Source organism: Elephas maximus, chromosome X (genome assembly GCF_024166365.1).
Source record: "Elephas maximus indicus isolate mEleMax1 chromosome X, mEleMax1 primary haplotype, whole genome shotgun sequence".
Classification (NCBI taxonomy): domain Eukaryota; kingdom Metazoa; phylum Chordata; class Mammalia; order Proboscidea; family Elephantidae; genus Elephas; species Elephas maximus.
Genome location: NC_064846.1, coordinates 160,642,836 through 161,087,617, shown reverse-complemented (window position 1 = coordinate 161,087,617; position 444,782 = coordinate 160,642,836). Strand labels below are relative to the sequence as shown.

Sequence of the window (444,782 nt, the reverse complement as noted above, 5' to 3'; positions counted from 1 at the left end):
AATGGGAAGAAGTTGCTTTGACACGTGTTAAATGTCAGAGAGGCCCCTGAGTCTCTTAAAATTCATTGTTAGAATTCCAGCCCTTTGGATTACTGCTTAAGTCACAATTGCTCCCGGAGGGAACACATTTCAGGGCATTAATCTGTCACCTTACTTTGTAATAAAGGTCACTCCCTGACAGCAAAGAAATTCCCCCAAACAGGCAAAATTTGCCGGGGAGAAAATCAAGTCCAATGCTCAGAGGTATAAGCCTGGGAGGGACCCCAAAGTCAGGTTTCTGCGCACAGGGCACCGGGCGGCGGGGGGGGGGGGGGGAACTCTGGAAGCGAAGGAAGCTGGGCTCCAAAGGTGAACTCCCATGGGCCTGCTAAGAGGCATTGGCCAGTGGAGGGGGTAGGGGCTGGATCCAGGTATCCTGAGGTAGATGCAGGAGGACATTCCTCAGCTTCCCTCGTGGACCGGTCTCATAGGACGGTCTTGCTTCATCAGCATCACAGAGTGTTCAAAAATGGGCGCGGGAGAATATACAAGGGGTTACACTGTAAAAGCCCCCAGCCTAGGTGTGTGAGCTACCGCAGTCTATATACTTGCCACTCAAATGTGGTCCTCGGAGCCGCAGCACTGGCGTTGCCTGAGAGCTTGTTAGAAATGCAGAGTCTCAGGCCCACCCCACACCTTTGAGACAGAATCCCCTCTCTGCACATTGCCTTCTTAACTGACTTAAAGCTTTGGAAAAGTTATCAGGTATATAAAACCACAGAAGTTTACCAGTGTTACAAAACAAAACAAAAAAACCCTAAGCAAAACCAAACTAGAATTAAACAAAAAACAAACCAAAGAAACAAATCATCTTTTCTCCCTTCAAGCATAGAAACTGCTCTTAGAGAAGGTACGGTGAAGTAACTTGAGGGTGCCTGCGGCCTTCAGGCACTAGATGGCAGTGTGGGACAGCCGTGAAGCTACTCTTTTCCTGTAGCTTGGTGGAAAAGGGGAAACAGGAAATCACACACGACAATCTTCTGCTTAATGGGGATCTATTTAAGATTACATCGCCCGGGTCAGAAGGTTAGGAAATCTTCTGGATGAGGAAAGAAAAAATTAGCTAATGGAGAAAAAGGCGAAAAAGAAAAAGAAGAGAAGGACTTTCCACTGGAATGGGAGGAAGAAGTTGCTCTGACACATGTTAAATGTCAGAGAGGCCCCTGAGAGAGTCTCTTAAAATTCATTGTTAGAATTCCAGCCCTTTGGATTACAGCTTAAATCACAATTGCTCCCGGGAGGGAACACATTTCAGGGCATTAATCTGTCACCTTACTTTGTAATAAAGGTCACTCTCTGACAGCAAAGAAATTCCCCCAAACAGGCAAAATTTGCCAGGGAGAAAATCAAGTCCAATGCTCAGGGGTATAAGCCTGGGAGGGACCCCAAAGTCAGGTTTCTGCGCACAGGGCACCAGGGGGAGGGGACTCTGGAAGGGAAGGAAGCTGGGCTCCAAAGGTGAACTCCCATGGGCCTGCTAAGAGGCATTTGCCAATGGAGGGAGCGGGAGCTGTATCCAGCTATCTTTGCTAATCAAAATAAACTACTGTCTGGTTTAAAGACGACTTCAGATATTTTTGGTTTAAGGGGTTCATCCAGCCTCCATGACTCCAGGAAGCCTGGATTCCATGAGAATTTGAAATTCTGTTCTACATTTTCCCCTTTTGATCAGGATTCTTCTGTAGATCTTTGCTGAAACCAAACAAGGAAAGATTAATATAAGGAATTATTAATTACAACAGGGGACTGGAGGAATCAGGGATTGGCTACAAGAAGTAAAGAGAATTCTGAAGAGTATAGGAATAGCAGATATGAGAAGCAGCCACCACCCTATGGCTGCAACAAACACCCAAGGAAGAGCCCTTTCCTGCTCTAGGGCTAAGATCCAGATCTTGTTGTGAGGGCAAGGTCATGTGTCACTAAAAGACAGAAGTTGCTGTGGTGTTGCGCCAGTGGAACTTACTGGAAATCTGTGTTCTGAAACTTCTGCAAACGTTCTTTCTAGGATCCCAAGCAATGCTGTTCACAGGGAGGTGTCTCACTGGAGACTGTAAAACCGCTTGAGGTGGCTGCCAGGGTAACTTGCTGGCCCCTGGTGCTGCTGGTTACCGCGGAGCCAGGTGCAGGAGAAGTTTCCAGTGCTGCAGGAACTACACACGGGAGAAGCTGCCAAACCAGCACACGAAAACCAGGAAACGAAACCCTTTCTTCTGCAATGTCTGTCTCCTACCCTCTATGACAATGCTTAACATCCTGCCAGCTGGCAAAGGAAAGATATTTAAAGGGCTCAGATTCATTTTCCCAGAGTTGACAATGAAGGGTGAATTTGGTGCCAAGCTAATGAGCACAAAAGATTCCTGATGTATTCATTGCTGGTGCTTCATCATTCCTTCTTGGTTCCCTTAGCCCTGACTACACCTCTACAGAGTCACTTCAGTAAACTCTCTTTGCTTAAATCCTTTGGGTGTCATACATTTTTTATTGAAACCCTGGCTGATACAACCGTTACAATGAATGACCAGTTAAAATGAATGAAGGTATCAATATGTATAGTTCTTGCAAACTTAACTTTAGGTGAAAAAAAGAAGTCTCACTGGAACGGGTTAGGTACAATATGCTATTTATGTAAAATATTAAACCACACAAGCAATTGTATACATTATTATGTATGGAAGCATACATATGTACTTAAAAGTACAAACATTCATGGGAATGAGGACAAGGGTTACCTCTGGAGACAAAGAGAAGGAATAGGTATATATATATATATACGAGTGGGGGGAGCAGGTGGGCTTTAACTGTTCTCTGTAATTTTTTTTTCTTTTTTAAGAGTTCTGAAACAGTTTGGGAAAAATTTTAGCATCTGTTAAATCTGGGTGTTGGTAGTGACATGGTTGTCTGTTATATTGTCTTTATTCTGTGTGTTTACAATATTTAAAAATTTAACAATGTTAACTACTCTGGAGATAGCCATTAAATTTAACCAAGCACTTGCTTGGCACAGAACGTACAAAGACATAGAGAAAACTAGCAATTCAACATGGCAGTACAAGAAATCTGGTGATGGCAGGAGGTAACTGATTCTCAAATGGGTAGTATTCAAAATAAACTCCCATACAGAAGTTCAGAAGAGGGAAGGAATACTGTGCTAGAAGATTTGTGGAAAGCCTCATGAACAGTTGGAACAGAATAGGGTCTTGAAGGCTGGCTGGGATTTGGATAGTGGCAGGAAGAGCGTTAGCACTACCAACAATGAAAATGTAATTTTGGAAGAGTGGTGGTTCCCAAGCACCAGGCACCCCAAAAGGTCATCAGAGTGTGTAGGTCTGCAGTCATGGTTTAGGATGGAGAGCTGGTGGGAGCAGGACTCTGTTAAACCCAAAGCTTCTTCCCACCTAGGTCATTTTGCTCATGTCTCCACCTGCCAGGCAAGGAGTAGCCTCCAAAAGGCCTCCCAGATTCCTTGAGGTGCCTGGATCTTACTTTGTAGAGCATGGGCAGTAGTCATAAAGCTTTTCTTAGCCAAACAGTGACACAATCCAAGCTGTGATTTAGGCAGATCCATTTGGCAACAGCACCCAGCATGGACTGAAGGGGAGAGAGAACTGGAGACAGGAGAAACTATTAGGAGGCCAAAGTCATCGTTAAGATGTGTGAAGGTAGTGGCCTGAACTAGAACCATAACCCCTGGAGTGAAAAGAACTGACATTGACAGAACTCAGTGACTGTTGCATCCAGAAGGCTAAGGAGAAATTAAAGAGGGCTCCAAGGTTTGGGAGAATAGTGGTGCCTTACAGACAACAGTGAGAGGCAGTGGAGGTTCAGTGGTAGAATTCTCACCTTCCGTGCAGGAGACTCAGGTTCAATTCCTGGCCAATGTACCTCATGTATACCCGCCACCCGTCTGTCAGTGGAGGCTTGTGTGTTGCTATGATGCTGAACCAGTTTTGGCAGAGCTTTCAGGATAAGACGGACTAGGAAGAAAGGCCAGGGATCTTCTGAAAATTAGCCAGTGAAAACACTATGGATCACAATGGTCTGGTCTGCAACCAATCATGGGGATGGGTTGTGCCTGGGGTTGCCATGAGTCAGAGGCCAACTCATCAACAACTAATAGCAGCAAGGACAATAAGCAGAGCTGGGAAGGGCAGGTAGCTTTGAGAAGATTAGAAGTTCATTTGTATAAAACTTGAGGCTAATGTGACATCTAAGTGGCTAGTCCATTAAACAGGAGATTTGAGACTGGTGGCTTGGGAGGGCAGGCCAGTCAGAGCTACAGATTCAGATCTGGGCACTTAGAAACCATGGGATTATGCATGATTTTAAAAGAAGTGATCAAGAGAGAAAAAGGTGTGCCAAAGGCCTTTTCTTAGAAAATAAGGAGTAAGAAGGTAGAAGAAATTTGAGAAAGAGGTAGAACTCCATCAAAGGGGGAAGCAGAACTTGGGAAGGGTACGGCCTCTAAGGCCAAACTGATCAGCAGAAGAGGAGAGCCAGGTTTCCATGGGCCTCTGGTGATTGCAAGCCCATCCAGCATCCTTTGGGTAGGGCAGCATCAAGTTCAGAGGTATTTCAAACGGTGACTAACTTTCAGCTCTGACCAGTTACAAATGCCTAGGACCTGGAGTCTTTGCCAATTTTTAATTCTCTCAGTTAGCTGTCATTTTCCCAGTTCCATCATTTCCCATCTATCTTGAAATAACCCAAATATTGAAGTGTGTCTTCCTCTGCAACCCAACAGCAAATTTCTTGCCCCTCTATTGGTCATTAAATAATTCTACCCAAAGATGATTCTGGAGTCACACGCCTGGGTATACATCCAGGCTCTATCAATTACTATCTGTGACCTTAAACCAGTGACTGGCCTTGCCGTGTTTGATTCAATTTCTATCCCAGGGCCCAGCACAGTGACTAATGCAATATTTACTGAGTTGGATCAGAATATTTATTGAGTTGCAAAACCTCTGGCTCCAAGTGTCACTCCTGCTTGGGCTCCATATTCTCATTCTGTCCACACCATGGTATTTTCAGCAGAAAGGCAGAGGATATTGACCATATGTTCAAGAAGTGGACTGGTAAAGAAAAGAGAGAAATGAATGGTAACTAGAGGAGGCAGTGAAAGGCTTTTCTGGGTAGTGAAGACCTGTGTGTAATTGAAGAGGAGAGGAAGGGACTGATGTAGCTCCAAGAGCTGGAAGGGTAAGGAATTCTCGTAGGGCTGGTAACTGTGAAGGGCCAGGGAAGATTTAAATCATGAGCACCAAAGGAAGGAGTTGGCCTTTTATTAATTTTTTTTTATTTGTTTGGAAGCAATAAATATCTTCTTAAATAGCAATTAACAGTAATTAGTAGAGAAAGCCATCATGCCAAACATATTATTACTTAAACTGATCCTTCACTGAATCACTGAAGTTTTCTTGCATGAACTGATAAAGGTATATGTGCTTGTATTGTACATGTATGCCTAAAAAAGAACTTAACAAATTTCTTCAACTCAAATGGTTCTATCTAGAAATTTTATTCGGGGGAAGCTTCTGAGGAGATAAATGAGTTACTGAAAGTCTTAGTTATCTAGTGCTGCTATAATAGAAATACCCCAAGTGGATGGCTTTAACAAAGAGAAATTTATTTTCTCATAGCCTAGTAGGTTACAAGTCCAAAGTCAGGATGTCAGCTCCAGGGGAAGGCTTTCTGTCTCTGTTGGCTCTGGAAAAAGGTTCTTGTCCTCAATCTTCCCATGGTCGAGGAGCTTGTCAGGCACAGGGATCCTGAGTCCAAAGGACACGCTCTGCTCCTGGTGCTGCTCTCTTGGTGGTGTGAGGTCCCCAACTCTCTGCTTCCTTTCCTTTTATCTCTTGAGAGATAAAAGGTGGTGCAGGCCACACCCCAGGGCAACTCCCTTTACCTTGGATCAGGGGGGTGACCTGTGTAAGGGTGGTGTTACAACCCCACCCTAATCTTCTTAAGGTAAAATTACAATCACAAAATGGAGAACAACCACACAATACTGGGAATCACAGCCTAACCAAGTTGACACATATTTTTGGAGGGGACACAATTCAATCCATGACACTGAACTTGCCTGAAATACAGTCTGGTTTATTCAGAAAAAATAATTGAAACTATAGAAATGTTATATGAATATTACAGTGAACTGCTGAATTCCTTTATGCCCTATGTGTTTTTTTAAATTTATTTTTGGTGGCAATATATACAACCAAACACATCCGTTCACAATTTCTACATGTGCAGTTCAATAATGTTGGTTACATACTTCACACTGTCTCACCATTCCATTAATTTAGACTCTCTGCCTCTTAAAGTTCTCATCCAGGCTTGAGATGAACTGTTGTCAGTTTGAACTCATATAGATAATTTCTTGTAAGAGTGTAATGCTCAAGGCAAACATTATTAATTGGGCTAAACTTTTTTTTTTATTGTTTAGTTTACCGATGGTTTCATGGGATAGTTTTAGTTCAAGTTTTAAAGACGGTTTCTAGGCCATAGATTAAGGGGTCCCCCCAGTCTCAACAGATCTACTAAGTCCGGTTTTCATATGCATTTGAATGCCCTGTGTGTCTTATGTGTTTCTATATATAGATATATATACACACATGCCAACAGATAAAAGTAACGTGCTATTACATATAACGTATATACACATTATACTTATTTATATATTTTTTTAACTGTCTGACTGTAAATTGTAGAAATCATAACCTCCCCTAAATACTTCAGTATGCCTCTCCTAAAAACAAGAACATTTCCCTATGTAGCCATAGCGTACTCATGAAATTCAGGAAATTTAATATTAATACAATGCTATTAGTATCTAATACATAGCCCATATCCAAATTTCATGTATTGTCTCAATACTATCCTTTATAACAACTCTTCCCCCCAATGCATAATCCAATCCCGGATCATAGATTGGATATAGTCGTCATGAGGGGTTTCCTTTAAAAAGAGGAGTAACACTTCTAATAACACAGTAAAGAAGAAAGAAAGGGATAGATGTAGAGAAAGAGAATCATGTTTGAGGACCTAACGTCAGTAAAGTCAAAGGGGAGGATAAGGGAGGTGGGTAGAATTGGAGGCTTGAAGCGAGAGGGAAGTTTCTTGGGAGAGGTCTTGGTGTCAGAGACAAAGAGATGAGTCAGAAAATTATTCAACAGCATTGAACATCAGTTGAAGTTGGACAACCTAAGCTCATTTTCTGAGACATCATTTCTCCTCTATAGCATCTTTTAGAAATGGTCAGTAGACCACACGAATAGAAAAAGATGGTTCGAAAGATTCAGCATGGAATTTTGGCCGTAGACTTGGCAGAAGGTTAAAAATGAGACATAGGTATTAACGAAAAATATACTGAAATGGTTAACTGGGTAGTCAAGGCATCATACATGGCCTGGGTAAACTGGTGGAGTTACAGAATTAGACAGTGAAAAGCTGGGTGGGGGTTTGAGAGAGAGAAGTTGAACCCAAACCAAAACCTAGTGCCGAGAGAAGTTGAGCAGATGAAAATAAGAAGCTGGCATTCCAAGTCTGGCACCTTGAGATAGTATGTGCCACATGATTAACTGTTCAGGTTTCATCTGGGCTGGTGTGTGGCTATGGTTGGTGTTGTTACAGGCCTGGAGCAGAGCCAGAATGGTGGAGACATGGTGGTTTTAGTTGATGTATTCACATGAATATTGGTTTCACAGTGCCTGCCTGTGCTGACTTCATAATAACATCAGCCAACACTTGTTGCTGTTGAGTCAGCTCTAATTCATGGTGCCTCCATGTACAACAGGAGGAAGTGTTGCCTGGTCCTGTGCCATCTCCATGACTGTTGACGTGCTTGGGTCCATTGTTGTGACTATTGTAAAATGCAACCAAAACATTCCTTAGAAAGCAAGGATGGAGAGGCTTCCATTTGCTTACTTAGGACATGTTGTCAGGCAGGAAAGGCCAATCTCTAGAAAAGGCCATCATGTTCTGTAAAGTAGAGGGTCAGCAAAAATAAGGGAAACCCTCAATGAGATGGAGCTAACATTTAATGGGTGGGTTACTATGTGCCAGTCACTGTTTTAAATCCTTCACATGTGTTAATCCATTTAATCCTCTCAATAACCCCACCAGATAAGTATGATTAGTGTCCCCATTTTGTAGATGAGTAAACTGAGACACAAAGCAGTTAGGTAACTTGCCCAAGGTCAGATAGCTGGCAAGTGGCTGTGCCAGAATTTGAACCAAAGCAGCCTGGTGCCAGAGTCTATGCTCTTAACCACTCTACTGCCTTTATGCAAATGGATACCTCAGATCAACCACGGCAATGGGCCTGAATCCTCCTTACTTGTACCTAAGCTGTTTTTCATACGAGTTTGGTCTCCCTCTGACTTATAAATCAAACCCACGAGACAATTTAGATCATGTCTCTGGCTTTTGGAACAAATGTCTGTATTTGGTCTTTCCAGTGGACCCTGTCTGGGCACAGTGCTATTAGATATGTGCACTGAGCACTGAGTCTTAGGGGGAACTGGCCCTCAAGTGTAAGCTTTTCTTTTTTTTTTGATGGAGAGGAGGCAGGAAGGTAGGGACATGAGGCACTAGAGGCCCAGTCATAGAGGCCAAAGTCAAAAGAGATCAGGAGGCAGGTTTGCTTGATTAGGATAGAGCAGGCCTCAGAGCTGGGAAAGGATGAGACATAAGGTCACACAGTGGAGCAGGCAAACAGCTCAAAGTCAATGAGATGGACAATTAGATGGATTTGGTCATGGGAAAAGTGGACTCGTGGTAGGGGCTTGCATGCCACAAATAATCTCTTCAGTCCTCACCTCCATGCAAGCTACCCCAAAAAATATAAATCTAAATAAATATAAAACCAGTTGCTGTCAAGCTGACTCATGATGACCTCACGTGTGTCAGAGTAGGATTGTGCTCCATAGGCTTTTCAAGGACTGATTTTTTTGGAAGTAGATTGCCAGGTCTTTCTTCCGAGGCACTTCTGGGTATTCTCAAACCTCCAACCTTTCAGTTAGCAGCCAAGCACATTAACCGTGTGTGCCACCAAACCCATATCAAACCAAACCTGTTGTGGGCGAGTCAATTCCAACTCATAGCGGCCCTATAGCAACCACCAGAGACTCCCAAATAAATATACAATCTAAATAAAAACGGTGTGTTGATATAAACACACAGACTTTTGGAGAGGTTCTCTAGGCCGGCTTGTGGCCTGGGTCCCTTCTATGAAAAGTTCTGGGACCATCTCTGTACTGAAGAGAAAGCTGGAGAACTGCAAGGAGCATGGCTGATTTCACACGATTACATTGGAAAGGAGAACGAGAGCTGCTAGCAGGAAGAAGAGAAGGTAAAGTAGGTGGGACGGTTGAGAAGGGAGAAAGTCACGTGGGTTAGGTGGCGTTGTAGGAAGGTTTTTTTTTTTGGTAAGTGGAGAGCTAGAGATTGATGAAGAATTTCAGGGCACTGACAGGAGAGCTATTGCAAGTGAAAGGAAAGGGAAAACCGGACTATAAGAAGCATTGTGGATCCTTTTGCACTCTTTTAGGGACTCCAAACAAACAAAACAAAACAAAAAACCAAACCTCTTGCCCTTGAGTCAGTTCTGACTTATGGGGACCTCAGAGTGTAACTACGCTTCATAGGGTTTTCAATGCAGGTAGTCCCTGATTTATGCACAACCTGTAGTTAGGAACCAATCCCTGTAAACCTATTCTACTAAGAATTCGAGGTACATACAATGATTCATAATAACAAACAGGTGCTCTTTTGCAACACACATCAAAGCATTATTATTATTACTATATTATTATGTTCAAGATGTTTCAGTGTATCTGGAAGTGTTTCTTTAATGCTTTTTATGCATAGAAAGGTACACTATATATATCCGTTGCCATGGAGTCATTCCAACTCATACAAAAAAAAAAAAAACCCAAACCCAGTGCCCTCAAGTCGATTCCAACTCAATTTTTTAATTCCGACTCATAGTGACCCTAAAACAGAGTAGAACTGCCCCATAGAGTTCTCAAGGAGCACCTGGTAGATTTGAACCGCCGACCTATTTTGGTTAGCAGCCACAGCTCTTACTCACTATGCCACCAGGGTTTCCCACTATAGATAGTATATACTGAAACAAATACTTGACTAACTGATGTTAGATACGAACCATCCCTAATTGTTTTGACGTACGTACAAGTTCATTTTAAAGACAGACTTAGGAGCGGAACTCGTTCTTAGTTCAGGGACTGTCTGTAATTATAATCTTGTGGAAGTAGATGATAGGATTTTCTTCCATGGCACTGCCGGGTGGACTCAAACTGCCGACTTTTCTGTTAGTAGCTAGCCCAAACCATTTGCACCACTTAGGGACCCCTTGGAAACCCTGGCTGCATAGTGGTTAAGGGCTCCGGCTGTTGATCAAAGGGTGAGCAGTTCAAATCCGCCAGGCACTCCTTGGAAAACTCTATGGGGCAGTTCTACTCTGTCCTATAGGGTCTTATGAGTTGAAATCGACTCTACAGCAACGGGTATAGGGATTCCTGTGAAGCTTAATTACTTTTGGAGGCTGGGCCATATTTCTTTGAATGACACTCAGTATGGAGACTGGATTAAGTAGATGCTGACTTTTATTTGAGTTACAAAAGAAACAAAATGTACAAAGCTGGGAAGAGGGTGAGAACACAGATATCTGAGTAATAGTTACCACTAAATTGGATGCCATCATCAGAACAACACGCAAAGGGAAAAAAGTGAAGAGATTAAACATTTAATATAAACAGACGATTTCTCAGGATGGTGTCAATTTGTCACCTTCGCTCCCCCAAATTGTTTAACTGTGACTAATTATTTTCCCCAGTCTGGCATTTCAAAAGAAATCTTTTGAAACTATTCACTCTGAAAGACAGAGGCAAAGAAATCATTTGGCTGATGAGTAAACATAGGCTTGGATGCATTCATTTCAGTGGTAGTCACTTTATGGTAATAAAACCTGATCTTTTTTTGACCTCCAGTTAATCTACACACATACACACAAACACACACACAAAAACCCAAACCTGTTGCCTCGAGTCAATTCCAACTCATAACGACACCATAGGGTTTCTGAGGAGCTGCTGGTTGACTTGAACTGTCCACCTTGTGGCTAGCGGCAGAGCTCTTAACCACTGTGCCACCAGGGCTCCAGTTAATCTAAGGTAGTTGCAATTTTGAGGGAAGCAAGATTTAGGGAGGTGAAGTTACTTGTCCAAAGTCACCCTGCTGGTGAGCCGCAGAGCTGTAGCAAAGCGGAGGGTATGCATGTGAAAGGAATATGGTACTGCAGGGAGGGGCCCACATGCAGGTTTCCCTCCTCATATCTTCCTGTGGGCTATAGAAATTTGCTACAACTTAACGAAGGAAGGAGGGAATTTTATGTACATTACCAGAAATTTATAATTTTGGAAAACCGTAAGAGTTTACTATAACCTCTGATTAATGCCTGGAGTATGTGTGTATATATATACACAGATCTACAGCATCTCTCTCTCCATATGTATGTAGAGTCATATACATACGTATATACACACACACATATATTTATAGAGAAGAGGAGCTTCAACTTACAAAGAGGTTTTGCTAAAAAATTTTCTCTCAGAAACAGGGTTATAGAGGTTGATGAAGGGCCCAGGTCAGGCTGAAAAGCAAATTTAACCAATGGCCCAGAAGTACAGTAGTATCATGGAGCCCAGCCACCATTTATGACAGCAGTGTTTTGTGGAAAAACGTGCTGCCATTCTGACTTGGAATGCCAGGGAGTCGTCTGTTCTAGGAGCCTTCCCCCACCAACTGCCCCTGCCGGGCAGGGCAGTGAAAGTGTCACTTACCTAGCTCTAAGGTACAGTTGGAGGCTCTGTGCCCAGGAACAGAGGTGGGCAATATGGTAAGTGGTCAGAGATGGGTGGGGCTGGGAGCAGAAGGGGACAGAGGTGAATTGTGATAGGTCCCCTTATGGTACCCGGGATGTTCCCCCAACCCCTTCCCGGTTCTTTAGCTGGGCCCTGGATGGCCTACCTGCTTCCCTTCCTACTACTACCAACCAATGCTTCCAATCACTTCCTTTCTTCCCTGGTCTGTTCTGGAGCAGCACATGGTCTCAACATTTATTCTCTATATTCCTATCCCTGAAGCAACCACTTCACATTTTAAACATTTAGCCTACTTTAGAAGAATTGTCAGACTTTTTCTTTCCTTGGGTTTGATCTTAAGAGCGGTAAGGGTTCCTTCTGGTGACAAGCTAGATAAAGCCAAGGGTAACTGGGTAGGCAGGTGGTTGAGAACTGGGGACGTTACTGTGCCCAGTATGTCTCTCCACGAGGAAGAAGATTTGAGGGCCACAGAAGGGCCACTAGTCCCCAAATGCCAGCACTAGATGAAATTGTAGGGACAGGTTAGGGAGGCTTTTCTGATTCCCCTAGAGTAGTGACACTTCAGATGTTATCTCAGCCTGAGTCACCTAGTGGCAATAGAGTTTTCTTGGTTAATGAAAAATTTGTCTGTATTGATATCTTGCAAATTATAAAGTGCCCTTCCACTCCTCACTTCCTCCTATAATGTTCCCCCTTTCTCTTCTGAATGTGAGATGAATTTTTAGTGAAAACAACAACAACAAAAGACTTGAGACTTGCTGCAGGCTGAGTCCCCAGGATGTTTATTAAACTGAGCCCGTGGGATCAACACCAGTGGAAGGGAGGGAAGCGGGACTGGGCAGAAGGAGAAGTATAGCTGCGGTGCAGACCCACCACAGCTTCCAGGAAGTTCTGAAGCTAGAATTTGCTAGAACTCTGCCTTTCAGAGTTGTCCTGGGTTGGGCCAAGATGGCCAGGCCTTCCTATCCTTGCATCCATCAGTCATTGGATACAGGCCACCTGGGCCAGGTGGCTCTCTGCAGCCAAGGCAACCACAACAGGCCAATAGCTGAAGGCTGCCTGCAACAGCACTCCCAGCAGCTGGGCCAAGCCCTTCAGTGAAGAGGAACCTGGGCAGTGCACCCAAGGATCTGCCACAATACTCAAAGTAACAATGTACTAGAAATATGAATTTACAGTGTAACAATAAAAAGCACACCTGCTTCCGTTGTTATTCCCCGGCTGCCCTGATTTGTTCAGCAGGGGGAGCAACAGACTGCAACCCAGGTGCCAACAGGCTCCTGTACCCGGTGCTGAGAACAGAGGCTGGGCTGAGATCCAGACCTTACTCCTCCCACCGTGGCAACCGCCAGCAAGCACGCCATGTCAGAAAAGGGAAACGAAACCTGCCTCTCTTTAGTACTGATTTCTAAGAGATGCATTCAATTACATATTTGTTCTGATTATAAAAGCAGTTTATGCTTACCGTAAAAAAATATGCATAGTACAAAAAAGATATAAAAGGGGAAAAATCACCCTCAAGTTCATCAACCAGAGGTAATCTTTTAATCAGTTGTAACACTTTAGCATTTTTTGAACATTTTAACATATTTTTTCCTAATCTGCTCTGATTGACACACACACACACACATATAGGAGCTCTGGTGGCACAGTGGTTAAAATGCTTGCCTGTTAGCTGAAAGGTCAGCTGTTCGAACCCACCAGCTGCTCTGTGGGAGAAAGATGTGGCTGTGTTCTTCTCTAAAGTTTCCAGCCTTGGAAACCCTATGGGGCAGTTCTACTCTGTTTTATAGAGTCGCTATGGGTTGGAATCAACTCAATGGTAACCGGTTTATATATATGTATACACACACACACACACACAATGAAACCTGTGAGAGCCAGAACTTGACGAGACTGCTTTGTTTTTCTGGGTCTCTCAAGTTTTACACCTTTGAGAGGGTGCAGTCTTACCACTTTTCTATTGCTTGTTTTAGTGGAAAATATTTGAGTTTTCCTTCTCTGACAGGTTTCTGCCTTAGGCAGGTCCCAGGTTTTACAGGTTTTATTGTATACACACACACACACACACACACACACACACGTATTTTTTCCCCCATAGTTCATGGTGAACTTCTGGGAGACAGCAGTGTGTTGTGATTAAAAACACGAACTTTGAAGGCAGACAGACCGGGTTTGAACTCTGTCTCTACCCTTATTCGTTGTGAAACTTTCATTCATTTATTCATTCAAAAAAGAATGATCTCTTAAGTGGCACTGGGAATATGAGGGTGAACAAAAAAGACAAAGCCTTTCCTTCATGAGCTTACCTTACCTGCTGGTGGAATCTTCACCTTTCTTAAAGTCCCACCTTCTCACCTATAAAGTGGAGATTGTACCTATTCCATAGGATTTCCGTGAGAATTACTACCTCATTGAATGAGGCAATGTATGTGAGATGCCTGCGCGTAGTACTTGCTCAGGAAATGGCAGCTGTTATCATCACATATGCTTTACTTGTTTGCACTGAGCATTATACTGTAATTTCTTCATTAGAAAAACCACCACCCTTTGATGGGGTCGCCATGGGGCTCCTGCCATTCTGGTGGGAGTACAGGCACTTGGCCTCCTGCAAGGAGGCTGCCACATGAGTTCCAGGAGCAGCAAGCACAGCAGCATGGGCTTCCTGGACTCAATGGACTCCAGCTGCCCTTTGTGTTCTGGTCCTAGGGGTGAAAGGGTTCCTGCAGTCAGTAGTCTCTGGGTACCCTCGCCTTTCCCCTTCTGCTTCTTCAGCAGTTCCAACCCTTTTGTAAGCATCCCTCCGTTATGTTCCCTCTGGAGAGAATATCTAGAATATCTAGAGTGGGTTCCCTTTTCCTGCCTGGCCCTGACGGAGACAGACATTGTTTCATTTTGGCTTCCCATTTTAAAGGAAACTCTAAGAAATAGATAACGATCAATTAGTTCTAAAAATAATTCAAAACTGGAAAAACAGGGCATAGGAGGAAAAGTTGCAGACGTTAATAAGGCAAAAGACTGAAGTTCATCAATAAAGAAAGGGTTTACCCATTGCCATCGAGTCAATTTCAACCCAAAGCAACCCTATAGGACAGAGTAGAGCTGCCCTCGTAGGGTTTCCAAGGCTGTAAATCTTCACAGAAGCAGACTGCCACATCCTTCTCCCAAGGAATGGCTGATAGGTTCGACTGGTGGGTTCAAACTGCTAACCTTTCAGTTAGCAGTTGAGCACTTAACCACTATGCCACCAGGGCTCCTCTTGCATCACTAAACCAAAACCAAACCCGAGGCCGTCCAGTCAATTTCGACTCATAGTGACCTATAGGACAGAGCACCTAATGCATAAGAGGTAAAAATCTGTTGGACAGTGTAGAACTGCCCCGTATGTTTTCCAAGGAGTGCCTGGTGGATTATGAACTGCTGACCTTTTGGTTAGCAGCCATAGCTCTTAACCACACACCACCAGGGTTTCCATTGTGCTACTAAAAAAAAAAAAAATTTTTTTTTTTTTTGTGCTACTAAAGGCTCCATAAATAAAGGGTATAGGCACCTGGAAAGTTGTTATAAGAATTTGACCAGTTTTTTAACACCACCACTGGGGGTGGGCTCCATAAATAAAGGGTTTAGGCACCTGGAAAGTTGTTATAAGAATTTGACCAGTTTTTTAACACCACCACTGGGGGTGGGGAGGGGGATGGGAGGGAGACAAAAGGAAATTTTTCAAAGCCAGGGAATCATAGATTATTTTTTAAGGAAAAGTTTCCTTATCATAAAGGCAGTGCCAACTTTATGTGTAAGTTTGTGGTTCTCAACTGAGATCGATTTTGTGCCCCCAGGAGACATTTGGCAAGGTCTGCCTTATCTGTAGATAGCTTTGGTGCCACAACTGGGAGGGCGCTACTAGGATCTAGTGAGTAAGGCCAGGGATGCTGCTAAATATTCCACAATGCATGGGAGAGCCCCGTACGATAAAGAATTATCCAGCCTTAAATGTCAATAGTGCTGAGGTTGAGAAGTCCTGGTATAGGCACTGCAAAATACTACTACCAGCTCCACAAAATGCCTCTCCAGTCTGATTCACTGACTTTTTTTTTTACAACAGCTTTATTGAGATACAATTCACACAGCATAAAAGTTGTCCTTGCAATTCAGTGGTTTTTGGTATATTTACCAAGTTGTGCCCTGATCATCACTATCTAATTCCAGAATATTTTTCATCACCCCGAAGAGAAGCCCTGTACCCATTGGCAGTCACACACCACTCTTTCCTCCCCCTCCCTCACGTCCTACACTGCCATCTACTGTCTTAAAGCAGGCACCCTCTAGTTACTTTACTATGTATTTTCTAAGAGCAGCTCATTTCTCAAAGGGAGCAAAGATCATTTGTTTCCATGGTTTGTTTTGTTTTGAAGCACTGATAAAATTCTGTGGTTCTATATACCTGAGTCCTGGTGGCACAGTGGTTAAGTGTTTGGCTGCTAACCAAAAGGTGGGCAGTTTGAATCTACCAGCTGCTCCCTGGGACCCTATGGGACAGTTCTGTTTTGTCCTATAGAGTCACTGTGAGTCACAATCGACTGGAGTGCAACGGGTATATACCTGAAAACTTTTCCAAAGCTTTAAGTCAGCCTAGAAGGCTATGTGCAGTGAGTGAATTCTGTCTCAGGGTCTGGGATGGGCCTGAGACTCTGCATTTCTAACAAGTTCTCAGGCGATGCCAGTGCTGCAGCTCTGAGGACCACATTTGAGAAGCAAGGATATAGACCCTGGTAGCTCACACATGTGGGCCAGGGACTTTTATAGTGTAACCCCTTGTATATTCTACTGCATACATTTTTTTAATTAACAATTTTATTGAGATAATATTCACAACCCATACAATTCATCTAGTATTTAAAGTGTACAACTCAATGGGTTTTAGTGTATTCACAGAGCTGTACAACCATCACCACAATCCATTTTTGAGCATTTTCATCACCCCCAAAAGAAATCCCATATGCATTAAGCAGCTGGGCGTCGTTCTTGGAAAGAGGTGTGTCCAGCTAGGTGTGCTTTCTATATAATTCCAACCTTTATCTATTTTGGAGAAGAGAATTACACACAGGTTAGGCATAGCCCTAAATATAAGAAATAAAACAAATGAGAAACAATATGTATACGTCTTCCCTGGGTCAGCTTTAAGTCCATTTTTGCAAGAGTCTATTGAGCAGCTGATGAGGTGGATTCAGGGACAATTCTTACTGACATGTGCAGAGTAATAAGTGGTCTCTATTTTGGATTACTTTGGCAATACAAGTTAATGTTTTATGTCGTGTGTGTGTGTGTTTGTATCTGGCCCTGGTCCTAGTTAAGTTGGAATACAGTACTGAGGCTGGCTAGCAGTGATTTGCTCGTGACTTTGTGTGAAATCTTGAGCTTGAAATCATAAAGCAGCATGTATGCCTCCATCAAAGTAGCACTTTCTCCAACATTTTTATTCTGAGAAATTTTAACATACTGAAGAGTTGAAAGAATTGCACAGCAAACTTCCATATGCCCACCACCCAGATTGTACAATTAACATTTTACTCATTTTCTTCATCGCATATCTATCCATCCTTCTACCCATGCATCTATCAGTCCATCTTGATTTTTTTATGCATATTGAAGTAACCTGCAGTCATCAGGACATGAAGTAGCATATTTTGAGTTCTATTTAAAAATATATAAAGTGTCCCTTGATTGTAAAAAGGCTGGCTAATGAGTAAAATAAGCATTGCATCTTTTTATCTTCTTAAGCATTTTGGAAGCCATATTGGATTTTTATCTGTAAAGCTGGTCAAGAATTTCTTTTAGAGGATGTGAAATCAAGACTCGAGGCAACTGTACAGGTAGATCAGGTTCACCCCACAGCTTCCATGCCTTTTCATATCAACCCATCTCCTCCAAATGATACCCATTGCTGTCAAGTCGATTCCAACTCATCGTGACCCCATGGGACAGAGTAGAAGTGTCCCATAGGGTTTCCAAGGCTGTAAATCTTTATGGAAGCAGACTGTCACATCTTTCTCCCATGGAGCTGCTGGTAGGTTCAAACCGCCGACTTTTTGGTTAGCAGCTGAGCACTTAACCACTGTACCACCAGGGCTCCTCCTCCTCCAAATGATACAGCCTCTATTTACCTGACCACTTTGTGCTCATTTTTCTTTTCGTCTTCTTTTTTTTAATGTATAGTATATTCTTCAAGTAATTGTCCGAAGCCTTAATTTCTCTCTATTGTGTATCAACACAGCACCAAATGATGTGGGAACTCGTTAATCTGTCCCTTAATTCGTTCGTTCATTCAGCAAATGCTTAGTCAGTGTCAAGCCCTGTGCTAGGCACTGGGAATACAAAAATGAATAAGACACAATCCTTTTCAAGGCAAAGCAGTTAACGCTGCACATTGATCAATATACCTAGTAAAACCCAGTGCCAGGTGACCAGATTGGATAATTGAGACCCACTGGAAGATTTTTTTCAACTTTTCCCATGACAGTAACTATTACTCTTGTTCAAACTCTGCTTTGCCTTATATTGTCTACATACTGAATAGAAGTATACACAAAAGACCAATGTTATGCTAATGACTAAATTATTATATTAGAAAATGAAAAGGAACAAGAATTGTTTTATGGATTTAAGAAGAAGCAAGATCAACAAGTTTTCCAATATGTGTTTTTTTTTTTAATATAACTGGCCCAGAATTCCAAGGCACCTTATAAAATGTTTGTAAAATTCCATTGAATCAAGCCTGATATTAAATCTAGAAAAGGAAAGACACAGCCATTTTATTATCTTTTAGTACTTATACTCTATGAGCTCATTTGTTTCCTTCACAAATTAAATGCTGTGTGTTTTTTATCTTTTTCTATTTTTAATTAAAATCTTGAGATAAGATGTAATATATACTATTACATCTCAGTCTACACATACTCACATATTCAAGGCAAGGGCATTTTTTAGGGTCATTTGAAACTGTCAAAGCCTTTTGAAGGGGAAATATTAGTAAGATACTTATCAAGTCACCTCACAAATGAAGTCGACAACGATACCTCAGTCTTATACCTTCATGCACATTGTTATTCTTTGATTCTCATAACAAGACACTAACTTTACTTTGATACCTTTGAAAGGCAGAGAAAAGTCTTCCTTGGAGAGCTGTTGTGGCAGTAAATGAGATAATTTGAGGAAAGTTTCTGGCACATAGTACCTTTACATAAATGAATTCCACTGCTGAGAGGGTATGGCTTAATGGTTAAGAATTAGACTTCCGTAGTCAATCTGCCTGGGTCTGACTCCTGGTTCCACTGTCTGCTAGCTGGGTAAGCTTGGGCAAGTTACTAAAACCTTATCTGTAAAATGGGGATAGATACACTTGTATTAGTTACCTACTGCTGTGGAACAAATAACCCCAAAACTTAGTGGCTTAAAACAATATGCATTTATTATCTCATCATCACAGTAGATCAAGAATCATGAGTGGCTTAGCTAGGTGGTTCTGGCTCAGGGTCTCTTGTGAGGTTGCAATCAGGATGTTGGCTGGGGCTACAGTCATCTAAAGGGGTGGAGAAGTTGCTTCCAAGACGGTGTGCTCACATGCTGTTGGCAGGAGGTCTCAGCTCATTACCACCTGGGTCTCTCCATAGGGCATCTTGAGTGACTTCATGAACATGTCAGCTGGCTTCCCCCACAGTGAGTGAACCAGGAGAGGGAGCAAGCAAGGAAGAAGCCACAATACCTTTTAATGACATAGTCTCAGAATTCACCACCATCCCTTCCGCCATATTTTATTTTTAGAAGTGAGTCACTATGTCTAGTTCACACTCAAGGGAAGGGAATTAAGCTTTACCTTTTGAAGGGAGGAGAATCAAAGAATTTTTGGGCATATTTAAAAACCTCTATATGATTATATTAGGAGGATTAATTGAAACAATCCATGCAAAATGCTCAGCACAATGCTTGGCACACAGTAAGCGCTCGATAAATGTTGATTATTTCCAAAGAAAGGTCAATAGGCTACTGCTCAGCTAAGGATATCTAGTTTCATCTGGAATAAGACATTAACACATGAAAAAAATAACCTATTGGTATTGAAAATTATGTAAAATTATGAATGTTCAGAAGAAGCAGGTATCTGAGATAACAAGTATTTCTGACATACTCCTCTGCTTTAAGTCTCTTGGATAATTTATTGTGTTGGAGAGGATGGTGAACTGAATGTTGGGGACTGCCTTTATGCCTAGAATGATCAGGTCAGGAGTGCACAGACTATTTAATTATGTAGGCCAGATGAAAAGATGCTAGAAGTACTCTCCTTTGTTTGCCCCAATTTACAGTTATTTTCCTGCTGCTATCTATAAAATTAGCTGGCTTGCTTCTTGCAAAGTTAAAGACAGTGCAGCTCCATTATCTTATTAGATATTCCCCTTGAAATAAAAAGCCCTTCTACATCAGTAAAAGCATCTATTAGCGCTGTTATCTTCCAGCTCCTTGGATACCACTGCTCTCACATGATCTGGACATACTAGACTAAGGTAGACCAGGAAATGTGAAGCCACCCTAGGGGACTGAAAATGGGGCAAGGTGGCTCTGGGGGGAGGCTAAGCTCCAGAAGGTTTACACGTCTCCAAGAAAATGCCTCATCAAATGTAGAGTTCATATTATTCTCTTCTATTTCTGCTCTTCTTAGAAGCAAGGATGGAGAGACTTCTCTCACGTACTTTGGACACACTATCAGGAGGGACCAATCCCTGGAGAAGGACATCTATGCTTGGTAGAGTAGAGGGCCAACGAAAAAGAGGAAGACCCTCAGCGAGATAGACTGACACAGTGGCTGCAACAATGAGCTCAAACATAGCAATTGTGGAGATGGCGCAGGACCGGGCAGTGTTTCATTTTGTTGTACATGGGTCGCTATGAGTCGGAACTGATGCCACGGCACCTAACAACAACACTCTTCCCTCTCACCCTGTGGCTGGAGAACATGCTCTAAAATGGCAATTCTGTAAAATATGGTTCCGCAAAATGGGCAGGGCGAATTAACCAGTAAGCAAGTACGTCCGGGCTTATTTGTGTTTACTTACTAATCTGTAGTGCACAATTTCACATAGGTGAATTTGGTGATGTGGTGAAACTGTGCACTACAGATTAGTAAACACAAGTAAACCTGGGCGTACCTTGCTTATTGGGTAATCTGTCCCTGTAAATGGGCATAAGAATATACTTTGCGGAGGGACACACTGCCGTTGTTGTTCCTATGTCCCCTGGGCACTCACCTGACTGACAGCCGCTTTTTGTGATCACCTGGGACTGTTAGGCAGAGGGAGTTTTCCTGGCTGTGGGAACACATTCAGCCTGCACATTGGGAGAGTTGAAAATGCTGGAGAGTTAATGCCTAGATGAACTTTCAACCTGGTGGGTAAGTAGCTCAGCTTCCTCGCCTTCTGGGAGGGGATAAATCTGCGCATGTTCTACACCATCTCCCAGAGTTCCCCCGTGTGGCTGAGCGCCAGTCGCCCGTCGCAATCACTGGCTTGATAACACACCTGTTATTGGCTTACTTCCTTTATCTCGCTTACCCTCTCATCTACTGGTGTTTCTTGGGATCAACTCTCAAATCAACTACGTATGCTCAAATTCTTGTCTCAGGGTCTGCTTTTGGGGAAACCCAAGCCAAGACATCCCTTATAGAGTTGATTTAAGGATTAAATGAGATGGTCCATGCAAAATGATTGGCATATTATTATCCCCATTTTACAGACAAGGAAACTGAGGCACAGAGAAGTTGAGCAATTAATCCAAGGACATAACTAGAGCTGGGATTTGAACCCTGGCAATCTGGCTCCCGAGTCTATGCTTTTAATCGCCAAGCTATACTACCTTGCCAACAAACCACTTTCACATGGCATTGTGTTCTGGAGTGGTTTTCTTTCTTGGGTCTTCTGAGGCCGACATTTCTGTTCTTTCCCACATTGTTTGCGGTTAAACTTGGTGTCTGGAGGACAGGGATAGAGGATTTAATAGTTAAAAAACCAGGCACTGGCCTAGCATTTCTAAAATGACATTTTCCCAAATGGTATGAACTTTAAATGAAAACACGTAAGATCTGACAGCCTGATTTAAGCTCTGAGCAGGGCCAAGGAATAACTAATGCTCACGTCTTCCTAGCAACACTACAAATTTACACATTGATTTGGTCTGCAAGCTTTTCTCCCGGATCCCGATTGCATTATGAAGTCTAGGTCCAGATGGGCATTTCATAAATGTTTTTTTGGCGAAGATTAGGTTCAGTTTTCTAGCCTTGTCCCCCATGTATCTGGGATAAAAATACATACATATACTAAAAAAAAAAAAAAAAAAACGATTTCTTGTTTATCTGAAATTCAGATTTCACTGGGCCTGCGTCTTGCATTTTATCTGGCAACCCTCAATGTATGTAAAATTCTTGGCACATAGTAGGCATTCATTCAGTGGTAAGTATTGGTGTTCTTTCCACATAAGAAAAGAGCTCAGTTAAATAGCAACATAGTACTTTTAGCTTTTACTAACCTTCTAGAGGAAACTCTGGTGGCATAGTGGCTGGCAGTTCAAATCTACCAGGTGCTCCTTGGAAACTCTGTGGGGCAGTTCTGCTCTGTCCTATAGGGTCACTTATGAATCGGAATCGACTCAATGGCAATGGGTTTGGGTTTTTTTTGGTTTAACCTTCCAGAAAATATGTGCTTTTGATCACTATAGGAATTAACTGAACTGGAGGTGGCTCCAAGAAACCCTCCACCACTACACAAAACCAGATCAGAGCAAATGCCAAGTGGAAGGTCGTATTTGTATATATGGACTGGCACATTATAAAGTATCTAATTTTACTACTTAAAAGTAAATAGGACCTGTATTAGTGGATATTCAGTTATTGGTTTTTCCTTAACTTGCTCTGAATCTTTAGAGATAAACCATTATTTATTTGATTCAAATGTAATGCTGCTGTAATTCCTGGGACAAAGGCACTGACATAAAAAAGACTGACATACAGGGGTGAAAATGGAGAGCATTGCTCCAGGAATTCTGGCTCCACGTGGGTAAAGCTTGAGGTCAAGGCACTGTTACTTTGCATCTGGAGGAGGCAGGAGAGGCTGCAAAACTCTCTGCTGTTGCCCCTGACTCCATTTTCCTTCCCTGCTAATTCACTGTTCCTACCTGTAAAATTTTCTAATATGCTCCCCGAAAAGCTGGAGAGAAAGCAGTCACCTTCATTTCCTCCTTTAAGATTCACCCTGTTATGAAAAAGAAAACCCTTACTGGCTTGGCACCAACTAGCCAAACCCAACATACTGTTACATATTGTTACCAGATTCAGGACAGGAATAGTTTCCGATGGATTTTATCCAAAATATCTATTTCCTATGACCGCACTGCATATTTCTAATTTGGTGGCTGCTATTTTTTATGACCTCATACACTGCCTGTTTTCTGTGCTTTTCCTAAAAACAAGAGGGAGAAAAATCCTTATTTTTTCCTCTTTTCATTTTTAAGTGGAAATTTTCAGGCAGCTTTACAGAGTGTTGCCCACGATGTCTTGTTTAAAATTATAATTAAAAAAATTTTTTTTCCAAAAAGTGGCATTGGAGATGTATCCCTTTCCATTTCATACCTCTTCATCCTGATTGGAAATCTGATCCGTTGTATTAAGATCTTTACATTTCTGCTGGTTGGGCGATGACTTCATTGCTTTCCTGCCAGCTGGGGAATCTTGTGTGGTGGTGCATTGAACCGAAGCAGAGCCGTAGGTCGCTGCTGCTGCTGAGGCTGCTACTGCCACAGCAGCCGTTTGCATGCACCCAGGTAAAAAACTGCAAGAATTCCTCAGGCTGCCAGGTCTTTGCTACTAACTCACCCAAGGAATCGCTGGCTGATGGATGAGTGTACCTGTGCGTGTGTGTGTGTACACGCGCAGCTGCAACAGTTGGGCAGCAGGAGCAATGGACTCCAATATCATTTTTATCAACGACAGCGATAAACCATCCTCCATCCTTTATTTAGGAAACCCTGGGTAGGTTATCCTTTATTTGCAAGCAGTGCCTCGGCTCCCGCCCCAAATGTACTCTCCCCCTCTTCCCCGATCCCCCCGCACGTGTCCCTCCAGAGGGAGGCCAGGATAGCTGCGCTGCAGGCAGGATTCCCCCTTTTCTCTGCAGTGACGGCGGATTCCGGGGCCCCCTCGCCCCCCCACCCACGCAGCCGCCCCTTTCCCAGTCACGATCTTCCCCCCGCCGCCCCTCCCCGTCAGCTCTGGGCTCGGGCCCCGCCTCGCCCAGCCTCCCCGCCCAGGTTGCTAGGGCCTGGCGGGGCAACCAAGCCTGGCACGCGAGGAGTGCCGCGCGCGTGTCCGCGCGCAGCCGAGAACGAACCCACAATCACAGGCTCCGGAGACCTGAGCACGCGCGGCGCGGGCAAGGCGCGCAAGCCCGAGTCCGAGGACGAGCGCTCTCTCCACATTGGCTCTTACCAGTAGTGGGCGGGCACGGAGGCGGGACCTGGCGGGGCCTGAGACACCTCTCCATTGGTCTGCACGGCTCGGTTGGGGCGGGGCAGTTAGCAAATTAGGCTGCGCGTTCGCACCCCCCCCGGAGGGCGGGGCCGAAGGTTTCGATTAGTTGTCGCTGCTGCTGGGGAAGGTAAAGCGGCGACGGCGGCCTCAGGAGCTGAGGGGTTCGCGGCTGGAGGTGGGGGACAGGGCTGGTAAGTAGTCTCGCCGCCACCCGTCCGCTAAGTCTCCTTGCCCTCGTACGGCCCCACGCCCACCCAGCTTCTCCCGAGGGAGGAGACCCATCCGATCCCCCGGACGGTCGCGAGAGGGGGCGGTGGCGGCGACGGCGGCGCCTGTTTCCCCAGGACGGGGCGACGCGGCGAGGACACCCCAGCCCGGAGCGGCTCCACCTCACCTCCCGTGCGCCGCGGGGAGGGCTCTTCCGCGGAGAGGGGCCGGGGCTAGATTTGGGTGTGGGGCGAGCGGAAGATGTGCGGACGGGCGGAGGTCTAGCCTGCGGCGTCCCCGCCCTGTCGCCCCCGCGGCGCGGGCTCCCCCGGGCTTGCGGCGAGGGAAGCCCCTTCCCACCGGCGCCGAGGAGGGACCCATGGGCCGGGGGCCCTGCCCAAGGTTCGTGGGCGCCCGGGTCCTGCAGGGGTCTGCGAGCCGCTGCTCCGGCCCCGCTGACCTTGGCTGCCCGCGCGGTGGGCGAGCGACCCTGCCGCTGGCCCCGCGGCTCCTCCAGCCTTCCCCGAACAAGTTTCACGCGTTGCTGTGAAGTTCACGACCGACTTAGTGGGGAGAAGCAGAAATTGGCCCCCTTTCAGATCTTGCTAGCCTTTGGACTTTCATAGAAATGAAATCCTGGGCTTTGGAACCACCTCCCAGAATAAACAGGTCCTTCTTGCATTGACACGTTTTGTGCCCACGTTGGGGGAGAAAATAACCTGAACATATTTCAGTGTACAGGCAGGTTGTCCTTGAGGGTTTTGTTTTTCGCTTCACTTGAGTGTTAAAGCACAGGTGCCTGGATAAGAAGAGCCTGACCTTAGTATCTCTGTCTACGGTGAGACTCGATGGATGCTGTCTTATTTAAATACTTGCAGATGAGTATGCTGTTAACACAATCTATTTTAATTAACTGAAATTTAAGCTGATTTTAGGAAGTATTGTTGACACAGAATAATTTCTTTCCGTGCATCTGAATGAGGTTTGTTTGAGCGTAATGGTTATGTAGGTAATGTAAAAGATTACACAAATTAATTTGAGAGCATTTGACTGAAGCGAGAGACATAAATATGTATAGAATAGGATTATCATTTTCGGTAGCATCTGCAGGAACATTTTCAGCTTGTTCCTTTCGTGCAGTAGGGTTACAAAAAAGGCACCTTTACCGAGACTATTCGGAATTATCAATTATGTGTCAATGACGTTTAGATGCAAATTTGTTTTTTAATTTAAGTGTTTGAAAATATTTTATTCATAAGATGTGAGAAACTATGCTTACTTGTCCCTGTGTCTTTAGTGTTGAAAGGGGGTGGTATAACCTTATTTAGCAACCCAATTAGGGTTCATTAATAATAACATTTTTTTAAAAGTGTGCCCCCTTTTGAGAATATGATAGTTGAGTACCTAGCAAACCTTTTTCATTTTGTTATTAAAGTACTATTTTAGATTTGAGCATTTTTGGCGTTGACACTGGAACAGAGTAAGGAAGCCTGCAGCAGTATTACCAGTTTGACACCACCAGTGGGTGTTTCTGTTGACAAATGCAGAGAAGAAAATGGAACATTTGGGAAGGAAATCTTTTTTTTTTTGGCGGGGGGGCGGGGGGGCGGGGGGGCGGGGGGGGGAATGAAGTGAGAGGGGAAGGAGCCAGAACAGAGATCTGGAGAACTAAAGCTTCCAGCACAGTCTATGCTGAGCAGTTCACAAGTACAAGAAAACCTAATTAGGAAGAAAAAAAATTCAGTTTGACTGTATTAAAGAATAGACCTCCAAAAGAGGCATACTAAATAAAGTTAAATAGTCTACTATTTAAGAGTAGTTGGAAAGTCCGCAATTAGAGAGGGTATCAGATTTTTCTGAATTGTCTTTGTCTTTTTAACATAATCAATGCAAAGATTAACTTGCCACATACATATATGTATTATATATATATATAGCTTAGTATTCCAACTTTCTTTAGCACATTTCCTAAGTCTACATCTTTAAAACAGATATCGATATATTAAAAAAAAAAATTAGAACTGTCATTCTCCGGAGAGCATTGCTTTTTTTCCATGCTGAATCTTGTAATTTGTGCATGATTTTGGGAGCTTGCGGTGGGATTTTCTTTTTTTACCTCTTTATCACAGGTTTCAGATTTTTCTTTTATGCAAGTTCCCTGGACTAAATCTGCCATTATTTTCCTTGTAATTTTCTTGGAGTTACTTAAATCAGAAGGTGGCATCTACAGTATTCCCTGGGGTTTTAAAAGGAAAGGCTTCCATGGAAAGAGATTGCAGGGCCACCTCACATAGATGAGTAACAGGAGGTCGACTGATTGCGAATCAGATGAATATTCTCCCACATATGTTGCATGGGGTTCAGGCAGCCTCCTGTAACGAGAACCAGATCTGGCACGGTATTTCTACTGTGAAGGTACAGTATTGTTACATTATAGGCTGAAATTCAGCAGTGGAAGAATTCCTTTAAGTGTGTTTCCGCCCCCCCCCAGCCTTGTTTCACCACTGTGTTCAAGAATCTATGTGAGGCTCTCTTTCAACAATAGTTGCATTGTTGGAAATGACAGTGGCTTCTGTTGCCGAAAGTTAACCTTTCATTATGATTTACGTTCTACTTTGCAATGGAAAAATTCAGCTTTGAGAAATTAGCTCTAGGAGATTTGTAAAGTCAGCAGAGAAAATAAGTTTTCTATAGCATATCTGTTTTTCTTCAGCATACCTGTTAAAATTTCACCTTTCCCCTTCCATTTTGAGAGCTTTGGTAGTTATCTCTTTTATTTCTTCTAGATATAAGGAGGTATGCTATATTAGTGATATGACTTTTTCATTTAATAAATTGATGTCTAATAACAAGAGGCACTTAAGAACAAGTGAATCCACGTGCATAGATCCAAAGTGTGAGGGGAAATCCTTTAGCTAACCCTCAACCTCGATACAAGAATAGCAAAGGTTGAAGTGTAAAGTTGACTTCTAAGTAGAAAAGGCTGTTTACTCAGAATTTGGTAATTTTTGATTCTAAAATTTTATTTTTTGGCAGGATCAATTAATTTGGCGACATTAAATTCATTGATAGAGGAGATAGAATCCCAAAGGTTCTTTATCATCAAATGATGGTGTCAGTTGGAGCAAATATTTCAACTTACGAAAATCATGCAGTTAAAAGACTACATGTAAAATTTCTGGTTGGGAGGCTTTTCCAGTTTGCTTTCTCAATCTTAACCTCAACATTAGAAATCTTTTATTGGTGATACACAATTTTTGTTTTTGGATTTTAATTTTTGATAGTTTTTAGAATGTTTCCTTTATGTACAGTGGTTCCTGAATGTCTGAATTACTCCAAGATCTGGCCTCATTTCTCATTGGAGTTTGTACATTTCTTATTACTGAGATATGAATTTTGGTCCAGTTTTCTCAGTGGGTAGGAAAACTGAGGGTGAGGACCTTCAGCCTGAAGAGCCTGATAACATTTAGACAGTTCAGATTTGGGAATTAACAGAAAATCATGGATCAGGTTAAAAAGGACCTACCAGGTCCATTCAGGTTTTTAAAATCAATTGTCAACACTTTGCATTAAACTCTTTCCTTAGAAGCATTTGTGTATGAGGTAGTTCTAATCCCGGTCAAATTTTGAGTTTCCTCTCTCTTTTGGGCAGTCTTTATAATAATTAAATTATAATATTCTCTTTATTGAGCCTTACTGAATGCCAGATACTGTGATAAATGGTTTATTTACATAAATATTTGTGTGTGTGTGTGTATTCTCACATCATCGCTATGAGGTAGGTATTTTTGAATTTCACGTATACACATGATTAAATGGGCTCAGAGAGATCAAATAATTTGTCCAGTTTACCCAGCTAGTATGCAGAGGCCAAATTTCAGTCCAAACCAGTCTGACCTGAACGAACCTGTGCTCTTCAGAACCATGCTTTCAGCTTCTCTTTAGGAACCTGATTTCCCCAAACATATTTTGAGCTTCTTGCCTTGGGGTGGTTCTGGAGGTATAAACAGGTCTCTTGGAGTTCACAGGGCTGCATTGGCAAGGCTGCCTTACCTTTAATCACGGGGGAGGCTGGACTCAAGTGTGGGCAGATGGAGGTTAAGGACTGCTGGATAGGACAGCAGGAAGTGTAGACTTTTCTAGGAGGGTCATTAGTTTTGCTTTTTCATAAATGAAGGTTGTACGTAATCATTTATGCCCAAAATGGATATCTGTTTCTAGTTAACCACTTGGTATTTCATGTTTCTGCATGTTCCATTAGAACTTTTGACTGACTTTGATTAAATTTGCTACACTAATAAGCGAGGATGGCGAAGCTACATCTCACATACTTTGGACATGTTACCAGGAGGGATCAGTCCCTGGAGAAGGACATCGTGCTTGGTAAAGGAGAGGGTCAGCGAAAAAGAGGAAGACCCTCAACGAGATGGATTGACACAGTGGCTATAACAATGGGCTCAAGCATAACGACAATTGTGAGAATGGTGCAGGACTGGGCAGTGTGTCGTTCTGTTGTACATAGGGTCACCATGAGTTGGAACTGACTCAGCGGCACCTACCAACAAAAATAAAGACTACGAAGATAGTCCTTGAATTCAGTTTTGTGCTTTAGATGCACTCTTGAAGTAAAATGGCAGCCATTGCAACTTTCAGATGGGTATCTCTGCTGTAATTATAATGACTAAAGTGGAATAAAATCTGGAGGTGAAGTCTACAGAGATATGTTATTGTCGTTTCTTAATATGTAGAGGTTGGACTCTGATAAAAATGTTTCTACTCCAAGAATGGAATTTTTTGCTACTTAAAGCCCCTTGGGATTATTATTGTTTTAAGCAAGACCTTTTTATCATTAAGATAGCTAAATAGTTGCCTAGCCCAAAGGAACAGTTAGGTTCACGTTAGGGAGGAAAAGGACGGTGTGTTAGAGTAGGACAGTTGCTCTACGCAGTTGGGTCTTAAACAGAGATTTTAGGTGATTTCTTTAAAGAGTACGGGTTTTCAGTATGCATTTTTAACAACTTTATTGAGGTGTAATTTACATACCATAAAACCCGCCCATTTTAAGCGTACCAGTTGATTTTTGGTCGTTTTGCCGTTGTGTAACCATCACTACTACCCATTTTCGAACATTTCCATCACCTTAAACTGATCCCTCCTGCCCATTTACAGTCAGCGTGCATTTTTTTACCTTATTATTTGCTTCTCCTTAGATCCCTTTGTCATTAGACACTGATGCATGAAATCACATAGATTTTAATCCTTATATCTTTCCAAAATGTATCTTCTTACACACATTATTGTTAGTACTTTTTGTATTTTCAGACATTTTTGTCCAAACATGCATAGCAAAACCAAAAACCAAACCCAGTGCTGTCGAGTCGATTCCAAATCATAGTGACCCTGTAGGACAGAGTAGAACTGCCCCATAGAGTTTCCAAGGAGCGCCTGGCGGATTCGAACTGCTGACCCTTTGGTTAGCAGCTATAGCACTTAACCACTACGCCGCCAGGGTTTCTAAACATGCATAGCACAATATAAAATTCAGGACTGCAAATGGTATAAATTACCTTATCCTTGAGGATTTGAGTTTGTTTTGGTGTTTTTAAACCAGCAAATAAAGTACAATGTTCTTAGTGATAGGTTGGAAACGCAGGAAAAAGAAATCAAAATAATAATATAATTATTGTGCAAAAAAAAAAAATACTTTAAGGTTTAAGACCATGGGTAAAATAATTGGTTTTCTTGTTGGAGCGCTAATCGCCCTTGAGAAATTCATGTCTGCTATGCATGCCATAGAGCATGCTTCATCAGTTCAGGTATTCAGACATTGTCCAGTTTCTGCTTTAGCCTGGATCGTCCTGAGATTTAGAAGCAAGTTAACATGCAGGGTACTGTAGCTGCTTTTCCCTGTCTGCATCATTTTCTTCCTGGTTGCCCTTTACGCTGAGCTGGGGAGTAAAGTCAACTTGGAAACTCAGAGGAGGTAGGGTTGTACAGCACAGGTCAACCTCCACCTCTCTCTGTGGTCTTCTACTTTGCTCAGGGTGCTGCTTGTACATAGATGGACACCGCTGGTAGGATAACTTACGAGCATTATTTCTTATTTTGGGGTATACATTTGGAATGGTTTGGTTGGAAGTAAAGTGTTTTGGGAACTGTATCTATCTTTCATTGCTTCTAGATGAACATTTTTCTATGGAAAGTGACCCTTACAAGTGCCAGGCAGGTAAATCAATAACTTTTCGTGTGCTAGATCGTGTCTGGATTTTTAATAACAAATACACAGCACTGGTCTGACATTAATAGTTTACTGTAAATTTACTCATAACTGGTTAGAAATAAGTTTATCTTAGTGTTTTTTCTTTGCTTTTAAACTGTGTAACAGCTTTGGCTGTATGATTCTGTTAGTTTGTAATCCTTCCTAAGAAAGATGTCTAATATCAAATAGTGACATAAGAAGTGCTTTCTGACAATGTAACTTTTTCTGCTGATGGGGAAAAAATGATTTTGATAGTAAGAACAACTTTGGTAATAGAGATTAACAAAACATGTGGGATGAATACATTATGCTTTTGTTTTTAAAAAGACTGCCTTAAGTTCTTTTAGTTAAGTTATAATTTTAGATAGACTCTCAACATAGTTTTTATATTATGCCTAAAGATGAGGTTCTTGGCAGTGTGATATGCTTTTATATTGGTCAAATTACGTACACGCACATGCACACACACACACACTCTCACATGAGGAAGATAATGGCAAATAAAAAAATGGTGATGAGTAATAATTCAAGAACGACTTACTGACTTGGATTTGCCCAGTTACACGGACATTGGTCAAGAGTAGAAACTAGTTTCCTGATGAATAGAATCCTTTGGAGCTTACAGAGCTGGTTCAGGTGTGACACATCCTAGAATTTATCCACACACCCAGACACACCCCCCCCACCCTCGTTTGACATCCTCTTGTGGGACTTTAATTGGTTATAATTATCGAAATTATTATTGGTAATGTTACCACTAAAATCTATGATTAGCAAAGCAGAAGAAAAGAAAAAGTTTAATTTTCATCATTAATTTTTAAAAAATAGTTGAGGTAGACGAAAGCTAATTTTGTGCAAATTGGTGCTTCTTAACTTTATCAGTTTTCTTTTTTTCCTAAAATAACCTGTTCCGCACCTTTAGGATCTGCCCTTCGTTCATTTAGCAAATATTTATTGAGTGTGTGTGTATACTGTGTACCAGACTGTGCCAGAGGCTGGATAGAGTGACAAGTAAAATGGAGGTAGTCCCTGCCCTCAGAGAGTTTACAGTCTCGAGATGGAGGCAGAGAGGTACAGGCTGTCCTTGGGGGAGGGCATAAGAGGGCCACCCCAAGGAAGTGATGTGTAAGCAGACACCTGAAGGATGAGAAGAAGATAGTCTAGTTGGGGCAGTAAGTTTTAAAGGTGGAAGCAACTATATGTGCACCTGCCCTGAGGCAAGGTGTGAGAGGGGGATGGCGGGGGAGAGAAAGAGAGAGAGAGAGGGTTTTGAAAAACTGAACCTTCTAAAGAACTGAAAGAAATCTTAAGTGGCTGGAAAATAGAGGAGCAGCAGGCGATGAAGCAGGAGAAGTAGGCAGGGGCCAGGCCATCTGCTGGCTTTTTGAACTTGTCCTGTCTCCTGGGAAGCCATTGAAGGTTTTCAGCAGGAGTGTGACATGAAATGCCACAAAAACAAGCGTTATAGCTCAATGGGGCTTTGATAATTTACCAGAAAGATTATAATCTCTGCAAAGTAAAATATTCTTCCCTCATCTCATTAAAATTTTTGCAGCCACTTCTTTGATTGTCATCCATGGTAGGTACCCTTTTTGTTGCTTTTGTAGAAATCATCTTTAATTTTCTAATGGCTCTTTTTTTTTTTTTTTTTGCAGTCCTTCACCATTCTGCTAATTTATATAGGAATGTCATTTGTATTTATAATTGAATTAAAAATGTTTTTCTTAACAATTTTAGCTCGATTCAATATTGAAACTTAACTCTTTGCGCTCCTTCCCCCCCCCCAGAATAACCACTGCATCACCTCCTTCTTTAGACATTTTCTTTGTAATCTACGTTTTGCTACAGCCTTTCATTGAGCTTACTTTTGACATAAGTTCTTGGGCTTTAGTGAACCATTCTACACCTGCTCTGTATTTCCCTATTGCCTTAATCATTTCTGTGTCTGCTGGTGGTAGCTTGAAGCATTTGCAGTGCAAGTCGACCCTCCGTATCTGCAGGTTCTGCATCTTCGGATTCAACCAACTGTGGATCAAAAATATTCAGGAAAAAAAAAAAGGTTCCAACTTCTACACTGCTGGTGGGAATGTCAAATGGTACAACCACTTGGGAAATCGATTTGGCGCTTCCTTAAAAAGCTAGAAATAGAGCTACCATACGATCCAGCAATCCCACTCCTTGGACTATATCCTGGAGAAATAAGAGCCTTTACACGAACAGATATATGCCCACCCATGGTTATTGCAGCACTGTTTACAATAGCAAAAAGATGGAAGCAACCAAGGTGCCCATCAACGGATGAATGGATAAATAAATTATGGTATATTCACGCAATGGAATACTACACATCGATAAAGAACAGTGAGGAATCTGTGAAACATTTCATAACATGGAGGAACCTGTAAGGCATTATGCTGAGCGAAATTAGTCAGAGGCAAAAGGACAAATATTGTATAAGACCACTATTATAAGAACTTGAGAAATAGTTTAAACTGAGAAGAAAACATTCTTTTGTGGTTACGAGATGGGGGAGGGAGGGAGGGTGGGAGAGGGGTATTCACTAATTAGATAGTAGATAAGAACTGCTTTAGGTGAAGGGAAAGACAACACACAGTACAGGGGAGGTCAGCACAATTGGACTAAACCAAAAGCAAAGAAGTTTCCTGAATAAACTGAATGCTTTGAAGGCCAGCGTAGCAGGGGCAGGGGTCTGGGGACCATGGTTTCAGGGGACATCTAAGTCAATTGGCATAATAAAATCTATTAAGAAAACATTCTGCATCCCACTTTGAAGAGTGGTGTCTGGGGTCTTAAACGCTAGCAAGCAGCCGTCTACGATGCATCAATTGGTCTCAACCCACCTGGATCAAAGGAGAATGAAGAACACCAAGGACACAAGTCAGTTACGAGCCCAAGAGACAGAAAGGGCCACCTGAACCAGAGACTACATCATCCTGAGACCAGAAGAACTAGATGGTGCCCAGCTACAACCGATGACTGCCCTGACAGGGAACACAACAGAGAACCCCTGAGGGAGCAGGAGAGCAGTGGGATGCAGACCCCAAATTCTCTTACGACCAGACTTAATGGTCTGACTGAGACTAGAAGGACCCCGGTGGTCATGGCCCCCAGACCCTCTGTTGGCCCAGGACAGGAACCATTCCCGAAGCCAACTCTTCAGACATGGATTGGACTGGACAATGGGTTGGAGAGGGATGCTGGTGAGGAGTGAGCTTCTTGGATCAGGTGGACACTTGAGACTATGTTGGCATCTCCTGCCTGGAGGGGAGATGAGAGGGTGGAGGGGGTTAGAAGCTGATGAAAAGGACATGAAAAGAGAGAGTGGAGGGAGAGAGCAGGCTGTCTCATTAGGGGGAGCGTAATTGGGAGTGTGTAGCAAGGTGTTCGTGGGTTTTTGTGTGAGAGACTGACTTGATTTGTAAACTTTCAGTTAAAGCACAATAAAAATTATTAAAAAAAAAAAAGTTTCCAAAAAGCAAAAGTTGAATTTGCCATGGGCTGAGCAGTACGCTGAATCCACGCGAATGAAGCGATATGTAGGCAGACCCTAATGTAGCCTCCCGCCATTTCACAGACCCTCAATCTCTCTCCAGCACTCTTTGTTTCAGCATCGTTCCCCTTGTGTCTTGTTCCTTCACTCCGTGTTGTGTGCACCCTTTGTTTGTGTAAAAAAATGGCTCCTGAAAAGCAATTGAGTGGTCAGAGCAATCCCTGAAAGGCTAAGTGAGAGGGGGTGGAGGAGAGCAGGAGGGAGCTTCAGGCTAGAAAGGGACAGCTGGCTAGCTGTATACAGCGCTACAGCCTCCAGAACTTCAGAGTGAGGAGAATTCACATCTGCTGATACCCAGGCAGCATCAACTTTCCCAGAAGAGCTCAAGAAACTCTTAGAAGAGAAAGGCTGCCTTCCAGAGAAAGTCATCAATTGTGATGAAACAACTATTTGCATACCGTTTACATTGTATTAGGTATTATAAGTAATCTAGAGATGATTTAAAGTATATGGAAAGATGTGCATAGGTTATGTGCAAATACTGCGCCATTTACATAAAGGACTTATGGATCTGTGGATTTGGGTATCCACGGGGGAGGAGGGGAGGCAGCGGGAGTGGGGTGTACTGGAACCAATCCCTTGTGGAAACCAAGGGATGACCCTGGTTTGTGTCATTACTTTCTCACTTTGTATGTGTCCCAGGGCATTTATTTTAAAAGGGTTGTGTCATTTCAGATTTTAATGTTTGAAACGAATGCTTTTGTGCTAGTGGTTTCTCTAGCATCCAGAGCTACTGCCCTATGTGCAGGACTGGTAAGGGAAGTCCATAATTGCCTGTCTTTGGCTGACCCGGTGATAGGGTAATGGTTTGGGTTATCTTAGAGGCTGTGTTATTCAAGCAAGTAGAAGGGTGTCTGCGTCATAGCAGGCAATGGAATACAAAGACAAACTGGGGTGTTCTGCCGTTATAGAGTGTATAACCAGCAGAAGAGGAAAAAAACAATTACGAAAGTACAGGGCGATACACACTTTCAGAGAGAAACACTGGGTGCTGTACTCTAGGCCTGAGGAGGTGCACTTGACACAGATCAGAAAGGACTGGAAAAGGAAATGATTTCTGAGTGTTTGTGAAGAGTGTTAATAGGACGCCAGGATGTCAGGTGGAGGGAACGGGGTGTTTCAGGCACAGGGCGTATTCAGAGGCATGGATAGAAGAATGGGCATATAAAGTTGGGAGAATTACGAGAAATGACTTGAATTTGTACATTGCATGCCTTGCTTTGATACTTTTACCCTAGCTACAGCTTAGCGTCTTTTTTTTTGTTTTAATTGGGATTTAAGTGGAAGTTTACAGTTCAAGTTAGTTTCTCATACAAAAATGTATACACACATTGTTATTTACCCCAGTTGCTCTCCGTGTAATATGACAGCACACTCCTTTCCACCCTGTATTTCCAGTGTCCATTCAACCAGCTTCTGTCCCTTTCTGCCTTCTCATCTCGCCTCTGGACAGGAGCTGCCCATTTAGTATCACGTATTTTTTATCTACTTAAGCTAAGAAGCACACTCTTCACAAGTATCATTTAATGTCTTATAGTCCAGTCTAATCTTTGTCTGAAGAGTTGGCTTCGGAAATGGTTTTAGTTTTGGGCTAACAGAGAGTCTGGGTGCCATGTCTCCCGGGTTCCTTCCAGTCTCAGTCAGACCATTAAGTCTGATCTTTTCACTAGAATTTGAGTTCTGCGTTCCACTTTTCTCCTGCTCTGTCTGGAGCTCTCTGTTCTATTCCCTGTCAGGGTGGTCATTGGTGGTAGCGGGGTACCATCTAGTTCTTCTGGTCTCAAGCTGATGGAGTCTCTGGTTTATGTGGCCTTTTCTGTCTCTTGGGCTCATATTTTCCTTGTGTCTTTGGTGGTGTTCATTCTCCATTGCTCCAGGTGTGTTGGGACCAATTGATGCATCTTAGATGGCCACTTGCTAGCTTTTAAGATCCCAGACACCACTCACCAAAGTGGGATGCAGAACATTTTCTTAATACACATTGTTATGCCAGTTGACCTAAATGTCCCTGAAACCATGGTCCCCAGGCCCCCCGCCCCTGCTACTTTGTCCCTTGAAGTACTTGGTTGTATTCAGGAAACTTCTGGTTTAGTCCAGTTTGTATACAGCCCAGGATCTTGGTTTTCTTTCTTTATGGCCATCTTTTGTTTTTTTTTTCTGTCCGTTTTAACCTTTACCTGAGAATAAATGAAGGAAATACTAAAGCCAGGAGGTTAAATAGGGGTAGAGATAGATAGGTAGATAGCTGCTGTTGAGTACAAGAGAATGAAACGTTGCCAGGTCCTGCGTCATCCTCCTGATTGCTGGCATGTTTGAGTTCATCGTTGCTGCTACTGTGCAGGTCCATCTCACCAAGGGCCTCCCTCACCCTCTCTGGCCCTCTACTTCACCAAACATGATGTTCTCCTCCAACAGTTGATCCCTCTTGATGACGTGTCCAAAGCAAGCAAGTTGGACAATGTTCCGTTGTGATCCATAAGGTTTTCATTGGCTAATTTTTAGAGATAGATCTGCAGGTCTTTCTTCCTAGTCTGTCTTAGTCTGGAAGCTCCACTGAAACCTGTCCACCCTGGGTGACCCTGCTAATATTTGGAATACTGGTTGCGTAGCTTTCAGCATCATAGCAACGTGCAAGCCACCACAGTGCTGCAAACTGACAGATGAGTGGTGGCTAAATAGTGGTGGGCCTTGGGAAAAGTGGGTAAGCAGATGGTATAGATTTGCTATTGTAAGCTCTGTGGTGTTGTCGTTAGTTGCTGTCAAGTCAGTTCCCACTTAGGGTGACCCCATGTGTAAGCTCTGTGGAGGCATGAAATATTGACTTTATACCCTTAGCACCTAGCACATTGCCTGGCATATAGGAAATGCCCAGTAACTAGTTCTCTTATTAAAACCCATTAAACCAAACCAAACCCATTGCTGTCGAGTCGATTCCGACTCATAGCAACCCTATAGGACAGAGTAGACCTGCCCCATATGGTTTCCAAGAAGTGCCTGGTGGATTCGAACTGCTGACCTTTTGGTTAGCAGCCATAGCTCTTAATCACTACGCTACAGGATTTCCTCTCTTATGAAAGGTACCCCTTTTTTCCTCCATCTCCTCATGTTGGTGCCTTCTTCCTTGTTCAGTGGCTTCTCTTCTGTATCAGGATCCTACTTCGTGGATCTTCTTTCCTGATTACTCTATAGACATAATTGTTTTGTTTAGTCACCTGTCTAGGACATAAACCAAAAAACAAACAAACAAAAAACACCAAATGTGTTGCCATCGACTCGATTCCAACTTACAGTGACCCTGTAGGACAGGGTAGAACTGCCCCATAGTGTTTGCAAGGAGCAGCTGGTGGATTTGAACTGCCGACCTTTAGGTTAGCAGCTGAGCTCTTAACCACTGCACCACCATGGCTGTGGCCTAGGACATAACTGCGTGATAATCGGATGCACATTTGTGTATGAGTAGGTGCTAGTGGCTCCCTGTAGGACTCCTGAAACTTGTCTACCAACATTTACATTATGGCAGATAAAGGGGAGACCAAAATTGACAACTTCAAGAGTGATACTTCTCTGAGTCTTTTCATGATTTATTGCATAAATTCATTGAAATGCTGTGTTCTATTCCATAATGAACTTGTGTGTTCATTATGACTGGTCAGTTTGTGTATTTGTGTGTATCTGCATTGTACATTACATTCAGCAGAATCAATATTCTGGGAAGATGTTGCTTATTTATCATGTGGCTTCATACACTTCCAGTTTACTGCATATGTCCCTCAGATTGGGAAGCTGGTTTTAAATGTGTTACCACATTGAGATAGAATATTTGCCTTAGGAAAAGTCTCTCTAGGGGTGGCAATGACTTTAACAAAGAATCCACTGGACAATTGTGGTTAGTTAGATTGAAGTTTTTTTAAGCATGCTGTAGCAGAGTAGACTTTGACCATTTTGGATTGCTCATTGTCTTAAATACCCTCTCTACATTTTGGTAATATCTCATATTTTGGGTCCCATTTTCCCAGCAAACTCATATCTCCAGGCTCTCTTGCAGCTAGGATACAGGTTTGTGACCAAGGTTTCAGCAGTCAGTTACACAGAGTGAAATTTGTATACAGAAGTGAGCATCATGAGGTGACAGTCATGTGTAGTTGAATGAGTGATGTGGTGATCATGGTGACAGAGAAGTTTGTTTTTTAAGGAGCGGCAATTGCAGAGCTTATGGAATTTAGTAACAAATATTGTAGATACTGAGTGATGATGAGCAGCAAATTTGGGGGTGGGAGGTAATTTATATTTATATTCTCTGATTATCTGCAATTTGTGGTTTGATGCCTTACGTTAATTTTGGAATTGATTAATTTTTCAGTCATTGTCTCTTCAAGTATTTCTTCTGGCCTGTTCTCTTTCTGTGATTCCAGTTACAGTACTAGTATGTTAGAACATTTGATGTTGTTCACAGCTCTTGAATGTCCTGTTTTTTTTTTTTTTTTTTTTCTTTTTAGCTCCCATTCTGTTTTCTCTTCATTTTTCAGTTGGGGTAATTTTCTTTAACCTATCTTAAAGCTCACTGATTCTTTCCTGAATTGAGTCTACTGATGAGCCCATTGAAGGCCTTCATCTCTCTTAACTGTATTTTTCATTCTTAGCACTTTTGTTTTGGTCTTTCTTATAGTTTCTCTCTGCTGAAATTACCCATCTCATTTTGCATGCTGTACTCCTTTTGGTTTAGAGCCCTTAACATATTACTTAGAGTTATTTTAAACTTCATTATAGATATTCCCAACATCTGTTTGATTCTGTATCTGGTCCTTAATGAGTGCTTGAGTGCTTTGTCTTTTGTGAGCATTGTTTCTTTCTTTGCCTTTTCTTATCCCTTGTAATTTTTTGTTGCAAGTCTGACTTGGTAAAGAGTAGAGATTAAGGTAAGTAATTCTTATGTCTGGAAATAGGTGCATCTTTCCTTCTGCCAGTCCTTTATTGCAGGGATTTGAGTTAATCTAGTTAGGAGTTGGGCTGAGTTGGAGTGGGAGTGGGAGTTAGTTTACAGGAACAATATCTGTTCCATTCTGAGTTTCTGGTCTTCCCTTTCAACTGTGCTCCTGTTCTTTGCCTGTCCCTCTCCCAGTATTCTGCTGTTACTTGTTTTGGAAATTTGTTAGCTTGGAGATGGTGAGTGGTTTCCATGGTGGTTCTGATTAAGCCTCATTTTTAGGCATGTGTCTATTTCCTGGGTCTTGCCCTTCCTCTGGCGGTTGTAGTGGGCTCCCTGTGTAATCCTGCCTCTCTCTACCAGAGTAGGGGGTCCAGCTTTCCCCAGCTACAGTTGTGTTTTCACTAGTGCCTTAAGGGTAGAAGTGCTTATTGTTTTATCTCCCACAGAATAAGGTTTTTCTTCCATAGTGGAGAGGGGAGAGAAAGATCTGGGTGGAGTTTCTGGCCCTGGTGACATAGCTGCTGTTCCTTTCACCCATGTTTGCATCACAATGGGCATTCCTCCAGGCTCTTTTCTTTTCGTGAGTGTCTGTGGGGTTGGTGGAAGAAGATCTTGCTGAAAGTTGGGGATTCCCCAGTTTCTGCGACCCCCCCCCAGTGTTTTTACACTGTTCTTTCAGCAAGCACATCCGGCTTTTCACCAGTTCGTCAACCTTTCTAACTGAATCCCCCTTATTGGTGTCCAGTGGCAGCCTACGTCAGGTGAGCTCATGGCTGTCTCCTCTCTCCCTGCGGGCACTGTTTCTCCTTAGATTTTTGAGCCAGTTGGTTGTACTGTGATTTGTTATTTGAAATTAGTCCAGTTCTTTTTTGTTGTAAGGGGAGCAGCTATGTTCCTTCCAGTTCTCTTATTCTGGGGTGGGAGCCAGAAGTTTGGTTACCCTTAAATTGTTAACATTCATGTTTAACTAATCCTAAACTTAATTATTATTCCAATCTTCCTGAATGAGAAAAAGATTTTAGACTGGTTTACCTCTAAACCCCCACCCCCTCTTCCATGTTAATGTTATCTATGCTTTAGTTTTGCCTTGTTTAAGCCACTTCTGTTGTTGTTGTTAGGTGCCCTGGGGTAGATTCTGATTCACAGCAACCCCATGTGACAGAGTTAGAAGTACCCCAGAGCATTTTCGGGTTTTTTGATCTTCACTGAGGAAACCCTGGTGGTACAATGGTTAAGTGCTACAGCTGCTAACCAAAGGGTTGGCAGTTCAAATCCGCCAGGTGCTCCTTGGAAACTCTATGGGGCAGTTCTACTCTGTCCTATAGGGTTGCTATGAGTTGGAATCGACTCGATGGTACTGGGTTTGGTTTTGGTTTTAATCTTCACTGAAGCAGATCACCAGGTCTTTGTTCCAAAAGCAGATCACCAGATTTTTCGAACAGCCAACCTTTCAGTTAGCAGCTGAGCACTTAACCGTTGCGCCACCAAGGCTCCTTTTAAGCTACCTTAAACCTATAAAAATCAATATTTTGTCATCAACACGTTTTTCAAATTTCTTTGCTCACCATTCCTCATTCATCCCATTTCTTCATTCTGGGTTCAGTTTCCTTCTTTAGAAAGAATGTTCTTTAGTAGTTCTTTCAGCAAGGGCCTGGTAATAGTAAACTTCCTTGGTCCTGGTATGTCAGGAGTGTATTTATTTCACTTTTTCTCTTGAGTAATTATTGAACTGGATACAGAATTTGTAGGTTGATGATGATTTTCCCTCAGCACTTTGATAATGCTATTCTCTTGTGTTTTGGCAAGTCTTGTTGTTAATGAGAAGTCTATAGTCAGCTCAGTTTTAATTTCTCTGTAGGTAATTATCTTTTCTCTTGGGCTACCTTTAAGATTTTTTTCATTGTTTTTGATGTTCTGCAGTTTCCTTGTCACATGTCTAGGTGTGGATTTGTTTTTATTTATTCTGCTTTTATTTGGTACACACAATCGATCTGCTCCAGAAGCCGGAAACCCAAAGGCTCCCATCAAAGACAAACGCAAAGCCACCCAAGGAGCATCCTACAACCCAGGCACAGGCAAACAATTTCCAAATTTTCAAATGTTGCAGACCACACAAAGAAACAAAAACTTGAAGGAAGGAAAGACCAATGGGAGATTTCTTTCCTCAAAAACTGTAGCTAATAAAACAAACATAACTGTATTTATTCAGGGTTGTATCCTTCCACCATACTTATTCAGTCTGTATGCTGAGCAAATAATCTGAGAAGCTGGACTCCGTGAAGAACAGGGCAGCAGGATTGGAGGAAGACTCTTTAGCAACCTGCAATATGCAGATGACACAACCTTGCTTGCTGAAACTGAAGAGGACTTGAAGCACTTTCTGATGAAGATCAAAGACCACAGCCTTCAGTATGGATTATACCTTAACATAAAGAAAACAAAAATCCTCATAACTGGACCAATAAGCAGCATCATGATAAATGGAGAAGAGATTGAAGTTGTCAAGGAATTCTACTTGGATCCACAGTCAATACCCATGGAGGCAGCAGTCAAGAAATCAAAGGTTGTATTACATTGGGCAAATCTGCTGCAAAAGACCTCTTTAAAGTGTTAAAAAGCAAAGATGTCACTTTAAAGACTAAGGTACACCCGACCCAAGTCATGGTGTTTTCAATCGCCTTGTATACATGCGAAAGCTGGACAACAAAGGAGAAGACTGAAGAGTAATTGACGCCTTTGAATTACGGTGTTGGTGAAGAATATTGGACGTACTGTGGACTGCCAAAAGAACGAACAAATCTGTCTTGGAAGAAGTATAGCCAGAATGCTCCTTAGAAGGGAGAATGGCGAGACTTTGTCCCACATACTTTGGACACGTTATCAGGAGGGCCCAGTCCCTGGAGAAGGACATCATGCTTGATAAAGTAAAGGGTCAGCAAAAAAGAGGAAGACCCTTGATGAGATGGATTGACAAGTGGCCGCAACAGTGGGCTGACGTATAACAATCATTAGTGTAATGCAGGACTGAGCAGTGTTTTGTTCTGTTGCATATAGGGTCGCTGTAAGTTGGAACTGACTGGACAGCACCTAATAACAATGTTTGAAATGTTAAAAAAAAAGACAAGAAAATGACATTATGAAAATTAAAAAGCAGATTTTAAAATCAAGACATAGTAAAATGTAAAAATATGGTCATTGTTTTAATGAAAACCCTCAATAAATGGATTAACCAATAGACTAGACACAGATAAAGAGAAAATTAGTGATTTGTAAGATAGATCTACCAAAAGAGGTAGATCTACCAAAAGAGGTAGAAATGAAAAATAAAATCTAAGCAACATGGAGGATACAAGGAAAAGACCAACATACATCTAAATAATGATTCCAGAAATGGAGAATGGAGGACAATCAATATTGTAAAAGGTAGTGGCTAAGATTTCTTTCCAGAGCTGAAGACACCATGAGTCCTCAGACTGGTTGTATATACCAAATAAAAGCAGAATAAATAAAAACAAGTCCACACCTAGACATATCACAAAGAAACTGCCAATCTCTGTTCAGTTGCCATTCCCTGTCAGTTGTTATAAACCCTAGCCACTCTTCTCAAACCTGCCACTAAATCACCACTCATAGTCAGCACATGACCTTGTCTCCAATCCACTGAGGACATCGAAGCCTTCTGGCTGATTTCCTTCAGCTTCTGACTTAGCAACAATTTATCAGTCCCTTTCCCCCGGAGCTGCTTTTTCCTCCTATCTCAGAGGATGAGATACTTCTGCTCCTGTTAGAGGCCAGTCCCTTCCCTGGGTCCTTCAGCTTCACTGCTGCTGCATTTGCAGTCTTTTTCCATTTGTGATTCCCTCTTTCTCCCCACCCTGTATCCCAGGGATTCTCAACCAAGCACAATTTTGACTCCCAGGAGAATTTGGCAACGTCTATTGACAGTTTTGGTTGTCACAACTGAAGTAGGTGCTACTGGCATCTATGGAGTAGAGGCCAGGAATGCTGCTAAAAAATAAAAAAAAGCATTCTATAATGCACAGTAAAGCTCTCCACAATAAAGAATTACCTGATTCAAAATGTCAGTAGTGCCAAGTTTGAGAAACCTTGTTTCGTCCTTAACCAGAAACCAAGCCCGTTGCCATGGAGTCGATTCCGGCTCATAAGTGACCCTACAGGACAGAGTAGACCTGCCCCATAGGGTTTCCAAGGAGTGGCTGGTGGATTTGAACTGCCAACAATTTGGTTAGGAACCAAGCTCTTAACCACTGCACCACCAGGGCTCCTTCAAAGTTCCTACTGATTGTTTAGCCACTTCTTACTGCTAAAACTGATTTGGGAAGGGGAAAGGGTGCCCTCACAGGGTGATTTACTCCACTTGGGAGAGCTGCTGCAGGGGCATTCCCATGATGGCAGATGGGGCTGAGGCTGCCTGACCAAGAAACAGAAGCCTAGCAGGTCTTCGTTTCTCCTTGATGATTTTTTTCTGATAATAAAAAGATCTTTTTTTTCCTTTCATGCTCTTGTTTACTATTCTCACCTGCTTCCTCTTCAAGGTAAACATCAGAATCAATTTGCCAAGTTGGGGGATTTTTTTTCCCAAGTGGGATTTTGACTGTAATTGTGTCAAACCAGTATATTTTAATTCTTCATTAAAACTGAATTTGAGAGACTGGAGAAACCCCGAGAGTATGGCCCCTGGACACCCTGTTAGCTCAGTACTGAAGTCACTCTTTCGGTTCACCCTCCAGCCAAAGATTAGACAGGCCCATAAAACAAAACGAGAGACTAAAGGGGCACATCAGCCCAGGGGGCAAGGACAAGAAGACAGGAGGGAACAGGACAGAGTAGAACTGCCACATAGGGTTTCTAAGGAGTGGCTAATGGATTCGAACTGCTGATCTTTTGGTTAGCAGCTGAGCTCTTAAATACTGCACCACCAGGGCTCCAAGCCTCACTTTTGACTCCTTTGTTTCTCTTCCTATTATCTTTTTCCTAAATTTTTCATCATACAAAACCTTCTCTGAACCCACAGGTCTACTCCTGTCCTACCTACCTAACCTTCTTCCTTTCTCACCTAAACTTTCTGAAAGAGTGGTCTATGCTTACTCTATCCATTTGTCATTCACTTCTTGAACTACTTAAAGTATCTAAACTATTGCTATCTGGTTTCCCACTCCCATTACTGCTTAAACTGTTTTTGCTAAGATTGCTTGTGACTTCTCATGTGCTAAACTAGTGGACTCATTTAGTCCCAATATTACTTGACATTTTTGTTGCACCTGACACTGTTAATCACTATCTCCATCCTTGTTCTCCATGTCCTCCTCTTACATTTCTTTCCCTGCATCCTCTGTGTGCTTTTCTTGATTCACTTGCTCTTTATGCACTGTTGTTACCTGGGTTTGACTTCTTGGCCAACTGTTATAGGTCATTGTCTCTGTAAATTATCCAGTTACAGTTCCACTTATATGCAGATGTTTTTCTAAATTTCTAAATTCTTCCCAGAGTATTCCCAGTGAGCTTCAGTTGCATTCTTAATAACCTGCTGGGAATCTACACCCGAATACCTCACAATTACCTTACACACAGAGTGTCTAATATGAAGTGCATCCATCATCCTTTTCCTCAACTTGTACCTTCTTCTTAATTAAAAAAAAAGTCTTTGTTAATGTTTCCACCATCCATCCAGGCATGCAAGGTGTAGATAGTTAGGTCTTGTCCAACTCAAATATATTATCTACAGTTGTCAGTATGGTTTAAAATGTGATTTCGATCATATCACAGACCTGCTTGAAAGGCTACAATGGTGTTCCCTTGCTAATAGGAGAAATAGAAGGTCAGGAGAAAGTCTGACTCCCTTATATGGCCCATCAGGCCCTCCTGGATAACGTTCTCTGCCTACCTACCTCTCCAGCCCCACATCCTGTCCCTGTCTGCCTCAAACTCTATGCTGCAGCATGTAGAGTTGCCAGAAATTTGTTTCTAAACTTGGTGTTTTTGCTATCTCCTTTGCCGGGAACGCGCTATTTTCCCATAGAGTGTGTGGGTCGCTTGCCTTCCAGTGGTGGGACTCCTCATTCCTCATGGAAGCTACAGTTAATTGGCACTTTGCTCTACTTTTCTGGCCTCAGCATTATTGACGACTCTTTTTTTAAAAATTTGAACTGTCACTTTAGAGAGCCAGGTCTGGGCCACTGTTGGCATTAGTTCTGCAGAAGAGAGTAGGGTAAGAGGCACTAGTAAAGGTCTTTCACAGCTCTTCAGTTATGTGGCTTATTACTGTCTGTTTTCTTTTCTCATCCCTTTTATTTATAATTTCATTATCATTCCAGAGTTCTGCTGGAAAAATTTATCCTTTTAGGGAGATCCTCTTATATGCTTACATGAAGTTGTGGGTTCTTCAGCTCTGTTGGGTTTTACCATACATTTTATCTTAACTTGTTTCATAGCTCCTTGAATTCCTTACAGGTATATCTGCTGGGAGCACCTCCTGGATTCCCATGGCTGCTCTGGGTTTATTTTCATATTTCTTATTGCTTATTTCAGTGGGTTTTAGTGTGGGAGGAAAGGTAAACAAGTGTGTTCGGTCAACCATTTTAAGGCAGAACCTCAGTGCCTCACGCCTCATGTGGTTTCTCCTTTGTCTCTATGGAAGACATCGTGGCAAAGTAAGTAAATTCCTGTGTACATTTTTGATTATTTTGTTAGCACAGTGGTCTTTATATCCCTCTTGAGAATCCCTGGGGGTTGACGATAGATGATACAGGTGGGAGCGTGCCACACTGTGGTGGGTATGAGGAAACATTGCTGATTTGCCTAAAAGAAAGGTTGCCAGTTAAATATTTTTATTATATTGGCCATTCTAGCTAAATGACTTCTCATTATTGTTTTTGGTTGGATTTTAAAATTTACTGTATGATTGAACATTTACAAATTAATTAATTGGCCATTTGTATTTTTCTTTTCATGTCAATAAAGGTTTTTTTAAATACCCTTATGTATGTAAGGTTTACTTGATTATTATTATTATTTTTTATTCTTTCTTTTTAACATGAAATTAGGAAATACTGCCAAATGTAAGATATATTGCTCATTGTTTTGGTGTTGGATTTATTATAGCCTGATTCTTGGAAAATGAAAAATCCAGTCCTGGTTTTGTGATTAACAATACATGAGGTCGGTGTGAAAGTGATGTAAGATAACATATGCGAAGTGCCCAAAGCAGTACTTGGCACGTAATAAACTCAAAACCAAACCTGTTCCCGTCGAGTTGATTCCAACTCATAGCAACCCTAAAGGACAGAGTAGAACTGCCCCATAAGGTTTCCAAGGAACAGCTGGTGGGTTCAAACTGCCGACCTTTTGGTTAGCAGCCATAGCTCTTAACCACTGTGCCACCAGGGCTCCTGACACACAATAAAAAAAAATTTTTTTTTTTAGGCAGCAGTAAATAGTGATTAAGAGCTCATCTGCTAGCCAAAAGGTCAGCAGTTCGAATCTACCAGCTGCTCCTTGGAAACCTTATGGGGCAGTTCTACTCTGACCTATAGGATCACTGTTGAGTTGGAATTGACTTCACGGCAATGGGTTTGGTTTTTGGTTCTTGTTTATTTTCCTCCTTTGTCAGATTATTCAAATAACCACGGTACTGCGTACCTGGGGTGGGGAGGGGGAGAACCAAGTGTATTGACTGAACCCGCGTTAAATGAAGGATGAAGGACAGTATGCCAAATACCTGGAGGGTTACAGAGATGTTTAAGGATGTTTCCTATCCAGGGATATACATTAGGCTCCTATGTGTATTTTTACATTTCCAGGCTATTTCTTTACTTGTTGTTCTGAAAACCTTTCAGTTTTTAAACTATTGTTATTTTGTTGGAGGATAGAGCACTTTTAAGGTTGGTATGCCACATTTAATCCCTATGTCTCCATGAGAGTCGTTATTAGCTGCATTTTACAGATAGGGGCCCTGAAGGGTGATCTACCCAGCTTCTGGCCGGGGGGAAATAGAATAGTGCATATATGGGGATGTGGAAGAATGCTAACCATTGTATTTCAAGCCTCAGGTGCTGAATAAATATTTGTTGAATGAATGAAAAACCTTGTATTAAATCAGTATGTTAAGCCCATACGTAAATCACATCTCTGTCTCTTTCTGTTTTACTCTCTCCCTTTTATATTTTATGCTGCTGAAATCTGGTTAAAATTAGCATTAAAATTCAGTGGTTGGTAGAGAAGACGCTGGAAGTCAGGAGAGAGATGCCCACATTGTTTTAGTCATAATGACTCAAAAATGGTGTGGGGGTGGTGTCTGACCTCCTCTAACTTCACAAGGGGGAAGGCGGATCAAGATCAACAGCCCAAGGTTGATTCCTGTGAGGCGGAGGCCAGACATGCCTCCTCTCTCCACTATCCTTACCAATTCTGACACCAGCCATCCCTCCCATGACACTCTACTTCTCTGCTGGGTTCAATGATTCATTGCAGTGGCCACACACAACTCGCAGACAATACTCACGATTGTGGGGTTTATTAGGGAAGTAACAAGTTACAGTTCAGGTTCAGGAACACTCAGGATATAGTTCTTCTACCAGGACAGCCTCTTCGCAGCTGTGCTCACAGGCAGGCCTCTTCTTGGCCCCCTGCCTCTGCCCAAAGGCACTCAGCTTTCTCGCTCCATGGAGTGGGAAGCTCACTACACAGTCTCTTCCTGCCGGTCTCTCCTGCCACTGCTTCTCGCTGTCTTCAAGATTATAGCTCGGCCCCTGTCTCCTGGGTCCAGGAGCTTGTCAGCGCAGGGATCCAAATGATGCACTCTCCACTCATGGCTGTTCTTCCTTGGTGGTGGTGGGATCCTTTTTCCTCCCTCTGGGGTGGCTCATTTCAAGCCTAGCAGGATGGCAAAAACTGACCAATTCCTTTGGTGGGCCACAATTACCCTGTCACACACACACACACACACACACACACACACACACACACACACACACACACACACACACACACACACACACACACACACACACACACACACACACACACACACACACACACACACACACACACACACACACACACACACACACACACACACACACACACACACACACACACACACACACACACACACACACACACACACACACACACACACACACACACCCATTGCCGTCAAGTTGATTTGGCTCATGGCGACCCTATAGGATGGAACCCTGTTCCATAGGGTTTCCAAGAAGCAGCTGGTGAATTCGACCTGCCAATCTTTTGGTTAGCAGCCTGAGCTCTTAGCCACTGTGCTGCCAGGGCCCCCTCATCACACAGTCCCGCCCAAAATTACTTGGGTGGGAGTTACAAGACTATGGCTGGAAAGGCCACACAAAAGTGATCCATCGCACTGTACTGAGAAAAGATTTTGAGAGGAGGTTGATGTGCGGATACTGATTGTATTTGCCAATTTGTTTTTTGCCCTGGTGCTGATTCTCTGTAAGACCACTATCTTAGTTATCTAGTGCTGCTAAAACACAAATACCACAAATGGATGGCTTTAACAAAGAGAAATTTATTCTCTCACAGTTTAGGAGGCTAGAAGTCCAAATTCAGGGCACCAGCTCTAGGGGAAGGCTCTATGTCTCTGTTAGTTCTGGGGGAAGGTCCTTGTCATCAATCTTACTGGTGTAGGAGCTTCTGTGTGCCGGGGCCCTGGGTCCAAAGGACATGTTCTGCTCCCAGAGCTTTTTTCTTGGAGTTTGAGGTCCTTCTTCTCTCTGGTCGATTCTCTTTTATATCTCAAAAGAGATTGACTCAAGTTGCAACATAATCCTGTAGATTGAGTCCTGCCTCATTAATGTAACTGTCTCTAATCCTGCCTCATTAACATCAGAGAGGTTAGGATTTATAACACATAGGGTAATTATATCAGATCACAAAATAGTGGACAACCACACAATATTGGGAATCATGCCTAGCCAAGTCGACACACATTTTCGGGGGGCACAATTTAATCCATATCAGCCACCTTCCTGGTTCCTCTAACAGCTGCGAGGGGCTTCCCAAGTTTGGGCCAGGGTAAATGGTCCAGTTTGTTGTACTCTAAGCTGGCTGTGCTGTTAATGGTCAGGTTTGCCATTTTAATCTCTAGTAAAGTGGAAAAAAAAAGAGCAATTATAATAAGGCTCAGAGACTTGAGGAGAAAACTTTAGATGGATGAACTAGCAAATATATAAAAATTTAATGGAATAAGTATTGATATCTCAGAGTTTTTTCTTTATTTAGCTTTTTGTAGTTAGTTGGCTTGGATATTGAAATAAGGGCCTCTAGTAAAAGCTCAGGTGGGGTTGCTTGTGAGACACCCATGGGCTTATCATGGAGAGTAGTGTTAACCCATTGCCTTTACTCCACACAGAGTGAACGCTCCATTTAGTCTTCCACTTGCTAAATTCACAGCTATTTAAAATTTAATGAATAGATACATCTGTTCCTCCTGTCTTTGGTTTTCCCAGTTTTTTTTTTATAACTCAGGATGTATTCAGTGAGGCTTACAAACAACCGTTGTCTTGTAAAATAATGTAATACTTAAAAATAAGCCTCTGGGGGGTTTAAAAAACCTTGGTTTGATTCTGGCCTTGATACTTCCTAAGCTGTGTGACCAGGGCCAAGGTATTTAATGACACTGGGACAGTTTTCTTATCTTTTAAAACAATGTTAGGAGAAAATGTGATAAAGTATGTAAAAAATACTTAGCACCAATATTTAAGTGTTCCAAGAAGGCTAGTTTTAAGCTCTGTGGTTTATCTTTTAACTAAGGATATAGCATCCTTAGTTAAAAGATAAACCACAGAGCTTAAAACTAAAAAAAAAAAAAATTTTTTTTTTTTTTTTTTATAGCATAGTGGTTAAGTTTTGGGATCCTGGAGCTGGACTGCCTGAGTTTGAATTTCAGTTCGGCCACTGGCTGTGTGACCTTGGGCATGTTACTTAATTTCTCTTATTCTCTTTGTCAGTAAAATGAATTTTCTGATCGTCCTACTACCATAAAGAGTTCTCTTGAGGGTTAAACTAATTAATATAAATAAAGCCCGAGGAACAATGCTTAGTACAAAGTGCTGTATGTATTAGTCATTATCATTTTATCACACATTTTAAAATCTGGTATGTCACCAGATTTTTTACTTGAAATATTTTGCTTTGCTGGAATTATTTTGCATTTCTTATGATTTTTAAACTCCTCGAGGGCAGGGTCTGGTCTGTTTTGTTCACTAACATATTCCTAACATCTAGTATAGTGACTGGCGTAGAGTACTTATTCAGGAAATATTTGTGGAACGAATGAATGAATGAATGTTCCATTTTCCTTGTATTGTGTTTGCCAGTATTCTAATTCAAGTAGTTTTTCATTATATCACTACAGGGTCGCCGTGGGTCAGAGCCGACTCAATGGCAGTGGGTGTTTTTTTTTTATGTCACTATAAATTTTATATGTATAGCTATAGATCTGTAACAACTTGTACTGTATTTTCATGAATAATGCCCATGTAAATAACTTGCACAAACATATAACGTGTCCAGCGTGCCTAGGAAAATAATGCACGAGGGGATTGCGTGGTTGGAAAAACACGTATAACATGCACGTTATTTGTGTAAAAACACGGTAGTAAATTCTCAGTGTTTACAGGCTAAAATCCAGGTTTCTTTGCTTTGTGTTCAAGACCCTATGGAATCTAAATTTACCCAGGTTTCCCTGTTTTTAGACTGTGCAATTTTGACGAGATATTCTTTTCTCGCTTTTATCTTAAGTGTGTGATCCACTGGGTTGTGAATTCACTGATGATCCAGCCAGTGAAATGATAAACACAAAAACACTTTGAAAATTATACAAACAAAAACCAAACCCAAACCCATTGCTGTCGAGTCGATTCCGACTCATAGCAACCCTATAGGACAGAGTAGAACTGCTCCATGGAGTTTCCGAGGAGCGCCTGGCGAATTTGAACTGTCTACCTTTTGGTTAGCAGCTGTACCACTTAACCACTACCCACTGCCATCGAGTCAATTCCGACTCATAGCGACTTAACCACTACACCACCAAAATTATACAGTATAATATTATTATCATTGCATTTATAGTAATCTTCAAGCACTTTTTACTGAACTTTTCTGGAATGTACCCTTTTCTTCAACTTAATGCCCACCCATTTTCCCAGACCTAGCATCTCCTGTGTAAAACATAACTTCCCCAGTCTGAAATGAGCACTCTTTTCTTTGAGCATTAATAGCCATTGTGAGCTGTATAGTTCCTTTGTTAATCATGAATCTGAATTGCCTCATCTTGCCTGTTGTCTTGATGTATTACTTAAGCCCCCGTCCCCCCAAAAAAACAAACCGATTGCCATCAAGTCCATTCTGACTCATAGTGATCTTGTAGGACAGACTAGAAGTGCCCCATAGAGTTTCCAAGGAGCGCCTGGTGTACTTAGTATCTTGAAATGTTTACCTCTTATGAAACCAGCAAACATTTATCGAATATCTACATTGTCCTAACCTCTGGACATAGAGTTTTCATGTATTAATTCCAGTTTTCACAATTGGATTATAAAATATTTTAGGGAAAAGGGTATGATGTACACTTACATATTTTATGAATGATTTATTCATACATATAGAATGTGGCAGTAGGTGATTTTTTTTTTTTTTTATAGAATGTGGCAGTAGGTGATTTGTTGATTATAATAAATGTTAAAATGGAGTTAGTGGAAACCATCATTTTTCTAGTGTTTGTCAGTGATACCTGGATTTTTGTTAAAAATGAACCACATTTCCTTTCTTCTTCAGTACCACCCCCCCCCCGCCCGATATGTTGACTTACTTCCTACTTGTTCCCTCCACCAAGGTAGAAATATTATCTGTCCTTACGTTGCTTAGCCTTGGATTTTCACAGATCCATTTGGAGCACTGTTTTACATCCATGTTGTCTTTGTAAGATCTATCTCTGCAGTGATTTATTGAGATCATTTTACTTTACTTTTTTAGTTTTTGAGCATCAAGATCAAAAGAAGAAAATACTAATGGAATATTCATTACCCGTAATGAATTTAGTTTTTTTTTAAAAAAAGGTTTGCGATTAGAACCAATAGCATCAAATGAGGTCATCTTGAAGAGGAAGTTAGCAGTCTTGGGGCTTTCCAAAGGAGGGGGTAACACAGAAATTCGAAGGAATGAGTTAGCCAGGATGTTTTCAGGGAGGCCCCCTTATTTGGTGGATGGGGATCAATAATTGGAAAAGTTAATTTTAAAAATTGATAAAGCTCTAATTAAATGAAAACGCACAGGCAACATCAATATTTTGCCATAAAGCATGTATTATTTGCCAGCAATTTGATGTAGGGCAAGGCCTTTTCTCTGAGTATGGATCAGCTGGCTGAATTCAGTGTCATCTTGCTTATATGAACCGTGCTCGTTATCCATCCTATCCATGCTGTAGGTCTAGTTTTAATTTCTTGAAAGTAGAGCAATAATTTAGACAGCTTTCAAAACCATCTAATGCAGAATCTTAGTTTTTTTTTTTTACAGTTTTCTCCTGCCTTTTAACATTGTCTAACTCATATCTAATTAATTTGACAGCCACATTTTTTTAAGTGACTCATCATCTTTATCAAATCTTGCCAAAGCATCCAATATAATTTTCACAGAAACAGCAACTTTCTTTCAATTGGTTTGCATACTATTTAATTGGAAGCCATGTGATGACTGTTACAAGAAGAGCTGACAAATAGTTTCTGGGAAGAAATGCAGCAGACTTTTGGATGCTAAGCATACAGTTCGGTTTGAGGGGGTGAGGTTAAAGTAAACAGTTACCTATTAGCCAAAGACATTTGTACTGTTGGCATCAGCCGGTTAGCTTTACAGAAGTAATGGGGAGTTGGTAATTGTTATGTCTAGGTCTGTTAAGAGAGATGCCGGAGGCCAATACTGCTTGAGTGCACAGTGCAAATGGACTTTTGTACTGTATTTTATATTTTTCAAAAATTCCACTTTCCATGAATAACATGATTTTTACAGTAAAACAGAGGTAACTGTCATGCCTGGAGAGACTCACTTTTCAAATAAGATGGTGGTGAAAACTTTTTCCCCAAGTAGTTACCCTCTTCTCCTCAGGTGTAGGTGGTTTCTACCTCTTTTGGGCTTGCAAAACACTTTGTGTATATACTTCTTGTATGAGTGCTTCCTCTGCGGAGCTTTTATACACAACGTCTAATCTACGGTTGGTGCCCAACAAATGCTTGCTGAGTGAAAGAGAGCTTCTGGCCACTTAAACATAATCTTGCTGAGACGTAGTTTTCATTGCTGTGTCATAGGAACATAACCTTCTCATTAGCTCTAAATTCAGTTCAGAAACGGTTGTTAGGGGCCATTGCTCTGACTCATAGCAACTGTACGTACAACAGAGTGAGACACTGCCCGGTCCTGCGCCATCCTCACAATCGTTACTATGTTTGAGCCCACTGTTACAGCCACTATGTCAGTCCATTTCCTTGAGGATCTTCCTCTTTTTTGATAACCCTCTACTTTACCAAGCCTGATGTCCTTCTCCAGGGACTGATCCTCCCTGATGACATGTCCAAAGTACGTAAGACAAAGTCTTGCCATCCTTGCTTCTAAGGAGCATTCTGGCTGTATTTCTTCCAAGACAGATTTGTTTATTGTTCTGACAGAGCATGGTATAGTCAATATTCTTTGCCAACACCGTAATTCAGAGGCACCAGTTCTCCTTCATTCTTCCTTATCCTTATACAGGTTCCTCATGAGCACGTGACTGTCCTGGAATTACCATTCTTGGCAACGTCATCCATAATGTGTTGTGATCCACAGTCGAATGCCTTACTCATTGTCCAGCTTACGCATGCATATGAGGCAATTGAAAATAACCATGGCTTGGGTCAGGTGCACTTTAGTTCTCAAAGTGACATCTTTGCTTTTTAACACTTGAAAGAGATCTTTTGCAGCAGATTTGCCCAATGCAGTGTGTCCTTTGATTTCTAAACTGCTGCTTCCATGGGCTTTGATTGTGGATCCAAGTAAGATGAAATCCTTGATAACATCAATCTTTTCTTCATTTATCATGATGTTGCTTATTGATCTGGTTGTGAGGATTTTTGTATTCTTTGTATTGAGGTATAATCCATACTGAAGGCTGTAGTCTTTGATCTTCATCAGTAAGTGGTTCAAGTCCTCTTCACTTTCAGCAAGCAGGGTTGTGTCGTCTGTGTAGTGCAGGTTGTTAACGAGTCTTCCTCCAATCCTGATGCTGCATTCTTCTTCATATAGTCCAGCTTCTCGGATTATTTGCTCAGCATACAGAGTGAATAAGTATGCTGAAAGGATACAACCCGGATGCATACCTTTCCTGATTTTAAAATATGCAGTATCCCCTTATTCTGTTCGAATGGCTGCCTTTTGGTCTGTCTGTGTACAGGTTCCTCGTGAGCACGTGAGTTTTCTGGAATTCCCATTCTTGGCAATGTTATTCATAATTTGTTATGATCCATACAGCGCAATGCCTTTGCATAGTCAATAAATTACAGGTAAATATCTTTCTGGTCTTCTCTGCTTTCAGCCAAGATCTGTCTGACACCAGCAATGATATCCCTCATTTCATGTCCTCTTCTGAATCTGGCTTGAATTTCTTGGAGTTCCCTGTTGATGTACTGCTGCAACTGCTTTTGAAAGATTTTCAGCAAAATGTTTCTTGCATGTGATATTAATGATATTGTTTGATGATTTTCATGTTCTATTGGATCATCTTTCTTTGGAATGGGCACAAATATGAATCTCTTCTAGTCGGTTGGCCAGGTAGCTGTCTTCCAAATTTCCTAGCATAGACGAGTGAACACTTCGAGTGCTGTACGCATGTATTGAAATATCTTAATTGGTGTTCTGTCAGTTCCTGGAGCCTTGTCACCAGTGCCTTCAGTGCAGCTTGGACTTCTTTCTTTAATACCATCCGTTCTTGATCATATGCTACCTCCTGAAATGGTTGGACATTGACCAGTTCTTTTTGATACAGTGACTCTGTGTATTTTTTCCAATTTCTTTTGATGCTTCTTGCATTGTTCAATATTTTGTCTGTAGAATCCTTCAATAATTATACTCAACTGAGTATGTAATATTCAATATGCCCAAGATATGGTGCTGTGTCTAGAAAGTACTGAGTGTAATAATACATAGTTTTTGTCTGTGGACATGTACATTAATAACTCACATTTAAAACAAACTAACCACTCAGATGGTTACAAATAGGACAGTGGGACTATATGTGAAGGAGAGATTAACTAGAGCTTGACGGAATCTGAGAGGTTTTGAGACCAGATCAGACTTCAAGTGGACCATGAATGGTAATGATAGTCCAGGCTTTTATGCAGATATTTACTGCTTTATGGCATTTGATCCTTTGGATTTCCTATAAACTCTCTTCCCTTGCTTTCTGCCACACACTCCTAGTTTTACTTCTTGCGTTCCTTAGCCTTCTTCCCCTGGAATATCTTTGTTTCCTTTAAGAATGTGCCTTGGCTATCTTCCCCCTTTTTCTGCCCTTGGCCTGTCATGCTTTATTCTTTTTTTTTTTTTTTTTTTGAATCTTTATTGAGCTTTAAGTGGAAGTTTACAAATCAAGTCAATCTCTCACACAAAAACTTATATACACCTTGCTACGTACTCCCAATTGCTTTCCCCCTAATGAGACAGCCCGCTCCCTCCCTCCACTCTCTCTTATCCATTTCACCAGCTTCTAACCCCCTCTACCCTCTTATTTCCCCTCCAGGCAGGAGATGCCGACATAGTCTCGTGTCTACCTGATCCAAGAAGCTCACTCCTCACCAGCATCCCTCTCCAACCCATTGTCCAGTCCAATCCATGTCTGAAGAGTTGGCTTTGGGAATGGTTCCTGTCCTGGGCCAGCAGAAGATCTGGGGGCCATGACCACCAGGGTCCTTCTTGTCTCAGTCAGACCATTAAGTCTGGTCTTTTTACAAGAATTTGGGGTCTGCATCCCACTGCTCTCCTGCTCCCTCAGGGGTTCTCTGTTGCGTTCCCTGTCAGGACGGCCGGGGTCTGCATCCCACTGCTCTCCTGCTCCCTCAGGGGTTCTCTGTTGCGTTCCCTGTCAGGACGGCCGGGCACCATCTAGCTCTTCTGGTCTCAGGCTGATGTAGTCTCTGGTTTATGTGGCTCTTTCTGTTTCTTGGGCTCATAGGTGTTCTTCATTCTCCTTTGATCCAGGTGGGTTGAGACCAATTGATGCATCGTAGATGGCTGCTTGCTAGCGTTTAAGACCCCAATCGCCTCTCTCCAAGGTGGGATGCAGAATGTTTTCTTAATAGATTTTATTATGCCAATTTACTTAGATGTCCCCTGAAATCATGGTCCCCAAAGCCCTGCCCCTGCTACACTGGCCTTCAAAGCATTCAGTTTATTCAGGAAACTTCTTTGCTTTTGGTTTAGTCCAGTTGTGCTGACCTCACCTGTATTGTATGTTATCTTTCCCGTCACCTATAGTAGTTCTTATCTACTTTCTAATTAGTGAATACCCCCTCCTACCCTCCCTCCCTCCCCTCTCTCGTAGCCATCAAAGAATATTTTATTCTCTGTTTAAACTGTTTCTTAAGTTCTTATAATAGTGGTCTTATACAATATTTGTCCTTTTGCAACTAATTTCACTCAGTGTAATGCCTTCCAGATTCTTCCATTGTATAAAATATTTCACAGATTCATCACTGTTCTTTATCGATGCGTAGTATTCCATTGTGTGAATATACCATAATTCATTCATCCGTTGATGAGCACCTTGGTTGCTTCCATCTTTTTGTTGTTGTAGATAGTGCTGCAGTGAACATGGGTGTGCATATATCTGTTCATGTAAAGGCTCTTATTTCTCTAGGATATATTCCAAGGAGTGGGATTGCTGGCTGGTATGGTAATTCTATTTCTAGCTTTTTAAGGAAGCGCCAAATCGATTCCCAAAGTGGTTGTACCATTTTACATTCCCACCAGCAATATATAAGTGTTCCGGTCTCTCCACAGCCTCTCCAATATTTATTGTTTTGTGTTTTTTGGATTAATGCCAGCCTTGTTGGAGTGAGATGAAATCTCATTGAGTTTTGATCTGCATTTCTCTAATGGCTAATGATCATGAACATTTCCTCATATATCTGTTAGCTACCTGAATGTCTTCTTTAGTGAAGTGTCTATTCATATCTTTTGCCCATTTTTTAATTGGGGTATTTGTCTTTTTGCAGTTAAGTTTTTGCAGTATCACGTAGATTTTAGAGATCAGTCACTCATCGGAAATGTCATAGCTAATAACTTTATCCCAGTCTGTAGGTAATCTTTTTACTCTTTTGGTGAAGTCTTTGGATGAGCATAGGTGTTTGATTTTTAGGAGCTCCCAGTTATCTAGTTTTTCTTCTGCATTGTTAGTAATGTTTTGTATACTGTTTATGCCATGTATTAGGGCTCCTGACATTGTCCCTATTTTTTCTTCCATGATCTTTATCGTTTTAGATTTTATATTTAGGTCTTTGATCCATTTTGAGTTAGTTTTTGTGCATGGAGTGAGGTACGGGTCTTGTTTCATTTTTTTTGCAGATGGATATCCAGTTATGCCAGCACCATTTGTTAAAAAGACTGTCTTTTCCCCATTTAACTGTTTTGGGGCCTTTGTCAAATATCAACTGCTCATATGTGGATGGATTTATATCTGGATTCTCAATTCTGTTCCATTGGTCTATGTATCTGTTGTTATACCAGTAACAGGCCGTTTTGACTGCTGTGGTGGTATAATAGGTTCTAAAAGCAGGTAGAATGAGGCCTCCCACTTTGTTCTTCTTTTTCAGTAATGCTTTGCTTATGCGGGGCCTCTTTCCCTTCCATGTGAAGTTGGTGATTTGTTTCTCCATCTCTTTAAAGAATGTCGTCGGGATTTGGATTGGAATTGCGTTAAATGTATAGATCGCTTTTGGTAGAATAGACATTTTTATAATGTTAAGTCTTCCTATCCATGAGCAAGGTATGTTTTTCCACTTATGTAGGCCTCTTTTGGTTTCTTGCAGAAGCGTATTGTAGTTTTCTTTGTATAAGTCTTTTACATCTCTGGTAAGATTTATTCTTAAGTATTTTATCTTCTTGGGGGCTGCTGTAAATGGTATTGATTTGGTGATTTCCTCTTTGTTGTTCTTTTTGTTGGTGTAGAGGAATCCAACTATGGTTTATTCTTTTAACCTTAACCCGAGCTTCTGGAAATTTGCTTTTCTTTTTTCTCTACACCCACAGTGTTTTATCAGTATTCCTCTTTGAGCAATTATCATTTTCTTGCAGTATAGTTATATATTTATAGCATTATATCCTTTGCTGGATTGTAACCTCTTGTTTTTCCTCAGTTCATTTTTTTTTCTAAATTTTATTTTGTTGTTATGGAGACTATACACAGCAAAACATACACCAGTTCAACAGTTCCTACAGGTACAATTTAGTGATGTTTATTACATTCTTTGCGTTGTGCAACCGTTCTCATCCTCCTTTTCTGGATTGTTCCTCCCTCATTAACATAAACTCACTGCCCACTACGGTTTCTGTCTAACCTTTGAAGTTGCTTTTGTCATCTTGATCCCATATAGATAGTTCTTAAAAAAGCACAATGCTCAAGGCAGACATTTTTTACTAGTTAAGCTAAACTATTGTTCAGTTTTTAGGAAGACTTCAGGGCATATTTTTTGTTTAAATTTTAAAGATTATCTCAGGTCAGCAGTTTCAGAGCTTCATCTAACTTTCATGGCTTCAGAAAGTCTGGAGTGCATGAGAATTTGAAATTCTGTTCTGCATTTTCCCCCTTTTTGATCAGGATTCTTCTATGGAATCTTTGATCAAAATATTCAGTAGTGGTAGCCAGGTACCATCCAGCTGTTCTGGTCTCATGGCAGAGGAGGGAGTTGTTCATGGAGGCAATTAGCCATGCATTCCATTTCCTCCTCCTATTCCTGGTTCTCCTTCTTCCTCTGTTTCTCCAGGTGAATAGAGACAAATTGTTGTGCCTTGGACGGTTATTTGCAAACTTTTACAACCCCAGATACTATGCAGTGAATTGGGAGGTAGACTGGAAGCACTAAACATGTTATTAGGCCAATTAACTGGGATACCCCATGAAACCATGACGCTAAACCTCCAAACCAAGGAACCAAATCCCATTAGGTATTTGGTTGTACATAAGCAGCCTCAGCATCTACTCTGGTTTTTTTTTTGGTCATTGTTGTAAATATATCTATCATACAACTTTTTTTGTTTTTAATTTTATTGTGCTTTTGGTGAAAGTTTATAGCTCAAGTTAATTCCTCATTCAAAAATTTATATGTGTATTGACATCCAGTTTTGCCAGCACCATTTGTTAAAAAGACTGTCTTTTCCTCTTTTAATGGACTTTGGGCCTTTGGCCAAGATCAGGTGACCACAGGTTGAAGGATTTACATCTGGGATCTCGATTGTGTTCCATTGGTCAATGTGTCTGTTATCATACCAGTACCAGGCTGTTTTGACTACCGTAGCTATACAGTAGCTTCTGAGGTCAGGTAGTGCGAGTCCCCCACTTTATTGTTTTTCTTCAGTAGTGCTTTACTTATCCAGGGCCTCTTTCCTTTCCAAATGAAGTTAATGATTAGTTTTTCCATGTCGTTAAAGTATGCTTTTGGTATTCAGATTGGGATTGCATTGTATTTGTGTAGATTGCTTTGGGTAGAATTGACATTTTCACAATGTCGAGTCTACTTATCTGTGAGCATGGTATGTTTTTCTATATACGCAGGTCTCTTGGTTTCTTGCAGTAGTGTTTTGTAGTTTTCTTTGTATAGGTCTTTTACATCCCTGGTTAAATTTATTCCTAAGTATTTTATATTTTTAGGGGCTATTATAAATGGTATTGTTTTCCTGATTTCCTTTTCATCGTTCTCTTTATGGGTGTATAGGAATCCAACTGATTTTTGTATGTTTATTTTATATCATGCTAACCTCCTGAATGTATGTAGTTCGAGTAGTTTTCTAGTGGAGTCCTTTGAGTTCTCTATGGATAGTATCATATTATCCGCAAATAGGGACAGTTTTACTTCTTCCTTACCAATTTGGATGCCCTTTGTTTCTTTTTCTTGCCTTATCGCTCTAGCTAGGACTTCTAGCACAATGTTAAATAGGAGTGGTGATAAAGGGCATCCTTGTCTTGTTCCTTTCTCAGGGGAAATGTTTTCAGCCTCTCTCCATCAAGGATGATGTTGGCTGTTGATTTTGTATAGATGCCCTTTATTGTGTTGAGGATTTTCCCTTCTATACCTATTTTATTGAGAGTTTTTGTCAAGAATGCTTGTTGCGCTTTATTGAATGCCTTTTCTGCATTGATTGAGATTATAACGTGATTCTTTTATTTATGTGATGGATTACGTTGATTGATTTTCTCATGTTGAACCATCCTTGCATGTTGTTGTTGTTAGGTGCCGTCGAGTTGGTTTCGACTCATAGCAACCCTATGCACAACAGAACAAAACACTGCCTGGTCCTGAGCCATCCTTATAATCGTTGCTATGCTTGAGCTCATTGTTGCAGCCACTGTGTCAATCCACCTCGTTGAGGGTCTTCCACTTTTCCGCTGACACTGTACTCTGCCAAACGTGATGCCCTTCTCCAGGGACTGATCCCTCCTGACAACATGTCCAAAGTGTGTAAGACGCAGTCTCCCCATCCTTGCCTTTAAGGAGCATTCTGGCTGTACTTCTTCCAAGACAGATTTGTTTGTTCTTTTGGCAGTCCATGGAATATTCTTCGCCAACACCACAATTCAAAGGCTTCAGTTCTTCTTCAGTCTTCCTTATTCATTGTCCAGCTTTCCCATGCATATGATGTTATTGAAAATACCATGGCTTGGGTCAGGCGCACCTTAGTCTTCAAGGTGAAGTCTTTGCTCTTCAACACTTTAAAGAGGTCCTTTGCAGCAGATTTACTCAATGCAACGCGTCTTTTGATTTCTTGACTGCTGCCTCCTGGGGAACTGGGAATGGGCTTCCATGGCTGTTGATTGTGGATCCAAGTAAAACGAAATCCTTGACAACCTCATTCTTTTCTCCGTTTATCGTGATGTTGCTCATTGGTCCAGTCGTGAGGATTTTTGTTTTCTTTATGTTGAGGTGCAATCCATACCGAAGGCTGTGGTCTTTGATCTTCATTAGTAAGTGCTTCAAGTCCTCTTCACTTTCAGCAAGCAAGGTTGTGTCATCTGCATAACGCAGGTTGTTAATGAGTCTTCCTTGTATACCTGGTATGAATTCCACTTGGTTGGCGTGTATTATTTTTTTATATGATGCAGAATTCTGTTGGCTAGAATTTTGTTGAGAATTTTTATATCTATGTTCATGAGAGATACTGGTCTGTAATTTTCTTTTTTTGTGGTGTCTTTGCCTGGTTTTGGTATCAGGGTTATCTAAGCTATGACTATTGGTCTCTTTCCTTCTGGAGCAAAGGAGAGTGAAGACAACCAAAGACTCAAGGATGCAATTACCCCAAAGGTCTAATGGAGCACAACTACCACAGCCTTCAGCAGACTGAAGTGCAGCACAACTAGATGGTGCCAAGCTACCACCACCAACTGCTCTGACAGGGATCATAATAGAGGGTCCTGGACTGAACTAGAGAAAAATGTAGAACAAAATTCTGACTCACAAAAAAAAGACCAGACTTATTGGTCTGACAGAGACTGTAGAAAGCCTGAGAGTATGGCTCCCGGACACCCTTTTACTCAGTACTGAATTCATTACTGAGATCCACCTTTCAGCCAAAGATTAGACAGACGCATAAGACAAAACAAGACTAAGTAGGTGCACCAGCTCAGGGGCAAGGACGAAAAGGCAGGAAGGGACAGGAAAGTTGGTAACGGGGAGCCCAAGTTTGAGAACGGGAGAATGTTGACATGTTGTGGGGTTGGCAGCCAATGTCACAAAATAATATGTGTATTAATTGTTTAATGAGAAACTAATTTGCTCTGTAAACCTTCATTTAAAGTACAGTAAAAAAATTTATACACATACTGTTTTGTGATATTGGTTGCAATCCCCACATTGTGACAGCACACTCCCGCATTCCACCTGAGGTTCCCTGTGTCCATTCATCCAGTTCCTGCCCCGTCTTGCCTTCTCATCTTGCTTTTGAGCAGGAGTTGCCCATATGATTTTGTATATTTGATTGAAGTAGGAAGCACCTTCGTCACGTGTATTATTGTTCGTTTTATAGGCCTGTCTAATCTTTGTTTGATCAGTAGGCTTTGGAGTGGTTTTAGTTCTGAATTAGTGTCCGAGGCCATAGTCTCGGGGATCTGACCAGTAGCACACAAGTTTTATCAATTGAACTTTTTATAGGTGTATGACTTATTCGCAGCAAATACAATGATCGGCTCTGCAACCCTATCCTTAAGTGATGTGATTTTTCTATCACTGTTAAACCCCCGTTTCCTCCTCTCTTCCACCCCTGGTAACCACTAATAAACTTTGATCTCTGTACATTAGCCTTCTCTTGTCTTTTTATGTAAGTGTGGTACTATATATGGCCTTTTACGATTGACTTATTTTGGGCTGCGTGTCTTAAAGCTCCATGCATACAGTAGCATGTATCAAGACTTCATTTCTGCTACTGGCTTAGTAGTATTCCATTGTATGTATATACCACATTTTGTTTATCATTCATCTGTTGATGGGCATTTAGATTGTTTCTACCTTTTGGCTATTGTGAATAGTGCTGAAATGAACATTGGTATACAAGTCTCTTTTTGAGTCTCTGCTTTGTAGTCTTGGGTGTACACCTAAGGGTGGAATTGCTGGGTCATATGATAGTTCTATTTTTAGTTGTTTGTGGAATTGCCACATTGTTTGCCACAACAGCTGTACCATTTTGCATTCACACCAGCAATGAATAAGGGTTCCAATTTTCCCACATCCTCACCAACATTTGTTATTTTCTGTTGTTTTCATCCTAGCGGGGGAGTGAAGTGATATTGCATTGTGTTTTTGATTTCCATATCTCTGATGGATAATGTCACTGAGTATCTTTTTATGTGTTTGGTGGCCGTTTGAATGTCCTCTTTGGTGATATATCTATTCAAATAGATTGTTGGCTGTGAGTACAGCGTGCACTCATGACTCCTGCATCCTAACACACAGCAGCCTCAGAGAGCAGTCCTCAGTGCCAACTGAATGTGGGCACAGACTAACCCCAGTTGACCTCCAGGGAGATTTGTCCTGTTGGTTTCAGAGGCCAGAACTATGGGGTGTTTAGGGAGGCGGGTAGAGTGCTGACTGTGGGAGCAGACTCCATTGCAGGGCTCTTCTGTAACCATTTACAGCAGACTTGCAGGTCATGGTGTCCAGGTGGGGGAGGGGCTGTCATGCTCCAAATGGACCTCCAGGGATGTTGGCCTTGTTGTTATCCGAGCCCTCCCTGTAGTATGTTGGCTGTGGGTATAGCTTCCACTAAAGATACCTGCTTCTTAGCACACAGTAGCCTCAGTCAGCAGTCCTCAGCACCAACCGAAAGGGGGGGAGGACAGACCTGAACTGACTCCGTGGGAGGTCTCTCCTAGTGGTTTCAGAGGCCTAAGCCATGGGAGGAAACCCTGGTGGCGTAGTGGTTAAGTGCTACAGCTGCTAACCAAGGGGTCGGCAGTTCAAATCCACCAGGCGCTCCTTGGAAACTGTATGAGGCAGTTCTACTCTGTCCTATAGGGTCACTATGAGTCGGAATCGACTCGACGGCACTGGGTTTGGTTTTTTTTTTTTGTTTGTTTAAGCCATGGGATGCATAGGGAGACCAGTAGAGTGTTTATTATGGGAGCTGACTCCACTGCACCCGGCCTTCTGTAGGAATTTGAAGTAGGTTTGCAGCCAACAGTGTCCAGGTAGGGGAGGTGCCAGCACACTCCAGATGGACCTCTGAGGAGGTCTGCCTTGTTGCTGTCAGACTACCCCCTGGAGTATGTTGGTTGTGGGTGTAGCCTCCACTAAAGATGCCTGCTTCTTATAAGGCACACAGCAGCCACAGTCAGCAGTCCTCAGCGCTGACTGAAAAAGGGAGCAGACAGTCTAGAACTGACTTCCTGGGAGGTCTGTCATGTTGGTTTCAGAGGCCTGAGCTATGGGGTGTGCAGGGAGGCAGGTAGAGTGGAGACTGTGAGAGCAGACTCTACTGCATGGGCCTTCTGTAGCAATTTGCAGTAGGCTTGCCGCTGACAGCATCTGGGTGGGAGAGGTGCTGACACACTCCAAATGAACCCCCTGGGAAGGTCTGCCTTGTTGATTTTAGGGCAGAAACTTGGTGTCCTGTCTCTTTGTGCAGGCAGGGGCTCTGCTGGTTAGGGGAGCAGGCTCTTTTTCTGGGGCCACTACCCCAGTTCACAGTAGCCAGTGGCCCATGTAGCTGGGGGAGGGTCAGGTGCGGTGGGAGAAGCGATTTTCCTACCACATGTAACTCCTTGTTTTGTTGATTCTTGCCTGTCTGCAATTTCCATCTGTTTCCCTCTGTTCCCAGATTCAGAGTCCCTCCAAACCAAGCACTGTTTCCTTGTATTTGTGGGGGAGGGTTGGAACAATGGTTTGTTTATGCTGCCATCTTCCCAGAATTCCTCCTGGAATGGACCTGGACTGTAACTTCTTGAAGGCAAGTTGTATCTTTGTACTTCCCATAGCCTTGTAAGTAGTAGGTGCCACATATCATTCTCTTGAATTTAGCTTCTTTCCCTAACCTCATCTCCGCTTCCTGACTTTCCTCTTTATGTTCATGAAACTATACTAGAGTTCTCCCTTTAATTCCACATTCAGGTCAGCAAGTTCTGCTGCTTCTGTCTTCCAAATGTTACTCGTAGCCACACCATTCTTTCCGTTCTCATTGTTGCATGCCAATTAAAATATATTATGTTCTAACCACTGTGTAGGTGGTGAGAATGCAAATATTACAGATCCAATATCGGTGGGGGAGAGAGACACCTGTATCAGCACTTTATTGGGCAAATGTTTATTGAACACCTCTGTTCTAGGCACTATTGTAGTCATGGGTGTGTTACAGAAGGAGTCCTTTTCTACAGGCTGCTCATCTTCAAGTGAAAGAGGCCTAGAAACATAGCTATTGGGTATCCTCAGTTCTAACTGCATTTTCCTCCCCATGTTTTAACATTACTGAAATCCAGGTGAACCTTAATCCTGGCATGTATATCTAACATAGTTTTGTATTTCCCTTTTAACAGCTATTAAATTGATGGTGCTTATAGCTTTTTTTATAGCTAGTAGAGGAAACCCTGGTGGCGTGGTGGTTAAGTGCTATGGCTGCTAACTAAAGGGTCGGCAGTTTGAATCCGCCAGGCGCTGCTTGGAAACTCTTTGGGGCAGTTCTACTCTGTCCCATAGGGTCGCTATGAGTTGGAATTGACTCGACGGCACTGGGTTTGGTTTTTGGTTTAATTTTTTTTTTTATAGCTAGTGGAACTATGGTATATATGGAGCCCTGGTGGTATACTGATTAAGAGCTTGGTTGCTAACCAAAAGGTCAGCAGTTCGAATCTGCCAGCTACTCCTTGGAAACCCTATGGAGCAGCTCTACTCTGTCCTGTAGGGTTGTTATGAATCAGAATTGATTCGATGGCAACGAGTTTTTTTTTTTTTTTGGCATGGTATATATATTAATGGCAAGTGTTGTGATAAAGATATTTCTAGAATTTCAGTGTTCAGCGCGGTAGCATCTAGCCACATGTAGCTGTTTAAATGGAAATTAAATTAATTATATATGAAATCAATTACATTTCAGTTTAAATTAATTAAAATTAAAGATTCAGTTTCTCAGTTTCACTAGCCACAATTCAAGTACCCAGTAGTCACATCTGGCGAGTAGCTACTGTATTGGACAGCGCAGATATGCAGCATTCCCATTACTACAGAACGTTCCATTGGCCGGCACTGGCCTAGAATGTTGGTCTACGGTTCAATCTGAAGAGTTGGAAAAGCTTTAGGCAGCTACTTTCTGGCGTTACTATTAGGCGTATTTCTTCCTTCAAGGAGGTCAGAGAATTTTCTTCTTTCTCTTTTCCTTCTGTCTTTCTTTGGTTTTACCCTCACTACCTGGAATGGTAGCAGTTACACAAAAAAAATAACTGGAGCTTTAGAGAATTTGGATAAAAGGGGGAAAGGCTATCCATTTCCCTAACAGGAGGTAGCTTAGCTGGCTTTATTCTGTGTATATCCCAGTGTCCTTATTAAACGGGGGTTTTAAAAATATTTTCATTACATTGAAAGTTTAAGAACCTTTTACCTCGGTTCTTGTCATTTATCGAGTGGGATTCAGCAGGTAAATGGCCCATTATGTCAGAAGGCTATGGTTTGGCAGGATGTACCCTAATGAAATTTTGCAAATTTCCAGATTCGATGTCCACTTTACTTATAATTTCTCAGGGAAAATATAATTGAACATGATTGAAATATTTATGTGAACCTTTCTCTTCTATTATTTCTCATTTGGCAAGTATGATTTGCAATAATTACAAGTGAAAGTTTCCTGAATCTTTGTCTTATTTCCATTTTATTGTATGGTAAACCACAATTTATCCATTCTCTTGTTAATGGGTATTTGGATTTCTTGTTTTGGCTAATATGAATAAAACTATTGTGAACATTTTTGTGCATGTTTTATTGGCCAGATGCTTTCACTTCTCTTAGGTATATACAGTGGCATAGTGGTTAAGTGCAATGGCTGCTAACCAAGAGGTCAGCAGTTCGAATCTGCCAGGCGCTCCTTGGAAACTCTATGGGGCAGTTCTACTCCGTCCTGTAGGGTCGCTATGAGTTGGAATCGACTCGACGGCAGTGGGTTTTTGGTATATACAGTGAAACCCGTGAGACCCAGAACTTGATGAGGCTGCCTTGTTTTTCTGGGTCTCACAGTTTTCTGCCTTTGACAGGGTACCACTTTTCTGTCACTTGTTTTAGTGAAGAATATTCGAGTTTTCCTTCTCTGACACATTTACACCTTACAGAGATTCTGGCTGTCGCAGGTTTTATTGTACTTAGGGAGGAGCCCTGATGGTGCATTGGTTAAGTACTCAGCTGCTAACTGAAAGGTCGGCGGCTCGAGCCGCCAGCTGCTCCACAGGAGAAGGATGTGGTAGTTTAATGGGGCTAGGAGAGACATATATAATACAAGACAAAATATAGTTGTCACTAGAATTGCAAATAAAGTGTTGTGAGGCTTCAGAATAGGGACACACCATATCACATCTTAGGGTGCAGAGAGGGGCAGGTACCCATGTAAGGCTTCATGGAGGAGGTACCTGAGGTAAATCTTTAAAGAATTTCAGTTGTGGTTGTTGTGTGTGCCATATGAAGGGACTTGCCTGATGGAGTCATGGAGCAGGAAAGAATAGTCTCTATCAAGTGATTCTCGCAGTGTGGTCCCCAGACCTGTAGCATCAGCATCACCTGGAAACTTGTTAGAAATGCAGATTCTTGAGTCCCACTGCAGACCTACTGAACAGAAACTTTGGGAGTTGATCCTAGAAATCTTGGTTTTAACCAGTCTTCCAGGAATTGTTAAGCACTGGACTACTAGCTGAAAGGGTGGCAGTTCAAACCCACTCAGAGGTTCCCTGAAGATAGGTGTGGCAATCTGCTTCTGAAAGGTCACAGTCTTGAAAACCCAATGGAGCAGTTCTACTCTGCACACTTGGGGTCTCTATGAGTTGGCATTGACAAAGTGGCAACCAGTAACAACAAACCAGGTGATTCTGATGCACTAAAATTTGAGAACTGCTGGTCTACACTTATTTGGCCAAAGAATGGTAAATTGCCTTTGGTCGGAGAGTAAGATTTTTGAAAGGGAGCATAGTACAGAGGTCTTGAGTACTAGAGTGGGAGTACGTAGCTGTTTGGGGAACCCTTTGAGTAAGGAAAGGACATCCTAGAAGCTTACTTGAGGAAGAGTAAGCTGACAGACTTTTGTGAGGTGAATTAAAACTAAAAGACATTGTAAGCAATGAGGTAAACTGGGGGGAGTTGAAAGGAGGAGACAGCTGCTGTGAAACAATACAGCTGGAATAGATATGCCTTGGCAGCCAGCTGGGTAGGTGTCCGGAAAGAGGCAACCGCCTAAGCACCAGCTGAGGTTTTGAACCTGAGTTTTGGGAGAGGATGGTGGTGTGCTTCAGAAGCAGGGCGGGCAGAAGGGGAAGATGCCACACTGTATGGGAAGTGGGATGGAGGAGGATAATAAAAAAATAATAAAGATAGCTTCTTCCCCCAGATAATACAAGAAATTCGGACACTACAGGAAAAGGGTGAAGAAGAAAGTAAAATCACCCCAAATCCTACTTTCTAGAGAGAAGCAGTACATTTTTCTGTTTTGAATTCCATTTTATAGTCATGGAACTATACAATTCTGAAAACAAAATTTCTTAGACAAATTGATCTTGAACATATGTCAGAGTTTCACATGTAAAGAGTGTATGCAGGTCACTGTGTGTTTGGAAATTGATGGATTTTATATTTGGGAAACAATATTTATACAGACAACTAATTGGTAAAGATTACAGTTTCATTTCACATGGTCATGAAAACATCCTGTCCATATCAATTGTTACAGAGGAAATCTGGGGCAAAACTTTCTGAGATGCCTGGTGTGTCAACTATCAGTCTAGGAGGAAAACCCTGACTATATCTAAGAACAAAATGGTGAAACATTTATGGTTTTAGTTAGAATAGCAAGGTTATTCTAGTGTCTTATAAGAACTGATTAATAACAGGTAAAAAAAATTTTTTTTTTTTTTTGTAAAATGGTCTCATAAGTAGGTCAATACCAAGTTCCCAAGTTGTCCTTTTAAAGAGGCAGCTAGCCACCAATGAATTTCTCAAGCAACAGCAAGGATGTAGAATACATTTTGCCCATTTCTTAGTTTTGGGGAAAAAAAATATTTTTCATTGACATAATATACCTTGTTCTATAGCGTGATTTTTTACTTATTATGGCCATTTTCCTTTATCAGTAAATACAGTTGGACAGCTTTACTGGTGGCGTGATTTTCCTTTACATTATGTGACGTAATTTATGTTATCTATTCTACATTGACTAATATTGAGGGTGTTTTTTATTGTTGATTATTATGAACAGTGCTATAATTTACAACCGGCTTTGCCCATTTGTCTGATGGTGTCCTTAGGATAAATCTCTAGATGTGGAATTTTTTAATCAAATGGTATTTAGGCATTTAAAATGTTGAAAACTATTGCCTAATTACCTTCCACCAAAAACCCACTGCCGTCAAGTCTATTCGGACACATAGTGACCCTATAGGACCGAGTAGAACTGCCCTACAGGGTTTCCTTCCAAGGAGCAGCTGGTTAATTCGAGCTGCCGACCTTTTGGCTAGCAGCCGAGCTCTTAACCACTGCGTCACCAGGGCTCCAATTACTCTCCAGAAAGCTTTATATTCCTGCCTACTGTGAATGTGAGCCCCATTTTCCCATACCTATGAGAGAATACTAGATATTTAATTGCTTTGATCATTGCCATTCTGATAGGTTAAAAATAATTTCTCATTTGTTTTTACTTTTTATTTGATTTCTAGTGAGGTTGAACAGCTTTTCATAGGTTTATTGGATATTTGTATTTCTTTTGTGAAAGGCCTGTTAATCTCTGTTCTTTGGTTGTTTTCCCCTTGGGTGTTTATATTATACTGATTTGTAAGATCCTAACATGTAAAGAATATATTTTTTTTAACGTGTAAAGAATATTCAACCTCTGTCTCATTAAGTCATTTTATGGATCAAAAAATAAATACTCATTGACTTTTAAATTGTTTTATAGTGAATTATAACAAACACTTAATAAGGTGCACAAAACATCAGTGAACAACTCAGTGAATTATCACAAAGCCAACACTTATGTAACTATGACCCAGGTAAATACATAGAACATTGCAAAACCCCAGAAGCCAGTGGTGTACCAAGGGATGGGGATGATAGGTGTGTTCTGCCCCAGGCTCAGACAATAACAGAGTGAATTTTCTGTAGAGAAAATCGGGAAAAATAATTGACTAAATTTGGTCTGCTTTTTATTATCACCATGTGTTGGCCATTTAAAAGATGTTAGAAATACTGTGTGTATAATATCTACGTCTTTTCGACTTTTCACTTTCTTTTTGTTGAATAGAAGTTGTTAATTTTAATATAGTCCAGTTTATCAGTCTTTTCCTTTATGGTTGGTGTTTGTTGTATCCATATCTTTCAGAAGCTTTATTGTTTTGACTTTTACATTTAGATCTATAATTCACCTGAAATTAATTTTTGTGTGTGGAGTTAGAGGTCAAGTTTAATTTTGTTTTCCACCCTGTGGGTATCCAAATGATTTAACACCATTTCTTGATAAGATTGAACTTCCCTTGCAGAGCTACAGCACCAGCTGTGTTATACAGCGAGCATCCATTTCATGTATGATCTATTGCTGGATTTTCTATTCTTTTAATTCGTCTGTTCGTCTAATATGCTGTCTTAATTAATGACTGCAGTTTATAAGAAGTTCTCATATCTGGAGAGAAGGTCCTTTTGTTCTTCCTCTTCAAGGATGTCTTGTTTCCTTGGCTTTTTGCATTTCTGTGTACATTTTCGAACCGGCATATAAATTTCCATGAAAAACTTATTAAAATTGATTGGAATTGTATTGAGTCTCTAGATCAGTTTGGATAGAATTGACATCTTTAAAATATTAAATCTCAAGAACATGGAATAGTCCTTCACTTACCAGGCCTCCTTTAGGAGCCCTGGTGGCGCAGTGGTTAAGCGCTTGGCTGCTAACTGAAAGGTTGGCAGTTTGAACCCACCAGCTGCACTGTACACGAAAGATGTGGCAGTCTGCTTCAGTAAAGATTTACAGCCTTGGAAACCGTATAGGGCAGCTCTACTCTGTCCTACGGGGTCTCTAGCAGTCGGAATTGACTTGACGGCAACGGGTTTGGTGGGTTTTTTTTGTTTGTTTGTTTATTAGGCCTCTTTTAGTTTTTCAAAACAGTTTTTAAAAATATCTTTCTATGTAGAAATTTTCCACTTTTTTGTTTTATTTCTAAGAATTTGATATTTTTGATGGTATTATAACTGGTATCATTAAACAATTTGTTTTCTAGTTGTATTGCTGGTGTACAGAAATGTAGTTAATTTTTGAGTATTAACCTTTTTGTCCCTCTGCTTTGATGAACTCATTATTTTTTTTAATAGTTTATTGGTAGATTATTTTGGATTTTCTATAATCTGTGTATAACCTGCAGATAATGATAGTTTTTGTTTGTTTCCAGTCCTAATATTTTTGTCCAGCTTCTTGTTCTCAGTGGAAGAGCTTGTCTGAATTACCTAGTCAGCATTATTAGAAGCAGAAACTCTTCTTAAGTGAAAACATAAAAACAGCATCCCATTCTCATTTCTGAATTATCTCTGAATTTAAACCCAAATCTTTGGGTGCCTCATCAATAGCCAAGAGGCCAAGTGAAAGGTAATAATGTCTTTTGACATTATGATAAATGTTCCATAAAACTTATGAAATATTTATTTTAAATGTTTGAAATTTTTGATGGTAAGAAATTTTAGAAGAAAACCAAAGACACAAGGAAAATATGAGCCCAAGAGACAGAAGGGGCCACATAAGCCAGAGACCCCATCAGCCTGAGACTGGAAGAACTAGATGGTGTCCAGCTACCACCAATGACTGCCATGACAGGGAATGCAACAGAGAAACCCTGATGGAGTAGGAGAAAAGTGGGATGCAGACCTCAAATTCACGTAAAAAGACCAGACTTAATGCTCTGACAGAGACTGGGGGGACCCCAGAAGACAAAGCCGCTGAACTCTCTGTTAGCCCAAAACAAAAACTATTCCCAAAGCCAACTCTTCAGACAAAGATTAGACTGGGTTATATGACATAAAATGATACTGGTGAGGAGTGTGCTTCTTAGCTCAAGTAGACACATGAAACTAGGTGGGCAGCTCTTGTCTGGAGGTGAGATGAGAAGGCAGAGGGGTACAGGAGCTGATTGAATGGATACAGGAGATACAGGGTAGAGAGAAGGAGTGTGCTGTCACATTGTAGGGAGAGCAACTAGGGTCACATAACAATGTGCATATAAGTTTTTGCATGAGAAACTGACTTGAATTATAAACTTTCACTTAAAGCACACACAAAAAATTTTAGCGTGTATCTTAAAGACTTCTATATGAAAGCTTATCAGTAGTTTAAAAAATTCCTCAAAGTAGTGGGGTCACTGATGAAGCCACAAGTTAACTCTGATGGACTAATTTGTATTAGTCATGATTCTTATAAGCCCCCTAAAGGAGGTAGGCCAGAGAGCTTTCCAGTTGTGCAGAGGGCATTTGCTTGTTCGGGTAATAGTGCGTGGTGCCAGTTGAGATGAGCTGTTGGAAGACCTCTTGAAACCGCATGGAGCAAGAAGTGGCATGAGTGTCAGTGTGGGCAAGTGTCAGGTAATGTTTTACAGGGGGAAATTCCAACTACAAGTAATTTGGTGGGTTGCAGCTGAGGGATCAGAGTATTGTGGTAGCTTTCCTCTGGCAGTGTCACATATAGTCCTGTGAGCTGCAAGAGTCTGTGGGCTGCTGTAGTCAAGAAAGTCAACAGATGCTGAGCAGTGTCAGGAAAGTGATTAGAACTTAAAACAGACAACCTCTGCAGTTCCCCTCCGTGGGGGAGTCTGTGCCATCCTGACTATGGCATTTCAACAATAACATAATGGAGCTGTAGAGATGGGCCGGCAAAAGGCAATTGTAATGAACAAGGGCTCTGTTGACCATTGCAGAAATTATGGAAGTGTGCAAGCAAAAGCTGCAGATGTAATTAGTGTTGTAGAATGAAAATAATTTTCTTCCTTTTTTTTTTGTCTTTCACAGCACTTTACACATGATAGGTATTCCATTAATGTCAATTGTATGTTGTTAGCACTCTAGAAAACTTTTAGAAACTATTGCAAGTGATAACTCAAATATGCCCAGATTTTTAAAAACATTAGTATCTAATGAAATAGCTTGCTTTTTTGAAAAATACCAACTTTAGAGGAAAATCTTTCTAATTTTGGAGCATTATATACTTGAATTCAATTTGTTGTTTTCCAGTTTGAAAGAATATAGTTATAGCTGTAATTATAATCAGCGAATGAGTGGGTTATGAACCGGATTTAAGTTAAGAAAAAAAAAAGATGTTGTGACCTTAAGTTAATTACTTCAGAATGTTCTGTATTCTTTTCAAAATGTCCTGGACAGCGTAAGTAAAATTTATCTTCAGAGTAAATGGTTTGGGGTTCTAAAGGAAGCCAAGGAGAGTAAAATGCTGCTTGTTTTTTTTCTCGGTGGTGTTTTACTGAATCGTTCTGCTGTTAGTTGTATGGTGCCTTTCTGGAGTAGGGAATTTATGCCAGGGGCTGAAGAATTCATTTTCTCCCAAAATATAAACCATTTTGTGGTTGAGATCCAGTGGAGGGTTGTTAGTAAGCACAAATGCTAGTTTTACAATTATAAAAAGCAGAATGTCTTTTCAATTGTGACATGTCACAATCATGAAAAAAATAGTTGATAATTTATAAAAGCTGTATGAAAATGCATGTTAGGTTGCTTAAGGTTGTTAAGTTCCAAATAGAACCTGGGGAATCTTTAGAAAAGGTGACTTTTTAAAAAATTTCTTTGAATCAGCCCTGTCGGTATCTAATTCTAGACTTCAGTGCTTAGTATATGTTCTTTTCTTTTTGGAGGAGGTATTTCCAATAACCACTTTATAATTTTTGCATATATTTTATGAGGATTCATGGGCATATTTCTCAGAAGATGACTTTTTAAAAATTACTAATTTTTAGTCCCTTTGTCTTTTTCCTTTTTTTGTCTTTTTCCTTTTTTTGTCTTTTTCCTTAGCAGATCTCCAAATGACAACTTGATTAAAACAGCACTTATGCAACTGAATTATTAACCCATTATTCTTGTTAATATAATTTAAATGCTATAATTTGGATTATTTGGTGTGTCATGTAGGGAAATTATTAAATAAAAAAGTAATGGAGCAGTCTTTGTTAGGAATTACCTTATGAAAAGAAAGCAAAGAACACTTCTCATATAAATAGATGAAGTGAACCTGGGTATCTTGAAGAATTAAGCTTAGGCTAAGAGCATGGCTGCTAACGAAAAGGTCAGCAGTTCAAATCCACCATCCGCTCCTTGGAAACTGTGGGCCGGTTCTACTTTGTCCTATAGGGTCGCTATGAGTCAGAATTGACTCAACGACAATGGTTTTTTTTGTTTTTTTTTTGGTTTAGTAACAGGATGGAGCCCTGGTGATGCAGTGGTTAAGCGTTTGGTTGCTAACCAAAAGGTCGGCGATTCAAACCCACTATCTGCTCTGTGGGAGAAAGATGTGGCAGTCTGTTTTCGTAAAGATTTATGTCCTTAGAAACCCTATGGGGCAGTTCTACTCTGTCCTATATACAGGGTTGCTATGAGTCGGAATCGACTCGAAGACAGTGAGTTTGATTTTGTTGGTTTAGGCTCTTTGCAATAGAGAGCCTCAAAATTTTGCCATCTAGGTTGATTCACTCAGCCAGCAAAATTAATTGGTCTGCCATTCTCAGACTCCCACTATAGCCTTTGTGTTCCACGTCTGCCTTGTGTCTTCTGCAGTGCAGGTATAACGTATGTGCCTGCTAGTTTTTGATTTTCTTTTTTTAATGGATGATCTGACAGGGTAAGGGAGGAAGGGCATGATAAAAGATAGAAAGTGCTGAAAATAGTTTTCATTTAACTCCCTGCTCCAGTCTGTAATGGGGGGTTCATTTGTCTCTTTCCCATTTAATGTTATCCTTTTTCCCTCTGTAGGGTTTGAGAAGCTCTTCTAATTTCTTTTAAGAACATTCACTGATGATGACTGAAATAGTCTGGAGAGTTAGATGTACCTTTTAGACATAGTCTTAGAATATTTGCTGTATTCTAAGTTGGCTCCCAACATCTGTTCACTTTAATAGAGTAATTGATTTTTTAGTGGACACTTGCCACCCAGGTAAAGGCGATATTTCTCAGTCTCCTTTGTAGCCAGGTGTCTGTACATGATTAAGTCTTGGCCAGTGGGATATGAATGGAAATGTTGTTGTACTCTAAAAGGAAAGGAATTTTGCCCTCCCTATCCCCCACTTTTTCCCCTTCTCTGTGGCTGAGATGTAGGCATAATGATGAGCGATGAAGTATAGACATCTTGGACTATGAGATGGAAAGCGCTGGAACACGTACCCATATGTTAACACGAGAGAGAAACTTCTCTTTTATTTAAGCCACTATTAATTTTCATTCTCATTGCTAGAGCAGCCAAACCAATTACTTAATACATATATTAATATAGTATGCTTCATATTATGATTAGGCAGTATCTTTAAAAAAATTTTTTTTATTGTGTTTTAGGTGAAAGTTTGCAGCTCAAGTTAATTTCTCATTCAAAAATTTATACACATATTGTTTTGTGACATTGGTTGCAATCCCCACAATGTGACAGCACATTCCCCCTTTCTACCCTGGGCTCTCTGTGTCCATTCGTCCTGTTCCTGCCCCTTCCTGCCTTCTTATCCTGCTTTTGGACAGAGCTGCCCATTTGGTCTCTTTTATCTGATTGAACTAAGAAGCATGTTTCTCACGTGTATTATTTTTTATTTTATAAAACCAAAAAAACCAAAGCTGTTGCCGTCGAGTCGATTCCAACACATAGCCACCCTATAGGACAGAGGAGAACTGCCCCATAGAGTTTCCAAGGAGTGCCTGGTGGATTCAAACTGCTGACCCTTTGGTTAGCAGCCGTAGCACTTAACCACTATGCCACCAGAGTTTCCTTTTTGTTTTATAAAACCTGTCTAATCTTTGTCTGAAGAGTGGGCTTTGGGAAAGGTTTCAGTTCTGGGTTAACAGAGCATCCAGGAGCCATAGTTTTGGGGGTTCCTCCAGTCTCTGTCAGACCATTAAGTCTGATCTTTTTACGTGACTTTGAATTCTGTTCTATGTTTTTCTCCTGCTTTTTCCAGGATTCTCTGTTTTGTTCCCTGTCAGGATGGTCATTGGTTGTAGCTGGGCACCATCTAGTTCTTCAGGTCTCAGGCTGGTGAAGTCTCTGGTTCACTGGGTCCTTTAGGCCAGTATTTTCCTTTGTCATTGGTTTTCCTCATTCTTCTTTGCTCTGGATGAGATGGGACCAATAGATGTATCTTAGATGACTGCTCATAAGCTTTTAAGACCTAAGACGCTACTCACCAAAGTGGGATGTAGAACATTTTCTTTATAAACTGTCTTATGCCAGTTGACCTAGATGTCTCCCAAAATATGGTCCCCAGGCGATAATTACGCAATACGTTAAGGAATAGAAACTTGCTTAATAAAAAATAAGTAAGATGAGGTTTTATTGTAAGAAGCCAGGATATTTCCTGGAATCAACTGCAGGAAATAGTTTCTTCTCTTGCCTCCAGTCTTTCAAGTATGCTCGCCTTCAAGTCATTTTCAAATTTCTCATTCATCAACTTGCAGGTTGTGTGTTACAGCTGTCACAAAATAGCAGCCTAAGCCCCTCAGTCCACAGGACCTTTGAAAGAGCTCTCTATAGTTAATTACTATCTTGGTCTCTGAGTTTGAGTTCCCATATCCCAGAGACAGAATGTGATAGGTCGAGCTTCTCAATGTCACATGATACGTAGGGCTGGCTTCTGGACTGTGGGTGGAATTTTTTTTTTAAGAAAGGCATATGGCTAGGGGAGAAATGATTAGCATCTTTTATATAGACAAAAGACTTAGACAATCTAGATTTTTTGAAATGTGCTTATTTTTTCCATTTACTCTTCAAGTGTTTCCTTAAATTTTGTAGTTGAAAAAGTGATGATTGAAATACTGCAAGAGTCCCCTTAGCATAGGCTAGGTCATAAGCCCTAAAATAAAATGCTGACATTGCTCAAGACAACGTACAATAATATCATGTAAATCCGTGAATCATAATATATACCATATAACTTGAAAAAGATTTTATATCTAAATTTTTTAAAAAGTTTTTCAAATTTCATTATATACCATGTAATTTGAAAAAATTAAAAAAAAATTCAGATTTCGTAATATACACCATGTAATTTGAGAGAAAATTTAAATTTAAAATAAAAAAAAAATTGTTTCTGGTATGTGGGAATTCACACTCAGAGACCAAGATAGTAATTAGCTATAAGAGAGATTCACAATCAATGCCCATGGAAGCGGCAGTCAAGAAATCACACTACGTATTGCATTGGGCAAATCTGCTACAAAGAAAGACCTCTTTATCGTATTAAAAAGTGAAGATGTCACTTTGAGGACTAAGGTGTGCCTGCCCCAAGCCATGGTATTTTCAGTTGCCTCATATGCATGCAAAAGCTGCACAATGAATAAGGAAGACCAAGAAGAATTGATGCCTTTGAATTATGGTGTCGGCAAAGAATATTGCTTATACCGTGGACTGCCAGAAGAACTAACAAGTCTGCCTTGGAAGAAGTACAGCCAGAGTGCTGATTAGAAGTAGGGATGGTGAGACTGCGTCTCACATACTTTGGACATGATATCAGGATGGACCAGTCCTTGGAGAAGGATATCATGCTTGGTAAAGTAGAAGGTCATTGAAAATAAGGAAGACCCTCAACAAGATGAATTGACACAATGGCTACAACAGTGGGCTCAAATATAGCAATGATTGGGAGGATGGTGCAGGACTGGGCAGTGTTCTGTTCTGTTGTACACAGGATTGCTATGAGTTGGAACCAACCTAACAGCACTTAACAACAGCAGTAAGAAAAATGTCATCGCTTTTTAAAATATATTTTATTCATTTTATTGTGCGTTAGGTGAAGGTTTACAGAGTAAATTAGTTTCCTATTCAATATTATACGTAAATTGTTCTGTGACATTGGCCGTAGTCCCCGAAATGCGTCAGCACTCTCCCCATTACCTCCCTGAGTTTTCCATTTCCAGTCTGGTTTTCCTGCCCCTTCCTACCTTTTCATCTGTGCTTTTGGGCAGATGTTGCCGTTTTGGTCTCATATAGATGATTGTTCTAGGGGGCACTTTGTTCACAGGTGTTAGTGTTTATTTTATTAGCCTGTCTGTTGTTCAGCTGAAAGGTGATCGCTGGGAGTGGCTTCACTTCCAAGTTAGAAGGGCGTCTGAGAACCATAGTCTTGGGAATTCCTACAGTCTCCTCAGACCAGTAAGTCTGGTCTTTTTTTATGAATTTGAATTTGGTTTTACATTTTTTTCTCACTCTAACCAGGACCTTCTCTTGTGATCCTGGTCAGAGCAGTTGGTAATGGTAGCTGGGCAACATCTAGTTCTTCTAATCTCAGGCTAGTGGAGGCTGTGATTCCTGTGGTCTTTTAGTTCTTTGGTCTAATTGCTTCCTTGAATCTTTGACTTTTTTCACTCTCCTTTGCTCCAGATGGAAAGAGACCAATAGTTGTATCTTAGATGGCTGCTTGCAAGCTTTTAAGACCCCAGATGCTACTCACCTAAGTAGGATATAGAACATTGTCTTTATGAACTATGTTACGCCAGTTGACTTAGATGTCCCTTGAGTCTATGGTCCTTAGCCTTCAAGCCCAGTAACTCAGTCCTGTGAGGTGTTTGGTCACGTTTAGGAAGTTGCCATGGCTGGGTCCCCTGTGTGCTCTGTTGTATATATGAATATACATACAGCACATACAAATATGTATGTAGGAATATCCATAGTCAAACCTATATATGCATGTTAGTATACTCCCATAGGCCCTCCCCAACCTGTTCCACATACATATCTATGTGTGTATCCATTCATAAATTATTGTTTCTTATTACTGTTATTGCAGGATTGTGTATGTTATAGTATTTACAGTCATTGAGTTTTATTCTTATGTACCTCTCAGTGTCTTCCCTTGCCTTGGTCATGTTGTGCTGATTTTCCCCTATTGTGTATTACATGTCCCTTTACCGGAGTTAACACGTGTCTACTATCTGTTGTTGTTGTTAAGTGCCATCGAGTTGGTCCCAACTCATAGTGACCCTAGAGGACAGAGTAGAACTGCCCCATAGGGTTTCCAAGGAGCGACTGGTGGATTTGAACTGCTGATCTTTTGGTTAGCATAGCAACCGAATTCTTAACCACTATGTCACCAGGCCTCCTGTCTACTATCTCAGCAGTGATTTTCCCTTCTTCCCCCTCCCACCCCTGGTAACCATCAGAATATGTTTCCGTGTGTAAAACTTCTTGACTTGTTGTAATAGTGGTCTCATACACTATTTGTTTTTGTGATTGACTTATTTCACTCAGCATATTGCCTTAGAGGTTCACCCATGTTGTGAGATGTTTTGCAGATTCATCATTATTTTTTATTGTTTTGTAGTATTCCATTGTGTATATGTATCACAGTTTGTTTAGCCATTCATCCATTGATGAACATTTAGGTCGTTTCCATCTTTTTGCTATTGTGAATAATGCTGCAGTGAACATGGGTGTGCATAGGTCTGTTTGTGTTACAGCTCTTATTTCTCTAGGATATATACCTGGGAGTGGGATTGCTGGATCGTGTGTTATTTCTATTTCTAGCTTTTATGGAAGCACATACCGTTTTCCATAGTGGTTGTACCATTTTAAATTCCTACCAGCAGCATATGGGTGTTCTGATCTCCCCGTACCCTTGCCAGCATTTGTTGTTTCCTGTTATTTTGATTGGTGCCATTATTGTGGGGTGGGATGGTATCTCATTGTAGTTTTGATTTGTATCTCTCTAACGGCTAATGATCATGACCCATTTATGTGTTAGCCGCCTGTTTTCTTTGGCGAAGTGTTTGTTCATGTCTAGTCTTAGTTATCTAGTGCTGCTATAACAGAAATACCAGAGGGGGATGGCTTTAACAAACAGTAACTTATTCTTTCACAGTTTAGGAGGCTGGAAGTCCAAATTCAGGGTGCCAGCTCCAAAGGAAGGCTTTCCCTCTCTTTTGGTTCTGGGGGAAAGTTCTTATCATCTGTCTTCCCCTGGTCTCAGGGTGTCTCAGTGCAGGAACCCTGCGTCCAAAGAATGCACTTCACTCTTGGCCCTTCTTTCTTGGTAAGATGAAGTTCCTTCTCTTCTCTGCTAGATTCTCTCTTTTATATCTCAAAAGAGATTGACTCAAGATAGAACCTAATACTGCAAATTGAGTCCTGCCTCATTAACATAACTGCCTCTAATTCTACCTCATTAACATCATACAGGTTAGGATTTACAACACATAGAATAACTACATCAGATCACAAATGGTGGATAACCCCACAACTTGGACAACTTGGCCTAGCCAAGTTGACACACATTTTTGGGTGACACAATTCAATCCTGACAATGTCCTTTGCCCATTTTTTAATTGGATTTTTTGTCTTTTTGTTGTTGAGGTGCTGAAATTTTCTATAAATTTTAGAGATTAGACCCTTGTCGAGTATGTCGTAGCCAAAAATTTTTTCCCAGTCTGTAGGTTCTCCTTTTACTCTTTCGGCTAAGTCTTTTGTTGAGCGTAAATGTTTAGTTTTTAGGAGATCTCATCCAAACATAACTAAAATTGCATAAACAGCAGAAGTTATGTTTGGAATTCTATTTATGCTGGTAAAATGTCATTTCTGTTATTTGACAAGACAGGAAGGGTGATGATATAAACCGAAAGATAATGAGTTAGTTTCCTTTTATGTTATTTATCTCCTTAGATAGTATGTCTTACTTCTGTTTGGTACATTAATCTGGAACAACTTGAATAAAGTTGACAGTGATGTATCCTTCCATACTAAATCCATTTCTGAATTTTGGAATGTTGCTTGGGCTTTGGCCCTGTGGATATAGAACATATATTGGCTGATATTTAGGAGTGTTTTTTGGATTGCATAGATAATATTCATTTTATGGAGTTTTGTAAAATTTTCTTTAAATGTGGATTAAGACTGAGTTTATATGAAAGATGCTTCTAGATGCTTTCATGCAAAAAGGAAAAATTAAACTAGCAGAGTACTGATTTCGTGCACCGCACCGTGCACATAATTGAGGACCGTACTAGAATATGTGAGGCAGATATTACTGTGAATTATAGACTTTAAAACAAAAGCTTTTGAGGCAGCCAGGACTGTTTGCTTAGTGATTGTGAAAGTGCCTGATGTTATTTGATGTTGCCTCACAGAAATTTTTTTTTTCTTTCACAGAAGAAAGTAGTATAAGATACCATGTTGTTAGGTACCATAGAGTCAGTTCTGACTCATAGGGACCCTGTGTACAGCAGAAGGAAACACTACCCAGTCCTGCTCCATCCTCACAGTCGTTGCTATGTTTGAGCCCGTTGTTGCAGCCACTGGGTCAGTCCATCTCGTTGAGGGTCTGCCTCTTTTTTGCTGACCCTCTACTTTGCCAAGCATGATATCCTCCTCCAGGGACTGGTCCCTCCTGATAACATGTCCAAAGTATGTGAGATGAAGTCTTGCCATCCTTGCTTCTAAGAAGCATTCTGGCTGTACTTCTGAGACAGACTTGTTCATTGCTCTATAGCAGCAGTCCATGGTGTTTTCAATATTCTTAGCCAACACCATAATTCAGATGTATCAATTGTAAATGCATCAATACTATATGAAAAGTAATGGTTTCGGGTAAAAGTTGGTTTTGTTTTTCTTTTCCTTTTTGCCCCCTGAGGAAATATACCATTGTATTTTAGTATCTTATTTGTCATTATTTGTCACTAGTGGTCCAGAAAAATCCAAGCTAGAGGTAGGATGTGTGAAACTAACCTTTTTACTTCTGACTGACCATATAGATGTTTTCTTTTAAATTCACTTCTTGCCAAGTTTAGTATCTAACATCTAATTTTATTTAAGTTTAAAAATTGTTCGTGCTGTTTTTTTTTTTAAAAACCTGGAGATTGGGACAGGGAAGGGATGGGATATGAAAAGTAGGCCATCAAAGGAACTTTGATTCTAATGAAATAAAATTTCTGCTGATTAAATTTATCATTTTTGTTCCCTTAATAGTATCAATCTAGATTTTATCCATTGTTAAGCCTTTCTACCAGTGATTAATCAATACTTCATGGTCTAGTATGGTAGCAGAAAGATTGTAAGGGTATCCCAGTAAAAAACATTTAGGGTATAATATGTGTTAATTATTTTCCTGTAAACTATCTCGTTTGCATCTCTACTGCCACTGCCTTAATTAAGGTCCATCTTTTACCAAGCCTTTTGCAATAATATCCTAATTGTTTTGCCAGTCTCCAAGTTTCTACCTCCTCCAAACAACCGCCCCCATCTCTAACAGTGCATTCTGATTGACAAGTTTTGTGGTGTCACTTCTGTCTTTAGAAACCTTCAATAATTTCTAACGCCTAAGAATTAAGGCATATATAACCAAAAACAACCAAACCTGTTGATGTCGAGTCGATTCCAACTCATAGCGACCCTAAGTGACAGAGTAGACCTGCCCCATAGGGTTTCCAAGGAGTGGCTGGTGGATTCAAACTGCCGACCTTTTGGTTAGCAGCCGTACCTCTTAACCACTACACCGCCAGGGTTTCCAAGGTATATATACGCCATAGTATAATACTCAAAGCCCTTTTACAGCACATTAATCAAATGGTTTACCTGACTTGACCAAGGTTACAGAGTTAGTAGCAGAGGAAGGTAAAAGTGGAAATGTGTTTTACCCCCACAGAAGAAATTTGGTATTGCGAAAATGGGATCCCTGCTCCTAGGGACCTTACTAGGTGGTAGAAGGGCAGTTCAGGCAAGATACAACAATAGGCTTAGGTATTGATTAGTCCAAAGTTAGCATTTGAATGAGCATAAGATAGTATATGAATTTTGGAGAACATGTTGACCAAACTTTTCCAAAGAAAAATAGTAAATATACTCATAAATGGAAACACAATTTTCCCATGATGTTTTCCTTGAGTTTTTATATGTTTTAACCTTTAGAGTTTTTAAATAACATTTTATGAAAGTGATAACTGGAAAAATAGCATCTCTTCAGGCCTCAATATTATGTGCATAGTTTGTAGAACATTTGAATCATGTAATATTTATAGTATAAGGTCCCTAGGTGCATAAGTTTGTGCTCAACTGCTAGTCTAAATAAAGGTTGGCACTTCAAACCTACCCATTGGTACCACAGAAGAAAAGCCCTGGTGATCTGCTTCCGTTAAGATTACAGCCAAGAAAACCCTATGGAGCAGTTCTGCTCTGTAACGCATTAGGCCGCCGTGAGGTGGAATAGACTCGATGGCAACTAACAACCACAACATTAATACTAATGCAAATTAGAATTGGTGATGATACTTTACTGCTCAAAATTTGAGTTGTTTTTCTTGCAAGGGATGATGTAAATAACCACGTTAATATTTCTGGTTATTCTTATTTTCCATTACCTGAATTTAAAAAAATTGAGAGAGCTATGTTTATTGACAGGAATGCGAGACTTAGTTTCTGTAATACATTCATAAAAGAAGTGACGTTACTATTCCTTAGCAACTTTTATAACTCAAAACCAGAAAATTTATATTCATTCAACAAAGCTTGAAGTCAGAGTTAAGCATTCATACTTGAGCAATGTGTAGGTCTCTTGAGTCTTTTCTTTGCAGTTCATCTCTTATTATCCTATTTTTATGCAAAAATATACTTATTCTACTTTTTTGCCAACCATGCCCTCCCTCCAGTTATTTTTGTAAGCATGCTATACCAATTTTGTTTACATGTTGCTGTAAGAATTAGCATATGAAAAGTTCTCAAGGGAGAGGTGGGGGAGGACATAGTTGGCAAACAATCTTAGAATGCATGCATAGGTGCTGCTATTTCTTGTGCTCATTTTCTTCTTCCTTTAGTTCAATTTTCATATATTTTAGGACTCTGTCATCAGGTGCATATATGTTTATAATTTTTATGTTTTCTCGATAGATTGATCCTTTTGTTACTATAAAAAGTCCCTCTTTATCTCTAGTAATAGCTTTTGTCTTAAAGTATATTTTGTCTGGTTTTAATATAGTCATTCCAGCTTTCATATGGTTACTATTTGCATGGTATGTCTTTATTTCTTTTGCTTTCAACCTATTTGTACATTTGAATCTTAACTATATCTCCTTTAGATAGCATGTAGATGGATCTTGTTTGTTTTGTTTTTAACCCAGCCTGACAATCTCTGCCTTTTGGGTGGGTTATTCAGTTTATTCACATTTAATAATATCATTGGTGTGGTTGCATTTACATCTGCCATTTTCCTTTTTGTTTTCTACATCTCATGTCTTTTTTGTTCCTGTTTCGCCTTTACTGTTCTGTTTTGTGTTTTTCTATTTTCTGGTGTAACACACTAATTCTTTTAATGATGTTTTTCACTATTTTGTTTTTGAATGAATTTCTTAGTGGTTGCTGTAGGGCTTATCGTATACGTACTTATCAGAATCTCCTTCAGATTTATGCTAACTTAATTCCAGTTAGGTATAGAAATATTACTCCTATATAACTTTATTCCCTCCCCATGTTTTTTGTGTTGTTTTTATTTTACATGTAACAATACATTGTTATAATTATTTATTTACATTTATGTCTTTTAAAGAAGCTGAGGAAATGAAGGAGAGTAAATACATATTTGTAGTTTTTTATATTAACCTTCTTATTTACCATTTCTGGTTCTCGTCATTTCTTCCTGTGGGTTTGAGTTACCATCTTGTGTCATTTCCTTACTCTGATACAGCTTTGCTCCCACCCACCTTCTCTGTACTTTACTGGCATTTTTTTTTTTTAATGTGGATTAACAGTACTGTCTAGTATCACTTCCTTTCAGCCTGGAAAGCTTCCTTTAGTATTTCTTGTAAGGTGGGTCTTCTAGCAACAGATTCTCTCAAGTTATTATTTATATGAGAATGTCTTTATTTTGACTTCATTTTTGAAACATAGTTTTGCTGGATATGAGATTATTGGTTGACAGTTTTTTCTTTCAACGCTTGGGATATGTCATCTCATTGTCTTCTGGCCTCCACTGTTTCTAATAAGAAGTGAGATATTTATTTTTATTTTGTTCTTTTTGTTAAGAATATACACAGCAAAACATGTACCACAGCGGGAGTTTCTGCATGTACCATTTAGTGATACTGATTACATTCTTCCAGTGGTACAACCATTCTCACCCTCCTTTTGTGAGTTGTTCCTCCATCATTAACATAAATTCATTGTCCCCTCAGGTTCCTATCTAATCTTTCAATTTACTGTTGTCAACTTGATCCCATATAGATAGTTCTTAAAACAGCATAATACTCAAGGCAGACATTTTTTATTAGTTAAGCCAAACTATTGTTTGGTTTTAAGAAGATTTTAGGGGATATTTTTGGTTTAAGGTTTAAATAAAGATTATCTCAGGGCAGTAGCTTCAGGGGTTCATCCAACCGTCATGGCTCCAGGAAGTCTGGAGTGCATGAGAATTTGAAATTCTGTTCTGCATTTTCCCCATTTTGATCAGGATTCTTCTATGCGATCTTTGACCAAAATGTTCAGTGGTAGTGGCTGGGCAACATCCAGTTCTCCTGGTCTTATGGCAGAGGAGGCAGTTGTTCATGGAGGCAGTTAGCCACACATTCCATATCTTCCTTCTATTCCTGATGTTCCTCCCTTCCTCTCTTGCTCCAGGCGAATGGAGACCAATTATTGTGCCTTCAATGGCCACTTGCAAGCTTTTCAGAGCCCAGGTACTATGCAGCAAAGTAGGAGGTAGTACAGAGGCATTAAACATGTTACTAGGCCAATTAAGTGGGATGTCCCATGTAACCAAGACCCTAAACCTCCAAACCAAGAAACCAGATCCCATAAGGAGTTTGTACACAAGCAGCCTCAGCATCTACTCTTTTTTTTCTGTCGTTGTTGTCAATATATTTATCACACAATGTTTGCCAATTCAACTTTTCACAGGTGTACACCTTATTGACCACAGTTACAATAATCAGTTGTGCAACCGTACACTTAATAAATGCAATATTTCCATCACTGTTATCACCCCCTTTCCCACTTCCTCCCAGTCGTGGTAACCACTAATAAACTTTGATCTCTATACATTTACCTTTCCTTGTCATTTTATATAAATGAGGTCATACAATATTTGTCCTTTTGTGATTGAACTATTTCACTCACCATAATACCTTCCAGCTCTATCCATATTGTAACATGTATCAAGACTTTATTTCTCCTACTGGCTGAGTGGTATGCCATTGTATGTATGTACCACATTTTGTTTATTCATTCATCTGTTGATGGGCAATTATGTTGTTTCCACCTTTTGGCTATTGTGAATAGTGCTGAAATGAACATTGATGTACATGTCTCTTTTTGAGTCTCTGCTTTCAGGGCTTTTTGGTGCATACCTAAGAGTGGAATTGCTGGGTCATATGGTAGCTCTGTTTTTAGTTTTTTGAGAAACCGCCACACTTTGTGTTTTTTTTTTTTTTTTACAATTTTTATTGTGCTTTAAGCGAAAGTTTACAAATCAAGTCAGTCTCTCACACAAAAACCTATACACACCTTGCTACACACTCCCAATTATTCTCCCCCTAATGAGACAGCCCGCTCTCTCCCTCCACTCTCTCTTTTCGTGTCCATTTTGCCAGCTTCCAACCCCCTCCACCCTCTCATCTCCCCTCCAGGCAGGAGATGCCAATATAGTCCCAAGTGTCCACCTGATCCAAGAAGCTCACATCTCACCAGCATCCTTCTCCAACCCACTGTCCAGTCCAATCCATGTCTGAAGAGTTGGCTTCGGGAATGGTTCCTGTCCTGGGCCAACAGAAGGTCTAGGGGCCATGACCACGGGGGTCCTTCCAGTCTCAGTCAGACCATTAAGTCTGGTCATATGAGAATTTGGGGTCTGCATCCCACTGCTCTCCTGCTCCCTGAGGGGTTCTCTGTTGTGTTCCCTGTCAGGGCAGTCATCGGTTGTAGCCGGGCACCATCTAGTTCTTCTGGTCTCAGGATGATGCAGTCTCTGGTTCACGTGGCCCTTTCTGTCTCTTGGGCTCGTAATCACCTTGTGTCCTTGGTGTTCTTCATTCTCCTTTGATCCAGGTGGGTGGAGACCAATTGACGCATCTTAGATGGCAGCTTGCTAGTGTTTAAAACCCCAGACGCCAAAGTGGGATGCAGAATGTTTTCTTAATAGATTTTATTATGCCGGTTGACTTAGATGTCCCCTGAAACCATGGTCCCTACTATGCTGGCCTTCAAAGCATTCAGTTTGTTCAGAAAACTTCTTTGCTTTTGGTTTAGTCCAATTGTGCTGACCTCCCCTGTATTGTGTGCTGTCTTTCCCTTCACCTAAAGTAGTTCCTATCTACTATCTAATTAGTGAATTCCCCTCTCCTACCCTCCCTCCCTCCGCACTCTCGTAACCACAAAAGAATGTTTTCTTCTCAGTTTAAATTTTTTTTTAAGTTCTTATAATAGTGGTCTTATAGAATATTTGTCCTTTTGCAACTAATTTCACTCAGCATAATGCCTTCCAGGTTCCTCCATGTTATGAAATGTTTCACAGATTCCTCACTGTTCATTATCCATGCATAGTATTCTATTGTGTGAATATACCATAATTTATCCATTCATCCGTTGATGGGCACCTTGGTTGCTTCCATCTTTTTGTTATTGTAAACAGTGCTGCAGTGAACATGGGTGTGCATATATCTGTTCGTGTAAAGGCTCTTATTTCTCTAGAATGTATTCCAAGGAGTGGGATTGCTGGATCGTATGGTAGCTCTATTTCTAGCTTTTTAAGGAAGCGCCAAATCGATTTCCCAAGTGGTTGTACCATTTGACATTCCCACCAGCAGTGTAGCAGTGTTCCAATCTCTCCACAGCCTCTCCAACATTTATTATTTTGTGTTTTTTGGATTAATGCTAGCCTTGTTGGAGTGAGGTGAAATCTCATTGTAGTTTTGATCTGCATTTCTCTAATGGCTAATGATCGTGAACATTTCCTCATATATCTGTTAGCTACCTGAATGTCTTCTTTAGTGAAGTGTCTATTCATATCTTTTGCCCATTTTTTATTGGGTCATTTGTCTTTTTGCAGTTGAGTTTTTGCAGTATCATGTAGATTTTAGAGATCAGGCGCTGATCAGAAATGTCATAGCTAAAAACTTTTTCCCAGTCTGTAGGTAGTCTTTTTACTCTTTTGGTGAAGTCTTTGGATGAGCATAGGTGTTTGATTTTTAGGAGTTCCCAGTTATCTAGTTTTTCTTCTGCATTGTTGATAATGTTTTGTATACTGTTCATGCCATGTATTAGGGCTCCTAACGTTGTCCCTATTTTTTCTTCCATGATCTTTATTGTTTTAGATTTGACATTTAGGTCTTTGATCCATTTTGAGTTAGTTTTTGTGCATGGTGGGAGGTATGGGCCTTGTTTCATTTTTTTGCGGATGGATATCCAGTTATGCTAGCACCATTTGTTAAAAAGACTGTCTTTTCCCCATTTAACTGTTTGGGGGCCTTTGTCAAATATTAACTGCTCATATGTGGATGGATTTATGTCTGGATTCTCAATTCTGTTCCATTGGTCCATGTATCTGTTGTTGTACCAGTACCAGGCTGTTTTGACTACTGTGGCGGTATAATAGGTTCTAAAATCAGGTAAAGTAAGGCTTCCCGCTTTTTTCTTCTTTTTCAGTAATGCCTTATTTATCCGGGGCCTCTTTCCCTTCCATATGAAGTTGGTGATTTGTTTCTCCATCTCATTAAAAAATGTCTTTGGGATTTGGATCGGAATTGCATTAAATGTATAGATCACTTTTGATAGAACAGACATTTTTATAATGTTAAGTCTTCCTATCCACGAGCAAGGTATGTTTTTCTACTTATGTAAGTCTCTTTTGGTTTCTTGCAGGAGTGTACTGTAGTTTTCTTTGTATAAGCCTTTTACATCTCTGGTAAGATTTATTCCTAAGTATTTTATCTTCTTGGGGGCTACTATAAGTGGCATTGATTTGGTAATTTCCTCTTTGATGTTCTTTTTGTTGGTGTAGAGGATTCCAACTGATTTTTGTATGTTTATCTTGTATCCCGATACTCTGCTGAACTCTTCTATTAGTTTCAGTAGTTTTCTGGAGGATTCCTTAGGGTTTTCTGTGTATAAGATCATGTCATCTGTAAATAGAGATACTTTGACTTCTTCCTTGCCAATCTGGATGCCCTTTATTTCTTTATCTAGCCTAATTGCTCTGGCTAGGACCTCCAACATAGTGTTGAATAAGAGCTGTGATAAAGGGCATCCTTGTCTGGTTCCCGATCTCAGTGGAAATGCTTTCAGGCTCTCACCATTTAGAGTGATGTTGGCTGTTGGCTGTGCATGAATGCCCTTTATTATGTTGAGAAATTTTCCTTCTATTCCTATTTTGCTGAGAGTTTTTATCATGAATGAGTGTTGAGCTTTGTCAAATGCCTTTTCTGCATCAATTGATAAAATCATGTGATTCTTGTCTTTTGTTTTATTTATGTGGTGGATTACATTAATTGTTTTTCTAATGTTGAACCATCCCTGCATACCTGGTATGAATCCCACTTGGTCATGGTGAATTATTTTTTTGATATGTTGTTGAATTGTATTTGCTAGAATTTTGTTGAGGATTTTTGCATCTACGTTCATGAGGGATATAGGTCTATAATTTTCTTATCTTGTGGTGTCTTTACCTGGTTTTGGTATCAGGGATATGGTGGCTTCATAGAATGAGTTTGGTAGTATTCCTTCCTTTTCTATGCTCTGAAATACCTTTAGTAGTAGTGGTGTTAACTCTTCTCTGAAAGTTTGGTAGAACTCTGCAGTGAAGCCATCTGGACCAGGGCTTTTTTTTGTTGGGAGTTTTTTGATTCCCTTTTCAATCTCTTCTTTTGTTATGGGTCTATTTAGTTGTTCTACCTCTGTTTGTGTTAGTTTGGGTAGGTAGTGTGTTTCTAGGAATTCATCCATTTCCTGTAGGTTTTCAAATTTGTTAGAGTACAGTTTCTCATAGTAATCTGATATGATTCTTTTAATTTCAGTTGGGTCTGTTGTAATATCGCCCCTCTCATTTCTTATTTGGGTTATTTGCTTCCTGTCCTGTTTTTCTTTTGTCAGTTTGGCCAGTGGTTCATCAATTTTGTTGATTTTTTTTTTAAAAAACCAGCTTTTGGTCTTGTTAATTCTTTCAGTTGTTTTTCTGTTTTCTATTTCATTTAGTTTAGCTACAATTTTTATTATTTGTTTTCTTCTGGTGCCTTGGGGTTTCTTTTGTTGCTCTCTTTCTGTTTGTTCAAGTTGCATGGATAATTCTTTGATATTGGCCCTTTCTTCCTTTTGGATGTGTGCATTTATTGATATAAATTGGCCTCTGAGCACCGCTTTTGCTGTGTCCCAAAGATTCTGATAGGAAGTGTTTTCATTCTCATTGGATTCTCTGAATTTCTTTATTGCATCCTTAATGTCTTGTATAATCCAGTCTTTTTGAGCAGGGTATTGTTCAGTTTCTAAGTGTTTGATTTCTTTTCCCTCCTTTTTCTGTTATTGATTTCCACTTTTCTGGCCTTATGGTCAGAGAACATGCTTTGTAACATTTCAATGTTTTGGATTCTGCTAAGGCTTGTTTTATGACCTAATCAGTGGTCTATTCTAGAGAATGGTTCATGTGCACTAGAAAAGAAGGTATGCTTGGTTGCTGTTGGGTGACTGTTCTCTATATGTTTATGAGGTCAAGTTGGTTGATTGTGACATTTAGATCTTCCATGTCTTTATTGAGCTTCTTTCTGGATGTCCGGTCCTTCACCGAAAGTGGCGTGTTGAAGTCTCCTACTATTATTGTGGAGCGGCCGATCTCACTTTTCAATGCTGATAGAGTTTGTTTTATGTATCTTGCAGCCCTGTGATTGGGTGCATAAATATTTAATATGATTATATCTTCTTGGTGTATTTCCCTTTAATCATTATATAGTGTCCCTCCTTGTCCTTTCTGATGGATTTAACTTTAAAGTCCATTTTGTCAGAAATTAATATTGCCACTCCTGCTCTTTTTTGATTGTTGTTTGCTTGATATATTTTTTTCCATCCTTTGAGTTTTAGGTTGTGTCTCTATGTCTAAAGTGTGCCTCTTGTAGGCAGCATATAGACGGATCTTGTTTTTTAATCCATTCTGCCACTCTCTGTCTCTTTATTGGTGCATTTAGTCCATTTACATTCTGGGTAATTATGGATAGGTATGAATTTAGTGCTATAATTTTGATGTCTTTTTTTGTGTGTTGTTGACAGTTTCTTTTCCCCACTTAATTTTATGTGCTGAGTAGATTTTCTTTATATATTGTCCTTTCCTTGTATTTGTTGTTGTTGATTTTGTTTCTGCTGAGTCTGTATTTTTCCCTTGTATTTTATTTTGATGATAGGATAGTTTGTCTCCTTTGTGGTTACCTTATTATTTACCCCTATTTTTCTAAATTTAAAACTAACTTTTATTTCTTTGTATCGCCGCATCTTCCTCTCCATATGGAAGTTGTATGATTACATTTCTTAGTCCCTCTATTATTTTAATGTTGTCTTCTTTTATATAATAACGTCGCTGTTGCCGTGTTTTGAGCTTTTTATTCTTTTTTTCAATAATCTTGCTTTGTGTTTTTGGATTTCCCTGTCTGGGTTGCCTTCTGGTTGCTCTGCCCAGTGTTCTAATCATCGTTTGATACCTGATATTATTGATTTTCTAACCAAAGAACTCCCTTTAGTATTTCTTGTAGTTTTGGTTTGGCTCTAAGAAATTTCCTAAACTTGTGTTTATCTGGAAATGTCTTAATTTTACCTTCATATTTAAGAGACGGTTTTGCTGGATATATGGTTCTTGGCAGGCAATTTCTTTCCTTCAGTTTTTTAAATATGTCATCCCATTGCCTTCTTGCCTGCATGGTTTCTGCCGAGTAGTCCGAGCTTATTCTTATGGCCTCTCCTTTGTAGGTGACTTTTTGTTTATCCCTCACTGCTCTTATGATTTTCTCTTTATCTTTGGTTTTGGCAAGTTTGATTATAATATGTCTCGGTGACATTCTTTTAACATCTACCTTATGTGGCATTCGATGAGCATCTTGGATAGATATCTTCTCATGTTTCACAATATCAGGGAAGTTTTCTGCCAACAAATCTTCAACAATTTTCTCTGTATTTTCTGTTATCCCACCCTGTTCTGGTACTGCAATCACTCGTAGGTTATTTCTCTTGATAGAGTCCCACATGATTCTTAAGGTTTCTTCATTTTTTTAAATTCTTTTATCTGATTTTTCTTCCATTTTTTTTATATTAGTGCCAAGTGATTTATCTTTGAGTTCCGAAATTCTAGCTTGTACTTGCTCAATTCTACTCCTCTGACTTTCTTTTGAGTTGTTTAATTCTGTAATTTTACTGTTAATCTTCTGAATTTCTGATTGTTGTCTGTCTGTGGATTTTTCCAGCTTATTAAACTTTTCATTATGTCCCTGAATAATATTTCTGATTTTCTTCAGTTGCTTTATCTGTGTGTTCCTTGGCTTGTTCTGTGTATTGCCACATTTCCTTCCTGATGTCTTGAAGGGTTCTGTATATTAAACTTTCGTATTCTGCATCTGGTAATTCCAGGAATGCACTTTCATCTAGAAGATCCTTGGATTCTTTGTTGTGAGAGCCTGTTGAGGTGTTCATGGTCTGTTTCTTTATGTGACTTGATATTGAGTATTGCCTCCGAGCCATGTATAAGTTATTGTATTAGTTTAAACTTGCTTACTGTGTCGTAGCTGCTTGCTTTGTTTTGTTTTGGCATACCCCTATGGGTTGCTTGAGTGAGCTAGCTTGATTATTTTCGCCTTTGGAGCTCTGGTGTCCTGTCCCCAGCTGGCTAGAGCTGTTATCATGTATATATGTCTAGGAGTCCATTCAGTTTTCTTGTATGAATTCAGCTCAGGTTTCCAGGTAGCTGATTGTCAAGTGTGTGGTATAGGTTCTGTCCTACAGTCTTAGAGGGGCAAGGGTGATTGGTGTATATAGCGGTATCTGATTGCAGCAGGGGGCACACTCTGAACAAGGCAGGGGGCTGAGAAATGACTTCTGAGTTTCTCTGAGGAAAACGTGTCCCTGTTCCCTAGAGCGTGGTGGTGGGTGGGTTCTACAGAGGGACATGGGCTCCCAAGGTTTCTGGTTGTAAGGACTGGGAGATGCCAGTTATCTGTGGACCCCGTTCGTGGGTGGCTGGCTGACCTGAGTGTAGCTACGAGTTCTTAGGTCCCTGATGTGGGTAGGCGAGGACCTTGTTTAATAGGCAAAGCAATGTCAAACGTGAAACACCCACCTGTCCACCGCACAGCTGAAATGGTTGGAGTTTGCCAACAAGGGCCTGTTCTCCCACAATAGGCCCACAGATGTCCATGCAGAAGGGAAAGCTGCCCAAGGTCCACCGACCGTTTATGCCTGGACAGGAGCCGCTTCTGTCCTGAGCTCCCCTGGTTAATGGAGCTAGGAAATTATCTTTTCTCCCCAGTTGGAAATTTTTTCCTTCTCCAAGGCCTGGAGGATGGCTCTAGGTGCTCAACAGGGCCTATCTCAGGCCAGGGATTCAGCCGCTGAAGCTGGCTTGGGGGTGGGGGGGCGCAGTATAGTATACGCAGGTACTTAGCTTTTGCTGAGAGCCCCATTCTCCTTAGGTTCCAGAGGTGTGAGTGGGCTGTGTGGCTGGCTGCTTCTCTCTGAGGAAACTGGCCGAACGGTAGTACCAGCCTGCCGCGGTGGCTCTGGGAATGGTGCCTGAGGTGTCCCCACAATTCAGGTCCTTTAGCTCCTCTCTACTTCTGAACGGTCTCTTCCTCCCACTGCCCCTCAGTTTGTTGTCTAAGCTTGCCTTTGATGCTCAGGGCTCCCAGCTTGTCACAAATATACTCCTTTCACTTGTTTTTTTGGGTCTTTGTTGTAAAGAGGGCTCGCCGGACGCGTCTGTCTAATCCGCCATCTTGGCTCCGCCTCCCGCCACACTGTTTTCTGCAATGGGTGTACCATTTTGCATTCCCACCAGCATCGGATAAGGGTTCCAATTTCCCTACATTCTCGGCAGGATTTTTTATTTTCTGTTTTTTTTTTTTCCTTAGCCATCCTAGTGGGAATGAAATAGTATATGATTGCGGTTTTAATTTGCATCTCTTTGATGGCTAATGATGCTGAGCATCTTTTTATATGTTTGGTGACCATTTGAATGTCTTCTTTAGTGAAATGTCTATTCATATCCTTTACCTATTTTATGAGTGGCTTATCTTTTTGTTGTTAAGTTGTGGAAGTTTTACGTATGTATTTTGTTCATTAGATTCTTGTTGGATATATGATTTCTGAAGATATTCTCCCAGTCAGTATCTTGTCTTTTCAGTTTTTTGGTAAAATTTTTTAATGAACAAAAGGTTTTAATTTTTATGAACTGCCATTTACTTATTTTGTCTTTTGCTGTTTGTGCTTTTGTTATTGCATTAGATAATCCGTTGTTGCAAGCTGAGGCTGACAGCATTGCCCCTGCTCGTTCTTGTAAGAATTTTATGGTTTTAGTTTTCACATTTAGGCCCTTAATCCATTTGGAATTTGTTTTTGTGTATGGTGTGAGACATGGATCTGTTTCATTTTTATGCATGTGGCAATCCTATTTTCCCAGCACCATTTGTTAAAGAGACTCTCCTTTCCCTATTGAATGGATTTAGCACCCTGGTCAAAAATCAGTTGACCTTAGATGTGTCGGTTTATTTCTGGACTCGTCCATTGTTATACCAGTAGCAGGTTGTTTTGATCACCGAAGCTGTATAGTATGTTTTAAAATCAGGAAGTATGAGTCCTTCTACTTTGTTCTTCTCTTTCGATATTGCTTTAGCTATTTGAGGCCTTTTGTCATTCCATAAAAAGTTGAGGACTGGTTTTTCTATTTATGTAAAGAAGGCTGTTGTAATTTTGATTGGGATTGCGTTGAATATATAGATTACTTTACGCAGTATTGACATTTTAACAATATTAAGTTTTCCAATCCATGAACATGGAACATCTTTCTGTTTATGTAAATCTTCTTCAGTCTCTTTCGAGGAGCTCTGGTGGTGCAGTGATTAAAGTGCTATGCTGCTAACTGAAGGCAGTCTGCTTCTGTAAAGATTTACAGCCTTGGAAATCCTATGGGGCAGTTATACTCTGTCCTATCGGGTCACTATGAGTTGAAATTGACTCTATGGCAGTGTCTTTCAGCAGTGTTTTATAATTTTCATTGTATAAGTCCTTCATGTCCCTAGTTAGATTTATTCCTAGGTATTTTATTCTCTTGGATGGTATTGTAAGTGGAATTGTTTCCCCAATTTCCCTTTCACGTTTCTCATTGCTGGTGTATAGAAACCCAACAGATTTTTGTTTGTTGACTGTGTACTGTGAGCTATTAATCTTACTGAGGGCTCTTTGCATGTGAACGAGTGTTTTTTTTTTCTTGGTGCTTTCAAGATTTTCTCTGTGTCTTTTAACATTTTGACTATGGTGTGTCTGGTTATGAATCTCTGCTTTTATACTACTCAGAATTTGTTGAGTTTCTCGAATGTATAGATCAATGTTTTTCATCAAATTTGGGAAATTTTCAGCCTTGGTTATTCAAACATTTTTTGTTTATTTTTCTTTTCTTCTGGTACCCCCATTTTGTATCTGTTGGGGCACTTAATGGTTTCTCATGTTTCTCTGAGGCTTTGTTCATTTTTCTTCATTCTTTTTTTTCCTCTCTATTCTTCAGATTGTATAATCTCTTATTCATCTGTCTTCAAATTTCACTGATTCTTTCTTCTGGCTTAATCTACTGTTCACTGTTGATCCCCTATAATGTTTTTTAATAAACTTCATAATTTAGAACAGGTTTAGGTTTACAGAAAAATTGTGAAGATAGTAGAGAGAGTTCTCTATACCGCACACCCAGTTTTTCCTGTTGTTAACAACATAAATGTTAGTATGGTACATTTGTTACAATTAGTAAACCAGTATTGATAGTGATTATTGATTACTGATATTGATTTGATTGTATTACCTTAAATCTCTATATTTTTCAGATTTCCTTAGTTTTTACCTAATAGCTTTTTCTGTTCCAGGATCCTATCCAGGATACCTCGTCACATTTAGTTGTTATGTCTCCTGAGGCCCCTCTTGGCTATTACAGACTCTTAGGCTTTACTTGCTTTTGATGAACTTGAGAGTTTTGAGGAGTCCTGGTCAGGTACTTTGTAGAATGTCTCAATTGGAATTTGATGTTTTTCTTGCAATTAGACTAGAATTATGTGTTTTGGGGAAGAAAACCACAGAAGCAAAGTGCCATTTTCATCACACCATATCAAGGGCCTGTACTATCAGCATGCTTTATCATCTTGCTGTTAACCTCAGCCACTCGGATAAAGTAGTGTTCATCAGGTTTCTCTACTGTACAAACCGAACCGAACCCGTTGCCGTTGAGTTGATTGCAACTTAGAGCGCTATAAAGGTGTGTTTTTTCTCCTTTTCCACACACGCTGTCTTCTTCGGAAGGAAGTCACTATGCAGAGCCACACTGAAGGAGTAGGTAGTTTTGTTCTGCCTCCTTTATGGTGGAGTGTGTACATAAGTTATTTGGAATTCTTCTGCATAGGCAATTTGTCTGTTCTCTCCCACTTATTTGTTCAGTCATTTATTTATATCATTATGGGCTCATGGATATTTATTTTTTACTCTGTGTTATAATCCAAATCCTGCTACTTAATTTTATTATGTTGCTTGCATTGTTCAAGCTTTGGCCACTGGGAGCTCTTTCAGTTGCCTCCTGTGCCAGTTTGACACACCTCTATTATTATTATTATTATTATTGCTTTTGTTTGTTTTTAGCACTTCCCTACTTTCTGGCACTACAAGATGCTCCAGGCTCATCTTGTACATTCCTTTCCCCAGTCCTAGACTCAACCGTTTCTCCAAGGAACTCTGGTTCCTTTTATTGGAGAATGATAATAGGAACGAAGATTTGGGTGCTAGGTGCATGCTAATGAATTTTTCATTTTGGTCGTTGTTCTTTTCTACTCCAGAATTTCCATTTGGTTCCATTTCCAGTATTCTTGGCCTGTCACAGCTGGGATAGAGCTTCTGCCCTATGAGTGTGGGCTGGATGGAGGAGGGAGCCGTAGCCTTCTCAGCCATACTTACCTGGAATAGAATTTCTGCAACATGTAGCTGGGCAGGGGATGAGGAATGCTGGTAACCTGCCCCTCCCAGGTGAGAAACTTTTGCCCTAGACTGAGAGCTGGAGTGAGAGGTACCCTGTCTTCTTGGCTACACCCATCTCGAGAAGAACTGGGTGGAGGAAGGGAGTGGGTTGTGGCTCAAATGCCACAGACTCACAATTCTCACTGAGGTTCAGTAGGTTTTCTTATTTTCTTGAGTAAACATTTCTGTATTTGGCGTATGCTCTTAGGACAGTTTCCAGAGACTGCATAAAGTTTTTTTTTAATAATTTTTTACAAGTTAAGATTGTTTTGCTGGCAAGAGGGTCTGTTTGTAGCTTCTCACACTGCTATTCTCTTTGGTTTAGTTTTGTTGGAATAAACTTGCTTATGGAAGCAGTGTTAGGAAAATGTATTTCGGATATTCTAAATACTTTTCTTTATTGCCTCTATCATGTTTTCTGGGTTCTTTGATAGTAATTAATTGATTACAGAACATTTCTTTAGAGTTTAGACTCTGTAGCTCACCTTTTCTTTCTGTATTTTGTCTTCTGAGCATGAAGCCCCATAGCTCAGACAAAATACTTTGAGTCTTCTAACCATACTTTCTGTGTGTATTTCAGTTCTGTGGTTCCTTCCATGATGCTTTTAGGGCTAAAGGTAATTGGAGTACATTTTCTTTTCCTCTGAAATTAAATGCTTTAAAAATATACCTCAGCAATTCTGCTTATAGATGCTGTTTGATCTGTCCGTTTTTTCTGTATAATTTTAGTTTTTGTCTTGGCACAACAAAAGATGTATTACTTTGTACAGTCAGTAGAAAGTCTCTTTACTTATATGTCTATAAATTTTCAAAATGGGCACAGCAGTGATGGTGCAGTGCAATTTCAGAAATGATTCTGGACTTAGCATAGTTCTGAATTGTTTAGACTAAAAAACTTTCCAGGGGTATTGTTTAACTTAACAAAATAACAGTGCTTTGCAAATAATTTAATTGTCATCAGAACTGGCAAGACTAAAATATTGCTTGCTTTAAAATGTTTTTTCCTTAATAAAAATATTGCTCTTAAAAATGCTAATGACATTTTATGAATCCATTATGCCTTTTGGGTCTTGACGTAAGTTACTTGTCTCATTCGGGGAATCTTTTTAAGTGCAGGCTCATAATTGAGATGATAAATTCCGCTTTCTAGAGGTATTAGCCTTTTTACTTGCATCATCTATTGGGTTATATTAATGTTATTGTTTAATTACTAATAATAGTTGCTTTTTATTATGTGTCTACCATGCACCAGAGGCTTTACTTATATAACCTCGTATCCTCACTATTAGCCTATAAGTAGGTAGTATCAGTCCGTTTTAGTGAATGAGAAAATAGGCTTAAAGAGCTTAAAAAACTTGCTCATGGTCACATAATTTGTGATGGTTGGCACCCAGATGTGCCAGTGTTTTCAGAAGAATAGAAGAGAGGGGGCCCAGGTAGAGGAAAGGTTTGTGCCAAAAAGCAGTACACTGGCACTGATCGTTCATCCACCTAATTGGTCTTGGGTTGTTGAAATAATGATTTTTCATCTTCTAAGAAGGATGAAGTGTGAATACTAAAGGAAAAGTAGCTCTAATTTTTTAAAATTATTAGCCTGAATAATTCAAGGTAGCTGATAATAGATAATATATAACTGTTCTTGAGTTTCTTTAACATATTGAATCCTGGTCTCTATAATTAAGTGAACTGAGAGTTATTCCTATGATACCACGTTGAGAAGCAAGTTCTGTGGTCACCAAGAAGCTATCTAGTTTTTCCACCTATTCTGTATTGTGAATGGAGAGAGGGTCTTTCAGTCAATCCGGAGCAGAGCTCCTCCTGAGAAGCAGATTAGGAGACCTGGATATGTGCTCTGTTTCCCCATTTGTATAATGAATGGATAGAGTTCATTCTAGCTTTCAGATTCTGTGATTCCCTGAACAAGAAGATGGTAGTTTGTATTTCAAAGGGCTTTACATGTCATTTGCATGAAATAAAAAAACAGAAATGATTTAGTTTGTATACAGGCATACCTTGGAGATATTGCGGGTTCGGCTCCAGAACACCACAATAAAGTGAGTCACATGACTTTTTTGGCTTCCCACTGCATATAAAAATTATGTTTACAGTATGCTGTAGACTATTCAGTGGGCAATAGCATTATGTCTAAAAAACAATGTATATACCTTATTTAAGAAATACTTTATTGCTAAAAAATGCTAACCATCAGCTGAGCTTTCAGTGAGTCATAATCTTTTTTGCTGATGGAGAGTCTTGCCTCAGTGTTGATGGCTGCTGACTGATCAGGGTGGTAGTTGCTGAAGGCTGGGCTGACTGTGGCAATTTCCTAAAATAAGACGACAGTGAAGTTTGCTGCATTGGTTGACTTTCCCTTTCACGAAAGATTTCTCTGTAGCATGCAGTGCTGTTTGATAGCATTTTGCCCACAGTAGAACTTCTTTCAAAATTGGAGTCAGTCCTCTCAGACCCTGCCACTGCTTTATCAACTAAGTTTATGTAATATTCTAAATCCTTTGTTGTCATTTCAACAATGTTCACAGTACCTTCACCAGAAGTAGATTCCATCTCAAGAAACCACTTTCTTTGCTCAGCCATAAGAAGCAACTCTTCATTATTTAAGTTTTATCATGAGATCGCAGCAATTCAGTCACATCTTCAGGCTCCACTTCTAATTCTAGTTCTCTTGCTGTTTCCACCACATCTGAAGTTACTTCCTCCTCTGAAGTCTTGAACCTGTTACCTGATTAGGGCCCGTGCCCTGGAGCAGTCGAGCCAATGAAACATACTCTAAGTCAGAAAGAGTGAGAAAGTTTATTAAGGAGATGTATACATCACCAGGGACCCAGCAGCAACACAGGCTGTCTCTGTGGAGTCCCAAAAGCAGTTTTACATTAGAGCTTATATAGTATCTTACAAGGGTTACAAGTGTCTTTGTCGTCCCCTGCCAGACATTTCTTTATTAGGCTAAAGATACACATATCAGATACCTGGGCTCCAACTTTCCTGTGGGGGTTAAATGCCACAGGTAGTCCAGACAGAACAAAAGGTTATTTCCATTAGTTTAAAACAAAGAACAAAGTCATTAACATTTGGTCAAAACAAAGGCATTAACAGAGTTATGTGAAGGAGGCAGGCAGAGGAAGAACAACTTATCGGTTTATCATGGCCTTAGTTACGTTAAGCTTTCAGTTGCCCATTTTAAAAATGGAGGAAACATGCTGGGGAGTATTGGGGTCACAAACCCCTCAAAATCATCCATGAGGGTTGGAATCAACTTCTTTCAAATGCCTGTTAATGTTGATATTTTGACCCCCCCCCAATGAATCACAAATGTCTTAATGGCATCTAGAATGGTGAACCCTTTCCAGAAGGTTTTCAACTTACTTTGCCCAGATCCATAAGAGGAGTCACTATCTATGGCAGCTGTAGCCTTACAAAGTGTATTTCTTAAATAATAAAAGTTGAAAGTCAAAATTACTTCTTGATCCGTGAGCTGCAGAATGGATGTTGCGTTAGCAGGCATGAAAACAACATTAATCTCCTTGTACGTCGCCATCAGAGCTCTTGGGTGACCAGGTGCACTGTCAATGTGCAGTAATATTTTGAAAGGAATCTGTTTTTCTGAGCAGTAGGTCTCAACAGTGGGCTTAAAATATTCAGTAAACCGTGTTGTAAACAGATGTGCTGTCACCCAGGCTTTGTTGTTCCATTTATAGAGCACAGGCAGAGTAGAGTTAGTATGATTTTTAAGGGCCCTAATATTTTCGGAACGGTAAATGAGCACTGGTTTCAACACAGAGTCACCAGCTGCATTAGCCGCTAACAAGAGAGCCAGCCTGTCCTTTGAAGCTTTGAAGCCAGGCATTGACTCCTCCTCTCCAGCTATGAAAGTCCTAGACGGCAGCTTCTTCCAGCAGAAGGCTGTTTGGTCTACACTGAACACCTGCTGTTTAGTGCAGCCCCTTCACCAATTCTCTCAGCTGGAGCTTCTGGATGACTCGCTGCAGCTTCTGCATCAGCACTTCCTGCCTCACCTTGCACGTTTATGTTACGGAGGCGGCTGCTTTCCTTAAGCCTCGTGAACCAACCTCTGCTGGCTTCAAACTTTTCTTCTGCAGCCTCCTCACCTCTCTCAGCCTTCACAGAATTGGAGAGAGTTTAGGGCTTTGGCTTAAGGGAATGTTGTGGCTGTTTGATCTTCTATCCAGACCACTAAAACTTTATCTATATCAGCAATAGGGCTGTTTCTCTTTCTTATCATTCCAGTGTTCACTGGAGCAGCACTTTTAATTTCCTTCCAGAACTTTTCCTCTGTATTCACCACTCGGCTGTTTGGTGCAAGAGGCCTAGCTTTCGGCCTGTCTCGGCTTTCGACATGCCTTCCTCACTAAGCTTAATCATTTCTAGTTTTTGATTTAAAGTGAGAGATGTGCGACTCTTCCTTTCACTTGTACATTTAGAGGCCATTGTAGGGTTAGTAATTGGCCAAATTTCAATATTGTTGTGTCTCAGGGAATAGGAAGGCCCAAGCAGAGGGAGAGAGATGGGGAACAGCTGGTCGGTGGAGCAGTCAGAACACACACAACATTTATCAATTAAGTTTCCCATCTTATATGGGTGCAATTCATGGTACCCCAAAACAGCTATAATAGTAACATCAAAGATCACTGATTACAGATCATCATAACAGGTATAATAATAATGAAAAAGTTCGAAATATTGGAAGACTTGCCAAAATGTGACACAGACATGAAGTGAGCACATGCTGTTGAAAAATGGTGCTGATAGACTTGCTTGATGCAGGGTTGCCACATACCTTCAACCTGTAAAAAACATAATGCCTGCAAAGCACAGTAAAGCAAAGCACAATCAAATGAGATATGCCTGTGGAACTATTAAGGAAAATGTACTGTGGTTGATCTAACTGCAGATAGTAATTGATGGTAATATTGTTTAAAATTATTCTCTGTTAGTTGCTGTTGTAAGTAAGCATAACCAAGCTACCAGCCAGTTCCCGTCGAATTGTATTCTGACTCATGGTGACCCCATGTGTGTCAGAGTTAGGACTGTATCCCGTAGGGTTTTCAATGGCTGGTTTTTTAGAAGTAGATCACCAGGCCTTTCTTCCAAGGCACCTCTGGGTCAACTCAAACTGCCAGCCTTTCAGGTAGCAGCTGAGTGTGTTAGCTGTTTATATACCACCCAGGTACTCATAAGTAAGCATGGTGTGGTTTTTGTTGGGTGCCATCAAGTTGACTGTAATACATAGCAACCCCCTGTGACCAAGCATAGTCAATTTTTAATTACTTAAGAATTGTCAGAGTGGTTTATCCCAAGCTCATTTTTTTTCCTTCGCTGTATCTTTCTTTTGGAAATGTAGATTGTTGGTAAATTCTCTCTCAGTTAACAGGCAGAAAGGAGTTGAAATACACCTTGATTTTTCTGAAAAATAATTCATTAAAAGATTTGATAGGAAGGATGACAAAATTGACTTAAAAAAAAAGAACAAAGCTTTGATAGTATCTGAGTTTTATTTCTTTTTCTTTTAGAAATTTAAAAAATACATTTTTTTGAGTACCTATTTTATATGCGTGGCTTAGACCCAGGATATAGTCTTTAGAAAATTGTGATGTGCCTACAGAAAACGATATAATGGATGTTAAATAAGTATATGATGAATATCATGTAAGTGCTGATTATAAGAATTTGTAGAATATTCTTTTTTTGAAATTTTATCAGGGCAATATATATTAATTAGCATTAAAAAACTCACAGCATTTATAGCAAATAACTTCTAACTGGGCTAAACAGAGAGGAAGTTATAATTTACTTGAGTTTTAAAATGATGACTTTTACTTCTTAGTTGGCAAAGACTGGGGCCAGTGGTGGGAACGTGAAAGGCATGTTCTGTGTGTTGATGAGTACATCCAGATGGTTTGTCGCCAAGGATTCTTATAGGGGAGAAGTGGGTGTTTGCCAAAGGTCGTAGTTAAATTCAAAGAAATGGACAATTGCCAAAGGTTATAGTTAATTTCAGAATAAGTAACATAACTGCCCTGAGTCTAATATTTTTTCATCTGCAAAGTAAAGTTAAATGGTACATTCCCAAATCTACTGAATAGACATTCAGTAGGTATTTGTTGAATGAAGTGAGTGAGTGAAAGAGATGTCTTTAGGTATTTTGCTTGAAACCATGGCTAAGGAATTTGAACTTTTTTTTTTGGTAGGCGGTGGAGAGTTAACGTTTTTTTAAAATAGTAAAGTGACATAATAACCTTAGTCTAAGAAGACTAAGTCATAGCCTCTTCTAAATAATGGTTGTGGGCTCTTAAATTTATTTCTTTATGTAGGACTTGGTGGATCCCCGTTTGGGTTATGAATTGTCAGGGTTCTTTAAAAAGTCAGTACAGGAGGTTAGTAACCTTTATAGAAATTTAATACTGCCATACCATTTTTACTTGTCTGTCAGTTTGTTGTACTGTGGCGGCTTACATATTGCTATTGATGCTGGAAGCTTTGCCACCGGTATTTCCAATATCAGTAGGGACACCCATGGTAGACAGGTTTCAGCAGAACTTCCAGACTAAGACAGACTAGGAAGAAGGACCTGGTGGTCTACTTCTGAAAAAAATTGGCCAGTGAAAACCTTATAAATAGCAGTGGAACATTGTCTGATATAGTGCCAGAAGATGAACCCCCCAGGTTGGAAGGCACTCAAACTAGGACTGGGAAAGAGCTGCTCTTCAAAGTAGGAAAAAAAAAAAACAACCTGTTGCTGTCGAGTTGGAAAGTAGAGTAGACCTTAATGACGTGGATGGAGTAAAGCTTTCGGGACCTTTATTTGCTGATGTAGCACGAGTCAAAGTGAGAAGAAACAGCTGCAAACATCCATTAATAATTGAAACATGGAATGTATGAAGTATGAATCTAGGAAAATTGGAAGCCATCAAAAATGAAATGGAATGCATAAAGATAGATATCCTAGATGTTAGTGAGCTAAAATGGACTGGTACTGGCCATTTTGTTCAGACAATCATGATCTACTATGCTGGGAATGACAAAATGAAAAGGAATGGCATCACGTTCATCGTCAGGAAGAACATTTCAAGATCTATCCTGAAGTACAACGCTGCTAATGGTAGGATAATATCCATACGCCTACAAGGAAGATCAATTAATATGACTCATATTCAGATTTACACACCAGCCACTAATGCTAAAGATAAAGAAGTTGAAGATTTTTACCAGCTTCTGAAAGTCTGAAATTGATCAAACATGCAATCAAGATGCATTGATAATTACTGGTGATTGGAACACAAAAATTGGAAACAAAGAAGGATTGGTAGCTGGAAAATATGGCCTTGATGATAGACACGACACCAGAGATCACATGATAGAATTTTGCAAGACCAATGACTTCTTCATTGCAGATACCTTCTTCAGCAACATAAATGGCAACTCTACACATGGACCTCTCTGTGTGGAATACAGAGGAATCAGATAGACTACATCTGTGGAAAGAGACAGTGGAGACGCTCCATATCATCAGTCAGAACAAGGCCAGGGGCCAACTGCGAAACACGTTAATTGCTTATATGCAAGTTCAAATTGAAGCTGGAGAAAATTAAAACAAGTCCACCAGAACCAAAGTATGAGCTTGAGTATATGCCACCTGCACTTAGAGACCATCTCAAGAATAGATTTGATGCATTGCACATTAATGATTGAAGACCAGACGAGTTGTGGGATGACATCAAGGACATCATACATGAAGAAAGCAAGAGGTCATTGAAAAGACAGGAAAGAAAGAAAAGACCAAGATGGATGTTAGAGGAGACTCTGAAACTTGCTCTTGAATGTTGAGCAGCTAAAGCAAGAGAAAGAATTGATAAAGTAAAAGGGCTGGACAGAATATTTCAAAGGGCAGCTTGAGAAGACCAAGTAAAGTATTATAATGAAATGCTCAAAGACCTGGAGTTAGAAAACCAAAGGGAAGAACGCACTTGGCATTTCTCAAGCTGAAAGAACTGAAGAAAAAATCAGGCCTCGAGCTGCAATATTGAAAGATTCTATGGGCAAAATATTGAACAATGCAGGAAGCATCTGAAGAAGATGGAATACACAGAGTCACTGTACCAAAAAGAATTGGTCACCGTTCAGCCATTTTAGGAGGTAGCTTATGATCAAGAACCGATGGTATTGAAGGAAGAAGTCCAAGCTGCACTGAAGGTATTGGTGAATAATGAGGCTTCAGGAATTGACAGAATACCAACTGAGATATTCCAACAAATGGGTGCTGTTTTGGCCATCTAGGGCTGCCATAACAGAAGTACCACAAGTGGATGACTTCAACAAAGAGAAACTTATTTTCTCACAATGTAGTAGGCTACAAATCCAAATTCAGGGCGTCAGTTCCAGGGAAGGCTTTCTCTGTCGGCTCGGGAGGAAGGGCTTTCTCATCAATCTTCCCCTGGACTAGGAGCTTCTCTGTGCAGGAACCGCGGGTCTAAAGGATGTGCTCTGCTTCTGGTGCTTCTTTCTTGGTGGTATGAGGTCCCTTACTCTCTGCTTGCTTCTCTTTCCTTTTATCTCTTAAGGTAAAAGGTGGTACAGGCCACACCCCAGGGAAACTCCCTTTACATTGGATCAGGGAGGTGACTTGAGTAAGAGTGGTGTTACAATCCCACCCTAATCCTCTTAACATAAAATTACAATCACAAAACAGAGGACAACCACGCAATACTGGGAATCATGGCCTAACCAAGTTGATACACATATTTTTTGGGCGGACATAATTCAATCCATGACAGGTACAATGCTGGAAGCACTTACTTGTCTATGCTAAGGAATTTGTAAGACAGCTACCTGGCCAACTGACTGGAAGAGATCCATACTTGTGCCCATTCCAAAGAAAGATGATCCAACAGAATGCGAAAATTATCGAACAGTATCATTAGGATCATTAATATCACACACAAATAAAATTATGCTGAGGATTATTCAAAAACCATCGGAGCAGTACATCAACAGGGAACTGCCAGAAATTCAGGCTGGATTCAGATGAGGACATGGAACGAGGGATATCACTGCTGATGTCAGATGGATCTTGGCTGAAAGTAGGGTATACTAGAAAGACATTTACCTGTGATTATTGACAGCTCAAAGGTATTCAACTGTGTGGGTGATAACAAATTATGGATAACATTGCCAAGAATGGGAATTCCAGAATGCTTAATTTTGCTTATGTGGAACCTGTGCATAGACCTATAGGCAATTTTTCAAACTGAACAAGGGGATACTGTGTGGTTTAAAATCAGGAAAGGTGTGCCTAAGAGTTGTAGCCTTTTACCATATTTATTCAATCTGTATGCTGAGCAAGTAATCCAAGAAGCTGGACTCTGTGAAGAAGAACACAGCATCAGGATTGGAGAAAGACTCATTAACAACCTGTGATATGAAGATGGCACAGCCTTGCTTGCTGAAATCAAATAGGGCTTGGAACACTTACTGATGAAGATCAAAGACTTCAGTAGGGATTTCACTTCCACATAAAGAAAACAATCCTCACAACTGGACCAGTAAGTAACATCTTGATAAATGGAGAAAAGATTGAAGTTGTCAAAGGTTTCATTTTACTTGAATCCACAATCAACACCCATGGAAGCAACAGTCAAGAAATCAAAGGACGTGTTGCATTGGGCAAATCTGCTGCAAAAGACCTCTTTAGAGTGTTGGAAAGCAAAGATGTCACTTTGAGTTCTAGGGTGCACCTGACCCGAGCCATGGTATTTTCAATCACTTCATATGCATGCAGAAGCTGGATATTGAATAAAGAAAACCAAAGAAGAACTGATGCTTCTGAATTATGGTGTTGGCAAAGAGTATTGAATATACCATGGACTGCCAGATAAATGAACAAATTTGTCTTGGAAGAAGTATAGCCAGAATGCTCCTTAGGAGCTAGGATGGTGAGACTCCGTCTTATATACTTTGGATACGTTTTCAGGAGGGGCCAGTCCCTGGAGAAGGACGTCATGCTTGGCAAAGTGGAGGGTCACCCTAAAAGAGGAAGACCGTCAATGAAATGGACTGACACAGTGGCTGCAACAATGGGCTCAAACATAGCAACGATTGTGAGCATGGCACAGGACAGGGCAATGTTTCATTCTGTTGTGCACAGAGTCGCTATGGGTTGGAACCAACTTGACGACACCTAACAACAACAATAACAATGTACTGTTTAAAAAAAATTTTTTTTTTACAGTACTGTCCATGAGGAATTGGAAAACAACACAAAACAAAAAACAAAACTGGACCTTCATTCAAAATAGTTTGAAAACTACTTCTTCAAATGATTCCAAAGTTTCTGGCTTTGGAAACATCAAAATGCTCTGATTATATAAATCAACCTCTTTCCAAGGCATTTTTTCCCCAAAGATTCTGTAAGGATGTGATTGTAATGCATTCATCTGACGAGTAATTTTTCATCATAGCACCTGAGAATACATGACAGGCAGTGTAACCCTTAGAGTAGGTCATATTCTTGATGAAGTTGGCTTACGTTGGAAATGAAGTAAGTTAAATCTGAGTTTCTCGTGTTCTGTATTTATATATGGCTTGTGCTCGTTACATGAAAAAAGAAGGCAGAAGAATTATTGATGCATTTGAACTGTGGTGTTGGCAAAGAATATTGAATATACCGTGGACTGCCTAAAGAACAAACAAATCAGTCTTAGAAGAAATACAACCAGAGTGTTCCTTAGAAGGGAGGATGGTGAGATTTTGACTTGCTTACTTTGGACAAGTTACCAGGAAAGGCCAATCACTGGAAAAGGACATTATGTTTGGTAAAGTAGAGGGCCAGAAGCGGGGGAAGCCCTCAGTGAAATGGATTGACACAATAACCACAACAATAGACTTAAACATAGCAACAATCATGAAGATGGCTCAGGACTGGGCAACATTTCATTCTGTTATACATAAGGTTGCCACGACTCGGAGTCTAGTTGACGGCAGCTATTGATGACATGTTCCTTACTGTTGACCCAAAGTTCAACTTTGTGTTTATTCAACTAACCATGAGATCTGTTTTTTTTTACAGCACAAAACTTCCCATAATAAATAACAAGTAAGACTTCATATTATTTATTTTTCATAAAAGACTTCATAGTTATTATTTATGTAATACATTTTCCATATGCTCTTTCTATATTCCTGGTTTCAGTTAGTAGTGCCCTGATACACCCAGTAACTAAGGCAGAACTTTTAGAATCATCAAGACTTCTCCATTTCTCATTCATCAACTATTTTAAATTGTCACTATGTCTTTTAAGTTGTTGTTGTTGATAGTTGCCATTGTATTGATTCCAACTCATGGCACCCCAATGTGTCAGAGTAGAACTGTGTTGCATAGGGTTTTCAAGACTGTTACCTTTTGGAAGCAGATCACCAGGCCTTTCTTGCGAGGTGCCTCTGGGTGAGTTTGAACTGCCAACCATTCGGCTAGTTATTGAGCACTTAACCTCTTGCACTACCCAGGGACTAGGTGTAATCCAAAATAGTCTTTTGAGTATACTTCCTAAATACCTCAAACCCATCCACCTTTCTCTATTCTCACTGCTTCTGCTTTAGTTGAGATTTTCATCATTTGGTGCCTAGCCTAGGAGGCCTGGTGTTACAGTGGTTAAAGCATTCAGCTGCTAACCAAAAGGTCAGCGGTTCCAACCCACTGGCCATTCTGCGGGAGGAAGATGTGGCAGTCTGCTTCCATAAAGATTTACAGCCTTGGAAGCCATATGGGGCAGTTCTGTTCTGTCCTGTAGGGTCACTAGGAGTTGGAATTGACTCAGTGGCAGCGGGTTTGGTTTGGTGCCCGGCCTCTTGACTAGTGTCTCAGCCCAACACTTCCCTCTACTACCTCTGCAGTGATTTGTCTGAAACATCCTGCTGATTAGTAGTCACCTAAAAAGCGGCTCTTAATTCTGCATTGTCTGCGGCAGTAGCTTTCACATTTCTTCTTGTAAAGCAGTAGTTTGTTTCTTCAAATATTAAAAAAAAAAAAAAAACAACCCAGTGCCATCGAGTCGATATAAGGGAGGCATAAATGTAAGGGAGCCCTGGTAGCTCGGTGGTTGAGCTCTGGTGGTGTAGTGGTTAAGAGCTATGGCTGCTAACCAAAAGGTCAGGAGTTTGAATCCACCAGCTGCTCCTTGGAAACCCTCTGGGCAGTTTGGGCAGTTCTACTGTGTTCTGTAGGGTCGCTATGAGTCGGAATCGACTCAGTGGCAGTGAGTTTTTTTGGTTTATTATGCATGAAATAGATAAAAAGAGCAACAACTCTGGCTGTGCGGTTGTACCAGGGTAAGGAAGGGTGTGGGAATGCTGCTTTTGCCTCTTCCTCCTTCAGAAAGCCCTGCGAGCCATGTAAGGCAAAGTTTGAAAACCACTAGCCTGTAGGCTACCCCACGCTCCTTAACATGGCTCACAAGTCCTTTTATGATTCACTCCCTGCCTGGTTTCTTGCCATTCCTGGACCTGTGCCCAGGGTTTCAGATAAGTTGAATTACTGCAGTTCCTCGAATACCTGTTCTAGCACCTGCATTTTTGCAGACTTGCCCTAGAATACCTTTTCCTGTTTTGTCTATCAGTGAAACTGTTCTCTTGTCAAGAGTGAATTCAGATGTCACCTCATCAAGGAAAGCTTCCCTTATTTTCCAAGTCAAAGTCAATCATTTCTCCTGCTTCTCTAGTATCTAAATCATGTGGGAAAGCAGGAAGAGTTTCCTCTGTCTTGACCTGTCAGATTCATTCAGCACTATTAGCTTCAGTTTACAGCCTGGTATGTGAAATATACATGCATTTAAAATGCCTGAACCAAACTTACAGCTACTTCTCTATCTTTTAACTTTCTGTCATTTTTTGCTTTATCATGAAAAAAAAAATCTCAGAGCTTGGGCTTAAATGGTGGTTAAACTCAGTGGCACATAGCTTTAACTTGATTATAAAATAATGAAATTAAATCTTTTCATCCTAGCTAAAATCCTTTGTATTTTCTAGTAATAACCTAACCCACTGCCGTCGAGTCGATCCCGACTCATAGCGACCCTATAGGACAGAGTAGACCTGCCCCATAGAGTTGCCACGGAGTGCCTGGTGGATTCAAACTGCCAACATTTTGGTTAGCAGCCATAGCACTTAACCACTTTGCCACCAGGGTTTCCTTTCTAGTAATAGTAGATGGCATTATAAGAGCACTGAAATTTCCTTTTGTGATCCATTTTAAAGGACTGAATGTGTGCTATGATTATCCTGTATTTAGATTTGTCTAAAATGTAGCATATTTATGATACATGATTGGTTTCTTTCAACCAGGGTACCTTACTGAAATGTTTTTGGGGGAATTTATCATTCAGATTTACTTTTAAATGCAGCCCCAAATACGTGTTTGTCGAATATTCTTTTTGAATGCATAAACTGAGTGAGTGAATTATCCACTCCCTTATTCTTTCTTTCTCTTTCCTCTCTTCCCCAGATTCCATTTAGCTACAACTTTTTCCGAATCTCTAAAACAAAACACAACTGAATATCTTAGGACATAAGAGTAAAAAAAGAGACCAGTGGATTTCCTTGTTTCTCTCTTGCTTTAAGTGTGTATAATTGACTGTAAATAAAAATTGTGGTTAGGCTAAAGATTGCATATAAGAGCAACAAGCATGCCATTATAGATACTCAATAAATGTTTGTTGAGCTTGAATAGAATAGATCTTACTTAGCCTTTCAGTGCTGTAAGTGATTACTGAGATTTTAGGTCTCCTCTTTTGCTTTACAGATGTATAAACTGAGGCTTAGAGAGAGAGAAAGAAAGAAAGAAATGAGCTTGTATAAACCACTACCTCCATTACTGTGAGACCAGAAGAAATGGATGGTGCCTGGCTTCCATTACTGAACGTTTTGATCAAGAACTCTATAGATGGATTCTGATCAAAAGGAGGAAAAGTGTGGAACAGAGCTTCAAACTTATGAGGAAACCAGACTTACTAGAACCATTGACACTGCGGGGGTGGGGGAGGCAAATGTTATGCCTAGAAATAATCTTCAAAACCTTGAACCAAGGGACTGATCAGCGGGTGGGAGAGAGATGCTGATGAAGAGTGAGCTAATTATATCAGGTGGACACTTGAGAGTGTGTTGGCAACTCTTGTCTGGAGGGGGGATGGGAGGATAGAGAGAGAGGGAAGCTGGCAAAGTTGTCACGAAACGAGAGACTGAAAGGGCTGACTCAAGAGGGGAAGAGCAAGTGGGAGTACGGAGTAAGATGTATGTAAACTTATATGTGACAGACTGATTGGATTTGTAAACGTTCACTTGAAGCTTAATAAAAGTTAATAAAAAAAAAAAAAACCTTGAACCAAAGCTATCCCATGAAACCATTGTTAAACTAAGTAACAGTTTAGCCCAATTAATAAAGAACGTTTGCCTTGAGCGTCAAATCAACAAACCCTATTGTTGCTGAGTTGATTCGGACTCGTAAAAAAAAAAAAGACTCATAGCGACCCTATATTTATATGGTCTTTTAAAGAATTATCTATGTGAGTGTAAACTGACAACAGTTAATCTAAAGCTCAGATGAGAACTTTACAGAGCAGAGAGCCTAAATTAATGGTGATGAAACAATGTGAGTAGAGAGAGAATGGTGACACAGTGTGAAGAAATAACCAATGTTACTGAACTGTTCATGTAGAAATTATGAATCAATGTATGTTTGGTTGTGCATATTGCCACCACAAATAAATAAAATACTTATTTTAAAAAAAGAAGTGACTTTGTAGATTTCAGATGAGGAAGAATTTTCTAATAATTAGGACTGTCAAAAATTGAAGTGAGCTGTTCCTTGAAGTACAAAGTTTCACATCACTTTGTTCAGGTTGAGTTTAGAGGAGATATATAGAGGATTAATACATTGCATTCAGGAGATGGACTAGGAAATTTATCATGCCCTTTCAGACTCTAATATTCTAGAAATTGGATCCTTAACTTTGTGTAACTTCTTTTGATATTAAGATGACAAAGGTAAGTGGTGTTTTTTTGCCAAGTGACCTTTAGAAAATAAATACTACTTGATTCTGTTATGAGACAGTAGAGAAAATGGGAATTCAGGTCATGGAAAGCAAGGAAAAAGCACCTCGTGAAAAGTAGACTGACTTTATGAAGTTATGAAACCTAAAAACTGAAATGAATTGCAACAAGACTTTGATATTATGTAATGTATTTGAAGAGACAGGTATAATAAAGTTACCATAAGTTAGGGCTTTTTCTATAATTAAGAAAATGACTAAAATTTTCCATCATTCGGAAATATGCGTTAGGACATTAGAATGTTAAATGTTCCACAGTATAAAATTACCAATGAAGAGTTACAGGATATTCAATAATATGATAGAATTGTAGGTTCATTTAAATTAGGGTTGTAGAACTCTTTTGTTCATTTGAAGACTTCAGACACTAAAGTAAAATGATCATTGAGATTTAAGTGGTCTTTTTAAGAGACCCGGCATTAGAAAAGTTGTATTCTATACTTTAGGAGCAAAGGCCTGTACTGCCGCTATCCCCCACATATCCCTATTGTCCTTTACCATGTCGTACTAGTGACTGAATTAGCTTCCTGGGCTTCCTTGACAGACCATCAGCAGCAATACAGACATTTTCATTTCATAATGGTAAGCTAAGAGTTCAATATTTTCAACTGAATTTATTAATACTGGAAATTCGGAAATTTGTGTCAGTGTGCTATGTATTGGGAGGATGCCTTCATTAATAGAATTTCATGAAACTCAAAACAAATGCTACATTTGTTGTTGGTACTACCATACTACTACCACTGTTTTAGCTAACACTTACGAGGCATGTACTATGTGCTAAGGACTGCCAAGTATTTAATGTGCCATAATTCATTTGATCCTCACAACAACCCTGTGAGACTTCTTTGCCTTCAAGTTGATTCTGACTCAAAATGACCCCTATAGGACAGAGTAGGACTGCCCCATAGGATTTCCAATGACCGGCTGGTGGATTCAAACTGCTGACCTTTTGGTTAGCAGCCGAGCTCTTAACCACCATGCTGCCAGGGCTCCCTATGAAGTAGGCACAATCGTATCACCATTTTACAAATGGAAACCAAAGCTTAGCCCAACATTAAGTTAGCACGTGGGAGAGCTGTAACTCAAGAGTGCCCTCAACCACATCTTGTTTCTGTTTCTTTTATTTTTTTAACTACAATCTCCTTGAGGGAAGAACCTATCTTTTCTTTTAACCTATTAAATTTTTATTATTTATTAGTCAGGTGCTCAAATCTCATTTGAACGTAATTGATTGCTTTCATCAATTAATGGCCTTAATGAAATTGCTTGTATTTTTGACTATTTGGTCAAAGTCATGCTACTTACCCCTCTAAAGTTAGCAGCACAGACAGTTGAGGAAGTGCAAGATCTTTAGCTTGATTTTCTGCAGTTCCTTCTATATTTTAAATAGGACACAAATATCTCTGTAAATAAAAATAACTTCCTCCCAACCCATCTGGAAAATATCCCAGACCTTTTCCCCATGCCTTGCAAAGTAGCTAGCTAGCATTAAGTTGCTGCTGTCTAGTCATTATTACTATTTGTTTTTTCTCCTTAACATAAATGACCCTCCCAGGAATAGCTTAATCGCCAGATGTTTGGCCAGCAGTGTTCCACTTATCCTGGTTTTGCTGTTTTTCTGAAACATTCTGAAAGGGACTCACTCCTTTCCTTCCCTTGTCCTAAGATGATTTTACTTAATTTCTCTCAAAACTTACCTTGGTAAGTGATTGGGAACCATACTGAAGAGGGGGAGGATAGACTATATGTATTTTATCTTGGTCCCTTATGCACTGACATTTATTGATTGAGGATTTTGTTTCTCATTTCAGTTTGAGAGGTTCCGAGGGTTCAGAATTGAAATTGTGAGACTTGAAAGCTAGAAGGGACCTATGAGATCATCCGACAGAGGAGCTTTCTTTTTTAACTGAGAAAATGAACGTTGTCAAGGTTGACCATAAATCTGATACTTTAGCTTGGTGAGAGAGACTGGGTTTCCAGAATCTCTGTTGTGATCTCCAGTCCACAACTAAAGGGACCCAGGGGTCTGGAAACTTGATAAGAAGGCCAATTTGCTGTTTAGCCTGGAAGAATTCTTTGTGAATTTTCCATGTTATTGGAGGTGTTTGAAGTTACGTGATGTCTTCGGGACCAATAATCTACACCATATACTTTTATACTTTTCAATTAATGGAGTTTTAAACTTTTTAAAAAAGCAATAAAGCCCCCGCTTTTTTCTCCCAAATATAATCTTACGTAGAACCACAGTGTACAAAACAAAGGTAATTGGTATTTAATTAGAATACAGTTTTAAGTTTAATTTTGATTATTGTAAAATCAGCAAGAACAAGGAAGAGTATGAAATTGAGGGGTTCTGGATGACAAGTGCAGTCTTAGACTGGCCTCAGCATCCGTGCAGTTTGAATCAGATATTTCTGAACTCCCTTGGTACCTTATCATAACGGTTGAAAAATCACTGCTTTGGGTAACAGAATATTATAGCTGGTATGGATCTTATCCTGGTTCAGCCTTCTCATTTTTTGGCAGAGACCTTGAAGCCTAGAAAGGTAGTGGTGTCCTCAAGATCACACACAGCCAGCTAATGACAGAGCTAGATTGTTAGCCAGCACCCCTTTCTCTTCACTGTTGTTGCATGATTACCGATCATATAGCGTACTGTTATATTGGTGTTTGTTTGCTTTTCTTAGCTAAATGGCAAACTGCTTTATTTCAGAGCTCACACTCAACCCTTCTTTAGCCCCAGGAGGGCCTCTATATTGATGGAACCCTCCATGGTAGATAGTAGATGGTGGATTACCAAAAACCAAACTCATTGCCATTGAGTCAATTCCAACCCATAGTGACCCTATAGGACAGGTAGAACTGCCCCCACAGAGTTTCCAAGGAGTACCTGGTGGATTCACACTGGCAGCCTTTTGGTTAGCAGCCATAGCACTTAACCACTACACCACCAGGGTTAGTACATGTGAATTAAGTGACTGAAAGATGCTATCTGTATACAGATAAACTCTGAGCTGGGCCAACTTGTTGGTAATTTGGGAGTAATTGATGAGTAAATGGAAACCCTGGTGGCATAGTGGTTAAGTGCTGTGGCTGCTAACCAAAGGGTGGGCAGTTCGAATCCACGAGGCGCTCTTTGGAAACTCTGTGGGGCAGTTCTACTCTGTCCTGTAGGGTCGCTATGAGTTGGAATCGACTCGATGGCACTAGGGCTAGGGTTAGGATGAGTAAATGTATTTTTAAAAATAAAGTTTAGGTAAACTGAACAGTAGAGAGTTACTGACTTTTAGGGTTTATGCTTAATCTGTTGCAGAGGATGTAATGGTAGGTGGACATTGTCCTTTTCTGTGGATAGTTTTCAGCTTACTGACAGGCAGAGGGCTGGACTGAAGAAACCTTGAGTAAAACTCACTGTAGATTTCTTGAGTTTTTGCAGATACAGGAACGATGAGAGCTGACCTATTATAGACAGTTGGAACTATGTGCTAGGATTATCCACTCCCCGGGCTTGCTTTGTTCTGTATTTGCAGTTACTGCTGTGAGACAGGCCCTTGGTCCCTGGTACCACAGTGAGAGAGCCTGGGAGGCCACAGTGGGGCGTACCTGGGAGGCCACAGTGGGGCGTACCTGGGAAGCCACAGTGGGGCGTACCTGGGAAGCCACAGTGGGGCGTACCTGGGAAGCCACAGTGGGGCGTACCTGGGAAGCCACAGTGGGGCGTACCTGGGAGGCCACAGTGGGGCGTACCTGGGAGGCCGGCTGCAGAAATTCTCCCTGCACGCTCTGGGTGTGCTCCCACCTCCCCACCGTCCCTGTCCTCTAACCTGAGACATTCCACTTCTCAAACTGGTTCAATTATCTTTTCTTTTCGAAAGGTAAAGCTGTTGGTCTGTGTAAAAATTTGCACGGTGATAACTAATACATTTTTTCTCATGTATTTATGAAAATTTCCAATACTCTGTTTTTCTTTATTATTGGTTAGTATGTGTTGGTAGAAAAGAAGTTAGAGTAAATATTTTGTCCATTTCTGCATTTGTTTCTACCTTCCAACATTTACTTAGACTCCTCTCCATTAGCAAAATTGGTGCTTGTATCAAAATGTGTGAGGTGAATCTTTTACAAGTTTCTCAGCAGGGGTCTTAGTTAATTCCTTCAAGGAGAGTTCTTAGTACAAGCTGATGACTTTTTTTTTAATTGCTCTCTAAAATGAACCAAAATAATGAATTTACTCCTAGTCATATACTAAAAAAAAAAAGAAAAAAGCAACAATTTAAAATAAGTTCTCTCATAATCATTTTTAAGCATTGAATGCAGATGAGAAGAAACCTTCCCGCCCCCCCCCCAAAATTAGCAAAATTTATGATCTGAAATAGAAGTGGGGAGCAGCAGATGTGAGAGAGATATTTTTTGTCATTCTTGAAAGGACCTTGTGCACAGTCTGCACAAATGGCAGAGCTCAGTCAGCAAAGGGACAGTGGAGGGGAGGCCATCCAGTAGTTTTCCAGCCTGTTTTAAAGATGTTCTGTCTTAGGAACATTCTGTATATATGGGGTGTGTGGCAATTTAGGGTTTGATATTTTGTTTCTCTTATTTTTTACAATATTAGAGCACTGTTTCTCAAAATGGGGACCATGGGTTTCTAGAGAAGATGGCAGTATCCTGTTTCTTTTGGGGAATTGGTGTTTGTTTGTTTTTATATGCAGATCATTTTAAATATTTTTCTGCCAGGACGGAACTGCTCTTTTGCAGTGCTAATTCGTAGAACTAGTTTCATAGAACGTAGTTGGTCAAGTATGAGTTTCATAATCTAATGTTGATCGTGGTTACTTTTTCAGTGGTCTGTTTTTTTCTTTTAGAGGGGTCTGTCCATAACTCAAATTTATGAAATGCTGTATTAGAGTATATTGTGTTCCCTAGCTTAAAATAATTGGGGAAAGATAGGGGATTCCTAGTTAGTTACAAATGACAGGATAAATAGAGGTTTTTTTGGACTGGGAAAGGTGATTTGTGTGTGTCATCTCAATATGTAAAGATCAATTGTGAAGGTTTCATTATATGTTGTTATATATGATATATGGGTTTTAGAAAATATTCCTTAATATGAAAAAGAATCAAGATAGTTTTTTTTTGCTCCCTGTTAAAAGGGAGAATTTATTCAGAAATTTAAAATGGGCTGAAGTTATAAAACCCCTAAATAGCTCTTACGTAATTATTCCTTTTTTGTAATCTTTTAATTTGCAATGCCGCTTTCCTAGTTGAGGCTGCCTTCATCTTTTCCCTGGTACTGGCCTAATGCCCACCCCCCCCCCCCGACTGCCCCGCTTCTGCCTGTAGGGATCTTGGTCTCTTCTGGAATTTTGGTATGTAGCACTCAACCACGGGTGTGTCTATCAGATGCGTGGCTTGTTTTATTAAAATTTAAATCGTATTTTGGTTTTTGAACAGGTAACAAGTTCATATGGTTCAAAATTGAAAAGATGCAAAAAAAGAGTATGCAAAGTCTTCTTGCCACCTAGGCACACAGTTCTCCGCTCTAGAGACAGCCAACAGTATCTTTTTGTGTGTGTGTGTATCTTTTCAGAGATCTTTTATACCTATTTAAACAAATACATACACACATTTATACACGCACACAATACTTTTCTGTCCTCTTTTTAATGATAGCATAACATATGTACTATTCTTGTCTTGCTTTTTTATTTTATAAAGTATATTGGAGATACTTCATATCCACGCACTGAGTTTTCTCATTTTCCTTTATGGTTATGTAAGATGCAACTGTATGAATGTACCATAATTTATTTAACCCAGGTCTCTACTGATGCATAATTAGGGCATTTCCATTCTTTTGCTTTTACAATGAAAATGTTTTGTGCATAACAGTGTATTTGTGTATGTGTATGTAAGGATAAATTCCTAGGAATGGAATTGCTATGTCACTGTTTTAGTTTTGAATGCTATTGTCAAATTGGCCTCCAAAAAAGTTGTATGAGCGAGCCTAATTTCCTCATGCTCTTATCAACGTGGTGTGTTATTTTTGGTCTTTGCTAATCTGAAAAAAATTGTATCTCAGTATAGTTGTAATCTTCAATTTTTATTTTACGTAAAGTTGAGTACCTTTTTGTATAAGAGCCGTTTGTGTTTGATTTTCTACGAACTTTCTGTTCTTATTACTCTGCCCAGTTTTGAAAATTGAGTCTCTGCCCCTCTTGTTGAACAGTAGGAGCGTTGTATGTATTAGGATTTTAGCTCTTTGTGAGATATGTTGCAGATTCCTTTCCTCAGTTTTATATCTGTTTTCCTTCTGCTTATGTGTTTTTGGCCTTTTTTGTTTTCATGGATATCTAAACTCAGATTTAGCAGGGCCCAAATGGAATCCTGGACTTCCTTTTTTCTTTCCCCTGACCTGCTTTTCTTCTAGTCTTCTTCACCTTAAGAAACACTGCCTCCTTCTACTCATAGCCCAAGTCAGAAACCAAGAAGTTGTCTTTGATTCCTCTTTCCCTCCCTCCTCATCTCTAACCCATCCCTAGTGATAGTGTTTTGCTTCAGACATGTCCTGCATCTCTCATTTATCTTCATATCTACCATTTTAGTCCATCTTACCATTGCCTTCACCTGGGCGGTGGCAATGGCTTCCTAGTTGTTCTTCCCTAAAACTCATTTCCCCTTCCAAGGATGGAACCATTCTCAATTCTGCAGCCTCTCTGATCTTTTCAATATGCAAATCTGATTGTCACACTATCCCCTGAACTCACCCATCCCCTTTTTTTGTTCAGAACCCTCCACTGGCTCCTTACGTCTCATGATAAAGATAAAACTGCTTAAAGTAGCTCAACCTCCTATCTCTCTAGCCTCGCTTTATACTAGGTTACACTCTGTGCACGCGCATGCGCGCGTGCACACACACGCACACCTCTTTTGGTTCTCTCCTGACTTGGAACTTTTGCATAAATCATGCTCTCCTAGAGCTTCCCTACTTCTCCATAAGTTTATGCCTAATTATCCTACAGATAGATCTTGGCTCACTCATTGCTTCCCCTGGAATAGCCAGCCCCATCAGATGAGGTGGCAAGCCCCTGTTACAAGCCTTTGGAGCACTGTATATCTCTTCTTCATAGTGCTTACATTTGCCAATTGTGTGATTTCTTTGATAAACTCCATGAGTTAGGGCTTCCTGCCTATTCCCTTTACCGATATATTGCCAGTGTCTTATCACAGTGCCTAGCATATAGTTGGCTCTCAAGACATATTTATTGAATAATTGTTTAATTATAAGTTCTCAGGTGTAGTGTTTACAGAATATACTTTTTTACCCATTCTCAAAAATGGGACTACATTTGCTCTCGGCCAGTCTTTGTTCTCATCTTTTCTTTGTCACTTTCCCAAGATTCTAACGTTCAGCAATCTTATCTCCAAAGTCTTAAAGTGTTTCAGGGATGAAATTTATCCAGGCCTGTTGTCTTGAATACATTTAGCTTAGAGGTGTTCTTCTACGGTCTTGGACTTCAGTTCCCTCTGTCCTTTTTAGTCTGAAGGTGGTTTTCTTTGGTGTAGAGTACATGAACTTACCCACATTTTATGACCTGCATCAGTCCAGCAAAATCTAGAGAGTTCTCAACTTCTATAAATTTATTTTAGATTCTGTTATTTAGAAGTTAGAGACCAGAACATATTACCCCATAGAAACTGTAAGTGATGTTTGTACTTTCATGAAGGTGCCTTCAAAACCTTTTTAACTGCTAACCAGTAACCAGTTGCTGATGAGCCAACCCCGACTCATGGAGACCCATGTGTGTCAGAGTAGAATTGTGCCCCATAGGGTTTTCAATGGCTGATTTTTTAGAAGTAGATCACCAGGCCTTTCTTCCAAGGTGTCTCTGGAAGGACTTGAAATAGTCAAATATCTGTTTAGTTTAATAATGGAAATTGAACTATGAAGAATGGATTGATAAATTACTCTCCACTATTGGAAGAATCAAGCAAAAAGAAGATTTAATTAATTTATGGGTCAGGTGGTCCCATATAAGAAGAATGCTAAGTAGGAGTGCATTACTTTCCTCACTTACGTTCAAATGGAGACTTCTCTACAAGAAGGTAATTAGGATGTTTCTCACAAGACGGTTTTTTCCAGAGAAGTTATTTCCTTGCATATATGGATCGTGAGTTTTAAGATGCTTTGAAGCCATTTGCACTCTCCTATTTAAAAAAAAAATTGTAGCAGTTTAGTCATGTACTGAATTTATTCCTGTGCACTTTTCAGTGACAAAATGGTTCTCTCACTGGTACTTGTAAAAAACAATGCCAGAAACGAAAATATAACTCATGATTCAACTGATTTTGTACTCCTTGGGAAGAAGAAAAGACATGTTGAGATGAAGATTATAATTTCAGCAACAAAGGAAACATTCAAGGCCCAGGCAGCTCTTAAATTCAATACTTAATAACATATGAAATAAATTATAAGCTTTACATTTCTGTCAGTTCTTGTAGGTACCTGCTTACTTGCCAACGCAGAGAGAAGATAGCTTAATTTTAGCTGTATTTCTTAGTGCAAGACAAATCCACCTTAAAATATACTCAGCTATTTACAAAGTTAATGGTTAGTAATAAAAAAACTCAAATTATTTTTGAGAGCCTTAGAATCTTGACATTGGAAGGCACCTTAGAAGACATCAACTTTAGTATAAGACTCCTACAACTGCCAAAGTGCTTACAGCAGCCCCTTCCTGCCACCTGCCGGTCTCCTCCTTGTCTACCATACTCTAGATATACAGGCTTTCTCTCTGTTCCTTGAACTTATCAAGCTCTGTAAGACTCTTTGTACTGCTCTGAACACTCTTCTCCTCACATCCCTGTACCCGTGGCTTACTTCTTTACATAAAACAGATCTTACTCAAATATTACCTCTTCAGACAGGCCCTTTCCAAGATCTCCCTTTCTAAAAGGCCCTACTCTCCCAACTACCACAACTCTTACCATAAAACTCTTATTTTCTTTATGGCATTGTCACTATCTGAAATTACCATGTTTCTTTGTTTACTGTGTGTCTCACCTTAGTAAGCTCCGAGAGAACAGGAGCCATATCTGTGTTGTTCACCACTGCATGCTGAAGCACCTACAGTAGTGTTTGGCCCATTGTAGGTCTTGGTTTTTTTTGTTTTTTTGGATGCTTTAGATGAAGGTTCACAGAGTAAATTAGTTTCTCGTTATCAATTAATATACCTATTGTTTTGTGGCATTGGTTGCCACCCCCACAACATGTCAACACTCTCCCCTTCTCGAACTTGGGTTCCCCATTACCAGCTTTCCTGTCCCCTCCTGCCTTGTCATCCTTACCCCTGGGCTGGTGTGCCCATTTAGTTCTCATTTTGTTTTATGGGCCTGTCCAATCTTTGGCTGAAGGGTGAACCTCTGAAATGAGTTCAGTACTAAGTTAAAAGGGTGTCTGGGGGCCATACTCTTGGGGTTTCTCCAGTCTCTGTCAGATCACTAAGTCTGGTCTCTTTTGTGAGTCAGAATTTTGCTCTACTTTTTCTCTAGTTATGTCCGTGACCATCTATTGTGATCCCTGTCAGGGCAGTCAGTGGTGGTAGCTGGGCGCCATCTAGTTGTGCTGGACTGAGTCTGGTGGAGGCTCTGGTAGTTGTGGTCCATTAGCCATTGTAGGTCTTTTGATAAGTACTTATAGAATGAATGAATGAATGTTGATGATTGGTTGCTGTCCAATCGCTACTGAGCTGAAATCCCTCTCCTTTTAACTTCTCCCACTGATCTTCTTGGAATAACTCAGATCACCTGATCTACTCCCTCCTTTTCAAAGAGTCTTTAGACATTTAGATATAAGTCATACCTCATGGAGGCCAAACTCATCCAGTTTTCTTACCAGCTCCTTATGTGGCATGGTTTTAGGAGAGTGGTCACCATTCAGGTTATCTGTCACTGAGAGTTTTGAGTTTTGTCATTGTGATACTCAGCACTAGACACAGTACATTATGTAGAGTCTAACTCTTGGAGAGAGATAGATAAAAGATAGATAGTACAGTTAAATTCTTTTTGGTTGTTTATATTGAAATGCTTTGTCTTTGATAAAAATTACCTTTTGCCTCCATATAAATGGCCAAGGTACTATTTATATATGTGTGGTTATCACAATTACTCTTTGTTGTTGTTAGGTGCTGTAGAGTCAGTTCCGACTCATAGCAACCCTGTGTACACCAGAATGAAACACTGCCCAGTCCTGCGCCATCCTCACAGTCATTGCTATGTTTGAACCCATTGTTGTAGCACTGTGTCGGTCTATCTTGGTGAGGGTCTTCCCCTCTTTCACTGACCCTCTACTTTGTTTTATGGTGAAATATAACACCACAGAAATACTTAAAACATAAATATACGCTCTAGTAAATGCCCATTTAACCATCACTCAAGTCAAGAAATAGAACATTACCAGTTTCCCAGAAAGCCCTCCCTGTGTATCTCTTCTCAATTTCAACCCTTCCCTAGAAGCAGTTAAAATCCTGATTTTTATAACAAGAACTTCCTTAGGCATGTTTTAATAGGTTTACCACCTATATATGCATATAACAATGTAGTTCGTAGTTCAGCTTTGCCTGTTTAAAACTGTACATAAATGAAATAATACTGTTACATTAGTTTTTTGTTGTCGAGTAACAAATTACCACAAATTTAGTGGCTTAAAACAGCACCCATACATTAGCTCACGGTTCTGTAGGTCAGAAGTCCAGCATGGTGTGGCTAGGTTCTCTGCCTAGGGCATCACCAGGCTACCAGGGTGTCTGCCAGGGTGTGTTCTCATTTTGTTCTTTCTTTCACATTTTTTTCGTGATCAGTTTTACAGTGGGTCAAGAACCAACTCTTTGCTCTGCTGATCTCTATTGTTTGCATATTTTCTATTTCATGAATTTCTGTTCCTGTCTTTCTTTACATTTTCTTTTGATTCATTTTACTTTTTTTAATTGCTTGAGATTGATGTCTTAGTCCACTAATTTTCGGTTTTTTTATCTTTTCCGGTATGTGCACGTAAGACTGTCAGTTTCTCTCTAAGCATTGCTTTAGCTTCTTCCCATAAATTTGTATTTTTTTTTTATTTTTTAACGTCTGTTATGTTTTCTTCTTTGACTGACTTGTGGATTGTTCTAGAAGTGAATTAATTTCCAAACATAAGTGTTTTTAATTATTTCTCTTCTGATTGATTTCTTGCACACTTGCATTAGGGAGATAGGAACACCTTCTGACATCAGCGGAAACCCTGGTGGCATAGTGGTTAAGTGCTTCGGCTGCTAACCAAAAGGTCAGCAGTTCAGATCTACCAGGCGTTCCTTGCAAACTGTATGGGGCAGTTCTGCTCTGTCCTGTAGGGTTGCTATGGGTCAGAATTGACTCAACGGCAACGGTTGTTTGTTTTTTTTTTTTTTAACATCAGCCCTTGTAATTTGTTTTAAGTTGCTTTATCGCCTAGCATATGATCAGTTTTTGTAAGAGTTCTAGTATCTTGGAAAAAAAAGGTATTCTGCAGTTCTTTGGTACAGTTTATATGTTCATTTGGTCAAGTTTTTAAAACATGTTTTTCAAATCTTCTGTGTTTTGATATTTTTCTCCTTACACTGTCTATTGAGTTCTTGAGTTCTGTTACATCTTTCCATTCTGGAATTCTAATTTACTTTTCAAAATCATTCTTTCACTTTTTGGACCTTCCAGTTCTGTCAGATTTTCAGCCCTTCATTTTTATTAATTCAACTTTACATTTGTTTTATAGGCTGTTCCTGACAATTCTAATATTTCAAATCTTTCAGAGTCATTTTCTTTTTCAGCTGTTTATATTGGTTCTTATTTATGGTGTCTTGTTTCCTAGTGTATCTGTTTATCTTTGATTATTTACTGCACCTTGTGCGTGATAAAGCATCTGTAGCAATCATATGAGGCCTAGGTTAATGCTATCTATCTCCAAGAATGACTTGTTTTTTTTTTCTTCTTCTTCGCTTCATTCAGACAACAGGTGGCCCCACTAATTGGAATCTGGTACTATCTTAATCCAGGAGCGTATTTGGAGATTTATGTAGATCATTCCAGTGACATAAAGCTAGACTTCAAGTCTCTATACAAAGCTAATTTATTTCTTGTTTCCCTTAAAGGGAATATAGCTCTTTGGGGTTTCAGCTTCAAGCTAGTGGTGGTTTATCAAAGTTCCTCCTTTTGAGACACCCTTGGTTTTGACTTTTGTGACCCTGACTCTGTAAGCCAGCTTTTCTCTTATTTTTTTTCTGGATCTTCAAATGCCTGGAGGGCCTAAAACAGATTTGGGTGGTTTGTATTTACCTTTCTGGGTTCTATTCTTTTTTCCTTTCATTTTAGCCAGATAATTCTTCCCTATCTTTTATGGTATTTTTAATAAGTATTTCCTCCAGTGTTTGCTTTTGTCCTCAGGGGTGCTTTTCACACAAGTTATCTGATTTGCCATTACCAAAAGGTGAAGTGTCTAACTTTTAATGCCTTAAAAAAAGTTTAATTGGTGTTATTTATACAAAATTGCAGTTGGATCCAATTTTGGTCATAATTTTTTTTCTCTGTACAAATACTGGTTGTTAAAAGACTATTCTGATTCCTAGTTTACATTAACGAATTTTGATTTTCACAGTTTCGTGAGAGATTAAGTGGAAGCAAATGTTTTTTATACATCCTTATATACAGAATTTTTTGAGTGCTCGGTTTTAGTGGGACTGATTTAATTTTTATCTCAAGTTTCCTTTGAAATGAGACATTCCATTATTGGCAGAGAGTGGAATATTTAAATGTTCCTTGAGTGTTCTTCCAAATTAGTGGTAGAAAATGAAAGAATAATTCATTCTCAGAAGCATCTTGAGCTTCTTTTACCTGAAATGTGACCAACTTAGATCTTCATATGACTGGCTCCTGGCTGCTTGTTATTGAGATCTCAGCTTTTCAGAGAGGCTGTCCCTGTCTGAGTTCCTTCATAACCTATCAAACCCAGTGGAATGGCAAAACTGACCAATCCCTTTGGTGGGCCACAATTACCATATCTGCACAGTCCCACCCAATCACTTGGGTGGGAATTAGAAGACCATGAGGAGAAAGGGTACACAAAATGATCTATCACACTGCATTGAGTGAGTGAATGAATGAATAAATGGAATATTTGTGAGTTTCTTCTAAAATTATGATACCATTTTCTCTAAATGTCACAGTATACTTTAAAAATTTTGTGATCCTTGAATTGAAGGAATTTAGTTAAGTTTTCTAAAATAAACATAGACTCTGCTTTGTCATGTCTTCCTTTTTGGACAATTTTTTTGAAGTATTGAATGAAAAATCAATAACAGTAAGATTTCTGAAATAAAGTAAACCTTAGCATGTCAAAGAAACATTTAGTGTAAGAGATAACTGTGAGTTTCTTGCCTCATTGAACTGAAAGGAAGTCAGTGTGGCTGGAGTAAAGGGAGCTGAGGGAGACAATAGTAGGAGATGTTTTCAGAGGAGGGGGAGGCTAAGGCCTTATGGCTTATGTGGACTTTGGCTTTCACTCTTAATATGGGAGGCCATTGAAGGATTTTGCTCAGAGAAGTGACATTATTAGACTTGTCCTAAAGGGATTCCTGTGACTCCTGTGTTGAGAATAGCCTAGGATGGGTGGGTGGGGTGGTGAGTGTAGAGCTGAGTGACCGTAGGGGGCTGTAGGGGATATTGAAGTATGGTCTACTTCTTTAGGCTCACACATCTATTCCACTGGCTAATTTGTCTGTCTCTGTACCAAAGCCACCCAGACTCAATTTTCATAGGTCTATTATAAGCCTTTAAGGATCCCTGATGGCACAGTCATTAAAGTGCTCAGCTGCTAAAGGAAGGGTTGGCAGTTTGACCTCACCAGCTGCTCTGCAGGAGAAAGATGTAGCAGTCTGCTTCCATAAAGATTTACAGCCTTGGAAACCCTATGTGGCAGTTCTCTGTCCCACAGGGTCACAGTGAGTTAAAATCTACTCGATGGTAGTGCGTTTGGTTTTTTATTATAAGCCTTGATATATCCAGTAGGACATACTGCCAGATCCTGCCTTCAAAGTGGAGTCTTCTTTTCTTCTTCAGGAGAGTGTTGCCTGTACTTGGAACTCTACTCTTTCATATATATTTTAGAATCGTCTTAGGTCCTCAAAAAATCCTGTTGAGATTTTGATTGGAATTACATCAACTGGGTACATCAATATGGAAAAAATTAACATCTTTATAGTGTTGAATCTTCCTACCCTTAAACTTGGGATAACTTCATTTATTTAGGCCTTCTTTAATGTCTTTGAATGAAGTTTTATAATTATCTGACTAGCGGTCTTCAATATCTTTTGTTATATTAAATCCTAAATGCCTTACTTTTTTTCTTGCTGTTATAAATATGATTTTTAAAAAATTACATTTTGTTTATTATTAATGTTTATAAATGCAGTTGATAATTTGTATCTTAAGCTTACATCCAGCCACCCTCGCTAAATACTTAACACACTTGGTAAGCAATTTGTTTGTAAATTCTTTTCTATTTTCTAAATTTCTTTCTTTGTTTTATCATATTTTACTGGTCTAGCTAGAACCCACCAGGATAATATTTAATAATAATGTCAGTAAGTATTAGTAGTCGGAATCTTTGTCATGTTCTTAATTTTTAAAGGGACTGCATCTAATATTTCATGTTTAAGAATGATGTTTGTTGTCAGATACCTTTATCAGGATATGAACATTTTAAAAACATTTAATTATGGACATACTGCCCTTTAGAAAGCTTATACCAGTTTACATTTCTTTGTATCAATACTTATCCACACCACGTGGGGTATTCTTAGTTTTAAATTTCATAGGCAGTAAAGGAAATTTCTTTACTGATTTTAGTTAAATTTCTTCCCTTTGAATCAATATTTCACGTTGATACCAATGTTATTCTTCTTGGAGATAGGATAGGTTTTTTTGAAACAAGAGAATTTATTTTGAAATAATTTGAGACTTAGAGAAAAGTTGCAAGGATAAAGAATTTTGTTCTCTATACCCTTGACTCAGATTCCCCACATGTTAACTTTTACCATATTTGCTTTATCATTCTCTCTTTTTCTCCCCCCCCACCACCCTACATACACATACATTTTTTTTCCTGAACTGTTTGAGTAAGTTGCAAACAAGATTCTCCTTTAGAGATTCTAAAAAACTTTGGTGCTTTTTCTTAAAAACAAGGGCATTGTCTTACATAACCACAGTACTATCATGAAAATCACAAAATTATCAATACTAGTGTAATACTGCTATCTAATTTTTACATTTAAATTTGATTGTCATTTATTGCCAAAAACAATTTTTTTTTTTTTTTAACTTGTGCAGGATCCAATCCAGAATTTAGTTATCGTATCTCTTACACTTCTTTAATCTGGAACAATTGCTCAGTCTTTCCTTGTCTTTCATGACCTAGATATTTTTAAAGAATACAGGCCAGTTATTTAGCAGAATGTCCCTCAGTTTGAGTTGTTTGTTGCCTCCCATGGTTAGATTCAAGTTTTACTTATCTGCAGGAATGCTGCAGGAGCAATGTGGTAAACATCTTTCTCAGGGCATCCTATTCGGAGGCATGTGACGTTGATTCTTCTATTATTAGTGATGTTAACTTTGGTCAATTAATTAAGGTGGTGTCTGCCAGGTTTCTTCACTATGAAATTACTGTTTTTCCCCTTGTAATTCATAGGTATCTTGCTGGGAGATAGGTAATATCCTGTTTTTCATCAAACTTTCAACCTCTAATTTTAGCATATATTGATGACACCTGCCTGAAATAGTTATTACTATTACGGTTGCCCAGTGGTGATTATTTAATTCCGTCACTACATTTATCATTTGGAATTCTACTCTGAGAAAGAGCCCCCTCCCTATTTATTTATTCATTAAGGACTCATGCATTTTAATTTTAGTCTGTGGGTTGTAATTTGTTACTTTCCTTATTTATTTTATTGTTCAAATTTTCCCTGATTTGACTAGTGACTTCAAACTGGCTCCTATGTCCTTTTGGCATACCCCATTATTTTTGAGAACTTCTTACTTTTCTGGCATCACAAAAATATGTCCTAGGCCCATATTGTACTTTCCCTATTCTAACCATGAGTTAGGAGTGACTCAATGGCAATTGTTTAACCTGGAACTTTGGAATCAGCCATTTCTCTAAGGAACCCTGATTCTCTTTATTGAAGAATGGTCTTTAGAAACCAAGATCTGGGCACTAGGTGTGTTCATGGCTACTAAGGTGTCACTGCTTCGGGTTCTCTCGACAGGCAGAGCTAGGGAGTATGTGTGTGTGTGTTACTTACACACACATTTATATCTATTTCTACATCTCTATATTAAAAACTGGAGCCCTGGTGGCTCAGTGGTTAAGAGCTATGGCTGCTAACCAAAAGGTCAGCAGTTTGAACCCACCAGCTGCTCCTTGGAAACCCTGTGGGGCAATTCTACTCTGTCCTGTAGGATTGCTATGAGTCAATTCGACTATGACGAGTTTGATTTTTGGTATATATTAAAAACTGAGCTTACACTGTTAACTCTAATCCCAAGCCTTCCTTTTTCCTGTGTTTGTAACTCTGTTTTATGAGAGTAAGACACCAAGCTCTCATTATCCGCAATATATTTACTTAGTGCACAATCCCAGAAAACACATATAATGTAGTTTCATATCATTGTGTAAAAACAAATAACTTAGTAGGGTACATTATTTGTTTACATTTCTTTTTGTCTTCAACTTGAAGAGAATATGTAGTTAAAATACTGTTTTCAGAACAAATTACCTGGGATTGATTCTTTCCTCCTGTTCCGTTTCAGTGTGGTTATGTTACTTGTTTCAAATACAGTTAGATTCATTTGTTTGCTTGTGCCCCATTTTAGGTTCTTCCACTGCCCCCTCCCCCATTTTTTATTTTAAGCATATGAAACATTAACATGGTTTTAGAAGAACCCTAGTGGCGTAGTGGTTAAGAGCTCGGCTGCTAACCAAAAGGTCGGCAGTTTGAATCCACTAGCTGCTTCTTGGAAACCCTATGGGACAGTTCTCCTCTGTCCTGTAGGGTCGCTATGAGTCAGAACCAACTTGACGGCACCTAACAACAGCAACAACCTACAAAAAGGTAGCATATGTTATTAGAATACTGGGATCTAAAACATGACTTTTAATTGTGTTTGTTCTTTCAGGGAATACTTCACTATTAGAACAAATATGTGAAAGTTCCTGGCAACCAATGAGAATTCCTTCCTTCAGACATTTTTTGTTTTAACTGCACAATTCAGAAGATTCTTTTTAGTGCCATGTTCTGTGGCTTGCATCAGAAGAGGAGTTTGTCTTCATGAAGATTCCTAACATTGGTAATGTGATGAATAAATTTGAGATCCTTGGGGTTGTAGGTGAAGGTAAGTTGGGATTTTAAAATTTCTTGAATTTTTGAGCAATGTACACCTATACTCACCACCAAAAAACTTACTAATTCAGGTCTTGTTAATTTAACCTGCATTGATTGAGATATGTATCTAATAGTAAAATATTTTTTTAGTTACTCTTAAATATTTAAGCCTTACTCTTCAATCTAAATAACATTTTTAAAACCCTTTAAAGTTTAACAAATCAAGGATTTCTTAAGACTGCCTTCATTTTCTTCTTTTTGTTGGCAATCATGGTTTCTTTAGTATGCTTTTTTTGGCTATGTTTTATATCAGCTAGGCTTATTTTGAATAATTTAAAATTTATTTGCATAAGTTAAATTTTACTTAATACATGGCAAGTACATGGATAAATAGCTTCTATTTCTTTCAGAATGACAAACCGTGTTTTATAAATTCTAAGGCACGTGATTTGGTCACATTTTAACATCTCTGAAAGCAGGGTGTGTCTTCAGGATATGTCTTATAATCCATATATGTCATGATTTAATTGATAACAATTTTCTTTCCTAGTAATACATAAAGTAATGCGTACAATCCATGATGTCGATTTGATGAATTATGGTAATTCATTTTTCCTAAGTCTTCCTGATTTTTCTTTATTAGTAATTTTTGCTCTTACCTTAAAGATAACTTTATGAAAATTTTGATAAATGATTCTGTTAATGGAGGAAAATGGTTATAATTTTGGTTTTGGTGGATTTGCATACCCACCATATCATTAAAGCAAATGTTACAAATATTTCATATTTTGAATTTCAAAAGTTTTAAAAATTTACCTGTGTGAACAGTAAAGCTGTTCAAGATTTTAATGTTAAGTTCTAGATCCTGTTTAAATAAATAGAAACAATTAAAATATTATGCCTAAGCATTGAGTACTTGCTTCAAGGTATGGAGTTGAAACCATGTAAAAAGAATGAATGGACTCTTCTTCCTTCACTGGCCAATTCCTTTTCCTTTTCTTCATTGTTATTATTTAAGTAAAATTCATTCTCAATGTGTTACCTACTATTTATAATAGCTGTCCTATTTTTTTTCTAGATTTTATTTATTTTGTTACTGTTGAGAATGTACACAGCAAAAAAATACACCAATTCAACAGTTTCTACATGTACAATTTAGTGGTATTGATTACATTCATCAAGTTGTGCAACCATCTTGCCCTCCTTTTCTGAGTTGTTCCTCCCTTATTAACATAAACTCACTGTTCCCTAAGGTTCCTATCTAATTTCTTGAGTTGCTGTTGTCAATTTGATCCCATATAGATAATTCTTAAAATAGCATAATGTTCAAGGCAGACATTTTTTTCTTACTAGTTAAGCTAAATTGTTGTTTGGTTTTAAGAAGACTTCAGGGTATATTTTTGGTTTGAGGTTTAAAGATTGTCTCAGGGCAATAGTTTCAGGGGTCCACCCACCCTCCGTTGTTCCAGAAAGCCTGGAGTCCATGAGAATTTGAAATTCTGTTCTGCCTTTTCCCCGTTATGATCAGGATTCTTCTATGGAATAATAGCTGCCCTCTCTGTTTATTTGTTTGTTTATTTTTTCCAGAAATATTAACATTTAGAGACTTAAGCAGTAAAGGTGCTGACTTGAGAAGTTCAACTCATGGAGCGTAACAGGGTTGTAATGCTACAGATTTTGGCCTAAGCTTTTCTAGATTATAACCTTGTTTTTCTCAGTATATTCATAGTTGATTGTCTTCTTAGAGATTAACCCAGATTAACCAAAATATACCAGACTGTTACATAAATCAGAATTTGTCAGTTTAAGTTATAGTCAGAACCATCATTGCTACATTTTTTTTCCCTTTGTAAACCACTTCAAATGCTTTTGGCCAAGAAATACATATCTATTAAGTATATGAAAAACTGTAAAGCAAGCTCTACATTCTTATAGCTAAAAAAAAAAAAAAAAAAAAATTTAGCTAGACAGTGCATTTTCCCTTCATAGGAAAATTGGCATGAGAAGTTAAATGAGGAGTGGGTGATTTCCTGGTGAGTGTGGAGTTAAGTGGGGTGGCTCTAATGGCTGGTTCCATCCTAACTATGATAAGAAGATTCATCCATCTCCACCAAAGTGAGAGACTTTTGTTCCGGTTCCCTAGATTGTGTTGGAGACACATTTCCCAATTTGTCTCATTGTAGTCAGTCCCCTTGTCATAGATTCATGCGGGCTTTGCCCATCTGTCAATGTCGATGATATTTCTACAAATCTGAGTTATCATACTTACATTTTGACTCTCCAGATTAGATTTTTCACTATATATATAACCCTAACCTGTGAACCTGAGTTTCCTGGACACTTTGCTGTCAACTCTGTGTTCTGCCTCTAAGAGAGTAGCCTATTTCCTGGACAATAGGATCCCACTGCCATTGAGCGGATTCCAACTCATAGCAACCCTGTACGGCAGAGTAGAACAGCCCCATAGGGTTTTCAAGGCTATACGTCTTTACAGAAGCAGATTGCCACATCTTTCTGCTGCAGAGTGCCTGGTGGGTTCGAACTGTCGACCTTTCAGTTGGCAGTCAAGTGCTTAACTACTACACCATAAATAACCCAAAAGGTAGTGAAGAATCTCATTGAATACACGGCAGGAAGTGAGTGTTTGGTATAATGGCTGGAGAGCCTGTGGCCTATGGCCTGTGCCCTGTGCTCTTGAACTGAGTCTTTATGACTAAAATGTTCCCACTCATACTAGGTGTTAATGGGAGTATTGAGGCCTGTACTATTTGCCTGTCAGAAGAGACATTCCAGTATCCTAGGAGAGGATTTAAATGTCTTCTAGGACAGAGAGCATTTTTGGTAGGCTCTGTGCTTGAGCTTAATATTTAGGAAGTCATTAGCTCTTAGGTAGAGCACGCGCTTAGCATGCGCGAGGTCCTGGGTTCGATGCCCACCACTTCCACTTAGGAAACCCTGGTGACGTAGTGGTTAAGTGCTATGGCTGCTAACCAAATGGTCGGCAGTTCAAATCCGCCAGGCGCTCCTTGGAAACTCTGTGGGGCAGTTCTACTCTGTCGTATAGGGTTGCTATGAGTAGGAATCGACTCGACGGCACTGGGTTTGGGTTGGGTTAGCTCTTAACTTTTAAGACCCCTCGAACTTTTTGATGGAAACCCTGGTGACGTAGTGGTTAAGAGCTACGGCTGCCAACCGAAAGGTTGGCAGTTCAAATCTACCAGCCGCTCCTTGGAGACTCTATGGGGCAGTTCTACTCTGTCCTGTAGGGTTGCTATGAGTCGGAATTGACTCGACGACAATGTGTAGAAACTTTTGAGTTAATTTTTACTTACTCTCAAAGTTCTGTGTCCAAATCTTGTCTCCAAAATTTTTTAAAACCTTAAATTTAAAAAATGTCTCCAGTAAAATTTTCTTTAGAAAAAGGAATATTTAAAAATGCTTGTTAAATTGAGGAAATGTTTGCTTATGCTCTAGGTTTATAAAAAATATATAATGAAATATCCATACTCTTTTCATATATAGTTCATTGTATTACCAGTATAGAATATAGCCATTTTAGGGATCATTATTATAACATATACCAATAACCAATGTAAATATAGCAGAACTTTGATCTCTCCAAGATCTGTAGTTTGTACGTGTGCCCCTAATTGCTTACTTTTTTTTTTTAATTATAGGAGCCTATGGAGTTGTTCTTAAATGCAGACACAAGGTAAGTACATGCTTTTTAAAAAGAAAATATATGTATAACTGTTTTGGAACTAGTACAGTGCTCTTCGCCTGTGGGAATGTAGTTAAAACTGGCTATTTTTTTATGATGATGATGCTTAATGAAGTGGAGTTAATATGTGAACGCAGAAAAAGGAGACGACTTCTGGACACGCTTTGTCATGATCAGGTAATCATTAGCTCTTTGTGATCGTGTGTTATTTTTTCACCTATGTATAGGTGAAAAGTTAACTAACAGGTTGAGAGAAAAAAGTGGTGCAATGGAAAGAAGAAAGCAGGGTAGCGACCGATCTAATTCATGTCAAAGTACTTATGAGCAAGGAGGAATTTCATTCAGTATTTTTCATGTAGATCCAATAACAGGTTGCTGGATGGATTTGGGTCCAGATTTTGAAGAGTACTGTGTAGGTGTTTGGTTATGGAATAGGGCTTGGGATAATAGTATAATTATGATTACTGGCTATATAGTTGATCACCCTTGAACACAGTCTTGAAATGAATTTTATTATAGATTATTTGACAGTGATAATAATCACAAATTATTCTCGGCAGTTACTTGGAAGTTGCACCATGGCGAGCATGTTTTACTCAGAGACTAAGGTGGCAAATGTTGAAGCTATAACAATTTCAAATGTTAGATTAAATATTTTTCATTATGGTATACTTAATCTGAATACTGTATTAATATTTGGCCTCACGTTATTTTGTGTTTAGTTTGTTAAGATAATGGTTTTATGTTTTTTGTGATATATTTTATAGTATCTGAAGGTGGTCTTAGCAATTTAACATGAAACATATAAATTACACTCTTGAACCTATCTATCAAGAGTAATGTGTGTATGTGTAAATATATCTATGTAAAAAAAAGAATACACCTATATATTTACTCACACACAAATAAAGATGATATCATTTTTCTTTCCTGTTGTACAAAATACTACCTACCGTTAGAATTTAAGGCTTCATAACAGTTAATATATTTTTAGGCTTTAGATTATAAATCTCTTACTTTGATTCAATGAATTCTGTTATCCTTGAAATTGGGTGTTTGAATTATTTTATGTTGGTAATAGTTAATCTGAAGATCTATTTGCCAGTAAATCCTCAAAAAATGGTTTAAATACTATTGGTTCTTGATTAGGGACGATTAGGAATTTAAAATAATAAATTCAGTATAATCAAAATAAATTTAGTACCTTGGCTATCTTGTTAAAAAATATTACTGCAGTTTGAAATTAAACAAATGGAAAGCTCCCTAATGAAATGCTATGCTTTTACCGAGTTGCCTTGAGTCACAATACATTTCTGAAGCTTTTAAAAAATAAAATTCCTAGGGGAATACTACTCAGGAGAAATAGGCAGTTAGTTTCCCAGTTAAATTTGATAGTTTCATGGACATAATACCTCCTTTAATACCATGGCTCTGCTTATAAAAAAAAAAAAAAAAATTTTCAGCATGGCAAATGGAAGCTTCAGCTCTTAATCTTAGGTTTTAAAACCCCAAGATTTCTGGCATATGTACACACGCATACATTATACATATATCTGATCGATATATATGTACATATTGCACACACAAAAAAAACCAATGCCATCGAGTCGACAGAGTATGTACAAATAAACCAAAAAACCAAACCTGTTGCCGTGGAGTCGATTCCAACTCATAATTACCCCGTGTGACAGAGTTGAACTGCCCCATAGGGTTTCCAAGGCTGTGATCTTTATGGGAGCAGGCCACCAGGTCTTTTCTCCTGCGGAGCTGCTCGTGGGTTCTAACTGCCAACCTTTCGGTTAGCAGCCGACCACTTGACCATTGTGCCATCAAACCAAATACAACACATTGCCGTCTAGTTGATTCCGACTCATAGTGACCCTATAGGACGTGGCAGAACTGCCCCCATAGGGTTTCCCAGGTTGTAATCTTTACAGAAGCAGACTGCCACATCTTTTACCCACAGAGCGGCTGCTGGGTTCGAACCACCAACCTTTCAGTTAGCAGCCAAGTGCTTAACCACTGTGCCAGCAGGGCTCATTTATATACAAATATGTAAATCATCCAACAGTATTTTCTCTCAGTCTTTGTTGCACTTCGACCTGAAATTCCTTTCCCTGTACTTTCTTTCGACATTATGTGTCCTTCCCTTCTGTCTTTTATGCAGAAGTGAAGTTTGTTAGTCAAATATATCGGTTTTGTTACCTGTTCCTGGTTGGTTCTCATAATGCACACTGTTAGTGTCAGCAAGGTGGGCCCAGAGTGGAAATCGATGAGAATGGACATCTCTGCTCTTGGGAAACCAACGCTAAATGGCAACTGGGATTCCTGGGGGCTATGTGTTTTTCTTTTTTTACGTGTAGGGTACTTTGAGTTACGAGGATGAATAAAACAGTTTATTTTTGTCCTCGAATGCCTTCTGATCTGTCTGAAGAAAGAAGAAGAATAGATACTTTAAAAGATGACCCGTAAGGTCGCTGCAAATGAGATTATACCTAAAAATTTGTGTTTTTACTCTCCGTCACTAAACGAGGGACTCACAGACCAGCTCTCAAAACATCGTTGCTTTCTCCTTTTATTGGCCTAAAGAAAAAATACCACTGGATGGAAATTCAAAGCATGAATTAGTTGCCTACCCAGTAATAACTCTTTTTAGAAACTGCAGCTGTTTAGTCACTAGACTTGTTATAGTATATCCTTTTTTTTCCAGCTGAAATCAGACCTTCACATCTATACCCCATTGTCGAAAAAGAGAGATTTGGATGCTTCTGGCGGGATTTATGCTCTGGGATCAAACAAATGGACTATTGTGAAACTTCATGTTATACTTAAAAATGGATATAACCTTCCTTGTTGTATCCACCATTACATGTAAAATAACCGCGCCTGTATATTTTGCATACCTTTTAACAATGTAGTGAAATGCTTATAAAAATGTATAAATCAAGCTTCACAGAAGACCACCCACTAACCCACTGCCATGGAGCCTTTTAAAAGGTAGCATGGGTGTGCTGTATTTTTATGCGGATAACGCGCACCTTTTCCATTTGTTTGCCAGCTGCGCTATGCTAATTTTTTTACAGCAATATGTGGAAGGGGGCAAACAGATGTAGAAGGCTCGCGTTATTTGTGTAAAATTACAGTGTGTATAATTCCTAGCATGTTGTACTCTATTCGAGCAAATATGAAAGAAAGGCACTGTTTTAATCTTTATACTTTTGCAAGAGTTTAGAGGTCATGTTTTATAAACAGGTGTATCTTTGTGAACACAATATGACATTGAGCTATTCCAGGCCGAAGACCATACTTTTTAACTTACCACCCAATTTAAAAAGAAAAAGAAAACTGTACTCTTTTCCTGACAGCTTCTGTTTATTGTTCTATATACATGTTGGCATGCATATGAAAAATCTTGGTAATGAATGTTAAGCTTCTATTTATGGCTCCTTATGACCGATTACACTGGAAGACATTCTGATTGGGGCCTTTCCCCTAAAGATATGCATTGCTGATTTGTATCTCTGTTGTGATGTGCCCAGGAGAGGCGAGGCATGTTTTACGGCACATTTTTCTTTGCAGAAGCCTAAAGAGGTCATTCTCACAACAACATAGGGGGAATTGAATGGGGTTGTTGAAATAGGGAGGTGCAAGATTAAAGCTTGAGGAAAGAGGTGGTGGCAGTGTGATAGGGAGACGTTGTAGGGCAATACTCATGGATCCTGGGTAGGGGAAGTGCTGATTCATGTACATCCTTTCCTCTGCCTGAGGTTGATTTATCAGTGCTCTTGGTCTGTTTGTTTGATTAGTAATTGATTTTTTTAGATTCTGGGTCATGTATAAGGAGTGCTGGTGGCACCGTGGTTAAGCTCTCGGCTGCTAACTGAACGGTAGGTGGTCGGAACCCACCAGATGCTCTGTGGCATAAAGATGTGGCAGCCTGCTTCCATAAAGATTACAGCCTTGGAAACCCTATGGGGCAGCTCTGCCCTGTCCTGTAGGGTCGCTATGAGTCGGAGTCAACTCGATGGCAATAGGTTTGGTTTTGTTTAGTTTAGGTCACGTGTGCCCCTAAGATAGCTAATTATACAAAGCTGTGAACAGTCCCTTATTGTGGTATAGCCTATAAGTGTTCAATAAATAATGAAGTTGATTTAAGTTAAACCCACTGCTTTAAGTTAGAGAATTGAAAATGAAGGCCAAAGTAGAGAGGTATTGCAGAGTGTCAGGGACTCGATCCCTGCAGAGGGGGAGGGATTTGAATGTGGTAAAGTGGAAAAGCACTGGTACCATTTATTGGATTGGAACATTTATAACGATTATATAAGTTTTGGGGAGAAAATGATGAGTTTTACTTTAAAAATAAGGGATTAAAATGGTAGCAGAATATCAGCCTGAATATTAAAAAATACCACATATTGAGAATCTACCATGTGCTAGGCACTCTACTAGATGTTTTACATTTGATCTCCACAACAACCCTACTTCTATCCCCATTTTTCAGATGAAGAAACTGAGTCTCAGAGAGGTTATATAACAGGGCCGAGATTATGCAACTGATGAGTAGTGGAACTAGGCTTTGATCTGACTCTGGAAATAACTAGCTTTAGCATGAAATGGAGTTATGAAATGATAGTAACCTTCCGAGAATGAGTGCAGAGCAGAGTGAAGGGGATATTTAAAATTGTGAGACTGAAATAAGAAAGGTAGACAGACCTCTTGGAAGCAAGGAAGAAAAAAATTTTCTATGTGGTATTCACCAGCGGTGTAAAACTCTGTGAAAATGTCCCCAATAGGATTTTGGAGTGAGAGAACCCATCTCATTTAACTGCCATTTTTTAATGGCGTCTTTTAAGTGAAATGCTGTGCTGAATGCTGGATTGTAAGAGGTAAAAGAGAGAGTAAACTCCTTGCTGTCGAGTCAGTTACAAATCATAGTGACCCTATACGCCCCCACAGGATTTCCAAGGAGCGGCTAGTGGATTCAAACTGCCATCCTTTTGGTTCACAGCTAAGAGCTTAACCACTTTGCCACAAGAGCTCCGAGGAGAGATTAGATAAAGAAAATTGGGATTGCACTGTTTTTCTTTCTTGGGAGTTGAGAAATTGAGACTGAGAGTAGTAAGAAGAGTAGATTTGAAGAAGATACTTGAGGAAAAGTCATGAACCATCACCAACTTCACAGATTATTTATGGTTATTTGGCGATGATGCCTTGGGCAAACCCTGGTGGCATAGTGGTTAAATGCTACATCTGCTAACCAAAAGGTCAGCAGTTTGAATCCGCCACGTGCTCCTTGGAAACTCTATGGGAGAGTTCTACTCTGCCCTATAGGGTGGCTGTGAGTCAGGATCGACTTGACGGCAGCGGGTTTGGGTTTTTTGCCTTGGGCAGATGGCTGCCATTTAAACTCACGCAGTTATTTTCTATGAAAATAAAATGAACCTTTATTGTTACAGGTTTTTTTTTCTTTCACATTATTTAATTTAAAACAATTTTTCGTCTTAAGTTTTATATATGAATTGAGTTTTTTTAAATTTTTATTGTGTTTTAAGTGAAAGTTTACAAATCAAGTCAGTCTCTCACACAAAAACTTATAAACACCTTGCTACATAATCCCGATTGCTCTTCCCCTAATGAGAGCCCGCTTCCTCCCTCCACTCTCTTTTCCTGTCCATTTCGTCACCTTCTAACCCCCTCCACCCTCTCATCTCCCCTCCAGGCAGGAGATACCAACATAGTCTCAAGTGTCCACCTGATCCAAGAAGCTCACTCCTCACCAGCATCCCTCTCCAACCCATTGTCCAGTCCAATCCCTGACTGAAGAGTTGGCTTTGGGAACGTTCCTACCCTGGGCCAACAGAAGGACTGGGGGCCAGGACCACAGGGGTCCTTCCAGTCTCAGTCACACCATTAAGTCTGGTCTTTTTATGAGAATTTGGGGTATGCATCCCACTGCTCTCCTGCTCCCTCAGGGGTTCTCTGTTGCATTCCCTGTCAGAGTGGTCATTGGTTGTAGCCGGGCACCATCTAGCTCTTCTGGTCTCAGGCTGATGTAGTCTCTGGTTTATGTGGCCCTTTCTGTCTCTTGGGCTCGTAATTACCTCGTGTCTTTGGTGTTCTTTATTCTCCTTTGATCCAGGTGGGTCGAGACCAATTGATGGATCTTTGATGGCCACTTGTTAGCGTTTAAGACCCTAGACCTCTCTACAAGGTGGGATGCAGAATGTTTTCTTAATACGTTTTATTATGCCAGTTGACTTAGATATCCCCTAAAACCGTGGTTCCCAAACCCCTGCCTCTGCTATGCTGGCGTTTGAAGCATTCAGTTTATTCAGGAAACTTCTTTGCTTTTGGTTTAGTCCAGTTGTGCTGACCTCACCTGTATTGTGTGTTATCTTACCCCTCACCTCAAGAGGTTCGCAGTTCGAATCCACCAGGCGCTCCTTGGAAACTCGATGGGGCAGTTCTACTCTGTCCTATAGGGTCGCTATGAGTCAGAATCGACTTGACAGCAGTGGGTTACCTAAAGTAGTTCTTATCTACTATCTAATTAGTGAATACCTCCTCCCACCCTCCCTCCCCCCTCTTGTAACCATCAAAGAATATTTTCTTCTCTGCTTAAACTATTTCTTGAGTTCTTATAATAGTGGTCTTATACAATATTTGTCCTTTTGCAACTGACTAATTTCACCGAGCATAATGTCTTCCAGATTCCCCCATGTTACGAAATGTTTCAGAGATTCATCACTGTTCTTTATCAGTGTGTAGCATTCCCTTGTGTGAATATACCATAATTTATTTATCCATTCTTCCGTTGATGGGCACCTTGGTTGCTTCCATCTTTTTGTTATTGTAAACAGTGCTGCAGTGAACATGGGTGGGCATATATCTGTTTGTGTGAAGGCTCTTATTTCTCTAGGATATATTCCAAGGAGTAGGATTGCTGGATCGTAGTTCTATTTCTAGCTTTTTAAGGAAGCGCCAAATCGATTTCCAAAGTGGTTGTACCATTTGACATTCCCACCAGCAGTGTAGAAGTGTTCCAGTCTCTCCACAGCCTCTCCAACATTTATTGTTTTGTGTTTTTTGGATTAATGCCAGCCTTGTTGGAGTGAGATGAAATCTCATTGTAGTTTTGATTTGCATTTCTCTGCTGGTTAATGATTATGGGCATTTCCTCATATATCTTTTACCTGAATGTCTCCTTTAGTGAATTGTCTGTTCATATCTTTTGCCCATTTTTTAATTGGGTTATTTGTCTTTTTGCAGTTGAGCTTTTACAGTATCGTGTAGATTTTAGAGATTAGACGCTGATTGGAAATGTCATAGCTAAAAACTTGATCCCAGCCTGTAGGTAGTCTTTTTACTCTTTTGGTGAAGTCTTTGGATGAGCATAGGTGTTTGATTTTTAGGAGCTCCCAGTTATCTAGTTTTTCTTCTGCATTGTTAATAATGTTTTGTATACTGTTTATGCCATGTATTAGGGCTCCTAACGTTGTCCCTATTTTGTCTTCCATGATTTTTATCATTTTAGATTTTGTATTTAGGTCTTTGATCCATTTTGAGCTCGTTTTTGTGCATGGAGTGAGGTACGGGTCTTGTTTCATTTTTTTGCAGATGGGTATCCAGTTATGCCAGCACCATTTGTTAAAAAGACTGTCTTTTCCGCATTTAACTGTTTTGGGGCCTTTGTCAAATATCAACTGCTCATATGTGGATGGATTTATTTCTGGATTCTCAATGAATTGAGTTTTTAAAACAAAAATTAAAGAGCTACGTCAACAGTGAGACACTGTTATGACATCAGTTTTATTATTTACATGATCATTACATTCCTCCTTGTGTGTATAGTGCACGAATAAGACGAGAGTTCTTTTCTGTGTGCAAAAATTCTAGCATTTAAAAAAAAATTATTGACAGGCTTGGGGCTTTTACTAAAGAGTGTAAGATGTTGGAAATATTTCAGTATTAGTTGATTATTTCATGATAATAATTTTTATAAAAATACTCCCTCTTAAGTGACATTGATGACAGGTTATGGAGATTAATAAGATGCCATTGTTAAACTGGACTTCAGGTCAGGAACAAAGACGGCAGGAATCATTAACGGGGCAAAAAAGATCTCTGTCTTCTCTTACAGAAACACTTGCATAGAACCATTATTTGTTTGGTTTCCTCTCTTGACCCTGTTCTTGTTGCTGACCCAATAATTGTGGAACACCTATGGTACACCACAACAGTGTCACCAAAATTGTATGTCTTTGTAATATAATGTATTGTGATATTTGAAGCTTCATCTCTTGAAATTGCAGCTTCTAATATTTTGTGTTTTGGGTTCTGCTACTGTGTTTATGGAGTGAAAACTACCTGTGTTTCTGTTATTTTCTTATCAGTAAATGAAATAATGACTCATAGGTCATTTTCCAGGTCTACCTGACTTCTTTAGGGAACTAGAAGAGTTTTGGACCTTTGCAGCCTTCCTGGTTGCCTTTGTCCTCATTATCATAGTCAGGGCTTTGTTTTTTGATTGCCTTTTTAAAATAAATAGAATAGGGGAATGATCACATTTGGTCTAGCCATTATTGGCTCTCCATGTATCTGTACAGAGTACTTGACCTCGTTTATCCTTCCACTGTGACTCAGTTCCTAAATGATCATCCCTTTCCACCCCCCATCTAGAGAATGAGTTGGCTGGGTCATTAGATGGACTTTAAAGTCCCTTTTATGCTAACCATAAAAACAAAATTAATTCAAAGAAGAGAATGTTCTTTCTACACCTTCTTAAGATGAGTAATTTCTTCATCAGCCTCTGATAAATGTCTCTTTTAGTGATTTACAGTAGCTCGTTAGTGTAACTTTTTGTCAAAACTTCAGGAGCAAAAATAAGGGTGGATCATTTTACTATACAGGGCCTGAAATACAGATTTACTGGTAATATAAGAAAAGGAGCTAGTTAACAAATGACCATATAATGGGTATTCTTAAGTATTTAAATGTAACTCTTTATCAGTGGTTGAAATCCCTGACTGGAAAGTAGTACATAGTGCTCTATTTCTACAGGAAAAATAATCCAGCCCCGAAATATTATATAATTAGAAGCTATAGCTCATATTCAATAATACTGTTGAGCTTTAACATTTCTTATTTTAAAATTTGTTTCATATATTAAAGCATTTAATTTTTAAAAAATTTTTATTGTGCTTTAAGTGAAACTTTACAAATCAAGTCAGCCTAGCACCCAAAAACTTATATACACCTAGCTACATACTCCCAGTTGCTCTCCCCGTAATGAGACAGTCCGCTCCCTCCCTTCACTCTCTCTTTTCTTGTCCATGTCACCAGCTTCTAACCCCCATACCCTATCATCTCCCCTCTAGGGAGGAGATGCCAACATAGTCCCAAGTGTCCACCTGATCCAAGAAGCTCACTCCTCACCACATCCCTCTCCAACCCATTGTCCAGTCCAATCCCTGTCTGAAGAGTTGGTAAAACATTTAATTTTTTTAAAATGAGCTTTTTTTTTTTTTAATTACCTCCTGTACTTAAATCAAGAGCCTTGGTGGCACAATGGTTAAATACTCGGCTACTAACTGAAAGTTTGGCAGTTTGAACCCACTGGCTACTCTACAGGAGAAAGACGTGGCAGTCTGCTTATGCCCTATGGAGCGGTTCTTCTCTGCCCTGTAGGGTCACTATGAGTCGGAATCGACTTGACAGCAATGGCTTGGGTGCTTAAAGCACTGTGTCCTAGGCATGGCATGATAAAGTAATTCAACTAAATATCTGTTTAAGGAAAATCTTTTGAGTGCCTATAAAATGTCAGGCACTGTGCTAGGCACTGACTCTGCAAAAATCAATACGGTGTAGTTCCTACATTTGAGGAATTCAGTCTAGCATATATAAATTAACAAAAACCCACTGCCGTCGAGTCGATTCTGACTCATAGCGACCCTATAGGACAGAGTAGAATGGTTATTTTTTCTGCTGTCAGGGAACATAAAAACATTGTTTGGGGAAGAGTAAATTTGGGAGAAGATTGTGGTTGAAATCATAGTGTGAAACCTTTTTTTTTTTAAATAATTTTTATCGTGCTTTAAGTGAAAGTTTACAAATCAAGTCAGTCTCTCACACAAAAACCCATATACACCTTGCTACACACTCCCAATTACTCTCCCCCTAATGAGACAGCCCACTCTCCCTCCACTCTCTCTTTTCGTGTCCATTTCACCAGCTTCTAACCCCCTCCACCCTCTCATCTCCCCTCCAGGCAGGAGATGCCAACATAGTCTCAAGTGTCCACCTGATCCAAGAAGCTCACTCCTCACCAGCATCCCTCTCCAACCCACTGTCCAGTCCAATACAGAGAGTTGGCTTCGGGAGTGGTTCCTGTCCTGGGCCAACAGAAGGTCTGGGAGCCATGGCCGCCAGGGTCCTTCCAGTCTCAGTCAGACCATTAAGTCTGGTCTTTTTATGAGAATTTGGGGTATGCATCCCACTGCTCTCCTGCTTCCTGAGGGGTTCTCTGTTGTGTTCCCTGTCAGGGCAGTCATCGGTTGTAGCCGGGCACCATCTAGTTCTTCTGGTCTCAGGATGACGTAGTCTCTAGTTCATGTGGCCCTTTCTGTCTCTTAGGCTTGTAATCACCTTGTGTCCTTGGTGTTCTTCATTCTCCTTTGATCCAGGTGGGTTGAGACCAATTGATGCATCTTAGATGGCTGCTTGCTACCGTTTAAGACATCAGACGCCACTCCTCAAAGTGAGATGCAGAATGTTTTCTTAATAGATTTTATTATGCCCATTGGCTTAGATGTCCCCTGAAATCATGGTCCCCAGACCCCTGTGCCTGCTACACTGGCCTTCAAAACATTCAGTTTATTCAGGAAACTTCTTTGCTTTTGGTTTAGTCCAATTGTGCTGACCTCACCTGTATTGTGTGCTGTCCTTCCCTTCACCTAAAGTAGTTCTAATCTACAGTCTAATTAGTGAATTCTCATCCAGCACCCTCCCTCCCTCCCCCCTCTCGTAACCACAGAAGAATGTTTTCTTCTCAGTTTAAACTATTTCTCAAGTTCTTATAATAGTGGTCTTATACAATATTTGTCCTTTTGCAACTGACTAATTTCACTCAGCATAATGCCTTCCAGGTTCCTCCATGTTACGAAATGTTTCACAGATTCCTCACTGTTCTTTATCGATGCATAGTATTCCATTGTGTGAATATACCATAATTTATTTATCCATTCATCCGTTGATGGGCACCTTGGTTGCTTCCATCTTTTTGCTATTGTAAACAGTGCTGCAATAAACATGGGTATGCATGTATCTGTTTGTGTAAAGGCTCTTATTTCTCTAGGATATATTCCAAGGAGTGGGATTGCTGGATCGTATGGTAGTTCTGTTTCTAGCTTTTTAAGGAAGCACCAGATTGATTTCCAAAGCGGTTGTACGAATTGGCATTCCCACCAGCAGTGTAGAAGTGCTCCAATCTCTCCACAGCCTCTCCAACATTTATTGTTTGTGTTTTTTGGATTAATGCCAGCCTTGTTGGAGTGAGATGAAATCTCATTGTAGTTTTGATCTGCATTTCTCTAATGGCTAATGATCGTGAACATTTCCTCATATATCTGTTAGCTACCTGAATGTCTTCTTTAGTGAAGTGTCTATTCATATCTTTTGCCCATTTTTTAATTGGGTTATTTTTTTGCAGTTGAGTTTTTGTAGTATCACGTAGATTTTAGAGATCAGGCGCTGATCAGAAATGTCATAGCTAAAAACTTTTTCCCAGCCTGTAGGTAGTCTTTTTACTCTTTTGGTGAAGCCTTTGGATGAGCATAGGTGTTTGATTTTTAGGAGCTCCCAGTTATCTAGTTTTTCTTCTCCATTGTTAGTAATGTTTTGTATACTGTTTATGCCATGTATTAGGGCTCCTAACGCTGTCCCTATTTTTTCTTCCATGATCTTTATCGTTTTAGATTTTATATTTAGGTCTTTGATCCATTTTGAGTTAGTTTTTGTGCATGGTGGGAGATATGGGTCTTGTTTCATTTTTTTTGGAGATGGGTATCAGTTATGCCAGCACCATTTGTTAAAAAGACTGTCTTTTCCCCATTTAACTGTTTGGGGGCCTTTGTCAAATATTAACTGCTCATATGTGGATGGATTTATGTCTGGATTCTCAATTCTGTTCCATTGGTCCATGTATCTGTTGTTGTATCAGTACCAGGGTGTTCTGACTACTATGGCGGTATAATAGGTTCTAAACTCAGGTAAAGTAAGGCCTCCCACTTTGTTCTTCTTTTTCAGTAAAGCCTTATTTATCCGGGGCATTTTTCCCTTCCATATGAAGTTGGTGATTTGTTTCTCCATCTCATTAAAGAATGTTGTTGGGATTGGGATCGGAATTGCATTAAATGTATAGATCGCTTTTGATAGAATAGATGTTTTTATAATGTTGAGTCTTCCTATCCATGAGCAAGGTATGTTCTTCCACTTACGGAAGTCTCTTTTGGTTTCTTGCAGAAGTGTACTGTAGTTTTCTTTGTATAAGTCTTTTACTTCTCTGGTAAGATTTATTCCTAAGTATTTTATCTTCTTGGGGGCTACTGTAAATGGCATTGATTTGGTAATTTCCTCTTTGATGTTCTTTTTGTTGGTGTACAGGATTCCAACTGATTTTTGTATGTTTATCTTGTATCCTGACACTCTGCTGACCTCTTCTATTAGTTTCAGTAGTTTTCTGGAGAATTCCTTAGGGTTTTCTGTATATAAGATCATGTCATCTGCAAATAGAGATACTTTGACTTCTTCCTTGCCTATCTGGATGCCCTTTATTTCTTTATCTAGCCTAATTGCTCTGGCTAGGACTTCCAGCACAATGTTGAATAAGAGTGGTGATAAAGGGCATCCTTGGCTGCTTCCCAGTCTCAATGGGAATGTTTTCAGGCTCTCTCCATTTAGGGTGATGTTGGCTGTTGGCTTTGTGTAAATGCCCTTTATTATGTTGAGGAATTTTCCTTCTGTGCCTATTTTGCTGAGAGTTTTTATCATGAATGAGTGTTGAGCTTTGTCAAATGCCTTTTCTGCACCAATTGATAAAATCATGTGATTCTTATCTTTTGTTTTATTTATGTGGTGGATTACATTAATTGTTTTTCTAATGTTGAACCATCCCTGCATACCTGGTATGAATCCCACTTGGTCATGGTGAATTATTTTTTTTTGATATGTTGTTGAATTGTATTTGCTAGAATTTTGTTGAGGATTTTTGCATCTACGTTCATGAGGGATATAGGTCTATAATTTTCTTATCTTGTGGTGTCTTTACCTGGTTTTGGTATCAGGGATATCGTGGCTTCATAATATGAGTTTGGGAGTATTCCGTCCTTTTCTATGCTCTGGAATACCTTTAGTCATAGTGGTGTTAACTCTTCTCTGAAAGTTTGGTAGAACTCTGCAGTGAAGCCATCTGGACCAGGGCTTTTTTTTTTTGTTGGGAGTTTTTTGATTCCCTTTTCAATCTCTTCTTTTGTTATGGGTCTATTTAGTTGTTGTACCTCTGTGTTAGTTTAGGTAGGTAGTGTGTTTCTAGGAATTCATCCATTTCTTCTAGGTTTTCAAATTTGTTAGAGTACAGTTTTTCATAGTAATCTGATATGATTCTTTTAATTTCAGTTGGGTCTGTTGTAATATCGCCCCTCTCATTTCTTATTTGGGTTATTTGCTTCCTGTCCTGTTTTTCTTTTGTCAGTTTGGCCAGTGGTTTATCAATTTTGTTGATTTTTTTGAAAAACCAGCTTTTGGTCTTGTTAATTCTTTCAATTGTTTTTCTGTTTTCTATTTCATTCAGTTCAGCTCCAATTTTTTTTGTTTTGTTTTGTTTTCTTCTGGTGCCATTGGGTTTCTTTTGTTGCTCTCTTTCTATTCGTTCAAGTCTAGGGATAATTCTTTGATTTTGGCCCTTTCTTCTTTTTGGATGTGTGCATTTATTGATATAAATTGGCCTCTGAGCACTGCTTTTGCTGTGTCCCAAAGGTTCTGTTAGGAAGTGTTTTCATTCTCATTGGATTCTCTGAATTTCTTTATTCCATCCTTAATGTCTTCCAGAATCCAGTCTTTTTGGAGCAGGATATTGTTCAGTTTCCGAGTGCTTGAATTCTTTTCCCTGCTTTTTTTGTTATTGATTTCCGCTTTTATGGCCTTACGGTCAGAGAAGATACTTTGTAATATTTCAGTGTTTTGGATTCTGCTAAGGCTTGCTTTATGACCTAATACGTGGTCTATTCTAGAGAATGTTCCATGCGCACTAGAAAAGAAAGTATAGTTGGTTGCTTTTGGGTGGAGTGTTCTGTATATGTCTACTAGGTCAAGTTGGTTGATTTTGGCATTTAGATCTTCCGTGTCTTTATTGAGCTTCTTTCTGGATGTCCTGTCCTTCACCAAAGTGGTGTGTTGAAGCCTCCTACTATTATTGTGGAGCTGTCTATCTCACTTTTCAATGCTGATAGAGTTTGTTTTATGTATCTTGCAGCCCTGTCATTGGGTGCATATATATTTAATATGGTTATATCTTCTTAGTGTATTGTCCCTTTAATCATTACATAATGTCCTTCCTTATCCTTTCTGATGGATTTAACTTTGAAGTCTATTTTGTCAGAAATTAATATTGCCACTCCTGCTCTTTTTTGATTGTTGTTTGCTTGATATATTTTTTTCCATCCTTTGAGCTTTGTTTGTGTCTCTATGTCTAAGGTGTGCCTCTTGTAGGCAGCATATAGACGGATCCTGTTTTTTAATGCATTCTACCAGTGTCTATCTCTTTATTGGTGCATTTAGTCCATTTACATTCAGGGTAATTATGGAAAAAATTATGGATAGGTATGAATTTAGTGCTGTCATTTCGATGTCTCTTTTTGTGTGTTGTTGACAGTTTCTTTTTCCCCACTTAATTTTATGTGCTGAGTAGATTTTCTTTATATGTTGTCCTTTCTTCATACTTGTTGATTTTGTTTCTGCTGAGCCTGTATTTTTCCCTTGTATTTTATTTTGATGAGTAGGATAGTTTGTCTCCTTTGTGGTTACCTTATTATTTACCCCTATTTTTCTAAATTTAAAACTAACCTTTATTTCTTTGTATAGCTGTATCTTCCTCTCCATATGGAAGGGGTATGATTACATTTCTTAGTCCCTTTTTATTATTTTAATGTTGGCTTCTTTTATATAATAACATTGCTGTTACCCTGTTTTGGGCTTTTTTTTTTCCTTCAATAATCTTGCTTTTTTTTTTTTTTTTTTGGATTTCCCTTTCTGGGTTGACTTCTGGTTGCTCTGCCCAGTGTTTTAGTCTTGGGTTGATACCTGATATTATTGATTTTCTAACCAAAGAACTCCCTTTAGTATTTCTTGTAGTTTTGGTTTGTTTTTTACGAATTCCCTAAACTTGTGTTTATCTGGAAATGTCTTAATTTCACCTTCATATTTAAGAGGCAGTTTTGATGGATACATGATTCTTGGCAGGCAGCTTTTTCCTTCAATTTTTAAATATGTCATCCCATTGCCTTCTTGCCTGCATGGTTTCTGCCGAGTAGTCCGAGCTTATTCTTATGGCCTTTCCTTTGTAGGTGACTTTTCGTTTATCCCTCGCTGCTCTCATAATTCTCTCTTTATCTTTGGTTTTGACAAGCTTGATTATACTATGTCTCGGTGACGTTCTTTTAACATCTACCTTATGTGGCATTCGATGAGCATCTTGGATAGATATCTTCTCATGTTTCACAATATCAGGGAAATTTTCTGCCAACAAATCTTCAACAATTTTCTCTGTATTTTCTGTTATCCCACCCTGTTCTGGTACTCCAGTCACTCGTAGGTTATTTCTGCTGATAGAGTCCCACATGATTTTTAAGGTTTCTTCATTTTTTTTAATTCTTTTATCTGATTTTTCTTCCATTTTTTTTATATTAGTGCCAAGTGATTTATCTTCGAGTTCCGAAATTCTAGCGTGTATTTGCTCAGTTCTTCTCCTCTGACTTTCTATTGAGTTGTCTAATTCTGTAATTTTATTGTTAATCTTCTGAGTTTCTGATTGTTGTCTGTCTGTGGATTTTTCCAGCTTATTAAACTTTTCATTATGTTCCTGAATAACCTTTCTAATTCCTTCAGTTGCTTTATCTGTGTGCTCCTTGGCTTGTTCTGCGTATTGCCTCATTTCCTTCCTGATGTCTTGAAGGGTTGTGTATATTAAACTTTTGTATTCTGCATCTGGTAATTTGAGGAATGCACTTTCATCTTGAAGATCCCTGGATTCTTTGTTTTGAGTGCCTGTTGAGGTGATCCTTGTCTGTTTCTTTTTGTGACTTGATATTGACTGTTTTCTCTGAGCTGCCTATAAGTTTCTGTATTAGTTTATGCTTGCTTACTGTGTCGTCACTGTTCGCTTTGTTTTGTTTTGGTATACTTCTATGGTTTGCTTGAGTGAACTAGCTTGATTATTTTCGCCTTTGGAGCTCTGGTGTCCTGTCCCCAGTTGGCTAGAGCTGTTATCATGTATATATGTCTAGGAGTCCATTCAGTTTTCTTGTATGAATTCAGCTCAGGTTTCCAGGTAGCTGATCATCAAGTGTGTGGTACAGGTTCTGTCCTAACGTCTTAGAGGGGCAGGGGTGATTGGTGTATATACTGGTATCTGATTGCAGCAGGGGGTCACGCTCTGAACAAGGCAGGGTGCTTAGAACCGACCCCCAAGTGTCTCTGAGGAAAACGCATCTCTGTTCCCTAGAGCGTGGTGGTGGGTGGGTTCTTCAGAGGGACCATGGGCACCCACAATTTTTGGTTGTAAGGACTGGGAGGTACCAGTTATCCTTGGACCCCTGTCGTGGGTGACTAGGTGACCTGAGTGTAGCTACCAGTCCTTAGGTCCCTGATATGGGTAGGCGAGGACCTTGTTTAATAGGCAAAGCAATGTCAAATATCAAACACCCACCTCTTCACCGCACAGCTGAAATGGTCGGAGTTTGCCAACAAGGGCCTATTCTCCTGAAATAGGCCCTCACAGGTCCATGCAGAAGGGAAAGGTGCTCAAGGTCCACAGACGGTTTATGCCTTGACAGGAGCCGCTTGTCTCCTGAGCTTCCCCGTTTAATGGAGCTAGCAAATTGTCTTTTCCCCCCAGTTGCAAATTTTTTCCTTCCCCAAGGCCGGTAGGATGGCTCTAGGTACTCACCAGGGTCTATCTCAGGCCCAGAGATTCAGCCCCTGAAGCCGGCTTGGAGGTGGTGGCGGGTGCGGTAAAATATACACAAGTACTTAGCTTTTTCCCAGAGCGCTGTTCTCCTCAGGTTCCGGAGGTGTGAGTAGGCTGTGTGGCTGGCTGCTTCTCCCAGAGGAAACTGCAGCTGAACGCTAGTACCAGCTGCCGCCGCGGCTCCAGGAATGGTGCCTTAGGGCTCCCCACGATTCAGGTCCGTTAACTCCTCTCCACTTCTGAACGGTCTCTTCCTCCCGCTGCCCCTCATTTCGTTTTCTAAGCTTGCCTTTGATGCTCAGGGCTCCGAGCTTGTCACAAATATACTCGTTGCACTTGTTTTTTTGGGGGGGGGCGTCTTTGTTGTAAAGAGGGCTCGCCGTAAGCATCTGTCTATTCCACCATCTTCGTTCCGCCTCTGAAATCTTTTTTCCCTTCCCCCTCCAATTAAATGTCCACTAAAACCTGCTTGGGAAAATAACTAACTGACTAAAGAAAAGAAATAAGAATCCAAGAACCCCACAAGAGGACTACCACAAAGATGGGATAGGATTAGGAAGTAGCACTATCAGCTGATCTCAGACTGAATGAGAATGGTACAGTAAGCGCCTCTTTTTACCTCTGAGAGTCAGAGGGCCCAGGATCCTTGGTGTGGTATTGATGGATTGTAAAACCTTCCCCGAATGGCACAGCTGAAACTTGGTCTATGTGGCCCAGGTCATTTCCTACAAGACTACCGTGATAGGATGGGCAGGAGAGCATGCCCTGCAAACTACCACCTGTGGGCCAACCAGCTTGTGTGGTTTGTAAATAAACTTGTATTGGGGCACTGCCATACTCACTTGCTTACATAGTTTCTATGGATACTTTTGCACTGCAGTGGCAGAGTTGAATAGTTGTGACAGAGACTGTACAATCAACAATGCCTCAAAAATTTATTATCTGGCCACTTATAGAAATAGTTTGCTGACCTATATGAAGTAGGAGAATATGGTGGAGACAGCATAGTGGATTCAGTGAACCAACAATCTCAGTTTCTATTCTGAAGTTGGATCTTTAGTTTCTCTCTGTCCTTGGTGCTTTTGGAGACTGAGGAATAGCATTAGGAGATGTGGAACTTGCACCGAATTTTTTTTTTCCTTTGAGCTGGACTTTGATAAATTCCTTTGAATGCTGGGGAGAAAATTTTGTGCCAGTTACATCTGTCACATATCAGCTGTCAGAACGGAGAATCGGAATTTGCTGGTGACTGGGCATACAGAGATACAATCTACTCATCCTTACCCTATCTAGTTTTTGGTCTGAATAGCTCTCTTTTTACTCAACGATGAAGAAAACCATCTTAATTGACACTATGAAAAAATTCTTCACTTCAAGAGAAGGGCATTCCAACGTACATTAAGAGTAAAATTCTTCAGGAGAAAACAAAAAAGCTGGAAATATCTTCCTAGTATGATTCAGATAGACATAAATGAGAAATTAAGAAGAAAGGAATAATTTCTGTCTTATGTGCCTTTTGTTTGTTAGACATTGTCTAGGTGCTTTATTTTCCTTACTCTTTAAATCCTCATAACAACTGTAAAAGTTAGAAAGAATTACCCACCTTTTACATGGGTAAAACTGATGTTCAAATAGGTTTGTTTCCAGAAGGCCATATAGTTAGTAGATGATACCCCAAAACCAAACCCATTGCCATCCAGTCAATTTCGACTCATAGCGAACCTATGGGACAGGGTAGAACTGCCCCGTAGGGTTTCCAAGGCTGCAATCTTTATGGAAGCAGACTGCCATATCTTTCCTTCCTACAGGGGCTGGTGGGTTCAAACCGCCAATCTTCCGGTTAGCAGCATAGTGCATAACCACTGTACCAGCAGGGCTCCTTAGTAGGTGATAGAGCCAGGATTTAAGCCACACTTTATACTCATATTATTATTATTTTAACTTTTATTGAGCTTCAAGTGAACGTTTACAAATCAAGTCAAACTGTCACATGTAAGTTTATATACACCTTACTCCGTACTCCCACTTGCTCTCCGCCTAATGAGTCAGCCCTTCCAGTCTCTCCTTTCGTGACGATTTTGCCAGCTTCCAACTCTCTCTATCCTCCCATCCCCCCTCCAGACAGGAGATGCCAACACAGTCTCAAGTGACCACTTGATATAATTAGCTCACTCTTCATCAGCATCTCTCACCTACCCACTGTCCAGTCCCTTTCATGTCTGATGAGTTGTCTTCGGGGATGGTTCCTGTCCTGTGCCAACAGAAGGTTTGGGGACCATGACCGCCGGGATTCCTCTAGTCTCAGTCAGACCATTAAGTATGGTCTTTTCATGAGAATTTGGGGTCTGCATCCCACTGATCTCCTGCTCCCTCAGGGGTTCTCTGTTGTGCTCCCTGTCAGGGCAGTCATCAATTGTGGCCGGGCACCAACTAGTTCTTGTGGCCTCAGGATGATGTAGGTCTCTGGTTCATGTGGCCCTTTCTGTCTCTTGGGCTCTTAGTTGTCGTGTGACCTTGGTGTTCTTCATTCTCCTTTGCTTCAGGTGGGTTGAGACCAATTGATGCATCTTAGATGGCCGCTTGTTAGCATTTAAGACCCCAGACGCCACATTTCAAAGTGGGATGCAGAATGTTTTCATAATAGAATTATTTTGCCAATTGACTTAGAAGTCCCGTTAAACCATGGTCCCCAAACCCCCGTCCTTGCTCCACTGACCTTTGAAGCATTCATTTTATCCCGGAAGCTTCTTTGCTTTTGGTCCAGTCCAGTTGAGCTGACCTTCCATGTATTGAGTATTGTCCTTCCCTTCACCTAAATCAGTTCTTATCTACTAACTAATCAGTAAAAAACTCTCTCCCACCCTTCCTCCCTCCCCGCCTCGTAACCACAAAAGTATGTGTTCTTCTCAGTTTATACTATTTCTCAAGATCTTATAACAGTAGTCTTATACAATATTTGTCCTTTTGCCTCTGACTAATTTTGCTCAGCATTAATGCCTTCCAGGTTCCTCCATGTTGTGAAATGTTTCACAGATTTGTCACTGTTCTTTATCGATGCGTAGTATTCCATTGTGTGAATATACCACAATTTATTTACCCATTCATCCGTTGATGGACACCTTGGTTGCTTCCAGCTTTTTGCTATTGTAAACACAGCTGCAATAAACATCGGTGTGCATATATCTGTTTGTGTGAAGGCTCTTATTTCTCTAGGGTATATTCCGAGGAGTGGGATTTCTGGGTTGTATGGTAGTTCTATTTCTAACTGTTTAAGATAACGCCAGATAGATTTCCAAAGTGATTGTACCATTTTACAGTCCCACCAGCAATGTATAAGAGTTCCAATCTCTCCGCAGCCTCTCCGACATTTATTATTTTGTGTTTTCTGGATTAATGCCAGCCTTGTTGGAGTGAGATGGAATCTCATCGTGGTTTTAATTTGCATTTCTCTAATGGCTAATGATCGAGAGCATTTTCTCATGTATCTGTTAGCTGCCTGAATATCTTCTTTAGTGAAGTGTGTGTTCATATCCTTTGCCCACTTCTTGATTGGGTTGTTTGTCTTTTTGTGGTTGAGTTTTGACAGAATCATGTAGATTTTAGAGATCAGGCGCTGGTTGGAGATGTCATAGCTGAAAATTCTTTCCTAGTCTGTAGGTGGTCTTTTTACTCTTTTGGTGAAGTCTTTAGATGAGATAGGTGTTTGATTTTTAGGAGCTTCCAGTTACCTGGTTTCTCTTCGTCATTTTTGGTAATGTTTTGTATTCTGTTTATGCTTTGTGTTAGGGCTCCTAATGTTGTCCCTATTTTTTCTTCCATGATGTTTATCGTTTTAGTCTTTATGTTTAGGTCTTTGATCCACTTGGAGTTAGTTTTTGTGCTTGGTGTGAGGTATGGGTCCTGTTTCATTTTTTTGCAAACGGATATCCAGTTATGCCAGCACCATTTGTTAAAAAGACTATCTTTTCCCCAATTAACTGACTCTGAGCCTTTGTCAAATATCAGCTGCTCATATGTGGATGGATTTATATCTGGGTTCTCAATTCTGTTCCACTGGTCTGTGTGCCTGTTGTTGTACCAATACCAGGCTGTTTTGACTACTCTGGCTGTATAATAGGTTCTGAAGTCAGGTAAAGTGAGGCCTCCCACTTTCTTCTTCTTTTTCAGTAATGCTTTGCTTATCCGAGGTTTCTTTCCCTTCCATATGAAGTTGGTGATTTGTTTGTCTATCACCTTAAAAAATGACATTGGAATTTGGATCAGAAGTGCATTGTATGTATAGATGGCTTTTGGTAGAATAGACATTTTTACTATGTTAAGTCTTCCTATCCATGAGCAAGGTATGTTTTTCCACTTAAGTATGTCCTTTTGAATTTCTTGTAGTAGAGCTTTGTAGTTTTCTTTGTATAGGTCTTTTACATCCTTGGTAAGATTTATTCCTAAGTATTTTATCTTCTTGGGGGCTACTGTGAATGGTATTGATTTGGTTATTTCCTCTTCGATGTTCTTTTTGTTGATGTAGAGGAATCGAAGTGATTTTTGTATGTTTTTCTTATAACCTGAGACTCTGCCAAATTCTTCTATTAGTTTCAGTAGTTTTCTGGTGGATTCGTTGGGGTTTTCTATGTATAAGATCATGTCATCTGCAAATAGAGATAATTTTACTTCCTCTTTGCCAATCCGGATGCCCTTTATTTCCTTGTCTAGCCTAACTGCTCTGGCTAGGACTTCTGGCACAATGTTGAATAAGAGCGGTGATAAAGGGCATCCTTGTCTGGTTCCCGTTCTCAAGGGAAATGCTTTCAGGTTCTCTCCATTTAGAGTGATGTTGGCTGTTGGCTTTGCATAGATGCCCTTTATTATGTTGAGGAATTTTCCTTCAATTCCTATTTTGGTGAGAGTTTTTATCATAAATGGGTGTTGGACTTTGTCAAATGCCTTTTCTGCATCAATTGATAAGATCATGTGGTTTTTGTCTTTTGTTTTATTTATGTGATGGATTACATTAATGGTTTTTCTAATATTAAACCAGCCTTGCATACCTGGTATAAATCCCACTTGGTCATGGTGAATTATTTTTTTGATATGTTGTTGAATTCTATTGGCTAGAATTTTGTTGAGGATTTTTGCATCTATGTTCATGAGGGATATAGGTCTGTAATTTTCTTTTTTTGTAGTGTCTTTACCTGGTTTTGGTATCAAGGAGATGGTGGCTTCACAGAATGAGTTGGGTAGTATTCCGTCATTTTCTATGCTTTGAAGTACGTTTAGTAGTAGTGGTGTTAACTCTTCTCTGAAAGTTCGGTAGAACTCTGCAGTGAAGCCGTCCGGGCCAGGGCTTTTTTTTGTTTGGAGTTTCTTGATTACCGTTTCAATCTCTTTTTTTGTTAGGGTCTATTTAGTTGTTCTACTTCTGAATGTGTTAGTTTAGGTAGGTAGTGTTTTTCCAGGAATTCATCCATTTCTTCTAGGTTTGCAAATTTGTTAGAGTACAATTTTTCTTAATAATCTGATATGATTCTTTTAATTTCAGTTGGGTCTGTTGTGATGTGGCCCTTCTCGTTTCTTATTTAGGTTATTTGTTTCCTTTCCTGTATTTCTTTAGTCAGTCTAGCCAATGGTTTATCAATTTTGTTAATTTTTTCAAAGAACCAGCTTTTGGCTTTGTTAATTCTTTCAATTGTTTTTCTGTTCTCTAATTCATTTAGTTCAGCTCTAATTTTTATTATTTGTTTTCTTCTGGTGCCTGATGGATTCTTTTGTTGCTCACTTTCTATTTGTTCAAGTTGTAGGGACAGTTCTCTGATTTTGGCTCTTTCTTCTTTTTGTATGTGTGCATTTATCGATATAAATTGGCCTCTGAGCACTGCTTTTGCTGTGTCCCAGAGGTTTTGATAGGAAGTATTTTCATTCTCCTTGCATTCTATGAATTTCCTTTTTTCCTCCTTGATGTCTTCTATAACCCAGTCTTTTTTCAGGAGGGTATTGTTCATTTTCCAAGTATTTGATTTCTTTTCCCTAGTTTTTCTGTTATTGATTTCTAGTTTTATTGCCTTGTGGTCTGAGAAGATGCTTTGTAATATTTCGATGTTTTGGATTCTGCAAAGGTTTGTTTTATGACCTAATATGTGATCTATTCTAGAGAATGTTCCATGTGCGCTAGAAAAAAAAGTATACTTTGCAGCAGTTGGGTGGAGAGTTCTGTATAAGTCAATGAGGTCAAGTTGGTTGATTGTAGTAGTTAGGTCTTCCGTGTCTCTATTGAGCTTCTTACTGGATGTCCTGTCCTTCTCCGAAAGTGGTGTGTTGAAGTCTCCTACTATAATTGTGGAGGTGTCTATCTCACTTTTCAGTTCTGTTAAAGTTTGTTTCATGTATGTTGCAGCCCTGTCATTGGGTGCATAAATATTTAATATGGTTATGTCTTCCTGATCGATTGTCCCTTTTATCATTATGTAGTGTCCTTCTTTATCCTTTGTGGTGGATTTAAGTCTAAAGTCTATTTTGTCAGAAATTAATATTGCTACTCCTCTTCTTTTTTGCTTCTTGTTTGCTTGATTTATTTTTTTCCATCCTTTGAGTTTTAGTTTGTTTGTGTCTCTAAGTCTAAGGTGTGTCTCTTGTAGGCAGCATATAGACGGATCGTGTTTCTTTATCCAGTCCGAGACTCTCCGTCTCTTTATTGGTGCATTTAGTCCATTTACATTCAGCGTAATTATAGATAAATAAGTGTTTAGTGTTGTCATTTTGATGCCTTTTTATGTGTGTTTTTGACAATTTCATTTTTCCACTTACTTTTTTGTGCTGAGACGTTTTTCTTAGTAAATTGTGAGATCCTCATTTTCATAGTGTTTGACTTTATGTTTGTTGAGTCGTTACGTTTTTCTTGGCTTTTATCTTGAGTTATGGAGTTGTTATACCTCTTTGTGGTTACCTTAATATTTACCCCTATTTTTCTAAGTAAAAACCTAACTTGTATTGTCCTATATCGCCTTGTATCACTCTCCATATGGCAGTTCTATGCCACCTGTATTTAGTCCCTCTTTTTGATTATTGTTATCTTTTATGTATTGACTTCAATGATTCCCTGTTATGAGCATTTTTTTTTAATTAATCTTAATTTGTTTTTGTGATTTCCCTATTTGAGTTGATATCAGGATGTTCTGTTTTGTGACCTTGTGTTGTGCTGATATCTGATATTATTGGTTTTTTGACCAAACAATTTCCTTTAGTATTTCTTGTTGCTTTGGTTTGGTTTTTGCAAATCCTCTAAGCTTGTGTTTATCTGTAAATATCTTAATTTCGCCTACATATTTCAGAGAGAGTTTTGCTAGATATATGATCCTTGGCTGGCAGTTTTTCTCCTTCAGTGCTCTGTATATGTCATCCCATTGCCTTCTTGCCTGCATGGTTTCTGCTGAGTAGTCTGAACTTATTCTTATTGATTCTCCCTTGAAGGAGACCTTTCTTTTCTCCCTGGCTGCTTTTAAAATTTTCTCTTTATCTTTGGTTTTGGCAAGTTTGATGATAATATGCCTTGGTGTTTTTCTTTTTGGATCAATCTTAAATGGAGTTCGATGAGCATCTTGGATAGATATCCTTTCGTCTTTCATGATGTCAGGGAAGTTTTCTGTCAGCAGATCTTCAACTGTTTTCTCTGTGTTTTCTGTCCTCCCTCCCTGTTCTGGGACTCCAATCACCCGCAGGTTATCCTTCTTGATAGAGTCCCACATGATTCTTAGGGTTTCTTCATTTTTTTAAATTCTTTTATCTGATTTTTTTTTCAGCTATGTTGGTGTCAATTCCCTGGTCCTCAAGATTTCCCAGTCTGCATTCTAATTGCTCAAGTCTGCTCCTCTGACTTCCTATTGCGTTGTCTAATTCTGTAATTTTATTGTTAATCTTTTGGATTTCTCCATGCTGTCTCTCTATGGATTCTTGCAACTTATTAATTTTTCCACTACGTTCTTGACTAATCTTTTTGAGTTCTTCAACTGTTTTATCAGTGTGTTCCTTGTCTTTTTCTGCAGTTTGCCTTATTTCGTTTCTGAGGTCATCCCTGATGTCTTGAAGCATTCTGTAAATTAGTTTTTTATATTCTGTATCTGATCATTCCAGGATTGTATCTTCATTTGGGAAAGATTTTGATTCTTTTGTTTGGGGGGGTTGTAGAAGCTGTCATGGTCTGCTTCTTTATGTGATTTGATATCGGCTGCTGTCTCCGAGCCATAGTGGTTTATTCTATAATTGCTCACTGAGTCTTATTTTGTTTTGTTTTCTTTCAATATACGTGGATGGGCTACTAGATTGTGCTGTCTTGTTTGTTGTAGCCCTTGACTTACTTATGACCTATTACCAGCTGGTTTGGGCTGTTGCCAGATATATATATGCCTGAGTCTATTCACTATTCTTGAATAGAATCTGATTTTGGGTCATCAAGTGTGTGCTGCACCCTAACACCTATCCACCTTGAGAAGTAGTGGTGATAGTTGTGTGCACCAGATTCTATTAGCAGCTGGGGTTCACCCTTCAGGGGAGGCAGGATGCTGACAGGCTTCCCCCAAGTGTCAGTGTGGTAGATGTGTCTCTATTCCTATAGCACCATCGTGGGAGGGCACTGCAGCTGTACCTTAGGCCCCCAATGCAAGTACCTCTACTGATTGGTAAGTGTCACCCTCCTTAGACCCCTAAGGCAAGAGGCTAGGTGGTCTGGGGGGAGCTTCAGCCCTCAGTTCCCTGTTGTGGGTCAGTTAGGGCTCTGTTGAATAAGCAGAGATATCAGACTTGGGAAACTTGTTTTTCCAGAAAATCCACTAAAAAAAAAAATGCAGTCAGATCCCTATCAGAACTGCCTTTGGATTATAACTGCCACCTTGTTCCCTGTAAGGATGAAAGTCTGAGATTTGGATCATATATGCTTGGCTGTAGCTGGTTCTGTGTTTTTCGTCCAATTAGGGATGGATTTTTTCCCTGGGTTTTTTGTGGTTCCTTCTCTCAGGCCGGAAGAATGGGTTAGGAAAAGACCAAAAAAAAAAAAAAGGGAAAAGCAAAGCCGCCGCGGAGCCAGAGCCGTTCTCCCTCTGGCTCAGGAAATTCCAATGTTAATGAAGCCGCCTGGGAAGGGTGGGGGAGGGTTCAGAGAAACAGGAGAGTAGCACCCCGGAATATAGCCAAAGTTGCTTATCTTGCTTGGGATGACTATTTCATATGAGATTCCTGAAGGGCGTGTCGCCTACGTGTGCTGGCTGTGCGGAGATTGTCCCCGAGGGTCTGGCCTGCTGAAGCCGCGGTCAGATCCTCCGCTGCCAGTCCAAAGCCCAGCGTCAAGGTTCCCCTGCAGGGACGCTGCACTCCCAGCTGCAAAATCAGTCACTGCCTCCCGGGGACTTCTCGTCCCACCAGCCGCGTCGCCGCGCCGCCTCTGCGGACTGGCTGGGCCCCCACCCGGGGTTAGTTCAGGGGAGTAGGGCTGTGGCCCGTGCTTGCGCTGTGACAGCGCCCAGTCAAAAGCCCGGCGCCAAGGTTCCCCGGCTGGGACACTGCACTCCTGGCTCCAAAACCAGTCACTGCCTCCCGGGGATTTCTCCCACCAGCTGTGTCGCCACGCTGCCTGCGTGGATCTGCTGGGCCCCCTCCCGGGGTCAGTTCAGGGGGGTAGGGCTGCGCCCCTTGTTTGCACCGTCCCAAGATTTTGTGTTCAGCTCCCCTGCGCCCAGACTTAAGCCCGGTGCGAAGGTTACCTGACTGGGCTGCTGGCTCCAGGCTCCGAAAACAGTCGCTGCTTCCCCGTATTTGTTCGTTGTCCGTCTCTAAATCTGTGTTTGTTGTTCAGGGTTCGTAGATTGTTACGTATGTGATCGATTCACTTGTTTTTCTGAGTCTTTGTTGCAAGAGGGATCCGAGGTAGCATCTACGTAGTCCGTCATCTTGGCCCCGCCTCTCATATTATTATTTAATTGAGGTGAAATTTACATAACATAATATTAACCATTTTAAAGTGTACAATTCAGTGGCATTTAGTACATTCTTAATATGTAACCTTCTATTAAGTCCTAAAACATTTTCATCACCCCAAAAGAAAATCCTGTATCCGTTAAGCAGTTCCTCCCTGTTGCCCTCTACCCCTAGCCACTGGCAACCACCAATCTGCTTTCTGTCTCTATAGATTTGCCTATTCTGGTTCTTTTGGGTATATACCTAGGAGTGGAATTGCTGGGTTGTGTAGTAATTCTGTTTAAGTTTTTGAGGAACTGCCAAACTGTTTTCCACAGTGGCTGCACCATTTTCCATTAGCACCAGCACTTTGAGAATTCCAATTTTTCCACATCCTCACCAATACTCGTTCTTTTTTTTTTCATTATAACCATCCTAGTGGATGTGAGAAGTCCCTGGGTAGTGTGAGCTGTTAATGCACTCAACTGCTCACTGAAAGTTCTGGAAGCTTGAGTTCACCTAGAGGTGCCTCAGAAGAAAGCCCTCACTATGTACTTCTGAAAAATCAGCCATTGAAAAATCTATGGAGCACAGTTCTGCTCTGTATACATGGAGTTGCCATGAGTCAGAGTCGACTCGGCGGCTGGTTTAGTGGGTGTGAATTGGTTTCTCATTGTGGTTTTGGTTTATTAATGATAATGATGTTGAGCATCTTTTCATGTGTTTGTTGGCCATTTGTTTATCTTCTTTGAAGAAATAACTATTCAACTCCTTTGCCCATTTAAAAAAAAAATTTTGGTAAAAATACATGTAACAAAGCCTTTGCCAATTCAACGATTTTTACATGTATAATTCAGTGACCTTGATTACATTCATCATGTTGTGCAACCATTACTACTGTCCTTTTCCAAATTATTCCACCACCGTTAACAGAAACTCAGTGCCTCCTAAGGAATGACTCCCTCTTTCTCCCTCCCACTCACCCTGGTAACCACTAATAAGCTCTGGTCTTTATACATTTGCCTATTTCATGTAAGTAGGACCATACAGTATTTGTCCTTTTGTGACTGACCTACTTCAGCATAATGTTTTCAAGATTCATCCATATTGTTGCATGTATCAGGACTTCATTTCTTTTTATGGCTGCCTAATATTTTTTTTTAATATTTCATTATATACTTCATTTTGTTTATCCATTTCTCTGCTGATGAACATTTAGGTTGTTTCCTTTTTGGCTATTGTGAATAGTGCCGCAAGGGACATTGGTGTGTAGATTGGCTCTATTTTGGGAACTCTTTCAATGCTTGGAAACCCTGGTGGCGTAGTGGTTAAGTGCTATGGCTGCTAACCAAAGGGTCAGGAGTTTGAATCTGCCAGGCGCTCCTTGGAAACTCTATGGGGCAGTTCTACTCTGTCCTAAAGAGTCACTATGAGTCGGAATTGACTTGATGGCACTGGGTTTTTTTTTTTTTTTTTTTTTGATGTCAATGCTTGGCCAAGCTGTTTACAACAGGGCTTCCAACCTGTTCAGTTTGAACCCCTGCTGAGAATTTGTATTTCTAATAAGTTCCCTGTTAAGAATTTGCATTTCTAGTAAGTTTTACATAAGAATCACCTGGAAATCTTCTTAAACTGTAGATTCAGATTCAGTACATCTGGAGTGGAAATGCAAATCCTCAGCAGGTGTTTGAACTGAAATGAACCGGTTAGAAACGCTGGTTTACAACTCTGCCTTAGTCTTCAGTTCCTGCTTGTGTGGAGCCTGAAGGCCAGCCTAAGGTGAGAGATTAGGGTCTTCTCAGGTGTTTTCTTTCTTTTTTTTTAAATTGTGCTTTAGATGAAGGTTTACAGAGCAAATTAATTTCTCATTAAACAATTAATACACATACTGTTTTGTGACATTGGTTGCCAACCCCACAGCATGTCAGCACTCTCCGTTCTTGGCCTTAGGTTCTCCATTACCAGCTTTCCTTTCCCCTCCTGTCTTCTTGTCCTTGCTTCTGGGATGGTGTGCCGCTTTAGTCTGGTTTTGTTTTATGGGCCTGTCCCATCTTTGACTGAAGGGTGAACCTCAGGAACGACTTCATTACTGAGCTGAAAGGGTATCCAGTGGCCATACTCTCAGGGTTTCTCCAGTCTCTGTCAGGCCAGCAAGCCTGGTCTTTTTTTGGGGGGGGGTTAGAATTTTGTTCTACATTTTTCTCCAGCTCTGTCTGGGACCCTGTATTGTGATCCCTGTCAGAGCAGCCGTGGTGGTAGCCGGGCACCATCTGTTTGTACTGGACTCAGTCTGGTGGAGGCTGTGGCAGTAGTGGTCCATTAGTCCTTTGGACTAATCTTTCCCTTGTATCTTTAGTTTTCTTCATTCTTCCTTGCTTCTGAAGGGGTGACACCAGTGGAGTATCTTAGATGGCCACTCACAAGCTTTTTAAGACCCCAGTTGCTACTCATCAAAGTAGAATGTAGAACATTTTCTTTATAAACTGTTATGCCAGTTGAACTAGATGTTCCCCGAGAACATGTTCCCCACAGCACTCAACACAGTAATTTTCTCAGTGTTTCTGAGCATGCATCCCAACTTGGGCATGCACCCCGACTTGGGCATGCACCCCGACTTGGGCATGCACCCCGAACTGGGCATGCATGTGGTCATCTTGACTTCCTGGTATACATGGAAGCTTTAAAAAGCCCTTATTCTCCTATGTATCACCTTTTAGAACCTTTTCTTTCCTAGAGAAAGTCTGTTGCTCATCCTGACTGTTGTTTTTAGCCCCAGACTGCTGCAGTCAATTTTTGTGCCTTTAAATGCTTTTGGCACAGGCCTCCTAGGGCACCACTTTAGCCCTGGGACCTCCCTGAGTCAGGCAACACTAAAGGGAAGCCCGTGTGCTGGTCTTTTAGGCAGCTACTGGACAGGTAGAAACTCACAGTCACAATTCTTTGAGAAAATGGTCCATATTGCTCCCCCTAGCCCTTGCAACTGTGCCAGGAGCACAGCTGGAGTCTACTCCTCAGCTGCCCGGGATCTGCGGTGTGGGGGATGGTAGGCAGGCAGTTTAAAATGCCTCAGAGCTCTCTTACCACAAAGCAGCTGCCTCCTTCACCAAGCCTTCCCATGGTTGTTATGTTTTTGACTAGATTCCAGAGTTCTGGAAAAGTTAATTCTGACAGTTTTTGCCAGCTCATTAGTTGTTTCTTGAGGGGGGGCATTTTCAGTGATGTCACTCTCCAGATACGTGTTTTATGCGTTTTTTCTCCCAGTCTCTTCATTCTTTTCACACTGTCTTTCACAAAGCAGGAGTTTTGATTTTAATAAAGTCCAATTTACCAGTTTTTTTCCTTTCATATAGTGTGCTTTTGGTATTGTATCAAAAGCCTATCACCAAACCCAAGGTCACCTAGATTTTGTCTTTGTTATCTTCTAGAAGTTTTATAGTTTTGTGTTTTACATTTAGGTTTATGATCCATTTTGAGTTAATTTTCGTGAAAGGTGTAAGTAAGGTGTGTGTCTAGATTCATTATTTTGCGTATGAATGTCCAATTGTTCCAGCCCCATTTGTTGGAAAGGTTATCCTTTTCCATTGAGTTGCCTTTGTTCCTCTGTCAAAGATCAGTTGTCTATTGGTGTGAGTGCCTTTCTGGGCTGTCTGTTCTGTTCCATTGATATATTTGTCTATTCTTTTGTCAGTAGCATGCTGTTTTGATTACTGTAGCTGTAAGTAGGTCTTGAAGTTCAATAGTGTCAGTCTTCTGATTTTGTTCTTTTTCTTCAGTATTGTGCTCGCTTTAGGCTTAAGTTGCCCTTCTTTCTCTAGTTTCTAAAGGTGGAAGCTTATTAATGATATTATGTCTATCTTCTAATAAATGCAGTCAGTGCTATAACTTTTTCTTTTAAATACTGCTTTTGCTGCATCACACAATTTTTGATAAGTTATATTCTTATTTTCTTTTAATTCAAAATTTTTTTTAATAGTTCCTGGTACTTCTTCTTTGGCCCATGTATTATTTAGAAGTGTGTTGTTTAATCTACAAATACTTTGGAATTTTCTAGCTATCTTTCTGTTCCTGATTCCTAGTTCAATTCCATTGTGGTCTGAAAGCATAGTTTCCTTCAACTCTAAATATTTCACTTTTCTGTCTTCTTGCTGGCATGATTTCATAATAAGAAGTCAGTTTTAATTCTTATACTTGTTCCTCTATACATAAGGTACGTCCCCCACCCTGGCTTCTTTTGAGATTTTCTCTTTGTCTTTGGTTTTCTGCAGCTTAAATATGAATTGCCTGGGTGTAAATTTTGTGGATAACACTGCGAAGAATGGGAATTCCAGAACACTTACTTGTGCTCATGAGGAACCTGTACATAGATCAAGAGGCAGTTGTTTGAACAGAACAAAGGGTTACTGTGTAGTTTAAAGTCAGGAAAGGTGTGCATCAGGGTTGTATCCTTTAACCATACCTAGTCAATCTGTATGCTGAGCAAATAATACAAGAAGCTGGACCGTATGAAGAAGAATGGGGGATCAGGATTGAAGGAAGACTCATTAACAACCTGTGTTATTTGGATGACACGACCTTGCTTGCTGAAAGTGAAGAGGACTTGAAGCACTTACTGATGAAAATCAAAGACCACAGCCTTTAGTATGGATTACACCTCAACATAAAACAAAAAATCCTTATAACTGGACCAATAAGCCACATCGTGATAAATGGAGAAAAGATTGAAGTTTTCAAGAATTTCATTTTATTTGGATCCGCAATCAATACCTGTGGAAGCAGCAATCAAGAAACCAAAAGACACATTGCATTGGGCAAATCCCCTGCAAAAGACCTCTTTAAAGTGTTGAAAAGCAAAGATATCACCTTGAAGACTAAGGTGCGCCTGACCCAAGCCATGGTGTTTTCAATCATATCATATGCATGTGAAAGCTGGACAATGAATAAGGAAGAGTAGGGAAGAATTGACACCTTTGAATTATGGTGTTGACGAAAAATATTGAATATACCATGGACTGCAGAAAGAATAAACAAATCTGTCTTTGTTTCTTCTTGTCTTTTAGTATGCCTGATAGTTTTTTGTTGAAAGTCAGATATGCTATGTAAGGTAATGGGAACTGAGGTAAGAAGGTCTTTAGTGTGAGGTTTTTAAGTTAATCTGGTTAGGACCTGAGCTATGTTTAAGGTTTGCTCTAGCTTTGTGTGCCACGGCCTTCAGTTTCTTCTAATATCTTTTTTTTTTCTTCCCTTGTTATTTTTGGGTTTCTCTAAGAACTCCTTCTTAAGAAGATTCTGTGTCTTGCAACTCTTTCAGGTATAATCAGCTTATTATTCTGAAGGCCTGTTGATTTGGTGGTAGGGTATTGGGAAGGGGAAATGGTCTATAATCTTGTGATTAAATCTTAGTTTTATGATGGGCCTTCGTCCTGGGCAGTGACTTTCAGAAGTGTTTCTTAGCCTTTTTTTTTCCCCCTAAGGTGATACTGGAAGGCTAGAATTGGCTGTAGTAGGCTAATTGCTCTTCCCCCGGGACAGATAAAGCTCTGGGAAAGAAGTCCTTGTAGTGTTGACCTTTGTTATGGAGAATGTTCTGGATTTATTTCAAAATGGTTACTTTTTTCCTGGGCATGTTTCAGAATGGTTATTTTTCCATTGTCCCTGCCCAAAAGGGGAGGATATTTTTCTTGAATCTTCACTGATAGAACTTGCTGAGGTTCCTGGAGGTAAAGCCAGCAAAGTGTGGAGGTTCTCCTAAAACTGAGCCTCCAGGAGTTCTCCCTCGCAAGCTAGACACACTTAGCCTCCAGCAATTCTTTAAAATCACTAAGTGTTCCTGGTAGCTTGTGACTCCAGTGGCTTCTTCTCTGTTCAGGTAAGCTGATCTTGGATGTGATTCATTGTATTCACCTGTCTCTAGGAATGGGATGTGAGTTTGCCCTGTGACCTCAATTCTCTAATGAGTTTTATGAAAAGTCGATTTTCTGTTTGTTCAGCTTTTTTCTTCTTGTAAGGACTAGAGTGACATTTTCCAAGCTCTTCACATGTCAGAGCTGAAACTGGAAGTCCTTTGTTTATATTTTAAAATTAGAAATATCCTGTCCAGTTTAAAAATAATGTTGAGCAAAAGGTTTTTTAACTTTGCTCTGAGCCATTTGCTTAGCTGAGATGATTCATTCGCAGTTATTTCCATCCCTTTGAATCTCAGATCTATATATTCTCACATGCTTAGGAAGCCTTTTTTCAGAACAAAATATTTAAAAAATTCAAAGTCTTTTATCTAGTTCTAGAAAATTTTAATAACTTTGCCCTCAATTAGCTAGAATTATGGAATTATTATACCCATTGACACCCCCCCAAACAAAACAAAACTGTTTTCTCTTTTATCAAATGCCTTCTTATAAACTATGTTAAAGTAGTTCTGGGGATCCTTTTCTTTAACCTTTGCTCGTTATTATTTCACCCCACTTGTTTTTGAAGCAGTTAACTGAGTTTTCCAAGGCCCTTTAAAATCTCTAGAAACTAAAGCAGTGTTTAAATTTGAAAAACTAGTAAGAATAAAGGCAGAACTCTTATGCTGGCAATGGTTTATTTTCAATTAACCTTGAAAAATATATTAATTATAAACTATAGCTCTTGGTGACCTTAGCTTAGTGGGATTACTTTCAGAATCTGTGTGATAGAGGACAGTTTGTCGAAAATGTGTTATTTAAGCAACCAAGAAGTACTGTGTGTGCTATACGATTGCATTTGGGGAGGCTTCAGTTCTTATCCTTGGATAAAAGTTGTAACCAGCCTCAGGCGATTGAGACATTGTAAATTATGCTTGACATTTTTTTAGGTTTCATTTTATTTTTCTCACTGAATCCACTGTGAGGAACAGCCATTAAACCAAAAAACAAATTAGCTGTATGGTAGTTAGGATTGCTTGTTAGACAACAAGTTCATAACATGTTTACTTTTAAGAAATACTTTTCTCTTTTAATTTTGCCAGTTGTTTAAAATGAACATTTATCTTTGGTAGCTAAAGTTCTCCCCCTACCCCCTCTCAATCCCATTTGAAGAGAGAGAATTAAAATATTAAATATCATGAATGTTATTTTAGAACACTAAATAAAACTTGTTTTAAAATGATGAGTTGATGCTGTATTTGGAAGGGCTTGGCTGAAAATAATTTTTGTCAGGTAATAATCAGTTATAAGCCTTTTTAAGGTAAGATCCATTTGTCTAGCATGCTCCGAATAGAGGCGTAAACCTTTCCCTATGCTTTTGCATAGAAACCTTTCTTATAAAAACTAAGGACTCCATCCAGGAAATGGGTAAAGAATAGCAAGTCTTAGTAGTGGCACCGTTAAAATCTTGGCACGTGCTTGCCCTTTACCTGCAGCAGGTCTCCTTCTCTGCCTGGCTGACTCTATCCTGTCTGGTCTGGGTGTCTTCACATCACTCTGTCACTGCCTCCTATTTGTTTCTTTCTTGGCACTTATTTAAAGTTATGTGTATATTCGCTTGCTTGTTCAGTCTTTTTTATTAATTCTAAGATGCACTTTTTTTTTTCATTTCTGAAATTAGCATGCATGTTAAACTGGATGCCTTGATTTCTTTCTGAGTGATAAGTAAAATAATGTCTATCTTCCGATTAATCATATCTTAGATTCGTTAAAATACCGTCCTTTTAATTATCCATTTCCCCAGTTGATTCTGAATTCCAGAAGTAGAGGAATTGCTCAGCGCTAGGAGCCAGCACCTGGCACCTGGTAGTAGGCACTGAATTAATAGTAGCCAAATGAACCTCATTGTCCATTTGGGAGATCTTGGCCCTAATGCTTCTGAAGGTGAATCACCCAGCATATGAGTATGCTTTATTAATTTACTTTCTGTCTTTGAGGCATTATTCCTGGAAATGACTTTATTCTGGAATTGAAAGGAGCCTTTAGATTTGTCTTATTTTGTTCCCCTGTTTATGTAGCTTGCCCCAGGATAGATACATGCATGTCCTTATTTAAGTGTACTCACTCTCTGTGTATAAAAATTAATCTATGTAAGCTTTTACCAGGTATCAGCAACTTCCTTTCATTAGGGGAAGGAGTGAGGGAAGTACCAAACAGCAGCAAGCTTTTAAACTTTAAATAGACAGTTCTGAGTGATTGAACTTACTTTTTCATTTTACTTCATCCTCTAAGGAGTGCAATCACTTGGCGTGCCTACTTCACTTCTTTTAAGCGAAGAACTGCGTCCAGGCAACATGAGTGACTGGAGTGCCTTAGGCCAACTCATGGACAAGGTTCAAGCCAATTCCACAGCTGGAGGGAAGGTGTGGCTCTCAGTCCTTTTCATTTTCCGAATCTTGGTACTGGGGACAGCGGTTGAGTCAGCCTGGGATGACGAGCAGTTTGCCTTCCGTTGTAACACTCGACAACCTGGTTGTGAAAACGTCTGCTATGACAAGTCTTTCCCAATCTCTCATGTGCGCTTCTGGGGCCTACAGATCATATTTGTGTCTGTACCCACACTCGTGTACCTGGCTCACGTGTTCTATGTGATGCGCAAAGAAGAGAAGTTGAACAAGAAAGAGGAGGAACTCAAAGTTGTCCAGACTGAAGGTGTCAGCGTAGACATGCGCTCGCAAGAAAGTGAAATAAGGAAGTTGAGGTTTGGTGTTGAAGAACATGGTAAGGTAAAAACGCGAGGAGGCTTGCTGCAAACCTACATTATTAGTATCGTCTTTAACTCCCTTTTCGAGGTGGCCTTCTTGCTGATTCAGTGGTACCTCTATGGATTCAGCCTGAGTGCAGTTTATACTTGCAAAAGAGATCCCTGCCCTCATCAAGTGGACTGCTTCCTTTCTCGCCCCACAGAGAAAAGCATCTTCATCATCTTCATGCTGGTGGTGTCCGTGGCGTCTCTTGCCTTGAACATCATTGAGTTATTCTGTGTCTTATTCAAGAACATTAAAGATAATCTGAAGGAACAGAGTGATCTTTGCCACAGTACAAGTAGTCCACGAAGCCGTCCCAAGGACCCAGATTCTCCACAATATGCTTATTTCAATGCCGGCTTCTCCTCAGCTGTCTCACTCTTGCCCCTGTCTCCTCCCAGGGACAAGGTTACTGGAGACAGAAGCAGTTCTTCCTGCTACAGTTATGACAAACAAGGAAGTGACCAAAACTGTGATGATTACAGTGCATAGCAACATCCAGTGAGACAGGCAGAAAGCACCATCTCTAACTCTCATGGGTAGCCTTTAGATTTTCCTGATGATAACCAGAGTTCTAAAAACCCTAGCTGCCGGGTATGAACTATAGCCACAGCCTTCTGGCAAAGCTAGTGGTCATGCCAGCAGCAGACCTCAGCCTGATGACCTAGAGATCTAGATACATACTGGAAAGCGTTAAGATTCTACTCAATTGTGACAGAAAAAAAAGGTGCAGTAGAAAGTGTACCTTTGTCCCAGCAAAGGTGGTACTCAGCAACCTCAATTACGAGGCTTAGCACATACAGAGATATTAGAATACCAGCGTTCTTTTGGGAGTGTCTGGGTAAGAGGGAGGCCCTGGTGGCACAGTGCTTAAGAGCTACGGCTGCTAACCAAAAGGTCGGCAGTTCGAATCCACCAGCTACTCCTTGGAGACCTTGTGGGGCAGTTCTACTTAGTCCTGTAGGGTTGCCGTGAGTCGATGGTAACAGGTTTTTGGTTTTGGTTGGGTAAGAGGGTGGGGAGAGAGGGAATATGGGAGGTGCGTGTTGGTATTTAAAGTGGTTGGTTCAAAGAACTTAAATTCTAAATAAATGTTGAATTAGATGATGTATAGGTGAGGACTTTTTCTCTCCCACACTCTCTTGGGGGATGGTTCAGTGTTTATGAAAGAGTGAATGATATTTGTGGCAAAATAATTTTTTGTTTCACCCAGAAACTGAAATAACTTTTGCCAGGAAAAAATAGTTCCTGAACATCTTCACCCCCACCCCCACAAGTAAAAGACCTAGGACTGTCCTTAGGTCCCTGCTAAAACATTCCATTGTTAAAATTTGTGCCTTGAAGGTAAGCTTTCTGCTAGGCCTAAGGCTCCAGGTGTCAGTAGACTTGTGCTACCATTTTTTTCATCCTTGGTGTCAGTTAAATGTTTAGACAAGGCCCACAGAAAAAGACTTTCCATGCATTTGCAAATCTCAGGCAGTCATATGTATTTTTTAAAATACCATCTGCATCATATCATTACCATCGGTTCTTTGTCATATATCCTCAAGTCCTCTTCATATTTAGTTCATGATTTCTGTAAGTACTTTTTAAACACCTTCGATATCACTGGGGCCCTGGTGGCGCAGTGGTTTAAGTGTTTGGCTGCTAACCAAAAGGTTAGCAGTTCGAATCCACCAGCCACTCTTTGGAAACCCTATGGGGCAGTTCTACTCTGTCCAATAGGGTCACTATGAGTTAGAATCAACTCGAGGGCAGCAGGTTTGGTTGTTTTTGGTTTTAGAGATCACTTAACATTCTTTGAGTTAGAGTCAGGGAAGTGGTCCACGCTCAGTATTTAAAAATCACTTGTGTATGTGTGTGCATAGGAGCGCGTCCTGTGGAAGAGAGAGAATGGTGGCACAACGTGGAGAATGTAACCAATGTCACTGAATTGTGCATGTAGAAATTATTAAATGGGAGTGTGTTTTGCTGTGTATATTTTCACCACCCCCCAAAAAAAACAGCCAGGTTTTTTTTAAAAAAGTTACAGTTGTATCACAAGGATTTCTTCTATCCTTCTATCCCCCTCTTTCTACACCTGGAAACCACTAATCTGTTCTTCATTATTATAATTTTATCGTTGCAAGTATTCTATCTCAATGAGATTGGTTTTTTTTACTCAGCATAACTCCCTTGGGATCCATTCAAGTGGTTGTGTGAACCAATATTCTTTTTGTATTGCTAAGTGGTATTCCATGGTATGTTGGTATATACTCGCCATGTACTGGTTCAAGCACATATAGTATAAACTCGTGAAATAGATTGTAAAATAATGCACACAAAATGTTGAAATTTGAGCCTTTCTCATGGCTTTTGTGGTGTGGGCCAATATGGTGTTTATATTGCATAATTCCTGCTCTGAAATTAAAGCCCTCCCCTTTTTTTCCTAAAATGTTTCTTCCTTATGTATTCTACTATGGATACTGGTTCTGTTAGTTTTTTTTTTCCTCTTTTTTAAGAATATAGCAGCAGTGCTATTGCTGACATGAATAATTTCTTTTTTCTGAAGTGTGATCATTGATGCTTTAGTCATTAATGTGACAGACTTAAATGCTTAGAGCTGGACTGTTAAATGTGCTTATGTGAGTTTTATAGGAACTGATATTTCTTGCCTTTGCCCTAGTTGATACACATTAATGTAAAACATATTCTGTTATGAGTTTGACGGTTTTGGGGATGACTAGCAACTTTGGTGATTGTACTAAGATTTTATTCGGAATGTAAGAGAGGTGGAAGGAGGTTTGACTAGAACACATGTAACTAAAAAATGTATACTAAAGAAATCTACCAGTTTCTTCAAATTCCTTTTTTTAAGCTCACGACAGATTATTGGTGAAAATGCTGAGTTTCATGCATTTGTCCTTGCAAGACAGCTACATAAAAGCTTTGTACGATGAGAAATACTAACTTTAACATTTCATGTTAAACTGCCGCCGTGTTCAGCTTCATTGCATGTAATGTAGACCTAGTGCATCATATCATATACAATGTGCTTTATTCAATAAAGTTTTAAGACAGCAACCCGTGCGTCTGCTTCCTCTGAGAGCTTCTGGCTTCACTGATTTGTGCTAGTCTCTTGATACATCTTAATTTAGGTGGACTACAGTAGAATCAGAGTTTTAGAAAGGAAACCGTGGTGGCTCCATTACAGAAGGTTTTAGTATTAACAGCTTTAATTATATGTAATAGGATCATAGATATACCTACTACTTTCAGATGTACAAAAAAAAAAAGAAAAAAAAAGCTTCTTTTCTAGGACTGATCTAGTCTTCCTCTGAAGCTTCCTCCCACCCCACAGGGCACAGGGGAAGGAGAAAAGGGAACCAGGTTAAATGTAAAACCTGCCAATCCTCAGCATCTTGCTCTGACAGTTTAAACTTTTTTTCGCAAAACCCAGTCTCTTGGGTAAATGATGAGTCTTTCAGATTTCCTTCTTACAAGTCGTTTTATGAGGAATAACTACAATTATTTACTAATGGGATGTGTGTGCCTATTGGCTTCTGCAAAACTTCTTAAACCTTGGGATCAGATTGGACACCCCACCCTCACTTCCTGTTTCACATTGATTTTCCCACATAGCTTGCTTTTCAAATTCTTAGAGAATCCAGACTTACTGGACCTATTGAGACTGGAGGAACCCCCAAGTCAATTGTCCTGAGGTAATCTTTAAACCGTGAACTGAAATTATCCCTTGAAGTCATTTTTAAACCAAACAACAGTTTAGCTCAGTTAGTAAAGAATGTTTAACTTGAGAATTGTGCTCTTTTAAAGAATTATCTGTATGAGAGCAAGCTGACAACAGTAATTCTAAAGCACAGATGGGAAGTTTAGGGGGCAGCGAGTCTAAGTTAAAAGTGCTCAGCTGCTAACCAAAAGGTTGGCTGCTAACTAGAAGGTCAGCAGTTCGAAACCACCAGTGGCTCTGTAGGAAAAAGATGTACCAGCCTGCTTCAGTAAAGATTTACAGCCTTGGAAACCCTATGAGGTATTTCTACTCTGTCCTGTAGGGTTGCTTTGAGTCGAAATTGCAGATTCAATAGTTGTGGGTTTGGTTTGATCTGAGTCTAAGTTAATGGTGGTAAAATAATTTTGGAAAGATAGAATGGTGGCACAACATGGAGAGTGTAACCATTGTCACTGAATTGTATGTGAATTGTACACGTAGAAATTGTTAAATGGGTGTATGTTTTGCTGTGTATGTTTTCACCCCCCACAAAAAAATTTTTTTAAAGAGTACAGTTTTATCACAAGGATTTCTTCTATCCTTCTATTCCCCTCTTCCTACCCCTGGATACCACTAATCTGTTCTTCATTGTTAATAATTTTATCATTCCAAGTATTCTATTTCAATGAGATTGGCTTTTCTTCACTCAGCGTAACTCCCTTGCGATCCATTCAAGTGGTTGTGTGAACCAGTAGTTCTTCTTTATTGCCAAGTGGCATTCCATGGTATATAGGCACCACAGTTTATCCACCTGTCAAAGGACCTTTGGGTTGCTTCCAGTTTGGGGCTATTAATAAAACTGCTATGAACATTCATTTATAGGTTTCTCTGTGAACGTAAGATTTTATTTCCCTGGGATAAATGCCCAAGAGTGTAATTGTGGGGTTGTATGGTAAGTGCATATATAGTTTTATAAGAAACTGCCATACTCTTTTTCCAGCGTGGCTATACCATTTTACATTCCCACCAGTAACACAGGAAGGATTCAGCTTCTCCGCATCCTCACCAGCATTTAGTGTCACTTTTTTTTTTATTCTGATAACGTGTAATGGTATTTCATTGTGGTTTTAGTTTGCATTATCCTAATGGCTAATGATATTGAACATCTTCACGTGTGCTTATTTTCCATCTGTACATCTTCTTTGGTGAAATGTCTGTTTGTATCCTGTGCTCATTTTCTAATTGGATTGTATTTTTGTTTTTACTTTTTTTTTGAATGTTTGCAATGTTGCATGGTTTGCAAATATTTTCTCCCAGTCTGTAGCTTTTCTTTTCATCCTCTTAGCAGAACTTCACAGAGCAGAAGTTTTTAGTCTTGAGATGAAGTCCAGCTTACCAGTTTTTCCATTTATGAATTACGCTTTTGGTTCCAAGTCTAAGACCATTTTGCCTAGCCCTAAAAGAAAAAAAAACTTCTGCTATGTTTTGTGTGTGTTTGTGTTCACCAGTCTTAAATTATTTATAATGATCTTTACTCAGTTTTTTTCCCCTAAATTTTATTTTTGTTGTTGTTGAGAATATACACAGCAAAACTACACCAGTTCAACAGCTTCTACATGTACAATTCAGTGACATTGATTATATTCTTCAAGTGGTGAAGCCGTTCTCACTGTCCTTTTCTGAGTTGTTCCTTTCTCATTAAAGTAAACTCACTCCCCCTTAAGATATCTATCTAATCTTTCAATTTCCTATTGTCAGTTTTCTCCCATATAGATAGTTCTTAAAAGAGCATAATGCTCAAGACAGGCCTTTTTTTTTTACTAGTTAAGTTAAACTATTGCTTGGTTTTAAAATGACTTCAGGTGATACTTTTGGTTTAAGGTTTAAGATTATCTCAGGGTAACAATTTCAAGGGTTCATCCACCCTCCCTGGCTCCAGAAAGTCTGTAGTTCATGAAAATTTCAAATTCTATTCTACATTTTCCCCCTTTTGATCAGGGTTCGTCTATGAAGTCTTTGATCAAAATGTTCAGTAATGGTAACTGGGCACCATCCAGTTCTTCTGGTCTCATGGCAAAGGGGGCAGTTGTTCATGGAGGCGATTAGCCACACATTCCATATCCTCCTCCTATTCTTGATTCTCCTTCTTCCTCTGTTGCTCCAGGCGAATAAAAACCAATTGTTGTGCCTTGGATGGCCACTTGCAAGTTTTTAAGACTCCAGGCGCTACACAACTAACTAGGAGGTAGAACAGAAGCACAAAACGTATTATTAGGCCAGTCAACTGAGATGTCTCATGAAACCATGACCCCAGACCTCCAAACCAAGGAACCAAATCCCATGAGGTATTTTGTTGTACATAAACAGCCTTAACAGCTACTCTTTCTCCTGTTTTTTTTTTCCAAAAAGTTTTAAAGTTTCACATTTTACATTTAAGTTTGTGATCCATTTTGAGTTATATAAGGTGTGAGGTTTAGGTGGAGGACTATTTTTTCCCCCTATGAATATCCAATTGATCTGCACTATTTGCTGAAAAGACCAACCTTCCTTCACTTAATTGCTTTTGTCCTTTTGTCAAAACCAGTTGGGCATATTTGTGTGTGTCTGTTTCTGAGTTCTCAGTTCTGTTCCATTGGCTTGTGTATCATCTGTCCTTCCATCAATAGCACTCAATCTTAATTACTGAAGTCATGTAAAAGAACCCCATTGCCGTCAAGTTGATTCTGACTCATAGCAACCCTACAGGACAGAGCAGAACTGCCCCATATGGTTTCCAAGGAGTGCCTGGTGGAATTGAACTGCCAACCTTTTGGTTAGCAGCTGTAGCGCTTAACCACCATGCCACCAGGGTTTCCTGAAGCTGGTTCCTCCTTTATTCTTCTTTTCCAAGATTGTTTTAGCTTCTTTGTTATTTCTTTCCTTCTCCTTGCTTTGGGTTTATATTTCTAGTCTTGAGGTAAGAATTTAGATTGTTGATTTGAGATTTTTCCTTTTTTATGTTCTATGCATTATAGTACTATAAATTTCCCTCTTAGAACTGTTTTAGCTGCATCCCACATATTTTGATTTGTATTTTCATTTTATTCAGTTCTGTGAAATTTTAAATTTTCCTTTGAAACTTCCTCTTTGAGCCATAGGTTATTTAAAAGGGTTTTGTTTAGTTTCCAAGTGTTTGGAGATTTCCAATTGTCTTTCTGTTACTGATATTTAACTTGATTCCATTTTGATCAGAGAACATACTCTGTATGATTTCAGTTCTTTAAAATTCGATGAGGTTTGTTTTATCACCCAGGATTGGTGTAACTGGTGGATGTTGCATGAGCACTTGAAAAAACTATGCATTCTGATGTTGTTGGGTATAGTGAGACCCTGTTATTTCATTTTCTTGTTTTTCTAGTCTTGAGGAATTTTTAGGATTTCATCTTGATTTACTTATATTGTCTGAGTATATCAGTTTTTATTGTGTTCTTCCAGCATCACTGGCAATGAATCTCTCCAAGTATCACCACTGTCAGAAGTCCTAGACACCCCTCTGCCTTATGCAGAGCTGCTGCCCTGTGATCCTCACAATCCTGGAAACCCCAGCCCTCCTTGACATTGGTCCATTGAAAGGGAACTTCAGCCCTGTTGCCTTTGAGAGTCTGGGCTTTATAAAAAGGAAGGACTGAAATTTTTTAATTCTCTGCTGGGCTGAGGGCTGTGGGGACCGTGGTCTCAGGGAACATCTAGCCCAACTGGCATAACATAGTTTATAGAGAAAATGTTCTACATTCTGCTTTGGTGAGTAGCGTCTGGGGTCTTGAAAGCCTGTGAGTGGCCATCTAAGATACTCCACTGGTTTCATCCCTTCAGGAACAAGGAAGAATGAAGAAAACCAAAGATACAAGGGAAAGGTTAGTCCAAAGGACTAACGGACCACAGCTACCACGGCTTCCACCAGATTGAGTCCAGTATAGCTAGATGGTGCCTGGCTACCACCACTAACTACTCTGACAGGGATCACAATAGAGGGCCCTGGACAGAGCTGGAGAAAAATGTAGAGCAATTCTAACAATCCAAGAAAAGATCAGACTTACTGGCCTGACAGAGACTGGAGAAACCCTGAGAGTATGGCCTCCGGACACCGTTTTAGCTCAGTAATGAAGTCACTCCTGAGGTTCACCCCTTCAAGCAAAGATTAGACAGGCCCATCAAACAAAATGAGACTTAAGGGGCACAACAGCCCAGGGGCAAGGACTAGAAGGCAGGAGGGAACAGAAAAGCTGGTAACAGGGAACCCAATGTCAAGAAGGGAGACTGTTAACATGTCGTGGGGTTGTTAACCAATGTCATAAAACAATATGTGTAGTAATTATTTAATGAGAAACTAGTTTGTTCTGTAAACCTTTGTCTAAAGTACAATAAAAAAAAAATTTTTTTTTAATTCCCTTCAGAACCATTAGAAGCCAGACCTCAAGGACACAACCTCATGTTCTCTAAGTTCCTTTAGAAACTTGCTTTGGTAATTTGGGAATGCTCAAAAGTAGAGCATTTTGAACTTTCTCAATGATGGTGATGGCACTTAACTCCTGTTCTGAGCATTTTACCTGCATCCTCTCATTTAATCCTAATAGCAACCTCAGGAGTAAGTGATATTGTTAGATCCAACTTTCAAAAAGAAAGTCGAGGCACAGAGGGGTTAAGTAACTTGCCTGAGGTTACTCAGCTAGTAGGTGGTGGAGTAAAGATTCGAATCCTGGCAGTCTTGGCTCCTGAACTGGAGTTCTTACCCTTATTCTGGATGTGTGACAACCTTTTGAATTGCACTTTGCTTTGTTATTGTTTGTTTGAAATCAAGATTGTGTGTGAAAGAAGTGCTTCTGGGGTTCTAAGCAATATTACAAAACTTAATGTTACTGAAGAATGTTTCTAATTAGAAACAGTTTTTGTTTTCTTTCTTACAAAACGACCTAGATAGATCTGGCAACTGGAGTATGAAAAATAATTTAACTAGTACATATCTTACATAGTTTAACCAGGATCTATCTTCTCAACTGTTTGGAATACACCTCTAATAATCGGATTTTTCTGTTTGTTTCTGCAAGTAGGAAACAATGGTTTTGTTATAAAGGTCTTGCCTTTTTTTTTTTTTTTGGTTGTTGACGGCTCAACAGAACATTTAACCAGATTATTTCTGATTATACAATCTATTATACTTTGCAGTTTTTTTTTATACATTTTTGACATTTCCTATTGCTTTAGATACCTTTTTGTTCACATCCTGGTGGTAGACTAACTATAAGTATGTGATTCATAAGTCATTACATAAATATCTGACTTCATGCCATTAAATTTAAACTTACTACTTTAAGGGCTTGTTGTAAAGCAGTTATAATGTAGCCAAGCTTCTCTGTTCACAAAAGATTCATGCTGCCCTTTACCTTGCCTTTTCAGTGAAAACATTAAAATTTTTCCATTCACTTAAAATATGGAATCAAGTTTCATTTACATACATATTCTGTGTACTTGGTGCTATAATCTAACAGTTTGTTCTATTCCTTGTAAACACAGAGTGTTGAATATAAATTTTCTGCCGTATTTTGTTTATGGAAAAATGTATAATTTCTCCTAAAGTCATCTACTGATTTGCATAAATTTTTCATAAATTTCCATAGGCACTTATCCACCATGTGATTTATCTGAAGCAAGTTTTTTTTTTCAGATTCTTATTGAGGTATCCATGCTGTTTGAATAAATTCTTTGTTGATATAAAAAGAATCCTTGCTAATTCTAGCTCAAGATAAACCACAGGAGTAAGCTTTAAAACTCACAATTAATTCATTAAACAGACATTTTGAAAACACCTACTGTAGTGAGTCCTGCTGGAAATTTGGGACAAAGGATGAGAAGGACATGAGTAGTGATTGTATAGAGAGCCCATGTTCTAGAAGGGAAAGGCTTGAGTTCACAGGCTGTCAGAATGAAAATATAAAACAAACATCATTCATTTAAAAATTCAGGTGGTTTGTCTTTTTAACAAGGTAATACTCCAGTCTTTATTTTCTGAGATCTTTTTTCATTACATAATTTACATATCTCATTTATATGCCAATTTTGCCTTTTTATCCCCTCATTAACATAATACTAATTAATACGCTAGCAGCTGTTTGTTTTTTTTTTAGAACTGGAAGTCTGTTTTTCATAACACCCAATTTTTCTAAGCAGTGGTAATACCATCTTATTGCTTATCTTTTGGGTGAGATAATTAGTCCAATTCTGGCATTATAATATTTCCTGCAGATGTTAAATTTTAAGCTTGCCTTGGACACCCTGTTAAATTTTGAGCTTGCGTTGGAAACCCTGGTAGGGTAGTGGTTAAGAGTTCGGCCACTAACCAAAAGGTCGGCAGTTTGAATCCATCAGATGCTCCTTGGAAACCCTGTGGGGCAGTTCTACTCTGTCCTACAGGATCGCTATGAGTCGAAATCAGCTCGATGGCAGTGGGTTTGGGTTGGACACCAGTGTGCCCATTGTCTCATTCCTTCTTGGTCTCTGTAAGTTTCGTTAGATGTACTTAGAACAACTGGGTTGCCATACTCATCCATCCTACTTCTTTGGAGTGCTTTTCTCCTAGGTCCTAGAAGCACAGAGTTAAATACAGTTGTCCTGTGCTTACAGATCTTCATTAGGGTCTGGGCTGGGGAGTGAGGCCCAGTACTTTGCTGGAGGTGTGCATAGGGTGCAAGGGATCACAAAATAGGAGCCCACTAAAGAAGCTAGGGAGTCCTGCCCTGCTTCCTGAAGGAGGGTTTTGAACGACAAAAAGGAATGAGCTAGAAATAGCAGGGCTGTCTTCTTGTCATTTAAGCAACAACTAAAATATGACATCTTCAGGTACTCCCCCACGAATATAATACTGTCGCATTGCCCTGTTTTGTTTTCTGTATTGCAGTTACTCTTATCTTCTTGTTCTACTACTTATTTACTTACTTATCTCCTCCATTCAGAACACAGTGAGACCTGGGAGAGCCAGAACTCCATGGAACTGCCTTGCTTTTCTAGGTCTTGCAAGTTTTCCGCCTTTGACAGGGTGCAGCCTTAAACCACTTTCCTTTCGGGCATTTTAGTGGAAAAGGTTTGAGTTTTCCTCCCCTGGCAGGTTTCTGCCTTACACAGGTTCTAGCTTTCACAGGTTTTACTGTATAAACTCTGTAAGAACAAGGACTCCCCTTGTTCTTATTTTTTTGTGTATCCCCAGTGCTTAGCACAGTGCCTACTACATAGTAAAAAACCAAAAAAACACCAAACTAGTTACGACTTATAGTGACCCGATAGGACAGAGTAGGACTGCCCCATAGGGTTTCCAAGGAGCAGCTGGTGGATTCGAACTGCCTACTTTTTGGTTACCATCCGAGCTCTTAACCACTGCACCACCAGGGCTCCTATCACCAAAAAAAAAAAAGAGCAAACCCACTGCCGTTGAATTGATTCCAACTCACAGTGACCCTAAAGGACAGAGTAGAACTGCCCCATAAGATTTCCACGGAGCACCTGGTGGATTGTGAACTGTTGACCTTTTGGTTAGCAGCCGTAGCTCTTAACCACTACGCCACCAGGGTTTCCCATCACACAGTAGGAGCTTGAAAATGTTTGTGGATTGAATAAGTGAATGAATGGAGAATGAATGCTCGAGGCAGAGTATGAGCAAATAAAAGCAAGTATGTGCGAAGGCTCAGTTGAGAAACTGCAAATAGGTGAAACAGGAGCAAGGGGGCTTTTTCTTAAATGTTAGGAGGTAAAGCATGGAATTTAAACTTTACCCTGAAAGCCACAGAGAGCTGCCAAGCTGATGATATGTAATATATCTTTTCCTGAATCCTGGGATTGACAGCAGAGTTATATTTTAAGCATCTATTATGTGCAAAATTGATAACGTCACTGATGCCTTTAGAGAAAATTATTAGATGACTGTTTTTTAACTACTGCAGTTCTGTGATATATTTGACATCACATAACTAGACACACACAAGTTTTGTTCAGGCTCATGGTGTTCTTTGGCTAATTAGCTCTCTTGAAACATTGAACTTCTTGAGATTTACAGTCCACTCTTGTTTCAAGGGCACTACCACTTTGGGGATTTTTTTTTTTTTTGCTTCCTCCTCCTATTTTTGGTTTTAACTCTCAAGGTGGCATGTATGTGGCTGTCAAGCTTCCTTATATTATGCTGGTAAGCAGTTCTTTTCCATGCCTGTATAATGATAATGTACAGTTAGACTCACCAGACATCTTATTACATATCTGTCATACGTAAGATAAAATGCTGGACACTTGGATATAAAGGCAAACCAGACATAGCTCTTTGAAAAATATTACAGGCTACTGATTTATATTTGATACTCACCTCGATAAGAGAAAGACAATCTGCAGAGTTTCATTAAGCAAGTTTCTGTCCTAAATCCCAGCTATATTTCTCACGAATTGGAAGAAATGAAATCTTGGTGTATTGATTAATCTCTAAGCTTCCTTTACTAGATTTCAGTATTTTCATTTTCTTATTTTAAAGGAAAATTGGGGTAGTTGCCAAGAAAGTAATAATTACAAATTTTATGTTTTATATACATGCTTGTACAGTTTATCAGCTTATTGGTGAATAAAGCAAAATAGAATCATATTTAAGTCCTAATTTGTAAGCATTTTAGATATACTGTATTTATACGCAAATAACATGCACCTTCTACATTTGTTTGCCAATCGCACCCTCCCCCCCGCCACCCCGTGTCATAAGGTATTTTTATAAGCATGCTATGCTAATTTTTCTTCACAGTAGCATGTAAAAAAAATTGGCATAGCAGTATTTTCAAAAATATGAAAACAATTAGCATAGCACACTTACGAAAATACCTCTGGGGGGAGGGTGTGGTTGGCAAACAAATGTAGAAGTCTCACGTTAAATTTGCATAAAAATACGGTACTGCTTCTAGTTTCAACAGAAGATATAAGCCTGTACTCATGGATCTGATTTTTATTAGGGTCCCCAGGGAGCAGCGAGCAATCTGTTTCTATAGTAGCTATACTTATCACAACCATGCGCTGCATAACATAGACTACTAGCAACGTCAGACCGCATATACATCCGTGGTCCCGTAAGGTTATAATAGAGTTCAGAGATCCCAATGTGAGAACAGGATGTAGCGGAGGTAACCGAACATAGCCTTCCCACGCGCAACACGTGTATCTCATGTCTCTTGTATACAAAGCAATTGCACTGCCAGGCATATAATGGTACCGTACATATATAACGTGTAATACAGGTCTTGATAGTCATAACAACCATCTATGTTACTCACTTATAGATGTACTGTACTTTCTATTTTTATTTGAATGTGAACTTTCCCTGTTTACAAATAAAAAGTTTACTATATAGCAGTGCATGATTGGACTCAAAGGAAGTAGCATCCAATCTCGTGTATCATGTGTCTGTTGAGTGTTGTAGGGTTATCTCTGTTTAATTTCTTTTGAAAATATTACTGTGAAGTGCATCATAGTTCCCAAACGCAGCAAACCAGTGCTAGCGATAGTAGCAGCAAGAGGCAAAGGAGAAGAATTGATTTGGAAGTGAAATAAAAGGTTATTAAACAACAGGAAGGTGGAAAATCAGTGAATGCTGTTGCTCACAATTTAGGCATGTTCATACAACGTCCAAATCACGTAACGTCCTTTTACATAGACTATGTCATGAATGTTAAGCAATGCATGACTGTATTAGCTATCTGTTCATTATGTTTACCCACAGATGTCTCCAAAAGTGAAGTGTGCTGACTTTGATGGTATCAATATAACTTACTGGAAAAATAGTTATGAGAAAGGCACAGTCAGTCCTTCCCTCAATAAAGGAATTGTGTAACAAGCTGTATCTCTGTCCCTAGTTCAGACAAACAGTAGATTTTTCTCTTCATTTGGGCTATGTGTTTTTATGTTGGTCATCAGTCTGTAATGTAAAACCTTTCTTTGCTTTTCCTTCTATCCCTATAACCTAAATCTTTATATGTTTAATAGGGATGATAGTTTTCGAATACCCGCTAATGTTTCTTCTATTAAAAATTGATTTTTCTCTCTTGACCTGTTCTCCCATCATGACCCCAGGAAGGATAGGAGAATGAATGCCACTTTGTACGGGAAATACCTTTGAGACTTAAAGCAGAAATGAAAGACGGCCCTTTCAGGTGCCAAAGGACTGTGGAAAGAGAGGCAGAGTTAGGACAGGCAAGTGATTAGGTATATATATCTTGACATTCTCCCTCACCCCCTACCACCCCAGGGAGCTGAAATTCTGACTGGAGAGTGGCGGTGGTAGGTTGAGGATAAAGCTAAAAATGAAGGAATCTTATGCTCCACTTCCCTCTTGGAGGTCAAGGGAGAAACTGCCTTGCAGTGTTGTCTCATCACAATGGAAGCAGTGACAGCAGAGTGAAAATGTGACATAGTGTGGTTAGGTAGAGAGCAGATTCTCAGGCCTCCTCAGCTTGTGAGTGGTTTCTAAGGAATCAAAGTTATCACACACCCCTGGTAGATAGATTGAAAGGCAGTGAACCTGTCAGTGGAGGTGCTGTGGTGAGGGGCATGCTGATACTAACACTAGCTAGCAGTGGGGTTGCAGACATAAATGAGATTCTGGAGCACCAATTAAAGCTGAGAGCCCAAAGAGCCAGGCCTGACCCTTGGGCTCCAAGAGCATACCTCATGGAATCCAGCAGCAGCATCAGGCTAGGACTCGATCCAGGCCTAGAAGGCACCTTGTCTTGGATACCAGAGAGCCCCAGGGGATAGCACAAGGGCCTGTGTGTGTGTTTATCAGAGAGACCCTTCCTCACCACAGTGAAGTTATATAACCCCACCCACGTCCAAATACACAGATGCCATCTTGGTAGAAACCAATGCTGTCAAGTCAATTCCGACTCATAGCAACCCCATAGGACAAAGTAGAACTGCCCCATAGGGTTTCCAAAGCTGTAATCTTTATGGGAGCAGAGCACCAGACCTTTTCTCCCACAGAGTGGCTAGAGGGTTCAAACTACTGACCTTTTAGGTTGGCAGCCGAGCGCTTAATCCCTGCGCCACTAGGGCACCTATCTTGGTAGAAGCAGGGGGAAAATTTGAAAACCTGAGCGTTGACCTGAAAGAGGCTATAAGCCAAAAAGGGCTGAGCTACCACTGAATCCAAGTTAAAGTCAAAGTGGGGGAGTCTTAGTCATGTAGTGCTGCTGTAACAGAAATACCGTCAGTGGATGGCCTTAACAAAGAGAAATTAATTTTCTCACAGTCTAGTAAGCTAGAAGTCCAAATTCAGGGCGTCAGTTCCAGGGGAAGGCTTTCTGTCTCTGTCGCCTCTGGAGGAACGTCCTTGTCATCAATCTTCCCCTGGATTAGGAGCTTCTCCCTGTAGGAACCCGGGTCCAAAGGATGCACTCTGCTTCCAGCACTGCTCTCTTGATGGTCTGAGGTCCCCAACTCTCTGCTTGCTTCCCTTTCCTTTTATCTCTTGTAAGATAAAAGGTGGTGCAGGCCATACCCCAGGAAAACTCCCTTTACATTGGATCGGGGAGGTGACCTGAGCAAGGGTGTTACATCCCACCCTAATCTCCTATAACCACAGGCAGAGGTTTTGATTTATGACACATAGGAAAATCACAGAATGGAGGACAGCCGCACAATACTGGGAATCATGGCCTAACCAAGTTGACACACATTTTTGGGGGATACAATTCAATCCATGACAGGGAGCTTAAAAAGCAAGGCCAAAATCAGTTACAGAAAAGTAAGAAGCTACATTTTCTTGGCACGTGTTCGATTTAGTGTGCTTTTTTTTTTTTTTTTTTTATAATTACTGCTCCTACTACAGCAAGATAGTCTTTGAGGCTGCGTTAAAAGCATTTAAGTTTAAATTTTGCACTTTTCTTTCACAGTTGCACATAGCTTACATCCAATGATTGCCTGATTGAGGTTGGAGATGGCCTGTATTCGGGATGCCTAATTAATGTTTGTCTGAATTACTTGATCACTAGAAGTAAAATTTCCATTTCCTCATTATCTGCTCATTGTTATAAAATAAGGTCAAAACGAAATACAGTAGTATCACAGTTGCACAATAACTACAATATAGACAGGCTGGTTAATAACTATGAAACGGAAATGCTGTGTGGCGGGCATTGCCACCACCTCCTCTCTGGAATTTTCATTCATTTGCTGACATACCATGGTCTGAATTTGGTATAAATAGCGTAGTTTGAGGGCATCTGCATGTAATGGGTGTGTAATGTGGAGCCCTGGTGGCACAGTGGTTAAGAGCTTGGCTGCTAACCAAAAAAAGGTCTGCAGTTTGAATCCACCAGCTACTCCTTGGAAACCCTGTAGGGCAGCTCTGTTCTGCCCTATACGGTTGCTATGAGTCAGAATTGACTGGACAGCAGTGGGGTTTTTTGGGTGTATGTAATGTATGAATGTGTGCGTTATAAGAAAACCAAGTGTATGTCAAATTATGTATGATCTTTTATAAGTATGGAGCTAGATTGTTTTGAAAGTTCACCTGTCCTGCTCTTTTTATTGAAAAGAGTTGCCACAGGGGTTAAGGAAAATTGCTCTTTGGATGTCTCATTTTTCATCCTGATAACTACATTTTTTTAACTACATTTTACTTTGTGAGTGTTTTATTAGTTACCTAATCTAAATATTAAAATAGGATAGAAACACTATATTAGCTTATAACTGAGGCGAATTAGTTTTAAATGATTCATTTTAAATCAACTTTATCAAGGTATAATTTACATATAAAAATACACCTATTTACATACAGTAGAACATACCCATTTTAAATGTATAGTCCTGTGTGAACTTATCCCCTTACATCTTGGTTCATCATGCTTGCATCCTTTGACATTATCAGCCAATGTCCGTTCAGGTCGATTTTGATCCATTAGCAGTTATACTGTGCCATATTAGGAGTACTTAGAAAGGCTTTATTGGTGTGTGGGTTTGTTTGTATTTATCAACTAAACAGTCCTAGACTTTTATGTGTTTTTATTCTTATATTTGTGTCACTCAGACACCAGCCATCTAGGTAGCCTCAATTCTCATAGTCCCACCAGATGCTTTGACTTCTAATATTAAAAAAGGTTGGTTTGAGACCTCATTCTAAATATTGTGTGGGAAGTCCAGCGACCTCCTTAAGAACGTGGCTTACATTTTCAAGAGAGCTTCTCCCTTTGATATTCTGTTCCTTCCAAACTCATGTTCTTATATATCCCTTCTAGAAAGGAGAGATTGGCTCAAGCATTATCTCTTTCCCTTCAGTTCACCAAAGCACCAGTAATACAAGATGACTGTATGTTAGTAGCAGACTTATATGGAGGATTTGGTGGTCAAATACTACACAGCACTGTAAGCAGCTTAACTAGCAGCCATGGGCAAGTCTCATGACTATTGACATCATTGGAAATGTTACATATCATACAAATGTTAGATAGAAGTAGTTATGTAACTTCTCTGTTTTCATATTGTTTTTTGGCAGCCTGGAGGAAATCTCACGAGTTTTCTCACAGAATGAAGTAGAGTTGAAGGTGAAGGAGAATAATAAGCCTTATTTTATTGTTTTGGGTAGAGGAATAAAATCAGTAAATAACAGTATTTTTTAAATTTAGCAAACCTTGTGATATAACTTGATAAATGTTGACAACCTAGTAAATCCAACCATCTTCTGGTAATGCTATGAAAGGCATTTTTGACAGAAAGAAAGAGTTTTTGACAGAAAGAAAAAAAGGAGGAGTGGATTTTTAAGATCTGTAGGAGGCCAGTGGAGCCAAGTAGGAAAAAAAAAGGAAAACAAACCTGTTGCCCCCGAGTCAATTCCGACTCATAGCCATCCTGGAGGACAGAGTAGAACTGCCCATGGGGTTTCCAAGGAGTGGCTGGTGGATTCGAACTGCTGACCTTTTGGTTAGCTGCTGAGGTCTTAACCACTGTACCACCAGGACTTTCCAAGTAGCAAAAGGGAGTTTTAATCAAGAGAGTATAATTCTTTCTGAACTTTGAGTTACTTCAAATTCCTGCACACAAAGGACTTTTAAAGAGGACCAGATGAATTTTAAGAATCTTATGTTTCCTTGCGTTGCCTTCCTTCTTTGAAGCATTCTAAATCATAGAGGGACAGAGCCACTCTAATGTCTCCTTGGGGTATACTATCCTTAAACAACCTTAAATATGGGTATTTGTATTGTGGTTTTTTTGTTTGTTTGTTTCTTTGCTTTGTTTTCTTTTGTATCCTTTGTGTACTAAGAAAAATTTTTTTTAATAATTATGGTAAGAAACTCATTTTTCTGTTAAGCTGCAGTGAAACAGTAAATGTTGTCCAAACAGAAGGATGACCCTGGTCAGCAGGATCTAAGTTTTGAATTGGTGATCCAGTCCAGGTAAAACATTTGTACTAGATCTTCGGCTCTTGCTGAGCACATTTTAACATCAGTCATACCTTCATTTCTCCCTTGCAATCTTGCCGTCTAGGGTGGAATCAGTCCTTGATCAGGTGGTCACCTAAATATGTAAAGGTGTAACTTTAGATAAGGCTCTGAAGACAAGTTGTGCTAAGAGCATGTGAGGGCTTTCAGTCCTAGTCAAGGGGCTCTGGGAAGGCTCCTGATGAGGTGAGGAGTGAGCCAAGAGCTGAGGGATAATGCAGAGTGTGGGACAAGGGAGGGGAAAACTTTTTAGGAGCAAAAAGACCAGGGCAAGGATGGCTGGTGCTCTGCAAGCAAGGGAGAGCCTAGCGAGATGAGGCTGGAGAGAGGCTAGCTGGGGTCAGTGGGACTGCCCTTGTCAACCATGGGAAGGCGTTTTGCTGTCTTCCTTAGGTCAGTGAAGAGTTTTAACGGGAGTGGTGGCGAATGAAATCAGATTTGCATTTCAAAACAAAGGCCCTGGTTGCCCAGTGGTGAACATATTGAAAGGTAGGCAGGCTAGACAGTACTCCAGGTGAAGGTGCTAAGGGCTTGAACTGGGATGGGATGGCAATGCTCAGGAGAGAAGAGCAGCGGGCTGATTTGAAAAAGATTTAGGAAACAGAAAGCAATAGGACTCAGTCATAGACTGGATGGCTTTGGGGTGCAGATGAGGGAGGTAGCAAGAGAGATCTTAAATGTTTGGCTTTCGTAACTGGGGATTTCATTCCCTGAGATACAGGCACAGGCAACAGGAGGACCAGGTTGAGTGGGGGCAGATAAGGGTGTTCTATCTAAATTTTGTATTTAGGTATTCTATCTAAATATTGTGTGCCCATTCATTTTCATTTTACATCTCAATAAGGGATTTATGGAGGGCAAATCCAGCCCAAGGGGTGGAAGAAAATTTATGACTGTAATGGAAACAAATGAGAACCTAGAGTTTGTTATGTAGGAATTTTATCACTGACTTGGCTTGAAAGGCATTCGTTTTATATATGAAGCTGTTTTCTTTGTGAGACCCTTCTCTCTCATCCTCCTTTTTTGGTTACATGTTGCCACATGTTCTTGATTATATGTTAATATTTTCATAACACCGTCCTCTGTTCAGAGGCTGAGCATGAAGTAGATACTTTATGAATTTTCCTTGTAATACTTTCTAAAATGTGTGATTTTTCGTAACGTACTCTCAGTTTACAAATTATTTCAAATTATGAACAGTTTAGAGTTCACAGCAGTATTTCCTGTGACAATATTTCGGTAAAACGAACCTTTGTAGCACTTTTGCTTCCTATTGGTATAGACTTAGCATGACTCTGCTAAATTGTTTTGGCTGAATGAAAAGCATTCCTAAATTTTTAACAAAATAAGTAAATATAATGTTTTTATATATCTTTTGGTATATTTCACTGTATAATATTTTAATGGAGCCATATTACAAAAGTTATTATAAAATTAATCAGTGTTTTATGAAAATGAGATGAGTGTAGAAATTTTAGTGCCATGATTAATAGCTTTAATAGTTTTTGGAGAATTAATCTTTTAATCATCTCATTTTCATTTAAAAATGGTTTCACAAAATATTAGTCTTTCCAGTAAAGGTTTTTCTTCCTGATCTCCTCAACAAGTGACCAGTCTCTCTTTTTCAAGGAGGAACGTTTATAGTGGAATACCCCCAAAACAGTTAAAATGAATAAACTAGACCAGGGCTTTGCAGTCTTAACACTTTGGCACTTGGGGCCAGATAATTCTTTGTGGTAGGGGGTGTCGTATGCATTGTAGGATGTTCAGCAGCATTGCTGCCCTCTACCCCCTCTCTCCCCAGTTGTGACAACCAAAAGTGTCTCCAGATATTGCCAAAGGTCCCCTGCAGGGCAAAATTGCTCTTGGTTGAGAACCACTGAACTACATTTATATATTTCAATCTCAGATACACAATACTGTATTAAAAAAAAAAGATGCATTCCATAACATGCCAGTTACATGATTTTTAATATACAAAATAATAGTAAATTGTTTATGGATAAAGTCATTTGTGTCTGGGAATGATGCACGCCAGCTTCAGGAGAGCAGTTACATCTGGGGAGAGAGGGAATGGGAATGAATGAAGGTGGTGGATTTTAGCCATGTTTATAACATTTTACCTTTGAGAGAGAGAGAGAGAGATCGATCAACTGTTAAATCTGAAAGGGCTGTGCATTTTTTCTATGTATTAGTGTGGTAAACTTTTGAACTCCAGTGGCATACAATATTATAGTCATTTTATACTTCCTTGCTTACTGCCATACATTATTATAACCAGGCTGTAAGTTTCTGTGTATATGAGATACTTTTAGTTACTCATGTCAAATACAGAATGTAACTTACAGAGAGTGGGGGCCCAGTAAACATTTGTCAGTTGACTGGAATGCCCCCCTTCTTTGCTGCAGGTTGTCTCTTTCCTCAAGTAGTTAATATGACTTTTAGTATTGGCAAACTGTGGTACTTTGCAAGTAATACATATACAAGTCAAGATCTCAGAGATTTCTTGGCAAAATCTAAGTTTTATTGTTGTGTATCGTGGACAATATTTTGTATTTCTCTGATATTTGACAAAATGCTTTTGTCTTGAGTATTTTTAAGAAGTATTATAGATAGATCAGGTATTCGCTTGAATTTATTTACTCCCGCTTGATAATGTTATTCATAATGTAAAAACAACTTTAGTTTCAGTCTAAGGTATGTTGTAAGGTTTTTACGAAATGAAAGTCAGAATAAAGATAAAAGAAATGGTCATTTAGGTGGAAATAATTAAATTATTTGCATATACTTTCAGTGTATAAATATTATAGCAGAAATTATTAGAAAATTATTTGAAATTTTTGTTAGTGCTAACATTTATTTTTGAGAAAAACACAAATGATGATCCATCCCTCTCCCATTTTGTGCTGTTTCAGAGTCTATTTTTCCACGGCAAAACTTACATATATTGTTTGCAAGGACAGTATCATATGGTTGTGGTTGAGAAATGGCCTCCAGAATCAGTCTTCCTGGGATTAGAAATATCAGCCATACTGCATTATAGCTGTATGATCTTGGCGCAAATTATGGAACCTTGTTAAAAACTTAGTATTGTCATCTCTAAAATGAGCGTGATGATAATATCCTCTTCAGAGTGTTAATTTGAAGATTAAATGAAATAATACATGGAAAGCACTAGGCATGGGGCCTGGCACAAAAGTACCCAGAGCAATAACCTAAAACAAAGTATGCTTTTCCAGGTGCCATACTTTTCAGGTGCTATGCTGTTGCTCGTTGGAAACCCCAGGTTCTGCTCAGCATGACTCACCTCGGTCAATAAACAAGAGACCAAGGTGGAAGAGTAGAAAGGCACCTTTATTTCACTGTGCAAGGAAAGCAGTCAGGGCTGCTGCCACCAAGACTGCTCAGCGAGGGTGAGGGGGAAGGTTACTGTTACGGGGTTTACGAATAGAAAGTTCGTACAAGTTACACCAGCAACATTCTTAATCATACTACACAGGCGCGATGGAATTTACATATAACTGCATGCATCGCATCTTCAGAAAAAGGCTGGTAAATTCCACCCATAGGTTGGGAGGTTATTATGCATGAGGTATTTAATGAGCTAAAAGGTTATCCTGAATGTCAACATGGAGCCTGAACCGGTTTTCGCCAGTTTCCTCTAGTTTGGGGGCAGCAGTTAAGCAAAAGAACCAGGATTCTAATGCAAAGCTAAGCTAAGCTAAATGCAGCTAAGCTGCTTGAGGCAGTGGAATTTTCCATAGCCTGGGGACCTCTGTCTTAATACCAGCCTGTAAAGTGGCAGTGTTGGTGTTTGTAGGGTTTTGCTCCTGCTGAAATCATAACCCAGTCTGTCAGTATGTGAAAGCAATGAGACACTTGGGATGTTTGCATATAAAATGGAAATGCAAATACCTAAAGTACTTTAGTGGTCAAGTTGTATTCCCTGCTATTTGGATGAAGAAATAAAGAATTTCTTCCAAGGAAGGGCTTCCTCTGAGAGTTAATTAGAGAACGAATTGTAGAGTATAACCTTTGGAGTGGTTTAATTACATGAATTTCCAGTTGCTGTCAAGTTGACTCTGACTCATGGCTATCCTGTGTGTGTCAGAGTAAAACAGCTCCATAGAGTTTTCAGTGGCTAATTTTTCTGCAGTAGATCACCAGGCCTTTCTTCTGACCTCCAGCCTTTTTGTTAGTAGCCCAGCATGTTAACCACTTGTACCACTCAAGGACTTCAAATTCATGAATAGTAGAATGCAATCAATATTTCTTTTTAGTTCTGTTCCATAATGCATGTTGGATATTTGAAATTACAGAGGAAAACATTTAAAACAATGACTCCTCCTATTTCCTTAAAGAATGCACTGTTCTGGAGCATGATGAAAGCAAGTTATGTAACTGCATTTTAAAATAACTTAGTAAATTTTATGAGTTAATACTAACTAGTTGCTTTGCCGAAATCTTAAGTAAGGGACAATTAATACTGGGAATAAGCCCGGGATTTGGGAGCTTTAGACAATCAGTTACAGGAGTGAGTTTGTGATTACATGTCTCTGTGTCCAATGTGGTTATTCAGTGATTGAGGCATGATTTTGATGGAGTGGAGATCTTGAGAATACTGGAGGAAATACAGATCCTCCAAATATTTTTCTACTTGTTACTACTCATAAAATTTTATTTTTCATTCCTTTCCAATTTTTTTTTTCAGCTAGGGAATTTATTCTGGGAAATGTTAATAAATGCCTTGATATAGCTTGTTCACTGGTGGATATAGCAGTACAATTCGGGAACCTCACCCAAAAATATCTTTCTTTTGGCTCTTCAAAGCACTATAATTACAATTTTGAGGTAGAATTAAAGGTGAGGTATGGAATTATCATTAATGGATTATTTATCTCTTTCTTTATTGTTTAAAATGTCAGCCTTTTTTAACTACCTCATTGCTTAAGCAAAGTACGACACAGAAACAAGTAGCAAATTATGCCTATCTTGCCAACTGCAGCTGGTGACATTCTGTCGCAGACGTTGTGGGGGCAATGGCATGCTTTTGTGAATAAATTAAATTTCAAACACAAAGTCTTCCAAGTTATTTTTCACATACTTTTTCTTCCTTGTCTACAAAATCTCAGGATGGTGTAATACGAAGTGTAAAGCTTGGTGTAGAACCTCCTACCTGTCCATTAACCAAAAACCAAACCCAGTGCCGTCGAGTTGATTCCGACTCATAGCGACCCTATAGGACAGAGTAGAACTCTCCCATAGAGTTTCCAAGGAGCGCCGGGTGGATTCAGACTGCCAACCATTTGGTTAACAGCCATAGCACTTAACCACTACGCCACCAGGGTTTCCACCTCTCCATTAAATACCAATAAAACCAAAAAGCAAACCCACTGCCGTCAAGTCGATTCTGACTCATAGCAACCCTATGGGACAGAGTAGAATGGCCCCATAGAGTTTCCAAGGAGCACCTGGTGGATTCAAACTACTGACCTATTGGTTAGCAGCCATAACACTTAACCCTGCTCCACCAGAGTGTTCACTATTAAGTACCCATAAAGATATTTAAAAACAAAAACTTCTAACACTTCTGTAAATTAAGAAACTAGACATCAAAGATTGTTGGCAAAGTCCGAGGAGAATTCGTCTCATTGATAGGGATGGACTGAAAAGCGTAGTCTTGAACTTCATACTATTTATTCTACTTTCTGAACGTGAATAGGGCAGAATATCCCAAAGATAGTAGGAGAAGACTTGGACCATCCCTGCAGGGTCTGAAAAACAGGCAGCCACCTCACTGTGGTAACTATCCTCTGGCTCTGCCGGAGCTGGAATTCTCTCTGTCCCCCCCCAGCCCCTGTGTTTCCACATCTTTGCTGTGCTTGAGCCCATCGTTGCAGCCACTGTGTCAATCCATCTCATTCAGGGTTTTCCTCTCTTTCGATAACCCTCTACTTTACAAAGCATGATGTTCTCCAGGGACTGGTCCCTCCTGATAAAGTGTCCAAAATATGTGACACGAAGTCTTGCCATCCTCACCTCTAAGGAGCATCCCGGCTGTACTTCTTCCAGGACAGATTTGTTTGATCTTCTGGCAGACCATGGTACCGTCAATATTCTTCTCCAACACCATGATTCAAAGGCATCAGTTCTTCTGTCTTCCTTATTTATTGTCCAGCTTTCACATGTGTATGAGGTGATTGAAAATACCTTGGCTTCGGTCAGGGGCACCTTAGTCTTCAAGGTGACATCTTTGCTTTTAACACTTGAAAGAAGTCTTTTGCAGCAGATTTGGCCAGTGCAGTATGTCGTTTCTTGACCGCTGCTTCCATGGGCATTGATTGTGGATCCAAGTAAAATGAAACCTTTGACAACTTCAATCTTTGCTCCGTTTATCACGATGTTGCTTATTGGTCCAGTTGTGAGGATTTTTGTTTTTTTTTTTATGTTGAGGCATAATCCACACTGAAGGCTGTAGTCTTTGATCTTCATCAGTAAGTATTTCAAGTCCTCTTCGCTGTCAGCAAGCAAGGTTTTGTCATCTGCATATTGCAGGTTGTTAATGAATCTTCGTCCAATCCCGATGCCCCGTTCTTCTTCATATAGTCCAGCTTTTCAGATTACTTGCTCAGCAGACAGATTGAATAAGTACAGTGAAAGGATACAACCCTGACACACACCTTTCCTGATTTTAAACCATGCAGTATCCCCTTGTTTTATTCAAATGGCTGCCTCTTGATGTATTTACAGGGTCTACATGAGGACAATTAAGTTTTCTGAAATTCCCATTCTTTGCAGTGTTATCCATAATTTGTTATGATTCACACAGCTGAATAAAACACAGGTAAACGTGTTTCTGGTATTCTCTGCTTTCAGCCAGGATCCGTCTGACCTCAACAGTGATATCCCTTGTTCTACGCCTTCTGAATCCAGCTTGAATTTCTGGCAGTTCCCTGTCAATGAACTGTTGCAACCACTTTTGAATTATCTTCAGCAAAATTTTACTTGAATGTGATATTAATGGTATTATTTGATAATTTCACATTCTGTTGGATCACATTTCTTTGGAAAGGGCAGAAATATGGATCTCTTCCAGTTGATTGGCCAGATAACTGTCTTCCTAATTTCTTGGCATGGAGGAATGAGCACCTCCAGTACTGCATCTGTTTGTTGAAATGTCTCAGTTGACATTCCATCAATTCCTGGAGCCTTTTTTTCTGCCAGTGCTTTCAATCCAGCTTGGACTTCATCCTTCAGTACCATCAGTTCCTGATCATATGCTGCCTCCCGAAATGACTGAACGTCAACCAGTTCTTTTTGGTACAGTGACTCTGTATTCTTTCCATCTTCTTTTGATGCTTCCTGCATTGTTTAATAGTTTGTCCATAGAGTCCTTCAATATTACAACTCAAGACTTGAATTTTTTCGTCAGTTTTTTCAGCTTTAGAAATACCAAGCGTGTTCTTCCCTTTTGGTTTTCTAACTCCAGGTCTTAACACATTTCATTATAATACCTTACTTTGTCTTCTCGAGCCATCCTTTGAAATCTTCCTTTCAGCTCTTTAACTTCATCATTTTTCCTTTCACTTTAGCTGTTCCACATTCAAGAGCAATTTTCAGAGTCTTTCTCCTTTTTTTATACAGTTATCAAAATATTTTAAGTAAGTTTATTAATAATCTCTAGCAGCAGGTATAATAACTACTGTAATTTCATAAAAGCGATGAGTGTAAATGATATTTTGAGAAATTTGTGACAATTGTAATGTGATTTTTAAATATATATATTTTTTAGATTCTATTTTTTTTATTGTGCTTTAGATGAAGGTTTTCGGAGCACATTAGTTTCTCATTAAACAATACACATATTGTTTTGTGACATTGGTTGCCAACCCCACGACGTGTCAACACTCTCCCGTTTTCCATCTTGGGTTCCCCCATTACCAGCTTTCCTGCCCTACCGTGCCTTCTCGTCCTTGGCCCTGGGCTGGTGTGCCCACTTAGTCTTGTTTTGTTTTATGGGCCTGTCTAATGTTTGGCTGAAGGGTGAACCTCAGGAGTGACTTCAGTACTGAGTTAAAAAGGTATCCGGGGGCCATACTCTTGGGGTTTCTCCAGTCTCCGTCAGATCATTAAGTTTGGTCTTTTTTTGTGTGAGTTAGAATTTTGTTCTAAATTTTTCTTCAGCTCTGTCCAGGACTCTCCATTGTGATTCCTGTCAGAGCAGTTGGTGGTGGTAGCAGGGCACCTTCTAGTTGTGCTGGACTCAGTCTGGTGGAGGCTGTGGTAGTTGTGGTCCATTAGTCCTTCAGACTAATCTTTCCTTTGTGTCTTTGGTTTTCTTCATTCTCCCTTGCTCCAGATGGGGTGAGACTAGTGGAGTATCTTAGATGGCCACTCAAAAGCTTTTAAGACCCTAGACGCTACTCACCAAAGTAGGATGTAGAACATTTTCTGTATAAACTATTTATGCCAATTGAGCTAGATGTCTCCTGGGACCGTGGTCCCCAGCCCTCAGCCCACTAATTTAGTCCCTCAGGGAGTCTGGATGTATGAAGATTCCATGACCTTGTATTGGTCAAGTTTTGCTGACTTCCCCAGTATTATATACTGTCTTACCTTTCACCAAAGTTACCACTTACCTATTGTCTAGTTAGTGTTTTTCCCTCCTCATCCCTCCCCTCCCTCATAACCATCAAAGATTGTTTCTTTCTGTGTGTAAAGAGTTTTTATAATAGTGGTTTCATACAGTGTTTGTTCATTTATGATTGACTTATTTCACTCAGCATAAAGCCCTCCAGATTCTATGTTGTGATGTTTCGCAGAATCATTGTTGTTCTTTATCATTGTGTAGTATACCACTGTGTGTGTGTACTATAGTTTGTTTATCCATTCATCTGCTGATGGGCACTTAGGTTGTTTCTATCTTTTTGCTATTGTGAATAATGCTGCAATGAACATGGGTGTGCATTCAGAGTCTCTTCGGACATCCATTTTAGTCTTTTCTTTCTTTCTTGTCTTTTTAACAACCTTTTGCTTTCTTCATGTATGATGTCCTTGATTTCTTCCTACATCTCATCTAGCCTTCGATCATTAATGTTTAATGCATCAAATCTATTCTTGAGGTGATCTCTGAATTCAGGTGGGATATACTCAAGGTCATGCTCTGGCTCTCGTGGACTTGTTTTAATCTTCTTTAGCTTAAACTTGAACTTGCATATGAGCAGTTGATGGTACATTTTACAGTGGCCTCTTTTTTTTCTGGCCTTAGTTCTGACTGATGATATCGAGCTTCTCCATCATCTCATTCCACAGATGTAGTCAACTTGATGCCCGCGTAATCCATCCGAGGAGGTTTATGTGTATAGTCGTCATTTATGCTGTTGAAAAAAGGTGTTTGCAGTAAAGAAGTTGTTGGTCTTGCAATATTCTATCAGGCGATCTCCAGCGTGGATTCTAACACCAAGGCCCTATTTTCTGACTACTGATCCTTCCTCTTTGTTTCCAACTTCTGCATTCCAATCTCTGGTAATATCAATGCAACTTGATTGCGTGTTCGATCAACTTCAGACTCCAGAATTTGGTAAAAACCTTCAATTTCTTCGTCTTTAGCTTTAGCGGTTGGTGTGTAAATTTGAATAATAGTTGTATTAACTGGTATTCCTGGTAGGCGTATGGATATTATCCTATCACTGACAGTGTTGTATAGATCTTGAAATGTTTTTTTTGACAATGAATGTGACACCTTTCCTCTTTAGTTTGGCATTCCCAGCATAGTAGACCATATGATTTTTCTATTCACAATGGCCAGTACCAGCCCATTTCAGCTCACTAATGCCTAGGATATTAATCTTTATGCATTCTTTTTCATTTTTTGACAACTTCTAATTTTCCTAGGTTCGTGCTTCATACGTTCCATGCTCTGATTACTCATGGATGTTTTCAGTTGCTTTTTCTCATTTTGAGTCGTGCCACATCTGCAAAGGAAGGTCCCTAAAGCTTTACTCAATCCATGCTATTAAGGTTGACTCTACTTTGAGGCAGCTCTTCCCCAGTCCTGTTTTGAGTGCCATCAAACCTGAGGGCCTCATCTTCCAGCACTATATCAGACAATGTTCTCCTGCTATTCGGGAGATTTTCACTGGCCAATTTTTTCAGAAGTAGATCGCCAGGTCCTTCTTCCTTGTTTGGCTTAATCTGGAATCTCTCTTGAAACCTGTCCACCACAGGTGAGCCTGCTGGTATTTGCAATAATGGTCGCATAGCTTCCAGCATCACAGCAATAAGCAAGTCACCACAGTACAACAACCTGACAGGCGAGTGGTGGTTCCAGAGACCAAAACTCCCCAAGTATAATAAGGAAAGTAGGAACTAGGGGTTGGAAAAGTGTGTTGCATTCCAGGATTGTTAGTCACCTGTGGAAACGTGTGACAAACGAGTAGTGGAACAGGATGTACTAGGGAATGTAGTCCCAAGTGCGGTACAGTCAAAAGCAAGCAGCATGTGGCGCCCTGAGTTATTCAGAGAATCCTGCCCAGGTGATCCAGCCTTGCACCAGCCAACCCCAAGAAGGTTTGCTGGGAATCAAAGTTTTCAGCTTGGGATTGGGTACATCAATCTATCTGTGAAGTTCAGGTGGCTTAGACATCCAACTACCCTTTTTGCTGCCATGCCTGGTAGATCTCTTCCCATCTTAGTAAGGATGAGTTAAAAAAAGAAAAAACTGTTGCCTTTGCATCATTTCCAAGTCATAGTGACCCTATAGGACAGAGTAGAACTGCCCATAGGGTTTCCAAGGAGTGGCTGATGGGTTTGAACTGCCGACCTTTTGGTTAGCAGCCGTAGCCCTTAAACACTGTGCCAGCTCCATGAAAAGCCTGTTCCTTGGAAGATTCTGATGTAAGACATAGTTCTGAAAATAATTTTTTGTAACATGCAGATGAAGGTATGACATCTTCTTAATCTCCTGAAGGAAGACCAGGAGGATATGATCTCTGTAGAGAGAATAAGCTGAAACAAGCCCCCCCTCAAAAGCCTGCTGAGACAAGGAAAGAGTGTAAAGAAACCTAAAATAGAGGAAGTAAAGAACAAAGTTGATACAGCAATTTTGAATCATTCACTCATAAAACATGCATTCATTAGATGTTGATTAAAGACCTACTATAGCCTGCTATTCTAGGCATTGATGATTCAGTGGTGAATAAAACATAAAGCAATTATGAAAGATCTAACCTAAAAGTTATATGGTTTCTAATAGAAAATATTAGAAAAATAGAAGTAGAAACAACATTTAAGGTTGGTAGAAGAAAACTTTTGATTTCATTGATCTCCAGGTAATATTAGTTCAACAGGTTCAACTTGTAGATATATTTTATTGATTTTTTTTTTAAAACAGTTTTTGGTTTACAGAAAAATTGTACAAAAAGTACAGAGATGTCCTATATACCCTCTCCCCTCAACACAGACTTTTTCTCCTATTATTAACACCTGCATTCCTGTGGTACATTTATTGTAATTGATGAACCAATATTGATAAATTATTATTAACTAAAGCCTATGGTTTACAGTAGGGTTCACACTTTGTGTTTTATAGTTTTATGGGTTTTGACAAATGCATAATGTTGTGTGTCTACCATCAAAATAGTTTCACTGCCCTAAAAAATCCTCTGTGTTCATCCCATTCTTCCCCTCCACCCCCCTACCCCCAGGACCCCTGGAAACCACTGATCTTTTTACTGCCTTTATGGTTTTGCCTATTCTGATAATTTCTAATTTTTATTTCAAGGAAAAAGAAAAGTCCTAACATCATCTAGACAAAGAATTTAATTGGAACAAAAACTAGATTGGCCTCAGACTTCTCTTCTACAACACTAAATATCAGAAGACTATCAGGGCATTGTTGGCCTCAGCAATGCCCTGATAGTCTTCTTTGAAGACCCTTAATTTTCTTCTTGGAAAGTTATCTTAGTATACACAGGTGTTGTTAGAATAAGACACTTTACTCCTGTCTGCTGGAAAGTTGCTTTAATAAACATATAAATCTACAATGTCTGTGATGTGAATGAACGGCATTTTCCAGGGTTTTTCAGTGCACACAGCCTTACACAGTGATCCTGACTGAAGATGGTAGAGAATATAAGATTGCCTTCCCAAGAATTCTGTGCTTGCCAAGTTGCCATTCATGTGTGATGGTATTTAGATTTGCAAAGACTTGGAAAATAGTGTACTTCCTCAGAAAACCGTTCAAAGGTGCACTCTTGGCGGAGCAAAAGATTAGTGCAAATCAAACATTCAAATATGTGAAACTATAGTAAAAAAGAACTGGTGGTAAACAATGAAACCAATTAATTATGTAGAGAAATGTAGATTAAATATAATAGTTCATGTGTGTAATATTACAAATAAAATATAAAAGCCAAAACTTAGTCTCAAAAATGAATTTAACAAAGTGGTGTAAGAAGAATCAAGGTCTGTAATCCCAGATTAATTTAAAACAGTTTAAAGTCACAGTCATTTAAACTGATTCTGGCATAAGAATCAACAGAGAGATTAATAGAATTGAATAGAAAGGTCCAATTGAAAAATCTAGAGTATATATAAGATGCTAGTATATAACAAAGAAAGAATTAAAAATCCATGGTGAAGGGCATTGGGAAAATTGCTTCAGTATTTAGGAATTATATTAAACTTAGATTCCCTCACAGCATAATATAAAAAAAATTTTTTTTGTAATATATTAAAAATAAATTACAAATGGATAAAGACTTATGGAAAGAAATTAAATCATTAAATATTAAGACTCATAAATGTTATACTCGGTTAAAGAAAGGACTCTGAGCAGTGTATATAATACAAAGCATGTATCAATCAACTGTGTAATAAGTTATATTCAGCAACAAAACCATAAATCATTCAATGACCACGCAATTTGGGGAGAATATTTGTAACAAAATTGGGCAACAGGTTCACATCCATGAATCAGTAAGAAAAATATTAACCTTAGTAGATTTCATTTTTACTTACCAGTTGATAGAAGAAAACTTCTCTGATCTCTTTGAATTCCAAAGATTTTTTTAAAAATGATTATTATAACCATTACACTAAGTTGGTAATGGTTGCAGGGTGGGTGTTCTCATGTACTGCTGAAGGAAAGTACGAAATGATACATTTTTGTTTATCAGTTTGGCATTATGTATTAAGAGCCTTAAATGTTCATACGCTTTGGCCAAATTATATCCCTTACAGAGTTTACTCTACGGAAGTAAAGATGCAGATGTTGAAATATGTTCATTGGTAGACTGGTTAGATAACCATTAAAGTGGTGTTTTTAAAAATTATTTAAAGACAGATCAAAATGTTCATTATATAATATCAAGTGAAAGAGAAGCAGCACACAACACAGTATACAATATTATTCAATTTCAGAAAAATTTACTGGAAGGAAATATGCCAAAATGTTAGCAAAGTTTGTGTGAACAATTTTTGTTTTCTTCTTTATAATCCTTTTACACTCTTTGTACTCTTGATATTCTTTTTTCTTTATACTGTTTTTATATTTTCTGTAATGAGAATTATTTTTATAAGCAGTAAAGTGAAATGTTAAATTCTTTCTGGCGTCTTATCTTTTGCTCTTAATTGCATGTGTTTTCCCCCAAACATTGTATTGGTTTTATGTAAAAAACTTCATCTATTTGGCTTCACTCTTTAAGTTATTGAAGCATTAAAAAAAAAACCCAAACCTGCTGCCCTCAAGTCAATTCCGACTCATAGTGACCCTATAGTACAGAGTAGAACTGCCCCATAGAATTTTCAGGGAGCGCCTGGTGGATTTGAACTGCCGACCTTTTGGTTAGCAGCCATAGCACTTAACCACTATGCCACCAGGTTTTCTTATTAAAGCATATCGAATATAAATGTGTGTGTGTTGTGTGTTTTGAAGAAAGAGGATTTCCATGGTATTGGTGAAAAGGATAGAAACAATAATAAACATTTCGTTTTATTTGAATGCCTTTCCGTCAACTGTTTTATACAATAGATTTTATTTGTTGTTGTTGTTAGGTGCCACTGAGTTGGTTCTGACTCATATTGACCTATGTACAACAGAACAAAACATTGCCCAGTCCTGTGCCATCCTCACAATCTTTGCTGTGTTTGAGCCCATTGTTGCAGCCACTGTGTCAGTCCATTTCATTGAGGGTCTTCCTCTTTTTCACTGACCTTCTATCTTACAAAGCATAATGCCCTTCTCCAGGGACTGGTCCCTCCTGATAACATGTCCAAAGTACGTGAGATGAAGTCTTGCCATCCTTGCCTCTAAGGAACATTCTGGCTGTACTTCTTCCAAGACAGATTTGTTCATTCTTCTGGCAGTCCATGGTATATTCAGTATTCTTCTCCAGCATCAACATAATAGATTGTATTTGTAAGATACCAAAAGGAAAAAAAAAAACTGATTTCTTTCCTCAAGGTGTTTTAACTTTGCCAGCTATAAGTTGAAATTTGTTATCATATCAGTGGACATTTTTGAAGTAAGCAAGATCTTTATAAAATCAGAAGAAGTTTTAACATCGAGGATGCAATCAAAAATTGTATGTCTAAGTCTTTCAGTTAGAGTGACGTATAGGAGGAAACACTACCTGGAACCGTTTTCGTTTGAGAAGTGAGGAGCTTTACCCCAAAGCTTCTCATGCCCCCTTTCTTTGTGCTGTGAATGGAGTGAGAGGAATTTCCAGATGTGGTTTGTTCTTTCTGTTGTGCCATGAGTAGGATGCTAACCTACTCACGAGAGCCATTTGAAAAGGAGCAGGGTAAGAAAATGCTATCAGTTTGTGGAAGCAAGACCAGCATATCTCGAAGAGTCACCCTTGTACTACCTGTACTAATACTTTAGCAGATAATCCCTCAAATCACTTGGAAATTTCAGTGTTCTTTCTTAGTAATGGAACTTCACTGTGCAGCAGTTACAATATCAGAAAGTACCTGGAAGACTGGGTCTCTTTACTTCAGAAGACCAATGATGAACGAATAAGTTGTACCCCAAAAGTTGTCCGTACCCCACAATTCTATCTATTCCTTCATTGAAAACAAAAACATAGTACCTTTGAGGAGTGTCTTTCTCCTCAATAGCTTTTAGCAATTTTAGATAAAATGTTTCCCCTGTAACATGGATATGGAAGCTGGTGTTTTCATCCTTTTTAATAATGGGCAATTGAGAAACAAAAGTTTTGATTTACAGACGTAGGACTCAAGGTTTGTCTTTCAGCGTAATGATTAAAATGTTTTTTTTTTTTTTTTTGCTTTCATGATTCTCCTCGCTTTTAAAAGGACATGGAAGAAAAGGTTATGTTTTTCATAAGTCGATGATTTGTACCCTGTTGGTTATTGCCTGTTATTATGTTCGTTTTTAAAGTCTTTTGTTTTGATTCAGGGGCAATGTTTTATTAAAAGATTTACTCCTACAGATCTGAAAGTGTACCCACTTAGAGTAAGAAAGAGTAGGCCTGAGTCATTTGGAAGGCGTTCTTTATGACATACATGTTGGCTTTGAAGGTTTTATATTCATTATTTTGCCAAAAGTTTTTTATTCCTTTTGTTGTATGCAGGCCAGACTTGAGTTATTTAGTCTAGTGGTACTTAGTTCTTAGCATTTCCATGTCCTGTCCAGCCCTTATTTTCGTCTCAACCAAAAAATAAAAAAGATTTGTCATGTTTTAGTTGAAAGTAGGATTCTGCTCACAAACTATTCCTGTTAGTTCAGGAGAGATAAAGGACAGGGGGAAGGTGGTGATTGGTATTTGGTGAGCGGATGTTTATCAGACTTTGGCTTTGAAATGACCATCATTAGAGAAGAGCTGGAGACCAACTGGATATGTCTGTTAGGAAAAGAGAAGTGAAGAGAGGCAACTTGGAAGAAGCATTCTGCTGCCAGCAACTACCAAGTATTGTAGAGGCCTTTTCTCTAGTCTTAGATGGCACAGTGGTTAAAGCGATTGATTGATAACCAAAAGGTCGGCAGTTTGAAACCACCAGTGGCTCTGCGGGAGGAAGATGTGGCAGTCTGCTTCTGTAGAGATTTACAGCTTTGGAAACCGTGGGGTCGCTATGAGTCGTAACCGACTCGATGGCAGTGGGTTTTAGAAGCCCAGTCGAAATGTCTCCCTAGGTTTCAGATGGCAGCACAACCGAGGGTCTACTTCAGTCATCCTGGCACTTTTAGGTAGCCTGAAGATGTTGATACATCTCATTCATACATGGTCTTTTATCGTCTCTGCTCTTTGTCACCCACTCCTTCCGCTTTCTTCCTCTCCTTCTGTGACAGTGTTCTCAGGGGAATAAGAAAGAGAATTTTGGAACCAAGATATGAGGGGCTGGGAAAGAGAATGATCTTTGACCCTGGGTTCTTGCTACTCTGCTCCAGAATATACTCCTAAACAATCGAGAATCCCAATTTGAAAAACATTGGAAAAATGACTTTTCTTCTGCCTCTTTCTTTTGCAGGAAACACATGAAATTGTGGCGATCAAGAAATTCAAGGACAGTGAAGGTATATATATATATATTCTTTTTTCCTGTATTTTCATTTTTGTCAGTAAGAGTGTGGAAGAAATGGGATCTAGCTGGTTAGACTGCCATTTCCTAAAATTTTAAAGTCACAATCTCAGCAGGTAAACACAGCTTATTTATTATCATGCTTCCTTTGAAACTTTTAATGCCTTTTATGTGAATCTTTTCATATCTCATGGTGTTAGAAAATTCATCGTGTATTTTAAGGCACAATCAACATTGGAAATTTGCTCCAAAGGCATGTTATCTAAGCTGTTTGTAAACATTGTTAAAGTGAGACAACTGATTTGAAGTAAATACTTGTGTGGGTTCACACAACTAGCAAGTACTGTATGAAAGGTTTCATGTTGGTTACTGTGATCTCTGTGTGAAAGGTTTCATATTGGTTACCGTGACCTCTGCTTCTTAGTCAACATTAGAAATGCAGGGATAGGTGGTACGTATTGAGGGGATGATTTTATATTTAGAATGAGACAGTATTGAGGGGATGATTTTATATTTAGAATAACTCCTTGGGAGAATAAAGGTTTTTTTGAGAAGAAATATACTTGGAGGCTTTGGTCACACATCCAAACCATTTAAAATCGAGTATTAAGATTACCCTATGCTGGGCAAAAAAAACCAAAACCAAGCCTATTGCCATCAAGTCGATTCTGACCCATAGCGACCCTATCGGACAGAGTAGAACTGCCCTATAGAGTTTCCAAGGAGCACCTGGTGGATTCGAACTGCTGACCTTTTAGTTAACAGCTGAACTCTTAAGCACTAAGGCACCAGGTTTTCCATGCTGGGCGAGAAAGTTTAAAAGAAAACATTTCATTAGTTCATTAGGTTTTATATCTGGCTGTTGGCCATCCAGAGAAAGCCAAGCAGAAAAAGTGATCATGAAGACACACATGGCCTTTAAAAAGTTCTAGGCAGCATTTTTCAAATTTTTTTTTTCCAGAGACCCACGTAGCAATATGTTTCACACCCTTACCCGGTATCCAGACACATAATGTACTATATGTAACTGAAGCAAAACTGTCGCAAAACTACTTGATTTCACTAATGTGAGGTTCTTCATTTTTGGTTATGTCCTATTTGTTTTCATATAAATGCCTGTTGTGATCCATTACGTTGATTTCAACACAACTGAGTCACAGCCCACCGTTTGAAGAACAGTGCTATAGGGGTAAGAGGCACCAGCCTAGCGTCATCCTTCTTATCTAATTATAAGTATGAAAGTAGCAGTCGTAGCCTACCTTCATTGGTGGACATTTACAGAGTCCTGTAAGTCATCAGCCTCTATATTTGTGAACAGTTTCATCACCCTCACCCCAGAGACTTAGCAAACATTAAATAGCAAAAAGGATCACAAACAAAAAAGTCCTAGGATAGATCCAATAGTATTTGATGCGGTGCAACTCTGATGTGCTGGTTATGTGGAGCACATGCGTATCAGCTGGAAACTTCAGCAGCCATTGTCTGGGCAGCCTTAAAGGGAAAGCAATAGAAAAATATACTTTTAGCTTGTTCTGGGTAAAAAAAAAAAAAAAAAGAGGCTTCAAATGGTGTACCTGTGGTCTAACAGGAAACAGTAGCCCCAGACCAACCCATTATGAAACCATTGAAAATGAGCTCTTTGAACAGTGACTTTGGGCTGACCACAGGTGGCCAAGAGACAAATGGAGCTCTACTAAAAGGAGTGGTTGCAACAATTGATCAAAGCACAGCCTTCACATATGTGTAAAGGACTTCTGGCTGCGCATTCATTCTGGAAGGCACATCGTCAAACATCAGTGACTTATGATCAAAAATAATCGTTGTCACCACTTTTTTTTTTTTAAGCGGTACAAATCTAGGCCATGTAAGCCTTAGCTTTTTTTTTTTTCCTAAACACCATATCCTTCCATTGTATAAACATGGATCACAATCTTTAGTCAATGCATACCAGTTCTCAGCTTCAATTATATGGTGTTTTTAACTGTCTTATGAGGCCTACAGGGAACCCTGGTGGTGCAGTGGTTAAGCACTTGGCTGCTAACTGAAAAGTCGGCAGTTCGAACCCACTTACCGCTCCTTGGGAGAAAGATGGGGCAGTCTGCTTCTGTAAAACTTTACAGCCTTGGAAGCTCTATGGGGCAGTTCTACTCTCTCCTACAGGGTTGCTATGAGTCGAAATCGACTTGACAGCGACTGGTTATGAGACCCTCAGGGTAGCCGTCAATTCTATTGAATCAATATTCATTGAACCCTGAGCCAGGTAGGAGCTATGAAGAAAAATTAGGTGTGGATAACTTTTCAGGAAGCTTATGGCCCATCAGTAGAATTAAGTCATGTAAATAAATAACTACAAGAGAGAGTAGAAAGCAGTCAGGCATAGAATTTGGTTAATTTTGAGGCAAGAGAGGTTGTTTCTAGCTGGAGCATTAGGTAGTAAATGAATGGCTTGGACATTGCAGAAAACATATGATCTGCCCTAACTCCATTAAACCTACAAGACATTAATCAGCTTTGCCCTCTTCCCTGCCAGACCAATAGTGTATCACATACCCTACAGGCACACAGCCTCATCACCTACCTTGGAGATGTACACCTTTGTTAAAAAAAAAAAACGTTGCCAATGAGTCAGTTCTGACTCATAGTGACCCACTAGGGCAGAGTAGAACTGCCCCATGGGGTTTTGAAGGCTACAGTCTTTAAGGAAGCAGACTCCCACATCTTTCTCCTGTGGAGCTACTGGTGGGTTCGAACTGCCGACCTCATAGTTAGCAACTGAGTGCTTAACCACTGTGTCACCAAGGCTCTCTGTACACCTTTGTAGAAACTCTTAAGCATAGTTTTAGAGGGACACTTCCAAAACATTTCTGTGATATGATCTGAAGACCTACTCATATATTCATATACTTTGTAGTTTCAGTCCTACTGTAGATACACTTTCCTACTGTTTTCAGTTCTCTCTGAGAGGTCTAGTGCCCTCTTTTCCATCTTTACGCTCTTCCTCCTGCCAGGGTAGTATCTTGCTTAATGCGGAGAAAGGGAATGTGTGTAATGAACAACGCTTTTGGAGTGTGACATGTACAAAGATAGCCTAGTACAGGTTAAAATGTCCATTCAAGCCCTATGTAAACCATTTAATTCTGTGTCAGTTTTATCTTAGATTTCAGTCAGGCCAGTTATAACAAACAGAGTTTTGTGAGAACGGTGCCCTTGTTGTCATGTAGTTCTCATTAACCCCTTTAATTAGTTACTCTGTAAAATTATTCTTTGGACATGATAGCGATTTTCCTAAATCCAATGTTTAAAAATCTTTGTGAAGATAATGAAATAATTCTGTAAAAACACTGTTAAGCTGAAAGAGAATCTGAACTTGGTCTGACCCATGTTCAAGCTAATCAAGTATTCTCTCTTTGATGGTATCAAGGGATATTTTGTGAGCGTATATATCGCCCTTTGTTAGTTTTAAAAGATCATGATAATGTACTTTCTTCCGAAATTCATACGTATCCATAAATTTGTGTAAAACAGTTTTGAAACTGTATTTCAGGGTAGACAACGATTTAGTTTGAGAGGTCTTTATTATCTCAGAATAATAAATGACTGTTTAAAATGGAAACCAAAAGTACGTAGCAAATAAAAGGTTAGATTGGATATTTAACTTGGGGAAATGAAATTAAGATTATGAAAATAAGCTTATCTTATAGTTAGCACAGTTTTGGTTATAATAGCAACCATGTTCTATTAGAAGAAAAAATCAAGTGTTATCTTTTGGGAGGAGGGGGATTTTTACAGTAAAACTGTAGGCTAGGCCAGTGAATGACTTTCACAATGAAAAGAGGGTCATTAAAAAGTATATGCAAAAAAATATGCAAAGGCTTGATCAGTTTTTTCTTTATTTTTTTCTATTCCCGTCTTTCTGTTTGGAAGCATCTGTTATGTCTTTTTTCTTGTCAGGTTTTTTATTCTCTAGTTGTTAGCTGGTATAACTCTATCAGATCGTTTATCAGTGTCTTTGCCAATGGTTCTTACTAGGTGAGGATGAAAGCTCGTCTTAAAAGGGAGAAACGTTTGAATGATGACAGATTTTTATCAGAGATTACTGCATTAAGTTTACTTTTCTTGTTATGATAACTTCTGCTGCTTTATATATCTTAAATGTGGACTCTCAGATAATGAGTTCTTAATGATACCCTGAATGACGGTATTATAAATTTGTCTATTAATGTAAATTACCACAGAAAAACATTTACTAATAAACACCTAACCAGCCGAGGAGTCTCCATTGAATTAGTTTTGCTCGGTATTTGGATTTTCCGAGAAGAGGAAAATGACCACAAACCAAAAAGATACTAGAGATTATTTAGTTAAAAGGTACTTTTCAGACTATGTATAATTATATGTTTAGCCTAATTCTCCTACCCTTCCTGTAATTCCAGGGCCCTAGTGGTGCAGTGGTTAAGAGCTTGGCTGCTAACCAAAAGGTTGGCAGTTTGAATCCACCAGCTGCTCCTTGGAAACCCTATGGGCAGTTCTACTCTGTCCTGTAGGGTCGCTATGAGTCGGAATTGCCTCCATGGCAAACGGGGTATGAGTTCTATAATTCCAGTCTTCTACAATGAGATTTGATATTCAGAAGATAATCTCCTGTCACCGTTGCATCATTAGTTCTCTCTCACACACATGTACAAGTGTCTATGTCTTCAATTTATTAAATAATCGAAGAGCACTAATTTAGACTAGATAGCTTTGAACCAGAAAGAGTTAAAAATATTGTCTGTTCAACCTTTACTTTAGGAGAGCTTGTGGTCTAGAATTTATTTTTGACATACATTTGAATCCCTGATGGCAACACCTTTTCCTTCTTTTCAGTCTTTCCCGGAATGTACAAATGATGGGGTGAAGGGGGTTCCTTCCTCCTACTTGTCTCTGGGCCTCGGTACATGGCAAGGAGCCAGACTCTGAGGGTGCTGTGTAGCAACCCACATCTAAAATGGGATCTAGGCTGTGTCTCTGCTTCCACATAAGATAAAATTGCTTTGTATTTTGTATCCTGCTGCTGCTTATGTTTTTTTTTTAATTGTGTGCTTATGTTTTTTATAGATAAATATTTTGAGAGAATGGACATATTTATTCTTCTTAATTATCAGAAAATATTTAATTACTATCTGTTCTTTGTGCAATTTATTTTGTCCTTATTTTTACCCAGACACTAGAAAACTCTATACTGCTCTCTGGATCAGGGGCACTCTGCTCTCTTATTTTGCATAATGGTACAAAACAAGAGCTTGCAACCTTTGGACCTTAAATCAAGAGCCTGGCTTCTCTCTAAGAGGGGCCTTGAAACAAAATTTCCAAGCCTTGGTCAGACAGAGAATTCACTTAACGGAGGTATACTATGCTTGAGCCTTCTGGCTAGTCATGATTTCACCACACCATCTTTTAATGTACAAAACGGAGCTCTTTGAAGTTTCAGGAATTCTGGGATTTGGCGAACATTTTGGGTTTTGCTTTTGTCATACCTTTCATGATTTAATTCCCATTGTGCTTTTACCTGGCCTTCATCTCTGAAGATTTAAGGAGTTTCATCTATTTTAGTATATATGACAACAGCAGCATCATTCAAAAACCACCACCACCACCACCACCCCCCCCCCCGCCCCCTTTCCAGGTCATGTTAATTTCCCTCCTGTTGATATTCCTTCTTCAGTCAGGGCAACCACACTCAAACATGGTACCCCCATGGTTTTGTACAGGAATAGTATACTTGTTCAAGTATACCTGTTTAAAGGTCCTTTTTCATTTTCTTTTTTAGCTGCTTTGGCTACACAGGAATACCAGGTTTATGCTTTCATAAAGTAGGTTACAGCTATTTCTGAATTTTTTTTCCAAGCCCACAGTTCTTTAAAAATAGAGGATCTGCTCATCTTTAGGTTTTCTCTTTTCATCACTTATTTATCTTTGAATTTCTTTTGCTCCTGTGCTCTTTCTCTTAACTTCTTAAAAGTTGTTCTCTTTTACTTTAGTGAATCTCCGTCCTTGATTTGTAGGTGTGTTAACCAGCCTTACTGGCAAGCTGTAGAAGTAGGTCATTTTTGTTTTCTCCTGTACCATTTAGTTACCATTCAATAGGTGATGATAGATAGACATATAGACGTGTGTGTGTGTGTGTGTGTGTGTGTGTGTGTGTGTGTGTGTGCATGGAACCCCTGGTGGCATAGTGGTTAATAGCTACAGCTGCTACACAAAAGGTTGGCGGTTCGAATCCACCTGGCCCTCCTTGTAAACCCTTTGGGGCGGTTCTACTTTGTCCTATAGGGTCACTATGAGTTGGAATTGACTAGACGGCAATGAATTTGGTTTAGTTTTTTTGTATGTGTATATACACATATAACTTTGTAAGAGTTGCTATATGCATTTAGCCAAATACCCAGGTGACAAGGTAGATCAGCATGCACGTAAGCAGGCATTACATCAAATTATAGACTCTTAGAGCTTGAAGGAACCTTCAGCATCATGTAGTATAGACCCACCCCAATTTACAGATGGGGAACCCAGGGCCCCAAGTTACACAGCTAGTGTGTGACTAACTGAGACTAAAACGCAGCCCCCAAGATCTTCATTGAACTCTTCCACCCGTACTGTGCTGCTCTGCTGCTTAGTTAGGCAGTTAAAAAACAAACAAACAAAAAAAAGTTGCTATCGAGTCTATTCTGACTCATAGTGACCCTATAGGACACAGTAGAACTGCCGCGTGGAGTTTCCAAGGCTGTAATCTTCATGGAAGCAGACTGCCACACCTTTCTCCTGCAGAGCGGTTGGTGGGGCTGATTCCTATGAGGCAGAGGTCAGACATGCCTCCTTTCTCTGCCATCTTTACCAATTCTGACACCAACCGTCCCTCCCACAGCACTCTGCTGCTCTGCTGAGTTTGATATTTGATTGCGATGGCCACACAGAACTCAGAGATAGTACTCAAAATTATGTGGTTTATTAGGGAAGTAACATTTACAATTCAGGCTCAGGAACACTCAGGATACAGTTCTTCCATCAGGACAGCCTCTTCCCAGCCATGCCCACAGCCAGGTCTCTCTTTGGCCCTTCGGCCTCTGCCCTGCTCCAGCAAGTGTTACAAAGCTCTTTAAGCTCTGCTGATAAGTGCCCAAAGGTACCTCACTCCGCCAGTAAGTCTCAGTCTCTAGCTGCATGGGCCAGCAGACCTAGCTCCAACAGGTACCTGGGGCACCCTACTCCTCCAGCAAACCTCCTGCTCAGAGGCACTCAGCTTTCTCATTCTATGGGCTAGGAAGCCTGCTGGGCTGTCTACTGCCGGTCTCTCCTGCCGCCATTTCTCTGCCACCGTTTCTTGCTGTCTTCAGTGTTACAGCTCTCTCTCTCTCTCCCCCCCGCCTCCACCCCTTTCTTCTCCTCTTTCCCTCTCTCCTGGTTCCAGGAGCTTCTCAGTACAGGGATCCCAGGGGCAAAGGACATGCTCAGCTCTTGGCCCCTCTTCCTTGGTGGTGGTGAGATTCTCTCTTTCCCGCCTCTGGGATGGCACATTTTAAACCTAACATGATGACAAAACTGACCAATCCTTTTGGTGGACTACAGTTACCCTTATTTGCACAGTCCTGTCCCATCACTTGGGTGAGAGTTACAAGACCATGGCAGTAGAGGCCACAAAAAAGCAATCCATCACACCACACTTTCTAGGCTTGGCTTCTTCATTTTTAAACTAGGGGAGCTAAATAAATAATCCACAAGGCTTATTTCAGCTAGCATGTTGTGTTTTTTGTGCTCATTTCAGTGGGTTGTTCTACTATCTTTTTTAAAAAAAAGACTTCATTGAAGCATCTTGCTACTTCCTGAACCTCTGAGGAGATATTCATGTGTCTGTGGAATGTGTATTCCTTTTGCCCATCACCTGATTGTTAAGTGCCACAATTTTCATTCTAAGTACAGGGGAGGCCTTAAAAGTACTTAGAGAGACAAAAATGACAGGATATAGCCAATAATGAAGATTGTATATTTTGCTTGCACTTAGGAGATTAATAAAGCCACTTCCTGTCTTTTTCCAGTCATTATAGTCTTAGTGCTGAAGGGCTTACCTCAACTTTTAATACCCATGACTCACATAAATTAGAGAAGTTTTCATTTCAGGAAAAAGATAGGCTACTCGAAAGAGGTTGTTTTGACACTACATGCTTGGTGATTTTGTGAGCTGCTTTTTGAAGATTCATTTTTCTTCTCTGTAGCCATTGTTAAGTGGAGTCAATATAGATTTGAATGATGTATATATAACAAAAGTGCCAAAATTCCATGCAGTTTAGACTCATAATCAATAAGATTTTAATGAAAGGAATCATAGATTAGTAGATTTGGAAAAGGTCAGAGGATTTGTGTGTGTGTGTGTGTGTGTGTGTGTGTGTGTGTGTGTGCACGTGCACAGCCCATTTATTTTACAGATGACAAGTAAATGGTGTGACCAAAGTCAAACACTGTTAGTTGGTTAAAAGGCTGGTTCTAAAATCTAGGTCTCCCAAGTCATACTCCAATGTTCCTTTTGCTAAAGCCATTCTGATTTGGCCACTCTGAAATAGCACTTGATCAGTTAGCAAAGCGAAACTGCCACAAGTTGCTAATAATACAAAGCTCCCATTTTACAGTTGCTTTTTGGGTACCAAGAATTCACCAAGATTTTGATTAGGAAGATACACCAGCCGTATTTACTTAGTGACTTTGTTGCAACATTTATTCATACTCAAGACAAGGCAGTGTTTTATTCTGTTGTACATAGGGTCACTCTGAGTCAGAACCGATTTGATGGCAGCAACAGCAACATATCTATATATTTATGCATATTTATATTCATTCTTGACGCTGAATGCTCTAAGTCTTCTGGATCCTCCATTTTTTTCATAATCACATATTCTAGAAGACAACCCGGAGCAGAGGAGAATAAGTCAAATTCAGTTCATTTTATTGCCTGACAAGCAGTCCTTTTCAAAGTTCTAGAGGGAGGAACTTGAGAAACCACTGTGCTCAAAACTGAGAGGGTACAGTGCCTGTGTTTTGCCATCACATTGCTTCTTTCTGTCTTAAGTGAATAAGAAAGAGCTAGTCATATGTGGGAGCCCCGGAGGTGCAGTAGTTAAGGCTCAGCTACTAACCAAAAGGTTGGCAGTTCAAACCCACCAGCTGCTCCGTGGGAGAAAGATGTGGCAGTCTGCTTCTGTAAAGATTACAGCCTTGGAAACCCTACGGGTCAGTTCTACTCTGTCATATAGGGTCACTATGGGTCGGAATCGACTTGACGGCAGTGAGTTTGGTTGGGTGTAGCCATAGATGAGCAAAGGCACCTCGTGGTACCAGTGAAAGCATTCATGTGGGAAGTATTTATTGATCACCTCCTTTGTGTCAGGTACTGTCCTAGGTGGTTGGGTGTATCTTGTTGAACAAAAGATCTTAGACCTGTTCTCCTAGAGCTCTTGTTTTAGCAGGGGTGGCCACTCAGATGGTAAACCAGGAAACAGACAAATATACAAATAAAAATTGTGAGAAGGCCCGTGAAAGAAGAATCCAGAGTACTATGACAAGGAGTAGTAGGGATGGGGCCCAACCTGACTTTGTGGTTGGGGAAAGCCTTTTGAGGAGTAGCATTGAAACTGAATGCCGAAGGAACCAGCATGGAGAGTCTGGGTAGTAGAATGAGCATTCTAGGCAGAGGAGACACATGATAAAGGCCCTAAGGGTTAAAAAAAAGTTGAGGCTATTTTGGGACTGAAAGACTAATGTGAGTGAGGGGGAGAGGGGTATGAGATGGGGCGGAGAGGCAGGCAGGGACCAGGTCACGAGTAATCAGTATGTTTGTCTCTTGCTGAATTACTTCCTTGTTAGAAGATCATCTGATTCTCCTTGAGATCTATGTGGCATTCTGTCTTTTAGAGAGAGGTGAGTTTTAGTTTGATTACCCCAGCCTTGAGAATGACTTGGATGGGATATCAGAGAAGAGAATTTCCAGTATATCCTTCTTTATAAGACTTGTGCTCCCTAGGCTTCAGCAGCTGGGGCTATAGTAGCATTCCAACACTCACAAGACACCATTTCTCTGGCTGAGCCCAAATTTGCAGAACAGCTGGTGCTGTGTCCCCCTTACCATCCTCTGAGACACTTTGGGAGGTCCTCTGATCACATCTCTCTCTCTCTCTCTCTCTCACACACACACACACACGTAGGTGGCATCCATTGTTTCATGCTTTTTTCCCCCTGATGTTTGTCTGTATGTACCCAGCTCTGACTTGAGCACCCTTATGTGGGCTGGCCTGGTTTACTGCTTAGGCCATTGTTGGCCTTTCCTACTGCTGCTTCTTGCCTTCTGATGGGCAATCTCTCTCTCTCTGTTCTTTTCTAATCTGTGTTCCAGCATTCTCCAACAATTATCATTGCTGAAGTAGTGAGAACGCTTCAGTTGTGTAACAAGTTGTCAAAGGAGTGTTGACTTTAGTTTCCCTGTTTGCTACAGATATTCTGGTGCTACAAAGCCTGTGATTTTATTCGTCTCTCCTCTTTAAACACATGTTTGAATGAGGTTGGGAGAGGGACTGAAAGAGAAACTAATCTGAAAAGTACTCCTGGTACTGCATTAGAATCCCCCTCTCCTTTTGTCCCCATTCAGCCTCTTTTTCCTCATTTTTTTTTACCTCGCTTAGGAGGCATTCTTCCTAGAAGACATATTAGTCTTTCTTGCCTTCATCCCCAAGCTCCGTTTTCTTCGTCCCCAGACTTTCCAAGACATGCCTGAATCTGAGGATCACACCACTTAGACTTAGCTAGCGTTTTGGCCCTTAGCCAAAACCTTGGGGCCAAATGTGTTTTTAGAATTAATAAATTTTGGGGTTTTAGAATGGAAATATGGCATGTTACTCTAGCACCCTGTAATCAAGTGGTATTTCTGTAGGATAACATATGAATATTCATAATATTCATAGTACATTGGGTAAACAAAGACTGTAAATGGCCTCATGTCAGTTCAGGTCAAGTTTTGCCTGTAAATGAATTTACCATAAACTTAGAAAAAGCTTTCAGTTTTTAGACTGTTTTTTGGATTTTGGAACTGCAGATAAGAGATTCTAAACCTGTACCCCTATACGTATGTACATAAACATGGTAGTCAGAATTTCCCAGCTAAGTCTAAAGCTATCATAAAAACTCATTTAAAATAAAATATTACCTTCTTTGCCTCCTACTCCCAATTCATACGTTAGACTTAATCTGTCTTCTGTTCTTCCTCCATGTTTGTGGAGGTTATCATGGGTGGTTGATGGTATGGAAGGATATATTAGTTCAGCATAAGTTCTTGATTGCAATACAGCTACACCATCTGGGATGGGCAGATGGACATGCCACAGGATGACAGCAGGAACCTACAGCAGCTGCTGTTCACAGGGAAGATCAGACACTCTTAGAATTCCCTGAAACTTGACCTCAGGGTGCCTTGGGATGCCTGGCCCACGTCCCCTGTTCCCCAAGGTGACTCACATGCAGCTGGAGGAGTAGAAATGCTCTTTTAAGCCAAAGCTTCAGGCCAACCGTAAAAGTATCAACCGGTACAGACGCTGCACAGGACTCCACTTAGGTACACACAGCCTTCTTCCCCTTATGTAGTGGTATCATTAAGATGACAGTGATTCATATCTTGCACCTACACGTGTGTATTTTACATATATACTTTGGAATAAGTAATATGAGAAAATACAAGCAGAAAATCAGGTTCGTGCTGGTCAAGTAAGCCTTTTCTTCTTTAAGTTTCTTATTCTTGATCCTTTCAACAACAAAATGTGTTATTTAATGTTCCATCCTTGGACTTTTTATGCAGAAGTACTCAAAGTGGAAGGTGGAATTGGTATGTTGTCAGTGTGCTTGGAATTCTTTGAATAGTGGTTTGAAAGCTTTAATTTTACTCTATTCACCATTGTTTGCATTCTAGAAAATGAAGAAGTCAAGGAAACGACTTTACGAGAGCTTAAAATGCTTCGTACGCTCAAACAGGAAAACATTGTGGAGCTGAAAGAGGCTTTTCGTCGGAGAGGGAAATTGTACTTGGTATTTGAGTACGTTGAAAAAGTAAGTCACTGATTGACACAAGGAAGATTTGCTTGATTCTTCTGTTTTGGGCTGTTTCTGACATTATTGAAGGAAATATTATCTAACATGACTTGTGAATATACTCATAATTTAAGAACTTTTAAAAAGGAAAGTATTATCCATAATCATGAAAAGCACTAAAATGTATTTGATGACTTCATACAATTTAACTTAACAGTTTAAACTTTTTAGGTTTCAACAATGCACCGATTTGGCTTCTGAAGTCTTAGAATCTATGTCCAATAAGTAATTTTTAGACTTAGTTTATTAAACCTAAAGCAAAGCCTCAGAGTGGGACAGGGAAATTGATGATGATAGTACTGGATGACAGAGGTGTGTGGAAGGTGCCATGCAAGCAGAGGACACAGTCTGAATCCAAAGGAGGGTGGTGAGTGGAGCAGCCTCAGGAAGCAGCCTTTTGTGACTTGCCAGTGCTTTGGCTTTATTTGAGGGAAGGAGACATGCTGGAGGGAAGGCGAGGTCTGAAGAGGTAAATGAGACTAAAAGCAAGGACTTGGAAGCCTAGGAGAAAAGAATAAAAGCATGCATTGTTCAAGTTGTCTGCACGCTTGCAGTAGCACTTTTTGTAAAAAGTACTCTCTATCATATTTTCAGGTATCATATTTTTACACAGATAACGCACACTTTATACATTTTTGCCAACTGCGCAGCCCCCCCACGTTATTTTCATATGTGCGCTACGCGTGTTGTATGTGTGGACACATTATTTATGTGAATATATAGTACTTACTAGTAATAATTATAATTTTAATGTAAACTAAGGGCAGTTGGGTGCTATAGTAATCAATATTGTGTGCTTATGAATTTCTTGGAGAGTAGCTGACCTACAGCATTCGGTTATTGTCAAGAACTTAAACAAATCAGTGCCTTAACAATGGGAAAATAAACAGGCACCAGAGGTTTCCTCAGTGAGCAAATAGCTGGCCTCTGCTGATTTCCTGTATTATTCTCTAAAGATTAAAACTTGGAGAGGTTTATATTTGCCTTAGGTTAGTTCCAAATCTCATAAATTGTAGAGTATCACCGTCATCATCACAAAATGGAAAGCAGTGTTGCCAAGATGACTGGCCAGCAATGTGGCTTCTGAATTAATTGAGCCTTTACAAATTATTTTTCAAATTAAAATATATGTATAGTAATTTTATTACTAACAACTTGAAAAATATATAATGTTCATTGTAGTTTTTTTTTTGCAGTTACTTTTTTTTTATTGTGCTTTAAGTGAAAGTTTACAACTCAAGTTAGTTTCTCATACAAAAATTTATACACACATTGTTATGTGACTCTAGTTGCTCTCCCTATAATGTGACCGCACATTCCCCCTTTCTACCCCAGGTTTCCCGTGTCCATTCAACCAGCTCCTGTCCCTTTCTACCGTCTCATCTCGCCTCTGGACAGGAGCTGCCCATTTAGTCTCGTGTATCTACTTGAGCTAAGAAGCACTCTTTTCACGAGTATCATTTTATGTCTTATAGTCCAGTCTTCCTCGCAGTTTTAAATCACTGTTTTATGTTTATCTTCCAAAATCTATTTTAAGATTTCTTTCTTTTTGTTTTCCCTGTGTCAATGTCAAGGTACCATAAGGTACCTTCCCCACCAAAATAAAACTAAAATATTAATATTAAAAAAGAAAGGATTGCTGTGCTAGGATTTCAGGGAAAATCAGATGCTGTTTTTCAGTTGTCAGAAATAATCATGCAGTTTACCATTTTTCACTGCAAAATAATAAAATTGTGACAGATCTCTTTCAGATTATCTTTTTTATTTCTGTTCGACTCATGGTGAATGTTCATGGGCAGGGCTTGAACTGGTTCCGCTTGGTTCAGTTACAACCAAGAAATCGTCACTGGAACAGATCCAAATTTTTAAAGTTACGGTGAACCAGAAAGATAGCTGGAATGGGAAGAATTACAGGTCAGAGCCCTAAGCCCTATTAGAAACTTAGTCTTCCTCTTAGAGAATAAGAGTCGTGTATATGTTGCATAGCAACCAAATCTCTTGCCCTCGGATTTTAAGCAGTCTAAAGCAGCACCGCCCTGCTCAAAGATGGGAGCCAACTGCACCACTTGGAATGTGTGTCACTCTTTTACACTCCTGCCTGTAATCCAGTCTCACGTATCAGGCTCCTGAAAGGGCTCATTATGCCTCTTCCAAGTCTCCCATTCCAGGACTTGGACCTGTAATTTTTCCCATTCTGGGTACTGTGCCAAATCTGCCAAATTGTAAAATTTTGGGTCTGTTCCTGTCACTCTTCGTTGGCCATGACTGAACTGGTTCGAAGCCCTGTTCATGGATAATAACAATTTAGCCTGGAAAAAAAATGGAGACATCACCTCTGTGAATCTATTTCCTCACCGGAAGAGACAATTTGATATGTATGAGATCTCTCTGTAGGTAAGTGGCAGAGCTGCTACCAGGACTCTAATCTTCTGACCACCAGGCCTGGCATTCTTCCCCCAGCCCTGTGGTTTTTAAGAGGAAGGTGACCATCACATCTGCCCAGCAGTGCCTGTGGCTAATAATTGACAATGAGTCTCAGGAGGGAAAAGAGAAAGATGTCCTGAGGGGTAGGGGTTGGCATGTATCCAAATTCTAGGTCATTCTGACCCCTCCTTCCTTTGGGGTAGAAAGATAGAGGAGGAAAATACTTTCCCACCTCACCTTTGGTAATCATTGTTCTGTTCTAAGACATAATAAGCATCATACATATTTGATATGGATGAATGAATGATAAACTGATAAAGTTTTAAATCAAAATGAACTGTGTTGGGTACATAGGTGATTTAACAATATATTTTAGTTAAGAGAGATTACTGCTAGATTTTCAAATCTATCCCTTCCTTTCTATTTCCACTGGCACAGTTGGATAAGCACAGTTCCTTATCTCAAGCCTTAGAGCATTTTAATAATCTTCTCAGGTACTCAGCATTCAGACCTCTCTTACATACCAACTCTACTCCATTAATTTTTAAAACATTGATTTTTAATATGTCACCTGCCCCTCAGAGCCCACAGTTGCCCATTAGGTGAAGTTCTGAGAAATAGTAGATCAACGAGCACAAGAAGACAACTGGAGAAAACCTTGCCAAGGAGCTAGAACTTATCAAGTGTGAATGAGACAAGTATAAAACATTGGCAGGGAGGGGTAGTGGTGGTGATAAACATAAATATTGAAGGATACTGCATTGAGTTTGCTTTCCAGTGTCTTTAAGCTCTTGCTTCACTTTAAAGAAACATAGAGGAGAGAGCAAAAGGTGGAGGGGGGAGCCAGAAGACTTCTGTTTTGCTGCATTGGTACCATAGATCTAGAATTACAGTGGCTTAAACAAAATAGAAATTTATTTCTCACGTGCAAATACAAATGTAGGCAGTACAGGACTGGTATGACAGCTTTGCTCATGGTTGTAGGAGGCCCAGGTTGCTTCTGTCCTTCTGCTCCACCACCTCTGAGATGTGGCCCTTGTCTTTGAAGTCCAAGATAGAGCTCTAGCCATCATATCTAATTGGCCAGACCTTAGTTGGATGGCCATACTAGCTGCAAAATGTAGTCTGGGAAATGTAGTCTTCATGGCACTTATGAGTCCACTTAAAAATTGTATTACTGTGGACTGAGGGAAGAGTGGATATTGAGGGACAGTAATCTCTGCCACTGAGGCATTTAGAGTTGAATATGAAATGGAAAGTACAATTTATTTTCTGTAATACAAAGCCCTTTTAATCCCTTGTGCATTTGAGACCTCCTATGTATTCAGTGTTCCACTGCTATGGTTTTCACTGGCTAATTTTTTCAGAAGTAGACTGCTGGGTCCTTCTTCCTAGTCTGTCTTAGTCTGGAAGCTCTGTTGAAACCTGTCCTCCAGGGGTGACCCAGCTGGTATTTGAAATACTGGTGGCAAAGCTTCCAGCATCACAGCAACACGCAAACCACCACAGTGCAACAAGGTGACAGATACGTGGTGGATGTAGTGCTAGAAGATGAGCCCCTGAGGTTGGAAGGCACTCAAAATACAACTGGGGAAGAGCTGCCTCCTCAAAGTAGACTCAACCTTAGTGATGTGGATGGAGTCAAGCTTTTAGAACCTTCATTTGCTGATGTGGTACAACTCAAAATGAGAAGAAACAGCTGCAAACATCCATCAATAATCAGAACGTGGAATGTATGAGGTATGAATTTAGGAAAATTGGAAGTTGTCAAAAATGAAATGAAAAGCATAAAGCTCAACATCCTAGGCGTTAGTGAGCTGAAACGGGCTGGCATTGGCCATTTTGAATTGGACAGTCGTATGGCCTACTATGCCAGGAATGACGAACTGAAGAGAAGTGGTGTCACATTCATTGTCTGAAAGAACATTTCAAGATCTGTCCTCAAGTTCAATGCTGTCAGTGATAGGATAATTTCCATACGCCCTCAAGGAAGATGAGTTAATACAACTATTATTCAAATTTACGCACCAACCGCTAAGGCCAAAGATGAAGAAATTGAAGAGTTTTACCCACTTCTGCAGTCTGAAATAGATCAAACGTGCATTTGAGACACATTGATAATTACTGGCGATTCGGATGTGAAAGTTGGAAACAAAGAAGAAGGATTGGTAGTTGGAAAATATGGCCTTGGTGATAGAAACAGATTGCATAATAGAATTTTGCAAGACCAATGACTTCTTCATTGTAAACACTTTTTTTCAACAACAAAATGGTGGCTCTAAAAAAAATGAGATTCACAAGAATCAATTTGATTACATCTGTGGAAGGAGACATGAAAAAGCTCAATATCATCAGTCAGAGCAAGGCCAGGGGCCAACTGTGGAACAGATCATCAATTGCTCATATACAAGTTCAGGGTGAAGTTGAAGAAAATTAGAACAAGTCCACGAGAGCCAAAGTACAACCTTGACTATATCTCATCTGAATTTAGAGACCGTCTCAGGAATAGATTTGACAAATTGAACACTAATGACCAAAGACCAGATGAGTTATAGAAGAACATCATACATGAAGAAAACAAGTCATTAAAAAGACAGGAAAGAAAGAAAAGACTAAAATGGATGTCTGAAGAGGCTCTGAAACTTGCTCTCGAACATAGTGTAGCAAAAGCAAACGGAAGAAATGGTGAAGTAAAAGAGCTGAACAGAAGATTTCAAAGGGCAGCTTGAGAAAGTATTATAATGAAATAAATGTGCAAAGACCTGGAGATAGAAAACCAAAAGGGAAGAACATGCTTTACATTTCTCAAGCTGAAAGAACTGAAGAAAAAATTCAAGCCTTGAGTTACAGTATTGAAGGATTCTATGGGGAAAATATTAAACGACCCAGAAGATGGAAGGAATCACAGAGTCACTGTAACAAAAAGAATTGGTCAATGTTCAGCCATTTCAGGAGGTAGCATATGATCAAGAACCGATGGTACTGAAGGAAGTGGTCCAAGCTGCACTTAAGTCATTAGTACAAAAACAAAGCTCCAGGAATTGACTGAATACCAATTGAGATGTTTTAACAAACGGATGCAGCGCTGGAAGTGTTCACTCATCTACGCCAAGAAATTTGGAAGACAGCTACCTGGCCAACCGACTGGAAGAGTTTCTATATTTGTACCTACCCAAAGAAGGCGATCCAGCAGAATGTGGACATTATCAAGCAATATCATTAATATCACACGCAAGTAAAATTTTGCTGAAGATCATTCAAAAGCGGTTGTAGCAGTACATTGACAGGGAACTGCCAGAAATTGAAGCCAGATTCAGAAGAGGACATGGAACAAGGAATATCATTGCTGATGTCAGATGGATCCTGGCCGAATACCAGAAAGATGTTTGCCTGTGTTTTATTGACTATGCAAAGGCATTCAACTGTGGATCATATCAAATTATGGATAACATTGTGAAGAGTGGAAATTCCAGAGCACTTAATTGTGCTCATGAGAAAGCTGTACATAGACCAAGAGGCAGTCATTTGAACAGAACAAGGGGGCACTACATGGTTTGAAGTCAAGAAAGGTGTGCGACAGGTTGTATCTTTTCACCATACTTATTCAATCTGTATACTGAGCAAATAATCCAAGAAGCTGGACTCTATGAAGAAGAATGTGGCATCAGGATTGGAGGAAGACTCATTAACAACCTGTGATATGCAGATGACACAGCCTTGCTTGCTGAAAGTGAAGAGGACTTGAAGCACTTACTGATGAAGATCAAAGACCACAGCCTTTAGTATGGATTACACCTCAACAAAAAGAAAACAAAAATCCTCACAACTGGACCAATAAGCGACATGATGATAAACGAAGAAAATATTGAAGTTGTCAAGGATTTTATTTTATTTGAATCCACAATCTATGACTATGGAAGCAGCAGTCAAGAAATCAGATGACGCGTTGCACTGGGCACATTACTGCAAAAGACGTCTTTAAAATGTTAAAAAGCAAAGGTGTCACTTTAAGGACTATAGTGCGCCTGACCCAAGCCATGGTGTTTTCAGTTGCCTCCTATCCATGTGAAAGCTGGACAATAAATAAGGAAGACTGAAGAAGAATTGATGCATTTGAATTATGGTGTTGGAGAAAAATATTGTATATACCATGGTCTGCCAGAAGAATGCACAAACGTGTCTTGGAAGAAGTACAGCAAGGATGCTCATTAAAAGCAAGGATGGCGAGACTTTGTCTCACATACTTTGGACATGTTATCAGGAGGGACCAGTCCCTGGAGAAGGGCATCATGCTTGTTAAAGTAGAGGGTCAGCAAAAAAGAGGAAGACCCTCAGTGAGATGGATTGGCACAGTTGCTGCAACAGTGAACTCAGGCATAACAGTGATTGTGAGCATGGCGCAGGACTGGGCAGTGTTTCATTCTGCTGTACTTAGGGTCACGCTATGAGCCTGAGCCAACTCGGTGACACCTAACAACAACAACAGGATGCATTTGATAATTGCAGAAAGACAGTTTAAGTGGAGAATCATAAAAAATGATGCTTACATATTTTAAACAATTTATTTTAACTTGAAGCATGTTAATGTATATTACCAGTCTTTAGAAGTAGGCTCAAGATCCTTTAAATACTGATCTTTTGGTTAAAGTTCTGACTGGTTATTCTGAAATAACCATAATGCATCAACTCTGATATTCTGCGTCAGTTTCTTTAAAGTGAAACACAAGCTTAAAAACATTTGCGAAGCAATCTCAGTGCAGTATCCGTCAGAATTTGTCTGTCACCACCACCGCCCCTCCCCCACCAGTGTTGTATACTTGTCCCACTCACACTTGATTAGACATCAATATTTTTAGTGGCTTGCCTTTATTAAGTCTTTCCAAAGTATTCAACTTTGTTTTCTTATAAACAACTCTCTTAAAAATAATATTTCATTGTTTTATATGATATTTAATTGTATTAATTAAAATAACCAGTATGTCTGGAGTAAACACAACTGATTCTTTGTATGCATACAACTTGACTGGTGGGAACAAAATGGTGAGGTTGTACTAGAGCAGTGGTCTTCTAAATTTTTAGTCTCATGACCCCTTTACATGCTTAAAATTATTGGGAACCCTAAGAGCTTTTTGTTTATGTGGATTGTGTCTATTAATATTAGAAGGCAAAACCAGTTTAAAAGAGCTTACTGATTCATATAAAAATAACAATAATAAGCCCATTACATGTTAATATATATAACATTTTTATGAAAAAGTAACTCAAAGCAAAATTTAATGAGAGGAGTGATACTGTTTTACAGTTTTGCAAGTTTTTTTTTACTGTTGGGCTTAATAGAAGACAGCTGCGTTCTCATATCTGCTGCATTCAATCTGGCTGACATATATGAAGAGGAACCAGCCTCGCACAGATATGTAATTGCAAAAGTGAGGACTATTTTAATAGCCTTTTGAGATAATTGCAGATATTCATCCTTCTTTGATACTGTACCAAAACTCAAGTGGTAGTTTCTCATAGGTTAGTTGCAACGTGGCATCTGAAACCATATCAGTGAATATTGTATACTCTTTTACATTAAAATCCCTTGGTCCATCCTGCTCTTGGAGTGGATCTTTTACCCATGCATGATTTTGTGACACCATGCATTGGTTATTTGGGAAATATCGGTTCACTGAGTTATGCAGATCTTACAAATGTAGACATATTTCATTATATAATATCCCCAAAAGTCACATTTTATTACTTCTGATCTCATCAGAAAAGTATTTCAGTATTTAGAAGCTGTCAAGCTCACAGTGATGGAAAATTTTTCCAAATTTGTAATTTTCACTTGAATGCTCAGATTTTAGCATTGGTGAGAAATATTTTCAGTTGTTCCCCTTGTAGCGATAGGTTCACTTTTTGTTTTTGAGAAAAGGTCTGCCTGAATAACCGTAGTTTGTATGGCAGTCGTTCTTTCATGTAAAACTGGCGTTCCACAAAAAAGCAGTGGTTCAGCTTGTAACTCGGTCACCCACGTGCTTTTCCTTAGGACAGTCATCAGAAGTGCTTTACCTGTACTTCTTATATTATCACGTAGATTCTTAGAAAACATGTACTCAAGAATCGAGATTTAAAGTAACTTTTACTGCGTCCTCAAGGATGTCCTTAACTAAAACTGGCATTTTATGTTAAACTTCTTTTTTTTTGTTTCAACTGTGAGGTGTGGCATTAAAGGATCCAAGACCTTGACCCGATCTGAGGTGCCAGCAGTTGTCACCCACCATTGCTCTTGTACCGTCAGTGTAAATGTCAACACGGTGGGAAAGGCAAATAACATCTTAGTGTTACTATGAATACACCTTTGACTTTCTTGGCCCTCTGAAAGGCCTCAGCGAGCCCCAGGGATCTGCAGACCATCCTTTGAGAACTGCCGTCCTAGGTCTACAAACAATAAGCTATAATTGCATTGTGTACCATAGTCATTTTGCTTTACGGAGGGAATGGAGAATATTTGGTTACTCTGTAAATTCAGTAGAGATTGGTTAAGTGGAGTCTCTACTTGTTAAAAAAAATTTGCATGAATTTTAGAATGGTCTCTGGCTCCAAAGTAAGATTTTTAAATATCGATTTGTTTGGAGCCTCTGAACTTTGATTTTAGTAATGTTTTCTAGCCTGTTTTAATGTCTGCGGTATATGTATTAATCACCTTTAATCCTAGGGATCTTTTTCATTTCTGCTTTTCTTTTAAAAATATTGTTCAGGTCTTCCACAAATATTTCCAAGGCTAGATGTTATTGGAAGGTTCTATTAAAGATGCACAATGCAAAAAAAAAAAAAAGAAAAGATGCACATTGCACTGTGTTAAACTGATGTTTTCCTCCCTTATGCTTTACAGTATCTCTACTTGGTATTACCTTTCCCTTGAAATTATTCTAAAATGATGACAGGAGAGTCTGAGAGAGTGAAAAGTGCACAGAGTTATTATGTGGGGCAGCACTGGGGAGTAGTACAAAATGGAATTTCTTTTAAAAGAAAACCTTGATCTAATACAATATCCTGATTGAGCACAAAAAGGTGTAGATGGAAAGCAAACCAAAAAAAAAATCTGTACTGTATATTAGATGAATTATCATTCAAGATGCTTTTTTAAATTGTTACTACATGATTTATGGGTCTACCTAATGTTGAAGATTAATGGTGCCCTATTTAATGTTTAGAATATGCTTGAATTGCTGGAAGAAATGCCAAATGGAGTTCCACCAGAAAAAGTAAAAAGCTATATCTACCAGCTAATCAAAGCAATTCACTGGTGCCATAAGAATGATATTGTACATAGAGGTGAGTATGGAATTTTTGAAATGGAAAATATTAAAGAAAACATCAAATTAATGTTAACAATAAAATATTTCACATGCTACTATCTTAAGAATAATTCTGATATTTCCATTTCAGTTAAATACAGTTTAGAAGTATAGAATATAAGATGTTTTGTCCTGCAAATCTCCTTTTGTATCTCCAAAAGAACAGATGAAAACTTTATTTGGATATTGTGGTCAGATCTTTGTTTGCCTAACCAGATCCACTCCCATCTATAGAAATACCTAGTGACAGAGAGAACTCAACTAATGTGAACTTTGAAGCTCACTTGGGGGGAGGTAGGGGAGGAGAACAAAGGGACTATTTCCATAGCCTTTTGGTCCTGCAGGTAGACCAGGTAAACGAATAATTTCTTTTATAAGAATCAGCACAAAGCTGGTTCCTATGAGGCAGAGGTTAAAGATGTCCCAAATATCCAACTTTTCCAAGCTGCTGTCCTACTCCATCATCTCTAACATCAACTACTCCCTCTCCCTACAGCGCTCTCCCCCGTCTTTGGGTTCCCTAATTCACCACCACCTCTCACAGAACTCACGAACTATATAAAGGAAATGACTCATGCGGTTGTGGAGGCTGGCAAGTCCCGAATTCGTGGGTCAGGCGTAGGCTTCTCCCTGGCTCTCAGTCTCTGCCCAGAGGCACTCAGCTTTCTCACTCCATGGGCCGGGAAGCCCACTCCGCCGTCTCCTGCTGTGGCGGTGGGCTCTTCTCTCAGCTCTGGAATTGACCCTATTTTAAGGCAAAACTGACTAAGCCCCTTGGTGGGCCGCAATTATCTTGGGCACCGTCCTGCCCAATCACCTGGGGAGGAGTTACAAGACCATAGTGAGAAAGGCCATACTAAGTAATTCATTACACCGTACCAGGTAATGTACAACTCAAATCAGGCTTTAGAGGTAGTCCCTAAATCCCTGACCCTGTTGACAGTCACCTCTCATTCCCTCTTAAATCAGCCATCTCCAGTATGTATCTTCCCCTTCTGATTTTCCCTACCCCTGTTAGTGTAAAGTGCCCATGATCAATCTTGTGTAAAGACCATAATCATCCTTCCACAAACGGTTGTATTTTGTCCTTTACTTCCATGAGGTAGGTGATTATGGTAATAAAAGGAAAATCAGTTGCTCAGTGCCATCTTTGACTCTACACCATTTATCTTCTGCTAATCTCACTTGCATTCTAGAATTTTACAATTGTGGGATGCAAATTGATGCAATAATGAAACTAAAAGGTATTCATGAGAAAATGTTGCATTATTGATTTCTTGTCTTTGACTTGTCACATAAATGAATGCTGCATTTTAATTTACCTATATAAATGCACAAGGATTATAAATTTAAAAGTAGTCTGAGTTTAAGACTAGCTTCAAAGTTGCGCGAAGAATGCCAACTCCTATTCTAGAAAGAGACAGTTTATATTTTCCTTGCATTTGTCTTTTGTACCAGTGCCCTTATCAAGTTTGTTGGTGGCATAGGTAGAAAGATCTCCAGGTCAACTGGACATTTAGTGTTTAGGGTAATGATTCTAATAGTCTGTACTACAGTTTGTGGATATTAATAAACAACTGATTTAGCTGCATTTCTATAGTGATACTGTGATTTGCTAAGGTGTACAGTGAATCAGTGGTTGCGAATTAGTGGTAGAAACCATGATTCTGAAATCTACAGATTTCACTCCTACCTCTTCCCTTTCTCCATTTTCACCTCTACCATATGATATAGATGATGGGTAACATACTCTAAAAATAGAATTGTGAGATACTTCCAAAGAGGGAAATTGAACTCCATTTTCTGTGTGTTTCTCCTCCTCAACTCCCACCACATCTTCAGAAGATCCATGGAAAAAATTAGAAATCTTATCTTGACTCGTCCAGTGTAGCTTCAGCGTTAGACATTTATAATTGTGCACCACACAGAAAAGCTCCAGAGATACCTAAATGTAGAAGTTATAGCATATAGAAAATGATAACAGAAAATGTATCTTTTTTGTATCCTTTCTTCCAGTAAATATAATGCTAGCTACTTGCTCTCATATGTATTTTTAAGGTACCTTGTGGGTGTAAAACTTATATTCTATCTCCAAAAATTTGTATTATTAGTATTTTATGAATAATAAAAAATAGCTCCTTGAAATGTGTTGGCCTAGATTCAATCATTAAATTCTTTTCAGGGATCTAATTAATCCCTTCAAGATTTAAAGGAAAAACATTTTTGAAATTGTAGTCTGGGTGTTTCTAGAGAAGCAATTAATTGCTATGGTGCTTTTTGCTGCCACAGGTTTCTTCTATTCAAATGACTTTGGATCGTTTTAAATAAATGCAGTTACAGTGATGAAACAGTTTCAATCAGCAGAAAATTGGATGTTTTTAGTAATTTTTTTTTATCTTGATCCTTCAGATATAAAGCCAGAGAATCTCTTAATCAGCCACAATGATGTTCTGAAACTATGTGACTTTGGTAAGTTAAAAAGAAATTGAGTCACGGTCTTTACAGAATTAATATTAACACATACATAGCTTTTTCAGCATACTAAACTTTTTTTTTTAAAAATATTTTGACTCATTCTGGCAGAGGAACCTTCTATTGGATCATACATTGAGAAATTGATTGCTGGAAGAGTACTACTCCCTCTTTGTGGATAGTATTGTCTACTATTTTTTTAATTTATCATATGTTGTTATTGTTAGGTGCCATTGGGTCGGTTTTGACTCATAGCGACCCTTTGTACAACAGAATGAAACACTGCCCGGTCGTGTGCCATCTTCACAATTATTGCTATGTTTGAGTCCATTGTTGCAGCCCGTGTGTGAATTCACCTCCTTGAGGGTCTTCCCCTTTTTCGCTGACCCTCTGCTTTACCAAGCATGATGTCTTTCTCCAGGGACCGGTCCCCCCTGATAACATGTCCAAAGTATGTGAGACGAAGTTTCACCATCCTTGCTCATAGCATTCCGGCTGTACTTCTTCCAAGACAGATTTGTTTGTTCTTTCCCCAGTCCATGGCATATTCAGTATTCTTCACCAAAACCATAATTCAGAGGCATCAGTTCTTTATTCATTGCCCAGCTTCCACAGGCATATGAGGTGATTGAAGACACCAAATTCATATAGTATTTGTTTAATGAGAATTCAAAGCAGATATATGCGTATGCATACATTTTATGAAAAGAATTTTCTAAGAAATAATCTCTATGGCCTTCTGGGTTGAGTAGGATAAAAAATATTTTTAATATTGGTAGAAATTGCTGTAGGCTTAAGTACAAACACTAAAAGTATGCCTATAACATATACCCAGTACCCAGTGCCGTCGAGTCGATTCCGACTCATAGCATCCGTATAGGACAGAGTAGAACTGCCCCATAGAGTTTCCAGGGAGCGCCTGGTGGATTCGAACTACTGACCTTTTGGTTAGCAGCCGTAGCTCTTAACCACTGCACCACCAGGCTTTCCAATACACATATGATAATATTTGTGTATATGCAATAGTTATGTGTCTGTAAGGTCAGAAGACATTTTTAGAACATTTCCATTTATTCTATTTTAATATTCAGTGGATGAGATTAGTAACTGATGTGTAATGTTCTGGATCTGTAAGGAAGTTTTTACGCTGTACATTCTCCTAGTAAAAAATTGTGTGTCCTCTCCCATATATATAAATCTCTATTAAGCACTATTAAACACTAAAAATAATTGAGAAAAGTTTTAGAGCTATAAATTAGGTGTTTAGGTCATGGGTCCCTTTATGAAGTTACACTTTTGCCTAATCCATATTCTGAAAATAACAACTTGGCCCTTTTTAGTGTTATTTTTTCATGTATTCAAATATAATCACAAATACAAGGTAGCCATTCACACATGATCAAGATGCCTCTCCTTACCATGAATAAAAGTTAGATTAGATTTAGTACGAAGGCGATGGGTCGCACAAGTGAGGAATGGAAGCATTCTAAAAATCTCTGTGTGGGATGATTGATTTTGTCCAGTGTAGCAGTTAGAAGCATGTGTAGTTATTTTCATTCAGTATTTTCAAAGAATTTGAATATTATGAACCTGCTTACCTGAGAAAATATGTTTTACGGGACTTAGTTTTCTTTATACTTCATGATAGGGAATATTGCAAAGAAGAAAAAAATAATTTTCTTTATACTTTATGATAGGGAATATTGCAAAGAAGAGTCATGCTACATCCTAAACGTCTTAAGTGCTTAGGAGAATAAAAAGGAAATATTGACTATTATATCCAAAGGATTTTTATCTCAGCATTTTTGCATTTCCTTAGCATTATGCTTTTTAGGAACACTACCTATTTCTGACTTCCCATCTATAATTGTGATTATTACCAAATACTGAGGCTTTATGCACCTCATACACCATTTACTATGCGTACGTGAGTCTACGGGTAGGTGATCTGCTTAAGCTCCAAAGTGGCTATAATTTCTAAAGCTAGTAACATTTTAAGTGGATATCAAAAGAACAGAATGACCGATATTGAATGGGCGTTTTGGTATATAAATACAAAAGATATGCCTGTAGAATGGTTACTAATTGGAAGAGAGTAGCCCAGTCCAGCATCATTTCCTAAAAGAAAGACTCTTTGAAATAGCAAAGGGAACTCTGCAGACGTCGGCCGGGCAGCACGCATAGGCTGTTTGCTGTTTTGTTCCCAGCACGGCCTGCGGAACTGCTTTCCCTCCCAGAGTGTGCAGGACTCACTCAAAATACACATCTTTCTTGAGATGAGCTTTACGGAGAAGTACTGATTAACTCAAGTTAGGGGTTTTGCTTTTCGTTGTGGTTGGTTTTTGTTTCTTTTTAGCTGTTTCACGTTAAATGCTATTTTCCATTTTTCTAGACTGATACCACCTTAATTTTTACCCCTCATTCTCATGTTCTAGTTCTCTAAAAACTATTTAAAGGTAACCTGTGTTGCTTTTGGTGAGTTAAATGAGTAATTAACTAATCCTGCTGACTTTGTTTTGTGGCTAGGCAGTGGCCCCCAAACTTTTTGAATGGACAGGGGAAGAAGTAGAGGCTCTGAGGTAATTAAGACAATCCCTAGTATGTTTCTTGGAGCCCTGGTGGCGCAGTGGTTACGAGCTCAGCTGTTAACCAAAAAGTCAGCAGTTCGAATCCACCAACTTCTCCTTGGAAACCCTATGGGGCCGTTCTCCTATAGTGTCGCCGTGAGTTGGAATCAACTCGATGGCAACAGGTTTAAGACTATGTAAGTCCCACATAGCAGAATTATCGACTGTCTACTATATATTATTTTTTAGTTACTATATATTAGTTTACCTTTGACTTCTGGCTACTGTGGGGGCTTCATTTGTTCCTAAGATGTGCATTATTTTATACTGATTTTAAAATATGCTCCAGATGCTTATAAAAGTATATGATAACATCAAAAACATGGATTTCTTTAGCATAGAGGAGAGACTGGTTTTGTAGTGAATACAATTTATATTTGACATATGAGAAATCAACTAACTTTTTAAAATGATAGCAAGGACACTATTACTACTAAAAAGCCTATTCAATATCAGTCATTCTGTTCTTTTGATATCCACTTAAAATATTACTAGCACTGAAATATTTCGCCAACATGAAATTATGATTTCTTTTTCAAAATTTCACCTTTGGGCTTTGTTGTCTTTCAGGTTTTGCTCGGAATCTGTCAGAAGGCAATAATGCTAATTACACAGAATATGTGGCCACCAGGTGGTATCGGTCACCAGAACTCTTACTTGGGTAAGTGACCTTCCCAAAATAGATAGAATGGCGTCTACACTTCTGCTGATTCTGTATCATTAGCTTTGGAGTCATCTATGGCAAATAAGAACTTCAGTTAATTTAATGTATCTCTTTTCTATTGTGGTATAACAAACCACCTAAAAACTTAATGACATAAAATAACCATTGTTTTATTTGGTCACGATCCGCATGTCAGCAGTTTGAGGGGTTAACAGTATGAGTTCTGCTGGGTGGCTTCTTCTGGTCTCTCCGGAAGTCACTCATGTAGCTACAGTCATCTGCAGGTTATCTGGGGGCTGGTTACTCTAGGAGGCCTCAGCTGGGACAGGCCACCTCTGTTCCATGGGGACCCATCCTCCAGTAGACTAGGTCAGGATTCTTCATGTAATAGTGGAAGCCCCTGCAACAGGAGCAGGGTAGCCCCAGTGCAAAGATAACTTTTCTCTTTGCATGGCTTTTACTAATGTTTCATTGGCCAAAGCACAAGATTCAAGGGCTAGAGGAATGAACTCCACCTCTTGACGGGAGGAGTGGCAGAGTCACGTTACAAAGAAGCACGTATACAGAAATGGGAGGTATGATTGCGGCCCTCTTTGCTAATAATTTTCCACATTAAGAGTGTGGGTATCCGTAGAGTTCGACGTCCTGGCTGATGACAGCCTGTAACGTTTGGAGCCAGTTTGTTCATTCATTCTTGTTGAGTATCTCTTATGTCCAGCACTTTGCTAGGCATTAAACCAATTGCCATTTTTCTTCGGAATGTAAATCCTGTGTGATGATAAATGGCTATTCAGACTAGCAGTACACTGGTGATTTTCTCAGCAATGTCTCCACATCCATGCAGGCATCTTTGCCCCCACCCCACAACTTTCAGTGCTCTTTCAGTCATCTGTTAACACCATAAAAGAGCTTTCCAGTAAGGTTCTTCTTTTCTTTTTTCATACCTTATAATTTTAGTGCCTGATGATAATGATTCCCTACCCATCCTAGTCATTCTATTGACTTATTTTCCCTAGATTTTATTTCCTTCTTTGAGACCACCCAAGGATGGAGAAAGAAGGCACACTGTACATATGAAATTAAATGTGGTAGTCACGGTGACATATGCACAAATTGCAGTTTACGTCTCTGTTCTTCGGCAGACCATATATGTTTCTGGGAGACATGACAAGTTTAATTTTTTAAAGATACTTTTTATGTAATACCAATATAATTCCTTGGATTTCTTCCGATGATCATGACTTAATTTACTCGCTGGGTTTATTTTGATGTTAACAGTTAATTTCCCAGTGTCTACCAGCCATCTGGTGGTAATTCTTGATTCATTGCTGATTTCGAGCATATTAAGTATTATTGGCATCAGTTATTGAGTTTGTGTTTTGGAAATCCAAAGCTTGATTTATCCTGAGAAACAAATGATGGTTAGTGACGTTATCTCTCTTTTGTGTGGATAGATTTTAGAATTTCTCTGCTCAATTTTAAACTCAGATTTGGGATTGATTTTCTTTTGTGCCTATCTATGTTTCCTCTATGTGCCTCTTTCTGGACTAACTAGGATGCACAGTCCATTTTCTTTGGTTGGGAGGATTAGAAATTTTAATTTACTGGACACTATAGGGTCACCATGAGTTGGAATTGATGCGATGGCATCTGGTTGGGTTTTATTTGCCAATGAGAGAAATGAGTATGATCATTCTTAGAACCCCATCCAAGGACTCAGTATGGTAGAAAAATCCCTTATCATATGGTTTTGTCTGCAAGAAGTTCATTCTGAAGACAGCCTTATTGTGAAACTACAGAAAGTGTTTGCTGCCTAAAAATACCTGTAGGAAGACTGAGATTATGTTTAGAGACGTGTGGTAGCTGCCAAAAGTACATGGGGACCCTGGTGCAACTAATTGAATATTGCTAATTAGATGATTGTCAAGTACTTGTTGAAGGGCCATATTTATGTAAAAATTCCATTGAAATTGGTTGATATTTTGTTGTACATTAAGAATTCAAATTTGTATACATTGACTTTGCCCTTGACATTCAAAATAGTTTCAACTGCATAAATTATTCAAATCAGTTGACAGAAGAAAAACAGCTTGCAGTAGGTATGTGGAGATTTTCCGTGGGTTTCTCCATCTAGCACTACTGAACAAGTTTTTTGTCTCTCATACAGAGAATGAAAGAATGGTTAGTGTCCTTCCCTCTCCAACAGGTTGGTGCAGAATGATCTAAATGAAGTTTCCTAATATGGTTCTTAGGTTTTTTTAAGAAGGAAATGAGATAAATAAAATATTGACTTATTGTTGCAGTGATTTATTATCCTAGAAGTATTTTGTGTACAGTGATAACAGAGCTTTAGAGGATTTGTTAAAGTTTTATATTACTACTATATCATAAAAAATTATGATATAGCATTCCAGAATTCTATGCTCTGTTTTTTTTCACGTATTTTATTTTGCCTTCCCTTTTTAAAACTTGGATTATTTGTGTTTGAGACAAAAGGAGGTATAGTTTCTTACTTAATTTGCCATTTATAATTTGACTTAAGGCTGCAAATGCTAGGGTACAGATACAGAAGCTATTCTGGGAATACCTAGATTTTCATGTATAGCCTTCATTTGTTAGTAGCAGTAACATTCCTATAGCCCTTGGGTAAACTCAGATCCTAGAAAAGAATTACAAACGCCTAAGTAAACTGGGAAAAGAATGCTTTTAGGGAAGTAGTTATCATAAATCCCTAGTGGCTCAGTGGTTAACAGCTCAGTTGCTAACCAAAAGGCCAGCAGTTCAAATCCACCAGCCGCTCCTTGGAAACCCTATGGGGCAGTTCTACTCTTCCTATGGGCGGTTGCTATGAGTCAAAATAGACTCAACAGCAATGGGTTTAGTTCTTTTTAGTTTTAGTTATCATAAAGCTTTGTATACATAGGGTATAAATATATTCAAAGTAAATAATAAGATAGAATTTAGTATAATCTTAAAACCCAGTGCCGTCGAGTCGATTCCGACATCTTAGCTATTAGAAATTGTGGCTCTAAGTAGTCAAAGGTTAAATAATATTCAGTCCTGCTTAAGAAGACACATAAATCATTGGTACATTTCTGTTTAAATTTTATCGTGATTAAAAAATATATATATAAAACAAAAACTTTGTCACTTTAACCATTTTTAAGTATACTATTGAGTGACAATTACATTTACCATCTTGTGCTACCATCACCGCTATCCATTTCCAAAAATTTTTCATCTGTACACACAGAAACTCATACTCCTTCAGCTGTAACTCCAATTCTCCCCTCCCCCCAGCCCCTGGCAACCGCTAATAAACTTTTGTCTCTAAACATTTGCCTATTTGTCCTTTTGTATCTCACTAATTTCACTCAGCAAAATGTTTTCAAGGTTCATCCACGTTGTGGCATGTGTCAGAACTTCATTTCTCTTTATGGCTAAATAGTATTCCATTGCATGTATGTACCACATTTTGTTTATCCGTTCATCTTTTGATGGACGCTTGTGTTGTTTCCATCTTTTGGCTATTGTGAATAATGCTGCAGTGAACATTGGTGTACAAGTTTGAGTCCCTGCTTTCAGGTCTCAGGTATATGACTAGGAGTGGAATTACTGGGTCGAATGGTAACTCTGTGTTTCCCTTTCTGAGGACCAGCCAAACTGTTTTCCACAGCTGCTGCATCATTTTACATATCCACCAGCAATGGACGAGAGTTCCAGTTTCTCCACATCCTTGCCAACACTAGTTATTTTCCATTTTTCTAGTAATAGCCATCCTAGTAGATGTGAAGAGGTATCTCGTTGTGGTTTTGATTTGCATTACCCTAATGCCTAATGACTTTGAGTATCTTTTCCTGTACTTATTGGCCATTTGTCTGTCTTCTTTGGAGAGAGGCCTATTCAAGTCCTTTGCCTGTTTTTTAAATTGGATTGTTTGTTGTCAGTTGTTGTTAGGTGCTGTTGAGTCAGTTCTGATTCATAAAGACCCTATTTACAACAGAACCAAACACTGCCTGGTCCTGCACCGTCTTCAGAATCGTCGTTATGCTTGAGCCCATTGTTGCAGCTGCTGTGTCTTGTTGTCAGTAGTACATTTTAATAGACTGAACTAAAAAAAACAGTAAGATGTAACTTTTTGACATTTAGAGAACTGAAGGATAATTGCCTGGAAAGTATACTTCTTGGGACGATTTCATTTCCCGCAGTGAGGTATTACTCATCAGATGTGTGCACTGTGTTAGGGTTTATTAAGCCATTCATGTTCAAAGTGTACCTAGATGTGAATAGATTTCAAGTTAACGTGCTCTAACTAAATTGCTATTAAACTGATGGCTTTATTTGCTTAGGTTTATTTACTTGTGCTCTGAATTTTTACTTGGATATCTGTAATTCCTTTTTTTTTCAGTCTTTTTTTCACATGGCACTTTAAATTCTTGAATACATAAATGTGCTTTAAATCGTGAATCTGTTGAAAATTATTAAAACATTGTATTTCTTCACTTTCCAAGATACTCTCTCCCTTTGTTTTTCAGAGCTCCCTATGGAAAATCCGTAGACATGTGGTCAGTGGGCTGTATTCTTGGGGAGCTTAGTGATGGACAGCCTTTATTTCCTGGAGAAAGCGAAATTGACCAACTTTTTACCATTCAGAAGGTGCTAGGACCACTTCCGTCTGAGCAGATGAAGCTTTTCTACAGTAATCCTCGGTTCCACGGGCTCCGGGTAAGAGGTTTTGCTAAAACCCCAAATGGAACCAGTACAGCAGTATTTAAATCATTGTTCATTGGACAGTGGATGCTAAGCTACCCATTGAATACTATCCCTTTTCCATTACAGTGTTTATAATCCCCATGATAATGTTTTATTTTTGAACCTTTTATAGTATTCGTGAACAACGGGGAAAAAAATGGGCAGACTTTGAAAGTGGGAACTGCGAATGCTGTTTTTTCTAATTTGTAAATTCCAATTTTTTAAAAATCTTTTCTAGCATATGCATTATTACATTCTAAACTTTAGTTATCTTAGAATTTTTCTTTACCCAAAGTATTAAGCATCTCCAAAAGATAGAAAATGTGTGCATGACTACTACCTATATGAGGAAACTCATTTGTAGCGATTCAAGGAAGACTGCTAAGACTTGCATTCTGCAGATGTAAAGGTACTTGTTCTAGCAGCCATTTCTTGGCTGTTTATAGTGAAACAACAAATCTTCTTTTCAAACGAGTGGATCGTCTTGGGCAAGTTAGACTCGTTAACTTGTACAAAACTTGTTTTCTGAGAATATGCTAAAAAGAGTCTTTCTTAGGAAGTATAGGCTTTTGCCAAATGCAGGACGGACCTTGCAGGGGGACCTTACTGGAGTAGCTGGTTAGTTATAGGCTGCTCTCTCTTCCATCTACCCCAAAAGTTACTCTTAGTTTTCAACTCCCTCATTTGGTGGTTGACCACGAATTGGTGTTCATTTCAAGAACTATAAAATAATCTCACCACCACTTCCTTTCTTTCTCTTATATGTGTAATTTTCAAGCCATGTCTTCTTGATTTGCAAGACCCCTTGTTTTTGTCTTTGATTTTTCTATCAGTTAATGTCACTTTAAGGAGCGCCACTCCTCACACGTGTGCCCAGCACAGTGCCCACTCCTGCTGGGCTTGGGCAATGCTGAAGAAATGAATGAAAAAAAAAGTTCACAGTTTCTCTTTCATCTCCTTCCTGCTTTCTCTCTCTCTGTTCCACATCTCTCTGAGTTACCTCAGGCAAGTCTCTCTTTTCTCCTTAAAGCTTTGCTTTTGTGAGCCAAAAATGAGAGAAATGGTGGCCGTTAATTAGGACCTAAGTAGCACCTGTGGTCCTTCTGTGTATAGTGCCACAGAGTTATTGAACGTTTGTCATGCTAGATGCTGAAAAGATGACAGTATATAGGACTTGCCCTTAGTCTAGCAGAAGGGAAGATCTATTATATTCAGAAATGAAGTTAGACATAATGAATGAGTTTCTGTTTCACCAAGGCTAGGTCCACACTCCTCACCAAAAACATAGCCTATGAGACCTTGTCTGATCTGGGCCCTCCTAGCTCCCTGACCTCACCTCTCAGACCTGGCTCCTTTCCCCTCCACCTCCAAACTCTCACCACACTTGTCTCTCCTTTCATTTTTTTTTCCACCTCACCTCTATAAGCATTTCAAGAATTTTCCAGCTTCACGAATTTGGGACTTCCCAGGAAGGTGCTTTCCTTGGCAACTCCTTCTCATTCTGTAAGGCTCAGCTCAAAGAGGCCTTTCTTAAATGGCCCCTCTCTCTGACCACCCCCCACATACTGCCTGCACCTCCCTCCCAGTTTCTGTCTCCCATGGCACCCTTCTTTTTTCCAGCGTAATACTTAACACAGTACATAATTACATTGTTTGTGTACTTGTTAACTGCCTGGTTCTCCCCTACGAGAGTATAAGCTCCCCAAGGGCAGACATGATGTTTCATCACTGTATTGCCAGCATCTAACACAGAGCCTAGCACATCTAATAGGCACTCAATAAATATTTGAACGGTTTGATGGAACCAATCAGCATCATCAGCTCTAAAGCTCAAGTATATTTCCCTGCTGTCCATCTGTAATGCTTCTTTTACCTTCATCACCATTTATCCAAATTATTGACAAATGCCAAGCGGGTCTCTCTGACTTCTGTCTTCACTGCAGCTCGTTCACATTACCTTTTATAATGATCTTCCCTCCAAACTGCACATTTCATTCGCTCTCCTCCTTTGTTTAACAGTATCGACAGGATTGCAGGTAAAGTTTAAACTCCTTAGGGTAGCATTGAAAACCCCTTGTTCTTATCCCTCCAGCCTCATCTCCCAGCCTTTCCTGTCCCATGCTTCCCTGCCCCCTACCCTTTGTCCAGATTGGATTTCCCACCATTTCTTTGACCTGTTGCTTCTCCGGTGCTACATTTCCATTTCTATAATGCTCCCAGCCCTCACCTCACTTCCTGGAAAGCTGCTCTTCCTCCTCTTCCTTTCTGCAGATTCAGGTCAAATGTCCTCCCTCCATGAAGCCTTTCTAGACTTCTCCAGGTGACTCCCTCTTCTGTGCTCTTACCTCTTTTGTACCACTAAGCACATTTTCCTCCCTTTGTATTATGTTCATCATTATATTTGTAGCAACCTACAAGGTGCCTACTGGGCAATAAGTGTAGAATGATTGAATATTCGACCTCAGAATTTTAACACTAACTGCTGGAACATTAAGCTTGGTCTGCTGGCTAACTTCTTCTTTGCCTGAAACTTCCGTTAAAAAGGCTCTATGCTAGATTCTCTAAGGAGGATGGAAACAGGTGTCTGACATGGTCCCTGGCCTTCAGTGACCCACAAATTAGCTGAAGAATTAGGACTTTCATGTATGAAATAATTAGAAAAATACAATTTTTGATAAAGCATGTGTATTTAAGTTTTGCATTCCTTCCTACATTGTACTGTTTTCTCATATGTCTCACAATGGTTTAGGCCATGAGAGTGTCAGATGTTCTAGAGAGGTAGAAGTCACAGTTGGCTGGATTCGTTAGAGAAGGCTTTATGGAGGAATTGAAATTTGAAATGGATATTGAAGAACAGGTAGCATTTGGTAGGACAGACCACGCGAAGGATGTCTTTTCCTCATTTGTCTGTGATCCTGTTTGTTCACAGACCTCCTCACTAAACAGTATGTGTAAAATGCTAGACAGCATATGACAAAAAAAGAATTTTTTTTTAAAGCTGGTTATAAATATCCTTCGGGGAAATTGCTGCTTCTGTGACATTTTGACTTTTGTTAGCTTTAATTTTTTTTTATATATTTTGGCCTGAAAGTCTTTGGTGTTTTAACTAAATTAACTTAATCTCTTTGGAGCTTTCACAGCATCTTTTGAGGGAAAAGTTTTCCTTTACAATTCTGCAAACTGACCTGCTATGGAACAACACAGACTCATCAGTAATTAATTGGTCCAGTGGTACAGGGCTGAGGCTGTGAAACAAGACAACAACAACAACAACAAAAAAAAAACCCAGTTGCCTTTGAGCTGATTCCAGCTCATGGCGACCCCATGACTGCTGGGGCAAGATTGCTGAAGTTCAGATCCCAGCTCCATATTTACTGCTTGAATGACCGTGGGCAAGTTATGTCACCATCCTGTGCCTCTGGTTCTTGGTGTATAAAATGATGATAATAGAAATACCACCCAATGGAGTTGTTGTGAAGATTAAATGTTATATGTAAAATACCCAGACCATTTGCCTGGCACTTAGTAAATGCTAAGTAAGGAAGCACTCTTCTATTGTTGTCCTGGCCAAGTGTCCCAACAACCAACCTACTGACTGGGATATACGGTAAACATTTGTGCTTGAGTTTTGGATGTTAGTTGAATTACCTCTTATTAGAATGGTAGATTTCGTTCGAAAGCACATAAACTAAAAAATTTCTGAGTTATGGATTTTCTTGGTCATTTTCGATTATATTTCTAATGTCTTTTGACTTTCAGCATTTTCTTGTCAATGAAATATCACTTCTGACAAAAAAAAAAGGTGGCAGGGGAGATCTGGTAGCATAAGATAGCCCTCAAAGCAACATATTAATTACAATGTACTGGTGTGGAGTCTTTAATCACCGCATGGGCTGATGTTTAATGTTCCAGCAACATCCAAAGGAACCTCTGTACGTCCTTTAGGAGAGGCACCTGGTTTTAGAAAGAGTGTGGGCTTGGATCACAGACCTGGATACAAATACCAGTTCCACTGCTTCTTAATTATGTAACTTGCCTTGAACAAGTTACTTAAACTTTCTGATCCTCACCTTCCTCATCTCTAAAACAGGAATGATAATAACACCTAAAGTGACTTGCATAGCATCACTTCCTGCAGAAATCAGTTTTGGATTATTGCCTATGTGTCTGTGTTAAGTTCACGTTATTCCTTCTACTTCCTCTATCTGGAAGGTGCTGTCCTACTTCTGTCTGTCTTCACACTTTCTCATCTTTCAAAACCCAGTTAAAATATTATCGGTGGATTCTGTCCTGTACAGCTAGCTGCAAACCATGCTGGTCTCTCCTTTCTCTGAGCTTCAGTTAGAATTTACAGTTGCACAGCTGAACGCTGATTGCTTTCCCAATCTATCTGCGGAGTGCGTACGTGTAAGGTTTAGATCTTCCCTGTGTTCTGTCTCTCCTGTCATACTTAGTAGTGTGCAAAGGATTTCGTAATCACTGCTTAAAAGGCTTTTGCTTGAACTTTGCTACATAACTAGCCACCCCCCCGCCCCCCGCCACCAACTTATTTAGCATGTTTAGAGATTTCAGTTCTTTGAAATGCCTTTGTGTTGGCATAAAGGAAATACACTTTAAAACCAGACTAGCCTTTACCTTTCGAGGGAATACATGGCATTGGGCTCTGCTGGTCATATTACCCAGTGCTTTGGCATCCACTCAGATATCACAAAATGTGAGAGTTAGCCAACGGAAGACAGAGGATCTGAATAAAGTTGACCCCTTCCCCTCATTTTCTTTAGAAATGTATTTGTTTATCTAGGAGGCTCTGTTTGCCTTCTGTTCCAATTTAATGGCCTGAAAACAGACCATTAAAAGGGTATATTAAAGGCAATAATAGAACATGTGTTTGAATTCACCGTCTCCACTTCTGTGGCCTTTCAGGTACTGGCTTCTCACTGCCTTTTCCTCTTTTTTGTACTTCTCTCTTTCCAGGACTAAATGATATTTTGTTTATCTGATGTCTTATCGTATCCCTCCTGTTTGTCCCCCGATTAACTAATTAGTAATTAAGAATTGTCTCTAAATAGACAATAGATAAGTGGTAACTCTGGTGAAGGGTAAGACAGTACATAATACTGGGGAGTCCAGCACAACTTTTACAAGGTAAGGTCATGGAAGCTCCATAGACACATCCAAACTCCCTGAGTGGCCAAATTGCTGGACTGAGGGCTGTGGGGACCATGGTCTCAGAGAACATCTATCTCAATTGGCATGACATAATTTATAAAGGAAATGTCCCGCATTCTACTTCGGTGAGTAGTGTCTGGGGTCTTAAAAGCCTGTGAGCAGCCATCTAAGATACTCCAGTGGTCTCTCCCTACCTGGAGCAAGGGAGAATGAAGTAAATCAAAGACACATGGGAAAGATTAGTCCAAAGGAATAATGGACCACAAGTATTACAGCCTCCACCAGACTGAGTCCAGGACAACTAGATAGTATCCGGCTACCACCTCTGACTGCTCTGACAGGGATCACAATAGAGGGTCCTGGACAGAGCTGGAGGAAAAGGTAGAACAAAATTCTAACTCAAAAAGAAAGACCAGACTTGCTGGCCTGACAGAGACTGGAGAAACCTTGAGAGTATGGCCCCCAGACACCCTTTGAACTCAGTACTGAAGTCACTCCTGAGGTTCACCCTTCTGCTAAAGATTTAACAGGCGCATAAAACAAAACGAGACTAAAGGGGCACACCAGCCCAGGGACAGGGACTAGAAGGCAGGAGGGGACAGGAAAGCTGGTAATAGGGAACCCAAGGTCGAGAAGGGAGAGTGCTGACATGTCGTGGGGTTGGTAACCAATGTCGTAAAACAATATGTGTACTAACTGTTTAATGAGAAGCTAGTTTGTTCTGTAAACCTGTGTCTAAAGAACAATTGAAAATCGTCTGCAAAAGCAGGCAACAGTATACTGTTTCAAATTTGTATGTTTTGGTTTGTTTCACATGCTTCAGTATTGTCTGCCTAGATTTTGGTATCATCTTTCAGCTGTGAGTTTTCCTGTTACCACTCAGTCCTAGCAATCCATACCTAAAATACATAGAAACTAAAAGTAATATACATATGAGATAAATGTGGCTTTGATGGGCACCAGGGCAGTAACTCCTGCCCATCTGCCGCTTTCTCCAGCTCTCCCAGCACATGTACCCCACATCCTTCCCCATATGCTAACGTTTCTGTCCTGTTCTTACAGTTCCCAGCTGTTAACCATCCTCAGTCATTGGAGAGAAGATACCTTGGAATTTTAAATAGTGTTTTACTTGACTTAATGAAGGTGGGACAAGTTGATGTTGTGTCTTTGTATAAAATGTCTTTTGGCTTGTGACTGTTGCATCTACATGCAGCCATGGCCTGCTTTTCTGAATTAAATGTTTTGTTCATATATGTATAATGGTAAATAGTGGGGGACTATGTCGTGTTATGGGTGCACTGGTAGTGCAGTGATTAAAGCACTCAGCTGCTAACCAAAAGGTCAGTGGTTTGAACCCACCAGCCACTTCACAGCAGAAAGATGTGGCAGCCTGCTTCCGTAAAGATTACACCCTTGGAAACCCTATGGGGCAGTTCTACTCTGTCCTATAGGGTTGCTATGAGTTGCAATCAACTTAGCAGCAGTAGGACTGGTATGGTGATATTCCATCTAGACAGAACCATTCCGTCTGAATTACAGCCCTAAAACGGACAGTATAACAAAAAATCCATTAGCACTGAAGGTGCATGGGCATAAGATTTTAAAACAAATCTTAAAATGAATATTGAAAGAAAAAGAGGTTGTAAAAAAAATTGTGCGTGGTATTTAAGGTTTTCCATCATCTATACCGATTTTATCAGTTAACCTAATTCTGCTCTTTTCTAACTTGGCCCCTTCTCGCCCAGACAGATCAGCTGTTTCTGGCTCTTCTTTTGACACATCAGAATCACAGCTACCTACTGTGGCCTAGGTGTTCCTCCTCAGGCTAGTCCCCCCAGCTCAGAAGGTCTTCCAGCTAGGGACTACTGAAAACATTCTCTAGTTTTGCTTTTTTTTTTTCCCTAAGTTTTTCTTCCCCAGTAGAATAGTCAGCCCCTTGAGAGAGAACTGTTTTTCCTATTTCTTCAGCTTTCATTGCAGCCAGCCAGTGCATAACCAAATGTTGGTTGTTTGATAGTAAAAAAAAAAAAAATTTTTTTTTTGTTTGATAGTAGACCTTGAAAAACACCTGTAATGAGTCCATTTTATTTTATGCCCATTCAGTCAGTGGTCAAGATCAGTGGCCCCCACGTTGTCCTGCAGAGCCTTTCAATTTGTACTTAGCATAGTTGGAAACTGCTGATCAGCTGAGAACTTTGCTTTGCTTCAAACTGTGTGCCTCAAACTATGTTAATCTGTGTTCCAGGGAACGCTGTGTACATAGGTATGGGGGAGGAGATGGGGGAGGCGGTGTGGCCTTGGGGAGAGACCACATACCAAATAACTTTTCATAGAGATTCACAATGATCATTAACCTATAAAGGTTTCCCAGAATCCCACAGTAAAACTTTTCTGTCTCATCCAGCATGTCACAAATTTAATTAAATACCAAATGCTTTTTAAAAAAAATAAAACTCTAGAACACTAGTGTTCCTCTGAACACAGATTGAGAAGTGCTGTAAAAAAGACCCTTCAAAGCGCTTTCAATTTAAAAAAAAAAAAGCTCTTTCAGTTGATTAGGCATAAAATATCACTTAAATCAGTTGGGATTTGTCAATACACTTTTTCATGTAATCAATATTTATTAATCAAGGCCTTAATTATTTGGTTACTTTTTAGATGAAAATAGAATAAAATAGGAAAACTCAGTTAAATAAAATTTCATGTTTTGTGCCTTTTATCTTTTTATAGTTAAAAATAATTGGATAGTTTTGTTAAATCATACCAAGTATCAGTATGGGACCTGGTAAAAGTAGTTTGGAAGTTAACCTATCTGTGCCTATTCATTTGAGATTCTAACTCATAGAGACCCTATAGGACAGAGTAGAACTGCCCCGTAAGGTTTCCAAGGCTATAAGCTTTACGGAAGCAGGCTGCCACATCCTTCTCTCGTGGAGTGGCTGGTGGGTTTGAACCGCTGACCTTTCAGTTAGCGGCCAAGTGCTTAACCACTGATCCACTGGGGATCCTATTCATTTAATGCATTTACCCTTAATTTTTTTTTAACACTAAGTAAACATTTTAATTGAAATGTGTATTTAGAAGGTGCACAGATTATAAATGTACATGTCAGTTTTTATAATGTAAACATACCCGTGCAACCCACCCAGATCAATATATAGGAGATTATTATAACGCCCCAGAAGCCTCTTGCACAACCCCTCCCAGGATTTGCTCCCCTACTGCTCCCCATTCCCAGAAGCCACTGTTCTGACTTCTGGCACCATAGATTAATATTGCCTTCTTGTTGAACACTATAGAAATAGGATCATCCATTTTGTCTATTACCTGTTTTTGAAAAGGAATTTAAAAATGAATAACATCAATTATCTTTTCGTGGAGAAATATATTCTTTCCCACTATCTAAAGCTGTGTTGATAATTTTGTCCGTATTTACGTGCCTAAAATGGTCATCTCATCCTTCATCTATTCATATCAGCCATTTTAGTGGGGACACAAGTCACCAGAATTAATGAAGCCCCTTGCAATTTTAAGAATAGCTACAATAATTATATTAACTCTGTTATAGTAAAAAAATGGCAATGATTGTTTTCCCCTATCATACTGAATTTTAGAAACTATTTACTGGGTAAGTTTCATATTGCTCTCCTAATGACGTCATCCCTACAGGTAATTCGAAAATTAACTGCTTTGTATATAAATATACCTCTTTGTGTTTATGTGCAGTAATTTCTACTGTTGTTAATCTTAAATAAAATAGAACTAATGCTACTATTTATTTGGCTTCTGAAAGATCATACCATATTTTTACACAAATAACATGCACTTTCTACGTTTGTTTGCTAACCACTCCTTCCCCCCAGGAGATATTTCCATAAGCTCACGATTGCTGCTAGGCTAAATTTTTATATAAAAAAATATATATATATTGCTGTAAAAAAAAATAGCATAACGTTCTTCAGAAAATACCTGGAGGGAGTGGTTGGCAAACAAACGGAGAAGGTGTTCATTGTTTGCGTAAAAATGTGGTATATACTTCTAATTTAAAGGACTCTTCAAGGGCAGACTTTCCTTTGTTTTTAACTAGTATCTTACAGTTGAAAAAACCATTTTGATGTTAACTGTTTTACTGCCACTGAGACCAAAATCATTTTATACTCCTACACAGTTTTTGTTCTCTAATAAGGAAAAAAAAAAAAAGAACTGAGATAATTTCAGAGTTGTGCCTGAATCAACATGAATGTAAATTCACTTGCATATAAGTGGTGGCTTGGGCGTCAATAACCAGAATGTTTTGAATCAAAGTGAATATTTCAGTATCCAGAAGTCAGATTATCTGTGGTGCTAGGTTGGAGGTGGTTCTGTGAAATTGAAGTCTGGCTGACTGGGCGCTACCGTAGACTTGTCACTGTTCAACAGTGAATCACAAAGAGATTAACTTGGGCAAAACCAATGAAAGTGACCTTGGAATGGATTTGGGAATGCTGGCATTTCACCCTTCTTCCTTCCTCTGGGGGAGAATGCCAGTCACTCAAAGAGCACATTTCAGACCGCTCTGTCCAGTTGTGTTAGGTTATGTTCCCTTATGTTGCTTAATTTGTAAATAAAAATTAGTTTTAATAAGATTCCTCTTTTTTAATCTCATCCAGTTACTAATGAGATAATAATAAATAATATTTAAAGAAAACAGTTTTAAAAAAATCTAACGTATGACACAAAAGACAAAGGATTAGTACCTTAATGAGTAAAGAACCCTTAAAAATAAATGACAGGTACATAAATAGAAAAACAAGAAAATAAATACAATCAGTAAACATAAAAATGTTCAACTTCACTTGTAATCAAAGATGTGAATTAAAATAGCTGTAAGATAACCTGTTTTTAAATTTTTTAATAGGCATCATTTTTTAGAGTAGTTTTGTTGTTGTAGTTGCCTTTGGGTAGATTCTGATTCATGGCAACCCCATGTGTGCAGAGTAGATTTAGGTTTACAGAAAAATATACAGGAAGTACGGAGAGTTTCCATATACTCTTTTTCCCACCTGCATACATTTTCTCCTATTACTAACATCTTGTATTCCTTTGGAACATTTGTTACGATTGATGAACCAATATCGATATGTCATTATTAACTACAGCCCATAGTTTACATTCAGGTTCACTCTTTGTGTTATACAGTCCTGTGGGTTTTGGCAAACATACAGTCATGTGTCCACCATTACAGTATCATACAGAATAGTTCCAGTGCCCTAAAAATCCCCTGTGCTTCACCTAGTCATCGCTCCCCTTCCCCCACTGAATCCCTGGCTACCACTGCTCTTTTCCCTGTCTCTAGTTTTGCCTTTTCCAGATGTCATATAGTTGGAAGAAATCCCGTTTTTTAAATACCTCATTTCCAAGTACTGAAAAGAACGATGATGCCTGTTGTTGATGAGAGTGTCAGGAAATGGGCAGACTCATACAACTGCTGATAGAAGTATAATTTGGACCTTTCACAGAGGGTAGCTTAGCAACACATAGAAAAGAATCCTTAAATTTTTACATACCTAGCAATTCCTTTTCTAGGAGTTTATACTCAGTGGTTTTGGGTATTCATCACAGCATCAACTGTAGTAATGAAAAGTGGCAACCATCTAAATATTCAACTGGTTAAATAAATCATGGTATATCCATACCATAACATTCTATGTAGCCATTAAAAAGCACCTTAGATTATTCACTGCAGCATCATTCATAATAATACAAGAAAGGTAACAACCTAAATGTTTCTCATTAGGGAATTGCTAAAAACCAATTAAGGTACATCCAGAGAGTTGAAACTCTTTACCGATATGGAATGATCTCTAATATCTGATGTCAAATGCAAAAAAAGCTAAGTACAGGCACTTCTGTGTATGCTGCTGCTATTTGGATAAAATAAAAGGAGCAGCTAGATCTGTGCACAGAGTATCTGTGGAAGGCCGCACGGAAATTAGTTAACATTAGTTGCCTCCAAAGAGGGGGACGGGAAAAGGAGGAAGACTATATGTTGTTCTGTCATGTGAATGTATTACTTACTTGAAAACATATTTAAAATATCTAAATTATGTTGTAAAAATGTTTTTGATTAGTAAGTGAAAAGTACAGGATACAAAACTTAATGTGTATAATACGATCCAGCTTTTATAAAAGAAAATATGTATACCTGATACTGAGAAAAGTAGTCAGAGGAGGACAGGGGCTCTGGGTGATACAGATAGCTCTTCGTTTTCTGTCTTTCTCTCTCACTCTTTCTTTCTTTTTTCTGAACTGTGTTTGGTAGATATTCTGCCATGACCATGTAGTTCTTTCATAAGAAAAAAAAAAGCTTTTATTAGAATTTAAATTTGACTTTGTAACGTTCTTTCCAATCTTCAACTTTATTTCCTAAGAATTTACTGAAGTTGGACCCAGCTGACAGATACTTGACAGAACAGTGCTTGAATCACCCTACATTTCAAACCCAGAGACTTTTGGATCGCTCCCCTTCAAGGTCAACAAAAAGAAAACCTTACCACGTGGAGAGCAGCACGCTGTCTAATAGGTAAATATTCCCTTTTAAGGAAATACAGATGCAGTGTTGGTCTTAACAAGTAGGTGGAGGAGGTGGCTGCTTAAATGATGCAATTAGAGGAAAGAAGGAAAGCCCTCTTTATTCAAAAATATCTTCCTTATGCTTATTACATGATTCAGAACCACAATTAAAGGGTTGTGTGGGTCTTAAAGGCTTTCTTATCATTAACGAGTATATTATGGAAACCTATGCATTTCTGGGGAAAGGTAGCATTGGGTTAGGCAACTAAGGGGTTTCCACCCTGAAAAGCTGAAAGATTCTGCATAAACAGGGTTCAAGGGGAACCCTGGAGGAGGAAGGATGGGTAAGGGCAAGGGGATTCCTTGGAGGGAGAAGAAGATGCCAAACAGGTGGGTGGCAAGGTACTATGGGCATTCTTGGCAATTAATCCAAGTAGGTCTGGCTCTATAGAAGGGTCTTAGGTTTTCGTTGCTCTTGTCTTTTAACCATTGAGTTGAGAAATTAGTTTTTCGTAAGAATAAAAATAAGGAATAGTAAAGTCGATTTGGTAGATAGTGATTAAAGTTGGTGTTTTTTAAATCTAGTTTTTCACTTATCTTTAAAAAACCTGTTTCCTGGATACATTTACATTGCCTTGAGCTGACCCAAGAAGATATTGTCCTAGTCATGATCTCCCTGTCTTCCTTCTCCCAAAAAGCTGACTTTGTCAACTGGTGTTGCTAAGATTGTAGGAGACAAAAAGAAAACAGTAATTCTACGTGGAGCTTTGTGAATGTAAATTCTATCCCCTCCTCCCCCCATTTCCTTCTGTGTAGAAAAATTGTTCTTAGTAGGTAAGGATTTTAAAACCTCAAGACCTGGTACTTTTTAGATCTGGGAAAGCGTCCCTAAATTGGTGAAAAAAAAAATTTTTTTTTTCACCATTTATTCTGTGTCTTCTCTGCTTAACTGTGGTAGTGTAATTGTTTTTATAGCCTCCCTTGTCATATTAGAAATTTCATCTTACATTACTCTAAATATTTTATTCCTACAGTCACATGTAGGTTTGTGCTCAATATTGGTGGCAGTGTTTCTAAACGTCTCAAAAGCTCCAGCAGGTGTCTTTACTTTTTTCTCTTTCCGGTCTTCTTTTGGTTTTAGCACAGTTCACAATACAGTATTCCCCCACTTATCCACGTGGGATATGTTCCAAGACCCCCATGGATGCCTGAAACTGTGGGTAGAACTGAACCCTATATATACTGTTTTGTCCTGTACATACATACCTATGATAAGGTTTAACTTATAAATTAGGCACAATAAGAGATTAACAATAATAACTAATAATAAAATAGAGCAATTATAACAATATGCTGTAATAAAAGTTATGTGAATGTGGTCCCCAGGTGAGATTTCATCACACTACTCATTTAATATTTTTGGACCACAGTTGACCAGGGTTAACTGAAACCACAGAAAGTGAAACCACGGATAAGGGGGACTACTGTATCTGTGTGTTATTTCTCTGCTGTTACCATTTCTAGGACTGAAGGGAAAGGAAAGGAAATAGGGTTAACAGGGCCCAAGGAGCACTGAAGCTGGGCAGAAGGAGTGACCCCTTGGGACACAGCTTTCAGGGAGACCATTGAAAGGCATAATTTCAAAGATTATCATTCTTTGGGGGGAGGGATATCTTTCTATCCATCTGTATATCTACTTATCCATCTATCCATCCTCCAATTAGTATGTGGTGGGAACAGAATTCCCAAATCAAACCATCTCTAGCAATGGCAATATTCGCAGCAAAATTTTCTGAATGCGTGGCAGGAAGTGAACCATGTACAGTATTATTCATTTAAAAGCATTCTAACCTACCCCAAACTAAAATTGAGTCTTTTAAATAGTTCAAAGAGAACAACCTGACCTTGCTGTGATGTCAATTTCCACTTTCAATAAGTGGGCAAGGTTTTCATTTTAAATAAACCAAGTATGAAATGAGGCTTTAAGTCCTAAAAAAGGCCTGGGTCAGTTTGGAATAATAAAGTGTGAAATGAAATGAAAAAGAATAAATTGTGCCTTTTGAAGAGAAATGAACTCTTTCAGATCCCTGTGTTCCATTTAGGGATGGATTTCTGTTTCGTGTACCAGGAGGTGTCTGAACAGTTGGAGCTGGATTCTTGTTTAGTGTACAGGGAGGTATCTTCACAGCCCAAAGTCACTGCCACTTCTCTAAAACAAATCCTGATCGTGTTTTCCAACCAATCTCACAGCTCAGTTTATATTTCTTTTTACAGTGTCATGTTTCTTTTTTTATTGAGTTCATTATTAGAATTCTCATTCTTTGACTATACAGGCTAAAGATGAAAGAGACATTGGTGTCTGTGTGTGTGTGCCGTATGTATGTGTATCTCCAAGCGGGCTGTGAGTTTTACAGATAAAATGAAGTTTGAAGAATACAGTAACCTTCAAGTCTAAATATTCTGACATTCAGACAGACAAAAGAGTTGTAAAGAGTTTGTCTACAGCTCAGCCCTCTTCTTCCTAGCAGGCATTCTATAACCGACACTCAGCTGTGAGTAACAATGCAGCAAGAGCATGTGTTTTACCAAATTATCAGTTAGAAACTATGATGGCAGCAGATTAGTGAGTGTTTAAGGATGCCAGAGTGACTTCATCAGGACCAATGCTTTGTCACAGACTTGGTCTCATGAACTTACTTCTTATTGGTAGGTTACCTGTTATTGATAGGCACATGTTTGGGTGAGTTACTATTTTTGGTCTTTCGAGGTGTTTTGAGTATTTTTTTTAAAAAAAAAAACATTCTTTTTGTGTGTCTGCTATTGAGGGGAACTGATAATACTTCTTTTGTTTTTAACATAGAAACCAAGCCAGCAAAAGTACTGCTTTGCAGTCTCACCACCGATCTAACAGTAAGGACATCCAGAATCTAAGTGTGGGTCTCTCACGGGCTGATGAAGGTCTTCCCACCAACGAAAGCTTCCTAAACGGAAACCTTGCCGGAGCTACTCTTAGTCCAATGCACAGCAAAACCTACCAAGCAAGCAACCAGCCTGGGTCTGCCAGCAAAGATCTCACCAACAACAATATACCACATCTTCTCAGCCCAAAAGAAGCCAAGTCAAAAACCGAGTTTGATTTTAATATTGACCCAAAGCCTTCAGAAGGCCCAGGCACGAAGTACCTCAAGTCAAGCAGCAGATCTCAGCAGAACCGGCACTCATTTATGGAGAGCTCTCAGAGCAAGGCTGGGACACTGCAGCCCAGTGAGAAGCAGAGCCGGCATAGCTATATTGACACCATTCCCCAGTCCTCTAGGAGTCCCTCCTACAGGACCAAGGCCAAAAGCCATGGGGCGTTGAGTGACTCCAAGTCCGTGAGCAATCTTTCTGAAGCCAGAGCCCAAATTGCAGAGTCGAACACCAGTAGATACTTTCCATCCAGCTGCTTGGACTTGAACTCTCCTACCAGCCCAACCCTGACCAGGCACAGTGACACAAGAACTTTGCTCAGCCCTTCAGGGAGAAATAACCGAAGCGAGGGCACCCTCGACTCACGCCGAACCACAACCAGGCATTCTAAAACAATGGAGGAGTTGAAGCTGCCTGAGCACATGGACAGCGGCCATTCCCACTCACTGTCTGCCCCTCACGAATCCTTCTCCTATGGGCTGGGCTACACCAGCCCCTTCTCCTCCCAACAGCGTCCTCACAGGCATTCCATGTATGTGACCCGAGACAAAGTGAGAGCCAAAGGCCTGGACGGAAGCTTGAGCATAGGGCAAGGGATGGCTGCCAGAGCCAACAGCCTGCAACTCTTATCGCCTCAGGTACAGCTTAGGACTTTGACCAGATCTGTTGGCTCATCATGGGAAGGTGGTGCAGAGGATGTGAATAGGGTCAGACTGCAATTTTCCCTACTGCAGGAGGTCTTACTTTCTTGATAGGATGCATTGAGGGAAACGATATTTGAAAGACTAAGAACTGCTAAAAAAAAAATTCTTCTTTAAATCAGTTGTTTTGAGGACCCAAGAGGATGCAAAAGTTAGTTTTTAGAAATCTGTTTTCTTACTTAAATGTTACTTTCTGGCATATTTTGTTGAGAGAAGCCTATTTTGATTTATTATAGAATTCATCAGCTCCCTAAAAAAAAAAAATCAGCTCCCTAGGGGTTAGTTTTTTCATTCTCTCAGAATTCTGTGTGAATTCATGGGTATTTAATCTCCAGACCACATTTGCTGAACTCAAATCTTTTTGCTAATACCTTACTTGATATCTTAATTGAATTTAAAAGTTCTTTATTTATCCAGAGCTTTTATAGATAAATTTACAGCCAAGATGAATATTAATTTTCAGTCTTTTGGACTTTTTAAAGCCCAAGGCAATATTTTTAGCAATGGCTTCCTCTGTCTTATTGTTGTTCAGACTCTAAAACTTACACCTGTTTAAAAGAAGTAGCATTCTTACAACAGAATACATGTTTGTAAATTACATTTTCATAATATGAAACAGTCACCTGCATCAAAGAAAATAAGGTGGAGAAAAGCTGAGAAAAGTCAAAGTCGCGGAGCAGAAAAAGATTTCATATAAAGAAAGCACTCTCCTTTTGGAGGCTACAAAAGTAGGTTCTTCAGCGTGTATCAAAACTCCGGAAAACGTGGCTCAAGTATGTCATGGGAGGCCTAGCAAGATGAATGCTGGGGCAGGAGAGTGAAGTTATCAATAATGAGCAACCAGTGTAGCGGCAGAGCAGCTGAGAGCTCAGGCTCTGAAGCCAGGCAGGCCTGGCTTTGGATCTCAGTTCTGAAACTTGTTTCGGATGATGGAAATTTGGGACAGTTCCATAATCTCTCTGGGCCTCAGATTCCTTGTCTGAGGGTTGCTGTGAGGATGACATGAGGTAATACGTGGAAAGCACTGTGTCCAGTGCCTGGTGCAGCGGAGGTGCCGTCAGAATTTTCTGTTGCTGCTGCTGCTACTGCTTCTCTTAGGATGGGAGCTGTCCTGAGACACTGAGCCCCCTTCTCTGCTGGGTATTCTCAGGCATTCCAAAAAGTCTGAGATCAAGTTCCTACCCTTGGGAAACTTATCTTCTCCCAGGGGAGATTGAATTATACATAGAACAATGAAAGAATAATTTAGAACTGAATTAATATAGCACTGGCTATAAATAGGAGTTGAGAACAGGGAGAGATCACTGTGAGAGGAGCAGTCAGAAATGGCTTTAGGGCAACTAAAGGTCTTGCTCTGGGCTAAGATGCAGAGGGAGATGGGTTCTGGGATGCTAAAGAGTGAAGATGTGTTCAGGAATTTACTGAGCTAGGCACCATGGTAGCTTCTAATTAGAAAGATGAAAATAATATGGTCTCTGTCCTCTTAGATTGTATGGGCTCATGGGGAACGCCTATTAACAGATCCAAAAAAACCAAACCTGTTGCCATTGAGTCAGTTCCAACTCATAGTGACCCTATAGGAAGGAGTAGAACTGCCTTATAGGGTTTCCAAGGAGCAGCTGGTGGATTTGAACTGCCGACCCTTTGGTTAGCAGCCGAGCTTTTATAGTTGGTGCTGTGCTAGAGTTGTGTGTGCTGTCGGGATAAAGAGGAGCGTCACAGTTCAGACAGGGTTGTGGGTGACTTCCAGAGGAGGTGGCATCCGGGCAGAAACTTCTAGGATAGTTAGAATTTGAGTGGAGAGGACATCCCGAAAGAGGCCTGAAAGGAAGAGAGAAAGCATTATGAAGAGAAGGAGGCAAATGAGACACTAAATAGCATGATATGCTTTGGGGATTGTAACTTGTTCCACATTGCTGGAGTAAGAAATGCAACATTCCGAGCAGCTTTTGTGATCATCCCAGCACGCAGTGAGGAGAGTGTTCTGGACTAAGTTAGTGCCAGTGGGCACACAGAGAAAGAGAAATATCAGGTTTTAGAGACTTTCCTGAAGTAAAAACAGGGGGGCTTGTGAATGTAGGAAAAAGGAAGACTTCAAGGTTTCTTTTCTAGGAGCTCCTTTTGGGAGTAGAAGAGAATTTTTGAAGTCACTAATTCAACCCCTTCATTTCACAGATGAGCATGATAAGACTCAGAGAAGTTGGGTGAGTTGCCCAAATTTACCCAACGCCGGTTCATGGCAGACCTGGCAGTCTTCAGATCCCTAGGCCAGCACTCTTTCCACTGTATCATGCTGACACGTTGAGTTTGAAGTGACCCTGGACCTCTGAGCAGAGCTGTTCTCTGAGAGGTTGGAAATGAGGTACTAGAGCCCAGGTGAGAGGAAATGGCAGAGGTGCACATTTGCAGAGGTTGTAATTAGAGTCATAGCAAGGATCAGAGGAGCCTCTGAGGAGTCACAGAGAGAACTTCTAGAGTCTAGAGAGATCTCTAGAGCCTAGCAGCTGCCCACAGATGCTGAGTGATGATCAGAGCCAGGTAAAGGATATCAGCCTTAAGCATAGTGTGAAACAGGGAAGTAAGGAAAGCAGAAAACTATAATGTGGAAAAATGACAAATGATTGGCTCTCTGAGAATTCCAGAAAAAAGATTTTGTGAACATGGTGGTAATAAAGCTAATTATAAACTATTCCTATGGGCTAAGCACAGATCAGACTGTTAGTGACCTTTAAGTCTGGTTTAGGAGGTACAGTGCCAAGCTGCAAGAAAGTACACGTTTAATGCTGCCAAGATGGCAGAAGGTTTGAAAAGGCAGTAAAGCTGGGAATAAATCATGGGAATCAGTCTCAAGCAAGTGTTGCAGCCACCTTCAAAAGCAAGGGGACGAGGCCAACACTGCCTCTTAAAGAGTTTAGGTTAGATGTAAATATTTCCTAAAATACTTTTCTAGAGGCCTTTGTAAACAATAAAAAACAATACAGGTGGTCAAATTCAAATGAGATCTTGTCACAAAATAGAAGAAAGGCTACACTGAATGACTGCCCATGAATTTCCCAGAACCCTATCATAGCACATTTGGGGAGTGAGAGGAAGAAAGAATCACATTTTAAATTTTTAAATAAAATGTTTCTGACGTATCATGTAAGAGATAATACTCTTTCTGTGTGCAGCTTACAGATACGCGATGGAACCAACTCCTCCTGATGACTTGGTGCTTTTGTTCCTTAATCTTTTCTTCCGAGGGTAGAAAATGCTACTTTTCCCCTCAGTGAACACCATTGTGGACTGAGTGATGTTCTAGGCTTGTGACTCACTTCCCTGAGAGAAAGGTAGCATTAACTTCTCCAGAGATGAGCACTGTCATGATTATGGTTGAGGAAAGAAAATAGATTAAATATAAGTGGTATGGTCCTAGAGAAGATTAAGAAGAGAATTTAAGTACATAAACTATAGTAGTTAGGGAATCTTAAGAAAAAAAATTATTAGGAGTACTTATTCTATTCCTTGATATATTCAAAGAATTTTTTCCCCCTCAATCTACCATGTAAATCCTTCAAGAAAAATAATTTTGGATGTACACAGTTTTTTTTTTGAGAACCCAGCATAAAATCTGCAGGAGAAATTTTTGGATTAACAAATAGGATCTCTAATTAGAGTGCTGTTCAGACCCATGGATGCCGGACTGTCTAGATATTGGAAAGATAATTTTTTTTATTTTAATAATTAATGGAACTATTTTCAGGCTAATTTATTTCCTGCTTGCCTTAACTTTAATGAGAACTTCACTTTTTATCTGTGAAATTTGTTTGATTTATATTCATCAGATGATTCAATCTTTGTGGGACAATTCATGTTTTAGCCATCATTTTTTATTTTAGCTATTAAGGAATTGATTATACCAAATGAAGACCATTGTGATTTAGGTGGTTTTCATCCATGGGAATAGGACGCTCTTATAAATCCTTTTAAAATTGACTTCCAGCCTGGTGAACAGCACCCTCCAGAGATGACAGTGGCAAGATCTTCGGTTAAAGAGTCCTCCAGAGAAGGCACTTCTTCATTCCACTCCCGTCAGAAGTCTGAGGTCTGAATTCTTCAGAGTTGCTACATTTTACTGTAAAACCTATCTGTAAAGATTGTTCATTCTACGTCATTGCAGCCTACCTTTTAAAATTTGATTATACCCAATCTCTTCCACAAATAATTTGAACTGGCTTATAAAACAAGTAGTTTTCCTCATAGCATAATTCCATGTTTTCTCTTTAAAAAATCATTGAGTAAATCATAGACTGATTAGGCACTGTGCTAAGTTCACAGGCAGCATTATCATGAATCTCTTGTTTAATTTTTATGAACTTTTTCCTGCCTCAGGGTGGAGTATATCATGACCCCCACTCTGATGATGGCACAGCCCCCAAAGAAAATAGACATCTGTACAATGATCCTGTTCCGAGGAGAGTTGGAAGCTTTTACAGAGGTAAGCCCGGTCCCTAGCATTCCCCAGGGGCCTCTCTCTCCTCCCCCTCCCTAAATCTTCAGCCTCTCCCATCTATTACATTTTCACTGCTTCTGACTTAAGTTCAGACCTGCATCATTCTTGCGTACACAGTAGCCTTCCAGCAGTTCTCCTTGCCACTGGCTTAGTTCAGGCCTCCTTGCTTCTCAGTTGGGTACATTGAGTAGCCTCCTAACTGGTTTCCTCACCTCCAGGGTACCCATCAAAAAATAGTCACAGGAATGATCTTTCTGAAGCTGTGTTCTTACCGTACCACTCGTTGATTTGATTAAGTCATAAACTGTTCATCGGATGTCTTCTATGTGCCTGGCTCTGTTCTAGCTTAGGATATGTCAGGGAGTAAGACAGCCAGCGATCTCCACACTCATGGAACTCACATTTGCATGAGGAGAGGTCGACATTAAATGTATTAATGATATAGAATATTAGAAGATAATGAGTGCTCCGGGAGAAAGAAAGTAGAGCAGCGTAACCCAGTTGCTCCCGCCCCCCTCCCCGCACCCGGGATCACAATCCCCTATCTCCTACCTGTTGAGGATCCTTTGGTGGCTTTCCATTGGCATCAGGAAAAACCTGAGTTCCCTAAAATGGCATTCCAGACTTTCCGTAGTCGGACCCTTGTCAGACTCTTCAGCTGCCCCACCTCTCGCCTCTCTGATGCCCAGCTTGTGGGACTTGTACAGGCCATACCCTCCTCTGGCCTGAACCACACTCCTCCCCCTGCTGGGATAGCTTGTTTGAGTCACTTTCTTTTAGCATTCTACTTCTCCTTTAAGGTCCTATCCCATGCAATCTCTTCCCTGACCACCCCATGGTACCTTGTCCATGCCTCTAATCTGACACAGATTACATTGCATTGATTAGTTCTCTGCATTTCTGTCTCACGAGGTTGTGAGTGAGTTCTCATCCTCTTTTCATTTCTTTACCCTCATTGACTGGCACAGTTGAATAAATATTTGTTGACTAACTTCAAGAAAATCTTCAAGTGTACTTGCATAACCTTAAAAATGTACTTTTGACTTCCTGTTATTTCTAGTGTTTTGGGAGGACAGCTGGAAAGGGGCAGGAATTGGGGAGAAACATAGAGAACTGCTTAACCCAGTGCTGTCGAGTCGATTCTGCCTCATAGTGACCCTATAGGACAGAATAGAACTGCCCCATAGAGTTTCCAAGGAGCGCCTGGTGGATTCGAACTGCTGACCCTTTGGCTAGCAGCCGTAGCACTTAACCACTACACCACCAGGGTTTCCAAAAAACTGCTTAGTCATTTTAAATAGGAACCTGAGCTAAATAAATGCACAAAAACCCATTGCCATCAAGTGGATTCCGACTCATAGCGACCCTATAGGACAGAATAGAACTGCCCCACAAGGTTTCCAAAGCTGTAAATCTTTAAGGAAGCAGAGTGTTACATCTTTCTCCCTTGGAGTGGCTGGTGGGGTTCAATCCGCAGACCATTCAGTTAGCACCCCAACGCCTAACCACTGTGGCAGCATAGACATGTTATTCAGGACTAAATGTATATGAAATGATTAGACTAATCTGTTCTGTCCAAGCCCCACCTGTAGAAAAAGCATAGGTATCGAAAATGCCTTTTAATCCATTTATTAATTTTTTTTCTGATACCATGATTACTTTAAAATCTTAAGGGACTAAAGTTAATTAAAACAAAATATAGTGTACGTGAGCAAAACCCTTTTCTTCTATCATTGTGAGTTTTACTTCCAGGATGCACCATACACGTATTATTTCTATGGATGTCTGGAGAACATACTTTAATATAGAATGTTATTGAAGTTTTAAATTAATTAGTCTTTGACCTCTAGAAACACAGTTTTGTTTTGATTGCAGGTGAATAAAATTGGTTTGTAACAAAGTCCAGAAATAGAAGGAAAAGATTTAAGTAGATGAAACAGCTGGAGACACCGATCCTTTCAGTACTATGAAATATCATTGCTGTTTCCACAATACTCCCCATTTTCATTCCTACTGGTCGAGAGTCAAGTCAAATGATGTCGTTTATCTTGATATGCAGCCTGTCTATTTCTTTTGTGATGAAATTTATTTTGATTTAGGACCAAGCTTAGAAATTGACAGGAAAGATAGCAGTCCCCTCCACCACCGTCACGAAAACAAAACAAAACAGGAAAGTATTTACTCACATACATTGTACTTTATCATTCTATTCATTCTTGGATTGAGATCTTAGAGAAAAAAAATAATATTCTTTGTGCAAATAACTGAATAAAAGATTGGCACCATCTCCCAAGTGTCAAGGCTTAAACTGTACTTTGCACATTCCAGCACACATGCCGTTCAGGATCATTTCAGACTAAGAATAGATTGTGCATAGTTGGATCAACTTCAGAGAACGTCAGCACAGTGGCAGGGGGTTCGTGGTGGAGAATATGTTATCTATACTTCTAAATATCCTCTAGTCCTCTTGAATTTATCAGCTGACAGGTCAGGTTTATGTTTTGCATACATATTGCCTGGAGTTAACTGACCATTGCAAGTTAATGTTGTGACAAGCAGTCGGCAGAGGGGGAGGTCCCTGGAATGCCTCCGATCTGAGAAACACAAAAAGTTTTCTGAAAGACAGATGAAGGTTTTTACTTGTCTGTTTGATTTTGTGTTAGAGAAAATGCGATAGAGTCACGTGCGAACCACTCAGCCCAAAAAAGTACATCAGGGATTTACTTTTTCTTTAGTGCCATCACCACGTCCGGATAATTCTTTCCATGAAAATAATGTGTCAACCAGAGTTTCTTCACTACCGTCAGAGAGTGGTTCTGGAACTAATCACTCAAAAAGACAAACAGCGTTTGATCCATGGTGAGTGTTTTGGTTTGTTTTTACTCTTCTTTCTAGTGGTAAATTTGAGAGTTCAAATAAGTTCTGGGTAAAGTTTTTATGGTTCTTTATCCTTCTAGGCCTTTTCTTTCGCAAGAGAGATTGATAAGGAAAGTGTGATCATTATTTGTAGTTTTTTTTTTTTTTACAGTTCAGCATTTCTATTAAATATCATGTAAAAGAAAAAATCTCCTGAATCGATAAATACCTCATAGGTCTTTCATTGCATTCTGCTGACATGAAGGATGTCTTTTGCTGTCTCCTTCTTTTATTGGTGTGGAACCATGGAACAGACGCTTTGCTTAGCACATTCTGTGCATTGTCTCTGTCAGTTCTCACAATCGACCTTTGAGTAGGGACTATTCCCATTTAACAGGTAAGAAAACTGAAGCTTAGAAAAAGTAAGGAACATGCCTGGTGCTAGACAGCCGATAACATGGGCAAGGGAGCCAGGATTCAGACCTCAGTTGGTGCTGGTTTCACCGCTACACCACCTGACTCTCATTCGGGGTGAAAAAGGTGGAAATAAGGAAACAGCCCTTTATGATAAAAGTGTAACGGTAGTCAGAGGTTAAAAGGATGTGGCAATTTTGTTCTCCTTTTATCTGTAATAAAAATTTAAGGAGAGAATCATAAGCTATGTGAAGTTCCATTAGCACCTATGGGGAGTAAGGACTGGTTTGGGTTTTTTTTTTTTAGTAATAATGTAGACTTTATATCCTCAGCTACTCAGAAAGACTTGCCAGAATCTATATTTGAGGGGTGACTGTGTATACTTCATAGAACTTTACTAAGTATAGCACCAGAACACAGTGAATTCAGAATACGACCAGTGTATCAGAGGTTCCAGGTCTGAGGTTTGTTGCCAGAAGTAACAGAAGGGCCTGTGTCAGGGCTTCTGACCCTATGTGCTTTCACAGTTTGGGCCTGTTGACAGGGCTCCATCAAGGTTTCAGTGTTATTGTGCCCTGTGGTGAAAATAACGTAATTATTCTGAAAACAATAATAAAAAAAAACCGTTTTATTTCAAAGCTTTAAGTATACTTCACATCCGTTGCTGTATTTATAAAATGAGGCGGTTTTAATGTTAGTGACTAAGAGCTCGGACTCTGGAAATAGGATATCTTGACTGATTTCAACCAAAGTCATATGATTTATCTTCTCTGTGCCCCGGCTTTCTCAGCTGTCAAATGAGGCTAAGAACAGCACCTACCTCATCTGGTTACTGTGAGAACTCAATGAGATCGTACATGAAAAGCACCTCATACAGTCCCTAGCACCCTGGGGACTCGTCAGTGTTAGCGGCTGGGCTGAGTATCGTTAGTGTCATCTAACTTCAATACGACGTGTCAGGTGTTTCACCTCTCGAGACTGCTGATAAACTTGAGTGCATTCTTCCTCCAGGTGGCTGTTTTATGCTCCATCATATGGAGAAAAGACAGACTGTACACTAACCTAAGTGCACAGGTACAACTCCTTTTAGTTATCGGTGTTGACGATTTTCAGGTGTGGCTTTGACAAGCAATGAGGATAGTGTCTCAATTGTGGGAAGGCAGAAGTACAGGAGGAGCTGTCTTTCTCTAGGTCATTGCGTGACGGAGTGGTGATGGTTTAAAAGAGCACCGATTACAGATTCACATAGTCCTATGAAAAGTAGATCAGTTTACATCAAAATTAATTCCAAATGGGGCCTAGACAGTATTGGTAGCAGGTTTTTTTTTTGTGTGTGTGTGTGTGTCTTTTTGATAATCAGCTTGAATAGAGCTTGTTTAGACATGGATATGTTTAGAAACCTGGAAACAGTTGTTGTAAAAGAATTAGGAGCGTAATTGGGACATTGAACTTAGCTGAGTCTTCATCGGTTCATCCGTATTTACTATGGTATTGCTGTGATATGAGGCTGAGAGAGTTCTGGAATTGCCGGTAATGAACTGGCTGTGTTCTTTGGCTCCCAGTGCCCCTCATAAGAAAGCTACCCTGAACCTCCATGCAGCTCTTCTGACTCAGTGTAAGTCATTGATAATTAAGCTTGACTCGTCCTGAACTTTTTCTTGAACAGCGTCTCTTATTTGTTCACCATATTGTGTATATTTGGAGAAGTGCAGAGATTGGTAACTGCTCCAAAAACATCATTCAGGAAGAGCCTTGCTAGGGCCGCATAGTGATTCGCTGTTCCTATTTTTTTTATATAAGCCTGTTTCTTCTTGATAGGGGGAAGAGAATATTTGTGCAGTGTATACATTTCTTCAATGGAAAAATATCCCTGTGCTGTGTTTTAAATAATAAATAGATATTGCACTAGAATATCCAGAAATGTTATTCTGACCATCTCAGCTACCCAGAACCCAGTTAAGAACTGGGAGAGAGGTCAAAATACCTCCAGACAAGAAAAATGAGAGTTAATGCAGTCAACTTCATAATCTTTACTACCGGGATAACTGACACCTCTGCCCTCACTCAGAGCCTGTTTGGTTTTCTCTGATGCACAGTTCTAGCAGTTAGCACTCAGGTTATCAGGGCAAGAAATAGTCCCAGGCAACGGTACAGACCCCAAGCAACGGCTGTGGAGAGAAGAGAGTTATTTCTGTCTTTTCTCAGGCCCCCAGTGGGAAAATCATTTCTCACCCTTATGGTTTCATGCATATAATTGATACCCATGTGGCATGTGTGTATATAAGATAGGCTGCTTTTACTTTGGTTAAAAAGACAAAGTGTATAAATAGGTTTAGAAAGACTGCTGTCGAAATGGGATTAAAAAAGATTGACACTGAAGCAGTAAACCAAACCAGTCAGAAACCCCAGTAGGTTAGGTAAGTGAAGACTTGCTGTAACTCACTTGCACAATCCAGTCTTTTTCTTCTTGTAAAGTTATGACTACATTGGCATCCATTATTGACTTGTCACCGTAACTCACGAAATTATTCCTGTAGAATGATTTACTGACTTTCTATTCTCAGATATTAGCTGGCCACTTAGGTTACAGTGTCCAGGGAGGGAGATAGCAGGGCAAGTGTCAGAGTAGTAGTGCCCTCACCTCTTCAACTCATCGTCCACGCTGCTCCCAGGGGGTTGTGCTAAAACCCTGTCAGTCTTACCATGCCAGCTCCCCATTCCCTCTCTGTCAAATCCTTGGATCTCCTCCTATGTGTCTGTGGGCAGCTTGAGGTCAGGCTGTACCTCCAACACCTAACATAGGGCCATAGTACCAGTTACTAGTTGTCATTGAGTCGATTCTGACTCATAACCCCTGTGTGTGTCAGAGTAGAACGGGTGCTCCATAGGATTTTCAATGGCTGATTTTTCAGAAGTAGATCGCCAAGTCTTTCTTCCGAGGCTCCTCTGTATAGACTCAAACTTCCAACCGTTCCATTAGCAGCCTAGCATGTTCACCATTTGCACCACCCAGGGACTCCGAATGTAAAGTACTCAGTGAATATTGGTTGACTTTAAGTCAGCTTTAATTCCTTCCTTTATTTGGGTAAGCCCAGCCCAGTGCCCAGTGCCGTCGAGTCGATTCCAACTCATAGCGACCCTATTTGGGTAAGTGACTTGACCCCGTTTGGGTAAGTCACTTGAATTCTCTCTTTCCTCTTGACGCTTTTCTGGTTTGAGTCACGTGTGTACCGTGCACCGTAGCCCCCTCCCCATATTGTTTTTATCAGAGAGAGCTGCCTCTCTGGATAGATGTGCTGGCTAGATGAGATGGGCGGGCCTTCTCAAAGCTTCTGTCCCCACGTTTTCTGTGGATCACCCACATGCCCTGCTGCTCCTCTTAGACCTGTCGGTTGCCTCTACAGTTAGCTCAGCACACAGCTGCTGACTATACCAGGTGGAATTGCAGGGTTCATGATAGATAACTGAGGGAAATTACAGGGATCACTCTTCCCCATTCGGCTCAATACAGGCTGTAAATGTTCAGACTTGAAGGCTGCCTTTCCATTCCTTTGTACGACACAGGGTTTTTCAAGTGTCTGTGTTCCAGCCGGTGCTCTATCTCACTTCCTGTCTCTCTCTCTCTCTGGGCCCCGCTCAGGCTTTTCTCTGTGTGTGTCTCTGTTAGTTTTCTGCCTGTGTATGTTTCTGTGTAGCTTCTTCTTTCTCCCTTCTCTACCTCTTCTGTTGTCCTCTCTCTCATTTGTGCTTATGTTCTTTGTCTCTGACTTCCTTCTTTCTCTCTGTTGTGTATTCGTGCACACACACACACACCCCCACACACACACTTCACCCCCAGCTTTTATCCCCTCGTTTAAGGGTAATTTCTTTCCTTGTTTGTTTTGGCCCCTGGGATCTTTTCCTTCCTGGATCTTTGCCCACCACCTCTGCTCAGCTTCATTTTGAAGATGTTTTCCTCCTCATCATTCCGTTTAACCCCATGGGCCCTAGTTTATCTGATGCCTCTGAAGATACCCTGCAGAGGGTCTTTGACCCATCTTCCCTGTGTTTTGGGTCACAACGAACTATAACCACTGTTTCTTCCCTTTCATTGCCTACCTCCCAACCCTCTCTTTCTTCTCGTTCTCTGTCTCATCCTGGGTAGACTCCCTCTCTTGCCATCCCAAACCCTGCTTCCTCCCTAGGACTAGGGTCCCAGCCTTGGTTCCCCTCATGCCAGCGTGAGCATTCTCACCGTAATGTCCGTTCAGATTCTGAGGTTGTAGCCATATGCATAGGTCCTCCTCAAAGATTGGCTCGGTTGGAAGAGGCACTTTCACTGCTGACCCTCGGCAAACATTTGATATTTTCTGAGACTTTTATTCCGATTGGTAAAACTCTTCCCTGTTCATCCGAACATTCTGCCCCACTTTCAGGTCATGTGTGAACATTATGAAAGAGCATAAGTGTATAATTCTATAACTTGGGGAAGTCACACCAATAAAATCACCAATAATTCTACTACCCAGAGATGGTAACTATTAAAATGTTATTTCTTCCTGGGTTTTTTTTTTTTTTTAATGCATGCATATATACACATATATACCTTTTTAAATATAGTTTGGCTCAAAGTATATAGAAAATTTCAAACCCTGCTTTATTTAGTTTGTATTGTAGTTTGAGTATTCTTTCATGTTAACTTTTGGAAGTTATAGAACATTAAAAATAGTCTTGCTGGTTGGACTACCACATGCTTTCTAAGGCTTCTTCCAATCCTAAGATTTTTGTGATTCCAGCAAGCAACACTGTTCTGAAAGCAGTAGTCTGGATTTAGCTTAAGTCATTCTATCTTTAGACCCCATGTAAGAGGGTTTCATCCGCTTAATCCCAACTACTCGTCATAAGAAATCTTCTCTCGCCAGTCAGTCAGATTCCCAGGGCTTAGGCCCAGTCTGTCATTGGGAGGAACTGTGATACCCAGCAGCATAGCACTGCATTAAGAAAATTGTCAGCTAAAATTCTAACTCAAAAAGAAAGACCAGACTTGCTGGCCAACAAAGACTGGAGAAACCCTGAGAGTATGGCCCCTGGACACCCTGTTAGCTCAGTACTGAAGTCTCACCTGAGGTTCACCCTTCAGCCAAAGATTGAACAGGCCCATAAAACAAAATGAGACTAAAGGGGCACACCAACCCAGGGGCAAGGACTAGAAGGCAGGAGGGAATAGGAAAGCTGGTAATAGGGAACCCAAGGTCAAGAAGGGAGAGTGTTGACATGTCGTGGGGTTGGTAACCAGTGTCATCAAACAATGTGTATACTGTTTTGATGACAAACTGGTTTGTTCTGTAAACCTTCATCTAAAGTACAATAAAAAAAAATTGTTAGCTTTTCATTGTTCCGTTCCTACTCATCCCTTCATGTCTAAAGTTTTCTGGCTTCCGAAATCATACATGCATCATCATTCAGAGTTCCAGCTCAAGTTATTTTATTGGCTGTATTTTATTACAAAAGTTTCGCTTCAGAATTTGGCACTCTCTCGGTGATGTTTAAAATTGCAATTCCTATTGAGTGTCAGGAACCCTTGGGCCTGCCGTACCTGCTTTTACTTCCTTGGTATTCTCATTAACTTTTTTAGGCTAAACGCTTAAGAAGAAATTATCATTACTTCTTCCAGCAGTCATGGTTTTTACTTCCTGTTTTTTTTTTTCTCTCTCTCTCTCTCTCTTTTTAAATCACCTCCCTTGTTGTCTTCGACCCTGAGTTCTTGGTTTTTTTTTAAATAAGTTTTCTGTGGTTTGGAAAACCTTTTTTATCATATCTGTAATACATCTTTGTTACTTGAAAATTATAAAGAAGCTATAACTCACCAATAATTCTACTCAGAGATGATAACTGTTAAGATGTTATTTCTTCCTTTTTTTTTAAATGCATGTATATGTACACATATGTACTTTTTAAATATGATTTGGCTCATACTATGTAGAAAATTACAAATCCTGATTACTTTGTATTGTTGCTTGAATATTCTTTGATGTTAGTGAATATTCTTTTAAGATATGATTAATTTTTAATAGCTTTATGGTGTTTTCTGTCATGTGGATCTGTAATTGTTCATATAGATGTTTTCTGCCTTCACATAGATTTAGCCAAATTAAGGTACGATACGGCTTTGCTCTTTAATGTTCTAGTAACTTCGTCACGGTGTTAGACCTGAAACCATAAATAGGAATCAACTCTGTCACCTTTAACATGTCTCCCACTCTTGATTTTAGGGACTAGCTAATAGCAGAAATCTAATTTGAGAAAATGGCTTTCAACAGTTTTAAATTTTCGAATTTAAAATAAAGTCCATGGAATGTACCTTTTTGTAGAATAACACTAGTTGAGTTACTTTATAAAGACTGTAAGTTAAATTAAGTGATATATAATAGTATTTTATTATTTTAACATAAAAGTAACCAATATATTGGGACCAAGGTGTCCTCTTTGATGTCTCTTAGTACCTTATTTTTATTAAAATACCTGGTGATGTCAGCGGTATTACACTTAATGTCATAAGAGTGCTCCGTACTAACGCCTTCATCCTGTCTACATTTTTTCTTATCTGTTTTTTATTTAGTTCTAAGTGATAAAAGATTTTTATAAAGGAATTTTCCAGTTTCAGGTAATTTTTTTTACTTTTATAATGTTTCTGTAGCAGCATTGATTTTTGTGTTCAGTAACTTGGCACGCTGCTAACAGTAAACTTGGAGAGCTGATTTTAAAAAGGTAAATTGAAAAATGAAGGCATTGAAAATGTTTCTGCCGTTTCCCTTGGAGGGTTACAGAAGAGGCATCTTTTCAGCCAGGCCCTTTTCAGAGCCTCTGATTCTGAGGTTTTTCACAGCATGGAACTGGCTGGGCCGCACAGACCCAGATCATTTGTATTAATGCTCAGATTGCTAGCTCGGGTGAGCCGTGCCAAAGGATAGCCACTAGCCGTGGCCAAGAGTCCTTAACCACGGTTCTTCCTGTGCTTTTCTAGAGTCTTTACATATGGGCTGGATTCTTTGTGGCTACTGGAGCCTCCTGTCGTGCATTTTCAGTGTTCATTGTATTTCTCATGTGGTAAGAGAATGATTGAAATATGATAAAAATGTCTTCCCATTTAGGAAAAGTCCTGAAACTATTAGTCATTCTGAACAACTCAAGGAAAAGGAGAAGCAAGGTTTTTTCAGGTCAATGAAAAAGAAAAAGAAGAAATCTCAAACAGTAAGTAGATGGCCAATTTCTATATACAAAGGCATATATTTCAGCATTATTCTGTAGATACTTTACGCTTTGTACACAGGAATCAAAATTATCTGTTTTCTTATTACAACTTGAGAAGGAGACACTAGATATGTCTCTTTCTGAAGTTCTGTACAGCTGTCCTCCTCTTGCAGAGATCTTTCTAGATCCAACAGAATTGAAAATACTTAATTTGGAAGAGAGAGAACACTTGAACTCTCTCTGAATAAACTCCCTATCCAAGTGGATTTATATTCATGTAAAAACTATGAATCTGCAGAATTTCTTTCTTTCCAGAGGGTTAGAGTTATGTGAAAACATGAGAAATGGTTTTGATTTCCATTTGAATCTTGAAGTTCATAAATAGCCATCATTCATTATTCTCCCCTGGCTGATGGTAGAATTCCCATGTTGCTAAATGTGTTTCAGAGCTGTGTAGTCACAGAGAGGAGATAGTATTTGACATTTCAAAACTTGCTTTAGTAGGAAGACATGTGCATCTTGTGATTAAACTATGAAATAGACTGTGCTTATCTTTTGGGACCCTTCTGAACAAAAGGTTGACCCCATGGAGCCATGCACATCCCTTCACTGAACCACCCAAGCAAGAGGTCTGCTGGTTAGTGACGGAAGAGCACATGGGAAACCAGGCCAACAGGACAGCGGAGGAGCAGTTCTTCACCCAAAGGAGGCCTCTTTCCCCTGTGCTTTGTGGCACCTTAAGACGAGACAAGGTTGAGTTAGCCGTTTTAAATGGCTTGGTTTCTAGTTTTACTTCAGCCTAATTTACTCTCATTTATTTGAAGACGAAAAGGGCATAATCAGAATGGCCTGTTGGAATGGACTTCATTGATGTCATATAAAATGAGTAGAGATGAACTCAGTGTTTCTGAGTCCTTTCCATGTGAAAATTCTAGGGTTCTGACTTCATGGTAAGTAAAGATGAGATAGATGATAGTAACAAAGTAGATAATAACCTAGAGTAAGTAAGGATTTTTGTTTCACAAATGTTCTAGAAATATTAACAGAGGCCTTTCTAGATTACCTTTCTAGATTGTTCTTTTACTTGCTTGTTTTGTTCAATTGACTTCATTATAAAATAAATATGAGTTCGTTACAGAAAAATTGAGAGAAAGAAAAAGATCATTTCTGATCTTACTATCCTACCACAAGCAGTATTAGGATTTTGATATATTTTCTTCTGGCTTTTTAGCCTATGCATATATTTGTGGAAAGAAGCTGGTTTTTTAGTTTGTCTGAAATAATAATAATAATTCCTAATACAATTTTGCATTCTAGCTCTTCATAGTATACTTATCTTTATATAAAGCCCTGGTGGCACAGTGGTTAAGTGCTACGGCTGCTAACCAAAAGGTCAACAGTTTGAGTCTACCAGCCGCTTCTTGGAAACCCTGTGGGGCAGTTCTACTCTGTCCTGTAGGGTCGCTATGAGTCGGAATCAACTCAACAGCAATGGGTTTGTGTAGACACAAACACAGTATTATGTTACTACACAAACTTTATTATCTTCATTTTAATGGCTGTATAGTATTTCTGAATTTCTCGTTAAAAAAAAAAATTCCTGTCTATATCTCTAACCAAAGCTCACTTGAAGTAGAATGTCCAATCAAAACAACAGTCAGTGAAATGTTACTACATTTGTTATTTAGACAAGATGAATGAAATAGACCTGATTTAACCTAGAGGAGTTTAAAATATTTCAAGTGCTATTAAAATAAAACTTATATCATTGTCTGTAGAACATACTTATCTTTTATGAATGCTAAACGTAGGCCACCTTCTCCTGACCACTGTTATTCTTATTTCAAGGTTTTGTTTTTGTCCCTTACCACAGATAGGTCTACAGCCACTGTGTGTGTTGGGGGGGGGGTGCGAAAGTGATAGAAAGTAGAAAGGATCAAGGTAAATTGAAGGTGTTTTTTATATATAGATTGAGCTTTTGGTGTCTGTCCACCTTAGACCAATGTTAAACCTAAAGCTTGTGGCTCACCAGGGCATGAGTAGACTGTATTCATGTTGATTAACTTTATCATTCCAGATCTACCCCAAATTTTAGATGTCTAGATTGTATAGAAAAAAGAAAAAAGATTGTATAGGTCAGAGTAAATAGGAAAATTACCATCCCCTAACATCCTTTCCTTTCCAAGGATCCCTGATGGCACAGTGGTTAAGCACTTGGCTGCTAACTGAAAGGTCGGCAGTTTGAACCCACCCAGTAAGCCCCACAAGAGAAAGACCTAGCAATCTGCTTCCCTAAAGAAACCCTATGGGACAGTTCTACTCTGTCCTGTAGGGTCCCTATGAGTTGAAATCAACTTGATGGCAGCAGGTAGTATGCTTTCTGCTCAAACTTCTTTTTTTAGTTTTCCGTAAGTTTAATTTTTGATGTGAGTTAACTACAAAATACCCCTGCACAGGCTGTAATGCCTTAAGCCGTCCAAAGCAAAAGCTGCTTAATCCTTTGCATTTCTGAATTAAAAGAAATTTTAAAAATGCTAAGGGCTTTGGTGTCTGCAGTAAGGTTTGCAAAGAGCACTGAGCCTTGTATGCCAGGCCTCAGATCCTAAGCTTGGCATTGGGTTAACTCAGCCTTCTTTGAGTATTTCAACATAATTAAAATTACTTTGTTTTTCATTCTCTAGAACTCAGCAAAAGGAAACTAAGAAAAAGAGTGTTAGATGATATCAGGCCTTGAGGCCTTTGCGTAAGACTCAAAGAAATTGAAATCTGATGCCCAGGGCCCTTAGAGAAGCGTGAAATTTTAAAACTGAGGTGGATCTTAAATCTAGTCTAACCCCTAGCTAATTTAAGAATTGAGCTATGCCAGTTTTTTTTTTAGTTGTGACCTGCTTGAAGTCACATAGTCAGTTGGGAAAACTAGAACTGGGTTCTCCTGAATGCCTTTTCCAGGCTCAGTCCATGCCCCGGGCCCACCTCTGTGGAGAGCCTCTGGCTGCTTGTTCCTGTTCGTTCTCTTCCAGCTTCTTTAGCAATGCTGTCATTGGAACAGGATAATTATGGGATATTTTACTCTAACGTCTTCATACATGCACTCATAAAAGACTGTCTGGATACCTTCATATACATTCTAGTTCTTTGACAACTGAGATTTCCAAAATGGGGAAAAGTGGTGCCAAAAAATAATTCTGTATTGTAAAGGTGCCTGGCTTGAGTCAAGCAAACCTGGAAGCTGCTCTGGGAAATCTGGCTTCAGTTACATATCCAGAGAGTTACATAAACCCTCAGAACATATGGTGACTTTGCCAACTTTGTAATCCTATCCTAGTTAGTTAGTATCTCAACTGGTAATGATGCTTCCATTTAAAGATTGAACTTGTTTCCCTGCTTTGAAAACCAGTATTCTGAATTGTGCCAGATATTTTTCCATTGGACAAGTATTTCTAACAGTGTAGATCAAGCTTCTTATCCAACACTAAGATCCTGCAGCAGTGGTATTCCTCTTCCAAGTGATGTTTTCTGGCTCAAGAGTAGGCCATGTTCATAAGGGATTGCAGTATCTTTTTTTTTTTTTCCACTAGGAAAATTACATGGAAGTTTTATTTTGGTTGCTAACATCTTGTTTAGCAGTTAGGAAAAGATCGAAGTTCATCAATAGCTCTTTGAATAAGTTCTTTATGATAATTGTATTTCAGCTAATAAATAAATCAGCCCTTAAATGGTTAGTAAGCTTCGCCATGAGTAGACGCCGGTAGTCTCCAGGCAGCCTTACTGTGGGTGATGACCATGACCATGTGTTCTTCTTGTACTTAGAAGTTTGTATATGGCTTCAGTTTACATGGTTGGCACCTGTATGTCCAGGTGAGAGCTGGCACAGAGCCTCTGTAGATGCACAGCACAGAGATTCTTTCCGGGACTGTTAATAACGAACAATTTGAGGGCTTCCAAAGGCTGGTAGTTTCAATAAAAGCAACTTTTTCTTTTTTTTTGCAATTAGTTTATTTGTATCTTATGTTGCAGACGGATTCCACCAACGGGGAGAATCCAAGCATCAAGAAATCCCTCTTTCCTCTTTTTAATTCAAAGAATCATTTAAAGCATAGTTCTTCTTTGAAAAAGCTTCCTGTAGTCACTCCACCCATGGTACCCATTTTTACGTATGGTAGCCCTGAAAACCGCTCCAGTAAACTTGTTTTACTGATGACAACAGCATGTCTTTTATTTTCATGGGGTCATATTCTCTTTATGCTAGTTAAGTGCCTGAGCCAGTTCCATAAATTCATTTAGATGTAAATTCTTTGCCATTCTGGATTTTCTGGATCAGTTAAAGAGGCTGAAACATAAAGGCTGTTAAACTGGTGAAAGACTGGTTGGGATAGTCTGATTAGCCACTTGTTGGCAGATAGCATAAAATCCCTTTATTTCCTGTAAAGAATTAGATTAACATTTAGAATTAATAGATGTCCTTTCATTTGGCTCACAAAGTTTGTTAATACTTGGTTTGCAGTTTGTTTCTTTGAAACCAAGTTGAATTGACCAAAATGAGTGAGCTAGCAGGCTCCATGAAAAAGCAGCTTCTGTTAGTTGGTGATTTGTCCTTTCCTTGCCTGGCTCAAGCTTTTGCTGGTGACTTAGTTTAAGCCAGGGCTTTTGCTTGGCATTGGGCATTACTCTCCTATGTTCACCAATTTTGGTGAATAGACAAATTGCACAAATCTCCCACATTTTCATAGTGCATAATGCTAGACCCGGATTTACTGGGCAGTGTTTGGGGAATATGATTCAAACCACACTTTCCCACTTCGCTCTCCTAGAAAGCCTCCTAGACTTCTTTGGCACCACTAAATACAGTGTTTGGACCATTTTCCCAGCAGGACACAATTTTTGTTTTATTGAACTGGTTCATAACCTAACTGCAATATGGAATGAGGATACGACAGCAATTTCTGGTACAGCCCGGTTTAACTGCTCTCTCTTACAGCGACTAAAACTAACAGCATGGGAATGCTTTATGGGTTGAGGTTTTAACAAAGCTGCATGACACCTGCCAATTTTTCCTAATCCAGGGAAAATTATAAAGAGGGCAGCAGAATTTAACTAGCATCACGTGCATTGTGAACACTGGGAGAGGTTTGGTTTCCTTTTTTAGTGGGTCCTTTTTTATTATTATTATTTATTTTGGTTGAGTTTTGGTTTGGTTTGATTGGTTTTGGGGTTTTGTTTCCCTCTTGGATGTGGTTGCATATCTTAATCAGGCTTATCAGTGTGCATTTTTGAATCCTCGTCTGTATTCTGTTCTAGGTGCCCAATTCTGATGGCCCTGATCTTCTGACATTACAGAAAGCCATTCACTCTGCTAGCACCCCGAGCAGCAGACCTAAGGAGTGGCGGCCCGAGAAGATCCCAGATCTGCAGAGCCAAGTAAGTGAGACTGTGTGTCACTCCTAGACTCTCCGACGCCACGGTGACGGTCTCACACCAAGGGGTGCGGGGGGTTGAGAAAATTTAGCCTCTTAGTGTTACAGCAAAGGTCCCTGGGTGGTGCAAATGGTTTGAGCTCGACAAGTAACCTAAAGATTGGTGGTTCAAACCCACCCAGTGTCACCTCTGAGGAAAGGCCTGGCAATCTGCTCCCGTAAAGGTCACGGCCACAAAAACCCCATGGAGCAGTTCTGCTCTGTCACATGGGGTCGCCATGAGTCAGAATCAACTCAACAGCAACAAGTTTGGGTTTTTTTGTTTGTTTTTTAATGTTACAATAAGGCTGAGAGGCTTCCAAAATATGCCCTCACTAATAGCCAAATGGAAACCCTGGTGGCGTAGTGGTAAAGTGCTATGGCTGCTAACCCAAAGGTCGGCAGTTCAAGTCCATCAGGCACTCCTTAGAAACCGTATGGGGCAGTTCTGCTCTGTCATACAGGGTCGCTATGAGTTAGAATTGACTCGACAGCAACAGGTTTGGTTTTAATAGCCAAATGCATCTTGGGCAACACAACACACAAATCTTGGGAGGGAGGATGAATTTGCCTTCAGTGACCCATGTCCTGCTGGGAAATAGTAAGCTGCTGTTAGCCTTCACATAAGTGTGGGGTTGGGCAGGTAGGGGATTGGGGGAGGGGAATGAATAAAATATAGACCAAGCCATAAATACCCCCTGGTCTAGGAGAGAGAGAATATCCATAAATAACCATAATCCATGGTAAAAATCGAGGTATGGCATAAAAGAAGATAAGAGAAGATGATGGGAAGGTTAAGTTTTGTTAAAGGTGGTAGCATATGAATTGGGCCTTGAAAGACAGATGCGACGAGCTTTCTTGAAAGAATATTGAAACTTCTGAAATCCACACTGTTTCTAATGGAAAACAGGCAAACAGCTGCCTTAATAACTGCATGGTAGACAAGTATCGCATTAATCACATTTATCTGCCCTTAATCGGGGAATAAGCAGAAACAGAATCCAGATTTTTCCAGATTAACTGATGTTTGTCCTTTAAACAACTATTCTGATTATAAGTGTTCTAATAGTGTATCTCGTTAGTAGCCCATAATGAGCATAGTGACATAATCTAACTCGTTTTTTTAATCATATTCAATATTTTTTAAATAGATTATTCCTCTGGCTATAATTTCAGACATGCTCATGAGCTTTTGAGGCAGTAGGGTTACCTGTACCTATAAGTGACCACAGATTCTTATGATTCGGAGGAGGAGGTCTCCTTTTTATAGGGTTTTTGTTGTTTTGTTTTGTTTACTCTCTTTAACTATAAGCTGTTACTTAGAGCTCCTGGCAAGGTATCCCCAAATTGTCATTCTACATCCCTAGCCAGTTTCTGCTTCTAACATAATAAAGGCTGGGCGGCGGGATGGAGAACCAAATAGCCAACTTTATTGGGTGGGTGTCCAAACTAAAAGCACAAGGCTCTAAGTGAGGGCCTGATGTTCTGGTCCCAATTTACAAAAAAAAAAAGGAACATGGGGCTTTAGAACCTTCTTTGTGAAACCATTTCTGTTGCCCAGAAGCTCTTTTCAGGAAGCTTTGTATCTCCAGATCCTTGTAATTGCTTGATAGCACGTGTGGTCGTGGCTATACAGATCACCAAGGGTCTCATGGCACTACCATACCAGTTACACAACGACAACATTTTGAGCACTTGAGTGTGCAATATACCATGCTGCCTCCTGTGGGGACCACAAAGCTTTCTCAGAAAGACTGATATTGCCATGTCAGATGCCTCCCCAGGATTAATTTCTGGTTGGGTCAGTTCTGAAGCAGCCAACTTTGGACTTCAGGGCACTGCTCCTTCTAAATATTGTGGTGTTCTTCAAGATCTTTAATGCTTTGTTAAAACTTTGCTTAGCCTTTAAATGCATGTCCCTTGTACTGTGACACTCAAGAGTAGAGATGCTCTGAAGATTGGCAGCCAGAGGTGCCTGAGGCCGGGGCTGCAGCCTGAGTGCCAGCATCCAGTAGCAGGGGTTAGCTGTGTCCTGGAGCATGGTGAGGGTCCTTGCGCATGCCTCTTCCGAGAGTGACCCTCCCCACGCCCCCAGAGAGAGGAGCAGGGAATGAGAAGCCTAAGGCCCAGGACCACCTGGAATCCTTGGCCAGTGAGGGATGGAGCCGCTTCTAGGACCCTGCCTTCTGCCTTGAAGACCAGACCTCCCCCTTGGTGCAACACCCGTAGGGCATTTGGGCAGCAGCCACAGAGCAGACAGGAAGAGCAGCTGGGATCCTATTTTAGGAATTGAAGGCCTCCTGTGAATGAATTATATTTTAGATTCCGTGGGGTTTTTGCTTGTTTTGCTTTGCTTTGCATTTTTAATGGCCGAACCTTACCTCCCTCCCCAAGAAAGTAAAAGCACCAAAAGGGAGCATTCTTATTTTGCAATATCAAAGGAAAGGGAAAATTGGGGAGTTGAGAACAAATAACAACAACCAATTGGCCTCAAGTCGATCCCAACTCATGGTGGTCTCCATGTGTGTCAGAGCAGAACTGCACTCTGTAGGGTTTTCAAGGGCTGATTTTTCAGAAGTAGGTTGCCAGGCCTTTCTTCTGAGGCACCTCTGGGTAGACTTGAAGCTCCAACCTTTTGGTTAGCAGCCCAGCACAGTAACCATTTGCACCATGCAGAGACTCCAAGAACAAATAAAGGACATACAATTTTTAGTTTGAGTACATTGCTTATTCAGCTAAAACATTACATATTTTCAGCTTCCCTTGCAACTAGATACGGTCATGTGATAAGCTCTGGTTATTGGAGTATAAGTGGAAGCAGCAAGTGGAACTTTTGGGAAGTTTTCTCCAAAGGGAGAGGCATATCCATCCCTTCTTTTGCTTTTTCCTTCCTGTGACTTGCAATATGGATGGGATGGCTGGAGTATGAGCCCATGGTAGAGATGAGATGTAGCCAGAGAGAAGGAGCCTTGGTCCTCCATCGGCCTCCATGCCAGCTCAAGAGTGCTTCTCTCTAGGCTTTTACGTTAAAGGAAAAGTACTTCTATCTTGTTTGAAAAAATGAAGTGTATAATCAAAAGGATAGAGAAAGCTGGGCTTTTTCGCTGCTCGTCCCACATGCCTTCCCTCCCTGGCTATGTGCCATCTTCTCAGATCTCAGCTCCATTTCCTCCCAGCTTTATGATCTACTCTCATTAAATCCTACACACATTTTCTTCCTTTCTTTCAGAGCCAGCCTTTAAAATCGCTGCGCAAGCTGTTACATCTCTCTTCAGCCTCAAATCACCCAGCTTCCTCGGATCCTCGCTTTCAGCCATTAACAACTCAACAAGCCAAAAACTCCTTCTCAGAAATTCGAATTCACCCCATGGGCCAGGCCTCAAGTGGGAGCAGCAACATCCGACAGGAGTCCACACCAAAGGGCAGGCCAGCCCTCCAGCTGCCAGGTCAGATGGACCCTGGTTGGCACGTGTCCTCTGTGACCAGGAGTGCCACAGAGGGGCCTTCCTACTCTGAACAGCTGGGTGCCAAGAGTGGGCCAAATGGGCACCCTTATAACAGAACAAATCGACCCCGTATGCCAAACCTGAATGATTTAAAAGAGACAGCCTTGTAATTTGTGCTTGGGGCGGGTAGGGGGGCAGGGCAAGCCAGCTGGGCGGGGGGGGGGGGGAGGGCGTGGAGAGGGCTAGGGTGGGGCGGGGAATGGGCTGGGCCTGGGTGGTCAGCCGGTATTTGCAGCTTTATGAAGGTGTGTGCAATATTGTATGTGTGGGGCCGTCTGGCTCATGACGGCCCCTAACGCTAGTCAGGGATCTTAGAGCCACAGGAGTTACTCCGGGATTGCTAGCCCCCACAAGTCTTGTGTGAGAGTGGCTACAGTGTGCCATTGAGGAACAAGAAATTCTCGCCAGTTTCTCCCCCTTACATTCCAGCTGTAGTGCAGTCTCTGTTGAACTTGGGGGGGGCTAGGACGTGTCCTGGCACTGCAACGGATAGAAAAATTTGTATCTCAATTGATGCCCTTACCACATACTTCGTTCTGCCTGGGCTAAATGTGGGGTTGATCATAATCCAAGTATCCCTTTGAAGGGTTAGGAGATGAACTGTATGTCTTAAATTGTTTTTTAAACTTCCATATTTGATAGGATTTGTAACATTTATTTATAATTAATATTGTACTGTTATAATCATACCTTTTATGTTCTAATGTAAAGTTATTTTGAGCTGTTTGGAACATTGTGAAGCAGTGGGACAGCTACAGTAGTTTCTATAAAAACTAAACAGTAACATTTATATATTGCATCAGGAGTATTTTATCCTACATATAAATATATATATAGTAAATATATGTCTGTTTTATAAATATATTCATTTAAAGAAAGTATCGTTATGACACTATCTGCCATATTTTTATACATTTGTGATATGAAGTGAGTATTATACTTCTAATAAAGGGAGTTGAATTGTGGCTACATGTGACTGTAACAGTATGAACCTTGCTCAACTTTTAGGCCTCATTGCTAGCCCTCTAGACTTCATCTTGGTAGCAGAAGGAATGCCGCATCTCCTTCCATACCTGCAGGAGAAGAAAGGTAGGCTAGGCTAGTGGGAACAAAAGCAGGCCTCACTTCTGGCCTCACAAGGTCAGCTCGGGTCCGGGGACGTTACTTGCACATGAGGGGAGAAGCGATCGGGTGTTACTCATGGGCCTGTGCGGAGACAGTGTAGACCAAAGATTTGCCAGTGGGCGTTCCTAGCTGTGGGGACTGTAGTGGCACCTGTCTGCCGACCGCGCAAGCCAGCTCTGTGCTTCTGAGTACTGTCCGCGGTACAGGCGACTCTTGGCTGTGGGATGTGAGATACCTGGTGGCGTTTATATTTTTACATGCTTTCTTTGTTATTGTTGTGTCCAATATATATAAAAAGCTCCTGAAGCAATTTCAGACATAGAAAAAATCGCTGTGTCCATCTTTTTCTTCCTGGGACTGTCCACTTACAACAAGGTTACCATGCTCATAATATATATATATATATATATATATATATATATATATATATATATATATATATATATATATATATATATATATATATCGTCAGAGCAGTACTTAGTCTTTCCCACATTTGATCTCTTTCAATTCCCAAGTTACTCCCAAGTACCATCAAGGCCTTTGGCCAACAGCCGCTTATACCCATGTGTCCCTGGGCCATCCTTGACAGAAATCACCTCGGCACCGTCATCTATCAATAGTATTAGATTTTTGGAAGTAGTCCCTTAGCAATAATACTTTTAAAGGCCCCCCCGCCCCCCCCCCCCCGCTTAAAGAGATAACTTCTCAGTATTTATTACTTGTCCCAGAATTCTGAGTGTCAGCCCCTGAATCAAGTCAGCTGTCATTGAAATGTGCTGAGTTACTTTGCTATTTCAAGTTCCCTCTCCCCTAAGATTTTGAGAATCATAGCTCTGATATTCTGATGATTATAAAGAAAAAGGTCCTAGTTTCTTTGACGCTTAAATTGTGTGCATATTGCATTTTTATATAAATACTATAATGATGTGTATCAATTATATATAGAGGTCATTTTAAGGTGCTTTGTATTTCATTTTAATAAGTGTAATAGGCACTAAAATGAAACTCAACTGGGTACTATCACTGAAACAATTTGATTCAAAATCAATATTGTCTTGCATGCTCTTTAGTTTTTATATCTTGTTTCTTTGTACCAGTTCAGTACCCTTTGGGTAGCTCTGAATTCTGGCTTTTCCCAGGCAGCTGCTCTATTATACACATGAGCTGGACCCTCAGCAGTTTTGCCTGGATACCCATAACTCCGAAAGGGTGTGTGTTCAACGCTTCTGTTTCCTACTAGATCTGTACTTTGTATTCCCCCTTGCAAACCAGGAACTGCATTTTTCCTCTTGAAAGACTTCTCACTGTGCTGTGTGCTTAGGAACTGCATGGTCACATTGCCATGCTGTGGCACTCAAGGCGCATTGTCACCTAGGGGCTGGTTTCCCATGTTTTCCTCCTTGCTAACACTGGGATCTCAGATGTTTGCAGAACATTTATATTAGCGATGGTTCTTCAAAGAAGGGCTAGAATAATTGCCTTCAACCTAGAGCAAAGTAAACCTAACTGATGAAGAGTCAACAGAGACTTTTCGTACATTCCCAGATTTGAGCCAGAAAACAGCTACGGTGTTTTCAACTCGTGTTTATGAGGTAGCTCTTTTATCCTCTTCTCAGCATTGTTCCAGTCTGGCTTTTCATTGATCCTCAGTAAGCTGTAAGCGAACTACAGTCTGTATTTCCAGCATGTAATTCTCTTCCCGCTCACAGAGGGAAATGATTAAGTTTTCTCTCAGATCTAATGGGCCCTCTCTTAGCTTTTCACTGTTGTGTTCCCTCTGGTTGATGAATTACCAACCTTACGAATATTGCCATCTTTGATATCAAGGACTTGCTTTAAAGTCTGTAAAGTCTGCCTTTTCTTTAGGAAGGGGGACCAAGGGCAACCACCTTCTCTTATCTGCCCTAACTTCCTAAAGGATGCAAAGGTGGACTGAAGGCTTACGAGGTACTTTGTTTTGAGTGTATTGCTGATCTCCTTTTGAAAAGAAACTGCTTCACTGGTTTTCTACTTTTACTTCACCACTGTCCTCGTTTTCCTTCTCAGAAGTTCTAAATGAACTCCACCTTGTTTGGTCTTGATCTGAGGTGTAGCCTATTTCCAAAGTCCAAGACCAAAAGGGAGTGCTCCGTGCTAAGGGGCCCAAGCAAGCTGTCTCCACAGCATTGGTCATCAGCCAGGGGTGGTTTTGCCCCCCAGGGGACGTTGGGCAATGTCCGGAGATATTTTTGCTTGTCACAACTGTGGGGGGAGGCGCTACTGGCATGTAGTAGAGAGGTAGTAGAGAGAGACCAGGGATGCCGTTAAGCATTCTACAGTGCATAGGACAGCCCCCACCACAAAGAATGATCCGTACAAATGTCAGTAGTGCCATGGGTGAGAAACCCGCTCGACAGTATTCCAGGCCCAACAGTCTGCAGAGCTCAGCTCTGCCCTTGTTCTCTCCAACGTACAGAACTACAGGTAGGAATTCTCCACAATCGTATTCTCTTAAAGACTCTTCTGCCACTATTCTGGAATCCCTGAAATCCTATTGTTCGTCGTCATGATCTTAGGCCGGCTAAAAGGTGCATCCTTTGGGAGGAGACCAGAGTTACTTTATCGGTGTTTGAGAATTTAAATTCTAGGTCAGTGTCCTTAGAAAATCTTTCATAGAGCCATGAGGTTTATATTTAGAAGCAAGCAACAGCCTGGCAGATTGGTATGGCTTTTACCAACTGCTCAAAGGCACCCATGGCTTTTAGCTGTGTCTCCAGAAAGAAAATGTCTTTGTTTTTTATTCAAGTCATTTAATAGCTCTTTACAAATATTGGCATATGGCAAACCGATTAGAAGCAAAAACCTCTTTATTGGTGGTTGTGATGTGGCTGTTATAGGAGTATTTGTGCTGTATGCTTTGGTTAAATCTGTTTTAAAACATGCTTTAAGACTCACCATACGCAGTTGTACTTTACTTCTAAGCTCAGAGCTATGCTGGTTAGTTTCTAGTCACGTCATGTATTATAAAGTATGTTGTGGTTGTAGAGTTAGCCAGTTTAGCATGTTCTTAACCTGAAAATTAGCGGACTACACTAGGAAACCCTATCCCATTTTCCCTTCCCAGTACCTCTTAGTTAATGTCATAGTATCCTCACTTCTTTAACTAGTTTTTAGAGTAAATAAGGAAAAAAAGCCATTTATTTTCTTCCAGCCATGTATTGAGAATGACTCATACGTGTACCGCTTTTCTCAAGGCCAGAGGATTACTTTTCAAATATGTAGAAGGGTCTGTCCACATCTGTTCACCTAGGTCCTGGTGGTGATGGACCCTTTCAGTAAGGGTCCACGACTCGCCAGTTGTGGAGCTCGGCTGGGGCTCAGTAAATCTGTGGAGTCTTTCCTGGTCAGAACATTTTTTCTGGAGTGCTGCTTTTCTGTCTAGAAGTCCGTTACCTCCTGCATCATAGTAGGATGTGGTGATCCATGTGGGTACTAAGGTCCACAAATTCATACTTTTGTGAACCAGGAATGTGGTATGATACACAGAACCAAGTCAGAATAGGTTGAAAAATGCCCCTGCCTCCTTCACTTCATCACTAACAAAGTGTATAGGCAAGGAAAACTTCTTTGTGGCTTAAAAAATTCTGGTTTCTATAAAAGGGCCTGCAGAAAAGACAGTACCAAGGTTAGAAGTGTCCTGTTGTAAATTCCCAGGGCCAGAATTTCACAAGAGGGTCCTCTCAGAGACTTGAAAGGCCAGCTTTTAAAAAAAAAAAAAACTTAAATGATGGCAATTTCTTCCTTTTGCTTCTTGACCACCTGGGCCACGGACAATCTGGAGGTCTGATGCAGCAGGTTCACAATTCTGTGTTACAAACCATGAGTCGATGCAAGAAAACCAAGCCAGGACAGGATGAGGCCTTCATCTGGGTGTCCCTACACAGTGTGGTAGAGGTAAGGTGGCTAGGAAACTCTGAGCCTGCTTCCCATTCTTTTTTTCTTTTTTTAATTGAATGTACTATAAAAGATCATAGACTTTTGTGCCAACCCAGTTACTACATGAATATTCCTTACCCATAGTGCTTTGTTAGTTCATCGGTGTGAGACCTGGTTCTGACTCCACCTTTCTTCTCTCCAGGCACTGACCCAACCTTTCTATGTATTTAATATAAAAAAAAATTTAATATAGGCTGTGTTAAATATGATCACGACTTGCCTTGTATTCTCATTCATTTACTGTTCACTCCCAAATTTGAGGGAGGTTTGTCTTTTGTTTTGCCAGAAAAAATTTGTAATAGCACGTTGGATTTCTAGGGCCCGCAGAACTGGGGCAGTTCTGCTTTCACGTTGAAGGCCCTTCATTACCCACAAGGGTAAGCTCTCTGAACCCCATTTGATCCTTGGGTCATGTTTTGACCCTCCTTTGGAATCTTATAATCGGTCTCCATGTTGTATGCAGGTTAGAAGCTGCCTTGTTTGCTACTCCTCCAACACAGAATGTCAGGGAGAAAGAGGCCTTATCCGTTGCCCCATCCCCTTTGTTGTGACAGACCACTAAGAATTCCTCAGGACTCCCTTTGGTCTGGTTTTTCACTTTTCGTGAAGACTGATCTGAATCATTTTAGGAGTAGACAAGCTTGTTCTAGTGCTCTGCTTCAGGTCTAAGCAGAAGAAACCCAGGAATAGAAAAGGTAGATGCCTTGACTTTTGTCCCTGTTGGGGGATGAAAGTGTTTATTGCCAGAATTGTCAAAAGCGCCAGTTACAAAGCATTCGGAGTTTGAGGGGGACAAAAAGGATGCTCTTCTTCCTGGAGAACTTTCATGTTCTCCACAACAGCTTGGAGTTCTTCCTACATGGAAGGCAAAGCCTGCATAAAATCAGTGTGCACTGAAGACACAGTTGGCGATAGCCGCCTCCGTCTAGTTCCCTCTCCTTCTTTACTCTTTGGTCACTGATGGAGTCAGGCCGGAGCGGTGATGCTGTGATTGAAAGAAGTCACTTCTCACTGTAAATATGACTTGATGACAGAAACAATTAAGCCAAGCAAAATAGTTGCCCCAAATTCCTATCTCCAAGAATTGCTTTGTGCCATTTAGAATTCAGGTAGTTATTCTGTATATACTTAGAAAATTATTCAGAGCTTCTTGTCTCTAGTAGGTTTGAAGGGGGTGTTGGGGGAGGGGGGGAGAGGGCAGGGTGTCATGGAGACCCTGTTCATGCCTGACAGCAAAAGTAGGGGTAAGCCAGAATGACGTGGGATCCAAATTTGTGGTAGATGAAGAATCGCTGGAAATTCTTAATTGCTCAAACTTTATAATCCAGAATACAAATGATAATTCCATACTTTTTACTGTGGCAAGGGTGTAACGTGGTGTTAGTCTTTTTAATTTTTGAATCCAAAATGAATTTAAAGTGTTGAATATTTCAATTCCTCACAAGCTAATTATGAACCATTTGTAAAGTGTTTATATAACTCTTTGTATCATGTGTTGGTACATCTTATCAAGTTTTTTCTGGCATGTATCCCATTCTAAACTTCTGTAAAATTTCTATTGTTGCTGTAAATATTATACAAATATATATTCCGTGGTAACCTTAACTATCAGCATGAAATGGTTAATTTTTACTGAGCACAATGTATTTTTGAATGGATCTTCAAAATGTCTTTAATAAAATGCAGATTTTGCACTGACCGATGTGACTGCAAGGCTGTCCCCATGTTAAGCACTGTGGTCCCTCGTGTTTGAACACCAAGCAGTTCCATTTTGTTTCCTTCTTTGTGAAGAACGCATTTGAATTCACATAAGGGGTAATGGGCCTTGAAGTTGAAACCAGTTTAAGGGATGAATTAATCTAAAGCGGAACAAATCCCTTTATTTAATGATGGTGAGCTTTTTTTTTCCCCCCTTATTTCTAAAGCTTTTTTTTTCTTAAGGCGTTTTGAAAACTTTGGCTTTTTTTTTTTTTTTTTTACTCTTGAGTGTTGTCATCTTTGCACGTTGGTAGATGCTCACTTGGTGGTTTGGGAATGCTGGGAAAAGATGCCAGCACAGCGCTTGGTGCTGTGGAGAAAGCAAAGATGGACAGGTCGATAAGGGTTTCTTCTTGTTTTAAACCAGGATTAGCGCACTCTTTCTGCAAAGGGCCGGGTAGTAAATGTTTTAGGCTTTAGTGGACCGTGTGGTCTGTTGCTGCTACTCAACTCCGCCTTGTAGTACAAAAGCAGCATAGAGAATATGTAACTGAATGGGTGTGCCTGAGTTCCACTAAAACTTCATTTAAAAAAAATAAAAATAAAAACAGGTCATAGTTTGCCAACGCGTTTTAGACCTCACTTTTGCCGTTGGGAAACCCTGGTGGCAAAGTGGTTAAAAGCTACAGCTGCTAACCAAAAGGTTGGCAGTTTGAGCCTACCAGGCGCTCCTTGGAAACTATGGAGCAGTTCTACTCTGCCCTATAGGGTCGCTATGAGTCGGAATCGACTCAGTGGCAATGGATTTTTTTTTTTTTTTTGGTCTTTGAGGATATGAAGACCAAGTGAGTAAATGTTCAATATAGGGGGGTGCGGAGAACTTAAGTTTTGTGGTAACTTATATGTAAATATTCCCCAACTTTCTTTCTCTTTCTAAACAAAGGGTAGGAGCTAATCCAGCACTTTACATTCTTAAAAGCACTATGTCAACAAGTTCTTCACTCTGACTTTCTCCTTAAGAACCATGGGAACTTTTGACCTGCGATTTCAGCTATACTTTTTACCAAAACTGAATCAAAGAATCTGGGACTTGTCATCTTTTGTATATGCTTGTAGCATTTACTAGGCCAGGCACAATGCCAAGTGTTTTACTTACATTATTACATTTATACTTCACAACAGCTGAATGAGGTGGGTACTATTATTCTTCCCATTTTGTAGATGAGGAAATAGAGGTTTATGGAATTTAACTTAACTTGCCCAAGGCCCCACAGCTAGAAGGTGGCAAGGCTAGGACTTGAACTCGAATGTGTTCACTGTAAAGCCCATACCCTTCACTGCTATTACAGTGCAGTTACTGTGTCTCCATGTATAGAAACTGATACGGGGTGATGGAGGTCACATTCAGATGTTGTTTTATCTTCAGTAATTCAAGTGTATTCAAGCAACTCTCAAAATAGCAGATTTTCAAAAGCAGTTTCCAACACAGAGTATGTAAAAAAGTTTGCCTGAAGGGATTCTGGGTACAGAAATAAAGACAACTTACTCAAGTGAAGAAAAGGGGGTAAAAAACTTAGAGGCTTTCTATATTAATGGGGCAAGTGCACTAATATGAGCAATTAATAATGAGACCTAATAATTTGTACCATTTCCTTTTCCAAAAGCTCATAATAGTTCATCTGATCTTTCATCTTGAATCCCAGCCTGTAATAGTTGATTTGATTTGAGAATAGTCACTCCAGGTCTGGAAACCCTGATGAAGGGGTAAAAAGCACAGACTCTGGCTTCAGATCCCCTGCGCCAAATCTCAGCTCTATCACATACTTCTGATGTGACTTTAGGCAGTTTACTTCACTTTTCTATGCCTTGGTTTCCTTATCTTTAAGTGGAAATAATAATACAGACAGTCCCCGGGTTGCAAACTTCTGACCTATGTACAACCGGTAGTTATGAACCATTCCTAACTGTTCTGACTTAGGTATGAATTCAACTTAAAGATAGATTTAGGAATGAAACTCATTCGTAACCCAGGGACTGCCTTCCTCATAGGGTTGTTGTGAGGATTTATTGAGATAATAACTTCCAAAGCACTCAGTGGGTTCTCAGTAAATATTAGCTATCATAATACTATTGCTGTTATTTGTGCCCCAGTTGGGAGCCCCTTGAAGTCGAGAGGGAATGTCACTCAATCTGGACTGCCAGTTATAGAGAACTCATTGAGGGGCCGCAAGCACTTTAGATACATTTATCCACTTCATATCAATCCTGTAAGGTTGTTGGGTTAGGAATGGCCCAGCTCAGAGCTACTGTTGGGATCATAGGTGAAGGCCAGCCCTTATTGCCGTGCATCTGTCAGCAGGCCTCGGCACCCACGCTCTAAGTGGACAACAAGATGGGCCTTTGTCAGCATCTGTCCAAAGGCTTCCTTTAGGGGTGCAGTCTTCCAGGCTCTAAAAATGGATTCATAGCAGTACCTCTATTTAGAAAATATCTTTACTTGTTCCAAGTAACCTCCTCCCACACTGGATACCAGAATCAGCTCAGATTGTTTTCTTAATATTGGCAACACTTAATGCCACTACTTTGTTCATTTAATTGCTTAAAAATCTCTTGCAAATGTAGACCACACTCTAGCATTTCTAAAAATAAAAGTAAATATGTTAGCATAAGAGAGTGAATTTTTGCTAGATTTTACATATTTTTTCGTTGAAAGTTTCCTCCACAAAAGAAATGATACTGCAAACATGTGTTTAATAGCAAGCTTCTGTTGGGTTTCAGATTTCCCTCAAATTTTTTATTTTTTATACATTCTGTAATGAATTGGATGAAGTAAATAATTAGCGTGCTTAGGTTACCTGCAGAAAATGTTTTCCAGTATTTCAATATTGTAAAATTTATTAAATTCTGAAATATTGAGCAATTTCCAATGTGAAATCTCAACTGGCTTCTTTGCAGAAATTGACAAGTTGATCCTAAAATTCATATGGAAATTCAAAGGACCCAGAATAGCCAAAAGAATCTTGAAAAGGAAAAACAAAGTTGGAGGGCTCACACTTCCCAGTTTCACAGCTTACCACAAAGCTACAATAATCAAGATGATATTGATTGTTCTAGCATAAGGATACACATGGAATAGAATTGAGAGTCCAGAAATAAGCCTTTACATTTATAATCAATTGACTTTTGACGAGAGTGCAGAGATCATTCAATGGGGAAAGACCAGTCTTTTCAACACATAGTGCTGGGATAACTGGAAATTCACATGCAAAAGAATGAAGTTGGCCCATACTGCACACCACATTCAAAAATTAACTCAAAGTGGAACAAAGATCTGAATGTAAGAGCTAAAACTATAAAACTCTTGGAAGAAAACTTAGGGATAAATCTTCATGACCTTGCTTAGGCAGTCGTTTCTCAGATATGGCATCAAAAGCACAAGCAACCAAAGAGAAAAGATAAATTGGACTTCATCAAAATTAAAAACTTTGTCCACAAGGGACTCCAAGAAAGTAAAAGGACAACTGACAGAATGGTAGAAAATATTTGCAAATCTCATATCTGATAAGGGACTTATACCCAGGATATATAAAGAACACTTACAACCCAATAATAAAAAGACAAATAACTCAAAAACGGGCAAAGGGTCTGAATAGCCATTTCTCCAAAGCAGATATACGAATGGTCAGTAAGCACATGAAAAGATGCTAGACATCGTTAGTCATTAGGGATGTGCAAATCAAAACCACAGTGAGATACCATTTCACACCCACTGGGCGGACCATAATCAAAAAGACTGATAATAACAAGTGTTGGTGTAGATGTGGAAAATTGGAACCCTCATATTCTGCTGGTAGGAATGTAAACTGGTACAGCCACTGTGGAAAACAGTGTAGAAGTTCCTCAAAACATTAAATGTAGAGTTACCGTCTAACCCAGTAAATCCACTTCTAGGTATACTCAAGAGAAATGAAAACATATGTCCACACAAAAACTTGTACACAAATGTTCATAGTAGCATTATTCGTAATAGCCAAAAAGTGGGAACAACCCAAATGTACATCACCTAATGAATGGATAAACAAAATGTGGCCTATGCATACAAGGGAATATTATTCAGCCATAAAAAGGAATGAAGTACTGATACATGCTACAACATGGAAGAATCTTGAAAACATTATGCTAAGTGAAAGAAGCCAGACACAACGGACCACATATTGTATGATTCCATTTATGTGAATGTCCAGAATAGGCAAATCTATAGAGACAGAAAGTAGATTAGTCGTTGCCAGGGCCTGAGGGAAGGGGACAGATGGAGAGTGATTGCTAATGGATATGGGGTTTCTTCTTGGGATGATGAAAATGTTCAAAAATCAATTGTGGTGATAGTTATACAACTCTTGTGAATATACAAAAACCCATTGACTTGTATACTTTAAATGGGTGAATTGTATGGTATGTGAATTTTATTTCAATAAAGCTGTTACAAAACAAGAACTTCCAACCTGAACAATTATTTGGTGAACCTTTACCCTTGCCTCACACTGTTGCATTCTTGCCTTTGTCCTGGACTCTACTCTTTTGTCCTGTGTCTGGTGTACCAGTTGCAGAAGTCCTTTACTCTTGGGCTCCTGCCATTTTCTCTGACAACCTGTGTCATGGTAAAAATTTAATTCAACTTTCTAAATAAGGGTCTCCGTTCAGGCATTCTATCACATGGATTTGTCCATGTGTCCTAAGGCCAGAGATGGATTTTTTTCCCCCACCCTGAAGTGATATGTTTCTATCTGAAAGAAGATTGAAGCTCCCCGGCAGAGAAAGCATTTTCCAGATTCAGGTATACAGCGTGAGAAAGATGCTAGGTTGAGTATAAAGTTGTTATAAGCCCAGAACCAGGGAGGAGCTATGGGGCTTGGAGGAGGCTGCCTCTTCACAAAGAAGGTGAATGGAATGTCCAGGATCATGTTAGTGTGGCTTGGCATATGAAAACGAAAGTAGCTCGGAGAAGTGAGCTGCTAGCAAAGGTCGCACTGCAGCCAGACCAGGCCAGTCTTTGGATTCCCAGTCTCCTTTGGAGGATCCCCAGCCTCTGCTCCCATCCCATCTCAGCTCCTATGTTCCACATACATCTTCTGTCCACCCCCTTTCTTAACAGCCTCTCTCAGGCTTCCCTTGAGCTCCCTGCGTATTGAGCTACTCCTGGCCAAGCCCATTCCTTCGCAAAGATTTCAAGCATCAAGAGCAGGCAGTTTTGCATTTTGCAAGGCCAGGGAGCGGAGGTTGGAAGGCTGGGCCCTCCAGGGGAGTAGCCCCATCATCCTTTTCATGAGGTGGGCCCTGCCCACTTCCTACAAAGCACGTAGTCAGTGATAGCTCCTTGGCCAACTGTTTTCAAAACGTGTTAAGCTTTTTGAAAAATGGTAGCCCTAGATACAGGAAAATTCTGGCGTGTTCTGGTTATTTGGGTTCAGAAAAGATCTATTTCCTAAATACAGGGAAACCTGGCTACTTTCATCTGCGTGGCGGCCACAGACCTGGATAATTTGCAGAGTAGAGCTGTATGTGAGGAGAGCGCTGGACACTTCCCAACTCCGGACGCATGGGAGTGAAGACCAAACCCACCTTCAAGGAGAAAACTGAGCAGTGGAGGCTCTCCTGCCTGGGACATTTGGTCATGGACAGGCTCTCAGGAAACTGGGACAATTGTGAGGTGTGACACGGGCCCCTGTCCACATGTCTCTGCCCTCGTCGCCCTCCAAACCTTCAGCTCTGCATTCCTGGGACTCTAAAACACGCTTAGGCCATGATGGAATGAAAATTGAACTAGGAGAAACAGCAAGTTTGCTCCCGTTGTGCGTTCAAAGTGAAGCTTTATGAAACTGCTTGTTCCTGTCTTGAATGTGGTAAAGCAAAAGAATTTTCCAATTCTCAGGGACCACATTTTTCACAGTGTCACCGAGACAAAAACCAAGAGCAGCAAATTGCCTCTGCTACTTACCCTTTTGTTAACAAAATTGTTTTTTAGGGTGGTTTTCTTTGTTCTCATTTTTTTGGCCGAGTGGGAAATAAGTTCATTTTTCTTTTTCTTTCATTGAAATTAGAAACTGTATATTTTTTAAAAAAGGAAAGATTCTCTACCCAGCTCTGTTTATAAAAGTACTTGTAAAATCCAAGCCTTTTCATCACAGTGGTATGTCAGGGTGTCCTCCCCATGCCAGCCTCGTGCCCACCACCCCCTGGCAGGCGCTAAGCTGAGGCAGGCGTTAGGCACACTTGCTGACGCACTCCAGCAGCTCCATCCGGATGGCAATGCGAACATGCCAGCCCAGTGGGATCAGTCGGATGAAGCGGGAAATTATAGGGGGGCGCAACAGGTTCTGGACTGTGGAGGTGTGGTCCGAATTTCCGTAGAAGACCTAAAGGAGGGGAAAAAATTCTGTCACCACCACATCAGGGGAGGGAAAAGGAAGAGTGACTCCTGTCTGGAGCTGGCCCCAACTCTTAACTCTATGTAAAATCTCAGAAAATTGTTAAAGCCCAGGAAATTCGCAACCCGTACCCCGTTGCTGTCAAGTCGATTCTGACTCATAGTGACCCTATAGGACAGAGTAGAACTGCCCCACAGGATTTCCAAGGCTGTAAATCTTAATGGGAGCAGACTGCCACATCTTCCTCCCACGGGGCAGCTGGTGGGTTCAAACTGCCGAACTTTTGGTTAGCAGCCAAGCACCGCATCACTGTGCCACCAGGGCTCCTCCAGGAAATTTGCAAGTGCCCCCAAAATCAGACCTTGAATGGTTGTCAGCACCTACATGCTTGGGGCAATTGAGTTACTCTGTGGAGATATCTAAAACTGTACCTTCCAGTGTGGTAGCTACTAGCCACATGCAGCTATTTAAATGAATTAAAGTTAAATAAAAATTCAGCACCCCCCCATCACACTAGCCACATTTCAAATGCTCGGTAGTCACATGTGACTAGTGGCTGCCATATTGGACAGTCCCGATATGGACGTTTCCATCATTCTAGAAAGTTCTATGGGATGGCATTGATAGAAAACAACTCTGGGCTTTTATTTACCGATTTTTGTACTTTTATTCTTTGCATTTGGACAAGGAGCTTTGAAAAGATCCATGTTACACTTGTAAGAGGAATGCTCTCATGTCCAAAAAGTATCCAAAGTGGGGCTCAAGTAAAAACTCTTGAGTTGCCTCTGAAGTTGTGAGCCAAAGTTTGTGTGTCCATCCCTACATCAATACAAATGGCAAGTACTGTTTAGGCTTGGAAAAATGGTTTTAAGAAAAGACATAAAAGCTACAGAGATGATTCTGGAAGGCAGAGGGCAGTGCCCCAGAGTTGGGAGAAAAGGTTTTGCTTAGTGTTTTTCTGAATGTAACATAAAATGGTGCGGTGGATACTTGAATGTGCCTCTTTGCAAACTGTTGAGGCTTTTAGAAAAAAAGGACAGGGCTTGCAAAAGAATTCCAGTGACTTTTTAAAAGCCAACTAATTAAGAACAAAAACAAAATAAGATGTCCAAGTATCAAGATAGTTTTTCCTGTCGTGTTAAAACTCTTCGAAACTTCAACCCATGTATGCCTTCTCATTCTCAGCCACATGTGTCTGTTTAACCTGATTAAATGTCCAAATTAGGCTGGGGAAGTCCTTACACTTAGGCAAAAGGACGATTAACATTTCTAAACAACTATTGAGTTTTTAATTTATTTTTATTCATCGTATATATAATCAGTCCTTGGCGAACAAGACTTCAGGCCTGGCCCACAGAGGTTGCTGGGAGATAAAGTTGCCCAAAGGATTAAGAAGGCTGCATTTAATGTTCAAAGGCTTCTAAACCCGCACCACTGCATCTCCACTGGTGGGGTCCTTTTAACTGTTTACATAGTTTAGTGGCTAACTTTCTGGGTTGTCAAAAGTTTCCCAGCATTCAGTCTCAATCAGTAGGAAGTCAAGGCCATATCTATATAAACGGACTCTTTTACCTACTTGCATCAGTAACAGATCAAGCAAGACCCATGAAACAAAGAATGTTCAGTGATCCAATGAGTTTGGAATAGTCCAAGTGGCTGGTCTTGATTCTTCAAGCAACTATCTGCTGATACGAGAATTCAGACAAATATTTCTTTTGCACACAAGAATGGCATTCATTGGCCAACAAATTGCACTGGGTACCAAGGGTGTGACAAGGAAAGACACCTGTCCCCCGCCCCCCGAGAGCACACAGTATGGTGGCGAAGAAGCATGGATGACCCACCATGAAGGCGGGAGCCGCAGGTGATCCGGGACAGAGGCCTGACTTACCCGGTTGTTCCCGGTCTGGTCCTTATAATAAATCCAGTTCAGGCTCTCATCGGTCCTGTACTGCACACTGTACTTGGTCATCCACTCATCGATGTCACAGCGCCCCTGGGTGAGGATCCCTGAAATCACCTTGATCTCCTTCAGATCGATTTGTAACCATTGACTGTTGTCCTGGAACTTGGAGAGCCAGGCGCACCTGCCGGGAACACACCACATCACCAGGAGCCCTTCCCCCGGACGGGCTCCTCAGGTGCCATCTTTGGAGGGGACCCCAGCACCTGAAGAGCCATCAGCAAAGGCTGGCAGTCTGAGCAGTACTCTTATTAGACCTGGAGGCTGACTCCAAGAGCCTCCGTGATACTTAGCTTGGATCTCATCTCTCCCTGTATCCCCATCTCCCGAAGAGCAATTGCCAGATTCAACTAAGCTATCAACAAAATGCCTTTAAGTATAGCTAAAATCTTTGGGGTGTAGGTTGAGTGTGTCTTTCTCCAAAATGCGTGAACACGTGGTTATTAGACCCACCAGCCCCGTTCCCTTTTCATTAGTGTCTCCTAATGACTTTCTCCATACGTTTCCTAATGACTTTCTTCATTTTCACTCTCTGCAGACATTACCTGAATCTTTCGATGCTGTCATCCTTGCCATTCAGGCAGTGTCTACCAAGGGCAGAACCCTGAACCACCCAGTGTATCTGGAAGGGCTTTTGATCATTGAAAAGTAAAAGAACCAGTTAAGGAATTCCTTTTTTTTTTTTTTTAGCTATAAACCCAAAAAGCAAACATGTTGTTGGTTCAGTTGATTCAGACTCATAGCGACCCTATAGGCCAGAGTAGAACTGCCCCATAGGGTTACCAAGGAGCGGCTGGTGAATTATGAAGATCTGTGGTTTCCCTCCTTTTTTTTTTTCTTTTATTGAGAATTTATCAGGACTCAGTCCTTGGCTGCCTTCTCTTCCTATTCCAGACTTGCTCTTTGGGTGACTCCTGACTTTTGACTTCTATCCCAGGACTCTCAGAAAGCCTTTCTTCCTTCTTCCTCTCCTCCATTACACTCACTAAATAATCTTTTGGGCGGTTATTGGCTTACAGCCCATCTGTCCCTGTAAACAAAGACCTCCGCTGTCTCGTTCACTGCCTGTATCCACAGTACTAGGTGTGTGGAAGGTGCTCAATCAATATTGAAAAAGTAAATGAATTCTGTGCCGTTCATTTATTAGAGGAACCTACTTTTCTATATCACATTTATAAAAACCATCACCTGAGCTGCCTGGCCTGCTTACCCAAAGCCTTGACTGTTGAGCCGGGCCTTGTTTGCAGTCCAGGATGAATACCAGCCAACGTACTGCTCTGGGTTGGAGCAGGTGATCTGGTCTGGTGTAACCTCTCCTGATTCAAAACCCAGGGGTTTATGATATGGGCATTCTGGGAAAAGGGAGACAAAAGAACATTAAAACATTCATATATCTCAGACACAAAAAGACTGAATAGTCAACAAACACAAGAAGAAGACTGAAGTGATAAGAAAAACCATTATATTTGCACTTTTGAAAGTGGAGACTTTTCCTTGTCAGTGCAGTTCACAATCAAGCTAGGTCTTGAACCTGTTCACTGCTTATGCAGGAAGAGTGGAGATGAAAGCAAGGGCTTGCCCTGGAGCCTTACAGCCTTGGAAACACCAGAGGGAGTGGTTCTATGACAACATCACGAGTGGGGGAATTTTTTAAAAAGAGCGCACCTCTTTCACAAGCTTAAAGGCCTAAAAACCAAGAGGTTCTGCAGCAAATATTTTTAAATGCCATACATCTTGGTTTTCCTCATTAACATAGGATTAGCCGCCCTGCATGATGTCATCAGGGCCCCTAATTGGCCTCAGAAAGTATATGATGCCAAGTATAGGAACAAAACAATGGTGAGAGTCAAGAGGGACAATTATATATTGAGACCGACTTCCCACTTGTAAATTGCCGTTTTCTCACCAGTCTAATAAAAAAAAGGGGGTGAAATGTGGCTGAGTGACTGTTGAATAGGAACAGTTGAAAGGAGCTGCTTTCTTCAAATAAGAATAGCCAAAGCTGCTTATTATATGCTAATTGCCTGCTGCTGCTCGTGTATTTCCTCTCACGCTAAGAACGCTGTTGAATTACCTGGTCAGAGACTGCCAGCTGCCAACCCGGTATTCATTCTCCCCTTCTTTTTGACTAAAGAACCCTAATTTTGTTGGGGGCAGCAACGTGGCCAGCTAATATACTATATTTCCTGGCCTCCCTTGCAGATGAAAGTGGCCATGTGATACAATTTCTGGCCAGTAAGACACAAGAGGATGTCAGCTCAGGATTTCTGGTCAAGTGTTGCTTGCCACCTCCCGCTTCTGGTTGCGTAGAATGAGACCTGATGGCTGGAGCAATGGTAGCCACTTTGTACTATGGGGGCATGGTCAAGAGAACTCCAGAGTCCTCAGCCCTGCTATCCTTGAGCAACTGCCTACCATGCAAGTCAAACAAAACTCCTAATTCAATAAGCCACTCTTTTAGGGGGTCTCTTACTTATAGCCAAAGCCAACTTCTAACTAAATTTCTATAGAAAACAAATAATAAAGCCATGCAGAGACGTCTTCCTGGTTGTGAGTGATAAACTCCAAATAAAGTCAATCAGATTGTTTTTCTGTGTGTAAATGAGCTTTCAGGCTGAAGAGCTGAACGTATTTACTGGGGCATCATCACCTTTCACAGTAAAATGAGTGCTGAGGTCTTTCGGGAGGATAGTTTTTCAAAATTGAATGAAGCTTGCAGACGCTTGCAAAAGCTTGAAAGCTATCCCAAGACTCCAGAGGGCCTGCAGGGACAGCCATGCCCTGTCCCTAGAGGCTAAAAAGGACAACTTCAGGCCTCTGGCCAAGGGGGGCTTAACCTTACGCCCCAGTGAACCAAAAAAATAGATCCGACTACCACCAGTATCTGCAGCTCATGGGGCCAGGGGTGAGGAGGCAGCATTTGTGATTAAGTACCCAAGCATTTGTACTTATCAAGTACACAAGACTTTGGGAGCCCATTCAAATAACGTGTCTTCCTGGGAGAGAGAGTGCTTTGGGGGCCACTGACTCAGGCCTTGTGTGGCTGAATCCTTGGGGAAGCTTGTTGAGAATACAGTTTCCAGGAATCCACCCTCAGAGCGGCTGCATTTTTCACAAGCACACTTTCAAAGCATACTTTGAAACCCTTGGCCTGGCAGGGAAGGCATTTTGCTGGCTGGCAGATTCAGAGGGCCTGGTGCCCATGGACTTGGCAACTCCCCCCCCCCACTCCCCAACTCGCCTCCAGCCTGGAAAACAAGCCCGAGCAACCAGAAGGAGGCATCGGAAAGCTGGCTTTCAGCTGGACCTTGGTCGTTGTTCAACCTGTTTTCTAATTTGTAAAATTCTAAAAGTGGATGTGTCCAAGTCCTCCTCCAGCTCTAGCATTTGATGACAAACCTCTCTCTCTCTCTCTTTTTTTTTTTTTTTTGGCCCTCTGGCCACCAGCTGTGAGGGAGGGACAGAAGGGAAGGAAAAGTGGGTTGTCACCACTCCCAGTCACTTGATTCTTATTTCGTTCTGCTCTTCCTCCCGTTTTCCCTCATCTCTCTTCAATCTCTTCCCAGCGAACTCATCTAGCACTTAAGAGTGGACTGTAAACCTGCAGGGATACGCGCAGTGGCAATGGGCTGGGAGGCATGTGAGGGCTTGTCCAGGTGGTGGAGAATCTGTTGTTTGGACGTGGATCCCGCACACACTCTCCAGGGGAGGCCATCAGCTCATCATCTCCGTGGCTGCAGCCAGGAGCCCAGGCCTGACTCCCAGGCCCCAGACCTCATCCCACTGACCCCTAAGTATTTCCAGGTGCATATTTCCACTTGGATGGCCCCATCTATCCCAAACTGAGCCCTTCATCATGTGACCCCACGCCGGCTCCCTGCCCACTGCTCCGGCTCTCAGGCTGCCTAAGCCACAAACCTGGTGTTTGGCCCAGGTTACAAAGTGGAGGCTTGACACTGCTGGGTCTCAGCCTTGGCTGCACCCTGAAATCACGTGTTCAGGCCACAGCCCCAGAGATTCTGATTAAGCTGCAGGTGATTGCAATGAGCAGCCAAGGTCAAGACCTACTGCTGTCAGTGAGCCTCTGCGTGAGCTTGGGCAAGCTAATTAACTTCTCCAAGTCTCAGTTTCCTCATCTGTGAAATGGGTGTGACAGTAGTACCTGCCTCCATAAAGTCTCTGTAGGATTAAATGAATAATGTTTGTAGAGTGCTCAGCACTGTGCCTGGCCAAGAAGCAGCAGCTAATATTGATGTCATCGGGTGAATTCGTGAGGAGATACTGATGACTTCCTGAGTTTTGCATGTTTGTTTTTCTGGTGAGGACTTGCTGGAAATCCAATCCCTCTACCTTTCTCTGGCCTGGCCCCATTCCCCACCACATCCTCACAAGAAGTCTAGCCTCCTATTTCTAAAGGTTTGGGCTCTTTTTTGCCCCAAAAAGGAATAGTCTCTGTCTTTCTCTCTCGCTGTCTCTGTGTGTGTGTGTGTGTGTGTGTGTGTGTGTGTGTGTGTGTGTGTGTGTGTGTGTGTGTGTGTGTGTGTGTGTGTGTGTGTGTGTGTGTGTGTGTGTGTGTGTGTGTGTGTGTGTGTGTGTGTGTGTGTGTGTGTGTGTGTGTGTGTGTGTGTGTGTGTGTGTGTGTGTGTGTGTGTGTGTGTGTGTGTGTGTGTGTGTGTGTGTGTGTGTGTGTGTGTGTGTGTGTGTGTGTGTGTGTGTGTGTGTGTGTGTGTGTGTGTGTGTGTGTGTGTGTGTGTGTGTGTGTGTGTGTGTGTGTGTGTGTGTGTGTGTGTGTGTGTGTGTGTGTGTGTGTGTGTGTGTGTGTGTGTGTGTGTGTGTGTGTGTGTGTGTGTGTGTGTGTGTGTGTGTGTGTGTGTGTGTGAGCTCTGAGAGAGAGAGACCTGAGAGAGAGAGGAGAAGCCTTGTCAACAGCCTTTCTCAGGCTTGTGGATTTGGGAGGTCTAAATCTCAACAGGAATTAGCTGATTGTCCCAGAGGGTAGGCTGGAGGCTCTGGGCTCTGACTGACTGTTGCCCAGGAGGCTTGACAGCACCAGCTAAGGTCACAGTGGCGTGTGGTAGAGGCCTGAGTTCAGCTGAAAGTTGTTCCCCTGAGGGAGCTGGAGCATGGATGGGGCCTGGGAGCCCTGAGCAATGGGTTCCCTCAGGAAACTTGGGCAGAGAGAGGCGCCACCAATGAGATGGCCACCTTTGAGCAGCACTGTGAGCCCCAGGGAGGCTGCCATCAGAGCCCTTCAAAGCCCCTGAGGGGTTCATGTGGCCCAAAAGAGAGAGGAAGGAACTTCAAAAATCCTTAGACTCTTCATGGGCAGTGACAAGGGGGGACTCAAACTGGATGGATTTGGATTTAGAAAAGCAGCAAACACGACATTTCTAGCACTCTGCATGCTGTGGAGTAAACCGTGTTCCAGTTATATTATTCTTGTTTTCCTGACGCCTCCTCCTTCCATAGTCAGTTTACCTCCAGATCCCGTTTCGTCATCTACTAAATACTCTTAAGCCCCTGTATGCCTTTCTGCCTTCTTACCACGCCCACCCAAAACCCTCTCTTTTCCAGATTCCTGAAGGCCACCTGGTAGTGTCCCAACTCTGTTTTCCATGCCTGAGCCAGAGAACTTTCCGCAAGTATTTTCCCTGCTTCAGGCCCTTCAGTGGTGACCCACTGCCCTCAAGATGTCAAGTGCAAACTAACAAGGCCTACAAGGCCCTTCAGAGCCTGATCCATCTCCTGACTCAGCTCTCCTCTGGAACGGGGCGCGTCTGCTGTCCTCATGTGGCCTAGAGGCCTTCCCTTGAGGCTGTTTCCAGACTTGCTTTTCCCTCTGCCTGTGACATTCTGTCCCTTCCCTTCCTCCCTACCCCCTCAACAACTCCACTCATCCTTCAGCTCTCTGCCTACTTCCCCTGCCCACCCTGGGCTGGGTGTGGGTCTCCAGGGGCAGCCTCCAAGGCACTCTGTACTTAATTAATTAATTAATTAGCACTTAGCACTCCTTATTGTGACTGTGTCATTACCAGCTTCTATTGTCTGTCTTGCTTACCAGTCTGTCCTGAGTGGATGTTGATTGGGTAGATGAAGAAAGGAAGGAATAAACAAACACCATCGCCACACCTTGGGTGGCCACTTGAGATAGGCAGAGATAATGGCAGATACAGGAAGCAGAGAGCTCGGGGAGGAAGCAGAGGTTGACTGTGGCCCACAATACTCCCTCTGGCCTAATCAAAGCCAAACTGTCAATTGAGTGCGAACGAGAAAGCAACAAATAATGATGTTGAAGGAATTCAGGACATCTTCATCAGGCTCTCTCAACTTTTCTCAGCCCAGTGGAATCTTACTATTATAGCAGTGACACCTGTTTTTATACTCCTTTTCCTCGTCAAGAAAGACCTGTCTCTTTTGTGGTGCAAATGGTTCTTCTGAGCAATGGTTTTATAATTAGACGGATAAAGGCCTGTTCATAAAGTGCTTCGAATCAGGCTATGTATGTTGAACAAAGAGCTCAGGGACATTCTTGAATATATATCTATATAGTAGAATACATAGAATAATATTTACAGAATGAAATGTAAACGCGAGTATAATCAAGTATAGAATATAAAATCTAGAATAAAAGTAGAGCATTAGTGAACCATTTGATTTCTTATACTTTTTAAACCTTCCCTACCCTATTCACCCCCTCAGAGTACTGGGGGGTAATCTGGGCTCAACTGTGGAAAAGCCAGATCTTTTAGTACTTTTAATAGTGCTAAGCTGAAGATTAGGAGACCATAATGTAAGGAGCAGGTCACCTTCTGCTCTGTGGGTGGGGCCCCTGGGCATTAACCAGGGTGAGGGCCAGCCCAGGTATACCTAAGAGTTCCTCCGGGCAGCTCAGAGTGACTCGTCTGTCCTTATGTACTTTCCAGGGCCGCCTTCTCTCCTAAGACGGGCTATTATGGAAGCACTGAACCTCAGAATTCAGAGAGAGCAAGCAGCGTTTTTGATATTCCCACGAAGTATCTGAGGCACAGGTAACTTCTGAAGGTGGTGGCTAGCCCTGCTGCCCTGAATCTTCTCTTTCACAGAAGAACCAACTAGCACCAATAAATCAACCATTTAATACTAAGGTTGTGTTTTTTTTCCTTCCTGGAAATATCTGTGTTGTAAACAAACAAACAAATACACACACACACAGAGTGGAGAGTACTTAAACTAAGAGAATTTCTAACTTTGGAAACTTCAAGTACTCAAGTTCACGGCATCTGTGTAGGGGAGAGAGCCTGGGGACCAGGGTCTTCTTCACGGCCCTCAAACCCAGGTGTAGGTGATGGCCTCCAGGGCAGGCTTCCTGAGCTTACAGTTGATTGGGTCAATGAAGCCAATCGCCATAAATAATCCCTTTTCAATTTCCCCTTAGAAAGCACTTCCTTGGAAGGGAACTCCAGAAGGGCCCAGTCCCTAGAGAAAAGAACACTTGTCAACTTCTCCAGGTGGGACAATGCCTTCATTTTTGTATCCCCAGCAGTGCCTGGCACATAATAAAAACTGCTTGCCATTGAGTCAACTTCAACTCATGGTGACCTCATAAAAGGCACTTGCTAAAGGGGGGTTGAACTGAAGTACAAGTGGATGATTACAGAGGGTGCGCACGATGGATTGGGCAGCTCGCAGCCCCTTCTCATGACTGCATGAGCCAAGGCCAAGGAGTGCAATCAGATGTCCTGTATGAAGAAAAACCAAAGCAGCTGCCATGAAAAGTAGTGAAAGTGCTACAAAGAAAACTTCCCAGTCGCCAGTCAAGTCAATTCCAACTTGTGGTGACCCCACGAGTGTCAGAGTAGAACTGTGCTCCATGGGGTTTTCAACGGCTGATTTTTTTTTTAAGTAGATCACCAGGCCTTTCTTCTGAGGCACCTCTGGGTGACCTCGAACCTCCAACCTTTTGGTGAGCAGCCGAGTGTGCTAACCATTTGCACCACCCAGGGACTCCTCTGTAAGGAGAAGCCTGATGAATTAAACTGCACCTCCAGCTTGCCTCACCACCAGGCTCCATGTTCCCCTCCACGCTAACAGTCATGACAGACTTAGTTTAGAGACTGTGTTACACTCTTGCAGTAAGTAGAAAACAGGCAGCAGAGGCCATCACTTCACCAAAGCCATTGTTACTACCCCCCATTTGCTATTTTCATGCTAATGTAATGAAATAACGCTTGCTTGCGTGTGAACACACACACACACACACACACACACGCCTGCCCCTTGTGGAGCTATTTTTAGGAGATTATGTAAAGTGAATGAAGTTTCATGGCTCCCTCAGAACCCTGGAGAGGAGTGGCAAGGACAGTTTCCTGTAAAATAGGCTTGGAGCAGTGGAAAGGGCTGAGCATGGCAGATGTTACTGTGCCTGCTAAAGCCTTTGAAAATTATGTCTGCTCACTCCTTCCTCAGAGTCTATGCTCTGGAGGCAGGGAGAAAAGGAACTGCAGTGGGCCCCACAACATGACAATGGGCTTTTTTTCTTTTTTGGAATCTCTGGGTGACGCAGTTAAATGCTCAACTACTAGCCAAAAGGTTGGCGGTTCAAATCCACCCCAAGGCATCTCTGGAAGGAAGCCTGGCAATCTGCTTCTGAAAGGTCACAGCCTTGAAAACTGTATGAAGACGGGGATAATTCCTTGATTTTTTTATTCCTGGCATGTTATATACATACTCCTTGTTTTTCAGGGATTTTTCGAATTATCATTAAAATTTTTTTTTCCTTTTACTACCTGTTTTTTGGCCAACATACTTCTCCAGAGAGAGAATATGACACCTTTTACTAGTCTGTATGGAAACTCTGGTGGCATAGTGGTTAAGAGCTACAGCTGCTGACCAAAAGATCGGCAGTTCGAATCCACCAGGCTGTCCTTAGAAACCCTATGGGGCAGTTCTACTCTGTCTATAGGGTCGCCATGAGTTGGAAGCGACTCGATGGCAATTGGTTTGGTTTTCAGTACTAGTCTGTTTAACCCTCTGTTAGGGACAAAGTTTACTTTTTCTCCAGGCTTTTGACCTGGGATAGCTTTTTTGCTGCCACAGCTGCAAAAGTAAACTTCCTCTGGTAATATTATAAAAACTTGATTATTAAATGTTTAAAAATGCAGTTTAAGAAGATGCATACTCCATAAAATCATTAGTTAAATATTCATTACTAAAAACACGTTTTTACACACACACACAAGAACCCTATGGAGCAGTTCAACTCTGCACACATGGGGTCACTGTGAGTTGGAATCGACTCAAGGGCAACCGACAACAACACTAACATCCCCACCTTTCCCAGCCCCCTTGCAGTCAGGTGAAGCCATGTGAGTAGTTCCAGCCAACCTGACCAGGACCGCTTCCAAAATGAGGCAGTGAAGGGCTGGATCTCACCTCCCTGCTGTGGAAAAAAAGACAAGGCCACACACTGAGATAGTGGCTTCTCCTTCAGCCTGGGTCCCTGGGGGGTTCGGTGGAGAAGAACCCCCTGCCAACTCACAATAAACCAAAAAACAAACAAACAGACCTGTTGCCATAGAGTTGATAATGACCCTATAGGACAGAGTAGAACTGCCCCCATAGGGTTTCCAAGGAGCAGCTGGTGGATTTGAACTGCTGACCTCTTGGTTAGCAGCCAAGCTCTTAACCACTGCTGCTGCTTGGAAACCCTATGGGGCAGTTCTACTCTGTCCTATTACCCGTTGCTGTCAAGTCGATTCTGATTCATAGCAGCCCTATAGGACAGAGTAGAACTTCCCATTGGGTTTCCAAGGAGTGCCTGGTAGATTCGAACTGCCGACCTTTTGGTTAGCAGCCGTGGCTATTAACCAGTATGCCACTACTGTCCTATAGGGTCACTGTAAGTCAGAATCAACTCAGTGGCAACGGGTTTGGTTTGGTTTTGGGTTCTCTAGAAAAACCAAACCAGGGGCCAGCAAACTTCCTCTGTAAAAAAAAAAAAAAAAAAAAAAAAACAACCCACTGCCTCTGTAAATAGCTAGACAGAAATATTTTTGGCTTTGCAAGCCATATGGTCTCTGTCACAACTATTCAATTCTGCCGTTGTAGTGTGTTTTTTTAGTGTGGAAGCAGGAGCCCTGGTGGTGCAGTGGGTAGGAGCTCGGCTGCTAACCAAAAGGTCAGCAGTTCAAATCCACCAGCCATTCCTTGGAAACCTTATGGGGCAGTTCTACCCTGTCCTATAGGGTCGCTATGAGTCGGAATCAACTTAATGGCAAGTTTTTTTTAGTGTGGAAGCAGTCATAGACAATATGCAAATGAACGAGAATGGCTTTGTGCCCATAAAACTTTATTTACAAAAACAGGCAGTGAGCTGGATTTAGCGCAAGGGTCAGAATTTGCCGACCCTGCTCTAAGGGGTTGTGTTGTTGGGTGCCGTCAAGTTGATTCCAACTCATAGCGACTCTACAGGACAGAGTAGAACTGCTCCATAGGGTTTCCAAGTCTGTAAATCTTAAGGGAAGCAGACTGCAACATCTTTCTCCTACAGAGTGGCTGGTGGGTTCCAACTGCCAACCTTTTGGTTAGCAGCCGAATGCTTAGCCACTGCGCCACCAGAGTTCCTACCCAGAAACTAGCACATGGATATTTAGTGAGAAGTAAATATCCAGGCCCGGTCCTATTACCAGTGTTGGACAGAAGAAGAAGAAAGCAGGATTCCTGACACAAATGAATGATGTGGCCAGGATTCCAACCCTGGGCTTTCTGGCTCTAAAGCCTGTACTCTTCTCAAAACTCCATGCTGCCTACCATTGATTCATTTTGCATAACTCCCATTAATTTAGTGTATTGAAAATTAGGCCCTAGCTCCTGTCCACCCAGGCCAGGTAGAGAGCCAGGAATCTGCTTCTGAACAGTACCATCGGTACAGTTTGTTGACACAGTGGTTGTTGTGGAATCTTCACCTTGGAGGCCAAGTGGAGAACACCTAAAGCAGAGCATCGACAGAAAGAGAGAAAGTAGAGTGTTCCCGAGGGCTGTTAAGATCCGGGGCCCCAAGGAGAAGAGACGCTTACCTGGTATGCAGTCTAAGGAGGTAGCTCCCGTAGACCACAGAGTGTTGGCGCCACCTTGGCAATCGCACTTGCAAGCTTTATGGTACCAGGGGTCCTCGCCCTCATCCTGTGGGAACCCAGAGAGGCAGGAATGTCAGAAAACTCACATTCAAAGGCAGCTGTGGTCAGCACCACTGGGAAAGTTCATTGTCAGAAACCAGAATTATCAATCCAGCCTTAATACTCACAGTTGCCATTTATCTTTGATTCTGAACAAACACATTGCTGCTGTGTGGGCGACCAGCTAATATTCTCTCAGACACACTCATGTACAGGGCAATGTTTACCCCATTATAGAGTAACCCAAAGCTGGCCTCCTCGCTCATCCCCTGGAAGTTTCTACCTGGGTATCCAATTTTAAAAGGTACTGGATTTGAGATTCTACCATCTGATTTAAAACCTGGTTTTTCATTCTCTTATTAAATACCAATCTTGGAGCTTGCCCAGAAAACGTGATATTGCCACCACCAGAAAAAAAAGCCTTTAATATGCTTTTTTTTTTTTTTTAATAAGGTGATAATCCTGTAAATTATTTTTGGCTAGGAAAAAATCTTCAAAACTGTCTCTGTGTAAATTGCAGCCTTCTTACTCTAACATACCTCGGTAGATGATAGTCCAAGTGTGGCTGAGCAAAAGAACAAGAGAGGAAAAATCAAGTTAAAAAAAGCAAGAGAAATTCAACAACGTGATTCATGGTATGGAAAAGTGAAATGAAAATAGCCTCATAGAAGTTAACAAAGCTCCTTTCTGGAACAAGCTAAGTAAATATCTGCCAGGAAGAACATCCACGGATGCTGAGAAACTAAGGGAGAGCAAAATGAAACAAAAAACAGGGTGATGACTGCTCATTATAACCCCAAAACCCACTGTCGTTGAGTTGATTCCGACTCGTAGCGACCCTGTAGGACAGAGTAGAACTGCCCCATAGAGTTTCCAAGGAGCGCCTGGTGGATTCGAACTGCAGACCTTTTGGTTAGCAGCCATAGCTCTTAACCACTGTGCCACCAGGGTTTCCATGCTTTTTATAGAATTTTGAAAAATTCATTAAAGTAGCAAAGACGGAGGGGAAGCACCTATATTTCTTACCACCCGAAGGTGACACTGTTAACATTTTAGTATAAATCTTTCCAGTCTTTTTTCTGTGCGTATTTTCTTAGACATATTTGAGAACCTACTATGTAAACGATTATGTGTCTTGCTTTCTTTTTCCACTTGAAATTAACAATCAGGGTTTTTCTCTTTACTCATTAACTCTTCCGTATGATCAGCCCTGGTGTCTGCCTGCTGTGCTAGTCAGAACTTGGTCCCGTTTACATAACTGTCTTAGTTATCTAGTGCTGCCATAACAGAAATACCACAAGTGGGTGGCTTTAACAAAGAAAATTTCTTTTCTCACAGTTTTGGTGGCTAGAAGTCTGAATTAAGGGCGCCAGTGGTAGGGGAAAGCTTTCTCTCTCTGTCGGCTCTGGGGAAAGGTCCTTGTCTCCTCAGCTTCTGTTCCTCTGCTCCTTAGTGATCTTCGCGCGGTGTGGCATCTGTCTTCTCCCATATCTGCTTGCCCCTCTATGCCTAATCTGCTCCTTTTATATCTCAAAAGAGATTGACTCAAGACACACCCTACGCTAATACTGCCTCATTAACATAACAAAACCTGTTCTCAAATGAGATTATAACCACAGGTATGAAAAAAAAATACATTGCCATCAAGTCGATTCTGACTCATAGCGACCTTACTGGACAGAGCAGAACTACCCCCTAGGTTTCCAAGGCTGTAATCTTTATGGAAGCAGATTGCCAGGTCTTTCTCCTGTGGAGCGGCTGGTGGGTTGGAACAACCGACCTTTCCTATTTAAGAAGTGAATCTAATGCCCACTGTTACGGATTGAATTGTGTCCCCCAAAATATGTATTGTAAATCCTAACCCCTATACCTATGGTTATAATCCCATTTGGGAATGGATTTTCTTCATTATATTAATGAAGCAGTATTAGTGTAGGGTGTGTCTTAAATCAATCTCTTTTGAGATATAAAAGAGCAGATTGAGCAAGCTGCGAAGCAAGAAAGCACAGACAGGGGAAGATAGATGCCAACCCACATGAGATCTCCAAGGAGCCAAGAAACAGTAGCTGAAAAGAGACAAGGACCTTTCTCTAGAGCTGACAGAGAGAGAGCCTTCTTTTAGAGCCAGTGCCCTGAATTCGGACTTGCAGCCTCCTAAACTGTGAGAAAATAAATTTTTCTTTGTTAAAGCCACCCACTTGTGGTATTTCTGTTATAGCAGCACTAGATAACTAAGATAACTAAGACTCCGACCAAAACCTTTCCGACTGTTTTAGAGGGTAAAGGAGTGGCCTCATCTTTTTTCAGCACAATTATAAAAGCTATCTTTTCAATTTGTGCCTTCATTTAAATAATACATATTTACCCATTCAACAAACTCTTTGATGTGTACCCTGTGAGCCTGGCACTGTACTAGAGCCTGGGCCTTCTCAAATAGAAGCCTGGCTCTCTGCTCACAAACAGCTTGAGGATCCAGGAGACAACAGACCACTGGACAAAGCACATGATGGGTACTTTGATGGGTTATGCACAGGCTAATGGGAGCCCAGAGGGGGAATATCTTTTAGCCTGAGAAGACTCAGGGCTACCTCTACCCCGCAGCCACCACACCCAGCCTTTCCTAGGCCCTTGTTCCACTGGTTATTCATTCCTAGAGACTCCCTGGCTCGTCCACTGTGGGCAGAGCTGACCCTCTCAGGCAACATTGAGGGCTAGGGAGTGCCATCTTGGTAGGAGACCACCACGGTACCACAGTGCCAAGCCCTGTGCTGGCAAAGGAAGTTACTGATGACTTATTTTCAAATCCAATAGACTTCCCAATACTGATCTTACATCTTCACTCTGCAGCTTTGGATGCTGTCAGTCCTTCCCATCTTCCTTTAGATTCCATAATACTGCTCACCTCATTCTCTCACCACTCTGAATAATCCTCAGTCCCCTCTGAGAGCCCTCCTTCCTCTCCACACCCCGTAGGTGTGGTGAAACTAAAATTCAGACTCTTACACTGAGTGGCTTGCTGAATATCTCCATGTAGATGTCTCTTACTCTCTAAATAGTGGACTCAACAAGGCTATGGAGGAACCTCAACTTTCGTATGTTCCTGGTGGGAGTGTAAGCTGACGTAACATCTTTAGAAGACTGTCGTGGATTGAATTGTGTCCCCCCAAAATATGTGTCAACTTGGTTAGGCCATGATTCCCAGTATTGTGTGGTCGTCCTCCATTTTGTGATTGTAATTTGATGTTGAAAGGATTAGGGTGGGATTATAACACCCTTACTAAAGTCACATCCCTGATCCAATGTAAAGGGAGTTTCCCTGGGGTGTGGCCTGCACCACCTCTTATCTTACAAGAGATAAAAGGAAATGGAAGCAAGAAGAGAGTGGGGGACCTCATACCACCAAGAAAGCAGTGCCAGGAGCAGAGTGCATCTTTTGGACCTGAGGTTCCTGTGCTGAGATGCTCCCAGACCAAGGGAAGATTGAGGACAAGGACCTTCCTCCAGGGCTGACAGAGAGAGAAAGCCTTCCCCTGGAGCCGATGCCCTGAATTTGGACTTGTAGCCTACTAGACTGTGAGAGAATAAATTTCTCTTTGTTAAAGCCATCCCCTTGTGGTATTTCTGTTATAGCAGCACTAGATGACTAAGACAGACTCTTTGGCAATTTATACTGGGGCTGAACGTATACATGCCCTATGACCCAGCAATTCTGCTCCTGAGCATTTACCCACTGGAAACCCATACATATGTTCTCAAACAAAACAAAACCAATCAAAGGAAAAATCCCATGTCCTAGCTTATCCACAGCAGCAGTATTTGTAATACCCCAAACTGGAAACACTCATATGTCCATCTAGAGTGAAATGGGTCCATTGTGGTATATTCACTCAGTGGAACACGATCCTGCAATGGGAATGGACAATCTACAACTACATGCCACGATATGGACGAATCTTAACAACCATGATGCTGAGTGAAAAATCAGATGCTAAGGAGGATACACCCTACGAATCCGTTTAAATATACAAAACAGGCAAACTCAATCTATGCTGCTCAACATCAGTATACTGGTTACACTTGGGGCCAGGAATGGCAGGGAGGAAGCACCAAGAGGGTGTCTGGGGGGCTGGTAATGTTTTGTTGTTTGATCTAGGTGCTGGTTACATGGATGTGTTCAGTTGTGAAAATTCACTGATCTGTACATTTAAATGTACTCTTTGTAGGTATATTATACTTCAATAAAATATATGGATATTCTGTCAATAAAAGGAGTTTTAAAAATGGAACTCATTAGCTCTTTCCTCAGACCTGTTCTCCTTTATTTCTTAGCCTGCTGAGTGGCTCCACCATCCACTCACCACCCCATCCAGAGACCTGGGAGTCGCCCTAGCTTCCTCCTTTTCCTAACCCCCATATTCGGTGGCTACCATAGACACCCTCTCCTGTCCATCCCCACTGCCACTGCCTGGTTTTAGGCCCCCATGCTCTCTCCCCGGATACTCTCCCTGCTGAAGAGAGATATTGCCTGACTCATCCTCCTTGTTGCCAGTGGAATAAAACTGTAAACCTGATTGCATCACTCTCCTGCTCAAAACCCTTTGGTGACCCCTGAGACTATGGCCCCTGGACACCTTGCTCACTCAGAACTGAAGCCTCTCCCAAAGTCCACCTTTCAGCCAAAGATTAGACAAGCCTATAAAATAAACAACAACACATGTGAGGAGCGTGCTTCTGAGATCAAGCAAGTATCTAGGACATAAAATGATGATGACTGCTATGGAGAAAAATAAAGCAGCAAAATGGGGGGACAGGGAGTGTACTTTTAGGTTTCAGGAAGCCCTCACTGAGAAGGTGGTGTTGGAGCAAAGACCTGAATGAGGTGAGATATCTGGGGGAAAAGAATTCTGGGAGGAGGGAATAACAAGTGCAAAGTCCCTGAGGTTGGCATGAGCTTGCCAAGTTCTAGGAACAGCAAAGAGGCCCTGGGGCCGGAGGCAGCGCAGAAAGAAGAGAGATGGATGGAGATGAAGGGAGGGGTGGAGGAAGGAAGGGAGGCAGGTCGTGGAGGGCCTTTTGGGCCTTATTGAGAACCTTGGCTTTTACTGTGGTGCACCATAGAAGGGACTGGAGCAGAGGAGGGATCTGATCTGACCATGTTCCAAGGCGCTCTCTGGCTGCTTTATGTAGCCTAACTGTATGGGCAAAAGTGGAAGCAAAGTCCAATTTGGTGGGAAGTGAGGAGCCCTGGTGGCGCAATGGTTAAAGTGATAGACTGCTAACCGAAAGGTCAGCGGTCCGAAAACCACTAGTGGGTCCATGGGAGAAATTGTGGCAGTCTACTTCCGTAAAGATTTACAGCCTTGAAAACCCTATAGGGTCACTGTGAGTCAGAATTGACTCGATGGCAGTAAGCTGTGGCCCTCATCCAAGTGAGAGATGATGGGGGCTCTGCCCAGGAGGGGCAGTGGGGTGATGAGAAGTGGCTGGATTCTGACTGATTTGAGGCCTGAGCAACTGGGAGGATGGAGCTGCCGTTTACTGAGGAGAAGGTTCCAGGGGAGCAGGAATTTGAGGGGGGGGGGTGGTGTGGAGATGTTCTGTTTGGGGCATAGGAAGGTTGGGAGTCCTTGAGAGTAAGTTGGAGTCCCTGGGTGGTGCAAACGGTTATCGTGCTCAGTTGCTAACCAAAAGGTTGGAGGTATGAGTCCTCTCAGAGGCATCTCAGAAGAAAGACCTGGAGATCTACTGCTGAAAAATCAACCATTGAAAACCCTCCAGAGCACAGTTCTACTCTGACACATATGGGGTTGTCATGAGTCGGAATCAACTCAACAGTGACTGGTGGTGGTGGTAAGCTTGGGAGATCTGCGGGACACCCACGTGTTGAGGTAGGCAGCAGGCTGGAAACATCTGTAGTTTAGGGGAAAGCAAGTAAAGACTGAATAGTACCCATAACCTCAGTCACCAGCTATGCACCATGAAGAACAAAGTAGAGGAGCAATTCGTATCTAGTTGACTTGGGGGTTGGTTAATCTAGAAGGCACTCCACCCTACGGCCCCATCTTCAAGAGCAGCATTGTGCCAAGACCCTCTTTTGGGGGGACCAGAGGCGAGCGGTGTTGGTTACTGACAAAAAAGAAAAAACAGAGTGGCCTTAAATAATCAAATCAGTTTGGTTCAGAGGCCATGTTCGTCATTGAAGAGGGTCTCTTCAGCTGCAACTGAGCAAACTCAGTGTTCAGAAGAGGCTCAGCCAACCTTTCTCATTGTCCCTGCCTGCTGGGCCATTTGCATTACCTAGTATCCACGGGCTACCCTGGAGGAGTTTCTGCCTTTTGTGGAAACAAAGCAGAAGGCAAAAAGTGGGGGAGGGGGAGAGGATGCCGTCACTGTCTACCTGTGGAGAGGAAGAAGGCTAAGAGGAAGGCCTGGTTTCAGAGAGCCAATTCCTGTGCCGAATCAGACGTTGGGCAAATTTCTTGTATTCTTTTCCTCCCAGGCTGCCCTCCCCAGAAAGCATTTGTCTGTAGGCAGCCTGGGGTTCTGAGGCGCCAGATCCTTATGGAAATGAGCTGAGGGAGAAGGAATAACAAGCATTTTACAGGAAAAACTGTCACCAAGGGAGCAGCAACGTGGGGGCTGTAAACCCCCCTCCACCCCAGTGATTTAATCACCAAAAAAACTGGAGAACAAAAGCATTTTTTGGCTTCAACATATTATAATACTAAGAAATAACGTTGTTGGCATAAGAGAAAGAAAACATCAGCCTTTAAAGGAAAAATAGGAAAGGCATATTTTCCTGTGGTTGCATATTTTCTCCCTGCTTGGATTGTTTTCGAGATTCTTCGCAGGCTATGTGTCTCCGCTACAGAGTCAGAGAGGTCTGTCACTCACCAATGTGAGACTGATGCCGTATGGGATCATGCTGTCCTTTTGCCCAAAGGGCCAATCCATGGGGAAACCCTAGTTACCTCAGCCGGAACATTCAAGGCATGCCTGTTCCTCAAAATGTGCCTTCTAAACTCAAAAGGAAAAGCACGTGTTAGACATACAATGTTGTTAGGTGCTGTCGAGTCAGTTCAGACTCATAGTGACCCTATGCATGACAGAACAAAACACTGCCCGGTCCTGTGCCATCCTCACAATTGTTGGTTTGTTTGAGCCCATTGTTGCTGCCACTGTGTCCATCCATCTCGTTGAGGGTCTTCCTCTTTTTCGCTGACCCTCTACCAAGCATGATGTCCTTATCCAGGGACTGCTCCCTTCTGATAACGTGTCCAAAGTACATCAAACGAAGTCTTGCCATCCTCACTTCTAAGTAGCATTCTGGTTGTACTTCTCCCAAGACAGATTTGTTCGTTCTTCTGGCAGTCCATGGTATATTCAATATTCTTCGCCAACGCCATGATTCAAAGGCGTCAAATCTTCGTTGGTCTTCCTTACTCATTGTCCAGCTTTCACATGCACATGAGGCAACTGAAAACACCATGGCTTGGGTCGGGCGCACCTAGGAAAGACTATTCTAGCCTCTCTGATTGGTTTTCACTAAATACAAAGTTTTCCTTCCCATGGAGGCAGATGAAGCCAAGGAGAAAAGCATAAAATTATGAATGATAAAAACTGTAGCCAGCTTCCAAACTACTTCAGAAACAAGAGTAAGACACAGGAGGAAACAGCAGGCTGGAGATGTGCCTCTTGGGTGGAGAAGAAAGAAGGAAATTGCATGCAGTGTGAAAGTGTTACTATTTTAGGGAACGGGCAAAATATTCGTGGGTAAATCTACATTCCACACATGCTTCAACATGGGTGAACCTCAAAAATGTTATGGTAAGTGAATGACGAAAGGTCATATTTTTTATGATTCCATTTATATGAAATGTCCAGAATAGGCAAATCCACAGAGACAGAAAGTAGATTAGTGGTTGCTAGGGGGTTGGGGGAAACACTGGTAGTGTAGTGGTTAAGTGCTTACGGCTGCTAACCAAAAGGTCAGCAGTTTGAATGCACTGGGTGCTCCTTGGAAACTCTGCGGAGGCAGTTCCACTCTGTCCTATAGGGTCACTGTAAGTAGGAATCGACTCAAAGGCAACTGGTTTTTTTTTTTTTTTTTTTTTGGTTAGGGGGTTGGGGGAGGAGGGAATGGGGAGTAACTGCTAATGGGTATGGGGTTTCTTTTGGGGGTGATGAAAAATGCTCTGAAATTAGATAGTGGGATGGTTGCATAACCTTGTGAATATACTAAGATCATTGAATTGTATTCTTTAAATGGACGAATTTAATGGTATGTAAATTACATCTCAATAAAGTTGCTTTTTAAAAAAAATCTACCATCCTTGGGTGGTTGACACACCTGCGGAGGGGCACGCTCACCTGTAAGATGAGTCTTGGTGTTTTGTTTTTATATAATAACATGACCAAGTAATAGACTGACATATTTAAATAAAATGCATATCTTGAAAATCATCACTGGCATTTAATGCAATGTAAGATAATAGAAGCCTGCCTCGATTATAAAACCAAAAAACCAAGACAGTGCTTTACTCTGATGATTTGCGCACTCACAAAGGAACCCTCATTCAACATAGAAGTGGAGTCAATCCATTTACCTTATTTCACTGTAATGAGGAGCCACTGCCTCTGTGGGACAGAAACCGACCGCCAAGAGTAAATCAGACAAAGAACACTTATCTTAAGGTTCCCATTCATGCAACGAATGCATGTTTTCCATGTATGTGGCCTTATTTCTCCATCTGGATGGTAAACTGCTGAAGTGAGGGAGTGTGCCTTGTATTTTCTCTCTGTCCCCTGGAGCATCCCTCTAGCTCAGAGTGGAGCACACAGTAGGTCACCAAGCCACACTGGCCAGTTTTGGTTGGCTGGTTTCCTTTCCAGTCGGTGTGAGGGCAGAGGGACCGGATTAGGTGAGTAAGAAAACTTAAGCTTCCCAAGCCTTCCCACTGGACCAGATTCCATTCCACCTGGACAGATGCTATTCTCTGCTCTTTGTGGAAATTTCTGGAGTTTCTCAGTCACGCACAAATATTGGTAAGCTATAGCACAGGAAGGAAACCCTTGTGGCGTAGTGATTGAGAGCTACGTCTGCTAACCGAGAGGCTGGAAGTTCAAATCCACCAGGCACTCCTTGGAAACTCTACGGGGGCAGATCTACTCTGTCATATAGGGTCTCTATGAGTTGGAATTGACTCCTTTTTGTTTTTGTTTTTTTATAGAATAGGAAAGAGTGCTGTGCTCTGTGCCTGTGGATCGCGTGTCTTTTATTACTTACATCCACTGAAGAAGAAAAGTGTAGCTCTAATGGACAGGCCTATTTTAAAATGAGCTGGTAAACTTTTATAGGGCTTCTTCCCATTTTGGAGTCACAGAACAAGGCTGTTAGACTCAGCACAGTGAAAGCAGCAAGGGTCTGCCCTGTGTGTCAAGGTCACACACAATGTTTGAACCATAGCAGGTATTCAGGGATGGGTTATTGAATGAATGGATGAATGAAAGAATGAATCTCAATGTGAATGACAAGGAAGAGAAATTTGAGGGCAACCCCTGTGGATATCTTAGAACGAGGGTATTTGGACCCAAGCTATGTTTACATTTTCTTGCTGAGGGAAGGGTGAGGAGTAAAGGAAAAAAACAAAAACTCAAAAGCGTCTTTAAGAATTAAGAGTTACTGGGACAAGGTCTTGACTCTTCATTGCAAAGAAAAAAAAAATGACAATTGGCTAAATGATCCCTACTAACTGAAAGGTTGGCAGTTCAAATCCACCCAGAGGCACCTTGGAAGTCAGTCCTGGCAATCTGCTTCCAAAAGGTCTCAGCCTTGAAAATCTTATGGGGTGCAGTTCTACTCTGAAACACATAGGGTTACCATGAGTTGGAATTGACTTAATGGCAACTAGCAACAACAACTTAGAAATAGGTGGCGCAGCACAAATGGTTTCCACTCAGCTGCTAACCTAAATGCTGGCAATTCGAATCCACCCAGCGGTACCGCAGAAGAAAAGGCCCAGTGACCTGCTTCCATAAAGATTACAGCTAAAAAACCCTGTGGAGCAGTTCTACTCTGTAACACAAGGGGTCGCCATGAGTTGGAATCAACTAACAACAACAAGGTGGGGTTTGAAAAATGACCTTGGGATTATATTTTCAAGGTCCTCCAGGATACTGTGAAATGTAACTAAATAACAAAAATCTCAAATTTGGAGAATGGGAAATCGTGAAAACAGGTACTGTGCCAGTAAAATACCGTGGTGGAGTAAAGAGCAGAATGCTTCAAACCAGGAATTCTGACTCTACTTGTGTGAGTTTAGTCAGGTCTGTCCACCCTGTGAGATCATAGGCAAGCGCAGAGGTCTCCACCTCCCTGCCTTCCTTTTTTTATTTCCTGAATAGCCATAAATACGCAATGACCAAGGACAAGACATTCAACCAATTTCTAACATCTGGAATGAACCTAAAAAGGAAGGCCTAGAACTTCTGAGTTGGTGGGTACTTTAGACTTGAGTTTTTTTTTTTTTTAAGACTTGAGAGTGCCATGAAAATGAAAGCGTATTATTTCAAAGATTGAGAGAGTACATAAAACTTGCATTTGAATGACATTTTAGAGATTTGCCTTTAATTTGTCCTTATTTACGCATATCTCTGCTACCAGGGCTATCTTTAGAAATTCAAAATTTAGGGAGTATATTGAGTCTTGGGGGGTTTCCAACTCTCAGTTGGATTACAGTCCAGTTGGTACTCCGTGTGGTACGTTAATCCGTATTTAAACTAGGGTGACCTTACATCCCGCTTTGCCTGGGACGGTCCTGGTTTATACCTGTTGTCCCAGCAGAACTATTAATAGCATCTGCTCTACCTTCCAAATTGTCCCAGTTTGAAAGATTAAGTTATACCACCGCTCTTTGACTCCTAACAAATTTTGAGAATTTGCCATATTTTCTTATTAGTTGTTGTAACTTATAGCTATTTTATACAGTTCCTGAGACCCTTCCTTCTTTCTTTGCCATTTTAAGCATCCTTTGAACTCTAGCAGGAAAGCCAGTGGCAAGACAAAGAGGACTGCGTCCACACAAATACAATCGTTAGCTAACAACACATGGCAATTGACATGCGCTGCTAATTGACAGTGATTTTTTTTTATTAATCTACTTTATTTCAATTATGTTAGGAATTCAATTGCATGATTAATGATTTAATTAATGATAATGGTTGCATAGCACATACCTTCGTAGCCAAAGAGAAGTAATAACAAGAAGCCTTCTACCTTGTGTGGCATTTTCTCCTTGTCCTGGCTGCAGCTCTTCCTGACTGAAATGGAGAGCTTCCCCAAGAGCCGAGGATTACCTTGAGCACTGGCCTCATTAAGCATCTTATTCGATTTACTTCTTAGGGTTTTGGCTGAGCCCCATCAAGTTAACCCACAGAGTTACCGGCCTCGACAGGGAAGTCTCAGAGAAGATGCTAATGCCAACTGAGATTGGTTTAGCCAAGGAGGAAAGTGGTTTTATTCTATCTTTAAATGTAAGGGAAGCAGTGGAGGGAAATGGAAACTAGAATCAGAAGGCCCAGGTCTTAATCCTTTCTCTGCCATCATCTTCTTGGGGGTGACCTTAAGCAATTTCCTGCCAGTAAGCACTTCCCGGTTGCTACCCACTGGCTTCCCACCCTTTAGGACAGAGTAGAACTGCCCCATAGGGTTTCTAAGGAGTGGCTGGTGGATTCAAACTGCCGACTTTTTAGTTAGCAGCTGACCTCTTAACCACTGCACCACCAGGGCTACCATAAACTAGCATTCTTGAATTCAGTGAAAATGACATAGATTCCCTTCTTAGGAAGCAATTTAGCATCATGTTCGTACCTATTCACTCAGTAACATACTAAATTTGGGGGCAGACAGTTAACCACAAAGATCTACATTGCTGTGTTACTTGTAATAACGGAAGATTGGAAACAACCTAAATGGCCAAGATTAGGGGATTGGTTTAAGTAAATCATGAGAGGCAGCACAGCACTGATGAGCACAGTCTCAGCCCCACTGGGTGCAAATCCCAATTCTGCCACTTCTTACTTGCTGTGTGACCTTGGGCAAGTTACTTAACGTTTTGGGGCCTCAATTTTCTCATCTGTAAAGATAAAAAAGTGATAATAATTCCTATATCATAGAGTTATTTTGAGAATTATATGGGATGGTAATATGTAAAATGTTTACAACGGTGCTTGACATAATTGTTGTTGTGTGCCTTATAGTCAATTCTAACTCATAGCGATCCTACATAACAAAGTAGAACTGCACCCTTAGTGTTTCTTAGGCTGTAATCTTGATGAAAGGAGCCCCGGTGGGGCAGTGGTTAAAGCACTCTGCTGCTAACCCAAAAGGTCGGTGGTTGGAAACCAGTAGCTCCGCGAGAGAAAGCTATGGCAGTCTATTTCCGTAAAGATTACATCCTTGGAAACCTTATGGGGCCGTTCTTCTCTGCCCTACAGGGTCGCTATGAGCCCAAATTGACTCCACTGCAGTGCGTTTGGTTTTAATCTTTAAGAGAGCAGATTGCCAGGTCTTGTCTCCCAAGAAGCTGCGGGGTTCGAACCTCCGACCTTTCGGTCAGCAGCCGAGTTTTTGACGTAATTAACTAGTGAGCCCTGGTAGCACAGCGATTAAGAGTTTTGTTGCTAACCAAAAGGTGGGTAGTTCGACTCCACCCGCCGCTCCTTGGACCCTGTATGGGGTAGTTCTACATTATATGGTCGCTGTGAATCGGAATTGACTTGGTCGTTAACAGGCTTTTTTTTTTTTTTTAATTACGTAGGCTTTAAGAATAAAGTTGATTAAGTGATTGTAATAACACGGACAATCATGTGTTATACTCGAGTTAGAAAAGGATGCAAATGTATAGAGCGTATGAGCAAAACTATATAGACAAATAAACAGATATAAAAAGTCTGGGCTTCTTCCTCTATCCTTGCCACCACTATCCATCCCATCCCTGGCCCACACCCTCAGGTCCCACAGGGCTCCAAACACCTTTCCTTGATTCCTCTTGTCAAAGATAAAAACGGCCAGCGTTAAAAATAATCATAACAAGCCCCTTCAAACGAAACTCACTAAATAAAGAGAAGCAAAAAGGAACCAGAGAAACGTTTCAACGGGCACTTATTGAATGTCTACAAGCCTGACACTTGTTCTGTTCTGTGTGATTAGAGTCTTCATTAAACAGATGAATATCTATTCAACAAACCCTACTGCTATATTAAGAACAGGACCGTGATTTTTTTTATCCCTGCTCTGTGTTTGAGAGTTTAATGAAAACTGTCAGAACCTTTAATAATTCAACCGCTATGAAAGCGATATTCCCGTGCCATGCTTTAGTTGGAGGCTCTTGGGAACCGTCCTGTCCTGACTTGCCCGTGTTGTCTTCTTCCCACGAGCGGCCGATTGTCCCAGGTCGCCCGGGAGAACTAGGAGCGGGCGACTCGGCCCGGCCCCCTCCTTCGGTTGTTTCGCAGGTCGGGCGATGACCACAGCGGTCTGGAGGGATAGGCAGAGAAAGTATGTGTCATTTCGCTTCTGCGATGAAAACGTAGCAAAAAAACTTGAAAAATAAGGGAGCAAGAAAAACGCTATTTTTTTGCTTTTCAGTTTTTGCCCCTAAATATCGAAGAACATATTCAGAAATGAAAAACTGACGTGCCAGTCATGGTCCCACTGGGGCTCGAACCCAGGACCTTCTGCGTGTAAAGCAGACGTGATAACCACTACACTATGGAACCTTCCTGAAGGAGCGGCTTGTCTTCAGTTTATTCATGGTTATGCATCAGCAATACCGCTCAGCTGTGGCCCCGCCCTCCGGAGAAGCCCCGCCCCGTCCGGCGGAGCCCCACCCCCGCCGCTCTTCGCCCCGCCTCCCCGTGCCGCCTCTGAGGCGTGGTGACAGCGGTCCCCGCCCCGGCTCCGAGGTGAAGGCCGCTCCCCCTCCCTGTCACTAGGTTCGCGGCCCTTGAGACTAGGGCGAGGCTCGGGCCCCAGGTTAGCCGAGCGCGCCGCCCCCTATTCATCTGCCCCCAACCTTTCCCTCGGCCCCCGGCGAGCTCGGGCAGCTCCCCTCAGCCGTGAGGGACCCGCACTTTCCCCATTCTCACCCCGGCACACTGAGCCTCCGGCCCGGGACACTTGCCCACGTCAAAAGGCAAGACGTCGCCACTTCTGGCAGCACTGGAGGCCTGGGTTCCGGAGCTGAGGGGACAGGAGCGCCACTTGGAGCCAAAGATTGAGGCAGCGTGGGCTTCAACACGGCCAGGGGCACTACTTTTCTTATCGGAGTTTTTTTTTTTTTTTTTTTTTTTTGCCAGGGGTTGAAAAAGCGTCGGGTTAGTGGCCGGCCTCGGAAACTCCCCTGCCCGTTTCCACAGCGCCCCCGGCCTCCCGAAGCCGCAGAGCGTCTGCTAATCGCAGGGGCTTGGTTTAGTCCTGTTTGTCTGTGTTAATGGGTTCCCAGCCCCGGGGTGGGGAAGCGGTTTGTTGTAGACAGGCCAAGCCCCCATTATGGCTGTGGATGGATGAAGCAATTTGAGGGGCCCAGTGCAAAATGAAAATGCCAGACCCTTGTTCATGAGTTATTAAGAATTTCAGAACGGTGCCAGCAGAGCATTAACTCAGCGCGCGGGGTGTGGTCCCTGCAGCTGCGGCTGTGCTTCCAGAAGGCCTGTAGTCCAGAGCAGGTGCTGGGCCCTCCCTTACACAGGGGGCTCCTGGATGGTCTGGCTTCTTGGTTTTCATCGTCAGTGTCATTTGCCCTCCCAGTGCCTCTTGATGGATCTTTGCCATTGCTCACCATGCTAAAGCTTGAAAACCCACTTAGAACCATCTGGGGACCTGGTCTGCTGACTGCAGCTGTCCTTTTCCCTGGCATCTTCCTCTGAGGCTGGCAGGGTGATGAAGAGATGATACTGAATGTATGAAAGCAACCCCCTCAGCCGACTCCTGTCTTCCTGGGAAGGTCCCCGGAAGAAACAGGTATGTGGAAGGAGCACTGTTCCAGGGGTCAAGATCTGAATTCTAGTCCTGTCTTGGCTACTCACTAGCTGTGTGCTCTTGAGCTAGTCAGTTCACCTCCCAGGCCTCAGTGACCTGTTTCTGAAATGCATTGCGTTGGACTAGACACTCCCCCTTTCACCTCTGGGTCTCAATATTATGTCTATCTTCCAGGTGGGAAAATGGAGGCAGTCATCTGCCATGTAATTTTTCCACAGAAAGTGTTAGAGGCAGGTCTGCAGCTAATGCTTAGGTTTTCTAGTACCAGGTTTCCTGTGTCCTCAGCTCCCTGTAAGACTCATCAGGAGGCCTCCTTCCAGTCTGCCTTATTTGTACATGCATTTCAAGAGGTGACTTGAGCACTTGAGATGTGAGCCATGAGATGACCCTTCCGGAGCCACCATCTAAAAGGGCGAATTCAGAAAAGCTCCATATTTCCTGTTAGACAATGAGCTGTAATGACTCCCAGAAAACTCACTAATAGCTACATTCCACTTGTTTTCAAACCCCTGTTGGTCTGAGGCTGCCAATAATTGTGCCTAAAATTATACTCACCAGGTGTGTTATGGTTTGTGTCTCTAGGGAGTGCTTTACTTCAGCTCTGTTTGTCCTTGTTATAAGGATGGGTTTGTCATGCTTTGGACAAGTTCTAACTTACATTCCATGTAGAAAAGAAACTAGTGTGCCGCTAGGGCATGCAACATAGGTTTCTGCCTTTAGTGAACAAGTTTTTGTTCTTTTTCTCCCTTCTGACAAGGAGGGAGACTTTTGTTTCTTTCCCCTCAGTCCAAGATATAGTCATAATCTCTATTATTAGTAAGGTACGATATGGTTTACTTTCACATACGTTCTTGTGCAATAGCCCGATGAGGTAGCCATCGTAGATATTATTATCTCCATTTTTTAGCTTCAGTTGAAGCGGAAGACTTTGAATGCCTTGTCTGAGACCGTTCAGCTGGTGAGTGGCGGGGCTGGGCTTACACTCAGTCTTCTGATACTTACTTGATTATGAGTGGCCACAGTCCATAAAGGCGATACGGTGTTCCCATAAGAGTGGCTTTGGTCTACTGTAATATTTTGTATGCATACCAGTGAGGAAATGGAGACTTTTTTTTGTCTTTTGTAATTTTTAAACAGAATCCTCAAAAGTAGGAGCAAAAAGCCTGCTGGAAACGACTGTTAATGACTTAGACTTTTTAAACCATAGTTTTGCCTGGCACTTCAGTCTGTCCAGTCAGATTTGTGAGGCTCATTACCTATAAGCATCTGAACAGCTATAAGAAAAATACACACAGAAACAAACAAATAAATATAGACATCACATTCAAACTTGTTGAGACCTCTGATGTCACGGTTGTCAAAGTGTTGCTCCCCAGTGTTTGGCTTCACTAATGGAGGGTATCTGTGGTGGTTAATTTTATGTTGCCAACTTGGCTACGCTATGGTGGTCAAACACTAGTCCCGCTGCTGATACGAAGTAGTTACATGTAATTAAATCAGTTGGCCTCAAGTAAAATCCTATTACCTTCCATAATGTAGCTGGACCTCAATCAATCAGTTGAAGACCTTAAGAGCAAAAAGGGAATTTCCCAGGATGTGTTCTGCCTCCAGGTTATAGACATTTTGTGGAAACACTCTTAGCCCACAATCGCGTGAGCTCATACCTTGAAGTAAATCAGTCAAGCTCTCTCTTGATCTCTCTCTCTATATATCACTGGTTCAGTTTCTCTGGAGAACCCTAAGACAGTATCTCAACCTAAGAAACCACAGCCTCAAACACTGAGCTCAGTTTTACCTGATTTCCTTTAGAAACTATTGTATGCTGCCTTTCAGTGAGTACTGGGATACTTGCTAAGAAAAGTTAGTCATTACTCTAGTATGACAGAGCTCACTTTATCTCCCCCCTTTTGCAGCTTGTCATGTTCAAAACATCTTGGAACTACCCCGCTGTGATGGACACTTGTTGCTTTTTGCCCACCTACCTTTTCATACTCCCTTACGCCCCCTCTGTCTTCCTGCCCAGCTCAGGTTTGGTGGTCAGTCATTTTTATCACTCACTTGTTGCCCCTTTGTTGCTTCCCTGTACTTGTTGGCAAAACCACAACCTCTGTCAAATCCAATTTTTTCTCTACTGCACCCATGAATTTGGCCCAAGAAAAACACACATCCAGGCTGAAACATCCCTTGAGGGGGGCGGAGATCATAGGGGGCTATTTGGCAATGTCTAAAGACACTTTTAAAAAAAAAGAAATTTTTTTTTTTTTAGAGACACTTTTTTTTTTTTTGTAGGGACACTTTCGGTGGAGGAGGGGTGCTATTGACATGTAATGGGTTAAGGCCAGGGAGGCTTCTACAGTGCACAGGACAGCCCCCACAACAAAGAATTACCTGGCCCCCAATGCCAGTAGTGCCAAGGTAGAAACCCTGCTCGAGATGAATCGTCCACCTTCCTGTCTAAGCCCAACTCCTCCGCTTGTGCATTAATTAGATCCCACCTGCTCTTGCCTACTCAAGGAAATCACTCCAAAATTCTCGCTTCTTGCTCCCATATCATTACTTTCCCCCTCTTTACTGGATCATTCCAATCGGCAAACGGACATGTTGTTATTTCTCTCATCATTAAAATCATAAAACCTTAATCCCATTTCTCCCTCTAGCTACTCCTATTTCTCTGCTTTTCTTTGTAGGAAAACTCTTAGATTTGTCTATAGCTGCTTTCACCAGTTCCTCTCCTGCTATTGACTTTTGCTCCCACCACTCCTCCAAAACCCTTCTGAATCAAGGTCATCCGTGACCTCCACTTTGCCAAGTCCAGTAGCCCTCGCTCCTCAGCTGATCGGCAGCCTTCGAAACAGTTCATTCCTCCTTTCTTCTTGAAGCAATTTTCTCACTTGGCATCTAGGATATCACCCTCTCCTGATTTGTTTCCTGCCTCACTGCTTCCTCCTTCTCAGTCACCTTTGCTGGATCCTAATCTCTTGGACCTTTAAACATGGGTGTACCGCAGGGCTCAGTCCTTGGACTTCTCTATTCATTCTCACCATTCATTGAGAATGCGAGACCTCATTCAGTCTAATGTCCTTAATTACTGTCTATAACCTAGATGACTACCAAATCTCTATCTCTAGTCCAGGCTTTTCTCCCGAACTCCAAACCTATCTACTCAACGTCTTCACTTAGATGTCTGATAGACATCTCCAATCTATCATGTCTATATTTAAGCGCCTCATCTCCGCCTCCTATATCTGTACCTCTCTCAGTCTTACTTATTTCAGATAACGGCAACTTTATCTTTCCAGTTATTTAGGCTCCAAACTTTAGAGTCATACTTGAGTCTTCTGGTTTCTCATACTCCAAATCTGATCTCACTAGCAAATACTATTGGCTCCACCTTCAAGACCTACCTAGAATCTGATCACTTTCTACCATCTCCCCTGTTACTACCCTCATCAAAAACCATACTTTTTGCCCGGATTATTGCCAATAGCCTAATATCCTGGCCTCCTGGCTTCTGCCCTTTGTTCCCTACAGGCTATTCTCCACACAGTAGCCACAGTGATCCTTTAAAAAACTAAGTAAGATCCTGTCACTTGTCTGCTCAAACCCCTTCCATGGCTCCCTAACTTAACTAGTTGTTGTTGTTGTTAGGTGCTGTCAAGTCGGTTCCGACTCATAGTGACCTTACGTACAACAGAATGAAACACTGCCCGGTCCTGCACCATGCCCGCAATCGTTGCTATGCTTGAGCCCATTGTTGCAGCCACTGTGTCAATCCATCTCATTGAGGGTCTTTCTCTTTTTTGTTGGCCCTCCACTTTACCAAGCACGATGTCTTTCTCCAGGGACTGATCTCTCCTGACAACACGTTCGAAGTAATGTAAGATGTAGTCTCGTCATCCTTGCTTCTAAGGAGCATTCTGGTTGTACTTCTTCCAAGACAGATTTGTTCATTCTTTTGGCAGTCCATGGTATCTTCAATATTCTTCGCCAACACCACAATTCAAAGGCGTCAATTTTTCTTCTGTCTTCCTTATTCACTGTTCAGTTTTCGCATGCATATGAAAAAAAAAATTGAAAATACCATGGCTTGGGTCAGGCACACCTTAGTCTTCAAGGTGACATCTTTGCTCTTCAATACTTTGAAGAGGTCCTTTGCAGCAGATTTGCCCAATGCAATGCGTCATTTGATTTCTTGACTGCTGCTTCCGTGGCTATTGATTGTGGATCCAAGTAAAATGAAATCCTTGACAACTTCAATCTTTTCTCCATTTATCATGCTGTTGCTCACTGGTCCAGTTGTGAGGATTTTCATTTTCTTGAGGTATAATCCATATATCTTGAGGTATAATCCATACTGAAGGCTGTGGTCTTTCATCTTCACTAGTAAATGCTTCAAGTCTTTTTCACTTTCAGCAAGCAAGGCTGTGTTATCTGCATAATGCAGGTTGTTAATGAGTCTTCCTCCAATAGTCCAGCTTCTCAGATTATTTGCTCAGCATACAGAATGAATAGATATGGTGAAAGGATATAAGCCCGACGTACACCTTTCCTGACTTTAAACCACTCAGTATCTCCTTGTTCTGTCCGAACAACTGCCTCTTGACCTATGTACAGGTTCCTCATGAGCACAATTAAGTGTTCTGGGATTCCCATTCTTTGCAGTGTTATCCATAATTTGTTATGATCCACACAGCTGAATGCCTTTGGATAGTCAATAAAACACAGGTAAACATCCTTCTGGTATTCTCTGCTTTCAGCCAGGATCCATCTGACATCAGCAATGATATGCCTGGTTCCATGTCCTTTTCTGAATCTGGCTTGAATTTCTGGTAGTCTTTGTGATTCATCAGTCTTCCCTTGGTCTGGGAGCATCTCAGCGCAGGAACCTGGGGTCCAAAGGATGCACTCTGCTCCCAGCACTGCTTTCTTGGTGGTATGAAGTCCCCCACTCTCTGCTTGCTTCCCCATGTCTGCTTGCTTCTCTCCTTTATATCTCAAAAGAGATTGACTTAAGGCACTATCTAATCTTATAGATCTCATCAATATAATTGCCACTAATCCATCTCATTAGGAAACCCTGGTGGCATAGTGGTTAAGTGCTACAGCTATTAACCCAAAGGTTGGCAGTTGGACTCCACCAAGTGCTCCTTGGAAACTCTATGGGGCAGTTCTACTCTGTCCTATTGAGTTGCTATGAGTCGGAATCAACTTGACGGCAATGGGTTTTTTTTTTTTTTTTTTTGGTTAATCCATCTCATTGCATCATAGTGATAGGATCTACAACACATAAGGAAGTCGCATCAGATGCCAAAATGGTAGACAATCATACAATAGTGGGAATCTGACCTAGCCAAGTTGACAGATTTTTGGGGGGACACAATTCAATCCATGACACTGTTCTTCAAACACACCCAGCCACTTCTGCCTCAGGACCTTTGCATCTGCTCTTCTCTCAGCCTTGAATTCTGTTCCTCAGGTTACTTCATGACTGGCTCCCTCACCTCGTTCAGGTATTTGTCCAAGTATCTTCTCAGTGAGACCTTTCCTAACTAGTCTATTTACAATTGCTATCATCCTTTTCCTTTTACCCTGGAAACCCAGTATCCCCCTTTCCTGCTTTATTTTTCTCTATTTTTTTTAGATATTTACTTATTTATTTTGTCGATTGTCCCCCACAGTCCGCAACTAGAATGAAACTTCCATGGGGGCATGAATTTTGTTTCTTTTACTGTTATATTCCACAGAGCCCAAATTGTGCCCAGGACATAGTAAATACTCCATAAATAAGTACTGAATGAATTTGTTTACGGTTGGGAATGATCAAGCCAAGTCAATCAATTCCAATGAGAGCTAATCCTGAGACTTCCTGAGAAGAGACATTTTTTTGTTCACCCCGGACTTGAACTTGAGATAATACAGAGGCTGAAAGTCCTGCAGCCATCTTACTATCACATTGTATTGGACAGTACTCTTAGTTGCGTACAGTGCAACCATCTTGCTCCAAAGATTTGCTCTTGACCAAATGACTTGCTTTGGCCAATTAAATATGGGCAGAAGTGATGTGTATCACTTCTAAGCAAAAGCTTGAAGAGTCAGCTTGTAGTTCACTGTTTCTGTTTTTGCCCCTTTGCCATGAGAACAGCAATGCCACAAGGAGAGGTGAGCCTGACTCTTGGATGGAAGGCCAACCTGCAATGGACAGGTAATGGGAGTGAAAAATACCTTTATTATTGTAAGCCACTAAGACTTTGGGTGGTTTGTTACCAAAGCATGAGCTGATTCACTATTCCCACTAGTTTATGAAGACAATGAGTTTATTAAGTGATATTAGGTGGCTGTGGTGGTTTTCTTTTTGTGGTGGTTAAGATTTGTGTCAGCTTGGCTGGGCCATGATTCTCAGTGTTTTGGCAGTTGTATAATGTTGTAATCACGTCCCTGTTGAGATTTGATATGTGATCACCACCATGATGGGATCTGCTGTAAGGAGCCAGTCAGTTGAAAGGGAGTTTCCCTGGGCTTGTGGCCTGCATCTGAATGTAATCAGATGTTCTGGATTTTGCCTGCTCTGGATCCTGCAGCTGACTCCTGTTCATTTGACCTCCAGTTCTTGGGACTTGAGCTAGCAGCTTACTTGCCGACCTTGTGTTCACCAGCCCCTGTGGCTACGTGAATGAGGAGAAGCTTCTGTCCTGATTCACGGACTTGGGACGTTCCAGCCTCTACAACCACATGTGCCATTTCCTTGATATAAATCTCTCTCTCTATATATATTTATATGCTTTACTGGTTTTGCTTCTCTAGAGAACCCAGCCTAAGACAGTGGCTCACAGGATCTCAGAGAAGACCTTGGGGACTCCAAAGCCAGGAACAATACCTTTGCTGTTTTCACCAGCTGCTGAGGGACTGCCCTGTGTTCTAGTCAAGTACAGTTTTGGGCAGTGAGGGAAGCTTAAAAAAACAAAGTATATGGCATGACCCCATCTCAAGGAGTTTATAAAACATTAATTAACCCAAAGGACTAATTTATACCAAGATGTCAGTGGATGACAATGGCATGATGTGATTCTCCTAACTTAGGATGTTACTGAATTTTAATTAGGACCCTATCTTCTCTCTCTTAAAGGAGAAACTCAAAAGAGGAGAAGGCATGGGGACAGGTGATCTGCAAAAGCCTGTCTGATAGTAAAGAAGACTTCCTGTGGTATTCCTCTTAAGACTAGCTATCTATAACCTCCAAAATCACCTACAATCATGTTCAATGAGATTCAATTTTATAGACATAGTCACTCTAGACAGACATTTTCTTGCTCACTCTGGACTTGAACTTGAGATAATACACTCTAGAGAAATAGCCACTCTAGAGAGATAGCCAATCCAGAGAATTGATTATTGATTGCTGTTTTTTCTTTTGGAAAGGTGACTTGGATAGAAATTTATATTATAATTGATTATATTGTTGTTAGCTGCTGTTGAGTAGTTCCCCAAGTCATGGCAACCCCATATGTTACAGAGTAGAACTGCACCATAGGGTTTTCTTGGCTTGGATCAGCTCTTTGTCTCCCCCTCTTTTATTCATGTGTCTTGAGATACCCCTACTTTCTAGCCATTTCCCTGGGGCTTCGTAACTGAGCCCAGAACAATTTGGCTACTCGCCATTCCTAAAGAACCCCACTTAAAAGGAAACGTCTGACAGCAGCATCCAGCCAATGCTGATTGGTGATGGAAATGAAATTGGCTACTCTCTACTTCCACAACACTTCATGGCTTATTTAGATTTCCAAGTGGATTCAACTGTGCATACAATAAGACTTGCCCCTAAGTGGTTCCCCATAGTTTGCTGGGAAGAGTTCAAGAGTGGTATAGGTGTGGGACTAAATCACTGAACTGGAGGGTTTAGGCCCATAGTCTCCGGGTACAGGTAGGTCAGTTGGCATAACACAGTCCATTAAGACAATGTTCTATATCCTTCCTTGGTGAGTAGCAACTGGGGCCTTACAAGCTTGTGAGCAGCCATCTAAGAGACAACTACTGTTCTCTTTCTTTCTGGAGGAAAGAAAACTGAAGAAAACCAAAGACTCAAGGAAAAAATTAGTCCGAAGGACTAATGGACCACATGAACCACAGCCTCCACCAGCCTGAGACCAGAAGAGCTAGATGGTGCCTGGATACCACTACTGACTGCTCTGACTGGAATCACAATAGAAGGTCCTGGACAGAGTGGGAGAATAATGTAGAACAAAACAAAACAAAAAAGACCAGACTTGCTTGTCTGATAGAGACTGGTGGAACCCCCGAGACTATGGCCGTTAGATGCCCTTCAAACTTGGAACTGAACCTACTCCCAGAGGCCACCTTACAGCCAAACAATAATAATAATAATAACCCAGCCAAACAATAGACAGACCTATAAAGTGAACAATAACAGCTGTGAGGAAGGCATACCTCAGAACAATCAACCATAAAGCCCAGTGCCATCGAGTTGATTCTGACTCATAGGAGACCAAAATGGCAGCATTTGCCCAAAAGCAAAGTTCAGAAGACAGGAAGGAGGAAGAAAACCAGGCGAATGGAAACAAGGCACCCAGGGAGGAAGCGGGGAGAGTGTTGACAAATTGAGGGGATTGCAAGCAATGTCACGAAACAAGCTGTGTCTAAATTGTGGAATGGGAAACTAATTTGCTCTGTAAACTTTTACCTAAGCCACAATAAAATGTTAAAAAAAAATCGTATTATGTGTTTTTGTTACTGATTTTAAGCATTTGTGATCCTTTCGATACAGTTAGGGTACAGTCTAAAGGCTATGTTCGATAATAAAACCAAAACCAATTAGGTTTTCAAACTCAGTTAGAGGCTGTCTGCAGGCTAGCAGCCTTCCTTTCCTAAATCCTGTTAAAATGCAGCGGGCTGTATTTTGTGCCGAATGAGCAGGCTGCCATGACAACTGTCTGTGTAATATTATTTCAATAACGGTCAAAGATTTCCAGTGTCTGCCTCTGAGTCCAATGTTCATTCTAAAACCCAGATGCACATTTATTCTCAAAGGAGTTCAGGACATGTTTACAAAAAACAAACACAACATTTTCAACTAGTTGTTTACCTTCTTTTGGAAGAGAAATTTCGGTGAATTCACACAACTGTGAGTTGATTATTGATTGCTGTTTTTTCTTTTGGAAGGGTGACTTGGGTAGAAATTTATATTATAATGGATTATGTTGTTGCTAGCTGCCATTGAGTCGGTCCCCAGCTCATGGCTACCCTAGATGTTACGGAGTAGGACTGCTCCTACGGAGTAGAACTGCTCCATAGGGTTTTCTTGGCTGTAATCTTTACAGAAGCAGTTCACCAGGCCTTTCTTTCGTGAAGCTGCTGGGTGGGTTCGAATCACCAACCTTTAGGTTAGCAACTGATTGCAAACTGCTTGCACCACCTAGGCTCCTAGATTTTATGAAACAGATGCACTAGACCAAAGTTTGGAAAATTTCCCTCGAGGTGTGTAGTGCATAAGTTAAAGTTCTTCCTTTCTTCATCTAGTGGTATCAGAAGGAATCTTCTGATGGCAAGTGACAGATGATCCAACTCAAACTGATTTAGCAAAACCTGTTTCCAAGGACTCTGGGTTGAAAACTCCAGAGGTAAGATTTGATCCAGAGACTTAAGATGTAATCAGGGCTCCAGCTCTGTTTCCCTGTTCTTCTCCATGCGTCAGGTTCACCCCTGGACTGGCTCTCTTCATGGGGACCCAGCCTTGCTCAGAGCACCATGCTTGGGGAAGAAGAGCAAGTCTATGCCCCAGCGCTCTCTTCACCAGTCCTGAGGCGCACTCATATTGGCTGTCTTTAGCTCTGTGCTCAGCCCTGAACTTTCTCTTTTGTCAGGAGAAGAGGAGGTGCTAACTGCCTTTGGCCCAAGTTATGGGCCCATCCCTACACAATCACAGTTGTTTGGGGAGTGGCCTATGCTACCTGGCATAAGCCATTCATGGCCCAGTGGAGTGTGATGTCAATCCCATGCAAACCACGTGCTTAAAATAGGGAGAGGGTTGATTTTAACAAGGAAAATTGGGGTACTATTACAAGGAGGTTAGGGAAATATTTTCTGGTCCCCTTGTTAGGGAACAGAACTGGGAAAATAATAATAGCTAACGTTTTTTGAATACTAACTGTGAGCCAAGGAGCCCTGGTGGAACAGCAGTTAAGTGCTTGGCTGCTAACTGAGAGGTCGGCCGTTCAACCCCACCAACTGCTCTGTGGAAGAAAGATGTGGCAGTCTGCTGCTTCTGTAAAAATTAGTCTGGGGAACCCTATTGGGCAGTTCTACTCTGTCCTATAGGATTGCTATGAGTCGGAATCAACTCAACAATGAGTTTAACTACGAGCCAGGCACTGTTCAAACCGCTTTACAAGTGTATTGGTTAGAGAATGTGGCTGGCTGCATATAATAAGATAAATGAAATAGCAGGAGCTTCACACAGTGGGGAAGGTTTTTTTCTCACATAATATGAAGCCAGGAAGTCCGCAGCTTCACATCGTCATCCATGTCTCAGGTTCTTCCCTTGATCTTCCTATGTCACTGTTCTCAGTGTGAGGTTCTTTTCCTAATGCTCTCAAGATGGCTACTCCTTCTCTAGGCATTCTCTCCTGGTTCCAGGCAGAGATGGGACAGGGCAAAGAGAAAAAGGCTCACGCCAGCTGAGTCTATTCCTTTCTTATCAGGAAAACAATAGCTTTCCTGGAAGCTTCATCCACTAGGTTTCTGCTCACATCTCATTGGCCAGAACTGTGTCACATGAACACCCCTAACTGCAAGGGAGCCTAAGAAACCAAGTTTTGTTGGCTGAGCACGTGGCCAAGAAACAAAAAACACCAAACCTATTGCCTTTGAGTAGATTCTTGCTCATAGTGACCCTACAGGACAGAGTAGAGATTCCAATTCAAAGTGACCCTGTAGGATAGAATAGAACTGCCCCATAGGCTTCCAAGACTGTAAGTCTTCACAGAAGCAGACTGCCACATCTTTCTCCCGTGAGCAGCTGGTGGGTTCAAACCATCACCGACCTTTTGGTTAGCAGTCAAGTGCTTAACCACTGTGCCACCAGGGCTCCTTAGCACATTGCTACCTAGAACAAAATTGGGATTTTATTGGTAAGGAAGAAGGGGAGAATAGGTAATTTTTTTAGGCTCTTATTTTTTTATCACTGGCTCCCAGGATATACTACTTCATTTATTTCTCACCAGTGAGGTTGGCACTATTACTCTTCTGGTTTTATAGATGAGGAAAGTGGGGTGGGGAGTGAGAAGGGCACAGAGCGGTTCCAGAGAGGCTCCGTAATTTGCCCAGCTCGCACACAGCTGTTAACCGGTAGAGTGGAAATATGAACCCAAGCAATCTGACTCTAGAGCCCAATTCTATTCCACACCTCCCAGACACAGCCTGACCCACAGGCCAGACCTCTTCTCCAAGATGTGGGTCCACTGGGGAAATGCAGGGTTCTCCTAGACATGGGAGCTAATATTTGCTTAACACTTCAGAGTTTATGAAGAATTTTCCACTTTCGTTATCCCATTTTAATATTATTACCACCATTTTTAAAATGAGCAGACTGACACTCAGAAGTTATGTAAATTGCCTAAGGTCCACAGGTTGTAAGTGGCAGAGCTGATATTTCATTGACGTAACAAGAATTTACTCCTAATCCTCTCAACTCTTCCATGCACAGAAAATGTCATTTTGAATTTTTCAAAATGACAATATTTTGGTGTAGGCCCTATGTTAACATCATGACCTTCTCAGGGAAAACAATCCCGAGAAATCTTGGCTCTCTCCCCAACTTGTTTTCCTCGTGTCCTTCTTTTCACATAGCCATGGCAGCAGGAACACGGTGTGTCTGCAGGAACGTGTTCAGTAGTAAGTAACAGAGACCTTAAAAAAGGGACTGCTTTTAATCTCATATCATAAAAAAAATCTACAGCATCATTAAAAAATAAAAGCGCTAATTACAAGTAGTTCTCGCCTACCTTTTTTTTTTACCTATGAAAGTAAAAAGATGCATTGAACTTATAAGAATTTCTTTCCTTAGTTACATCAGGTTAATTTGTGTTACTTTTCTTCAAAAGTGTTTTGTAAATCAGCGTTTCCACTCATGGGGGTGAATTAGTGAAGTTTCACTACATTATTGATGCCTCAGTCTGCTCATCATTGTTATTTCTCTCATTCTTTATAAATATTTAAACTCTTTAGCTTGTGGCATTACTTTATTTATATATTCCACCATTCTTCTGTTTTGATGAAACTACTGAATAGACCAGAGAGATCATAAGGATGTTGTATAATGTAGTTTGACTTTAAAATTCATGGAAGAGGAGATTGAAAAAGAAATAGCGATTTAAAAAATTAAAAATCATAGTGCGTTGTAGGGCAGTGCCACTCAAAGTATGCTTCAGCACCACCCAGGAGCATATCGGTAATACAAATTCATGGGCCCCATCCCAGGCCTATTGAATCCGAATCTCCACGGGTGGGGCACCGAAACTGGTGCTTTAACAAGATCCCCAGGTGATTTATAAGCACACTAAAGCTGGAGAAGTGCTGTATTAGACGGTAATGCATTTATGTAAGAGACTCAGGGATTGTGTACTCTTTGAACATTGGGGAAAATACTAACTCCAGCTTTGGCAAATTAAAAAACCGGTTGCTGTTGAGTCGATTCTGACTCATGGCGACCTCCTGTCTGTCAGAGTGGAACTGTGCTCCATGGGGCTTTCGGTGGCTGCTATTTCAGAAGTAGACTGCAAGGCCTTTCTTCTGAAGCACCTGTGGGTAGACTCGAACCTTCAACCTTTCAGTTAGCAGCCAAGAACATTAACTGTTTGCACCACCCAGGGACTTCACTAGTTAATTGTGTAGGTTGAGTGCCATCGAGTCAACTCTGACTCATAGTGACCCTATAGGACAGAGTAGAACTGCCCCATAGGGTTTCCAAGGCTGTAATTTTTATGGAAGCAGACTGCCACACCTTTCTCCCATGGAGCGACTGGCAGGTTTGAACTGCTGACCTTTTGGTTAGCAGCCGAGCACTTTAACCACTGCACCACCAGGGCTCCTTGCCTAGTTAATTAAGACCTATATTAAATCCCAGATTCTCCTTTGAAAGGCCCCAAATCATAGACTACAGTTATCTACTCTAGGTCACGAAGCCTCAACTTAAGTGTGATGGCACAGGACCAGGCGATGTTTTGTTCTGTGATACATAAGGATACCATGAGTCAGAGCCAACCAAAAACAACGACAATGCCTGGTTCCATCCCCCTATCAACACATTCACCTAATTGTCAGTTCCAAGATTTCTTCCTCAGAGAAGCCTTTGCTGACATCCTACCTCCTCTCATGTGTGTACTTCTCCTTTGCAATGTCACATTTATAATGCATGCTTATTTGATTAATGTTTACTTTTCCCAATGGATTTTGAAAAGAAAGGCATGGATCTCTCCCAGGGCTTGTTTTAACTAATGGTTTCTATGTTCCTCCAAGAAAACAAACTATTTTTTCTTTTCCATGTTCATGAACACAGGCATGGTTGACAGGGAGGCAATGGTAGCAGATAGAAAGCTTAAAGAACCTGGAATCTGCCCTTCCAATAAGCAAGAAGTGATTCTCTCATCCAGGTTGTGTAAGTTTATATTCTGTTGGCAGGTATCATATCTGCATCCAACATTGTGGTGTTGCCCAGGCAACCCATTAAAGAATCATTCTAGAATCTACCTCTGGAGGATTCCAGAGGAGGCTAAGCCATCCTCTTCAAGTAAGACCTATAAACCTGAGGATGGATTGTGTCCTGAGCCTGCAGGTCAGGCTGAAAGATTCAGCAACCAGCAACGTAAACATCTAGGAGTCCATTTTCCTTGAACCCGTGTGGAAGTAATAAAACCTAGAGGGAAGGGTAAGGACACTTCATGGCCCAAATTAATTGACTGAAATCTAGGTAGGCATGGAACCATATGACCAAAAGTTAACCTTCTTCTGCATGTCCAATTCTTGTGGACTTGAGGTTTTATGTATGGAATTTATAATACTTTAACATAGATTATATTGGAGCTATCCTTATAGGGTAGAATTGGGTCACCTTGATGTATTATGGCCACAGATTCACAAGACTGTGATGTTGTAGAGGCCACCTAACCTCTCTGGGCCTGGTTTCCTCACCAAAAAATGAAGATTTCTGAGGGCTTTTCTGAACAAGCCCAAGAGGCCAGAGTTTCTTATCACATCACAGTCTTGGTCCAGACCAAGAACCTGATGATGGTCTTGTAACAGGACTCCATTGTATGTGCCTAGATTAATTTTGCCCAATTCCCAGGGTTTTGACATGGTGAGTGAGTTGCATAGACATATACACATAAAAAAAAGGATTTTTTTTCTTTTTTTTATTTCTTGTTTCTTTGTTTTTATCTTGAAATGTCATATTATTGCTCCTGCAGAAGGAAAATAAGGAGAAATAAGGATTTACCATTGGTCTGCCATTGACTCATGCTAGCTGTCAAATTGAGATACATGAAAAATGCGAGCACATACAAGCTAAAGGAGCAGATTGTGGCAATATTTAAAAATATCACAACTCCCTAAGTAAGAAGCAATTCTGATAAGCCTGTTTGGAATTCGTGCATGACACCTATAACCCTGAAAACCTGAATTGTACATTACCAAGGTAAATCGCTTCTATGTAGTAAAAAAAAAAATAGAGATAAAGGTGTATGTGGATTATATGGTAATACTCGGTTTCCAGACACCCATCTCTCCTGGGCCTCTTACTTTCCAGATTGCTCTTTTTTTTAGTCTCCTTTGTTTGCTCCTTTCTCCTCCTCAACTCCCTTTAAGTGTCTCTATTCCCCAGGGTTCTGCGTTTGCTCCTATTGCCTTCTTAGTCTACAAGCTCTCCCTGGCTTTTTTTTTTAATCACCCTGGCTGTTGTGGGTAACTCGATGCTCTTCTTAATCTGAATCTCCAGACCTGACTTATTTTCTGGGTTCTAAACCCAAGCTATATATGGGATTTTTCAACAGTGAGGTCTCACAGGCACTCAAATTTAGCACACCCCTAATTAAACTCATTGTTTTTCTCCACTGTACACATGTTTGTCCCCCTTTGTGTTCTACATTCACACCCTTTAGTACCCTATTTCAATTAATAGCATCACCTAGTAGACTAAAAAATTGTAAGAGGTCAGGGATCATGTCTGTCTGGTTGATCATTGTGTCCCCAGCACCTAGCATAGAGCCTGGCACATGATAGATACCCAGTAAGTGTTGTTGGATAAATGAGTGATTCGCTAGGTCCATAGTTTGAACCCACCAGCAGCTCCTTGGCAGAAAGACCTGGGGTCTTCCTCTTTTTCGCTCACCGTCTACTTTACCGAGAATAATGTCCTTCTTTTTTTTTTTTTCCAGGGACTTGTCCCTCCTGATAACATGTCCAAAGTATGTGAGATAAAGTGTTGCCACCCTCGTTTCTAAGGAGCATGCCGGTTGTACTTCTTCCAAGACAGATTTGTTCATTTTTCTGGCAGTCCGTGGTATATTCAATATTTTGCCAACTCTGTAATTCAAAGGCATCAATTCTTCTTTGCTCTTCCTTATTCATTGTCCCGCTTTCACATGCATATGAGGTGATTGAAAACACCATGGCTTGGGTCAGGAGCATCTTAGTTCTTACTGTAAGGATTTCAGCCTAGGAAACTCTATGGGGCAGTTCTCTGTCACACGGGGTTTCTATGAGTCGAAATCTACTTGATGGCATACAACAACAATTCTTCCAAACTAGCAACCTTGGAATCATTCTTGATGCCTCTCTCTCCCTTGTTCCTCATACCTAGTCTGCCTCCAAGAGGTTTTGTGGGGTTTATTATATAAAAGACTCCCACTGGGCCCTCGTCCATCTGCACTGCCATGGCTTTAATTCAGCCCTGATAGTCTGTCTCCTGGTCATGGGGGCAGCCTCCTCACTGGTCTTCCTACTGCTGGCTTTTTCCCAGTTCGTCACCATCTGACCCCCAGAATGATCTTCCTAAATCTTGATCTAATCACATTATCCTCAGGCTCCCCTTACTTAAACAGAGTTTGCAATCTGCCAGTCTCAAACTGTATCCAGCCTACAGACAGCCCCATGGAGCCTATACAGTGTTTGGAAAAAATGGGATTTCCTGTGTTTTATTGATTTTTTTTTTTTTTTGCATTTTAAATTGGGACGTGTCTTAACATTGATGGAGTGTCATAGTTAACGTTTTGCTTTCTCACTGGTACACAAGATGATGCATCTTGTAATCAGTGGCATCTTAAATTTGCTAAAATATACTTGTTGCTGACATTTAAAAATAGGGAGATTTTATATAAAAATATGTTCAGCTTCTCTTGAAAAATTACATCTGGCATCACGGCCAGGATTTGGACGGCAGCCCTAAGATGGAGCAACCGGTAAGCAGCAACTACCTCATTCAGGCAAAAGCTCGCTAGAGTGTCCCATAGTTTCCACCCAAGCTGCTTCATTCATTTATATGATCTGCCCCACTCTATATAAGCATTTGAAATTACCGTCCCCTGGTTAGCAGGCTTAAGTCCGAATTCGTTGTTATAATTTATAAGAATGATCACAGTTTGCACCAGCCTATCTCCCCAGGTTCTTATCCCCATCCTCTGTTCCATATGCCCTGTCTTCTCCAGTCTCATGAAACATCACTCAAACATAACATGCCCTCTCAGGCTTTCCCCCATGTCCTCTGGAATGCCTTTCCCCACCTTTTATACTCCAGGAAACGTTTGCTGATATTCACAGGCAGAGCTAATTTCCTTCTGGACTCCAAGAGTCTGAGGGCATTGCTCCTTATCTACACCTACTGTATTATTTGTGTACATGCTGTGCCCCTCATTACACTGTGAATTTGGTAGGGGAATGAGTCATAATGTATTCATCTGTGTATGCCTGGCTCACAGCTGGTACATGTTCAGTGAGTATCTGTTGAGTAAAGAAAGCATGCATGGGTTGTATTTTTTGACTGAGATCTCTTACTTGGACTTTTTGCCCATGAACAGACAGTAAGAAAGCTAAAAAGAAGTCAGAGGAAAGGACACGTTTTTTTCCTTAGTGCTTTTGGTTTACATCAGAAGATTTTTGCTTCTGGCTGTGATTTAGGAAAGTTCATGGCAGTCATAGCCAGCTTGCAGGGACTTCAGGATCTATAGGCCCAGTGGTACCAACCAGAGCCAGCTCTGGGAAGCTTGCTTTTTTTTTTGCCCTTAACTTTTAAATCAGCATATAGTAAAATCGACTCTTGTTGTTGTATACAGTTCTGTGAATTTTAACACATAGACAGATTCATGTGACTATCACCACAATCAGGATACAGAACATCACCCCCCCAAACTTCTTCTTGCTATTTCTTTGTAATCATATGCTCGCTCAGCCATTGTCTTAGTCACCTAGTGCTGCTATAACAGAAATACCACAAGTGGAGGGCTTTAACAAAGAGAAATTTATTCTCTCACTGTCTAGTAGGCTACAAGTCCAAATTCAGGTCATCAGCTCCAGGGGAAGGCTTTCGCTCTCTGTTGGCTCTGGAGGAAGGTCTTTGTGATGCATCAGCCTTCCCTTGGCCTGGGAGCATCTCAGCGCAGGAACCTCACGTCCTTTGGAAGCGCTCTGCTCCTGGTGCTGCTTTCTTGGTGGTATGAGGTCCCCCATCTCTCTGCTCACTTCTCTCTTTTATATCTCAAAACAGATTGGCTTAAGCCACTACCTAATCTCGTAGACTTCATCAATATAACTGCTGCTAATCCATCATATTACATTATAGTGATAGGATTTACTACATTTAGGGAAATCACATCAGAAGATAAAATGGTAGACAATCATACAAGGGAATCATGACCTAGCCAAGTTGACAGACATTTTGGGAGGACACAATTCAATCCATGACACCCATAAATCCCTGGAAACACTGATGTGTTCTCCATTGTTATGATTTTGTCTTTTCAACACTGTCCTGTAAACGTATATAACCTTTGAAACCTGGCTTCTTTCACTCAACATAATGCCTTTGAAGTTCATCTAAGTTTTGTGTATCAACAGTTTAATCCTTCTTGTTGCTAAGGAGTATTCCACTGTATGGAAGTACCACAGTTTGTTTATCCATTCACCCACTGGAGGGCACTTGGGCTGTTTTCAGTATTTGATGATTATGAACTGGTAGACAGGTTTTTATGTGAATGTAAGTTTTCATTTCTCTAAATAACCAGGAATAGGATTGCTGGGACATGGTGAGTGTATGTTCAACTTTATAAGAAATGGTCAAACTTTTTTTCAGAGTGGCTGTACCATTTTGCATTCCCCCCAGCAAAGTATGAGAGCTCCACATTCTAACCGGCACTGGGTATTGTTATTATTTTCTTTATTTTAACCCTTCTAATTTTTTTTTTAATTTTTTAATAGGTATGCTGTGGTATCTCATTGTGGTTTTAATTTGAATTTGTGCTTCTCTGAATCCAGTCTGAGGGAACTAGAGGGGAAAAAAAATGATAAAATCACCACCGCTTTGGTGATACTTCAAACTCTGGCCTTCTTCCTCCATCTGCCTTCTACTATTTACTTTTTAGTGTCCTTGTATTAGTTATCTATTGCTATGTAACAAATTACCACAAAACTTAGAGGCTTGAAACAACACACATTTATTATCTCGCAGTTTCTGTTGGGCAGGAATATGGGGGGTCTTCTACTTCAGGAGCTCCCACAAGCTGCTGCAGTCCAGGTTTTGCTTAGGCTGTAGTCATCTTAAGGTTCGGCTGGGGAGGGATCCACTTCCAAGCTTTTGTGGTTGTTGGCAGGATTCCCTTTCTTGTGGTCTGTTGACTGAGGGCCTCAGTTCCTTGTGAGTGGATTTTGGCCAGAGGTGCCCCCCTCAGTTCTTTGCCATATGGATCTCTCCAGCATGGTAGCTTACTTCATCCAAAGCATGCAAGCAGAGAAGGCAATAGAGTCAGCTAGCAAGACAGAAAGTCACAGGCTTTTATAACCTAGACACAGAAGTGACCACCCAACACCTTTGCCATATTCTGTTGATTAGAAGCAAATCACTAAGTCCAGTCCACACTGAAGTGGAAGTGACTGACACAAGAGCATGAATACCAGAAGACAGGGATCATGGGAGCCATCTTCCAGTCTGCCTGCCACAGTCCTCAGCCAGGTGCTCGGTGTATTCTGTCCAGGTTTTATAGCGTCATTCAGTGGGAAAGACGGGGTGGAGGAGTGGGATGAGTAGACTTATTCCATCTTACTCAGAGCTGGGAGCCTCTGTGAAGCTTTTTGATTTGATTTATGAACCTTCATGGTTAATTTAAGGAGGATATTTTTAAAAACTCAAGCCATCTAGGATCAAGCTGGAATTAGATTAAGCAGTGGTCAAAACTGAAATTCTGATATCTACTGATCTTCCCTTTATTAAATCACAACCGTAGGAAACTAAATTTCTGTATACAAGATGGAACCTTTTCAAAGCTAAACGTGCTAACCTAAACATATGTTATGGATTGAATTGTGTACCCCAGAAATGTGTATTAACTTGGCTAGGCTGTGATTCCCAGTATTGTATGGTTGTCTACCATTTTGTGATCCAATGTGATTATCCTTAAACCGAAAAACCAAACCCATTGCTGTGAGTGGATTCTGACTCATAGCAACCCTGTAGGGTTTCCAAGGAGAAGCTGATGGATTCGAACTGTAGACCTTTTGTTAGCAGCCAAACTTTTAATCACTGTGCCATCAGGGCTCTATGATTACCCTGTGTGTTGCAAATCCTAACCTCTATGATGTTAATAGGACAGGATTAGAGGCAGTTATGTTAATGAGGCATGACTCAATATTAGGTTGTATCTTGAGCCAATCTCTTTTGAAATATAAAAGAGAAAATTGAGCAGAGAGGAGAGGGACCTCATTACTACCGAGCAAGAAGAGCCAGGCACAAAGTGTGTCCTTTGGACTTGGGGTCCCTGCACTGAGAAGCATCTAGACCCAGGGGAAGATGATGACAAGGACCTTCCTGTAGAGCTGACAGAGAGAGAGAGAGAGAGATAGAGCCTTCCCCTGGAGCTGGTGCCCTGAACTCGGACTTCTAGCCTCCTAAACTGTGAGAGAATAAACTTCTGTTCATTAAAGCCATCCACTTGTGGTATTTTTGTTATAGCAGCACTAGATAACTAAGACAACATATGACAGTTGTTTCAGCATGTCACTGTGGATGCTGACCAGGTGAATGCAGCAGACACAGGTCCTTAGCACTGGCCTTTGTGATTTTCTTCTACCTGATAGAGACTCACAACCCACCTTTGATCTCTTTTCAATGACTTTCTAATAACTTGCCAAACCTGGCCTCTCTTTTCTCCTACTTAGTGTGATTTATCAATACCTAAAACTCACCCCTGGAAATATTCTTGATCCTTTTTCTTTATCTAAATTTAAAATCACTTGCCATTCTTTTCCCCTCTTCAGAAGGGAGCAAGAATTTGAATCAGGGTTCTTCAAAGTTGCTTGATCAGCAATCCTTTGCAATAAAGGCTTTTTGAGAATGAACCCTCAGTCCAGGTCTACTTATTTATTTACAGCAAATACTACTGAACTGATATATTTTGTACACTATCAAACAAAGGTGAAAATAGAAAATTTAAAAAGGATAAGAAAAATAGATAAAAAGACAAGTTCTAATATATTGCTTTCTACTCTCTAAGAGACCGTCCTGTGCCTCTGCCTTGGGGCAGGTAGCCCAGTTTGGAGACTACTGCTTTACATTGGTGCTGGGAAGTTGTGGAGGTGCGATTGCTTACATTGATCCCAGCACCAGAAGGCTAGCTGAGAGTTGCCAGAGCTGGGAGGCCAGTCCCTCCCCCAGCTTTCCCTGTTTGGTGCTGTCAGGCATTGAGGAATCAGGGACCAAGGGTAGACAGACACCTGAAGTACTCAACACCAAACAGATTTCACACATCAGAGATTTCTGTCTACTCCCAAATCAAGCTGCTTTGCCTAGGTTCTAGCCTATTCCGCGATACGTGTCGTGACCAGTCATAGAAGCTGCCAGTTAGAATTGGTTTTTCTTGGGAGAAATTGGAACTGTGGCCAGCTCCAAGAAGCTTGTGAAATCAGAAAGGTTTGTCTGCAAAGCCTTCTCTCTTCCTTGGGAGGTAATCAGCCTTCTCTGTTCCCCTCTGTCTTTCCAGACTCCCCTACTACCAGAGCCTAACCAAGTGTTTTAATTTACATTGCCTCAGAAGCAGACACTGAGATAAGCATTTGAGAGCAAGAAATGTCTTTGGAAGATGCGGGCAAACTCAGTAGGGGGTTGTGGAAGCGAGGAAGGAAGAGGAGGCAGCCAATAAAGAGTCAGTCCAGCCTGCCTGGGCGGAGGGCAGCCATTTTCAATTATAACAGAGGGGTACTTTTTTCTACGTTGTCATAGTCTAATTGTAGCTTCATAACCAGGAATGCAATTCATTCTAATTTTTATTTCACCTCTCCCATTTCACTTCCTTATTAAGCCTTATAAAATATGCATATCAAGGAGAACACCCTCTGCTCTCCCCCACCTCTTTTCCTCTGGCTAACTAACTCATGCTTAAGATTCAGGTCTCAGCTTAGGCATCACTTTGTCTAGGAAGCATTCTCTGGTCCCCTTTCTGCATTAGGGACTCTTTCTCTGTGCTCCCATAATATACTCTACCTGTCCTGTATAGCTTTCATTTATTCGTGTAATAAATATTTATCAAGGGCCTCCTATATGCCTGGCACTGGAATAGGTATCTGGAGTTTATATTCCAATACTGGAGACAAAAAATCAACACAGTCAAATGAGTGAATATATAGTATAAAAGGAAGTAGGGTTTTTAGGGAAAAGAGCTACCAAGGAAACTTTCCAGTTACCAGTCAAGTGGATTCTGGCTCATGGTGGTCCCATGTGTGTCAGGGTAGAACTTTGCTCCATGGGATTTTCAATGGTTTTTTAGAAGTAGATTGCCAGGGCTTTCTTCCAAGGTGCCTCTAAGTGGACTCAAACCGCCAACCTTTCAGTTAGCAGCTGAGTGCGTTAACCTTTTGTACCACCAGGGACTCCATGAAGAAAACTAAAGCAGGACAAAAGGACAGAGGGTGATAGGAATGGAGTTATAGCTGGGGGCAGGCAAGGAAGGCTTCTCTGAGGAGATGACCTTTTGAGCAGAGACCTAAGTGAAGTGATGGGGAGTGGCTATGTGTTTAGCTGGAGGAAGAGCACTCTAGGTAGAGGAGATTGGGAGTGCAAAGGCCCTGAGGTTGGCATGTACTTGGCATATTTTAATTTATTTGCCTGTGTGTTTGCCCTGCCTAACAATGTCTATCTTGTTCACCATTTGTGTCCCTGTCCCTCAGCACAGTACCTGCCACACAGGAAGTGGTCCATAAATGTTTGTTGATTGAATGAAAGATAAGCACCTGAATTAAGAATGATTTGGTATTGCCATGGCCTTTTCTGGGGGAAATTGAGCTGTTATTTGGCTGTTTTCATGTGATGATGTGCCAATTAAGAGAAAAATTGGCCCACTATGAGCATTAAGGGTAGAAAAATCTGTTCACGAGTAGGTTTAGAACTACCAACATTACTTTGCCCATTATTTTTTCTTTTTCTTCAGGCTGGAGGAACAAGTCCCTGCTCAACTGGAGGAAAACCAGAGAGCATCTGAGAAGAGGCAGGTACCTTAAATTTGCAAACACACAAGGCGCTGACCGAGGTAGTATACCTGTTGCCGTTGAGTCAACTCATAACAACCCTATAGGACAGGGTAGAGCTGCCCCATAGGGTTTCCAAGGAACAGCTGGTGCATTCAAATTGCTGACATTTTTGTTAGCAGCCGAGCTCTTAACCACTGCGTCACCAGGGTGTAGTGATAATAAGCAAGGGTTCCAGAGTCAAAGTGCGTGAGTTCAAATCCCAGCTCTGCCATCCATTTGCTTTTTGACTTTGAGCTCTAGTTGCTCTGCGCTTTAGTTTCCTAATGTGTAAACGGGGATCATAATAGTAGCTAAGGAGTCCTGGTGGTGCAATGGTTGAGAGCTGGGTTGCTAACCAAAAGGTAGGGAGTTCGAATCCACCAACTGCTCCTTGGAAATCCTTTGGGGCAGTTCTCCTTTGTCCTATAGGGTCACTATTAGTTGGAGTTGACTTGACGGTAATGAGTTTTTTTGGAAGAGTAGATACGTCATAGGATGCTGTCTGTGTTAAATAAGATCACAGTGCTTAAGACATAGGAAGTGCTCAATGAAGGTTATCATCATTATTGTTATTTATTCATATGTGTCACTGCTGGTTCATTTAACAAGGGGAGACTGGCTTTTGGATTTCTTGTGGTCCTAAAAGTAAAATTCAGCATTCTCTGTACAAGGGAAAAACTGCTAAAGTTCATTGATTGTAAGCAAATTTTAAGCTTTAAGCAAATCACATAAAGGGTTTAGCCAATCCAGTTCCTGGTCCAGAGGTTGGCCATTAAAACAACTACCTAAAGCCCAAGTTGCTTCTCTCCTTTCCTTTCTTTCTGCGATTAAACAATTATTTGTTGAGTACCCCTTATGCGGAGTGCTGGTGGCTCAGTGGTTAAGAGCATGGCTACTAACCAAAAGGTCAGCAGTTCAAATCCACCAGCCGCTCCTTGGAAACCCTATAGGGAAGTTCTACTCTGCCCAACAGGTTTTTACCGCTCATGCATTAGGTGCTCTGATGCCAAGAGGAATGAAGTGGACCCTTCCCCTTTAGAATTTCACACATAAAAGGACACATTGCACTGCACTCCAGGAAGCTGTTATCATTGAACCTGCACATGGCTTTGTGAGCCCAGAAGGCAGAGTAACTAACTCCCCCTTGGTGATTCAGGAAAGGCTTCACAGAGGAGGTGGCATTTGAACAACTGTGTCTATATAGAGCCATCCTCTAATCGCCATGGATTAAGTAGCCGTTTGGCTGGAAAACCCAATCACAGAGCTACGTTGTCCACTGTTTTTTCAGGAGCCAAGGTAATTATGCAACCATCAATCCTAGTCTTGGAGTCCCTGCCATGGAAACCTGTACAGGTCGTATTGCCTCATAATGAGGCCCTTTGATAATATTTAATATGTTAATAGGGTACAGAAGCCCACAGCTGCCTTTCCAGTTATTTCTAAAGCAACTCCATTAGATTAAATAGAAAGCCAGGTAGCCACTTTATTAGATCTCCTGTGGCTCTCAATTGCATAAAGGAATTGGCCTAAAGAGCAGCTTGGGTAGGGTTATGAAATTATTATGACTGGGGTTTAAGTGCTAGCTCTCAATGTCTGAGGACGGTAAGCTCTAAACACACAGGGTGTATCACCAGCGAGGGGCAGTTTGGGAGGAAAATGGCTGTGGGTGCAGTTGCACTTAGCAGGAGACCCTGCTGGATCGCCCTGGAAGAACTGGGGCTGTTGGCGTCTATCACTAACATTTCCATTTCCACGTTTCCAACGTGTCTTTCTTCTCAAACTCAACAAAATCTCCGATCAACTTTCCCGTTCCTTTCTGCTGATAAGGGAGGTGAATGTACATCTCTTTCACAGACAGCTTCTCCAACAAGCAGCTCACTGAACAGCCGGTGGAATAAAAGTGTCATAGCAATGAGTTTGCAGCCCAGCACCAAACGGCTGCTCCCCTTAAACCCTGCGACTTTCAGGCCCTAAGGAAGAACGTTTAGTTTCCCCTCTTCCTTCTCTTAATTGTACCCAGGTCACTGTGATGGCTTCTAAAAACCCTCCTCAGTTGACCTAGAGATTCAGCTACTGAACACTTTTCTGCTCTTATTTACCAAAATTCCTTTGTATACTTTGTTCTGATGCAGATTGCTTATGCAAACAGTGGCCTGGTCCTGCCTGTATAGAGCCAGGTCCCCTTGGAAGCAGCCTGGTGAGCACTGACTTGAGCTGAACTTGAGCACATGGCTTTATGTCTAGGCCTGGAACAGGGCAGGGTTGGGGCACCAGCTGCGGCTCCCAGGCCAGCTGGGCCCAGCCTGGTCTGTGGCTCGGTGCTGGCCTTCCAGGCAGAAAGGCAAAGCAGCCGGTCCCCGGCTCGAGTTATTTCTTTACGCTGGTGTGTAGTTATTTCTTTCTTTAGGCACGTACTCTCCCTGCAGAGAGCTGTGGAGATGTGAGAGGTGTGTGTAGGGGAGAAGGGGCTCCCGAGAGAGCTGGCATCAAATCTCTGCATCCCTCATACAGAACACGTTTGCCCTCACTTTTGTTTCTCTTGAAACACCTGGGGTGAGGAAAACCCTCTGCATTGGCCTGGCAGAAGAAACAGGTCATACGTTGGTTTGTTCTTAGGTATTTTTGGCAACCAGAATTCTACCTTAGAAACATCTTGGGTAGCAATGGAAGGGCATGTGCACTCCTTGGAGTAGATTTTATTGCTTTGAAATGTCTCTGAATGATTTGTCCTAAAAATGCTGATTGCAAAATCAGTTGTCATAATATAAGAAAGGCATACCAGATGACTTTGTAATCTGAAGCGTTGTGCCTATTTCAAGGAGCCCTGATGGCGCAGTGGTTAAGTGCTCAGCTGCTAACCGAAAGGTCAGCGATTGGAACCCACCAGCTGCTCTGTGTGAGAAATTGTGGCAGTCTGCTTTTGTAAAGATTACAGCCTTGGAAACCCTGTGGGGCAGTTCTACTCTGTCCTCTAGAGTCACTATGAGTCAGAATTGACTTGACAGCAATGGTTTTGGTTAGGCTTGTGCCTTTCAAAAGAACCCAATGGTGATATTTGGAGAAACCCTGCAGTCACTTGGATGAGAGCTAGAAAGTGAGGAAAGGGATACTGTTTGAGACTGAGAAACTGAGAAACCCTTCTAAGCCTGTCATAGGGCTCTTCCCAGACCTCACTACACAACTTCATAATCAAAAATCTTTCCTTAGCTCTCTTGGCCTCTTGTGATCTTAGAGGACCACAGGGCTTCCATCTACCCATAAGAAATGGAAAGAGAGTTCCTTGCAATGTTTAAGAGTTCTCCTTAGAGAATCCTGCACATGCAGATTGATTAGACTGGATCCTGAAACCAGGGCCTTTTGGTGGAGAGACATTTTTGTTCTTCAGCAATTAAGCAGAATGTGTCTTCAATTCTGCCATTAATGAGCTGTCATTGAGTGTAATATTTAATTCCTGAGCCTCAGTTTCTTCTTTACTATGGACATGATGATACTTCCTTGAAGGTTTGTTGTGAAGATTGGCTGAAATAATAGAAATATAAAGCACCTACTGTGCTGGGTAAATAGTAGTCCCTTAGCAAACGGGAGTGATTTTAGTTATTATTATTACTGATAGAGCATACTTTCAGATCTTATTGCTCTCAGGCGGAAAAGAGACCATTCTTTGTAAATCTTCAGTTATCCCAGAACCAGTAGACACCCATGGGGTTCCATCTCTGGGAAGCCCCAGACAAAGCATCTCAAAGGCAGAGATTAGAACAAACATCAATTTAGTTACAACACCTCTACCACAACGGGTACCCACCCATGCACCGTCCCTCCCGACCCATCAGCTAAGAAGGATTGTTCTTTGTTCAGGTCAGTTTTTTCAACTGGCCTTCACTTAGATCCTTATTGAACAGTCAGTATAAGTGAGTCTGTAAGGTATACATTATTCCTGTTTTCTTCATGAGAAAACAGATGTAGAGGAAATAATGACGGGCTGAGCAGGAGTCAAACTCCTGTCTGCCTGCCTTCCAAACCCAAGGCTCCACTTGGCCAGCACTAGGCAGTTAGGAGCAACAGATGTTCTTCAGATGCATCACCTCAAAAAGGTCCCCTGCTAAGTTAGTTAGGAAACGGTAGTCACTATAGCTGTTTCTTAGAGATTCACAATGTACATTACCATATTGAAGGCTCTGATGAGTCCTACAGTAAAGAAACCTGTTTAACCCTACCTCTTCTGAACTTATTTGATGGTGGAACCATTTTTGCCTTACATCTAGAATCATAAACCACATAGAACTACCCTTACACAAACACTTTGGAAAACCCGGCACCAGGCCAAGCTGCCTCCTGATTACAATAATTTCTGATGTAACACAGATTATAACTCAGATACCTTCTGATGGTCAGTATAGTTTCTTTCCTTATCTTATTCTTTTATCTGATGAGACCCAGGAAGAGCCACCAACTCAGTCTTACAGACCTTCCCTTATTTATGTAAGACCCCAAAACCAAACCAAACCCATTGCCGTCGAGACCATTCCGCCTCATAGTGACCCTATACACAAGCAAATGCTACAGTGTTCTCCTGGAAAGGTAGCGGTGGAAGGGGACCCTCTAGTGTGGTCCACAAAGGACTCCTTTACCCCACTCTATGCCTCTTCATTATATTTAGGCCACACACATCAGGCTATAAAACCCCTGTTTCAAGCTTAGTCATGAAGACCAAAGAATGCTCTACAGTGAGCCTGAAAATGTATATGTCCTGCATGCCAGTGTCTACACAGTCCACGGGGATGAATTAGACCTGTCTACCTATCTAATTCCCACTTTTGGTGGAGGTGCCAGGGCGGGGGATGTGGTGCTAGGTGAATGACTGTAAGTTCCAGATTTGGGTTCCTCAGGGCTAGAGCTAAAGTAGGAATTTTTTACACAAGCCAACATCTCCAGGAAAAGCTGAGTTTTTAGCATCTGGAACCATACAGGCTGCACATCTAAAATGCCAGAGGTGGAATCAAGTCAGGGTGGCTGAGCCAAGGTGTGGGAGCTGGATAGAGATGTACTTTGAAATAAAAGAAAATGAGTGAATAAGAACAACTTGGAGAGGCTCATCTGGCACTTAGAGGGTGCTTGGTGGCAAAGGTTGGGTTGGCTCAAAGGGCCATCTTCTCTTCTTTCCTTATATTTTCAGCTTTGGAAAAGAAAAGTGGTTAGGGTTAAAAGAACTGAACAACATCAAACAGTTCCTCCTCCATTTCTCCTCCTCACCCCTCCCCCACGCACTATAAAACTCTTTGCAGATGAGAAGTGAGTGCCAATGATGAGTCAATATTTTATGTTTATACTTTAAAACCATCCTTGGTATATACTGGTAGCTGTTTTGTCCCAAGATAAACCTCAGTGGCTCACCGAAGTATCACTGGGTCTTGGTGAACTGTGCATAAATGCCACACCTCCTGAGAGCCCCTTTCAGGCCCCAGGGAATCATTTCTTCAGAGACCTCTTTAGTGCGCTAAGTGCTTTTCTAACGCTGACAGAGGAAGGGAAATGGAAGAAGCTTAGATTCTAGCGAATAATGGAAAATCCCCAAATGATTTTTATCAACTTCCCAGTGCCGTCAGAGATGCCCTTGAAGGCACACACGCTGCCTAAAAACTCGCTTCTTGCTCTGCCTTGAAGCGGGCGGTTACAGTTCAGGTAGGGCAGTGTGTGGGAGGGGTAAGTGGCACCTTGCCTTAACCGGCTCATGTTTTGGTGAAAATTAAAATGAGATGACTTTTTTTTTTAATGTTACCTGAGGGAGGAAAACAGCTTAAAAATAATTCATTTAATAATAAAAATTCTAATAGCAAAATTTTTTCCTATAAACCCAAAATTCCAGAACAATTATCATTTCTTCCAATCACGATTTTTAAATTTTCTTTAAAAAGGGATGTGTAAGCACTATGTATTTTCTGGTTTAATAAAGACTTTTGTATATAATCCAATAGCATATATCTGTGCACAAAGTGATGGCCCAATAATGACTTCTAGCAAGTAATTTTTTAAGCACTCTGGCTTAGAGACATTCATTCCTTTGTGCGCTCACTCATCCAGCAAATACTTATTAAATACTTGCTAAGCGAGAGCACTAGGTGTCAGAGCTTCAAGGGGTATTAGAAAGATACTTCTGGAACTTACCATCTAGCAAAAATACACTCAGGTTGGATGCTTTTCAATTTCTAAAGAATCTCTCATGTGGAATTCTGTTTGTTATATAATGAATTAGCTGAGAACTAGCTGAGAAACAAATGCCTTAGGAGAGACATTGCTTTATTTTTTTTCTGGAAAAAAAGATTGGTATTGAAATATATCACTTCATATTGTTGAATATATCACTTCGTATTGTTGCCAACTCACTGCCCAGTTCTCATGTATTCATAAAAAGGAGTAGGAGAAATAGTTTAAACTTGGAGCAAAGCCCACGGGAGATAAGGACACTGTTGGAGAGCCCCACCCATTGCCGTTGAGTCAATTCCGACTCATAGCGACCCTGTAGGACAGAGTAGGACTGCCTTGTAGGGTTTCCAAGGCTGTCATCTTTACAGAAGCAGTCTGCCACATCTTTCTCCTGTGAAACGGCTGCCAAGCGCTTAACCAGTGTGCCACCAGGGCTCCTTGTTGAAGAACAGTGCTTCTCAAACTGAGATATAGGGACTGCTTGTATCAAAGTCCCCTGAAGGGTGCACTTGAAATGCAGATTCCCAGGCCACAGGCCTTTTGAATCCAAGTTATTGGAGGTAAAGACTGGGAATCTGCATTTTTTTAATTAACTTTTATTGGGCTTCAAGTGAACGTTTACAAATCAAGTCAGTCTGTCACATATAAGTTTATATACATCTTACTCCGTACTCCCACTTGCTCTCCCCCAATGAGTCAGCCCTTCCAGTCTCTCCTTTCGTGACAATTTTGCCAGCTTCCAACTCTCTCTATCCTCCCATCCCCCCTCCAGACATGAGATGCCAACACAGTCTCAAGTGTCCACCTGATATAATTAGCTCACTCTTCATCAGCATCTCTCTCCTACCCACTTTCCAGTCCCTTTCATGTCTGATAAGTTGTCTTCGGGGATGGTTCCTGTCCTGGGCCAACAGAAGGTTTGGGGACCGTGGCCGCCGGGATTCCTCTAGTCTCAGTCAGACCATTAAGTCTGGTCTTTTTGTGAGAATTTGGGGTCTGCATCCCACTGATCTCCTGCTCCCTCAGGGGTTCTGCATTTTTTTTTAAACAAACTCCCCTGATAAGTCTTGAGAGTCCTTAGGTTTGAGAGCACTGATCTAGGCACTTTGCAAATGTCACCAGGACTAGATGAATCACTTCAAAGGGTGATGAAGGAACCGGCAGATGTGTTCTCATAGGCAATCGGGTAACCTTTAAGAAATCTCTGAGTATGGAGACAAGGCAGGAGATGGGTCAATAGTGTTCCAGTTTGAAAAATGAGAAAAGAGTAGGCAGTGTCTTTAGCGAATTGCCCATGAGGCTTCGCATTCTGGCTTAATGCTTATTCAATAATAAAACTATTTTCTTCAAAAGGGACAGAGAGAGAGAGAAGAGTAGACGCCAGAAGCTACAGACTTGTAAGCCTAACATGACCTCTGGAAAAATTCTGTTTCAAACAGATGGGATGGCATTAGATAAGTTATTTACCTTCCTTGCACTATGTGTAAATACTAGGTAATATTAAAGATCCCTACCACCTGTAAACATCTATGGTTCTGTGATTGAAAATCATGCCAAACTGCTGGGACCCAGCTCAACTGGCATAACATAGTTTATAAAGAAAATGTTCTACATTCTACTTTGGTGAGTAGCATCTGGGGTCTTCAAAGCTTGTGAATGGCCATGTAAGATACTCCACTGGAGCAAGGGAGAATGAAGAAAAACAAAGACACAAGGGAAAGATTAGTTCAAAGGACTAACAGACGACAACTACCACAGCCTCCACCAGAGTGAGTCCAGCACAACTAGATGATGCCCGGCTACCACCACGGACTGCTCTGACAGGGATCACTATAGAGGATCCCGGACAGAGCTGGAGAAGAACATAGTGTTCTAAAAGACCAGATTTACTGGTCTGACAGAGACTGGAGGAACCCCAAGAGTATGGCCCCTGAAAACCCTTTTAACTCAGTACTGAAGTCACTTCTGAGGTTCACCCTTCAGCCAAACATTAGACAGGCCCATAAAACAAACAATAATACATGCAGCTCAACCATGTATACGAGACTAAATGGACACACCAGCCCGGGGCAAGGACGAGAAGGCAGAAGGGGACAAGAAAGCAGGATGAATATAAGTGGGGAACCCAAGGTAGAGAAGGGGAGAGTGTTGACAAGTTGTAGGGTTGGCAACCAAAGTCACAAAACAATATGTGTATTAATTGTTTAAAGAGAAACTGATTTGCTCTGTAAACCTTCATCTAAAGCACAATAAAAAAAGAAAATCATGCCAAACCGATTTATTTATTTACCTAGCCAACTCTATTTTATTTTATTACATTTTATTTTTTTGCTGGGTGAGGCTGGAATGCCAATGGGTCAAATTACCTGTCTTAATTTCATTACGATATTTAGTAAAATTTCCTAGGACATCCTTGTAGATAAATAACATGATAGTTGTGTTGGGTGAATTTGCCACCTAACTGAACAAATATACTTGGAGATTGTGACTGTAATGGACCCTGTAGAATGGTCTCCCATGAACCACCACAAGGCTTGTTCTGTCCTTGACCTGATCTTGTTAACTTTTTTTTTTTTTTATCCAAAACTCAGATAAGGAAAACAAGAAAGAAATGCCTATCAAATTCGGAAATAGCTCAAAGTTTAGGAGGGTTAATTAATTTGATACATAAAAGAATCAGGCCCAGCTCTGATCAGAAAATCTATTACGATTATTATTGTTTTAAAATATTTCCACAATTCAGCAAGTTTGCTCATTTTCGTTATTCTTAAATGCTACAGTGTTCTCCTGGAAGGGTTGTGGTGGAAGGGGACTCTAGGGTGAATCTACGGTGAAGAGCCCTAATCTCCACAAGAAATTTTGAAGCTTTTAGTGTACTAACAACAACAACAAAAATTACTAAGGGAAAAATAGACATGGCAGGGAGGGTCCAGAATCAGCTGTTCTCTGACTTCGTTCCTATCAAGAAATGCAAATATAAAACACAATAGTTTGTTGGATAAGGCTGATGTAGGGTATCGCCAAATAAATCACCCAAAACAGTGACAAGACAGGATACTACACACACACACACACACACACACACACACACACCGAGTGCCGTCGAGTCCGACTCATAGCGACCCTACAGGACAGAGTAGAACTGCCCCATAGGGTTTCCAAGGAGCGCCTGGAGGATTCGAACTGCCGACCCTTTGGTTAGCAGCCATAGCACCAGGGTTTCCAAGGATACTACAGAAAGGCATTTATTAAAAACTCCCATGAAGCCATGGTGCAAGATCCAGATTCAGCAGGTTCCGCTAACAGCTCATCAGAAGGCCTCGTGAGCGCCAGGGTAGACTTGCTCAGGGGCCTCAGGAGGCCTGGACAGCTTGTCTACAAAGGGCACGCTCACACTGATGATTCCTAAATTTGGGGTGAGCTCTTGAGACTCCACTGTTTTTAATGAGTGCTCCTGACCGACTCTGAGAAATACCATTGAAGAACTCACTTTGATTTGAATTTTGGCATAGTTCCTTAAATGTATTGTTTTTGGTCCAGAGTCAGTCTCCAAAGTGAGTTTTTAAAAGGCCAGATAGATTTAATTACCTTGAGCTTAAAATCCAAACACATTATGTCAGAGCCTCCATATCGATTCCCTATATTTCAGTCAGGAAATTGCATGCTCTTCCCTTTCGATTTGTCTTTTCATTTTTAATGCTTGATTTTATATCGAGCTGGATCTGCCCTAGTCATGGGTATTGTAATTTATGTGTAGCAGAAAAGCAATCTATAGCTGCCCTGTTGCTGCTGCTGTGTGTCGGGAAATAAACCCGGATTAGATGAGGTCTGATCACTTTGCACAGCGCACGATGCACAGCAATTCAGAAGAAGCGTGAAATGAGTCCTGCTGAGCAGCCCCTTGGATACCACCTCGTTAACTGGCGGTTTCCTTCCCTCCCTCACTTGTCTTCCTCATTAGTATCTATGACCGAAGTGGATCAGCTAGGAGTGGCTCCTTGCAGCATAAAGGGAGGTACTTTTCACACTCCGTCTGGAATCCGAAGTTGAATTCATGAACACACACTATTCAGAAGACATGGGCTGTGGCAATTCCTCTTTAAGAAAAGATAGGCGATCTGAGAAAGGTGAGTGCTAGGGACGCGCCTGTCTCCCGGTGAACCGGAGCGCAAGCCAGATTCATCCTCTCCCCCTTCTGCTTTTACTCTCCCTATTCTTGGGCTGCCAAGGGTGATTTTGTACTAGGCATCCTCACTGGAACTGAAGGTTAACTATTGGGCTAACTTAGGAAATGACCTTTAGGAATATGTAGCTTTGAATTTATGATGTACCATAAAGTATTGTCTGAGAGATTTTATGTTTAATTTCAGTGGAAAATGTACCAGTAGAAAACCTCCGTTTCAAAGTCGGTGGCAAAGAACAAGAAAGACTCTGGAAATTTATAGCTGTTTACTCAATACTCTTATAAATAGCTGTATCCATGCCTATGTGACATTTAGTAGCCTCACTGCATTTTTATTAGATTTTATAACTCAGTGATCAATGATTTCTTACAGCTATTCAACACAAAACTTTATGAGATTTGCCTGATGTTTTTCAAATATTCTAGATAGAATTTGGGGAATATTAGATCATCTGTTCCCCCCAATCGGGATCGACTCGACGGCACTGGGTCTGGGTTGGGTGGTTCCCCCAAAAGTATATTTCTGTATAGATGATAATATGCCCTCCCCCCTGCCCCACCCCATATAATTAGAGGCTTAAGTGTTTTCTTTGTTTACTTTGTGCTGAAGTTATTTCTCCTAGGGGCTGGCATCTAGCTGAAACTGTTTAAGAGACCTGACCTCCACAAGCAAATCAAAATAAAAATAATAAGCTGGGACAATTATATGAATAATTCGCTCTTAAACTCTGTTCCTTTGTAATCTGGCTATAGATGATTTTCCCAATTTCTCTTCCACAGTTTGCTTTGAAGGTTTACTCAGGCTTAAGGTGAAGCCTTTAGGCTGCAGAGTAGTCTACACTAGTTAGAGTGTGATGTTTCCCTTGGGGAATCAAATGTTGTGCGCCCTCCCAGCTGCCTTGTGCTGGTGGTTTAGCAAGCTATTCTCTGCAAGGTACAAAAGGACTCTGGAGAAGCACCAACTCTTTCAAATCTATAAGCACACCATGTAATAAATCTTTCAAAAGCTCCAAATGAACTAATCCTATAGCAGTAATTTATGGGCAGAGAAAGAAGAATTATCCTTTTATATCGAGGTTTAGCCACAGTTATTCCAAATTAGCCAAATTTCTTAGATTTAAAAAAGAAGGTCAAGCCCAACTTGGAAAAGTAAATTCTCTCTCTGTCTGAAATACTTTTCAACTTTTAAAATGTCGCAGTAAGTGGCAGTATTAGCTTAGGGATTACATTTTACAAATAGCAGCTTTGTTGAACTACAATTCACATACCACATAAGTCACCTATTTTAAGGGTACAAGTCAGTGGTTTCGAGTGTATTCACAGAGTTGTATAACCATCACTGGAATCAATTTTAGAACATTTTCTTCACCCTTCATAAGTCCCCATTAAGAGTCACTCCCCTCCCCCCATCATGCCAGCCCTAGGTAACCCCTGTCTACTTTCTGTCTCTACGGATTTGCCTATTCTGGACATTTCTTATAAATGCAATCATATAATATGTGGTCTTTTGTGACTGGCTTCTTTCATTTAGCATAATGTTTCACAGGTTCATCATATGTAGCAGTATATCATGTATCAGTACTAAATTCCTCTTTACTGCTCACTAATATTCCATAGCACATTTTGTCTACCCATTCATCAGTTGATGGACATTTGGGTTGTTTCTACTTTTTGACTCTTACGAATAATGCTTGTATGAACATCCGTGTGCAAGTTTTTATGTGAACATGTATTTTCAGTTCTATTGGTTACAGACCTATGAGTGGAATTGCTGGGTCATATGGCAGCTCTCAGGAAGCCCTGGTGGCGTAGTGGTTAAGCGCTACAGCTGCAAACCAAAGGGTCGGCAGTTCGAATCCCCTCCTTGGAAACTCTATGGGGCAGTTCTACTCTGTCCTATAGGGTTGGAATTGACTCGATGGCACTGGGTTTGGTTTTTTTTGGTTTTTATGGCAGCTCTCACAGAAGCCCTGGTGGCACAGTGGTTAAGCACTTCGCTTCTAACTGTAAGGTCAGCAGTTCGAACTCACCAGCCACTCTGTGGAAGAAAAGTGTGGGACACTGCTTCTGTAAAGATTATAGCCTTGGAAACCCTATGGGGCAGTTGTATGTCCTATAGAGTCACTATGAGTCAGACCTGAAGACAATGGGCTTATTTTTTTAGTGGTAAATCTTGACTAGAAGGCACACAATAACAACATGGTAACTCTATGTTTAACATTTTGAGGAACTTCCAAATTTCCTTCTCAAGTGGCTGTACCATTTTACATTCCCACCAGCAATGTAGGAGAGTTACGATTTCACTACATCCCCACCGACGCTGATAATTGTCTGTTTTTTTCTTTTCTTTTCTTTTCTTTAATAGCCATCCTAGTGACTGTGGGGCACAATCTCACTGTAGTTTTGATTTGCATTTCCTTAACGATTAATGACGCTTAACAACTTTTTCAGGTGTTTTTTGGCCGTTTATCTTCTTTGTAGAATGTCTATTCAGATCCTTTGTCCATTTTTAATGGGGTTATTTATCCTAATATTATTGTAATGTAAGAATTCCTTCACTTTCTTAATGATGTCTTTTGATGCACAAAAGTTTTTAATTTTGATGAAGTCCAATTTATCTGTATATTTCTTTTGTTGCTTGCACTTTTGGTGTCATATCTGAGAATCCATTGCCAAATCCAAGGTCATAAAGATTTACTCCTATGTTTTCTTATAAGAATTTTAGAGCGTTAGCTCTTTCTTACATTTGGATCTTTGATCCATTTTGAGTTAATTTTTGTCTATGGTGTGAGATAGTGGTCTAACTTCATTCTTTTGCATGTGGACATCCAGTTGACCTAGCATAATTTGTTGAAAAGACTATTCTTTCCCCATTGAATGTTCTTGGCACTCTTATTGAAAATCAATTGAGTGTAAATGTAAGAGTTTATTTTTGGACTCTCAGTTCTGTTCCATGTTCTGTGTGTCCATTCTTATGTGAGTACCAAACGGTCTTGATTACTCTAGCTTTTGTAGAAAGTTTTGAAATTGGGATGTGTAAGCCGTCTAACTTTGATTTTCTTTTTCTAGGTTGTTTTAGGCTATTCTGGGTTCCTTGAATTTTCATATGAATTTTAGGATCAACTTGTCAATATCTTCAAAAAAGCCAGCTAGAATCTTAACGGAGATTGTGTTGAATTTGTAGGTCAATTTGGGGACTATTGCCATCTTAACAATCTTAAGTCTTCTGTTCCAGGAACATGTGATGTCTTTTCATTTAGGTCTTCTTTAATTTCTTTCAACAATTTTAATAGTGTTCAGAGTATAAGTTTTACACTTCTTTTGTTAAATTTATTCCTAACTTTTTTATTCTTTGCAATGCTATTGTAAATGGAATTTTTTAAATTGCATTTTCAGATTGTCCATTGCAACTGTATAGAAATACAATTGATTTTTATATATTGAGCTTTTATCCTGCAACCTTGTTGAACTCAGTTATTAGTTCTAATAGATTTTTAGTGGGCTCCTTAGGATTTTCTATTTATAAGATCATGTCATCTTCAAATAGAAATAGTTTTACTTCTTCCTTTCTGATCTGGATGCCTTTTATTTAATTTTCTTGCCTAATTGCCCTGGCTGGAACCTTGAGTACAATGTTGAATTGGTGAGAGTAGACATCCTTGTCTTGTTTCTGATCTTAGGGAGAAAGCATTTATTTGGTCTTTCACCATTAAATATTATATTAGCTGTGGCAACCCTGGTGGCATAGTGGTTAAGTGCTATAGCTGCTAACCAAAAGGCCAGCAGTTGGAATCTACCAGGGGTTCCTTGGAAACTCTATGGGGCAGTTCTACTCTGTCCTATAGGGCCACTATGAGTTGGAATTGACTCAATGGCAATGGGTCTGTATATGGCTTTTTCGTAGATGTCCTTTATCAGGTTGAGGAAGTTCTCTTCTATTCCTAGTTTGTTGAGTGGTTTTTATCACAAAAGGACATTTAATTTTGTCAAGTGCTTTTTTCTGCATCTATTGAGATGACCATGTGGGTTTTGTCCTTATGCTATTGATATGGTGTATTACATCAATTAATTTTCAGATGTAACACCAACCTAGCACTCTTGTGATAAATCCCTCTTTGTCATGATGTATAATCTTTTTAAATATGTTGCCAGATGCAGTTTGGCTGCATTTTTTGAGGAAATTTGCATCTATATTCATAAGAGATATTGTTCTGTGGTTTTCTTTTCTTGTGATGTCTTTATCTGGGTTGATATCAGGGTAACAATGGCCTCATAGAAAAAGTTGGGAAATATCCCTTCCTCTTCTATTTTTTTTTTAAGAGTTTGTAAAGAATTGGTATTAATTCTTCTTTAAATGTTTGGTAGAATTCATCAGTGAAGCTGTATGGGCCTGGGCTTTTGATTGCTTATTCAATATCCTTACTTGCTACAAGTCTATTCAGATGTTTTATTTCTTCTTAAATCATTTTAGGTAGTTTGTGTCCTTTTAGGAATTTGTCCATTTCATCTATTTCATTTGTTAGCATATAGTTGTTCATAGTATTCCCGTATAATTTTTTAAAAATTTCTGTAAGATCTGTGGTAATGTCACTTCTTTCATTCCTGATTTTAGTAATTTGAGCCTTCTCTCACTCTCTTTTTTTTTCTTAGTCAGTCTAGTTATAAGGTTTGTCAATTTTGTTTGTTTACAAAGAACCAACTTTTAGTTTTATTGATTTTCTCCATTGTGTTTCTATTCTGTATTTCATTAATTTCCACTCTAGTCTTTATTATTTCCTTCCTTCTTCTTGCTCTGAGTTTAGATGCTCCTTTTTTTCCAGTGCCTTATGGTGGAAGGTGATGCATTTGTGATCCCTTTTCTTTTTTAACATAGGCATTTATAGCTGTAAATTTCTCTTTAAGCACTGCTTTAACTTCATTCTATAAGTTTTGGTATAGCGTGTCTTCATTTTTATTCATCTCAAAATATTTTCTCATTTTCATTGTGATTTCTTCTTTGACCCATTGATTATTTAGGAGTGTGTTGTTTAATTCCTGCATATTTGTGAATTTCTTTCTGTTATTGATTTCTAATTTCATTTCGTTGTGGTTAAACAGACTCTGTATGATGTCAGTTCTTTTCAGTTTATTGAGGCTTGTATTATGGCCTAGCATATGGTCTATCCTGGAGAATGTTCCATGTGTACTTGAGAAGAATGCATATTCTGCTGTTGTTGGGTATAGTGTTGTATAGATTTCTGTTAGATCTAGTTGGTTTATAGTGTTGTTGAAATCTTCTATTTCCTTGTCAATCTTGTGCCTCATTGCTCTATCCATTATTTATTTATTTATTTTTAAATGATATTTTATTGTGTTTTTGGTGAAAGTTTAAGCAGCAAATAGGGTTCCCATTTGACAATTTGTACACAAACTGTTCAGTGATATCAGTTACCTTTTTCACAATGTGTCAACAGTTTCTTTAATTGCATTCTGGTTGTTCTGTTTCCAGTACTCTAGTTTCCCTGCCCCCTTATCTTCTCATCTTTGCTTTAGGGAAATTGTTGGCCTTTTGGTCTCATATAGATGGTTTTTCAATGGAGCACCATATGTCTTAGGCTAGGTTCTCTAGGGAAGCAAAAGCATATAAATATATATATAGAGAGATTTATATCAAGGAAACGGCTCACACAATTGTAGAGGCTGGAATGTCCCAAGTCCTTGGATCAGGATAGAGGCTTCTCCCGATTCATGTAGCCACAGGGGCTGGTGAACCCAAGACAGGCAGGTCAGAGAGCAGAGCTCTTGCTCACAGGCTGTAAAGATCGACGAATCCCAAGATTGGCAAATAAGCTACTAGCTCAAGTCCCAAGAACCAGAGGTCAGGCGAACAGGAGGGAGCTGCAGGATCCAGAGCAGGCAAAAGCCAGAACATCCACTTATATTCAGACGCAGGCCACATGCCCAAGGAAACTCCCTTTCAACTGATGGTCTACTCACAGCAGATCCCATCATGAGAGTGATCACATATAAACACTGAGAATCATGGCCCAGCCAAGTTGACACACAATCTTAACCATCACAACCATACTCATGGGTAATATTCTTTATTTTGTGTGCTGGTAAGTTTTTTTGCTAGAAGGTGACCTCAGGAGACAGTTTCAGTTCAAGGTTTAAAGAGTATGTCAGGGTAATAGTCTCGGGGAATCCCCCAGTCTCATCTGGTCCAGTCTCATGCTTTATCTGTTATTGAAAGTGCAGTATTGAAATATCTAGCTGTTATTGTTGAATTTTCTATTTCTTCCCTCAATTCTGACAGTTTTTGCTTCATATATTTTGGGGCTCTGTTGCTAGGCGCATATATGTTTATAGTTGTTTTTATTTTCCATATGGATTGATTCTTTCACAATTATAAAATGCCCTTCTTTATGTGTAGTAACATTTTCTGTTAAAGTCTATTTTTTTTACTATTACTACAGCTACTCCAGCTTTCTTACTGTTGCTGTTTGCATGCTATATCTTTTTTCATTTTCTTACTTTGAACTTATTCGTATCTTTTAATCTAAAGTGTGTCTCCTGTAGACAATATATAGTTGGATCATTTTTTTAAATACAGTCTGACAATCTCTGCCTTTTGATTGGATTGTTTAATCTAGTAGCATTTAATGTTATTATTGATATAGTTGGATTTCTGTCTGCCATTTTACTTTGTTTTTTATATTTCTCATGTATTTTTGTTTCTCTGTCCTGTACTTCTTTCTTGCATTAAACAAATTTTTTCCAGTGTAACATTTTAATTTCAAAAATGATTTTTTCACTGTATTTTTGAGTAATTTTCTTAGTAATTGTTTTAGAGCTTCCCATATACATCTTATCAGAATTGATTTCAGATTTACACTTAATTCAAATAAGATATAGAAATATTACTCCTATACAGTTGTTTTCCTTCTCCCCTCTTTATGTGCTGTTATTGTTATGCATATTACATCTAAATATATCACAGATCCAATAATACATTGTTATAATTATTAATTTCTGTAATTTTATGTTTTTTAAAGGAAACAGAGAAGAAGGGAAATCAAGTATGTGTTACAAAGTTTGTTATTTAACCATCTTATTTACCATTTCTGATTCTCTTCATTTGTTCCTGTGAATTTGAGTTATGGTGTGATTTTCTTACTCCAATAGAGCTTTGCTCACATCTACCTCCTTTGTGTTGTTATTGTCAAATATATTACATTTCTATATGTTATACACCCAATAATGCAATTACATACATTTTGTTTTATACAATTGCTTTTTTGGTCAGTTTAGAGAAGAAAGGACAAGAAATATCCATTTATCTTGTCTTATATAATTACATAATTATCTTTACTGGTGCTGTATTTTATTTAAAATTTTTATGAGGATTCATATTGCAATCTGGGTTCACTTGCTTTCAGACCAAAGAACTTCCCTTAGTATTTCTTGTAAGGTGGGTCTGCTGACAAAAATTCTGTTTTTTGTTTTGTTTAACACCTGTTAATGTGTTTGTTTCTCCTTCATTTTTGAAAGATAGTTTTGCTGGATATAAGATTCTTGGTTGAAGTTTTTTTTCTTTCATCGCTTTAAATATATCATCCTACTGCCTTCAGACTTCTGTTGTTTCTGATGAGAAGTCATCTGTTAATCTTATTGGGGTTCCCTTGCATGTGTTGATTCATTTTTCTCTTGCTACTTTCAATAATTTTTCTTTGGTTTTCAGCATTTTTAGTAGGATGTGTCTGTGTGTGAATCTCTTTGTCTTTATCCTACTTGGAGTTTGTTGTGATTCTTGGAAGTATAGATTAATGTTTTTCATAAAATTTGGGAACTTTTCAGCCATTATTTATTTGAACTTTTTCTGTTCCTTTCTATCTATTCTCTCCTTCTGGTACTCCCATTACACATGTGTTCATGTGCTTAGTGCTGTCCCACATTTCTCTAAGGCTCAGTTCATTTTTCCTCATTCTTTTTTCCCCACTCTGTTATTTGGATTGCATAATCTCTATTGATCTATCTTCGAGTTCATTGATTCTTTCTTCTGCTGCTTTAATTCTACTGTTGGGCTCCTCTGGTAAATTTTTCATCTTGTTTATTGTACTCTTTTTAAAATTTTTATTGTGCTTTAAGTGAAAGTTTACAAATCAAGTCAGTCTCTCATACAAAAACTTATATATGCCTTGCTATATATTCCTAATTGTTCTCCCCCTAATGAGATAGCACACTCCTTCCCTCCACTCTCTGTTTTCCTGTCTATTTGGTCAGCCTCTGACCCCCTCTGCTCTCTCATCTCCCCTCCAGACAGGAGATGCCAACACAGTCTCACGTGTCTACTTGATTCAAGAAGCTCGTTCTTCACCAGTATCGTTTTCTATCCCATAGTCCAGTCCAATCCCTGTCTGAAGAGTTGGCTTTGAGAATGGCTTCTGTCTTGGGCTAACAGAAGATCTGGGGACCATGACCTCCGGGGTCCTTCTAGCCTCAGTCAGACCATTAAGTCTGGTCTCTTTACAAGAATTTGGGGTCTGCATCCCACTGTTCTCCTGCTCCATCAGGGGCTCTCCATTGCACTCCTTGTCAGGGCAGTCATCGGTTGTAGCCAGGCACCATCTAGCTCTTCTGGTCTCAGGCTGAGGCAGCCTTTGGTTTGTGTGGTTCTTTCTGTCCCTTGGGCTCATAATTACCTTCTGACCTTGGTGTTCTTCATTCTCCTTTGCTCCAGGTGGGTTGAGACCAATTGATGGATCTTAGATGGCTGCTTGCTACTGTTTAAGACCCCAGACACCACTCTCCAAAGTGGGATGCAGAACGTTTTCTTAATAGATTTTATTATGCCAATTGACTTAGATGTCCCCGGAAACCATGGTCCCCAAACCCCTGCCCCTGCTACATTGGCCTTCAAAGCATTCAGTTTATTCAGGAAACTTCTTTGCTTTTAGTTTAGTCCAGTTGTGCTGACCTCACCTGTATTGTGTGTTGTCTTTGCCTTCACCTAGAATAATTCTTATCTGCTACCTAATTAGTGAAACCCCACTCCCTCCCTCCCTCTCCCCTCTTGTAACCATCAAAGAATATTTTCTTCTCTGTTTAAACTACTTCTCCAGTTATTGTAATAGTGGTCTTGTACAATATTTGTCCTTTTGCAACTGACTAATTTCACTCAGTATAATGCCTTCCAGATTCCTCCATGTTATGAAATGTTTCATGGATTCATCATTGTTCTTTATCAATGCAAAGTATTCCATTGTGTGAATATACTATAATTTATTTATCCATTCATCCATTAATGGGCACCTTGGTTGCTTCCAACTTTTTGCTATTGTAAACAGTGCTGCAGTGAACATGGATGTGCATATATCTATTCGTGTAAAGGCTCTTAATTCTCTAGGATATATTCCAAGAAATGGGATTGCTGGATCGTATGGTAATTCTATTTCTAGTTTTTTAAGGAAGCACCAAATTGATTTCCAAAGTGGTTGTACCATTTTACATTCCCACCAGCAGTGTATAAGTGTTCCAGTCGTGGTTATTGTACTTTTTAACTTAAGAATTTCTGTTTGATTCTTTTTAAAAATTTCTGTCTCTTTATTGATATTCTCTGTTTGATGAGTCATTGTCATTACACCTTCCTTTACTTCTCTAAGCATGGTTTCCTTTAGTAATATGAAAATATGTGTACTTGGTGCATTGAATTCTTAGTCTGTTAAATCTGACATCTATGCTCTCTCACAAGCAGTGTCTTAGTCATCTAGTGCTGCCATAACAGAAATTCCACAAGTGGATGGCTTTAACAAAGAGAAATTTATTTTCTCACAGTCTAGTAGGTTACAAGTCCAAATTCAGGGCATCAGCTCCAGGGGAAGGCTTTCTCTCTCTGTCCGCTCTGGAGGAAGGTCCTTGTCCTCAATCTTCCCATGGTCGAGGAGTTTCTCAGGCGCAGGGACCCTGGTCCAAAGGATGCGCTCTGCTCTTGGTGCTGCTTTCTTGGTAGCATGAGGTCCGCAACTCTCTGCTTGCTTCCCTTTCCTTTTATCTCTTGAGAAATAAAAGGTGGTGTAGGCCACACCCCAGGGAAACTCACTTTACCTTGAATCAGGGAGGTGACCTGAGTCAGGGTGGTGTTACAATCCCACCCTAATCCTCTTAACATAAAATTACAGTCACAAAATGGAGGACAACCACACAATGCTGGAAATCATGGCCCAGCCAAATTGATACACATATTTTTGGGGGGACATAATTCAATCTATGACAAGCAGTTTCTTTTGCCTGCTTTTTTTCCCCCTGTGTATGGGTCACACTTTTATGTTTCTTTACTTGTCTCATAATTTTTTGTTGAAAACTGGACATTTTGGGTAATATATTGGAGCAATTCTGGATACTAATTCCCTTGGAAACAGGAATCAAAAAATCTGGATACTAATTCCCATGGAAGCAGCAGCCGAGAAATCAAACAATGCATTGCATTGTGTAAACCTGCTGCAAAAGAACTCTTTAAAGTTTTAAAAAACAAAGATGTCACCTTGAAGACTAAGGACCTAAGCCACGTTTTTTTCAATCACCTCATATGCATGTGAAAACTGGGCAATATACAAAGAGGACTGAAGAACTGATGCATTTGAATTATGGTGTTGGTGAAGAATATTGAATATACCATGGACTGCCAGAAGAACGAACAAATCTGTCTTGGAAGAAGCACAGCCAGAATACTCCTGAGAAGCAAGGATGGCGAGACTTCATCTCACATACTTTGGACAAGTTATCAGGAGGGACCATTCCCTGGAGAAGGACGTCATGCTTGGTAAAGTAGAGGGTCGGTACAAAAGAGGAAGACCCTCAGTAAGATGGGTTGACACAGTGGTTGCAACAATGGGCTCAAACATAGCAACGATTGTGAGGATGGCACAGGACCCGGCAGTGTTTTGTTCTGTTGTACATAGGGTTGCTATGAGTTCGAACTGACTCAAGGGCACCTGACAACAACAACAATTCCCTTCCCCTTTCCAGATTTTGTTTTTGTTGTTGTTCACTTGGTTTTTGTGTAGTAACTTGACTGGACTATTTAGAAGTCTATTTCTCCCCTGATGTTGCTCCTCAGAGGGTGCATCCTTGAGCGTGTGCATGATCACCTTGGGATGTTAGTGATTTTAGCAGGTCTCTCTTTGACTGTTTCCTTGGTCTCTCTGTAAGCAGTTTGCCTCTGCTGCTATTGGCAGATTAGTTTAAAACACACACTACACTGATATGGCCTCATTGACATAATAAAAACCCTCTTCCCAAATGGGATTACAGCCACAGGTATAGGAGTTAGGATTTATAACATGTATTTTTGGGGGACACAATTCAATCCATAGCAATAATAAGAGCTACCATTTATTGAGTGCCTACTCTACATTTATTATTTCCATTTCTCACCAAAGCTCTGGGAGGAAACCTTGATTAGTCTCCTTTCATAGATGAGGAAGCTGAGATTTAGAGTGATTAAAGAACTGCCCAAAGTCACACACTAGTTGACAGCTGAGCTTGAACTGGAACCAGGTCTGACAGATTCCAAAGTCCATGCTTCTCCTGATATGCTACCCTGAGTTATAGAACTGGAATTTATCCAAATAACTGAAATTGAACATTGCAATTTCATTCTTCTGAACTTCACTTTACAGTTAAAATTTTATATTGATGGGTTTTGAATTAATAATCCATTGCCCTTCCCATCTCCTCCCCCTTGGAGCACTTTGGAAACACTATGATGTATTTTCTTTTATTTTTTCCCTTAAGACTATTTAGAAATGCATTTATGCAATTTCTCTAAGTGCTGAGGAGCCTACAAGGGCTATCTTTATTTTTTTGGCTTTGAAGTTTGATGCATAAGCCATGACAAATGGAAAAATTCTCTAATGGAGATTGTTCTTTTAAAAAAATATTTGTTTTCTATTTTTATTTAAAGATTTAAAAATACTAAATAGCAAACCAAATATTTCTTTAATTCTTTTCAGGATTCTTGATAAAACATCTAGTTAATTTAGTTGTTTAGAAATCTAAACATCAAGCAATTCACAAATGCTTGAGAGATCTCCGTCCCATCCCCTCACTTCCATTTTTCTTTTTCTTTTTTTTAAGTCCTTTACAGTGATGTAGATTGAAATTTTGGATCCTCTCAGAAAAACAGTGAATGACATTGTTTTCTTCATCTTTGGTGTGCTCTAAAAATATGTTTCTCAAAGTTCAGAGGGACTCTTGCCATTGCTCTTGTTAATATTTTTGGAGGGTTTTGGTTATAACTGCCATCAAGCAGTTTTTATTGACACTGTGGGATATAGCAGGGCCCTGGTGGTGTCGTGATTAAGAGCTATGGCTGCTAACCAAAAGGTTGGCAGTTCGAATCCCCCAAGCTGCTCCTTGGAAACCCTATAGGGCAGTTCTACTCTGTCCTATACGGTCACTATGAGTCAGAATAGACTCAGTGGCAAAGGGGATATAGCAGAAATCACAATGAGCTGGGACCACCCTCATTTTCCTCCTCAATGAAATGTGAATATCAGGTAAGATGCTCTTCAAAGTCCATTGTCACTCAAAGGCTATCTCTAAGTGCTATTGCTGTGGGGGTGGGAGTGGGGGCATGGATTTTCCCTTCTACCTCTCCTGCTTGTTCCCCTAACCACTCAGCATTTTAACAGCCTTCCCTTTTTTTAAATGTATTTTTTCTCATGTCTTTTTGTTTTGATTTACTTTGTTTTCCCCTCCAACTTCTTATTTAAAAAAATTGCAGATGTACAGAGAAAATGAAAGAATGGTACAATGAACACCCATATACCTATCCTTTACCTGGATTTACCAGTTAACACTTTGCCACATTTCCTCTTTCTCTTTCTCTCCTCCCTGTCTATCATCCACTGCTTTTGAAAGTTAGCTGTAGATATTACATTAATCTCTACATACTTTAGCATGCATCTCCTAAAAAGAGGTATATTCTCTTACATAATTACAATACTATATCACACTGAAGAAGTTTAACACTGAAGAGTAATATCCAACATATAGCCCATATTCAAACGTTCCCAGTTGTCCAAAATTGTCCTTTGTAACTTTTTTCCTTCCCTTAAGAAAAAGAGCCTTCTCTTGCCCTCTTGTCCCCTCCAGTTATTCTTCTATCTCTCTCCTCCCCTTCAGAGCTTGTTCCTGAAGGAGGCATTTGTATCAATGCCTCCTACCTCTTCATCTATCTCATTCCACTGAAAATGATTTTGACAGGCTCTTGGATGACCTCGAAGTCCAACGGAGCATTTTCAGTACTTATTTTGCTTGACTTCCTGGCAATACTTGGCACTCTTGCATCCTGTCTTCTTAAGATGCTCATTGCCCTTCTTTCAGTGACAGCACATTCTCCTGACTTTCCTTCTGCATCTTTGAACTGTTTCTGAGGGTTTCACTTTCTCCAGGCTTTTAAATGTTGGGGTTTCTCTTGGCCCTCTTATTTTATCACCCTGTGCTCTCATTGGGTGACATTATCTACTCTCATGGCTTTAATTATCATCAATATGTCAAGACTGCCACATCTTTATTTTCAGCCCACATCATGTACTATAATCCCTGGTTTGTTGGCATCAGTTGGGAATCACATTAAATAAGTAATTTCCTTTGTAAAAAGAGGACACTTTCTTCATCTAAAATTATAATCTTTCTCAATAACAATTCTTAGTTATTCACTTTTTGATATGTGCTGGCCTTGAAGTGTGTATAGAATTGGTACTACAAAAACATTTATTGCCTACATGAAACAGGCAATGAAAAAACAAACTTTTTTATTCTTTATGCCAATTAAATACATCTTTATCTCTTTCTTTGTTTGCCGTGTGATTAATACGCCTCTGCTTTAGAAATTTCAAGTATTTTGAGACTCTGACAGGAAGCTATCTAGATATCCACTCTACAATTGTGAGCCTTTAGAAGGTAAAAAGTATTGCTTAAAGGATATGGACTTCCACCTCTCCATTTAAATTATTTTTACAGCTTCTAGACTTTACTAGACAACTCACAAAGAAGGCAGCTTTAGAGTTGGGCCCTGTTAATTGTTAGAATATCCTGTTACAGGGAGGCATATTTCAACTCAGTGTAAGAAAGGGCAATACCTCAGTCCCAATTGCCACTTATTTCCTGTAATCAGAACACTTTCCTGGTATAATTATGGCTTAATATTGCATTAGCTTTTTAGCAGCTGCAAAAGGCAAAAATGATGATCGTATTTGACCTTGGATGAGTAAAAGTGGCAATATGACTCAGATTAGTAATTAATAACAAAGGAGACATAAAACAGAATTGCAGTCAAGGCAATTAATTTTTTTCCCCCTGAGTGAGGATTACCATATTTTTATGCAAATAATGCACACCTACATTTGCTTGCCAACTGTGCCCTCCCGCCCCAGGTATTTTCATAAGAACCACTATGCTAATTTTTTTACATGTTGCTGTGAAAAAAATTAGTGTAACATGCTTACAAAAATACTTCGCAGGGGGGAGGGCTTGGTTGGCAAACAAACGTAGAAGGTGCGTGCTATTTGCATAAAAATACTGTAATGGTCATTATTGATAAAATTTTACATTTTGCTTGAACTAGTGGTGTAACCAAGAATTAAAATCCCTATGGAGCCTTCCATGAGATGATCTTATGTAACCTTTGTGTTGTTCCATTGTCCTGTTGAATATAATAGGGCTTTAAATGGGACATTTAAAAATTCTAATAAATGTAGAAGAAATGAAAGAGTTAGAAAAATCACTATTTTTGTAACCACCACAGAAATAATTGGTTTAGGCAAAAATCGTCAATGAATGTTTTGGAGAACAGAATATAGACACAGTCTTAAAGCATATCCCTGCAAATTGTTTAATTATACAGAGAAAAAACAGTACCTGTACAGTAGAGAATTTCAGGTGGACATCTCCTTAACCGAGTGATCCAACTTAACATCACCAGTAAAGAGACAAATAAACACCATGGGCCTCCTGATGCAATGCGCTGATGACATATACTTATTAATTCCAAAATATATAACCTGAATCTGATCATAAATAGCAGAGCGATTCAAACTGAGAGACATTTTACAAAACAACTGGCCTGTACTCTTCAAAAATTTCATTGTCATTAAAGATAGAGAAAGTCTGAGGCACTATTTTAGAATAAAGGAGACTGAAGAAATGATAATGATGATGTGTGTGTGTGGAGAGAGAGAACGCATATGTGACAAAATATTAACAAGTACTGTTCTTACCGTTTTCTCGTACATTTGAAAATATTTCAGAATAAAAAGTTAAAAAAAATCCCAATCTTGTACCACCTAAGATACGTTTACTGAGTCTGTGGTGGCTGCAACCTAGGTCCATGCCCTTTGGTGTTACCATTTTCTAGCCCTTCCTTGTTTTTGCCATCCACCGACTTCCTCATTCATTGAAGACTTTCTGCACCAGGTCCCAACATCATCCTGAGTATACACATTCTTCAGTGTACACATAAGTAGCCCCAAAACACTTTGGCATCTCAGTTCCTTGACCTCCTAAACTCCAGCATCCCCCTCCTCTACTCCACTTCGGCTGCTCACTCCCATTTCCTGACCCCATACTCTGTCCTGTAGGGTTGCTATGAGTCAGAATTGACTTGACAGCACTGGCTGTTTTTTTTTATTGTCATCTGAAAGGAGCACTGGTGGTGCAACAATTAAGTGCTCGGCTGCTAAGAGTTTGGCAGTTGGAACCCACTCATTGGCTCTTTAAGAGAAAGACCTGGTGATCTGCTCCCATAAAGATTACAGCCTAGAAAACCATATGGGGCAGTTCTACTCTGTCACATGGGGTTGCTATGAGTCATCTGGAACAGTTCCGCCTCTGAAATCTTTGTGATTACCATCTCATTCTCTGATTTCTTGGTCTTCATTGAAACCTCTGGGTCTTATTATATTTCTCTTGTCTTCACTTTCTTCCCCATCTAGCTTCTACTGGCTATCACTTAAACCGCTCTGTCTCAATTGCCCTAAAATCCTTGCCCTAGTCTCCTTTTGTTACTCATACCTGGCAAAAAAAGCCTGGCTGCAGGTGTAGAAAAGACAGAGAGTTAGATTTACCCAGCATGCAGCTTCTGTTACTCCGAAGACTTAATTTGTCATATCCTTGTATTGGACTGGATACTACTGGTAGTTGCATCAGCAGACAGAGTCAGGACCTAGAGAGCTATTCCAGGTAAGGGAAAGAGGCAAGTCACAAGTTCCAATTGTGAAAAATAGTGGTGTTTTAATTTATCAGTTAGCAGCTCAGACACAGTCATAATGGTTTTAGGAAATTTGCAGAATATGTGAAATGTTGAATGTCCCTAAACCAATTGCGAGCAAACTTTGGCAACAGTTCCTTGATGGGAAAGTCGAAGATATTAGTGGCTTGACTTGGATTTTTCTACAGTGGTAGGTAATCCAGATTTTTTTTAAAGTAACCATTAGAATTTGTCTTTTTTGTCCAGAAGTTTCTGGTTTGAGTGCTCAGTCTTACACATCGTATTTTGTCCTTAAATGGCTATTGTCAGTTTCGCTACATACAATAGTAGATAAGCTGCAGTGGCGGCATTAAAAAAATAGACAGCTGAATTCGAGTATTTTATTGTTGGAAAAGATCATAGAGATCACAGAATCAACGTTCTCACTGTTTAGATGAGAAACTGAGGACCAGAGAGGTTAAGCGATTTGCCTGAGGTTATACAGTTGGCATCAGGTAGGTTCAGGACCAAAATGGAAGTCTCCTGATTACAAATTCAGAACTTACTTTTATTGTCCCATGTGGATGGGTTGGTGGGTGGGAGAGGAGTGAGTGAGTAAGTAAATAAAAAGTCAGAGAAATAACTTCTAATTCTCGCCCTTCTTCCCTGGCTAGAAGGCTAGAGGTTTCCGAGGATGATAAAATGATGATCTTTTGTCATTTGGGGAAGATGATAGTTTTGCTTAAAGTGCCTATCATTGTTTGAAGCAATGCTTTCCCAGGGATGGGGACTCTGCGCCGTGCCCTTGCTGTGCGGCGATGCCAGTTTGTGGGCCAGCCTCATAGGCTCCTTGCCTTGTTTGCTGCCCACGGAGTCGGCTTTGTGACTGTCTCATGTCCACTGGGCATATGCTTTGAGCTGGTTTCCCAGTGAAGTTGGAAGTCTCCCTGGAACATCCACACACACTAGCACATGGTAGATACAGAATATCTACAAACAAAAATAACAACAATAAAGACTGTGATCCCAGGCCAGAAGCTGAGCCATACCCGATTCTCATCGTGCCTTGAACAGCTGGGGTAAGAGAAGCTTTTCCCTCCTTGCTTAAAGCCTTTTGCCAACACGATAGTTCAGTCTCTTTCCCATTCATTGGGGTTCATCTTAATCAGCTCCATCACCCTTGTGCCTCTGTCTCTTCTTGGCTGGATGTCAGGCACCTTAAAGGATATTAAATATTCGCTCATCCTGGCGCCTTCTCAGGAGGCCTCTGCCAGCAGAATTTCAAAAGCAGACAGTCTTTAAATACCATATCATTCTGAATATGAAACTTCTCATTTAAACCATCAAATAAGCTCCTGTTTAAAAACAAAAACAAAACAAAGAAGCATAAAAACGATGCCATCAGCCAGCATGAACTCAAGACAAAAAGTCTTAACTAAACAGTAATTTTGTCCATTCATTTATTCATTCAACAGATATTTATTGAGCATCTACTATGTTCCAGGGACTGTTTCAGACCAAGGGGATAGAGAATCTAACCCAACAGACAAAAATCCCAGCCTTTATGGAGCTTACATTTTAATGGAAGGAAGCAAACAATAACAAATAAGTAAAATATATATTATACCAGATGGTGATAAGTGCTGTGGAGAAAAATAAAGAAGGAAATAAGCATGGGGGCGGGAGAGGAGGGGTGCCATTGTGAAAACGTGGTCAAAAAGGCTCCAGGCTCTTGGTTTCTGAGATGGTAACCTGTTTCTCCATGGTAGTTTAAGACATTTTTAATGAAATATTATGTGATTAGGAAGTCTTTGGGTCACTAGGTGTTATAAGCCTGGAGAGAGACAATTTCTACCTGTTATTCCTCCCTCATTTTTTTTAAGCATCTACTATTTATTGGGTAACCTCCTATATGCCAAGGAGCCCTGGTGATGGAAAGATTAAGCTCTTGGCTGCTGACTGAAAGGTTGGTGGTTCGAACCCACCAGCCGATCTGTGAGAGAAAGATGTGGCAGTCTGCTTTCATAAAGATTACAGCCTAGGAAACCCTATGGGGCAGTTCTACTCTGTCTTATAGGGTCGCTATGAGTCAGAATTGAGTCAACGGCAGTGAGTTTGGTATATACCAGGCAATGTGATAGGCATTTTGTATCAATCAATTAATTAACACATTATTAATACCTATATCAATACATTACAAGCCCATTATTATGTCTTATTAGAACAGCCCTGGATGATACTCATTTATTCATTCAACAAATATCCATTGCCATACCTTGCCCCAGGTGCTGGGGATACAGCAGTGAACAAAACAGATAAAGTCCCTCTTCTCTTGTAGCTTAGCTAATAAGGGAAAATAGACAATAAACAGAAACATAAGACTATCTAGAAGGCCGGAGCCCTGGTGGCACAGTGGTTAAGAGCTCGGCTGCTAACCAAAGGTTGGCAGTTTCCAAGCTGCTCCTTGGAAAACTTCTGGGGCAGTTCTACTCTGTCCTGTAGGGTGGCTATGAGTCGGAATCGACTTGATGGCACCTAACAACAATAGCAATATAGGTCGGATGGTAAAAGGTGCTATGGAGAACAATAGAATAGGTAAAGAGGATGGGGAACATGGGGTGGGGGGAAGGAGGCACTATTCTATATACTGCCTCACTTATGTCTGATTCCAAATGCTACACTGGGTGGTCTGGTGTAATTGTTACCAGCCCAGGTTCTGAAGTTACTTGGGTCTGGATTTGACGCTACACTCTACAACTGACCACTGATGTGACCCTGAACAAGTTATTTCTGAGCTTCAGTCATAGGATTGTTGGGAGAATTTAATTAAATAAAAATCAAATTAGATGATCCACAAAGAAAGCACAGTCCCTGACACAGTTCCTGACACAAAGCAAATGCTCTGAATGTGTTGCTTTACTCCATGATCTCCTGCATGTATTTTTAATTCCTTGCCACATACCATGATAGCGACCACCATCAGAAAAATAATCCATTAAACAAACAAACAATTGAAAAAACTCCAGCTTGGCGATGGAGAAACCACCCGTGCTGGGCACAGAAAATCGGTCAGGTAAATTATTAAACCTATGCTGTTGCTTCTTTCTAGAAACAAAAATAGTGGGCCCTTGGGAAACATATGGCAATAACTTTTATTTTTATTGTTTTTTCTGCATGGAATTAATGTGACAGAGAAGACAAGCCTTGTTAGATGATGAGGCAGCGGGACCAGCAGTGAATCTAAGCTGTCCAAGCTCAGAACTGGACGACACAGATCTTCGACTCCACAGACAGGGCTGGTTGGGGGTCATGGAGCCAGCGACCCCTCAGGGTAGGGTCCATCAGATCTGGGCTCTACACTTGTCATTTTGGAGGTTTCTGCATCAGAGGAGGGTCCTCTGCTGCCTAGTGTTGCCCCAGGGTGGGTGGGCTCTCAGGCATCAAGTGAGGTTTTGGAGGTACTATGATGGTATGCTGCCCTGGAGAGGTTGCTGCAGGAACTGTAGGCCCAAGGGACAGCAGAATGTGGATGAAAGGCCGCCTGGTGAACCACTGCACAGGTACCCAGAATCCCAATGTAGACCTCTAGTAACGGCCCAGGAAGTTGGAGGCTTGAGGGCTACACAGGACCTACTTCTTTCTACTACCATGGGACTAGCTGATCAGGCAGGATCTTAGTCAGGAGTTATTTGGACAGAGAGAATGTAATACAAAGAATTGTCAACTAAGCATCAAGTTGTTTACTAGGTAACCGAAAGGGTAACTGAAAGGGAACTCTGAGGTATCACATAGGTATCAACTGCAGGAAACAGTTACCGCTCCTAGGGCTGAGAGAACAAAGGGAAAAGATTGGAATTATTAAAACCGAGAAAGTTGGAGGGGGGGGTCCCACAGAACTGAACCGCTGGCCTTTGAGAACGAGTGCTGCTCAGCTTGTGCTGCTGTCTCTGAGGCGCTGTCACGAGTCTGGCTCAGTAAGTGTTGGATAACCTGCAGACTGGACCCAACTGCTGCTACAAGGAAAAACTGCTGCTGCCTGAGAGCAGCAGCTAGATTACCCTGCCAGGAACAGGAAGCAGACAGAAAGGAGTGTGTCCCTTGTCCCTCTTCCGGCCTCTGCTCAGTGCCCCTCCTCCAGCCGGTTCCGACTCATAGTGACTCTATGTACAACAGAACGAAACACTGCCTGGTCCTGCGCCATCCTCACAGTCATTGCTATGTTTGAATTCAGTATTGCAGCCACTGTGTCAATCCATCTCGTTGAGGGTCTTCCTCTTTTTCCATTGACCCTCTGCTTTACCAAGTATGATGTCCTTCTCCAGGGACTGGCCCCTCCTGGTAACATGTACAAAGTACGTGAGACGAAGTCTCGCCATCCTCGCTTCTAAGGAGCATTCTGGCTGTGCTTCCTCCAAGACAGATTTGTTTGTTCTTCCGGCAGTTCATGGTATATTCAACAGTCTTTGCCAACACCATAATTCAAAGGCATCAATTCTTCTTTGGTCTTCCTTATTCATTGTCCAGCTTTCTCATGTAAATGTCTTATTTAAAAAATGGTAAAACCAAAGCAGTTGCTACAAAGTCAGTTCCAGCTCATGGCGACCCCATGTGTTACAGAGTAGAACTGCTTGATAGAGTTTTCTTGGCTGTAATCCTTATGGTAGCATATTACTAGGCCTCTTTTCTGTGGCATCGCTGGGTGAGTTTGAATCATCAGTCTTTTGGCTAGTGGTTGAATGCTTAACTGTTAATGCCAGACGGGGACTTTAGAATGTTTTGTAGTAGATCCTCAACATATGGTAGCTATTTTGTTCTATTATTAGTTATAGAAATAAAAATAAACTGATTATTTACTATCGATGTTGCTAATACTAACTAGAATAGACTTTAGTGATTATTTATTCCACTACATCATTGTACAAATGAAGATGCTGAGGCACAGAGAAAGGTCAACAGCTCTATGGAGGTGAAGAGCTTGGGCTATGGAGTCGGTCAGACCTGGTTCAAATCCTTGCTGTCCATTTCCACTTATTGGCTAAGTGACCTTAGATAAGTTACTCAGTCTCTCTCGGCCTCATAGTGTTGTGAGGACTGTGGGAGTTTTTACATTGCCTGGCCCTCAGTAAGTGCTCAGTAAATAGCACTGGAACAGTACTGTTGTGCCTGGAGATTAGGAGAGCCCCTGAGGTGAGGGTGGGTGGTCATGACATTGATTGTCTCACACAACAGGCATTTAAGGGAACCTGGGCCCTCACAGGAGTTGGAATCAACTTGATGGCGATGGGTTTGGTTTGGGCCCTTCATAATGATATCGTGAAAACACTTTAGATTTTAGCTAGCACTAGTTTTTTTTTTTTTTACTACCAATTATTTGGTTTGTATTATTGAACAAGTCACTCTATTTCTTCTCACTGTGGTTTTTCCCAGTAAAGATCATGATGCTTGACCTAATGTCTATTTCCTGGAGTTTTCTGGAAGCTGAATAATGAATTGAGAGTCTCTGGAATCTAAAAGCCTTAGGGAAGCTCATAAATAAACCCTCTCAGATGACTTGTTAGCTGCATTCGAGTTGGCCCCTGACTCATGGCAGCCCCATGCACAGTGGGATTGGACCATTGTGATCCATAGGGTTTTCACTGGCTGATTTTCAGAAGTAGATCTGGGTCCTGGTATATACTCAGGGTCCCACAGCAGTACTAAGCCAAAGGACACTGTGCAACTTAAGGCTAGATTCCTGCTTTCAGAACTCATTGCTCTTGTTACAGTCAATTCTTAGTGTTTATATGCTAACAGGGAAAAATGAAAGAAGCCAGCTGGTGTTGATTGCTCTTCACTCTTAACTTCAGGAGGACATATGAGACTATATTTTAAGTCTCATTATTTCTTACCTGATCTCTTTCTTCAATACCGGGAGACTACAGGATGGTTCAAAGGCTAGCATTCAGAGGGGAGAAAAGGGACCTGAATAATCCACAAACAAGACAATAATTATCATTATCCAAAAAAAAAAAAAAATTCCATTGCCATCGAGTCAATTCCTACTTACAGCGACCCTACAGGACAGAGTAGAACTGCCCCATAGAGTTTCCAAGGAGTGGCTGGTGGATTCAAACTGTCAGCCTTTTGGTTAGCAGCTGAATTCTTAACCACTGTACCACTAGGGCTCATTATCATTATACCAAAACCAAAACCAAACCCAGACCCGTCGAGTCGATTCCAACTCATAGCAACCCTATAGGACCCTACAGGACAGAGTAGAGCTGCCCCACAGAGTTTCCAAGGAGCACCTGGCGGATTTGAACTGCCAACCCTTTGGTTAGCAGCCGTAGCACTTAACCACTACGCCGCCAGGGTTTCCCATTATTATTATAGTTGCCATTTATTTAGCGTGTGCTTTACACCAGGCATTGGACTAAACTCTTCAGTTCTAGTATCTCATCTCATCCTCAAAATAGCTCTATAAGGAAGGTGTTATGAATTGAATTGTGTCCCCCTGCCCAAATATGTGTTGTAAATCCTAACCACATACCTGTGACTATAATCCCATTTGGGAATAGATTATCTTTGTAATGTTAATGAGACAGTATTAGTGTAGGGTGTGTCTTCAGTCAATTTCTTTTGAGATATGAGAGGAGCTGATTAAGCAAAGATGTGAAGAAGCAGAGATGGGGAAGGATAGGTGCCAAGCCACGTGAATATCACCAAGGAACAGAAGCTCAGAAGAGACAAGGACCTTCCTCGACAGCCAACAGAGAAAGCCTTCCTCTAGAGTGGCACCCTGAATTCGGACTTCTGGCCTCCTAAATTGTGAGAAAATAAATTTCTGTTTGTTAAAGCCACCCACTTGTGGTATTTCTGTTACGGCAGCACTGGATGACTAAGACAGAAGTGGGGTGTGTTTATTTATCCACTTGCCTTTTATCAGTTGAATCTCAGTTGCAGGTGGAGTGAATCAGTTCGTCGCGTGTTGTCATCATTGGTCTGTGCAAGACCCTGTCTTATGTTAATTAATTAATTAGTTAATTTTTTTTACCCACGTATCCCATGCACATTCACCTCCACCTATAAATAACCAGTCTGTTGCATTTAGTGTGTATCTTTTTCTTTGTACACATTCTTATGAAATGTATATTGTGGTTTTGTGTATGTATATTTTTAATTTATGTGATATGGTATCATGTTATATTTCATCCTGGCTATAACTTTTGTTTCTAACTGTTCTAACTGAAGCACTAGGTTTTTAATGATCCATCCATGTTGCTTTGGGTTTCTTTAGTCTATTGCTTCCACCGGAAGTGTAATACTCCATGTTGTGAACCCACCACAGCTACACATTCTCATTCCCAGCAATGGGCCTCAGGCTGCACTGGTATCAAACTTCCCACTGCCACAAGTTGCAACTGTGTCCCCACACATGTCCCCTTAAGGGACTGTGTGACGATTGCTTTGGGGTGTACATAGAAGAGTGAAATTGCTACTTTATAGGGTATACATAGACTTTATTTGCCAAAGTAGTGCCAGATGTTGGCACTGTTATCATCCTCATTTTACTGGTGAGGAAACTGAGGCTTTGAAAGTTTTAATAACTTACCCAAAGTCACACAAATAGTAATTAGCACAGCTAGGATTCAAATTCAGGCAGTCCTGTTCCAAAATTTGTACTCCTAATAGCTATGCCATTGTTTTTCTCTGAACGTTTGAGGCTTGAGGACATTTTGACAAAAAACATAAAGATAAATTTCATTGCTCTTAGTCTTGATGTTCTTAGAACCTAGGAAACCAGGTGGACTGATTTTTTTCTAAAGCACCTATTTCCCCCATAACTGCATAGTAACTGTTTTTCTCTGACTTTCATATTCTGTGGTCGGCAGCGATAAGAGCCGCAATGATCATCCAGAATTGGTACCGAGGTTACAGCACCCGGTTGAAGGCCAGACAACGCTATGCCCTCACCATCTTCCAGTCTATCGAATACGCTGATGAGCAAGGCCAAATGCAGGTCCGTTTTGCAAGCTTGTCTTTTCTTTTGGTAAAATGCTTCCCTTTACCCCATTCTCACCCACCTTTACCCCTCGTTATTAAATGAATGAGAAGTTTGGGTCTATTTTAAGCTGAAGAGCTTTGGTGAAAGGCTTTAACAGCAGATGTAGTGAATGTGATTTGGGAAGGGGATGGTGTTTCTTAGTTTTGAAGTTCACATTTTTAGGGGGATTGCTAGATGTCTGGAGCCCTGGTGGCCCAGTGGTTAAGAGCTCAGGCTGCTAACCAAAAGGGCAGCAGTTTGAATCCACCAGGCGCTCCTTGGAAACCCTATGGGGCAGTTCTACTCTGTCCTATAGGGTCTCTATGAGTCAGAATCAACTTGACGGCAATGGGTTTGCGTTTTTGGTTTGCTAGATGTCTAGTTAGCAGATTTAAAATGGTCTTATTCTATTTTTGGGTACATGTCCCAAAAGGGAGTAAAGTTGTTACTTGATGAAAGAAAAAATACTTAAAGAAGTTGAAAAATAAAAGAATTTCCTGGGAACAAACCTATGAAAGTTCTAGAAGAAAATATAGGCAGGTGAGGAAGGCCTTTTAAAAGCTTACAAAAAGGATACATAAATCTAACTTTAGTGCTCATTAATATAAAAAAGTACTTTTCAACAATAAAAAGATCTTGGAAAGATTACCAATAGAGTTGTGAATGAAAACAATCAACCTGTAGAACAATATGTAGCGTTTTATGCCATATGTATGAAAGAAAAACGTATAGCAGAGGCCTGGAAAAAGAAACAGGAAATTGTTTACAGTAATTACCTGGGGGGACAGGAGTGGAATTGGTGGGTGCATGGAGGTGTTAAGAAAGACTTTTATTTTCATTCTATATTCTTTGTAGTTTTTGACAATCCTGTATTTATATTTCACATAATAATCTTTTTAAAGATAATAAAATTTCAACAAGAATTAAAGAAATTGCTGAACTTATTTTTGGCAGCTATAAAAATGGAATGTTAAGGCTCAGTCAGGTACTCCCTTTGCCTTGGTTAGGAACTCAAGGCCTTGGCTGTCCTTTTAAGCCCTCTACAATATAGTGATGAATATAAAGGTAGCGTGAGCCTCCACATTGATATGCTTTATACACACACATTCCAGTATTAGGACATTCTTTTCTATTGACTTTTTTTTTTTTACAGCTTTATTGAGATATAATTCACATACTGTGTAATCCCCCATAGAATTAAATTATTTTTAATATATTCACAGAGTTTTGCTACTATCACAGCTATCAGTTTAAGAACATTTTCATTGCCACCCCGCAAAATCCCTGTACCCATCAGCAGTCACTCCCCCATTCCCTCTTTGCCAGTCACAAAAAAAGTCACAAGCAACCATTAATCTACTTTCTGTCTCCATGGATTTGCCTTTTCTGGACATTTCATGTAAATGGAGTCATACGGTGTGTGGCCTTTTGTGTCTGGCTTCTTTTACTTAGCATCATGTTTTCAAGGTTCATCCATGTTGTGGCATGTGTCAGTACTTCATTCCTTTTTATGGCTGAATAATACTCCGTCGTATAGATAACGCCACATTTTGTTTATCCATTCATCAGTTGATGAACTATTTGGGTTGCTTCCACTTTTTTTTGGCTGTTATGCATAATGCTGCTATGAACATTTGTGTATAAGTTTTTGTGTGAACATATGCATTCAATTTTCTTGGATATATCCCTAGGTGTGGAATTGCTGGATCATATGGTAATTCTATGTTTAACTTTGTGAGAAACTGCCAAACTGTTTTCCAAACCAATTGCCCAATTTTACATTCCCACTAGCAATGTACGAGAATTCTAATTTCTCCACAACCTTGTCAACTCTTCTTATTATCTTTTTTTTAAATTATTATTATTATAACCATCCTAATGGGTGCATTGGTAGGTCAGTGGTAGAATTCTCACCTTCCACGTGAGAGACCTAGGTTCAATTCCCGGGCAATGCACCTATCTATCAGCGAAGGCCTAAGGGTTGCTATGATGCTGAACAGGTTTCAGTGGAGCTTCGAGACTAAGACAGACTAGGGAGAAAGGCCTGGTGACCTACTTCTGGAAATCAGCCAAAGAAAACCCTATAGAGCACAACGGTCTGATCCCCAGCCCATCATAGTGATGGCACAGGACCAGGCAGCATTAAGTTCTGGGGTCACCATGAGTTGGGGCTGACTGGGAGGCAGCTAACAACAACAAATGGGTGGAAAGTGGTATTTTACTGTGTTTTCTATTGACGCTTAATTGAGAAACCCATCAACAGCTTTAAAATCATGCATTTTGATATTCGTATGGAAAGTCTCCCTCTTGTCAACTGTCAGACTTACTCCCACATTGATAAAGTTCCCCAGTGCTCACTCTTCCTGGGAGGCAGGGCTTCCAGAAGAAGTTATGTGTACTGTATAAATGCAGGGCTTTGCAGGCCGCTGGTAGGCACCGAGACAGCATCTAGGCTATGGTCAGAAGAACGCCGGTTGGTTTTCACCTTTATCTTCCTCCCTTCCTTTATTTTCTAAATGTATTTGACACTTAAGAGTATCTCAACTTGGAATCTCACCACCAAAAAGAAGAGAAGAGGCCATAATAAACAAAATTCAGTAGCAGTCTTAAGTTGGGCTTCCTAGAAGCCGAGTCTGAGGCGGAGATTCTGGCACAAGTGATTTATCGAGAGAGTCTTCTCAGGAAAACCTATACGGACAGCAGTGAGGAAATCAAGAGAGGACAGGCAAGAAGCTAGGCAAAAATGTGGTGTCTGGAGAGGCGCGACTTCAGCCTGATTCCACGGGGAATGATCACAGAGTTTGTCCCACCCAGAGGCTGGGGGGTGAGGGGAAGGACTGGACTGTTATATCCTTGCTTCCTTCGGTCATTGTCCATGGGCAGCCACCCAGGAGGGGGATACTAATACCCCATGCAACTCTGGGTGTGGTGTTTCCGATCTGCCAAGGACAGTTCTCCAGAGGAGAGGATAGGTGAGCCCACTGTAAGCACCCAGCGGCAGCAGTTGGGACAGGAATGGGCCAGGCTGGGGAAGGGGACTGGGACAGAGCACCCAGCATTTGCTGCAGTAACTGTTTGTGGTGCATTCATTGACTGATATATTTTTATTTTGTTCAGCTATCCAACTTTTTTTCCTTCATGTTGGAAAACTATACAAAAGCACATGAGGAAGAACCAGGTAAGCAAACACGTTCAGTCTTTTGAAAAATAGTCGTTAAGTATTGAGTTGTCCTCATCAAGGGTTGTAAATTTGGAAGATGGAAGAACACTAAGAAACTAAAAAGAGCCACCTGTCTTGCCAATGTGACACCAAACAACCGGTGAAATCAGCTCAACTGGCTTTTTTCCTCTCTGAATGGTGCAAACGTAACTGGCCGCTTAGAACTCTCACTTTTCAAAAAACCGACTTAGATTTCATTCAGCTCTCATTTGTTGAATCCCTTCTCTGAACCACAGTCTATTGATGTGCAACGGTAGCTTAGTAAAGACGGGCTTATTTTTCATCCACAAAACTTTTGTGCTGAGAGCTCAAAATATCTCGACTATTTCAGGCAGCAGATTGGGGAGAAATGACATACTTAACACAGTTGGCTTCATCGTCTCTCAGTTGTCTGTCTCCCTCTGTAGGCATTCTGAAGCAGAGATAGGCAACATAGATGTGGTTTACAACTCATTTTTTTTCTTTTTTTTTATTGAACTTTAGATGAAGGTTTACAGAACAAACTAGTTTCTCATCAAACAGTACACACATTGTTGTATGACATTGGTTAACAACCCCACAACATGTCAACACTCTCCCTTCTCAACCCTGGGTTCCCTATTACCAGCTGTCCTATTCCCTCCTAGCTTCCTGTCCCTGCCCTAGGGCTGGTGCGCCCCTTTAGTCTTGTTTTGTTCCAAGGGCCTATTCAATCTTTGGCTGAAGGCTGAACCTCAGGAGTGGCCTCATTACTGAGCTGAAAGTGTCCAGGGGCCATACTCAAAGGGTTTCTCCAGTCTCTGTCAGGCCACAAATCTGGTCTTCCTTTTTGAGTTAGGATTTTGTTCTCCATTTTTCTCCAGCGCTGCCCGGGGACCCTCTATTGTGATCCCTGTCAGAGCAGTCAGTGGTGGTAGCCGAGCACCATCTAGTTGTACTGAACTCAGTCTGGTAGAGGCTGTGGTAGATGTGGTCCATTAGTCCTTTGGACTAATCTTTCCCTTGTGTCTTTGGTTTTCTTCATTCTTCCTTGTTCCTGAAAGGGTGAGACCAGTGGAGTATCCTAGATGGACGCTCACAAGCTTTTAAGACCCCAGACACTACTCACCAAAGTAGAATGTAGAACATTTTCTTTATAAACTTTGTTATGCCAATTGACCTAGATGTTCCCTGAGACCATGGTCCCCACAGCCCTCAGCCCAGCAATTCGGTCCCTAAGGGAGTTTGGATGTGTCTATGGAGCACAACCTGTACAAGGCAAGGCCATGGTAGCTCCATGGACACAAATGATTTTAAATGATAATTATTCACAAGGCATGTATTTCCTCAGCAAATTAAGATCTCCAAGGTAGATGTTAGACTCAAAAACTCCCTTTTCTTTAATTTGGACCAACCATTGTTTTGCTCTAATTAAAATGTGCATTGCAATAAGACTGTATTTTTAAATAATCTGATAAATACCCATCAGTGTGGTGAAAGAATGGTGTTTTAATGGCATGATTTGAGCTAAGTGCATATGTCTGAAACTAATTAAAGCCTTTAATGATCTGTAGAAGCTTTCTGAATGGTGGAATAGCCAAACCTGAAGAGTGAGGAGTGGGTGGAAGTGGGTACTTTGCCATTTTCTTTCTTTTAGATAATTGCAATTTGAAGACAGTTGTTTACGCTTCATGTTCGTTGGCAAGAATATTTTAGGGAGGAAATATAATAATGATGAAATGAAACAGCACTTTTCTGCTAATGGCCTAATATTTCAATCCAAACCGTGCATCAGAACCACTTGCGGAGTTTCATAGCCTCAGATGGCTAGGTTCCAGCCCAGAGCTATTTACTCAGACTCTGTATTTTTAAAAATATGCATTAAAAAATTTCTCCAGGTGATTTAAAAATTTTAAAAAATACGTTTCCCAAAGAAACTGTCTTAGACATCTAGTGCAGCTATGACAGAAGTACTGTAAGTGGATGGTTTTAACAAAGAGAAATTTATTTCCTCACAGCAAAGTAGGCTAGAAGTTCAAATTCAGGGTGTCAGCTCCAGGGGAAGGCTTTCTCTGTCTCTTGGCTCTGGAGGAAGGTCCTTGTTATCCATCTTCCTCAATTTTGTAGATTGAGTCCTGCCTCATTAACATAACTGCCGCTAATCCCACCTCATTAACATCATAGAGGCAGGATTTATAACGCATAGGAAAATCAAATCAGATGACAAAATGGTGGACAATCACACAATACTGGGAATCATGGCCCAGCCAAGTTGACACACATTTTGGGGGGGTGCAATTCAATCCATAATACAAATGAATAACATAACCACCTGAAGGAGGTAGGGAAGAAACAAAATAACCTAGGTAACTATGGAAAATAGCATTTTGATCGTAATGTGCCTTGGCAAGGTTTCATTTTTATTTAGCCTGCTTGTGGTTTGCTGAGCTTCTTAGATATCTAAGTTGAGGTTTTTCATCAAGCCTAGGAAATTTTCACCCATGAATTATTTAAAATACCTTTCTTTTCATGTCCAAATATCTTTTTTTGTTGTTGTTAATTCTTTTCTACTGCTTTTAAACTTAGAAGGCCCTGAAATACTTAAAATGTGTACCACTGTCTTAGGCTGGGTTCTCTAGTAAAGCAAAACCAGTAAGGCATATAAATATATGTCTAGAGAGATTTATACCAAGGAAATGGCTCATGCTGTTGTAGAGACTGGAACATCCCAAGTCCGTGGGTCTGGCTGGAGGCTTCTCCTGATTCATGTAGCTGCAGGGGCTAGTGAACCCAAGATGGGCAGGTCAGAGAACAGAGTTCTTGCTCACAGGTTGCAAAGATCAATGAATCCCAAGATCAGCAGGCAAGACTGCAGGTAAGCTGCTAGCTCATGTCCCAAGAACCTGAGGTTAGATGAACAGGAGCCAGCTTCAGGAACCAGAGTGAGCAAAAGCCTACGAGCCTTGCCATAATGTCCACTTATATTCGATGCAGGCCACATGCCCAAGGAAACTCCCTTTCAACTAATTGGCTACTCACAGCAGATCCCATCATGAAGGTGATCACATTATATCAAATCTCAACATGGAAGTTGAGATTTGATATAATTCTTATTTCATCGTATCAAATCACAACATCATACAACAGCCAAACCACTGAGAAGCATGGCCCAGCCTAGTTGACATACAATCTTAACCATCACAACCACCATGCCTATATTTCTAGACTTTTTTTTTTAGTTTTTACTGTGCTTTAAGTGAAAGTTCACAAATCAAGTCAGTCTCTCATACAAAAACTTATATACACCCCTCTATACATTCCTATACATTCTATATGGCTGCTAACCAAAAGGTCGGCAGTTCAAGTCCACCAGGCGCTCCTTGGAAACTCTATGGGACAGTTCTACTTTGTCCTGTAGGTTGCTATGAGTCGGAATCGACTCGACGGCAGTGGGTTTAGTGGGTTATACATTCCTTACTGCTCTCCCCGTAATGAGACAGCACACCCCCTCCCTCCACTCTCTATTTTCGTGTCCATTCAGCCGGCTTCTGACCCCTCCGCTTTCACATCTCCCCTCCAGACAGGAGATGCCAACATAGTCTCATGCGTCTGCATGATTCAAGAAGCCCACTCCTCACCAGCATCATCTTCCATCCCATAGTCCAGGCCAATCCCTGTCTGAAGAGTTCACTTTGGGAATGGTTCCTGTCTTGGGCTAACAGAAGGTCTAGGGGCCATGGCCTCCAGGGTCCTTCTAGTCTCAGTCAGACCATTAAGTCTGGTCTTTTTACGAGAATTTGGGGTCTGCATCCCACTGTTCTCCTGTTCTCTCAGGGGTTCTCTGTTGTGTTCCCTATCAGGGCAGTCGTCGGTTGTAGCTGGGCATATGGTTTGACTTTTTAAAATTTTAGCTCTGTAGGGGGGCACTATGGGTCTCAGGGAACATCTAGCTCAATTGCATAACATAGTTTATAAAGAAAATATTCCACATTCCACTTTGATGAGTAGTGTCTGGGGTCTTCAAAGCTTGTGAGTGGCCATCTAAGATATTCCACTGGTCTCACCCCATCTGGAGCAAAGGAGAATGAAGAAAACCAAAGACACAAGGGAAAGATTAGTCCAAAGGACTAAAGGACCACAAGAACCACAGCCTCCACCAGACTGAGTCCAGCACAACTAGATGGTGCCTGGCTACCATGACCAACTGCTCTGACAGGGATCACAATAGAGGGTCTCAGACAGAGCTGGAGAAAAATGTGGAACAAAATTCTAACTCACACACACACACAAAAAGACCAGACTTGCTGATCTGACAGAGACCGGAGAAACCCCAAAAGTATGGCCCCTGGATACCCTTATAGCTCAGTAATGAAGTTACTCCTGAGGTTCACCCTCAGCCAAAGATTAGACAGGCCCATACAACAAAATGAGACTAAATGGGCACGCCAGCCCAGGGGCAGGGACAAGAAGGCAAGTGGGGACAGGAAAGCTGGTAATAGGGAATCCAAGGTTGAGAAGGGGGGAGTGTTGACATGTCGTGGGGTTGTTAACCAATGTCACAAAACAATATGTGTATTGATTGTTTAATGAGAAGCTAGTTTGCTCTGTAAACTTCCAAGTACAATAAAAACAAAAAAGGAAAAAGAAAAAATACGTATTTGAAGTAAATATAACAAAATAATTTTTTTTTAACACTTCATCAATTTGGATTTCAAAATAAATCTTGAAGCCATAGTGGTTGAGAATAATTAAAAAAACACAACTACAAAGAAAATTTCCAAGTAGTTAACCAATTTTTCCTGCACCAGAGTATATTTGATGGTATATGTTTTCCCTACTAATTTGTAGTGCCTCCCTCACAATGTATTTGTTTAAAAACGTGTAGTATATTTCTGGGCTGACTATTCTCTTATATATCTCTCTATTATAGAGTCCTGGAAACCCTGTTGGTGTAGTGGTTAAGTGCTACGACTGTTAACCAAAGGGTCAGCAGTTTGAATCCACCAGGAGCTTGTTGGAAACTCTATGGGGCAGTTCTACTCTGTCCTTATAGGGTTGCTATGAGTCAGAATCAACGGCAACGAGTTTTTCTTTTTTTTTTTTATTATAGAGTCCTAGAATCACCCTGGTTTAGTTATTGTAATGTACCAGAAAAAGAATTTATAGATTATTGCTTTTGGTTGATTTGTGATGGCCAGGGAATCTTCCTCTTTGATGAGAGGATTCCAGACAACCTCCACCTAGGCCTATTTCACTGAAGTGCTGTGTTAGGTAAGCAAAGTATTTTCAGGGGCCAGATGGTCATTTAATATTCCCAGGTATCAATGCCACTTTAATGATTTTAACTCTTGAGATCCATGGCGGGGGGCAGAGACTCCACGCATACGCTCCCCAGCCCACTTTTAACATCCTCCCATGGGTGTTCTTTTTTTTTTTTTTCATGAGTAGAAACCAAAGTTGCCATACATAGGTTTAAACAGAGGTGGCGGAACTGGGGAGTAGATGAAGTGTGTGGAAGTGTTGTTTGGACTATTCTTTCTGCTTCCCAGATCAGCCAAAATGTCCTGTCAGACCAGATATTTTATATTTTTTGTTGCTATAGTGAATAAGATATTTTTCTATTACATCGTCCCATTGATTATTGGTATTATTTAACAAAGTTTTTGATTTATGCCTTTTTGTATTGTGCTATTTTGTTGTTGTTAGTTGCTGTCAATCAATTCCGGCTCAGGGCGACCCCATGTGTTACAGAGTAGAACAGCTCCACAGGGTTTTCTTGGCTGTAATCTTAATGGAGGAAACCCTGGGTGGTGTAGTGTTTAAGGGTTCAGCTGTTAACCAAAAGGTCGGCAGTTCGAATCCACCAGATGCTCCTTGGAACCCCATGGGGCAGTTCTACTCTGTCATTAGGGTTGCTATGAGTTGGAATCGACTGGATGGCAATGGGTTTGGTTTTTGGAATCTTAATGGAAGCAGATTGCCAGGTACCACTGGATGAGTTCAAACCTCCAACCTTTAGGTTAGCAGTCTAACACAAACCGTTTGCACAACCTAGGGACCTTATTGTGATACTATTTAATAATAATATTAATAAAATTATTATTACTGTTGATATTTATTAAATGTTACCATGTGCCATGTATTTGAGTGCTTTAAATACATCACTTCATTTAGTCTCATGATAAACCAATGAGATTAGGGTTATTAGTATCCCGTTTTATAGATGAGGGTACTGAGACCTAGAGGGTAATTTCCCAAAGGTGTTCATCTCATCGGTCGTGATGGTGTGATTCTAATGTAGTATGATTAACCTCTGTATTATATTTAATTCTTTTATCAGTTCTGGGAGATTTTGAATTGATTTTTCTTGAGTGTAAGTATTTAATCACATTGGCCACAAGCAACTTCATTTTTATATCTTTCTATCCAATAGTTACCGCTCTTATTTTAGCTCCATGTCTTATCACACTGGGCCGAGGAGCCAAAACAATGTTAAAGTGAAATAGTGAAAGTGGACATCCTGGTTTTCTTTACGATTTAATGGAAAAACCATTATTGTTGATTTAAATTTTTTTATTGTGTTAAGAAAGTATCCTAAAAATCCGGAGTGGGTGTTGAATTGTATGACATTTCATTTTGGCATCTACTGAGTGTATTATATGGACACCAATGGTTTTGATCCGGATTCGTAACTGAGAGATGAAATAATTATATAAGTGATTAAACTGGTGCTTTTCTTTTTCTAGCAAGATCTGAAGCTTGTTTTCAAGGTGGTTTGTGGGTGGTAGAGGCAGAAATTATTTTGAAAAAATTATGGGCTTTCAATTTTTCCCTGTCCAGATTTTATGACTGTACTTGGTAAAAGAAAAGGCTGTGTAAGGGGGTATTTTCTGAGGTATTTTCTTTAGAATAACTTATAAAGCTATCGTTTGATTTCATTCAAGATTTTCTTATTTTTAATTAGTTTAGATTCATGTTGACAGAATGGGAAATCAAATAGGTAAGGATAAATTCTAGTTCCATGTTGCACAAAGCTTCATATATTGTTTGCATTCATGAAATTATTATTTTAGTTATAATAGTTATAGCCCACAAGGACAGTACATGCAATAGAAATGTTCAAGCTTTTGATTGTTTTCATAAAGGACGCGTATTATCTACTAGAAGAGGATCTATGTTACTATTTTTTATGTGGCAGAAGGATTATGAGTCAATGTGGACCAGTATTTCATATTGAGTAGTTTCTACTAAGAATAAAAAAAACTCTAAGAATAGGCTTAGGGAAATGGCACTTTTTCATATAGAGGTAGTCCCTGACTTGACCGTCAGAAGTCAATTCTGATGAGTCAAATACCTCATTTTTTTTTAAGTATTCATTATTATTGCCTTTTATTATCAGTATATTTATAACTCTGATCTTTGTCTCTGGGGGTTGGAAACATTACATATAAACTTACAGATATATTTTAATACATACATACATGTATAAAAAAATACACAAATTATAAGTTTACTTCGACGGTAAAGAAGAGTTGGAAGATGTTGGTGTTTTGTCAGTTGTGGTAATAACTCCACTTGTGCAAGGTTCTGAATCATCTGGATTATCCCTGGGAATGAGGATGGCATTTCTACCCAGAAAATTAGAGTTTTCCGTATGGTCCTTTTCTTTTTTTCTTCATATATTTCATGGTAACATCTCACTGCTTCCCGAATTGGCCTGTAGACTTCAGCAAAGCAATCAACGTTTCAATCCATGTTTTCAAGTAACTGGAGCCCCTGATTTAGTTAGAAAACTAAATCTATATGGCAATGTTTTAAACAGTAAATCAGAAAATTGAACATCTGAGGATGACAACATCAACAAATTACACGCCGCAACTTTGTATGTAGTACATATTGCTAACGATAAGATGTACAAAAATAAGGACAGTCTTAAGTGTAGTTCATTGTAACTCGAATATGTCGTAAGCTGGGAACTACCTGTATTTATCACTGAACTGATGAGGAATGAGGACCATCAGCTCTATGGGAGAAAGGGCTAGACTGAGCTTCTGGTTTAAAGAAAAAAAGACAATATTTTTATTTCATTCTTAAATGGCCAGACTGATTTTTAAGGACTGGAGGTGATGGAATTGGTTTGTTGTGTTAGTTAGCCAATGGGAAAGGGATTGTTGAGAGAGCACGAGTGAGGGCAATGATTGGGAAAATAACATACCTCACAGAGTTGGGATTGCTCAGTAAATCAGTGGTAAGTATATAAATAATATGTTATATTTTGCATGACGTAGTTAATGTTTTCATATGTAGTAAGAGTGTAGTGGTTAAGGGTTTGAGCTCTGGAGGCAGCTTCTCTGGGATTGAGTTCCATCTTTCTCACTTACATGCTGTACCCCGTGTTCCTCATCTGTAGAATGGGGATAATAGCAATATTACCTCATATGGTAGCTGTGATCATTACATGAATATATATGTGTAAATAGTATAGAACAGTACCTGGCACACAGGAAGCATTTGATAAGTGGCTGCTCTCATCATCATCCTCCTAAACATGATGCTATGGTAAAGGTGTACATTTGGACTCAACCTGGGGTGATGCTTAGTTTTGGAGAATGAGAAGAAATTATCCAAGGAGGAGAAAAGGCAGCCCAGGGAGAGGGAATGCGGGAAACAATAAGGAAAGAAATCTGTGGTAAAATTTATCAAGATGCTCTGCATTTCTAGTTTTCAAACAAAAACAGGAAAAATTATTTTTAAATTTCAAACCAAATCCAAATGAGAAAAATGACCTCTGCTGAATGACATTGAAGGCAGACATTATTACTCCTAAATTAAACTAAATTAAATTTCTTATCAACCAAACATCTTCAACCACCACCCCAAAAATTCAGGGTACACAACAATTTAGAAAAAATTTTTTAAAATTCCCAAATATTATGACTTATTTTAGAAATTTTGTTTCCAAGTTTAGTTTTTAACTGTAATCTCTCAGCATAACTGGATCATAGAAAAGATGTATTCTATCCACATCTACTAATATCTTACTGTCTTAGTCCTCTAGTGCTGCTATAACAGAAATACCACAAGTGGATGGCTTTAACAAAGAGAAATTTATTTCTTCACGGTGAAGTAGGCTACAAGTCCAAATTCAGGCAGTCAGCTCCAGGGGAAGGCTTTATCTCTCTGTGGGCCTTCTCATTAACCTTCCCCCGCCCTAGGAACTTCTCCTCGCAGGGACCCTGGGTCCAAAGGACATGCTCTGCTCCTGGTACTGCTTTCTTGGTGGTATGAGGTCCCCCATCTTTGCTTGCTTCACTTTCCTTTTTATCTCTTGAGAGATAAAAGGTGGTGCAGGTCACACCCTAGGGAAACTCCCTGTACATTGGATCAGGGATGTGACCTGGGTAAGGGTGTTACAATCCTACCCTAATCCTCTTTAACATAAAACTGCAATCACAAAATGGAGAACAACCACACAATATGGAAATCATGGCCTAACCAATTTCACACATATTTTGGGGGGACACAATGCAATCCATGACATATACCTTCCAAACATGCCCCACTATAAACATTCAAAAAGACAGAAACTTTACAGAGAACTTCGGATTAACTGCTTTAGTAGCAATCCAGTGTTAAGGAGTTGAAGAGTATGTCATCATCCCCTATACCCATTATCCATTATCATTAATAATACTGTGTATCATACAACTACAACACCTCAGTGGCATATAATAATAAATATTTATTTTTGCTCACCAATCTACAGATTAGCTTGACACTTCTGCTGATCTTGGCAGGCTTGGTAGGGCAGTTTTCTGGTCTTGGCTGGAGCTCACGCATGTGTCTAGAGATTGGTCCTGTGGCTGTTGGGTGATCTAGGATGGCCTTGGCTAGGATTACTTGGTTTTGCTCCTCATGGTCTCTGGCTTTCAGGAGGCTAGCCTGGGCTGCATGGTAGTAGCACAGTTCCGAGAGAGAGAGCGTGGATAGAGGCTGGGATAAAGAACTGGGGTCACTTTTACAATCAATTAACCACATTACCTTTCATCTTTCTCTACCTGATTTGGCCAGATTTCTGTTTGGGGTCTGGCCATTTCATAGGCAATCTGGCAAGAAGGGACCCGGGGTCTCAGTACCTACTGAAAGGAGCAGTGCAGACAATCTGTTCTATAGAAATGCCTCTGTGAGGGAGATGCCTCTTGGGTGTTTCTGCCTATGGTTTGTCATCCGACTTTATCTGCTTTGTTACCAAGAAAAAAGAAAATCGTGTCAGAAAATTTTGTTTTTATGTGAATAGAGAAATCAATTACAGCTAAGTAGACATGGCTGAGGTGTTTAATGGGAAAAATTGAATGACTGTTGCAGTTTGATTTTCTGAAGATCCTGAAAATAGCAACGGATGTTTGAAACAAATGCAATGCAACGTTTTCAGCTCTATTTGTAAAAATCTGAGATAGAAGAGTGGGCAAAAACTCAAGACTTTGAGCTTCAAAGCATCAAAATAACTTGACTGACCAATTTTCCTTGTCCTCCCCACTGACTATGGACTTACTGCTTTGGTAAAATGTAGACCTAGGAAGGGATGATGGTGACCCATGTGAATACACCTCCGGGTCTCGGAACCTCCCATTTCTCATGGTTATATTTGGAATAGCTTGGTATTCTTAACATTTAGCACAGTGCCTTATGTGGACTAGGTCTTGAAGAAGATATTTAATAAATGTAAGTGTGGGAACATTGATTTTCCTCCTATCTATCCTTCCCTTTCCAGAATTAATAACTCGACTTTTTGGTAGCAACCTCCAGTACAAGGATAGAGAGGACTATGTGAAGATGATAGATGTCCCGGACTCCTACAATGGTCCTCGGCTGCAATTCCCACTCACTTTTACTGACATTGATTTACTTCTTGAGGGCTTCAAGCAGCAAAAGGCAAGTAGAAGCAGATACTTCCCTGATTTTTGTATCTAGCAGGTGCTCAAGGACTCTGTTGAATGAATGAATGAAGATACTATAGCAGAAAACTTTCACATTAAGTGAGAGCTACCATCTGCTTTGCTGCTTAGCCCATTAAATAGAAATCTCCTCAGGTATGTAGAAGCCTTCTCTCTACCTCTAGCAGTTCCCTTTTTCTTCCTTTCTTTCCTTCTTTCTTTGAGATATAATTTACGTACCATAAAATTCACCATTTTTAAATACACAATTTTTTTAGTATATTCATGAGGTTGTGCAACTGTTGCCACTATCTAATTGCAGAATATTTCATCACCTCAAAAGCAATCCCATACTCATTAGACGTCACTCTCCATTCCTCCCTCTCTCCCCCAACCTTTGGCAACCAAATCTTTCTATCTTGAAGGATTTCCTATTCTGGACATTTCATATAATTGAAATCATACAGTATGTGCCCTTTTGTATCTGAATTCATTAACTTGGCAAAATGTTTTCAAGGTTCATCCATGTTGTAGCATGTACAAAGACTTCATTCCTTTTTATGGTTGAATAATATTCCATTGTATGGATAAACCACATTTTGCTTAAGGGATTATATATTTATACATCTCTTTACATATTTCATATGTGATTATATTAATTTGTATATGCTTACAAATGCACAGAATTTTTTTTGAAAGATACTTGAGGCATAATTAACAGTGTTTCTAGGGCCAGGGATGAGGGGACTGAAGTCTGGGAAAGAGAGAAAATTGCTTTTCATTGCTGTGCTCCTTTTTACTGTTTAAATTTTTATTTCAACTAAAAAAAGGGTTAAGTTTTTTTCATTTAAAAACTAGTTAAGTTTTATTTTTTAGAAAAGAAACATTCTTTAAAAATTGTATTTTCCTTCTTCAACACCTTTAAAAGAATGTGACCATTTCATATGTTGTTTTTAACCTGAATATATTTATAAATGTAGAAACTAACAGCTGAGTTATTTTGAGTATTTAATATTGCAGCTGTAAACACAGCAATTATAACTCAGTTGAAAGATAGCCTTATAAGTAAGTACTAATATTACCAAAGATAATTTAGCCAATCTAAAAAGGACCCAGAAAAACTATTTTAATAATAGGATTTTCTGTTGTTTTGATATATTCTCAATGAATATTTGTTAATTTAAAAGAATCACCTGATAATCTCAATTGATGCAGAAAAGGCATTCAGTAAAGTCCAACACCCATTCCTGATAAAAACTCTCAATAAAATAGGTATAGAAGGGAAATTCCTCAACATAATAAAGCACATCTATACAAAACCAACAGCCAACATCATTCTTAATGGAGATCGGCTGAAAACATTCCCCCTGAGAACAGGAACAAGACAAGGATGCCCTTTATCACCACTCTTATTTAACATTGTGCTGGAAGTCCTAGCCAAAGCAATAAGGCAAGAAAAAGAAATAAGTGGCATCCAAATTGGTAAGAAAGAAGTAAAACTGTCCCTATTTGCAGATGATATGACAGTACACATAAAGAAGCCAAAAGGCTGCACAGGAAAACTACTGGAACTAATAGAATGATTCAGCAAAGTAGCAGAATACAAGTTAAACACACAAATATCAATTGGATTCCTATACACCAATAAAGAGAACTACAAAAAGGAAATCAGGAAAGCAATACCATTTATAGTAGCCCCTAAAAAAATAAAATACTTAGGAATAACAGACCTATATGAAGAAAACTACAAAACACTGCTGCAAGAAACCAAACGAGACTTACATAATGGAAAAACATACAATGCTCATGGATAGGTAGACTCAACATGGTGAAAATGTCAATTCTACCCAAAGCAATCTACAAATACCATGCAATCCCGATCCAAATACCAACAGCATTCTTTAATGAGATGGAAAAACTAATCATTAACTTTATATGGAAAGGAAAGGGGCCCTGGATAAGTGAAGCACTATTGAAGAAGAAGAGTATAGTAGGAAGCCTCACACAATCAGACCTCAGAACGTACTACACAGCTATGGTAGTCAAAACAGCCTGGTATTGTACAGTGACAGACCCATTGACCAATGGAACAGAATCAAGAACCCAGATGTAAATCCATCTACCTACGGTCATCTGGTCTTCCGCATTAAATGGGGAAAAGACAGTCTTTTTAACAAATGGTACTGGCGAAACTGGATGTCCATCTGTAAAAAATGAAACAGGACCCGTACCTCACACTATACACAAAAACTAATTCAAAACGGATCAAAGACCTAAATATAAAACCAAAAAACTATAAAGATCGTAGAAGAAAAAATAGGTTCAACGCTAGAGGCCCTAATACGTGGCATGAACAGTTTACGAACCATAACTTACAATACACAAATACCAGAAGATAAGCTAGATAACTGAGATCTTCTAAAATTTAAACACTTATACTCATCAAAAAACTTCACCAAAAGAGTAAAAAGAGAACCTACAGATGGGGAAAAAAAATTTTGGCTATAACAAACCTGACAAAGTTCGAATCTCTAAAATCTACAGGAAAATCTAACACCTCTACAACAAAAAGACAAATAATCAAATTTAAAAATGGGCAAAGGATATGAACATACACTTCACCAAAGAAGACATTCAGGTGGCTAACAGACACATGAGGAAATGCTTACGATCACTAGCCATTAGAGAAATGCAAATCAAAACTACAATGAAATATCATCTCGTCCTGACATTCCTGGCACAAAAAAAAAAAAAAAAAAAACAGAAAATAACAAATGTTGAAGAGGCTGCAGGGAGATTGGAACTCTTATTCATTGCTGGTGGGAATGCAAAATGGTGCAACAATTTTGGAAAACTATATGGCACTTCCTTAAAAAGCTAAACATAGAAATACCATACAATTCAGCAATCCCACTCCTAGGAATATATCCTAGAGAAATAAGAGCCATCAAAAGAATAGACATATGTACACTCACATTCATTGCAGTATTATTCACAATAGCAAAAAGATGGAAACAGCCTAAGTGCCCATCAACAGATGAATGGATAAACAAACTGGTAATACACACAATGGAATACTATGCAACGATAAAGAACAATGATCAATCTGTGAAACATGTCACAGCATGGATGAATCTGGAGGGCATTATGCTGAGTGAAATAAGTCAATCACAAAAGGACAAATACTGTATGAGACCACTATTATAAAAACTCAAGAAAAAGTTTACACACAGAAAGAAACAGTCTTTGATGGTTGCAAAGGAGGGGAGGGATGGGGAGGGAAAAATAGTAAATAGTAGATAAGTGGTAACTTTGGTGAAGGGTAAGACAGTACACAATACTGGGGAAGTCAGCAAACTTGACCAAGGCAAGGTCTTGAAAGCTTCATAGACACATCTGAACTCCTTGAGGGACTGAATTACTGGGCTGAGGGCTGGGGAGGATGGTCTCAGGGAACATTTAGCTCAATTGGCATAACATAGTTTATGAAGAAAATGTTCTACATCCTACTTTAGTGAGTAGTGTCTGGGGTCTTAAAAGCTACTTTTTAGCCTTAAAAAGCTACTTTTTAGCTAGTTTTACTTAAAAGCTACTTAAAAGCCTCCACCAGACTGAGCCCAGCACAGCTAGATGGTCCCCAGCTACCACCACCGACTGCTCTGACAGGGATCACAATAGAAGGTCCAGGACAAAGCTGGAGAAAAATGTAGAACAAAATTCAAACTCAGAAAAAAAGACCAGACTTACTGGCCTGACAAAGACTGGAAAAACCCTGAGAGTATGGCCCCCAGTCACCCTTTTTAACTCAGTATTGAAGTCATTCCTGAGGTTCACCCTTCAACCAAAGATTAGACAGGCCCATAAAACAAAAATGAGACTAAAGGGGCACACCAGCCCAGGGGCAAGGACGAGAAGGCAGGTGGGGACAGGAAAGCTGGTAATGGGGAACCCAAGGTTGAGAAGGGGAGAGTGTTGCCACGTCGTGAGGTTGGCAACCAGTGTCACAAAACAATATGTTTATTGTTTAATGAGAAACTGATTTGCTCTGTAAACCTTCATCTAAAGCAGAATTAAAAAGAAAAAAAGCAAAAAGAAACAGGTGAAATTAATTTTAATAATGTATTTATTTAACCCAGTATAACGAAAGCACCATTTCAATATGTAATCATATTCAAAATAATTAATGAGACATTTTGCCATCTTTTCTTCATACTAAGTTTTTGTCATTCAGCGTGTATTTTCACTTAGTGTTTGAATTAGCCCCATTTCAAGTGCTCCAGAGCCCCATGTGGCTTGTGGCTACCATGTTGGACACTGCAGGTCTCAACAGCTCTGACACCTAATGTGGGAACTTGTCTGGCTGCCTCGTGAAATCTCTAAGCCAAGCAACATCTAGTTTCTATCCCAGATGGCAGGATGTCTCAAACGAATGCAAAGTAGCGGCTCTTAAATAGACTCTACGTCTCTTTCTGTCTCTCATTCTGTTTCCTTTCCCTCTTTTGGCTCCAGATTTCCTTAGGACAAGGGGGTTCCCTTTTTATCTGTCATTTCTCTTGGGCTGTCAGGACCAAAAACAATCATAGATGAGTATCAATGTCCTAGGAATCATTCATTCATTCATTAACTCATTTAATTTACGATTATCTATTGAGGACCTGTTATATGTCAGACATTGTTCTAGAATAATCTACCTGAGAATAATTTAGAGATTATCCTGAAATACAGCTACCAGAAATGTGCTCTTATGCTCCACCTTTATAATTTTTTACACGGTCATGTCTTCCTTCCTAGTTCATTATATTTATTTCCTCTCTCCCTCTCCCCACCCCCCACACAGATACTTCACGCCCATTATGTCTTAGCGGTGCTATTTGAAGCCAAGAAAGTCTTGATGCAAATGCCGAATATCTCTCACATAAAAACTTCTCCCTCCAAAGAGATAACAGTCTGTGGTAAGTTTCAGAGCACAGTTGCCAGATTAATACCTAGGAGCCTGTTGGTCCTACATCGTTTGCCCAACTCGAAAACTGTATAAATTGGACAGTGTTAAAGAAAAAGTGCTGATATAGAGTTATCTATCATTTTTTTATCATGATAGTATTGTTCCCCATCTTGTCTTTTTTTTTTTTTTTTTTTGCATACCAGCCGGCAGGAATTAATTATGTGAGAAATTAAAGGACTCATAGCTTTTTATAAAGGCAGACAGTATTTTAATACGGTAAACCACCCATGGGTAGAATAAGCGTTCTTTGCCTTCCCTCTAGCTCTCATTATCTTTGTTCCATGTTGCTCTTTCTAGCTGGGCCTCTGTATGCCACTTGTGCTGGCAAGAGAAAAGCCCAAGGCAGGGTGGAGATTAAACTCCTCTCTGCCCTTGGCTGCTGTTTTAGATTTTTCCAACTAGTCTTTGCAGCTTTTAGAAGAGTAGGAATGTCCCAGAAAGCTGTTCCTTGTTCTTCTAAATAACAAGATTTAAGATTTTGTTATCATATAGGCCAGCCTGGCAGGATATTGCTTCAAAAAACAGTCCACATTGAAATTCATCACAGTTGGTGCTCAGCATGCTTGCGACTGTCTGAGAATGGGTTGCGTGGATGGAACAGCAATTCCCTTAACTTCTAATTAAGCCTTTAAGTCACAAAGCAGTGATGTTATTTTCGAAGTCAATTTTTAGCCTGTGTCTCTCTTCTTCTGGCAGGTAGAAGTAGACTTGACAATCTAATTAAACCATTTCCATTTCTAGCATCTGATAGCGGTGGCAGGCACTTGATGTTGCAGTACACGTTCCGTGACGTCCTCGGACTCAGGCTTTCAAAGAAAGTCTTTGGTGGTTCAATTTCAACTTAATCAGTCCACCATATCTCTGCACAGCAGATGATGTATCTCAGCAGTGGGGGCTTTTTATTCAAGCTACTTACCAGGTCTTAAATTTCATGGAGATAAAGAACTTTGGGCCACAAGGCTCAGGAAACCATGCCAGCCTCGGAAGCCTGTGAAGCCAGAGCTAGGCTTGCTGTCAAAGTATGTGCAATAGCCAGACAGAGTGGGACCTTCTCCCACACGTTCCCAGTATACCTCTAGTTGCCACTGTAGACTTATCTTCAGAAAAAAGCACCTGGAAAACGTGAATTCATTAGAGGGCCTGGAAGTCTTAGAATCACTCAGTGGAAGAACTGAAAGGTTCTTACAGAGACCGTTTATCTCAACTCTTGCTCTTCCAGATGAAACTGAGACCCAGAGAGAAAAGTGAATTGCCTTCCATGAATTTCTATGTCGTAACTTTTTCTTTTTCCCATGTTCACGCAGCTAGTTAGTGACAGGGCTGAAATTAAAAATCAGATCTTCTAAGTCCCAGATTAGAGCCAGCCTGGTATTTCCTACCCCAAGTCCCATCATGCACCTCTCTGATGTTTCATTTACCATCATGAGAAAAGGCTAGGGAATGGATTGATCGGACAGCTCCATTCATTTAAAGATCCCCACATCTTGGGTATTTACTTCCAGACTTTTTCCATGTAGCACTATTGGCAGAAGGGAAAAGCCAAGGCCAGTAGCTCCCCTTAGCAGAGGAATTATTATTTTCTGTCCTTAATAGGCCCATTGAACTTAGAAAAATTTGGTCATTTAAAAAAAAATTTCGAATTGGGGCCATATCTAAAAAAAAAAAGGCTTCTGTTTGAAACAGTGGAAGCAAAGGGAGAGAAAGTGTGGTGAAAATTTACGATTACTTAAATTCAAGATGCATTTTTATATGCATATCTAAATATGCCATCTAGTTCCCAGCATGCATGAAATGTAGGAGGCGTTTTAGCCTGCAGTTGTGTTATAAATGATAACCAGTTCTGCATTCGTATTTATGCTCACAGTGAAGCTATCTTTCTGTGTCTGCCTTGTGAAACAGTCAAGTTTTTCTTTTGTTGTCCAACTAGAAATGAAAAATATTTTTGTAGCCTCAACTCAATATGCTGGAACAGGTTCATTTTTAGTAGGCCAGCTATAATAGCCCTGTACCCAAATATATGAAAGACAAGTCATCCTGAAAAAAATTAAGAAAACAAAACTATAGATTGTAAAAAAAAAAAAAAATCCTCCCATCTTTATTTCCTTGGATTTGGAGAGAGACCATATGAAAGCAATGAGATTTGAATATCAAAATAACATTAATTTGCTCTTCAACTTAATAATATAGTCATATTTTATAAATAGCTATTGATGATGATAAGATTTGCATTTTATTATCCCATTATAATTGGAGTCTTCTTTTGCATGTATTTAGTTAATCTTTGTTGTAGGGTTTTAAGCAACCTGGGGAAAAGTATTTCTAAATTAAATTGTATTTGTAATTAAATGAGATACAGAGAATAAAAATTTAGAAGCAGAGCTTATATTACCTAGAAATAGTTATCCAAATAGGGCTTTTTAATATTCACGCATTTTACTCTTATTTTTTAATTAATGGCTTCATATGTTCATATGGCTTCTCTTAGTTGGCTGAATTTGATAAAGCCATGCTTCAATTTTTATGTCCTATATCTGTCTTGGAAACCCTGGTGGCGTAGTGGTTAAGTGCCACGGCTGCTAACCAAAAGGTTGGCAGTTCGAATCTGCCAGGCCCTCCTTGGAAACTCTATGGGGCAGTTCTACTCTGTCCTATAGGGTTGCTACGGGTCGGAATCGACTCGACGGCACTGGGTTTGGTCTGTTTTTTTTGGTATATCTGTCTCATCAAAAGAATGTCAATCATCTACTCATAGTTTTTAAATATCTGATGCTACTCCTGAAGCATATTCTTTAAAACATGGCTTTGAAAATTTAGGCATTTAGCAGTGAAACATATATTTATCGAGTACCTGCTATTCCTCAGGTACTGTGCTAGGCATTTGGAGATTTAATGCTGACTAAAATTGATACTTTTGCCGCCCTCCTAGAGATTACAGTATAGGCAGTGCAGAATAATTGCTAAGAGCTTGGGTTTTTAAATGAGGTAAAGTTAGGTTTGAATTCCAGTTCACATTCTTGGTAGTTGGGTAACTTTGCATAAGTTACTTCACTACTCTCAGACTCATTTGTAAAATGAGAATGATGAAAACAATACCCATCTCATCAGGTGGTTGTAAGAATTGAACAAGACGATTCGTGTAAATGCTTAGCCTAGTGGCCGGCACAGGGTAAGCCAAGTCCTGTGTCCATGGCAGAAGGGAACAGGTAATTGCAATACAATATGCTCTTCCCCCTCTAGCAATGGAAGGAAAGAATGCTATGGAACCAAATTGTCTATTAATTAATGGCATTATTAGGTAAAAACCCAAATGCTCCTAAGAACACTTGGAATAGATCAGCAGTATTTCAGCTTTAAAATTCTGTAACAAAACGGGCATTGTATCTTGTTTCCTACTGAACACCAGTTTTTCATTTGTATTCCAGGTGATTTGCATGGGAAACTGGATGACCTTTTTTTGATCTTCTATAAGGTAAATGATTATTTTGTTAAAGATCGGCATTTTTGTTGGGGGAGGGCAGTCCTAGGGCAGATAAGAACCTTCGTTGTGTCAGGGATATGTACAAATGCAGAGGTAATACAACGGCTTTTAGCCAAGAAGCTCGAAGATTATTAGAGGCATATCTTTTTTCATTTTTTGCACACATCTCATAACAAAACCAAAAACCAAACCTCTTGCCATCCAGTCAATTCTGACTCATAAAAGTTCAAAAAAAATTTAATTTGGGTCTTTGTTCAATATTATTGTTATCTGTGTATCCATTTTGATTTCTACCTGATTGTATCTATGGTCTTTTTTATTTAAAAAAATTTTTTTTATTGAGCTTTAGATGAAGGTTTACAGAACAAACTAGTTTCTCATCAAACAGTTACTACACACACTGTTATATGATATTGGTTAACAACCCCACGACGTGTTGACGCTCTTCCCTAGTTTGGGTGTGTCTGTGGAGCTACCATGGCCCTGCCTTGTACAGGCTGTGCTGGCTTCCCCAGTATTGTGTACTGTCTAACCAAAGTTACTGCTTATCTATTGTCTATTAAGTGTTTTTCCATCCCTACCCCTCCCCACCCTCATAACCATCAAAGATTGTTTCTTTTTGTATGTAAATCTTTTCATGAGTTTTTACAGTAGTGGTCTCATACACTATTTGTCCTTTTGTGATTGACTTATTTCACTCAGCATAATGTCCTCCAGATGCATCCATGTTATGAGATGCTTCACAGATTCATCATTGTTCTTTAGTGTTGCGTAATACTCCATTGTGTGTATGTGCCAGTTTGTTTATCCATTCATCTGTTGATGGGCATCTAGGTTGTTTCCAACTTTTTGCTCTTGTGAGCAATGCTGCAGTGAACATGGGTGTGCATATATTCATGTCACGACTCTTATTTCTCTAGGATATATTCCTAGGAGTGGGATTGCTGATCATATGGCATTTCTATTTCTAGCTTTCTAAGGAAGCGCCGTATCATTTTCCAAAATGGTTGTATCATCTTGCATTCCCACCAGCAGTGCATAAGAGTTCCGGTCTTCCTGCAGCCTCTTCAACATTTGTTATTTCTTGTTTTATTGATTCATGCCAGTAATGCCAGGGTGAGATGGTATCTCATTGTGGTTTTGATTTGCATTTCTGTGATGGCCAGGTATCTATGGTCTTTATTACATCATGGCACAGGGTAGGGAAAAGAGCAGTCTGTTTTATTTTATTGTTGTTCTGTTCAGAAGTGAGCGTGTCACATACCAGTCCTCTCTTCCAATGCAGACTAATTATACATGGAACGAGTTTCCTACAGTAAGGTCTGAATTGTTCTCTTCTCTACCAGGAATCACCATCTCTTGGCTCAATTGCTCTTCCAGTGCTCTGACTACTTTTCCTTCACCAGGTTTTGATTGAGGGAGCCAGCACAACAAAGCGGTTGAACTACATGGAGATTCCCTGCATCTCACTGACTTGGATCCATTGCTCTCCCTGAGCCAGCAGTTGCAACGTAAATGTTTGCTTCTGGGAAGACTGCATGTAGGAAACTGATCCTGAGGTGACCCCTGCCTTCACGGTGGTCCTCTTTTAGGCCAGTCTTCTGCATCTCTCTTTCTGACTGACATGCTTCTTTCCCACCAATCCCTGACACCCCCACAACTAGCATGTCGAGTAACTGAGCACAGCATAGGGGTCTTAGATGGGCTGAAAGAAAATATATTCTGACTAGTATGATGGCCAGTTAATTCCACTCTTTGAGACTGTGGGAGCTTGAGTAAGCCACATAACCTCCCTGAACCTCAGTTTTTTTAGCTGCATTATTATCATCAGCTTCCACCCCATAAGAGGTTGTCGTGTGGATAAAATAACATAAGCATCCAAAACCATTTTTAAAAGTAGTAAATTGTAACAGCAACACAGGTTTTTGTTTCATTCATTCAGAATGGAAGCTTAGAAGGGAATGGGGCAGGCCAAACCAGGCGTGGATGAATGGAGCTGGCACTTAGGAGTAGATTCTGTTGAGACTGCAGGAGGCCTAAGCAAGGATATAGAGCATGAAAGCCAGAGAGTGGGGCCAGAGGAAGTAGGAGGCTTCCCAGGTAGTAGGTTGGTGTCAGGAAATCCAACCAAAGGTTTGCTAGTAGGGAGTTGAGGGCACCGGTAAGGAGCAGTTCAGGCCATCAACAGCAGGATTCAAACTGGGTAGGGAGGGAAGAAAGGCCAGGATGGGCCAATCGACTGGTCAGTGAGCAGGCTGTCTGGCGTGAGGGCCTTAGGAAGCAGGAAGGGTGGGAAGTTGTAGGGGCAGTAGTCCTAGGGGATGAGAGAGTACAAAGTGAAGTCTAGAATGTGGGTGACTGAAGTGAGAGAAAGATAATACTGGGCATGAGGAGGTCAAGGACCTCGGGATGGGGAGGTCAAGGACCTGGAACAAGTATGTTAAATGGGTGGGCCACATGGACAGAGGGATGAGGAGGAAGGGAAGGAAATCTAGTTAGATGTCATGGGCATGAAAGGAGGAGAGGTTTTTCCCTTAGGGTAGCAAAGTGTTGGTCTGTTAATGGTGCTGAGGAGTAGGTGGGCCCTCCTCTACTCCTGACCCTGAGGTACATGTCCTGTGGAGGAACGAGTCTTTTCCTCTGAGAGGGCTGCATGAGTCAGGATTCAAGCAGTGTCTTTGAAGGAGACCCAAATTTGCAGAGGGAAGTCTTTCTGAACGAGTTGAAGACAGAAGGGAGTTTATTTACCATGAAGTAGGGATTCTACTGGCCATGTAGGAAAGCTGTGGGGGAGATAGAAGAATGGACTAGTGAGGGGAAGCCAAGGAGTAGTATGGTTGGGGAATGGGATTTGTTTAACTCAACATATAGCTTCACCAAGATGTTCAGGCCCCTATCATTGATAGCTACAATCTGAGGAAGGAGGAGAAGGGCAGGAATATGTGAAGAACAGCAGCAACAACAAATCTTGTAATTATTTCTGGAGAGGTTTTTGGAAATTTAGGAAAGAGAAATATAGTTGAGTAAATTGAATTGGAAAAGTGACTTTCAGGTGATTTAGAAAAGAAAATTTCCCAAGAGATGGTTGAAGATCTCGAGTGGACAGATGAGAAAAGAGAGAATTTTGACATTTTTTAAAATATCATTCAGTAAAACTACATGGAACATATAAAACTGGAAAGTGCTAATAATGTGAAGACTGAACAGGAGGAGGGGAGTGATAAGAAGTACTGTAAAAAGTATTACAGGTAAATATATAGCATTCAAATGAAAGCAAGACAGTATTTTGAGAGTTAACCAATGACCATGTTCAGGAAGTGGAGATTGAGAGCCACAGCAGCAAATGAGTAGGGCACTAGTATTTGGGATGGATTGAGGTGGAGGGAGGTGAGAAGGATGTCTGGAAAACAGAAGGACACAACAGCCATGGGGTAGAATTTTGGCAGGCTTGAACAAGAAGATGGCAAAATGAACCATACACACCAGAATCTTGAAATTGCCGGGGATAGGAAGAGAAACTGAGGAAAGGGAAGAGCCATGATGACAGCAAGGTTCCACTTTAAGACACTGCAAAGATGGTGGAGTGAATGGTGTTCAGGAAGGGAGAATGACCTGGTGAGTTTGAGGTGATGGGGAGTCACTTAGCTTATGGTAAATGAGTGGACTGAGTTAAAGACGGTGACATGAAGGGTCAGGGCACAGCAATGTTTGAGGAAGCTGTAGCCATAGCCTTATCTTTAACTTGCAAAAGTCAGCATTTTGCCTTTTTCTGTTTCATTTTTTAACTGCACTTTAAAGACAGAATGAGGATAGATTGCACGAGTGTAGTGTGGCCTAAAACCATGAATACAAACTATTCTGGAAGCAAGATTTCTATGAATAAAAATGACAGTGGTACTTGGCCTATCTAGAGCTCAAACTCCATCTCCTTCACTCATCTACAACATAGTCCCAAACTCAAAATGAAGTGGAAAAGGGTCTCTGAGCTCTTGAAATAGTTGTCACCAGTCTGGTGAACTTTATTGACAGGACAAGGCCTAGGCCCTTACTCAAAGACCGATGAACATAAATCAGCCAAACCTTATTGTACACGTGGTTCATACAAGTTTGTCTGTCTGGCTTCCCATCCCACAGCAGATTAGAGAGTGGAGAGGAAGAGGCAAAAGTCAGATAAACAACAGCGATGAAAAGTAAAAGCTCTTCCTGACCGTAGAGGAAATATAGAGCTATAAAACTGAAATAGAAAATGAAGTAGTAATATTCAGTGATCTGGGGCTGTGTAGTATAAAGAGTTCCATACGTCTCAGAAGTGCCTGAGGGATGTTTTTAGATTGATGAACCTGTGTGGTCAAGAAAGTTTCAAGTTATGTGGGGTATACTCTGTTAAGAAGGAAAGGAGCCAAATGGCACATTTTTAACATTCCCAACCAAAATGGCTAAAGTCATTTTAAAATATATTTTAGCCTTCAAAGAAGTAAGCTTCAGTGATCTGAAAAATTCATTTAAGCAATGCCTACAGTATGAGTGAGTATCATTGTTAGGTCTTAGGTATAGGAGAAGGAGAGAAAACGAAAAAAGAGAAGATTAATATAGAGAAGAGCAATGAGCCAGGAAAGTAGATGAGGAGGAAAGGAAGAAGGACATCTCAAAAATGAAGAGAGAGAGAAAGATCCTTGAGTGGGGAGTGGTGGGTCTCTATTTGTGACATAAGATACAAGGGCTGCCTGCTCAGGGATGACAGCAGGTGCCTAACTCTAATTTAAGCAATCACTTGATTGCTTCAGGAAATGGTAGAATTTCTGTGATGGCCTCTGAGTCTTAACTGCAATACACTGTACTCAGTGCATCAGCAACTTGTTGACTCCCTATTACATGCAATGCCCTTGTGAGGTGCTTTCCTCTGACTCATCAATAGGAGCACACAGAATGGAATCATGCCAGCCTAACCCACGGGCTTCCAATCTTCTGTTTGGAAGTAGCCAGTGACCATGCTTTAACTTAATTTTATTTAGGAAAACAGAAGTTCAAATGTGGGGAATAGTGTGGCAAAATACATCCTGTTGGAGATTTTTGGAGACATAAATAACCACATTTTATATTATGCTGTGATTGACCGATTCCTCTTCATCAACACAAAAGAGAAATCAAGCTTTGAATTAAGATGAATTTTTGATTCATCTTTCAGTTGGTGTTTTGCTAGATAATTTCTTTGTCTGCTCTTTTATACAGTATAGTATACTTAGTCTGTAGGTCTGTGGTAGTCCAATGCCAACCAAAGATGTAGCCTGAGAGGAAGTGTTATAATTGTAGGACCGCCGAGATGCCTCACCATATTACTTTAATCCGAGTTGCTGGTTTGCTTCAAGACTTCTATCATGATAACTGATCATATGAAAAAGTGACTCTATCCACTAGTTTATTCATTCATTCATTCGATAAACTTTTGTCTGGTCCCTATAGTGTTCAAGGCACCATATAAAAGCTGTGAGAAGATATAAAGATGAATAAGAAGTTCATTCATTTCACGTACATTTATTGAACACTTATTCTGAATGAGGTACTCTGCTGAGAATGCAGTAGGACTAAGACACAGTCTTTGGCCCCAAAGACATCAGAGTTTAGTGGGGAAGGTAGGCTAATGAAAAGACAAGACAGTTCAGGGTGGGAAGTGTTCTGATTAGAATAAGCGCAAGCCTCCAAGGGAGAACATTGGAGGGGCACCTAACCTCATGGAAGACATCCTGGGGGGGGTGACATTTAAGACAGTCCCTCCAAAGCATTTTAGTAATTTGTTGTTGTTAGGTGCCATCGAGTCGGTTCCGACTCATAGCGACCCTAAGTACAACAGAACAAAACACTGCCAGGTCCTGCGCCATGCTCACAATCTTTATTATGCTTGAGGCCATTGTTGCAGCCACTGTGTCAATCCATCTCCTTGAGCATTTTCCTCTTTTTCACTGACCATCTACTTTACCAAGCCTGATGTTTTTCTCCAGGGACTGGTCCCTCCTGATAACATGTCCAAAGTATATAAGGTGTAGTCTCACCATCCTTGCTTCTAAGGAGCATTCTGGTTGTACATTCTGGTTGTACTTAGTAATTTAGTAAGTATACCTAAATCATGAAGGAAAATTTTGGATGATCAGAAAATATTTTATTCTCATATCCTTTTTGTGGTTAGCTGCAATAAATGCTGTTAGTCCATCTGAGATTCATTCCAGTGATTGTTTTCAGATTTTGGTTTCTTTCATATTTAGATGTCCTTAAAAATTGTATCATTTAGCACCTTAATACTGAACTAGATATTTTCAGTTCACAGTCCCACCTGGGCTTGAAAAGAATTTTTTCCCCTGGGTATCACATTGTTAACCACGACAGACCTTTGTTAAAAGGGCATCTCACACTTACATGGCTTCCAATATAATTGTGTCATCAAGTGAAGCAATTTACATAGCATTAGTTAGGTCAGATTTTTAGATTTTATTTTTGAAAAGGTTAATTTGAATCAGCCACTTTTGCCTAATTAGAGTGACCAATTTGAAATACTTCATTCAGAGCCTTAGCCTTGCTAAAATTACAAGACATTTTTCCTCGTTGAATAGAAAGCTTGGAATTTTCAATCAAATATTCACAAATTAGTTTGTTGAATTGGTGCTGTAAGTGGAGCCACCCCCCTCCTCAAGTTGAAAAACATGTGCATGGAGAGAGCTAATTAACTCTTAACCCTGTGGGTATCCTATTGATGCTGTCCTCTGGAAGCCATGCCACCTTGTTTTCCTTTTCTTTCTTTCTTTCCTCTCTTTCTTCCTCTCATTCCTCCCATAATTTTCCAGTTGCGAAGGTCCTTCAACATTTCTCTTTATCTCTATCACTGATGTACTTCACACTGCCACAGCGGTCAATTCTTTTTATTCTGGGATTAAGGCAGTGTGTTACAATCAGAAGAACCGACCTCTAAAATAGAGTTTACAAAAGAAATGAAAGTTAAAATAACGTGGAGTTGAGGTACAGAGGTTATTGTTTGTTGTGTTTGGGGGCATTGTCTAAATAAGTTGGGATACTTTCAAATGTCTGTTGTAAAATGCTCTAGTAGGAAATAGGTGACCATATAGTGAAACCTCTTGTTTTTGTGTCTATTCAAGTTAATTAATTGTGGTCTGCTATTTTTTCCCCCTGCAGGTCATCCTGGGTTGTAGTTTCCTTGGGTTTTCTATAATCGTCAACTTTAAACTCCATGTCATGGACGATTTGTTATATATCAGCTGCAGGATGAGCCAGAGAGTGGTTTTCTAGAACCGAATGAAACAAACAAACAAACAAAATACCCAAACCCATTGCTGTTGAGTTGATTTCGACTCACGGTGACCCTATAGGACAGAGTAGAGCTGTCCCATAGGGTTTCCAAGGTCGGCAGACAGACATCAGTTTTTGCTTCTTTGAAGGAAACCCTGAAAAATCCCAGTAGCCAGAAGCCTAAATATCCTAAAGACCCATATCCCAGGAGACTTAGTTCTTCACCTTCCTGTCTGTTTTCCAGTGACTTTGTTATTTTAAGACGCAAACATATTTGAACTCAAACTATATAAAATAATATGACGAATCTTAGACCAATAGAGCAGGTTTTATATGTCCAAGTAAGTCTTGCCTTCTTTGAAGTGGTTGCCTTGAGAGGTCAATCCTCACAGGAGTTCAGTATGCATTTAGGACTCCTCTTTTAGAATCGCTTTCAGAGACTACGACAAATTCTGTTGAATGTGCTTCATTATCATAAATCTTAATCTTTTGAAGGCATGTGTGGTTTTTTGAAAAGGTTAAAACTCATTAGGTGTCAAATATACTGTATAAGGTGCATGGCCTAGCTGACTATTATTATTTTTGGCTTAAAATTCGGTTTGCTCACTGTAGAGCTGAAACAATTCAGGGATAGCAAAGAATTCACCTACAAAGTTTGGTTTAACTGGAGATGGGACGTTTTCATTTGAGGAAATCTGTCATCACAATGGAAAACAGGTTTACCTTCCAAATATAATAAATATAATTTTAGGCTACTGAGTGTTTTTTTCCAATTTCGATATTAAGGTTATGCTGGTTTCATGAAATGAAATTAGAGAGGTTTCCATCTTTCTCTGTGGTCTGTAATAATTTAAATTCCTGGTTCTTAAACTTGACTCTACACTGTAATCACCTAAAGAATTGGAAAATATATGTATATGTACTGATACACCTGGGTGCCACCGCTAGAGATTCTGATGGAAACCCTGGGATTTTTTTAAAGTTCCCCCAAGTAATTCTAATGTGAAGCCAGATTGTAAATCATTGGTTTAAATGACATTGAAACTATTTGGTCTTGAAAATTGAAATAGAGCTCTGCTATAAATCCACACGGGCCAATACCTTTTAAAATGGTAGACTTTAATCATCTTTCGAACATTTTTGAGTAATTGCATTGTTCAAGTTTTCTACATCTTTTGAAGCAGTTTCAGTAGTTTCTAATTTTCAAGAAAATCATCCACTTCTCTGTTGTTTGTTGTTGTTAGGTGCCATCGAGATGGTTCCGACTCATAGCGACCCTATGCACAACAGAATGAAACTCTGCCCGGTCCTGCACCATCCTCACAATCGTTGTTATGCTTGAGCCCATTGTTGCAGCCACTGTGTCAGTCCATCTCATTGAAAGTCTTCCTCTTTTTCTTTGACCCTGTACTTTGCCAAGCATGATGTCCTTCTCCAGGGACTGATCCCTCCTGACATGTCCAAAGTATGTGAGACGTAGTCTCGCCCTCCTTGCTTCTAAGGAGCATTCTGGTTATACTTCTTCCAGGACAGATTTGTTCGTTCTTTTCACAGTCCATGGTATATTCAATATTCTTCTCCAACACCACAATTCAAAGGTGTCAATTCTTCTTCGGTCCTCCTTATTCACTGTCCAGCTTTCACACGCAGAGGAGGCAATTGAAAACACCATGGCTTGGGTCAGGCACACCTTAGTCTTCAAGGTGACATCTTTGCTTTTCAAAACTTTAAAGTGGTCTTTTGCAGCAGATTTGCCCAATGCAATGCATCTTTTGATTTCTTGACTGCTGCTTCCATGGGTAGTGATTGTGGATCCAGGTAGAATGAAATCCTTGACACCTTCAATCTTTTCTCCGTTTAGCATGATGTTGCTTATTGGTCCAGTTGTGAGGGTTTTTGTTTTCTTTATGTTGAGGTGTAATCTATACTGAAGGCTGTGGTCTTTGATCTTCATCAATAAGTGCTTTAGGTCCTCTTTACTTTCAGTAAGCAAAGTTGTGTCATCTGCATATTGTAGGTTGTTAGTGAGTCTTCCATTTCTCTACATTATAAAAATATATTGACATAGATATTGATATTCTTTTACATGTATCTTTCTTTTATTTACTTCTCTATGTCTTTGTCTTTTTTCTACTCTTTAGTCTTACTCATTTTTTCATTCTATTTTCCTAATGATGAGTTTATCAGTTTTATCACTTTTGTTTTTCCAAGAACCAACCTTTGTATTTATATACCTTTTCTTTTTCCAGTTTCATTAATTCCAGCTTTTATCTTTATTTGACTATTTTTATTGTTCTTTTCCTAATTTCTTAGGATGAATAAAGCCTTTCTTATGCATCTTCTTTAATAATTAAGAAATTAAAACAGGCTATCTTTCTTTTGGTTTTTTATCTATTTTTCCTAGTTTTAGTTTTAATTAGGCCTCCTATTAAACTTACAATTTTGGTTTTAATTTCATCTTTGATCCAATTGATTCCCATAAAGCCTCCACAGACATATGAAAAATTAATTGTATTCCCTGTTTGTAGGATGCAAGGTTCTTTGTATACATTGGTTAAGTCGATTTATTATTTATATACTTAATTTTTCTATGTATTTATTGCCTATTATACAAGAACGATCAAATCTGTCTTGGAAGAAGTACAACCAGAATGCTCATTAGAAGCAAGAATGGCGAGACTATGTCTCATATACTTTGGACATGTTATCGGGAGGGATCAGTCCCTGGTAAAGGAAATCATGCTTGGTAAAGTAAAGGGTCAGCGAAAAAGAGGAAGACCCTCAATGAGATGGATTGACCCAGTGGCTGCAATAATGGCCTCAAGTATAGCAACAATTGTGAGGTTGGCGCAGGACTGGGCAGTGTTTTTTTCTGTTGTACGTAGGGTCGCTATGAGTTGGAACCAACTCGATGGCATCTAACAGCAACAACATATCTATCTAAATATGTGTATTAGTTATTTTGCTGTGTAACCAATTACACCTAACACTTAGTGGCTTAAAACTACAAACATTTAGTAGTTTCTGTGGGTCAGAAAAAAAGGAGCCCTGGTGGTGCAGTGGTTAAATGCTTGGTTGCTAACCAAAAGATTGACAGTTCCAACTTACGAACTGCTCCGTGGGAGAACGATGTGGCAGTCTGCTTCTGTAAGGATTACAGCCTTGGGAACCCTATGGGACAGTTCTACTCTGTCCTATAGGGTCGCTATGAGTTGGAATCAACTTGACAGCAACAATTTTTTTTTGGTGGGTTAGAAATTAGGGTGCTGCTTAGCTGCATGGTTCTGGCTCAGGGTCTTTCATAAGGTTGCGGTCAAGCTGTGGGCCAGCGCTGTGGTCAACTGAAAGCCTGACTGGGGCTGGAGGATCTGTTTCCAAGATAACTAACCCATAGGGCTCTAGACACAGCACCTCAGTTCCTCTCTGGGTGTTGGCAGTGGCCTATCCACAGGGATACCTGACCTGGCAGCTGACTGAGAGAAAGCCAGAGCAGGCAGGAAGCCGCAGGGCCTTTTATGACTTAGTCTCCAAAGTTACACCCTGTCACTTCTGCTTCTTTTCTATTCATTAGAAGGAAGTCACTAAGTCCAGCCCATATTCGATAGGAGGCAAATTAGTCTCCACCTTTTAAAGGGAGTGTCAAAGCTGGCAAAATTGTCACGAAAGGAGAGACTGGAAGGGCTGACTCATTAGGGGGAGAGCAAGTGGGAGAACGGAGTAAGGTGTATATAAACTTATATGTGACAGTCTGACTTGATTTGTAAATGTTCACTTGAAGCTCAATAAAAGTTAATTAAAAAAATTAATAAAGGGAGTGTCAAGGAATCTGTGAACACTATTTTAAACCATCACAGTCTGAATAACTCACTATGTTTGTATTTTTAAACAATTTCTTCTTGTATTTATAGTAAATTCTTGAAGCAAAACCTTATTCTTTTGTTTATTGCATACAAGTTTATGAATCTTCTACATAAAGTGCCTTTTGTTATGGAATGATATCGTTTTGTGATCCTGATTAGCACATTTAATCTTAATTCCACCTTAAGTATTGAAATTTCCATTTTTGCTTTCACTTTGTGGCATTTACCTTATTTTCGACCTCTCCTTATCTATTTGTTTTATGTGTATTTCTCACAAACATAGTTCCTGTTTTAATACAGTTTTTAATAACATTACTATTTTGTGTTTTAACACAGCCTGATAATATTGGTATTTTAATGAGGTAATTTCACCCATTCACAGCCACATATACATCTACAAATATTTTTCCATCACCCTGAGGAGTTAATGATGTGTTGGCCGATAGAGAATTCTTCATTCACAGTCCTTTTCTCTCTTTGACTAGTAGATTCTATTTCCACATCTTCTACCTTCCACTTTTGCAGGTGAGAAGTCTGATGCCAGGCTAATTCTTCTCCCTTTGTAACTTGTGCTTTCTTTGACTACTTGTAAGAATTTTACCAGATAATAGGGATTTTTTCCCCCCATCAATTGTGCAAAAAAAAAAAAAAAACCATTGCCATCGTCTCAGTTATCTAGTGCTGCTATAACAGAAATACCACAAGTGGGTGGCTTTAGCAAAGAGAAATTTCTTCTCTCACAGTCTAGGAGGCTAGAAGTCCAAATTCAGGGTGTCAGCTCCAGGGGAAGGCTTTCTTTTTCTGTTGGCTCTGGGGGCCCTTGTCATCGAGCTTCTCAGTGCAGAAACCCTGGGTCCAAAGGCCATGCTGTGTTCCTGGTGCTGCTTTTTTGGTGGTATGAGGTTCCCATGTCTCTCTGCTTGCTTCTCTCTTTTATATCTCAAAAGAAATTGATTTAAGACACAACCTAATCTTGTATATTGAGTCCTGCCTCATTAACATAACTGCTTCTAATCCTGCCTTATTAACGTCATAGAGGTAGGATTTACAACACAGGAAAATCACCTCAGATGACAAAATTATGGACAATCACACAATACTGGGAATCACGGCCTAGCCAAGTTGATATTGACAGCCATTGAGTTGATTCTGACTCATAGTGACCCTATAGGACAGAGTAGAACTGCCCCATAGGGTTTCCAAGGAGCAGTCGGTGGATTTGAACTGCTCGCCTTTTGGTTAGCAACCAAGCTCTTAACCACTGCGCCACCAGGGCTCCTCAGTTGTTCACTGGTGTCATGAGCTCTTTCAAACTTTGGGTTGAAGTCTCTTTTTAACCATGGAAAACTTCCTCTCTTATTTATGCAATTATTGCTTCTTCTCCATCTGGCTACTTTTCCTTGATTCTGGAATGTTTATTACTGGTATATTAGGTCTCTTGTCTCTCGACTTTAGCCTCTTATTTGTACCTCATGATTTCCATCTTTTTACTTTTTGCTGTGTGTGAGAGATTTTTTATCTGCTTGCCCTTCCAGGTCAATAATTTATCTCCCAAACATTCTTCTTCTAGTTAGTTCTAATCTATTGATGTCCCTGGGTGATGCAAACATTTAGGTGCCTGACTACTAGCCGAAATGGTGGTGGTTCAAACCCACCCAGCGGCACCTCAGAAGACAGGCCTGGTGATCTGTCTGTCACAGCCTTGAAAACTTTATGGAGAGCAGCTCTACTCTGACACACGTGGAGTCACCATGAGTTGGAATTGACTCAATGGCAACTAACAACAATCTACTGATATCTAAAATTCGAGTAATATATTATTAATGTTGGGAATTATTAACTATTCATTCTTTAATTTATGCGCCTTTTATTATTTTTAAAATAAAGGTACCCTCTGCTCCTCCAGCAGTCATTTTCATCAGGGCCAGATCCGGCTTAGCAGATCTGATTGGCCTGCTGCTCCCTGGCTGCTGGATTCCCTTAAGTACCAGGTTATTTAAGTTTTCTACTTAACCTAGCAATAGCCTCCACGTGGTTGGATTTACCGAAGTTTCTACTCCGGCATTATGAGTGTGAGAGGAAGTCTCCATGATCCTAAAACTAGTTGCCATCAAGCCGACTCTGGTTCAGAGCAACACCCTGAGTGTCAGAGTAGAACTGTGCTCCATAGGGTTTTCAGTGGCGAGGTTTTTGGAAGTAGATCACCAGGCCTTTCTTCCGTAGCACCTCTGGGTGGACTTGAGCTGCCAACCTTTAGGTTAGCAGTTGAGTGTTAACCAGTGGCACCACCCAGGGCCTTCTCTGTTCCTAAGTGCCCCCAAATGCAAGTGTTAGTGTCCTTTTAGCTTCGGGGATACAGAAGACGTTCCCCTACAGTTCTTGCAGTAAGATCCGCCCCCCTCCCCCAACCAGGATAATACATGCAGTGAGGCCAAGTCCCCCCTAATCAAAGAGTCCGCAGGTCCCCTCAGGCCTGGTTCTTTCATATTCTCACCCCAGGGCACTCTGCTCCGGGTACTCTAGATCCCTTCAAGCCTGAACATCCCAAGAAAGCCTGTAGCTTCCAACACCCCTCAGGCACTTCAAGTTTACTCTCCCAGCCTTTTGAAGGCTGGACAAAGGAAGAGTATCAGGGATGCATAACCTTTCCCTTTTCCTTAAATTTTGATGAGAAATAGCATTAGAGCTGGCTTATATTATCTAAGCCCAATGTAAATAAGGGTATATGAATTAATATATAAGAAAATATACAATAATGGAATTTTAAACTTAAAAAGAACGTGGAGGTCGTAATAAAATGAATATATTATTTTGTATGATGCTTTTCAGTTTTTAGGAGCCCTGGTGGCGTAGTGGTTAAGAGCTATGGGTGCTAACCAAAAGGTCAGCAGTTCGAATCCACCAGCTGTTTCTTGGAAATGCTATGGGGCGGTTCTACTCTGTCCTATAGGGTCGCTATGTCAGAATCAACTCGACGGCAATGGGTTTGGTTTCAGTTGGTTACAGTTTTTATGCAATTTTATGCAAATAGTCTCATTTGAGTTCCAAAATAGCCATGTGTGGTAAATACAGGAGTATTTTACAGTTGAGCAAGGTACGGCTCACAAAAGTTAAATAACTTCCCCGAGGAAACATGGGTAATAAGTAGAGCTGGACTAAGGAATATGTCTTCTTACTTCTGGCCCAAGACACTATACCTCTGTTTAGGTTTTTTTCCCCAAATGCCTTTAAAATAAGTTGCATTGCATAATAACTTCTGGTATCACTAAGTTACATGTAGCAACCTGTATTATTTTTTCGACTACTTCTATTTTATTGATATGAAAAAATGAAATGTATATAAGTATAAAATATTGAATATAAAGTAATAAGATTTTCTTGCATAGGTTGAAAACTAACAAAAGAGGAATTTAAAAGTAGTTTTAAAAAGATTACTATAACTAGAATATGTATATTATTTCCAGAAGGTAATCATTTTTTTTGAAGGAGAATGTACACATGGAATATGTGAGTACTTAAATTCTCTGTGTAATGTATTTTTTAAGCATTTGTATTGATTTTACTATGCAACAGAATTGCACTAGGCCATTTCCCCATCAGGCATGACTTTAAGGTTTGTAGTGTAGGAGTCAATGAATTGATAGCTGTTATAAAGACCAGACCTCTGTCCCGATCTCAGCTCTTTTCCGTGCTCACAGTGTGTTTGCAAGTATTATGCATACTCAGGAGTGATATTCAAAATATCCAACACCTAATATGGCACAGTTAGTGATCAATCAGAATACGTGCCAGCTATAAACACCTGGTGTGATTGTATCGGTGCGTACTGGTGGTACCTCAGCCCTGTTCAGTTACATAGCACCTTTTACTTTCCTGGGTGCTTTTATATCCATTCTTTATTTGATTTGGGGAGGTATGTAGCGTCATTCCCTTTTGGCAAATTAAGGGAATCACAGCCCAGACAAGTTATATGTAGGACTCTTTAGAGTGAAAGACTTGGATCTTAATTCCGTGTTCTTCCTTGGGTAGAAGTTTCCCTCTTTTCTTCAGGGGAGAAAGAAGGGATGAGAGATGCCGTTTTTTTATATATATATAATTTTTATTGTGCTTTAAGTTAAAGTCCACAAATCAAATCAGTCTTTCACACAAAAACCCACATACACCTTGCTACACACTCCCAATTACTCTCCCCCTAATGAGACAGCCCGCTCTCTCCCTCCACTCTCTCTTTTCCTGTCCATTTTGGCAGCTTCTAACCCCCTCCACCCTCTCATCTCCCCTCCAGGCAGGAGATGCCAACATAGTCTCAAGTGTCCACCTGATCCAAGAAGTTCACTCCTTACCAGCATCCCTCTCCAACCCATTGTCCAGTCCAATCTATGTCTGAAGAGTTGGCTTCAGGAATGGTTCCTATCCTGGGGCAACAGAAGGTCTGGGGGCCATGATCACCAGGGTCCTTCTAGTCTCTGTTAGACCATTAAGTCTGGTCTTTTTGTCAGAATTTGGGGTCTGCATCCCACTGCTCTCCTGCTCCCTCAGGGGTTCTCTGTTGTGTTCCCTGTCAGGGCAGTCATTGGTTGTAGCCGGACACCATCTAGTTCTTCTGGTCTCAGGATGATGTAGTCTCTGGTTCATGTGGCCCTTTCTGGAGAGATGCCATTTTTGATAGGACAAGTATCAGCTCCTTTAGAGAAATCGCATAGTAGGTGGTGGGTAGAAGGAACAACTGCCATCCCCACTGGAATCTTCCTGTCCCAAGCTAATTCTTCACTTCCAAGGTCCCTTGCAGGAGAAGCATGCCCTGGAAGAGTGAAACTAGCTCAAGGGAGTGAGCAGCTTTTTTTCCCAATCAAAGGACCAACTCAGCCTCTTTTCTCCATATTCTCAGGGACATGAAGTATAAAGCGTTACTCTAAAAGTACATTCTTTTGACTGCTTGCTTTTTTTCTCTCTCCTTCCACAGAATGGTCTTCCCTCAGGAGAAAACCCATATGTTTTTAATGGTGATTTTGTAGATAGAGGAAAAAATTCCATAGAGATTCTAATGATCCTGTTAGTGACTTTGCTTGTTTATCCCAATGACCTGCACTTGAACAGAGGGAACCATGAAGATTTTCTGATGAATCTCAGGTAACTTAGGCCTTCAGGCTTTCCCTTTTGTTTCTATTCTGGAAAATGCTGCTATGTTTAGTTCCTAGCTGAGAGTTGGCAGTAAGGGTAGAGAAGTGGGAAGGGGGGGAGGGGATGGTAGGAGATCTGAAGGAAAACTTCAATTCTCACCCCAATTTATGACCGCCAACCTTCTACTGAAGCCCCCTTATCTTTTCTTCCAACTCTATTATTTTCCTCTTTCTCCCTTCTGTTTCGTTCTTTCTCTCCCTCCCATACCCACAGTTCGCAGGCCTAATTGTGTGTTGAGTAGGTATTTTAGACCAGGTGTGGAGGTGTGGTGGGTTCTGTGAGCAGCCTTAGATGGATGATTCTGTTCCTACACTTTTGGCTTGCCTCAGATTTTGTCCCAGACACTAGTACTGTGATATTCACTGGTGTGTATATTTTTTATGACCTGGTAATTGCTTCTGGCATAGTTGTTCATAAACATATTTGAGAATAGCTCTAATATAGCATTCCAACTATCTGCGTCACTGGAGATTTGAGGAATAAAGATTGGTTAAATGGTTTAAGAATTTTTGCTGAAAGACACAGTAGGTAACAAATGTTCCCTTTTTCTTTCTTTCTTTTTTTTCCTTTTTATTTTATGAAAAACAGAAACCAGTTTGTTCTATGGCAGTTGAAGGCATGACATGTTTCATGCTTTTGGTTCTGAGCTTTTGAGTGCCTTGGTCAAAGCTCAGCAACTGATCACTTTTGTCTTTTGGGCAGTTTTGGTACTTGGCCTGAGTAAAGTTTCAATTCTACTTGTCAGGTATAAAAGCTATTGCTAAGGCTGTAAAGAGAAAAATTCCAAGACTATTATCAGAAAGTCATTATATATAATATGGCTCAATACTTTCATTTGGGCATGTCGTGTATCCAGCTACCCAATCATAATTATCTAATGCCTACAATGGTTAAAGAAAGAGACAGGGCCCCTGCCCTTGTGGGGTTTATATCTAGCAGTGTTGAGCAGATTTTTCAAGTGTGATGAGTTTGTAAACGGTGATCCAAGTGTGTCTGAGGGGTGGTGGAAGTTTTCCTATACAAGTGTGATGTTAGCCTGAGACCTGAAGGATGAATTAGGAATCAAGGGCCATGGAGTGGGCGTGGGAAAGTGTCCCACAGTGAGGAGACAGCTTCATGCAGAACCTGAGACAAGACCTTTTAGACTTGAAAAAACTCAGGAGGGCAGGAGCATAGAATGAAGGGCAGGATGGTACCTCATGTTGCTGGAGGGGTAAGAAGTGGTTGCATTATATAAAGAGATTGGACTTCTAAGGTCAATGGTTATCATTGAAGAGTATTATAAAATTTATGTTTTAAAACGCAGTAGGAAGAGTGAATTGGAAAGGGCTAAGCATCCCTGGGTGTTGTAAAGGGTTAACATGCTTGGCTGCTAACCAGAAGGTTGGTAGTTTGAGTCCACCTAGAGGCTCCTCAGAAGAAAGGCCTGGCAGTCTACTTTGGAAAAGTCAGCCATTAAAAACCCTGTGGAACACAGTTCTACCCTGACACATATGGGGTCGCCATGAGTCAACGGCAAATGGGGGGAAAAAAGGGTGGATGTAGGTAGGCCAATTAGGAAGTAGTTGCAGAGATAGATGGTGCATATCTACTTAAACTAGAGTGGTGGTGATGGCAATTCAAACCGGTAGATAGATTCAAGAGGAATTTATGCACTGATGATTTAGAACTTGGTAACATGATATGGGGGATTTGGAAGAGGAGGTTCCTGGCCTGAGTTTGGGGGTACAGCAGCATCATTCACTGATACTGGGAACACGGGAAGAAGAGCAGATTGGGAGAACGATGAGTTCGGTTTGCTGTGAGCTGATCTGAGGTGCTGTTGGGCAGGCTGTTGAGTGTATGTGTCCAGAGCTCCGAAATGAAGTGTGGCCTGGAGCATTGTCCTGTGGTATTGACACATGGGTGGTAACCGAAGCCTTGGGCAGGGATGAAGTTGCCAAGGGAGAGAATAAAGGGAAAAGAGGGCCTAGGGTACAACCTGAAGGAACGCCAACATTTAAGTCTGGGTAGAAGAGGAGAATTTGCAAAGGAGATTCAAAGTAGCCAAAAAAGGAAGGAGGAAAACCAAGAGGGTTTGCTGTCACAGAATTCAAGAGAAGAAAAGTTTTTAGGAAGGACAGTATAGTCAACTGTATTTAGTGCTTCAGAGAGGGCAAGAAAGTGGAGATTGCAGAGTGCCCTTTGGATTTAACAGTGTGGACACATTTGGTGAATGCACGATGAAATTCATCTCCAAAAATATAACGTTGCAGTGTAGAAGGCTGACACGGCATGACTTGCGTGGGAACATGGAGGGAGTTCTGTGTCCCAACTTCGCTGTGTTGGGCATTATTATAAGACAAGGAAAAAAATACCTGAAAAACATTCCCATCATTAAAACTCACTTTCCAAAAAACCAAACCTGTTGCCGTGGAGTCAATTCTGACTATAGTGACTCTATAGGTCAGAGTAGAACTGCCCCATAGGGTTTCCAAGGAGTGGCTAGTGAATTTGAACTGTGGATCTTTTGGTTAGCAGCCAAGCACTTAACCACTGTGCCATTAACCCTTAACTACTGCTGTTCAGACATTGAAAATCCTGACACTTTCTATTTAAAATACTAAATACCCTTACAGGAACTATATTAGAGACAGCATAAAGAGCCAACTTGTTATCATCTAGGCTTTTCTTTGTCTTTGTTTAGTCTTGCATTTTGATCATTCATTCACTGTAAAATATAGGATGCCTGAGAAGTTCTATCTACATGAAAAGCACTCTCCCACACAGCTGCTACCGCGCACTTCTCTGAATATTTGCAGCATTTACACAACCTGGATTGATCACCGGAAACCCTGGTGGCGTAGTGGTTAAGAGCTACGGCTGCTAACCAAAAGGTCAGCAGTTCGAATCCACCAGGCTGTCCTTGGAAACTCTATGGGGCAGTTCTACTCTGTCCTATAGGATTCAACTCGACGGCAACAAGTTTTGGTTTGGCATTACCATCCATTTCTTAAGTTGTCTTGTAATTGTTTCATGAAAATTTATCTTCTTTCCCTAACTATAGACCACAGTGATGTCATTGATTGATTTTGTTCTTTCCCGTCATGCCTAGAAAGACTTGGCTATGCATAGTCATTTCCAGCTTCTTGAGTTCTTGAGGATTTGTGATAGTGAGATGTCAAATATTCCCCTTCTTGCATGATTCATTTAAGGAGGAGTTGTCAATATTTAATTAAATAGTTTAAATTTCCTCCTTTTTTAGGTATGGCTTCACAAAAGAAATTATGCATAAATACAAGGTAAGCTTTATATCCTTTTTTTGCATTCTCTTTGCTGTCTATAGTCAGAATCTATGCCAATAGAATAAAAGCATCAGCAGGTCATGATAGAGTCTTGTGCTTTATTTCTGGAGGACTAAATCAAACTTTTTAATTTTTACTTCTATGTAAGTTTCAGCATAGACACAAAAGTATTCATTCCATCCACTAATGAGTTTAATTTCAGTCGTTTAGCGTATGTGGTTTCTGGAAATTTGGGGATATCCTCAAGTCCTGAATTATTTCAGCACATGGTATATATTATCTCAATGGAAGAGTGAATTCGTAACACTAGGACGTTTGCTTCTGTGTCAGAATCACCCGAGCAAGATCAGGGGTCAGCACAAGTTAGCACAGAGACAGAGGCGGTAAACTATGAGTGCATTACTTGCTCACTGAGAACTGTGATGGAATAATTGGAAGATTAAAGTCTGCATAGCATGGGGTTGGAAACCCTCGGGGCGTAGTGGTTAAGTGCTATGGCTGCTAACCAAGAGGTCAGCAGTTCAAATCCGCCAGGTGCTCCTTGGAAACTCTATCGGGCAGTTCTACTCTGTCCTATAGGGTCGCTATGAGTTGGAATCGACTCGACAGCAGTGGTTTTTTTTGGGGGGGGGTAGCACAGGGTTGGGGGCACTGGCGGTGCAGTGGTAGAATTCTCTCTTTCCATACAAGAGACCCAGGTTCAGTTCCTGGCCAGTGCACCTCAAGCGCAGCCACTACCCATCTGTCAGTGGAAGCTTGCATGTTGCTATGATGCTGAACGGGTTTAAGCAGAGCTTCCAGATTAAGACAGACGGAAGAAAGGCCTGGCGATCTACTTCCAAAAATCAGCCAGTGAAAACCCTATGGATCACAACAGTCTGATCTGCAACCAATCATGGGCATGGTGCAGCACTGGGCAGTGTTTCATTACATTGTGCATCTAGTTGTCATGAGTCAGAGGCTGACTCAATGGCAGCTAACAACAACAGCAGCAGCAGCAGGAGAGTTAAGAACCTAAGCTCTTTCTATGGTAGAAGAGAATGAAATTCAAATCCTGGCTCCATATTTCTACCTTATGTGACCTTATACAAGTTACTTCACCTTCCTAAACCTCAAAAAAAAAAAAAAAAAAAACCATCATTCCTTGATGCCCTCAGATCCAAACTCAAAGAGAGGTTTCTTAGTGATCAACAAAGAACCAGTCATAGAATTCTTAGAAGAAGCGGTGTGACTATTCTAATGGCATAGATTGCCAGGCAGCATAGGGTAGCGGAGGAAACATTCGATACCTTAAGTCACACTGACATACGTTGTAGTCCTGGTACTCCTACTAATATCAGTGGGACCTTGGGAAAGTCAGTTAGCTTGTCTGAGCCTCAGTTTCTTCATCTGTAGGATGGGGATTATAATTTCTACTTCATGGGTTTCTTACAAGGGTCAAGTGAAATAATGCGTGTGAAAATACAAGTGTATATAAGGATATGTTATTATTTTAATTTCTAATTTATTCTCCTAATGCTTGCCACAAAAATAGGTGACGATTTAGTGCCAAGGACTAGGCCAAGAGAGAGGAGGTACTATCTGTCTCAGATTCACTGGGTGAGATTGATGGGCACATCACCTCTCTAGAGCAGCCAGGGACTCTCACTGGAGGAAGGCAACAGCTCTGGGAATTTCCAAGAACCCTGTGACAGATGTCTCACGTTCCCCCTCCTCCTTTTCTCGCTTCCTAGCCCTTGCCTCTAATCCATTTGATGGCCTGCAATTCTGCTTTCCTACTACAGTCAGATCAAACTTTATAAAGAAAACCTTCGAAGGTTTTCTATGGTTTACTGAATAAGATCTAAATTATTCACTGGATGTGGGCATTAGGCGAAGATTGAGAGTTTTACTTCAAAACCAACTTTAAATCACTTAGTCTGACACATAAGGTTCTCTAAGACTGGCCTACAAACTACCTTCCCAATTTTACCTTCTTCTGGTCTCTCTCAGGCATCAATTGAGCTCTAGCAAAAATGGCCTGCTTACTGTTCTCTGAATTTGACATGTATTTTCCGGCCTTAATTCCTCTGCTAATTCTATAACTTCTACTCAAAACACCCTTTCTCACATGTCTACTAGTCATAAATCCTGTTCATTCTTCAGAGTCCAATTTAGATGCCACCTCCTCCATGGTGTTTCCTTTGAACTCTCAGACTTTATTTTCTCATCCTCTTTACTCCCAGAACCCTAGGTTCCCTCTTTACTTCTAGAACCCTAGATTCAGAGTCGTAGTTAAATTATAGCACTTATTTTAGCTATCTCTACACGTCTCGTCTGCCCTACTCAGTTATGTATTTCCGGGGGGCACAGACTGTGTCTTCTCAGACAACATCAATAAGGGTTTGTCAAATCTAGTGGTTTTCCTAGAAGTTACAGATAGCAGGAGCTAGCCAGAACCAGAACTGTGGAAGTGTCCACTTCCACTGGGGTTCTTTTCTGTTTTAAAGGGTTAATGTTTGGCTCAGATTTGACAAGCCTGGCTCCTGACCTCATCAACTGCCTGTTGAGGATTTCTCTAAAACAGATTCAGTGGCCTAATATTGCCACAAAACACTTAGTATTAGCTGAGCATTTGAGTGAAACATATTCCTCTTTAAAAGGTTCTAGTTGGTTAGTGATTCCATGCTAACTTCCTTAGAGTGGCATGAAAACAGTTGCCTTTTGTCCATACATTGGGACTATTCAATAAACTTGAACCTATCAGGAAAACAAAACTTACTCAAGCTCTTTATTTACAGCTATATGGAAAACAAATCTTGAAAATCTTGGAAGAAGTCTATACCTGGCTCCCAATTGGTACAATAGTTGACAATGAAATTCTGATCATACATGGCGGGTTATCAGAGTCCACAGACTTGAATTTACTCCACCGAATAGAAAGAAACAAAGTAAGAAGTAATGTCTGCATAAATCTCATCTCAGAGTTTTATTAGGGAATGTGTGTCTCTATTATCGTATATTGATCTGTGCTTTTGTGGTTGTAAGAAAATTAGTAAAAATTTTAAGAAGAATTTATGATTGCATGATAAAGAACTAAATGAGTAACTTCTATATATGGAAAATATTTTTAAAATTCATGGTGGAAGTAGGGAAATGAGGAAAAGTTGCCATTTCATATAGTTTCTAAAAGTGAAAAATCTGATCTTTTAAAAGTAAAAACCTCAATTTATTTTTGAATTGATATAATTTCCCTTATAATACACTTCACATGACTCAGGAATTTTAAAAAATATTTGAAACTAATAATCATATTGAATACAGCAGAAGCCGAGCAGGAAAACCTGTAGAGAACTCTGAGGGAAGTGGCTGTGTGGAGCCTATAAAGATCCCACACTTAGTGAAGGACTCCCTTGGGTGGGCCTTGCAGAGTGAGTGGAGTTCTCTTCTTCTGCTACCAGTGCCAAGCTGAAGCACCCAGACTGGGGCTGAAGGATGATGGGTAGGGGAAAGGGCTGGTGCTCCACAGAGGCACCACCTGGGTATGAGGGCCAACAGCAGCTCCAGAGCTGGATGATCATATATGGCCCTACCCCTTAGGTCTGCTAATCAACTTCTAACCAATCTAGCCAGGTGGGGTCTAGAACTGGAATTTAATTCGATATAGACAAAAATGTGACATTTATTGCACCTCGAGTTTTTTGGAGCCTTTATACACATATGAATGATAATATTGTGGCCAATGTCTACTCATCCTTTTAATTTCAGCTTAACTATATGCGTGCTGTGGGAAGCCTTCCACTACCTCTGGACTAGATCAGGTTCCCTTTGATATGCTCTTAAGCCCCTTGTATGTGTCTTTCCTAACAGTTCCCAAAATTAAGTGAGGAATTGTGGTGCTGTTTGTTTACTGTCTTCCTCTGCTTCTCTAGTCCACTTCTGTAAACCCCAGTACCTAAGATATACTTAATCAATGTTTGTTAAATATCTTCTAAGATATTTCAGACCAAAGTAGGGTAAACCTAAAACAAAACTGGATGGAGACTTTTTTTCAACCCCTCTGCTGATTCTGTGTCAATTTATATGCCCCTAACTCACCCAGTGAGGACCATACTTCCTGGCTTTTACCTGTTGTCTTGTGGCCCTGCCCAACTGTTAATAGTGCCCCCTTTTACCATCACAAGTACCTCAGTTGTAATAAATTTTAAGATCACCCTGAGTTACAGTTCTACTCTGGCACACATGGGGTCACCATGAGTGAGAGTCCACTCCATGGCAACTGTCTTTTTTTAAATTTAAGATACCTTTCTCATGATATCAGTAAATAGTCAAGCCAATAAGACCTTTTGATCAGCATGAAATAACCAATGTTAACAAGTGGATATGATTCTAGCCAAGAGGAAGGGAACATGATGTTTTTGTTTGTCAAATGTTGGCAAGCAAGTGGCATGAATGCTACAGTTGGCCACCACCCCACCCTGTGACAACAGTGCTAATCAGCCATGGCAGCCATGACCGATTGATCAGATGGAAAATGTTCACTCTCCTGACGTTAGCCTGAACAGCCAACCCTAGCCAGGATTTTTGAGATACTGAGAACATAACTCTGGGATGCCTATTACTATCTTTGTGGAGACACTCAGTTGAGAGCCACCTTGGCATAGTAAAGACTATGAGCCTCTGAAATCAGATGGATGTGGCTAAGTTTACATCCTGCCTCTGCCACTTCCTGGCTGGGTGACTTTGGGCAAGGCACTAAAGCTTTCTAAGCCTCAGTTTCCACACCTATAGTTGAAGATAAAATTAGCTACCTTATTGGATTGTTAGGAGGATTAAATATAATTACCTAGATAAAGAAAATGGCATATAGTAAGCACTAAACATATCCCTCCCTTCTCCAGCTCTCTCCTCTTCTTTCCTGATACTTGGATCTAAAGTTGGAATTTTAGTCACCAAGACAGACCGTGGGGAAAAGTTTTTGGGCCAGGAATTTTTCCAGAATACCTCAAGTTTCATCCCCTTCATGGATCATTGTTCTGCCTCTCCTAAGACTGGTTTTAAAGATAGAAATTTTTGACTTGTGTATTTTTTTGTATATTCTACTCCTCCTAGAGAGAGGTTGAACTTGCAGTACATACTTGTATTTAAATAGAATGTAACAACAATGAAAGTAATAGATTTAAGCCTTTGGGACTCTATCATGAGATACAAAAGTAGGTTCCCAAGTCTAATTTTGTAACTCCTACTTTCCCATCCCATAGGACCCACCGACTATAGGGGTGATCATACTTCCCAATTTGCACCTGTTGTCATAGTATAATTGTTCACAGGGGAGGGCTAGGGTTGAGGGAACCTCAGGACATTCTCCATTATAAGTTCATTTTAGAGGCATTTTGTAAAGTGAGGCAGGCTGGGGGCCAGTGCGGAGAGGCAGAGAACGAAGATTCTATAAGCTAAGTCTCTGGTTTAGTATTCTTCAAGCTCCTTGGAAGGGGGTATGAGAAGAGGTGGGTAGTAGGACTCCAGAAGAAAATGGTGATGTGGTGCCTTAGGCAGAGCTAGAGGAAAGTATCCCGACCCCAAGTGGCCTTGAAAACTGTAGAGCTGCATACACTTAAGAAATTGTGTGGCCTTGCCCAGCGAGTGTATCAGAAGTGAGTTGTGTGGACCTAAGTCCAGAGAGTCCTCCCAGAATTTTCTCCTCTGTCTAAAACCTAAGATATTTGCTGGGGAGAGAGAGGGAGGGTGGGCTGTGAACTCTCTAATAATATCTGAAATTGGATATCCAACTAGCTCAATGAGACAGGACCTCAGAATAAGATTTAATTTAATTTTTGAAAAGTAAAGGTAAGAGTTCATACACACTCTAGCTGGGAGAGGAAATGAAGTATCTACCACAGAGAATTGTCCATCATGGAACTATAGCCACCAACGTAATAGAAGCACTCTTTACAAATTTAATTTTGTATAAAGGCATGGTCCTACAAAGAAATAAGTATAAAATTACAATCTCAGGTTGTATAAGGGAATGCAGAGGAATTATAGTAATTAACTTGCTATCAGAAAGATATTTTATTTTCCAAAGAAATACAGCAGCTTTGTCACTAGGACTAGAGAACATAATCAATTATTGGCACTATCAAGTTGAGAACCACACTGCATTTAGGTTGAAGCATTTCAAAGGCTTTCAACCAGTGTCCCCTTTGAGAACCCCCCTGGACACAAATCTACTTCCTCTCATTTTTCCCGGAATACACAACAAAACAAAAAGCAGTCCACCCCTTAAGAGGTATTTCTGAACTCCTCAAAGTGTATTGGTTCTCTTAGTCCCACACACAGCTAAAGGCTCAGAGGGAAACTAGTTTTCCCTATTTCTAGCATCTTCCATTTCCTGTGGTGATGCCTCAGAACATGTTTAGCACCTAAAGTTGTGGCCTCTGGGATCCCCTAGGGACTCTAATGATAAACTTTCCCTGTAGGACAATGTCTCTAGTTGAAAAATGCAAAAGCAGGATTCACAGGCCCACTTTACAGAGAGCAATGGATCAATGAGACAAAGGAGGTGGCTGAGATGGATAAGGTGACCATGTGTCTTTCATTGGGTTGAGGCACAACAATATAGACCGTGCCAACTTGTACCGAAGTCTCTGCATGCAACACACTAGCATAGGGTTTGACTAATGCATGAGTTTGTTTTGCAGATGAAATCTGTGCTGATGCCACCAATTCCATCAGATGGAGACTCTACCACTGACTTTAGGATGAGTAAAATAGGTGGCGGGGGACTCAGAACAAATGTATCCCTTTCTGACCAGTTATTACAGCATGAATGGGAACAGGTAGGTAATCAAAACTGTATAGAAACCAAGTGTTCACCAAAGTGGAGATGATGATGACGTCTCTTGCAATATACAGAAAATAAGTGATTTATAAGCAGACCATAACATTTCTATCTGAATTCATCACTATATTTTAACAGTTTTATTGAGATATAATTTGCCCATTTGAAGTGTATATAATTCAGTAGTTTTTAGTATATTCACAGAGTTGTGCAACTATCCTCACAATCTAATTTTAGAGTGCTCTCATCAAAACAAACTCTATACACATTACCGGTCACTCGCCATTTCCTTCCCCTCTCCAGGCCTTAGATGAGAACTAGTCTTTTTTATGTCTCTACAAATTTGCCTATTCTGAACTTGTTATATAAATGGACTCAGACAATATGCAGTCTGTTATGTCTGGCTTCTTTCACTCAACACATTATTTTTAAGGGTTCATCCATATTGTAGCATGTATCAGTACTTCATTCCTTTTTATTACTGAATAATATCCCTTGTGTATGTATACTATAATTTGTTTACACATTTGATGTACATGTGCGCTATTTCCACTTTATGACTATTATGAATACTGCTTCTGTCAACATTCATGTACAAATTTCTGTTTGGACATATGTTTTAATTTCTCTTGGGTATGTACCCAGGAGTAGAATCTGGATCATAAAGTAAATCTAAGTTTAACATTTTAAAGAACTTCCAAACTGTTTTCCCAAGTGGTGGCACCATTTATATCCCCACCAGCAATGTATGAGGGTTTCAATGTCTCCACAATCTTGTCAACACTTGTTATTGTCTGTCCTTTTTATTATAGCCATTCTAGACAGTGTGAGGTAGAACCTCATTGTTGTTTAGTCAAAATAGTGTGTTTTCCTAATGACTAATGATGTTGAATATCTTTTAATGTGCTTATTGCACATTTGTATATCTTTTTTTCAGAGAAATGGCTATTACCTCCTTTGTCCATTTTTTAATGATTTCTTTTTTTATTATTGCATCGTAAGAGTTCTTTATATATTTTGGATACAGGTCCCTTATCAGATATACAATTTGCATTCTCTCCTATTCTTTGGACTGTCTTTTCCCTTTCTTTATGGTATTATTTGCAGCACAAAAATTTTTAATCTTGATGAAATCCAATTCATCTATTTTTTTCCTTTGGTTATTTGTGCTTTTGATGTCACATCTAGAAGTCACCAAAAGTCTAACCTGAAGTCATAAAGATTTATTCCTATGTTTTCTTCTGAGAGTTTTATAGTTTTAGCTCTTTCATTTAGGTTTATGAACCATTTTGAGTTAATTTTTGTGTATGGTGTGAGGTAGGGTTCCAAATTCATTCTTTTGCTTATGGAAATCCAGTTGTTCCAGCTGCATTTATTGAAAAGACTGTTTTTTCCACATTGAATTTTTTTGTCACCCTTATCAAAAATCAATTGACTGTAAATGTGAGAGTTTATTTCTGGACTCTCAATTATATTCCATGATCTATATGTCTATCCTTATGTCAGTACTACACAATCTTGACTACTGTAGGTTGGTATAAAGTTTTGAAATCAGGACGTGTGAGTTCTCCAGCTTTGCTCTTCTTTTTTCAACATTGTTTTGGTCGTTCTGGGTCCATTACTTTTCTGTATGGATTTTAGGATCAGCTTGTCAATTTCCACAAAAAAGCAGCTGAGATTTTGATAGGGATTATGCTGATCAATTTGGGGGCTATTGCTATTTTAACAATATTATGTCTTTGATTCCATGGGCATGGATGTCTTTAAATCTTTAATTATAGCAATGTTTTGATTTTTTTTTTCTTGTTTTGTTTTGTATTTTCGGAGTTCCTTGATTGAATGGGGGTGTGATGGAAAGTGAGAACTCAAGGATGACTCCAATGTTTTTGGTCTGTGTAATTGGAAGGATGAACTTGCTACCATTTGAGATTTTTTGGGGGGAAATATCAGGAATTCATTTTGGGGCAAGTTAAACTTAAGATATCTATTAGCCATCCAAGTGGTAAGGTTGACCAGTAGTTAGATATATGGAGCTGGCGTTTTGGACGGAGTTTTTAGGCTGAAGTACAAATTTGTGAGTCATTAGCATGAGACACGGTAAGATCAACAAGGAAGTGAGTATGGTGAGAGAAGAGAACCAAGGACTGATCCCTGGGGCTCTCTAAAAATTAAGAAGCCAGAAGAGAGAAGGAACCAGCAAGCAATGGAGTTTGAGAAGGAACAACCAGTGAGGTAGGAGAAAACCAGAAGTGTGCAGTGTCCTGGAACCCAAATTCGGAAAGCGTATGGAAGAGGAAATGATCAACTGTGCTAAATGTTGCTGAAAGGGCAAGTCAGACGATGATTGAGAAATCACAATTGGAATTATGACAATTAGCAATGTGGTTACTGGGGGTCTTGAATAGAGCAATTTTGATGGAGTGGTAGGATGGGTTTGAGGGCAGTCTCCGAAGAGGACAGGAATGGGAGACATCAAAGTACAGGCAACTTTTTTGAGGGGTTCTGTGGCATAGAAGGTAAAGGAATAGGGCGGTAGCTGGCAGGGGAAGTGGCATCAAGAGGATTTTTTTTAATAGGAGAAATAACAGCATATTTGTATATTGGTGAACATTATTCAGTAGAAAGACAGAAAAAAATGATGACATGAGAGATTGGAGGAGAAGCTAGAGCAATGGCCTTGAATCACAAGAGGTTGTAACAGGCAGAAAGACAGATATAGTTAGATGGGCATATGTGGCATCTGAATATATCTGTTGTGATTAAAGAAATTGAAAAGTTCGTGGAGAGTGTTTCAAAGCCTTTTTCATCTATCTCTCACTCCCACCCCCCAAAGTCAATATTTTCAGCCACCACAGATACACTTAGTGAAGTCTAAAAATGGAGAGAAGCGCTCTGGGTAAAATGAAATCTATTTTAACCCATCTCTTGATTGTGTTTAAAGGTGACAAAAAGTTCAAAGAAAAGAGGTATTATCACATAACCAAAGGGAACCAATGAAGGTTAGTTCAGTGTCTTCTTTTACCAGGCTCTCATCCAACCTCTTTACACCTACCATCCTCTGTAACTGTTACAAAAACCTCGTGGGAAAACTGAAGCTCCAAAGAGTGAACTGACTTATTTGAGGACACTTGGCCTGTGAATGAATGACAGAGCAGGATTTGATCCCAGATCTGACTCTAAGGCTTATGTTCTTTTTGTGAAGGGAAAAGGAACTCAAGAGTGATAGGAGATCTCAAGAAAGAGATGAACTACTCTAGTCACCCCTCATCCAATGAGGCAAAAGCTGTATGAGGAGTAGGAGGAAAGCATTTAAAGAACTTGAGGTACCTAGCTAGAAGGTTTGAGCTGAGCACAGCTTTTAAATGACATGTTCAAAAGCTGGAAGGAGGACACACAAGTAAGGGAAAATACAAAAGAATAGAGAGTTATAGTGTTAGTGTCTTAAAAGAGAACATTTAGAAACACCTTTCAGAGCTAGGAACTCTTCCCCCAAAGCATACTTTTGGAAACTGGGTTACTTGGAACTGCAGACAAGCACAGGGTACTTTTTGCAGGATTTATTTTGGATTGAGGGGGTTTGAAAGGCTGAAACACAAATAGATTTTTGTTGACTGGGTCATATAAAAGGAGCCCTGGTGGCACAGGTTACCTGCTCAGCTACTAACCAGATGGTTGGTGGTTCAAACCCAGCAGCCGCTCCATGGGAGAAAGATGTGGCAGTCTGCTTCCATAAAGATTACAGCCTTGGAAACCCTACCGGGCGGTTCTACTCTGTCTGTAGGGTCGCTATGAGTCAGAAGCCACCGGACGGCTATGGCAGAAGGGTCATATAGAAGTTATAGCTCAGTAATACTTTTCCTTTTTTAAAAATTTCAGGGAAGAATCCTGTAAATAGTGATTCTTTCGTTCAATTACCACAGAAGAGGCCACTGTGCTTCAGAGGAGAGGGTGGTACTGAGAGGAAAAAGATCTCTCTGCTGAGGAATTTATTAAAGGGCTCCAGAATTCAATCTATGTTATGGCCATGATCTGGGTGAACCTAGGCAAGTGAATGAATTCTAGACAGAGGAAAGAAATGCTAAACTCACAGAATGGATTCTGAAGAAGTTCATTTTTATATAACTTATACCTCATATGACTTTGAATCAAAGAACGAATGGATGTACAATCACGTTTAGTGAGGCAACCATTTCTGGTCCTCTTCTTAAGACCTGATGTGGATCCACTGGAATAATCACACAACTTGTATGCTTCTTTATGTCCTCAAAAGAAACATGTGGGAAATATAGACTCTTAGAATCATAGTCTGTTAGAACTTTGAGATACTTTACGGGTCATCTGACCATTTAAAAAAAATTAGGAAGGAGACCTAGAAAGTTATCTCAAAGTTGCACAGCTTTAGTGACAAAGCTAGTTTCTCTCACTACTGCTTAATCTCTTGTGGGAGAAATTTAAAGAAGCGTTATACATAGATCAGGGAGCCCTGGTGGCGATGTGGTTAAAGCGATTGACTGCTAACCGAAAGGTCGGTGGTTCGAAACCACCAATGGCTCCAAGGGAGAAAGTTGTGGCCATCAGCTTCTGTAGAGATTTACAGCCTCAGAAACCCTATGGAGTCGCTATGAGTCGGAACCGACTTGACGGCAGTGAGTATCCATAGATCAGAGACACAAAGAGGGAGTATCTGATTTTCTATGAAAAATATTCTTACAAACTTGGGTCTTCAGTCCTGGGCATTGTGTAGGCTCCATTTGCCTCTTTCTTTCTGTCCCAAAACGAAATGTTATACTAATGAAATACTTGCGGATTTAGGAGAAGATGTTGCGGAAACCAATCAGTAGCTAAAAATGACAGAATCTATTGCTGAAACTGAGAATGTAGCTATCGAGGGGGCAGAAAGTGAAACAGATGCTTCAGGAGGTATTCTTGGATGCACAGTTGTCTGTATTTGTGATGGGAGAAAGCAAGGGCTTCCTCAGACTGTGTGCTCAATAGGACAAAAACCCTGCACCAAAGCCACAGCTGGGAGACCTACCTTCTTCTCTCTTTGAACATATTAAGAACATTGTATTAATTTCCTAGGGCTACTGTAGTAAAATACCACACATTGGGTGGCTTATAAGAACAGAAATTTATTATCTCACAGTTCTGGAGACTAGGAGTCCAAAAACCAGGGTGTTGGCCATGTTGATTCCTTCTGGGGCTTGAGAGAGAATCTGTTCCATGCTGCTCTCCTAGTCTCTGGTGACGGCCTGTGATCCTTGTCATTCCTTGGCTTGCAGCTCCAGTCTGTGCCTCCATTGTCACATGGCTATCTTCCCTCTGTCTCTGTGTCTCTCCTCCTCTTTTGTAAGGACACCACTCAGATAGAAATAGGACCCACCTAACTCCAGTGTGACCTCATGTTAACCGATAACATCTTCAAAGACCCTCTTTCCAAACAATATCATGTTCACAGGGAAAGGGATTAAAAACAAACAAAAATTAAATGGACTTCATAATATCTTTTTGGGGACACAATTAAATCCATAACAAACGCCTTATATGTGTTCATTGTGGAAAGCTGCTTTCTCCTCTGAACATGACAATGAAGCTCTTTTAGGGAAAAGACCTTTGTAGATTCAACAATTGTGAAACAAATGTGATAAGGCTTTTAAAGACAAAAAAAATTTGCAAGGGCTGATTCTTCAGGATTACTAAGTATTGCTAAATTGGTTATTGTTGTTGCTAAATTGGTTGTTGGGGATGAATGGAAAGGGATTGGCGTGGCTGTGGACATTAAAAGTGTTCTAGAAAGGATTCATGGAGCAAATGAGCTTGAAACAATTTTGAAGGAAGAATGAGGAATAGTTTGTCTTTGGGATAACTCAGGTTAGTATTTCTAGCACGTAAGTTGGAACCTAGAAAGATAGACTCTCACTTGTAAGTAGCAGCCTAATCTCGTTTGTTATTCAAAGGTTATCGATATTCTATGGAGTGATCCCAGAAGCAAAAGAGGCTGTTATCCAAACAAAAGTCGAGGAGGAGGCTGCTATTTTGGCCCAGACGTTACTTCCAAGATTCTTAATAAATATCATTTGAAGTTGCTCATTAGGTCTCATGAATGTAAGCCCGATGGTTATGAAGTCTGCCACGATGGGAAGGTAAGTTAGCCGTGTTGGTGATGTTCTCACAGATATCCTTCCCACAAGCACGGTCTTCTCTTGTCATAGTGTGTTTGATGTCTGACCTAGAAGCCCATGAGAAGATGTCTACCCTAGCGCCAAAACAGAACGCCATGCTTTGGTAGACAGACACAGGAGACTGCAGGGTTCACAGGGGTTGTTTGAAGGTGCTTCACTGCCCCTCACCCTAAGAAATATTTGGCTTATTTCCCTTATCCCAGAGATAGAAATTCTGGCACAAAGCACACACACAGAAAGGCCGCATTCTTTATAAACTGTAAGGCAAATCTCCAGTGCAGTCGGATTAAGCAGGTACAAAAAAATTTTTCTTTTTTTTTTTTTTTTTTATCCTCACAGGGAATGTAAAAGGCATTAGTGAAGCTGGTTTGCTCTCTTCCACCTTTTGCACTTTCCCTGTGCAGGGCAGAGTCACAAAACACACTTCCCTTCAATTTGCCAAGCAGGTGATCTCCAGCAATTGCTCACTGTGGTTAGTTTATCTGTAGCCAATAAAATGGAGTGTGTTGTGCCCCTTCAGTGGTGTCTGATAAGGCTAGACGAGTTAAGGACTGAGGAACTGGTTTCTTGTCCCAAGCTGTCCTGGGATGTGCCTTTTTCTAAAAATGAACAGTAGTAAATAAAAATGAACATCAAATGTGTGGCATTTCCTTCTCTCTTAACATGATCACTTTTCTTCTATTAATTCATTTTAGGCTCATACTAATGTTGTGAGACGGGTTAGGCAAGTGTTATTTAGGGTTTCTTTGTAATAAGCAAACTGTTTTGATCAAAGATTCTGTAGACAAATCCTGATCAAAAGGGGACAAATGCAGAACAGAATTTCAGATTCTCATGGAATCCAGACCTTCTGGAGCCATTGAGGCTGGATGAATCCCCAATACTATTGATCTGAGATAATCTTTAAACCTTAAACCAAAAAATATCCCCTGAAGTCTTCTTTAAACCAAGCAACAGTTTAGCTTAATCAGTAAAGAATGTCTGCCTTGAGCATTGTGTTAAGAACTATCTATATGGGATCAAATTGGCAACAGCAGCTTGAAAGATTAGGTAGGAAACATGGGGGGCAGTAAGTTTATGTTAATGGGAAGGAACAATTTGGAAAAGGAAGGTGGCACAACTTGAAAAATGTAATCAAAGTCACTGATTTGTACATGGAGAAATTGTTGAATTGGTGTATGTTCTGCTATGTATATTCTTAGCAACAACAACAAATAAAATAAATTTTAACAAAAAAGAAAAGAAAACTGAGAGAAAATAGCAGTGGTCTTTTTGAAGTGGCATACTCATTAGGGCATGAATCAGAATCGACTCGATGGCAATGGATTTGGTCTTTTTGGTTTGGGGGCCTAAGCTAGCTTTCCCATCACAGACCAGTGGTGTCCTCACACGCTCCACCAGAGTCCCAAGGCTGGTTCCTTCCCAAGGTGGAGGTCAGGACCCTTTACTCTAGCCGCTATTTCACTGCCCTTAAGACACTGGTTTTGTGGGGCCCTGAACCTACTAAATCACTCAACTCCAAGCAAAAGAAAAAGACAGTGGTAGTGAACAAGTTTTATTTTGACTGTCCAAATATTATAACTTCTCCCCTTGGAAAATTAGAATTTGCAAAACTGAACATTAAGAAGGATTCTAAGACATGGAAATAAAATTATATACAAGATTGGAAGGCCATGCACCGGGGATATTGGATGAGTGGGAATAGTGATTTCAAAACAGCCTTGTTTCCTCCAATGTCATTACAGAAATCACATCAGACGTGGATAATTTTCAGTGGTTATGAAGTTTGTTTAATTTTTGCTTTTTAAGAATTTATTGGATGACCTTTTGAAAACTGATTTTACGTGAACCTGACCCTCTTTTTCTTTAACCAGGTTATTACTGTATTTTCTGCTTCTAATTATTATGAAGAAGGCAGCAATCGAGGAGCTTACCTCAAACTGGGTTATAGTATGGTCCCTAGATTTGTCCAGTATCAAGTAACTAAGTCAACGTGCCCAAGGCCTCTTTACCAAAGGTGTGTATACTTTAAGGAGAATACTCAGCACTGGCATTGTGACTGAGGAGAGCCAGTCCAGAGTGACTAAGAGCAGTCATGAGAGTACAGATTACTTACTGGTGACTCATCGATACAAACAAAATGGTAGTGGTTCCAGACTCCAAGTGGTGAATGTGCCCATACTTAAAACCAAAAGGAGCAATTTTCAATTCATATAACTCTTTAGTTGGACAAAGAATTTAGCACCTGGCGGGACAGTCCCTAATTAAATGGAAAGAAATGGGGGTCCTACACCCACTCAGCCCTCTAACCTACAACCTTCTCTGCTCAACATAGAGCCCAATCTGGTCTTGCCCCTTTTCTTCTCTACCCTGAAGTGTATACACCTAAAATAGTTGCAAGTATCCTTCCATGTGATCCCATTAATAGCTTATCTTCCTTTGTCCCCCTCAAATATTATCTTTTTTAGATTTTTTAAAAATTATAAAACTAATATATTAATTGTTAACAAGTAAAGCAAAACAAAGATGAGACTTTAAGGAAGAACAGCTTCAGGGTTTTTTTGACTTGCAGCTGCAGTTTCACATGGTGTTCTTCCCTCTCTCTGTCTCTGTCCCTTCTCTCACACAGGGTTAGAACCCCCTTCACTCCAGTGTGACCTCATGCTAACCTAACTAAGAACATCTTCAAAGACCCTATTTCCAAACAGGGTCACATCCACAGCCTGGGAAAGTTCCCCTTCTACTCCTAGTCTGTTAAATGCTTTTAGCATGAAAAGGTGTTAGATTTTGTCAGATTTTTTTTCTGCATTTATTGAGATGACTATGTGGTTTATGTCCCTTTTTCTATTAATATTATGTATTACCTTGCATACCTGGGCTAAATCCCACTTTGTGGGATGATGCATAATCCTTTTTATATGTTGCTGGATGCAGTTTGCTAGTATTTTTGAGGATTCTTGCATCTATAGTCATAAGAGATATTGGTCTGTAGTTTTCTTTTCTTGTGATGTCTTTGTCTGGTTTTGGTATCAGGGTAATACTAGCTTCATAGAATCATGTGGGCAGTATTCCCACATCTTTTATTTTTTGGAAGAGTTTGTAAAGGATTAGTATTAATCCTTTGAATGTTTGGTGGAATTCACCAGTGAAGCCATTTGGGCCTTGACTTTTCTTTGTGGGAAGGTTTTTGATTACTTATTCAGTCTTTATATGTGTGTGTGTGTGTGTATTAATGTGTATATATATATATATTTTGTTGTTGAGAACATACACAGGAAAAAATACACCAATTCAACAGCTTCTACATGTACCATTTAGTGACATTGATTACATTCTTCAAGTTGTGCAACCATTCTTACCGTCTTTTCTGAGTTGTTTCTCCCCCATTAACATAAATTCACTGCCCCCTAAGGTTCCTATCTAATCTTACAAGTTGCTATTGTCAATTTGATCCCATAGGGATTGTTCTTAAAAAAGCTTAATGCTCAAGGCAGACATTTTTTACTAGTTAGGCTAAACTATTGTTTGGTTTTTAAGAAGAATTCAGGGGGTATTTTTGGCTTAAAGCTTAAAGCTTATCTCAGGGCAACAGTTTCAGGGGTTCATCCAATCTTCATGGCTCCAGGAAGTCTGGTGTCCATGACAATTTGAAACTGTGTCCTATATTTTCCCCCTTTTAATCAGGATTCTTCTATAGACTCTTTGATCAAAGTGTTCAGTAATAGTAGCCAGGCACTATCCAGTTCTTCTGGTCTCAGGGCAAAGGAGGCAGTTGTTCATGGGGGCAATTAGCCACACATTCCTTATCCTCCTTCTATTTATTCAGTCTTTTTACTTGTTATAGGTCTATTCAGATTTTCTATTTCTTTTTGAATCAGCTTTAATGGGTTGCATCTTTCTAGGAATTTGTCCATTTCATCTAGGTTATCTATTTTGTCAGTTTTTGCTTTATGTATTTTTGGCTGACTAAGAAAAGAAGAGAGAAGATTCAAATTACTAAAACCAAGAATGAAAGAGGGGATATCACTACAAACCTTACAGAAATAAAAAGGGTTATAAGAGAATACCATCAACAATTGTATGTTTGGGAAGCATGTATATCTTACCATTGTTTGATGGAGTGTTGTTATTCTAGCACCATGTCTACTGAATTGTAATGCTTTGTCATATATATCATTCCCACATATAGTCAGCAATATTTATGAAATTTCTATTGTGTTCTAACTATGTATTTGTCTTCTCTTGTGTCAGTATCTGCTGTTTTCTTTAAGAAACTTTATAGTAAATTTGAGTATCTGGTTTAGCAACTTCCTCTTTATTTTCCTCCTTTTTCAAAATTATCTTGGATATTCTCAAAAATTAATTAATTTGAAATACAAAAGAAAATCTAATCTTTTTTAGTCATCTACATACATACATACACACATACATATATACACATGCATTCACCATCCACTAACATGACTTGTATGATGACATGTATGAATTTAAGCAATTCATTTAAAGTGGAAACTGGTAAGTGGTAACATAAACCAAAAACCCAAACCAAACCCACTGCCGTGGAGTCGATTCCGACTCATAGTGACCCTATAGGGCAAAGTAGAACTGCCCCATAGGGTTTCCAAGGAGCGCCTGGGGGTTTCCAACTGCGTACATCAAAGTGAAGCAGAACAGGATGATTTAGGTAACTTTCACTTAATAATTGTTTTCTTGACATAGGGTGAGTACTATTGAAAGCAGTGCCATCAGGATACTAAAAGAGAGAATGATAGCGCGAAAAACTGACCTTGTTCATGCTTTCGAACTTCACGACCGCAGTAAATCAGGTAATAAGATCATGTAATGTGTGCCATTTATTAACATATCAGGTAACACACTGATCAATTTTTATTCTTTTTGCTTCCTTAAGCTTTCAGTTCTCTATTTTTACTAGAAAGGAATGATAGACATAAAAATAAAATATAATCTGTTATACACTGGGAAAAAGTCACATTCTTCCTTTTCAGTAAGTTTCTTTCAATTAAAACAACAACAACCCTGAACTGCATTCTATTCTGGTAGTATGTCAGACTAGACACTCTCCAGGGCCCTCCTGTTAAGAAACAACCAGATTTTGGAAGAAGCAGAATTTTGATGCATTTGCCAACCTCACGAGAAGCGAGGTAAATCTGTAGGCCGCATCTCCTCTACCTATGAAGGGCTATTTGAAACTGCATCTGGGAGTATGAAGCAGAAGTGAGCACAAAAGACTGGATTGCCCTGGGAGGAAATGCTAGTATCAGTGTGGCAGTCGATCCTGAAACTAAACTGTAGGATAGTAGAAAGATGGAGAAGCTGAATCTGAGACTTCCACATTAATCCTGGACCCTCGAAGTGCCTAAAGTAGACCTCGGTTTGTAGTGTACCATGACTTTTGGCAGAATCAAATGCAAAACCATCTTCAAGAGAAACATCCTTCATTTTGGCCATTAGTATATTCAGAGATTAAGATCAACAAATATGAGCTTACAACTAAAGATCACCAAACAAATGAGGAAACAAGCTACCATGAGTGAGTGTCAGCAGAAACAACACACGACAAATTTAGTTCCCCAAGGACATCAAATATTAGAATTGTCAAATACACAATATAAAATAACTGAGAAAAAAATGTTTAAGAAATAAAAGAAGGAATCATAAAAAAAAGCATTTGAAAATTACTTGAAAGAGAACCAGACAGATATAGAAACATACTTGTTAAAATGAAGAGAAAACATAACGGATGAGTTAAACAGTTTAGACACTTATTAAGAAAGAATTAACGAGATTAAGAGTCATGGACAGTAGAATGAGAAAGCCTAACGTATATAATCAGAGCCTCAGAAGGGAGAGAATAAAGAGAATGTCAGGAAATATTTGACATGATAATGGCTGAGACTTTTCCAGAACCAATGAAAGTCTCAAACGCACAGATAAAGAAGAACAGTGATTCTCAAGCGGGATAAATAAGGTTCAATCCACACCTACAAACGTTTGTGGTGAATAGCAACAGCAAAGAGAAAATCTTGAAAGCAGGCAGAGAGAAACCACATTACTGCAAAGAGACAACAACTACACTGGTATCAGACTTTTCAACAGAAACAATTGGAGAGGGTGTTTCCATGGCCCACTAGATGGGGGAGAAATTCACTGAGGTGCCTCAGGTCGAAGCTAGTCTACAGCTAGTGGGTCAGGACTAGAGAGAATGGAGCCACCCGCTAGGATGCATGCAGCAAAACTCTCTGGGGGCTGTGCACCACTGTGTCTCCTACACACTGCTGGCAAGGAAACTACCCACTGGGGTACCAAAAAAAAAAAAAAAAAAAAACCTCTAGAGGCTGTGTGCCACTGTGTCTCCCACATACTACTGGCAAGGAAGCCACCCACTGTGGTGCCAGTGAAATTTACTGTGGATTGGGTGCCACTACATCTCCTGCACACATCTGGCCACCACATTGTGCTATAGGAGCAGGAAGCAAAGCACGCCAGAAACTGCTGTTTCTGCTATGCCTGACAGTATTCTTCATATGCCCTCTACTGACAAAGCCTAACACCATACCAGCTGCCAAAGGAGAAATGTTCACAGGGTCCAGCTCCAGTGTCACAAAGCAGGGCAAAGAGGGGTAAATTTGGAGCTGAATGGAAATAATTGCTAGCGTAGCCAGTAATTAACTTACAGATAATGAGAATTTTAAAAGATACCATTCACAAAAGTTTAACCAAGTACCTAGGAAGAACCTGATGAATGATGTATAAGATTTCCTCATGGAAACTACAAAATATTGCTAAGAGAAATTTAAGCTAAGTGAAATAAATGGGTGAATATTACTGTGTTCATGGGCTGTAAGGGCCAAAGCTGTCACGATATAAACGCTCCTCAAATTGAGCTATAGGTTCTAATGCGATCTCAATCAAAATCCCAACATCAGGACTTTTTGGTAGATCTTGAGAAGTTGCATCTAAAATTTATAGGAAAAATTCAAAAGGCCAAAAATAGCCAAGACACTCTTTTTTTTTTTTTTCATATCTTACTCTTGCCAAGACATTCTTGAAGAAAAGCAATAAGGTAGGAAGACTTGCCCTGTTGTATATCAAGACATTATAAAGGTACAGTAATTACTGTAGTATGGAATTGCCACACAGATCCCCACATAGACAGGTGGAACCAAATAGAGAATCCTGAAACAGATCATGCGTATACGGACACTTGAAGGTACTACTGCTGAGCAGTGGGTAAAGGACAGTCTTTTCAATAAAATGCTGGCTGAGCCAAATGGATATCCGTATGAAGAAAAGAAACGGACCATTGCTCGCAACGTACACAAAAATAAATTCCAGGTGGCATGTAACCTAAATATGAAAGACAAACAACAAGGCTTCTGGAATACAATATGGGAGAATATTTATGCCATTGGACTTGGCAAAGATTCCATAAATGGAACAGAAAAGCACTAACCATAAAGAGTGGTAATATTAAGTACATTAAAATTAAGAACTTCTGTTCATCAGACCACTCTGAAAGAAGTGAAAAAAGGCAAGCTACAGAATGAGAGAAGATATTTGCAACATATGTAATTGACAAAGGGCTCATATCTGAAAAATACAATTTCTACTAATCAATTTTGAAAAAAGACAGAAAATCCAGTAGAGAAATTGGTGAAAGACTTGTACAGACAGTTTGCCAAGAGAATATCCAAATAACCAATGTATGCAAAGGTGCTCAACTCTTTGGTTATCTAGGAAATGCAAATTAAATCCACAATGAGATATTACTACATGCCTCCTAGAATGGCTGGAATGAAAAAGACTGACAATACCAAATGTTGGCAAAGATGTGGACCAGCTAGAATTCTTACATACTGCTGGTGTCTAAATTGGTACAACCACTTTAGAAAACTGCTTGGAGTATCAAATGAAGCTGAACAAACACATACCCTATGAACAAACACGTACCCTATGATCCAGCAATTTCATTCCTAGGTATTTACCCAACAGAAATGCAGGTAGATATATGCACCAAAAAGGCATGTACAGAAATGTTCTTAGCAGCACTGTCTGTAATAACCCCTAACCAGAGATAATTCAAATATCCATCGACAGTAGAATGGACATATAAATTGTGAATATCCATGCAATGGAATTCTATACATCAGTGAAAATGAACAAACTACAAATAAATGGAACAACCTGGCTGAATCTCTTGAACCTAGTTTTGAGCAAAAGAAGCCAGACCCCTCCCCCCCATATATGTATAGATTAGAAACGGCAAAAAATGAACTACAGTGTTAGAAGTCAAGATAATGGCTCTGCTTGGGAATGTGAGAGGTAGCAGTAATTGTCAGGGGCACGAGGGGGCCTTTCGGATACTAGCAGTGATCTAGTTCTTGTATTGGTGTTGGTAACACAAAAACTCCCTTTGAGTTCTGTATTTGTTTTGAGAATTTTTCTGTCTAAGTGTTAAACTTCACGAAAATAACAAAAAAGAATTTTGTCCTTAGCTGCTAAGTGTGTGAGGAAATGGTCTGATGGGAGCGAAAGTGGATAGACTTTCTCAAAAGCAGTTTGGCATTGTATATCAACAGCATTAAAAATCTACATACCCTTAATCCAGCAATTCCATTTCTAGGAATTATCCTAATGAAATAATGGAATAATTTCATAGCCATTAAAATGATGATGTAGATTTGCATTTATTAATATAGATAAACCAAAAACCCAAACCAGTGCTGTCGAGTCAATTCCAACTTATAGCAACCCTATAGGACAGAGTAGAACTGCCCCATAGGTTTCCAAGGAGTGGCTCGTGGATTCGAACTGACCTTTTGGTGAGCAGCCGTAGCTCTTAACCACTATGCCCCCAGGGTTTCCATTAATATAGGTAGATGTCCATAATTTATTGGAGGTAAACAAAAAAGCAGGTTAGAGTAAATATGTCTGTGTGTGTTGTCATATGCAATACAAGTATATAAAACATATGTTAAAGTATAATGTATATTTTGTTTTAAGAAAAACAATATATATATATACATATACACACACATTCATGACTACACATGCTTCTATATACAGAAAAAAGACTGGGAGTAATAACACTGTTTTCTGTATATTATAAGTTAGTTAAAGTCAGCATATCTTTCATCAGGAAAAAATTAAGATATTTCTACTTAGAAAAAATTACCTGCAATATTAGAGGGGGAAAGGATGTTACATAGGAAAATGACAGGTGAATAATACATCAAACACTGAAAACAAAAGTAAATCTTATTTTTTAATATTCTTTTGTGTTTTCAAATCTTTTGTAATAAGCATACTTTACTTTGCTAATCAGAAAAAGGAAAAAAAAAATCACATCCAAACTCTGATTCCTTTCAAGCGACAGTAAGGGAAAGATCTGTGGAACCGAAAGACTGTTATTCCCCCAGGGCTGGAGGCCTGATAGGGCAAATCACAGGGGACAGTAGGATACCCTAGGCCTCAAGACCCCGGGGCTGCCCACTGGTTCTGCCAGGGAGGTTGCCTTTCTTTATCAAATAATAACCAAATGATGTGGGCTTTGTTGTTGTTGTTGGTAGGAAGACTTTCTCTGAGCCAATGGGCTTTTTCCATGGAGAGCATTTTGGAGCTGAACTTACCATGGAGATCCCTGAGTTCGCGTCTGGTAAACACAGACAAAGATGGAAATATTGACTACATGTCCAGCTTCCAGGATGTCCAAATTCAAAAACCTGTGAAAGAGGCAAGTGGAACCTAGCCCCAGCTAAAACCTGGCTAGAGCGAAACACCTTTTGGACAACCTAAAAGAGTAACTTGGCCCTTTGAAAATTTAGGAGAGGAATTATCTGATGGTTGGGGGTTGTCCTAGTAAAGGTCTAAAGGGGACTTGTACCCTGTGATCTGTTGGGAAAATTTGTGCATGCTAAGGGTAAAAAAAAATCCAAACCCATTGCCATCGAGTCGATTCTGAGTCATATTGACCCTATAGGACAGAGTAGAACTACCCCCATAGGGTTTCCAAGGAGCGTCTGGTGGATTCGAAGTATCGACCTTTTGATTAGCAGCCGAGCTCTTAACCACTGCCCCACCAAGTCTCCATTCTAAGGGAAACCCTGGTGGTGTAGTGGTTAAGTGCTACGGCTGCTAACCAAAGGGTCAGCAGTTCGAATCTGCCAGGTGCTCCTTGGAAACTCTATGGGGCAGTTCTGCTCTGTCCTATAGGGTCACCACGAGTTGGAATCGGTTTGGTTTTGGTTAAGTGATTCTATGGCAAATGTGTGATTCTTATTTTAAGTGCTTGCCGGTAGAAGGGAAGGTATGACATCCATTCTTTCACACAACACCCCTTTTAAAATACCCAATGGATTCCCTCTTAGCGCATGGGAGTCTAGACCTGCTGCCATGACCCAGAATATACATTAAAGATTTTTAAAATTAGAATCTCTTATTAAAATGTGAATACCCCAGTATCCGCCCCCTCCATTGCCGTGAAGTCCTTTCGGATTCCTAGTACTTAGTTAACGTTGGAACTAGGACCTGGGTGGTTGTTTGCAGGGGAGATGAGACGTTAAGAGCAGAGAGAAGGGAAGTAACAGTGCATTAGAAGACAAAAATATCTACAGGAAAGAGGCTTTGACTTCACGTAGAGGCAGTTTAGTATCATGATTATGATCATAGGCCTTGGCTTCAGGTGGCTTAGATTCAAGTTCCGCTTACCAGGTACGTGAATGCAGGAAAGTTACTTTACCTCTCTGTTTCCTAGTCTGTAAAACGGACGTAATAATGTTTGTACTCCTAGGGTTGTTGTTGAGGACTGAGTGAAATAATTCACACAAAGCTCTCAGTGCAGAGCCTGGTACACAGGTCCTCTCAGTAAATGTTGGCTATTGTTATTTTTTTAAAAAATCAGTTGCCATCCAGTTGAAGCTAACACATGGTGACCCCACCTGTGTGGAGTAGAACTGTTTTCCTTTGGATTTTCAATGGCCGATTTTCCAGGTCACCAGGCCTTTCTTCTGAGGTGCCTCTGGGTGAACTAGAATCTCCAACCTTTCTGTTAGCAGTCAAGCACATTAACTGTTTGCACCTTCTTTACTGTTGACTGCTTCTTTCCTCACCTGTTGGGTTGCTATGAATCAGAATCGACCCGACAGCTATGGGTTTGGTTTGGTTTTATTCACCTTGAAGGAGCCCAGGTGGTGCAGCGGTTAAGCACTGGGCTGCTAACCAAAAGGTAGGCAGTTGGAACCCACCAGCTGCTGCGAGGGAGAAAGATGTGATTTGCTTTCTTAAAGATTACAGCCTTCGAAACCCTATGGGCAATTCTACTCTGTCCTGTAGTGTCACTACGAGTCAGAATCCACTTGAAGGCAACAGGTTTTCTTATTGGCCTCGGCCCTGTGCCCTGAGGAAATTGCACAGCTTCATAACACAGGGAGCAAAGTTTTTTTTATCTGATTAAAGAGGGCTGGCCTCCAAGGAAGGCTTGCCTTCTCAAATTTCTAAGTCATATTACTTGAATTGGCGGTGTCTTAATGTTTTGTATGTTTGTTACACTTACTGAAATCGATCTGTGTCATTAATTCTCTGTTTTAACACTTAGAAAATCTTTATTTTAGGTTCATTCTACTCTCATTGAGACTCTCTACAGATACCGATCCGACCTGCATATCATATTTAATGTCATTGACACTGACCACTCAGGTAAGTGAACTTTGATTAGTCTGATTAGCAAAGGTTGGTCCCGTTTCTCTGAAACCAGAACTCTGTTTTCATTTGTTTCATCCTTCATCCAAACCTGATTAAACATGAGGGGAAAAATGAACTCATTATTATTTTAGCTTGACCACAAACTCTGTCTTCAAGACCACAGAGGCCTACATAAGCCTACGTATTCATCAGGCAAACTGCAGTCACTTCTTTTATAAATCACCAGCACAAATGTTAAAATAATTCACTGTCCATTTCTTAACTATTCCTGGCAATACAAACCATGCCTAGAATTCCAATTCTGTTTTTTGGGAATGAGGGCTGTGAGAACGGATTTTCTACTTAGTTTTAATGCACAATCACTCATTTCCAGACTAAAAACTCATCAGATAATCCTGTACGGCAGAGACCTTTTCTTAACACACACACACACATCAATAATCTAACACTTGAAAGTAAATTATCGCCTATAAAAAAGACAGAGCCATTGTTTGTAGTCCTCTGTAGTCCTCTGACTGAGTCTCTGGTGTCTTCTTCCTCTGCTTTGATGTTGCCCTCCTCTCTGCCCTCCTTCCATGTTCCCCTCCCTTAAATTTCAGATCTTAAAATTTCTACACCACATATTGTCCCACAGCCCACAACTCCGTCCTCATTCCTTCACTCTTTTCTCATTGCAGCTTCAGTGCAAGCTCAGGATCATTTGGTAGTTGAAAGTGACATATGGTTTCTTACACTTATGCTCTTACTCTTCCATCCCTTCAGGCTCAGGCGTGTTAGTAAGCTTCTAATTGGGACTATTCAATCCGTATGGCTTCCCCGCCTCTCCCTTAGGTGGGTCTTCAAATGAGCGCTCACAGCCTTCTATATTCTTTTAGGCATGATCTCCATGGAGGAATTTCGCGCCATGTGGAAACTTTTCAAAAAGCACTACGGTGTTCCTGTTGATGATTCTCAAGTGGATGAGCTCGCCAACAAAATGGACTTAAACAAAGATGGCAGCATTGATTTTAACGAGTTTTTAAAGGCTTTCCATGTAGTGCATAAATTTGATACATCGCACAAACCAGACAAGCTTGTTCTTGAAGATTGAGGACTTCCTCCAGGCTCCGTATATACCGGGTTCAAAGACACAATCTTTCCTAGGCCCTTGAAATTCACAGTCAGTAGTAGAGAAGAGTAGACCCTAACTTACTCCACAAGTCGAAGCATAGTGTGGGCGGAAGTGCCTAGTGAATTGTTGCCGGTAAGACTAGGTTAAATGGCACCTGATAAGATTTGGCTCCACTCTTACAAACCACACATTGCCAGTCAGAAACTAGTTTTGAGCCTTGTCCCAGTCTCTTGGATGCCACCTAACCAGGAGAGGAGAGCAGTTTGGCAATAAACTGAAAAAACAAAACAAAAAAAACCCCCATAGTGGACCAGGAAACCTATTAAGTGCAATATCTGTGAATGGCTGAGGGATGGGAGGAGGAATACCAAACCATTACTGGAATAAAATATTTCCATCTCTCATCTGTAATTTTCTTTGGAGATATCATAAACCAGTGATTTTCAAACCTTTCAGGGATGGAGGCCATATCAGATTCTTGGGGGAATCCGTGGGAGTATACTGTTTGAAAAAGCATGTTTTTTTTCTTAGCTGTTGGAGATGAAAGTGAAAACATTCAGATTGAGCCTTATAATTAATATGGGTTGACATCTTCATTAGTAAGATGGGGCTTTGGTTATGCATACATTGTGCAATTTATTCTGCTATTCTGATTGCATATCAAACATAATAAGAGATTTCTATTTAAAGGCAAGTATGTGTTTTATGGAAACCCTGGTGGCATAGTGGTTAAGAGCTACAGCTGCTAACCAAAAGGTCGGCAGTTCAAATCCACCAGGTGCTCCTTGGAAACTCCATGGGGTAGTTCTACTCTGTCCTATAGGTTTGCTATGAGTCGGAATCGACTCGACAGCAATGGGTTTTTTCTTTTCCTGATATGTTTTATCTTATTCTTAAGTTTCAGAACTTCAGGATCTATCAGTATGTTAAACTAGATATCTTGCAGCCCAAACCTGCCTGCTACAAACACCAGAAATAAGGGATAAAATATAACAAACGTCTTTTTAAAATACACAGCTGAGCTTGCAAGAAAGTTAGACAAACTGCTAGGGGTTAAGGGGAAAAGAGCGTAATCAAAAGTATATCAATATTAGTATCAGACAGCGTAGGCTTTAAGGCAAAGAATATCATTAGGGATATAGAAGGTCATTCCTGAATGCTAAAAGAAATGATTCACTGGAAAGACATAACAATTGTAAACTTATA

The 444,782-nt window shown here is 40.4% G+C and overlaps 3 protein-coding genes, 1 long non-coding RNA gene, 1 other non-coding gene and 1 pseudogene across 8 annotated transcripts; 4 read left to right on the top strand and 2 right to left on the bottom strand.

Moving 5' to 3' along the window:
- The first annotated feature begins 24,612 nt into the window (after window positions 1-24,612).
- On the top strand, window positions 24,613-299,039 carry CDKL5 (cyclin dependent kinase like 5). 4 transcript variants are annotated; one of them, XM_049873454.1, is made up of 20 exons: window positions 24,613-24,701; window positions 130,218-130,433; window positions 134,101-134,135; window positions 204,692-204,737; window positions 216,723-216,859; window positions 226,525-226,645; window positions 229,078-229,137; window positions 232,338-232,428; window positions 236,967-237,156; window positions 243,415-243,495; window positions 248,763-248,914; window positions 251,765-252,731; window positions 256,777-256,878; window positions 257,166-257,271; window positions 260,022-260,145; window positions 267,687-267,786; window positions 273,085-273,204; window positions 276,469-276,685; window positions 277,754-277,834; window positions 298,858-299,039. In XM_049873454.1, the coding sequence occupies exons 2-20, from the start codon at window positions 130,370-130,372 to the stop codon at window positions 298,953-298,955; spliced, it is 2,892 nt and encodes a 963-aa protein (XP_049729411.1). In that variant the 5' UTR covers window positions 24,613-24,701; window positions 130,218-130,369; the 3' UTR covers window positions 298,956-299,039. The 4 variants fall into 4 exon arrangements, with proteins under 4 accessions (XP_049729411.1, XP_049729412.1, XP_049729414.1 ...); XM_049873455.1 differs by lacking the exon at window positions 277,754-277,834; XM_049873457.1 differs by lacking the exons at window positions 276,469-276,685; window positions 277,754-277,834 and having other exon boundaries at window positions 298,858-298,958.
- LOC126069751 (gap junction alpha-1 protein-like) lies at window positions 167,545-174,986 on the top strand (annotated as a pseudogene).
- On the bottom strand, window positions 289,807-297,551 carry RS1 (retinoschisin 1). The gene is made up of 4 exons (XM_049872900.1): window positions 297,479-297,551; window positions 293,145-293,286; window positions 291,863-292,058; window positions 289,807-289,959 (listed from the first exon to the last, which is right to left on the bottom strand). Exons 1-4 carry the CDS (start codon window positions 297,549-297,551, stop codon window positions 289,807-289,809), a joined length of 564 nt encoding a protein of 187 aa, XP_049728857.1.
- A 17,754-nt stretch (window positions 299,040-316,793) lies between the features above and the next one.
- TRNAV-UAC (transfer RNA valine (anticodon UAC)) lies at window positions 316,794-316,866 on the bottom strand. The gene has a single exon. It is a non-coding gene; the product is annotated as a tRNA-Val (tRNA).
- Window positions 316,867-317,037: 171 nt separating this feature from the next.
- On the top strand, window positions 317,038-326,503 carry LOC126069125 (uncharacterized). Its single transcript, XR_007515844.1, has 4 exons — window positions 317,038-317,122; window positions 317,897-318,109; window positions 324,270-324,329; window positions 326,177-326,503. It is a non-coding gene; the product is annotated as an uncharacterized LOC126069125 (long non-coding RNA).
- A 24,563-nt stretch (window positions 326,504-351,066) lies between these two features.
- PPEF1 (protein phosphatase with EF-hand domain 1) lies at window positions 351,067-443,641 on the top strand. The gene is made up of 16 exons (XM_049873440.1): window positions 351,067-351,225; window positions 375,381-375,508; window positions 378,650-378,710; window positions 389,482-389,642; window positions 394,482-394,596; window positions 398,069-398,115; window positions 414,241-414,407; window positions 417,703-417,739; window positions 420,523-420,672; window positions 424,423-424,560; window positions 430,520-430,705; window positions 432,619-432,761; window positions 435,464-435,570; window positions 440,335-440,498; window positions 442,375-442,459; window positions 443,341-443,641. The coding sequence occupies exons 1-16, from the start codon at window positions 351,153-351,155 to the stop codon at window positions 443,553-443,555; spliced, it is 1,977 nt and encodes a 658-aa protein (XP_049729397.1). The 5' UTR covers window positions 351,067-351,152; the 3' UTR covers window positions 443,556-443,641.
- The last annotated feature ends 1,141 nt before the right edge of the window (window positions 443,642-444,782 follow it).

Bases quoted from the DNA above. Each gene is read 5' to 3' on its own strand.
- RS1 (XM_049872900.1), bottom strand. From the start codon at position 297,551: ATGGAAAACAGAGTTGGGACACTACCAGGTGGCCTTCAGGAATCTGGA. The intron at 292,059-293,144 runs GTAAGCAGGCCA...TGTTCCCGGCAG, and splicing joins CTCAACAGTCAAGGCTTTGG to GTGCGCCTGGCTCTCCAAGT. The intron at 289,960-291,862 runs GTAAGTCAGGCC...CCCCTCCTTTAG, and splicing joins ACCAGACCGGGAACAACCGG to GTCTTCTACGGAAATTCGGA.
- CDKL5 (XM_049873454.1), top strand. From the start codon at position 130,370: ATGAAGATTCCTAACATTGGTAATGTGATGAATAAATTTGAGATCCTT. The intron at 248,915-251,764 runs GTAAATATTCCC...TTTTTAACATAG, and splicing joins AGCAGCACGCTGTCTAATAG to AAACCAAGCCAGCAAAAGTA. The intron at 267,787-273,084 runs GTAAGTAGATGG...ATTCTGTTCTAG, and splicing joins AAAAGAAGAAATCTCAAACA to GTGCCCAATTCTGATGGCCC.
- PPEF1 (XM_049873440.1), top strand. From the start codon at position 351,153: ATGAACACACACTATTCAGAAGACATGGGCTGTGGCAATTCCTCTTTA. The intron at 375,509-378,649 runs GTCCGTTTTGCA...TATTTTGTTCAG, and splicing joins ATGAGCAAGGCCAAATGCAG to CTATCCAACTTTTTTTCCTT. The intron at 394,597-398,068 runs GTAAGTTTCAGA...TTTGTATTCCAG, and splicing joins CAAAGAGATAACAGTCTGTG to GTGATTTGCATGGGAAACTG.